The sequence below is a fragment of the Eubalaena glacialis genome, chromosome 16 (assembly GCF_028564815.1).
Source record: "Eubalaena glacialis isolate mEubGla1 chromosome 16, mEubGla1.1.hap2.+ XY, whole genome shotgun sequence".
NCBI lineage: Eukaryota > Metazoa > Chordata > Mammalia > Artiodactyla > Balaenidae > Eubalaena > Eubalaena glacialis.
This window is the reverse complement of record NC_083731.1, coordinates 14,068,855-14,645,570: the sequence shown is the minus strand read 5'-3', so window position 1 is coordinate 14,645,570 and position 576,716 is coordinate 14,068,855. Positions and strand designations below refer to the sequence as shown.

The 576,716-nt window shown below is 38.9% G+C and overlaps 5 protein-coding genes and 1 pseudogene across 10 annotated transcripts in view; 3 read left to right on the top strand and 3 right to left on the bottom strand.

The window, feature by feature from the left end:
• Positions 1-7,015: 7,015 nt before the first annotated feature.
• On the top strand, positions 7,016-115,484 carry CLDN10 (claudin 10). 3 transcript variants are annotated; one of them, XM_061171213.1, is made up of 5 exons: positions 7,016-7,441; positions 98,799-98,960; positions 99,049-99,130; positions 113,070-113,177; positions 114,184-115,484. In XM_061171213.1, the coding sequence occupies exons 1-5, from the start codon at positions 7,228-7,230 to the stop codon at positions 114,302-114,304; spliced, it is 687 nt and encodes a 228-aa protein (XP_061027196.1). In that variant the 5' UTR covers positions 7,016-7,227; the 3' UTR covers positions 114,305-115,484. The 3 variants fall into 3 exon arrangements, with proteins under 3 accessions (XP_061027196.1, XP_061027197.1, XP_061027195.1); XM_061171212.1 differs by lacking the exon at positions 7,016-7,441 and adding an exon at positions 91,954-92,244 and having other exon boundaries at positions 114,184-115,470; XM_061171214.1 differs by lacking the exons at positions 7,016-7,441; positions 113,070-113,177 and adding an exon at positions 91,951-92,244 and having other exon boundaries at positions 114,184-115,478.
• A 1,331-nt stretch (positions 115,485-116,815) lies between these two features.
• DZIP1 (DAZ interacting zinc finger protein 1) lies at positions 116,816-169,969 on the bottom strand. Of its 4 annotated transcripts, none has more exons than XM_061171208.1 (23): positions 169,717-169,969; positions 168,614-168,711; positions 168,042-168,255; positions 167,112-167,352; positions 166,439-166,999; positions 160,606-160,690; positions 157,677-157,804; positions 155,356-155,517; positions 151,689-151,826; positions 149,915-149,977; positions 141,987-142,127; positions 141,491-141,539; positions 139,950-140,006; positions 137,598-137,654; positions 132,408-132,467; positions 127,855-127,997; positions 124,550-124,712; positions 124,128-124,257; positions 123,518-123,571; positions 121,947-122,140; positions 120,657-120,787; positions 119,270-119,444; positions 116,816-117,722 (listed from the first exon to the last, which is right to left on the bottom strand). In XM_061171208.1, exons 4-23 carry the CDS (start codon positions 167,145-167,147, stop codon positions 117,646-117,648), a joined length of 2,604 nt encoding a protein of 867 aa, XP_061027191.1. In that variant the 5' UTR covers positions 167,148-167,352; positions 168,042-168,255; positions 168,614-168,711; positions 169,717-169,969; the 3' UTR covers positions 116,816-117,645. The 4 variants fall into 4 exon arrangements, with proteins under 4 accessions (XP_061027191.1, XP_061027192.1, XP_061027194.1 ...); XM_061171209.1 differs by having other exon boundaries at positions 157,677-157,801; XM_061171210.1 differs by having other exon boundaries at positions 116,817-117,722; positions 166,439-166,961.
• Positions 169,970-196,727: 26,758 nt separating this feature from the next.
• On the top strand, positions 196,728-281,987 carry DNAJC3 (DnaJ heat shock protein family (Hsp40) member C3). The gene is made up of 12 exons (XM_061170866.1): positions 196,728-196,897; positions 216,517-216,627; positions 225,475-225,599; positions 227,757-227,831; positions 246,748-246,900; positions 248,813-248,994; positions 249,448-249,567; positions 254,299-254,404; positions 254,486-254,606; positions 277,180-277,312; positions 278,265-278,413; positions 280,199-281,987. Exons 1-12 carry the CDS (start codon positions 196,816-196,818, stop codon positions 280,354-280,356), a joined length of 1,515 nt encoding a protein of 504 aa, XP_061026849.1. The 5' UTR covers positions 196,728-196,815; the 3' UTR covers positions 280,357-281,987.
• LOC133076646 (ferritin heavy chain-like) lies at positions 205,286-212,061 on the bottom strand (annotated as a pseudogene).
• Positions 281,988-289,452: 7,465 nt separating the features above from the next.
• On the bottom strand, positions 289,453-461,555 carry UGGT2 (UDP-glucose glycoprotein glucosyltransferase 2). Its single transcript, XM_061170577.1, has 39 exons — positions 461,322-461,555; positions 454,274-454,356; positions 449,841-449,971; positions 449,257-449,369; positions 439,443-439,617; positions 433,620-433,716; positions 430,945-431,017; positions 428,687-428,787; positions 422,330-422,429; positions 419,888-419,948; positions 406,910-407,001; positions 402,332-402,482; positions 392,709-392,828; positions 391,759-391,844; positions 391,075-391,210; positions 378,813-378,944; positions 371,292-371,456; positions 370,815-370,938; positions 370,620-370,718; positions 368,376-368,467; positions 360,478-360,684; positions 357,390-357,521; positions 351,796-351,920; positions 349,919-350,014; positions 345,535-345,637; positions 342,048-342,127; positions 339,744-339,927; positions 335,573-335,731; positions 335,136-335,221; positions 326,609-326,693; positions 321,042-321,124; positions 318,505-318,603; positions 316,938-317,022; positions 313,522-313,704; positions 311,033-311,193; positions 310,276-310,390; positions 303,090-303,206; positions 298,656-298,782; positions 289,453-289,938 (listed from the first exon to the last, which is right to left on the bottom strand). Exons 1-39 carry the CDS (start codon positions 461,471-461,473, stop codon positions 289,916-289,918), a joined length of 4,533 nt encoding a protein of 1,510 aa, XP_061026560.1. The 5' UTR covers positions 461,474-461,555; the 3' UTR covers positions 289,453-289,915.
• A 36,860-nt stretch (positions 461,556-498,415) lies between these two features.
• The window catches only part of HS6ST3 (heparan sulfate 6-O-sulfotransferase 3), a 649,716-nt gene continuing 571,415 nt past the window's right edge, over positions 498,416-576,716 (top strand). The window contains exon 1 of the mRNA XM_061170746.1: positions 498,416-499,125. Coding sequence (XP_061026729.1) covers positions 498,416-499,125 — 710 coding nt within the window. The remainder of the gene's footprint in view (positions 499,126-576,716) is intronic.

Sequence of the window (576,716 nt, the reverse complement as noted above, 5' to 3'; positions counted from 1 at the left end):
CCTATGCCAAACAACTAGCAAGACAGGAACACAACCCCACCCATTAGCAGAGAGGCTGCCTAAAATCATAATAAGGTCACAGACACCCCAAAACACACCACCAGACGTGGTCCTACCCGTCAGAAAGACAAGATCCAGCCTCATCCACCAGAACACAGGCACCAGTCCCCTCTACCAGGAAGCCTACACAACCCACTGACCAACCTTAGCCACTGGGGGCAGACACCAAAAACAACGGGAACTACAAACCCGCAGCCTGCAAAAAGGAGACCCCAAACACAGTAACTTAAGCAAAATGAGAAGACAGAGAAACCCACAACAGATGAAGGAGCAAGGCAAAAACCCACCAGACCAAACAAATGAAGAGGAAATAGGCAGTCTACCTGAAAAAGAATTCAGAGTAATGATAGTAAAGATGATCCAAAATCTTGGAAATAAAATGGAGAAAATACAAGAAACGTTTAACAAGGACCTAGAAGAACTGAAGAGCAAACAAACAATGATGAACAACACAATAAATGAAATTAAAAATTCTCTAGAAGGAATCAATAGCAGAATAAATGAGGCAGAAGAATGGATAAGTGACCTGGAAAATAAAATAGTGGAAATAACTACCGCAGAGCAGAATAAAGAAAAAAGAATGAAAAGAATTGAAGACAGTCGCAGAGACCTCTGGGACAACATTAAACACACCAAACTTTCGAATTATAGGGGTCCCAGAAGAAGAAGAGAAAAAGAAAGCGACTGAGAAAATATTTGAAGAGATTATATAGTTGAAAACTTCCCTAATATGGGAAAGGAAATAGTCAATCAAGTCCAGGAAGCGCAGAGAGTCTCATACAGGATAAATCCAAGGAGAAACACACCAAGACACATATTAATCAAACTATCAAAAATTAAATACAGAGAAAAAATATTAAAAGCAGCAAGGGAAAAACAACAAATAACACACAAGGGCATCCCCATAAGGTTAACAGCTGATCTTTCAGCAGAAACTCTGCAAGCCAGAAGGGAGTGGCAGGACATATTTAAAGTGATGAAAGGGAAAAACCTACAACCAAGATTACTCTACCCAGCAAGCATCTCATTCAGATATGATGGAGAAATTAAAACCCTTACAGACAAGCAAAAGCTAAGACAATTCAGCACCACCAAACCAGCTTTACAACAAATGCTAAAGGAATTTCTCTAGGCAGGAAACACAAGAGAAGGAAAAGACCTACAATAACAGACCCAAAACAATTAAGAAAATGGTAATAGGAACATACATATTAATAATTACCTTAAATGTAAAGGGATTAAATGCTCCAACCAAAAGACATAGACTGGCTGAATGGATACAAACACAAGACCCATATATGCTGTCTACAAGAGACCCACTTCAGACCTAGGGACACATACAGACTGAAAGTGAGGGGATGGAAAAAGATATTCCATGTAAATGGAAATCAAAAGAAAGCTGGAGTAACAATTCTCATATCAGACAAAATAGACTTTAAAATAAAGACTATTACAAGAGACAAAGGAGGACACTACATAATGATCAAGGGAGCAGTCCAAGAAGAAGATATAACAACTGTAAATATTTATGCACCCAACATAGGAGCACCTCAATACATAAGGCAAATGCTAACAGCCATAAAAGGGGAAATCAACAGTAACACAATCAGAGTAGGGGAATTTAACACCCCACTTTCACAAATGGACAGATCATCCAAAATGAAAATAAATAAGGAAACACAAGCTTTAAATGATACATTAAACAAGATGGACTTAATTGATATTTATAGGACATTCCATCCAAAAACAACAGAATACACTTTCTTCTCAAGTGCTCATGGAACATTCTCCAGGATAGAGCATATCTTGGGTCACAAATCAAGCCTTGATAAATTTAAGAAAATTGAAATCGTATCAAGTATCTTTTCCGACCACAACGCTATGAGACTAGATATCAATTACAGGAAAAAATCTGTAAAAAGTACAAACACATGGAAGCTAAACAATACACTACTAAATACCCAAGAGATCACTGAAGAAATCAAAGAGGAACTCAAAAAATACCTAGAAATAAATGACAATGAAAACACGATGACCCAAAACCTATGGGATGCAGCAAAAGCAGTTCTCAGAGGAAAGTTTATAGCAAAATAATCCTACCTCAAGAAACAAGAAACATCTCAAGTAAACAACCTAACCTTACACCTAAAGCAATTAGAGAAAGAAGAACAGAAAAACCCCAAAGTTAGCAGAAGGAAAGCAATCATAAAGATCAGATCAGAAATAAATGAAAAAGAAATGAAGAAAACAATAGCAAAGATCAATAAAACTAAAAGCTGGTTCTTTGAGAAGATAAACAAAAATGATAAACCATTAGCCAGACTCATCAAGAAAAAAAGGGAGAAGACTCAAATCAATAGAATTAGAAATGAAAAAGGAGAAGGAACAACTGACACTGCAGAAATACAAAGGATCATGAGAGATTACTACAAGCAACTATATGCCAATAAAATGGACAACCTGGAAGAAGTGGACAAATTCTTAGAAAAGCACAACCTTCCGAGACTGAACCAGGAAGAAATAGAAAATATAAACAGACCAATCACAAGCACTGAAATTGAAACTGGGATTAAAAATCTTCCAACAAACAAAAGCCCAGGACCAGATGGCTTCACAGGCAAATTCTATCCAACATTTAAAGAAGAGCTAACACCTATCCTTCTCAAACTCTTCCAAATATAGCAGAGGGAGGAACATTCCGAAACTCATTCTACAAGGCCACCACCACCCTGATACCAAAACCAGACAAAGATGTCACAAAGAAAGAAAACTACAGGCCAATATCACTGATGAACATAGATGCAAAAATCCTCAACAAAATACTAGCAAACAGAATCCAACAGCACATTAAAAGGATCATACACCATGATCAAGTGGGGTTTATCCCAGGAATGCAAGGATTCTTCAATACACACAAATCAATCAATGTGATACACCACATTAACAAATTGAAGGAGAAAAACCATATGATCATCTCAATAGATGCAGAAAAAGCTTTTGAGAAAATTCAACACCCATTTATGATAAAAACCCTCCAGAAAGTAGGCATAGGGGGAACTTAACTCAACATAATAAAGGCCATATATGACAAACCCACAGCCAACATCGTTCTCAATGGTGAAAAATTGAAACCATTTCCTCTAAGATCAGGAACAAGACAAGTTTGCCCACTCTCACCACTATTATTCAACATAGTTTTGGCCACAGCAATCAGAGAAGAAAAAGAAATAAAAGGAATCCAAATTGGAAAAGAATTAAAGCTGTCACTGTTTGCAGATGACATGATACCATACATAGAGAATCCTAAAGATGCTACCAGAAAGCTACTAGAACTAATCAATGAATTTGGTAAAGTAGCAGGATACAAAATTAGTGCTCAGAAATCTCTTGCATTCCTATACACTAATGATGAAAAATCTGAAAGAGAAATTAAGGAAACACTCACATTTACCACTGCAGCAAAAACAATAAAATACCTAGGAATAAACCTACCTAAGGAGACAAAAGACCTGTATGCAGAAAACTATAAGACACTGATGAAAGAAATTAAAGATGATACAAACAGATGGAGAGATATACTATGTTCTTGGATTGGAAGAATCAATGCTGTGAAAATGACTATACTACCCAAAGCAATCTACAGATTCAATCCTTATCAAACTACCAATGGCATTTTTCACAGAACTAGAACAAAAAATTTCACAATTTGTATGGAAACACAAAAGACCCCAAATAGCCAAAGCAATCTTGAGAAAGAAAAACAGAGCTGGAGGAATCAGGCTCCCTGACTTCAGACCATACTACAAAGCTACAGTAATCAAGACAGTATGGTACTGGCACAAAAACAGAAATATAGATCAATGGAACAGGATAGAAAGCCCAGAGATAAACCCATGCACATACGGTCACCTTATTTTTGATAAAGGAGGCAAGAATATACCATGGAGAAAAGATAGCCTCTTCAGTAAGTGGTGCTGGGAAAACTGGACAGCTACATGTAAAAGAATGAAATTAGAACACTCCCTAACACCATACACAAAAATAAACTCAAAATGGATTAAACACCTAAATGTAAGGCCAGACACTATAAAACTCTTAGAGGAAAACATAGGCAGAACACTCTTTGACATAAATCACAGCAAGATCCTTTTTGACCCACCTCCTAGAGAAATGGAAATAAAACCAAAAATAAACAAATGGGACCTAATGAAACTTAAAAGCTTTTGCACAGCAAAGGAAACCATAAACAAGACGAAAAAACAACCCTCAGAATGGGAGAAAATATTTGCAAACAAAGCAACTGACAAAGGATTAATCTCCAAAATTTATAAGCAGCTCATGCAGCTCAATATCAAAAAAACAAAAAACCTAATCCAAAAATGGGCAGAAGACCTAAATAGACATTTCTCCAAAGAAGATATACAGATTGCCAACAAACACATGAAAGGATGCTCAACATCATTAATTATTAGAGAAATGCAAATCAAAACTACAATGACGTACCACCTCACACCAGTCAGAATGGCCATCATCAAAAAATCTACAAACAATAAATCCTGGAGAGGGTGTGGAGAAAAGGCAACCCTCTTGCACTGTTGGTGGGAATGTAAATTGATACAGCCACTATGGAGAACAGTATGGAGGTTCCTTAAAAGACTAAAAATAGAACTACCATGTGACCCAGCAATCCCACTACTGGGCATATATCCTGAGAAAACCATAATTCAAAAAGAGTCATGTACCACAATGTTCATTCCAGCTCTATTTACAATAGCCAGGACATGGAAGCAACCTAAGTGTCCATCAACAGATGAATGGATAAAGAAGATGTGGCACATATATACAATGGAATATTACTCAGCCATAAAAAGAAACGAAATTGAGTTATTTGTAGTGAGGTGGATGGACCTAGAGTCTGTCATACAGAGTGAAGTAAGTCAGAAAGAGAAAAACAAATGCCGTATGCTAACACATATGTATGGAATCGAAGGGAAAAAAAAAAAGGTCATGAAGAACCTAGGGGCAGGACAGGAATAAAGATGCAGACCTACTAGAGGATGGACTTGAGGACACGGGGAGGGGGAAGGGTAAGCTGGGAAAAAGTGAGAGAGTGGCATGGACATATATACACTACCAAACGTAAAATAGATAGCTAGTGGGAGGCAGCCGCATAGCACAGGGAGATCAGCTCGGTGCTTTGTGACTACCTAGAGGGGTGGGATAGGGAGGGTGGGAGGGAGGGAGACGCAAGAGGGAAGAGATATGGGAACATATGTATATGTATAACTGATTCACTTTGTTATAAAGCAGAAACTAACACACCATTGTAAAACAATTATACTCCAATAAAGATGTTAAAAAAAAAATAATGACATGAAAAAGAATTGGTCTAGAAGTCAAGAAAAGAAAAAAAAAAGAAACGAAATTGAGTTATTTGTAGTGAGATGGATGGACGTAGAGTCTGTCATACAGAGTGAAGTAAGTCAGAAAGAGAAAAACAAATACCGTATGCTAACACATATATATGGAATCTAAAAAAAAAAAAAGAGAGAAAGAAAATGGTTCTGAAGAACCTAGGGGCAGGACAGGAATAAAGACGCAGATGTAGGGAATGGACTTGAGGACACAGGGAGGGGGAAGGGTAAGCTGGGATGAAGTGAGAGAGTGGCATAGACATATATACACTACCAAATGTAAAATCAATAGCTAGTGGAAAGCAGCCACATAGCACAGGGGGATCAGCTCAGTGCTTTGTGACCACCTAGAAGGGTGGGATAGGGAGGGTGGGAGGGAGGGAGATGCAAGAGGGAGGAGATATGGGGATATATGTATATGTATAACTGATTCACTTTGTTATAAAGCAGAAACTAACACACCATTGTAGAGCAATTATACTCCAATAAAGATGTTAAAAATAAATAAATTTTAAAAAAATTTAAAAATACAAATAAAAATAAAATAAAATAAAATATGGCCTTTGAATTATGACTAAAGAACAAGAGATTAGAAAAAAGAAACAGGCAGATTTGAAAAAGAATAAAATGGTACTTCCATAATTATTTTAAAAAAGAGAGTAATAGAAATTAGAAACTCTGGATGGGTTAACAGCAGATTATATATAGTTGAAGAAAAATTTAAAAAATTAGAACATATGTCTGAAAAGGTTCCCAGAATTCATCATGGAGCAATAAAGAAGTAAATAATGTTAAAGAGATTTTGAGACATAGGACCAACTAAAAAAATAGAGCTTATCAGAGTCACAGAAGAAGATAAAGCAAGGATAGGGACAGAGGTGATATCTGGAGAAGGAAGGGACTAATGGTTCTCCAGAATTGATGAAAGCAATGAATCATCAGTTTCAAAAAGTTCAGTAAATCCCAAATAAGATTTTTTTTTAAATCCACACTTAGAAAATTAGTGAAACTGCCAAAACCAAAGACAAAGATAATCTTAAAACCAGCCAAAGAGAAAATACAGATTAACCTACAAAGAAATGACAAATCAGACTCTTGATTTCTCAAAAACAACAATGGAAGCCAAATAAAAATGGAATTATATCTTCAAAGTACTGAGTCGAAATGATTGTGTAACCCAGCAAAATTCATTTAATGAAATACTATATTCTGCTGTAATAATTAATGAACCATAGCTACATTGCTGAACATAGATGAATTTCACAAACATAATGTGTGAAAAAAATTGGTTACAGAAGGAAGCTGCACTATGATTCCATTTATATAAGATTCAGAAGCACGCAAGACTAAAGCAATGGGTCAAATAAGCCTTAACTGTTACTGTATAATTTGTACTTTGTAATATCTGGTCCCTGCATGGTTCATTAAGCTTCAGGCTAACAGAAAATTAAACATTAACTATGTGGCAGGAAAAAAATATGCGAACTCAAAACCTTTAGAATCCATCTACAAACTTTTAGTAAATATCCGTGTAGGAAGTTAGAAAGATCATCTTAGGCTACCTTTAAAATGCCATCGGTAAATCAGACTTTATCCTAAATTCCGGTCCTTCCTCAGGCCACCTGAGCATGAAGTACTGTCACCTACCCGCATTAACTTGCTGCAACACTGGTCCAAGCGGGTTGTGTCCGCTGCATGCCTAGACCACCGCAGCGATCTGTCTGGACAGTGTCCCTGGAGACGCCTGAGCGACATGTTCAGGGCACAGATCTCGGCTCTGGTGTTTGGCGTCGGGGGCTTTGGTGCTCTCGTCGCTGCCACGGCGTCCAATGAGTGGAAAGTAACTACCCGAGCATCCTCGGTGATAACGGCCACTTGGGTTTACCAGGGTCTGTGGATGAACTGCGCAGGTAACGCGTTGGGTTCTTTCCATTGCCGACCGCACTTTACTATCTTCAAAGTAGAAGGTAAATATAATAGCTTTGTTTGGGGTGGAAGTAAAATGTCACTTTTCCCCTCACTGTGCTGAAGTGTCCGTATACAGTTGGCTGTTAACTGAGTACTTAATCCAAGTGCTAAGATTTGCCTAGGAGGGACGGGGTGTATGAATGCTGGCTGAAAGAATTAAATCATGTCTTTTACATGGCAAATAACTGCATGGATCTTTTAGAAATACCTAATGCGAATAATCGACTCCAAAGGGCAGAAGTGACTGGCTTGTTCTAAAACAGGTTTTGATTTGCCTTGTGTCATGGAGGACACCATATATATACATATGGTAAACACACGCCGTCAGTAGATCATACGTTATACTGTTTTGTTTTTTTGGCCTCACCGCGCGGCATGCGGGATCTTAGTTTCCTGACCAGGGATGGAACCCATGCCCCCTGCAGTGGAAGCACAGAGTCTTAACCACTGGACCGCCAGGGAAGTCCTGATCATATGTTATCCTAAGTCCCTGTACTTCCTCAGGCCATTCTAGCATGAAATCCATACACATACGTGTGTATATTCATATGTATATTCACAGTGATAGAAACATATGAGAAGATGGATAGTGTTGAGAGATGTAGGGGTTTTTAGAGGGGTTTCCATATTTTTTTAAAAATCATGTTTAGTGATAATACAGCAGAGCAAGAAAGTTTTAAAAAGTAGTTAAGAGAAATAAAATGCCCATGAACTTTTTGTTAGTAGGTTTTATCAAAAATATGTATGTAGACAAGCTTTCAATGTTAGGCATATTAGAAACTATTAGAAACTGTGCATTTTAAAAAGGGAAAAAATGTAAGGGCATTTTCAGTATAATCTATAAGAATATCAAATCACTATATTGTACACCTGAAACCAATATAATATTTAAATCAACTATACTTCAAAAAAAGGCATTTTCATACCACAGGATACCTCCAGGGCAACAATTATTTGCTATTTGCTTGTATGTCATTATAAGAATCACTACCTGCCCCTGCTTTCTGCCTATTTGATTATGTCTACAAATCAGCCGCAGGTTGTGGGTTATTATATTAAAAATTGCCCTGGTATTTTATAATATATAGACTTTTCACAATAAAATGTCAACACTGTACCTTGGCCCCAATAAAGAAAATGAAATCAAATTTTAACTAGGAAGTTACTAAAGCATAATATTTTATGGGATTTTGTGTCAAGTATTCACGTCATTAGTCCACAGTGCGTGCCAAAGGATGAAGAGAGGATATTTAGTTAAATCCAGGAGAGTCTAATGACAATCAAGGGAAGTGTTCAAGCTTGGACACCTCAGTTAGGCCTCCAAACAACATGGACTTTCCTGAGCACCCATTAGAGGAATCAATGCTAGTCTCTCTTCAGTCCCAGCTACTAAACTTACTTTGGGATATTTCAAAATTGTTCCTTCTACTACGGAAGGTTTCCCTAGGTGCAGGGAAAACTGTAAAAGGAGAAGAATATTATGGGGACACGGTTGTCATTCCACAGACCTCTTGGCCCATTCCCACCTTGAGGCAGCAGGTAGAAGTTATGTCATGTGGCTAAGTGTACTTTTTTGTTCTCTACTGGGTTCATTCTATAAATATATATATATATTTATATATATTTATATATATGTATGGTGTTATTACCCTTCATTCTCTATTCCTTAATGAAACCGAGTTATTGTGAAAAATAGGCGTTCAACCTTAGCTCCAAAGTGGGCTAATTAATGAACAGTGTTGATAGTGGTCCAAATAACCTTCCACCTTAAAACTTTATCCTCTTGATTTTGTTTCTCAATAGTAAAAATAACGTATTCTATGTCTGCTGTGTACCCTGCACACGAGAGGTAATTTGGAAAACCTTGTCCACTGACAATGCTTCAATTAGAATTTGTAAAATTCATTTAACATAATCTTTCTACTTCCTTTGTCCTGAATCAAAATCTTTATCAAAAATACAGCTTACTACAGAAATCTATATTCAACATCAGGAACACTGATTTATATTTCCAAGAAAATGGACACTCACCAATTTGGATGTCTTCATTCACACGGAGTCATTGCTGACGATGCTGGTTGCTTTTCCTTTATTCTTATTTGAAAACACAACAGTGGGGTGTTGGGAAGCTTTCTATGCCAATAGGCTCTCAATCATCACAATAATTCCAAATTGAGAAAAAAACTCAGAAGCCAAAGAGGAATGAAAATGGTTATAGTGTGTTTTAAAATAATAAATTGATTTAAGCCTACATTCTCAATTTGAGACAAATCTTCTTAGACTTAGGCCACATTAAGCCTCCTCTAAGAAAGAAAAACAGAAAATCTTTTTAAACTGCTAGATTGTTTTTTTCCTTGCTGGTTACATAACTTCACTGTCAAAGTCATACCTTCTTGTTGCTAACTAACACTCTTAGATGACCCAGTATAGCTACAGTTTTTTAGGAACTCATTTACACTAGTAGTGACTACAACCTTAAAAGATTTGATGTAAGCCAGCATCTCTTTGGACAAGGGGCATTTCCAGTTGTGAAAAACACAGGCCCCCTTCAACTATAGTTCTGTGGAATCAATTTCAGGACAACACCATAGGGACACTTGTAATTCAATCCTCATCGTGGACTGAAAACTTCTTGACTCAATTTCAAAAGCAATTCACTGTCTTTAGATGCAATATCCACTCTAGGCTGTGTCTCTTGTTTTGTTGTGTTTTGTTTTTCTCTCTTCTCAATGTTAGTAGAGAGTTTTAACTGTGAAAGCAAAGCATCTCTCACAGGGAGAGCAGCAGTAATTTCTGATGGGGAAGGCTGGATCCAGAAGTCATTGCTCCAAGGAGAGAGTAAAGCTGAATCATGGTCGCCTTGAGGGCAGGGACCTGGTCTGTGATGTTCTCCTCGTGCTCCAGGCACACAGTGGGCTCTGGACACATATTTGCAAAATGACTGAATGAACAAAATAATGAGGAGATAGATAGTTTGTGATGAGGGCAAAATTGTATTCCTGGACGAAGGCTGGCGTGATTTAGGATGGATACTCAGGCAACGAAAAGGAAGATGACTGGATTGCAATTCAGCAGATGGAGCTTCAAGATCTGACTTTTTTATTAACTAGTCTTAAGACCTTGACTTTGGTAATGAAACTCTCTGTGCCTCATTCATAACTTTCTTCCTCCGTATATTGAAAGAGCTGGATGCCAGGAGTCCCTTAAAGCCTGTTTCAACTTGAAGTTCACTCAAGAGCTTTACAATCCTTCACCACTTCGCCATAGAAGTTCACTGAAGAATGATGACTGTAATAGGCTCCTCTAACATTATTTCTCCTGAGAATTGTCCTTCTTTTTCTCCACTTATCTATTATCTTGCTGGCTTCCTGGATCCTGACAGTATAGAATCTTATCTGCATCTGAGTGGAGATAGGTCTGAATGATCTCAAACGACCATATGACACTAGTAAAGGTTCAGGGTTTCAGTGGAATGAAGGTAAATACTACTCTGGAAGCTGGTGGTCACAGGATGCTGGCTGCCTATAGAAGTATGGACCTCTCCTCACCTGCCTATCCTTCACCTCTCTCCCCATCCCCTTAACAGCCAGGCCATAAAGATAGGGGAAAGGAAAGGCATTTGCTAAAGAAAAGAGGTTTCTGTGGATGTTTATTCTCACATAGGGAACAGGTGGGAATCATCTGATGTCATAACTTTAGATTTCTTCCTAGTTGAAATGTGTGCCTTAGTCTATGACTAAATAACAGTAGTAAATTTAAATTTCAAACAACAGTAATAATAAATGAAAACTAATTACAGCCTCAGTGAGGGAAAATTGACTTGAATAATTAAGATGTTTCAAAAATATTTTCAAAATAACACATTTGATAGATCTCCGCAGCCTTAGAAGGCATTTACCTTTAATCTCAAGATGGGTGTCCATTTGCTAAAATTCTGATTGCTTCCTGAGACTTAATTTTGTTAAATAAACCTAAGGTTAATTTTAATTCAGATTTATTTTCTTGTTGTGTTCCAAATGCATGTAAAGTTATCTAAAAGCATGTAGAAAAACTCAAGTTCTGTCTTTGGCAGTTCTCACCCCAAAAGAAGTGTGAGAAACATTCAGTGTGTTCTTATCCCAACAAAAAAATGGCATAGTTTTATGTTTACTGACACAATCAATGACCCAAGGTAGGTGAATTGTATTTTCGCAGTAGACTCTGGACAGGAGGAGCCACCAGAAAATTGTCTCTGTGCCAAGAGAACTGGACCCACATGCTGAAACATGCCCACACCTTGTGGCGGTGAGGATGGTGCCAGAGCCAAGGCAGCCCACAAGTGGACTTGGTCCTAAGTCAGTCTGCTGCAGGGTGTTCAGAGGTCTTCAGGACAGCCTGTGTCCATCAATAGCTCCTCTCTTAGAGGCCAGGACCTTATCTTACTTATCCTGCTATCCTCAACACCCACCATTATGGCTGGCTCCTAGCAGGCTCTCAATAAAGGTTTGTGGATTGAACAAATCAAAGAAGAAATCATTCACTGAGTTAAATCAGAGCATTTAATAGATGCATAGGGACTCTCCTCTCATGTCACCAAGCTCTGGCAAAGGGAGAAGCCCTAGGGAAGCTTAGTTGAAGAGCCATGAGCGTTTTTTATGATGAGATTCAAGAAGCACTTTTCAAAGTGCTTCAAGTGCACTTTTCAAGAACAATTTAGAGCCTTGCTTCTTGAAGTGTAGTCCTCAGACCAGCAGCGTCTATATCACTTGGGAGCTTGCTAAACATGCAGATTCTCAGGCCCCACCACAGACCCAGAGAATCAGAATCTGCACTTTAACAACATCTCCAGGTGTCCCCCATGCACATACAAGGGTGAGAAATTCTGCTTAGCGTCTGAATCTTTGAGTCTAGACTTTGAGTCTGATGGACTCACCATTTACTAACTAAGGGGTCTTAATCTCCCTGTGCTTCAGTTTTCTTACTTGTTAAATGGCGATGAAACGAGATAACATAGGCGAGACGCACACCATAAAGGGTAGCAATCATTCCTATGAATACAGATTTCAATGCCTGCAGAGCTCACATCTCAGTGGTAGGAAGGTGACCGTTACGTCTGCTCCATCCATTTGTTTCCAGCCAGGACTGCAGTAGCTGCTTCCTGGAATCCAAAACCTGATAGAAGGATGTCTCTGATCCCTTGTTGCATGTCTTATGTCATATTTATAGCAAAGCGAAGGCTATTGTGCTCATTAGACTACAGTTTATGTTTATCCTACAGGTTAGGATTTACTGTACCTTATAAGGCAAGACCACACCGCATCTAGAAGTCAGGTTCTCACCACAGACGTGGGCCTCTTCATTTTGTCAATCATATGTTGCATCTGCTGGAGATGAGGAGAAAAGGCCCATTTCGGGCTCCATGGTGGGAGATAGAGCTTCACCAGAACTAAGGTGTGTTTGTATGCTGGGCAGTCAAAAACGGACAAAGTTTACTCAAATATTCCTGGCCCTAAGAACTGGGAAAAATTCTGTGACAGACAGTTTAATATATTGATTTGAATCATATTTGCATTTTACAAAGTGCTTTCACATATATTATCATATTTATCCAAAAGATGGTATAATCCCCATTTTACAGACAAAGTAACTGAGACTCAGAGGAGAACGTATTTATAACTTTGTATGGTGGTCTATAGAACTTTTGGGGAAATGTTCAGCGTTCTGTACTAGCCCAAAACCTGTGTTTAAGTCCTAGCTCTGCCATTAATTTCTTGTGTGCCCTTGGATAAGTCACTTACATTCACTTTGTTTCCCTTTCTTATCTATAAGATGATGATGACGTCTAGTTCCATACTTCAAGTTTGTGGGAAGATCAAGGGAAAGAATCCTATGAAATAGACTAGTATGTGTTTTTAAATGTACCTGGACTTTGTTTTAATCAGGGATGGTAAGACACACAGACATGAAACGCTGTCATGAAGGAAGAAATTTTTACACTCACAAATCCCTAGAAGTAGGAGGCCTGGTTCCCCACACAGGACCCTGCTGGGAAGCACCAGAGTCGGTCAGAAGGCAGAAGGAGTGAGAGGAAAGCACCGGCGAGAGGCTTTACTGAGTTGTCTGGTACCCGGCCCTGGGTTGATTAAGGTGGAGGAATGTTGGTTTGATGTGAGAAAGCTTGACAAAGGACGTCACTGGGGTGTGTGCTTTGGATTTTCTGATTTGTCTCTGAAAGCTGCACTTGTGTGTCATTTCTAAGAATCTGCTGGCCCCGGGAGGGCAGTCTTCCCCTCCGCTCACCTGCCACACCCGAGGCCCTAGATGCCAGAGCATGGAGAATGCAGAAAATAAGAAAAGGCAGAGAGCGCAGTACGAATACGAGATCCTCTGGTGGTGTTTGCGTAGGGAGGTCAGGAAGGCTATCCCACCTCCCCTTTATGGCTTCTCATGCTTATCTGATTGTCAGTATTTGTCTTCTCGTGGTGAATATTTTGTGCAGAAAAGGCTCAGGCGTGTTTCTCACCGGGTCCACTGCTCCTCTCTCGCTCGTCGCCCGTCTGACCACACGTGCGGCAAGCTGGCGCTCCTGAGTCTCCTCTGCTCGATTCCCTTACAGACTAACTCGCATCCTCAAGGGGATGAGCTCAAAGGACACCTGAGCAAAGAGCATACTGGGATTGGTAGTTTTAAAACTTCCTGCCGCTGTGCGTTTTTAAGTAATTCCAGAGCACTTCAGAAAGCAGTATTGCTCTTAGACAAAGCCAGGATAACTGATCTGAATTTCAGGAGAAAATTAAGAATTTTTAAATTCTTTAATTCTTTCTTAAGAAAATTAAGATTTGATCTACAATTAAGCTTTGGCCAGATTTTTGTACGCATTACAGGAAAAACTGATGATCAAAAATTGACAATTTGGCAAATGGCTATGACACCATATTACGACTACAGAAGGAACCCTGTAAGTAGTTAATTCACTTATTCATTAATGAGTTCCTTTCATCAAAGCATTCATTAGATTCCCGGCACAGAATATAGGTTCTGGGGGCTCAGTGAGGAAAGGACAGGGGCCTATCTCTGTGGATATGCTACTTAGAGGGAGATGATCATTTAGCAAACGATTAGCCCAGAACGATAAGTGCTATCTGGGGTTAAGTTCAGGGCATAGGCAGACTTCCCAGAAAAGCCAGTGCTTGAACTGTCTTGAAAGATGGGTAGAAGTTCACCCAGGAGAAAGAAAGGGAGGGCATTTCAGGTCACGGGACTCATCCTGCTCTACAACTTATTAACTGCGTGACTCCAGGCAAAATGCTTAACATATGAACTCCCCCATCTGTAAAATGGGAGTAATATTATCTACTTCAGAGGGTGGTGGTGAGGATGAAGTGAGTTAATTTGTGTAGAGCATTCAGAGCAGGGCCTGGCACATAAGAGCAGACCTCAAAGCAGGAAGGAGCCAAGCGCCTCAGGGACCAGCGAGCACATTGGAAATGCTGACACGTGGATGTGCAGGAGGAGGTTAAGATGGGGCACAGGTGCACATAGAGGGGAACTTGCAAAGGGACCTGAAAGCTCTATGAGGGGATTTCGACTTTGTCTTAGAGGAGCCAGAAAGCCGTTGAAACATTTTGAGCAGAGAATACCTGATGGGACTTGCATTTCAGAAAGATCCTGCAGTATTTCACGTGAGAACCTGAGCCTCATGTGAGGGCAACAGTGGGAACAGACAAGGAAGGTACTTAGAGGCAGAACTGATAAGACGGAGTAACTCGGTGACTCGTGAGGGATGAAAGGGTCACGGGTGCTCCAAGGTTCCTGCCCAGAGACTTGTGGGCAGTGGAAGGGGAAGCTGGCTGCAGAGCAGGTCCCAACCTAAGTTCCATCCCTTCTCCCAGGACAGTATTTTCCAATACATACCAAGATCTCAAGCAGTCAGATTCTCGACTTAATGTTTGGCTTTAAAAATCAATTGGATAGAATGAAAGAGAATAGTTTGACTGAATTTAATTTTTTTTAAACTGTGCTTTTTAGATGTTTAATAAAAAACAACAGGAAAAGGTAGCAGCCATAAAGATGAATGCAATCTGAAGTGCCATTAATAGCATAAGAACATCTGAATTAGGAGGGTAACACCTCCCTGCTCCCCATATTCTGTAGTCAAATTGCATGGTGCTGGTTTTGGGCACCATATCTTAAGGAACGTGAATATAAACCACATTCACTGATATGAGAGGAGGGCAACTAGGAAGATGGGAGGTCTTGAAATAAATGCACATGGGCAATTGTTCCACCTGGAAAAAAGGAAAAGAATATGGTGGGTAAGGGTGTGAGAGGGATGGAGGAATGGGAAGAAGATGAGTAGGACCACTGGGTAGATGTTACTAGGGAATCAGATTTAGGGGCTCTCTGAAGAAGAAATTCCTATCAGAGTTGCCCAACAATGGAATGGGCTGTCCCACAAAGAACTGACTAGAAGTATCTAGAGGAGGCTGATGATCCTCTGCTAAAAAGGTGGTAGAAATAATTCCTGCATTGGCCGGGAAGACAGACTGAGTAATCTCTAAAGTCATATCCAGTTTGAGATCTGAGATTCTGTGAATATATAAAAAGAAAAAGAAATCTTTAAACATCAGCATTCCTGATTTGCATATTGACTTAAATATTTTTGGACAGCTCATGGGCTCCGTGCTGGTTGCTTGGGAACAAGGCAATAAAAAGACCGGTCTCTGCCCTGGAGATGTTCATAACCTAGAAGTTAAAGTAGTAAAAGTCATAATACACATGTTATCTTAATGTTACTATATTGAAATCAATATATTAATGTATGTTAGAATCAATGTAGTAAATATGCAATTCTCTATCTTGAACGGATATTTTAGAAGGTCCTAAGCAAACCCAAGGGGTGTGCCCCTTAACCCTTGCCAGGGAAGGAATGACTGCTTCTAAATCCAGGCATAGAGCTAAGTGCTGCTGGGCTGGGGGGAATACGAGAGGACAAATCCTGCCTTTAACTGGATATCTTTGGATCAATATTTTTCATTTATACAAACCAAATATAGCCCATGTATAATAAGCAGACCAGTCACCCTACTGGGAGACAGATTTTCTCCAGAACACAAAATGTGACTTTTGGCAAGGTGGGCAGGGGAAACAGAAGACTATTTTCTCCCTGTCTGACTACAGCAGATGCTCTCATTTACGCCCAACCAGCAAACCTCCAGCCAGTCGTGTCTGGGGATTTCAGCCTGCTCTGTAGGACTCCCCACGAAGCTGATTCTCTGTTGCAGGGGTCAGGACCCTTCCCCGGCCCTGTGCCCTGGCTCTGTGCTCTTCCTGCTTTGCTCAGCCTCCTAGTTCCTGGAGATCAGCTGATGCCCACTCTTCTGCTGAAACCTGGACCTCAGACTCTCACTTTGCTCTGCCGGCTATGTCTGGGTTCCAGGCAGTACACCTGTCTTATGACTGTCCTACCGGCTAATTCCAGCCTGCCTGGCCATTCAGTGCTGACCCAATGCCTGCTCTCACCTCTGAGCTCCAGACCTGGCTGCTCTGCCCTCTGGCTCACCCATTTCCTCTGCCCTGAGTTCTGCTTCCTCACCAGAACAAGCTCTTCTCCCACCCTGTGCCTTGGGAAGGACTGTTCTGCAAGCTGTGAGAACTGGGGGGGATGGGGGAGGGCGAGGGAAGGAGTGACGCAGGAATCACATCCACAGCCCAACTGATAAAGGGAATGCAGTTGGTGGTGGTCTGGGTCGGGGATGGAGCCACAAAGAGGAGCCCGCAGACGCTATGAGAGAATTATCTGGAATCCATTTATATCATCTGGGAAAAGACCCACGTTATCCTACTGACTCCTTCTATCCCAGATTCAAGTCAGTACTGGGAGGGTTTGGAGCCTGAGAGACCTTAGCGCCCTCTCCAGGGAACTTCCTGTTCCAGCTGCAGCGCCTACGCTGTCCTGTAATGGGGTCAGCAGGTTCTAAGGGAGCAGTACCCCAGCCTCTGCTTTGCAGGGTTCTTTCTGCTCTGCTTCCTGCTCCTTCGTTATCCCTGCTGGGAGTGCTGGGGGTGAGGGTGGGGTGTGCCTTTGGCCAAGGTGGTGAGCCATGCAGCTTGTGCTCCAATTACACTAGAATCATAAAACAGATTCACACCTGAGTGTTCACACCATGTGGGCACACGCATGTACACAGACACAGCTGGTTCTACAGCTAATTACACGTCCATACAGACTCTCACCATGCAGACGCCTCTACACATCACACCCACACATGCAACTCACCACGTAGACATCTCCCACATATCCCACACCATAGTCATCAGAGTCAAAAGACAGACTTAGAGACCAAGATTATCACAGACAGGAATGTGGACCCACTGAACAGAAACAGTTGAAGATCCCTGCTCCTCACACCATAGCAGGAAATAATTCACAGGGATCGGGGGTCAGCACAGAAAATTTAGCTCCCTGCCTCATCCTCAAGTGCCTCTCACAGGCCTATGGAGCGCCTAGAAATAACGTTTCATCACACTGTCATCTTCATCTACCAGGTCCTACTTTAAATCATCTGACCTCCTTCCAGGCCTTCCAGCTTCCTAAGTATTCCCTTGGGTGAAACTTGGTGTCTGGCACACTGTAAATACTCCATAAAGATCAGTTTCCTTCTTTCTTCCCTCTAGAGCACAGACCTTGAAACCTGACTTTCAACAGTTTCCCTACCTGTAAAATGAGCATGATAATAATATCTCCCTTATGAAAATGATTAAATAAGCTAATAAATGAGTTTGCTATTATTGTGGTTGTTTTCTCCAACCCAAATTCTAGCCTTCAAGACTGTTTTGAATCCTGATTTGATCATCTTTGTATTCACCAACCTCCCAGTTTAACATCACGTAAAAGCCGTCAGCACACTCCCTGTTGTCTCTGTGGAATTCCTCCTATAGAGGTAAAGACATCTTCCACCCAGTCCCACACTTGCCCCCAGATTTCCAAATCCAAGAAGATGCGGCACACATTTCTCCTCCTTGCTTTTCCCAAACTGCTGATCCCACACCTTGCCAGTTGCCAAATCCTGCAGAATTGCCCTCCCACCCTCCCATTCTCCGTGCAGGGAGGTCTGCCTTTTCTGTGGCTCAGCCTGTGGTTTACCTGGGCTCAGCCTCCCGGCTCTCCCTGCTGCACTAGATTGGGATCAAATATCAGGAAGACATTTTCTGCTCTTTGAACTTGCTCTAATCAAGGCTATCCAGCACTGCCAGATCACACTTGCAAAACAGAGCTTCCTCCAGTTTAATTCTGGGCTTTTTTTTTGGCTGCGCCATGTCTTAGTTGTGCCATGTGGGATCTTCGATCTTCGTTGCAGCATGTGGGATCTTTAGTTGCGGCATGTGGGCTCCTTAGTTGTGGCGTGCAAACTCTTAGTTGCGGCATGTGGGATCTAGTTCCCTAACCAGGGATCGAACCCGAGCCCCCTGCATTGGGAGTGCAGAGTCTTAGCCATTGGACCACCAGGGAAGTCCCTGATTCTGGGCTTTATTCAGCCCATTTCGAGAGCACTCTCTCCGTGCCAGGCACCACTTGACACATAATCTCGCCTACCCCCCAGAGTGACCCTCTGCGTGGGGCGCTGCTGTAACCAGGCCTGTTCTACAGGTGAAGTAACCAGCGCTTGGAGAAGTTTCGTAACTTGCTCAATTTCTTGGCGAAGGTGGTGGCCGTGGCAAGATTCATGCCAGACGGTGTGACTCCTGAATCCAATCACCTGATCGAAGGACTCCACGGCTGCTTCCCAGCGAGAGGAATGCATCACAGCAGTCCTGACTTGCCTTTCTCGTCCCCCTGCTTCCATCAACCTGGACTTTGTGCTTGATCTTTTCCCTAGTCTGTGCCTCTGCTCACACCGTGTGGGGCAAATGCCTTTCTTCATCACCCCCATCTCTCTCCTCCTTCCAACTCCACCTCCACTGCCATCTCCCATGCAAAGCCTTTTCAACCTTCTAACCAGATAGGACCTTTGTCTCCATTGATCCCCCCCCCCCCCCATAGTGCTTTGTACTTTTCTTTTTGTGATTTTGTTTTTCTGGCTTGGATTGTGGTTACTTGTGTACTTGTCCTTTCCCACCACTAGGTTATAAGCCCTGTGAGGACAGGGAGTCAACAATTTCTTTCTATCCCTTGCCTAGAAGATAAAATCCATAAAGTCCATGCTCTATAAGGTGTATGTTGAATTAGTGAGTTTTTTTATTGAGATGAATGAATGGGAGCAAGGACGGGACCATAGGGCGTGGTTCACCATCCTTGGTGCCATCACTGAGTCTGTCTGGATAGTGACCAGGCCCGTGTTTCTCTTTCTTGTCCAGCAGCACAGCACGATCCAAGTTTCGAAGCATCCTAGTAAACTCATCAAAAGAGAAAGTGTCTAGTATGGTGTTTCTCATTCTTAGGGAATCATGCTGCCTCCTATTGGAAGATTTTGCTTTACTAAGAGCTCTAAAACCATCTCTTTAATTGTCTACTGTAGAATTTATCTGGGGTTTTTTACCAAGCATACTAATGGCAATTTCTAAAATGTACCCTTTTGAAATTTGGTCATTTCCTTGACCCCTGCCCTTCTCCCTGGTCATTGCCTTCATTCTAAGATCACATCTGGTCCTTTCATTCAGATGTTAACATTATGAAAAATCTTAGGCATCAATCACAGTGTTCCCTTTGGGCCTTAGAAAATGGCTTGTATTTGAAAGGGGCAACAGAGAAATCAGAATGTGATAAAAATGGCTCTGATTGTTCAGATTACTCTAACAGACTCACTCTCTGAGGACTTTCTATCCTCTGCGTGGTTCTGGGCTGAGTCCTTCTCTTGGTAATTAATGACTCTGAGATACAGATGTAGCTGTTGGTCTTGTCCATGAATCATCCAGCCATGCGTGACCACAGCCAGCAGAAGAAAGAGCTCTGCGTCTCCTCATCCGATAGACTCTGAAGAGGGGCTGGACGGCATGGCCATTTCTGTGAGGGTTTACTTTCTGCATGTTATAAGCAACTGGGTAAAAAGGGCAGGGTGAACATAAAGTGCCATTCACTGCAAACAGACCAAATTACAAGCCATACCCTTCTCAAGATAGCTTGGTACCACTCGGGTTATCTGTGTTACAAAACATGTTTGAGGATGACTGCTTTGGAAATAGTTGTTCTTTCACGGGTCTTACTTTATTTTAACTCAAATAGTTGAGATGAGGAGTGGAAATCATTTTCAATAACAGTAAGTTATTTCCTTCCTGAATTTTTCTCCTGTCAGGATTTTCTCTTCGTTCCCTGTTCCCCGACCACACACACCCCACAGCTCAACTGTGCTTCATTAGCGTCTTAAAATATTTGTAATTATCTTTCATTATTAACTTAATTGACAGGCCTTCTCTTCCTATTTACAATTCTGGATTCTTCCCTTAATCAGCCTGCAATCTTTTTTTTAACTTTAAAAAAAAATTTTTTTTTTTTTATCTTTTTATTTTATATTGGAATATAGTTGGTTAACAATGTTGTTTTAGTTTCAGGTGTACAGCAAAATGATTCAGTTATACATGTATTCTTTTTCAAATTATTTTCCCATTTAAGCTGTCACATAATATTGAGTAGAGTTCCGCGTGTGGCACAGTAGGTCCTTGTTGGCTGTCCATTATAAATACAGCAGTGTGTACATGTCAATTCAAACCCGTAGTCCCTCCCTCCTCCACACTCTTCTCCTTTGGTAACCATAAGTTCATTCTCTAAGTCTGTGAGTCAGTTTCTGTTTTCTAAATAAGTTCATTGTATTTTTTTTTTTTTTTTAGATTTCACATATAAGCCATATCCTACGATTCTGTCTTTCTCTGTCTGACTTACTTCACTCAGTATGACAATCTCTAGGTCCATCCATGTTGCTGCAAATGGCATCACCCAAAAAGCAGACAAAAATACCACAAAAAAAGAGAAAATTACAGGCCAATATCACTGATGAACATAGACACAAAAATCCTAAACAAAATACTAGCAATCTGAATCCAACATTACATTAAAAGGATCATAAACTATGATCAAGTGGGATTTATCCCAGGGATGCAAGGATTTTTCAATATCTGCAAATCAGTCAGTGTGATACTTTTTAACCTGTCTTATATCTTATACTTTTTATTTTATTTTTTTCTATGCGTAAAAGTTATGCTCTACACTACATCAGTCTATGGGAACAAATGCTATATCTTTACATTTCTGCCCCAGTTCAAGTGGAATCCAAGCAGAAACTCCAGACTTTTCCACGGGCCCCTGCCCTAAATATCTCCGAGCTTCCTGGCAATGCTTGTAATGATCTCATTTCGTACTTGCTATTGTCTCAGGGGAGAACTCAGGTTCTTCTCAATAGGGCTCAAGTCCCACCACCACCAACACCACCACTGCTCCACCTCCAACTCCATCAGCCTTTCCTCTAAATAAACACAAAGGAGAGTAAAAGCTATGCATTCTATGCAAATGTAGCTTCTAGAAAAGACTCCTAGGCATACCTCTCCCGACAACACCACTGTGTACGAGCTCCTCCCACCTAGAAATCCAGGGCCCTCATTTCTCCTCAAGGTCATATTCCACCACTGCTGGCCTCTGCGTCCACCCTGTCTCTTTCTCCCTCCCTCCCTATGTCAACTGCAGAGAGACACGTCCCAAGGGTTCCAAGACAGTGACAATTTCAATTCACCTTTGGGTAGGTGTTTCCCACAAAATACACCCACAGTCAGGATGGCCAAGTCAGGATACGTTTTGGTGTTGGTGCCACATTGGACCAAGACCTTGTCCCCTTCAACAATTTGAAGAAGATTGATGCTGAGACCAGATCGCTGATCGGGCTCCCCTCCTTCTCTCTCCTCCCTTTTATGGGGTTGATGGCAGGGTGGGAAGGGAAGTGCTGTCCTCTCTACACTCTGGCCTCATCTTAGAGGTTCAGTGGAGATGGTAGTAGAGCAGGTGGTGTGTGAGGATGGAAAAATGGAAGTGGGGTCTGATGTTAGTGTCCTAGTGCCTTTCAGAACACTTGACTCCCATGAAAATTTGTGAATATGAATAGATATTGAGGGCAAAGATGCTGTCCAACTCTATAGGATATGCAATAATTACACGTAATGCAAAAGGATGTTTGGGGGCCTAATTCTACCCCCTACTTTGCAATAAAGTTTGAATTCCAAGCCTACAAGTCCAGTTAAAGAAAAATGCCCCTTTACAGAAACCAATGGCTAGTGGACTTTTTCTGCTAGTGGGACTAGGCCATCCTCTCTTCAGTTTGCTCTGTACTGACCAGTCCCTGGAGCCACAGAAGGAGATGACCATTCCTGTTTCTAGAGGCTTTGATGATTCCTGAGCTCATCCTGTCTTCTTATACAACCTTTTGTGGTCCTCAGAGCCTGTGTCTCATTCTGTTTCCAGAAAACAGACAACAGTGACTGCCTCAGGCAGGCAGTGGCCCCCTTGTTACTAGAAAGGCACGTCTCTTCTCCCCTCAGGGACCAGCAAAGCCAAGGGCCTCCGAGGAAATGGTTCCCTTGAGTTCTTCTGCCTCCAGACTCCACTGGTTCTCATCCCCTTCATGAAGCCTGTGATAGCTTCCCCGTTTCCCAGGGAATCTGCTTCCACAGCCTCATGCAACTCCCTTATGGCATTTGTTACTGTCCACTCTGTTGTTTGGTTTTGGACAGCGGTGTGTTGGTAAATGTTAACAACCAGTGCTCCAAAAAAAATACGAGTATAAATAGAGATATAATGATATAGATGCATATACACATATGCACATGTATGCACATGTAAATACATATGTATGTTTATGATAGATTTTTACTGATATAAAGAATACATAGCACACAATTTACAAATAGTAATAAGATGCACAGTATTCTTTATCATAAATTACATGTAGCCAATTGATTCTCAAAGAATCCTTTCACTGATTTTTGCTGAATTTTTGTATTCATGGCCAGCTAATTGTTGCAATTGATGAACAAGTGTAATTCCTACATGATCATTGCCTGATACATAACAAGTCATGTGAAAGCAAATCAACGAAGAAGCATGTTGGTATATCACTTGATAGTCAACGACACAAGTAACTTCTTTGGATAATAGTTTTGAATATTGGAAGAATATTTCCTCAAATTTTTTGTGCTATTCACAATGTAATGGCTTAGACATGACGTCCTTTTCAGTTTAATCTACATTTTAAACATTTTCTACATCATTTTCTTAAATCTAGAAAACAAAAGGATGAGCAAGGTCCCAATTTGTAGCATTTGCCAATTTCTGTGGTGTAAATGGTGTAAAACCTTCTACTACGGCAATTTCAAGCTACTAATGTTATGTCACTGAATGAGGAGTTGGGAAAATATGCACACTAGCACACAATTATACAGATATAGTCAACCTAAGATCCTCAAGAACACAGATAATTTAGGATGTGATAAGTTTTGAGTATTTATTACCTTTGTTTTCAATATGATTTATTTAATTGTAAATTTAACCTTTTTTAAATGGCTGTGTTTAAAAACTGGCTTAGCAATTGGCTCTCGAGACCTGATAGGAGCCAGAGTAAGTCAGCCGCGGCACAGCACTGGTTATGGATGGATGGGCTCTATCTCCCCTGCTAGACCACAGATCTAGAAGGACAGGCTCCAATCTCCAGTTGCCTTTTTTTCACAGCAGCAGCGTATACGTATCAGATATGACATGAAGATGTGGAGGACAGAGAAAATGTTTCCTCCTTTGGATCCACCTCACAGGTTATTAGACTTTCCCTCTCACTACTTTGTTTCTTACTATATAACCCGTACATTTGTTTCATTTTTCCTGTTACATATTAGCTTCTTATAGCTGGGAACAGACTTACCCATGGTCCTGGACTGTTGGGAGTGAGGGCATATAATTAGACCTCCCCATTCCTTGATCTTTCCTATGATGGACAGTTTACCTTTGTCCAGTCATAATTCACCTCACTTACTATTGTTCTAATTCCTCCCTATTCAGAAACCCTGCTAGTTCTACTTTTCACATTTGATATGCATCGGTTCCTTTCTCTTACCTTTGCTCCAAATCTCCTCTTGGAACTGAGATCGCACGGTCTTTGAGAGCTCATATCTTATCCTTTTCATCTTTATAATACCAACAAGTAGCAGAGTACTAGGAAAACAAGGCAGATTCAGTAAAAGACACTAGCTGGATGGATGAATGAAGTACATTAGAGGAAAGCCAGGGATTGCAAGAGCCACTGATGAAACAAGAAAGTTCTCTTTCTTTGGTCTTTAGCACTGGAGCCAACATTTCTTTTATCCAGGGAAGGAGAAACATTCATTTCCTCATTCATTCACTCTACAGATACTAATGGAGCCCCTTCATGTACTATTCATTGTTCAGGCACTGGAGACACAATAGAAAACAAGGCAAAGGTTCACTAACACCATATGTAAAAATAAGCTCAAAATGGATTAAAGACCTAAATGTAAGACCGGAAACCATAAAACTCCTAGAGGAAAACATAGGCAGAACACTCTTTGACATAAATCATAGCAATATTTTTTTGGATCTGTTTCCTAAAGCAAGGAAATAGAAGCAAAAATAAACAAATGGGACCTAATTAAGCTCAAAAGCTTTTGCACAACAAAGGATATCATGGACAAAACAAAAAGACAACCTACTGAATGGGAGAAAATAATTGCAAATGATATGACTGATAAGGGGTTATTATCTAAAATACATAAACAGCTCATACAACTCAACATCAAAAAAAAAAAAAACAAAGAAACAAACAACCAGATTAAAAAAGGGGCAGAAGAAGTGAATAGACATTTTTTCAAAGAGTACATGCAGATGGCCAACAGGCACACGAAAAGATGCTCAACATCACTAATAATCAGGGAAATGCAAATCAAAATGACAATGAGATATCACCTCACACCTGTCAGAATGGTGATCATGAAAAAGAACACAATAAATGTTGGTGAGGATGTGGAGAAAAGGGAACCCTCTACACTGTTGACAGGAATGTAACTTGGTGCAGACATTATGGAAAATAGTATGGAGATTTCTCAAAAAACTAAAACTAGAACTACCATATGACCCAGCAATTCTAGTCCTGAGTATACATCCGAAAGAAACAAACACACACACACACACCCCAATGTTCATAGCAGCATTATTTACAATTGCCAAGATATAAAAGCAACCTAAGTGTCCATCAACGGATGAATGGATAAGGAAATGTGGTACATATATACACACAATGGAATACTACTCAGCCATAAAAAAGAATGAAATTTTGTCATTTGCAACAACATAGATGGACTTGGAGGGCATTATGCTAAGTGAAATAAGTCAGACTGAGAAAAACAAATATTATATATCATTTATATGTGGAATCTAAAAATACAACAAACTATTGAATATAACAAAAAAGAAACAGACTCACGAATAGAGAGAACAAACTAGTGGTTACCAGTGGGAAGAGAGAAGGGGGGAGGGGTGATATAGAGGTAGGCGGTTAAGAGGTACAAACTATTATGTATAAAAGAAGCTACAAGGATATATTGCACAGCACAGGGAATATAGCCAACATTTTATAATAACTATAAATGGAGTATAACCTTTAAAATTGTGAATCACTATATTGTACACCTGTAACTTACATAATATTGTATATTAACTGTACTTCAATTAAAAAAAAAAAGAAAATGAGGCAAAAAATGTCCTTGCTCTCATGGAGCTTATGTTCTAGTGGGAAGAGGAGGAAATGGGGGGTACAGTGGACTGAATGTTTGTATCCCCCCCTCCACCCAAATTCATATGTTGAAATTCTAACCCCCAATGTGATGGTGTTAGGAGATGGGGCCTTTGGGAGGTGATTAGTGCCTTTATAAAAGGGACCCCAGAGAGCTCTCCCCCTCTGTCTCCACCATGTTGGGACACAGTGGGGAGTTGACAGTCCACTACCATGAAGAGGGTCCTCACCAGAACCCGACCATGCTGGTGCCCCTATCTCAGACTTCCAGCCTTCAGAACTGTGAGAAATACATTTCTGTTGTTTATAAGTCTCCCAGTCTGTGGTACTTTTTTATAGCAGCCCAAACTGACTAAGACACGGGGGCTTGGGGAACAGCCCTCAAATGCCATTTATATAATAACCATCCTTTCTGGATGAATGTTTATCAGCCTCATCTCCCTAAACCTTTTCAGTAACACTCCATCATGGCATTTCTGTTGCTTTCCATACTTTCTTTCATTGAATTATGAAGAATTACAGTTTGATGAACAAGGAGCCAAGGACGGGGCATAGATGGGTTAGATGGAAATTTTCTCAGTATGTTTTAGAACTATAAGAACATTTGGTCATACTTGTCAATTAGTTTTTGCTAAAGATCATTCCTTCTAAAGCTACAGAGGCTCATGGCAATGCTCAAAGGAAACAGTATACACTGTACTGAGGATTATTTTCTATAGCCCATAATGGAAAAATAGATTTTAAAAATTCTCTTCCTGTAGCCTACTGGCCAGGGAACATGGGATTCAATCCAACCAAAACACACACATCCTACCCAGTGGTGCAATGTGACTTTGTTAGCCTTTTCCTTCACAGAATGTTCAACATCTCATTAAAGGTACAAGGAAATTGTTCATGGTTATTTCTTTGTGAAGCTTTTGATTGGATTAAAACACCAATATACATTGAATTTAAACTGTCCAATGGCGAATTTTTATAAAAAATAAAACAAATTCTAAACTCCTGGGAAACAGAACCAGTGGTTTATAGTTCTCTCTATTGCACAGCACTTACCTAGCTCAGTTCGTAGTACAAATAAGAGCTCTGTAAGTTCATTTGTTAGATGAATGAATTTATTTATTCATGAAAAAATTCTTTATTCATGAATGAACTTGTTTATTCACACATTACTTTTCTTCCTTTCCTTGCATTTTATCTCCCATTTTCTTTATTCTTTGGACTTACTTACACTTTTCATATCATTTTCAATAAGAGAGCTGAATAAATGCATATTGACCTGACTTGAAAAGAGTAATGGAAACAGACAGAAAAATCTTTAGCAAACTGGACCCAAAATCTCCCAGTAAGTTGCAAATTAATCCAGTGAAATGTTCTGGATGTTTTGGATGAGGAAATTCTATCCCAGACAGGTCATACTCTCTTACTAACTTTGGATCTGGTTGAAGGAAGATTCCTCTAATCCAAAACATCCTGCGATTTTAATTTAATTACAAAACAACATGTTGTGCAAGTTAAGTTGGACTTCAAGATGACTTAGCAGAAAGTCTCTGCTTTGATAATGAAAACAGATGTCATCTAGAGCAATAAAAATGACTGCACCAGGCCAAGCAGTCAAAGACAGGTCCAAACAAGCTGGAATGGCTTTTATTTAATGTGATGTTAGGAGCAGTATAATTCTGTGTCATTTGGGGTTAAGCTTTAATTTCACAGTCTTTAAATATAAAACTACATTTGCTATTTGCACACCAAGTAGACCATCTAGCCATCTTTACTCTCTTTCCTTACTTCTCGAAACACAACTTATTTTTAGGTTCTGCCAACTCTTCTTTCTGATCTTTTGCATCTGTCTGTTTGTTGCCCCCATAAAGATCCCAACTTTTTCCAACCTCTGCTCTCCTGTCCTGTCCCACTTTACTCTAAGGAACTCCAAGAAGCAAAGGTAAAATCTCTGCTCAAGAACATTTGAATATCCATCCACCCATCCATTCAACATCTGTTAAGCATCTTCTATGTGTAAGGCATTTTGCTTGGTTTGTGAGGGCAGATCAAAGAAAACCAAGTTATTGTTTCCATTCTTCAAGAGAGATTTAAACTTGAAGGGAAGATTGAAGCAGAAGGGGGAACAGGAAAAAGATGGAACTGATACACATAAATATAAGACACGTAGAGGCCCTACCAGGTCGTAAATAGGTCCCAAACCAAACTCATCATGTTCCCCCACAAACCACTTCCTTTTCCAGCCTTCCTCGTGTGGTCATGGCCTCACAGCTGCTCCTCTGTCTTCAGGTAGCATTTTATTGTACCCATCTCACGTCCACCTCTATTGTTGTCATTTATGCATTTGCCCACTTCCTGAGGAGGACTCTATCTTGAACCTGGAATCTGATGGCAGATCTGATTCCTAGTCACCTCCTCATCTCTGGAGATGACTCCAGTTTCCAGAGGGAAAGACACTTCTCAAGGCCTTGATTTATGCTAAAAACCACTTTACTTTCTTTCTTCACTATTGATCCCCATTCACTCCTACCTCTAAATTATTTGGCTTTTCTCCTTGTGGGGTAGAATCTCCAGAATTCTACCTAAGTGTTCCTTCCACTCTCCCACACTGTGCCTCAGTACCATCAGCAGGACTATTTCCTGACCTATTAGTGGCTTATGAAGCCCAGAGTTCCCCTGGGGGTCTGCATTTATTCTGGGGAAAAAAGGACTTTGAAATGAAACAACTTCAGCTTCTTAAACGAGATTCTTGAAGACAATTCTGCTTTTTAAATCAAGTAACCATTCCTACCACAATGCAAATGCTTGAACTCTGTGTGCTTCTTTGAGATACAGAACAGCAGAAACTGCCCTTTATAGAACATTTTGCATGCAGTATTTAAGCTCTATTACTAGGTTGGCCTTTTTTTCCTCTCCACATCCTTGTGAAATGTTTACAAGCTTCCCAACATTTTCACACAGTCCATAATACACACAGACACCATTTATCCAAGCCTAGGATTCCCTGTGGGTTGGGGGAGGAAGCACGGGATAGGGATGAAGAAGAGATGGAGAGGTGTTAATAAAATGATCACCACTGACGGGAAAAGCTGTGAAAGATGCTGGAAGGGCAAGAGAGGCTGTAGAATATCTCTTCAGTGGAATGCCGGATTATGATCTCTGCAAGGTTGTTTTATCCTCTAGAGTTGAGCACCCTTGTCTTTCACTAGGCTATTTTACAACTCTGTTAAGGTAGAAGTTAACTTGTAGAAAACTAATAGTGATACAAATGATTCCCATTCACAGCAGTGCAAATGATCGCGATAGAAAGGAATTTGTCAGGGAGAGACTATAAAAACTCATTGTAATATCTTACTGATTCCATCATGAATTAATAATAGTTAATAATAAATATGTCATGAATTAATAATGACCATTTATTATTTGCATGAGAGTCATGACTTTACCTTTTTAAAAATTACCCTCTAATGCTACATTGCTGAGTTGCTTTCAGATTACAATCCCTATATCACTTCTGCTTACTTTGTTCATTCAGCCTGTAAAGAAAAGTGTTTAAATTTTATTAATACTGTAATTGATTTTCTTTGATCATTTTCTGAATATTGTTCAGAAGTAAATAACTTTCATAAAGGCAAAGGATTTGCTATCAAAGGAAACCAAGAGTTCCAGATGAGTAGTCAGTAGCACCGAGGGCTGGAGATGGTTCTATCACAGGCGCCCCTTTTGCACAGGTGGTTGGGAGCCACTCAGAAGATGGAAGGAAGGAAAAAGGAATCAGGACCTGGTGACTGCTTGACAGAGGAGGGCGCTCTTGGGCCAGAACACCTTGAAGTGTTTGAGGCATTAAGTGCTAAGAAAAGAAGACCAAAAAAAAAAAAAAATGTTGGTCAAATACCATCTTATTCTAAATAGCAGCTGAGTGTTAACTAGGAAAAAAAAAGGGGGGTGGGAAGAATTTGTGAAGGGAACTGGAAGCAACCAGAAATGGGGAAAAGATAAGCAACTCTAAGGATTCTGTGATGCTACAATTCAGAGCTTTTAGCAGTTCAGTTCCCGCCAAGTATTTATCTGATTGGAAGGAAAAAGACCATCTATGGGTTCAGGGATACAAAAGAGAAATACCTAATTTATGCTTGTTCCACTGATCAGAGATTATAAGCTGCTTGCGCAGGACTGAGGCCTCCACAACCTGTTTGTTTGGCTGGTTGATGCTTCTGAAACATTTTGAATATAAACGCTTTTAGACAGGGCATGCCCTCCGATGACAGGCCCCTTTCTCTCTGCAACAGCCCATAGGGCCTCCTTCAGTTATGTTACCCATGGAAACATTTGAGTTTGCACCCTTGACTAATAATTATATCTTTAAGCAGTTTTTGAAACCATTTACACAGATTCAATGGTGTGACATTATTTCTAGCAGTTAGCCAGAGCTGAAGTAAATTTAAGCTCTGCCCCTATGTGAACAAAATCACCCTTTGTCAAGGACCCAAAATGCAGGCTGAGGCCTTGCTCTGAAAAACCATCTTTTTTGGCAACATCCGGCCAGTGCTGTCTTTTCTTTGTGCCATTTACGTGTTTACTTTAAATGCACAACTGCTGAACTTGTCCAAATTAAATTTCATTCTCTGACCAATCTTTTCTTCAGTTTTCAAGGTTATTCGAGGAACAAGGCCGGTCCTTAACAAGAATATTAGTCCTTTTAACTTGCTGTTATGAAGTCCTCTAGCCTGATATGTATCTATCTAAGAGGCAGACATAATTGTCTCAACACAGACCCATGATTTACAACATCTTGGATGTTGTTCATCATGATGAATACTTCCATGGCCCAGGCACTAAATACTTCATAGGTATTATTTTTTAAAATTCTCCTCCTATGGTCTTAGAATCCTAACTTCAGATATGAATAAAAACTATTAAAAGAATCCTGAGGGACTTCCCTCGTGGCCCAGTGGGTAGGACTCTGTGCTCCCAATGTAGGGGGCCCGGGTTCGATCTCTGGTTGGGGAACTAGATCGCACATGCATGCTGCAACTAAAAGTCAGCATGCCGCAACTATGAGCCTGCATGCCACAACTAAAAGATCCCGCATTCCACAACTAAGACCCGGCACATCCAAAATAAATAAATTAAAAAAAAAAATCCTGAGACTTATAGTTTAAATAACTGACCTACAATCACACAGCTAGTGTTAATTCTAAGTCTAAACCACTTGCCCTAAATCTCCAAGCCACTCAAAGGCCCTTTAATTATGGTACCACAAAAATACTCATGCCCACCTAGAGGGGAATAATTATGCCTGTAGCACAGGAGGAATACACACACCTATCCTTTAGGAGTTTACACTCTGTACTCCTCTGAGATCTTGGATAAATCATTCACGCTGTCATTGCTCATGATCAAGGCAGGTTCAAGAAAACTCTTTGCAGTAGATTCAAAAGAACATTTTTATCCCAGTAGCACCCCTTAAATCCACCTTCTAGCCCTGGGGTGTTTCTTCACTATTATTTGTCATGTGCTATATTTAGAGACTTTCCAGAACAGGTGTTCTCAATCTGGAGGTCCATGAACTTGAATTTTGTCAAATGCTTTTCCTGCATCTACTGCTATGATCATGTGATTTTTGCGATGTGATGTATTAGATTGGTTGATTTTCTGATGTTAAATCATCCTTGCATCCCTCAGATAAATCCCATTTAGTCATGGTGTATAATTATTTTTATTATTTTACTATTTTTTCACTGTGGTAAAATATATATTACATAAAATTTGCCATGTTTAAGTGTATAATTCTTTTTATATGTTGCTGGATTTGACTTGCTTGTATTTTGTTAAGCATTTTTGTATACATTGAATATGAATATTGGTCTGCAGTTTTCTTTTTTGTGTGATGTTTTGTCTGGTTTTGGTATTAGGGTAATATTGGCCTCATAAAATGGGTTTTAAAGTATTTCCTCTCTTCTATACTTTGGAAGAGTTTGTCTGACATGTAGGATGGAGTTTGATTATGGTGGGCCTTGTTTGTCAAAGTAGGGGGTACCTGCATTTTATCACAAGGTGATGAAGATATATTGAAGCTTACTTATGCTATAGAACATGCATTTCAATAAAATTTTAAAAATCACTACAAGTAAGTATGACTTAAATGAGAGCCCTCCTCAAGATAGATAAAGAGAGTTAAAAAACATATAGTTTAGGAGGCAAATGAAAATATATTTGCAACAGACAAAAAAGGAATAGGTTTTGACTGGTGCCTTAAAAATATGTCAATGGAGAAGTAAGCATTTTAAAAAAATAATTACTTGTAAAAAATTTATTATGAAAATAATATACAAAAGTAGAGAAAATAATATAATCAACCCCCATGTTCTCATCTTCTATTCTTCAACGATTATCAACACATGACAACTTTTGTTTTTTCTATACCCACTCTACTCCTCTCCCCTACTCCTACCCCTGCTGAGTTATTTTGAAGCAAGTGTCAGATATCAAAATTATTTTACCCACAAATATTTCAGTCTATACCTGAAAAAACGTGGGCTTTAAAAAGCATAGTCATGGGCTTCCCTGGTGGCACAGTGGTTAAGAATCCGCCTGCCAATGCAGGGGACACGGGTTCGATCCCTGGTCGGGGAAGATCCCACATGCTGCGGAGCAACTAAGCCCGTGCTCCACAGCTACTGAGCCTGCGCTCTAGAGCCCACAAGCCACAACTACTGAGCCCGCAAGCCACAGCTACTGAGCCCGTGTGTCACAACTGCTGAAGCCCGTGTGCCTAGAGCCCGTGCTCTGCAACAAGAGAAGCCACCACAATGAGAAGCCCACACACCGCAACTAAGAGTAGAGCCCACTCTCTGCAACTAGAGAAAGCCCGCATGCAGCAACGAAGACCCAACACAGCCAAAAATAAATAAATAAATTAATTAATTAATTAATTTTAAAAACCCCAAAACATAGTCACATAAACATCATTGCCACCTCTCCCAATTTACATTTCCGTAACACCATCAAATACCCAAGCAATGTTCTGAATAGCCCTCATTTTCTCATGATTTAAAAATTTTTACAGTTGGTTTGTTTAAATCAGTCTCCATATAAGACCCCTATATTCGCTATGTGGCATTTGGCTGGTATGCCTCTTAAATCTCTTTTAATCTATAGGTTCCCCGTCCCTCTCTCTCTCTCTTTTTTTTATGCAATTTATTTGTTGAAGAACAATAGTTTCTAAGGGCCTGTAGAATGTCCCATACTTGTTTTTTTTGTTGTTGTTGATTATATCCCTATGGGGACGTATTTCCTATAAGCTGGCAGTTAGATCTAGGCTTACTTCATCATATTCAGGTTTTGTTTTGCTTGTTTTGGTGTCGTGAGCTCTCACTGCATCTCACCAAGAGGCTCATCAAGCCACATTAAGAATCATTGGTGGGTTCAGGTATCATAGCCTGGTCCATTCATTGTAAAATTTCCATCAGTGTTGCACCTAATCATTTAGCAGTCATTGAAAACCATTTGCCTTCATCCATCATTTCATTAGAGGCTGCAAAACAGCAATATTCCAATTCTATTATTCCTCTGCATTTATCAGCTCAAAGGCCTCTAAAAGAAGAAATTTACTTCATAAACTATTTGGTTATCCTTCAATAACGACTTCAGTATAGTTTAAGACAATTTTCCCACAATCTTTTATCAAAAAACAATACAACATTACTTTAAAATAATTTCTACTGTCCTGATTTTAAATGTTGTCTGTGTTTATCTAATTTAATAAACTGCAACCACATACAAGGCACTGGGCTAAAGGGGGTTTTCCAGCAACCAGAAGTCTCCACATATGGAACTGGCTGCCTTGTAAGTTAGTGAAGTGGGGAACGAAGGCTGTGAGTCATCATCAAAATCTGCAGAAGGAATTCCTGCAAAGGTCAAGGGATGGGACTAGATGATATCCAATGTCCTCTCTACCCTGGGAGTGGATGAGAGATTTGTACACTATAATTTCTGTGATGTCCCTATTAAAGTGGCTTGTTTGGGGTGGAGAGTGACAACCATTTATACAAAGAGACGCAACATGTATTTCCCTCCAAGTTCAGTTTCTATTTACAGCCTTGTCCACAGAGACTCAACATATCAGAGAATCAGCCAGAGTGAGCCCTTAGGGAAAGTCTCCACGGCACGTTCATCCTGGGAGCCCTCCTCACACACGACAGGACAGGCTTTGTGCGAATCACAGCAACTCGCTGTTGGCCACGCGCTTCCTGAACTAGCAAGTTCTTTCCTTCCTTCTCTCTCCAGCTGTCTTCTATTTAAATCATACACTTGTCTCTTCTTCTGATACCCACCTCCTGCCTGGGGTTTATTAGCCGCCAAGTTCTTAGTCCAAGGGGAAATGAGAAGCAAGTGGACACATCTGGGACTTGGAAAGTTCTTCACCTACAGCCTGTGTGCTTCCAGAGTCACCCAGCAAGTACTGAGCGCTACTGTGCGCCAGGCTGCGAGACAGGTGCTGGGGTCCGTGGAGGAGACACAGGTTCCGCACTTCCAGGCTGAAGGAGGAAGGAGACGAGAAAGGAGCAGACACAGGAGAGTCAGGAGGGGGAGGGCAGGGAAGGGGGCCTCACCTCACAGAGGAGGAGGAGCCCTGCTGGGCAGAGCGTGTGTCACTTGTGACCTGAAGAAGAGGAAGAGTCGGTCAGTAAAGAGGAGAGGGGGTCCCAGGCAGGGGAAAGCCGGGTGCAAAGGCCCAGAACAAAGGAGGGGTTGGTGAGTTCGAGGAGCTGAAAGGGATGAAGGCGAGTTGGAGCTCAGGCTGGAGAGAGAGGGAGTCTCGAGATGAAGCAGAGAGGAGGCAGGACTCAGGTGGTGGTGCCTGTCCCCGCGCCCTCGGGACGGGGCCACAGTCACCCCCGTTTCCTCCTGTGCACACAGTCTTCAGTCCTAAAGGAGTCCTTCCCCAGCCTCTCAAACGCCCCACCAGAGTCTTTCCCTGAGTGGTTAAAATCCAGCCTTTGCTCAGCACCTGCTGGGGGCAGGCAAGGCACTAGGCCTGGGAGAAAAACAGTAAAAGCACGCGGCCCTCCAGTAAGGAGCTCATACCATTATGTTCTGTCTCTCTTTTTAAAACACCAAATGTTAACCACAACAAATACATCCAAGAACCAAGCCTTTAAAAAATTAAAGGCTGAAAAAAAAAAAAAAAGCCACATCATCAACTCCTTTAGACTAAACTTTAAAATAGAGGGGACACATCACTACAGGTAAAACCGAAACTCTAAGGCAATAAATAGCTTTCTAACTCCCTTGACAAATTTTTTTTTAATTGAGGTATAATTGACACATATCATTATATTAGTGTCAGGTATACAACATAGTGATTTGATATTTGGATATACTGCAAAGTGATCACCACAGTAAGTCTAGCTAACATCCATCATCACTTTTAAGATCTACTCTTAGCAACTTTCAAATATACAATACAGTGTATTAACTATCGTCACCGTGCTGTACATTACATCCCCATGACTTCCTTTATAACTGGAAGTTTATACCTTTTTAGTATCTTCCCCCACTTCGTTCCTCCCCCTTCCTGCCCACATCTTCAGTGAGCAATCTATTCTTTGCAGCTTTGAGTTCTGTTTCGATGTGGGGTTTTTTTTTGTTTGTTTGTTTTTGTTTTTTTGTTTATTTTTGACAAAATGTACTCAATTTAAGAGTGAGGATGAGAACCCGTCGCCATGACTACACTGAGGCGCCTGACTGCACCGACCATGGCGCTTAGAATCCAGGGCTCCCTGGGCGCTGGGTTTCTGCTCAGGACACTCCTGAGACCTTTGCGTATATTAACAACACCCTGGGGAGGGGATACAGTACAACACGGGCTGAGGAAGAGACGGGCAGCGGGCACCCCAGGCGGCCGTAATGCCCAGTGATTCCAAGTGACAAGGGACCAGGGGAGAGCTCTTCTCTCAACCAGCCACCACCCTGTGATGTCTAAGTCTAGGCTGAATACTAATAGCAAGTTCCATTGACATCCTATTTCCTGAAGTTCTCATTTTTAAAATTCAGCTGATCTTGACCTTGAGTGTGCATCAGAATCACCTGGAGGGTTTGTGAACCCAGGGGCCCCACCCCTGGAGTCTGACTCAGCAGGTCTGGGGAGTGTCCGGGAATTTGCACTTGTGACAAGTTCGCAGGCGATGCTGCCGCTCTTGGTCCAGGGACCACACTCTGAGAATCACTGATGAACTTGTTCCACAAAAACTGCTCAAGGGCTGCTCTGTGCCAGGCTGTTAAGCTTTGGAGGCCACAAACCCCTGCCCTCCAGGGGCTCGCCCACTAGTGGAGGAAAGAGAAATAAAAAGGAAGTAATGCAACGCAATAAAACCAGGCTCTAATGGGGTTAGAAGAGGCTGTGATGGGCACAGAGGAGAGGAATGGCCCCGTCCGTCCGGGGGAGCTGAGAGCAGGTTAGCCTGGGCTTCCTGCAGGGAGGGGAGTGAATGTGAGACCAGGAGGAAGGAGCCACGTGCACAGAAAGGGCCGGAGGCCCACGGGCAGTGGCCTGTGTCTCAGTGGAACTGGGAGGGGGCGAGGGGGGAGAGCGCTCACAGAAAATGACCAGGGATGAGGATGGAGGAGGGCTCCATCAAAGACTGGTAAAGGGTCCTGAGGGGGGTGAGCCCTGATGGGATTTGCCTTTTGGGAGGATCGTTCTGGTGGTAGAGGGGATAAAGATGGAGGTGGCATAAGGGCGGGGACAGACCTGTCTGGAGGCTGATCCCTGGAGCACATGAGGCAGGTTTAGGCCTGGGCGGCTTAAACAACAGAAATTCATTCTCTCACAGTTCTGGAGGCCAGAAGTCCAAAATCAAGGTGTGGGAAGGGGTGGTTCCCTCTGGGGGCTGAGGACAGTCTGTTCCCTGCCTCTCTCCTAGTTTCTGGTGACGTGTTGACAGTCTCTGGTGTTCCTTGGCTTGGAGACACAGCATCACCATCTCTGCCTGCATCTTCCCCTGGTGTTCTCCCTGTGTCCAAATGTCCCCTTTTCATAAGGACACCAATCATACAAGCTGGATTAGGCCCATCCTAATGACCTCACCTTAATTACATCTGCAACACCTCAAGGTCACATTCTGAAGGACTGAGGATGAGGAATTCTATGTATGAATTTGGGGGTAGGGGACACAACTCAACCCATAACAGGAACTACCAAATCTGCTGCCCCAGCTCTCTGCTGAGTTGCTAAAAGTTGGGAGGAGATGACCTCCGTGGCCCCATCAGATCCTCCAGCCATTCTCTGAGACAGAACGTGTCAGAACCTGTGCCAGCCCCATCCCAGCTGCTCCTACTGAGTACCGTCACCTGTGGGCTTCCCTGCTCCTCCTCTGGCCCGGGAAGTGGCCAGCAGGGTGTGAAAGAGTTCAGGTGCTCTGTGCCCAGAGGGTCTTAGGGCCTCTGGTGAGGCTGCGCCCCTGTACTGTAAGGTGGGGGGCCCAGACTGGAGCTGCAGAAGGAGGTTCCTTTCCTACCTCACACCCTCCAGCTCCGTTTCTGGGGGTAGGGCCCCCGCTAAACCATCCTGGGTTGGTTATCCTCTTGTGCTCCCACAATCCCAAGCCCAACTGCACAGATCAGAGCCAGCTGGATCGACTGACTGACTGATTGATTTTTTGCCTGCCTGGTCAGGACTGCAATGCCATGACTCTGCTGTGACTTGACTTATGATTGATGGCTGCCTCCCTGAAGCTGCTCGGTGGTCTTCTAGCCTCATCCCAAATTCCTGCCAGCTGATTCCACACCACCCCACCCACCCTAGATCAACTCCTCCCTCTCCATGTGCGGCTCCCCTTCTGGGACTTAATGGTGATAGGATGTATGAGCGAAGGAGGTGTCTTGGGAGATGCAAAGAAATGGTAAACTTGGTTACTGATGTGTTAGCTACAACACACGTGTGGGTGGACGAGATGGAGATGGACGGTAGGCGTTTGGTTAGACATGTGGAACTCGGGAGGGAAGTCCGAGTCGGGGGTGGAGACATGGAGACTGGGGAACAGACAGCACAACCCAGGGAGTGTGTGAAGGACAAGGCTGGAGCCCTAGATAAGAGTGACAAGTAGGAGAGAGGGAGGGAAAGGAGGACGCTACTATGTGGATGAACAGGAGCTTCCACACATACATCTCATTTGCTCTCACAATGAAATTAGGACAGAAATTGAACAGGTGAAGTAACTGAGTCTCGGAGAGGCCGTCTCTTGGTCAAATTCTCATAGTTTGTAGGAGGCAGAGCAGGTCTCAAACTCCAGGTTCAGAGCTGTTCTCACCACATTTGCTCATTTATTCATTCAACAGTCACTGGTGAGCTTTCCATGTGTGTGCAGGTCTGTGTTCACACCGTGGGCCCGAGTGGGATGAGAGGCAGGATGGGAAAGAGCTGGAAACCTGCCGCTCTCCCCTAGTGTCAGGGAAGGCAGAAAAGGAGCCCTGAACAGCCCAAGAACAATCGCAAAGGCGCCTGTGCAGACAGAGGCTGCTCTCCTACAGACCCTGCCACGTGTGGGCCCTGCACCAGCAGGGGGGCAGCCCCTGGGAGCTTCCTAGCAATGCAGACTCTCAGCCCCACCTGGACCTCCTGAGTCCGAATTTGCATATTAACAATATCCCCAGGTGACCTGGAGGCACATTCAAATATGCAAAGTGCTGGCCCCAACTACAGACAGACCCGTGGACAGATGGAGGAGAAGAAGTGTGATTAGTTAGGAAGGCTTCTTGGAGGAGGCCTCTGGCAATGAAAGCAGCTGCCATTTGGGAAGAAATGAGATATTTTGTCTCCAACAGTGGTTCTCAAACTTGGCTGCAGGATGGAATCCCCTGTGGTGTTTTAAAGTGTTGATTCCTGCCTCCCCTTCCCCGAGATTCTGATTGAATTGAGATAAGGCTTCAGCGCTGGGATTCTACAGAGCTCCCCTGGTGATTTGAATTTGCAGCCAAGTTTGCAAACCACTGGCCTTTGCCATATTGAAGATATAAAGGACTGTACCTGGATGAGGAAACAGTAAAAGTGCTCAGGTGATTCTGCAGGAGCAGAACTGTTTGTTTCTGTGTGTGGAGGGCGAGGTGAAGGAGGAGGGCGAGGCTAAGGCCCTCCATCCCTCTTGCCCCCTGTGTGTCCTTCCTGGCCCCTCAGTCCATGGTCTTTCCACTCCCCTCACCTGGACGTCTGGATTCTGCTGCCCCCCGGTGGCGGTTTTCAGTATGGCACAGCTGTCCCTGGAGGTTTCATACAAGCCCAGCATTAGTTCATCACAGACCTGAGCATGAGTCCCAAGGTGTGGTTTGCTGGGAGGGGTATCCCGGGAACTGTACACGATGAGCAGCTCGGCAGTCACCTCAGGAGTTGCTCCTGAGCAGGGAAGCTCAGGGAGCTCTAGGCCACTGGCCAAGCACGGGTCTGTCACAGGGCGGTTCCTGTGCCTGGGGTTTGAGAAACTGGTCTTATCATCCAGTGACAAGTGCCTATGACGTCAAGCATCAGGAAGTGCAGAGGTGTAAGGTAACAAGCTCCCCAAAACACAGCAGCCGCCCCTTATTCTGCTGTGTGACAGGGTATGTTTTTACTTAATTATCATGTTTAATTCTAATGCAAGCCTAGAGGGTGTTAGGATCCCCATCTTATAGACAAGGAAACAAACCTACAGAGCTTAATGACATTGCTCAAGATCACACAACTTGTAAGTGACAGATGCAACCTCTGAATCCAGGCCTGTGGGACCGCACAGTCTGTCCCAGCTCCTCCCATGTGCCCTGCAGAGCCCAGGAGGTCTCACCTGCCCAGAGATTTGCACAGCGGCTTCAGCCTGATTCCCCGGTTGGGTCCATGTGGTCCCTCCAGGGGCCCGCAGCCCCTTTGCTCCCTATTGCGCCTTGACTCGGATACTTCCTTCTGCAGGGCAGCCCCCGAGAGCCCCACGTGGGTCAGGAGGACACCCTTGCCCTGTTCTGGCAGCTTCTCCCTGCAGCCATCTCCCAGGGGTGGGGTCAGGCCGGGTTATGAGCAGAACTCATGAGAGAAGCAGGAAGCAGTGTGGGCTCGTGGTCAGCACCTTCCTCTGACCTGGCGACCTCCCTCTCTTCTCCCTGATGCTTCCTGCCGCTCGGGGCAGCGCCTCTCCACGCTCCCCCATTACAAGTGCTCCTGTAACTCTGCTGTGGGTCAGAATCACCAGGGGAGTGGTTAGAATGCAGATTCCTAGGCTCCAGCCCCAAGGATTCTGATCCAGGGGGTCACACAAATGGGGCCTGGGAATTTGAATTTTTAACAAACAGCCCAGCGAATTCTGATGCAGGGGTCCTCTGAACACACTTTGAACAGACCTGACACTCACCTCTGTGGGCCCCGGGTCAAGAGTATAAATGAAAGCCCATATGTTTAAAAGTTATAAATCAAGCTAACAAATTGTCGAGTGCACCTTCATAACTACCTGGCAGGTTCGGATTCCTGGACTCTGGAGCTCCAAGCCGGAAGGTAGGACAGCAGAGAGAGCACCGCCCCAGCCCCCAGCCCTCCCCCTGCTCTTCCCACCTCTGACTCTGACCCGCTTTGTGCCATGAGGAATCCGCTGCTCAAGCAAGAGCACACCCAGCCTTCAAGTCCAAGCTCAGGCCACCCTCTTCCCGCCCCATAAACAGCTGTATCTTGACCACCTGTCGGGCTAGGAGATGGGCCCCAGGAGGGAAGGAGGCCTGCATTGGTGCTTGGAGCAGAGATTCTAGGGTTTAGGTGCTCAGAGCATGGCCTAGAGGGGGAGAGGGGCCCAGATGGATGCACCCCCTTGTCCTCTCTGGCTGCCTGCACCTTGGGGAGGGTGCAACCAGAGGATGACCCGAGCAGGGCCCTCTAAACCAGAGCTTCTCAAACTTCAATGTGAGTAGGACTCACCTGGGATCTGAAGATTCTGAGTCAGTAGGTCTGGGGTAGAGACCAAGATTCCCCGTTCCTAACAGCCTCCCAGGCAAAGCCGAGGCCGCTGGTCCGCAGGCCACGCTTAGAATAGCCAAGCTCCAGGGCAGGGTGGGCGGAGTTTTTCTGCAAAGGGCCCGGAAGTACATTTCCAGGCTTTGCCGGCCCTATGGTCTCTGCAACTCCTCAGCTCTGCTGGTGTAGCACAAACTTGGCCTTAGACAAATGTCAGCGAATGAGCGTGGCTATGCTCCAATGAAACCTTATTTCTGGACAATGAAACTTGAATTTCATATAATTTTCCTGAGACACAAAATATTCTTCTTTGGATTCTTTCAACCTTTTAAAAATGTAAAAACTGTTCTTAGCTCACGGGCCATAAGAAACAGATAGTGGACCAGACATGGGCCCAAATCTCTTAAAAGATAAGGATGCTTTAACATAACCACAATACCAACATCACACCTAAAAATAATTAGCAATAATTCTTTAATATCATCAAATACGTTTTCAGTGTTTGAATTTCTAATTGTCTCATGGTAGACTCAACCCCATTCTTAACTATATAATCAGTGTCTAATCTGTCCTTTTATCCTTTCCCTTTCCCCAAGCAGCTCAGTTGTCTTGCACCCCATGGATGTTGTAATACATTTCACCAATAGATGGCACTATAATCATGACATTTGCTAACTCCACTTAGCATTTACACAAGAGAAAACATCAGTTGTATGCAATTTGCAATTACAGGTGAATATATGAACACGAAAATTGAAAATAGCCTGTTTGCTCTGTGTAACATGTGATAAACCTCAATACATTCCAATTTCCAGAAAAAAATATTTATGTTAAACAAACTTCAAATTTTTTTTAAGAGAATATGGGAAGCCCGTGTCTCTGTATTGAGGTTTATGTTTACTATATCAACATTTTAAATGTTAAATAATGGAGGCCCGTATGTCTTTATTTTCTTCTGCTTAAGAAAAATGCAAATTGATTCTATTTGCACAATTGATCTATGTGTTAAATACCCATTACAAATATAGTATCTGAATTGTATTAAGTGTTCCTACCTCTGAATAAAACAGTTTCTTTTCCAAACTTGCTCTAGCCTGTTCTGAAGAACAAGGAATCAGGATGTGAGATTTGGATGGAATCTTTAAGGCCATCTAGTCGATCCCCCTCAGCTAACAGCAGACTGAAATCCCAGTATGAAATCACACAGCAAAGTGATGGTTTTCTGTGCAATTTGCCATCTTTCTGCCAGCGATCTCCCCTTCTTCCCCCCACCCCTACCCTGCAATAAGTGTAAACTATTAAAAATATCTAACTAGTCAATAATAATGAAACATTTCATTTTAATGCAAATATTTTATATTTATGAAATATATGCCAATATTTAATGAAATAATTAGTGTAGATATGTTATTTGCACAAAATCCAAATTGTGCAATTAATCCTCCCCTTTTGTCCTTTAAATATATTCAGCAAAGATTTATTGGGTCCTGCTATGGACAAACAAGATCTTGCTTTCTTTCTCAGCTGGGTCTTCCATTTGAGTTCACATCTTGTAATCTCCTAGAAAGAAGTTAAGACAACTTTAGGAAATCAGCCTGCATTATATTTCTAAGGGACAGCATACATGGCTCTTTCCAGCAGATGACACTAATTCTGAGTGTCATTTGTTATCCTCTCCTTCTCTATTCAAATTAACACAACACTGGAATGTCCTTTCTGTTCTGAAAATCAAGTCCTCTGTGCAGGGCAGGCCCTAAACTTTCCCCTTGACAGTTAGCTCTCACCAGATTTACCCCAAGACCGCCTTCCTCATCGTAGATCTTCCCCATGTCCTACACTATCCGGCTTATTCTTCTCCCTGCAGCGCCTCTCAGCGTCGTCTTGGAAGCAGCCCTCTGTTCTGCCTGCATTGCTTCACTTCTCTTGGGCTCGCCTACCAAGCCTCCCCTACACACGCTTCTGACTCCCACCTAGAAACAAGCATGCAGTCTCACCTGTAGCCCCTTTCAAGTGTATCTTGTGAAGGATTCATAAGTGTGTGTGTGGGTGTTCCATAGTCAAAAAAAGTTTGAGAAGCAATTGGTTAAACAAATTTAAATAGCTTTCTTTACTGCAGGACTTTTCACAGCCTTTGATTTCCTAATAGACATTGTGAGTCCTTTCAGATAGGGAGTGAGTACAGAACATTTTCTAAATAGATTTGATTAAAGAGCATCCTCCTGTATTAACTTGAGTTGCTATAAAAAAAAAAAACCCAAAAACCATAGACGGATGGCTTAAACAACAGACATTTATTTCCCCCAATTCTGGAGGTTGGGAAGTTCAAAATCAAGGTGCTGGCAATTTTGGTTCCTGGTGAGGGCCCTCTTCACAGCTTGTAGATGACCACCTTCTTGCTGTGTTCTCACAGGGCAGAGGGAGAAGAAACAAGCCTCAGCTAAACCTAATTACCTCCCAAAGACCCCTCTCTAAACACCATCACACTGAGGGTTAGGGCTTCCACATACGAATTTGAGCGTAATAACTGTCGACTTGAAAAAACGCACATCGTGAGAGCTGTGAGTCAAGTTTTACTTGGGGCAAAATGAGGCCTGCAGCCTAGGAGACAGCATTTCAGATAGCTCAGAGAAACTGCTCCAAAGAGGCGGGGGGAAGGCCAGTATATATGTGATTTTGGTGAACGGGGAATACATGCAATCAAGCACATATTTTTTGTAAAAGGTTTCTTCTAGTCTCATGAAGGTTACGAGGAGCAGACTTCACCGTGAAGGATTTTAGTGTTTTTCTAGGTGTGAGGAGATGCAAGAATTGGGCTCATAAATTTGGCTTCTGAAAATATCTAACTATCTGAAGACCTGTTCTTCCAGTTTTTCCCAGCGCACAGAGTTCCTCATTTCTGCTCTCCACCTGAACTCCTTTCAGGGGGTGTTGAAGGTCAGCAAGTGCAGCGGCTCCTGATTTAATCCTTGTAGAGGTAGATGGCAAGTGCCAATGGAAAATGCCAGTTGGTAGTTGACAGGGGACACAACATTCAGTCCAGAGCAACACCCCCTTTCGTTTTTCTCATTGCCTCGTCTGTAGCGTGTTTTATGGGATAAACCTTGGGACACATACTCAGGGGCAGGCTCTGGAGTCAGACTGAAAAACGACCGCTCAAATTCCATCCTAGCTCCCCTGCTTCCTGACTGTGGGACTTCGTACAAGTTTCTTGAAATCTCCTTGCTCTAGTCTCCTCACCTGAAAAAACAAGGTTAACAATGGTTCCCATCTCACAGGGCTGTTGTGAGGATTAAATGAGTCTATACAAACCAATAAAGTGCAACACAGAGTAAGCACCTGAAACGAGTTAATTGTGAAGTGTTATCATTGACAATGAATTGTATAATTAACCGATTTATCATATGAATTATTACTGAGCATATTAATAATTACTAACACATTAAGTGGCAACATTTAATTTCTGTTTAGGTTGAATATTGCATTTTACCACTGGGGCAGGGTCAAGCCTCTTAATTTTATTTTATTTTTTTATTGACGTATATATAGTTGATGTACAGTATTATATGAGTTACAGGTAAACAATATAGTGATTCACAATTTTTAGAGGTTATACTCCATTTGTAGTTTTTTTTTTTTTTTAAGATTTTTTAAAAATTATTTATTTATTTATTTATTTATTTATTTATGGCTGTATTGGGTCTTCGTTTCTGCGCAAGGGCTTTCTCTAGTTGTGACAAGTGGGGGCCACTCTTCATCGCGGTGCGCGGGCCTCTCATTATCGCGGCCTCTCTTGTTGCAGAGCACAGACTGCAGACACGCAGGCTCAGTAATTGTGGCTCACGGGCCCAGTTGCTCCGCGGCATGTGGGATCTTCCCAGACCAGGGCTCGAACCCGTGTCCCCTGCATTGGCAGGCAGATTCTCAACCACTGCGCCACCAGGGAAGCCCCATTTGTAGTTATTATAAAATATTGGCTATATTCCCTGTGTTGTACAGTATATCCTTATAGCTTATTTTATACCTAATAGTTTGTATCTCTCAATCCTCTACTCCTATAATGCTCCTCCCCCCACCCCTCCCCACTGGTAACCACTAGTTTGGTCTCTACATCTGTGAGCCTGCTTCTTCTTTGTTATATTCACTAGTTTGTTGTATTTCTTATATTACACATATAAGTGATATTCTACAGTATTTTTCTTTCTCTGTCTGAGTTATCTCACTTATCATAATGCCCTCCAAGTCCATCTACGTTTCTGCAAATGGCAAAATTTTGTTCTTTTTTATATCAAGCCTCTATCTTAGACTGCAGACTCCTAGGGTAAAGTAGCCCTGAGACAAACAGCAAGAGGAGTCCTCCAAAACATGTGCCAGGAATCTGAAGTGATGTGGCTGGATTTAAGAGAGAAGGGGTCTCTGGCCTTGGTGCCGAAGCTCCATGCCAACCACCATAGCCCTGGCAGGAAGCGAGCTGTGATCCTGCAAAGGACAGACCAGCCACACAATGAGGGCGGCAGGCCTGCCCATCACCCTCTGCCCTCAGCAGACATATTCCTGCTCGCTGTAAATAATACTGCTGTTTGCATCATCTTTGAACTGCATAGCGATTACTCATCTATATCTACCTTACCCAATAATCCTAGAACAGTGAAACTTCAACACAAATATTCCCCTGGAATTTCAAGGATGTAGGGGGGGGTCCCTTTATGTAACAAGGCAAGGGATCAGTGCCAGCCGGGAAATCCAAGTGTTTAAAACTCGTTCAGGGACTTCCCTGGTGGCGCAGTGGTTAAGAATCCGCCTGCCAATGCAGGGGACACAGGTTTGAGCCCTGGTCTGGGAAGATCCCACATGCTGCGGAGCAACTAAGCCCGTGCGCCACAGCTACTGAGCCTGCGCTCTAGAGCCCGCAAGCCACAGCTACTGAGCCCAAGTGCCACAACTACTGAAGCCCACGTGCATAGAGCCCATGCTCCACAGCAAGAGAAGCCACCACAATGAGAAGCCCGTGCACCGCAAAGAGTAGCCCCCACTCGCCACAACTAGAGAAAGCCCGCGCACAGCAATGAAGACCCAATGCAGCCCTAAATAAATAAATAAATAAATTTATTTTAAAAAAAAAACTTGTTTAGCATTTTTGCAGCCAAAGAATAGTTGCTAAACATTTCTCTCTCAAAAGAAAGCAGGCCACTGAATGAATTCTAGACAAGGGAATTCTTGAAAAAAATTGAAGAAGAGAAGGAAAGGAATGTCTCAAAATGATGTTGAACTTAAATTGAGATGATATTGAACTTGAACATATTCAAAAACCACACAAAGGGAGAAACAGAATAAAGCTGATTTTAAAAAGCCAACCAAGAGAAAATTTTACAATCTATTAACTTTTGGATGTAATCAAACAAAAGCAGAGATTCTTTGTTAGAGATCTTTAGAGCACTCAAAGAGTTATGGAGTCAGGTTCTTCCTGAGAAATGATCTAAAAGGTCAAAGTCATGGTCTGAGGCAAGTACTTCTTTCAAACTCACAATGCAGCTCTCATCTCCTAGCATCATAGCATCCCCCTGCCCCTGCCCCATTATTATTTAATTGAATTCTCACAGGACCCACAATGCCAAACTCAGATCCTCATTAGATATTCCCCAAGTAGAAGCAGAGTAGAACGCGTGCTCATGGAGGAGAACCGGAACTGTCACTGACAATTGCTGGAGGCTCAGTGCAGACAAGTCCAGGGGTATGTTCATAGCAGCACTATTTACAATAGGCAAGACATGGAAGCAGCCTAAATGTCCATCAACAGATGAATGAATAAAAAAGATGTGGTGTGTGTATATATATATATATATATATATATATATATAAAATGGAATATTACTCAGCCATAAAAAAGAACGAAATAATGCCATTTGCAGCAACATGGATGGACCTAGAGATTATCACACTAAATGAAGTAAGTCAGAAAGAGAAAGACAAATACATATGATACCACTTATATGTGGAATACGACACAAATGAACATATCTACAAAACAGAAAAAGACTCACAGACATAGAAAACAGACTTATGGTTGCCAAGGGGGAGAAGGGGTCAGGGAGGGATGGACTGGGAATTTGGGATTAGCAAATGCAAACTAATATATATAGGATGGATAAACAACAAGGTCCTACTGTATAGCACAGGGAACTATATTCAATATCCTGTGATAAACCATAATGAACATATAACTGAGTCACTTTGCTATACAGCAGAAATTGACAAAACATTGTAAATCAACTACACTTCAATAAAATTTTTAAAAAAAACCAAAACTCCAGGGGGACCCAGTAATAACAGGGCCTCACTATATATATATATATATAAATTTTTTTTTTTGGCCTTGTAGCGTGGATTGTGGGATCTTAGTTCCCCGACCAGGGATTAACCCGCGCCCATGGTAGTGAAAGCGCAGAGCCTTAACAACTGGCCCACCAGGGAATTCCCAGCCCCGCAATATTTTGAGATTTACCTCCAAGAAGTCGACCAGCTTCCCACAACACACACTGGAGAAAAATCCTCTTGTGCTTCCAGCAGGGAGAGGGGGAAAGGAACCATTTTGAAATATGCCAGCGCTCTCCATTCTTCTTAACAAGGCCCACCCTCAGGGGAAACTAGTTAACCAGAGCCTAACCTGCTGGGGTGTTACTGAGGAGGGGAATAGAGTGAAGTTCATTTTGTTAAGATATGGAAGGCCACATACGGGCATCCTCACTAATGATGGCCCTTCTGTGCTCAATAAAGGGGAAGGTGGGCTGGTCCTGTTGGTGAGGACAAGGGGCAGTGGGCCAAGTCTAGCTCAGCCTCTTTTTTTTTTGAGGCAAAGAAACATTGCTTTCTTATCACTTGGCCCACGGGAACTCACCTTCCCTTGTCACACCAGACAGCAGACATTGAGGCAGCCCCACGGTCACACTCTCTCCAGGGTCCCCATCTTCTTTCATATCCCGTTAGCGTTCTGCACTCAGACCATCCAGCGCAGCAACTTTCTGATAAGAGACGATCATCAGTCTCATCTTGATGAGAGACACGTTCTAGGTTCCGCCAACCTTGTAAAAAGATTGCAGGAAGTACCAGGTAAAATCCCCCCTCTCGGGCTTTCTTGGTGGCGCAGTGGTTGAGAATCCGCCTGCCAATGCAGGGGACACGGGTTCGAGCCCTGGTCTGGGAAGATCCCACATGCCGCGGAGCAACTAGGCCCGTGAGCCACAATTACTGAGCCTGCGCGTCTGGAGCCTGTGCTCCGCAACGGGAGAGGCCGCGATAGTGAGAAGCCCGCGCACTGTGATGAGGATTGGCCGCCGCTTGCCACAACTAGAGAAAGCCCTCGCACAGAAACGAAGACCCAACACAGCCAAAAAATAAATAAATAGATAAATAAATAAATTTTTAAAAAAAGTCCCCCCTCTCCCCAAAAGGGAGGTGAGGGGAAAGGGAGGGTTCCAATTTACAAACTCAGCATCCCCCCAAAAGGCGATGTCCCTTCTCTCTTCCTGTCCTCCTCTCACACTGATGTGGAGAGTGGGGTGTCTGAGGGCAGCAGAGCTCTTGCAATGGAGTTTTTCAGTGGGCCGTGAGGAATGCGGGCAGGTCTGAACAGAGAACAGCGGGACCTAGCTCTTTATTTTCTCACCTTGGCCCTTGGACCCTCATGCTATTCTGTCACATGTACTTGCAAAGCCTCAACACAGTATTAGAATTATCCCAATGAGCACAGCTTTGCATGGAAATTAAACAGAAATATAGAAAGATGTGTTTGCCTTTTAAATAACCTAAGTTTCTCTGTTGGAAAAAAATATTCCATTGATCCAGTTGTGAATTTTAGCTATTATCCTAATTTCCTGCCACCTTCCATGGATAAATGTTTTTGAGTTGAGGGAAGAATGAGGTTGAAGTTAAATTCTACCACCTTTATTCCTCCATCCTTTTCTACTTCAGTAAGGAGTATGGGGCAGGGGGAAGTGTGTGGTTTTATGAGGGAGTAAATCAGTTTAAATCTAGCTCAACCATTGGAAAGGTTGCATCTGTCATCTGAACCTTGAGTTTTAGCTTCCTTATTGGTAATTCTTTTTATTTTTTACTTTTAGTTTTTCAGGGATAAATCTATTTCATAGAGTAGTTGTGAGGATGATGTGAAATGATGCATGTAAAGCGTCTGGAACATCCAGAACTAACCAATGCTTGTTAGGTTTCTGCTCCAATTCCCATCCCTCTGTGCCATTCATGTTATTCCTCTGTAGCCACCTGACCTAAGGCCTCCATTAATGTCCTTGTGGCCAAGTCCAGCTTTTCCTTCACTCTAAAATCTCTTCTCTGCATCAGTACTGTTGATAAGGCAATCCGCCATGAAACATTTGTCTTTCCAACCCTTACACTTTGGAGCCAAATACATATTACTCCCCATATCGTGTTACTGCCTGCATCATATCTAACCCCTGCATTCTCAAGCTACCTGCCTCAGCTACAAGGAAAATCAGGTCCACAACTAACAATTATGCAATCCTGTGTCAAGCATCAGCTAAGTGCTGGGCAAAGGGGACGCAAGGCCAAAGAGGACGTGATTCCTGCCATGTAGTAAGGGAAGCAGATAGGTTCCCAACTGTGTGACAGGAAGAGTGATTGAAATGTACTCAGGTTCCATAGGATCAGAGAGCACAGGAGAGAGACCTGTGAATCAACCTGGGTGTCATAAAAGATTTCCTTTTAGAGGTGATTTTGAGCTGTATTCTGAAGGATGAGTAGGAGTTAGTTAAATAACAAAGTAGGTGGAGGGATTGGGGGAGTCATATGGGAGTTCCAGTCTGAAGGCACAGAATGTGCGGATGCCCTGAGGTAGGAACAGCAGGGCGTATCTAAAGAGGTCTGAGGAGCTGGACTGAAGGGTGGCTTTGGAGGAGTCATAGGAATGAGACCAGAGCAGTAGATAAGTCTTGTTTCATGAGGCCTCGTGGGCTGATGTGAGGAGTTAGAACTTTATCATGAAAATTCTAGAACACTTTTGGAAGAACAGGGAAATGACATGATCAGATTTGTGCTTTCTAAACATGTCTCTAATATGGAGCATAGACTGAAGGATGGGGAGGCTAAGGGCACAGACCCCAGATAATTAGGAAGGTTTTGTGGGACTCTAGCGAACAAGCAATGAGGACTTGACATAAGGCAGTCTCAGTGGCAACTGGAAACAGATTCTAAAGGTATTGTCAGCTGGATCAGACACGGGTGACAAGGGAGAAAGAGAAACCTGAGATGATGCCCAAGTTTTTATTTGGGGTAACTGCTTAGATAACAATGAGCAAGCCTTGGATTGTAGGAGAAGAGGCAAGTGTGGAGAGACCATGAATGTGGTGTTGAACGTGCTAGGTCTGTACAGCTATGGCAAGTATGTCAGGGTCAGAACACTATGTGGCCAGTCAACCGTGGACCTCTACACCTCACAGGGAATCTGGGGACAGAGCTGACGACCTCCCGAGAAAACTGAGCATAATGAATCATTGCTACCTTGATGCAGAGGTGAGTAGCAGGAGTGTTTGCAGGCAGGGCCCAAATTCTTTAAGAATTGTTCTGGATCTGCTGCAATGAGCAGAGAAACAAATGGTCAGGCCATATAGCAAAGCCACAATACTTTTAGCTTCATAAAAATGCTAGGAGTGGGGTACAATATAACCAGATGTTTTAAAAAGAACCTTAATTCAGCACTCACATAATACAAAGCTCTAAGCAACCCTACTGTCACCTAAAGATATAACGTAGGTGATTCCACTCCCCTCTGGACACGTCTCTGTCCTGTTGATGCCCAGCTCACTCCCTCACTCTTCCTGAAGGTGGTTTCCTCCACCTTTTCCTTTTTTACCCCCGCCTCTGAATCCTCACTCATTTTTCCTGCTCCCTCCCATGGATCTCCTTTCTCCTCCTCACACAACTACACTAAGAGCTCCCTGACTGTAAAATGCCAATCTTCCAGGTGGGCTGGTACATGTTTAACCACTGGTGGGTGGAGCGGGCATGAGGGGCTGATTTGTAGCATTTGCCAATTTCTGTGGTGTAAACACTCCCACCTTGGCAGATTGCAAACTTCTGATGACATGTTGTCAATGGCCTCGCAAAATTCCTAAAATGTTAACAATGGGCAAGCTCTCCTAACCCTCTGCAAGGGTTCCAGCGCACCCCCTGCTTCTGAAATGAAGAAGAGTCACGTTGAATGCGGTAGTGCTACTTCCCTTCCTGGCGGAGAAGCTGAAATGAAATGGATAGTCTGGCTTACAAGTGACGATGTTCTCAGGGGATGAAATTTGAAATTTTCTTTTTTTTTTTGGCCACATCACGCGGCATACGGGGATCTTAGTTCCCCCGCCAGGGATGAACCCATGCCCCCTGCAGTGGAAGCGCGGAGTCTTAACCACTGGACCGCCAGGGAAGCCCCTGAAATTTGAAATTTTCTACCTTTGAGTTTTGCTTTGACCAATCTCCTCCTTCCCCATCAATGCGCATATTCACCATGCTCTTTTTGGAAAACTTTTGTGATTTTTCTGACCCCTCTGAGCACACTTTAATGTTTATGAATTCTTTCCTTATTTTGCCATTTTGCAGACCTTTGTGTTTTGCACAGACACTAGTTCTTTGTGCTAGCATCAGTTAAAGAATGTTTGTTCTCTGTTTTCTCAGATTGATCGTAAACTTCTTAAGAGTAAGGATCTTATCTCTACACATGATTGATTCTTGAACATTTGATTGACTGCTTATTTGTTAAGCCCTTCCCTGATATGCCTTTTCCTAATCTTTACTAGGCCCTGGATTTTAAATATTATTTTCATAGCTTAATATTAAGCCATATGTATAAATCTTTTATATACAATGAAAATTTAAGTATTTTTATAATCATGTAAGATGTCTTTGCACAGTAAAGAAATCATTCAATGTTGGTAAATTCATAAATTATGTTGCAGAGAAATAAAAGTGATAAGATATTCTGGTTCATTGGAGACTTCCCTCCATTACTGACTGGCTTGCTACCTGGGGCAAGTTATTCAGGCCTCAGGCCTGCAGGTGAAAAAAGGGGGGTAATAAGAAAACTTTCAGGGTGTTGGAAAGGTTATGTCAGCTAAAAAATGTATAGTAGTTGAACTCTACTGTTAAAGTACTCTATGAATATGATATATTTGTCAAACATAAGAATTTTATAGAAAATAAAACATTTTACACTGCAGGGATCATTTTTTAAAACTCAGTGATTCTTGGAACAGCTACAAAATTTAGGATTTGACAACCAGTTTTACAAGAACCTGGTCCAATCTTTTCATACATCCAATAGTCAGTCAGCTGTAAGAACCCCCAGCAGCATTAAGTGAAGTGAGATACTATAAATACAGATTAGTTCAAGCCATTGTGGGATTTTCTTTAGGTGGAAAAAAGCAAAATGGAAGACAGAATGGCAGAGAACAAAAAGGCAAGAGAAAAAAGATGCCTGAAACAAGGAGGCCTTTCAAACCTACATCTATTTATTAACAAAAACAAGTGTTGAGAAACTTGGGTGATGTGAAGGGAACTGGTTTCACAGAAAAGTGTTCCTTCATGCTAGAGTTTTCTGCAGTAGGCAAAGATGAAAGAGGTGAGGAGTCCTCTTGGTGTTTCAGACCGAGGCCAACAGTAGACTTAGAAAAAGCTGTTTAATGTAAAGATTCACTCCTCCTTCCTTTCTCTCTCTCTCTCTTTCTTTCTCTCCCTCCCACCCTTTTCCTCTCACTCCCTCCCTCCCCTCCTTCTTTCTTTCTATTTTTGATGTAAATGGGAGCAACCTGTTTGGCCAACCCAGGACAAAGCTTGGAAGGGAGACATGGGCAAATGCAGCAGTGGTGAACGTTTTAACTCCCTTTGAGGTAGGTGATTTCATTGGAGGACAATAGCTTAGTTTCTGCCCCAGGGGATGCTGTCCTGGGAATTCCCCTGGGGGCCCATCCACTCCTAGACACCAGGTGCTATCTTCTCTCTGCCATCTCCACCACCTGTGCTTTCAGGTGAGCTGGAAGGGGGCGCTTCTGTGTCTGGGCTTCGTGTGCCTACAGGCTTACTTGGGAGAATGGGTTGAACCAGAATGTAGAAACTCTAGCTTCCTGCACATAGAAAGTGCCTAAAATTTTTTAACGATATCTGATGCACACTCAATAAGTGTTTTATTAACTTGATTGGGAACTTTCCTACCATTGTAGAATGGCCCTTACAGTTCAAAATCAAGAGCTTTTACATTATTCATTGCTCAATAAATATGTGAGTACCCACTATCTGCCAGGCACTGTGCTGGGCATGGACTAACAGTGTGAAGGAGAAATTTAACATCTTACATAACAAAAGGCAGACATGCTCTACACTGAAGATAGGCTTGTTTTCTAACTAACATAAAGACTAAAAATCATTTCACTTGAGAATTTCAAACCACAAATTCATCCCACTTCATTCCATACGACACCCTGTAACTCCTGTTACACTCTTAGCTCTTCCTCCCTCCATGCCCTCCTTGTCCGACATCCTAGCTCCTTCTTGGCCTTTTGAATTTTAGATTTTTTTTTTGATGTGGACCATTTTTAAAGTCTTTATTGAATTTGTTTCAGTATTGCTTCTGTTTTATATATATATATATATATATATTTTTTTTTTTTTTTTTTTTTTTTGGTTTTTTGACCACAAGACATGTGGGATCTTAGCTCCCTGACCAGGGATCGAGCCCGCACCCCCTGCAATGGGAGGCGAAGTCTTAACCACTGGACCACCAGGGAAGTCCCTGGCCTTCTGAATTTTAAAAGCAGTAAAATAACATTTTTTTTCTGAAATAAGAAAATTTTTTTAATTTAAGAAAGCTAAGAAAAGGAAAAGGCTTAAAAAAAAAAACACAAACCCTTGTGTGTGGAATGAGCGCTTAACATTAATTCATAAATATTTTTTGAAAACTTATAATTGATAAGAATTGGGCTAGGGCTGAAATAGACTCTCCTTCCTAGACCATACATTCTAATCTCTGTCTATAAGCTTTAGAGACAAACCAAAAAACAAACGTACAAATACACAGTGTTACGGGTTTCCATGGGTGCCATTAAGGAAATAAGCAGACACGTGTGAGGGAGAATAATGCAGTGGTGGGCTGGGGCCAGCTCACACCAGCTCGCAAGAGCTGATTGTTACATTTCAAAAGTTTTACCAGGCCCAAGGACTTCACATTGGTAGCCTGAAATTGGCTGTGGCAGCAGTATTTACACCACAGAAATAAGCAAACCCCAGCAGTCAGGGATTCTTCCTATTCCCCTGAGAGCCGGTTGTTAAACATTTACCAGCACAGCACTGATAACAGGGTAGAGGAATTGGGCTACTTTTTAAATGTAAGGTGCCCTGTCTAAGGAGATAACATTTAAATGGAGACCTGTTAAGAGTCCCGTTAAGTGTTTCAGACAGAAGGTTCAAGAAGTGCAAGGCAGTAAGTAACACAGGTGACCTAAAGGGTCTTCTAGGAATTATGAGTAGGCGAGGACAGTTAGAGAGCAGTGAGGGGGATAGAGGCCAAGATGAGCTACGGATCAGATAATATGGGGCTTTGTAAATCAAGGCAAAGCATCTAGCGTTACTTGAAGAGAAATGGAAAGCCATTGAAGGGTTTTAGGCAGGTAAGGGGGTGTATGTGACTTAGTTTGATTTTTATGTTAAGAGCCTCACTGGGGCTACGGTGTGGGGAATGAATTTTTTTAAATTAATTTTTATCGGAGTATAGTTGTTTGGGGAATGAATTTTAAGGTGATGGATGGGGCAAGAGCGGAGGCAAGGCAGTACCTCGAGTGTGAGGTGATGTCACATGGACTCATATGGAGGTGGCACTGAAGATGGAAAAGAGTAGACAGATTTGAGAGATACTGTGGAGGAAGAGCTGGCAAGAGACTTGGCTGCAACTTGCAATCATTACTAGTAGTCTTTAAGAAAGAAAAATGTTACACACAAGGACAGAATAACTACTTTTTGTGGCATGAATGTGAGTCTTTCCGCTGCATAAAGTGAGGCTATGAGTCAGCCTCCCTAAGGAAGAGTAGCTGGGGTAATTGAGACACCTTGGGTTAACCTCAGAGCTTGCCTTCTCTTTGTCCCATCACCCAGACTTCCCCATTTGCTTCCACACACTGGGGAAGTGGTAGTTCCAGCTTGGTTCCTTTGATGGCGGCTGGAGGAGCACTGGTCCAGAGGGACAAGCGCCACCTGCTGAAACCCTGGACCTTGACTGGCTTGAGAACAGAGTTTCCAATCCTCTACAGAACTTGTACTTCTATGGCTCTAAATTGACTTAAAAGACTACTTCTAGTATGTACCACTTTTCTGAGGGGAACTCAGTTCTTTTTTTTCCTTAGAAATGTAAGCACTAAAACTAAGTGCTACAAAATCCCCACATTGAGAATCCTCCACTGAACTTGTACTTCTTTGGCTCTAAATTGACTTGAAAGTCTACGTCTAGTATGTACCACTTTTCTGAGAGAACTCAGTTCTCGCATAAGTAAGGAAACCTACTTACGAAAATGATGTTGTGTTCCTTGTTCTAATAACCAAAGTTATTGTGGTCCTTGGTGGCCACAACGCAGACAATGGGTCCAATATTGCTATTTGACACATTTTTCAAATATTCAACTCACTGGAAGAAAAATACATAAAGGAGGGCCTGCAGTTTGGTGGGGTTTTTTTGTTTTGTTTTGTTTGTTTTTTGTTATTTTTTTATTTTATTTTTGGCTGCGTTGGGTCTTAGTTGCGGCACATGGGCTCTTCGTTGCGGCGCACGGGCTCTCTAGCTGTGGCCCGCAGGCTCCAGAGTGCACGGGCTCAGTAGTTGTGGCGTGCAGGCTTAGTTGCCCGGTGACATGCGGGATCTTAGTTCCCTGACCATGAATCAAACCTGCTTTCCCTGAATTGGAAGGCAGATTCTTAACCACTGGGCCACCAGGGAAGTCCCTGGAGTTTGTTGTTTTTGTTGTTTGTTTGTATTGGGTAAGGAGGGGTTGGCAGGCTATTTAGGGGAAGATTTTGTAGCAGTGTTTATATAAAGCTTTTCCTTTCCGGAATAATAGGAACTGACCTGTCAGATAAGTGCATTCCTAATATCTATTAGCTGGGGAAAATAGAATCCCAAGCTGGCTTGTTTTTTAGTTTTTTAAAATGAAGATCAATTTTATAACTTCAAGATAATATGTGCTAAGATATCCAAATAAATAACTGCTATCAATGTATATTGACTAAACAGTGGGAAAGAACTAGAACTTCACGGTAAGAGAATATTTCTCATCTGTATCAGTTGGCCCATCGTCATGATGTCTGTACAGTATCATTACATTCTAAATCTTCAGACAGATTAAACAGTATTATAAAAATATAAGAAACAACATGCAAGTCCAACCCTCTGAGAACTTTGAAGATCATAGCTTGAGGCAGAAAGGATTCACAGAGAAGGAACAGTAGACTTCAGGCTTGTGTTGACTGGAGGATTTGGATTTAGACTAGAGAGACATACCTTCAAATGAATGGCTGTGTTAGGAGAGCCCATTACTTTGTGAATGCTTTCAAGCTCTTTTTTTTTTTTTTTTTAACTTCCTCTGAAATCCAAGAAGATAATGTTTTTACCAAAAATATTTACCAGGAAATGGGAAACTTAAGTGATTCCCAAAGAAAACCAATTTCTAAAAACCCCTTAAAGCCTCTATTATTAGGCAAACAAATGCTATACAGAGATTCTCATCCCTCTGCCATTCTCAAGGACTTCTTTGGGGGTGGCAACAAAACCTGTCAGGCAGCTAAGAAAATAACTTTGGATCTCTGTGTGGGCATAGAAGGGCGCCAAGGGGAAGCCTATCTTCTTATGGTCTTCATACTTGTGTTATGAATCCTTTACTATATAAATTAAGAAATTAATCAGAATTTATGATGGGGTTAGGGGAGATCTCTTTCTGCCAGATAAATGACTAACCACATCTACTAACAGTAGGCAGTATTCACCCATAGAGTCATTTGTGATGAAGCCATTCTCTAGGTTAAAAGATCATTTTCTACTAAAAATAGAACTACCATATGATCCAACAGTCCCATTACTGGGCATATACCCTGAGAAAACCATAATTCAATGAGTCATGTACCACAATGTTCATCACAGCACTATTTACAATAGTCAGGACATGGAAGCAGCATAAGTGTTCATCGACAGATGAATGGATAAAGCAGATGTGGCACATATATACAATGGAATATTACTCAGCCATAAAAAGAAACGAAATTGAGTTATTTGTAGTGAGGTGGATGGACCTAGACTCTGTCATACAGAGTGAAGTAAGTCAGAAAGAGAAAAACAAATACCATATGCTAACACATATATATGGAATCTAAAAAAAAAATGGTTCTGATGAACCTGGGGCAGGACAGGAATAAAGACGCAGATGTAGAGAATGGACTTGAGGACACAGGGAGGGGGAAGGGTAAGCTGGGACGAAGTGAGAGAGTGGCATTGACATATATACACTACCAAATGTAAAATAGCTAGCTAGTGGGAAGCAGCCGCGTAGCACAGGGAGCTCAGCTCGGTGCTTTGTGATCTCCTAGAGGGGTGGGATAAGGAGGGTGGGAAGGAGATGCAAGAGGGAGAGGATATGGAGATATATGTATGCACATGGCTGATTCACTTTGTTGTACAACAGAAACTAACACAGTATCATGAAGCAATTATACTCCAATAAAGATGTTAAAAAAAAAAAGATCATTTTCTCCCTTCCTTTCTTACTTCCTTCCTCCCTTCCTTCCTTTCTTCTCTTCTTTTCTTTCATGGACTTTTACTGAGTACTTACTCCTGCGCTATGCTAGAAGTTGGAGATACAGACATGAATGAGGCAGCTCTTGCCCTCTGGGAGCTCTTTCCACAGACAAACAAATAATAGGAGCATGAACACCTACTGACCTTGGGGATCTGGCCATGGGAGAAGATGCAACCAAGGGGGAAAAGTTGATAGTTACATTGAATCTTAAGAGATTATATAGAGAAAATTATCAGCGAGACAAGTGGAGAATAATTGGTCTAGGCAGAGACTAAAATATATTCTGTATTTTTCTGATAGAATTATAAATAGGAATCATATTAATAGCTGTGCTAATCTTTCCTGGGAAGATATTGGGAACCTTTAGCTTGGACATTTACACAGTATGAACATATCCAATATTAAAAATAACATTTTAAAGTCTTTATATGCTTTCTCTTTCCAAAAGAATTTCAAAGCAGCTTATAAAATACATAATATAAAAGAAAACATGAATAGATGAGGCAAGAAATATAAGGAGAAAACATTAGGAATATGAAATAAAGCTTACAGCATGCATGCCATGGGTCTTTTACAGTTAGTGGAGGAGGTCAGGAAAGAGAGTGTCAAGTCTCCTTCTTAGCATATGATGGACACAATCAGGTACAATGGTCACAGTGTCCATAAAATAAAATCAAGTCAGAATTTCTCCCACAAATATGTAAAGAGGACTATAATGGAGTGTGCTGGTTTTGCTGCCTAGCGCCCATCCACTCTTACTCTGATAACTAAACACAATTTTCCTCTGGGGGGGCATCCTCTTCTCACCCATGATCTACGTGCATCTTCTGGATTTGACTCCAACTTCCCCCTTGACCAGAGGTTGAATACGTGACTCAGACAAAACCACTGAATGCACTGCCTGCATGCCCCCGGCTACAGGGATTGGTTCAGAGATAAGCACATGACCCAATGAGAGCTAATCAGACCACCTGGACTTCTGGGACAGAGATTCTGAACTTGCACGTGAGAAAGCGTTGAGCTGCCGCTGCCGCTATTGAGAGATCTCAAGAGCACAGCTTGTCCAAGAATGGGGTCAAGATAAAGAGAGATGGGATGAGAGAATGTAAATCCTGCTGACATCCTTTGAGCATGGATCAAGCTGTCCATGAAGCACATTTAGACTTTTCAATTCCATTAGCCAATAATTTCCAATCTTGCTTTAGCTAGTTTGTGTTGGATTGTTTGTCCTTCGCTCATATAATGACATTATGAGACGGAGCAGAAAACACTTCCAAAAAGATCATGACAGTAACCACAAAAGCTTTGTAAAACTTTCTCGTACCAGCCCTCAACACAAGTCAATTGCAAAATACCAAAGCACAGTAAAGTCAGTTCTAAAGGGAACCAAAGCAACATGGTCCCAAATGATGATGCTGACGTGAGCCAAGAATATAGATACACTTCATATTCTTCAGAAAATTCTCAATGAATACTCTATCTTGGTACCACAATTATAATATGCAGTGAGAGTTTTCCGGTGGACCTCTGAACTGTAGCTATTCCATGTTACCAATTAAGACATAGAGTGTATACTTTGATAATCAATGAATAGTCTCTTATTAGACAGGACATACAGTTGGCCCTCCATATTCATGGATTCTACACCTGTGGATTCTACCAATCTCGGATCAAGAATATTAAAAAACAATTCCAGAAAGTTCTAAAAAGCAAAACTTGCTTTTATTTACATAGCATTTACTATTTATGCAACTATTTGCATAGCATTTACATTGTATTTACAACTATTTACATGGTATTTACACTGTATTAGGTATTATAAGTAACCTAGAGATGATTTGAAGTATACTGGAGGATGTGCATAGGTTATATGCAAATACTGCACCATTTTATATGAGTCTTGAGCATCCTTGGATTTTGGTATCTGTGTGGGTCCTAGAACAAATTCCCCTCAGATAACTGTATTCCTAGAGTCAGCCTTCCAGGGTTCAAATTCCTTTTCTGTCACTTATTAGTGTCATTCTGTCCCACTTCGGAAATGTGGGACAAGTAACAACATTTCTTGGTCTTGGTTTCCTCACCTGAAAAATAGAGATTATTGTATTACCTGCCACAGAGGTGTTGTGAGGACAGAATGAGTATGTAATGTGGTTTGAATCATGCCTAGCACATACTTAGCACTCAAAAAAATGTTTAGAAACCATTATTTTTATCATTATCACATCCTCACAGAGAATCCTTGAGGGCAGGACCAAGATTTTACTCAGATAGTTTTGGGTCCACTCTAACACCCCAAAAAATTGATGAGCTAGTTCCCAAAGTTCTGTCATAGATCATGTCCCTGGTTATTTACATGGGAACATTTGCAAAACCTAGACTTACCAATTGCAACCATGAAGGGAAAAAATGCCATATATAGAATGTGTGATTTTCAGAGTACAACTTCCTGATGACACTGCTGTGAGACAGAGTAGCCACAAAATCGACCCCAGGTAACACAATCAGGTTGATGTGACCAGAGCTATAGAATTGTTTGGAGATGTTGGCCAGAAAAAACTGTTTTGGTTTAGGGTGTGATCTTGTATCATATTTCTGACAATAATTAAATAACTGAATCAATTGTTGAGGCCTCTGTGAGTACGTGACAGCCATTAGCAAAGCCATGTGACATTGGGTGCATTGCTTAACCTCTCTACCTCTCAGTCTCCTGTGGGAGAGCTATCCTGGAGATCAAAGAGCAAAACACATGCCAGGTGCTTAGCACGGCGCCCAGGACCCAATATAAGCTCATCCAAGGTCAGTGTATCAGGTAGGGATTGAGCTTACTTACACATAACAGAAAGCGCAGGTAATGGTGGCTTCAACATCTGGGGTTTGTTTTTCTCTCACCAAATAAGAAATCTGAAGGTTGGTGGCCCAGGGCTGGTCCAGAGGCTTGAGAAGGCAGAAGCCAGGTCTCTGTGACTCTCGGGACTTCCTCTCACATCTGGTCACAAGATGGCTGCCACAGCCATTGCATCTACGCTTCAAGCTTTAAGCAGGAACATCAAAGTCTGAGGTCTGCTAGTTTTTTAAAAAGAGGGAGAATTGATATGGCAGTCTTCGCTGCAGGTAGCTGTTAATTATCTAGCAGTTTATCACACCAAATCTTCCTAATAGCCATGGAGGTAGGCACAGTAGGTATTATCTCCATTTTACAGATGTGGAGACTGAGACTAGACAGGTGAAGAAATTTACCAAGGCCATACAGTAGTAAGTGGCAGAAATAGGCTTCTGACTCAGTCTACCATTCTCCTAGCTCTTTGTAACTCTTTCCAGCATACCATACTGCCCCAAGGGACAATTCTTTGTCATAGGCATGTGGATGAGTCTTAAGACAATAAAGGGGCTAGTGGAAGACAGTATCATTAAATGTAGATTAAGATAATGTGCTGTAAAATACTCTAAGCATCTCAGGGTCTAGGTGAAGAGGAGAGGAAAGGGCAGAACTTAAAGATTAAGATGGAAGTAAATAAGAATCATCTATGAAAATCGTCTATGGAAATCATCTATGAAAATCAGATAGGAAAAGCAGATGAAAATCTAAAGTGCAAAGAAAGAGTTGTTCTTATAATTACGACTCTATTTTCCTTCAAAATACAGTTTGACGAATGGTGTGCGTGCGTGTGTGTGCGCACGTGTGTATAGATGAACGTGCATCCATGTGCTCGAGTGCATCCACCTGCCTGATAAGACACAACCATGTTAATAAAATCACAAATAACACCAGATTAAGTTTTCTAGATTAATAAAAACTTTCAGCCCGTGTAGATCGATTTTATGCAAAATATTCTATAATAGATTTTCCATATGGCAAATTACATGTACATTACATTTGATATGATTTAAGCAACTTTTAATATTTAAATAAATATTTTATATGAAATGACCCCATAGTAACAGAACTCATTTTTGTGTATTTTAAAATAGGGGTAAAAAAAGAGGACTATCATAGTTAGAAATTATCGTAAAAATTAATCTTACCAGAAAGTAAAGTTTAATGAAAGCATTTCTTCACTGACAAAAACAACTAGCATAATAGAAAGAATGGTGGACATTGTAACCAAAGAGAGCTGCCTGGATCAAAGTCATGGTTCCATTTTTTGTTTCCTCTCAGTTTTCTCATCTGTAAAATGGGGATATTTGCCTCACAGAGTTGTCTTGAGAATTAGATTTAATAATTTTTATAACGTGCTTAGCACAGTGCCTGGCATATAGAGAATATCCAACATTAGCAAATTTCCCTATTTCAATAAATGGATTTTAATTTTTCTTATCTTTATTGAATTGGCAAAAAGTTCTCAAATACTGGCATTAGGATTTTTATTTTAAAGCATTAAATTTTTAAATAAGGTTAAAATTCCAAAAGGTATACCTTCTTACTTAATCATATGGCTAGGCTTAGAAATAATTTCATGGTCATATTTTATAAAATTAAAGTGCAACAGTACTTCTCTAAGTTTCAAAATATACTAATTTTAATGTTACAACAATGGCCTTGACATTTGAACTCCACTGTCCATTTTTATAAGATAAGAAACCTAGAATCACTCATATTGTAGAATCTTAACAAACTATTGCTGCCTTGGTTGGTTACATCACAGTACTTACTTGTGCTTAAATCCAGTGGGCTGCCATCTTCACCTCTCAGTGGTCAGGGTCCATATGAAAATTTTCAAATTCAGTAAGCATAAATGCTTCAGCCAATTTCTATTACTTTATACAATGTAAGGAGTTCTGTTCCAGCAAGAGCTGCATCTCCAAAGATTTCCTTTAATCTCAGTAGCAACCTTCATGTTACCGACCTGGGTTCTTGGCCTCCTTAAGCAATAGAAATTGTTAAGAGGCCAGATGAGAAATTCAGGCAAGGCTTTATCGAGATTCATGCTGCAGCACGAGGGTGTAAAAACAAGTAACAGTTGCCCTTCCTAGCTCTCTGGAGGGGGTGGGGGTGAGCTGGTCCCTTATATAGGGTGAGGGGAGGGGGCAGGTCCAGGGGTCTTGCTGGAGGGGTGACTTAGGTGGTCTGCCCACCCCCTTGGTGGTGCTGTGTGCAGACACCATGTGCAGTACCCTGCTTTTGTTCCTGACTCCTCAGAAGTTGCAGTTGCGTTTTTGGTCTTTTTGTATCTTGTTCATAATATGCCCCAACTGGGCATGCAGACAGTTATTTTTAGTCCCTTATAGTTTCTTTGTATTTTGTAGCTCAAAGAGAGGTGGAAGCACTGCAGCAAAGGGTCCCAGGTCCCAGGTTTTGGGTCCCAGCCTGTCTCATTCAGACCTTTAAGTTTCCTGAGCTACAGAAGCATTTAGTTCAAACATGAAAGACTAATTCCTCAAGAACGATCAGCAACAAAATTCATCTTATTTTGTAAGATACCTTCCTCTGTGAAAGAAGGAGCTGGGTGCCACAGGTTGGCCTCAGGCCTCTGAAGAGTTGGACAAGCTGGGGGTAAGGTCTTTTGGAATTAATTTTGACCTAGTTTTGGCTTGATTCAATACAATTAAGATTCAATACAAAACAGAGTTGTGCTACCATTTTATTTTAGCTTTTTTAAAAGTTGTTTTGGGGTTATTATTTATTTATTTTTGGCCACGCCACGCAGCATGCAGGATATTAGTATCCCAGGCAGGTTATTAGTTCCCAGACCAGGGCTCGAACCCGTGCCCCCTGCAGTGGAAGCGGGGAGTCCTAACCACTGGACCGCCAGGGAATTCCCTAAAAGTTAATTTTTATATTTACCATGATGCCAAACAAGTCCACAAATTGCATTTGGTTGATATTTCTCTTAAATTTTTTTGAATTTGTAATAGTTTCCTCTGCTTTTTTTTTAATGGCATTTATTTGTTGAAAAGACCAGGCCATTTGTCTTGTAGAATATCCCACATTCTGGATTGTTTTGCCCTTCACTTAAAGTATACAATCCACCTGGAATTTGTTTTGTGTGTCACGTGATGTAGAGAGTTAGTTCATTTTTTTTCCATATGGATACCCAGTTGCCCCAATAACATTTATTGCAAGATTTGCTAATCAAAATCATATCTATCTATCTATCTATCTATCTATGTATTTGCAGGACTGTTTCTGGGCTCTGTATTCTTCTCCATTAGACTAATATCACCCCATCTTAATTCCTGTAGATTTGTAGTAAGTCTTGATAGCTAGTAAAGTAAGGAGTCCAACTTGTTCTTCTTTAAGAGTATCTTGGCTCTTTTGGACTTCTGCATTACCATGTAAATTTTAGAATCAACTTGTCAGTTGATTCCGGCCACCTGTTAGAATTTTTATTGGGGGTAGCATTGCATTTATTGAACAATTGGAAAGAATTGCCATTTTTATAATATTGATTCTTCCCATTAATGAACACAACATGTAAATAAATATAATCCTCAGATTCAAAGAAATGGGACCTCTACCCTGGACTCCAATTTCAGGCGCTCTGTGGATTGTGCCCCCTTCCCATGGAGTCAAGAGTCCACTGGTTCAATGGGATGTGTCGCTCAGAGCCATCACTCCCTCCTTCTAGACTATAATCTGGGTATCAAGATCTTGGATTTTCCTGTTCCAAGGGCCTCAAACCCACTTCCAGGACATGCACAGGTCTCTTCTCTGGGGCTGTCCTCCCAAAGGCAGAGAAATGCACCAATTACCCCCTTAGACCTAAGGATTGATTAAGGGATGGTCAAGTAGTGGTCAAGGGATGCAGGTGCTGTTGATGGAACTTGGATGTGTGGGTTGGTGTGTCCACACATGCGCATGCAACTCCTTCCTGGTATGGTATAAGATGGAGCCAGGGTAGAAGGAGAAAGGGGGACTGGGGAAAGCACGTAGGCTGTGAATGAGGGGCTACATTCCAGCACAGAATTCTGAAGAGTCCAAAGTATCTGGCTTTCCAGGTAGTTGTAAACATACACTTGTCAATGCAGGCAAATATATTTTATTTAACCATTTGTTGGCTACATTCATAACTTTAAAATATTTAGACATATGATATGCAGCCCTCCATTGTATTCTTGTCCCAGGTCCCACGAAAAGTCAGAGCAGGACTGATGACATATGCTTTTATTTTCATCTTTAATTTGATTCAATAGTATTTTAAGGCTCTCTGCATAAAGATCTTGAAATTTATCTTAAAATTTATTTCTAGTTATTTGATGTTTTTATTTTTCAATGGAGAAATTCCATTTTTTTAACTGTTGGCTACATTTACATAGAAATTCAGTTAATTTTTAAAATGTTGACTTTGGATTCCACAAACTTGTGAACCTCTTCTAGTAATACTAATAACTTATCTGTAGATTATCTTGGATTTTCTGTACAGACTATCATATGTAGTCCGTGAATAACAACAATTTCATTTCTTCCTAATTTCCCAGTTTCACATTTTGTCTATCCATTCATCAGTTGATGGAAATTTGGTTTATTTTCACCATATGGCTATTATGAACAATGCTGCTAAGAGCATTTGTATGTAAATTTTTGTGTGAACATGTTTTCAGTTCTCTTGCGTATATACCTAAGAGCGGAGCCTGATGGGTCATATAGTAATTCTATGTTTAACTTTTTGAGGAACTGCCAGACTGTTCTTCACAGTGGCTCTATCATTTTATATTCTGACCAGAAATGTGTGAGGGTTATAATTTCTCTACATCTTCACCAACATTTGTTATTTTCCAGTTTTTTTAAATTAAAGACATCTTTAGTGGGTGTGAAATGGTATTTTACTGTGGTTTTGATGTGCATTTTTCTTATGACTAACAGTGTTGAACATCACTTCATGTGTTTCTTGGCCATTTATATATCTTTGGAGAAATGTCTCAATCCTTTGCACATTTCTATATTGGGTTGTCTTTTTATTATTGAGTTGTAAGAGCTCTATATATATTCTGGATACTAGACACTTATCAGATTTACAAATATTTTCTTCAATTCTGTGGGTTGTCTGCTGGTCCAAAGTGACATGTAATGTGAGCAAGAAATTAACCTTTATTGTTGAAAGCCACTGAAACTCTTGGGTAGTTGCTGACTGCAGAATAACTTAATGAAAATTGGCTAAACAACTTGCATCTAGCTTTGTGCACTCACCCTATCCCACACCCCATTTGCGTTTGCCCCACTGAGCAGGGTTGAGTAGGAAATATGAGTGTCAGACTTCTAAATAGACTTTCAACCACTTCTCTTGTTTTTAGCCCCACTTCTGTTTCCTTCCTCCAAAGATGCCTGGGACTGTCTAATTGTGGCAGTTCTACAATATAATTTGGGTAGTTTATTGGCTTTCCTCACTGCCAACCCTCTCTGTTCTGTTAAGCAGCTTACCATTTGTGAATCTTATTTCCAGATTCCAAAATTTTATACTCTTGTTTCCTCTATCTCCTCTTTGATCTTGATGGTTTCATGCAATAATTTTTTAAACATCTGTTTACTGTCTTTTGGGTGGAGTTTCAGGAGGAAACAAATGTAAATATGTACATCTACCATCTTTACCCAGAAGTTTATCTTCTCTCTTCAAAGTTCTGATCTAAAAAAAAAGTCTGTGGTCAATGTATATCACGCTATGGCCACATAGAATACTGTGTATCCAAAAGCAAAGCACACATTCATCCAGTATTGGCTACAGCCATTCACTCTAAGAGGAATGTGGCATCTGTAAGGTGTTTTTGCTCATCAACTGCTGTAGTTGAATTGGAGGTGTGCTGAACTACTTCCCTCTAAGATCAGTGGCAACTTGGAGACTTTTTTTTAATTAATTAATTTAATTAATTTATTTATTTTTGGCTGCGTTGGGTCTTTGTTGCTGTGTGCAGGCTTTCTCTAGTTGCAGCGAGCGGGGGCCACTCTTACTTGTGGTGCACGGGCTTCTCATTGCGGTGACTTCTCTTGTTGCAGAGCACGGGCTCTAGGCGCGTGGGCTTCAGTAGTTGTGGCACGTGGGCTCAGTAGTTGTGGCTTGTGGGCTCTAGAGCGCAGGCTCAGTAGCTGTGGCACATGGGCTTAGTTGCTCCGCGGCATGTGGGATTTTCCTGGACCAGGGCTCGAACCCGTGTCCCCTGCATAGGCAGGCGGATTCTTAACCACTGTGCCACCAGGGAGGCCCGAGACTTTCTGATTCTATGATGGGTACTATGATCTGAAAGTATTTGGGGGCTACATGAAGTACTTCTTTGCATACTTTGTTCAAAATCTTTTTTCTTCCATGGTTTGACTATCTCTATAATGCAGCATATGCAAATAATCATACATTTTGGTGTCAAACACTTCTTGGTTTTCACATACAGTATAGCAAAGAAGGATATCAGCTAAAGGAAGCCAGGAGCTGGATGAATAAACCATCTGCTAAAGATTAAATTCAAAGAAGATATTGGTAACAAGTAGAATCAAATAGAAATGAATATGATGATTTTCTTCTCCCAAAGGACTGACAGCCCAGTTGAGTGAAGGGAACTCTGAACAAAGGGAATATGTCCCCACCAGTCAAGTATGGAGCTCATGGCAATAGAAACAAGAACAGACACCACAGCAACACTAGTGAGTGAGATTTGACTGCATTAACGGGCCATTTTATTAAATGGATAGTTGGCAAGAAAAAAAAGTTCATTCAATAAGTTGGTAACACTAAGTTAAAGAGAGGAATTAGCTAGGTCATTCAGACAACACACAAACTGACCTACAGAGCTAGAATATAGCATGAATTGGTGTCTACAGAAAATTTTAAAAGGTACCAACAGATATGACTGGTGGCCATTTTGGGACATTTCGTTTCTTTTTGAAACAAAGCTGGAAACAAAGTTTTTTTTAATGCAGAACTGGTTGATTCAGTGAGATATTACTGCCCACACCTAGTTTTTTCCTTTTTGTGTGAATGTGATTCTGTGGACACATGCTATACCTATAAATTTCTAAATTGAAAAACAAAGTCCTCAAAATAATCAGGAGAAGGAAACTCAAACTATTAAAATCTCTTCTTGCTTTCCTTATAGATTTATTTCTTCACCCAGTAAGTTAGGGGGTGCTTTCTTTTTCCATGATTGGGAATGTTTCCATCAGATCTCGTGAAATATTTCTTCCATGGCGAGTGAGATTTCCAACTAATTGAAGTGAATAAACACGCTTCTTTCAAAAGAATGTGCCACGTTACACAGAAAACAGGACTTGAAAGGAATTGTTAAGAACCATTAGCCTTATTAATACGTTATTTTTTGGTACTGTCAAGGGCACTGAGAACTCTAGTATTTCACAGTAGAATTCTTAGCTTCTAGGTGAGCCTGCCTCCAGGCTGGAATAATTTAGTCACCTGACTTTCCTGTAACTTTTTATTATTTTTGGCTTCATGAGGGCGACATTCATGCGCAAGTGGTCCTTTTCCAGTCCTCAAAAGTCTTTTGTAGGACACTGATAATCTTTTTTCTTTCCCCACTTCTCTGCATGAAGTGTGCAAAAATCCCTGGTCATATCCAGGGCTGGTATACAAGTAATAAATACAATTAGGATTCTGATTGTGCTGTTATTCGTTTCAAATAGTTTTGGGTTTAACATTGTTATTTCTTGGTTTAGCAAGAGATAGCTCTCCCTTAAAACTAGCTTATTAGATCTGATCATTTGGTACTGTTTTTGATAATTATGGTGAGGAAAACATTGTAAATTATCCTCGAGTCAAATCCACTGTAATTGCTATGGAAGATCACTTGCATTATTTAAAACACTGAGTTTGTTATACTTAAAAAAAAGATACTAGGAGTGCAAAAATTTCATATGCTAAAACATCAGGACACATTCATATAATGATGTTTAATGTCCGTCAACACCCAACTAGAAAGTATGTTATTTCCAATCACTTACATTGGTCTGTTCTTGAAAACTGGAGGGTGGGGGAAGAATCAGAAAGTTTCCACAGTGCCCCGTGAGTTATTTAAATCCATTTCCTGTACAATGAAAGCCTTATGACATTTCCAGAGCTGCTGTTTATTTTGGGATGTGAAGGATGTTAAAATTCTTTGTGCTTAAACCACGGCATTTATGAGTGGCATGAGACAAAGACTCATGGCAGGGTGTAAGTGGTCAGGCAATCCTTAACGGGAAGGAAAGAGGCTATTGAATTACTGGAGTCGAGAGCAGGCAAATCCACCTGGGTTGGCAAGCTTAGCAGAGGCTGACGAGAAAGACTGACAGCCTTGTTCCCTCCAGTCTAAAGGAGCAGTGTGTTTCTCTCTATCTTCTCACATAAAGGAGAGTGTTAATACCCTGGTTACAAGCTTTTACACAAAGGGGAATACCTGCTACATGGATGTTCAATGAAAACACCTTCTTTTTCTCAACTGTCTCATACTATATATTTTTGACTATTCTATCCATATGTTTCACTACAGTATTTCCCTGAACTCCCTTATCTTTACAGTGTCCCAGTGTAATAAGAACTAAGAATTACTTTCTTTTTTCTTTCTTTCTTGAGGTATAATAATTTCAGATATACAACATAATGATTCAATATTTGTATATATTGTGAAATGATCACCACAGTACATCTAGTTAACATCCAACCCCATACATAGTTTTCTTTATTTTCTTTCATACATTTCTTTCTTTAAAAGTAGAAAATAAAGGAAATCACTTACCTAAGTTCATATACTAATTTCTTAGAAACATCCCTTGCCATTCAACTGCATCAGACTCTAATAAGAGAAAATGGATCATCTTGATTAAATAATAAAATATGGTGAACTTTAAATTAGGATATAATAGCAGTAACCTAGTTCTTTATTTTGCATTGTAAGGCCTTCTTTATTTTCAAATAAGGATTCCAATATATTTGATTATCAGTATGAATGTGAAATTCCTGAAAGAGAGAGAAGCTGATTCATACTTTAAAGTTACAGGGTCTCAATTTTTCTAATAGTCTATTAGAAGTCATTATATCCTCCTTATGAAATTCTTATTCAGATTATGGTATGTACAGGTTAAGGAAAGAGATAATCTTTAAGAAAGAAACTTCTGGATGTTGATTGCTCAGTATTTACATTTTTTAAAAGATAGTAAATAGACCTACATTTACCCAAGCACTGGATTTTCAACAAAGGCACCAAAGCAATAGGAATTTAAACAAATGGAGAGTCATATGAAAAATAAACCTTGCCCCGAACTCACACCAAACACACAAATATTAATTAGAGGTAGATCATAGGCTTAAATAGAAAAGCTAAAACCATAAAGTTTTAGAGGAAAATATAGGAGCACATCTTCATGACTTGGGGTGAGGCAAAGGTGTCTCAAACAGCACACAAAAAGCAATAACTGTAATAGAGAAGGGGGGATATACATTATATTACATTATATATTATATCATGTACTAGACTTCATCAAAATTTAAAACTTCTGTTCATCAAAGATGACTTTAAGAAAATAAGCCACACACCGAGAGTAAACATTCACTAAACACATATCTGTCAAAGGGCTGGTATGTAGACTACATAAAGAACTCCAACAGTAGACAAATAACCCAATAAAAAATGGTCAAAAGATTTTCACAGACACTTCACAAAAGAAATGTTTGAAGGGTAATAAGCACACAAAGGTGTGATCAACATGATTAGTCATCAGGGAAATGAAAATTAAAACCACAATGACGTATCACTGCATGCTGATAACATCAAATGTTGGCAAAGAGGTAGAGCAGCTGGAATTCCCATACATTGTTGGTGGGAATATAAAATAGTACAACGCTTTGGAAAAAAGTCAGGTAATTTCTTATAAAACTAAACACATACCTACTCTATAAGCCAGTAATTCTGATCCTATTTACCCATGATAACATATGTTCACAAAAAGACTCGTGCAAGAATATTCATAGCACATTATTTGTAATAACTCAAAACTGGAAACAGCCCAAATGCTCATCTGTGAAAAAAAGATGTGTAAAGAAACTGTGATACCTCCAGATAATGGAATACTGTTCAGAGAAAGAAAGCAAGAAAGAGAGGAAGGAAGGAAAGAAGGAAGGGCTTAAACTTACAACAACGCAGATGAATCTTAAAAATATACTGAATGAAAGAAGTCTTGTACAAAAGAACACATACTATTTGACTCAATTTAGATAAAGTTCTAGAACAGACAAATCTAATCTACTGTGGAAAAAAATAAGAAAAATGGTGGGGTGGGGATTGACTGGGAAGAGGTATGAGGGAACTTTCCTGAGAGAAGGTACTATTCTATATCTCAATAGGGGCTTGTTTTGCTTACAAAGATGTGTGCAGTGTCAAAAGTCAGTAAATGTACACTTAAGATGTATGCATTTCACTGTATTTAAATTTTACATCAAAAGAAAAACACCTTTTAATCTCTAGCTAATGATATGCATGTTGAAGTATTTAGAAGATATTGTACTGATAGCTACAATTTACTCTAACTGCTCCAAAAAAAATAATATGGATTGAAGGATGGATAGAGGGAGAGAGGGAGAGAAGGGTGGGAAAAGAGGGAGAAAAGCAAGTAAAATATTAATGGTAGCATCCAGGTAGTGGGTATAATATATAGGTATATTAGTCGGCTTAGGCTGCCTTAACAAAATGCCAGAGACTGAGTGGCTTAAACAACCAAAATTTATTGTCTCACAGTTCTGGAGACTGGAAGTCCAAGATCAGGTGACAGCACAGTTGGTAGGTGTCTGTCAAGGACTCTCCCCTTGGGTTGCAGATGCCTTCTCAGTGTGTCCTCGCATGGCAGAGAGATTGTGCTTCCTCTTCTGATAAGGCCATTAATTCTATCAGATTAGGGCCCACCATTACGACCTCATTTAACTTTAATTACCACCTAGAAGCCCTTCCTCCAAATGCAGTCACACTGCAGGTTAAAGCTTTAACATACAAATTTGGAGGGAGTGGGGAAACAATTCAATCCACAGCAGTGGGTGTTCACTGTAAAATTCTTTCAATGTTGCTATATATTTATGTATTTTCATAAGAAAATGTTGAGAAAAAAAGAAGGTAGATTTTTAAAAGATTTGGTCTTCCAGTGATCTTTAGATATACGACCTTCCTAATACTATTTTGCAGAATTGCATTCTGCTGAGACTATTTGACAATAAATAAGTGATGGGGACTTCCCTGGTGGTGCAGTGGTTAAGAATCCACCTGCCAATGCAGGGGACACGGGTTCGAGCCCTGGTCCGGGAAGATCCCACATGCTGCGGAGCAACTAAGCCCGTGCACCACAACTACTGAACCTGTGTTCTAGAGCCGTGAGCCACAACTACTGAGCCCATGTGCCACAACTGCTGAAGCCTGCGTGCCTAGGGCCTGTGCTCCGCAACAAGAGAAGCCACCGCAATGAGAAGCCCACGCACTGCAACGAAGTGTAGCCCCCGCTCGCTGCAACTAGAGAAAGCCTGAGCGCAGCAACGAAGACCCAAGGCAGCCAAAAATAAAATAATTTATAAAAATAAATAAATAAATAAGTGATGAATTTGTTCAATCCATTAAAAGATAATTCAGGTTGGTATTTTTGAGTGTCTTCCAGTAATTGTAGAGGTATAAGAAGGTGAAAGGGAAAACCCTTAGGTCAGATAAATTAAGCATTCACTACCTGCACACCCTGTGGGATGAGAAGATATGGAAGACTTAGGTCTTACCTGCAGGGTCCTTACTCTCATTGGGCAGCCCTGAAGAATGGAGCAAAGTTCAGGCCTAGAGGCGATGCAGGTGAAGGGTAAATACACAAAATGCCCAGCAAAGTCTTCAAGGCCTAGCAGTGCTGGCAGCTAGCCCCAGCTGGACTGGTCCCTCCACACTGGTATTGCTCTGACTTCCTCCCACCATGGGTCCCTACACAGACTGTTGGCTCCGTCTGCAGGGCTCTCCTTCTACGCCACACAGGAGCCTTCCACCTCATTCATCAAGCCCTAGCTCCAGCCCGTTTCCTCAGGGACGTTCTCCCTGACCCAGAGCACAGATCAGGTTCTTTGTTACACAGCTTCAGAGGACAGTAGTCCTTTATTCCAGAGCACTGATTCAGTTCATAATTCTACGGTCACTGGAGGGCTCCTTTGAGTGCTGTGTGTCTCCTCTACTAGATTTTAAACTCCATGACAAATAAACTGTATTTCCCTTTTTAATTCCAACCATATCCCCAGCAATTAGCAGCATCTGTTACATAGAAGGTTAAACAGGAAAACACACAGAAAATGTTGGTTTTGGTTTTTTCCTCTCAATAGGAAAGGAAAAACCCCACACACTGTTATAACAATATGAATCTACTGCCAAGATAGCTTGTTAATAAATTCAAGAAAATATTTTATAAAGTCAAAAGAAAGAAAATGTTTGCAGAATCGTAGAATCTTAGGCTGGAAGGGACATTGTAGGTCAATCGGTCCACCCATGTTTCATTATATTCCTGCCAATCTTATGAATGTCTTCAGTAAATTTTTTTAAAAAGAACTATTTATGTCAAACTGTTGAAGAATTGAAACCAAATCAATTCTCAATTCTTCAGAAAGTGATCATTATATAAAGCATTTTGTATGATGCTGGATTCACAGTAATAACTATAATAATTATTAGTCGTAGTAGCAGTATTATCAGAAAACCTCTAATTCTGGGTCCTCCAGATGACCATTTTTGCCTTAAGGTCACAAAATCTTTGCCTTGCAGCCCCGTTAGTGCTGTCTTTGCAGTGTCTGTCACATCTGTTCTTTCTTCTCTTTTCCCACAGTCTTTAAAACAAAACTGTGTTTATTTTTAAGCCATTGACTTAAAGTTCACATTGAAATGTCTTAACACTCTTTATCCAAAAGGGGGCGCATATTTTTCATGAAATATAGTACAGTAGTTCACAAAATTCGTTTGCTCCCAGTAGATTTAAATTTCACACCTGCTGTAATTTAATGCAGAAAGGTTATTCCGGTGGCATGTGCATATGAATTAAGTCCTATTGTGTGAGTGCTAATTAAGAAGCTTTTGCTTCTTCAGAGTAGCTTCAGAGAAGAACCACACTATTGCTGAAGTAAAGAAATAAGTTGAAGCTAACGTTTTTCTATTTTGGGTAGCCAAATCAAATTAAGCTGACATTTTCAAATTCAACATTAAATGGGATTTAAAAAAGTTTGTTCGCAATCTTCTAATTTTAGGCTGTGTTTCCATTCTACCACTGGCTTCAAGAATGACCAGTGAAGGGCTTCCCTGGTGGTCCAGTGGTTGAGACTCCGTGCTTCCACTGCAAAGGGCACGGGTTTGATTCCTGGTCAGGGAACTAAGATCCCACATGCTGTGAAGCGCGGCCAAAAAATAAATAAAAATAAAATAAAAGAATGACCAGTGAAGCAATATAGTTCAGACCCTGTGTGTGGGTGGTTATTAGGTAATCATGGGGTTTCTTTGTTGTTGTTGTTTTGGGATTTTTGGCCGTAGCTGGAATTGTTCATATTTTGAACACTTGGTATATACAGCTCTTCTTACATGCAAGAAGCAGTATGACTGTGAACAGGGGATAATGTGATTTCCGATCTCGGCTAGTCCCTCAGGTTGAGTCTGTGATTTGTATACACTTTCTCAGGGGAATGATGTGCCAGATATGTGCTGAAGTACTGGTGGGCTTCATAAATTCAGGTTATGGAAATAGAAGGCACTTCCCTGGCGGTCCAGCGGTTAAGACTCCACACTTCCAATGCAGGGGACGCGGGTTTGATCCCTGGTCAGGGAACTAAGATCCCATATGATGCATGGTGCGGCCCAAAAAAAAAAAAAAAAAAAGGCGAGAAATAGAAGGAAAATGCAATGGTGGTAATGTACTATAGGCATCCCTTATTTAACAGAAATCCGTTTAACCAGATTCTGTACTTAAAATGTATAAATTAAGGTACAACTTCAACTGTGCACTTCCAAACTTGAAGGTCCTATGCATTTATCAGCTTATTCTTGCTTCTGTAACTGGCTTGGATTCCAAATTCCAGCTTCTCTCTCTATGATCCCCTGACTGCCCGATCATTTGCTGGTGCATGGTTACAATGAACACTTACCCGGGGAAAACACCACCATTTTAATTGATTTCTAGCCCCTAAAAATGAAAACCAACGATAGTAGAGAATCTCTGAAACTTTGTTTGCTAATTGATTAGTCACTGGTGGTTTTATTACTTAGGACACAACTCTATCCTCTAGTAGCAACATACAAATAGCTAAGTGAGAGCAGGAGCCGAATTCACCGTCCCTCTGTACGCACCAGTCTAAAAGGACATTGCCAAGATCTGCATACATTTTTGATAGGGAACCAACATGGCAACAATATAACCAAGCATTATTTCCAGTTTTCATTTAATTACAAATCTCCGACCCATTGCCAGATTATTTCCGAGAATTAATAAGTGCTCATACCTATCCTCCTTATGATCATAGAGTGCTATAATTTGAGTCATCATGCTGATTTCTGCTTGTGACCGGCCAAACTTCCCTTCATCACGCACCCCATCTGACTGCAAGGTCTGTGTGTGTGTTCACCTTGAAATTCCCATGCTGCATCTTGCCAGCTTCCTCCTTTTCTGACCGTAAGATTCAATCTCATCTTCTCTAGGGCACAGCTTTACCACATTCTCTTTTCTGGATTTTGGGGGCCCATGACTCCTCCTCTTCCTCTGCCCCTGACACAGCCAACACCCTTGTTCTGCTGTACCCCTTATGGCAACACCCGAACCCCCTTATATTTCATTCCTATAGACTCTATCAAGAAGGCGATTTTTAAATACTCATTTAATGATGCCAAACTTTGCTACATTTCTGAAACTTTGCATCGCTCTTCAACAATGAAAACCAGATCAATCAACCACCAAAAATGTTTGGGGACAATTATGTGAAAATGGAGGGTACAAAGGCATCTAAGACACAACTACATCTTACAACAATAACAGAAGAAAGGCTGAGGAGCCTGGTGATAGGACTGGATTTCGAATCTGTTTTCACATTCAGTATTTCTACTGAGACATTTGAGAATACGCATTTTTCAATACATCTTCTCTGAAATGATGATTTTCCAGTTGGTACATGACTTTAAAAGGTATGCCACATTCACTGGTGTAAAGCTCACAGAGCGAAATCAATCTGTTTATAAAATGAATCTGACTTCATAAAAGTTTAAAAAAGATTCAATTAGAAATGCGCAGCTGAAAGAAAGCTGTTGCATTATTTAAGAGCATTAATTTTGCATAAAGGTAAATGGGGAATAAAAGCTAATTACAAGATGGTACTATGTCTTATGGAAGTTACATTTTCTACCTTTCCAGAATATTGTCATGACAAGATTTACACATTCTTTTTTTTTTTTTGAGAAAAACTGTGGAACTAAGAAGATGCTCATTATTTTGAACTCAAATAACTATGATTTCTTTGGTTCTTATCCAGCTTCCGAAGGATAATCTCGATCCTTTGAAAAACATTTACCATTAAGAACGGTTTACCACTGAAATCTAGCAGGATGTATATTAAATTACAAAAGATTACTTTTAATTGCTAGTCTAAATAAGATAAACACATGGTATATATGAAGCCTTTGGGGGGAAAAAGTCTAAACAAAGATTAGATGCTGGTTAGTGGCTGCAAGAAATGATATTGATTTTTAGAGTTGGCTCCCTTTGTTACCTGTAAAAATATGATCACACCTCTAACTTAAGAGCTTGAGAGACGTTTCATGTTTGTTGGAAGCTTGCTTCTCCCCACTGACAGACAATACCAGTCTACTACCCTATGACACTTTCTTGTTTAGAACTGAAAGAGATATGTAGTGTTTTTAAAGTTTCGAGGTGTTGGTATTTAGGCTCTCTTGGACGTGTTCACAACAATGGGCAGAGGAAGTTCCCTGCAGCTGACAAGTGTGTGAGTTGGAACGCAGTGTGGAGCAGCCACAGGGCCCGGAGGCCCAGGGCCCACACTGAGAAATCAGCAGCTGTGCATGCTAACCCTGGGTCCTCCGTCATTAACCTTCTGTGGGACCTTACAAATTGCTTAATTCCAGCCATGAAAATAAACATAGGCACCGATGCCCTAGAATAGACCCAAGGGAATCAGACCGTGTGCACATAAAACCGAAACCCACCCTGCCTTTCTTTCTAAGACTACTGGGGACAGGGAGTGACCAGGCTGTAGGTTACTGTTCTTTGCTTCCAGTTAAAAGAGGCAAACAGAAGCAAGTGAACATAACTAGGAGGAAGTGGGGCAGTTGGGGGTAAGGATGAACAAAACTTGAGCAAAATTGGAGAACTGAAGGGTAAATCTCTGGAGTGGTGAGAAAGATTTCTCGGTAATTCTAACTCTGCTGCTGGTTCCATGTGTGTACAATGACGCCATCACACTAGCCATTATTGCTTCGTATTTGAACCTTCTTTTCAACCCTATTTCTCTCGTTCTCTGTCTCTCCCATTCCTTCTTGGTTTTGCCTTGTCAGCACTGTCTGAAAAGGAGGCGGAAACAATATTCTCCCACAGCATTTTTTTTTTCCTCCACTGTTGGAGCTGTGCAGAATTTTACAGACTCTCTCTAATCCACTCACTTTTTAGATGGAAAAATGGGCCCAAGTACAGTACATGTAAGTTAACAAAGTAGTGACAGAGCTACAACTACTTGCCAGGTCCTTTAAATGCCAGCCCAGTTCTATCTCCGCACATTGCACCCAAGGGTGATGATTAAAAAAACCCAAACCCCCAAAACTTCCAATGCTGCTTTGACCTTCTGGTTTTCATATGTAAAAATGGTATTCTATGTTCATTACTTTACAACCATAGGAATTAGGGCAGGAGGAAGATTTGATGGCATTTAAACTCCACTGTTTCATGTATGTAAGGATTATTTGATTTAGAATATGAATGTATATACTTCAAAAGGCAACGTGATTTTGAATTGTGGTCGCAAATGTGGTTCATCTTTGGCCCTTCTGGGCAGAAATAATCTTGCCCTAGAAATCTTTATGCTACATTCAGTAAGTGATCAAAAAAAGTTATAGTAAAGTCAGAGTTATGGTCATAACCATCATAAAAAAAAGTCATAATCAGTAAAGACCCACGTTTGTCCAGTGATTAGGTAAAGCAAACACTAGGCTATATGGGGGTCTAAAATCCACCCTTTTGAGAAGTCTTGTGCCCTGAGACTGAGTCAGCTAGAGCTTTCCATGTGGTGAGGAAAGAAGAACAGTATCATTTTTAAATAGGTAAGATTGTGGAGATGCACACTACTTAGAGCCAAGCTGGGCTTTTCCCTAAACCAGTGAAAGACAAGCATCTTGAACGTCAAAATTAATTGGCTGTTAGGAAAAAAGATAAAAGAAACTTAAGATCCTAATCTGTGAGTTAAGTTACCACGTGGCTATTCCTGGCAGATGATAGGTAATCAACTGCTTACAAACAGAGCAAAACAAACAAATGAAAAAACACACTGCGTTTCCATATTGTGTGATTCCTAACGATCTGTAGAAAAATTTTTTAGTGATAAGTACATTATTTATATATATATGTATATAAGGTTTTAAAAAACAAAAAAAGCAATTATCTGATGATTAATTTGAAGTATAAAATAAAGCCCTATTTTTGTTGCAAGATTGTAATTTGAAAGGACATGATTTTTCATCATTTAAAAACATAACTTACTTGAAAGAGCAAATAAAAATTAAACATTGACAGTTTTTCAGTTTATGCTTAACATTCCATCCAATATCTTTTTTTTTAAAGCCTTCCATTTTTTTTTTTTTTTGAAAGGAGAGCGTTTTCTTTTCTTTCTTTCTTTATTTTTGGCTGTGTTGGGTCTTCGTTTCTGTGCAAGGGCTTTCTCTAGTTGCGGCAAGTGGGGGCCACTCTTCATCGCGGTGCGCGGGCCTCTCACTATCGCGGCCTCTCTTGTTGCGGAGCACAGGCTGCAGACGCGCAGGCTCAGTAATTCTGGCTCACGGGCCTAGTTGCTCCGCGGCATGTGGGATCTTCCCAGACCAGGGCTCGAACCCGTGTGCCCTGCATTGGCAGGCAGATTCTCAACCACTGCGCCACCAGGGAAGCCCCTCCATCCAATATTTTAAGCCATTTATCCTTTTTGACTAATAAAATTAAATTCAACAACTATTTATCAAATACCCATAATATATCAAGTTTTATAACATCCATGCTTTAATTTATTTGATCCTTTCAATTGCATCTGAAAATTAGTATGAAATAATGGAATTTTATTATCTGCTTTTCTCCTCTATAGTATATAAACTCTAGAAACTAACAAACACAGTTATCATTCAGTTTGCTTAAACAAATTACACTGGATTCTTTATTTACCATGTCAAAAAATAACAATATAATCTTTCATGTAGTGTTTTGATTGGAAAACAAAACATTGCTTAATTCTATAGGATTACATATATGGGTGAATTATATGTGGGGAAGTAGTCGTCTTAGGGCATATTTGTTTGTCAGAAAGATTTATGTCCGAAATCCTAGAGGCGTGGCAGTTATTATAATTGTAGGCAAAACATGACATCAACTTTGTTCTTTACATCTTTTTACTAACTCTTCACAAACCCAAATCAAACATAGAAACAGCTATTGCTTTGAACCACAGAAAGAGGTGTGTCTATTATCTGTCTACCTTATTATCAGCATACAATTCCATTGTTATTTCCCTTTTTTTCATGTTACTATTCAAAAGCCATTTGTAGAGATGACTCTGCATTAACCTGAAACAAACAAACAAACAAAAAACCCTCCTAGTAACATACTTGTTAAATATTTTATGAGCACTAATGTATCACTGAGGAGAACCTGTAGGAAATACGATAGTTTTCAACTTTTAAGTATTCAAACCTTGATTATAATTCAGATTTTTCTTCAAGTTGGATCATTTTTTGAATTCACATGTTTGAAGAATAACACACACAACATGTTATTCCAATTGATACAATATTCCAATATACATTCTATAGTTTAATATACATTAAGAAGTCATTTATGGACTCCAGTCTCCTCATCTGTAAAATGTTGAATTAAATAATTTTCAAAGTACTTTCTAACTCCCATTTTCTAGAACTGTAAAACATGTGTACCATATTGTTTTCAAATGACATCAAACTAAGACTTAGACAGTTGGCCCTCGGGATCCGCGGGTTGCACATCCACGGATATGGAGGGCAGACTACCGGACTTGAGCAATCGCGGATTTGGTATCTGCGGTCCTGGAACCAATTTGTATTTTAGTACAAAGCCAAATAGACATAAATGTAGATGGAAAAGCTCCATCTGAACTATTTTTATAGAATTCTATTTCGTATAGAGTTTAACCACATGACAGCACAGTGGCTGCTTATGGTGTGGGACTCGAGGCCCACGCTCTGCTCTCCCAGCTGCGTGCCCTGGTGTGGGATTGCAGCCACACAGGGGAAAGGGGACCTTTTTTGAATTCACACAAAGGCACCTTACAGGCCAACAGGAAGCCCTAAAATATGGTTATTTCTCTCATCTTAAAAAATACAAAATTTAAAAAAAGAACAGCCTTTCATGATCCCACTTTCCTTGCAGTCCCTGCGCCATTTCTCTCCTCTCTTTAAAGAGCTGCTTCCTCTTCCTGTCTGCATTTCTCCCTCCCACCGTCCACTGATCCTACTCCCATCTGGTTTTTGCCCCACACTCTCCACAAATCAGCTCCGATCAAGGACCTCCGGGACCTCCGTGGTCTTTCTTCTTCAGTCTTCCGTGGCTTGCATCCTCAGCATTGCCTGACATCACTCCATTTCTTCCTCTTTAAACAGCTTCTTCACATGCCTTCCAGAACTGTCTCTCCTGTTTTTTCTCTGACCTAGATGGCTGTGCCATCTCAGTCTTTGTTGGGTCCTCCCTGCCTCCTAGACTCTTTCTTTTCTATCTACACTCCTGCCAGAGAGGATCTGGCTAGTTCCATGGTTTAAATACCACCTAACCACAGGAGACTCCAAAGTGTACATTTTAAGATTGAACCTCTGCCCTGAACTTGTAGATTCATTTGTCTACTTGGCTTCTGCTCCTGGATGTCTACTGGGCACCCCAAACTCAACATGTCTAAAACTGAATGAACTCTTGATATTCACCTCAAACCTGCTCATCTAGAGCTTTCCTCATCTCAGGAAACTACTCCATCCTTCCAATGGCTGAGGTCAAACCCCTGGTGTCTTCCTTGACTTCTCCTTTTCATTCATACATCTCAGCCGTTCATCAGCAAAATCTTGTCAACTCTACCCTCCAAATAGATCCAAAAGGCAAAATTTGACGTTTCCTACCATCCCATTTCCTGTCTGGTCAAAGCCACCATCATCACTCAGCTGGACTATTATTAAACTCACCTCCCAACAGGTGTCCTTGCTTCTGCACTGACTTGCCTTCAGGCTCTTCTCAGAGTGATCCTAAAACCCAAGTCTGATATCCCCTCTCTTCACAAAACCTGCCCATGTCATCCCATCACACTCAGTGTAAAAGCCAGAGTTGTTATGAGGACTTACAGGGCTGCCCACGAGCTGCCCAGATTTACATACACCCCTGCCCCCCCCCACAAGCAGACACACACACACTCAGACACGCACAGACACATGGACACACACACGTGGACACCCGCAGACACCGCGTTACCTCTCTGTCCTCATCTCCCACTACCCTCCCCTTCATTCCCTCTGCTACAGCCACTCCAGCCTCCCCAGTGCTGCTCAGGTCAGATGTGCTCGCTATCCAGAAATGCTCTGCCTGAAACTATCCACATGGCTAACTCCCTCATTTCTGTCAGGTCTTTACCCAAAAGTCGTCTTCTCAAGGAGGGCTTCTCCGGCCACCTAACCAAAATTTAACCCACCTACCCCACGCCACACACTTTGCATAACATCCCCCTTCCCTGCTGGCTTATTTTTTCTCTTTAGCATATATCATCTGCTATACTAAATCTTTTTTGTACCTTGTATTTGTTTCCTCCAGTAGAATGTCAGATGTATTAGGGCAGAGATTTTGTGTGTTTTGTTCACTGTGTCTGCATTGTGTGGAATGATGCCTGGGGCATAATAGGCACTCAATAAATGCATTATGATTTGTTTCAATGAGTGAATAATGCTGTTTTCGAAACAGGAGTAAAACCTGGGTGAACTCTACCGGCTGTTTAATCTTCTCATGGCAGTGAATCCCAACCTCTTACACTGGCTCCCCCAATCTCTTCAAACCCCTAGGAGTCAAAACAACTTCCTGGCTATCGCTTTTTTAGGCCACTATTCCCATAATTGGTCATTCCTCCCAGGCTTCAGTAATGTTCAACATCTCTGATCACCTCTGTTTTCTCAGTCATTTCCTTAAAGTCACCTCCAGCAAGTTCCCTGGCAGCTGGTGTTGCCTTCAAGGATATGGTAGAGGAAATGGAAGGCAAAAATCAGTGGGCAAGAAAACTTGCATTTTGGGCACACCTAGCAATTAAAACACACTATTTGGTGATGAGGAGATTGTGCTTACAAGTTTCTTTCCCAACACCTGGACAATTTAACTCGAAAGGAAAAAAGCAAAGAAGTTGGTCATGCTGACATGACCCAAATGCCTAATTCAGTCATTGTGTTCTACCTTTTCCTCATCAACCCAAACACACGAGAACAGCACTAATATTGCTCTTTAGATGCATTAAGTCTCCAATGCTCAGATATATATGTCTATATATGGAGATGGCTAAAGTGACCCGATGAAGCAGGAGCTGGTCAGTGGTCCCGCCTCCCCACTCATTCCACACAGACATATAAGCTTATATTAAAAATCCCTTTGCCATCTACCCTCATCACCTTCACTTCCAATCAATGTTTTACAGAGAAAACATCTTCCTTTGTTATTACATGTCACTCTTGTCTCCCTTCTACTTTCATCTCTTAGCCTCTATTCCTTTAGCCCTTTGTGTATGTGATACACGCACACTCACTAACACATGTGCACACATATATACCTGTTTCTCTGACACCTCAGTGCAATATGCCAAATTTCTCTCTTACCACACCCCTATTTTTCTCTTATAATCAGGTAAGAGGAGGCTGAGGAGAACAATAAATAGTAATGGACCAAAAAATATTCAGATAATGACTTTTCTTTTAACTTTGGATACAGTAATGTCTGCAAATTTATAGTGTTTCTATGTTTAATCTTTAAAAACATGTCTTTGAATGTCTTCAAAACTTGGATGACTGTTATCATTTAAATAGAAGAACATGAACTTTGGAGATAGATAAGCTTGGGTTTTACAGTAATGTAACAATTATGTAGTTAGATAAAATAAGTTTGGGGAGAATATGAGAAAACTAGTACCATCCTGCACTGCTGTGAGCATGCCATGGGGTACAGCCATTCCAGGAACAACATGGCAATACCTAGTGGGGGAAAAAAAACTTGCATTTTAACATCTGAATTGTGGCACACCTTTTGTCGGCTAATATGGGTCAAAACTTCAATCAGAAGACAAACGTAAGAAGTGTAGGCCATGCACAGTAAACAACACACACCACAGAACTTCCCAAATTCAAGATAGCAAGGTAGAAGGATGGGTGCTCATTAAAGCATTCATATTGAAGTCAGCTGTGTTAGCTCTGACTGGCTGAGAGCCCAGTACAGGACCTAAAGCACGAGAAGACAGGAATACTCTAATGACCTGTTTATTTTGTGTGTGTGTGTGCCTACACCCATATTTATACACACATATCTATATACATACATACGCACACACATATACAGTTTATGAAAAATATTCTAGATACAAACTGTGATATAATGAATTAGCATTGCTCAGGACATTGTTAAACAGCATATTAATGAACTTCAATTCACCTATTACAAGATATAGTCACAAAATGAAATTAAATGAGGAAATTAGGTACCCTGTTCAAATGTTTCTGATTATAAAAGCCATTCTCCTAAAAAATAAAGATAAATACAAATTATGTAGAATTATTCTATTCTTGTGTGTGTTTGTTTTTATACTCAGCGAATATTAACTGAGTACATGATCTACAAAGTGCTGTCTTGGTAGAAAGCAAATGACTGATGACAAAGGAGTGCAGACTCCAGAACTACACCGGCTAAGCTGAAACTGCCCCCATCACTTCTCAGAGCCAGTAACTGCATCTCCTTGTGGGCCAGTTTCCACAGCTGTGCAGTGGGAAAGAAAACAGTACTGACTTCATAGGGTTACGATTAAATGAGTACAGTACTGAAGAGTGCGGTACATGGTACCTAAAAGGCACCCATATACATTTTAATTAGACAATAGAAGAAAGTCTACATTTTGAAAAAAAACTCACAATTATTTGTTTATGGGTATGTTTGTGTAAGAACTTTCATTTTTGACCTTTAAAGTATTCATTTTAAACTTCCACACATTTTTCCCATGAAGTGAGCCAAATGGTAAACACTGGACTCCTGAGTGCTTTGAATCAACTTCTCACCAGCTCTATTCTGAGGCCCAGGGAAGGGGAAAGTCTCTTCATTTGGAACAGGCGCTAGAATGTGGCCTTTCCCACCCCTTACACGCAGCAGTATAGAGAGGTGAAGGCTGTGGAAACAACTCTCCACTTCTCCTTAGTGCTCACCCATCTTCTTCCCTCAGTGCTGCCTTCCTCCCTCATTGGTCCCCTTCCTCCCCATCCCTACCCTGGGGCTTCCCATCTCTTTTTTATCTTTTTATTTCTTGTTCCTTTCCTTTCTCCTTGCATTTGTTACCCTTATCCTGTCTTGTAGTTGTTCAGCCTCTTTTACATTTAACTGCTATTCTAGTTTTATTTCTCAGTTTTGCTTCACTTCCCTTTGAACACTCCTCACCCCACCCCCAACTAATCTCACCCTCACTTCCTGGTTTCTCTTCCTCTGCTCTCAGCATCAACCTCTACCATGTTGGCATCCTACTGAAGACTTTCTGTATTTTTAAGATTTGCGATACAGTTCATCCGTATTCACTTACTGCATGTCAGTCTAACTCTAATACCTCTTTTATGGAAAATGTAATTTTATAACTTTAAAGAGAGGTAAGGAAATGAAAAAGCATGAGTGAACCGGAATGGTACCCCCTTTTTTTTTTTTACAGAGTGTCTATCATGTTCCAGGTCCTTCATGTACATTGTCTCTAATCTTCACAATAACTTTGAAAAAGCTATTATTCATTCCCATTTTATAGTTGAAGAAGAGATGCTGAGCAATTAGGTGACCTGCCCAAGGCCACACAGTGATAGAATTTTATCTCATGGCTTGATGGCTCCCTCATCTGCCCTCTGCCCAGCATCACCCTGTTTCATAAGTGAATTGAACTACCGCACTTTTCCCTTTTTAAAAAATTTTTATATGTTAAAGGTTACTTTCCATTTAGTTATTAAAAAATATTGGCTTTATTACCCTTTTGTACAATACATCCTTGAGCCTACCTTGCACCCAATATCTTGTACCTCCCACTCCCCAACTCCTATATTGCCCCTCCCCCCTTCCCACTGTTAACCATTAGTTTTGAACTACTGCATTTTATCACGTTTCTAATAAACAACAAAGAATTGAAAATAAGACTACCTATAGAGATCTTTTAATTATTTTCATGCACCTTCCCCCCGCCCCCGCCACACACACACCCATGCACATACATCCCCTTTAAATATAGCAAAGGAGGTTAGAGTAATGTCAGGAAGTGAGTAGAAAAGGGGCAAGTACACCAAGGAAAACTCTTCCCTGTTTTCTCTCCTTGTTGATTTTGTCTGTGAGATTTTGTCAGAGATTCTTAGAGTTCAAAGTGGTCTTGGAGACCATCCAAAATAACTCCTTCATTTTTCAAATGAGGAAGCTGCAACTTAGAGCAATTAAATGACTTCCCCGTCTTCTCTCCTTGTTGATTTTGTCTGTGAGATTTGGTCAGAGATTCTTAGAGTTCAAAGTGGTCTTGGAGACCATCCAAAATAACTCCTTCATTTTTCAAATGAGGAAGGTGCAACTCAGGGCAATTAAATGACTTGCCTAAAACACATAGATTTACTTGCTGCCCAACCTGGGTGGGTAGGTTGAATTAATACTCATAAGATGCTTATTAACCAGCAAAATACAACCAACCCATCTGCAAGCCCTAGAAAGTTCCAGCATCCCAGAATGAGAGTCTTTCCAGGCTGGAAGAGTATTCACCAAGACAGCTGTGAGCTGCTGGGGCCCCAAACTTACCTCTCCAGGTGCTCAAGAGGAATCTAGATAGTCCTAACATACCTCAGAATGTCACCAAGTGCAAGTTCATGTGCCCAATGCACAGTGAGGCCGAACAACGTGGAAAAGTCAGAGTTTAGAGCAGAGAAAGTTTTATTGCAGGGCCATGCAGTGAGACTGATGGCTCACGCCCAAAAAACCCCCAAACCTTCGGAAGGGTTTCAGCAAAGCATTTTTAAAGGCCAGGTTGGGGGTGGAGTCACAGGGTACGTGATCATCTCGTGCACAATTCTCTGATTGGTTGATGGTGAGGTAACAGAGTGGCTAACTTTATCAATCCTTAGGCACCAGTAGGTCTGCGAGCTCATGATCATCAAGTAGTTAATTTATTCCATTTGGTGGTGGTTTTTAGCATCTGAAAAACTCAGGAAAGATGCATGAGATCCTATTATCTGGGTACTTCAGAGAGGAGCTACAGCAGAGGCTATGGGGGAGGGGGTCCTGCTCGGTCACAAGAATTGGGAATGAGTGTGTTTCAAATGAATGTATGAAAGACAAGTTCATAAGATATATATGGCATCTTCGGATGCAGTACAGCCTCAAAGGGTACCAGATGTCAAGACACTGTTTATTTCCTTATAATTTGCAAAAAAAAATTATAAATATACACACACATATATGATCGATGATGCAATGATAAGCATGAGTATCCATTCCCGTAATTACTCCTCTCACTCTGCAGCTTTCATGCTAAGTAGTTACAAGCATCATAGAATTAGTGTAGAGCATTAAGATAAACTAAGAGTGTTAGGGAAAATGCAGGAAAAAGAATACAGATATGCTATTTTACTATCTTAGTATCGGTGTTAATGTCTTCTTTAACGTGGTGTAACGATATTTGGCTCCTGAGAAGTTGTTTTTTTAGTTAATACCGTATTTATCAGGACTTTAGTTTCTTCCCACCTCATCAGCAGCATGCCACCTCACTGGAATCTAGGAAGGAGCTAATGTATACTGAAACCAAATTTGATGCTTAGAAAATCCTTGAGCTGTTGAAAGGCACACCTGTGTTGTTTGGCAGGTGAGTTGAATCTCAAGTAAAGAATTTCTGCAAATCTCTTGTTCAGTCGGCTAAACTGGTTTCACTCCTGAACAACCCTGGGGTGAGGGAATCCTCTATTTTTCCTTGATAATCATAATAATGCTAAAGAAATAACTTCCAATGCTAAATCTCAGTGGTTTAGGTCTCAAAAGTGGAAAGGCTCAATATATTTCAGGACAGTAAATGTCTTCATGTCAAATTTATTATAGATAAATTAGTACTTTTCATATTGGAAAAAAACTACAGTTTTTTGTAAAGGCCAAGGTATTGTTAATTAAGATGTTACTTTGAATAATTTGGAGAAGTAACTTTCTAACTGTATTCACTTTTATATTTAAATTAAGAATGGTTTCTTATGAATAGTTAAATAAAAATTTCAGTGAACTGAATCCTAAAGAAAATAAGGAAGTATTTATCAGTTGAAAGGTACTCTGTAAATGGGTTTGCAGATGAACTGCAAAGGTTATTTGGGACTCTAGAATCTTACAGTGAAACAGGTCATTTATACATTACTTCTTTTTAAAAAATCTATTCGGTCTACTTTCCTTTTCTGGACATTCTTGTGTTGGATTATGTGGTTTCTTCTGACTAAACTAGTTTTGAAAAGCTTAAGATATAAGACATTCTAAAGTAAATGCTTGATTCCTTACATAATATTCTTTAGGTATTAAAGAAAGTTAACATTTTTCATCCTTTGGTCAGGCACTTGTGGGCTCTAAGTGTAACTCTCTGTAGTTAATATGCAGTACATGCCAGGGAAGAGAAGTTTGGGGCTGTCAAACCTCACAGAACAGACAGAGAATAAAAGAAAATTAATCAAGTCCACAGGCATGACGACCCTAGTCTGTTTCAGCTGGCAAAAGAACTAATAGTGCTGCCACCCAGGTCATAATTTATGGGTTGTTTGTGGTATTTTCAACCCTTTTAAGTTGAAGCTGTGTGTTACCATCTCTATAGTAAAAGAATATTTCTTTTCTCAAAGTTTTCAACCAACAGGTGAATATTCTTTTTCTCTATAACAGACACCATCTGGTTTGCTTAATTGACTATTTATACACATATACATGCATCTCAACTGATCAGTGCTGTGGTTTCCAACCTGGCTGTACCTTAGAAGCTTTGGAAAAATCACTACCAGAGCCACCCCCAGAGATCCTGGCTTAAACAGTCTGGTGATGCAGCAGAGAGAGGGTCTTTCTTGGAGGTTCAAGTTAGAATTCAGAATTTGTTTCCTCTGGAAGCTATGTTGCAACGGTGGGTTTGTGGATATTTTAAGTACAGTAGGTGAAACTACATTATCTGTTAAATTTGGGGGGAATGGTCTGAAACACCGAATCAGTCTTCACAGTTCTTTTTGTAAAACAATGTACCTTTGGTTCCAAACAATGGAATTTAAAACCAATCTGTTGATAAATTAGGAGCTGCGTGAGTCTTCAAGGTCACAACACTAGACTTTTTTGTGTCAAAAGTAAGTCAGGATTTTGTCTTGCAGAAAAATGAATCAACAATTTTAGTGAGAAACTACCATGAGGAAGACACAAGCAAACAAAGACACTCAAACAAGACCAGGAAATAAAGTATAAAACCAACATTTGTGCAAATTTTAACTTTAGGAAACTCCATAGGAAATGTCCTGGTTCATGACTTCTTGTGTTGTCTGAATAGTAAATTGGATTAGAGATAAGCATATCGTTCAGAAAGAAATATGGCACAGAAATAATAGTGGAGATATGCTGGAGGACGAGAAACCAAGACAATAAAAGCACTTTAAAAAGGCAAATCATACAAAAGAATAGAGGACACTTGTTGTCAATACTCAAAGGTGACTGACTTGAATAGAAGGGAAGATGAGAAGGATGAGGTTAGGTAGGTGCTTCCCAAACAAGTGTTAAGCTTGACCCCCCCCCCGCCACGAACCCAACATGACACAACAGGACAAACTGGGACCAAGAGGAGCACAGTAGTGGAACTATGTCTGCATCCCACTAAGCAAACGGGTCTTCACCCGTATTCCCATTCACACAAGCCGTGAGATGGCCATGCACACACAAACACACTTCCCAAGAGCTGCTGCATGGCCCAAAAGTAGGACTTACCCTGTGTCGTCTCAGTGCAAATCATGGCAGTTGGATGGATGTTAAAGGCTCAATAGAAACAAAAACTTGCTAAAAGGCTGTCAGTACGAAACAGAACCAGAACACACACCTTGCCATGCACTGAATCTGGAGTCCAGAAGGTTAGAGCATGAACTGAATATTATCTCTAGAAATAGGATGATTGACCTCCTAGAGTAATGGAAATAAAAACAAAAATAAACAAATGGGACCTAATGAAACTTAAAAGCTTTTGCAAAGCAAAGGAAACTACAAACAAGACGAAAAGACAACCCTCAGAATGGGAGAAAATATTTGCAAACGAATCAATGGACAAAGGATTAATCTCCAATATATATAAACAGCTCATGCAGCTCAATATTAAAAAAACAAACAACCCAATCAAAAAATGGGCAGAAGACCTAAATAGACATTTCTCCAAAGAAGACATACAGATGGCCAAGAAGCACATGAAAAGCTGCTCAACATCACTAATTATTAGAGAAGTGCAAATCAAAACTTCAGTGAGGTATCACCTCCCACCAGTTAGAATGGGCATCATCAGAAAATCTACAAACAACAAATGCTGGAGAGGGTGTGGAGAAAAGGGAACCCTCTTGCACTGTTGGTGGGAATGTCAATTGATACAGCCACTATGGAGAACAGCATGGAGGTTCCTTAAAAAACTAAAAATAGAGCTACCATATGACCCAGCAATCCCACTACCATAATTCAAAAAGACACATGCACCCCAATGTTCATTGCAGCACTATTTACAATAGCCAGGTCATGGAAGCAACCTAAGTGTCCATCAACAGACAAATGGATAAAGAAGATGTGGTACATATATACAATGGACTATTACTCAGCCATAAAAAGGAATGAAATTGGGTCATTTGTAGAGACGTGGATGGATCTAGAGACTGCCATACAGAGTGAAGCAAGTCAGAAAGAGAAAAACAAATATCGTATATTAACGATATATATATATCGTTATATATATGTGGAACCTAGAAAAATGGTACAGATGAACTGGTTTGCAGGGCAGAAATAGAGACACAGATGTAGAGAACAAACGTATGGACACCAAGGGGGGAAAGTGGCGGGGGGCAGGTGGTGGTGGTGGGATGAATTGGGAGGTTGGGATTGACATGTATGCACTAATATGTATAAAATAGATAACTAATAAGAACCTGCTGTATTAAAAATAAAATAAAATTCAAAAGTTCAAAAAGAAATAGGATGATTGTGTTGAGTGTGGAGTATATCCATACAATCTCCAATGGTCCTCCCAAATCTGTTTTGATGTTTCTGTAATTCAACCTCCTCTCTTCTTCACAGATGTTGAATCACCTCTAATTTCATTCGGTACCATTTGGTTTTGTTTTGTGTTTTTTTTTTTAAAGTGACAAAGGGGAATTGAGAAACTTTTCACAATGAACCAAAGTGTCCCTGCAATTTGGGGGTTAGCAACTAGCGTTATTATAGAACTGATTTAGAGGTTTTAGACCTTGGTTACTTTGGGGAAGAAGTAAATCCTGAAAGTTCATACCACGAACTGCAAGACCTTTAAACGGACAAATAATAAACCCATAACAAAGTCAGAGGCTTTGTTCTCTCACTTATGCTCAACGGTGTGAACTCTGGAGCCAAAAGTACACCCTGATCTTTAAGTTTGCTTTGAAACAGCAATGAAGGAATGAGCTTATTCCTCAATTAGGTGCAAAAGGTGGAGGTGGTTAAAAAAAAAAGTTAAACAAGATACAGAGCAGCTGTGACAGCCCATCGGCTCATAGAAGAGACTCAGAACTGGCAGCTGGAAGGGACCCACAGGAGAAACGTCTTAAATGCACGTCCTACGTGTAGTACGTTGGTATCAGCAGGCCAGCTTTGTGGCTGGAACAGTCACGACCAGGGCTGTAAAGAAGGCCCCGACGCAGCCTGTGCTCTCCATAGGCTGCTGTCCTGAATTTAGGTTTGTGCCACGCACCTCTTGACAGTGACCTTCCGCATGCCGCCGGGCCAAAAGGAACTGCAGAATTTTAGCGCAAGGCCGACTTGGAGCCCAGAACCGCAGTGATCCCTCCTTGACAAGCCGAACTGGGTCACCCAAAAGAGCGTGGCACGAAACCTTTAGAGTTCAGCGGGCCAAGGGCTGCGTTAGCAGTTGGTGTCCTTTCCGGGCACACAAAAGGCTTTTTCTGCTCTGCTTTTACAAGGTACCCTAGAAGCCAAGCTATTGCCAATGGGTGGGGCTGGGGAGGGGAGGGGGCCGAACGCAGCAAGCTGTCCACATCCGGCTGCCAGTCTGTCCAACAGGAGAGCCGATCTCGGCTGTACCTCGGCCCCGGGGATGCGGGCGCGGGGGGGAGGGGGGCCACAGGGACGCGCAGGCGTGCGATCCTCCAGACCGCGGGCGCCGGGCCAGTTGGCTCGAGAGAACCCAGGTGGCGACCGTAAGAGCTCCCCGCGAGCCCTCTCTGCCCCAGAGGGCGCGTCCTGGGGTCCGCGCGCACGCCCCCTAGCGCCGGGCCTGCAGGGGGGCGGGGCGGGAAAGGGTGGGCGGGGCGGAGGGGGCGGAGCCGCGCGGCTGGGCTCGCGGGGGTCGTGGCGCCGAGCAGGTGCGCTAGAGCAAACGCTGCTACAGCGGGCGGCATGGCGAGCACGGCTTCGGAGATCATTGCCTTCATGGTCTCCATCTCCGGCTGGGTGCTGGTGTCCTCCACGCTGCCCACCGACTACTGGAAGGTGTCCACCATCGACGGCACGGTCATCACCACCGCCACCTATTGGGCCAACCTTTGGAAGATGTGCGTTACCGACTCCACGGGCGTCTCCAACTGCAAGGACTTCCCCTCCATGCTGGCGCTAGACGGTCTGCATCCCGTCGCCCCCCGCCCCTGCCCCTCGCTCCTCCCCGGCCTGCCGGCGGGGCGGCCGCTGACCCCACGACCCCCGGCGGGACCCCTGGGCCGGACTCCTCCGAAGCCCGGCCCCGCTTTCCCCCTCAGTGCCTGAAGGAGCCGGGGAGAGTCCCCGGTGCCCGCGGCCCGCCTTCCCCGGACGTCTGTCCCGCGGGGGGCGCCTGTCCGAGCCCGGAACCCCGGGGCGGGGGAGAGGGGCACGCAGACAGGCCTGGGTGGGATGGGTGACTCTCAGGCGACGGGGATGGAGGGAAGCAGCTTTGTTGTCTCGAGAGTTGAGGACAGGGCAGTGGGACCCCCCTCTCTTGGGGCCTGTTAGGACACGGAGTCACGAGAGGGGGGCTTGTCTTCTCCAGCCAGCGCTACCCAGAAGGGCTGGATTCTGATTCAAATGGACTTGTCAAAGCGAAATCTGCTTGCTCTGAACTCCCTTTAGCCATTTCGTTAGTTCTTTGAAAAGTGTGTGTGGGGGGAAAGCAAACATTGCAGGAGCACCCGCACCAAACCCCCCGCCCCGCATCTACAAATGAGTCTGCTGGGCTTTAACTCTGCCTCTAAGTGTTAGGAACATAAATAGCCCTAGCCTGTGCCGCAGAGAGTAGAGAATTCTGGCCAGCAGGAATCTTGTGCGGGAGACTGACAAGTTCTGTGTCGCGCCTCCCAAGTCCGTTCTCAGCGTCCCCCTCAGCGTGGTTCTTTAGTAAATTGTTTTCTACATAGTTCTTGTTAGCGACGCTCTATACTGTATTGACAGTGGATGTCAACCCAGTCACACTGATTGCTCAAGTTCTAGGTTCCTTTCTTCCAGGATTTTACAGCACATGACTCGATGGATCCCGGCAGAAACTTGAGAGTCATTTACATTAGTTCTCGATTTGAGGTGTTTTCTTTTTCTTTTATTACTGCGCTGCAAGCTTTTATTTGCATAACTGAGTAAATAAAGGACAAGGTTGAATCCCCCTAAGATGGTGCTTGCCACGAAAAGCAAATGCTGCTCAGCGGAGGTATCTCATGGAATCTCCGTATTAGGGAATACGTGTCTGGTTTTAGATGAGTGACACCTGGGTCTGTGTCCTGGTGTGTGTACAATTAAGTAGCTGGTACACTGTTGATTCCCTAGAATTACGGTTGAATTTCCTGTGCGCTGCAGAGCACGCGTCCAGGGAGGCGTTTGAACAGGCAGGCTCTTGTTTCTGGGATTTACATTCAGGAATACGGGATTGACACTTACTGTCCTAAACACATTCTTCTGTTGTAGCCGTACCGTCACCGAGATAGCCTGCCGGATAGGTACGCTTCCTTCTGCAGGACAGCTGGGGGACAAGGGAGAGGACGGAGAGATGAATACTCCATGAAGGTTATTGGGGGCAGAATAGTGTGCACCTGATGTGTCTCAGCTGAGAATGGACGTCATGGTCTCAAGGTTTGGGGACAGATGGGGTAATGAAGAGGAAGGAGAGCGTAGCCTTCAACCGTCCAGCCCTAGAGAGGAGGCGTGACGTTTGTATACAACCCAGCTCGCAAAATGGCCTTCCGCGTGAGCTCGTGTGTCTAGAAAATGACTTTAAAAGACGTAAATGACTTCACCTCTTGTTCTGCATTGTTTTAAAATTAATAACATAGCTTTACGAGTCAGTACATATAGAAGTAACTGTTTTTTTTAACAACTGCATGGTATTCATTAGTCTGGACAAAACTGTTTTATTTAACGACTTACCCATTATTGGACATCGGACCCTTCCTAGCTTTTCACTGTTCTTAGCACTTTACTGAAAATCTTTCTATTTGCCTCTTTGTGCATATGTGTGTATCTGTAGTGTAGATACTGAGGAATAGTATTGTCAGAGCAGTAGAATATTCATTTTATTATTCAGTTTAAGTTGTCCAATTACATTCCACCAACAGTGTATGAGAATACCTGTTTCTCCACATTCTCACCACTAAGTTTTTCATCCAGTTTAATGGGTGACATCCTATCATGTTATTATTTTATTCCCTGATCACTGTGATTTTGACCACCTTAGCATGTATTTATTGACCCTTTTGTTTTTCTTTTGTGACTTGCCTGTCCATATCTTATGCCCATGGTTCTTTTGTTTCCTCTTGGTTTAAATGATTTGTTTTTTTTTAAATTCTGGATATCAGTCCTTGATTTGTTATATATGTTGCAGTCTCGGCCCATTGCTTGTCTTTTAAATGTGATGTCTTTTCTCATACAAAACATTGAAATGTGTACTATAATCACATTTATCAGTCTCTTCCTGCTGGCTTGGCCTTTTGTGGCTTAAGAAAGCATTGCCTATCACAAAGTTATAAACTTACTTTTCATCATCTCTCAGAATAATATTTTGGGGGGGTTCAACCACACAGCTACGTTTTCATGTGGAGAGAAGTCAGTTCCCCCAAAGAGGAGGCCCCTCTGCTTGTTCGTGCTCTGCCATGTATTTTCTGGGCAGCCACATCTGCTGGTTGCTGGGCCTAAGGCAGGCCCTGCCTACAGCATGCTGCATGTGGATTTCCTGGTTATTGCACTTGAAGTGGAGGGAGAAAGCTACGTTGCCAGGGGCTGTGGTGACCACAGGCCTGAGTAGGCCAGTCCTCTCCTTAAACCAAGCAGAAAAATCCAAGAAGGGAGAGAGAAGGCTCACAGCTCTCCCCGTCTAGTCTTAAGTGGAAGAACATGCCTCTTGGACACAGATGATGGAGTCATTATTCTGAATCTCCTATGTGAGGTCAAAGCTCTGATTCCTCATCATCAGGGGGTATCATTGTTACCCCAGTTCTCCCTACAAGGAAAAAGCCAAATGTGCAAGTTTAATGTTATGCCATGTTAAGATTCCAACTCTAATTTCTGCTTAGAATCAATCTTAGTGTTATGGAAGGGAAGCTTTGATGTGTTTCTTACCACTCACCAGACGCTTGGTTCATATTCCTCCTGTGAAGGAAGTGCTGTTATCCTTGGGTTTTACAGATGAGAAAACAGGCTTGGAGAGATTAGGTAATATAATCGAGGATACACAGCAGGTAAATAGAAGAACCAGAGGTGAAATTCAGAGTTCATGTCTGCCCCTCATACCACCCTTCTCTCAAAGGATTTGCAAAAAGTACACAAAGCTACTAGCATAAGAAAGCACATCCTTTTTTTCTTCCTTCAATCAGCAGCTACCAAGTGTACTGCTAGGGAATTGTCTCCACCAAGTGGATATTTTCATTTTTGCTAGTTGGAAATGGAAAATAAGGTACATTTGGAAAACATTTAACTTTTAAGGGACACCTTGAAGTTTTCCTCCAACAGAATTCATTAATTTAAAGTCACAGTATTTTACTAATTGAAAAACTCACGGTTGAATGAGCTGGTGATTTCTGTTTATTGCTAACCCATATTCCTTTCAAAGCAGCACTTGAACTGCAGCTCAGCATTTTGAGCCAGGTTTTTTTTTTTAGTATATGCCATCTATTTTTGTTAGTGGGAATGTTTTCCATTTCTTCCAAAGGAGTTAACTATAAATTATACTTCAGAGAACTTCTGAGCAAATATGTTCATGCCTCAGCACTTTAATGTGTTAATTAGCTATTAACGGTGTCAGTAAATTAGACCTGTCAAAAATAATGGCTTCCTTGACTAGGTTTTTACCACCACTTCACTTGAGGGTGTTACTTATAAGTTTTGACCTCCGGAACTCTTAAAAAAGCAAGGTTGTAGAGGTCTGCCTTGCAAAAGATAAACTCTGAGAGAGTTTGTGGGAAGTCACCCAAGGCTTGAGTCTGTGGGTGTTTTAAGGACTGGTAGCCCCTAATTTACAGACCTCAGGCTTACCAACAACTTGATTCCATCTATGGCTGACCGTGGAGTTTATCCCCAGGAACTCCAAACCCTTCTTTTGTGCATGCGATGAGTTAGCAATTTATTGCTACTGTTCCCACACCAGAGAGAGTTTCCTTCCCCACCAAATCAGGGTTCTGGTTGGTTCTGAGGAAGGACCTGACCTCATCAGAACCTGCTCTCTATCTCTCCTCTTGTGCTGAGAGGGCAGAGCTGATCCTGCTGTAGGTACCAGGGCTGAGACTGGAGAACTGAGTGAGAAACTTGGGGAAAAAATGGTACGAGTAGTGGTTAAAGTTTAAAGCCTACTGTTATTTTTCCAGTCACATTAAGGGTTGAATTCATCAGCCTGGGATTCTGACCACTGTGTACCATTTGGGAAAATGTGTTTTATGTTCTTAGTGATCAGACCATAGGCTTAACCTTTTGCAAGGCTCGTGTGTTTTCTGTACACAAAGCCTGTAAGATTCCTAAAATAAATGCAAATTATGGTGCATGATAAGGTTTTCTAGAATAGTTTTTTTTTTTTTTAGAAATATGTGCTGTGCTAGTTTTTTTTTTTTTTAACTTTTGGGTTTATTTATTTATTTATTTATTTATTTATGGCTGTGTTGGGTCTTCGTTTCTGTGCGAGGGCTTTCTCTAGTTGCAGCAAGTGGGGGCTACTCTTCATCGCGGTGCGCGGGCCTCTCACTGTCGTGGCCTCTCTTGTTGCGGAGCACAGGCTCCAGACGCGCAGGCTCAGTAGTTGTGGCTCATGGGCCTAGTTACTCCGCGGCATGTGGGATCTTCCCAGACCAGGGCTCGAACCCGTGTGCCCTGCATTGGCAGGCAGATTCTCAACCACTGCGCCACCAGGGAAGCCTAGAATAGTTTTTTAAATATAGGATAGAGGTTATATCACACACACACTTTGTTGTCTGTTTAGGATTGCAGTGAGAGTCAGCTAAAACACCTCAAAACCACAGGTTAAAACAAATCTCAAAAAATAATGAAACCACACTGTCCCAGTAGCTCTGGTGGTAAATGATGAGTCACTTGTGATTATCCTGGAGGACTGTCTTTAATCTTGCAAGGAACTAACAGGCTTCCTCCCCCTATGCTTCTACTTCTCCCTGGGTTCTGGTTGGGGGACTTGAGGGTTGAAGTTTAAAATAGAGCTGGGTCACTGTTCAGCCGCAGAGACACAGATAGCCCTGCAGCACTACTATAGCTACCAAAATAAGCCTCCATTATCCTGTTTTGCTAAAAATAAGTTTCTTTTGCTGTTTTTGACAGCCTTACCATCAGTGAAATTATTTTCTGTCTGGAAGTAGTTCACACTATAAAATAGAAGTAGTAGTAGTAGTAGTTCACTATAAAATAGAAGATCATTGTCATTGCATTCTGCATTTGTAGGGGCCTAAATCTGTTCAGTTAATTAGAGCATCTTCTGGGTACTCTTCAAAATGGATCCTAGGGGTAGGACTAAAACTTAAAATTTTATTCTTTCCCTGAGAAACATAGACTGGAGGCCACCTTCCCCCATTATTCCCTGAATATATGATTATCGTAGCCTTAGAATTATTATTTATCATTGACTTTGCCTGAACACAATAATAAATGACTTGGTGTATCTTGGCACTTATGAGTTTTTTCATATTAAAAAGTTTAATGCCAAATGTAAACCTGAGAGATATGTACGTTCATTTTCTTAACAAATGAACACACCAGTATGTGCCATCATTATTTCAGATTGAAATATGAAACTGTTTCAGTCTGAAATGAAAATGATGCATGTGGTAAAAATGTATCAGTTTAAATCCTGTTAACTTAAAATTTGTTAGTGTCTGGACAAAAGCCAGGCTGAAGTTTACCATCACCCTGGCTGTGCAAATAAAAATACGTGACTAAGAAAATGACTGGTGTAGGAGGAATGATCAAACAAACCAACAGAACAAGCTTTCAGGATACTTTGAAAGCATCCATTTATATGCAAACAGTTAATTTCATAATTATAAAATATTCTTCTAGGAACCAACCAGTGCTTATTTAAACCCGATGTTATTATGTGTGCCCTGAAATTTTTTTTTTTTTGAAAATTTTTAAAAGGTCATGAAAATACATCTTGATTTAGACTTCTCATGGTTCATGATGACATTCCAGTCAGTCTCATTTGTAATCTTTCACTAATATTAGAAGATGTGACTCTGTGGGAGCTCTGCTCGATTATAAAGATTACAACGTCAAAACCATTAAAACATCTATTTTAAAGGTCTGATGTGCAAAGGAGTAACAGGCTTGAGATAGTGGCAGATGAGGTTTCCCAGGGTGAAAGGCAGTATTGCATGGGTTTTGTAGTCAGAGCTGGATGGAATCCATTTCAACCCCTTACTAACTCGTCTCTGGCACATTATGTAACTTTTGTGTGCCTCAATTTCTTCATCTGTGAATACGGGAATAATAACACTCAGAGATATATCCTGAGGATCATGCATATGCCAAACTGAAAAGTGTGTGACATAAAACAGGCACTCCATACAGATTAACTTGCTTTTCTTTCTTGCTTAACATATGTTTTAACCATTATGGTTATTTTTTCAGAAAGCAGAACACTCATTCATGAGGACAATGTAAAATGAGAGTTTCTTCCTGGACAACCACATGTTTTATGTTAATGTAAATGACCTACTCTAATTGCAGGTTATATCCAGGCATGTAGAGGACTTATGATTGCCGCCGTCAGCCTGGGCTTTTTTGGTTCCATATTTGCCCTGTTTGGAATGAAATGTACCAAAGTCGGAGGCTCAGATAAAGCCAAAGCTAAAATTGCTTGTTTGGCTGGGATTGTATTCATACTGTCAGGTAAATAGTAACTTTCTTCCAAACAAGGTGCTTCAGGATGTTAATGAAACACCAGTAATCATAGCACTTTCCTTCTGATGCTCTTCAGGGCTATGCTCAATGACCGGGTGTTCCCTGTATGCAAACAAAATCACAACGGAGTTCTTTGATCCCCTCTTCGTGGAGCAAAAGTAAGTACTCTTCTTAAGTCTGTCTGCTTGTGGCTCACAGGAAATGGATATAAAATCATCTTCTAAATTAAGGTACATAAATTTCCTCCATGGCTTATGAAAGTGAGACATACTGATAAATGATGTTTGATGACATTATTCAAGAGCAAACATTTTATATGCTACATTGGCAAAAGATGCATTGAATCACTGCATTAGTGTTACATAGTGTCTTGTCTCTAAATAGCTCAAGGCATAGGATTTAGAATGCTAAAGGTCATCTACTGTACATCGTAAACTTGAAGTCAAGTAGAGGAAAAGTGCAAGAGAGGTGTAAGATGGGGAGGAAAGAAGGATAAAGTATGACAGCAGAAAATTAAGAGCTTGCCTTGATTGCTGTCCATCCAAAATGATATTTGCCAGATGTTCTGGGCCAGCTTCCATCTCAGGCATTGAGATAAAAACTGAGACTGTGATCCTGAAGATTAGAAACGTTTAAGTGATATTGAATGAAATACTATTTTTCATTTTTAGTTAGCCTTTTACATTTGTTCTGTTGACCACGGCCTTAACACGTTCCACCTAATAAACCTTTGTAAAGAAATTGTACCTGATGCAGGGTCTTTAAAAAATGGTGTAAGAGTGGCACAGACACCCAGATGTGACCGGTCTCAGCTGCGGGTGAATGATTTGGCACTTACAGACCAGTTTGTTTGTTGTTGTTGGTTTTTAACTATGGGCTGTTGCTTTTTATAGTTTCTCGAGGTTTATTTCTTTGCATTGGGAAAACCCAAGGAATACCAAATTAGAAATAATAATAGATCAAATATTTTGTCTTCCGTGAGAATATTCCCACAGACTTCTGTAGAAAGCTGCATGTGTACTGCTATCACCCAGGCTGGGGATTCTCTTTCAGTCTTCAGATCAAATGTTATGGAATTTTAAAAGAGTAATCACTAAAATGGCTGATCAGGGTCCATTACTTTTTTCTGGTGGATTTAGGAATCTTTAGGAAATGATTTTTCTAGTACTGTCTTTAGTTTATGCATAAATAGTAAATGTATATATAATGAAAATAATAGTTAACACATGTTGAGCCCCTACCATGTACCAAGCAGAGCATTGCAAATATTATTTTATTATTTTAGTCTTACAACATCCTTATGAAGTAGGTTCTCTCTGTACCCCCGTTTTTAAAATTGGGGAAAGAATTCAAGGAATATGTGCAAGGGAACTTGGACTAAGCTAATAGGCTGATTGAACTATAATTCAAACCAGGCAACCAAACTCTAGCACACTTACTCTAAAATGCATGATATATAGCATTCTACTATTCTGTAATTTTTGTGACAGTATGCCACATATATTTTTCATCAAAGAAGTTTCTTTTGTGCAGTAGTGTTTATTGTGAAATTTTATTAAATGGAAAACAAAAATGACTGCTTCAGACCCCAGTATAATGTTCACTCCCCTACCTATATTAGAAAATGTGTTCTGATTTGTAAACTTTCTCCTGATTTTTGATAATGAGATTTGCACCGATGTGCATGGCACCAAACATTGAGATGAAAACTAAGACTGTTCTCCTGAAGATTAGAACCATTTTAATGATATTTAAGTGAAATATCAGTTTTCATTTAAATATTATACTTAAATGATATTTTTATTTCAGGGCTTGATATCATAAATATACCACAAAATCATATTTCTCACAGTTTATTTTATTAAAGACATTGCCGACTTTTCTGGATTATCTTTCGTACATCACTGTTCTGTCTTCCTGACAATCATTAATGATGTCTTTGTCAGACTCTTAAAAATCATTTTCATCTTTTCTCACAAGGCCGAGGCTAATATCTGTATCTGTATGCTCAGTAACTTAAACCTTTCCTTTGTGTTCTGTGCTTGCTATATGCTCACTCACCTAACTCAGTTTAGTACCACTGGAATTTCTTATTCTTTCAGATTTTCGTTAAACTCAGTTCAGTAATTATGGACTGTGAGAGGTTTTCCTCTTTTCTACATTCTCGGTGCTACTTTGAACTATTCCATTCCCACTGTGAGCTTCCCAGCATCCCTCTTTCTGTCTATGCCTACTCTCTCTCTCTGTCTGTTTTCTCGTCTGAAAAATCAGGATAATCATAGAGTTGCTGTGAGAGTTAAGAGAGTGTGTATATGTACCCTTAGAACTGATTAGAAAAGAGCAAAAACCTTGTATTAATAACTGTATTGTCTTAGCTATTATTAAGGTTGCTTTCTAATTGTGTGTAGTAGTTAAGATGTACCTTATCTTTATGGAGGTCTTTATTAGCTCTTTTCTGCAATGACTTAAAAATATAACACCTACAATTTGCCAATTTACCTTAGGTCATTAAAAACACAAGAGTGAGGGATTATGAAAAACACCATGGCTTACAAATTGGTAATATTTGCAAATAACAGGTCCTTCACACCAAAAAATACAGACTTTGTTAAAAAAAAAAAAAGAAAACCTGCATATTGAGAACATGTTTAGCTCCTTGAGATCAGAGCTCACTCACATTTCTATCCCAGCAGTGCCTGGCACAAAGAAAGGCCCTCCATGACTACGTACAAGGAATTATCAACGCCTGTTGAGAATTGTTAAATGTGATCAGATGCTAATTACCCACAATGGTAGAAAAGAGGCATGAAGATGACATGTGACACCGACAGGAATTAACAAACTTTATTTAAATAAAACTTCTATAAAAACCAACCAGTTGACTAACTTGCTGTCATCTGTTTTCCTTTTATCAACGCCTCTAGTGGAGGAGAAGGAGATGGAAATTAGGAAGATTAATAAGCTGCAAATTGGGTATCAACACAAAGTAGACTGATTCCATAGGTGTTTTGTTTTTTTTTAATATTTATTTATTTATTCGGTTGCACCGGGTCTTAGTTGTGGCAGGCAGGCTCCTTAGTTGCAGCTCCAGGGCTCCTTAGTTGTGGCACTTGAGCTCCTTAGTTGTGGCATGCAAACTCTTAGTTGCAGCATGTGGGATCTAGTTCCCTGACCAGGGCTCGAACCCGTGTTCCTGCATTGGCAGCATGGAGTCTTACCCACTGCGCCACCAGGGAAGTCCCTCCGTAGGTCTTAAAAAATATCATAGGGGGCTTCCCTGGTGGCGCAGTGGCTGAGAATCTGCCTGCCAATGCAGGGGACACGGGTTCGAGCCCTGGTCTGGGAAGATCCCACATGCCGCGGAAAAACTGGGCCCGCGAGCGACAATTACTGAGCCTGCGCGTCTGGAGCCTGTGCTCCGCAACAAGAGAGGCTGCGATAGTGAGAGGCCCGCGCACCGCGATGAAGAGTGGCCCCCGCTTGCCGCAACTAGAGAAAGCCCTCGCACAGAAACGAAGACCCAACACAGCCATAAATAAATAAATAAATCCAAAAAAAAGTTTAAAAAAAAAAAAGAATGACTTCTTTGAAAAAAAAAATATCATAATTTTTAAAGTGAGATTTTGATTTTGGCGTATTCTAGGGGATAGGGCTTCCTAGCTGGCATTTGCTAGAACTTAGTAAGCTTTGCCTCTGATGTAGTTTGTGCATGAACACACAGAGGAATATGTTGGAGAATCACTGCCAAAGGCAGGGCCAGCCCTGGAAGAGTTGGGATAAGGGCACCACTCTAGGGGGGTTCTGACTATTTCTTTGGTGTCTTCATGGATCTGCATGAGGGTAAGTTCCTTGAGGTCAGAAAACATCTATTTCATCTCTTACTTGCCTAGCACGGTGCCCGGTATGTGAAATCCTGATGTGTAGAACTAGTCCTTTCAGGATTAGCAGAAAAGCCTTCTGTTATCTCAGCAGACTGAGGAAGCCTCTGAGAGGATGGAGCTAGGAGGCAGGAGCACCCTCCTCTTCCCACCCTTGTCATGCATTCATCTTTCTCCAGCAGCATGGCTCCCTCCGGTCCTAGATGCGGGCTGTGGCATAGGCATGCGTGTGTCTGGCCCTTAGGAAGGGCAGGGAGGAGCACCTGCTTGCCACATGCTCTAGTTTAAATTTCTGGTGAGCAAATACTTGTCCCAAAATGCACTGGAAAACAGTTCAGGCCTCAGAACCTAGTTTTGTTGCTGTTTTTCTTAAGGATTCTCTAACATGTAAATTGAATCTTCTTTGTGGATTTCGAGGACATCCCTATGTAAGACTCACCTTGGTTGCCTAAGTTAGAAACACACAACTAAGCTCATCCACAGAGTTCCCACCACATTCCTACTATGTGCAGGGAACTCTGTAGGTGCTTTATTGATGAGGGAACAAAATGAGTGGCTTCTGGTGTATCGTTGGCATAAAGATTGTGGCAGTAGCGCTGCAAACAGTAGTAGGCTTTGTGTTCAGTGGCTAATTATTTCTGAAACCCTTCCTTTCCCACAACTCATATGGGAAGATTTTTCTTCCTGCCTACAATCATTTGACAGAATTGCAATCTTTAAAGAGCTTCACCTGACTGTGGTTGTTTCTGCCATTTCTCCATTTTTTCCTTTTGTTTTACTTCCTTGCGTTCATTCAAGTTGTGATTATGTTTTATGGCTCCAGGATGGGCTCCAGCAAAGCCTTTAAAACTATTTCTCAACTCTTCCCTTTGGGCTGTTTCAAACCAACTTCCTCCTTTTTATTAAAGCAAAACCTACCACATAAAAAAATCTATCCTCTTGCAAGCTTATGGTCACAAGCACCCCTTAGCGTGATTCACCGTATCATTGTGTTGAAATATAATTACATATCCCCACCATGGCTTTGTTGTCCAAACCACTAACTTCTGAGGGTCTTGCTTTGTTTTTTCTTAAATAGACTGTTCTGAAGAGTTGATTGGCTTAAAGAGTTATTCTGCATAAAGAAACTTCTTTTCAAATCATGCAAAGTTGGGGCACTGTACCAATTTCCTTAATTGAGGAAACAGGACATTGTGATCTTAGATTTATTCTCTTTTAGTCAATGAGATTTATCATGAACATTTTGGCTCAGGTATTCATATTTGGGTCTTATCATACTCCAGCTTTTGTATTTTCAGAGTTTTTAAAACCATGGAGTTATTTATCTCTAGCACTCTTCATTCAGTTAGTTTCTACTTTAGAATCTAAGTTTTACTTAGGTAAAATCTTTTCATCACTGTGGTTATTTAGTAGTTAGAGAAGTAAACAGCTGTCTACTTCCCGATAGATTCTCTCATTCTTGTTATCTGTCAAGTTCGATGCACAATGGACAATTCAAGAAGGACGTTTCTAGGTTACACACATTTTCCTGGGTGAAGTTGAAAGGAATATCGATCTCACTAGGTGACCTTGCCTATATATTTAACTTCTCTCTTCTGTCCTTATTATAATTTAATGAATTATAGACGTTTGTGTACTTAAGCTTATTGCAATCATGAGGTTATTTGGAGAATGAATTAATGTTGGTAAAAGGCTCATAGATTCTCAGATAAGGGATTCCATAGAAGTGCCAAGTGTTAAGAACAAAACAGAATTTGACTGTTAAATATTAAGAAGGTATTATTCTGTGATTTCACTTTGTTCTGTGGTAGCACTGGCCACTTCAGATCATCAGAATTGCTCTGATGCTTTTGTTAAGGCTGGCAGGACTTAAAAATATACTTGCAAATCAAGTGTTTGGCAACTGTGTTTTGTTTTCACTGACCAGTATATGAAGTCACGACTTCTTCCAGTTTGCCAGGCTTTCTGGTGACTCAGCTTTTAGCACCACCACCCCGTTCCCTCCCCTTTTTCACATCCCAGCGAACCCCTGCCTATCCTGCAGGACTTGCATTCTGCGTAAGGTGCCCACCTCGGTGCTCCCTTTGCCCTTCGTGCTCCGATTATAATCCTACTGGGCAGTGGCACTTGCTCATCGGTCCATCTTCCAAAACAGATCAGGAGCATCTCGAAGCGAAGACCACGTCTTGCTGATTTGGGCATCTCTTGTAGCTAGTCCCTACTCTGTGACATTTCCAGCAAGGATGGTCAGTCAGCAGTGGTGTACAACTGTCTGTCTGTCTGCATCTCTCCTAGAGTGGAAAGACTGAGTATGCTTGGGGAGATTTGGTTAAAGGAATGGGGAAGGAAGGCAGCCTACACACTGGTTAAAAATGAGGACCCTGAATCAGGACTGTCTGGGAGGGAACCCCAGCTCTGCCATTTATTAGTAGTGTAACCTGGAAGAAATTACTTTCCTTTCTGTGTCCTGTGTTCCTCATCTGTAAAATGGGAAGAATGAGAACTGAGGTTATTGTGAGGATGAAATGAGATAGTACATTTCAGCTATTTAGAATGTGCCTAGCATATAGTAAGCACTCAGTAAATGCTAGTAAATTAATTTTAATGGTACTGACCCTTAAGCAGAGGATATTAATGTAGCAGGTCATTATCTTATATGCTGTATTAAGGGTGGCCACAGAGAAATGTATATTGAAATGTTGGAGGCCTAGTGGAAAGGATAATTGTTGTAAGACACTTGACTCTCAAGTGGAAGGCAGGTAAGGGACCTAGCATGAACCCATTTAAAAGAAACAAGGCTTGTGTAATTCCTTCTCTTTATTTCTGATCATCTCCATCACAGCTCTGAGTTAGAGATACGCAGCAATTTGAAACTGTCAAATGGATAGATACTCCTGAGACCCTTCTCATGAGAACTCATCCTATGTTCCTCTTCCCAGCTCCAGGTTCGATTCTAAGCTGTTTTCAGGCAGTCTGCTGAGGATGCGGAAGATCATGTAGGGTCTGCTTTTAACTGACCCACGCTTTTTTGCTGCAAATCCATCTGTATTGTCTTCCTTCAACACAAACAGATGTGCACACCCACCTTCACACCCACAGACTCTTGCTGGTCATGGCCCCAGGTGTCACAGGACAGCCCTGGTTGTTTTAGGAATTTCCCCTCTTGGAGCACAGCCCCCCTCTGCAGTGTCAGTTTATTCAGACTTCAAAGTTTGCGTGAGAACATGTTACTGTGCCTACTTTGAGTGTTGTGACTCGGCACATGGTTTCCCACTTAAAATCAAGGCCCAGTAAACCCCCAGTTATCCACACGAATGGAGAGCAATGGCATGGACGTTGATCAGTCACAGATTTGTTTTTGAATTGAACTGTGTAATTTTGGGGACAGGAGGTGGTCCTTTTAAATTATAATTTACTTTGACTAATATTATGTTAAGTTATACTGTGGATGGTTTATAAAATTTCCATGAGTAATCGGCAAGAATCAGAACTCCTGTAAAGACACTCACTGTGCACTTTACACGCGGTTAGAGAGGGAAGGAGGCAGAGAGGTTAAGAGGCAGGTTTTCGAGTTCACCCTCTGCTCAGCTCCTGGCCCTGGCCCTGGCTCCTCTGTGATCTTAGGGAAGATGCAGTTGCTTCCTCTGGGTAACGGGGATAGCACCTCCTGCTTCTGAATGTTAGGGGGATTAAAGAAAGTAACATATAGACAGCACCCCCGACAGTGGCACATGGTAGGTGATTACCTGTTCTTAACATACAGTCTATAGAATTCTGAACTACCCTAATGATAACTCATAACACACGGAAAGGTAATGCACGCATGTCTGTTATAAACTATAAAGCAGAGAAAAGAATGCGTGCCTGTTACGAACATTGAAAAGCAATTTAGAATGGACACACACACACAAATCAGTCTTTATTTTGCGTTTCCTAAATTTGAGAATTCTCTGTGAAGGTTCCATATGCAAGTAGGTGCTTATTATTTAAATTATCCCATTCTACTCTAGCCACCCTTTGCGAGGCACCTGCCGCTATTTCGTAGTCCTGTAGGAAGCTTTGGGTAGGAAATCTTGTGGCATCTTCCAGACGGTTGAGCGAACTGTTAACTGATGTGAATTGCAGAAGGAGAGGAGAGACTGCAGCAGCCTCGGGAGATACACGGGTCGGTGGGCACCAAACAGCCTGCTTCCGGTGCCTGGGGCCCCAAAAGAATGTGGAGCATTTGGGGGAAATGTGTGTTTGTAGATAATGCCTGTAGAATGCTTGTTTACATAAAATCCATCCATGCAGTTATATAGACCTTGGATTATATAAGCCTATGAGTTGAGGAAAGTTTCTTTTTGATGGTAATCTTTAAAAGATTGGTATACCAATGGAATTCAGTTTTAAAACGTTAACATTGATCATATATGGGCGTGCTTCCTAAACTTTAAACTTTTTTTTAACATATTTAGTTGTTTTAAGGTAACTGGAATGTTTTGGCTGCTACCACCCTTGATTAAAATGAGGAGTAGGGCGGTATGTTTGAAAAAAGACTATTCTTGATGTCAAAAGACTTGGCTCCTAGCTCCTGACCTTCAGCAAGCTCACTTTTCTCTGGGGATCTTAAAAGGATGAGGATTTTTTCATTTGTTAAACAGTTTTTGTTTTGTGTTTGGAGGAGCTGCATTTTCTTTTTTCAAGTCCAACAAGCCCTGATTTTAATGATTACACTCACCTCTTTTTGTGCTGGGTGAAAAGACAGCCTGAGGGAATTCTGAAAAAATTCCATACCCTAGAGCCACTGAGAACGCAATGAGCCAGGGAGAGAGAAAACACATCTTTCTGAAATGACAACTGAAAACACATTGTACTGATTGTGTCTTTTCACATTGATCCCATCCTTTACTTAGCTGAGGTGTACACAAAAGGGAGAAAGAGTGATGGTTCAGAGCTCGGCGACTGGGATCACAGTTATGGGTTTTAAATCCTGGTTCTACTATTTGCTTAGCTGAGGTATGGGGAGGAAAGTAATTTAATCTCCCTCAGCTTCAGTTTTTTTTTGTTTGTTTGTTTTGTTTTTTAATTAATTAATTAATTAATTAATTTTTATGGCTGTGTTGGGTCTTCGTTTCTGTGCGAGGGCTTTCTCAAGTTGCGGCAAGCGGGGGCCACTCTTCATCGCGGTGCGCGGGCCTCTCACTATTGTGGCCTCTCTTGTTGCGGAGCACAGGCTCCAGACGCGCAGGCTCAGTAATTGTGGCTCACGGGCCCAGCTGCTCCACGGCATATGGGATCTTCCCAGACCAGGGCTCGAACCCGTGTCCCCTGCATTGGCAGGCAGATTCTCAACCACTGCGCCACCAGGGAAGCCCCTCAGCTTCAGTTTTTTCACTTGTAGAATGACCATAGGAAGACCTCTCTCTCAGGATTGTAATGAAGATCAAATATGATAATACATGCCAAAACAACTTAGCACACAAAACAAAATCCTAGTACAGTGAGCTGACAGTAATAGTAGCCATTGTTGTGGTGGACTCTTACTTGAATCACATCTATGCGGATTTGGGAGAACAGGTAATGTTTAGTTTACGAAAACATTCTCTTCCACTTCTCTTGTTAAGTTTCATCACAGTTTACTATAATTATTTGCTTAATGTCTGACCATCCCCACTAGTCTGTAAGATCCTTGAGAACATAGCTGTGTTCTCTCATCCATCCTGAAACACATGGTTCGCACAATGCCTGGCCTGTCATTTCTGTGCTGGTGACCAGGGTAGGCTACACCAGCTCCCCGTGGATGGCAAATCAAGTCACAACAGGGGTTTGGGTGCAAGAAAGACAGAGGGAGTAGGTGAAAATAAGAGGTGTCCCTTAATCCGTTCCCTCAGGATTACTGTGCAGGTTACAAGGCTGAAATAGGAGGCGAAGTATGAAATGCATCAGAATTTAGGCCAGGTGTGGTTCTAGCTCAGGCTGTCTCAACAGGAAATGAAGATGTGAGCAGTAGCTGGGAGCCCCAGGTACAGCCAGGTGAATAAGAATTAACTTCATCTGGTAATTCAGGGTACATTTTAATGCCTTAGATCTTTATGGTTCTTTTTTGGGAAAATCAATCTGTGTTTTACTTTCTCTGTGTAGAAGAGAAAATTTTCCCTATTACTTGTTTACTAGATTCACATTCAATTATATACATGAATTAAGGTAGTAAGGCAGCTTTGACGAGTCCTGCCCATTGAGCAGAATGTCTGAGAGAGATTCCAAAAGCAGTGTTCTGATCTGTAAAACGAAGTTATGTCCCTAGCCTGACGGTCCTGGATCTGTCTGGTGCTAAGCAAATTGATAGCCTTTCAGAATAACGAAGAAACTTTGGCGATTGTAACAGCTCAATAAAGAGGCCGCTCTCCCAGTGGGAAAGCTGGTCTAGGGCCAGGAGGATATTGTTAACAAAAGACAGACCTGCAACAGATCATCTGAAATCTGGCTAATCATCTGAGGTATTGAAGTCAGCTTCTTCCTGTTACCAAAAATGAAGAAAGATTTCCAGGCAGAGACAGAGTTTCCTGATAAATGTTAAAGGAGGCGTGGCCCAGAACAAACGAGTAGATGTTACATGGCTCACCTTCAATCCTGTCTTTCAATAATACAAGACCATTTTTGCCAGATCACGTACACTGATGGGTGTGAATTCAAGTCACTGTTGAATAAGTCTGCTATACGTGTCTTTCAACAGAATGAAGAAGAAAAAGTCTCTGTAAGAGAAAGAACCAAGTCACAAAAGCCCTCACATCCAAATTGTTAAAAATTATTGGTATAGACGTGGAATCTCTTAAAGACTTCAGCTCTAAAATGGTTCTGTTTATTAGATGTTTGTCTCTGACAGATTCATAAGAAGTTCAAAAGGAAATGATATTCTCCTTGGAATAGAGTCTATATTTAGTGACCTCAAGAAAATCTAAAAATATATTTAAAAACAGGAATAAGTGAACCAGTTTTTGATACAAGCCAAACTCATGATTCGTAAATCCCCTCAGAAAGTTTCAAGATGCTTAAATGAATATAAAGACATAGTTTCCAACATTTGAACTGCTTGGGTAATTTATCCTCTGATTTCTACACATTTGTATGCTCTTTTTATTTTATTTTTATTTTTTAATATTTATTTATTTATTTGGCTGCTCCGGGTCTTAGTTGCGGCACGCTGGATCTTTGTTGCCGTGTGCAGGATCTTCGTTGTGGCATGCGGGATCTAGTTCCCTAACCAGGGATCAAACCCGGGCCCCCTGCATTGGGAGCCTGGATTCTCAACCACTGGACCACCAGGGAAGTCCCTGCTCTTTTTAAATGAATTGATAGTGCCGAGCTGTGGTTTGATTTCTACCACCCTAACCCGTAATGGACTACTATTAATAATTAGAGACTTATTTTTAACCATGATGCCTGGCACTGGCATCCTATTTTAGAAAGCTAAATATTTTGGAAAAAATCTCAGACTGTTTCTTCCGGGAGTATTTATATTGAGAGTTAAATACTAATGCATAGTTTCAGGAGAGAAAACAGCCTAAGCTCTAGGGGGAAAAATAAAGAAAAATAGAAAGTATCATTAAATTGTAATCCTATACTCATGTCCTCCAAGTAGAATTTTTCACTATGCTCATCCTTTAGTTGTCTCTGCAGTAAAAGGATGACAGCAGACGGACTTGATGCCAGCTTGCTGTAGGAATTGCAGATGTTTAAAGAGGTCCAGTGACAGGCACCTACACCTTGGCAGACCCTCTGCTCGTTTTATTTGTGTAATCTCATCCAAACATCATACAAGAAGGGCTGATTGTGGAAATCCAGGATATCCTTTTTAGATGTGTAACATGATATTTAATGAAGGTATCTTTCATAAAACTACCAGTTTAACACTTGATCTGGCCAGCTCTTTTGTTTTCACCTGTTCCCTTCACTCTTCAGTCCTCTTTTGAGCTGGTTTTTGTACAGACCGAAGGGATTTTTCCCCACTTACATCAACCTTCTGTTTCTGCTGCTGTGTCTGATTGGAACAGTTTAAGAAGTTTCTTGGTTCCCAGAGCCTAATCAGTGCTCCAGGGCAGGATGAAGTGCTTACAGCTGTTCCTTCCTTTAGCTCTCAATTTGATTTCCCAGGGAAGGCAACACAAGAGTGAGAAAAGAAGGGATCACAAGGCAGCGTGTACTGTGTACGTCACCCATTCCCCGTTGCAAATGGAGGCTGTGAAATACCTCAAAAGCCGGATCTGGAAATGGGCACGTGGACCACAAGGCCCTCATCTTGTGTAAATGTTGCTTCCTGCTCCTGCTGGCTGGTGGCCAGGGCCACACTGTCACACCACCACTGCTGCCTGCCCCTGCCCAGATGGGAGTTCAGACATAGCACCACAGCATGTAGGAGAGGATGAGGCAAAGCTCAGGACAGGCACAGGTCACTCACGCCAGCTGCTGTCCTCCTAAGCCTGGCCCTGGCCCTGCACTTAGTTCAGGGGGACAGGCTGACCTTGGCCCTGACTTTCCCCTCTTACTCTCACCTCTTCCTTTCCGTTCTCAGCCCCTCTGTGGATTCTGTATGATCAAAACAGACCCTTCCCACTCTGACTTCATTTGACACTGAAAAGCACCATTAGGTAGGGAATGTCGTCCATCAGTTTTTGCCTTGTGATGGAGGTCTGTGGGCCCAAAGAGTTTGAGAATCACTTCTTTATTTAAAAAAAAACAAACCCCTATTCTTCAGGAAAAGGATAGGCAGACATGAGAACACTACAGCCCGAGATTTGGTATACTTTCCTCATTCCTTATTTGTTTCTCTGAAACATATATATATCATATCTATATATAGATCTATATATAGATCTCTCTATATATGTTTCTCTGAAACATATATGTATATATAATGTATATATATTCCTCCCCTAAAAGGATTTCCTCCAGCCCTCAGCTGTGATTTCCTTTGTTGTTCTCAGTAGCGATATTTGTATATTTGTATGGTGACCTCTCCAAGGCAGGGGCTGTCTTACTTATCTTTGCATCTGTTCTAGTCATGAGCGGAGTACTATGGCCTGCCATCTAGGAGATGCTTCACAGCAATCTGTCACTAAATTATAGTTATTTTTTATTCCTCTCTCACTAGATCGTAGTGATAAGCAAGATGAGGGCGTACCTATCACTGACCTTTCATTGACACTGTAGAAGAAGAAAAACTGTTTTTTCCTCTACTCTCCTAGATTCTCTGCTGGGACCCTGTAAATTAGACTGAAAAAAAGGTAGATTAATAAGAGAAAACCAGAGTTCATTAACATGTGCATCACACATACACATGGGAGTACCCAGTGATGCGTAACTCAAAGGGGTGGCTAGAACTTGAGCTTTTATAGCATCTTAACAAAAGAACAATACATTTGTAGAGAAGTGGCAAGACAAAGGAAAAGGACTTTGAGCTTCTAGAGGCACAAATTATGGGAAGGCATGTGATGAGGGAACTAATGGAAGATGAGAGTTAGTGAAGTTTGTTACATAGATTGCTCTGGTGCCATTTGTGGGCTGAGCAGCGTGTACAGTGTCTCTGGGAATTAACTTCTGTCCTTCCTGGCAGAGAGGGGATAGGGAACAGCTTTACAAATTTATGTCCTGCTTTTAGGCAAATGGGGGGAAGGCAGAGAGCTTTCCCCGTATCTGTTTCTTCTCAGTTGCTTTCAGCTCAAAATAATCCTTGTTGCCAAAGTGGCATATTTGGGGTGGCATGTTCTGCCACCCTTCAGTACCTTGCACATGACTGCACACAGCAGGTGCTTGATAAACACTGAGTTGAACTAAAATGAAAGCAAAGGCAACTTTCCCTTTTCTAACTGGAGTCTGCCTTAATGGTTTAGCCTGCGTGACAGAATAAATAGATGGAAACTTTGTGAGCTTCAGGCAGAGCCCAGAGGAAAGATGCTGATAGGCCAGGAGGCCCCAGCTTGAGTTGACTGCTCCTGCTTTGCCCGCAGGGATGCTTTCATCTTCCTTTCGGGATGTTGGGAAGATATAGTCAAGTGATGGCTATAAAGACGCTTTGAGAAAAGTTTAAAGCATTATACACATACAGATGTTATTACTTCCTGTACAAGTTCCAATAGCAAAAATGTATTTTGAGCATTTAATAAGTGTTGGCTAGTAGTGTTAAACGCTATTTACTCCCCAAATAAGTAAGCTTTTATACTTGTGTGATACTTCTTCACAGGTATGAATTAGGAGCTGCTCTGTTTATTGGATGGGCAGGAGCTTCACTCTGCATAATTGGTGGTGTCATATTTTGCTTTTCAATATCTGACAACAACAAAGCACCCAGGTATGAAAAAGAGACAAAAATGACCTGTTAAAAAGTACAGTACTATTCTAAATTGTTACATGTGGGACAAATTATAGATAGTTCATGTGATTCTTAGAAACTTCAAAAACCCAGAATTGGGAAAGGTTAGGAATATATAGTAAATATGACATTTAATATAGTAAATATTATACTGAATAGAATAAATATAATTATAGTTCATTAAAAAAAAACCCAGAGCTTGACATTCTTACATTACAAAGCTATTGATGTAAGTAGAAATCTGGGTCTAACTTTGGGGGTATATTCTTCACTTTGGCCTCATCATAATTTTCACATAGGCAGAAATTGCTGATTAAGGTCACCACAGTCTCCTAGGTTCCAGGAAGATGAGTTTTAAATAAGTATTTTTCTTTTTTTTATAAATTTATTTATTTATTTATTATTTGGCTGCGTTGGGTTTTCGTTGCTGTGCGTGGGCTTTCTCTAGTTGCGGCGAGCGGGGGCTACTCTTCATTGCGGTGCGCAGGCTTCTCATTGCGGTGGCTTCTCTTGTTGTGGAGCACGGGCTCTAGGCGCGTGGGCTTCAGTAGTTGTAGCACATGGGCTCACTAGTTGTGGCTCGCGGGCTCTAGAGCGCAGGCTCAGTAGCTGTGGCGCATGGGCTCAGTTGCTCCGCGGCATGTGGGATCTTCCCGGACCAGGGCTCAAACCTGTGTCCCCTGCATTGGCAGGCGGATTCTTAACCACTAGCGCCACCAGGGAAGTCCTTAAATAAGTTTTGAAGGAGAGTTAACTGAACAAATTAAGAAGCCATGAGTTTCTTCTGCAGATTCTCTTGGTCACACCAGCTGTTCAGAAATGACATTGAAATATTTCTTGGGGAGAGAGAGAAGGGAAGAAAGCTAAAAGTAATCAGGGAAAGACAAACTTAGCTATGACAGAAATAGGGGCAAAATGGTTTCTTCCCATTTTTGTTTGACCTACGTGTAAAAGACAATCTACCAAACTGTGTTTTGCCTTGCAGAATGGGATACACATACAATGGGGCCACATCTATCATGTCTTCTCGGACAAAGTATCACGGTGGAGAAGATTTTAAAACCACAAACCCTTCAAAACAGTTTGATAAAAACGCTTACGTCTAAAGAGCACTGCCCGCAAGCCGTGTCTTGAGCTTGTTTTAAATGTGAACTGTTCACAAAATGCTGCCATCAAGGCCCTCCTACAATTAACACTCAAACTATTTTTAAAATACAAATTTGAAGAACTTGTTGATTATCAGATGTAAATGTTCTTACATAGTTACATACTAATCATTTTCTGTTGTGGCTTTCTATAAAAAAATAAACAGGCTATTTACAGGATTTGTATATATTTTATACATCATAAAATATGTATATGTATTTAGCACCAAAGATTCCAGTATTCGTAATGTAGCCTTCTTAATCATTCAGACCTTGCAGTCTTTGTCCCCATTTTTTATGTTTTTTCTTCGTATATTAAACAGAAGGTGTATAAGGAGTTGTGTCTTGTAAACAGTATGGGGGCAACCTGAGACTATTCCTCAGATGTTTGGGTTGAACGAACATGTACTGGCTGCGTAGAGCCGAGTTCTGGTTTCTGACCCCTGTCTGTCACCACCGTACTTCTCCACGGCTGCTCCAGCAAGGGCTAACAGGGCCAAATGCTATTGCCCATCGCCTGGCACGTCCGCTTTAAATAACTGCTCCGGCTTCTCCAGTACAGAAGGCAGATCCTGGGGTGGGGCATCGGCAAGAGCAGAGCTGGAGATGCTGGTCATGGCCGACTTTGGGGCCAACAGAGGAAGGCCTGGAGCCGCGTTGCACCTGCCCCGCTCAGAAATAACGGACCAAGTTCCAGTGTGTCGCTCAGGTCATGTGCATGGAACTAACCGGTAATGGAGAGACAGCATTTTTCAAGACGTGTTAAGTTGCTCCAGTGATCTCTGACCAAAGACGCCGTTTTATTTCTAGAGGCAGCCCTTTTACCTCATGCCCGTAAGGGTGTTAGTTATCTCAGTCTGTGTGTGCCCTCACTCACTCCATCCTCACAACTGCCCCCTGAGGTAAGTGCTGTAGCAACCTGAGCTGGCAGGGGATGAAACGAAAGCAGAGAGTTGAAGTGACTTGCCGCGGCGAGTGACAAAACCAAGACTTTGAACTGAGGCAGTCTAGGGTGAAATATACAGTCCCAAGCTTTGGATAAGAATTGGTTGTCTGTGTAAATCTATGAGTCAGACCCTTTCCAATACTAATCACAGCATGGGTGACCATAACATTTTCATTTTCCTCAAGCGTGAAAGACTTAAAAAGGAAAATCACATTGTTTGGAAGCGCTCAATGAAAGAAAAAGAACAAGTTTATTACACACATATATATATGTACGTACATATATATATATGTGTGTGTGTGTGTGTGTGTGTATATATATATATATGATTTTTTTTCCAGACCATGATAATGCTTGAATACCTTTTCCAGGGATACAAATGAACTGAAAGCCGTGGAGGGAGGTTAGGTGCTACAGGCCAGTGGTGGGGCCGGGTTTTGTGAGTGTGTGTTTAAAACAAATTTTTAAATTTCAGAGCTGTACTGGTGAAGACAATATTTTGATTGTACTGAACTGTTCTAGCTTCTGAAGAATTTACGGAGAGAAGGGGTGAAAGTACAGAAACACTGTGTCAGTAGCCAGAAACACATCAGTTGTGTGTCAATGAGGAGAAATATAAGGCGACAGCCCAAAGGAAAACGAACACGCCAATTCTAGTGCAATCTAAAATGACAGGACTAAACAGATCAAGGATCGGTCTTTTCAACATAACTGTTGGGTTTCCTTAGCGGACATTCATCATATTTCCCCAACCCTTTCTGCTCAGGAATTAAAACCTGGCAGACCCAGGACTTGGATTTGAGACCCGGTTTAAAGCCTACTTTTGTCACTTTCTAAGTGTATGGCTTTGCCAAGTTATTGTATAACTGTTTCTCACATCTTTAAGAAAATTATAATAACTGTGTCTCAAAGTTGTTCTAATTAAATGAACTAATAATGCATGTTAAAAACAAACAAACAAACAAGGAGCTCAACAGATCTCTGTGGAATAAGTGAGTGAATGTAAGGGCCTGGGTTCCTTCTCAGGTGTTGTTGTAGGTTGCTTATCTCTGTCCTACTACAATGAAGACTTGATTCCGCATTTATTAGAGCTTTTAGAAACTTATATATAAAGTGAGTACATCTGCATAAAATTGGCCTTTGTGGGAAGTTTTTAAAAGGGTGAGAGTGGCCCACAAGTAAAAAGGACTCTGGTGGGGCAGAAACAGATAAAACATTGTTTTAACTTTTAGGTCAGTGTGTTTACATGGCACAGCTACCAAGGCAAGCTTAAATCCTCTAACGAGATAAGCCTAACTCAGAAATCAGCTCTAATAACTCAGCCACAGTCACAAGGATGTAATGGAGGGCTTTACTTGAAAGGTTGGCAAAATGAAGAAAGATCCAAAATCCAAAAAACCATTTAGTTAAAACGTAACTTTTTTTTGGAAACAGAGTACAGATAGTACCACAAAGTATAAAAAATGCAGAAAACAGTTTATATGAACTCTCTGAATGTTGACAATGTCATTGTTAAGAATAAAACTAAGTTAGTTTTGAGGTACTTTAGAATACGGGTTAGGCATTTAAAAAAAGTGAAAAAAACTACAGACACATATGAATTCAGTATTGACTCGATCTATTCTGTTCATAGTGCGATAAATTAACTGACGTTTAAACTGGCTACATTTTATTCATAAAATATCCAAGGTAAAGATGATGCCACAGAAATGGTATTTAAAGTTCTAAAATAAAACAACATGCTTACAATGGCTCAAAGCCACATATGGTAAAATACTTCTGAAAATGGAGTTATCTAACGTGGGCCTAGCTATATTTTTATAACTCTAAACTTACTTCTATATGAAAAATAAGCAATCTACTCTTAAGATTTCACTGATTCCACTAATTCAATTTTAAGGATACTAACAGAACTTTATAATAAAACACTTCCAACATGACAACATACATAAGAAAGATATAAAAAAAGGTTTTAATTCAAACCAAAACCTGCTATAAGAAGTTTAAAAAAAAATTCACTTAAAAATTAGTTGAAAAAAAAATAATACACAAACAAACACTAGAGTACCGTTCTGAAGAAAAAACTTTTTATGACTTCAATGACACATTACTTTTTAAGCAGCAGCAGTCTTAAACAAACACCTTTATATGCTTCAAAATACTGCTGACAGTTTGTTTTGTAATAACTGCATTAGGTGCCACTAAAGGGACTCTTGTTCTTTGAGAGTCAGCTTCCTTGTTATTGTAGGAGATACTGCCAAGCAGGAGCATTAGAGTCGTGTAGGCAGTACTGAAATACTGTGATCCTGCAATACTGCTGGCGTCTGGAAGGGCCTCCTGATGCGTGGGGTGACAGTTACACATCTGAAGAGTCACTCCAATCAGTCACGGTTACTAAGCTGCTTTTCAATGTGCTGGATTCATCCTGAGGTCCTGTGGAGGGAGAGAGGGGGGGAGGGGAGGCCCCAGTGATGAAACAAGCACAGTGTCCAGCCTGTAAAAAATCCGCAACTTCAGACGGTCATTCATCACTCGTGTCTGAGTCTGCTCGCCAACCCCACCCCTAGCTCCTACAAACTGTGAAAGAGGCTGCGGACAGTCCCACCACGGGATGGCCACGTCTCTGGGGTAGCCTCACGGGGCCCACGTAAGGAAGCTTCCGCCCGGCCTCTCCTTCCCAGCATTCAGCACAGGGCCTGGAGGCTGGCAGTGGTAAAGAGAGAATAAAATTAACAAGCCAAGGAGGGATTAAACGGTAAAATGGTACTCCAGGTTTTCTAGGGTAGATGAGCTTAAACATGAAGTTAGTTCAAAAGTGCCTTGAGCCACTGAAACAGGAGAGGGCTGAGAATTCCACTTGCATGTGACTCCAGAAATGTTTCCTTAAGGGGTGTGGGACCATGACATTGGGGCGGAGGGAGGAAATGTACTCAGGGCATCCTCTTGGCCCTGTGTCCTCACAGAGTCGCCGTAGCATAAACGCGTCTTTTGCTTTTTCAAAGATTAGGATGGATCTTGAGACAAAGCACAGAAAACTTATGACGGTGACAGAACAGAAGGTCAGTGTTATGACTGACACGTTGGTGGAGAAAAGAGGTCAAGTGAAGGTAGAGGCAGCAGTGGCTCATCTTACAAAGGGCGGAGGGGGGGTGGGGGAATGAGGCAGGAGACCCTGCTACAGACAGACAGAGCAAGTACAGAGATGTGCATGTATTTGTTTAAAATTACAGATGTGGGAACAAAAGTCCTGAAGAGGGGGCATGAGAGGTGCAGGGAGTGGGGAGGGAGCCAAAGCCTCATCTGTCTTAGCAGAACTTCGACAGTTCACGTCTAAAGTCAGTGAGCCTAGAAATAGGGGTCTGAGCCCGTTACTCAGAGGCACGGCTCATGGGACGCACAGATGAAGAATGGCTGAGAGGTGGCGTGGAGAAGAATTACTCTGATAGAAAAAATACAAATTATATTTTCTGATTTTAAAAATTAAATGGGTTGAGAGGTAAGTTACTGGACTTATTATCCAGACTCTAGCCTGGGTGAATAGGAACAATAGCAGTGGCTGGTTTCACTTGTCATTCATCCCACTGGCTACAATGCTACAAGAAGAATCTTCCTTGGAAGAAAATAAAAATATTTAACATGTAGATAGATGAATATAGGAAGACAGTCAGAAAAAGTGGCCTCATTTAGGTATATGATCAGAAATTTAAATTTCCATGAGGCATCTGCATGAAGAGACTATTTATATGGGTGTTTTCAAAAATAGATATTTTAGAAATTTAAAGACTAAGGATTAGACCTAAAATTAAATTTTAGAAAATTAGTAAATATATACAAATCAGTAAGTTGTTCACATTCAGTCCTTGTTAAAATAATGTAAGGAAAGCGAGATCTTTGTTATGCCAACAGTGTTTTTGTCTGATAATATATTAGCATAGCTTAGATATTTATAGAGGCTTCTGCTAGACACCAAAGCAGCGAACCTTCTCCCTTTGGACCTTTCAGGTTAGTTGCACCCCAGGCACTTGGCACTTGAGTAGAATTTGACTCATTCTTCACAGGTGGAGGTTCCTTCTGTTCTCTTCCAATTCTTCTCCCCAAAGATTTCTCTTCCTCTAAGGATGATATGTCCCAGTCATTATCGTCCACATCTGCACACTGAAAAAAATACGTGGAGAATAATGAATGTTTCCTAAAGAAACTGTGCGTGTTAGAGCCCCTTGACCACTTTGTTGGCCAGACTGAGCCGCTGACACTAAATGATGAGAAGTTGGGAGCCTCAAAGGATCCCCCAATCTGGTCATTTGGTCATCTCTGGAGGGGAAATGAAACGGATTTGGAAATCTGTGCTTTGAAAGCAGAGGGAATCACCTCTTTTTCTGTTCCTTGCTGTGGAAATGAACGTTTCCTACTCAGCAATCATGAATTTAGCAAATTCCAGGAACACTACGTTGTAGAAGTCAAGTCAGGATGCTCCCCAAGGAGCAGCTAGGCCGGCTCTGGGGCTCTTACCTCTGTGATACTAAGACACTTAACTGCAGGAGACATCACATGAGGGCCCTGCAGAAACGGCCCTGACCTAAAGGAGCGCGTGTTTCTCCGGCGCCCCTTCTAAGGAAGACGCGGCGGCTCTCTCTTGACCTTTTGTGACTTTTTGTCATTTTTGGCTGTGTAACACAAATGGCACTAACTTACGAACGTAGTTTGACGAAATGCTCTGGATCCCACAGGTGAGCAGGGGAAGAATGAAATCTAATTCAAGGGAAAAATTAAGAAAAGAGCAACTACTCCTGGCAGACCCCATCAACACAGACGAGCCTGCCCAGGTCTCTGTCCACAGAAGCACTTCCGGTGCCTGGTGTGGGACCTTGGAGTGTGTCAGGGCCTCTCCTCCACTCGGGGAGGGGAGCTTGGCTTTGCCCTGTGCTTGGGTCATGGACCTGAAGCATCTCTCCACCGACTCTGGCTCCCAACCCTGAAAGTCCCTATTTCACATCCAGGTCTCACCACGGTGGCAGAAAGGTTCCTAGACTCAGATCTGAAGTCTCCAGATTCTAATCAGTCACAAGTTTCTGTGAACAAACTACCTAATATCTGCAAATGTCAAATAATACACGTGACAGGATTGTGAAAACCTGTAAAACTTGATAAGCATAGGACGTATTATTACCAGTTATCCTTTCAATATCTTTGATTCTCTATGGAATAGGAAGAAATACGATACTGAAAACAAGACAATGTAAAAATCTCAACCTCTACTATACTAAATAATTATATTTGTTTTACATTTCACTGTAAAAAATACAATTATTAAGGTATATTCATTACAAGATGAATTTGTGTATGCTTAGCAAGTAAAAGTGATACCACCTTTAGATCTTCTTTTTGTGCTTTTTTGATGAACGCCTCAGCAACATTAAGCCCACCGACTGGCTTATTCACACTTCTGTGATTTGAAACTGTCTTTTCAACTTTTCCAGTTAATGTTTTAATGGAGGTTCCTGTAGGACCCATAGAAAATAGGTAAAGTTTAAAAAAAATTATATTTATCTTCAGTTCCAAAATAACCTTACAAACAATTTGAGAGAGTCTAAGCTTTGCAAATACTTCCTTTAAAGAAATCATGTTCCTCTAGACTAGAAGAGTAAAATTTTTAAATCAAAGAAGGATGGTCTCATTCAAGTACATGGTCAGAAACTTTAATTTCAGTGAGGCAGCCTGCATGAATGGGATATTCATATATTGTTTTCAAAACCAGTTGTTTTTAAATGATTAGTTATATTTTACATAATTATATAAATACATGGTATATACAAATTACATACAATAAACTAATGATCTGTGATATGTTTAAAATATATAAATTTTAAATTGCACTAAACAGAATTTCTTTTTTTTAAAAAAAAATGACCCTTCAGCGTCACTTCTCCTTAGCAAATTATCAGCAGTTACCGACTTGGACCTTATGTTCTTTTAGGATTGCCTCATATCCAAAAGGCAGCACAGTGTATTAGAACAGTTATTCTCAAGGTCACCCAGTGTTAGGGGTTGAATCGTGTCCCAAATGCGTATGTTGAAGTCCTTACCCCCATTACCTCAGAATGTGACCTTATTTGGAGGTAGGACCTTTAAAGAGATAATCAAGTTAAGGTGAGGTCATTAGGGTGGACCCTAATCCAATACGACTGGTGTCCTTATAAAAGCAGAAAATTTGGACATAGATGCACGCACAGAGAAAGTCAGTGTGACCAGACACAGGGAGGAGATAGCCATCTACAAGCCAAGGACAGAGGCACAGACTAGATCCTCTCCTCACAGCCCTCAAAAAGAACCAACCTTGCCACCTTGATTTTGGCCTTCCAGCTCCTGTCAGTAAGTTTCTGTAGTTTAAGCCACACAGTATGTGGTAGTTCATTACAGCAGCCCTTATATTTGTTACTAATACATCCAGGCATCCCCAACCCCTTCCTCTCCTTCCACTTGAACATCAATTACCTGCTAAGCCCTGTCCATTTTCCTTAGGCGGCAGCAGCTTTTGGATTAGCCCCATCCTTTCCTCGGGCACTTTCTCAGCTCAGACTCCCAGGGCTTGGTGCCCCCAGGTGAGAGCCACTGTCCTAAACAAAATTTCCAGAGGGATTTTCAATAACAAAAGCTTACCTGTGGGCTTGGGAGAAATAGCAGAGTCCTCAATTTCACTTCCCTCGGTCCAGTCAGTGTCACTTTTGACGGTGTTCCTTCCAAAGCTACTCTTGTTGCTTTTAGATGACAGCACAGGAAGTAAGTCTGGCGAGGCACAGGCCTGGAGGAGGTCCTCATCATCGAGCTCTTCCTCTGAACTGAAGGGAGGGGTCCTAAACAAATCAAAACCCAAATAGGGGACGCTGTTTCCCTAAGTTTCAGGATTTACCATGTGTCCCTTAAAGCAGTGGGAATTTTCTCCAGAGAGCATAACAGACACCCATGTGGCCACAGAACAAGATGGCAGCCAGGGCCACAAAAGGCCGAAGAGTCATTTCAAATCCAGACCTGCCAGCCACCTGGCGTATTTACCAAAATGTGCTGAAGTTAGGACATTACTCCTCGAAGCCCAAATTTGTATATTCTTAATATTGGTTTTCACACACCTAAGAAAAATATTTCAGAGTGGAAAAAAATATTTTTGCAATAAAACTATGTCATCTTTTAAAATAGTGTCATTACTTATGGCTTACCTTTACACGGCACCCTACAAAGGACTTCTACATAAATACGTAATCTCATTTGTATCATCACGTGAATTATCACCCCATTTTAAAGTGAAACAGAAATTCAGAGTGGTATTCATTTAAAAAATATTCATTGAGCACCTAAATTCCACACAACGTTCAGTTACACTACATCCCATGAAATAAGGCTCCTCCCATGAGATTATGTACATGAAAAGTACTTTTGAAGGGTGAATTATTATTTATACTATCTTTAACATATTTATTCTGTCTCTAGTATATATACAAAATGCCTTAATGAAGAAATAAAGCATCAATATCGCCAGACAAGTCAATGATGATGAATTCAATTATAATATTAGTTTTACTCAATTAATAACAATAATATACCTACAATTTATTGAGTACCCACATGTGCCAAGTACTGAGGCTGAGCCCTTTTCATGTTCTCATTTAATTTGTAGAACTATCCTGTGAAAAAGGTAGCATCATCCCATATTACAGGTAAGAAAACAGAGCCTTTTTAACAGGCAAGCAACTGAATCAGTGTCACACAGTTAAGGAATGACTGAGCTAGGGTTCTTAGTATCATAAGAGAGCCTAAGAGAGTAAGGTCTAGGGCCATTATCAACTTCCACAAGGAGCTAGAACACTAAAATATCATCCGGCTACACTATCATGGATCCAGCCATTAAAAAGCAACATCACGCATTTATCAAACATTACCAGACACTGGGCGGGAGGTGGGCAGTTGGGGGAAAATAACAGAAATGACTCAGGTGTGGTCCCACTTGTTAATGGAGGCCACACGGGATAAGTGCTGTTGACCCAGGTAATATCTGATAAAGAAACAAAGATGTAACAAAGGAATATTCAGGAATATTTAATCTTTAACAGATTAAATATGATGTGTACTAATTATGGCTCTAGTGAACCACAATGAACATACTAATTTACAATGAAAGAAATGTTCAGTGAAAAGAATTTTTAAATATCACCACCCCCTGCTCCCTCAGCACTCACGCAATAGTTGAAGACTTTCTGGGAAAATGATCTTCTGTGATATTTTTCTTAACTCTAAAAGCAAGAGAAAAATATTTCTGGTGTAAGTGAATAATGTAATTTAAAATAGATTTCTATGGAACTGGTGATTTTTGCTTTATTAAAGGGTGAGCAGCAGCAACTCTCCCTGAGACAACGAGAGATGGGTAAGCATTCCAAGTGTGATTCTCTGTTGGGTCAAACATTGCTGTGGGCTGAATGTTTGTGGCCCCCTAACCCTCAGTGTGATGGTATCTGGAGATGGGGTGATTAGGTTTCAATGAGGTCATGAGGATGGGGCCCACATGAAGAAATTAGTGTCCTTGTAAGAAGATGAAGAGAGACCAGGGCTCTCTTGCTCTCCCTGGCATGTGAGGACACAGTGAGAGGGTGGCCATCTGTGAGTCCTGGAAGAGAAGCCTCACCAGAACCTGACTGTGCCAGCACCCTGATCTCAAACTTCCAGCCTCCAGAAGCATGAGAGAATAAATTTCTGTTGTTTAAGCCACCCAGTCTATGGTAGTTTGTTATGGCGGCCCGAGCTGACTGAGACGAACGTTAATAAAAAAATTTTAGGCTTGAAAATACTCACTTTGGAACAGATGTCCTATCGGTAAAAACAGGTCTTTGTCTAACCAACTGTCTGCTTTTGGGAGGAAGATGTACTGCTTTGGGTATTTCTCCAGTTGAAAGGGTGTCCACTTGAGAAGTACTGTACCTGTCTGGAATAGTAGTGTCATTCTTGAGTCTCCATGACGTGAAAAGCAGAATAAAATACTACAATACTGTCTATGCTGGCACTGAAACGAACAGCCTGTCTCAAGGGTCTAGACTCCACACTACAGGGGGTTTTTAATGTAAAAAACACAATCTAAGACCCAACATTTAATGGTTCAAACAATAATAGAGTTGCCAATTAAGTTCCAAGGTTTGTGAACCATTTAAAATTTTGAAACGGTTGTTCTATTTTGCTCCCATCTGCAGAAATGAAATGGCAGTTGGTAGCAGGCTTACCTGTGGACAGTAGTGTTCTCTCCTCAGTTTTACAGCTGACCTGACGTTCAAGGAATTCACGAATTTGCTGAATGTTAGGTATTTGTCTTTCTCGCTCATGTCTTGCTGATTCTATGGTTCTTAGCACTCTGTTCAAGTGGTCACTTGGAATACCGCGTATATCCTGAAGGAATAAAATGTTAAGTTAATCAATTATCCTGGGATGTTTTTCATTTCATGGACAATTGTCAGCATTAACCATGCCAACCTTTTGTCCTTACTGCTGCATGTAAGGTGGGGGATGCCCTGACATATGACACACGGTCCCGGTCCCAAAAGGAGCTCACGGTGCAGTGGGACACGTAACGTTTGTGTATGATTGTACGTGACTGGTTAAGGTACGGGGCTGTAGGGGCCAGGACCAAATGCATGGAAGGCGTGTGTGTGACTGATTAACCAACAGTGCAAGGTGTGTGACAAGGACCGAATGAATCCACAAGGGCTAGAGGAATTCAGGGAGAGGGGCTGTCAGAGGCCCCACTGGGCCAAGAAGCCTTAAGGGGGAGGATGGGCTGTGCCTGCAGGATGGGTGGAGTGAAACAAGTAGAAAGTGGGAGTGTTCCAGATGGGTGGGATCACCTTGCAGGAAAGGCAGGCAATGGGACAGAAACAGTCAAGGCATGTCTAGTGGTTAATGCTACAGAGGAATGGGTGAGGAGAGCAGAAAAGGAGACTGATGCCAAAATGAAAAGCTTAAAGGTTGGTTATTCCACAGGTAAGAGAAAATCCTCAGAGGTTTTCAATTAGGAAAATGCCATAATTTAAGAGGTGATTTGAGAAATTCTTTTGGATTTGAAGGGTATCTAGACAGAAGAAAACCAGTTAAAGAGCTATTTATTCATTTATTCAATATCAGTGTCACACACACACTCCCATCTCCTCCCCACCATTCCCCTCAGTCTTCCCCATCCCAGGAAGCGGCTCCACCACCCACCCAGTTGCCCAGGACAGAAATCTCCATCATCAGATCATCTGCCACCTCCAAGAAGAAGTTTTCTCTGACCTCAGTTATTCATTCCCCTCTACTTTTCCTTCATTTCACATCCTACAATCTGTCATTATGGATCTACCACCTGTTTGTGTGAGCAGGTGTTCAATATGTCTTCCTGTACCCTGCAGCTGGATGGAAAGACCCAATACTGTACAAATGTCAGTTCTTCCTAAATAATACACAAAATTTAAGGCAATTCCAATCAGAATCCCCACAGGGGTTATTCTGGAACTGCAGCAGTTATTTCTAAAGTTCACTGGAAAACAAAATATGGAAGAACTGCCAAGAAACTTTTGAAATAAGACTAATGAAAAAGGCATGACCTATAACAGATACTAAAGTACAGGACAAAGTTACTAAAATTAAACCAGTATGGTGTTAGCAAAGGAATACAAAAAATAGTTGAAAGGGCAGAACCGTTGAAAGTCCAAAAATAAATCCAAATGTATGTAAAAATGTCCTATATGATAAAACTGCTATTTCGAACAAACGAGGAAAGGGTGGATTACTCAACGAAAGATATTGAGACAACTGATCCAACTGGAAATAAGGTTAGATCTCCAACTCACTGTTTCCAAACTTAATTGTTAAAGGCCAGATAGACAAAAAAAGTAAACAAAAAAACTATGTAAGCATTAGGAAAAAAATATAGCGTGTTTTTATAATCTTAGGATAAAAGGAAATGTCCCAAATAAAATATATAACCCCAAAACCATATGCAGACTGGAACTGGAACTCTCACACACTGATAGGGACAGTGTAAACTTTTACACTTTGGAAAATTATTTGGCTACACATATTAAAACTAAACATGTAGACTCTTAGACTCAGCAATTTCATTCCTAAATATACATCCAAGAGAAAGGAATGCCTATGTCCACCAAAAGACATGTACAAGAATGTAATGGCCAAAAAGAGCCCCAAACTGAAAATCCAAATGTCCATCAACAGGAGAATAGATAAAATGTTGTATATTCATACAATGGAATACTATACCACAAACTACTGCTAAATGAAACAGTAAGTATGAATCTTACAGAAAAAATCATAAGCAAAAGAAGTGACACAAAATAAAACACAGTGTAGGATGCCACTCCTATGAGGTTCAAGAACAAAAAAACACTAAGTCAGAATAGCCATTACCTCTGGCTGGGGAGTACGGAGTTATATCGACTAAGGAAAGCAAAGAGAGTCTTCTAGGGTATTGGAAATGATGGATCTCTTTCTTGATCTAGGTGGTGGTTACAGATCATACACACAACCCCCCCCCATGTACATACAAATCTGTATACACACGTATATGTGTATATAACACATACATTCAGATACACACAAATGCATGCACATGTGTATATACATGTATACATATATACATACACATATTTGGGCACACACACACGTATACACAATATCCACACACGTGCATATACACACAGACCTGCATACACAAACACACTACACACAGCCACACATAAACACACATGCATTGCATGTACGTTATGCACACATGTACATGTGCACATATCTGTGCATATTCCACGCACATACATACTTTTGCATACACATACATATATGCACATGTGATGTACATACACATATACACACACAGGTATATAAATTCAGGTTGTTCAATTAAGTTTGTGTATTTTATGTATGCAATGAAAAATGTAAAAAGCAAAGAGTATATATAACATGATGTACAGAACGATTCAATCTGGCAACAATGTGAAATGCAATTCATTCATCCATTCATTTAATAAGGGTAGCTTAAGTGCTGATTTTGTAACAGGCAATAATTCGGAGTTAACATCAGAATGTAAGCAGCCCTGCAACTGCCTGGATGCAAACCCTGGCTCCTTCATCACAAACATGTGACCTGAAGCAAGTTACTTCACCTCTCTGTAAAATACAGATGATACTGTCACCTACCTAAGAGATTAGTTTCTATGTTTAAATGAGTTACTATTTGGAAAGCTCTCTGAAAGGTGCCAGGCACACAGTGAATGCCAGCTAAAGTGTTTAATGAATCATGTCACATTAGCCTCCGATCTCCACATGTGACAGAACTGACATGCCTTCTTCTCTTCTCTGATCCTTTCTTATTTAGAAAACAAAATAGGGAATTCCCTGGCAGTCCAGTGGTTAGGACTCTGCGCTTTCACTGCCATAGCCCGGGTTCGATCCCTGATCGGGGAACTAAGATCCCGCAAGCCACGCGGTGCAGCCAAACAAAACAAAACAAAACAGCGAATATTCCCAAAGCGGGTGAACTTACTGCATTAATCCCCAAGGTTTCCAGTTTCTCCACCAAACTCTGCTCCAAGACTGTTCTTATTTCCTTAGTGAGGGAAGGGTTATTCTTCAAAGTTTTCCTTAAATGTATCTTGTTGTTATTTAATTTCTGTTCATTTTCCTTCCCTGAAATAAGTTTTTATAACATATTAAAAAGGAATTAAACAAATACATTAAACCTCTAAGCAGAAAATGGCAAAACACAACTTCTAAACAGCAAGCAAGCATTTATAATGTTTTAAAGTTTTTGAATAGTTTAGTCATTCAGCACAATATATAATGCTTAAGTACTGTAGCTTTTAAAACTACCTTATGGGGATATATGTATATGTATAGCTGATTCACTTTGTTATACAGCAGAAACTAATACACCATTGTAAAGCAATTATACTCCAATAAAGATGTTAAAAAAATAAATAAAAATAAAGAGTCAAGTAATGCTATTTAAAAAAAAAAAACTACCTTAAGTTTGCTTCAAAACTTCAGTATCTTTAAAGACTTTTTCTTGATCACTTAATCAAATTATAGCTAGATAAATAATGTGAGAAATACATCTCTAGAGAAGCAAAATCGAAAAAACTTATTTAGAAGTTTAACGTTTTATCCTAAAATTAATTTTACTACTTCCTCAAGAATTCATTACTCCTAAATTCAGTTAGAATTTAGGCATCATTTAATGAAGAAAAAGCCCTATGTCTTTTAAATAATTAAGTTTTTACATAATAAATTTAGTGGAGGTTAAGTTCACATAAAATTTCAAAATGTGAAGATTATTATCCCTCTCAAAATACTTACCAAAATGAAAACGAAATTAAAAAAAGTCTTAGGAAAAGTATATTTTGCTTAAAACAACCTATAATTAAAAACAAAGAAAAGTAACAGGCCAGATTCTCCTAATGTTTCCTTCCTTATTCCTTTTATTTCCTACCAAAAAATGTCTAGTTTAAGAGGGTTTGGAGAAAGGGGTATGATTACAATGACCTTGAAGAACTGAGTCCTTATGTCAAAGGAAACTGAAGGCTCAAGGAAACAGACTCAGTGCTGGGCAGTTGAGACCCTTAGTGAACATCCAAAGGCAGATCTGGGAGAATGTGACAATGGTACTATTATCATTTGGAAGTCTATTCTCCTAACAAAAGAATTTCACCCAAAGAAGGGGGCACCAAATGCCACTGCCTAGGTCTGGGGCTGCAGGCGGGTCCTCACAGATACTTCATTGTTCCATGGTCTTATCCACCTCAGCAGATGGAATTTTTAGGTTCTGATGGCATGTGGATTTGCAGAAGATCTTGGAAATATGCCTTTTGGTTAAGATGTTTTCTAAATACTAGTCAAGTCCAGTAGTAAAGAATATTTCTGTTCATTAATTAACAGTTTTGTTGAAGGCAAAATTGGTCAAATTACTATTTGTACATTAAATAGGAGGGAAAATCCTGCATGATGATGCTTTTCTATACTTTGCTTCGGTGGCTTGCTAAATCAAAATTATGAAATTTTATGTGATTCTATATGAATAAAAATTGGAAGTAATCTTAAACTTTATATTGTCAGCATTCATGCTGTTGTTTTCCCACCAATGTTTTTCCACTATTCTGAAACCACACACACACAAAAAACACTTCTGTCCTAGGAACTGAATCCATCAGAATCTAGAGGGCTTAGCTGCAGCCACAGCTGTCACTGGCTTTGGTTGCTGGTTGGCCATCAAGTCTGCAACTGTCTGGGGCTAAAAGTAAAAGGAGGTACCAGGATAGAACCTGGAAGTCATGGAGCTACCATTGAAATAGATGCACCTCCCACCCCAATTAGGCAAAGAAAATTCTTTGGCCAGCATCTCAGATATAAGGAATGACACAGAAGCACAGCTTGAAGAGAGGCTCTGGGATATGGGGCCATATGCAGGGGTCAAGTGATGCCCAGATGGACTGGCCAGTCTAGAAGAGTTGCAAGGCCTTTGATGGCAGTAACTGAATTCATTTGCTGATTGGTCTGGGTTCACCCTTAACCCCTGAAGACAAGTTCATTTTGACGTCCAAGTTCCCCCAAATGATGGAAGATTAAACATTTCCCTCTACCCTCAAATTCCCTTTACATGTTTGTGCTAGCTTTGGAAAGCCATTTGTGAATAATTAGAAAACCCTTGATAGGAAGAACTCTTACAAGGCTGGGGCTGGCCAACAGAAGTGAGAGAAAGAAGGTAGAGTGGATAGGAAAAAATAATAATAAAGTTTTTATGTAAAGGTGAAATGAATTACTTGAAAGACAATCAGAGCTGAAGATTTTATATAAAGCACGTATTGCTCACCAAGATCAACAAGACAAAATATTCTAGAGATCAGCATTTCCTCTAATTAAAAATTTTAAAGCATGCCCAAGCAGATGGCCAGACTAACGCACGACAGCCCACACGTGTGATCAGTTACATCAGACTTACAACACACCATTTATGGTAAGCAAATAATTGTAGCGCAAAGCAAGTAGTAAAAAAACAAAACAAACAAACACACAAAAAGCAAAACGAAGCAAAACACAACAGAATTTCTGAGTTGGAGGGGACTTGATCATCTAGTACTCAATTTCCTCATTATTCACACGAGGACTCTAAAACCAGAGGTAAAGAGACTTCCCCAAAGGCCACCCAGCCAGTCCTGCAAAGGCTGGACCAGTTTGCCTTCCTCCGTCTCTTTGTTCTTTGCATTAAACTACGGAAAACAGAAAACATGGACTTTAGTTCCAGCACTGTCACTAATTAAACTCTACGACCTGGAGCAAGCTCCTAATCCCCCCATATTTCAAGTTTCTGAAAAATAAAATAGCCCCTAAGATCCCTCCTGGCCCTCACGTTCTAACAACCAACAGAACAGCAAGATCAAGTCAGCCTCGACACAACTGTCAGAAAGTAAGGATGAAGAAATAGTCTCATATGAGTTACTTCTTGGTAAAAAGTTGTACTGTTTTTGCAAACCATTGCTAAGATTTATCTGCACAGGCATTTGTCTGCAAATGTTAGTACAAGCTGAGGAATTTATTGATGGCAATTAATCTGCTGCCAGCATGCTGGCTCCACGGAGGCACTAGAAAGATGGGGTCGCTGGTTTCTGTGACAGTGCGCTGGGACTTGGCTATTCTCAGCGGTCCTCAGCACTTTCCCATCCCTCACCAGAGCTGTGTCTGAACACGTGGAGGGTGGCAAAGATTATTTTCTTTCCCACCTCAGCTCCCTAAATGTGGCAACAGCCGATGATGGTGTTTGCTGTCAACGATCCCTAACTCATGCCTTAACATTGTCTAGGTAGAATTCTAGAAGAAACACGCAGGCAGAATATGCAGTGGGTGAAACCTGGAACTGAAATGGGGATGATGGACAAATCAGGATTCCTCTTGGAAACCAGATGACTCGTTTTTAAATGAGTGTGAACTATATGACTTGAGATTCCAGTTTCAAAATTTTGGACCCTATCTATGAACCTCCTGACACATTTCATAGATTCTTCTGAGAACAAGGGATTTTGTGTTCCAGACATCAATAAATGATACTTATGTAGGAGAGAGAAAGCAGGTTACATGCAAGTAAAATGAAAATACACATCATGTAGATGTTACAGATATGCCTGATGTAGTCCCTTCTCAATTTGTAGCCTTGTACAAACAAACAAACAAAAAAATTGGAAAAAGTCTAGAGAACACATAAGAAGTTATAACAAATATCAAGAATTTACATATTAGAACATATAATTTTACTTCTCTTCCTAACAAAAATGACAAAACCAGAGCCCATGTAAATATTAACAATTTGCTTTCTCCTAAAGAAGTGAAATATGGTAAAGCATTATTATTACTAAGGAGAAAATTATGATAAACTGATTCAAACATAATTGTTTTAGGATAAATCTAGCATTAGAAAATATTCTTAATAATGTAAATAAATATTCATAAGCTTCAAAGATTAGTTGATAGAAAATAAGTTTTATTATTACTACCAAATAAAATGAGGAAGCAGTAATAATTTTAATTATCTCCCCAAACCTGTAACAGCTCCCAAATTCTGCCATTAAGATATTCTGCATGTAAATATTCCACATTCAGAGCTTAGACATTATGCCTTCCTTGCTATTAAAAACAATTTTTGAAATGGGCACTTCACCTATTCATTTCATAGATTCAGGGCATGAGAAATAACTACTGTGATACGAATATTTTTGTATAATCTGGCACACAACTGTGTCGACTTGTCATCTGATCAAAAAATCTCTGCATTGACATAAAGGCTTAAAATTTTTTTTCAAGTTCACTGACACAGGAAATTTCTTATTCATATACTAAGAAACAGTAAAGCGGGGGGAAAATATAACAGCACGTTAGGGGAATAGGATGACAGAATACTACATGTAGATTGAAAATGTAATCCAAACCTAAATGTCTTCCCTAATTTTGATACACTACGATAAAAACCACTGAATCATACTTCCAAGGCTTGGGGTTTAGCATCTAAATGTGACTGATGCAGATATAAACCCTGATCAAGCTCTTTGTTACCTTTTTCTTCCTCTGAAAGTTCTTCTATTGGTTCCAGTATGTGCGATGAGAATGCCTGTTCTATTAATGAGGAAAAATAAGAATAGTACAAACAGGACGACAGCAAAGTAAGATTAGTTCCTTTCAAACAATTTTGAAAGATATAGTTCCACAGTATTTTAACCATGCCGAAAATAGCAAGAATTTACTGGGAAAAAAATATTAAGGCAGCCAGTTAAAGCTGGTCGCTTTTCCATAGTATCTTCCCTTGCTACGTATTTTCTGTTAACTCCACTCTCAGGAAATTACGTTTTAAATAATAAAGTTAAAATTTATTGCTCATCAACTTAGTGCCAGACGTGATTTTTTTAAGGCACAAGAACACAACTGCAAAAGATCTTCTTCACTTATCCCTAAAAATATTTTCCTTGTATCTGGACCAGGCGGCTAGATAGAAAATTATTGAAAATATTCAATTGCCAAAGATAAAAACATAAAAAATTCCCAGGGCCCTGGGATTCCCACTTCTTGCCAGCCCCAGGGTCTTCAAGTGGAAGGACCAGAATGGTAAAAGGGCAGGGAGATGTATCCTGGGGTCAGCAGCAGACTAAGACCCATTCTTATACACCTTCGTGTCCCTAAACCACGTTTCAAGACCTACTTCTGCTCCCAGAGAGTCAGCAGGGTGAAGCTGAGGAGATGAGAAACGAAGATGGGCTTTTCCCAATCCCACCCCAGAACAGTGGCCGGTGGAGATGAGGCCTCTGGGTGACTTCCCAGGGAAATGTCACTGCCCACACAAGGAAACCCGCAGGCAGCACGGATAAAGCAAACCCCATCCGATCAACAGAGGGAAAGCTCTTTCATGGAGAAGGTCAGGTCTTGGCTGAAGGTCTAACTAACCACAGCAGTCAGGCGTTAGGCACAGAATGAAATGCAACCAAAAGTCTGACTTAGGAGGTGCTTGGGCCCCTCATCTTCAGCCTGGAGACTGACATGGGGCACCTGCCCAGAGAGCTCTCCACCTACTCCCACAAAACGGGGGTCATTTCATCCTGCCACCAGACCCCAGGGTGGGCGACTGGGGAGGGTAGTAATAGCAACAATTCCTGAGTGCTCACCGGGCTGCCAGGCACAGATCTAAGAGCTTTGCACATATTACCTCGGATTTACTACCTCCTACTTTGAAGGTCTGGCTTTTAATTTACTAAAGGGTGTTTCTGATACTCTATTTTAGGCATATACAAATATACACATACACACACATATACATATAATAGGAATATACAAATAAATATGTATTATATTTAGGTGTTTAAAAATAGGCTCTTACAGCTTGTTCAGCAATCTACTCAACATATCTGACATTGACTGTATGGGAGAAATGCATTTTAAACTACTTTCAAAGGAACTTTCGGAACACAGCCTATTAGTAAATAGGAGTCCACTTTAATTTTGAAATGTAAACATGGCCCCGCAAAGGAGCATGTAATTCCATCCATGTAACACAACTGCTGAACATCAAAAAGGTGCTTTCATATTTGTTATTCAGCATCAAGATTTTAAAGTTATACAAATAAAGAAAAAAAATGTGTACCTATGTGTGGCAATGGATGTTAACTAGACTTATTGTGGTTATCATTTTGCAACATATACAAATGTCAAATCATTATATTGTACACCTGAAATTAATATGTTATATGTCAACTATACCTCAATAAAAAATTTAAAAATTTAAAAGATAAAGTTATACAAACAGACTATTCTACTAGTTTGAACTGCTGAAAACAGGTTTTAGGAGGATTAAGCTAATCTCATTTTTTAAATTCACATGGTTTATATTTTATTGTACCTTATGAAAATGACAAGAATAAAGTTATGAGGAAAAGTTTTATAAAATTTTACAAAATCATCATATGCATTTTATTATCATTATATTACAGGGATAATCCTATGACTTATCGCTCTTGAGTCAGGATTAATTGTCAAAATCTGACATTTCCTGCAGCGATGCAGAGGGTGGAGGAGGGGCAGATTCCCAAACCTGGGCTCCTATAATAATAAAGGCTGAGGAAGTGAGGTTGACCAGACCCCAGCTCCCAAAGCAGACTGAGTCCAAAATTGGGAGGGAAGGCCTGCCATTCCCATGCTTTATAAGCCACAGGTCCAGCCTCCAGTTCCTGCCTTGAGCTGAGAGCTCCAGGGTGAGAGCTGAAACTCTTAGAGGCTTGAGTTTCCCCTCCGAACTTGCCAAAGGCCTCCAGAAAAATCCTTATGTCGGTCTCCCACCATTACCTCCAGAAGAAAAACTCCCAGACCTTCCACCAAGCCCTCTCTCCACTGGCTGACTTTGGTGGACTTCATCACCCCTACCCTAGAAGCTAACGGTTAGCCAGTGCTTGCTCAGTGGCTTTTGCTCCAAAGGCCTTGCTTCATTCTGCGCTTATTGCAGCCCACTGAAGTAGCCAAGACTCTTCTCCCCATTTGGTAGGTAAGGAAACCTAGGCCCCTACAGTTTCATGAGTCAACCGTGAATCCAGACTGTCTGCTTCCAAACTCCAGGCTCCTGGCTCTTCCCTACTGGTGCTGCTGGGTTTGTCTTCCGGAATTTTCTGAATGGCACCACCGTCCACCCAGTACCTGAGCTCATCATGTTCTGAGCCTTCTCTCACCTTCGGCCCCCAATCACTTGCACAGCCTTTCCACCAATCCCACGGAACAGCTGTTACGTCCACTTCCTTCTGTGTCATCACCACAACCCGATTCCTAGGTGAGGACTCTCTTAGACTATTTCTAACATACCCAACTGATCTCCCAGCTCAGGGTCTTTGAACGCATCGGTCAGGCTAAGCTTCCTGCAGCCCAGCTCTCCAATCCTGCCATGCTCAGCCTCAGAACCTTCAGCAGCTACAAAATCCCACCAGGACGACCCAAACAGCTTCAGCCCAGCACTCAGTGGTTGCCACGAACAACCTCAACAAGCCTGTCCCTCAAATCTCTTTTGCATACTCTATGCGCAGCCAAACAATTCGTCTGCACCAATAACTCACATCCAGTGATTTCCTGCCACCTTTTGCTCCTACTTTTTGCTTTGTGTCAGCTGAAAGGAGCATGCCCCCTCCCTGGGGCAACCCATGTCTTATATCTGATGGCCTCAATCCAGGAAAATTCCAAAGTGCCCATCCCAGCTCTAAAGCTCCTGGTCAGACCTGCTGAGGCCTTCGCTGCAGCTGCATCTGGGATCAACATCCCTTTAACGTCCAACCCTGCTTCTCTCACAGGTGTTGTCTGAGAGCGCTGCCCAAATAGCACCCGCAAACCTCCAGCCCAGAGTCTGCGTCTCAGGGAACCCAACCTTAGCCGGTGAGTAATCATGAGATTTTTCATGGTAAAGGACCTCATCAAGCTTTGAGATAGAACAAAAGGAAAGACAGAGAGGAAGTTGGGCTAATTAATGCTGTGCGATACGTGACCCACGCTCCCTGTGCCCCTGCCCCCCAGCACCTGGGGAAGCTGCCACAGCTGGGGGTGGCCAGGCAGTGGGCCGCCACCAAGCCTCCTCCTCTGCTCCTGCCCGTTGAGATGATTACAAATCAGCTTTGATCCCAATCCAAGGGCTGTGGGCCTCGTGCCAGGTCTGGCTGGCATTTAAAACGAGCATTTCAATCCCAACAGATGCCAGCAAGGGGGCATGGCTGATTCAGGCCAGGGTCCAGACAGAACGCAGTGCTCTAGGACTGACAGATTTGTCAGGACCCTGGAATCAGCCCCAGAGAGCATTGCATGCCTACTGTGTGCGGCCTTTATCGGGTACCAAAAATATAAAACGAAGAAAATATGGCCCTCGTGTAATGCCAGATAGGAGGCTAACAAGAACAAGGTGGGAAACGAAAGAAACTAAAACACGTGTTGAGGTACAAAAAAGAAGTAGCCAGCAATGCCTTATGAAAATCAACCCTACTACTGAACAGCACACGGAACTCTATTCAATACTCTGTAATGGACCTATATGGGAACAGAATCTAAAAAAGAGTGGAAAAAAATCAACCTTAAAAAAGGAGGCAACAGAGAGACTTTAGACCTGACATAAATAAAATGAATAGAGAATAACTGCCAGAGATAATTTTCTCATATATTCAATATTAAAGAAAGTTTCTATAGGTCATACATACATTTTATCTCTGTTACTGGTTCAAAGGAAAAAACCCTGCATGTTCTAAACACTTGTAAATAATAACATCCAATATGTGAAGAATTTATGCATTACGTATTATAAACACATGCCAAAGGGAACCGATCCACCTGAAATGATCTTAGGATAAAAATAAGGGGCAATAAACACTTCATGAGTCAGTCAGTGAGTAAAAAGGATAATTACAAAACGCCATGATATATGGACCAAAATATTTATGAAGACAAAAAAGTCCAACTCGACTGACCATGGATTTAAGTCCTAACTAAAAGGCTAAAAAGAAAAGTGGAATGAAGTAATCATTAGATTCCAGAAGCATTTGTAGGTAAGACAGGAAAAAGGTGGTCCCCCTCCCATCTTAATTCATCTAATATACAGCAGACCATAGGAAAACAATATATTAAAAAGATACTATAAAAACTGTTAGCACCTTAGTTGTATAAAAATAAAACATGTCTATAAATATTCACCCTGTCTACCGGATGTTAATAACAATTATCAGTCTGTGGCCTGGTCCAAGAACTGGATCCTGGCAGCAGTTTCATCCAGTGGTTCCTACTTTTTTCTTTTGGTTTCCATCACATGTCTTTTCTAGCTTTTTTCCAACCAATCACTGAAACTGTTTGTTTAAAAAAGGTGACTTGCTGCCAAATTGAAAGTTATAAAAACAGTCACATATGCCCTGTGGCATGTGCCGGTTGGCTGGTCTAGTAGAAAGTCATCCTCTTACCCAGTACCTACTACTTTCCCCCAAATATCATAAATGATCCAAGTACTACCCAGAGTTAAAATCTGTACCTGTGAGCCCAGCAATAGATACATTTTATACTTTATGACTTGTGGGTATGATCAGTTCACAGTAACATTACATAGGAAGACTGCAGTTTTATTAACTGTTTTGCATTCACCAAAATGTTTTGTTTGCATAATTACCCCACACAGAAGCACTTTCAGTTAATAAGTTACCTAACTCAGGGTGGAAACTGTACATAAAACGCTGAAGCTTTGCTGAAACTTACCATGTGCCATTGTTAGACTTGACTTAGCATCCAAAGTCTGTGGGGCTGGGACATTCACTGAAAAAGCATAAAAAGAAAAAGCTCACAGCGTTCTGTAATTATAGCGTCAACACCTGAACATGATGATAACCAAATATTCGTCAAATTAGTCAAGATACGTACAGACGATGGAGGGACAAAAGACAAAGATATTACCAACTAACCTAAACCAATTTCTAAATAATAGCCTATTGAAATATAATTCACCCTCTTAAAATATACAATTCAGTGGGTTTTAACATAGTCAAAGAGGCAAACTATTATATATAGGATGGATAAACAACAAGGTCGTACTGTATAGCACAGGGAACTATATCCAATACGCTGTGATAATCCATAATGGAAAAGAATATGAAAAAGAATATTTATGTATAACTGAGTAACTTTGCTGTACAGCAGAAATTAAACACAACACTGTAAGTCAACTTTACTTCAATTAAATTTAAAAAAATACAGTCACAGAGTTGTACAACCGTAACCACTATCTAATTCTTGAACATTCTCACCACATGTACACCTCCCCAAAATACCCGTATCTATTAGCCCCATCTCTCCCTCCCCCCAGCCCCTGGCAACCACTGATCTACTTTCTGTCTCTATGGATTTGCCTATTCTGGTCCTTTCATATAAATGGAATCATACAATTAAATATGTGGTCCTCTGTAATCAGCTTCTTTAACTTAGCATCATGTTTTCAAGGTTCATCCACGTTGTAGCATGTGTCAGCATCAGCATGTATTTTTATGGCCAAATAACGTTCCATTGTATGGACAGATAAGGTTTTATTTATCTATTCATTAGTTGATGGACATTTCGGTTGTTTCCACTTTTTAGCTATTATGAATAATGCTGCTATGAATATTCATGTACAATAAACCAATTTAAAAACTACACCAATCACTGGGCTGGAAGACACCGTGAGAAGGCATTAATTCAGCCACAGCCTTCAGAGAGGAGTATACCTGATTCAAGTAAGACTGAACACCCTGTACTTCAAAATATCTCAGAAAATTAGATTCTACAGCCTCACTTCCAATATTTGACAATTCCTATCTGAAGTTCCTCTCTCAACTACTTATTTATTTATCTATTAGTTTACTGACTCTTTCCCTAGCTTATTAGAATAGATCTTTAATTCTAATCCTATTCTAAAAAATACTGGCCACAAACTTCAGCTACCCTATACAATTTTGTCTTTACAATGGCTAGTGTGAAAGTGTTCAACTCCTAACTGTGGGTAAACTGCTAACAATTCTGGAAATATGGCCTTCAAACCCATTTGCAACTTGCTAATCTAGATCCAGGTTTGGTAAACTACAACCTGTGGGACATACCAGCCCCTACCTGTTTTTGTAAATAAAGTTTTATTGGAACACATTATTGTTCCAATATTGTGCTAAGTATAATTAAAATATAAACAATAATAATTGAGTGTCTTTTAAATTTCCATACTTCTCTGAAAGGCTTCTGTTCTCCCCTCAGCTCTACTCCTGGCACTTAAACTACCCTCTCCTCCTGAGCACCTCTCAACCTCTTCAGCTTCCAGAAGCAACACCAAGAGGCCTCAAGAAGCAGCTGAGCAGTTAAAACAATTAGCCCTTTCCAGTCAATTGTGCCAAATTCCCAAACACGTTCATCAGTGTCCTTTCATCATCACAAGGCCTGGGCCCGTATGAATGGTTGCTCAGTGCCCAGCCTCGGTGCAGGCCCTCTCCCCCGTTATTCAGATCCTGTACACATGCTTTCTTGAATGGAAACAAAAATATTTCAACTATTTATTATTAAGAAAACAATCTGTCCATTTTGAACTGTACAGATTATGTCTTTTTGGATTCTGGTCAAATCCTGACAGCTCCAGAAGACAGCTGTGCTGAGCTGACTTCAAGTGAGTGGTGGGACCATCGCGTCAAACCCTGCAGCACCGGGTCTCAGTGATGCCAAAATGTGGCGGCCACCACACACAGTCATGTGGTCACAGTGTATGACCTTGGGAAATCCAAGAGTACAAACTGCAGCGACGCCGAAGAACTTTTAGTTGTTCCTTTATTAGGCGAATAAGGTAATAGGTAAGGTAATAAGGTAATAGTAAGGTAATATGTATGGCTAACCCAAATCACCACAAAATCACACGGATATTTACAATATTGGGTTTTAGAACTAGGTCAAATCTGGGAACCAAAATACATCATTATATAATCTCCAAACACACTGATGTTCAAAGAAATGTCTCTAAAAATAGTTAAGTAGAAGTTATGTATGGGTTTAGCACTTTAAAAATATCTTTAGAACCCTGAGCCTATTATAGAAACTTACTAGGTACAGTTGCGGTAGTTGGCTTAGATTCAAAAGTTTGCCAGGTTAAAGGATTCCCTGAAATAACAACAAAAAAAAATTAATAACAAAAATCACAAGCTATGGGTTATATTTTGCTAGTGCATATCCTAATATTTCCCCCCCCCAAAAAAAAAATGAAATTTACCAACATATAGTGACTCACCCAAAAAAGATGTTTAACATACATCTTTTAAAGCTAACTTTTTTCTAAAATTATTTTTCAAATATGTATGCTGTCTAAGTAATTATACAGTTATTCTTCACTACCTGAACTCTTACTATTCCAAGAGAAGTTATAGGGAACCACCACCCTTCCCAAACCTTTATCTCAAAACGAGGGAAACAAGTGTGTAGGTCAATGTACAGGCATACCTCATTTTACTGCACTTTATTGTATTTCGAAGATGCTGCATTTTTTACCAATTGAAGGTTTGTGGCAACCCTGCGTTGTCAGGTGATGGTTGGCATTTTTAGCAATACAGTATTTTTTAATAAAGGTATGTGTATTTTTTTAGACATAATGCTATTGTACACTTAATACACTACAGTATAGTATAAACATAACTTTTATTATGCACTGGGAAACCAAAAAAATTTGTGAGTCACTTTATTGTGATTATTGGCTTTATTGCAGTGGTCTGGAACTGAACCTGCAATATTTCCGAGATATGCCCGTATCTCCCATGGCCCCCAGAAACAGGGAGGAAACCCAGCTCATACACCCATTATCAATCCCCAGTTGGCATCCCTCAAGTAAACAAAGATGCCTTAATAACCTGAGATGTACAGGAACCAAGACTGGGATCACTCGGAAGAAAACCAGGCAAAAGGCAAGCTTTACACTGTGTTGGGAGACCCTGCACTTCTGGCTCCCAGCCCCCCTTCTAGACTAGCTCTTGAATGATACGGAGATGGATGGCTATCACTGCTACCATCAGTAGGTTGTATATCTCCCCACTATACTTAGAACAAACCCTTAACCCCAGCCTACCACCATGCAGAATCATGCAGCAAGCCTCTATAGCACTTCAGGATAATTAAGAGTTTAATATTAATAACGGCAGCCAACACTCATGAGTGTTTAACAGGTGCTCTTTATACATGTTCTCCCATTTCATCCTTGTAACAAGCCTATGATGTAATTACTACTAATATTCCAGCTTTAGAGCTGAGGAAACTGGGGCAGAGGCTCACAAAGCTGCATAGTGCCAGATGGGAATTGAACCCGGTCTGCCCCCAGACTCTGTACTTTTAATCATAAGGCATCTTATTGCACATCCATCCAGAGGTACAGTTACTAAGCACGTATTATGTGCATAACGATATTCTGATAAAAAGGATACGAGACCATTCTATGACAGTTTAGGTATTTAAAATTCTTCAGCTCTCTGGGTTGTGGTTAGCACAACTTAGCACATCTTAGCACTCATGAACCATCACGGCCCAACATTCTTCTGAAGTCCAGCACACGGTTAGGGAGGCCCACCTTGCCTCCAGCGCTGGAATCCTGGTCCACTTACCTCTGGGTTCACTGACACTGTTTAATGGTTTACTGGTAAACTCTTTAATCTGCAAAGAAGAACAGTCTTTCAGTGATCCATGTTTGAACTAGACAGGGACATACTGGATAATGGACAGATACCGTACTCAGTAAATGAACCTTTTCACTAAATCCTCCAAAGACACAGGACATGTGGACTTTAATGACATGGAGGCAAACGTTTTATAAAAGCAGCATTTGGATTCAGCTGCTTCTTTTGGTAAGGAATTACCAAAAGAAATTTTAGCTACCTTCACATTTATTCTGAATTCTAATTGAATACATCTGATTGCTCTACGGTATTTTAAAATACCTTTAAAAATTATTTTATTTACTTATACAAACAACCACAGGGAAAAAAATATTCTATCTTCTTTATCTTATCCAACTTACAAGTGCTCTAAAATAAAAACACATGTTCTTAGATAAACTGCACTGTTTACGTAAAAACGGTGCCAATAGACACTCCAAAATACCTGTTGTCTCTGAGTGACGATCAGCTCATTCTGTTCCTGGAGCCTCTGCCCTAGCTCTTCTATCCTTTTCTTGTAGAATACATTACTTGCATTTAGATCATCTATCATGGAGGTTCGAAGTTTCTCTATATGTGACAGGAGCTGGAAAAACCAATGAAGAAAGGCATTCATCTGCAAACTGCATGTAAATTCCTCCTTTCGGCAGTTTGGATATACATGCCGTACCTTCTTGCTGACCTATGTTATCTACACACTGAGTAACTCTCTGATCACTGTGTATGAAGGCCCTGGCTATACAAGGGGCTTCATCTCTGTTCCCAGGGAGCTCATGGCCCAAGAAAGCCAACACCGATGATGTGAACAGCGGAGGGAACCTGAGCCGTTAAATGAAATCACACAGGGACGAGCAAGGATAAGGATCAAGGCTTCTCCCTCAGAGCAGCTCCAACCCCACACAGTACTGTTCTCACACATCCACATGCATCATCCCAGCTGGAAAGTGCACTCCCTGGGGCGGAGAGCCCACCTGAATTATTTTATATGCCCAGCAACTAGCACGGTCTCTGGCTCTTAGCAGGTTCTCAATAAATATTTACTGAGAAATGGGAGGTGGAGGGGGTTGGGGGTAGAGGAAAAGAGGAAGGGAGGGAGGGAGGAAGGGGGGAGGGATGGGAGGGAGGGGAGGGAGGGGGAGGGGAGGGAGGGAGGGGGAGGGGGGAGGGGAGGGAGGGAGGGGGAGGGGGGAGGGGAGGGAGGGGGAGGGAGGGGGAGGGGAGGGAGGGGGAGGGAGGGGGAGGGGAGGGGGGAGGGGAGGGGGAGGGAGGGAGGGGGAGGGGGAGGGGGGAGGGGGAGGGAGGGAGGGAACAGAAGGAAGAGAAGCAGATAACAGACAGATCCAAAGAGGCACAGATTCATCTTTTGAGACTTAACCTCAGGGAAGATCAAATACTGGACAAGAATTCAAGAAGAATTTGTTTTCAATAATTTAAGGAAACATTCTTAAAGCAACTTTGGAAGTTGCTTAAACAGAAGAGAAAAAACCCTTGGTAAATGGCACTAAGGACATTCCAAGCCTACGGCCTGGAAACAGAGACAGGGATGTGCAGGTCAAATAAACAGGGGTAACTGTGTCTGAGAGGAGCACAGAGAGTGCCTGGAGCAGCATTTCCTAACCAGCGAGGTTTTTTTTAACAGACACTCAACACGTGTAGAGGCTGCGTTAAGCATTTCATCTTGTTGAATCCACACCACAGCCTCATGGATCCAAGTTTTGACCTCGTTGTTCAGATGGGGAAACTCAAGTCTAGAGAGGTAAGTAGATGACCCAAACGCAGACAACTTGAGGGGGAAGAGCCCAGACTTGAACTTTCCTGTCTTCAAAGTCAACGCTTTCAAACTTAGTGTCTATGTCATGAAACATATTAATGAATTGTACTTGCGGGCTTCCCTGGTGGTGCAGTGGTTGAGAATCCACCTGCCAATGCAGGGGACACGAGTTGGAGCCCTGGTCCGGGAAGATCCCACATGCTGCAGAGCAACTAAGCCTGTGCGCCAAAACTACTGAGCTTGTGCTCTAGAGCCCATGAGCCACAATTACTGAAGCCCGTGCACCTAGAGCCCGTGCTCCGCAACAAGAGAAGCCACCGCAATGAGAAGCCCGCTCGCCGCATCGAAGAGTAGCCCCCGCTTGCCGCAACTAGAGAAAGCCCGCGCACAGCAACGAAGATCCAACACAGCCAAAAATAAATAAAAATAAAATAAATTAAAAAAAAAAAAAAAGAAATCGCCAAATCAAAAAGTAACAAAAATGTACCTATCAGAATGGCCAAAATCCAGAGCTTGCCAATATCAAATGCTGACGAGGATGTGGAGTAGCAAGAACTCTCATCCATTGCTGGTGGGAATGCAAAACGGTACAGCCATTTGGAAGACAGTTTGGCAGTTTCTTACAAAACTAAACATACTTTACCAAACCATCCAGCAACTGTACTCCTTGGCATTTACCCAAAGGAGCCAAAAACCTACGTGCACACGAAAACTGCACACGGATGTTTATAGCAGCTTTATTCATAACTGCCAAAACCTGGAAGCAACCAAGGTGTCCTTCAGTAGGTGAAGAGATAAATAAGCTGTGGTCCATACTAACAATGGAATGTTATTCAACATTATAAAGAAATGAACTACCAAACCATGAAAAGACTTGGAGGAACCTTAAATGCCTACTGTTGAGTGAAAGAAGCCAATCTGAAAAGGCTACATACTGTATGATTCCAACTATATGACATTCTGAAAAAGGCAAAATTATGGAGCCAGTAAAAAGAATCAGGGGTTGAGGGGAGGGAGGGAGGGATGAACAGGCAGAGCACAGAGGATTTTTAGGTCAGTGCAAGTATTCTGTATGAGACCATAATGATGGCTGCATGTCACTATACACTTGTCCATAATCCATAGAATGTACAACTCAAGAGGGAACCCTAATGTAAACTGTGGACTTTGGTGGATAATGGCATGTCAGTGTAGGTTCATCAATTGTAACCAATGTACCACTCTGGTGCAGGATGTTGATAATGGCGGAGGCTGTGCATACGGGGTGGGCAGGGGGTACTTGGGAACGCTGTGTATTTTCTCCTCAACGTTGCTGTGAACGTAAAATTACTCTAAAAATAATCCATTTACACTGAACAGAAAAACAATAAAATAACAACAAAAAGTTAACGCTCTCAATCCATACACTGCAGGGTCTTCCCTCTGAAGTGCTCTGTGCTCACATGAGGCCAGACAAACAATAGGTTGAACCAAGTTAAAAGGGTTTCCTGAGTAAGGACTAAAAAGAACCCTACATATCCCCAGTGGATGCCAAGAATCTCCCCCCCCAGGAGGATACTGTCAGGAACCTCCCCCACATTTTTACAGACTACTGGAAGAGTACCCCCAAAAGCAGTTTGGGAAATCTGGAGTTGGAAAACAGAAGGATAAGCCAATAAAAATGTACAGGGCTCTGGGTGGAGGCTGAGAATCAACAATATGGGGGCTCACTGCAGGGCCCAAGCAGAAAGGGTACGTACGAAAAACTAAGGGATGGCATCATTTTGATACTGGAATTGAGAATTGACCAGAAAATGTGATAGTCCAAGAAAGAGATAGCCAGAAATTATTTCAAAAGGCTTGTGGCCCTGGAGCTCATTTCTTGTGAGCTTCTACCATTTCAAGTTTTACACTTTTTTCTCTACCAGCCACATTACCCCATCCTCCTCTCCTTTCACTGCGTGACCATTCTACAACCTCCCAAGCTCTAAGAGTCTTCTGTTGGGTGGAAAAGGGCATGCCATCATTTATCTGTGGTTCCCTTTGAACTCCTACCAATGTTATTTAAAAACAAAACCAAAAAAAGACCGCCAAGAATCTAGGTAAAGCAATAAAAAGTTGGCAAACGCAACTTCCCTTAAACAGAGAAATACAATATGTGCATTGTAGGAACAGGAGGCACCAATCATGTGGAATAATTAATAGTTTGGTCTCAGGCACAGATTACTAAACCTTATTGAATCTGCCTCTCTGTTAGGGTTTAAGAGAAATGAAGGAAGAAGCAAGCAGCTTCTGAACAAGCAAAACCAACAGACAAGGGAGCAGCGTAGCCTGGCGGTGGCACAAAAACTCCACGCTCCCAGCACGTGGGGTGAGGCACCTCACTCACACAGAACCAGGTCAGGCCTCTCCTTCCTCCAGACCACTGGCAGTCGGTCTTCCTCTCTATCACCACCCACAGTGGCCAAGTGTAAACCTCTACAACTTACACTGTACACTGTATTCCAGCCAGAAGGCAACTTAAATTCCCACAGTTGCCTGGAACACAAGAGGCTTAAAGGAACGAGGACTAAAATCACCCCCTATTAATAAGGAAGCCTGAATTCTGTCCCTAAACCCCAATGCTCTAAGAATACCCTCAAAAATAAAAATAGAACTTCAAATTGTAAGAGCCGTGGTTCAAACCATGGATCCAAAACACAATCGTCTGGAGTTTGGTGGTGTTCTTCCTGTTGTTTTTTCCAAACTCTGCATGTCGCAGACTTACCTACTGAATCAGACCTTCAGCGGGTAGAGCTGGACACCTGTATTTTGGAAGAGCCTCGGGTCATTCTAAAGGATGCCCCTGGTTAGGAACTACTGCCTTAGAGCATCTCAAAGGAAAGAGTCAACATTCTTACAGAAAAGCAACTCCTCTAAGTTGTCACTGGCTGTTCCCCTCCTCACCTGGCTAAGTGCCTAAAGCATGAAAGGTGAGCAAGGCAGCGAGGCAGACAAGCAGGCCCTGAGGTTAAGAGGACCTGGTTCAAATGTCATGTCACACCGACACACAGCTCTTTCCACCCTGTTCTTCTGAACTGTACAGTCAGCATCTCCCCATCCACACACAAAAAGGCTGTGCGATCCCCTTGTTGGCCACCTATCGACCTTCTGCATTCATTCAGCAAATATTTAATAAGCACCAACCACATTTTAGACACATTATCAGATGCTGAGAATACAACGGAGGAGTAAACAGAGCCCTTCCCTCACAGGGCTAGTGATCTGGTTGAAGAGACAGACAATAAACAAGTAAACAAACTATTGAAAACAGTGTTGAGAGCTACACTTGTGAGGCAATGAGGATAATAAAGGGAGGGGACCACCTCCCTGGATGGAGTGGTCTTGGGGTGACTTCAGGTCTCTTGAAGGAGGAGAATGAAGGCAGGAGAGATGCTCTCCTACTGGCCTTGAAGAAGTCACAGCCAGCCTGTGAACTGCGGAGCTGAGGGTCTCACTCCCATGGCTAACCATAAGGAACTGCACATCGCCAATCATCTGAACGGGCTTGGGAGGGGCCCCGGAGCCCCAGAGGAGACCACAGCTCAGCTGACACCTTGAATGCAGCTTGTGAGACCCCGAGCAGACAACCCAGCCAAGCTGTGCCTGGACTCCTATCCCATGGAAACTGTGAGATAATAAATCTGTGGTAATTTGCTACCCAGCAGAGAAAACCAAATCAGAGGGGAAGGAGACAGCCACATAACGAACAAATGGAAACAGTATAGAGGTTCCTTAAAAAACTAAAAATAGAATTACCATATGATCTAGCAATCCCACTACTGGGCATATACCCAGAGAAAACCATAATTCAAAAAGACACATGCACCCCAATGTTCATTGCAGCACTGTTTACAATAGCCAGGTCACGGAAGCAACCTAAATGCCCATCAACAGACGAATGGATAAAGAAGATGTGGTACATATATACAATGGAATATGACTCAGCCCTAAAAAGGAACGAAATTGGGTCATTTGTTGAGACGTGGATGGATCTAGAGACTGTCATACAGAGTGAAGTAAGTTACAAAGAGGAAAACAAATATCGTATATAAATGCATATATGTGGAACCTGGAAAAATGGTACAGATGAACCGGTTTGCAGAGCAGAAATTGAGACACAGATGTAGAGAACGAACGTATGGACACCAAGGGGGGAAAGCGGCGGAAGGGTGGGAGGGTGGGATGAATTGGGCGATTGGGATTGACATGTATACACTGATGTGTATAAAATTGATGACTAATAAGAACCTGCTGTATAAAAAAATAAATAAATAAATAAGAACAAGTGGAAGGACCTCCCAGCAGCGAAAACCATGTGTAAAAGGAGAAAAAGGCCACATGTTCTACAAATTACCAGAAGGCCACTGTAGTTAAAAAGAGTAGGTTCAGAGAGGGCATCAGGATGAAGCTACAGTGGTGGCCGACAGCCAGATAATTCTGGCTGCTCTGCAGAGAGCAGATTACAAGAGGAAAAGGTTGGAATTGGGAAACCAGTTACTGGGCCCTTTTAGAAATGGTGGGAGCTCAGTGGAGGATGGAAGCAACAGAAATGTCCAGAAGACGTGGATATGAGATACTCGACATGACCTGCCAATAGCCTGGAACTGGGGATGAGGGAGTGCATCTGAGTGGGCTGGGATGCCACCAACCAAAAGAAAGACACCTCTGGGAACAAATGCAAGAAATTCATTTTAGACATGTTACATTTAAGAAGCAGTGGAGATGTCAAGTACAAAGCTGGCTATTTCGTCTGGAGCTCAGAAGGGTGGCTTAGACTGGAGAAAGAAACATGGGCGTTATATCTACACATAGCCCAGCCACTACTCCCCTTTAACAAGCTCTCTCTGTCCAATTCCTGGAGCACCAGAACTATGAGAAATAAATTTCTGTTGTTTAATTAATTAATTAATTTATTTATTTTTGGCTGTGTTGGGTCTTCGTTTCTGTGCGAGGGCTTTCTCCAGTTGCGGCGAGCGGGGGCCACTCTTCATCGCGGTGCGCGGGCCTCTCACTATCGCGGCCTCTCTTGGTGCGGAGCACAGGCTCCAGACGCGCAGGCTCAGTAGTTGTGGTGCACGGGCTTAGTTGCTCCGCGGCATGTGGGATCTTCCCAGACCAGGGCTCGAACCCGTGTCCCCTGCATTGGCAGGCAGATTCCCAACCACTGCACCACCAGGGAAGCCCATTTCTGTTGTTTATAAGCCACCTAGTCCATGTTGTTTGCCCGAAAGGGGATACAAAGGGCTACAAAACACATACAATTTAAAGTGACAAAATAAACAGATGTTTTCCTGTCTTAAAATCTCAAACAAATCTACTTTACATTTTTTGCACTATTGTAAAAGCATTTTAACACTTAAATTTCTGATGTACTCAGCGGAAAAGGAATAGGTGTTACAATTCATTTTTGTTTTCATTAAAACGACTTTAATGTGAACAATCCTTCTTTTTATAGGCAGACCTCAGAGATACTGTGTGTTCAGTTCCAGATCACAGCAATAAAGCGAATAACGTGAATTTTTTGGTTTCCTAGTGCATACAAAAGTTATGTTTACACTACACTGTGGTCTATTAAGTGTGCAATAGCGTTATGTCTTAAAAAAACAATGTATATATCTTAATTTAAAATACTTTATTGCAGGCTTCCCTGGTGGCTCAGTAGTTAAGAATCCACCTGCCAATACAGGGGACACGGGTTTGAGCCCTGGTCCGCGAAGATCCCACATGTCGCGGAGCAACTAAGCCCATGCACAACAACTACTGAGCCTACACTCTAGAGCCCGTAAGCCACAACTACTGAGCCCATGTGCCACAACTACTGAAGCCCATGTGCCTAGAGCCCGTGCCCAACAAGAGAAGCCACCGCAATGAGAAGCCCACGCACCGCAACAAAGAGTAGCCCCCGCTCACCGCAACCAGAGAAAAGCCCACACGCAGCAACAAAGATCCAACACAGCCAAAAATAAAATAAATAAAAATTAAAAAAAAAAAACTTTATTGCTAAAAAATGCATCATCTGACAATGCAGGGTTGCCACAAACCTTCAATTTGTAAAAAACGCAATTATCTGCAAAGTGCAATAAAATAAGGTATGCCTGTATTCAAAACTTATTTAGACTGCCACTCTGTAATGTTTAAAAATTAGAAACATGTATTCAACAATGGAGAAATGATTAAATAACTGATGATACAGCCATAAGATCATCATGGAGCCATTAAAAAAATCATGATTTTGAAGAATATTTTAAAACATAGGAAACTGTTTATGATATATTCAATGAAAAATGTATAAAGTTATAGATATAAAGCAAAATTCAAAATTTGTGAGACATATTATATGCATGGGTTTCTATACTTATAGAAACGCAACATTTACAGCATAGAAAAAAGACTGAAAGAAATTATAACAAAGCTGTAACACTGGTTACCTATGGTATTGGAATTATGAGTAATTTTAATTTTTGTTATACATTTCTCCACAAATGTCTTAAGTGGATAAATATTACCTTTATTATAGAGAAAAGCAAATATTCTTTTTAGAAAGACCCATTTTTTATAGGTCGTTGATTTCTTAATCTTACCCGGCTCTTCTCTTTCTTGTGTTCTTGATGAAGAGCCTGAACTCGAGCTGTCCACTTGCTTTCCTACAAAATTAGTAAAACAAGAGTAATTTAGTGTAACTGTAACAATGACATCTACTCAAAATGGAAGCTTCCTTTTTAGTGAGTACCTATGAAACCCAACTATCTACTTGGTAAAATTTTAGCAGGCATTTAAAAAAATAAATAAATACAGTCAAAAATGTTTAAACACACTTGCACTTGGTTTTAATCTTATACTCTGAGGCAAGGTTCAGCAAACATTTTCTGTTAAGGGGCTAATAGAAAATATATTAGACTCTGGGGGCCAGATGACTCAGTCACTACTACTAGAAGTAGGAGAACAGCCATAAGTAATATGTAAATGAACAGTCATAGATGATACATAATAGTACGGCTGTGTTCCAATAAAACTTAATTTAAAAAAACAGGTGCTAGCTTGTTAACCTCAGAAGCTAAAAGGAAACATCAAGGTTTCTGGGTCCATAGGTTCTGAACTGTTAGAGCTCACAGGAAGGAGACAAAAGAAATTTAGGTGGGACCTGAGGATTTCATAACTGGGTCCTTCAACTAGTGAGACAGCAGCCTGCTGGGAGCAAATGCCAACAGTTCAGTTCAGGACCCAATTCTTGGTCCCCTACCGCATACCAGGTACCTCGCTGGGCAGCCGTTGGCAGGCTGGGAGAGAACTAAGAGACAGGCCTTGCTTGCCCTGCCCGGAAGAACAGTGGACATACAATGGAGGGTTCCCACATAATATGCACGTGATCAGGGCCAGCTTGGAGGACTGTGGCAGTGCAATAACCCAGAACTCCAGGAGAACTCTCCAGCCATCCAGCTGAATAAGTGTCAGGGCCTGAAAACTGGGAGGTGCATGACAAAGAAAGCTGCAAAAGCAAAAGCAGAACTCAGATTGCCTCGTCCCGGGAACCAGGAGCTCTTTGGGGCTACTGGAGCGTCAAGGTAAAGGCAAGAATGGTGGGAGATGGCAGGACCAGATGCCCAGGGACTCTGAATGCTGGTTAAGGGTCCTAGACTTTCTTCTGTGAAAGAGGGGGAGCCATTGAAGGATTTTAGACAGGATGGTGACATGATCACCCTGGCTATAACACGAAAGGCAGATTTAGGGGAGAGACGCAAGACAGGAAGCAGTGGCAGTAGTCCATGTTCAAAAACACATTTACCTTTTAAAATGACATAATATTGCTTTTTGAAAAAATCCTGAATTCATAAGCTTTAATCTCTATGTTTCCTGGCTAAAAAAAAAAAAGTTCCCCTAAATCAGTGTGACCAAAATAGCCAGGACGAAGGCTGTACTGATTACTGAGGTTCACTTCCAAATGATTGTAATTTATTTGATAAATGTAAAAGACCATGAGTTTGCCAATGCAGCCATATATTTAAGCTCTAAAATAAGTCAGGGCTTCAATATGCCTTTCTATGCCTTTTGAAAGTGGGTCTACATCTGAAATATGAAAAATAACTACTAAGGCAATATGAACCAATTCAAATAGATATTATTCAAGGAAAAATTAAACAACTTTGCCAACTGTTCTGTATCCACATCTATTAGTCAATCAGTAAGTATCTAATGAACACCTATTATGAATTACACATGTGTTGGGAGATGAAAGAAGAATTAGTCACCTTCATCGTCACTGAAACAGAGGCACTTTTTTGTAGATGGTGCTTACTGTAAATTACCTCACCAAGAAAAATCAGGCCTCTACTGCAGTAATCACCCACTTTTACATACCTGACTATCAAGAAGTTGCATCACATTTTGGAAATCCTGGGGATGCTGAGGACGTTCTTCTTTAAACTCATGTGCATCTTTTAATGTGCCTATGTTAGACTTGATCTGCATATTGGACTTCTGGATTTCTGACAATTGCTATAAAATAAAATTCAAAATCACTGGTACAGATGTTCATACTTTTATACGACTGACACAGAGAACAAAATTGGGGAGCACCTGACTATCCTCCTGGACGTTCATCGTGCTTCTCCTGCTTCTCATTCCCAGTGGTTTTCCCGTTTCATTACTTCCAACAAAAGAACGTGCACTGGGTGAGAAAGGGAAAGGAAAACCTAAACTTTTTAATCTTAGACAGTCGATCTTTAAAACTTTAATGGGCAGGCAACAGTGCCAGAAACAGAGGAACTGGGTGCAGCTGATTCTCAGGATGATTTAGTGAGGAGGCCAGCATCATCCAGGGACCACTAGGGACATAAGGTTTTAATTTTACCCTTTGCTCGTAGGATATTCCCAAAGTTACTGGCAGTAAATACCCTCAGAAGGTAATATGTTAACTTCAAAAATAAAAGGATGGGGGAGCACTGTCCCCCACTGCTTCAGTCTGGGCTGCACAAGGTGACTTCCTTCCAAAGAGCACAGTATGGAATGGGGGGCAGTGGGGTGGGGAGAAACCTGACAGATACTACCTCAGCCAGGTGATCAAGGTCAACATCAACAGTCATAAACCATGTAGATGGTATGTACCCTTGAAATGACGTGATGAAAATTGTACTTTATCTCTGAGGACTTCTTCCCCAAAACCCATAAACCCTGTCTAACCATGAGAAGAATATCAGGTAAATTCCAACAGAGGGGCATCCTACAATATACCTGAAAAGTACACCTTAAAACTGTCAAGGTCATCAAAAACAAGTCTGAGCCTAAGGAAACAAGACAACTAAATGTACTTAGGTATCCTGGATAGGACCCTGGAGCAGAAAAAGGATGTTAGGTAAAAGCTAAAGAAATCTGAATGAAGTATGGACTTTAGTTAATACTAATGTACCAGTATTGGCTCATTAATTGTAACAAATGTATGATACTAATTTAAGACGTTAGTAATGTGGAAAACTGTGTACAGGGTAGGAGAGGGGTGTTTATATGGACCTTTCTGTACTACTTGCTCAGTAAACCTAAAACTATTCTAAAAAATAAAGTCGATTATTAATAATAATTTTTAAAACCCTCTATAGCCAAAATGGGCAAACAACCCAAATGTCCATCGAATAATGGATAAATAAAATATGGTGTATCCATACAATGAAATATCATTCGGCAATAAAAAAAATATATTGATACATACTACAACGTGGATGAATCTTGAAAACATTATACTAAGTGAAAAGAAGCCACTCACAAAAGATCACATTTTATATGATTCAATTTATATGAAATGTCCAGAACAGGCAGATGCATAGAGACAGAAAGTAGAGCTGTGGTTGCCAGGGGTGGGAGGGAGTGCCAATGGGTACAAGGCTTCTTCTTTGGGTGATGAAATGTTCTAAAATGACTGTGATGATGGTTGCATAACTCTGCGAACATAGTAAAAACCACTGAACTGTACAGTTTAAGTGGGTGAATTGTATGATATGTAAACATCTCAAAAAAGCCGCTTTAAAAAAATATATGGGGCTTCCCTAGTGGCACAGTGGTTAAGAATCCGCCTGCCAATGCAGGGGACACGGGTTCGAGCCCTGGTCCAGGAAGATCCCACATGCTGCGGAGCAACTAAGTCCATGCGCCACAACTACTGAGCCTGCGCTCTAGAGCCCGCAAGCCACAACTACTGAAGCCCGCGCGCCTAAAGCCCGTGCTCCGCAACAAGAGAAGCCACTGCAATGAGAAGCCTGCACACCACAACGAAGACTAGCCCCCGCTCGCCACAACTAGAGATAAATAAATAAATAAATAAATAAATAAATGTATTTATTAAAAAAAAAATATATATATATGAATGGTAAAAAATTCCTAGGTGGGGAAAAGTCCAATTCCACAATGATCCTGGGGGCAGGGATAACCACGGAGGGAATCTCAGGCAAAAGAGCCATACTGGCAGCTTTATCACAAGGAAAGAAAAAATGAGTGTGGCCTTGATGGAGAAGACATAAAAAGCCAGTCTTAAATTGGTTACTATCAGAATCCACTACTGTGGGTAATACGACATCCCACTTTGAGAAGATGCCAAGGGTCTGAGTTCAGGAGAAGCCCCTGAAGTAGGGGTGGTAAAAGAATTACTACTGCCCACAGGTTCTGATGCTTAGAACCAAGCTAGGTGATAGGGGATAGTTGAACCATCAGGGAGTTGACTGAAGAAAGCCCTATAGAAAAGACACAATGAGCCATCCCAAGTTAATTTCCCCTCAACTTTTTATTTACAAATTACAACTTATGAAAAAGTTGAAAGAACAGTATAATGAACACCAATTTCCCCTTCACCAATTGTTAACCTCGTGCCACATTTGCTTTGTAAAGATATGACAGCGGCTGGCAAACTTTTTCTGTAAAGAGCCAGATAGTATCTGACTCTGGGAGACACATAAGATCATGGTCATAACCACTCAACTCCATGGCTCCAGCACAAAAGCTCCATAGACAAAGCGTGGAGCAAAGAGTACGGCTGTGTTCCAAAAAACCTTCACTTGTTGACACTGAAAGGTAAACTTCATACAATTTTCATGGGTCGTGAAATATTTCTTCTTTTGACTTTTTTCAACCACTTAAAAATGTAAAAAGTTTTCTTAGCTTGAGAGCCATACAAAATCAGGTGGTTTGTCAGGTCTGGGTCACAGGTCATAGTTTGCCCATCCCTGTGAGAGGGTTCAGGACGTTTTAGAGAAGGATCTTAGCAGTATTCCAAAACTATCCCTCTATTTTAGTTTATAACCATGTTGGCCCCTAGAGGGAGCTCCAGACTCTTCCCTTGCCTCCTTTGCTTCATTGTGACCACGGCTGCTCCCGCAGGGAAGTGGAGGTTGCATTTAGCGACATCTAGCTCACTCAAACCCCTGTCCTCCTCACCAGCTAGGCCTGGGGCGAGGAAGGGGCCTGGCAAAGGCTCTCCCTCTGTCTTTCTGGGTCAGCTTCCTTCTCCCACATTGGCGATCTGCGTCAGTCTTTCTCAAAAGTTCCTTTGGAACTTTGGAAAGCTCTAAAACTCAGGGAGGGATTTATTGTTTTGCGCTATCTAAACCTAACCAGCTAAGAAAGAGGGACCGTCTTCTCTGATCCAACTAAAATGTACCAAGTGTTCTGCACTGGGGTTTGGGGTCAAAGCTCCCACTCTCAAGGAAACGACTTTTCTGACTTGCTCTCTCTTCCGTATGCCCGAGCTCCCAAGACTCTCAGGGAGGAGGGGTGTCTGGGCCACGGCACAACAAAGGAACTTCTGAATCCGCAGGCCACATTGCCACTCTAATGCCACCTCTCAAGGCCACAACTCTAACAATGCTATGAAGACGCCGAGGTTTAATACTTACATGTTCTCAACGTTTTTTTGGGGTATTTTCGGGTGGCGCCACGTGGCTTGTGGGATCTTAGTTCCCCAACCAGCGATCAAACCTGTGCCCTCAGCAGTGGAAGCTCAGAGTCCTAACCACTGGACCACCAGGGAACTCCCAATACTTACATATTCTAATGCTGAATTCTTAGACGTTAGTTCTTTAAACTCCTTCATAAACATTTCCTTGACTTTTTCCATTTCATCAACTAGTTTCTCCTTTTCTTCTTCTTTCCATCTATCGAATAACTTCAGAAATTCTTCCTCTTTTGTTTTCTGCATTTCATATTCCTGAAATTGATTTAATACATGGCTTTAAAAGCTCTGGTATGAAGCAAGTATGCAGAAATTTAAATAAATGGACATAGCTTCACCTCAAATGGGTTAGCTAGACTTGCAAATTTCAGTTAGGCTTCTTCTGTTTGTTTTGTTTTGGTTGCAAAAACACTGCATATAATGGCAGGTCTGTGCGCAATGATTTTTCTAAACCAAAGGCAGCACATAGCATCCTTTTGTCCTTACATTCCTTAAAGCACAAACACAGAGGCCCAAAGTCTCAAAAGTTCTATGATCTGTGAACTTGTAGAGTAGGCATGCAATCATATGTAAAATGTAAACATACTTTAAAAGTCTATTGAGAAGAACCTTTCTTGATACCATACCAATTTGGGTAGAGTAGCCCCATCTCACCCTTAATAAACACAAATGCATTTTTATATAAGCTAAATTCAAGGTCTGGTCCGATCAGCCTTTGATTTCTGGATGACCTTCTGTTGTGCTTTTTTTTTTTCACCTAATTGGGGACCTGAACTACACTACAAATAAACACCTAACAAACATACAGAACACTGCACCCAACAACAGCAGAATATACGTTATTGTTAAATGCACATGGAAGATTCATCAGGATAGACTATATGTTAGGCCTTAAAATGATTTTCAATTTTAAAAGGTTGATATCATGCAAAGTATCTCCTCCAACCACAACAGAATGAGGCCAGAAATCACTAACAAAAGGAAAACTGGAAAATTCACAAATGTATGAAAATTAAACAATATACTCATAAACAGCCAATGGGTCAAAGAAAAACTCACTAGGGAAATTCAAAAATACTTTAGGATGAATGAAAATTAAAGCACAACATACCAAAAAAGGGAAGCAGACAAATCAGTGCTCAGAGGGAAATTTATAACTGTAAGCACCTACATTAAAAAAGGAAGCTCTCAAGTGACAAAAAAAGGTCATTACATAACGATAAAGAGGTCAATTCATCAAGAAACTATAACAATTGTAAATATATATGCATGAAGCATTGGCGCACCTAAAATATATAAAGCAAATACCAACAGAATGAGAAGGAGAAATAAACAACAATACAATAATAGTAGGGGGATTTTAATACCCCACTCTCAACAATGGGTCATCCAGACAGAAAATCAATAAGGAAACACAGGAGTTGAACAACACTATAGACAAAATGGACCTAAAAGAGATACGCAGAACATCCTATCCAATAACAGCAGAATACACATCCATCTCAAGTACATACAGAGTATTCTCCAGGATAGATCATATATTAGGTCATAAAACAAGTATTAACAAATTCAGGAAGACTGACTTTATATCAAGTATTTTTTCTGACCACAATGTTATAAAACTAGAAAACAGTAACAGAAGGAAAAATTGAAATTCACAAATAACTGGAAATTAAACAACACACTCCTGAACGACTAATGGATCAAAGGGAAAAATCAAAAGGGGAATCAAAAACATCTTGAGACAAATAAAATGGAAACACAACATACTGAAACTTATGGGATGCATTAAAAGCAGCTCTAAAAGGAAAGTTTATAGCTATAAACGCCTACATGAAGAAAAAAGAAAGATCTCAAATAAGCAACCTAACATTGTACCTCAAAGAACCAGAAAAAAAAGAACAAACTAAGTCCCAAGTTAGCAGAAGGAAGGAAATGATAAAGGTTAGAGCAGAAATAAATGAAATACAGGATAAGAAGACAATAGAAAAGATTAAAAAAACTAACAGTTGATTTTTTGAAAAGATAAACAAAATTGACAAACCTTTAGCTAGACTAACAAAGAAAGAGGACTCAAATAAATAAAATTATAAATGAAAGAGGAGACATTACAACTGATACTACAGAATTACAAAGGATCATGATAGCCTACTATGAACAATTACATGCCAACAAATTGGACAATCTAGAAGAAATAAATTCCTAGAGACATACAACCTACCAAGATTGAATCATGAAGAAAGAGAAAATCTGAACACATGAATAACGAGTAAGGAGATTGAATCAGTAATCAAAACACTCCCAAAAAAGAAAAGCGCAGGACCAGACGGTTTCACTAGTGAATTCTACCAAACATTTAAAAGGAATTAACCCCAATCCTTCCCAACATATAACTGTTTCTGAATTTAGCATACCTTAGAGAATCTGACTGCATGGGCATGCTGTGCAGCCTCCAGCTGAGACCTGGTGAGCTCCAGCTGCCCCTTCAACATGTCGATCTCATTCTGGAGCTTGTCAGTCTGTGCCCTTGTCTTATACTCTGCTGCAACAGAAATACCTCGTTAAAATACCATCTCTCAGAAAACCTATCTGAAAGCTTTCGGGGTACATCCTATTGATAAGACAAAGACAAAGGAAACTGCTTTTACTTGGGATATTACTTTTTTCATGCCGCATGAGCCAACTTTTACTCTCTACTGTTCAATATTTATTTTCAGTCCTTCATATTATTGAGCGCTGAATTATTTTTAGCAGATTCTTTCAGCCACTAGATTGAGGTTGGATTATCCTACGTAGATAGGGTGAGAGCCCATTCAGGGAGCAAAAATGGTGACAAGGAATAATCCTGGGCTCTTCTTCAAGATGCCTGTCTCAGTCGGAGAAGGGAAGCAATAGGTACCACAGTATTGAAATCTCTATGGTCACCGTCCTTCTGGCTCCCACCGAACTCTCCTGAGAGCCTCATCAGTGCTAAGGTAAGCAGAGGCTGGCATTCAAAATGCACACTTGGGCCATAACCCATCCATGGGGCAAAAACGAACTACTGAGAAGTTGTTAAAGGGAGCAACAAGTGAAGGGAAGAATACTTATGTACATGTACTTACATGCAGATGTACACATGACTGAATGGATATACATGTGTCTGTGAGTGTAGACATGAAAGGTATGGAAACCAAGGTAGAAAGTCAGAATCTCAAAGATGACCTGAAGAAATAATACTCATTTCAGAGTCTGAAATACTCTCTGAAACGAGTATGAGATAGAATAAGATACTGAAACAGAAGAGAAAGAAGGTCAGTTTCACACTGAAGAATGGTAGGTTAATTAAAATACTTAATCTTCCCAATTTCTCCAATACATTGCTAAATTGTTATCAGTGGTCCACAGCTTATAAGTGGAATTTTATGCTGTTCATATTGTTTATACAAAGTTTAGCTGTTTCCTAAATAAATCTATTTGTCTGAAATAGGCAGGAATGGAAACAAACTGGCCCAAAAGGGAGGGGAAAGCAGGCACTGAGTAACAAGCTAGAAGTACACACGTCTAGATACCGAGAACATTTAAGATTGTAACGAGAATTTCTGTGGGTTACTGTGGCAATCAGCAGAATGCTTTGATCTGCTCATGGAGAAACAGACCTTGCATTCTTTGCTCCTGAGAACATTTAAATTAGTAGGAAACCGGGTTCCATGGTAAGCCTCCCACCTCCTGCTTCTTCAATTTCCCCCTCTATACACCGGTTAATTCACGTCGGCACCCAAACACATCTTAGTATCTCCCACCCCAAACAAGACAAAAATTTTCCCTTTGTCTCATATTTCCCTCCAGGCACTGCCTCCTGTCCCAGCTTTCCTTCCCAGCAAACGTTACTGACATAAATGTCTGTAATGGACATGACCACTTCCTTGCCTGATTCCCAGCTCACTCCAATCCAGCTTTCATCCCCAATAATTCACTGAAGCCATGTCAAGGTCACCAACAGTCACTGTGACAATAATGGTCAATTCTAGGTCTTCCTCTTACTCCGTGCCTCAAGATCATTTGGTGTAACTGTCTCCTTCTTGAAACACTCATGCACCTTGATTTCCATGACAACATACTTCCCAGCTTCCCTCCTGCCTCCATCACTGTGATTTCTCACTCTCCTCAGCTGTTCCTCCTGAGCTCCTAGTGTGGGGCTGGCCCTAGCCGTCCTCTCTTCTCTAAGTGATCTTATCCAGCCCAGTTCTGCTAACGACTCCCAGGTTTTATCTCCAGCCTGGGCCTTCACTTTGACCTCCAGACCTCCAGCATCTCCAGTTGCATGGCAACTGTACGTGTGACTTAATTGTACCCGCGGCCAACACAAATTCTCCATTCTCCTTCCTCCCTCAATCTGCTCCACTCCTGGTCTGTCCCTCAGTAAACATGACAGCCATTCACCCAAAGGTATAGGACAAAAGCCCAGGATCATCTTTGCTTCATCTCTTGATCTCACGTTGAGTCACATCTCTGTGGCCTCTGCTCTGCGTCCAGAATAAATCTTCTCCATCTCCACTTCTCCCACCTTCCCTGGTACCGCCCTGGTCCAGCTGCCACCTTCTCTCACCTGGGCTACTCATGCAGCCTCCTCACCCTCCCAGCTGCCTCCACCTCTGCCTCTACAGTCTGTTCCCCAACTGCAGCTAGAGGGGTCATTTTAAGGTACAAATTAGATCATCTCCCCGCAACTTAAAATCCTCCATTGGCTTCCCTTACGCTTATTAAATCACCCACATGCCCACCCAGGGCGTTCAAGGCCCTATGTGACCTAGTCCCTTCCTAACCCACCACTACCTTGCTTACCCTGCTCCACCAACCTTCTATCTGTTCCCCAAACACGCCGTGTCCTGCCTCTTCCTCACACACCCTCACAATGCGAGTTCCCCTTGCCTGGGATATACATTGCCCAGATTTCCCGCAGGCTGGGACCCCAGCATCATTCTGGTTTCTGATCAAATAGCGCCTCCTTAATGAGGAGTCACTAGGAGTCACTCTCCATCCCATTCTCCTACTTTATGTCCTTCATTGCACTTGCCACCATTGGAAAAGAATCACTCATTCATTTGTTTAAATGTGAATCCTCCATCCCTCCCATTAGGGTGTAAGAGAGCCAGACAGGGTCTGTCTTGCTTATGGCTGTATCCCCGACCCCTAAGGCGGTGCATGGCACATAGCAGGGGATCAATATTTACTAAATGAGTGAACAAGGACTATGACACTTTCTTTTAAAAGGATTGAGAGATGCTTTGGATCATGTCTCACTGAAAAAAGAAAAAGGTACCAGAAAGAAAACAGATCTTTGAAGTAGCGCTCACGACTTACCAAGATGAGAATCTTCAGGGTGGCGGCGCTGAATATGACTTTGTAGAAAAGCTTGGTTCATAAAGGCCTTGTCACAAAAACGGCACTGAAAAGGAGAGAGCAACAAATCCAAGTGTCTGTAACAAGTGCCCTTCCACCTAATTTGAATTAAAATTTGGGTACCTGAAGCACTATCTCTTGCGGGCTTTCCCCCAAAAGTTCCCACCCTGGCAAGTGATACTGAAAGCATAACTAAAAAGACATACAAAACCAGGGTGTTCTTCCCAAACTGAACACAGGACAGTGAAAGCCATCTCTTGACAGTTAAAGTAGCCCATCTTGGTGGTTTCTGGAACCCCTGATGCTGCCCCCGTTAAGACTGGTGGTTCACAGCCCGCCAGCATCAACTTGTTCAGGACACTCCAGTCATACCAGCCTCTTCCTGTCCCTCAAGCAAGCCAGCTTCAGACCCTTTGCATTGGCTGGTCCCCTGCCCGAATCTTCCCCAGACCTTCCCATGACTGGCTCCTTCTCGACATTCAAGATGTCATTTATGGAGCATCTTCCACGCTGGGGCTGAGCTGCGTGTCCTCAGCAAATCATCCTGGATGAGCCTCCTGACAGGCACTGTCCCATCACACTGTCTTGTTTTCTTCATTGTAGATCTCACCAGTTAATATTTTCAGGTTTATTTACTTCACTTGCTTATTGTCTCCTGCCTAATCCCTCTAGGTTCTAGAATGTCAGCTTCCTGAGAGCATGAACTCTTTTCTCTCTTATTCATAGCTTTATCCCCAGAGACCAGCATTAAAAAATCACTGAGCACATGCTTAGAAATATTTGGCCTCCTAAAATGAATTTACTGGGAAAAAAAATCAATCCTACCAATATCTCTATTCTCTACTTTAACACAATTTTTAAGCAAAAAATTCAACTTGTTTCATCTATATCCTCCCCCCTGGATTACTCTGAAGTAAATCCTGGATACTGTATATTTCATTTGTCACTATTTCAGAATCTATCTCCAAAAGGATTTTCTTTTAACACAATCATAATATTATTATCCCAGCTTTTAAAATGTGAAAATTAATTTCTTAATTATCAACAAATATCCAACCATTTGTTTATTTTTTCCCCAATATTTCACACATTGTCTTAGAAAACATTTTTGCAGTTTGTTGTGAATCAGGATCCAAATAAGGTCATATCCTGCAACTGGTTGTTTTGTCTCTTAATTCTGTTTTTGTCTATAGGCTGAGCCTCCAAGCTCCTTTTCCTTATAATTCTTTTGTTGAAGAAACTGAACATTTGTCCTGCACAGTTACTCTCAGTCTGGATTTTGCTGTTTCATCTCTATTGTGCTATTTACATGTTCTCCTATCCAGCTTTTGCCTTACTCTTAATCAGTATAATTGCATCAGAAAACTTTAGGTTCTAATTTCCCAGAAAATTAACATTATGGCATATTTCTCAGCATTACATTTCAGAGGATCTTTACAGCATCTTTTACGACTTCTCTGCTCATGAGAACTGTTCTGGTTTCCTCACAACAGTTTAGGGACTGGCTCGGGTGTAAGTGTGGCTCTTGGGCTACACACAGCACTGGAGAAAGGAAAGGAAGAGGAAACATGGAAGTGTAACTTTTAATTTCTCAAAATAGAAAATATGTATTTTAACTATTGCAATAATACAGAAGACTCATGAGCTCAGGGTAAGAAGGGGCTCATACTCCAAAAAGAAAAGACTGACATTTTGACTACATCAACATGAAAAACTTCTATGACAAAAATACCAAAACAAAGTTAATAGACTTCTGGTTCCTGGATCTGCATGTAAGGAGCTTGAAAATCGCCACTCCATCCTAACAACAAGGAAAAAGCTGAACAGACTGAAAAATTCACAACTCTTCTTGGATCTGTAAAGGAGGGGAGGACACAGGGCAAACCACTGCCCCTGAGTGTGCTTTTCAACATTGCACTTTAAGTGCTCGCTAATGTAATAAGGCAAGAAAAATATTAAAAGATATACAGATGGGAAGGAAGACACAGAACTGTCTTTGTTTGCAGATGACATGATCGTCTATGTAAAAAATCCAAAAGAATTGACAAAAACTCCTGGAACTAATAACCAGGTATAGCAAAGTTGCAGGATACGAGGTTAATATACAAAAGTCAACTGCTTTCCTATATACCAGTAATGAACAAGTGGAATCTGAAATTAAAAACGTAATAACATTTACATTAGCACCCCCCAAAATGAAATACTTAGGTCTGTTGATAATGGGGGAAACTATGCATGTGTAGCGGCAGGAGATATATGGAAACTTTTTGTACCTTCCCCTCAATGAACCTAAAATTGCTCTAAAAGAAAAAACTTAAGTTCACACAAAAACCTGCAAGTGAATGTTTATAGCAGCATTATTCATAATAGACAGATACGGGTTCCAGGCAAGATATCCTACAAAAGTAAAAGGTTAACAGACTCTGATTCATGTACACCATGGAATACTAGTCAGTTTTTTAAAAATGAATGGATTAGTGATACCTGAAACAACTGGTCTATCAGGCCCCAAATCCAAAACTATCTGATCTACCATCACTGGGATTAAAACATACTTTATAATAGATCTTACAGTAATTAGAAACTTAATAAAAGTCAGATCATTCTTTACAATGAAAAATAGCAGGAGGTTCAGAAATCCTACTTATTGCACAAAGATTCTGCCTTAGAAATAATAAAGTTCCCTTTCAGGGTAAGAAGGTGGGAAGGAATTCTACGTCACCTAGAATCAAATTTCTCCATTAATAAGATAATTATAAAACTTTAAAAAATGCTTTAAAAACTTTATCCTATAACCCTTTGCATTTTCTTAAAAAAATAGTTTTAAATATATGATAAATATGTTTGATATACAGATGAATGATATAAACTTCTATTTCAAAGGAGTTCCCTTAAAGCATCTTTAGGACAGAAAGTGACATAATTAATTAAGAAAAATTAGGTACTATCAACTATTCATAGAAAGGAATCTGATACTCTTTCCATGACAACCCCAGGGATATAATATGTCAAATTATGTTCAGTGTACTTGGTTTCAGAATGTTGACTACATGTAGGTTGTATGCTATGTAAAACATGTAAATGTCCTAATACCACTTCTATCCAAAATCATTAAAAATTTAAAAATACTTAGTGTAATGGAATTAACACAAGAACTCAGGATTCCTTTACCTAAATGAGTAGGATGGAGGTTTTTGATTCCTCCAGAGGTTTTTTAAGACCTCTCAAAGACAACGATGGAGAATAGGAGATAAAGATTTTCACTACGCCCACTAAGAGCTAGGCCCTGTTACATCACTATCTTTTTAAATTTCCATGGCAACCACTTTATCCATGAAGAAATCAAAGCTCAGGAAAGTTAAGTTGCAGCCTTATTGGTTGCACAGTTTGACCCATGTCTCTCTGACAGCAAAATGCATGCTTTTTCTACTCCCCAACACTCATCTCCAACTCCAAGGGGCTCAATAATTGGAACAAGGGACAGAAATTCACTGACAGATTCCAAAATCTGTGTTGCTGAAGGGTGGGGAGGAATCTGAGTCTTTCAGCTGTGAAAATGAAAGGTCTTCTTAGAGTCTAAGTCCTATTATAATCCACTGGAATTTTCTAATTTTTAAAGTTTTAAAAATAATTTGATAGCCAGATCACTGGTACACACTGGCCTTTACACATGGCCATCAAACTTCCCTGGCTGTTGGAGGTTTCTATTTAAATAAAAATTCACACTGCAGACTAAAGTCAAATAACTATTTAAACAAAATCAATTGACTTCCCATAAATTTTACTATAGGCCAAATATCCCTAGCTTATGAATCTGTAACAAAGATTATAACACCGTGGAACCCCTGCTAGCTTACATGCCAACTATTCTTAGCAGCAGTCTTTGACTACCCCTCCCTGAAACTGATTCTCACAGCACCTCAGCACTGTGACCTCTGGCCTTCTGGTCTGAGGATTCATAAAGAGATAGGTCACAGGTAGCCACAGCTCACTACAGGGAAGCCACTGCAGAAATCAACATCCACTTGTTGGATGCTATTTACTGAGCTTTCCTCATGCTATACATGCATTATCTCACGGGATTCTAAGAGCAACCCTACTACTAGTATTCTCATTTTCCAGATGAAGAAACTGAGGTTTAGAAGTTAAAAGACTTGCACAGAGGAATAGGTGGAATTCAAACCCAGGTAGTCTAACTCCGGAGTTGTCACCCTAAAGGCTCTCACTGCTCAAGAACTCCATAAAGAGACAACGGCAAGTCACTTAATAGAGGGCAGAGTATACGTGTACTACACTAAGTAGGAAAAGGTGGTGTGGTCATTCCTACCTCTTCTTGGCCACACCTGGGCACACCATACAGCTACCACCGCCATTCAGAGAGTCTGAGTGGCCAAGAGTTGGCAGGTGTCACTCATTTGATAAAAGTGAACCATTACTTTTTTATCCTCATATTATCATTCACATTTGAAAATCTTTACTTACAAACAGCTATTTTTATGATAACCAAAAGAACGAAAAAAAGTTTATAAACATAAAATTTTTATGTTACAGGTTTCAATGTTTCACTGAATAATACCAAAGCCAGGTAAACTTTTTTTTAATGTTTTAAACAGAACCTATTCTATCCATTTTACGATAAATACATTTAAAGAGCCATCTCAGCACTATTTATAAATATTTAGTTTTTAAATAGCATTTATGAAACAAGTAGGCAATTAGCGACATCAGGTATCATTGGATGACTATACTTAAAGGTTGTATACCCAAGGCTAAACATTAAGACTTTCTAACAGCATTCTTTCCCAACTGTTCACCTAGTTTAAGTACACTTTTCTCAAGGCTCCTGTTGGGTCAGTCCTAAGCACTATTAACCTCACTGTTTTCTGAGCCCTACACCCAGTTCTCCACACTCACTCCTGCTTTGGCTCCACCATTACCTAAATCCACTGAGGCCTTTTAAGTCCTATTTAGCCAAAATGACTGGAATGTAGGGGTGTGAAATCAATCTTGTCAGTCTATTGCTTACTTTGATATCTTCATCAAACATTCTTTGCTTCTTCCACCTAACCAATAAAAAAGATAAATATGCTGATTTCTGTTACACACAAAAATTACAATATTTATCTTGGGTTCAATGTCTAACCCCTAACAGTTGGGAGATTAAGAACAAAAAAGCAAAATTTTTAAAATAGTATTGTTATATTAGCAAGTATTCTCCTTCTTAGGAAATATACACATTGAAATATTTAGGAGTCTGCAACTCAATGCCAAATGCTTCAAAAGTAATAGTATGATATAGAGACAGAGAAAATAAAGCCAATGTGGCAAATGTTAATAAATGGTGTAAGGAAGTTTTTGCACTGATCTTGCAATCTTTCTGTAAATTTAAAAATATTTCAAAATTTAAAAATGAGGAAAAAAATCCACAAATTTAAGCATTCCATATCATTTGGGGCCCGACCTCAACAGCAATTTGTACCTGGTTTATTTTTCATTACACCGATTAGGAGGAAGAAACAGTTTCTTAAACAACCAGCTTTTAGATAATTCAATAAAGCACTGCAGACAACGTTACTTAATTATTAACCCTATGTTAGTCTACACAAGGTAATGAACCATGTTATCTGTTGGCTAAAATTACTCTTTCGCTTAAATATATGCTGTTTCTTCTAATTTAGAGTACAAATCAAAAAAAAAAATAAAAATAAAAGGCAGTGCTATAGGAAAGGACTCTCAATATCCCAGCCAGCAGGAATTGAGGGTTTTATTGGATCATCACAAGGCAGCTTCCCACCTGGTAATAGCTGGCCTTGGCCTCGATCATCAGCTGCTGGGTGGAGATCAACTTTTTCCTGCGTTTACACTCTTCCTTGAGTAACTTGATCTCGCCGGCCTGCTTGGTGAGGAGCTTCTTGCTCTGCTCGCTCTCGGCCAGGCTCAGGCGCAGCCGCTCCTCCAGGTCGTGCAGCTGCGAGGTGAGGAACTCCTGCGAGTGCAGCAGGTACTCGATGGTGAGCTGCGCCAGGCGGATGAGCTTCAGCAGCACCGGGTCCACCCCCGACTGGCAGTGCGGGCACTTCTCGTCCTCCAGCTTGCAGAAGGTGATGTTCATGATGTTCTCCTGCAGCGTGAGCACGTCCACGGCGCCCGCCACCTTGTCCACGTCGATGGCGCTCAGCCGCCGCCAGTCGACGCTCTCCAGCCGCGGGCGGAACTGGAAGAAGGGCAGGTGTCCCGAAGCCGCGCTGGGGGTGCCGCAGGCCATGGCGGCCGCGCCCGCCGCGGCGGCGGCGGCGGCGGAGGCGGGTCTCTCCAGGCTGTTGGCGAGCGGGTAGTAGACATGCTTCTGAAAGGGCTGCGGGAAGGAGAGAGAATGGGGGAGGCGGAGGGGGCTGCGAGTTCTGTGGAGTCCCCGCCGCCCCAGCCCGGCATCGGCAGGCGGGCATCCCCGGCTTGCCGCCTCTTACCATGCTTGGAAGCCAATCCGCCGCCTCTGCCGGCATCGGAGGAGGGGGCAGTCCCGTCTCCCAGGCCCGGACCGCCTCCCGGGCCGCCGCCGCCCCACCCCTCGGAGCGGGAGAAGGCCGGGTCCCGGGCGGCGGCGGCCTAAGGCCTGGGCGTCCGGGCCGTTGTTATGGCAGCGCCCGGGGCGTGGACCTGGAGCAAAGTGCGAGCCGGCCAGCGCGCGGTCAGCGTGCGCCCAGGGCCCTGCGGGACCAAAGAAGAACTCGTCGTGGGCCAGCCGAGGACACACCGGTCCACCTCGAGAGGGCACACTTCCTGAGCCCCGGCTCGCCGGGCACGACCTTGCAAGTCTCTAAGGCGTGGGGAGCCACATCCTAGCTGCCAGCCTCTGATCCTCGCCTTAGGTTTTTGAGATTAGAAAGAACCATTCATCCTCCTCTTTCACGCACAACTCGGAAAACGTGAAGCAACAAATCTATGTAAAATTAAATGGGATGGAGGGGGGCCTAGCTGCAAAAGGGCACGAAGACACTTTGGGGTATAATAAAAAATGTTCTCTATTTTGATTGTCTTATTGATTACCCGGGCATATACATTTTTCAAAACTCACTGAATGGTACACTGAAAATTAACGGTGCATTTTGTACATTATACTTCAATAAAGTTGTTTTAAAAATTAAATTTGTAGTGTAGTTAATTATATTCGATGGAAGGCTTCCTAAATTTCTTACATCCAAGATACTTTTTTAAATGGAGTCTTTCTTCCTCTCTGGGTTGGCCACCTAGATATAACATTCGGATAGAATTTCAACCCAAAGAACTTCCCCAAATATGTAATACCTTACTTGTCTTTCCAAAAGGATACGTTTTTCAAAATGTGAAGATAAAGACAATTATGTGGAGGGGGAACTTTACAGGGCCCTGGTATTTACCTTACAAACTTGTGTGGCAGCTGCATTCTGTTTTCTGGAGAGGCTAAACTATTTCTAGCAGCAACTCGTAGGCCTCAGGCCTCTCATTCTCGAGGTCTTCTGGGAGCTGCCTGTGGTTACCATAGAGATGGATGAACTGAGGAAAAGCCAGCCATTCCTCAGTCCACCGGGGAGTCCCTGCTTGGACCAACCATCAGGAAAATTTTTGTCTCTCCTAACAGCCAAAGAACAGAAGAAAAGAAAATACAGTTCAGAGTAACTGGAAGCAAACTTGTAATGTCAAACATTTCTAGCCCTTTCTAGACACTGAGAACTAGAAATAAGCCCACAGGAAAGCATCCAGAAACTAAGCATACACCTCATAAGACTTCATAGAAGCCGTGCATCCAAATAATTTTGAACGGGATTTTGAAAGAAAAATAGCTATTATCGATTAACTACAGCCAGCATGACAGTCTTAAAGATCTAGTTTCAAAGTCTGATTCTTCCATTTACTTGCTGTCTGACCTACAAGTTACGGCAGCCCTAGGCTTCAGTTTCCCAGTCTGTTAAACAGACGTCAGGATACCGACCTGGCAGGTCTATGTACCCTGGACTCCATCCACTGGGCTGCAGGATCAAGGGGAACAAGGGCCGTAGTCTCTCTTGCTCACCGTTATATCCCCAGCACCTGGCATAGATCAGGCACGGAGAGGCGCGTTAAGAATTTGCCAAAAGTACACGTGGATAAAGAATGACCCGAATGAGGGGATTCCCCTGTGGCTCAGTGGTTAAGAATGCGCCTGCCAATGCAGGGTACACGGGTTCGATCCCTGGTCCGGGAAGATCCCACATGCCGCGGAGCAACTAAGCCCGTGGGCCACAACTACTGAACCTGCGCTCTAGAGCCCGTGAGCCACAACTACTGGGCCCGCATGCTGCAACTACTGAAGCCTGAGTGCCTAGAGCCCGTGCTCTGCAACAAGAGAAGCCACCGCAACAAGAGAAGCCACCGCAATGAGAAGCCCGCGCACCACAAGGAAGACTAGCCCCCGCGGGCCGCCAACTAGAGAAAGCCCAGGGGCAGCAACAAAGACCCAGACAAAAATAAATTAAAAAAAAAAATGATCCGAATGAATTAGGTGCTTAGGAAACGTCAGCTCCTGGCCCCTGTCCCTCATATTTCCTGTGCCCCCGGGCTCTGGGCCCAAACCCTTGAAACTTGGGAGTCTATTCGCGCGCTCCCACTGCAGGGGAGGGGGCGCGCGGGGCCCGAGGCGCCCATCTCCGTTCGCCGCCACCACTCCGGCCCCGAGCGCCGCGCCGTTGGCCACCCTCGCCCCTCGGCTGAATCTAAGTCGCAAGATGGCCGGAACAGGAAAGAAGGGGGCTCGCTTTCCCGTTCCCTCTGCAGGGCCGCCAGCCAGACGCAGCGCCTCCCGCCCCGGGCGCACCATGGGGACGACCCGCCGAACCCACAAAGACAAAGGCCGGGGAACGCGGGCTCCAGTGGGGCCTCGGCGCCGCCCCTTAGAAGGCAAGCAAACGGGGGAGTGGGGGGCTGCGGCAGCCAGGCCAGCGGGGTCTGCAGCGCCTCGGCTCGCAGCGGGAAAAGAGGAAGGAGGGCCCGGCTTCGCGGGCACCCAGAGGCCCCGGCCTCCCCTGGGCGCCTGGCGCACCCCTGACCTCGACTCACCCCAGCTGCGCGCTCCTGGGCGGGCGCCGGGCGCTGCAGGCGGACAGGGGCGAGGCTGGGGACGCAGGCTCCAGGGGCGCTGCTGGCGCGGGCGGGCCCGTGGAGGCCGAGGAGCAGCCGGGCGGGAAGCGGCGGGCCAGCTCCTTCTTCCAGGACGCAGGATGAGGCCTGTCTGTTCTGGGAAAGTTGTGGCGAGGCTAGCCGCCTGGCGCCTCTCCGGGCCCTCCCAGATTCCCGGCCACGGGCGCCTCGGGATCCCCCACCCCCCCTCCCGCCCCCTCCCCTCTGCGATCTCCCTCCGGCCTCTTCTCTCTGCCTCCCGACTCCTCCGGCAGCTGGGCGGGACCGTGCGCGTCTACACCGCCGCGCGAAAATGCGCTCCGCCAATCCCGCTGTTGGTGCAGACACGTGGTGCCTGGGCGCGCTCTGTTGCTGGCGTGGGATGCTAGCCCCGGGAAGACCTTTCAAAGAGAAACCAGATTCACTCCTACCCTGCGGTTAGCCTAACCCCCAGCTAGCTAATTTCCTATAGAGGCAAGGGCTTTTTGTGAATTCCTTCTAAGAAGAGATGCATTTTCATCGCAGAAGTCTGCAGATGCAAGAGACCTTGTAGGGCTATCTCATGCAACCTTGCACTTGAGTGACAGGGAAAACAGGATTAAAGACCATGTGCCGAAGCACACAAGGATTTAAACCCATCCAAATTCCGCGTCTCTTTTGGTTATGCCCATTTTAGGACGAAAGGCGTGGATCTCTGTTGGCAGAAAGTTTGTCGGTGGGGGAGAGGGGACGTCCGGGGTCAAGAGTAAGGTGACTGTTTTTTAACCTAAAATTGGAACACACGGTCTAACAATGGGGCAAAATTCCATATTTTAAAATAATGCATAATCCAGAAAGTATGCACATATTTTAACAACCAGGAGGTTGACCCAGATTGAGAAATTTGAGTGCATCTTTTGCAAAATCTTACTGTCTGTTGTAGCAAAATTGTTCTTCACTTAAAAAGGAGTAACTTCAGAATTTTTGTTGGATGACAACGTGTTACTGTAAAATGCCTTTCCTTGTGTTTCTCTTTGAATTAACTTTATCGGCTACTTTATTTAGCACAAGGCATCAAAAATAGTAATAGCACAGAAAGTATTTATGTTGAATTCCTTTCTTGTTTTAGTTTTTACTTAAAATCATAAGACCTAGGACAACCTTAACAGGTTTTTAAAAATTTGTCCAATTTCAATTTAATGCTTAAATTTGAAAGATCCAGGATCCCATAAAAATGCTCTAAAGTAGTATGGCTAAAGATTTCTAGATAGAAATTTCAGGCAGTGTGTGGGAGATATGGCCACTGCTTTGCAAAATCTATATACTCTGTAGCCCTTTGTGGTGTGTGTGTGCATGCCTTAGAGGATAATTGCTTAATTAACATTATTTGATAATACACCATTTGCGTTACCAGTATGCCCATTCCCAACTTTCAGTATATTACGGATCACATATGCAGAATTGGAAGAAATAAGATGAACCAGTTGACCTTGGCATGGCATAGCAGCAATCATACATTCTTGATCCTTTCAAACCTCTTATACCAGTTATCGCAGCTGAGCAGGGTGTTGCTGTGGTAATTAAATAATTAAAAAATTTAAAATTATTTAGGTATCTGTCTCCTGCATCAGACTATGAGAACCTGACGTGTTCTAGCACACTGAGCACATACTAAGTGCTCAAATAAATATGTGGTTTTTGAAGACAGAAATGATCCTAAAAAAGGAAAATAGAAATATTGGTTACTATTGATCATTTTGTATAGTTAGTAAATTAAAATGCTATATCTGGATTTAATTCAAATTTTTGTTTTCATTTCTCCTGTTTGAAAACAGCAAGTGTGACAAAATAAAAATTACATTGAGGCAGGCAGTTGGGGATGGTGCTTAGCATGGTATCTATTTATTATTAAACATTACCAGGTCTTATAGGAGTAAAACAAAGATTAGATATTCAAAGTGGACTTTGAATCAAAGTAATTAAAAGGTATTAAATCAGACAATACATGTTGTTTCTGCCCTTCGTTTTTGATCACCTGGCTAATGTCTTTTAGTTATAATTATAATATCATATATAGTATACAGAAAAGTGTGTAAGATATATATGTACAGTTTAAAGAATAATCAAATGAACACTTGTATACCCACCTCCCAGTTTAAAACATTCCTAGCATTTTGGAAACTCCTCTTTGTAACTCTCCAATCATATCCCTTTCCATCCTCCTACTTAACAGTTGTCCTAACTTTTGGGTTAAATCATTCCCTTTTCCTTACAGTTTACACATTATATTGTTTACATATTATATAGACAGTATATTATTTACTTTTGAAAAATTGAGTAGCAAGCACAAATTGTGTAAAGATGAGTCAGATGAGTGGTAGGGTCCATACTACCTTTTAAGGCAAGAGGGCTTCCACCCTGGCCTGGCCCATTAGAAAAGCCCAAGAAGCTAATGGACCTGGTCCTCCCATAGCCTGTGCTCTCCCATTCTAGACCATACTTCATAGAACCTTGGAACTTCCTGCACAAACCGTCCACGCCAACTTTCAGAGTCTCTATGGGCTGCTTCTCAAAGACGGACTGTATTGCTTATGGTTAGGCACATGGGGTGGCCGCAGTCAGCAGACTATTTAGAAGTACTAAATACACAGGTACATGGATTGGAAAATATAACCCTAAGGCACACAAGGCCTCTCTCTGGTCGGGATGGTGCCAGGATACAAAAGAGAAGAGTTGCTGCCTGGGAGCTTGACTGAGTCCAAGAATTCTAAATTCAAACCTGGCTTTGCAGCCTCAGCTTCCTTTGAGTAACTTAAAACAGGATGCTGCTGGCAGGCGGTTGTAAATATATATTGCAAACTCTAGGGCAACCATTAAAAAATTAAAAAGAGGAATATGATTAATATGTTAAGAGAGGAGATAAATGGAATGTTATAAACTGCTCCATTAAAACCAGAAAAGGCAGGAAAAGAGGGTGAAAAGAAAAGAAAAGAAAGAAAGGAAGGAAGAAGAATGAATAGAAAACAGTTACAAACATGGAAGCTATTAGCCCAATTATATCAATAACCATTTTAGATGTGAATCGTCTAAATAAACCAATTAAAAGATTGTCAGAGTGGATTAAAAAAATTAGACCCAACAGTATGTTACATATAAGAAACTCACTTCAAATATAAAGACTTAGATTGTTTAAAGGGGATAGAAAAAGATGCATCACTGATCAAAGGAAATCTGGAGCAACTGTATTAGTTTCAGACAAAGCAGACCTCAGAACAAGGAAAATGATTAGGGATTAAGAGGAATACTGTATAATGTTGAAGGGGTCAATGTTCCAAGAAGACATAATCCTTAACATGTATGTACTCAAGAAAGGAGTATGAAAATAAATGAGGCAAAACAGAACTGGAAAGAGAAATAGACAAATCCACAATTATACTTGGACACCTCAACATCCCTCTTCAACAACTAATAGATCAGTTAGGACAAAATTGACCCAAATAGTACTATCAATCAACCTGATCTAATTGGCAATTATAGAATACTCCATCCAACAACAGGAGAATACACGTTCTTCTCAAACTTGCATGGAACGTTCAGAAAGATAGACTGCATTCTGGGCCATCAAACACACCTTAACAAATGTAAAAGAATAGAAATCATACAACATATGTTCTCAGACCACAGCAAAATTAAACTAGAAATCAGTAGCAGAAAGATAGCTGGAAAATCCCCAAATATTTGGAGATTAACCAACACACTTCTATATAATACATGGGTCAGAGAAGAACTCTCAAGAGAAATTTTAAAATATTTGGAACTAAATAATAATACAACTTATTAAAATTTGTGGGATGCAGTGAAAATGGGGCTTAGAGGGAAATTAGCTCATTAGAAGTGAGTCCCTAAGTTTGACCAACACCCAAGGGGCGGGGAATCAGGTTTGCCTTTTGAAGGCAGGATGCATCAAAGATTTTGAGGCCATATTTTGAAACTCCACCGCAACCAGCACCAGAACTTCCCTTTCTTTGATTGTTCCGTGGTGGCTTAAGTAGAGAAAATGACTTGATGACAGTTTCAATTTACAATTCAATTGAACCATTTACTTGTTGCCTAGAACTGACTAGGGTCTGGAAGATGGGTTCAAAAACAAAAACAAAAACCCAAACCTAACTCTCATGGAAGGTGGCTCAGTCCTGGTGTTTGTAGTAGGATGGGAGGGGCCCTACAAACCAGATAAGGACTTGTGGTTTGATGAAATGCCACACTTTGGAGCCCCTGATTAATTTATGGGGGAGAGTCAGACTATTTTTATCAGAATCTGATTGATACGACCATGGTAGGATTACCAGGCTGGCTTTACCTCTGGTAGTTAACAGCCTCTACATGGGCCCAAGCATCTTGGGCTCCTCCCATCCCCCCTGAGATCTGGGAGTCCATTTCAATGGCAGCTCTTGCACCCAGCGTCCCAAGTCTAGAGAGGGCTTTTTGTAAAGAGCAGTCACTTCCCTTAGGAGATGGATACAGAATTTTAGTTAACTACGCTTTCAAGCCCTCTTCCTTTAATGTGTCTTCCTGCTCTGCAGAAGCTAGGAAGCTAAAAACCGTGCTAACCAGACTCCTTTCCAGCTCATATTCTGGAAGCAAATTCATTTCTGCCAATTAGACACACTTTTTTTTTTCTTTTTGGTAATAAATTTATTTATTTATTTTTGGCTGCGTTGGGTCTTTGTTGCCGTGTGCGGGCTTTCTCTAGTTGCGGTGAGCGGGGCCTACTCTTCGTTGCGGTGCGCGGGCTTCTCATTGCGGTGGCTTCTCTTTGTTGCAGAGCATGGGCTCTAGGCGTACGGGCTTCAGTAGTTGTGGCACGTGGGCTCAGTAGTTGTGGCTCACGGGCTCTAGAGCACAGGTTCAGTAGTTGTGGTGCACGGGCTCAGTAGTTGTGGCTCACGGGCTCTAGAGCACAGGCTCAGTAGTTGTGGTGCACGGGCTTAGTTGCTCCGCGGCATGTGGGATCTTCCCGGACCAGGGCTCGAACCTGTGTCCCCCGCATTGGCAGGCGGATTCCTAACCACTGTGCCACCAGGGAAGTCCAAGACACACTCTTGAATGATTTGAACGACAGAAAAGTGACAGAAGAGATTTTCCTGCTGTAATTTTTGCTGGCAAGGAAGGTCATGAGCATCAGAGTGTCAATGGGTAAAGGCAGCAGCTGAATGCCATGTTTCATCACTTTCAACATGTCAAGTGGCTGCTGAAACAGCCGTGACTGCACTGCCTTTTTTATCAGAGGATCAAACTCCTGAGCTTAACAGTCCCAGTGCTGCCGCGCCGCACCCCGCACTGCTCTAGCCCTTTGCATGATCTTGCAAGTATCTAATTGGGTGCAAATACCTTGCAGCTTTAACTACCTAGAGTGGCTTCGACTTCCCACAGTAAAACCATTACTGATACCCTCTTTATTATTAAAATAAACATTTATATCAAAGATGTGGTGAGGAGGTGCCTGGACTAGATGAGCATAAACTATCCAATCCTTTATTCCCTTTTCCTGAAGTCTTTGAATTCCTTCCTCTACTTGTTAAGGGATTTCTGACTTTGAGAATGTAATGGATTGTGGGACAAAGTTCAGTGAACATTTACGTTGAAGTCTTTCCCCCAACTTGTCATACACTGCATACACAACCTCTGGGAAGGGTCCATATCTACCTATACATTCATCCTGATCCAAAATAGGGACCGTGCGCCTTGATCTAGAAACCTCAAAATCTATTCCCACAGGACTTCCCTGGTGGCGCAGTAGTTAAGAATCCGCCTGCCAATGCAGGGGACACAGGTTCGAGCCCTGGTCCAGGAAGATCCCACATGCCGCAGAGCAACTAAGCCCGTGTACCACAACTACTGAGCCTGCGCTCTAGAGCCCATGAGCCACCACTACTGAGCCCACGTGCCACAACTACTGAAGCCTGCACACCTAGAGCCCGTGCTCCACAACAAGAGAAGCCACCGCAATGAGAAGCCCGCGCACCGCAACGAAGAGTAGCCCCTGCTCGCTGCAACTAGAGAAAGCCTGCGCACAGCAACGAAGACCCAGCACAGACAAAAATAAATAAATAAAATAAATAAATTTATTAAAAAAAATCTATTCCCACATATATTCGCCCAATTTGGGGGAGGTATACATTAGCAAATTCCTACAATGTCTAGGTTTCTAACTCTTCCATACCAATGTTCGGGATTGTCTCACCCGTGCTCCCCACCCCCCAGGCCATGCTAAATTTGTATTCTAGTTGCCATAGCAATAGTGTGGCTTGGCTCCTGAGAGGGGACTAATCAGTTCTCACCTACAAAGGTGGTAAAGCTTCCTTGGCCAAAGAAAGCAGAGTGAGGAGTTATTTCAGGCTGGTTTGAGGACTTCAAATCCTCCACCTCAATTGCTCTCAAACTTTCATCAGAGTCTGCTGGAAGATAGACCACAGATAGCTGTGCCCACTCCTGGAGTTTCTGATTTAGTAGGTCTGGGCTGAAGCTAGAAATTTTGCGTTTCTAACAAGTTCCCAGTTGATGCCACTAGTCTGGGGACCCCGCTTTGAGAACCACTGCATTCAGTCTTACGTATCCTCTTAGATGTTGCCCTTTCCATTTGTCAGGATCCACTGTCTTCTGATCAGTTCTACAACCTTCATAGGAAAAGACTTAGGACAACTGTGAACCCAACTCACAAAATCCGTTTCTGGGTTTGGTTTTGTGTGTGCACAGTCTTACTTTAGATAAAAAATTGATTCTTTTCATCAAAGTCACAGAAAGAACTGGAATATTGCCAAGGTGAAGTTTTGAGATTTGATCTTTTTCTCTTGTTTTAAGTTATACATAAGATGAAAAAAGTTCAGTATGCCTAGTTGTCCAGCATTCTTCATCCCTTTAAATTGATCAGTGGCAACCACTACTTAGCCCCAACCTTAGTGGACAAACTGTTCCAGTGAATGTTACTGGGAGTCTCAGATTCTTTTACCTCATATTAGCCAAATAAGTAATTCCAAACATGCCACATTTTCCCAAGAGTGCTTGTTCTCAGGCACCAATTTCCATATTAGTTAAGTTTCTCCACTTGTCAGCAACAGAAAATGATTCTGTTAACTGAAAGGGATGGGGTTATTGACAGGATATTGGATAGCTCATAATCTCAAAGGAGAAAGTGAACAATCAGCCCTCATGAAAAACAGTAACCAGCTGAGCTCCAGGGTTCTATGTAACTCAGCCATGGGGTAACCCCAGACCAGGGTTCTACGTAACTCAGGGCAATCTCACTGCCACAAAGAAAATTCAGCCCCATCTACCTTGAGCCCTTTGAAATTCTGCTCAAGATTCAAATTCCTGTGAGAGAGAATGTGATGGACCTACTTAGCTTGGGTCATGTTTCTGATGGGTCCTTCTGGTGGAGGTGGCAGCAAAAGGAGCTGTGATGGAGAAACGCATCAGTGGTACAAAACTGCCAGGAGCGGGGAGTGTCAATTCCCAAAAGGAAGCTATTCCGAGCAGAAGAGTGAAAGATACACGTATCTAGTATGAAGAACATCAACTCTCCCCCTTTATTACTTACTCTCTGATCCGGCCGTTAGGAAAGGTATCCTGATGGTTTCTTCAAAATGTTCTCTTCCTAAAGATTCAAGATTTAGAAGATACATACCAGGCAGAACAAAAGACAGCACCTTTATATCCCTTTGAATAATCTGGATTTCTCTCTCCCAGGGAGGTACTTTGCCCCTCACCTATAGTTTCTCCATCTGGATTCTGGGATCTTAGCTTCCTTCATTCAGATTCTAGGATCCTAACCAGCTCCATAAGACAGGACAGTCATTGTTGCTTAGAACAGGATAGAAAACCAAACACTTTCACAGGAATTTCTCTGTCCTTAAAGGGATACATGCCATTGCTCACTTTTACCTTCTCTCTTTTCCTCCTGCCTTCTAATTTTATCTTCACTTGGAACGGTAAGGGGAAGCAGGATTCAACAACTGATTCTCATCCTTAGCCCACATCCTTTTAAAAGACTTTCTTTCTCAAGCATACACATCAAATCTTTTTTCCAAATGGGCAAGATGGATCTCAGGAACCAGTGTACAGTCTAGTAATTCCAGAGTGGCTGGCAAGCAGAAATTGTATCAGTTGGCTTTCACCAGATTATGCTGAAGAAAGAAAAAACTCCCAAATATCATATTCATGATAGAAAGGTCTGCTGTTTATGTTTCATATGAGCGGTATGTTTGTTGCGGTTTTGCTCCATGTGGTGTCCTTACAGGACCCACGTCTCTAGCTGGGACATGCTTTTCTTTTACCAGAATAGCCAAGTCATACATTGGCTCTTGAAATCTCTGCTGGGAAGCACATCACTTTCACCCACATTCAATTAGCCGAAGCAAATCACATTATAAAACCCAGTGAGGGGCTTCCCTGGTGGCGCAGTGGTCGAGAATCTACCTGCCAATGCGGGGGACACGGGTTCGAGCCCTGGTCTGGGAAGATCCCACATGCCGCGGAGCAGCTAGGCCCGTGAGCCACAATTACTGAGCCTGCGCGTCTGGAGCCTGTGCTCCGCAGCAAGAGAGGCCGCAACAGTGAGAGGCCCACGCACCGCGATGAAGAGTGGCCCCCGCTTGGCACAACTAGAGAAAGCCCTCGCACAGAAACGAAGGCCCAACACAGCCATAAATAAATAAATAAATAAATAAATAAATAAAAAATAAGGCGAGTCATGACTAAATCAAAGAAAGTGTAAGTGTTCAGCACAGTGCCTGAGGCGTGATAAATACTCAGTACAACAACCCTCAACATCAATATTAACTACAGACACATTGTATTATTAAAAACAAAACAAAACAAAACAAAAAACCCAATAAGAATAAGGCAGGGAAGTATACTCCACTCAAAGAAGGTCACAAAGTCACAGGGCTACAGACAGGAATGTAAATCCTTTTATAGGAAGGCAAATAATGGGAACAATAATCCAATTTACTATAGAACTATAAGGTTAACCAGGGATGGGAAGAACTACTTGGGATCTACAAAGAAGAATAAAATTTAAAATTTTGCATATGAGCAGCTTGATTTGGCAACTCATCCATCATAGCACTAAGGCAAAGAGAAGGGACACAGTTGTTTGACGGATAACTTCTATCATCCAGACCAATCTATGGCTATACTTTAATTATGCAAGAATGAGATTGCTCAAAATATTTCAGCATGTCTAGGTTGATGTATTTTCCGTCTTTTGGGGATAAATGTTTGCTTTTCTTCCTAGCTTTCCAAGAAAGAGCCTTTATAACAAATTCAGTGTTTTTTTAGCTGACCTAACTGGGTAAAAATTTTGCCCACACCCAAGCTAAGATGTATGGTCATATCAGGCTGCCCTTTGAGCTCAGTTATAGAGATTACAGTAATAGATCCAATAGACCATCAGGGGAAGAGGTGATAAAAAACAAAGCAAAACAAATCAGAACACCCTGAAGAAGGCCAAGGATAGCCTGGACGAGATAATATTACCTGAATTTTTGGTAGGACATGGAACAACCAGTCCAAGAAGGCATTCTGTGTCGCTGTTCTGAAAGGATCTAGTAATTAAGTGTGTCCCAATGTGTTAAAATATCCTTTTAAGTTCATTAAGAAAATGAAAATGTCCCTCTTTTATGGAAGATCAAGTACAAAAAAATTGCTGTAAGTGATTTGCAAACCCAAATTGAGGGACGTTCTGCAAAATAGCTGGCCTGTACTCGTAAAAAGTGACAAGGTCAAAAAAGAAAAGGAAAGACTGAGGTATTGTTCCAAATTAAGGGAATTTAAAAGATATGACAACTGAATATAATTCATGATCTAGGATTTTCCTTTCCTATTAAGGATATTATTAGGGCAAATGGCAAAATTTTAATAGAATCTGATACCAAAAGTATTGAATATTGTATCAATATTATTTTCCCAGTTTTGATAGCTGTATTGTGTTATGTAAGAGAATGTTTTCGTTTTTAGGAAATACACACTGAAGTATTTAGGGAAACAGGGCATCATGCCTGCCACTTCCAAATAGATCAGAAGAGAGAGAGAGACAGAAAGACAGAGAGACAGAGAATGGGAGAACGATGAAGCAAATATACAAGTTGGGGACCCTGGGTGAAGCGTCTATGAGGATATTTTGTACTAGCTTTGTAACTTTTTAAAAAATAGAATATAAATTTGTCTTATTTAAAGGAAATCCAGAGAGAGGCAGCGTGGGTCTGTTTTGGTGGGCCCACAAAGTCATCAAGCACCAGTTTCTTCCCACTCAACTACCTCCTTGGTGTGGAAGTTGGGTGCTGCAGTTCCCAGAACCAGGTCTCATTAAATGAATTTAAAATAATTCTAGAGTCTGTGGAGGAAGGGGAAAATACCCTTGTAACATTTAAGTGTAAATGTATGTTAAAATAAAAAGTTAGAAAAAACGAATATATTTAAAAACATTTCTTTTTAAATGAAATTTCGATCATTATACTGGGGCCCTGACAGTGATGAATCCACCCAGATCTGGTAGAGGGTTTGAAATTTAGGATTGTGACAAAGGGGTGGGAAAAGATTTCATTATAAGTGCAGCCCCCATGAGACTATTTTTCTTGGAGGCACATATAATGATATATGAATCCAGAAAAAAACTTCTTCAGAAATGACTAATAGGAACAATATTCTAGTGTTCTTGCCTATCTAAAACTGCTGATCTGTGGCCTTTATTGTTAAGTAAGTTTTGCTCAATTGTCTTATGGCATTGAACGTTTAGAAATGACTGACCCATTCTAAATGTTTATTAAAATAAGGATTGGCAGAAAAAGAATTGATGTGAAGGACAGGCAAAAATATGCAATTAATATACACATTTCAGAGTTCCCATGGTAGAAAATGAAAAGAACAAATGAATCAGCATATAAGAAAATTTTCCAAGAATAAAGGAGGACTTGAAATTGTATATTAAAAGAATGCTCCTGGTATCAGAAAAAATTGCACATAGTATACAATGTGTTTGCATTTTAAAAATCATTAAATCGATATGAATGAATTTATCACAGCTTTTTTTTAATCCACTGTCCTTTTGATGGAGGAGGTATTTTCAATTTATGGCTATTATAAATAAAGTTGCAATGAACATTATTGTACAAGGCTTTTTGTGGACATATGTTTTCATTTCTCTAAGATCAATACCTAGGAGTAGAATTGCTAGGTCATCGAGTAGATACAGATTTAGCTTTTTAACACATTACCAAACAGTTTTCCAAAGTGGTTGTACCATTTCATAGTCCCACCAGCAATGTATGAGAGTTTCAGTTGTTCCAAATGCTTGCAACACTCGGTATTGTCAATCGTTTTTCATTGTAAGCCCTTCTGGTGGGTGTGTAGTGGGATCTCATTATAGTTTTAATCTGCATTTCCCTGATGACCAGTCGTGTTGAGCATCTTTTCTTGTGCTTATTGGCTATTTGATTCTGTTGTTTTTGATTACAGTTGACCTTTGAACAATGAAGGGAGTTAATCTGAGTACAACTTACAGTTGGCCTTGCATTTGCACAGTTCCTTCACTTCTGCAGATTCAACCGACCATGGGTCAAGTAGTACTGTAGTATTTATTATTGAAAAATACCCACGTATAAGAGGACCCAGGCAGTTTAAACTCACGTTGTTCAAGGGTCAACTGTACTTACTTTTGAATAAGGTGATATTTTTCTAAAACTGCTTTTGTAGAAAGTTTGTACAGAGGAGGAGATTGGGCTGTGTTCCATATTAGTCATAATTTTTCTTATGATCCAAGTTTTTGTATAAATTAATCTCGCTTTTATTTCTTCTCTGAAAATGGAGACAGGTAGCCACAAAGCTGTTCATCATGTCAAGTTTCTCTCTTCTTCTGCCATGGGGTAAATGGCTTCCTGGAGATGATAATTGATAAATAAGTGAATCATCTTTCAGACCCATACTTTTTGCTTCTTGGAACCAAAGTGTGTCCTAAGTAGATTCTGTCCCTAACCAGTGCATCGCATTCTTCTTGTTGCAAATAAGATATTTGGGTTTTTCACTACAGAGCATGCCTCTAACTTTTTGAGACAGGCTGGGATCTGGGACCTGGGAACCTTTACTGGAATGCTTGCACCTGGACAAATGTCTCATCGAGCGACAGAATACAAAGAAACTCTAAGGGACTAAAAATAACTGCACGCATGGTACAGTTGGGGTAAAGTATGAACAGTAAGATACAAAAAGGCCAAAACCCAACTGCCACTTGTGAGGTGCCAGGAGCAAAAGCAGGGTACCACGCATGACCCCTGCACACAGCGCCACCAAGGGGGTGGGCCAACCACCTAAGCTACCCCTCCCTCGACCCAACCCATTGATCTACCTTCACCCTCACCCTATCTGCCCCTCCTCCACTCCTCTTGGGGAGTGAGCAGGGGCACCTGTTACTTGCTTTCATTCTCTCATGCTGCAGCACAAGTCCCAATAAAGCCTTGCCTGAATTCCTAGTCTGGCCTTTATCAATTTTTATTGATTAAAGAGTCCAAGAACCCAGGTTGGTAACACTTGGAGAAGTATCTTGCTGTCTTTTTTTGAGATGAGCATTAGCAGGCATCCTCTCTCCGATTCCTCTCCTGTTTGGCATCTCTCCCACTTACTTTGGGAACTGGAGTTTCAACAGTCTCCCACATTTTGTTGAGGTTGTAACTTGCTTTTCTGTTTCTTATTTGTTGTTGTGGCTTTGGGTGATTTCCAAGAGGGAAAGAAGGAGATACTGATCTGACACTACCATCCTCAAAATAGAAGTTTTGATAAATGCCAATTACTAAGTTAAAGCAGTTTGCTTCCTTTTTTTTTTTTTTTTGCTGAGATTTTTCCTTTTAAACCTGAATGAGTGCTATATTTTACCTAAGAATTGAATCTGTTCAAATGATTTTTCATCCACCTGTTAATTTGATGTATTTCATTAAAAGATGTTTCAGTGTTGATCTATCTTTGTATCTCTGGATAACTTCTTCTTGATTATCTTTTTTTTTAAGTGATGAATTGGATTTGGAAATATTCCATTTATGATTGCTTGATCTACCCTCATAGATCACATCATGGTTTTCTTTTCTTTCCAGTTTTAGCATCAAGCCTTTTAAATTGAGTTGGAGAGATTTTAATTTAAAAAAAAACTCTGAAATATTTTGTATAAGATAGGGATTACAAATCTGTGAGGGCCAGGTAGCTGTTTTTAGGTTGGGATGCACAATTACTAATTTATTTTCTTAACTAGCTCTTGGCTTATTCAGGCATCCTGTTTTTCTTTTCATCTCTATTTTCGAATTTATTGGCATAAAGACACTCAATGTTTTATTTTACACATTAAAACATCTCTACCATATTTGTAGTTGTGTGCCCCCTTTTAAATGCTAATATACATCTTTTCTCTTTTTTTAAGCTTGCTCTATTTTTGTCCATTTTTTAACGTCTTTCAATATCTAGCTTTTTGGTTTGGATCCTTCATATTTCTTCACCACTCCCATCACAGAAATTTCTGCTCATTTTTTCATTAGTTCTTTCTTTCTGTTTCTTAATGATTGTTCTGTAGTGTTTCTAGCATCCTGAGCGAAGTACAACTCTTCTTTTTTCCTTTTTTTTTTTGGTTTTTAACTGAAAGCATTTAAGGCTGTGAACTTCCCTCTAAATATTGGATTGGCCAAAAAGTTCGTTCGAGTTTTTCCATAACATGAAAACCCGAACGAACTTTTTGGCCAACCCAATATTTGCTTTGGCAGCATTCCACAAATTATGATAATGTAGCATTTTCATTATCATGTAGTTTTTCGTAATGATTTTTTTTACCATGAGTAGTTTAGGGATACATTTTTTGTTTCCAAGACTTGGAAAAATCTGTTTATTGTTGACTTTCAATTTAATTGCATTATGGTCAGAGAACTTAAAACGTATAATAATGATTCTTAGGAATTTGTAAAACTTCCTCTGTGGATGAGTATTTGGCAGATTTTTGAAAATGTTTCATGAGTCCTCGTAAAAAATTTCCTATTTACTAGACAGATCATCATCTCTCTCTATATATAGAGCTGTTAGATACAGAGTTAGATAAAGCCTGTTAAATTTTTGCTCAGATTTTCTAATATTTTCTAAGGGTTTCCAGTCCTTACTAAGGTTTGGGTGTGTGCTTGCTCTAAGAGTTTCTGATAGTGATATGTTTTTAAAGGTCTTCTAATATTAATTCTCTCACTTTGTGTTCTAGAGCTTATTCCATCTATTAGGCTGTGTGTGTGTGTGTGTGTGTGTGTGTGTGTGTGTGTGTGTGTACGTACGGTGTATTAAGCTTTTTTTAAATTTTATGGACTACTTTTAATTTCAAAGATTATTTATTAATTATTGTTGTGGGTTAAATCGTGCTCATCACTCCAAAATTCATGTCCACGTAGATCTCACACTGTGCCCTATTTGGAAAGAGGGTCTTTGCAGATGTAATTTGTCAAGCAGGAAAGGAGAGGACACACAGAAGAATGCCATGCAAAGATGGAGGCAGAGAGTAGAATGATGCAGCTACAAGCTAAGGAACGCCAGGGAGTGCTGGGAGCCATGAGAAATGAGGAAAAAGCAAGGAAGGATTCTTTTCTAGAGCCTTCAGAGGGAAAGTGTGGCCCTGTCAACACCTTGATTTTGGTCTTCTAGTTTCCAGAGCTATGAGAGAATAAATTTCTGTTGTTTTTAAGTGAAGCCACGGGTGAAATCCATTACACCTGTAACCTGCCTTCGTTGATCAAGGCCATCTTAATTGTTGCTACAAAAACCTTGCATGTCCTCCAAGCAGCATGTAGCTTAAACAAGGTGTTTGCCTGAGTTGTTTTTCAGGAACTTGGAGTCAGCTGTGTCTAGTTCTAGCTTGAGCCGGTTAAGACTGGTTAGGACCACCCACCCTCCAGCAGGGTATGTGCCAGTGTCCGCTAGGTGAAATTTTTAAAAATAAATAAATAAATAATTAATTTTTGGCTGTGTTGGGTCTTCGTTGCTACGCGTGGGCTTTCTCTAGTTGCGGTGAGCGGGGGCTACTCTTGGCGAGCGGGAGCTACTCTTCGTTGCGGTGCGCGGGCTTCTCATTGCGGTGGCTTCTCTTGTTGCGGAGCACGGGCTCTAGGCACTCAGGCTTCAATAGTTGTGGCACGTGGGCTCAGTAGTTGTGGCTCGGGGGCTCTAGAGCGCAGGCTCAGTAGTTGTGGCACATGGGCTTAGTTGCTCTGCGGCATGTGGGATCTTCCCGGACCAGGGCTCGAACCCATGTCCCCTGCATTGGCAGGCGGATTCTTAACCACTGCGCCACCAGGGAAGTCCCTGCTAGGTGAACTTTTGACGTCAGAGGCCCTAAAACTCCACCCTCGGAACATGCACACGCCACCATTTTCTGAAAATGCGTCCCAGTGAAGAAGCCTGTAGCTTAGTTATACCTGTGCAAAACGATGATTACCTTACCTTTTTCTTATTTCCAATCACCTTTCCCTACGATCCCTGTGCCTCTGACTACTCTACCTCTTTATCCCAAAAATACCTCAGCCCCTTGCCTTTGGGGAGGCAGGTCTGAGACTTGTTCTCTCTCTCTTCGCTTGGCTGCCTGCGAACAAATGCATTATTTGTGACAAACCTAGTAGTGTCAGCGTTTTGGCTTGCTGTGAGTGGGCAAACCAACGTGGTTCGTAATAAAACCACCCAGTTTGTGGTAATTTATTATGGCAGCCCTAGGCAATTAATACGATTACTTTTTACAACTACCTGTTCTTGTTTCATTTATGCCATTTTTATTCCATTCTTTTTTTTTTTTTGATTAATTTATTTTTTGGCTGCATTTGGTCTTCATTGCTGATCACAGGCTTTCTCTAGCTGCAGCGAGAGGGGGCTACTCTTCATTGCAGTGCACAGGCTTTTCATTGAGGTGGCTTCTCTTGTTTGCAGAGCACGGGCTCTAGGCGTGCAGGCTTCAGTAGTTGTGGCACGAGACTTCAGTAATTGTGGCGCACGGGCTTAGTTGCTTTGAGGCATGTGGGATCTTCCCAGACCATGGATCGAACCCGTGTCCCCTGCATTGGCAGGCGGATTCTTAACCACTGGGCCACCAGGGAAGTCCTCCATTCTTTCTTGTAAGTATGGATGTGATTTCTTTATGTATGTCTGTAAGCCTCCTTAGTCTATTCAATTAACTTCCTCTTAAGTGAGTTCAGTTTCAGTTAATTTGTTGCCTGTCTTTTTTAGCATTAGAGTTCTTGATATGTTTTGCAGTTTTATTTTGCAGTTCCATTTGGAGTGGAAAAGTCAGTTTTTGTTTATTTGCTTCCTTGTGTGTCCATTTTTCTTTCTCTATGCTTACTCTCTCCTGTCCTATACTGGCAGTTCCAGACTGAAATTGCAGAGCCAGCCAGGAGCAGCTTGATTCCCCATTCGTAGCTTTCTACAATTCCATGTAAACAAGCAGCTGTAACAGAGCTGCTGCTGGTGGTGTCAAGCACCCAGGAAAACAAGGAGACTGTCTCTGGATTACTTTTGGTCCCTTCCTAGATCAAAAACAGTGGCTAGCATTCCCCTGGCTTCTGCTTACACATGATTTTGTGGTGTTTCTTCCCCTGTTTCTAGTCCATGGAAATACTTATCTTGGCTTAGGCTACAGCAAGGTTCTTTTGTTTGCTTGTTTTCTCATTTTAGTTTCCATATAATTGCTATGAATTTGTAAACAGAGGTTCAACAAGTGAACAGTTTGCGTCTGATTGCCAGTTGGTCTTTGCAGAGACTAAATAGCTATCAAAAATATTTTGGCTATACTTTGGTATTGCAATTAAGCAGTAATTAACTGAATGAAGGTAACCTGATTACTCACTTGGTCCTACTCCGATCTATCCCATTTATTACCACCAAAATACATGCCAAATTTGTTTGCTTCTCTCCATCTCCATCTCTTGTTACCATAGTTCAAGCTACCGTCATCTTTCACCTGGCCTACAACAATAGCCTCCTAACTGGCTCACGGCTTATCCCTCTAAGATCTTTTTGTTCATACAGGAGCTGGCATGATTGCTCTTAAATCTAAATCTAATAATGTCAGCCCTTTGTTTAAAACCCTCCAGTGACTTCCTATTTTCAATGGAATAAGATAAGAAACTCCCTTAACAGCCTAAATGGCACTGTATGATCTGGTTCCTGCCTACCTCCTGACCTCATGTCATACTACTGTCCCCTAAGTTTATTACATTTCAACATTCTATTCCTAAAACACCATAAGATTGTTTCCATTTCAAAGCCTTTGCCCTTGCTATTTCCTCTGTCAGGCTCCTAAAGTGACTTACTTGTTTTCATAAATTAGGCCTCCTTCCTGCCTTCCCCCCTTCTTACACCCCGACATCTATCAGGAGTCCTATTGGCTCTTCCTCCAAAATATATTCCAAATCCTACCACTTCCCTCCACCTTTGCCGTTACCGCCCTGGTCCATGTAACCTTGTTAGTCTTGCTCACGTAATGGGTATATTAGGACTCATTGATTATCTGGGTGCCCCAACAAACTTCGGCATCCCTTTCAAGTTATATGGAGTCATGTCACTAGCTGTAGCCAATGGAGATGTAAATAACATGTCACCTCTGGATTCAAGTTCTTTCTTTCCATCCCTAGGCAAACACAAGACCTGGTATGCTGTGGCAAGTTACTACAGCTTGGATACATTGTTCACTACTTGTAGAAAGCTGTACAGGACCTGCGCTGGACTTTGTGTGCTTTAACTGTTACCCAGAAAGTTTGGTATGTTGTATTTTCATTCTTATTTGAGTCAAAATATTTTCTAGTTTCCCTTGAGACTTCCTTTTTGACCCGTGGAGTACTTAATAGTGTGTTGTTTCCAAGTATTTGGAGATTTTCCTACTAATTTTCTGTTAATTGATTTCTAGGTTAATTGTATCGTGGATCAGAGAACATACCTTATGTAATTTAAATTCTTCTAATTCTTTTATAATTTCAATTCTTTTAAATTGGTTAAGGTTTGTTTTATGACCTATCTTGGTGAATGTTTCATGTGCACTTAAAGAAAATGTATTGGGTGGGGTGTTCTATAAATGTCAATTAAATTTAGTTGCCTGATGATCAGTCTGTGTACTGATTTTTCCTTTCTGATTTTGTCTACTCATTCTATGTACTACTGAGAGTATTGACCTCTCCAACTAAAATTGTGAATGTCTCTTTCTCCTTTCAGTTCTGCTAGTTTTTGCTTATATCTTTTGAAGCTCTGTTGTTAGGAGTATTTCATGTAGAATTGTTATGTCTTCTTGGTGAATCGATCCCTTCATCACTTTTTTAAAAAAAATTTGGGTAGAGTTGCTTTACAATGCTGTGTTAGTTTCTGCTGTACAGCAAAGTGAATCAGCTATATGTACACATATATCCCCTCTTTTTTGGATTTCCTTCCTATTTAGGTCACCACAGAGCGCTGAGTGGAGTTCCCTGTGCTATACAGCAGGTTCTCATTAGTTAACTATTTTCCTTTCATCATTTTGTAATGTTCCTTTTTATCCCTGATAATTTTCCTTTCTTTGCTTTGAATTCTACGTTGTCTGGTACTAATGTAATCGGCCACTCCAGCTTTCTTTCTTTTTCTAGATGTGTTTTTCTGCAGCTGTGCTGATATCTAAAAAAATGTTTTAAATTGTGGTAAAAAATTTACCATCTTAACCATTTTTTAAGTGTGTAGTTCAGTAGTGTCAAGTATATTCACATTGTTGTGCAACAGATATCTAGAACTTTTTCATCATGTAAAACTGAAACTATACCTCTTGGACAACTCCCCACTTCTCCCTCCCCCATGCCCTTGGCAACCACTATTCTACCTTCCGTTTCTATAGGTTTTACTATTTTAGGTACCTACTCCAGCTTTATTTTGATTACTGTCTGCATGATAAATGTTTTTCCATTTCTTTACTTAAAAAAATTTTTTTTAAGAAGCGAATGTAATTTTTAAAAATTCATTTATTTATTTATTTTTGGCTGCGTTGGGTCTTCGTTGCTGCACGCAGGCTTTTTCTAGTTGTGGCGAGCGGGGGCTGCTCTTCGTTGCAGTGCGCGGGCTTCTCTTGCTGCGGAGCACGGGCTCTGGGCGTGCGGGCTTAAGTAGTTGTGGCTTGCGGGCTCTAGAGCGCACGCTCAGTAGTTGTGGCGCACGGGCTTAGTTGCTCTGCGGCATGTGGGATCTTCGCAGACTAGGATTCACACCCGTGTCTCCTGCATTCGCAGGCGGATTCTTAACCACTGTGCCACCAGGGAAGTCCTTAAAAATTTTTTTAAAGTGATAATTCACGTGAGATAAAATTCACCCATTGAAAATCTGTAACTCAGTGGCTTTTGGTATATTCACAGATATGTGCAAACTTCACCACTACCTAATTTTAGAATTTCATCATCCCAAGAAGAAACCCTATACCCATTAGTATTCATCCTTACTCCAAGCCCTAGGCTACCACTAATTTTTCTGCCTGTATGGAATTACCTATCCTGGGCATTTCACATACATGGAAGCATACAATTTGTGGCCTTTTGTGACCAGCTTCCTTCACTTAGCATAATCTTTTTCAAGGTTAATCCAGGTTGTAGCATGCATCAATACTTCATTCCTTTTTAATAGCCAAATAATATTTTATGATTTTTAGTACAGTTTGCCTATTCTTTTGTTGGACACCTGGACTGTTTCCATGTTTTGACTATTATGAACATATAATAGCTAGGAATGTTTGTATACAATGTTTTGTGTGAACGTGTTTTCATTTCCCTAAACTATATACCTAGGAGTGGAATTGCTGGGTCACATGGTAACTCTGTGTTTAACATTTTGATGTCTAACTCTTTTCTAAAAGTGGTTGTACCATTTTACGTTCCCTATAGCAATATGTGAGTGTTCCCATTTTTCCATACCCTCACCAACTCTTGCTAATGCTCATCTTTATTACAGCCATCCTAGTGGGTATGAAGTTGTCATGCTGATTTGCATTTCCCTAGTGGCTAACCATGTACTTATTGGTCATTTTTATATCTTCTTTGGAAAAAATGCCTATTCCGATCCTTTGCCCATTTTTAAAATTGGGTTGTCTTTTTATTCCTGAGTTCTAAGAGTTCTTTATATATTCTGGATAAAGTCCCTTACCAAATATGATTTGCAATTTATCTCCAATTCTGCACATTGTCTTCATTTTCTTGATGGTGTCCTTTGAAGCACAAAATTTCTAAATTTTCATGGAATTCACTTTATCTAGTTTTTCCTCTGTGCTTGTGCTTTTGGTGTTGTATTTAAGAAGGTTTTATTCAACCCAAGATTATGAAGATTTACTCCTGTTTTCTTGTAAGAGTTTTACAGCTTTAGATTTTACATTTATGTGTATGATCCAATTTGAGTTAGTCTTTGTATATGGTCTAAGGAAAGGGTCCAATTTAACTCTTTTGCATGTAGATATCCAGTTGTCCCAACACCATTTGTTGGAGTGACTACATTTTTTCCATTAAACTGTCTTGGCATCCTTGTTGAAATTAATTGACCACAGTGTGAAGTTTTACCTTTGTTGTAGACCATTTATAGTTGATTCATGTTATTTTTTTATTATCCATTTTGACACTCTTTTAATTACTGTGTTTATAACAGTTACATTTAATGCAATTATTTATATATTTGGATTTAGATGTAAGAATCTGGAAAATAAGGACTAAGCCCTTATGATTTATGTTATTGAAATTTCATAAGAAATCTTTTTTAAGACTGGTTATTATAATTTCATTTAGTTAACTTAGAAATTTAGAAGGTTTAAGTTTTGAAGAGTTTACCCATTGTATATAAAATATAATATTGTAGCAAAATCTCAAGAAGACAGGGACTTCCCTGGTGGTCCAGTGGTTGACTCCACACTCCCAATGCAGGGGGCCCAGGTGCGATCCCTGGTCAGGGAACTAGATCCCGCATGCTGCAACTAAGAGCCCACATGCCACAACTGAAAAAGATCCCGTATGCTGCAACTAAGACCTGGTGCAGCCAAATAAATAAATAAATAAATATTTAAAAATAAAATAAAATCTGGAGAAGACATAGAGCTGTCTCTTTTTTTTTTTTTAATGCATCATCCCTGATAACCTAGTTCAGTACTTTCTGGTTGGCATTTAAAAAAAAAATTTTATTCATTTATTTATTTTTTGACTGCACTGGGTCTTCGTTGCTGCACATGGGCTTTCTCTAGTTGTGGCAAGCGGGGACTACTCTTCATTGCAGTGCGCAGGCTTCTCATTGCGGTGGCTTCTCTTGTTGTGGAGCACGGGCTCTTGGTGCGCAGGCTTCAGTAGTTGTGGTGCGTGGGCTCAGTAGTTGTGGCGTGCGGGCTTCAGTAGTTGTGGCATGTGGGCTCAGTAGTTGTGGCTCGTGGGCTCTAGAGCGCAGGCTCAGTAGTTGTGGCTCACGGGCTTAGTTGCTCTGCGGCATGTGGGATCTTCATGGACCAGGGCTCGAACCCGTGTCCCCTGCGTTGGCAGGTGGATTCTTAACACCGCGACACCAGGGAAGTCCCTGTCTCTTTTTTTATTGAGATATAATTTGACATATAGCATTGTATTAGTTTTAGGTGTTCAACATAATGATTTGGTATATGTGTATGTTGCAAAATGATTACCACAGTAAGTTTAGTTAACTTTCATCACCACATATATTTACAATTTTCTTCTTTATGATGAGAACTTTTAAGATCTACTCTCTTAGCAGCTTTCAAATGTACAATACAGTGTTGTTAACTATGTCACCATGCTGTACATTACATCCCCAGGACTTATTAATCTTGTAACTGGAAGTTTGTACCTTTTGACCACCTTCACCTACTTCACAACCCTCCCCTTCCCACACCTCTGGCAACCACTAGTTTGTTCTTTGGTCTTTTTTTTTTTTTGGCCATACCACGTGGCTTGCGGGATCTTAGTTCCTGAACAGGGATTGAACCTGGGCCCCCAGCAGTGGAAGCGAGGAGTCCTAACCACTGGACCACTAGGGAATTCCCTGTTCTTTGTATCTATGAGTTCGGTTTTTTAGATTCCATATATAAGTGAGATCATATAGTATGTCTTTTTCTGTCTGACATTTCACTTATAATGACCTCAGGGTCCATTCATGTTGTCTCAAATGGCAGGATTTCCTTCTTTTTCATAGATGAATACTAGTCCATTGTGTATGTATATACATACCACATTTTCTTTATCCATTCATCTGCTGATGGACACTTAGGTTGTTTCCATGTCTTGACTATTGTAAATAATGCTGCAGTGAACGTGAGGGTGGACATAGAGCTGTCTTTAAATCAATATTAACTCACCCCAATTGTCCAAAGATTCACCTATTTATCAGAAATAGTACATGAACCTTTAAAAATACAATTTAAAACCTTGTATTCCAGGACCAATGTTAAAGAATCTTTAAGTTATGCTTCAAAAATTTATCTAATAATTATTTTAACACAGGCTATCATTTACATGTACTTGTTCATGTTTTAAAAACAAAAAGTACAGTTAATGAACTTTTTCTTATAGATATTTTGATTATCTGGACTAGAATATTCCTAGAGTGTGTACATAACAGATTTTAAATCAAGTAATCAACAATTTCCTAAGTGAAGGGAAAAGAGAAGAAAAAGAGGAAAGAAAAGAGAGGAGCTGGTTTCAGACAACTAAGAAACTATTTCTGTAAAGTACTAATTCTCTTCCTTCTTCAAGGAAAAGGAAGTTTAGATGCAGAAAAACTCATTACAGTTGATTTAAAAATACTCAGGCCCTTCACAATTAAGTAAACTTTTATTTTTGAAATAATTTTAGAGTAAAGCTGCAAGGATACTACAGAGCGGTCCTAAACACTCCTCATTTACTTTCTCCTATTGCCAACACCTTACATACAATCACTGTACATTTGTCAAAACTAAGAAAGTTAATAATGGCCCATTACTATTAACTAAACTTGAGAGTTTATCTGGACTTCAGTAGTTTTCCCAGTAACATCCATTTTCTATTTCTGGATCTGGTTTAAGACAGACCTGTCAGTCATCAGGTCTCCTTAGTTTCCTCTGGTCTGTTAAGTTTTGAGGAGTACTGATCAGGTATTTTATAGACTGTCCCTCAATTTTGGTTTATGTGAATTTTTTTCATATTTAGACTAGGTTATAGAATGGAAAGAATATCACAGAAGTGAAGTGTCCTTCTCATGACCTCATATCAGGGGGTTATATGGGATCAATATAACTTAATATTGGTAATGTTTACCTTGACCACCTGGCCAAGGTAGTGTTTGCCAGTTTCTCCACTGTAAAGTTACTCCACTCTCCCCTTTCCACACTCTAGTCTTTAAAAGTTAGTCATTAAGTCCAGCCCACATTCAAGGGAGAGGGGACTTAAGGTCTATCTCCTGAAGTGGGGGGAGTATCATGTTAAGCTGAATAGTGTTCCCGCTGAAGATATCGACATTCTGATCCCCCGACAACGTTATCTTTTATGGCAAAAGGGATTTTGCAGATGTGACTAAATTGAGGATCTTGCAGGGAGAGAATATCCTGGATTATCCAAGTGGGCCCTAAATAATTAATTACAAAGATCCTTACAAGACAGAAGCAAGAAGGTCAAAAGCAAGAGAAAACGATGTGATGAAGGAAGCAGAGACTGATGTGGCCAGAAGCCTACTAACATAAAAGAGGGGGGACAAGCAGACAGAAGACAGAACATGGTTTTAAAGCCGAATGTTTACATGAGAACACCAAAGTTTGATGAGTGTCCCCAAATCCCTGCAATCAAGTAGTAAACTTGACTTAGAAGGGTAAGTTTTTACCATCAGCTTGTCAAGAACTATGAAAATCAATTATATCTAGTGATGGTGAGTATGTGAGGACATAAATAGTTGTTAGGAATACAAATTACCCTGACTTTTAGGGAAAATAATCTGACAATAATCTTAAATTTTTATTTATTTATTTATTTTTAATTTTTTGACCGCATCGCACGGCATGGGGGGATCTTAGTTCCCTGATCAGGGATCCAACCGTGCCCCCTTCAGTGGAAGCACGGAGTCTTAACCACTGGACCGCCAGGGACGTCCTCATCTTAAATTTTTAAGTGTACACATTCTTTGACAAAGCAATCCCACTTTTAGAAATCCCTTTTATAGAAATGAAAGCACAAGTTCATAAAGATAAATGCAGAAGGATGTATACTTCAGCATTCATTATGTTCATTATAATGTTGCCTATTTTGTTTTTAATGTGGTGCAAAAAGATGTTATAAGTATCATATTTGCTTTTGAACATTTACTTCTCCCCAGAGCTAATCCATCAGCAAATCTGATCTCCTTTCCTCCAAAAAATGTGTTCTAGATCTGTCCACTACTCTCTACCAAAATTATTTTTCTGGTCAATAAACATAGATCAATATATTTTTATATATTAGAAATTATATAATATTGCTGGTTTTGCATATAGTGCAATTTAAATATTCTACCATTATTTTGTCTTTTACTATCATAATGAATAGGTTCTATCAATTACAGTATGGTGTTTATGCTTAATTTTAAAAGGATTGCAGGACTTCCCTGGTGGTCCAGTGGCTAAGACTCTGCGCTCCCAATGCAGGGGGCCTGGGTTTGATCCCTGGTCAGGGAAGTAGATCTCACACACATGCCACAACTAAAGATCCCATGTGCTGCAACTAAGACCTGGTGCAGCCAAATAAATAAATACATACATACATAAAATATTTTAAAAATAAATAAATAAAAATAAAAAGGACTGCATAAATGTTGATAAATGCAAACAATATTTATAATTTTCTCTACAATCACTGGATTACTTTGGTTTTATTGGCAAGAGTGATCAGGTGAAAACTATGCCCAGATGAACATTGGAGAAAACATTCCTAAGCATTTTATACATATAAAGATAATTTTAGCACTGTACACTTACTGCTGTTTAAAATGATGTTTCCTTCTTTGTTGTAAAATTATCTCTTTCAAGAGATACTTTATAAATCTTAGTTTTAAGACTTTAGGATTCATGGCTATGCAATTTGATCAATGAATTTCCAAAATCACTCAACAATGAAGGCCCTTGTTATTTTTATTATCTATAGCACAAGGTCTATCCTCTCGTTAATCATTTTTAATTTCCGTCCTTAGAACTTCTTTAGCACTGCTTCTTCCTTAAGACCAGAATCACAGGCAGCATTCTGGTGATAATTCATGGTGTAGTATTATTTGTTTACAAAACTGTCCATTTTGATCAGCAATGTTGGCTGCCTTGGCAACGGTACCTCATCTGGATGATGTCTTCACTACTTGTAGACACTGAAATCATTGCTGTTTTTTCACTAACACCACCTTGTGATGGTCGATAAGGAAAAGGAGAAACCAAAAAAAAAAAAAAAAAAAATCCAAAGAGGAGCCTCATGATTCGCTCTTGTTAGAAGGATAAGTAACATTTGTATAATACTTTATAATTTACAAGAATTTTTACCCACTTCATGAAACCTCAAAACAAACCTTTGAGGCCATCAGTATCATACCCATTTTACAGATGAAGATAACCTAGATAAGAGCTGTGGTGGGGAACTACATTTCTTGGATCTGAATCCTCCGCTCTTCACATTATGTTATACTGCTTTCCACCACAACTACTGAGGCACTCAGTTTTTTGTTTGTTTTCCCTTTCTCCAAACCATTTCCTTTGCTTAGTTCCCTCTGGAATAAAAGCTTAGAAAGCTTTTACCCTCCTGAGTGTATTTTTAGGAAATAACGAATTCACTATGCCATTTATCATTCATGAGTTCTAAAGTGTGCAGTAGCACCAAGGTAGCAAATGCATACCCACTGGTAAAGTAATAAGTTTGCACTTGACAGCGCTTAATACAGAAAGGCATTACTGTTTCATCCCATGTGAAACATCACTGGTGCATAGTGTGCGCTGTGTTGAGGACGCCGGAGGAAGTGGCGGTGAAGAAGTTTAACGCCAAATTGTGTAACCTGAATTTTACCTTGTTGAGTTTCCTCTGTTGAGCACAAGATACAAGATCCGTCCTAACAGGTCTCTCTTTTTTTCCTTATAGTTGACGTTGGCTGCACTCTCAAGAGCCCTTTGCTCTCTTAGCTGCTGTGCTTCCCTGGTTTCTTCTGCACAGAATCTTCCAGAATTGCTCTTTTTCTGGACACGCTGGTCCACTGGACAGTCGGGGAATGGGTCCCAATCTTCCATGCCATTCTCACTTACCTCCCGTAGGTCCCTAATGTACCTGGTTGTCCTGACATGCTCCTGGCTCCATCGGCTCACCCTACTTTACTGAGCCGAGCTTCTCCTGATCGTTTCTCCACCGCTTTTCAGGGCGGTCCGTGTAGGTTCCGAGACTCTCAGAGGGAGGTAGCAGGTTCTGCCACTTTGTCCTGTTCCCCGATCCACGCAGACTTCCTGGGGCCAGGTTTGGCTTCTGACTGCGGACGCGGCGGATTCACCTTTCTCCAAACAGTACACTGGAAAACCTCGGATTGCTGACATCCTCCTCCTCGCCAACCCAGCGCGCGGGGACCGGCCCAAAAAGGCTTCCGCAGCCTGCGCATGCGGACTCGGCGGCTGCCACACAGCTCCCCGGCCGCCTCCCTCCGGCCCGCCGCGGCGGTTTGGAGCTCCTGACAGCTCCACCGCAGGCGGACGCAGTCTTGTCTCGTGCTTCCACGTTATCCTATCAGAGAAGGGGCGGGGGCGGCGGCCCCCACAGCCTATCAGCGCGAACCACGACCCCGGCGAGCCCAGTAGGAAAGTGGCCAGGAAGAAGGCGATTGGGCGGCGGCGGCGCTCGGGGCGTAGCCCCGCCCGGGCCCCGCCCACCGCTGCCTTCCTTCGTGGGGCGCCAGCCGCCTTAGGCCCGAGCAAGAGCGGACGGCGGGCGCAGCTGCAGCCTGAGCGCCGGCGGGGGCTGGTGGGCCCCGCACCTTTGCTCCTCCTCAGCGCCCGCGTCCTCGGACATGGTGGCCCCCGGCTCTGTGACCAGCCGGCTGGGCTCGGTGTTCCCCTTCCTGCTGGTCCTGGTGGACCTACAGTACGAAGGTGAGTCGTGTCCTGCCCCGGCCGGAGGAGCGGGCTCCCGGGCCAGGCCTCGCAGCGCTTCCCCGCCTCCGTCCCGGCACGAGTCTCGGGGCGGCCGGGGCGGTGGGGCGGCAGCCGGGGACTCCGCGGCCTGGCTTGGGCCTAAGCCCGCCCCTGGGCGGGGGCCGGCTCCCGGTTCCGGGTTTGTCTGGGGAAGAGGTGCGGGGACCGGCGGGCCGCGGGGCCGGGACAGCGGGTTTGGAGTGAGGAGTGGGGCCCATGGGGTCGGGGGGAAGCGGGGCACCGGGCAGCGGCTTCTGGGGCGTCCTGGGACGCGGAGACCCGGGCAGCCGTCGGCTCCCGGCCTCGCTCGGGACCCTCGCTTGGCACCTGGGGACTCTTGGTCAGTGGTGCTGGGAGGAGGCGGTAAAGGTAGCCCAAGGGGGGGCTTCTTTGGCTTTGGAGTTCCGGGGGGTTGGCGGTGGGGAGGATGTCCTGCTGAGTAAGGTGAGGGGGACAGGGTTGAATGTTAAAAGTGAGTAACCATCACCCCGCTCTGCTCTGTCTTGTGTCTAGAAGTTGTTAGGTTGCTGCGTTAAGGAGCCGGTGCAGGCATTCAAGCTCCCGGCGGGCAGGGCACTAAGTTTGTGGCTTTGCAGTTACCAGCCTGTTGTTGGTTCAGCTTTCCTTTTACGAGTTCTCTGAAAAAATGTCCCCGTAAGAAGATACGAATGCTTAAGCTTCACTACGGTCCTACAGTTGGGAATGTTGGCTACTGTAACAGAACAGCAGAAACGGAGGGCTGTCCCGTCTTAGTTGTCAGCTTGAGGAGTACGAGTGAAACCTGCAAGTGCCCATTGAACTGATGCTCCTAACTTGGTTACCCTGCGAAATATTCGAGTATAATGACATACCACGTGCACTGACCTATTTTCGTCCCTATGAATAGGCTAGTAGTCAAATTAAACATTTTAATATTGGACTTAATATTAGCGGGAGTGAGGAGCTGAAGTTGGGAATTGTTTATGGTAAAATCCCCTCAAAATTATAAACTTACAAAAAGGAGTAATACTCTCCAATTTTTAGGTGTCATTTATGGCAGTGGTTTTTTTTTTTTTTTGGAGGGGGGGTTCCCCTGGAGACCATATATTTTTTGGAACCCAGAATCAAGATATATAGTGTGATAACATTGGGACAAAGAATTTGACAGTGAAATTTGAATGCCTGGACCACTTTAATATAGGTCATGAATTCCAGTTCTTTTGCGTTTTCTGATGTTAACACCTCCTACCCGGTGAAGTTTAGCATTAATCCCCAGTTGTCATTAATTAATTATGGCCACTAAAGAGAAAGTTGCCTATATTCTGCTTAACATCAATTATTTTTTAAGTTACACAGGTACACACTTTTGAATGATTCGCTTTTTCCACTAGCTTGTAGACCACCTTTTTAGAATCGCTGTTCTGTAGGACTCTAACACTTCATGTCTCTCCTGTGGTATTTTCCAGAAGAAAAACCTCACTAGAGAGCTTTTCTGTATGGGAGGCATTGGTAACATTTCTCAGAGGGGTGCTAAAGTGCTGTCTTCTTTAGGGTGTTGTCTGTGTAAAGTAACAGGGACTTGGTACAGGTGGTGGGGAAGAAAGGAAAAAGATCTTACATTTATTGAAGGTCTGCTGTGTGCTGGGCACTCTCCTAGACACCTTTCTGTAAAGCTGTCTCTTATTCATGGAGGTATGTGATGTTATTTCTACTTTACAGATGAGGGAACTGAGGCTCCAAGAGTTTAATTAACTTGGATAAGGTCACACAGCTGTTAACTCTAAGAGCCATAAGTTTAACTCAAGTTATTTGACTCTAAAGTTCATCTTGTGTGTGGACTGGAAACAAGTTAAGTGGTTGACAGCATAATGTGGGCCCAAGCATTTGTAAGTGGTGGCAGCTGAGAAAAATCAGCATTTTTGTTTGTTTGCTTGCCGCCAGCAGTAATGAACAGGAAGGTGATTTCCTGACATGTTTCATGCAGCGGTTCTCAAGCTTGAGTGTGCATCACCTGGAGAGCTTTTTAAACAGCGTGCTGAAACTCCCCAATTTTTTGATTCAGTAAATCTAAGTGGGACCTGAAATTTTGCATTTCTAAAAAGAAATCACTGGTGAGAATCACTGGTGTAATAAATTATATAACGGAGTTAACTTAGGTATCTGTTATTACATATCTATTATTTTATTTGGTGATGGGGATATAAAGATAAGAAAGAACCTCTGACTTTCATTAGCAAACGGTTAGCTCCTGTTTTCCCAAATAAGTTCTGCCTCTGGGTTCTCTAACCTAAAAGTCCTCTGGAGTCATTCAGGACTGTGTGATCCCACTGTTAGGCTTAAGGCTTGGGGAGAGAAGAAATAAACGAGAATGGGTGTGAGAAGAGTGAATGAGAAACAAGAACTTGCATATGTTGGAGACTGTCGCCAATAATTAGCTTAGCTGGCCTAGTTTTTTCTGATTTAAAATATTCATCTTTTTTTTTTCTAGGCTTTTCTGTTAATTGTAATTCAGAGAAAGCAAATATGTGATAGGCTCATGAATTGAAAGGTTAAATCTTTTAGCACCCCTTTTCAAAAAGGCCTTTGAAAGAGGGAAGTCCAAAGCACTAGTTTGGGAATAGAATTTTTGGAGCAGAAAGAAAACTTTAGTATAAGTATCTACTTTAGTATTCTCATATTACAGATAAGGAAGCTGTTTTAATTCTCTGCTAATGGTGTGTTCTATTTGGTGATTTAAGTAGGAACACAACCTGGGAACCAAACCTTCTTTTATCTCTTTTTCTTCCTTAACATTCTTTCAGGACTCAATTTTTCTTTATTTCACTGAACTGATCTGACTAAACCATATATTTTGGACATTGGGAAAAGAATAGTTAGAAATCTCCTGAGTACAAAAGATGGTGATACTTTTTATATGAATCTAACTTACTAAAAGTATGTTTTGTGTTCTCTAGGATTTTCTTGACATTATTTAAATATGAAAAGAATAAAGTAGCGAAAACGAAGGACTTTCTGTAATTTATATACAGTAGTCCCCCCCTTATCTGCGGTTTCGCTTTTCTCGGTTTCAATTACTTGTGGTCAACTGTGGTCTGAAAATATTAAATGGGAAATTCCAGAAATAAACAATTCATAAGTTTTAAATTGCGAACTTTTCTGAGTAGCATGATGAAATCTCGCGCTGTCTCACTTAGGTCATGAATCATCCCTTTGTCCCATGTATCCCGCCTGTTAGTCACTTAGTAGCTCTTAGTAGCTATCTGGATTATCAGCGGTATCGCAGGGCTTGTGTTCAGGTAACCCTTATTTTACTTAATAATGGCCCCAAAATGCAAGCCTAGTGATGCTGACAATTCAGAAATTTGGATATGCCAAAGAGAAGCCGTGAAGTGCTTCCTTTAAGTGAAAAAGGGAAAGCCCTTGACTTAGTAAGGAAAGAAAAATAATTGTATGCTGAGGTTGCTCATTTCCACGGTAAGAACGAATCTTCTATCCGTAAAACTGTGGAAAAGGAAAAAGAAATTTGTGCTAGTTTGGCTGTCGCAACTCAGACTGCAAAGGGTGCGGCCACAGTGTGTGATAAGTGCTTAGTTAAGATGGAAAAGGCATTATATTTGTCCAGTAAGATATTTTGAGAAGAGGGGACCACATTCACATCTTTTATTACAGTGTATTGTTATAATTGTTCTATTTTATTATTGTTGTCAATCTCTTACTGTGTTTAATTTATAAATCAAACTTTATCATAGGTGTGTATGTATAGGAAAAAACATAGTGTATATATAGGGTTCGGTACTATCTGTGGTTTTGGTATCCACTGGGAGTCTTGGAATGTATTCCCTGAGGATAAGGGGAGATTCTTATAAACTAAGTATTTTAGCAGATGATCAGGTTGCTTCTAGAATTATTTTAAATTCATTTAATGATATAGGCTATAGTTAGCAGTAGTGTCCAAGTCCCAGTTCACTTGACTAGTTAGCATTGCTAAGTGCCCAGAAATGCAGTTGATTGGATTCTGTGGGACAGGGGGAGTTGTTCTGAGGTGGGTGCCCTGTAGTAATTAGGCTTTACTTTCCCATATGAAGTTAATTAATTGTGGTTAAGTTTAATTTCTATTGCCAGGGTTCCTTTGGTTATTGTCCGGCTATTAATCTTTGTTTCTATGGAAATAATCATTGGAACCCAGTCACCTGCTCTTAAGAACAAAACCATCATGTCAACCACAAATTGATTTTTCAAGATCTTTGGAATGCTGCTTTGTAAAAAAAATTTTATTAAGTTTAAAAAATCTGATGAGTTTATGTTATATGCCGTTCTGGCATATGGAGAAGACCCATTTAATCAGTTAGCAGAGGCTTCACTGTAGTGTTCTTTGGTTAGGTATATGTAGTATAGAACTCTTGGTTTTTGTCTTTGAGTTTACAGACCGCTTGGGGATATAAAACATGCTTTGTGAAGCATCCAAGTCCTCTTCCCTACTTTCTCAGTGTAGATTTAGTGGTCCATCTTGTAGTCACTCCACTGAAAACAGCCTTTAATTTTCTTGCCCCTGTACTCTTTTGTTTTACTCACTTGGCAAAATTTGAACTGATTAAATCCACCTTGGCCAACTTGTTTGTCAAACCTCAGAGCTGAACATGGATGGAGAAAAATGAAGATAACCTTGCTGACTGGTCTCATTTTAAGCATATAATCTCTATTTCAAATGCACACTCAGTACTGCTAACATTCCTACAATTCCCTGGTATGTCTATTGAAAATCAGTGTCTCAAACCTTTTCCTCTTTCCTTAAATCTCCAATTTAAACCCTCCTTTTCTTTCTTCTGTTGCCTCATTCTTTTAGACTTTATCTTTATTGGGAAAATGAAAGCCGCCACAGGGCAATTTCCTCTTCTTTCTACCTCTGAACTTACTAGCCTACTTGCATCTCTACCCATTCTGCTAATTTTCTTATATTAATGGATAAAGCATCTCTATTCCTGGCAAAATCCAATTCCTATACTTATGCCCTGGATTCCATTTCCTCTTGCCTTCTGAAAATATTGCTTCTACAGTTATTGTTTTTCTCCTGTATCATCATTTTCTTCCTTTTCTGGGTCATTGACATCAGCACTCCAACATGCTATAGTGTTTCCACTATAGTGTTTCCAAAGTTTTGATAGCAGAACTTTAAAGAGTGGTTGGTAGTCTCTACTGCTATATTCTCATCTTCTGTTCTCTTCTCAACCTAATACTCCACCAGTACTGCAAAGCCTTACTTATCTGACTCCTATTTACTTTTTTTTTTTTTAATAAATTTATTTATTTTATTTATTTATTTTTGGCTGCATTGGGTCTTCGATGCTGCGCACGCGCTTTTCTCTAGTTCTGACAAGCAGGGGCTACTCTTCGTTGCGGTGCACGGGCTTCTCATTGCGGTGGCTTCTCTTGCGAAGCACGGGCTCTAGGCACACGGGCTTCAGTAGTTGTGGCTCGCAGGCTCAGTAGTTGTGGCTCGTGGGCTCTAGAGTGCAGGCTCAGTAGTGGCGCACGGGCTTAGCTGCTCCGCAGCATGTGGGATCTTCCTGGACCAGGGCTCGAACCCGTGTCCCCTGCATTGGCAGGCGGATTCCTAACCACTGTGCCACCAGGGAAGCCCTCCTATTTACTTTTATCTCTTTTCATCTTAATCTTCTCCATCACTAGGCTCCTACCACATCAACTTTACTTCCAAATGCCAAGCTTATTTTTTGACTAAGTGTCTTTATTCCTGTTGTTCCTATACTCTGAAGATTTCAGAGAACAGCCAAATGAGCATTCATGTTTCAGTCCTGACATATTATGTAAGAAGCACGCTCTAGATCAGTTAATACTCTCCCTTTACCTTTTTGTATTTTCTTCATGAAACTTAATATTGTCTTGAACTACCTCATTTGTATTTCTTGTGTGTCTGTTCCTCTAGAATATAAGCTTTATGGAAAACACTCTTGTCTCTATACCTAAAACATGTTGACGTGAAGTAGATGTGCAATAAATATTTTCAGAATGGATGAGTGAGGTTGACTGTTTAACTTTTTTTTTTTTTTTTGGGTAAGGACCATTGCACACTTATTTTCCAAGTTGAAATTCCTTGAACAAGGAGTCCCATCACAACATTTATGCCTTCACAGTTAATTGAAGCAAAGACTAATGTCCATTGAAATTGAGCAAACTTGGTTACAATAGATTTTATCTTCCTAGTTTACCCAGGAAGATTTTCATGCAGGCATTGTTCATAGGTACTTGCTACATAACTACTCAGCCTTTTCTTCCTTTCAGTTTGGCTTTGTATACTAAAACACTTTTTAGGTTAGAGTGATTGGAAAGAGATGCTTACAAGGTCTGGGGTTTCCACCTCAGCGTATTTTTATTAAAACTGTTTCATCATTGGTCCTCACTTGACTGTGGAATTGCTAAGATAACGCAACTTCTTGATCTTTCCGTGGCCAGATTGCACTGTTTTCTGTGTTTCTGTCATGAGACTTTTTTCAGACTCTGCCCCATCTTGCTTTGATCTTGGATTTAGATAGGACCTTTTACAGACAGTACTTTTTTTTTTTCCTTGTGTTCCTTTTTAGAATGATCTTACAGTTCTCCTCCTCCCTGACATTCTTGTTCAACCTGAACAACCACCCTAAACTTGCTTCTGTTCTGCCACCTGGCCTTGGCTGAGCCTTAGTTCAAGCTTAGTCTGGTTGCTCCAGTCTTGATTGTGACTCTCAGCACATCATACTCTTAACCCCTCAACTTTATGTTTCTTAAAATTCTTTATATTTTGCTCTCTAAAATATGACAAGATTCTAATACTAACTTCAGTGAAAGACTTAGCTACTCCACCTTTTTTCCTGTCCTTCCTGTATATTTTGCTGACCTTTGGTTGACGCTTGTCTATGGAGAAACCTATTGTTTAATTCTGTTCAGGAGATGGCAGGATGTTTGGTTGTCTGATCTCTCAGAATTAGGAGACTGCTTTCATTGTCATTGTCTCCCAGGATGTGGCAATGGAATAAAAAATTATCCATGGCTCAAAATAACACAGTTGAGATATTGCAAAAACAGCCACATTTGCAATTTTTTAAGAAACATATTAGTGTCTTTATGAGCCTTTGGTAGTAGTATAAGTTTGATTTTTTAATTGTTATTACATATCTTAGCTTCTATTATTCTGATGAATTATACATTTAAGAAGGAATTTAGTTACATTCATTCAATAAATATTGAGTGCCCGCTTTGTGCAAGGTACTGAACTAGGTGATAAAGAGAAGAAAAGACTGTTCATTCTCTCCGACTTGCTTTTGATCAGGTTTGGGACTATGGGGGTTGTGAGAGGCAGGCGAGCTGTGAAGGTCAGCTTACTGAGACTGTGGTATTGCAAAGTGAAGTCCTGTACTTGTGAGTGGAGGGATGCACAGTATAGCAGGAGCATAGGAGGAACTTTCCCCACCTTCTCACTGAGGTAGTTAGGGACAGTGTCACAAAGGAACCAACATTTGAGGGCAGAATCCTGACGGAGGAGTAGAAATTTTCCAGGTGGGCAAGTGGGGAGGGCCTTTTCATGGAATAGCAAGTTTAAAGGGATGCAGCATAAGAACTAGTATGTTCAGGAAAGTTCAACCAGTTCATTATGTTATAGGAGTATAAAGTAAGAGGTGAAGGAGTGAGGGGTGATAAGGCTGGACCCACATCAAGGGACCTGATCAAGAAGGGTCTTGTTTGCCTTTAGATCTGAAGGGACTTAGGTTGAATCTAGCCAGCGACCTGAAAATACTGCAGAATTGTTACTAGGAGTGCATCTTGGGAGGATTGCTCTTGCAGTAGCATGGGGGCTGGATTTGGAGGAAGGTGAGAGAAGATCCCAGTTAGGAGGCACACCATCTCTTTCGGGGAGAAGGGGGCCTACACAACCGCCACGTACACTATGGCAAGTTCTGTTATGGAAAAGTGACCAAGGTGCACTGGAGGAATAATAACTCTCCCTGGATGATTGAAATTTTTGTAGAGGAAGTGGTATTTACTTATCGCATTATTAAATAGAAATTACATTGGGTAAAATTGTAACATAATAAAGATCTGAGTTTTATTTAAAAGGCACAGAGAAATGCTGGATACCTCTTTTAATCATAGAAGGCAAGAGAAACTTTGGAGAGGAGCTCAACCTTTGGGGTGACAGTATACGTAACTTTTTGGAGGAATACCACATTACTTTATTTGAAGGAATAGTACAAATGAAAGAACGTAGATGGATGTTTTAGTGCAACTTATAGAAGAGGTAAAGGTGACCCCAACGTGCATGCACTGCCTTGGTGACCAGGAAAGTGACCCTGTGGCCATGGGTAGCCAGCCCGAGGCTCAGCTCTCAGTGTCCCTGTCTCCCAGGGTGTGCTTGTAAGAGGGATACTTTGCATGCCAGATTCGTGGGCCCCCATTTGTGCAAGCTGGTGTCATGGTCACCCAGTTCTTCGGATTTCATCTGCTCATTCAGGTAGTGAGTCTCAGTGAAATCACACAAGTGGGTATCATTTGTCAGTGAACAGTTTGTGCCGTTCCAGTAGGGACTGATTCACAGTGTTTTCCAAGTGTAGCCCACGTTCTGTTGCATTCAGCCAGCTTACTCAGTCGTCGTGGTTTAGTTTCTTGGTATCCTGAAGAGTTAGGGATTCAGCCACCTCGCTGGTTCTGCAGCTTCATCAGTTTCTCAGCGTATTCTCTCTCCTCATGACACTGCTGAAGAAAATATTAGGCAGTGTCCTTCACAGCCACACCATCGGGGTCAAAGCAGCAAGACATGGCCAGGTAGACGGAGGAGGCATAGAGCTCCAGGTGGGTCTGGTGGTTGATGGGGGCCTCCGAGTCCTGGTGGTCGCTCCGGCACACCCGCAAGGGGGAGTCGGTCATGGTGGCAGGTGGCTGAGGAGGGGCCTCCAGGGTGCTGTGGGGAGGTGTTTCAGCGACGGTTTGACCCAGGCTCTGTCAAGCCCTGTTGAAGCAGGACACCGCTGTGGCTCTCCGTGAAGAATGTCTGGCCGGGGGCATCTGGACAGAGTACTTCAAGGAACTTCGCAAATGTGTTCTTGGTTCCCACTAGACTTCAGGCTCCACTTGTGAGGTTGGAAAGGATTGTGGCTAAAATGTTACATTAAATGATGGGTTCGGTGAGTGAAGCATACAAGGCTTAGTAGCTGTGGAAAGAAAGCTTAGCCTGGTTTATATGGGGAAAAGTTTCCTGAGCTGTGCTGCAAAGGAAGCTAGGCTTTGGAATTGAATCTTATTGTGACAGTTTCTGTGAGTCTTCAGGCAGGTTGGGTAACTTCTTTGAGCCTCAGATTCCTCAGTTATAAAAGTATGAAAGATGTTTACTTTCTAGGTTTGTTGTGAAAATTAAGTGAAATAAATATACTGAAAGTATCCACCATATAGTAGGTTCTTAATTTCTTTCTGTGTTACATCTTTCCTGTTAGACATTTTCATGACTGGATAAGGAAAGTACTGTGACTAATGGTTTACCTCGTGTCCAAATTTCTTACCTCCTCAAGCAATCTGGAATCTTCTATTCAGTACATTGATCTGAACTTCCCTTTTGAGAAAATGTAAATGGGAGATGTTTGAAATCTTCTTGCTAATTTGAAGACTACCTCCTTTCCCCAACATGTTGAGAACACATAGATAAACCCATCAACTTGCCCTAGTAATTAATTGTTCTTACTGTAACAGGCTGGATCCTTCCACAGCCCTCACACAGCATTTTCACCATCTTACTCCATCCCTAGTTCATTCTCTAGTATCATTTTAACATGGTTTCTGCACACATGTTTCTGCATAAGTGATGCACAATCCTTTATATTTTACACTAGGAACTGTAAATGTTTATGGGTGTAGAGTTTATATTAGAATTTACCTTTAGAAGATCAAAATGAACTATCTTTAATTATTTTAATTTCCCCACCTCTATCTCTTAAAAAGATTTAAAGTAAAACCTTATTTTGTGAAATTTTCTACATTTACAAAGGTGGGGAATGGTATCATGAATCCCCAAGTACTAATCTCCCAGCTTTAACAATTTTCAACCCATGACCAATCTTATTTCATCTATACCTGTGGATTATTTTGGAACATTTCACATGACATCATTTCATTCATAAATATTTTAGTATTTATGAAAGATAAGGACTGTTTTAAATTTTAGAGTCTGTATCATCTATATTCCCCGCAGTGTCTGATTATAATGCTATACCTTTGAACTACAGTTTAACGAAAACGTTTAAGGCAGGGTTATTTTGCTCTTCTTTCCTGACTTAATTGGCTGCTTAATTATAAAGTATGTCCCTAATGTTAACAAATATTCTCTAAAAGTTTTCAATTGCAAGTGATTATTTAATCAGTACATTGTTAGCAAAACACATTCCTCAGTTTACTTTCTTTTTAAGCGCATGAATACATTCTTTTTTTTTTTTTATAAATTTATTTATTTATTTATTCTTGGCTCTGTTGGGTCCTCGTTTCTGTGCGAGGGCTTTCTCCAGCCGCGGCGAGCGGGGGCCACTCCCCATCGCGGTGCGCAGGCCTCTCACCACCGTGGCCTCTCCCATTGCGGAGCACAGGCTCCAGACGTGCAGGCCCAGTAGTTGTGGCTCACGGGCCCAGCCGCTCCGCGGCACGTGGGATCCTCCCAGACCAGGGCTCGAACCCGTGTCCCCTGCATTGGCAGGTGGACTCTCAACCACTGCACCACCAGGGAAGCCCCATGAATACATTCTTACTAGAAAAAATTAAACAGTACAGAAATACATACTATATCTTCTTTTTAAAACATAAATGAAATCTGAGTATATTTACTGTAATGCAACTTGCTATCCTTGGTTCACAGCACCACAGTCCTTTCCATTCTTGCCTGCCTCTAATCTGTTTTCCACACCGCAGCCAAAGTGATCTTTTTAAAATGTAAATCAGATAGTCAGTTCCTTGCTAAAAACCTATCTAATGACTTCCCTTTGCTCTTAGAATAAAACCCAGATTTCTTACCATAGCCTGCAAGGCCCAGTGTGATCTGTATTGCCTGAATCCTCTATCCTCCTTAACGTGCTGGGAGCCTCCTTTTGATTCCTTAAAGTTGAGCTTGGTCCTACCCAAGCCCTTTGAGCTTATTTTCTGCTCCTTGCCTGGTCATATTCTGGCATGCTGGAGGCTTCTTGTCATTCAGGACTGCTCTCCCGCCTTTTATGCTTTAACTCAAACATCTTCTCAGGGAGGACTTATTTGACTATATTAAGTACTATATTAAGTACTCCTCTTCCTTCTGTCTGGCAGAAATGATCTTGTTTATCCATCTTTTTCTCCACTGCATCCCTACTGCTAGATTAGTCAGTGCATAGACATTTGGTCTGTTTTTTAATGTGTGTGGCATCCTGTGGATCTGTAAGAATGTCAATTTTATTCATTTTTAGATTTTTTTTTTTTTTTTTTGCTCCACTAAGTTTGGTTCCTTAATTTTCTTATTTGGTGTTAGTTTCTTACGGATTAATTTTATGATTATCTTTGTTTTTCAGAATTGCTCATTGCTAATCTTTGAATTCTGATTGTGGGAGAAGGCTGATTGCCTGTCTGGAGGCTGAGAAATCCCCAGGGCCCCTTCCTTTTCCTTGTGTCAGAGTTTGGATCCCTCAGAGAACTGCAGCCACCTCCATGGTACATTTCCCCTGAGAGGGTCTTTGGATATGATTTTGCCCACCAATCTAATCCTGTCCTTTTTATGTTTTGAGAATTTTTCCCAAATTTCTGTTTTTTAGGTGGCCCTCTTCTTTTAAAAAATTTTTTTTCCAGCAAGGTTATGCATTTATCTTTTTAAGTGAATTCTGTCATTTCTAGAATTTGAGCATGTTGGGAGGTAGGCTCATGTGCTTAGGTGACTGTCTTACTCTAGTCCCCATGGACTACTTTCTTCAAAAAAAATTTTTTTTAATGTAAGGGGTAGTTTTTATCAGCCAGTCTTCTCCTCATTGAAAGGATTTAAATTAAAAAAATTTTGTTTTTGGAAAATCTTAAAAATATACCAAAGTAGAGAAAATAGTATCATTTACCACTGTGTACCGTCTGTCACCCAACTTCAAAAATTACCAACACCGGGTCGCTCCTATTTCATCTATATTTCCATCCTCCTCTCCAAGATTATTTTGAAGTCAGTCCCATTCTTCACATTATGTATTCTGTAAATACTTCAGTATGTGGCAGAGACTCCAGTGTAATGCTGGAAAATAGCCTCTCTCTTCAGAGCCCATGATTACCTGCAGTCTAGGGAGTTCTCATAAAGCTAAAGCCTGCTGGATTCTCCTCGTTGCTTTTTTTGGGAGAGACTACCTTATTCATTACTGTTATGGCCACAGTCTTACATACAGATTTCAGTAACATTTGTTAAATGAAATGTTAATTTCCGTAATCTTCGTTATGAAAAGTAGGTTATAATTTTGGATATGGTATGGAATAGGTGGAAACAGGTGACCCTCACATTCTGAATATAATCAGTTTCTAAATCTATATTGCATAGTGAATTTTCACAAGGCAGGAGCCTATATCTTCATTCTAAGTGGGAAAAATGACAGTACTTTCCCAGCCCACTGAAATCCCCCAACTGATTTCTCCAAATTTTACCCACACGCTCTTAAATAGGTTAGATATTTTCACATTGTTGCCCTAAACAAATAGGGCTCTGCAGGACCCTGAGTTTTTTTTTTTTTTAATTTATTTTATTGAAGTATAGTTGACTTAAAATGTGTTAATTTCTGCTGTACAGCACAGTGATTCAGTTATACGTATATATATATACACACACACACACACACACACACACACATACATACATTCTTTTTCATATTCTTTTCTCTTATGGTTTATCACAGGATATTGAATATAGTTCCCTATGCTATACAGTAGGACCTTTTTATTTATCCATTCTATATATAATAGTTTGCATCTGCTGATCCCAAACTCCCAATCTATTCCTCCCCCCACCCCCTTTTCCCCATTGGCAACCACAAGTCTGTTTTCTGTGTCTGTGACTCTGTTTCTGCTTTGTAGATAAGTTCATTTGTGTCATATTTTAGATTCCACATATAAGTGATATCATATGGTATTTGTCTTTTTCTGACTGACTTCACTTAGTATGATGATAGTCTCTAGGTCCATCCATGTTGCTGCAAATGGCATTATCTCATTCATTTTTATGTCTGAGTAGTATTCCATTGTATATATGTACCACATCTTTATCCATTCATCTTTTGGACATTCAGTAGATTGTTTCCATGTCTTGGCTGTTGTGAATAGTGCTGCTGTGAACAAAGGGGTGCATTTTATCTCTGAATTATAGTTTTAGGGCTCCAAATTTTTGAGACCACCAAGTTAAAGTTTCCTCCTTCCCCCTCTCCCTTTTTCCCTTCCTCCGTTGTACAGAGGGCTCCAACAGGCAGCCAAGGTGATAAAACACTATACAGAAACTGCAGACCAGGAATAAGAAAAGCAAGCTACTTTGTTTAGTAGGGTAAATAGTAAGGTAAAGTGCATTTCATTTGGCTTTTTGCTCTATTCGATGAAATCAGGAATTTGCTAGCTTTTGATGACTGAAATAGCAGGCAGTTGCTCAAATAGTTGCTCTGGGTGTCTTCCTGGACTCCTGCTCTTTCTTCACTTGACCTCTGCATCCAGACAGTTGACATAAGTCACAGGTAGTCGTCCTTTTCTTTCTCATATTTTTCTAAGCAGTGTATTCTTCTCTATTTCCACTGCTACTACTCCACGGTCAAGTCAGCGTCATGTCGCCTGGATTATTGTAACAGTTTATTGGTTTCCCTCTTCCCTTCTGGCTGTTTACTGGAATCCTCTAGCAGTGAAAGCGACCCACTCAGAGCAGTGAAGTCATGATGGGGAGGAGTGCTGGCTGAAATCCTGGACTTTGAGTTCTCTGAAAGCCTCATTAATCTTGAGCTCTGGGCTTCTTAGTATGATGTTCTTTGTGTTTGGAGTGCTGGTTTCTCTCTTCAGCCTTTTCCCACAGGTCCATCCTCCCCATTTGTCCTTCAGGTTTCAGGGGCGACCTTGGGGAGACTGTGTCCCCCACCTCACCCCCAGCACTGTCCCGTAGAACTTTCTGTGATGGTGGCAAATGTTCTGTATCATCCTTGCTGTCCCACACACTAGCCGCTAGCTATCCAGCATTTACACTGTGACTGGTGAGACTGAGAAGTTGAATTTTAAATTTAATTTTAACTATAGGTGTTAGGCGCCTTCACTTGTGCCCTCACAGCACCCTGTGTGTATTCCTCCCATCCAAACACTTACTGTAGTGTATGTTTTCCCAACATTTTGTTACTAAACATTTTGCAAAGTTGAAACAGTTTTATACTGTCCAGTCCTATACCCATCACCTAAACTCTACCATTAATGTAATTAGTATACTTGGTTTTTTTTTTCTTTTGGCTGCGTCGTGCAGCATGCAGGATCTTAGTTCCCCAACCAGGGATCGAACCTGTGCCCCCTGCATTGGGAGCGCGGAGAGTCTTAACCACCGGACCGCCAGGGAAGTCCAGTATGCTTGTTTTTAACACATATCCATCTGGGCATTTCTCTATCCATCCATTAATCCTTTTTTAAAAAATGTTTTTCAAAATAACATCAATACACAGGTCCCTAAATACTTTAACATGCATATCATCAGTAGTTTTTTGGGGGGATTAAAATTTATATACGATAAAATGTCCACTCTAAAGTATAAATCTGCTGGGTTTGATAACTGCGTATGTAACCCCGGTGTAACCCCAGCCTCCATCAGGATTAGAACACTCAGCACTCCAGGGGATTCCTCCTGCCCCTCCCACTCCTTTCTCCCACCTTCCTGAGTGATGACTCCTCGGATTTTTTTTTTCCTGCAATGTCCCTTTAGCGCACTGAAAAACGTAACATCATGTTCCCTGTAAAAGAAATGCTTTGGCTACTTAGTGTCCATATGCACCTTCTACACACATTTGAACTTCAGAACAACAAAAATACTCTATTTTCTACCTAACAAGATACAGCTCTTCTTATAAGCGAAGAAATTCTCACCTGTACCCTGGTTGAGAAGATACATTTGCAACAGTCATTGTGTCCGTTACTGGCTGTTACTAATTACTACTCTTAGTCCTTCACTGTCCTGTTCAGTATTCAGTTATATAAAAACGAAATTGTAAAGTTAATTCCAGCAGCATATTGTAAAATAAAAATGGGAATTAGAGAAAATATGGTTAGTATAGTTGATTCTCCTTATTCATGGTAGCTATATTCCATATGTCTTTATGAACGTTGAATTAGCAAATATTGAACCATTGTACCTGGGAGGAAATTCAGGGTTAGGATCCTGCAAGGCCTCAGGTCACTACATGTTTGTCAACAGATCAAAACATAACCTTGTTTTGTGTGTGTTTCTGTTTAAAAATATCTTATTTAATATATATTATTGATTGACTAACATTGAACTCATGGCCAGCAGCATTATCATTCATGTCTGAACGAAGCTTATCTAACAAACTTCTTTTTTTTAATTAAAAAATTTTTTTTTAGTTTTTTGCCCGCTCTGCGTGGCTTGCAGGATCTTAGTTCCCCAACCAGGGGTCGAACCCATGCCCCCTGCAATGGAAGCGCGGAGTCCTAACCACTGGAGCGCCGGGGAATTCCCCAAACATATTTTCTTTGAAAGGCACAGTACAGTCTCTTGCCCTTAGTAAGACTAGGCAGCACTATGCTTGGGGGCCATTTTAAACAGTCAAATCACCAAAAAAAAAAAAAAAAAAACCCACAAAAATAAAAACCATGACACTAAATACACTGTAGAAAGGACACTTGCTTATAACATGAGAGCTCACATAGGAAGAAAAAGTATCACCTTGTTTGACTTCAGCTCGGAACGTGCACTTCGAGTGACTCAAGTGTGTCACCATTCTGCACATTCACATGTCCTCAAATGACTGCCAAGGCGCCCTGAATATTAATTTGGGGATTACAGATGAATTGGAGGGCGTTACAAATGAATTTTAGGAAGTGGGCAAATTCTGAGATACAGAATCTGTGAATTGTGAGGATTGACTGTATATACAAATAAACGTGTATAAATAAACAAAGAGAAAATGTGCAGAGCTACTACAGTCCTGAGTCTGTAATTAGTCATGAGGTGAGAGTTGATGTATATGACATCCTTTGTCAACTTCCTGTTCCATACTTCTCATGCCTTCGGCTGGAACCTCAGCTACTCTGGCTTCTTTACCTGATGGCATAACCCAAACCTTTGTTCCTGAAGGGTCTGAGTGCTTAACTGTTCTGTTTGTGGTTGCTGTAGTTTTTAATTAACCTTTAGTATTGGGCATGGAAGTACTAACACCCTAGAGAATCCCCTGGGTTCCAGATGTAGCCCTCTTTGCCACTATTGTATAGCAGCAAACCCCATTTTTCCTTGATAAGCAACTACTTGCAGCTGGACAGCTAGCTGATGCTTTATCTCAGTTTCGTGCTGCATTAGGTTTGTATCCTGGAACCAAAACACTCAGTGGCCGTCTTAGTGAATTCTAATTTATAGTTCTTTTTTTTTGGATAACATTTAAAATAAATATTATTTACTGTTTAAATAAAATATTTAAAAATATATACAGGATTCTGGGTGAAGTAGATTAGTAAAATAAATGCATAACATTCAAATGCGTGTGTATCCAACATAAGAGAATTTTCCATGTAACTTAAGTTACAACTGTAAGTACCAGGGAAAATTCAAGATAATTTTGACAGAACACTTTTCTCAGTGTATTATAGTCATCCCTAGGTTTTGTGGGCTCTATGGTTTTTGTCAAAACTACTCAACTTTGCCATTGTAGTATGAAAGCAGCCTTAGCCAATGTGTAATGAAGGGGCGTGACTGTGTTCCAGTAAAATTTTATTTACAAAAACAGTTTTCTGAGCTCTGCTCTAGTAAGTGGGCACACATCAATTAATGAGACCAGATACAGTGTTATATTCCACTCTTCTTGATCTAATGCCTTTAGAATCCATTCCCACACGTGTTCCATGGGTTTCTGCTAGTTTATCAGCAAAGTCTTGCCGTTCTTTTGGTGTGTAAACTATTTTCCTTAGGTCATAGTGTATATACCTGCTAGTGACATCTGGAATGGTTAGGGTGGGTCTGAGTGAGCATCCCCTTTCATGGCATCTGCCCTAAGTAGTTGTCCTAGGAATTTTAAGCAGTGGAAGGCTAGGTTTCTCTGATAGTGGAAGGCAAGGCTGCTTCTACTGGTAAAGGAGGCTCAGAAGGACTGGGAGGTTTAAGTTGGTCAGTTTCATCCAGGTACAACCAGATGTCTCCATTCTAAGTTTGAGGATCCCATTCTTTTATAATACATGTCCTGAATTTCACAGGAGAAACTTGGCGAGACTCTGAATTCAAAGATTGTTTTAATTCAACAGCCCTCAAAATTAAATCTTGTGTTTGATTTTCAGCTAAATCAGCTTTGTGGCTACAAAAAAAAATAAAAAAAAGAGAGAGAGAGATGGTTTCAAGGCTGCCATGGAATCTCTCAGACTGAGTGGAGCTAGGAGTTAGCCCCGAGCTTGTTATTTTCCCTCTGTAAGTGCTCTAGTGTGCTCAAAGGAACCCACCCCACGTCTCAGTCCTTATTTTCATCATTACTGCCATGATGGTCAAGTGCAGCAGCCACTTGGGTTTCCAAGGCATGTGCCTCAGTTAGTACTCATTTTCTGTCAACCACAAATGATATCTTCATTAATTGATTCTACTACCTGCTACAGATTACTAACCTCTTGTTTCTCATTGACAGGGAACTCAGCCCTGCACTCAAGCTCAAGGGCATGACCAAACCAATCCTTAAATCCCATTTTTGTAGCTCTGTCTCTTCGAACCACTCCTAGTACCATTTGTGTATAAAAGTCTGGGTCCCTGCAGGAGACAGAAACCACACGGTGATTTTAAAGGGGGAAGTTTAATATAAAGAATTGTTATGATAAGAGGGTGACCATAATGATGTAGAGAGAACTCTACAGGATAGTCTAGGACTGAGAGACAGTCCCCAAGGAAGGGCCAACTTGGAGGGGGACCCCCTCCTCAAGGCTGGGGTTCAGACCTAATCGGAGACAGTATAGTTGCAGGCTAAGGTTGCTGGTAGGAAAGTGCGCTGAGTTGCCGGGGGATAGAGCTGGTCCACAGTAGCTGGGGAAGCGAGAAACCACCTTCTCAGGTGTAGGTGAGCCCCAGCTGGTGGGCTTGGGTGTGGGGGGGAGTTGGGGTGCTGCTGTGGGTGTGAAGCCTGGAGTACATGGCGTCCTGCTTGGGAGGGGGTGTGTGACCAAGGCCCCAGGTGGCTGAGGGGCTGGATCCCTGGGTGTACGGCTAGGCCAGGGCACCACTGGATGTACTCCCCCCCGCACACCACGCAGCAGGAGCCAGAAGAAAGTAAAGGCAGCAGTGGGGACCAGGAGGTGTCCTTCCTGCGGTGCCCCTTCAGCACCCTTCACTGACAGAGCCTAACACTGTGCTCAGCGTGTAGAAGAATGCTTACACGCTCCGGTCCATCATTACAGTCAAGAACTGAAGGATGAATTCAGAGCCGAGAGGCGGCACGTTGGTTGAAAATTGGCCTGGTCAGTCGGATCGTATCATTCTACTCACGATTCCTCGCCAGCTCCCGATTCTGCTAAGAGTGAAGCCAAAGCTGTACCTAGTCAGACCCTCTACTACTTTGACCTCATCTTATTTGGTATCTCCCTTGTTGGCTCTGTGGTAGCCATCCTGACCTCCCTGCTGTTTCCACGACATACCTGGCATGCTCCTGACCCAGGGCCCTTGCACTAGCTAGCTCTTCTTCTTGGCAAGCTCTTATCCTAGTAGATATCTGCCTGGTGAGTCCTCACTTTCTTCAAGTAGGTCTTTGCTCAAATGTCAGCTTCTCAATGAGGCCCTTGACCACCTTATTTAATACTGAAAGCCCCGCCACTCCTGACCCCCCTCATGCAGCTCTACTTTTTACCTACCTTACTCTGTAATTCACTCCTTTCTTATGTCTGTCTCCTGCTACTATAATGTCAGGTGCCACGAGTGATAGAGGTTTTTGTTTGTTTTGCTCACTTATCCCAAATATCTAGAACAGTGCCTGGTGCCCTGTAGATGCTCAGTAAGTTCTTGATTATTGTAGTGGACTCTAATATTCGCTGAAGTGAGATCCTAGTTTAACAAAGCAATTCTACTTTTGTTGTTGAACAACAAATTATAAATATTTTTGCTAGTTACTGTGTTAGGCAGTTTTCCTTGCATTTTGTAGACTGGGTACATTCTTTTGACTAACTAGGTCGATATGGGTATATTTTTGGGTGGCTTCTACTGTATAAAATGTAACACCATTTGTACTTTATTGTTACTTTCTCTAGGTCGCTTTTCAGCTTCTGTGACTTTTCTCATCTAAGTAAATGATGGAGGCAGACAACTATATTTTTAACATTTTATTCTTTAGAATTAAGTCTTGGTTCGTGGAAAGTTAATTTATTATTTTTTTATTTGTTTTTAGGTGCTGAATGTGGAGTAAATGCAGATGTTGACAAACATCTTGAATTGGGCAAGAAACTACTTGCAGCTGGACAGCTAGCTGATGCCTTATCTCAGTTTCATGCTGCAGTAGGTTTGTATCTCAGAACCAAAACACTCAGTGGCCATCTTAGTGAATTCTAATTTATAGCTCTTTTTTGGGATAACGTTTAAAATAAATATTGTTTATTGTTTAAATAAAATATTTTAAAATATTTACAGGGTTCTGGGTGAAATAGATTAATAAAAGCACAATATTTGAATACATACGTATCTAACATAAGATTTTTCCGCATAATTGAGACTTACAACTATTAAGTACTAAGAAAAATTCAAGATAATTTTGTCAGAACACTTTTCTCAGTGTATTATAGTCATCCCTAGATATCCTCACAGGATTGGTTCCAGGGCCCCCTCGGATGCTAAAACCTGTGGATACTCGAGTCCCTTATATAAAATAGTGTAGTATTTGCATGTAACCTACACACATCCTCCTGTATACTTTAAATCATCTCTAGATTACTTATAATACATAATGTAGTGCAAATACTATGTAAATAGTTGTAAATGTAATGCAAATGGTATGTGAATAGTTGCGCGGTGAATTTTTTCCCGAATATTTTCTATCTGTGGTTGTGGAACCTGTAGGTACAGAGGGCCGACTGTATATATTTTTCTGCCTCCTTAAGCAGATTTCACTGAATACAGTTTTAATTTTCTTGATGATTTGAGATCATCCGTATAATAGTTACTTTGAGGCCCTTGGGGGATCCTGCAGTTCATCTCCTGTTGATTGTTGGTCAGACTCTCTCTACCCCTTAGGCTGTTGCTTTTTATTGCTCACTTGTGTCTGTCTGTAGCATCAACTATCTTTGCAGTGTGTAATCCGTTGGGACTGTGAGAAACAAGATGACCAGAGTAAATAGGTTGTGAATGAGGTCTTAGAGGGTTTTCTTATGAGTCACTACATAAACTTCTTTGCTAAAGCTTTTTGATATCGATATTCCTCATTCCTTTTTTATTTACTTATATATACTCACCTTTATTTGGGATGGTTAAGAGTGACAAGTCAACCTGCAGAGTAATGAGTAGTGTATTTTTAATAAGATATAGTTCTGCTCACCAGAAGAATTATTCTATTGTTGTAACTTACTATATAAGCAAAAAGTAGTTAGGTTTTGGTTTGGTGATATTTTTCTTCATGCTTTTTCTTGAACTTAGATTTTTATTACTGATGTTACTAGCTCTCTGGAATAATAGGAAACCTAGATTTTAATCTTGGCTTTGCCACTTGATAATTCTGTGACATTGGTCAAGTTATGTAAGAAAGTGTAGGCTTAAAGAAGTGACCTGCATATTGCCAGCAGTTTCACTCTGCCACCCAAAAAAGGACTTTCTATGAAGATGAGAGAAATGTATATAAAGATTTCTTTGAAAATAGGGGACAATCACATGTGTAAGGTATATAGAAATACTGTATCTTCGAAAATTAAGACTTTTCTAAAAACAAATTTAATATGTTAATAGGGTTTTCTTAACTATGTGGAGCTTCTAAGAGGAAGGTTTTTTCATTTCAGTGACTAGCTCACCTTGGAAAGTTGTAGTTAATTGGCACAATTTGCAGTAGTTACTTTTTGCTGGAGACCATATACTGTGTGACCGGGTCATTCCTAAGTCCACACTTTCTCTGGTGATTTGAGTTGTCTTCAGTGCTGCAGCACAGTAATTAACATTTTTTCAGTTATTGTCTTAGATAAAGCATGTCTTAAAAAAAAAAACAAAACTGATTCTTCCTTGCTACCATGAGCATATTTGCAGAAACATATACCTTCTACTTATTTTATACTTTATTATTTGCTTTCTTTAATCTCACAAATTAATAAGAATGTTAAGGGCTGTGGCATATTGTTAACGTCGTTTAAAATGACTGCCTATTTTTTGTTAGCTTCACTGCCATACAAGAATTCTAGAGATGGCTCTTCCCCAAAAATACCCAATAATATATTATTGTCTGCACTGAAAGACGTAAATTAGTAAAGCTAAAACGTGGTAATTTATTTGTGAAATTCAGTAAAGGGAAAAAGTGAGACACTGCTAGTGCCTTCAGAATTCAAATAGCAATGTCATTTTGTTCATCATACTTTGGCAAGTAACAGTAGTTCTCAAATGGTACACTTACCGTAATTTGAGGAAGACCTGTGTAGTTTGAGATATTCATCATTTTAGTTTATGTAAAATAACTAACCATAGAAAATAGAGTTTAAATTGTAGTTGACGGGAGTATACAGTAGGTAGTGATGGGGTGTCATGGCCTATTGAGTCTCTTATGAGATGTTTGTTTATCAGAAAAGAACTGTAGATCTTCTATTTCAATTGTCTCATTTACCAAACATCCAATTTAGTATGGCCATGTTTACTGCTTCAGGTAACCCAGTGAGTTAGTGAGAGCCTCTTGCTAACAGTGAATTAGTCCAGGTCTCCTGACTTCTAGACTAATAAGTTATGCAGTTACTCTAGTTACTGCAGTAGATCAAAGAGCTGTGCTACTGTAAAATGTACAATAATTTTTTGTGGTAAAATATCACCCATATTTTAGTACATTGCTTTAAACTGACTGTAAAAAATTCATTAAATGTTTATACTTCCCAACTTCTGAATTTTGTAATGTACTTTATCTCTTTAACTTTTCCTGTGATTAGAAATTGATGTTAGAGTTTGTAATAGAATTTGGCTAGTGGCATTGGGCATATCAATGACTCATTTTTTATTATAATGTTATAGCTGACATTATTTATGGCTGTGACACCCTTTTCCCATTTTCATTTTTGAAAAATTACTTGGTTACATTTTGAATATTACTTAGGCATGGTATGTTTGATAATTACATTTTTACACAATAAAAGGTTTATGTATTAAAACTCAATAGCAACACAAATAATTGTAGTACAGATCTATTGGTGATTTGGTTTGAAATTTCTTTGCATCTGGTGTATAAATATTTTTTGGCAGGAGTTTTAAGATTTGGAACTTAAATACTCTTGATCTGTTGGAAACAGTGTGATTTAATGAAGAGTGTTGGTATCACTTTCTAAATAGTCTTCTGAAACAGTTGCATCTATTTCACTATTATGACGTAGTCAGACACAGGTTTTGTTTAGAGATTTTATCATCAGAGAAAACCACAGTGCAGGTGTGAGGATGCCCTGCCTCTCATTTCTACAGCATGGTCTTAAGGGGATAAAGAGTCCTAGGGTCTGAAACATTTCTTTGGTAGACCTTACAGAATGTCTTAGGTGTATCTGGCATGAATGAATGTCTAAAGTGGTGGATTAAATGGTGGGCATGAATGAAATGATAGGTTTCTCCAATTGCTTGGTAAGATAACCGGTATCACACTTAACATAATCTGGCTAAGTCAAAAAAAAATCCGTGGCTTCATTCATTTGGTACTTAAACATATCGTGGTGCTTTCTTATCGCATTTGAACTTTACTTGTGAAATGGGGATGGACATTACTATTCACATTTACACAAAAGGACTCAGAGTATTCTAGTGACCGTCAAAGGTCACATTCCAGTTCAGAAGATTGTGAACTTCTTAAGGATAAGCACTATCTTATTATTGTTATTACTATTATTGTTTTAGTCTCTGGTGGTGCTCAGTAAAAGTTTGAATGAATGAAGGGGGGTAGAGTTGGGTTCGCTGGGAGCAGAATGAACCTCTGTACCTCTGCAAGGTTGGTGTTCACCCCGCTGCCACCATTTACAGAATCATTCGTAATTGGCTTTCTGATGTTTTTCTCCAGATAGTAGTTGTATTTTCTTTATTAGGGCTAATTTTCTCACATTTGAATTGTTTGATAGTTTTAGGATTACACCTTAAATTCATTTCTCATATTCAAATTTTGAATAAACTAGTATAACAATTTGACTGACATGTTTCCAAATGAAGTCTAGTGTTTGCAGATGTAGACTTGCATATAATTTAAATAATAAACTGTATCATATTTGGATGGATAATAGGAAAAGTGATTATTTTCAAGGTTATCAAATCTTGTATTGTGAGAAACTAAGCATGAGTTTCTTAAACCAATTCTTGTTCAGTTGCTACTTCCTGCATAATGATATAGGAATGGACACTAGTTCTGGGAACTGATGGTATTTTAAGATGAAGGGCCAGGGAAGGCTATTTTGATATTTGCCATTCAAGTGACCCTATACCACTAAGCACATTGATTCTTGATTCATAGGTTGAACCATTGACATCTGATTCCTTATTTTTATAAGTTCAGTGTTATAAATTGGGGTTCCAATCCCATTTCATATCTTAAAAATACCTAAAAACTGAATAGTAAAATAAGTGAAAGTGAGTGCCCCAGAAATACTTTATATAGACATTTTTTATGTATGTATAATCAAATACTTAATAAAAAGCTTTGTCATACTTAATCTTTGGAGGTTTTTCTACATAGACTGAAATGGTCAGGTTTTTTCCAAATAGAAGTCCATTGCAATTTTTGCTGAAGGTGCTTTCTTGATAAAATGCCCAAAGCCAGCAATAAGCATTCTTCTTTTCTTGAAAGAGGGTCATACTGTATTCAAAATAAGCAACACCTGTTTTTGAAAATGCCATTGCTCATTTCGTGGGGGAGATGATCTGAGTGTCCTGGTGAGGCACGTCTCTTTGAGAGCCATGTCTGTGCTGACTTCTCTGGGTCCCTGGCTTATTCCTGGCAGGTCTCGGTGTTGAGTGGACGTGGGAGTGTCCCTTGTTGGAGTTATCAGGAATTTGTTTCCTTTCCTCTCATTTGATTACAAGGTGCTATAGAGACACGAAAAATGAATTCACTCAAGGAATGTATTTTTTTCTAGAGTGAGGTAAGCATATAAATAATTGATATCAGGAGGTAGTGATAAGTGTTAGGTGCTGTGGGAGATATATATTATAGAGTGTTATGGAAACCAAAGTAATGGAAGGTTTATTTTCACATGTGTAATCAAGTCATTTGAGCTGTGCCTCAGAGATGGAGTAGGATTTGGATATATGAAGATGTGTGGTGTAAACTCTAGGCCTTAAATCATGTCGTTTCTAGTATTTCTTATTTTTCAATTAGTGTAAAATAAGTCATGGAGAACTTAACTTTTTTTTTCTTTTTTTTAATTTTTATTTTATATTGGAGTATAATTGATTAACAATGTTGTGTTAGTTTAAGGTGTACAGCAAGGTGATTCAGTTATACATATACATGTATCTCTTCTTTTTTAAATTCTTTTCCCGTTTAGGTTATTACAGAATATTGAGCAGAATTCCCTGTGCTATACAGTAGGTCCCTGTTGGTTATCTATTTTAAATATAGCAGTGTGTACATGTCAATCCCAATCTATCCCTCCCCCTCCCACCCCACTCCTCCCCCTCCCACCCCACTCCTCCCCCCTGGTAACCATAAGTTTGTTCTCTAAGACTGTGAGTCTCTTTCTGTTTCGTAAATAAGTTCATTTGTGTTCTTTTTTTTTTTTTTTAGATTCTTCGTATAAGCAATATCATATATTTGTCTTTCTCTCTCTGACTTAACTTCACTTAGTATGATAATCTCTAGGTCCATCCATGTTGCTGCAAATGGCATTATTTCATCCTTTTTAATGGCTGAGAAGTATACCATTGTATATATGTACCACATCTTCTTTATCCATTCATCTGTTGATGGACATTTAGGTTGCTTCCACATCTTGGCTATTGTAAACAGCGCTGCAATGAACATTGGGGTGCATGTATCCTTTTGAACCATGTTTTTCTCCAGATACATGCCTAGGAGTGGGTAACTTTTTTAAAATTAATGAATATAAAAGTAATCCATGTTCATTGTGAAACATTTTGGAATATGTATATGAACTATATAAAGAAGAAAATCCAGTCTCTGCCCATGTAACTACTGTTGACCTGAAGTGAATTTCCTTCTGCTTTCAGATGCAGTCACTGTAAGTTTCATTAATTCTTAGATGTCAAATCATTCTTATGGCCAGTTATGCTGACCAAGTGCCATATATTTTACATTTATTGCACATTCTAAATCAAATATGAACTGAACCAAAAATATTATATATGGCTGGTATGCTCTAAATATAGTTCCTCTGTTTCTTACTCTTTCTTCAAGCTAATTACAATTTTTGTGGGAAATAACCTGTATTTCCCACAAAGTCAGTAGCAAAGGCTACTGACTTTGCTCTTTTTTCCTTACCTTCCAAGGGAAATTGATCAAGGAAGAAAGTTCAGTGATGCTTAGCTGGGAACATACATAGATTTTTTGTTTTTGTTTTAGATTTAAGGAGAAGAAGTCTTATATTGTTAAAATGCCCAATTCTCTTATTTTTTCAAAAATAGTCCTTTTTTCCCCCTAACTGCCTCATTCTTTTACTTTTTTTTATTGTAGTAAAATATACATAACAAAATTTACCATTTTAACCATTTTTAAGCACGTAGTTCAGTGGCATTAAGTGCATTCACATTGTTGTGCAACCATTACCACCATCCATCTCCAGAACTTTTTCATCATCCCAGACTGAAGCTCTATACCCATTAAACCGTTGTTCCCCATTTCTGATCCCCGTCTCTTCTCAGTCCTTCCTTGGCAACCACCATTCTAATTTCTGTCTCTATAAATTTGACTACTCCAGGTACCTCATAGAAGTAGAATTGTACAATATTTGTCTTTTTGTGTCTGGCTTATTTCACTTAGGATAATGTCTTCAGGGTTCATCTGTAATGTAGCATTTATCAGAATTCCATTCCTTTTTTAAGGCTGAATAATATTCCATTGTATGTATATACCACATTTTATTTATCCACTCATCCACCGATGGACATTTAGGTTGTTTCCACCTTTGGGCTATTGTGAATAATGTCACTGTGAATATGGGTGTACAAATATCAGCTTTCAATTCTTTTTTTTTAAAGGTTATACTTCATTTCTAGTTATAAAATATCGGCTATATTCCTCATATTGTACAATATATCCTTGTAACTTATACCTAATATTTTGTGCCTCTTAATCCCCTACCCCTATATTGCCCCTCCCCTTTTCCCTCCCCCCACTGGTAACCACCAGCTCATTCCCTATATCTGTGAGTCTGCTTCTTTTTTTTGTTATATTCACTAGTTTGTTGTAGTTTTTAGATCCCACATATAAGTGATATCATACAGTATTTGTCATTTTCCATCTGACTTATTTCACTTACATAATGCCCTCCAAGTCCATCCATGTTGCTATAAATGGCAAAATTTCATTCATTTTTATGGCTAATATCCCATTGTATATATATACACGACATCTTCTTTATCCATTCATCTGCTGATGGACACTTAGGTTGCTTCCATGTCTTGGCAGTCAGCTTTCATTTCTTTCGGATATGTGTACTCAGAAGTAGAATTGGTGGTTCATAGGGTGATTCTGTGTTCAATGTGTAAGGAACCTCCATATTGTGTTTCACAGCAGCCACACCAGTTTACATTCCCTCCAGCAGTGCACACAGGGCTCCAATTTCTCCACGCTCTTACTAATTCTCCCTCCCTCCCTCCCTCCCTTCCTTCCTTCCTTCTTTTCTTTCTGTCTCCCATTCTCCCGTTCTCCTTCTTCTTTCCCTTTCTTTTCCTTTTCTTTTTCTCTTTCTTTCTTTCTTTCTTTCCTTCTTTCCTTTCCTTCTCCCTTTCTGTCTTCTTTTTCTCCCCTTTCTTTCTTATCCTAATGGGTATGAAGTGGTATCTCAATGTGGTTTTGATTTGCATTTTCCTAATGATTAGTGATGTTGAGCATCTTTTCATGTGCTTATTGGCCATTTGTGTATCTTCTTTCATATATGGTTTTATAGCCTATTTTCTCTTCCTGCCTTATCTCCCCCCCAGCGGTACTTCAGGTAGTTTTCAATGCCATTAACAACTCCTTAAAATCATAATTTTGAATGATTATATACTATCCTGCCATATAGGTTCCCATATTGTAATGTTTTGCAAATGATAAGACCTTCAGGGATAGAACTTTTAGGGAATTTTAGTTGTAAATCTTATGGTAATGAATATCGGTATGCATAAATATTTATTTTTTTAAGGTACATGACTGGATTTGGTCAAGATCATTTTTAAGAAAAAAAATATATATATATATTGCTTTTTAGAAGGATTGTTTGGCAGCATGAGGTTTACTTCTAATTGAATTTACTCCTTCCCGCATTTTGTAGGTGCTGAGCAGAGTAGAGTTAGTTCAAGCACCTAACTCATCTGTCTGCTTTCCTTCCTTCAGATATTGTTAACGACTCTAGCCTTACTCTCTGGTCTCACTGTCTTTTCCATTCTCCTTCGTCCCATGGTCTGCACCTTTATTTCTTCACTGCCATTTTAGTTGGAGTTTGGGAGAGAGCAGTTGCACATTCAATATATCAGTTTAAATGGAAGTCTGTAATTTTCTAAAATCCTGTAAGTGCAAAGTCCATATTCTCAATCAGAATTTCACTTAAGAAAATTTCAACAAAGACAAACAGAACTGCAAACAGAATTGGATACTTACAAAAGTTAAGAGTTGAATATAGTTAATATTCTAGACCAAAGGTAGGCAAACTTTTTCCCTAAGGGACCAGATAATAAATGTTTTAATCTTTGCAGCCATGTAGTGTCTGTTGCATATTTTGCTATTTTTTTGACAACTCTTTAAAAGTGTAAAAAACATTCTTAACTTGAAGTCTGTGGGTTGTTTTTGGCTCAGAGGCTACAGTTTGCTGAGCCTCTGTTCTGGGTTTATTTGCAGTGATCTTGCTAGGCAAAATGACCCCGTATTGATGAAGAAATTCTTTTCTTAATGCCTTTCCTAGTAGAATTGCAAACTCTAATACTGTTCAGATGACTTGGTTTTTTGAATAAAGTACTGAGAGTTAATATTTATTATTTTAATTTTCAGATGGTGACCCTGATAACTATATTGCTTATTATCGGAGAGCTACTGTCTTCTTAGCTATGGGCAAATCAAAAGCAGCACTTCCTGATTTAACTAAAGTGATTGAATTGAAGATGGATTTCACTGCAGTAAGTTCATCTAAATTTTCTTTAAAGGAAAATTTAAGGAAACTCGGAAGAGGTGATTTGTTTCTTAAGGTGAAGACTGGCATGCTAGGCGTAGCTGGAGGATGTAGAAAGCCACTCTGATGTAGCGGACTGGGCAACAAGAGAAACTCAGTCCCTGGAATCAAAGGCCTGTGTGAGGGAGGCACAGTGGAGTGGGTACATTAGGTGATTTTTAGAAGCTTGGTAGTGATGTTAGCTTTGTGGTTTAGAAAGATATCTGTGTGGAGGATGGAGTGTAGGGCAAGATGTGAGGCTGAGAAATGAGCTGATTAAGAGACTGTTGAACTAAGAGGCTGTCAGGTGACTGATGACAGTTTCAATTAAGGCTGTAGTGGGAAGAATAAAGAAGAGGGGGTGGCTTAATTAAGCAGTGGTTTGTGATGAGAATACAGTGCTGAATTAGACAAGAGTCCTGCCCTGAACCAACACTCAAGCTTCAGAAGTGGAGGAATTTATGGTCTAGTAGGATATCTTGACAATTGGCAGGTCACTGTAATAGCTTAAAATAATAGGACCCAGTTATATTGTTTCAAAATTAATTTGGTAATTTACTTATTGTTTATGTCCTGCCATAATCCAGAAAGTATTCGAGATGATTGATTAGATATGGGTGAATATTTGGTTTGAAATATTACTATTATTTTAAGATGGAATTCACAGGTGTCAAATTTTTCTTTATTACTCTACCCAGCTAAGCATAACCTTCCACAGAGGTTAAGTAGCTCATTTTCCTAGTATTATAGTACTTATTAGCTAGTTGAAGTGGCTTTAATCTTGCTTTTTATGTGTGTTGATGCATTTTATAGAGGATTAGGGAAATTTTTAAGTACTGTAAAAGTAATATATAAGTTTTAGTAGAATATTGGTGTGGTTTCTGTCTTATGGTAGACATTGATCATCAGAGAGTTGGTATTCTTGGAAGAGATGGGATTATGCGCATTAGAAGAGGAATATCAGAGATGATTGATGGATGTTAAAAGGAAGAGGCATTGTTATTCTGGTTATACTGGGGTAAATATGTGCATTAAGAGTTAATAAAAAAAAAAAAAAAAAAAGCTATTTCCAGAGCTTTGATTGGTAAGGTCCCAAATTATAACAACTTTTATTATAGTGGTAAAAAGTTATTATGATGGCTTAAAGTACTTTTTAAGTGAGATATAACTCACATATCATCAAATTCACCCTTTTTTTTTTTTAAAAGAATGTGACCATTTTTTAATATTTATTTATTTGGTTGCATCAGGTCTTAGTTGCAGCTCACCGGCTCCTTAGTTGGGGCACGTGGGTTCCTTAGTTGCGGCAGGCGGCTCCTTAGTTGCGGCATGTTAACTCTTAGTTGCGGCATGCATATGGGATCTAGTTCCCTGACCAGGGATCGAATCTGGGCCCCCTGCATTGGGAGCGCAGAGTCTTGTCCACTGCGCCACCAGGGAAGTCCCCTCACCCTTTTTTAAAGTGTGCAATTCAGCAGTTTTTAGTATATTCATAAGGTTCTGCAAGCATCGTCATTATCTAGTTCCAGAGCATTTTTATCACCCCCCCCCCAAAGAAACACTGTACCCACTAGGAGTCACCTCCCATTTTTATGTCCTAGCCCCTGGCACCTTCTGTCTCTATGGATTTGTCTGACTTGGATATTTCATGTAAATGAAATCATACAATATGTTGCCTTTTGTGTCTGACTTCTTTCACTTAGCATAATGTTTTCAAGTTTCATCCATATTGTAGTATGTTTCAGTAGTTCATACCTTTTTATGGCTGAATTATATTCCATTGTATGGACATATCACATTTGCTTATTGATTTATTAGTTTGGTTTGTTTCTACTTTTTGGCTATTGCTATGAACATTCATGTCCAAGATTTTGTGAGGACACATGTTTTCATTTTTTTTTTTTTTTTGATATAGTAAAAAGTATATTTAAAGGAAGCATACTTTAACAAAATTTATATACATTCATTGGTTCCAGGAATTATTCTCAGAGTGTGAAGTCAAATGGGCATAGGAAAAATTAATATTTCATTAATATTTCATTAGCTTATTTAGTTTTATTCTTTGTGTTTAAAGAAAATTTAGAAATGCATAGTACTCAGTATACTCTTTTTTTTGTTTTTCTAGGCAAGATTACAGAGAGGTCACTTGTTACTCAAACAAGGAAAACTTGATGAAGCAGAAGATGATTTTAAAAAAGTGGTAAGTTAAGTTCAATTTGTATGTGGCTCTGTGAAGATATTTTGAGTGAACATACTGAACTTATTTTTTTATATTAAGACATTTAATAATCACTTTATACCTGAAAGGGAAAATCATTTGATTTGTGTGTGTAAGATTCATAGTTCCTGAATTAATATTTAGTGGCTGGCATCAAAGAATCACTTTAACAGATGGAAGGTAAAGTGTATGGAATAGATAAGTAATCCTAACTCAGTTTATATAGCTCATGTTCTGCTTTGTCCTCCATGAGAATCTAAAGATGTCAGCTGAGCTATTCTAAAAGTTGCCTGAGTGACTTGGGAAACCCTTTATTTGATTTGAAAGGAATAATGAAACAGATCTTAAAAGGAAATTTTGCAATCACCCACATGGCTACTTTACAAAGTATAAAGTGTTTTGGATTTGTTGGGGGAAGTGTTACAGATTACATGTAATTGAAGGGGTTATATCCTGAAAAAGGATTTGAAGAGAGACAGCTGGATAATGTCTTTATGCCCTCATGGGACTTGTTTTAAGACCTGCTTTTTTGTTCCACGTGGATATGATTCTGGAGTGGTCTAGAAAAGGTGTGTCTATGTATATATATATGTATCTCCCATTGTTCATTATTTGCATTTTTGTAGTTTATCAAAATGCTTAGTTACCATGATGATAACCACTATGAAAATAAAACTAAAATTTTTAATGTTTTCATAACCTTTGTCATAAAATTCAGACATATGCAGACAAATCCAGAATACATTAGAAGTTAATTGTATTGAATCAGAAACTATCTCATGGTCTTAATAAAATTCGATGTCATTTTCTGTTTATCTAATCTACCCTGCTACGTGGGAACTTGTTAGAGAGGAGGCTGAAGGACAGGTGATGGGGAGGTAAAGTGCTGGAGTGACCTTTCCCTAGCCCTGGTCCTTCGTACACAGCAAGTGTTGTGTAAAAATTTGTTAAATGGATGAGTGATACAACATAAGAATGTGTTTCCTTCTTCTTAACAAATGCTTAAATCTATTACTTAGAATTCTTTTCCAGTTACAAAGGCTAGAGTAGCCTTTTAGAAATACCACAATTTAGAATAAAGCTTTATCACAAATTAGTCCCTACTGGGTATTGGATATATCCTTTTGGAAAAGTGTGGCTATGTCTTGAGTTAATGTCTTTTCTGTCATCAATATTAAAACCTCTCAGAAATAAGAAGGGGACTTTCATGAAACTTTACACTTTTGATTGTCCTCTGACAGTCGTGCTTCTGCTAGTGTGTTCTTAAAACCGCCCTTGCTATGATTGTTATAGGGTTCTTCCATGAGAATGTGCATCTGTATTGAATGCTATTTTCTTTTTAATTGAAATCTTTATTGAGATAATTGTAGATGCCCATGTAATTGTAATTAATAATACATAGAGGTCCTGTGTACCCTTTACTCAATACCCAGTTTCTCCCAATGATAACATCTTTTAAAACTATAGTATGATATTACAGCCAGGATATTGACATTGATATAATCTACCAGTCTATTCAGATTCCTCAGTCTTACTAATATTCATTTCGCTATGTGTATTTAATTCTATACACTTTTTCCTCTATCCATCACCACAGTCAAGATACTGAACAGTCCTCTTGCCACAAGGATCCCTTCTGTTGCCCTTTTATAACCACACCCACTTCCCTCCCATACTGCTTCAGCCCCTCATTCATAACTCCTGGCAACCACTAATTTGTTACTTGTTTTTAAAATTTTGACATTTGAAAAATGTTACATACGTGGTCACAAATGTTATGTAACCTTTTGGAATTTTCTTATTCAGCATAATTCCCTGGAGATTCATGCAGACGGTTGCATATATCACTTAGCTATTTCTTTTAACTGCTGAGTATTGCATGGTATGTGTGTGATGCATTTTATTCATCTATTCATCAGTTGATAGACATTTGGGTTATTTCCTCTTCTTTCCTGGCAAGGACTCAGTGAATGAGAAGCCATGGACTCTGTTTACTACAGCCCTCCCAACTTTCTTTTCCCCTCTATAAAAGTGCTCTCCTTCCCTTGCTGTCTGGGGACTTGCACATAGCTTGCCATGGTCGCAGACCCCAAACTGCAGTTCTTTGCTGATCCCAAATAAATACACCTTTGCTGGAGAAATATTTGGCAATCTATTTGTTTTAGGTCAACTTTTGGGATCAGAGAAGACTCCCAGAGGCTCCAGAGCTGGCAAGCAAACAGGTGCATTATCCATAAATGAGCCCATTGTTGCTCACTGCTTTTCTCACTGACCCTGGAATTTGAAGGTACATCTTTCTCGTGGATCCCAACTCATGCCCTCTTTGCATTTGAAACTCTCCAGGCTTTATTTGGGATCTATTTTAAGGTTTAGTCTTACTGGTTAAGGCCTTGTTCTGTATGAGAGTACTCATTTGGCATTTTGGTCTGATTTTCAGATCAGACTGTTTTATTGAAGCTGGCTAGCCTTCTGCCCATTCCTTCGGAGACAAGGGCTGTTTCTCCTGAAATTGTACCAGTTTAGCGATTGGCCCATTGCTTTGGAATAGGGGCTGTTCTCTGGAAACTGGATGGAAAAAGCCTTTGGCCTGGCTCTTCCAACACCAAGCTACACCAAGCTATTTCCTTAGAATTGGCTGGTATTAGCTTGCAAGCTGTCTGAATTGAGCTCTTTGAGCTGTAAACTGTTTAAGCTGTTTGAAAATTGTTCCTTTAGGAAAAAAATCTCTGAGAAATGGGATCCCAATACACATATTTTGAGGGCCCCCCCCCATGTTTAAAAACTATGGTTCTTCCTCATGTGCATTTCTAACTAAATGGACCAACCTGACCAAAGACCGTTTAGAATACCAGAGCCATTATGGAGAACTTTTAAAATCCAGAAATGAAAGGAATGCCTATTTCAGTTGGTATTTTGAGGCTTCCTAATGTTATCAGAAGCCTAAAATTGCTTCTCTGCAAAATAAGATTTTAAGATTAACTGAGGCAGACAAATGATTAAAGAAAAATAAAATGGCTCCTGAAGCCTTAGGCTCTTCTTCCTTGGCTTTGAGGGTCTGTTTATTAATTTTTTTACTGTATGCATCGTTTGAAGGCTATTCCTATGGAATGTAGGCACAGGTCTCAAACGTGTGTATATGTTCTGCATGGTGTAGAACATTTGTTGCCATTTGCATTAGAAAGAGTAGAAAACGTGTATTTGCTTGTATATTGATAAAAGCCTTTGGAGAGATATGCAAGAAACTGATAATATCGGTTACCTCTTGGAGGAGAACTGTAAAGTTACCTTGGGAAGTTCTTACCTTCTGAGGACCTCATTTTCCTCATTGTGAAGCATAGATATTGAATAGATGACATGGTCCAATCTTTATTGTTTGGTACCATAAAATGGTTTGAAAAGGTAAATTTTATATTATGACTATATTTTATCTTTGCCAATTAAAGAATTCTTATATTTTATTTTTTGATGATTTGTGAATATAGATGATATATAATTTGTTTTCTTTCTATGTTCTTAAGTGAGCTTTTTGTGGTATTTAAGAGAGTTTACCAGTCTATAAAGTCCATAAAGATTTCATCTTACTAATAACAGTATACAGTCAGGTAGCTACATTCAGTTAGAGATTTTACACCGTGGAACAGAAGTTTGAATATGCTTAATCTCTTTTTGGGCTACAATGAGAATTTCATATTTGTTAAGTGTAGAGGTTACTCTGCTGCCAGAGGGTCTCCTGTAAACAGGGTCGCCTCAGGTCCATACTGGTTGTCGTAGTCCTGAAAAGGATCTTAGGTGGTTTAGTTTGTCTTCAAGCTATCAGTGACTCCTGTAACCAGTGCCTGTGGTCATTCGTTAGTCCAGTGAGTGTTTTAGTGCATATTTGCAAGTCAGAGTGGTAGGTGTTAGAGGGTTGCTGACAAAGAAAACTAGTCTCTTAGGATAGCATATGATAAGTACTATGATTGAGCCTGTGGGAACATACCAATAGGGTTACCTAACTGTGCTGGGAGTTGGGGGTCTGGGGTCAAAAAGGGCTTTCCTAAAGGAGGAAGAGCATGCATTTATGATCTCACAGTTCATGGGGTCAGGAATTTGGACAGGGTTAGTTGGGTCCTCTGCTCTAGCGTCTCTCACAGGCTACAGAGTGCCAGATAGGGCTGTAGTGTTATCTGAAGGCTTAGTTGGTGAAGGAATTGCTTCCAAACTCACTTGGTTGTTGGCAGGATGATTTTTTTTTTTTGAAGGGCATCAGCTTTATTGGTCATTTGTGCTTTGGAAATGTGTGTGAGTGGGAGTCCCCTGAGGAGGGGTTGGGTCTCTGCCTGGTCACTGCTGGTTCCTCTTGAGCTGTTAGACTGACTTTGGTTTCTTCCAAGCTATTGGCCAGAGGCTTCCCTTGATTCTTTCTTACCTGGGCCTCTCCATAAAGCATCTCACTGCTTGGCAGGCTTGCATCATCAAAGTGAGCAAGTGAGAAGGCAAGAGATTACCAGCAAGAGAGAGAATGCCAGCAAGATGGAAGTCACAGTGTTTCGTACATAATCAGGGAAGTGACATCCTGTCACCTTTGTCATGTTCTGTTTGTTAAAAGGAGTTACCAGCTCTATCCCATACTCTAGGGGAGGGGATGACACAAAAGGCATAAATTCTAGGAGGGGGGCCATCTCAGAAGTCAACCAACCTGCTGTTTTCACTTGAGGTACCAAAATAGGGGTGTTTTTAGATTAGAGTAGGGTAGATTAGAGGGCAACTTACCTCTTTCAAGTCCCCATCCCATAGTTATTACAGGGTTTTTGGTTTTTTTATAACCATTTTTAAAATTGAAGTATAGTTAATTTACAAAATTATGTTAGTTTCAGGTGTACAGCAAAGGGATTCAGTTATACATGTGTATATCCTTTTTCAGATTCTTTGCCATTATAAGTTATTACAAGATATTGAATATAGTTCCCTGTGCTATACAGTAGGTCCTTGTTGTTTATCTGTTTTATGTATAATAGTGTGTATACGTGAATACCAAACTCCTAATTTATCCCCCCCCCTCCCACCGCTATCCCCTTTGGTAACCATAAGTTTGTTTTCTATGTCTGTGAGTCTATTTCTGTCTTGTAAATAAGTTCATCTGTATCATTTTTTTAGATTCCACATGTAAGTGGTATCATATGATATTTGACTGTCTCTGTCTGACTTCACTTGATATGATAACCTCTAGGTCCACCCATGTGGCTGCAGATGGCATTATTTCATTCTTTTTATGGCTGAGTAATATTCCATTGTGTGTGTGTGTGTGTGTATGTATATCTCCACACCACATTTTGTTTTTTTGTTTTTATAAAAATTTTTATTGCAGTATAGTTGCTTTACAGTGTTGTGTTTCTGCTGTACAGCAAAGTGAATCAGCTATACATATACATATATCCCCTCTTTTTTGGATTTCCATCCCATTTAGGTCACCATAGAGCATTTAGTACAGTTCCCTGTGCTATACAGTAGGTTCTCATTAGTTATCTATTTTATTTTATTTATTTATTTTTAACATCTTTATTGAAGTATAATTGCTTTACAATGGTTTGTTAGTTTCTGCTGGATAACAAAGTGAATCAGCTATACATATACATACATCCCCATATCTCCTCCCTCTTGCGTCTCCCTCCCACCCACCCTATCCCACCCCTCTAGGTGGACACAAAGCACCGAGCTGATCTCCCTGTGCTATGTGGCTGCTTCCCACTAGCTATCTATTTTACATTTGGTAGTGTATATATGTCCATGCCACTCTCTCTCTTCGTCCCAGCTTACCCTTCCCACTCCCCATGTCCTCAAGTCCATTCTCTATGTTCTGTGTCTTTATTCCTGTCCTGCCCCTAGGTTCTTCAGAATAATTTTTTTTTTTTTAAGATTCCATATATATGTGTTAGCGTATGGTATTTGTTTTTTCTCTTTCTGACTTACTTCACTCTGTATGACAGTCTCTAGATCCATCCACCTCACTACAAATAACTCAATTTTGTTTCCTTTTATGGTTGAGTAATATTCCATTGTATATATGTGCTACATCTTCTTTATCCATTCATCTGTCGATGGACACTTAGGTTTCTTCTATGTCCTGGCTATTGTAAATAGAGCTGCAATGAACATTGTGGTACGTGACTCTTTTTGAATTATGGTTTTCTCAGGGTATGTGCCCAGTAGTGGGATTGCTGGGCTGTATGGTAGGTAGTTCTATTTTTTTTTTTTATATACATTTATTTATTTTTATTATTATTTTTTAACATCTTTATTGGAGTATAATTGCTTTACAATAGTGTGTTAGTTTCTGCTTTATAACAAAATGAATCAGTTATACATATACATATATCCCCATATCTCTTCCCTCTTGCGTCTCCCTCCCTCCCACCCTCCCTATCCCACCCCTCTAGGTGGTCACAAAGCACCGAGCTGATCTCCCTGTGCTATGCAGCTGCTTCCCACTAGCCATCTATTTTACATATGGTAGTGTATGTATGTCCATGCCACTCTCTCACTTTGTTCCAGCTTACCCTTCCCCCTCCCCATATCCTCAAGTCCATTCTCTAGTAGGTCTGCGTCTTTATTCCCGTCTTGCCCCTAGGTTCTTCATGACCATTTTTTTTTTTTCTTAGATTCCATATATATGTGTTAGCATACGGTATTTGTTTTCCTCTTTCTGACTTACTTCACTCTGTATGACAGACTCTAGGTCCATCCACCTCACTACAAATAACTCAATTTCCTTTCTTCTTATGGCTCAGTAATATTCCATTGTGTATATGTGCCACATCTTCTTTATCCATTCATCTGTTGATGGACACTTAGGTTGCTTCCATGTCCTGGCTATTGTAAATAGTGCTGCAATGAACATTGTGGTACATGACTCTTTTTGAATTATGGTTTTCTCAGGGTATATGCCCCGTAGTGGGATTCCTGGGTCGTATGGTGGTTCTATTTTTAGTTTTTTAAGGAACCTCCATACTGTTCTCCATAGTGACTATATCAATTTACATTCCCACCAACAGTGCCAGAGGATTCCCTTTTCTCCACACCCTCTCCAGCATTTATTGTTTGTAGATTTTTTGATGATGGCCATTCTGACTGGTGTGAGGTGATACCTCATTGTAGTTTTGATTTGCATTTCTCTAATGATTAGTGATGTTGAGCATCCTTTCATGTGTTTGTTGGCAATCTGTGTATCTTCTTTGGAGAAATGTCTATTTAAGTCTTCTGCCCATTTTTGGATTGGGTTGTTTGTTTTTTTGATATTGAGGTGCATGAGCTGCTTGTAAATTTTGGAGATTAATCCTTTGTCAGTTGCTTCATTTGCAAATATTTTCTCCCATTCTGAGGGTTGTCTTTTTGTCTTGTTTATGGTTTCCTTTGCTGTGCAAAAGCTTTTAAGTTTCATTAGGTACCATTTGTTTATTTTTGTTTTTATTTCCACTTCTCTAGGAGGTGGGTCAAAAAGGATCTTGCTGTGATTTATGTCATAGAGTGTTCTGCCTATGTTTTCCTCTAAGAGTTTGATAGTGTCTGGCCTTACATTTAAGTCTTTAATCCATTTTGAGTTTATTTTTGTGTATGGTGTTAGGGAGTGTTCTAATTTCATTCTTTTACATGTAGCTGTCCAGTTTGCCCAGCACCACTTATTGAAGAGGCTATCTTTTCTCCATTGTATATTCTTGCCTCCTTTATCAAAGATAAGGTGACCATAGGTGCATGGGTTTATCTCTGGGCTTTCTATCCTGTTCCATTGATCTGTATTTCTGTTTTTGTGCCAGTACCATACTGTTGATTACTGTAGCTTTGCAGTGTAGTCTGCAGTCTGGGAGCCTGATTCCTCCAGCTCTGTTTTTCTTTCTCAAGATTGCTTTGGCTATTCGTGGTCTTTTGTGTTTCCATACAAACTGTGAGATTTTCTGTTCTAGTTCTGTGAAAAATGCCAGTGGTAGTTTGATAGGGATTGCATTGAATCTGTAGATTGCTTTGAGTAGTAGAGTCATTTTCACAATGTTGATTCTTCCAATCCAAGAACATGGTATATCTCTCCATCTATTTGTATCATCTTTAATTTCTTTCATCAGTGTCTTATAATTTTTTGCATACAGGTCTTTTGCCTCCTTAGGTAGCTTTATTCCTAGATATTTTATTCTTTTTGTTGCAATGGTAAATGGGAGTGTTTTCTTACTTTCATTTTCAGATTTTTCATCATTAGTGTATAGGAATGCAAGAGATTTCTGAATATTAATTTTGTATCCTGCTACTTTCCCAGATTCATTGATTAGCTCTAGTAGTTTTCTGGTAGCATCTTTAGGATTCTCTATGTATAGTATTGTGTCATCTGCAAACAGTGACAGCTTTACTTCTTGTTTTCCGATTTGGATTCCTTTTATTTCTTTTTCTTCTCTGATTGCTGTGGCTAAAACTTCCAAAACTATGTTGATAATAGTGGTGAGAGTGGGCAACCTTGTCTTGTTCCTGATCTTAGTGGAAATGGTTTCAGTTTTTCACCATTGAGGATGATGTTGGCTGTGGGTTTGTCATATATGGCCTTTATTATGTTGAGGTAAGTTCCCTCTATGCCTACTTTCTGGAAGGTTTTTATCATAAATGGGTGTTGAATTTTGTTGAAAGCTTTCTCTGCATCTGTTGAGATGATCATATGGTTTTTCTCCTTCAATTTGTTAATATGGTGTATCACATTGATTGATTTGCGTATATTGAAGAATACTTGCATTCCTGCGATAAACCCCATTTGATCATGGTGTATGATCCTCTTAATGTGCTGTTGGATTCTGTTTGCCAGTATTTTGTTGAGGATTTTTGTATCTATGTTCATCAGTGATATTGGCCTGTAGTTTTCTTTCTTTGTGACATCTTTGTCTGGTTTTGGTATCAGGGTGACGGTGGCCTCGTAGAATGAGTTTGGAAGTGTTCCTGCCTCTGCTATATTTTGGAAGAGTTTGAGAAGGATAGGTGTTAGCTCTTCTCTAAATGTTTGATAGAAGTTGCCTGTGAAGCCATCTGGTCCTGGGCTTTTGTTTGTTGGAAGATTTTTAATCCCAGTTTCAATTTCAGTGCTTGTGATTGGTCTGTTCATATTTTCTATTTCTTCCTGGTTCAGTCTCAGAAGATTGTGCACTTCTAAGAATTTGTCCATTTCTTCCAGGTTGTACATTTTATTGACATATAGTTGCTTGTATTAAACTCTCATGATCCTTTGTATTTCTTCAGTGTCAGTTGTTACTTCTCCTTTTTCATTTCTGATTCTATTGATTTGAGTCTTTTCCCTTTTTTTGTTGATGAGTCTGGCTAATGGTTTATCAATTTGGTTTATCTTCTCAAAGAACCAGCTTTTAGTAGTATTGATCTTTGCTGTCGTTTCCTTTGTTTCTTTTTCACTTACTTCTGACCTGATGTTTATGATTTCTTTCCTTCTGCTAACTTTGGGGGCTTTTTGTTCTTCTTTCTCTAATTGCTTTAGGTGTAAGGTTAGGTTTTTTTATTTAAGATGTTTCTTGTTTCTTGAGGTAGGATTGTATTGCTATAAACTTCCCTCTTAGAACTGCTTTTGCTGCATCCCATAGGTTTTGGGTCGTGTTCTCATTGTCGTTTGTTTCTAGGTATTTTTTGATTTCCTCTTTGATTTCTTCAGTGATCTCTTGGTTATTTAGTAGTGTATTATTTAGCCTCCATGTGTTTGTATTTTTTACAAATTTTTTCCTGTAATTGATATCTAGTCTCATAGCGTTGTGGTCGGAAAAGATACTTGATACGATTCAATTTTCTTAAATTTACCAAGGCTTGATTTGTGACCCAAGATATTATCTATCCTGGAGAATGTTCCATGAGCACTTGAGAAGAAAGTGTAATCTGCAGTTTTTGGATGGAATGTCCTATAAATATCAATTAGGTCCATCTTGTTTAATTTATCATTTAAGGCTTGTGTGTCCTTATATATTTTCATTTTGGATGATGTCCATTGATGAAAGTGGGGTGTTAAAGTTCCCTACTGTGATTGTGTTACTGTCGATTTCCCCTTTTATGGCTGTTAGCATGTGCTTTATGTATTGAGGTGCTCCTATGTTGGGCGCATAAATATTTACAATTGTTATATCTTCCTCTTGAATTGATCCCTTGATCATTATGTAGTGCCCTTCTTTGTCTCTTGTAATAGTCCTTATTTTAAAGTCTATTTTGTCTGATATGAAAATTGCTACTCCAGCTTTCTTTTGGTTTCCATTTGCATGGAGTATCGTTTTCAGTCCCCTCACTTTCAGTCTGTATGTGTCCCTAGGTCTGAAGTGGGTCTCTTGTAGACAGCGTATGTATGGGTCTTATTTTTGTATCCATTCAGCCAGTCTATGTCTTTTGGTTGGAGCATTTAATCCATTTACCTTTAAGGTGCTTATTGATATGTATGTTCCTTGTACCATTTTCTTAATTGTTTTGGGTTTGTTATTGTAAGTCTTTTCCTTCTCTTGTGTTTCCTGCCTAGAGAAGTTCCTTTAGCATTTGCTGTAGAGCTGGTTTGGTGGTGCTGAATTCTCTTAGCTTTTGCTTGTCTGTAAAGGTTTTAATTTCTCCATCGAATCTGAATGAGATCCTTGCTGGGTAGAGTAATCTTTGCTGTAGGTTTTCCCCTTTCGTCACTTTAAATATGTCCTGCCACTCCCTTCTGGCTTGCAGAGTTTCTGCTGAAAGGTCAGCTGTTAACCTTATGGGGATTCCCGTGTATGTTAATTGTTGCTTTTGCATTGCTGCTTTTAATATTTTGTTGTGTGTTTAATTTTTTTTTTTAACAGATTATATTTTAAATTTATTTATTTATTTTATTTTTGGCTGTGTTGCGTCTTCGTTTCTGTGTGAGGGCTTTCTCTAGTTGTGGCAAGTGGGGACCACTCTTCATCGCTGTGCGTGGGCCTCTCACTATCGCGGCCTCTCTTGTTGCGGAGCACAGGCTCCAGACACGCAGGCTCAGTAATCGTGGCTCATGGGCCCAGTTGCTCCGCGGCATGTGGGATCTTCCCAGACCAGGGCTCGAACCCGTGTCCCCTGCATTGGCAGGCAGATTCTCAACCACTGCGCCACCAGGGAAGCCCTGTGTGTTTAATTTTTGATAGTTTGATTAATATGTGTCTTGGTGTGTTTCTCCTTGGATTTATCCTGTATGGGACTCTCTGTGCTTCCTGGACTTGATTGACTATTTCCTTACCCATATTAGGGAAATTTTCAACTAATATCTTCAAATATTTTCTGAGTCCCTTTTTTTTCCCCTTCTTCTGGAACCCCTATAATTCGAATGTTGGTGTGTTTCATGTTGTCCCAGAGGTCTCTGATACTGTCCTCAATTCTTTTCATTCTTTTTTCTTTATTCTGCTCTGTGGTAGTTATTTCCACTATTTTATCTTCCAGCTCACTCATCCGTTCTTCAGCCTCAGTTATTCTGCTATTGATTCTTTCTAGAGAATTTTTAGTTTCATTTATTGTGTTGTTCATCATTGTTTGTTTGCTCTTTAGTTCTTCTAGGTCCTTGTTAAACATTTCTTGTATTTTCTCCTTTCTATTTCCAAGATTTTGAATTATCTTTACTGTCATTACTCTGAATTCTTTTTCAGGTAGATTGCCTATTTCCTCTTCATTTGTTTGGTCTGGTGGGTTTTTGCCTTGCTCCTTCATCTGCTGTGTATTTCTCTGTCTTCTCATTTTGTTTAACTTAATGTGTTTGGGGTTTCCTTTCTGCAGGCTGCAGGTTTGTAGTTCCTGTTGTTTTTGGTGTCTGGTCCCAGTGGGTAAGGTTGGTTCAGTGGGTTGTGTAGGCTTTCTGGTGGAGGAGACTAGTGCCTGTGTTCTGGTGGATGAGGCTGGATCTTGTCTTTCTGGTGGGCAGGACCACGTCCAGTGGTGTGTTTTTTGGGGTGTCTGTGAACTTATGATTTTAGGCAGCCTCTCTGTTAATGGTTGGCTTGCGTTCCTGTCTTGCTAGTTGTTCAGCATAGGGTATCCAGCACTGGAGCTTGCTGGTCGTTGAGTGGAGCTGGGTCTTAGCGTTGAGATGGAGATGTCTGGGAGAGCTTTTGCCATTTGGTATCACATGGGGTTGGGAGGTCTCTGGTGGACCAGTGTCCTGAACTCGGCTCTCCCACAGAGGCTCAGGCCTGACACCTGGCCAGAGCACCAAGACCCTGTCAGCCACATGGCTCAGAAGAAAAGGGAGAAAAAGAAAGAAAGAAAGAAAGAAAGAAAACACAAATAAAATAAAGGTATTAAAATAGAAAAAAATAAATAAAAATTAAAACATAAAAAAGTAATAAAAAGAAAGAAAGAAGTGACCAACGAAACCAAAAAACAAATCCACCAAATATAAGAAGTGCTAAAAACTATACTAAAAAAAACCAAACAACAACAACAAAAAACGGACAGTCAGAACCCTAGGACAAATGGCAAAAGCAAAGCTATACAGACGAAATCACACAAAGAAGCATACCCATACACACTCACAAAAAGAGAAAAAGGAAAAAAATATATATATATAATATATAAAAAAAAGGAAGAGAGCAACCAAATCAATAAACATATCTACCAATGATAAGCTCTAAATACTAAACTAAGTTAAACATAAAACCAGAAACAAATTAGATGCAGAAAGCAAACCCCAAGTCTACAGTTGCTCCCAATGTCCACCACCTCAATTTTGGGATGATTTGTTGTTTATTCAGGTATTCTACAGGTGCAGGGTACGTCAAGTTGATTGTGGAGATTTAATCCACTGCTCCTGAGGCTGCTGGGAGAGATTTCCCTTTCTCTTCTTTGTTGACACAGCTCCTGGGGTTCAGCTTTGGATTTGGCCCCGCCTCTGCGTGTAGGTCGCCTGCGGGTGTTTGTTCCCCACCCAGACAGGATGGGGTTAAAGCAGCGGTTGATTAGGGGGCTCTGGCTCACTCAGGCTGAGGGGGGCGGGGAGGGGTACGGAATGCGGGGCAAGCCTGCGGCGACAGAGACTGGCATGACATTGCAACAGCCTGAGGTGCGCCGTGTGTTCTTCCAGGGAAGTTGTCCCTGGATCACGGGACCCTGGCAGTGGCGGGTCGCACAGGCTACCGAGACCGGAGGTGTGGATAGTGACCTGTGCTTCACACAGGCTTCTTGGTGGCTGCAGCAGCAGCCTTAGCATTTCATGCCCGTCTCTGGTGTCCACGCTGATAGCCGTGGCTCGCGCCCATCTCTAGAGCTTGTTTAGGCGGTGCTCTGCATCCCCTCTCCTCATGCACCCTGAAACAATGGTCTCTTGCAGGTCCATACTTTTTCCCAGACTCCCTCCCGGCTAGCTGTGGCGCACTAGCCCCCTTCAGGCTGTGTTCATGCAGCCAACCCTAGTCCTCTCCCTGGGATCTGACCTCCGAAGCCCGAGCGTCAGCTCCCAGCCCCCGCCCATCCTGGCGGGTGAGCAGACAAGCCTCTTAGGCTGGTGAGTGCTGGTCGGCACCGATCCTCTGTGCGGGAATCTCTCTGCTTTGCCCTCTGCACCCCTGTTGCTGTGCTCTCCTCCATGGCTCCGAAGCTTCCCCCCGCCCTCCCCCCGTCTCCGCCAATGAAGGGGCTTCCTAGTGTGTGGAAACTTTTCCTCCTTCACAGCTCCCTCCCAGAGGTGCAGGTCCCATCCCTATTCTTTTGTCTCTGTTTTTTCTTTTTTCTTTTGCCCTACCCAAGTACGTAGGGAGTTTCTTGCCTTTTGGGAAGTCTGAGGTCTTCTGCCAGTGTTCAGTAGGTGTTCTGTAGGAGCTGTTCCACATGTAGGTGTAGTTTTGATGTATTTGTGGGGAGGAAGGTGATCTCCACATCTTACTCCTCAGCCATATTGAAGGTGCCCCCTAGTTATCTATTTTATACACAGTATCATAGTGTATATATGTCTTTGCCAATTCACCCACCCCCTTCCCCCTTGGTATCCATACGTTTGTTCTCTATGTCTTTGTCTCTGCTTTGTAAATAAGATCGTCTATACCAATTTTTTCAGATTCCACATATATGCATTAATATACAATATTCATTTTTCTCTTTCTGACTTACTTCACTCTGTAAGACAGTCTCTAGGTCCTTCCATGTCTCTGCAAATGACCCAATTTCATTCCTTTTTATGGCTGAGTAATATTCTATTTTGTGTGTGTGTGTGAGTGTGTGTGTGTGTGTGTGTGTGTGTGTGTATCTATCTCCACACCACATCTTTTTTATCCATTCATCTGCTGAGGGACATTTAGGTTGCTTCCATTTCTTGGCTGTTATAAATAGTGCTGCTATGAATATTGGGGTGCATGTATCTTTTCGAGTTAGAGTTTTCTCTGGGTATATGCCCAGGAGTGGGATTGCAGGATCATATGATAACTCTGTTTTTAGTTTTTTAAGGAACCTCCATACTGTTCTTCATAGTGGGCTGCACCAATTTGCATTCCCACCAACTTTGTAGGTGGATTCCTTTTTCTCCACACCCTCTCCAGTATTTATTATTTGTAGACTTTTTAATCATGACCATTCTGACTGGTGTGAAGTGATACCTTATTGTAGTTTTGATTTGCATTTCTTTAATAATTAGTGATGTTGAGCATCTTTTCATGTGCCTGTTGACCATCTGTATGTTTTCTTTGGAGAAATGTCTATTTAGGTCTTCTGCCCATTTTTCATTGGGTGGTTTTTTTTTGTATTGATCTGTATGAACTGTTTGTATATTTTGGAAATTAATACCTTGTCTATAGCATCATTTGCAAATATTTTCCTCCAGTCCGCTGGTTGTCTTTTCATATTGTTTGTGGTTTCCTTTGCTGTGCAAAAGCTTTTAAGTTTAATTAAGTTCCTTTTGTTTATTTTTGTTTTTATTACCATTACTCTGGCAGATGGATCCAAAAAGTATTGCTGCAATTTATGTCAAAGAGTGTTTTGCCTCCGTTTTCCTCCAGGAGTTTTATAGTATCCGGTCTCACATTTAGGTCTTTAATCCATTTTGAGTTTATTTTTGTATTTGGTGTTAGAGAATGTTCTAATTTCAGTCTTTTACATGTAGCTGTCCAGTTTTCCCAGCACTACTTATTGAAGAGGCTGTCTCTTCTCCATTGTATATTTTTGCCTCCTTTGTTGTAGATTAATTGACCATAAGTGCATGGGTTTATTTCTGGGCTTTCTATCTTGTTCCATTGATCTATATTTCTGTTTTTTGTGCCAGTACCATACTGTTTTAATTACTGTAGCTTTGTAGTATAGTCTGAAGTTAGGGAGTGTGATTCCTCCAGCTCCATTCTCTTTCAAGATTGTTTTGGTTATTCGAGGTTTTTTGGTGTTTCTATACAAATTAAAAAAATTTTTGTTCTAGTTCTGTGAAAAATGCCATTGGTAATTTGATAAGGATTGCATTGAATCTGTAGATTGCCTTGGGTTCTATGGTTGTTTTAACAATGTTAATTCTTCCAATCCAAGAACATGGTATATATTTCCATCTACGTCATCTTCAGTTTCTTTCATTAACATCTTACAGTTTTAAGAGTACAGGTCTGTTGCCTCTTTAGGTAGGTTTATTCCTAGATATTTTATTCTTTTTGATGTGATAGTTAATGGGCTTGTTTCCTTAATTTCTGTTTCTGATATTTCATTGCTAGTATATAGGAATTCAACAGATTTATTTTTATTATTTTTGTATCCAGCAACTTTACCAAATTCATTGATGAGCTCTAGTAGTTTTCTGGTAGCATCTGTAGGATTTTCTATGTATAGCCTCATGTCATCTGCAAACAGTGACAGTTTTTTTCTTTTCCAATTTGGATTCCTTTTATTTGTTTTTCTTCTCTGATTGCTGTGGCTAGGACTTGAATAAAAGTGGTGAGAGTGGACCTCCTTGTCTTGTTCCTGGTCTGAGAGGAAATGCTTTCAGCTTTTCACCATTGCATGTGATGTTGGCTGTGGGTTTGTCATGTGTGACCTTTATTATGTTGAGGTATGTTCCCTCTATGCCCACTTTCTGAAGAGTTTTTTTTTTAATCACAAGTGGATGTTGAATTTTATCAAAAGTCTTTTCTGTATCTATTGAGATGATCATATAGTTTTTATTCTTTAACTTGTCAATGTGTGATATATTGTGTTGATTTGCAGATGTTGAAAACTCCTTGCATCCCTGCAATAAACCCCACTTGATCATGGTGTATGAGCCTTTCAGTGTGTTGCTGGAGTCAGTTTGCTAGCATTTTGTGGATGATTTTTGCATCTGTGTTCATTATTATGATTTTTTCTCCAAAAGATAGTGACCACGGTAAATAAGAAATAAAGTGTGTTACAGATAGAGGTTTGGCTGAAAGAGTCAGAAATGTAAAGCACCAAAGAAAAGAAGGGATATCAAGAAACATGACAAAAGGAGGGAGGGAAATGTCAGCAGGGTTCACTCTCCATGTGTAAGTATCCTGGAACATGAGAGGGCAGTTGGGAGGAGTCAGCAACCTTGGGATAAGAGTGAAAAGCTTCATCTCACTTAACCCTCTTTGAAACTCTCCTGAGTTGTATGTCCTTAGTTTGTTCCTCAGACTCCTCTCTTACCTCCTTGGAAGAATCTCCCCCTCTTCTCCTTTTCCCTCCCAGCCCCAAAGAAGCCCAGATGACCAGAGCTCACTCCTTCTTTCCCATTCCCATTATTTGACCATGGAGTGAGGCTGAGCCCTCCATCCTCACCCTCGAGGTTTAGGGCCTTCCCCTCCCTCACCTTCCTACAAGAAAGATTGTGTTGAAGAGAATAGACTGTAAAAGTTTGGGAGAGAAAAGATGCAAATTCCATCCAGAAGAGGCAGTCTCTAATACATTCTGTCCAAAAGGGGGCAGTAGTGTACATATAGGAAACAAGTTACCAATATATATGCCCCCCTCTATGTCCACTGCAGCATTATTTACAATAGCCAAGATATGGAAACAACCTAAGTGTCCATTGATGGATGAACAAATAAAGAAGATGTAGTATGTATATGCAGTGGAATACTATTCAGCTGTAAAAAAAGAAATCCTTCCATTTGTGACAATATGGATGGATCTTGAGTGTATTAGGCTAAGTAAAATAAATCAGATGGAGAAAGACAAATACTGTATGATTTCACTCATGTGTGGAATCTAAAAAAACAAACAAATGAACAAACAAAATGAAATTTATTCATAGTTGCAGAGAATAGATTTGTGGTTACTGGAGGGGAAGGGGGTTGGGAGTTGGGTATAATGGGTGAAGGGGATCATCTGTATAATGATGAATGGTAACTAGACTTGTGGGAGTGATCACTTTGTAGTGTATACAGATGTTGAATTATAATGCTGGATACCTGACACATCATCATCATCATCATCATCATCATCGTGGAAACAAGTTATCACTAAACATCTACTTTTACCCAGAGCAAAGTGACAGCACATATACACTTATACTCCTTCCAGTGTGGTTTATTAGAAGTATTCACGACTACCCCAAGGATGATAAAACAAAGATAAGCGTTCCATAGCCCAAAGTAGCTTCCTTCAATTTGTAAATTCAGTCATGCAGGGAAAATCCTCCTCCATAGTGAGCTAAGGTTACCACTTCCCAGTTACCTATGAATGCTTGGAGTCCTAGCCATTCCTTCAAAACCCAAAGATTAAACAGACAGAAAAGAATACCTAAAGTATCCAAAAAACAAAATGGAGAAGTACAGTCCCTTTACCAAGAATTAATATTCCTAAGTTTTCTCATTCGGAGTATTCTCTCCTACCAGGTAGCTAGTGGGGGTGTTTTTAAAACATGAGTCCACTGAAGGGGAAGCAGTGTGATCGGTCAACTGAAGGGGAGGTATTTCTAGAAATAACCTACTGGTGTCTGTACTTCACCCAAAAGGGGGAACCCATTAACTACAATTCCCATCTTAGTAGGAATATTAGATTTCAGGAATTATTACATATAAACTGTAATCTTAAAGAAAAATCTTTCCAAAAAATCAGTAGCTTTTTAATGTAGGCACCCAATTTTTCTGCGCCGTTAGGCTTAAGATTTTTCCATCTGGAGGAAGAAATTGTTAAGAGTTGACTGTGCGTATGAGGCCAGCCTGGGGGCGGGAATGAACTGTAAACAGACACAAGGGATCTTACTGAGGTGGCAGGAACGGTCTAAAACTGTGGTAATGGTCGCATACTTTGTAAGTTTATTAAAAATCATGGAACTGCACACTCAAAATGAGTGAATTTTATGGTATATAAAGTATACCTTGATAAAGATGTTTAAAAAAAGAGACAACGTGTAAACCTCCTAAAACCACGTCATAAGCCTTTTTAATAAGATGTTACTCTCTTATTTTTCCCTGTAAAGTCTTCCTTTCTTATTATACCTCAAACCCTCTGGTATCAAATCTTTTTTATCTTATAACCTCTAAAAAACTGCCCTCTCCTTCAGTTTCCCTATGCTTTTCATTATTGTGATAAAATTATTTTATACTTAAAACTAAATACTTAAGAAATATAACTAGAAGGCAAAACACATAAAACTCAAGTTTTTCTGCAGAGCTATATGTAACAAAGTGAGAAAGGTGCTTTCCTTCATTCTTCTCTACCTTTCCACATTCCTAAATATATTTGCTTCCAGGGAAGTTTTGGCGACCCAGCTCTTTTGACTCTAGCTCCACTGCTTGCTCTCGTGCACCATATCGGTGGGAATAAGGATGCCTTCGCTGCTGCTTCCCACAGCGATCAGCACCGGGGGACAAGTCACTGGAGAAGCCAGTTGTGCCAGTGTCTCCTTACCCTTTCCCCCCGACGAACTGGAGTGTTTGGAAGGGTCAGATCATTGTATATTATGGGTATTACACTCAAGAGATTAAAAACCCTGTTTTATTTCTTATTATTGTTATAGCTCAAATCAAATCCAAGTGAAAATGAAGAAAAAGAAGCCCAGTCCCAACTTATCAAATGTGATGAAATGCAGCGTTTGCGTTCACAAGCACTTGATGCTTTTGAAAGCTCAGATTATATTGCTGCTATAACCTTCCTTGATAAGATTTTAGAGGTAAGTTTTTTTTTGCTCTTGTAGCTGACATGCCTAACACTTACTGCTTTTTACTATAAGGTATGTGTATATACTTTGACATGTTATATACCACAAAAAACCTAGATAGCATAAAATCAGATTGACCCTGGGGTTTTCAGCTATTAATTGAAAGATGGTGTTTATACAGAACAAAATTTGGGACTGAAATTTTCAGTAAATATACTGAAGGTGCTGTGGAGTGGGAGTTGCATATCTTTATACATTGCCTACTTTGCTGTTTTTGTTTGATTTTGCATTTTTGGGGGGCAGGGCAAGAAAACTCTAGAGGTTAGTTAATGGGGTAAAAGATGAAAGAGTTGGTTGAAGAAAAAGGAAAAATGATGTTTGGGAGGAAAGATGAGTGTTTAGAGTGAGAAGTTTCTAGGGAAGAAGGCAGATGAAGAGTTGATAGGATCCAGAGGGTTCTAGATAGGGAAATCTAAGTCTGCCTCAGCAAGGACTTAATGACAAAGGATGTAATGGTTTCAGAATGAAGTCTAAAAGAATATTCAAATGGAAGCAGTCATAATTCATATTTATTTATCATTTTCATAGCACTTTGTGTAGTCTCATCTTGGCAATAAACTCGTGATGTATGTAGAATGGCCACTTTTTGATAGTTTTATAGAGGAAATCGTGTGGTGTGGTCCAGTGGAATTCACTGTTTACTAAATTATTTTGTTAATGCTTTATCAAGGAAATACAAAGTTACGATTTTTACCTTCCAGTAATTAGACTATCCGTCTTGACCTAACTTGTTGTATTTAGTTTATATACAATGTTGATTTTGATATCTTACTCTATGTGAAAAGTTGACATGACTTTAATACAGCTCTAAGAAATATATAAAGACACTTACACAGGTCTTATTGGTAAGCATTTGGGTTTACATTTTGAAGAATACTAGTGGTTTACTAAACATTGTCAACTTTTTCATAAAATGGAAACAGTGAAGCTTCAGCCTTCTCACATTGTTTTTCTCTTTATTTTTGTGATATGAAGATTTAATTTCAAGGAGGTAACATTTTGTAAAAGATCATTTAATATAGTTACTGGTAGAATAAAAATATTTTGTGAATTTAGAGCCTAGATTTTATTTTTTGAGACTAGAAATTAGAATTGTTAAGTACAAAAATCCAGTTAGAAAATACTCTCTTCAAAATCAAATATAGTAGGGCTTCCCTGGTGGCGCAGTGGTTAAGAATCCACCTGCCAATGCAGGGGACACGGGTTCGAGCCCTGGTCTAGGAAGACCCCACATGACGCAGAGTAGCTGAGCCCGTGCACAACTGCTGAGCCTGCACTGTAGAGCCCGCGAGCCACAACTACTGAGCCCGCGTGCCACAACTACTGAAGGCCACGTGCCTAGAGCCCGTGCTTCGCAACAGGAGAGGAGAGGCCACCGCAACGAGACGCCCGCACACTGCAGCGAAGAGTGGTCCCGCTCGCCCCAACTAGAGAAAAGCCCATGCGCAGCAACGAAGACCCAACACAGCCAAAAATAAAAAATTAAATAAATAAATTTATATAAAAAAAATCAAATATACTTCACTGGGAACCACCTTCTAATAGTAAATACTATGTTTTCTTACTTTCAGTGTTTTAGAATTATATAACTGAAAGGGGTAGGAAAAGGGCCTTGTTAGTATATACATCCCTTACCCCATTGGAATTTATTTAAGCCATCTTTGGAGAAATTATTTTGTCACATCTCATTATTTTTGTCACATCTAAATTGTATCAGACTTTTTAATATTACTTACAATATAGAAGTCATCACATTAATTGAGGATGTTTTATGTTGATAAATATGTAGATAAAGTATGTCAGGTGCAAGTATGAATGTGCATAATTTACTGTTTCTTTAAGTCTAGTTCTTTTGTTTCTCAAGGTTTGTGTTTGGGATGCAGAACTACGGGAACTTCGAGCTGAATGTTTTATAAAAGAAGGGGAACCTAGGAAAGCGATAAGTGACTTAAAAGCTGCATCAAAATTGAAGAATGATAATACTGAGGCATTCTATAAAATCAGCACACTGTACTATGAGCTAGGAGACCATGAACTGTCTCTCAGGTCAGTTCTAGTAACGTACACATCTCCTCATCTTTTTATTGTTTGCAGTAAGAGGATACTCCCATTTGCTTTTTAAATTTAACTTTAAATTAATAAAATTATGGTTAAGGCCTTTTTATATATCTATAATTTTGTGTTATCTCTAAGTTATTCTGCTTCCATATTAGTTCTTTTCATGAAATATGCTTAGTAAAATAAGTAGGAGGGTATTACATTTGCAGAAGCAAAATAGTGTTTGTTATATATCTCTACTTAAGTCATTTGAACTTGAATTAATAAATGTGTGTGCATTATACAATGTCATATATAACAGTGTATGATAAATTATTGTCAGTATATTTTAATTGTTACAGACAAAAAATACCTTTTGTTGTGATTTCTGTATTTAGTATGAAAAACCATTTATTGATTATTTTGACTTGGAGTATTTTCTTTTTTTTAATACATGAACAGTGAAGTTCGTGAATGTCTTAAACTTGACCAGGATCATAAAAGGTGTTTTGCACACTATAAACAAGTCAAGAAACTTAATAAGCTGATTAAGTCAGCCGAAGAGCTCATCCAAGAAGGCAGGTAAGACTATGCTTGTGTAGAGGATCTCACCTTCCCTCATAGGTCTGGTTGTGGCCACAAAAGAACAACTGAACTGCTTGCTCTTACTCCTTGCCGTTGAGGGTGGAGTATCTTAGATGGCATTGGGCCTTAGCAAAACTACCACAATTGTACACTTTTTGAATAAGGCAGAATATAAATAATGGTAACTGCGTAGTAGTCTTTTAAAAATTTGTTTATTTACAATTTATTTATTTGTTTGTTTATTTTCGGCTGCGCTGGGTCTTCGTTGATGCGTGCGGGCTTTCTCTAGTTGCAGCCAGCGGGGTTGTTGCGGTGCTTGGGCTTCTCATTGCGGTGGCTTCTCTTGTTGCAGAGCATGGGCTCTAGGCGCGCGGCCTCAGTGGTTGTGGCATGCGGGCTTAGTCGCTCCGCAGCATGTGGGATCTTCCTGAACCAGGGCTCGAACCCGTGTCCCCTGCACTGGCAGGTGGATTCTTAACCACTGCGCCACCAGGGAAGTCCCTGCATAGTATTCTTACCAGCAGATTTATTTTATATTTCACCAACTATTTACTGAATTTCTCCTGTATCAGGCACTGACTGTGTACTGGGGGGTGCAGAAATGAATATGACTAGTAGTGTTTGGTCTTAAGACGCTGGTAGTTTAGTGTGGGAGACAGGCACATAAATTGATTATTAAAAGGTAATATATATCTAGAGTGATAGCGATAGCGATGTATACAGACATTTCCTCTCAGTACAGGATTCTGGGTTAACAATTCTTTTGTTACAGCAGCTGAAAAATATTGTGCCATTTCTTTCTGGCTTCCATGTTTCCTGATGAGAAATCCATTGTCATTCTAATTGTTTTTTTCCCTAAAGATAAGGAGTTATTTTCCTCTGACTGCTTTCCAGATTATTTCCTTGTCTTTAGTTTTCAGAAGTTTAATTATGATATATCTCAGCATGGACTTCTTTGTGTTTATACTGTTTGACGTATCCTTAGCTTCTAGAATATGTAGGTTTATGTCTCTTGTCAAATTTTGGGAAGTTTCCAGCCATTATTTCTGGGAATACTTTTTCAGCCCTGCCCTCTCTCTGTTTTCCTTATTAGACTCTGATTAACATAAATGTTAGAGTTTTTGTTTTAGCCCTACAGTCCCTGAGGCTCTGTTTATTTTTCTTTTTCAGTTTATTTTCTCTGTTGTTCAGATTTGGTAATTTCTATTGTTCCAATTCACTGATTCTTTTCTCTGTCCCCTACATTCTGCTCTTGAGCACATGCGGTGAGCAATTTATTTCAGTTTTTATACTTTTCAGTTCTAAAAATTCTATTTGGAATGTTTATATTTTCTATTTCTTTGCTGAGACTTTCCATTTCTTTGCTGAGGCATTCTCTTTTTTCATTTGCATTAAACATGTTTGTTAGTTGCTGCTTTTTTCATGGCTGCTTTAACATCTCTGTCCTCTTGGTGTTGGTTTGAGATCTTCCTGTTTCTTGGTATGATGATTAGTTTATAATTGAAACCTGGATATGTTCATTTTATAAGATACTGTTTTTTATTTAAATCTTCTTTTTTGGGTGGCTTTTTCTGACATTGTTCCAGCAAAGTGAGCATGAGGGGCTGGGGGGTAGGCACCACCTCGTTAACTGCCAGATTGAGGTAGAAGTTTCCCACTTGGCCTTCATTGCTATTCGAGGTGTGGGATTCTCACTACTGCTTGGTGTGGGTAAGAGTTTTGGGGACTCAGTTCTGGCCATGGATGAAAGTTCTGGCTCCCAAAGTGGCATTCTCCGACACCACCTTGGCTGGGTATGGACACACCTCATTACAGGCTCACCAGGGAAGAAGTCTAGGCTCTCCAGTTGACCTGCTGATATTGGTGGGGGTGGGACCGTAATTTTCTTATCTCCCCCTTTCTGAGTCTTTTCATATTAAAAAAAAGTACTTATAATGTCCAGGGTATTTACACAGGTATCTAGCTAGAGGAATTGGGGAAGGTACATCTACTCCACCTTTCCAGAAGCTACCTTTTTTTTTTTTTTTAAAGTGAAGTGCAGTATTTTCTAATTGAACTTTTAATTTCTAGTTGTAGTTTCGCACGTAGTTTTAAGAAATAGAGCGAGGTCTCGCATACTCTGTATAGTTTCCTACAATTGTACCGTCTTGGAAATCTATAGAACAGTATCCCAACTAGGATTTTGACATTGATGTCTAGCTTTTGCTTTAAGTTTTGTATTTAAACCTGTATTTTAGTACAGTGGCATTTAAATTTGAAGATTGCAGCACTTTGGGAATAATGTGCCACAATGGAATGTAAATATAGCTTGCACTGGGTGGGCCAAAAAGTGCCTTCGGTTTTTTAACTAAAAATAAAAGACACATTTTTCATTTTCACCAAGAACTTTATTGAACAATGTATTCACCCTTTTGTTCCACTACCTTCTGCCATTTTTCAGGCAACGTCATAATTCCATCTACCAAAAACTTTTTATCTTTTTGAGCAAAGAACTGTTCCAGGTGCCTTTTACAGTTTTCCAGGGAATTGAAATTTTTTCTGTTAACAGAATTTTGTAAAGACGGGAATAAATGAAAATCTGAAGGTACAATGTCTGGTGAATATGGCAGATGAATCAGGACTTCCCAGCCAAGCTGTAACAGTTTTTGCCTGGGCATCAAAGAAACATGCGGTCTTGTGTTATCCTGATGGAAGATTATGCGTTTTCTGTTGATTAATTCTGGATGCTTTTCGTCGAGCGCTGCTTTCATTTGGTCTAATTGGGAGCAGTACTTGTTGGAATTAATCGCTTGGTTTTCCACAAGGAGCTCATAATAGAGGACTCCCTTCCAATCCCACCGTATACACATCACCTTCTTTGGATGAAGACTGGCCTTTGGTGTGGTTGGTAGTGGTTCATTTTGCTTGTCCCACGATCTCTTCCGTTCCACATTGTTGTACAGTATCCACTTTTCATCACCCGTCACAATTTGTTTTAAAAACAGAACGTTTTCATTACGTTTCAGTTGAGAATTGCAAGTGGAAATATGGTCAAGAAGGTTTTTTTCGCTTAACTTATGTGGAACCGAAACATCAAAGTGATTCACATAACCAACCTGGCGCAAATGATTTTCAACACTTGATTTGGATATTTTTGAGTATGTGGGCTATCTTCCGCATGGTATAATGTTGATTGTTCTCAGTTATTGTTTCTGTTTGATCGCTATCAACTTCAACTGGTCTACCCGACCATGGAGCATCGTCCAGCGAGAAATCTCCAGCACGAAACTTTGTAAACCACTTTTGACACCTTCAGTTGGTCACAGCACCTTCTCCGTACACTGCACAAATCTTTTTGTGCATTTCAGTTGCGTTTTTACCTTTCTTGAAATAATAAAGCATAATATGCTGAAAATGTTGCTTTTTTTCTTCCATCTTCAACATTAAAATGGCTACACAAAAATTCACCAATTTTGATCTTTTTTTAAATGTACACTGATATGACAGCTGTCACATACAATCTAACATAATTGTTTCGAATGAAGTTAAAGACAACTAAGTGCTACTAGAGCCATCTTATGGAAAAAACTGAACGAACCTTTTGGCCAACCCAACAGTTTGCCATTAATGAGGAAAGTAACAGTGCGTAACATGACTAGTACTTTTCACCAGTTTAAAAAAATGCTGAAGTAGCTTTTATTGTTCTTAGAAAGCTAGTAATGTTGGGAATTTAAGCAGGTTTCTTCTCCGCGGAGCAGCTAAGCCGGTGCGCCACAACTACTGAACCCGCGTGCCACAACTACTGAAGCCTGTGCGCCTAGAGCCCATGCTCCTCGACAAGAGAAGCCACAGCAAATAAGCCCGCGCACCACAATGAAGAGTAGCCCCCGCTCGCCGCAACTAGAGAAAAGCCCGCGCGCAGCAACGAAGACTCAATGCAGCCAAAAATAAATAAAATAAAAAAAAAAAGTTACCTACTGTATGATTACATTTATATAGCATTCATGAAATAAAATTATAGAGATGGTAAACAAATTAGAAATTGCGAAGGGTTAGGGAGCAGGATGATGTGTAACTATAAAGGGATGGCATGAAGAAACCTTATAGAGGTGGAATAATTCTGTGTCTTCATTGTGGTGATGGTTACACGAATCTACACATGTGATAAAACTATATAAAACTACATATACTCACACATACACATACATATACACACACAACTAAGTGAATAGAAAACTGTTGAAATCTCTAAAAAAAAAAAAAAGGCAGGTTTCTTCTGCAAGGAATTACCATGTACTTAGATTTGAATATTGATATTTGTTATATAAAATAACATGTAATGGACTCTGTTATTTCATCAAAGTGTGTAGTAACCAAGAAATAAAACCTGATCTCTGTTTTGCTGAAAGTGCTTTGTATAGTCAGACTTTAACAAAGTCTTTTCCTCAGTTTCAAAATCATGAGCACTTTTCTGTAGAGAATTCGTCATTTGATTTGATGGGTACTCACAGGTATGCTTTGATTTATCCATATGCATTTTCTGTGGTCATGTGTTTTATCTCCCAACTCTTAATTGCAGAGAGAACCTTCCTTGCTACTGTAGATTAATAAGGTAGAAGCAGTCTTTGAAGGGATGTGCTCATTCAGGTCAATTGATTAAGTAACATATAGTGAAGAGTAGAGGGTCCTTTCTTTAGCTCTGGAAATAGAATTTCATTTTTTACTCATCATGATTTGCTCACTTTACAGATACACAGATGCAACCAGCAAATATGAATCTGTCATGAAAACAGAGCCAAGTGTTTCTGAATATACAATTCGTTCAAAAGAAAGGATTTGCCACTGCTTTTCTAAGGTAACTGTTGACTCACTCCTAGAATTGTAAAAACTTGACGTGGAAAACAACCATAAATTCTTTTCTCACACTTACTTATAGGATGAGAAGCCTGTTGAAGCTATTCGAGTGTGTTCGGAAGTTTTACAGATGGAACCTGACAATGTGAACGCTCTGAAAGACCGAGCAGAGGCCTATTTAATAGAAGAAATGTACGATGAAGGTAAATCTTTAAGGAATTTGATTTGCGATACCTAAAAGTTGTTATATGTGCAGTTAGCACCGGTTTAACATCCTTTTGTTTAGAACAAGTTTACCAGAGTACCTGGAAATGTTGGCAATTTTAGAAAAATGGCAGAGAACCTGAAAATTATTCTTTCTTGGTGGAACATGAAAACTATACTATATAAGGAAAGAGTTCTGCTGTTGACACCAGTACAGTGGAATATAAAAATAAAAATTTTAACTTTCTTTGTTGTAGACAAGTTAGAAAAGATAAATAACAAGGTAGAAAATTTAAATTATAGATCTCATATCATCCAGAGGTAATCACTGCTTGTTTTGGATTTACACCTTTCAGACTTTTATCTATGCATATATATGAATGTGTATTTTATGCATACGTATACATATTCTATGCATGTATGCAGTATACATATTCTACCTACAACAGACATACATGTGACATATATGCCTAAATATAAAATGATCCTCTGTGACCCCTAAGCTGTTTAGTAAATGTTAGGATACCTGCTTACCCAACTTTGTTCAAGTTGAAGTAGCAGAGAGAGAGTCCTGCTAGATGTTGTAAGGACCTTGAATAAAGGCAGTGCCCTATTTTTGGAAGGTAACTAAGGCAAATACAGTAATTGTATAGAATTCTTTCATATATATATATATATATATATATATTTTTTTTTTTTTTTTTTTCCTTTCATATATTTTGTTTTGTGGTCTTTTTCATGTGACATTATGCTATAAACATTTAAATGAGATGATTTTTAAAAGAAGTGAGCCTTAGAGCCCTTAATGAAAAGTTTTTGTTTCAAATCAAGTAAAGCATTTTATTTTATTTATTTATTTTTAATGTCTTTATTGGAGTATAATTACTTTACAATGGTGTGTTAGTTTCTGCTTTATAACAAAGTGAATCAGCTATACATATACATATATCCCCATATCTCCTCCCCCTTGCGTCTCCCTCCCATCCTCCCTATCCTACCACTCGAGGTGGTCACAAAGCACCGAGCTGATCTCAATGTGCTATGCAGCTGCTTCCCACTAGCTATCTATTTTACATTTGGTAGTGTATATACGTCCATGCCGCTCTCTCACTTCGTCCCAGCTTACCCTTCCCCCTCCCCGTGTCCTCAAGTCCATTCTCTATGTCTGCGTCTTTATTCCTGTCCTGCCCCTAGGTTCTTCAGAACCATTTTGGTTTTTTTTTAGATTTCCATATATATGTGTTAGCATACAGTATTTGTTTTTCTCTTTCTGACATACTTCACTCTGTATGACAGTCTCTAGGTCCATCCACCTCACTACAAATAACTCAATTTCATTTTTTTCTATGGCTGAGTAATATTCCATTGTATATATATGCCACATCTTCTTTATCCATTCATTTGTCGATGGACACTTAGGTTGCCTCCAAGTCCTGGCTGTTGTAAATAGTGCTACAGTGAACATTGTGGTACATGACTCTTTTTGAATTATGGTTTTCTCAGGGTATATGCCCAGTAGTAGGATTGCTGGGTCGCATGGTAGTTCTATTTTTAGTTTTTTTAAGGAACCTCCATACTGTTCTCCATAGTGGCTGTATCAATTTACATTCCCACACCAACAGTGCAAGAGGGTTCCCTTTTCTCCACACCCTCTCCAGCATTTATTGTTTGTAGATTTTTTGATGATGGCCATTCTGACTGGTGTGAGGTGATACTTCACTGTAGTTTTGATTTTCATTTCTCTAATGATTAGTGATGTTGAGCATCCTTTCATGTGTTTGTTGGCAATCTGTATATCTTCTTTGGAGAAATGTCTGTTTAGGTCTTCTGCCCATTTTTGGATTGGGTTGTTTGTTTTTTTTTGATATTGAGCTGCATGAGCTGCTTGTAAATTTTGGAGATTAATTCTCTGTCAGTTGCTTCATTTGCAAATATTTTCTCCCATTCTGAGGGTTGTCTTTTCGTCTTGTTTATGGTTTCCTTTGCTGTGCAAAAACTTTTAAGTTTCATTAGGTTCCATTTGTCTATTTTGTTTTTTTTCCATTTTTCTAGGAGGTGGGTCAAAAAGGAACTTGCTGTGATTTATGTCATATAGTGTTCTGCCTATGTTTTCCTCTAAGAGTTTTATAGGTCTGGCCTTACATTTAGGTCTTTAATCCATTTTGAGTTTATTTTTGTGTATGGTGTTAGGGAGTGTTCTAATTTCATTCTTTTACATGTAGCTGTCCAGTTTGCCCAGCACCACTTATTGAAGAGGCTATCTTTTCTCCATTGTATATTCTTGCATCCTTTATCAAAGATAAGGTGACCGTATGTGCGTGGGTTTATCTCTGGGCTTTCTATCCTGTTCCATTGATCCATATTTCTGTTTTTGTGACAGTACCATACTGTCTTGATTACTGTAGCTTTGTAGTATAGTCTGCAGTCTGGGAGCCTGATTCCTCCAGCTCCGTTTTTCTTTCTCAAGATTGCTTTGGCTATTCGGGGTCTTTAGTGTTTCCATACAAATTGTGCAATTTTTTGTTCTAGGTCTGTGAAAAATGCCATTGGTAGTTTGATAATGATTGCATTGACTCTGTAGATTGCTTTGGGTAGTATAGTCATTTTCAGAATGTTGATTCTTCCAGTCCAAGAACATGGTATATCTCTCCATCTGTTTGTATCATCTTTAATTTCTTTCATCAGTGTCTTATAATTTTCTGCATACAGATCTTTTGTCTCCTTAGGTAGTTTTATTCCTAGGTATTTTATTCTTTTTGTTGCAATGGTAAATGGGAGTGTTTCCTTAATTTCTCTTTCAGATTTTTCATTATTAGTGTATAGGAATGCAAGAGATTTCTGAGCATTAATTTTATATCTTGCTACTTTACCAAATTCATTGATTAGCTCTAGTAGTTTTCTGGTAGCATCTTTAGGATTCTCTATGTATAGTATCATGTCATCTGCAAACAGTGACAGCTTTACTTCTTTTCCAATTTGGATTCCTTTTATTTCTTTTTCTTCTCAGATTGCTGTGGCTAAAACTTCCAAAACTATGTTGAATAATAGTGGTGAGACTGGACAACCTTGTCTTGTTCCTGATCTTAGAGGAAATGGTTTCAGTTTTTCACCATTGAGAACGATGTTGGCTGTGGGTTTGTCATATATGGCCTTTATTATGTTGAGGTAAATTCCCTCTATGCCTACTTTCTGGAGGGTTTTTTATCATAAATGGGTGTTGAATTTTGCCAAAAGCTTTTTCTGCATCTATTTAGATGATCATATGGTTTTTCTCCTTCAATTTGTTAATATGGTATATCACATTGATTGATTTGCGTATATTGAAGAATCCTTGCGTTCCTGGGATAAACCCCCCTTGATCATGGTGTGTGAGCCTTTTCATGTGCTGCTGGATTCTGTTTGCTAGTATTTTGTTGATGCTTTCTGCATCTATTTCATCAGTGATATTGGCCTGTAGTTTTCTTTCTTTGTGACATATTTGTCTGGTTTTGGTATCAGCGTGATGTTGGCCTCGTAGAATGAGTTTGGGATTGTTCCTCCCTCTGCTGTATTTTGGGAGAGTTTCAGAAGGATAGGTGTTAGCTCTTCTCTAAATGTTTGATAGAATTCGCCTGTGAAGCCATCTGGTCCTGGGCTTTTGTTTGTTGGAAGATTTTTAATCACAGTTTCAATTTCAGTGCTTGTGATTTGTCTGTTTATATTTTCTATTTTTCCTGGTTCCGTCTCGGAAGGTTGTGCTTTTCTAAGAATTTGTCCATTTCTTCCAGGTTGTCTATTTTATTGGCATATAGTTGCTTGTATTAAACTCATGATCATTTGTATTTCTGAAGTGTCAGTTGTTACTTCTCCTTTTTCATTTCTAATTCTAGTGATTTGAGTCTTCTCCCTTTTTTTCTTGGTGAGTCTGGCTAATGGTTTATCAATTTTGTTTATCTTCTCAAAGAACCAGCTTTTAGTAGTATTGATCTTTGCTATTGTTTCCTTCATTTCTTTTTCATTTATTTCTGATCTGATCTTTATGATTTCTTTCCTTCTGCTAACTGTGGCATTTTTTTGTTCTTCTTTCTCTAATTGCTTTAGGTGTAAGGTTAGGTTGTTTATTTGAGATGTTTCTTGTTTTCTTGAGGTAGGATTGTATTGCTATAAACTTTCCTCTGAGAACTGCTTTTGCTGCATCCTATGGGTTTTGGGTCATCGTGCTTTCATTGTCATTTGTTTCTAGGTATTTTTTGATTTCCCCTTTGATTTCTTCAGTGATCTCTTGGTTATTTAGTAGTGTATTGTTTAGCCTCCATGTGTTTGTATGTTTTACAGATTTTTTCCTGTAATTGATATCTAGTCTCATAGCGTTGTGGTCGGAAAAGATACTTGATACGATTTCAATTTTCTTAAATTTACCAAGGCTTGATTTGTGACCCAAGATATGATCTATCCTGGAGAATGTTCCATGAGCACTTGAGAAGAAAGTATATTCTGTAGTTTTTGGATGGAATGTCCTATAAATATCAATTAAGTCCATCTTTTTTTAATGTATCATTTAAAGTTTGTGTTTCCTTATTTATTTTTATTTTGGATGAGCTGTCCATTGGTGAAAGTGGGGTGTTAAATTCCCCTACTATTATTGTGTTACTGTCGATTTCCCCTTTTATGGCTGTTAGCATTTGCCTTATGTATTGAGGTGCTCCTATATTGGGTGCATAAATATTTAAAATTGTTATCTCTTCTTCTTGAATTGATCCCAAAGTGTCCTTCTTTGTCTCTTGTAATAGTCTTTATTTTAAAGTCTATTTTGTCTGATATGAGAATTGCTACTCTAGCTTTCTTTTGATTTCCATTTGCGTAGAATATTGTTTTCCATCCCCTCACTTTCAGTCTGTATGTGTCCCTAGGTCTGAAGTGGGTCTCTTGTAGACAGCATATATATGGGTCTTGTTTTTGTATCCATTCAGCCAGTGTGTGTCTTTTGGTGGGAGCATTTAATCCATTTACATTTAAGGTAGTTATCAATATGTATGTTCCTGTTACCATTTTCTTAATTGTTTTGGGTTTGTTATTGTAGATCTTTTCCTTCTCTTGTGTTTCCTGCCTAGAGAAGTTCCTTTAGCATTTGTTGTAAAGCTGGTTTGGTGGGCTGAAATCTCTTAGCTTTTGCTTGTCAATAAAGGTTTTAATTTCTCCATCAAATCTGAATGAGATCCTTGCTGGGTAGAGTAATGTTGGTTGTAGGTTTTTCTGTTCCATCACTTTAAATACGTCTTGCCACTCCCTTCTGGCTTGCAGAGTTTCTGCTGAAAGATCAGCTGTTAACCTTATGGGGATTCCCATATATGTTATTTGATGTTTTTCCCTTGCTGCTTGTAATATTTTTTCTTTGTATTTAGTTTTTGATAGTTTGATTAATATGTGTCTTGACGTGTTTCTCCTTGGATTTTTCCTGTATGGGACTCTCTGTGCTTCCTGGACTTGACTATTTCCTTTCCCATATTAGGGAATTTTTCAACTATAATCTCTTCAAATAAAATATTTTCTCAGTCCCTTTCTTTTTCTCTTCTTCTTCTGGGACTCCTATAATTCAAATGTTGGTGCGTTTATTGTTGTCCCAGAGGTCTCTGAGACTCTCCTCAATTCTTTTCATTCTTGTTTCTTTATTCTGCTCTGCAGTAGTTATTTCCACTATTTTATCTTCCAGGTCACTTATCCATTCTTCTGCCTCAGTTATTCTGCTGTTGATTCCTTCTAGATAATTTTTAATTTCATTTATTGTGTTGTTCATCAGTGTTTGTTTGCTCTCTAGTTCTTCTAGATGCTTATTAAACATTTCTTATATTTTCTCCTTTCTATTTTCAAGATTTTGGATCATCTTTACTATCATTACTCTGAATTCTTTTTCAGGTAGACTGCCTATTTCCTCTTCATTTGTTTGGTCTGGTGGGTTTTTGCCTTGCTCCTTCATCTGCTGTGTGTTTCTCTGTCTTCTCATTTTGCTTAACTTACTGTGTTTGGGGTCTCCTTTTTGCAGGCTGCGGGTTTGTAGTTCCCGTTTTTTTTGGTGTCTGCTCCCAGTGGGTAAGGTTGGTTCAGTGGGTTATGTAGGCTTCCTGGTGGAGGAGACTGGTGCTTGCGTTCTGGTGGATGAGGCTGGATCTTGTCTTTCTGGTGGGCAGGACCATGTCCAGTGGTGTGTTTTGGGGTGTCTGTGAACTTATTATGATGTTAGGCAGCCTCTCTGCCAGTGGGTGGGGTTTTGTTCCTGTCTTGCTAGTTGTTTGGCATAGGGTGCCCAGCACTGTAGCTTGCTGGTCGTTGAGTGGAGGTGGGTCTTAGCTCTGAGATGGAGATCTCTTGGAGAGCTTTTGCTGTTTGATATTACGTGGAGCCGGGAGGTCTCTCATGGACCAATGTCCTGAACTCGGCTCTCCCACCTCAGAGGCACAGGCCTGACACCCGGCCGGAGCACGGAGACCCTGTCAGCCACATGGATGGCTGGCAAGTTGGTACTAACTGTTGGCAGGAGGCCTCAGTTCCTCTTAGACCACTCCATAGGGCTGCTTGAGTGTCCTCACAGCATGGTAGCCGGATTCCCCTTGAAGGGAGACGAGTAAGGGGCGACCCAGAGCCGAGTGCGTGTGTTGGCAGTGGTGCGGGAGCGGGGGTTAGAGAGCAAGTAAAGCATTTTAAATCAAAAGCCGTAAGAGTATTTTTCTGGTGAAACTTGGTTTGTGATCCTTTTTTTTTTTTTCCCCAATTAATTGCTGCATATTTATTTAATGAAGTATGCAGCTATTTATTTTTTTTTAACATTTAATATTTTTATTATTTCCCTGAGAAGAGGTACAACATTGGCAATGTTTGTTTTTTTTTTCACACACACACACACTGTATTTTATTTTTACAAGAGATAAATAAACTGACACCAAGCATTGTAAATGGATGACCACAACAGAAACAACAATGATCGCAATTACCCAACACGAAGCACACTCATACTATGTCATAATATTGACATTCAGTCCAGTAATCCTCCACTGTAACAGCTCCTTTACTTTGCAGTGAAAATTGATTTGTATATTTTTTGCCTCTTGAGTCCTTGTGGGATTTTTTTTTTTTAATTCAAACAAAGTCACAAAAATTATAATCATCCTCATCAGTTCACTCAGTCCCATGTAATTAATTTTTTTTTCCATCTTGATCTTTTGTTAGCACTTTTATGAGTTCATCAGTTTTCCATTAGAGTTCTGAAAATGCTTATTCATTCAGTTCAGCAGTATAGTCAGTTACCAGAAACCTGTACTTGTCAGAGTCTTTTCCATGAATTCCTTGAAGATGAAACCCTTTTATAGGAACATTTTTGCAAAAGCATCAGAGTACACCCAGAACCTTCTGTAAATGACAAAAGACTTAAAAATGACCACGGTTAAAGATTTGATGAAAGTTCATAATAATGCAATTGACAAGGAAATTTAGTTATTTCTGAGATATACGTTTTAAAGTAATAACTAGAATTATGACTTAGAGCATTATACCAGAACATACAAGATTTTTAGAAATTTCATGTAATGTCTGAAACATTTATATTAACATATTTCCATACAAATACCCCAAAGAAAGTTTAGTATTGTGTTTTTTTGTTTGTTTTTTTATACTGCAGGTTTTTATTAGTCATCAATTTTATACACATCAGTGTATACATGTCAATCCCAGTTGCCCAATTCAGCACACCACCATCCCCACCCCACCGTGGTTTTCCCCCCTTGGTGTCCATACATTTGTTCTCTACATCTGTGTCTCAACTTCTGTGCAGCTATTTTAAACGTAGTAAGAATGCATTGCAGCAATGATGAAACCTATACTAAGAAACAGATTAACTACACTTATAATTGAGAAAGGTTTGTGGTACTCATTTTTAAGGCAAACTGATCATTTACTTTTTTCCTTCTTTCTTTAATTTAAAAAGAATCTTGCTTCTAAATGGTTTCCTAGGAGTGTTGACAACTCTGGTTACACTGTGGGACATTTGTATACTATAGTCTTTGAGGTCTGATTGAGGCTTGAAATGTACGCGATCAAAATGATGAGTTTTAAGAGTCATAAGAATGCGTCAGTAAGGCATATGGTCTACATAGATCCCTTTCGCATACTTGCTCTTTTCACTTTTGAGCTCCTAGATGGCTGTATTCTAGGATTTTGCATTCCAGTTAGTTATTGGAATGCTTCATCAAAGTGTACTTTTCTTATCTGTATGTGAACCCTCAGCTCTAACTGTGAAATCAGCAATGCTGCAGAAGAATTTAAGCTTAGCTGTTAAGAAAAAAGGGTTAAGGGACTTCCCTGTTGGCACAGTGGTTAAGAATCCGCTTGCCAATGCAGGGGACAGGGGTTCGAGCCCTGGTCTGGGAAGATCCCACATGCCGCAGAGCAACTAAGCCCGTGCGCCACAACTACTGAGCCTGCGCTCTAGAGCCCACGAGCCACAACTACTGAGCCTGTGTGCCACAACTACTGAAGCCCGTGCGCCTAGAGCCCGTGTTCCGCAACAAGAGAAGCCACCGCAATGAGAAGCCTGCGCACTGCAGCGAAGAGTAGCCCCTGCTCGCCACAACTAGAGTAAGCCTGCGCGCAGTAACGAAGACCCAACGCAGCCAAAAATTAATTAATTAATTAATTTAAAAAAAAAACTTGTAGGCTGCTAAATATAAGTTGAAAGATGCCTTTGTATCTTGAATATTAAACCAACTTTAGTTTTTAGAGAAATTTGACAGCTTAATTCTTGAAGAAAAAGATGCTTAATACTAATAGAATAGGTCTGTCTTTGAAGTCTATTTTAGCATTTAAAATTTTTTAAAACATAGGAGTTTATTCTTTGTCTTTTTGGGGAGTTTAGATTGTGCATTGCAGGATCTTTCTGAATTATGGTTTTAGAAGAATAAAATGGTTGTTTAGTCACAACTATGAAAATCAAGCAACCTCATGGAGAGAGAGACAATGGGCTGCTGGGTCTTTTTATTTTGGGTTGGGGGATGGGTAGGGTGTAAGTTTGTATAGTTGAAACTGAAAGGCGTTACTTGTTTGGATTTGAATCAGAGGTTTAGTAAATGATGTAACCGAGTAGTAATCTTACTTAAAGGTGAAATAATATGTTGAAATCCTGAGTTAATATATGAAGCCTTTCTGTATTATGTTTGCTGGTTTTACTTTTTTTTCAATCAGCAGTTTAAAATGATGGTAGGTATATAATGAATGAAGAAAAAATAGGTTTAGATTAGTGAATAATGGAACATGGAGATTTATTAATTTGGGGATTATGATAGAATGATCAGGAAAGATATTAGGGGATTCTACTTACTAGAACATGACTGTACAAATACCTCTTCAACCCACCTTTCAATTCTTCTGGATGTATACCCAGAAGTGAAATTGCTGGATCATAAAGTAATTTTAATTTTTTGAAGAACCACCACATTGCTTTATCCATAGTGGTTGTACTATTTTGCATTCCCACCAGCAGTGTTGCAAGGGTTCCAATTTCTCTCTGTCCTCCTCAACACATTTTATGTTTTTTTTGTTTTATTTTTTTAATAGTAGGCATTCTAATGGATGTGAAGTGATATCTAGTGGTTTTGATTTGCATTTCCCTAATGATTAGTGATGTTGAACATCTTTTCATATGCTTGTTGGCCATTTGTATATCTTTGGAGTGTGCTGTTTATTTTTGCCGTGTGATTTCAATCAAGTAACTTAGCCTGTTATGTTTTACTTTCCCTATCTGTAAGATAGGAATGAGAATAGTACCTATTACATAGAACTGTTGCGACAGTTAAAGAAGATGACGCTCAGAAAGTGCGCCTAGTGAATGGTTTCCATTGTACTCATTTTTAGATAGTTGTTTGGAACTTGCATTGACTTTTCTATACAAGTGGTACTTAATGGGATAGCTAGCTTCTAGGTCTGACCTATGACTGCTGTATTAACTCCATTTGACACGGCTGTTATTTTAGTATTACTAATAGTATCCAGACTTCTGAGAATAGGAACCAACTAGCATTTTTTTCTGGATGAAGGGCCAGCCTGGGCCAAATTGTGAAATAGACATATTTTATCTTTGACATCCTATGATGTTCTGTAACCAGATTCTTGTGCCTTCTTGCTTATTCTACGACTCTGCCTAGTGATGCTAAGTCCTCCCTAGTCCCCAAAAGTATTCTGTGTTCAAAGTTCGTATCACCTCCTTGCTTCAGCATTCTTATGCCCCCAAAACAGCTGTATTTTAGGAAAAGTGGCCAAATTTAAGATATTTGTATAAAACACTGGTAGATTTCTATTCCTTGTGATATAAGCATTTTTAACCCAAAAGAATATCAGATTAATGGAATTTCAGGCAAGTGTCTATGATACCACACACATTGGGCAGCATGGCGGTCAGGTATGGGGCTATGGGGCTCATCCCTAGGCAGGAAGGAGACCATGTTTTTCTGAGTGGATCAGATTTCTCATGGCTGCTTCTTTTTTCAAGTTTGTCGGCCAGGGGTCCTTGGCTCCTGATTTAGGGAGGAGAAGTGGAAGAGGTTGGTCTTTATTGGAAAATGCTGGCTCTATTTAGGATCCTGCCTAAAGTTTGGAGGCTGCTTATATATTGATATTTTTACACACCAGTCATAACCATGGACAAGTGTAATTGGAATCTTGAAAGCAGTTATTTCTGAGACTCAAATCTTGCCTTAGGTGCATCCTAGTGTAGCTTCACCTAAGGAGTTGGAAGCAGGTAGTTAGAACAGAAAAATGGCTACTCCTTTGCAAAGACAACTAGGGTAAGATAGTGTATGTGGGTTGCTTAATTCCTTTGGCTGTAAATTTCATGACTGTACGTCCTGCCTCTGTTTTTATTCACAGCCAGGCTGCTAAGCCACAGCTGCAGCCTCCTCTTTTCTTTTGAAAAGTGCATGGTTACAGGGAAGATTGCAGAGGTACCTGCTCTGTGGGGATTAGCACATCTACCAGTTGGCTTAGATTTAACACACTTGCCTATCATGCCAGTCAGAAAACATTGCACCCCCTGTAGTGCCAACCCTATGACTTCCTGTAGGAAATAGCAAGGAATCCATGAGTTTAATACGTAGATAGGGAAATAGAAAACATTCATGGGAGTGAAGCAGTATTATTCAGCAGAAAAAGATAATGTTACAAGGCTAATTTCTGAATGGTCAAGAGCTTAAAGTATTGGAAATAAAAATAAATATTCAGGAAATATTAGGGAAGGACACTGCTGGTGTGGGAGAAGATGTAGTCAGAACGGAAACCCAGAAGGCAGGGGAATTGAAAGGGTGTTTTGCCTTTCCCAAAGGTGACAACATTTGACTAGGACAGCGGGTAGCTTTGGAGAGGAGGAAGTAGGCCATGGGTATGTTTCTGTTTTGGCTTTTTATTTGCCGGTTAACAAGAATGTGATTACCTGTGACAAACAGGTGTGACCTCAAACAGTGAAGTGGCTTCTGTAAAAGCGAAAAAAACAAAAACAAAAAACCCAAGAATCTCTTACCATCTTAAATTGAAACAGACTACATACATGGTCTATATTTGTGTCTGTGTACTCCAGTGCTTTTTTTTTTTTTAATTAATTAATTAATTAATTTTTGGCTGTGTTGGGTCTTCGTTTCTGTGCGAGGGCTTTCTCTAGTTGCGGCAAGCGGGGGCCACTCTTCATTGCGGTGCGCGGGCCTCTCACTGTCGCGGCCTCTCTTGTTGCGGAGCGCAGGCTCAGTAGTTGTGGCTCACGGTCCTAGTTGCTCCGCGGCATGTGGGATCTTCCTGGACCAGGGCTCGAACCCGTGTCCCCTGCATTGGCAGGCAGATTCTCAACCACTGCACCATCAGGGAAGCCCTACTCCAGTGCTTTGAATACAGTTGGTGATATTTCTTAACTGTTGATAAAGAAATTATTGCACAAGAGTTAAAATTGTATAATCTGACAGGAACTTGAATTCTCTTTTTGTATTTTACTGTTAGCACTATTATCTCTTTTCCACTATAAAAATTTCAACAGAACACATGTATAAAGCACAGTAATGTATCAGGTTCAGTCAGGGTACAGGCCACCTTATGTCCCTGTGTACAGAATTAAAAATAGTTCGTCTCTTCACTGTTTAAGTATAACGGTTAGGCTTGCCCTCAGAGTCCAGTGGTAGAATGTGGTCTATTGTAGGAGGTAGTTCCATCGATGGAAGTTTGACTTAAAATTGTTCAGCCCTTTGTAATGTCAGAAATATCTCACGGTTCTCTCATACTTCTGTGCTAATCGTGAGTCTATATTGTAAGGGTACTTGGATAAAACTTCCCCTTTGTAGTCTAAGGATGAATATGTGTAAAACACCGTAGTAGAAAAGTTGTTTTCATTGTCTATATTATGACAGTCTCACAGCAGGTAAGCATTACCCCCAACATTTTATTATGAGAAATTTCAAAGATAGAAGTTGAAAGAATTTTACAGTGAACAATCATGTCCTCACCATCTAGATTTCTAAAATTAACATTTTACTATGTTTTATCACATTTATCTGTCTCTGTCCTTCCATGTATCCATCAGTTTATCTTTTTAGATGCATTTCAAAAAAAAGTTGTAGATTTGGTTTACTTTGCCCAGATACTTCACCTTGCTTATTATTAACTAGGAGGTAATTGTATTGGGTTGGCCAAAAAGTCCGTTTGGGTTTTTCTGTAACATCTTATGGAGAAACCCAAACGAACTTTTTGGCCAGCCCAATAGATAAAATGAAAGGTACAGATCTTAGGGATACCAGTCCTGAGTTCTGATATCCATGCAGCCTGTTAAAGAGAAAAATTATTCATGACCCTTGTTAAAGACCTTAAGGAGGACTTTATTCGGAGGGGGGGCTATCACGGTAGGTATAGGGGACACTGCCCTGGGCTCTGGCAGTGAGAGAGAGAAAGCTTGGGCTCAAGTCTGACTCTAGAGAGGACAAGTGGGATTTCTAACCAAGGAGCAGAGTTGGCGGGTGGTCACTGGATGCGAAATTACAAAGAGGAAGCGTTAGGGAAAGGGGAGGTTCTTGCTAGATGTACTCAACTGAGTTCTTGCTGAAGGTGGGCCAGAGTCGGGGAGGGGGAATTCGATCAGATATCAAACTCAGATTTGGTCAGATACCAAGGGTGGGGGGATCTTAGCAGGATTCTTGCTCAACCTGGATTCTGCAAGGACAGAGAGGGAAGCCCAAGGCTGGGCCTTAGTCAGAAAGAAGATTTACTCTGAGGAGCCAGTCTAAAGTTTTGGTATAAGAGAGTCTTTGTCAAAGCCAAACTCCCGTCAAGATGCAGAACTGGACATTATCCTCTTGTCCCTTACCAGTCGGTCCCCATCCTACCCCTACAGGCAGCCGTTATTCACATTTTCTCTGTCATAGGTTAGTTTTACCAATCCTAGATCTTCATATCAACAGAACCGTATAGTGTGTCCTCTTTTGTATAAGGCGTCTTTCCTTCGGCATGTTTTTGAGATTTATTCATGTGGTTATAGTCATTGGCAGTTCATTCCTTTTTATTGCTGAAGAGCAGAAGTTGGCAAACTTCTTCTGTAAAGGTCCAGAGAGTAAAAATTACAGCTCTGCGAGTGATGCAGTCTCTGTTGCTCCTACTGAGCTCTGCCGCTGCCGTGCAAGAGCAGCCACAGACAGAACATAAACGCGCAGACCAGACTGTGCTCCAGTGAAGATTTATTTTGAAGACAGGTAGTGGGCTGGAAGGCTGTTACTTTCTTTTTCTACTGTAAAAGAGGGAAAAGCATTCAATATTTCATCATCAATCCTATCCCTGAAGAATATTCCAATTTATGGGTATACCATACTTTATCCATTCTCATATTAATGGACACCTGGGCTGATTTTAGTTAGCATGAAAAAAGCTGCTGTGAACATTATTCTGCAAGGCTTTTTTTAGACATGTTTTCACTTACCTTGTCTAAATATCTAGGAGTGGAATTGTTGAGTCACAGGGTAAGGTGTATGCTTAGTTTTAAAAGAAACTGCTAGACCCTTTTCTAAAAAGTAATTTAAAATTTACACTTTCATCAATAAAGTATGAGAGTTCCAGTTGCTACATCCTTGCAAACGTTTGTTTGGTGTTGTGAGTCTTTTTAATTTTATACGTTTTGGTAGGGGTTAGTAGTATCTCATTGTGGCTTTAATATGTGTTTCTTTGATGACTAAGGTTGTTTAGTACTTTTTCATGTGCTGCTTGTTTATTCAAATACCTTTGTGAAGTGTTCAAATATTTACCCACTTAAAATTTGTTGTTTCTTTTTGTTAGAGTTATAGAAGTGTTATGTATATATTTGTTTTTCTCCTTTATTCTGTTAATGTGATACATTACATTGATATTCTAAAGTTAAATCAACCTGGAATTATTGGGATAAACTTTTCTTAGACATGATGTATTATCCTTTTTTAGATATTGCTGGATTTGATTTGCTAGTATTTTAAGAAGTGTACATCTGTGTTCATTGCTCTGTAACTTCTTTTTTGTAATATCGTTGTCAGATTTTAGTGTTAAGGTTGTACTGAACTCAATTAGTTAGAAATTGTTCCGGTCGCCTGCATTTTCTGCAAGAATCGTATAAAATTGGTGTGATTTCTTCTTTAAAGTTTGGGAGAATTCACCAGTGAAACCATCTTGGGTCCCAGAGTTTTCTTAGTAGGAAGGTTTTTGATGATTAATTCAGTTTCTTTAATCAATACAGGGCTATTCAGGACTTCCTTGGTGGTCCAGTGGTTAAGAGTCAGTGCTTCCACTGCAGGGGTTGTGGGTTTGATCCCTGGTTGGGGAAGCTCTGCATGCCATGCAGTGTGGCCAAAAAAAAAAAAAAAGAGGGCTATTCATATTTTTTGTTTATTTCATCTTGTTTTAGTTTTTGTAAGTTGTGTCCATCAGTAAATTCGTCCATTTTACCTACGTTGCTGATTTTGGTTCTATGAAGTTTATAATATTATCTTATTATTCTTTTAATGTCTGTAAGGTCTGAAGTGATGATCCCTTCTTCATTTCTAATAGTGACAATTTGTTTTTCTTGTTGTTGTTGTTGTTTTTCCTCTTGATCAGTATAGTTAGAGTTTGGTCAAATTTGTTGGTCTTTTGAAGGAACCAACTTATGGATTTGTTAATGTTTTCCATGATTTTTCTTTATTATTTCATTGATTTCTTCTCTTTCTTTCTTTTGACTTCCTTTGGGTTTATTTTTTTGCTTTTCCAGCTTCTTAATTTTAAACTATCTATGATTTTAGGCCTCTTTTCTTTTTTAATATAAGTATTTAAAGGTGCACTTCTCACATTGTTTTATTTTCATTGTCATTGATTTGAAATGTATTCTAACTTTCCTTCTGGCTACTTCTTTGATGCATGGATGATTTAGATGTTTTGTTTAATTTTAAAATATTTCACGGTTTCCTTAGTACCATATTATTGATTTCTAATTTAATTCCATTGTGCACAGGGAGCATACTCTGTATGAGTTCTGTCCTTTTAAATTTATTTAGATTTGTTTCCTTTTGAATTTATGTAGACTTGTTTTGTAACCCAGCATAGGCTCTATCTTTCCGAATGTTCTATGTGCGCTTGAAAATAATGTGTATTCTGCAGTTGCTGGGTGTAATGTTTCTGTTAGTTTTCTCATCAGTTACTGAGAGGGAACTTTACCTGGTGTAGAAATTGCAGACTTTCCTACCTTTTCCTTTAATATTGTCTTTTTTTCCCTTTATGTATTTTGAAGCTCTGCTGTTAGCAGCCTGCACATTTATGACTGTTAAATTCTCCTGATGACGCCCTCTCCCTGTCCTTCTGTCAATTCCAGAAAGGAGTATTGCAGTATTCTCAAAAAATTCTGAGGAAAAGTGATTTTTAACCTGGACTTTTATATATAAAAAACTGTTAGGGTAGTTTTTTGTAATTATTTGGAAAGTTTCCTGTTTCAGTGTTATGGAATCTCCATGGAGAGCCCACTGCTTTATTGGGAGGTGGGGTTTTGGCAACTTTCTCTATGAAAATTGTTCTGTTTAGATTTTCCGTCTCTTTTGGACTGGGTTTGAGTTACTCTCTTGAGTTTTCAAAGTTATTTGTAGAGAATTTAGCAAAGTAGTCTCAATTTAATTTCTTCTATCTCTTTATTTTTCACTTATTGCTTTTTGTATTTGAGCTTGTGTCCTTTTCTTGACTAGGTTAGAGGTTTTTATTGATTTCTGCTAAGAAGTAAGCTTGACTTAACACTTTTGATCTTTTTTGGTTTCATGAATTTCTATTTTTGTCCTACAATATTTTTTCTAACTTTGAATCTCATAATTAATTCATTTTTCATCTTTAATTTTTATTGAACCACTAAGGCTATGAATTGTCCTCTTAGCACTGCTTGAGCTATGTCCTATAGGTTCTGAATGGTAGTGTTTTCAGTATTATTATTTTCTAGATATTTTGCAATTCTTATTTTTATATTTCTTCGTCATAAGAGTTGTTGGAGAGTTTAAAAATGGTGCACAGAGCCTAGGTGGAAAAGTCCTATTTTCTGATTTACTATTAATTTCCAGTGTTAAAACATTTTGATCAAAGAATGTTTTTACTACTTCCATTTTTTGGAATTTATTACTGTCTTATTTTTGGCCTAAAATGGGTGACTTCATGAATCAGGGACTTGAAAATAGATGTACTCTTTTGTTTCTGGGACAGAGTTTGGCATATCAATCAGATCTACCTTATATTGTAGTCTTCCTTTTCTTGCCTTTTTTTTGGGCCACTTGATCTGATATGAACAGAGAGGTTGAAGTATTCCACTACTAGTGTCCTTACATCTCTGTAGTGTCTCTTATAATTTCTGCTTTATAAATGGTTGCTGCTTTTTTATTTGATGCACAGATATTCATAATATGTCTTCACTATGATTTCTACACTCCCCCTTTTTTGCTCTGTTTAATGCTTTTTTTTTTTTTTTTGGCCATGCTGAGTGGCTTATGGAATCTTAGTTCACCGAACAGGGATTGCATCCAGGACTACGGCAGTGAAAGTGCTGAGTCCTAACCAGTGGACCACCAGGGAATTCCCTCTGTTTAATGTTCTTAACCTAAATTCTAATTATCTGATGTTAAGATAGTGAACCAAATTTTATTTGCATTTGCCTGGTGAAACTTTGACCATACTTTTAGTTTCAACTTTTTGGAATCACTTCATTTCTGGTGTGTTTCTTGCATAGAGTTGGGTTTTGCTTTGTGATCCAGTATGAAATTCTTTTAAATAGGTGAGTTAATAAGCACATTTATACTTATTGGTGTGACAAATATATGTGGTCTGAGTACTGTTATTCTATTTTTCAGAGAATTTTTGTTATTTGGCCTGTATTATTTTGTATATACTCTTTTGATATTTTAGAAGGTTTGTATTTTTCTTCTTGGTTATTTTTATAGGTTTATTAACTCAGCCCTCTTTCTTTGGGCAATATATATTAGTTTCCTACAGCAAGGAACAATATTAGCATGTTTCTTCCTCTTCTTTCCCTTTCCCCTACCACTTAAGACTTGTTAATGAAATTCTAATTATTTGCCTGTGGCTCATTAGTGGGTGATGTTTCCTGATTTCTTTAGCTGTGATTGGTGGGAATTAATGAACTTACTTTCTCATCTTTTCTCCCCTTTATTTTCTCACTTTTTGTTAGCTGTATCCCTTCTGCCTTGGCAGGGCATACACTCTACCCTGTCACTGTAATTCCCTGGTTTGTTTTAGTCTCAGCTCTACATTGAATATATTTAATGTGTACCATCATTCCTTTGACCATGCTTTCTCTAGCATTCTCTTGGTGAATTCATCCAATAGTAGTTTCCTTGAGGGGCTCCTGGGAAAATTTTCTGATTTCTTCTACGTTCAAAGCTGTTTGTACCTTTTATACTTGAAGGATGGCTTGGCTAGATGATAAAATCCTTTGTTCACACTTTTTCTGTATATCTTATAGTTATTTTCCCATTTTCTTCTGCACTGAATATTGCTATGGAAAATCTGGGGCCAGAGTTTTTGGTTTTGGTCTGGCCGTCCAAAGAGCCCTTATCTTTTGGGTGTGTTGCTTTTACTAGGATATATCTTAGAGTTGACCATCTCAGCCACTTTGCCCTGGCGCACCTACTGTGCACTTTCAATACATAGATTCATCTTTTATTTCAGGAAAGTTTTCTTAAATTTAATCTGAATTGTTTTGTTATATTGGTTTGGTTTTCTGCTTCAAAGATTCCGTTAAGTACTGGTTGTATTGTCTTTGCTCATCATCTATAGCCATAATTTTTTTCTCTAGTTTTTTAAACTCTATTTCTATTTCATTTTATTAGGTCCTTAGTTTTTCCCCATATGCTTCTTCTCCCTTGTGCTTCTTCTCATTTCATCTTCACTTCCTTGATAGTTTTAATTTGTTCTTATTTTTCTTGAGTTCTGATTACTCACATTTTTATCTCCTCCTTGTCTCACTCTTTGCTGAGTTCTTATTGTGCTTTGTGATTATCCTTAATAGAGGTGATTGGATTAAGTTTTAAAAATTTATGCCATAACGTTTGCTCAGAATTTTCATATATTCTTTGGCTATGTTGTTTTGATGCATGTTCATCAGGTAAGTTTTGGTGTTCTTTTCCTGTTTTTAATTTAAAATTTAAACGTCTTTTAATTGAGACTGTGCCATATAAAGAACATTATTGCTCATCATAAAATGAATTACCTTGCCCTGGCTATTTGTGGGACAGTCCTCTGGGCGGGGGGGTGTGTGTGTGTAAAGGGGTGCTGGGGACAGGCAGCTTCTATACTTAACAGTTGCAATACTTTCTGCTTACCTGTTTCCACAGACATTCTGCTTTCTGCTAAAATGGCCTTTCTCTGTAGCCCTGCCCTCTCTGTTTCTCTGAACCAAACTGTGTCCAGGAGGTCGTCTGCTGCCAGCCCTGTTGCCCGCCTGCCCACTTCCTTTGCTACACCAAAGGGGTGTATCTTTTGCACTTCTGGGTGAGCCTGTCACTTGCAGAGAGCACACAGTCTCCAAGTTGCCTGGCATGTGTTGCCCAGGGCTCTCTGCTCTTGTCACTCGTTGTATTCTCCCTTTCTTGTCTTCTCCACAGCAAGGCCTCTGCGTTATCTCCACCGTGTACGCTCCAGATTTCATGCTTCTTGTACTAGGTACAGGATGTAGGTTGTCACTCACTTCAGGGTGAGTCCATACTCATGGTGTATTTTGCTGGCATTTTCTGTGATCTTTTCTCTTAGGGCTCTCTGTTTGCTTCTTCCTCTCATCTTAGATTCATGGCTGCTGTTAGCTAATTGTAGCAGCCTTTGAACAGTCTCCTTGTATTGTTGTGCTGAAAATGCTGTGTCCCCCCACACGTCACCCCCGTCATTTACCTTGTTTTGTGATACACAGGAGGAGAAAGTTGGTGCTCCATGGGGCATATTATGTTGGAGGTCTGATGAACTCTTTAAAAGGACCTCTAAGGTCCCTGTTTTGAGAACAGACTTTTAGGGGAGTAAGGTGGAAGCTGGGAATACCTTATGAACACCTTTTGAAGCTATTATAGCTGTTCAGGTGTGTTAATGATGGACTGCATCACAGTGGTAAGTGTGGAAATGGTGAGGAATGGTTAAATTCTGGATAGATGTTGAAGGGAAGCTGATTTGGGGCTTGCTAATGGAATAATGGAGTGTGAGAGAGAGGGGAGCCATTTGCAGCCGTGCATACTGTGTGTATCTGTCTTTTCGAATGCTTCTCTGTATTGGGGAGCTCACGCTGGCTTTAAGTGGGTAGGACCTGTTCACAGGAAGACGTTCCCTACTGTGCTTGTCATCTTGCCCAGTTGCCAAAATGAGCAGGACTTCACACAGTTAACTTACCAGGTGGAGTCCTTTGGTGTTTTAAGTTCTGGGTGGAACTGCTTTTCCTGTGTTTATTCCAGACCTCTTGTGGAGGTCTTGGGTACCCGTGGGCTCAGCTCTGCTTCTCTTCCTGGGCCCAGCGGCACACGTCAGGGGCCTTCCACATGCGCATTTTCTATTCTGCTTAGAGACGAGTTCTTGGGCCCTGCTTGGGGTTAATGCTGCAGCCAGCTGCTCGACATACAGGGGCAGAGCCTGCCCAGCCATTCCTTAGTCATCTCACGAAGTAACCTAAAGCTCCTCCTGCTTGCTAAACTCAGAATCCTTGGCCAAAAGGAACAGCTTCCAAATCTGCTAGGGCCTCTTTCAGTGCATATTTGGATTGTGGTTCTATTAGGTTTATTCGTTATTAATGTGATCCTATTTGCCTTCTCTCTTCCAGAAATTTGTCAAAATTTCTGGTCTGCTGTAGTTTTCAGGGCTGCCATGGTTATATTATTTTTTATTTTTTGTCATTTTTGTGGGATAGTGGGATGGAAGACGGGAAATTCCTGTGCTTACTGTCTGCCATCTTGCCCTGGTTGTTTGCATGCTCCTTAAGAACTGGGTGAGGGGCACACAGAAGAAAAAGAATTTGGGAAGGATCAGAGTTTTTAGGTTTAGAGGTTAGAAGATGATTTGGCTAATATGTAACATACTATTCATTAAGGACCGTAATATTTCTGGCTTATTGTAATCTTTACAGCTGTTCAGTTATATGGGACATATAATATGGAACATAATTGGGTGTCATTTACTTTTTTTTTTGAAGATACCCCCTTAGAGAGTGGAATATGAGAAATTATAACTAAAAATGAGCTGTCTAGTTTATGTCCATGGGAAGTCTTACATCATCCATATTAAGTTTCTGATTAGTTAACTACCTGTAATCATGTGAATTTTAGGAAACAACTTATAATTTTATATCTTTCCTGTATTGGGAAAAATGTATCTCCCTTAAGTGTTAATGAAAGATAGGAGACAGAAGACTGCTTTGGGGAAGATACTCTGAACATTTAAGAATGAAAACATGTCTTAAATGTAGGGTTTGCGTAAGTAGAAAAATTGAGTATATTGAAACATTTTCCCCTTGTACTAAATTTCAAGTGTATTTCCTTACTAGGTTGGGATATCAAGTACTATGCGTATTGCAAGTTAAACCTCACTACTATTTATAATGGCTTTGTGTCTGTGTGCTAAATTGGAAAGGTATTTTATGATGTCACTGTTGGTTGGGTGACAGTAATATTAATGTTTCATGTTAATATTTAATATTAATGCATTGAGGCAGGAATTAGGATAATAGCTTGAAGCATCCCCCCTTCCCCCATGAGCCGAAGGTAGTATTGGTTCATTTTTCTACGTAGTGCAGGCTAACTAAATTTGTCCACCTTATTCTAATATCTTTCTCATTTTAAACCTGCCCAAGGTGCCTTCTTAAACCCCTTCCAGGATTAGCTGTTGCCAAGATGAATGCTCAGGCCTGTTATCCAGAGAGATGGCTTTCCCACAGTGAAATGCATTTCCATAAAAAACTAGAATTTGAACCCAAGAATCCATTATTTAAGTTCTTTGTCCAAGGAGGACAGTCAGAAAAATCACCACCCCCAGATTAGGTGATTCAGAAGGAGGACACTGGGACTCAGCATATAGTTGTTCTCAGGGCTAAGATTTATCCTAATGAAAGGATACAAACAAGATCAGCAAAGGGAAAAGGCACATGGGTGAAATCCAGAGGAAACCGGGTGGAAGATTCCAAGAGTCTGTGAAATCAAGCAAGACGAGCTTAATTCCTCGGAGAACCAGGGCCCAGGGTCTTTACTGGGGGCTGGCCAGGTAGGCACCTTCTGCCTAGCCCATACCGAAATGCCCACAGGGCGAGATGGTTAGCATAAACCACATTGTTTATACAAACAGTTTAGGTAGGCCAGCCATTCTTATCAGGGAAGGATGGGAGCACTGCTGAAACCCAACCTGCCAGTCGTCAGCCAAGGGCCGGGCTTGCCAGCAGGTCCTTCTAAGGAGGGGCCTCTGCTCTGCGTGACGTTAGATATCCAGAGGCCTTGTATTCTCTAAATATTTAGAATAATATGAAAAGAAAGATGCCATGTGAATGGTCGTCAGACTTCCCATACCAGGACTGTATGTGTCTTTCTGTTTTGATTGATACTTAAAAAAAAAATCAGGTTTGTAACATTTGCATTGAAACCTGTGGGTGAACTGGTCATTCTGACTGCTGATGGTTTCTCCAGGTCTCTGAGCCTCTCATCCTTCTGAACCGTGGCCCCGTAGCTCCCCATGAAGATTTTCTTTGCTGGTGTCTTATTTTCCTGTGCAACAGGCACTTCATTGCTTTGCATAAAGTGCTGATAGTAAGACACCTCACAGTCGCAGGGAAGATAATGTGGGAGGGCGGGCAGGTAAACAAGCAGTGTGGCTTTTACTGAACGGAAGCAGTAGGCTACCTAATTCAGCCTTACTGATGCCTTTCGTGGTTTTGAACAAAATTATTAAGGCGATATCGCTTCTCAGGCTCTTAGTAATGGCAAAGGAAGGGGTTGAGGATGGTGACTTTAGTATCACATTTGTGGGGTATGTAAAGGTCACAAACATTTAATTCCTTTTAACAGCATTGTCTTCAACATATTTTGACAGCTATTCAGGACTATGAAACTGCTCAGGAACACAATGAGAATGACCAGCAGATTCGAGAAGGTCTAGAGAAAGCACAGAGGCTACTGAAACAGTCGCAGAAACGAGATTATTATAAAATCTTGGGAGTAAAAAGGTGAGTTAGAAATTTAAAGTTCACATTGTTATTTTTAATCAACTGTTTTAAAGCTAATTGTTGCTCTTTTTTCCCTCTGATTCATTTCCTTTTCTTAGGTAATTTCAGTCATAGATTAAACCCTAACAATCTTGAACATCATAAAGCTGTTTTGAATATATTACAGATAAATTTCTTTGATAGAGACTAGTCATGCAATGATGGAGAATTAGTAGTTGGTGACAAAGAAAGGACACTATAGCATGAATAGGTCCTGGGCCTAGATTTTTTAAGAAGGGTAAAGAGGTGGGAGTGAGCTTTCTTTTGGTGGGGACAGGAGGAAGAGAGGAGTTGGGGAAAAGAAAACTTCTCTAGGCCTAAAAATAAAGTGGCCCTTTCAGAATGAACTTGCAGGCACAGGGAGAACGTAATTTACGCAATACCTGCTTTTATATTAGACCCACCTTCCCTGAACAGGGGACCCATCAGTCTTTCAATCAACACTCTGAAACTTTGTTCTTTTTAAGTAAGCTAACCCAGGAGCAAAATACAAAGTGGGCTTCAAAGAGTCAGTGTCTCTTTTAATGCCAAGAATTGAATCATGGTAGTTTGGAAATTCAGAAAGTTTAAAAATGCATCAATGCAATTTTCTTAAGGGAGAATTGTAAAGCTCAGGAGTACTTTAATTTGTTCCTGGTGAGATTCTAACCTTAGGGAGCAAGCATGCAGGGAAGCCTGGTGACTGTAACGGTCGCGCGGAGCGCTGGGGAAGACGTTCCGCCGGTCATGACGGCAGTATTTACGGTCACGCTGAGCGCTGGGGAAGACGTTCCGCCGGTCATGACGGCAGTATCGGAAAACCAGGTTGCTGATCGGCCAGTGGGATCTTCCTAACTGTCTCTCTTAGCTCCTCCTGGCAGTATGTTGGACACTTCTTAACTAATGATCATGAATTAATTTTACCACCCTTCAGAAATGCCAAAAAACAAGAAATCATTAAAGCATACCGAAAATTAGCACTGCAGTGGCACCCAGATAACTTCCAGAATGAAGAAGAAAAGAAAAAAGCTGAGAAAAAGTTCATTGACATAGCAGCTGCTAAAGAAGTCCTCTCCGATCCAGGTATTGTTTGCTTTAATGTTTCTGTTCTCTTGAAATGGCCGAGTCAGTAACTGGCGACTTCTTAGCTCTATTCCTTTGCCCGTCTTAGAGGCTGTGTCAGGAGTGGACAGTGGGGTGCGTGGTGGGTGGGCCCCCTGGGGCTGACCTCGGGAGCTGGTGATGGTCCCTGAAGCCCATTTTCATGTCTCCCCTTGTCAGACCCTAGGGACCCTCATGTGCACAGTGCAGTGGAGACGCCACCAAGTGTGGAATCAGAAGGCCTGAGAGTGACTCTTACCTCTATTTGAATAAGTTCCTAGAACGTTTTTGGGCCTCAGGTTTTTTCACCAATGATATGCAAGTACAACAAGAGGGATCCTCTTAGGTTCGTTCCTTCCAGCTTCACGGATCAATGTGAATTTTTATACCAAACTTACAGGAAGGAGCTTGATTAGGATGTGGACTGCCAGGCAGGAGTGTGCAGTGGTGGGACAGGGGCAAATACCCAGCCCCGGGCCTGCCCTGCCCTCTGAGAGTGGCTCCCCAGGAATCTTGCTCTAACTCTAACGGTCATTCGATTTACTGGTTGATATAAATGTTATTTCACCATAAGCTAAAACGACCTGGAAAATAAGAGGGAGACAGTTTAAGAATTTAGGTAATACCGAGCAATGCTTTGACATTTCCAGAGGGAATTCCATGTTAAGCTATTCCAGAGGGAATTCCATGTTAAGTTAACCTACTGCTTTTTTGTGGCTTTCCATGTCAGTGGGAGCAGAAACTATGACTTGAGCTAGACAAATTTAACAAAATAGAAGGAAATCACATTTTATGCCCATTTGACAAGTTTCTGAACTACTTATGCTATGGAATTGAAATTAAATGATGTTTGTTCTCAAGTAATTTATAATCCAGTGAGAGAGAGAGAGGAATTATTTAAGGAGTACAGGAGGATACATACTGTTTGTTCTTTTATTCTGCACATGTCGATGCCTGTGAATGGCTCTGTCCTCTCAGCGTGTGCAGCGGGCCGGTGAGGCGCTCTGGAGCTGAGCCCTGAGGGGGGCAGGGGGCCTCCGGGCAGAGCGGCACGCATCGAGAAAGGAGCTGCACTGGGAGTTCTTTTCTGTCCTCTGTGCCTTCTTCTCAGCCCCCGTCCTTACTGTAAAGATGGTAGCTGTTCCTAATCCCTGAGGATATTAGCTTGCTCGTCTGCTGCCCGCAGTGTTCCTTTCTCGCACGTGTCTGCACTGGCCTCTGTCTCATCACGGACTTCGCTCCGGACTGCCAGGCTCAGCAGTGGAGGTGGCCTCCTGGCCTGTACGATAGGGCGCCTCCCTCCCTCAGGTCTGGGGAGCCTTCCTCCTGTTTAGATTTAATAGTGAGGCCCCAGGCGCTTCATGGGTTGACGAGGTTCGCCTGGCTGACTTGATGCTTGCGGGTAGGACGGTGAACACGGCCGTTGGATCAGAAGAGCATGCGTGACTTTGAGGTCTCATTCCCTGCAGTTGCTCGGCTTTCCCAGAGAAGAATTTCCTTGGGTAGCTTCTTGTGAGGAGAGAAGATTTAGGGGGCCCGAACTTGCATGAATATCCATTTTCAACCCTGAACCTCACCGCCTTCTCCATGACTGGTTTCTCCTGAAACCGAGTCTGAGATCTGGGTGGGAGAGGGAGGCTGGATTTGAGCATCAGTCGGTCACAGCTAACCGAGTGTCTCGGTAACCGAGGGGTGGGGTCCTCAGACCCCGCCTCAGCCCACACCTCAGGCAGCGCCTGGCTCTTAGCTTGCTGGTTTCTTTTACAGAGATGAGGAAGAAGTTCGACGACGGAGAAGACCCCCTGGATGCAGAAAGCCAACAAGGAGGGGGCGGCAACCCTTTCCACAGAAGCTGGAACTCATGGCAAGGGTTCAATCCCTTCAGCTCAGGCGGACCTTTTAGATTTAAATTCCACTTCAATTAAACCAGCTGTTTTTCTGCTCTTCATTTTTTAAAGATTAAAAACAAAAAAACCTTGTTCCAGGATCTTAATGAAAACAAAATTTCAGTCTTTCAGTTTGTCCATGACCAAAGAGTTGTTTTCATAGGAAATATCTGTTCTTTCATCCGTTTTAGACTTGAGGCTGATGGGTTTGTGAGGGCAGGGAGGCTGGGGAACGGTTCTTTGTCTGGCAGAGCAGCCTGTGTCTGGGCTGTGAACGTCGGGACGAAGGAGTCTGAGGCAGGCGCACAGAGTTTGTAGTTTTCTACACTGGAGCACGTGGAAATTCTTTTCTTCACATCCTTGCTTACGTGTCAGCGCCTGCATTTGTGAGGAGGAGCGGTGGTGTCTGTCGGGATTCTCCCAGAGGAACGAACGCTCTGAGCTGTATGTTGTTAGGGACGGCTTTGCTTACATTCTGGTCAGTCCGGTCATTTGTGAATATGCTCAGTTTCCACATGCATCCCCATCTCTCTACGAGCATCAATGTGGCTGTCATTGAAGGTGGGCAGAGCCTGTCTTTTAGAAAACCTGCTACTGAATGATTGATAGTCGCTGGAGCCAGGGTTAGATTTGGACTGATGTTAAGCATGTATGTTTTTTTGTTCAGTACCTGCAGGGGAATACTGAAAATCACTGAAATAGAATTAACTATAAATCCTACTGGCCCTTTTCATATGAAACACAACAAATGAAAAAGTAATATGTAAAATAGGTTCAGATAATATAGCAGTGGTATTTAAAATAATATTGCTGTAGTGCAGAATGAAATACTTTAACAACTGAAGTTGTGAGTTAAACAGCATTTCCTGTAACAGGATTGGCTTAGAAATGTAAAGTCGCTCAGTCAACATAAACAAACAGAACGCCATGTTTCCCACTTTTAGTAAATACAGCCAACAGTATCTCTTAGGTCCTGGCCGACCTGGCCCGTGGGTGCTCGTGTGGGACTGTTTTGAGGTGGGCATTAAATAGCAGGCCTGCCCCTTTTTCAGACCTTGATGCCTCTGGATGTTCTCTGCCAGAAAAAAACAACAAAACAACAAAAAACAGGTTTACAGATTTAGTCAGCTCCAGCTGTATGTCCACTATCAAGATGGCATCTCTTCTTGGGATACCTTCTTCTTACCTTTTAAGAGAAATGAACTATTCAGTCTTTATATACCAGATAATTTTTTCCCTAAAAAAAAAAAAAAAAAAAAAAATGAGTTACTTTAATCAAGAACATGAAATATTTATGGAATTATGATGCTGCATTTAAAATCTAAGAGAATTACTTTAGATAAGAATTATTACATTATGGAAAGGTTTTGGTTTTTGCCTCAGAGCATTCTGAAGCAATTTAAGCAGGATAGGCTTAATATATTGTTTTTAGGAAATCAAGCATTTTCTTTGAGTTGCGGGGACTGTCCTGACTGCTAATATCCACAACAGCCAGCCAAGCACAAATTGTTTTCTTCTACAGTCATCCTGAAACATGCGTGGAAAAAAGTTGTTTGAACTGAGACAAAACACATAGTTGAGGTGAACAAAACACGTGAGTGCTTTCTGCATCTATTTAGAAGTTTATTTCTTACCAATAAACTTAAGATTGCATTTTGAAAACTAGCAAACAGCTTGCAGCTCTCATTTTGTTTTAATGTCTCAAAATTCAAGTCAGTGTGAAAATAATTTACAAGGGAAATTCATTTTTGTTTATTCTTTAATCTTGTTACTTCATTAGTTACATCAGCAATTTTTTTTTCAATCTGGTTCTTTCATATATGATGTCACTGTGAACTCTCTGAAATCTAGCGATGGCCTCTACCTACTTTTACAAGTAAGAGTTTTCACACAGAATCAGAACGAGGGAAATATCAAACCACTTGCCGTTCTATCTGGAGGAGAGGATGCAAGGCTGCCAGCAAGGAGGAGCCGGAAGGAGTCCGGATGGCTGGAGGTGGGCCACATGTCCTGGGCACCTGTCACCTCGCCAACTGCCACCCCGCCGCCGAAAGGGTTGTTTGCTTCACTTTTTTCTCCACCTGTAATAACTATAAATTCTGTTCCTAAAGCCTTACCATGGACTGACTTTGGTCATCGTAGTGGAAATGTGCAGAGAGTTAACTTGTTTTCACTGAAGAGGGAGAAGCAAGTATGGTGCCAAGCGCCAGCGCCACGAAGAGAAATTCTCTGGGCTCTGTTGTTTTGCTAATTAATGAAGAAAATAACGACCTTTAAGTTCCAGCCGTGAGGGTCATCAGCGGTCTTCTGGCATCCGCTTGATTGGGAAGGTGGTCACTCCACGCTTCTTTCAGAGTGACTGAGGAGAGCGCTGGGAGTGTGAAGGGACACTCGTCTGTCCTGGCGGCCTGATGCAGGAGGTCATCACTGCTCGCGTGGGTGCCGGGTAACCAGTGTGGCTCTCTTTGGAAAAGCCAAATGAGCGGGGCGCCCAGCCTTGGCTGTATTACGTTCCCCGTTAAACTCCTCCCTCCCTTTTCAGTGAGTGCCGGAAGTGAGGTATTGCTGGCCTGTAAATGGATATTTTTCCACAGCAACAAGTATTCAACACATCAGCCTATAAACCTGAAAAAGTTCTAAAAAGAGAGGATAAATTAATGCCCACTTCTGAAAGTTTGTGCTTTCTCAACATGGATAAATGAAAACTGGAAAACGACTTCAATAGTTTACTAATGTGAATTGGATATAACAATACTAATTTTAAAACATTTTTCTCTTTAGGCAGTATTAAAAGTTTAAGTATCAGCATGAAAACAGAACTCTTTGGGACTCTGATAATGGAATGTAAAAACTAGCCACAGCTTAAGAGAAAAATACTACTGATAACCGAGTATGAAGGAAAAAAGCTAATAGAATCGCAATTTTAAGTTGGCACCATTTTCTATTCATGGTGGAAAATGAAAGATTTCACCTTTAAAGCGTGAAATTGGTCAGAAGTTGTATGTGACATTTACCATGAAAAAAGGGCACAAGATGCTTAGTTAAAAATGGCTCCTCAGTCAGGCCTGTGCCTCCTTAGAGGGACGGGGCACCGGTGACAGGCCCTGTGCGGAGTGTTCATCGAGTACACACCAGTGGTTAACCTAGAGAAATTCATGCAGCTACGTTGAATGTAGTTGACTTTTCCATGTTTATAAAGGAAGGAGGAAGGCAAATGCTGATTTACCAACAATTATCCTTATTCTAAATCAGATCATTCCTTTTTTGTTAGTAGCAGAGTTTATTCTGTAATTGCAAATGATGTTAATAGATGGGGATAATTAGTTTTGTTTAATGATCTCATTTGCTGAATGATTTAAGAGTAAATTTAGCCACTGCGTGGCTTTGTGTATAGTAAACAGACTTTGTTTCTTGCCTCTGTGGTTGAACCTCTCCCGTGCCGTTGAAAGCAGAGCACAGGGGAGGGGGAAACTGGAGATGTCTGATAAGTTAGGCTGTTACTCCTACTGTGGTTGGTTTGAATGAGACAAGACGAAGTAACTTAATCCATCTCAATTTAGTGTCTTAATAAAAACAACACCGAACATTAACTGAAATGGGTCTCAGACATGTCTACAAATATGGGTACTATTTTTATGCCCGTGTATTTTCACATTTAATAAAAATATTTATGGTCAAATGAGTACTTTCTTGCTTTCAGTCTTTTGGAGAAGTCTGTTTTCCAACTTTGCTTTACATGTAATCAGCTACTGAGGTGACAGAGGGCTCCTGCTTGACACGAGCTGCAAGAAGAGCGCAAAAAGCAGAAATGATTACAGTCTCGTAACCCAGCCCCCCGAGGTCCGAGGACAGTGAGGCCTTAACAGGTGGCCGGTTCTTCACTTTCAGTACCATTAAAATCTAACAAACACTTAGGTTGGCTCTGAGGACTTTCCCTTTTATATCATAACACGCACATTTCTGTTAAAGTCCTGAAGGGTGGTGGGGACACTGCGGCTTATCTCAGTCAGATCTCTAACTACAAAGGAGCTTTCTTCCTGTATTCTGCATGTCCTAAAACTACAGGACAGCTAGAAGACTTAGAGAACTTTCCCAGAAAGCAGTTTCCACATTCTTAATAATCATGATACCTACCTTAGCAACACATCATCAATCAGCCTTCGTCTGAAGATACTGCAAGTACCTGCAACAGGCCTGAGGGCTGCCTGCCTGCGCACAGGAGGGGAGAGCCCAGTCTACCAGCCCCTCAGGGGTTGTAAGCCCTGATCCCCCCCCCCACCCTCACGCCCAAGAAATCCAATCACTTCAATCTTAAGGCATATAGGTCACACCCCAGCGACCCTGAACTCTGCAAACCTCTGTCCGCCGAGTCAGTCCTTCCTTGGAGATCAACAGAAGCATGAGATGCACAGTCATCTGTCGCTGCCTTACACTAGGGTTCAGTTTCCTAACAAGGAGGCCTCCAGGTGACAACTCCGAGGTTGCAGTCTTGTTTTGAATACGTTTCCAACCTTCACTAAGGTCAGTCTACTGGGAGAAGCATCTCCTCCAGTTCTAATATGTCACGAGGGACCGAGCAGCTGGGTTTGGAAGGGCCACTGGCAAAAGGAGTTCCAAGGTCTTCCTGAGGAAATTGGAATTGAACGTTGTTAAAAAGCACGAGGGAGAAACCACTGCTTGCAGCATTTCTTGGCGGATTTAAGTTTGTGTTATTTGCATGTTTCCCTGCTCTTACAGGAGATTTCTATAAGAATAGTGTCTCATTTGTATGTATGTATTTATCTATGATGTAAAGGATTTTTTAAAAGAAGACTGGTTGCCCTAAATGGATGTGATTTTTCTCTCTGTGAAAGGTTCTTTAAAGATAGATAGCAAAGGATAACTCTTCTAACAATCCTTCACTGTATTACAGTTTTCTTAGGATTTTATTAATACTCCTTCACACATACCACCTGTTGCAATGTTGTATTTCCTGCAGTTTATGCTTTTGTTGCCGCAGGTTACTAAAACCTCATAAAAGTGAAAGACCTCATTCTACAGTTGCACGATTTTAGTGCAAGCAAACTAGCTTCTCCTCTTGGTAGGTCAACATGCAGTGAATGCCCTGTACAACATGGCCTTAGGTCAGGGGAATTTTGTCTTGGACGCTGTGCAATGAAGAAAAATTGCATCATCAGATCCCAAATAAGGCTCTTTGTCCTTATCCAAGAGCTTTTACCCGATATAGTCAGGAATGATGTTTGTTATGAATAAATACAACTATTAGGAAACAGTGCAGGCATAGAAATACTCCCGGAGAGATTCTGGATGAACACTGATGAATGTTAGAGCCCTTCACTGCACTTTAGGGTCAGATCACCGAAGCTCTCCACGTACTTGACAAACTCCCCTATGTCACCTTGTGCACCTGGCTCCAACCTCCCCACCCCCTCCTCTCCTCCTCATCCTCAAAGGAACAAAACTACCCCCTTGCTAGTCTGCGCCCAGTGTGCACTTCCTCCTACTTCACTTTGCATCCTAAATGTCACTTTCTTACGCCTTCCTGACACTTTCCCTGCTCAGCATTTTCATTTGGATATTTAGTGAATGCCACTTGTACTGGCCTAGTAACTTCAAAAGGACAGCCTCGCGCACTGTAGGTACTTAAATATTTGTTGGATTTGTTCAGGTTAGGAAGACCTAGATTATCGGCCTTCGGACGAAACTGGAAACATTTTTCTGGTGGAAGCAGACTGTGGGAAAACAAAGGAAAGCCTACACACCAGTGGTGGGTTTGCTCACTTTTGTCGATAAGGGAGTTTGAGCATGGTGCTTAGGACTAGGTTAGATGCTCCGCCGTATGATCAGTTATGTTTACTTCGCAATTCATCTTACTCCACAAGGCTGGTACCAAAATTACTCCTTCTCTAACTTGGCTGCAAATTTTAAACACTGGGCTACCTGGAGCCTTTGTCATTCAAATCTTTTGGTTTTGAACCAGTCTTTTAGAATTTGAATACCTTTTCGTCCTTCAATTGTAATCAAAACCTTTGATTTTTTTTTTTTAAAGGGGTTTACTCTGCTTTTTTTTTTTTTTTTAATTTATTTATTTATGGCTGTGTTGGGTCTTCGTTTCTGTGCGAGGGCTTTCTCCAGTTGCGGCAAGCGGGGGCCACTCTTCATCGCGGTGCGCGGGCCTCTATCGCGGCCTCTCTTGTTGCGGAGCACAGGCTCCAGACGCGCAGGCTCAGCAATTGTGGCCCACGGGCCTAATCGCTCCGCGGCATGTGGGATCTTCCCAGACCAGGGCTCGAACCCGTGTCCCCTGCATTGGCAGGCAGATTCTCAACCACTGCGCCACCAGGGAAGCCCAAAACCTTTGATTTTAAAGTGAAATCACATCAGATAGGATGCAAACCTTACATAGTTGGGCAGGATCACGATTGAAATACACTTAAATTCAAGTAATTATGAACTGTAGGGGACATGATTATTCTCCAAATCTGGAGTCTATAAACGAAGCTGTTAACAGTAGGTTCTAAGCAAAGAGACTTCACTCTAGAATTTCTCAGAAAACAGAATTTTATATTTGATAAGCTGGGCTAATAAACAGCAAACTGGGGAACAGCTGTCCCATTACCTAACACTTGGACTCATTTTTTGAGGGGTTACAGGGTGGGCTGGCACCCCTGACCATGTGCTGCCATCACAGAGTTGCCTGTTTGCACACTCACCACCAAAGTCCTGAACCTTTGTGCCTCACCTCCCTCACTTTGCCACCAAAAGTAAGATCTTAAAATCAATTGGTTCTTTGGAAGAAGAAGGACCCCCTTAAGTCTGCTGAACAGAAGTGGGCAAGACAGGGGCTGGGCAGTGACTGAGACTTCGTGGTACTGAGCCTGGATCCGTTAACACTTTTCATTTGATCTCCAAACCAGGGATCTGAGACATACGTCAGAGCCCTTTGATGAACAGTCTCACGTGTTCCAGTGGGAAGTTAAATGCCACCAACTTCTTTGCTGCTGTATCTCAGAGAAGAAAATTCTCTTAGACATGCTTCAGTTACTGAAGGATAGTCTGACTTGACATATACCTACTGCCTTGAACACTATTCATCTGGGTCTTCTTCTGGGTGGTAGCACCTGTCTGTCTGGTTGCATCCCAGGCGCTGGACCTGACCCACAGGAGCAACCGTTTCTTTGGGCAGGCTCCCATTTGTGTCAAACTGCATTTTTACTATTAAAGAAAAGCCTGATTTTGTCTGTAAGCCCAGGCTGACGGCCGGTGGTGCTTCCTGGAAGTATTCTCTTCTCTCCCTCTAGGAGCTTCATTGTTCCCTGAACTTGAGGATAACTGGAGCCGAAGGATGGGCACTTCCAACATCTAACCGCTTGTACCAAAGCATCTGGGAGGCATGGAGAGTTTGGACTGTCTTCAGTCTTATATTCTGGGTTTACCTTATACCAAAACTTATACCCCAAACTTAAATGTCTTTTCAAGGTTAAAACTCAAAATCTCCTAATTCTCAGATACGCTCTGTTCCGACTTCCCTCTGAGAAGGAGGAAGGAGAAGTGGATTGTAACTTCTCAAAACGGGAAACCGTGTGTCTTTGCTCTCTCCTAGGATTTGATTTTTGTTAAAATTTGCTATAGGGCCTGCACCTGAACACCGGAATTCAGGATCAGGAATGTATGTGGAAGGCCTCGGGCTACCTTCCAGCACCCTCAGGGCAGCGGAGCTGGTGGCCTTCTTCGCGAGTGCTGCCCTGCGGTTCAGTTCCCCTAGCGCGTCCCGAGGAGGGGAGAGCTCTGTATGGCGCTGCGCTCTACATGCACTTGACGTAAAAATTAGCCATTTTATAAAAGAATCTCCATGTAAAGAAATATTTATAAGTCTGGATTTTTAGATATAAGGTATCATTCATCTGGAAATGAGACATGTAAATTTAGCCATTCAAATCACAAGCTACAAAGTACATTATTCTGCAGTTTTAGCTTATATTCTATGAAGTACAGAATCTAGCATATTGGAGATGGTAGTTAGTAATAAGTGTGGAAATCAGGTGCCATTACCTAGTGAAGTACCATCTCACAGTCAGCTGGGGCTTCTGCCTAAAGCACCACAGCAGACCTGAGGTAGCTGGGTTGGAGCATCTGGCCTAAGCTAGAAGCTTACAGAGTCTCTTACCTCTCACCAAGCCCCGACTCCAAAGAGGAGTGAGCCGGAGACCCCATGGAACTGGGGTCTTCACCCCAGGCCAAGTTACCACTCAAGCCTTTGACAGCACCCTTGGAACCCACAGGAATAATCTACTTCCATTCCAGGCCACACCTGGAGCACTCCATTTTATCACAGACAAACCCAAACAAGTAACAAAGGGAAGGTTACAGGGAGAGGGAGAGGTCTTGTGATCTCTTATTAGGAAGAATGAAGCTGCTGGGGGCAAAGCAGTTATTTTCAAATACTCTATGGGCTGTGCCATCCAATCGAGAAGGATTAGATTCGTTCAGAAGAGCTCAAAGGAGCAAGAGTAGAGACTGCCAGTAGACAGCTTCGGGCTCGCTGTGGAACTCTGTATGGAGTTGTCCAAAGATGGACCAGCCAGTCTCCAGAGGCAGACAGTTCCATGTGGCCCTGGAAGGTTCCAAGATGGCTTGAGGGTCCGCCTGGCAGGGCCTTGTAAGGGGGGCTGTTCCTCAAACCTCACTTATCACCGGAGTCATCTGGAGAGCTTCTTAGACAATCATGATTTCCCACGCTCACCTCAGCCCTATTCAATCAGCTTCTTCAGGGGACAGTGTCCAAATGACATTGAGGTCTTCTCCAGTCCCAAGATCCTATGATTCTAGAATAGTTGGATAGTTTTTGAATATTTACTATTCCTGTTCATCTATTATTAATATAAAACAGGAAAACAAACTGTTTACACTCTTAACTAAGTTTCTATAAAACTAGCCAGTTCTTTTTTAAAAAGAATACATATATACCCCATAAGCCCATGAATATCATTTTATGAAATAAAAATTAGAAACATTAAAAAAATACAAATACTGCATAGGATTAAAACATCATATGGTTTAAGATAAACAAAATAAGTAATTACAGTGTGACACTACTTCCATTTTAAAACAACAGTTAAGGTATAAATGGGCTTACTTTAAAAAAAAATTATTCGGAGATAACCATGAGTCCTTCTTCTTTCTCAGAAGAAAAAACACAAAATAGATTTCTCTAATTTAAAAGCATCTTTTGAATGAAGAAATATGGATGCACACAGAGCTGGAATATCCAAACATGTAGATGGTTTGCTAATTCCCCATGAGGACCAGCTAGTCAGATACGTTCTTCTACTTGGTTATCTGGCAAAACTATCACTTTAACTGGTGAAAACACAGTGTTTTGAACAATCTAGTTTTAAATACTCAATGGTCATTTCTTATATAACTTAAACTTATTCAATACATTAAACACATGTATTTTTAAATAATATAATTTAAATTGAAGAATATGTCACTGATCCTTAATGAAACTTTCAAAAGTCTTAGCAGTAGTTCCACATTTCCCCAGCAGGTGGCAGATTTCTTGTCATACTTTCTCATCTTCTTACACAGGCCCGTGCTAGAGTTCATCATGTGTCAAAACTGTAGGGGAGGAAAGTTTATTTAGCTCCTGACATCTCAAACATCACATTAGCGTAAACCTGACTGAGGTATGAATTAATATAATAAAAAGCATAGGCGCTCCCTGAGGATTCTGTTTGTTAGTTTAGTACCTACTTGCTTCACTATGTGCCATAAGAATAGTTCTTTGTATGTTATGGGATCTATTACATTGTATCATAACTACTTGCCTCTTTACCCACCTAGAAGTGAGTTCCCATGAGTCTATGAGAACAAGGACCATACCTTATTTATCTTTGTTATCTTCAGGACCTAGCACCCTGCCTGGCAATAGAGGCCTTGAACAGTACTAACAGATTACTCACCATGTACAAAGTATCCTGTTATTAATGTAATGGAACAACAAAAAGCAGAAGACATATATGGTCCTCGTCTAAGATGCGAGGACAGAGCATTCAAACACAGACACAAATACTATACAAATGTGAGAATCAGTACTAGTGAAGACCCTTAGAGATCAAAATGGTTTCTTCACCTTCTGCATCATTGAGCCATCACATACTGATTTAAGAACACTGAAAATTCAAGATATTTTCAGGCAGAAATTAATTAATATACAGTTTAAATGGATCCTGTTCCATAATTCAAGATGGCAGACTATATCTCTCCACTAAACTCCACTGGAAAGATAAGAAATATAAAAGGGAATAGCAATAAAGACAATGGGAGAAGTGGTTATGAGACAACACTGGAGCAGAGTTATCAACGAATTTCTAAACGCGGAAAACAGAATACACAGCTGAGATGATGAGTTGATTTTCTTGACAGAGAAGCCTGGGAAAGCCTCCTAACAGAAAACACTGGTGGGGAGTACATCACCCAGTGAAGCAATTAACTGAAGGACTGTATGGAAAATCTGTGCACGTCAGCTCTCCACTCTCATTCCTTCTTCTGCATTGCAGAAAGAAACTGACAGCCTGGTGTTTATTCCAAGATAAAAAGTGGAAGGCTAAAAATAGAACAGTTTATTGAGAGAAAGAGAAAGAAAGAGAGAAAGCGAGAGAGAGAAAGAGAGGGAGAGATTTTTGTATAGGTATTGATGCTCTTGAGTGAAGTCCCCTCTTTGTGACTTTTGGCCAGGCTGGTGTGTGGGATGGGCTTGTTCTGTTCCAGGCCCACAGATCTAGAGAGAAGCCTGCCAGTTCTACACCGTGCTAATACACCTGCAGTTACCAATTAACCCCCCCGTTCAGGGAAGAAGCCTATTGGAGAAACAAACACATTTACACCATCACAGAGGAAACTCAAGCCAGCTATGTATACTGATTAATCTCATCTTTTATTCTTAAATGTACACTAACAGATAAGAATCTCCAGGCGTTTGAAGATAATCAACAGTAAAAGAAAAAAGGACCAAGATGAACACACAAATGATTCAACCAAAGGAAACAAAGATAACCAAGAGAACCAAAGAGACTCTTAAAATAATTATAATTAATGTTTTCCAGAGATATCTGAAAAGTCAATAAAGCCACAGAACAAGAACAAATTGAAACTAAAAGAAAACAAACAGGGAAAAGAAAGATTTGCTGGAAATTAAAATGTGACTGCCCTCTTAGAAGCAGCCACATAGCACAGGGAGATCAGCTTGGTGCTGTGTGACCACCTAGAGGGGTGGGATAGGGAGGGTGGGAGGGAGACACAAGAGGGAGGAGATATGGGGATATATGTATATGTATAGCTGATTCACTTTGTTATAAAGCAGAAACTAACACACCATTGTAAAGCAAGTATACGCCAATAAAGATGTTAAAAAAAAATGTGATTGCCCTCTTAAAAAGAAAGATCAATAGAAGGATTGAAGATAAAGTAAGAAAGTTTCCCAGAACACAGAGGGAAGATTAGGGAATAGAAAAATAAAATATTAAAAACAGAAATACAAAGATCATAAGAGACTACTATGATCAATTACATGCCAACAAATTGGACAACCAAAAAGAAATGGATAAATCTCTAGACACTTACAATCTACCAAGACTGAATCATGAGGAGACAGAAAATCTGAACAGACCAATTACTAGTAAGGAGACTGAATCAGTAATCAAAAACCTCCCAATAAACAAAAGCCCAGGATGAGATGGCTTCACTGGTGAATTCTACTAAACATTTAAAGAAGAATTAATACTAATCCTTCTCAAGCTCTTCCAAAAACTATAAGGGGTGGGAACACTCCCAAACTCATTTTACAAGGCCAGTATTACCCTGGTAACAAAATCAGACAATGACACCCTGAGAAAATTAAATTACAGGCCAATATCCCTCATGAACACAGACGCAAAAATTCTCAACAAAGTATTAGCAAACCAAATTCAACAATACATTGAAAGAAACATCCACCATGATCAAGTGGGATTTATCCCAGGGATGCAAGGATGGTTCAACATCCACAAATCAATCAATGTGATATGCCACATTAACAAAATGAAGGATACATATCATATGATCATCTCAATAGGTGCAGAAAAAGTGTTTGACAAAATTCAACATCCGTTTATGATAAAAACTCTCCACAAAGTAGGTATAGATGAAACATACCTCAACATAATAAAGGCCATATATGACAAACCCACAGATAACATCATACTCAAAGCAGAGAGCTTTTCCTCTGAGATCAGTAAAAAGGCAAGGATGTCCACTCTCACCCCTTTTATTCAACATAGTATTGAAAGTCCTAGCCAGAGCAATTAGGCAAGAAAAAGAAATAAAAAAGCATTCAAATGGGAGAAGAAGTAAAACTGTCACTATTTGCAGATGATATATATGATATTATATACAGAAAAACCAAAAGACTCCACCAAAAGTTTTGAACTAGGAAACAAATTCAGTAAAGTTGCAGGATACAAAATCAATGTACAGAAATCTGTTGTGTTTTTATACACTAACAGCTAGGTATCAGAAAAAGAAATTAAGGAAACAATCCCATTTACAATTGCATTAAGACCAGTTTAACCAAGGAGAAATATATTTAACCAAGTGGGTGAAAGACCTATACACTGAAAACTGTAAGACACTGATGAAAGAAACTGAAGACACAAAATAAATGGAAAGATATTCTGTGCTTGTGGGTTTGAAGAATCAATATTATTAAAATGTCCATATTACTCAAAGCAATCTACAGATTCAATACAATCCCTATCAAAATCCAATGATATTTTTCACAGACATAGAACACAGAATCCTAAAATTTGTATGGAACCACAAAAGGCTGAATGGCTAAAGCAATCTTGAGAAAGAAGAACAAAGCTGGAGGCATCACACATCCTCATTTCAAGCTATATCACAGTAATCAAAGCAGTATGGCACTGGCATAAAAAGAGACAAATAGATCAATGGAACAGAAAAGGGAGCCCAGAAATAAACATATATATATATAAACATATAATATATATATATATTAGTTTATGACAAAGGAGCCAAGAACATGCAATGGGAAAAGGACCGTTTCTTCAATAAATGGTGCTGAGAAAACTGGACAGCCACATGCAAAAGAATACAACTTGACTGCTGTCTTACACCATGTACAAAAATTAACTCAAAATGGATTAAAAATTTGAACAGAAGACCTGAAACCATAAAACTCCTAGAAGAAAACAAAGGTGATGACCTCCCTGACACTGGTCTAGGCAATGATTTTTTAGATTTGACATCAAAAGCAAAGGCAACAAAAGCTAAAGTAAATAAATGGGATTACATCAAATTAAAAAGCTGCACAGCAAGGGAAACCACCAAAAAATAAAAAGGCAACCTATGGAAGGGTAGAAAATATTTGTAAATTATATATCTGTTAAGGGGTTATTATCCAAAACTTATATAGAACTCCTAAAACTCAATAGCAGAAAAACAAACAATCTGATTAAAAACTGGGCAAAGGATCTGAATAGATATTTTTCTAAAGAAAATATACAGATAGCCAACAGGTACATGAAAAGGTTCCAATGTCACTAATAATTAGGGAAATGCAAATCAAAACCACAAGATATCACCTCATACCTGTTAGAATGTCTACTATCAAAAAGACAAAAAATAACAAGTGTTGGCAAGGAATGTGGATAAAAGGGAACCCTTGTACACTGGGTGGAAATGTAAATTGGTGCAGCCACTATGGAAATCAATGTGATGCTTCCTCACAAAATTAAAAATTGAACTGCCATATGATCCAGCAATTGCACTTTTGAGTATTTACCTGAAGAAAACAAACAAAAAAACCCCCAATTCAAAAAGATATATGTACTTCCATGTTCACTGCAGCATTATTTACAATAGCCAAGATATGGAAGCAACCTAAGCATCCATCAATAAATGAATGGATAAAGAAAATGTGGTATACACACACACACACACACACACACACACACAGAAATATTATTCAGCCATAAAAAAGAAGGAAGTCCTGTCATATGCGATACCATGGATGGACCTTAAGAGTATTACACTAAGGGAATTAAGTCACACAAAGAAAGACAAATGCCATAAGATATCACTTTTACGTGGAACCTAAAAACAAAAACAAAAGCAACCAACCAAGCTCACAGCAACAGAGAACAGGTTGGTGGTTGCCAGAGGTGGGGATGGGGGATGGATGAAATGGGTGAAGGGGGTTAAAAGGTACCAACTTCCAGTTAAAAAATAAATTAGTCATAGGGATGTAATGTACAGCATAGTGACTGAAGTTAATAATACTGTCTAGTATACTTGAAAGTTGCTAAGAGAGATCTTAAAAGTTCTTATCACAAGAAAAAAACTTAACTATGTATGGTAATGAATGTTAATTAACCTTATTGTGGTGATTATTTTGCAATATTTACAAGTATCAAATCATTATGTTGTACACCTGGAGCTAATATAGTGTTATATGTCAACTGTATCTCATTTAAAAAATGGGAAAAAAAGGAATAATAGGTCATGACCAAGTAGAATTTATTCTAGGAATACAAGGATGATTCAATATTAGGAATAATGATTCAATATTAGAAAATCTATTAATATAGTTTATCATACCAATATATCCAAGTAAAAAAATCATGTAGTAACCTCTACTTTTGAAGAGACAGTTGATAAAATACAACCCATTTTGATAAAAACACTTATTAAACTAAGAATCAATGGATATTTCCTCAGCGTGATAAAAATACATGAAAAAATAGCTTTAGTCCAAAGCTATTATCTTACTTAATGGGGAAACACAGGAGGTTGGCTAGGCAATGTGAGAAAAAGAAAAGATGCCTACCACTACCACTGCTATTTAATATTGTATTAGATATATAAGCCAAAACAATTAGACAAGAAAAAGCAATGTGAGGGTAAAAAAAAAAAAAAAGGATTAGAAAGGAAGAGGAAAAACCATCTTTGGTTGCAGGTAAGATGTACATATTCCTGGAAAAACTCAAGAGAATCAACTGAAACATTACTATAAACAATATGAGATTCAATATGATCATAGGAAATAAAAATTCATATAAGGAAAATAGTAGTCATTCTATGGACAAGCTACCACCAGTAAGAAGATATACTGGAAGAGAAAATTCCATTTTTAATAGTAACAAAAGATAAAATATCTAGGAATAAGCTTTAAAATATATGTATAAAACCTATATGATTAAAATGTTGTAACTCTTGACAAACATAAAACTGGACCTGAACATACAGAAAGACACAACATGTTCCTAGACAGAATAGTTTTCACGAAGATGTCAGTACTCCCTAAGTTAACTAATAAATTTAATATAATCCTTCCTCTACCACAAAAGGAAAAAAAAAACAACAACAGAAAACTTTTTGGAACTAGATAAGCTGATTCTAAAGCTTGTGCGGACAAATAAGCAGACAAGAACACCCAGGAATACAACAACAAAGAGCGATGAGCCCTACTGGATATTTAAACACACTATAAACATTCAATGATTAAAGTAGTGTGTAATAGACACACGTAGAGACAGAGACCAATGGAACAGAAAAAAAAGCGCCAAATGAGACATACATAATACAGGAATTTAGCATATGCTAAAGGTGGCAACACAAATATGTGGAATAAAGATTGTTAATTTTTCCCAGTGTTGGGCAGCAATGCTCCAGAAAAAAACAGGCAAAGGACAAGAACAGTTGAAAATCAGAAGAAATACAAATGGCCCTTAAACATACGACACGATTCTCAAATTCCATTCAAGTTATGGGTTGAATTATTTTCCCCTCAAAATTCATATGTTGGAGTCCTAACCTCCAGTACCTCAGAGTGTGACCTTATTTGGAGACAGGGTCTATGCAGAGGTATTCAAGTTAAAATGAGGTCATTAGGGTGGACCCTACTCCAACATGACTGGTGTCATTAGAGGACAAGGAAATTTGGACACAAACATGTACAGAGGGAAGACAATGTGAAGAGGCATAGGAAGAAGACAGCCATTTACAAGTCAAGGAGAGAGGCCTGGAACAGATCCTTCCCTCACAGTCCTCAGAAGGAAATAACCCTGACTACACTTTGATCTTGGACTTCTAGCTTCCAGAACTGTGAGACAAAAATGACTTTTGCTTAAGCCACCTAGGTTGTGGTACTATGTTACAGCAACTCCAGCAAACTAATACAATTTACAACAAGAGAAATGAAAATTTTATACAGGAAGGTATATCATAGCCTTAAAAAATGGTTGCCTTTATTTAGGGAGTATGGGATCGACACGTACACACTGCTACATTTAAAATGGGTAACCAACAAGGACCTACTGCACAGCACAAGGGACTCTGCTCAATGTTATGTGGCAGCCTGGATGGGAGGGGAGTTTGGGGGAGAATGGCTACATGTATATGTATGGCTGAGTCCCTTTGCTGTGCACCTGAACTATCACAACATTGTTAATCAGCTATACTCCAATATAAAATAAAAAATTTATTTAAAAAATGGTTGCCTCTTTGGGTTTGAGTAAGTAAAAGAGAGCTTCTGATTTTATTCTGTACATTAATACTTCCAAGTGTGGAAGTATATAGAATATACAATGGTTTTAATGTTTATAATGAACATGTCTTAAATTTGTAATTAAAAATTAAGCAAAAACCCCGAAAATCTCTTTTGTAAAACTTCTCTTATTTATACATATAACCATACAAAAACATATATACACACACATGCAGTTTTTCTTTAATTAAGATGTGGGTCAATAACATTATAAATATTCTATAACTTATTTTTTAACTTAAAAATTTGCTGTCAGCACAAATCTATCTCAATTCTCTTAAAAGGCTACATTATATTTCACTGTATGTATCAGTGTTTATGCAATCGATCCTCTATTGATGGATAGATTTTATTTCATTATTAAAAACAATGCTGTAACAAACATATGTATATATATATATGCATAATTTTTCTCATTTAAATGTTTCTTGTGAATTGCTGGGTCAAAGGGCATATATTTTAATTTTTTATGCATATTATAAAATTTCCTTAATTTATACAGCTACTATATGTACGAGAGTGCTTACTTGTCAATATCCTTGCTAATGCTGGGTCTTATTAATCCTTTAACTCTTTCCAATTTGATAAGAGAAACATTTCATCTCAATGTTTTATACATTTAAAATTGCTTGTGAGGTAATTATGTGAATTTTCCTTTCTTCCTTCCTTTTTTGCCTTCTTTCCTTCTCTCCCTTTGAAAACAGTTACACCACTTAAGAGAATAATCTTTCTTCTGAATTGAAGTGGCACCTTTATACTACATTATTAAAAATGCTTGGGTGTGTGTTAAATATTGAACTTCTCAGACAACACACACTGATTTTGTTAAGGAAAACAGAGTCGAGATGAAACAGAATTTCATGCTTATATGAGACAGTTTATATATAATCATTTCAGCCTCCCTAAAAAGTAAAGCTGAGGAAAATAAGAACTATATTCTGAACTACTAGAAAGAATTATTGTGAGGATTAACTAGTCTAACCTGTGAAAGTCTCTAACATACTGACTGGAACAGAACAGAACCGCAGTACTACTTTTAAAAAAGAGCAAAGGACAACAGAGACAGGCACTGACCAGGAAAGGGAATTATGAAGGAATCAAGAAGTTTATATCAGCTTTAAAAGAATATTCAACACATATTTATTGGTGTTGAGGATTTATGTAGGGTGATGAAATGCTAAGGTAACCTCAGTTTTTTATTTTACTTTTTTTTTTTCTCCAGTTTTTTAAATCTAAGAAATGGAAACAAATTAATCCAAATCACCCTCTAGTCATGACTAAGGCTACTAGATCCAGGAACCAACTTTTCATGGGGAAACCTATACCATGTACCAGATTAATTTAGGAGACAGGAGGTAATATTTTAGTTAGCTATGTAAGGCTTTTATTAAACTTCAGGGCTTGGATTTTCATATTTAGGAAATTCAGTGTGTCTTAAAGACAAGGGTTTCTTTTACTTTTTTCACCTCTACCTTATGTCAGGCGGTTAATACTATACTGCCTATCTATGCGATGATCTGAAGCTATATCCATGGGGGAACAGATTCTCTATCCATGTTTTAAATTTGTGAGCTTAGTCCACATAAAAATGAAATTTGTAATCAAGTCACGGACTTTGGTAAAGAAATTCTGACCTAATCATTTGATAACTTCACTAAGAACTGAGTCTGTAATCTATTCTAATTTCACTTAATGCAACATATGGTTCATACACCACTGCAGAATAACTTACTTGCATTTTTCTTCTTGTTTTCAAGCTGGTCTAATAGTTGTCGTATCTCAGTATCATACGCCACCCATTCTGGGACAATCCTGGCAGCAGCTTTTAGTTTAGGTTCTTTTGTCTTGGGGTTATTGCACTGAAAGTTTAAATAAAGCTTTGTTAATAAAAAACCATGTTCGAGAAAACATAAAGGAAATACTTGAGGACACTGCTATGTCACTTGAGCAAACAAAATGCATTTTATAAAAAGCAGGGCCCTAGGTACTAAGTACTTGAAATACCGGAATTAGTTTAATAGAGAAAGGATCAAGTGAAATGACAAATCATAGTTTATGTAAGCAGTAAGTGTTTAATGCAAACACCTCAATCAGAACTTTAAACAAAAATTGTTTAAAGACTTTTTGATGGTTCATAAGAAGTCTGTCAAACAATTCTGTAAAATGTTTGTACAAAACATCCAATTATATGACCATCCTGTAAAAGAACATAGAAGACTATATTAATAAATATTTGATTGCCTTTTCTTCAGACTAAAACCTGGTTTTATATACTTTATGTTTTCCATACACAAAACTATTTATCAGCCTTTAGAAAGGTCTTGAGTTTCTTTGGCAAAAGCATTCATCCTCTGTCACATGCCTCTGTTCTCATTAGCAGTTATGATATTAAAAATCAGTTAACTGGAACTCATTTGTCAAAATACTGAGAGTTGTGAAATTCAGAGTAGCTCATAAATCTCCACACCTTAAAAATATTTAACTAGCCTGCTTAATAGGCACAGCGGAAAAACAATGGACGTGGATCCTCAGTCCTCATGGTTCCAATTTTTACTAGTAGTAAGACTTGGACAGTCCACACCTACTGGCAGTAAGGCTTGGACGGTCCACACCTACTGGCAGTAAGGCTTGGACGGTCCACACCTACTGGCAGTAAGGCTTGGACGGTCCACACCTACTGGCAGTAAGGCTTGGACGGTCCACACCTACTGGCAGTAAGGCTTGGACGGTCCACACCTACTGGCAGTAAGGCTTGGACGGTCCACACCTACTGGCAGTAAGGCTTGGACGGTCCACACCTACTGGCAGTAAGGCTTGGATGGTCCACACCTACTGGCAGTAAGGCTTGGACGGTCCACACTTAACTGGTAGTAAGGCTTGGACGGTCCACACCTACTGGCAGTAAGGCTTGGACGGTCCACACCTACTGGCAGTAAGGCTTGGATGGTCCACACCTACTGGCAGTAAGGCTTGGACGGTCCACACTTACTGGTAGTAAGGCTTGGACGGTCCACACTTACTAGTAGTAAGACCTAGTCACTAAACTGTGTGTGTGTGTGGCGGCGGGGGCGTGGGCAGTGGCAGAATTAGTTTTTTTCATCTGCAAAGGACGAAATTAAAACAAGATCATCTCCAAAGTTCTTCTAATATTTGATCAATTTTAATTAGCAGTTGGTCCTATTATAGAGTTTCTTGGGAAATTAAATCAAGGTTAAAAGGCAAAAAGTAGAGGAGGAGTTTAAGAAGGTTCTGACTCTGGATGTATTTGAAGGTACCGCCGACAAGACTTGCTCATGGGCTGGATGTGAATTGTGAGAAAAGAGAGGCATCAAATATGACCCTAGTGTCTTTGGCTTGAGCAACGTGAAGAACGGAGATGCCATTGACTGAGACAGGAAAAACTACGGGAGGAGCATAAACTTCACAAAGTTACACAAGCATCCTGTCTGCTCTTCACGAAGCACTACCAAAGAATGTGTCCTGAAGCTCACCTCTACGTGGCCTTTTCTTATAGTTGCCCCAACTTGCTTTCCCCTACATCCTTCATGCCTTATGGGAGAGCTAAGTTATGAACCATGAGCCTGTTGTCTTATTTATTTATTTATGGCTGCGTTGGGTTTTTGTTGCGGTGCGTGGGCTTCTCACTGCAGTGGTTTCTCTTGTTGTGGAGCAAAGGCTCTAGGCGCGCGGGCTTCAGTAGTTGTGGCTCGCGGGCTCAGTAGCCCCCCCTCGCAGGGGGGGCTACGGCCACCTAGTGGGTGGAGGCCAGGGACGCTGCTAAACACCCTCCTGTACAGCGCACAGGTCCGCCTCCACAACAGGGAATTACTTGGTCCCAGATGTAAATAATGCCCCAGCTGAGAAACCCTGATTGAAAGGGAGTTGAGATAGTGTCATGACATTCACAGACACTCTCATCCTCACCTTCAATACCAGGAATCATGCTTTTTCCTCTCCATTAGGCCATTTCCTTGGATTTTTCTTAACTTTTTCCCCAAGATGACCAAAAAGAGCATGTTCTTCCATTTTTATTTTAAATGTTTCTGTGGGAGAGACGATGTTGTCCACCAAAATTTATGTCACCCATCCTTCTTCTTCTATGTAGACCTATTGCTAGGAAGTGGCTGCCCATCGAGGAATGACGATCCTTAGCTCCTCTTACAACTGGATGTGGCCACACGACCAATTCCTACCACGGTGCCAAGGCCTTTGGGATCAGGGTGCATTCTCCACACTCCTTTCTCCTTTCCCTCCAGATCAACACTATCCAACAGAAATATGATGGAAACTACACACACAGCTTTACATTTTCTAGCAGCCACATATAAAAATGTAAAAGGAACGGGTGAAATAAGTTTTAATACTATATTTTATTTAACCCAATATTTCCAAAATGTAATCAAAATGTAATCAATATAAAAATTAGTAATGAGATATTTTTACATTCTTTTTATGGCACTGAGTCGTCAAAATCCGATGTGTTTTACACCTTACGGCACGTCCCAATTTACACTGGCAACATTTTAAGTACTCTATGGCTGCATGTGGCATGTGGCTGCCATACTGGATGGATCAGTTCCAGATGGACACAGATGATGACAGGACCCTAGAGGACGAAGAAACCACAAGATGGATGGAGACTGGTCCCTGAGTCATGATGTACAGGGAAGCTACTCACTGATAGGACACCCACTTAGGTCTGAACCTGGGTGTATGTGAAACCACGGAAATCTGGGCATTTGTTAGAGTAGCTCATGTTAATCTAAGTACTAAAGATCCCAAGGAGACCTTATGTCACTAACATATGAGTCACCACCTTATACAACATAACCTTAACATTTTATGTTATGTTCAGTAATGTTCTTGACCTCTCTTTAGAAATTTCCCTCGCTTTCTTCTTACCAATGCCATCTTGTTTCTGCTACACTCTATCCCCTATGATTGCAATCTAACATTTTGGCACGCTACTTTCTTTCTATACCTTTCTATACATATCTGGAAAAACATCCCTATATTTTATTGCCCTGTCTTATTTTGTTCAAAACTATGAGTTCTAATATTTTGACAGTCTGTTCTTCAGTGAAGATCTTGTAAACAATTATTCTATACTTTTAGCACATAAAAACAATATGGTCAGAAAAAGAATAATATCTTGTACTATTAAAGATAATATATAGTATTGGAATATAATGTCTAGACAGCTGGACAATAAATAAGTTAGTTTAAAATATTTCATGTCTAGATTTAAACTGTGTAGCATAAACTGCTTAAAATGAAAATCTAAGAAAAAAACTTCTCAAAAAAAATGAAGAAAAGTAGACATGTATAGGATAATTTAAGTAGACAGTTATTTTGGTTGTCTTTATTTGGGAAAATTATTGGCAGAGAAACTAAACTGATGACATGTTAAGATGATAGCTAATCCATAAACATTTCAGCCAGCTCATGGCCTTTCTTTCAAAGGGCTTTGTGCAGAAAAGAATGAACACAGCAGGCCCGAGACCGCTACTCTTAGGCCCGTGCTTGCAAGGTTGGCCCTTGGCTGGCACCTGGGAACTTGGGTTTCAGGAGTGTTCCCACCATTCCCTGCTAAGAATGGCTCACTGTGCCTAAACTGTGCAAACATGTGGTTTATGCTGACCACCTGCCTTCCTTCTGGATGTTGGGAATTTTGGCACGTGCCAGGCAGAGGGGGTGCTTGCCATGACCAGGCCCCCAATAAGAATCCTGGGCATTGGGTTTCTGGTAAGCGTCCCTGATAGACCACATTTCACATGGGTTGTTGTACTTCTTGTAGCTTAAGGAATTAGGGTTGTCCTGGGTAACTTCACAGGGAGAGGACTCTTGGAAGCTTGAACCTGGTTTTCTCTGGACTTCACCCCATGCGCCTTTTCCTTTTACTGATTTTGCTTTGCATTCTCTCACTGTAATATCTTCACAGCCATGATTCTGAGTCCTATGAGTCCTCTTATTGAATCATCAAACCTGGGGGTGGTCTTGTGGGCCCCCAACACAGCCCCATACTTGCCAACCTAGGTAAACATAACAGTGAATAACAGACGGAGCAGCAGGGTGCCCTATGTGCGCCATTCCATTTGTAAAACAGAAAATATTTCTATCGGAACATTTTCATATCTGCTATACAAAGGAAAATGCAAACGCTCACCAGATCAATTGTTTTGGCTCTTTGTTTGGATTCATCATCACACCAGGTTTCACACCACAACCAGTCCTGGGGAAGAGACTTAATGGCAACTTGGTAAATCATATTATTGGGAAGATCCTACAGAAAAAAAGAATGATTTAAACATAGAGGTATAGAAATTAGAGTCAGAGTGAAAGAAGTTGAAGATATCATTTAGATTATAAACAGATCCTAAAAAAACATGTAAATCTGAGGTGTGTCTAAATTTTGAAGCTTTAAATACTTAATTTGACCTAATAGTCTTGTGTCATGAATGAACCTGTGCACTGGAACAAAGACCACACCTGCCCTGGGCTTCACCCCTAGCATCCGAGGTGGAGAGAGAGGCCCAGAAACCCCCCATTCCACATGCCCTCTCTACCTCTTATCTGCCTCGAAACACCAGGATTAATCACTTATACCGTGTCTGCTATTACTGTTTATGTAGTCACCACCACACTCTCCAGATTCTAAGGTAACTTTTCATTTCCCTATCAGCAAACTATGTTCCACAAATATTTTCACATTTCTGCATACTCAGAGCTTTCTAAGCAAAGATTGCTGGCACCTGGGTAAAAGGATGTTTAAATGGCAAATGAGCCTAGTAAGTTAAAGACAGAGACCTCTGCAGAGATTTAGAGACACCTTTCCCAGAGATACCTGCTTACATATGCCAGGGGTTGCAGAGCCCTTCCCAGAGAATATTTGTTTACATTCCAGAGCAAAGGGCATGTTTCCTCTCTCTCTCCCGGAGGGCACCAGCAGTACTTGTGTTAGCTGTCCCATCTATGTTCCAAGATTCATAATTTTAGGGTTCTTCTCTCAACACTCCTATTAATCATCATACTGGAAGTTCTAGCCAATGCAGCAAGACAGGAAAAAGAAATAAACGGTATAAAGATTGGAAAGGAAGCAATAAAACTGTCTTTCTTTGAGGATGACAGGATTGTTTATGCAGAAAATCCTAAGAATCAGTAAAAAAAAAAAAAAACTCCTGGAACTAATAAGCAATGATAGCAAGGTTTCAGGATACAAGGTTAACATACAAAGGTCAATTGCTATATACCAGCAACGAACAATTGGAATTTGAAATTAAAAGCACACTATCATTTACATTAGCACCCAAAAAAACCCCCCCAAAAACAAAAAAACAAAAAACCCCAAATAAACCTAGGTTAAAAAATCTAACAAAATATGTTCCTCTACATGAGGAAAACTATAAAATTCTGATGAAAGAAATCTAGGAACATCTATATAAATGGAGAGATATTTCATGTTCACAGATAGACTTAATATTGTTAAGATGTCAATTCTTCCCAACTCAATTTATAGATTCAACGCAATCCCAATAAAAGTCCCAGAAAACTATTTTGTGGGTATCAACCAACTCATTCTCAAGTTTATATGAAAGGCAGAAGACCCAGAATAGCCAACACAGTGTTGAAGAAGAATAACAAAGTCAGAGGACCGATACTACTGAATTTGAAGTCTTCATATAAATTCTATACTAATTAAGAGATTGGTAATGGCAAAAGAACAGACAAATACAGCAATGGAACAGAATAGAGAGCCCAGAAATATGAGACTTCTTTGTATTTTCTGCTCAATTTTTTCCTGTAAATCTAACACTGCTCTAAAAAAAATAGTCTATTAATTAAAAAAAATAAAAGCTAGTTAACTGTTCCCTCTTCCAACACCCTTTTCCTGGGAATCCATTCTTTAAATCCTTAAACAACCTGGTCTGTCATCTTATCTCAGCCACTTTCTCCCATGGTCATGTCCTAGCCAAGTCCTCTATAATTTCAATTTCATGCTCCCACTCTCTGACAGCCTCTTGATTTTCAGCTTACTCCATCAAGTACTCAGATATCAATATCTTTTGACCCCCATTGGGACCTCCAATCAACTGATCCTACCACTATTTCACTGTCCTTTACTCCCTGATGTCTTCACTCCCCCCCTTCCTTAATTTCCATGGTTAATCATTGTATTTAATCCCTTGAATATATTCTCAATTGTCTTACCATTCTCGCATTTAGTTGTACTTGCTTGGCAAAATTATAGTCCTGGTTAAATCCAAACTCTGCACCTGCCCCCATGCAACTAAACATGGTTGGCGAAACACACAGACACAGACACTACACTATACTATTTTATGTTCCCATCAGCAGTGTATGATGGTTCCAAATTCTCCATATCCTTGCCAAAGCTTTTATTGTCTTTTTTACTATAGCCATCCCAGTGAGTATGATGTGGTATCTCACTGTAGTTTTGACTTGAAGTTCCTAATGACCAGTGAGATGCTGAGCATCTTTTCACGTATTTATTGGCCATTTGTATATCTTCTTTGGAAAAATATCTATTTAAATCCTTTGAGCAGGACTTCCTTGGTGGTGCAGTGGATAAGAATCCGCCTGCCAATGCAGGGGACACGGGTTCGACCCCTGGTCCAGGAAGATCCCACATGCCGCAGAGCAACTAAGCCCGTGTACCACAACTACTGAGCCTGCACGCCACAACTACTGAGCCCGCATGCTGCAACTACTGAAGCCTGCGCGCCTAGAGCCCATGCTCTGCAACAAGAGAAGCCACCGCTCGCCGCAACTAGAGAAAGCCTGCACGCAGCAACGAAGACCCGGCACACCCAAAAACAAAAATAAAATCCTTTGAGCATTTAAAAATTGGTTCTCTTTTTGTTATTAAATTATAAGAGTTCTTTATATGTTCTGGATACTAGTCTCTTATCAGATATATGATTTGCAAATATTTTCTCCCATTCTGTGGGTTGTCTTTTCACTTTCTTGTGTCCTTTAATGCACAAAGTTTTAAATTTTGATGCAGTCCTATTTTTTCTTTAGTTGCTGGTACTTTTTGTTTCATATCTAAGAAACCATGGCCTAATCCAAAGTTACAAAGATGTACACCAATATTTTCTAGGAGTTTTATACTTTACCCTCTTACATTCAGGCCTTTGATCCATTTTGAGTTAGTTTTTATATATGGTGTTAGGAAGGGGTCCAATCCATTCTTTACATGTGGATATGCTGTTGTTCCAGCACCTTTGCTGAAAAAGCTATTCTTTCTCCATTAAATTATCCTGGCATGCTTGTCAAAAATCCAGTGACCATAGATGCATGGGTTTATTTCTGGACTCTCAGTTCTATACCATTGATCTATATATGTCTAACCATATGCCAGTCCATTCCCTGTTCATATTTAAAGGGTACAGTGTGATAAGTTTTACATACAAATATTCCTGTGACACAACGATCACAATCAAGCTCACTGAATATATCCATCACTCTCAAGTTTTCTTGTGCCTTTTTGCAATCCTTCTTGCCTGTCCTTTCTACATTCACCTAAGCCAGTTAGTTCCTGGGCAAACACGAACTGCTTTTTGTCCATGTAGATTGGTTTGCATTTTCTAGAATTTTGTATAAATAGAATCATATGATACGTATATTTTTGGCTTGGCTTCTTTAGATCAGCATAATTGTTTTTAGGTTCATCGATGTTGTTATGTGTATGAATAATTCATTCCTTGTTACTGTTGAGTAAATATACCACAACCCTTCTATCCAATCTCATCTTGATAGACATCTGGGTTTGCAGTAGGCAGTTTCTGATATGGCTCCCAGTGATCCGTGCCTCCCAGTATTCATTTTTTTGTGCAATTATTTCTCCTGGAGTGTGGCTGGACCTAGTGACTTCCTTCTAACAACAGAATATGGCAAAAGTAATGTGATGTCAATTTTCTGGAAGAGCTTGTGTAGAATTGATACTATTTCTTTCTTTAATGTTGGGTAGAATTCACATAAGTTTGGTAGAATTTAGAAGCTATCTGGACCTGGAGATTTAAACTAAATTCAATTTCTTCAATTGTTATAGGGCTATTCAGGTTATCTATTTCATTTTGAGTGCATTTTGGCAGTTTGTGTCTTTTAAGTAACTTGTCCATTTCATCGAAGTTGTTGAATTTATTACCATAAAGTTGTCTGTAATAGTTTCTCATTATTCTTTCAATATCTGTAGATATTGTGCTGTCATGTCTCTCATTTCTATATTAGTAATTTGTGTCTTTTATCTTTTTTCTGATCAGTCTGGCTAGAGGTTTATGTTTTCTTAATTTTAGCAAAGAACCAGCTTTGGTTCATAAGAAAATCTATGGAAACATACCATTTTTCCGTTTTTTTCATTTCATTGATTTCCACTCTAATCTTAATTATTCTCTCTTTTCTACTTACTTTGGTTTCAAATTTGCTCTTTTTTTCTAGTTTCTAGGTAGAAGCTGAGGTTGAGACCCTTTTTCTTTTCTAATATGTACTCAGTGCTATGAATTTTCTAAGAACTGTTTTAACTGCTTCAGATGATGTACCTTATCATTCACTTTGTATACAGAAGAGAAGCAGCCTAAGGCTAAAATATATATAAATTCATACGAAATGGTGAATGGCTTGGTTGATGGGTCAGGGGCCCAGAAAGAAGATTATGGGCAAGGGCATGGGTCCAAGGGGGCAAAGTAGAAGTGACCCTGCCTATCCCTCCCAGTGACCTTCTTGGGGAACTTGTGCTCATTATCCCCGTAACTCTGGGAGGTTCTGGGTCGTATTACTAGGTTAGGGGAATCTAGGTGAAGGAATAAAGACCTGGGCCCCTCGACAAACTGTGACAACCAGGAAAGGCCATCTCAGCTTCAGAGCTCCCTGTGGGGGTTGTCTGAGGCCTTTGCTGAATTTGTAGAATTTGCCTAATTCTGCTTCCTTTCCTTCTCCAACAGCTGTTAGTCCTGAGAGCACTTCCTAATAAACTTCCTGCAGGCTAATTTCCACTTTAGAGTCAGTTTGGTTCCTGGATAACCCAACCTGTGACAGGCAGCTGAGCAGTAGCTGCCGATGTAAAGAACAGTGGAGGAGGAATACAGCTCGGGCTTTTGACTTTTAATTTGAGAAAAGTTCTGGGCATTACTGTGTCTATTTCAGCAGGTTTAACATATGAGTTAGGCATTCAGAGGAGAGAGAAGAGCGAGATGAAGATTTGGGAATTCTTGGTAGAAAAGCTGGAAATTAAAGCCAGCGTATGTGAGAAGCCAATAGACTGGGTACAGAATGAGAAGTGGGCCACGGGCAGAAACTTGGAGGATAGCAACATTTAAATAAGAGGGAGAAAAAGCGTAGTTCTCAAATAAACTGTGCTGGGAAAGTCACGGACATCAGAGAAGAACCAGGAAGATTTGATATTATGAAAGCCAAGGGAGTTTCAAGAAAGGAGAAGTCCAAAACACCCACATCACAAAAAAGGCAAATAAGAAGAAACAAGAAGTGTTCACTGGATAAGAAGACATCGCTCTGACTTTAGTGAGACGTGTTCAGCGGACTGGCGGGAACCGTAGCCAAATGCGTCCGAAGAAGGAAACCATCCCCCACACGGGGTGACGCAGTGCTGGGAGAGTCCCTCAGATGCTTGCTGGTCTGCTTGAAAAATGGGTCCTTTCCTTAGTTACCCACAGGCAGATAACCAGTAGGGTTCCTTATGAATAATCCATTGGGGAAATGACTAAGAATTATAAAAATGTGATATTCATAATCTAAATCTGGAGTGTTACTGGGGTTTACTGAGGACTCTATGTCTGTTTTTTACTAATTGGCAATATGGCAAAGACGCTACCTTGCATTTGCACACATACATATTTGGAGTTCTCTCAACTTTCAAGAATGAGTATTTTAAATCAGTCCTTCATCAGTGTGCTCCTGAATCAATCATTAGTATTTTGACCTATAATATTCCATTTGCTTGACTTTTAAACAAACAGCCTCAACTTTCTACATTATCTAGACCCTCTGTTACCTCTCTTCCCTATGCCAGACTATTTTTCCCCTCTGTACTATTCCTCAAACATGTAAGGCCCACTCCCACCTTGGGACCTTTGCATTCGATATTTTTTCTGCTTGGAATTCCCACAGATATCTGCATGGTCAGCTCTTAAGCCTCCATCTGAACGTCACCTTCGCATAGATATATGGCCACTCAGTTTACAACAGCAAACTCTAACCCCTATTCACCAATCTGAACTCTACCATGTTTTCATGTTTTATTTTTTCTCTAAAGCACTTATTACCTTTAAATATTGTTCACTGATTTATTTAGTTATTTTCCCACTAGAATGAAAGCACCATGAGCTAAGGATCTCTGTTTTGTTTTCTAACGTCCCAGGGCTTAGGAGAGTATCTGACACATAGTAAGTATTCAACAGATACTTGCTGAATTAACAAACATGTAAGGTTCTAGTAAGAACCTATATTCTTAATTTACTTATTTATTTTTGGCTGCGTTGGGTCTTCGTTGCTGCGTGCAGGCTTTCTCTAGTTGCAGAGAGCGGGGGCTACTCTTCGTTGTGGTGCACGGGCTTCTCATTGCGGTGGCTTCTCTTGTTGCGGAGCACGGGCTCTATGCATGCAGGCTTCACTAGTTGTGGCTCGCGGGCTCTAGAGCACAGGCTCAGTAGTTGTGGCGCACGGGCTTAGTTGCTCCGTGGCATGTGGGATCTTCCTGGACCAGGGATCCGAACCTGTGTCTCCTGCATTGGCAGGCGGATTCTTAACCACTGTGCCACCAGGGAAGTCCAGAACCTATATTCTTTAGTCACTGGAAAGAGGGAATAGTGGGAATTATGGGCTACAGGGTCTTTTTCTTCTGTTTAAATTGTTAAAATGAGGAAATTAGCAGGATACAATAATGAGGAAATAATGGGATTTGAGAAAAAAAGTATTTGTGAGGAAAAACAAAATGTAAGGCAGTAGTCAGGGAGGGCACAGGATGAAGGGAGTTTATCTTAAAGATCAGAGAGAAAGAGAAATGGGAGAAAGGGAGGGAGGGAGGGAGACAGACATGTTTAAATGATGATGGAAGCAAGTAAGAAAAATTTAGGGTAACAAAGTGAGATAGGGCACATAGTGGAAAGAAGAGGTTTAAGCATGGAAAAGTGAAGATCAAATGCTATTCTGAAAATGTTAGGCTTGAAGTGAAAAAATATGTAAGTCAAGATAGCTAATGCAAAATTGTACAAAGGGAAGAAAGAGGCTAAAAATACAAGATTTTGACGTCTATAAGCAGGGAGATAGAACAGTCTATGTCTATGTATTGAAAATTATTCCATGAATATTTTACTTACCTGATCTAGGTTTGAAAGACTGTTTGGATCTTGACTGAGAGTTTGGTACTGGCCCCGGAGCCTGTCACCTGCTGCGATTCTCCTGAACTTCTTGAGATCCACCACGTATAAGGCACTGCAAGAAATGAAGACTCCTTGAGAGCCTACGTTGTTTACATATATTTACTTTCCTCTAGTGATTGTCTGCAGTGTTGGTATTAACTTTAGATATCCCTGGGTCTAATAATAATGAATCCTTTCATAATTTGCTCCTGATGTCTAATACTGTTTCCAAGGGGCTTGAAGTTTGATATGATGATGTTAGGATCCACATCCTCTTAAGGTCACCTTAAGTTTTTCCAAGATCTCCTGAAACTCATGGGCCTACAAAACAGTAACAGCTCTGAAGACAATCTTCATTTTGTTATGCGACAAACCAAGTTTAAATCTTCTATGGTAGTTAGGAACATACAGCTGAGCCATATTACTTGGGTTTAACTCCGGGCTCAGCTATGTACTAGCAGCGTAAGCCTGGGCAAGGTACACAAATGCTGTATGCCTCGGTTTCCACATCTATAAAATAGAGATGATAGCAATATCTCAAAAGGTTGTCATAGAGGTTTTATGAGTTAATATATGTAAAGTCTTGTAAGAGCGACTGGCATGTAATAAGCACTATATAATGGGTTGCCATTATTGTATATTTTCCAAGAAAACTGAGTATTGTCATTCAACAAGTTATTTATTCACTCAAAGGTAAGAGTATGACTTTTCTTACCTGATATGGTATTTCCTTCTTAAAAGATGTGATGCCCAGTATCCCGTTTTCCAGAAACGATATCCATCCATTTCCGTGCGGCTATCACAGAAGGGAGTATACCCATAAGGAGCTCCATCCAGATCAAAATCTCGAAGTTCTTTTAGGTCATGTCTGACAATCTAAATAATTAGAACAGTTTCTCTGATGAAGACTATAAAATAACAGAAGCCCCTTTAATATGAATCTCAAATCATCATCACCTTGTAAAAGATAGAGAACTGAGCTTTCCCCACAGTTCTGTCATGTAGCACGAGTTTACCAAATTTCTATTTTTTCCTTTTGCCCTTACAGATTAAAAGAAACCTAAAATTTACATACCTAGTCTGTATGACAGTGGTCTTACTCATTAATAAGAATAGCTTGTTACATCATTTTTAATCAAGGTATTTTTTAATATTCTTTTTTAAAGTATTTAATTTTAATACTTGATATACACCTGTAGTATATACACCTGTAGTATATGTTACAGATGTACAATATAGTGACTCACAATTTTAAAGGTTATACTCCATTTATAACTATTATAAAATATTGGCTATATTCCTCGTGTTGTACAGTATATCCTTGTAGCTTATTTTATACCTCATAGTTTGTACCTCTTAATCTCCTACCCTTATATTGCCCTTCCCTCCTTCCCTCTTCCCAGTGGTAACCACTAGTTTGTTCTCTATGAGTCTGCCTCTTTTTTGTTTTATTCACTAGTTTGTTGTATTTTTTAGATGCCACATATAAGTGATATCATACAGTATTTGTCTTTCTCTGTCTGACTTATTTCACTGAGCATAATGCCCTCCAAGTCCATCCATGTTGCTCCAAATGGCAACATTTTATTCTTTTTTTTTTATTCTTTTATTTTTTAGGCTGAGTAGTATTCCATTATATATATACACACACACCCCACATCTTCTTTATCCATTCACCTGCGGATGGACACTTAGGTTGCTTCCGTATCTTGGTAACTGTAAATAATGCTGCTATGAACACAGGGGTGCATGTATCTTTTTGAATTAGTGTTTTTGTTTATTTCGGATATATACCCAGGACTGGAATTGCTGGGTCATATGCTAGTTCTATTTTTAGTTTTTTGAGGAACCTCCCTACTGTTTTCCACAGTGGCTGCACCAACTTACACTCCCATCAACAATGTTGGAGGGCTCCCTTTCCTCCACATCCCTGTCAACATTTATTTGTGTTCTTTTTGATGATGGCCATTCTGACAGGTGTGAGGTGATATCTCACTGTGGTTTTGATTTTTAATCAAGGTATTTTGAACAAAATATATTTTGGTAAGGAATTAAATATACAAGTACATAGCTCTTAATTTCTCAAGGTATAGATTAATAATTCAGAATGATTTTTATGATATATCTCCATTATTATATATTGGCAAATATTAGTTTGAATCATAAAGAAAAACCTCTTAATTATTCTCAGTGGCTTCAATGACATAATGTTAGTATGTTTCATTTTTTAATAGACTCTAGCCTGCTGGAAAAATATTATTGTATATATTGGGGGAAAATAGGAGAAATAAATTTTATGTTAGATAGTATGTTTGGAAACGCTTACTTCATTACACTTTTGCCTATTTTCTTAGTTTTTAATTATAATGATTCATATTTATCAATTTGAAAAATAATACAAAAATAATAAATTTAGAATACAAGTAAATTATAAAGTAGGATTTGAAAATATACTTTCGGTCCTAAATAACAATACTAACTTGTGCATTTGATTTATGTAACATTTATATTTACATATTATTGTTCTTAGAGATTCTGTGCATTTTTTAAAATTTTTAAGAGAAATTCTGTGTATTTTAAAAATATTTTTTTAACATTAGTGATTACAAAGGCATGCAAGGAGAAAAGGGGAAAAGTCATAAAAACTTCTGGATATATAAATTTTGAAAGCTGAGGACCATAATTTTTTTTGGCCAAATTTAGGACTCTTTTCTTTAAGTGGCAGAATGATGGGATTTGGTTATTGGCTAATTGCCAAAGAATATGGCTGAAGGTGGAAAAATGAGAGGAGAGTGTGTGTAATTGCTAACTTTTCCAGCAAGAAGAAATAGTTCACTTTAAACAAATTTCAGTTCATATCCATAGGAACTCATATAGCTGCTTTTATTATGACTAATATAAGTATTTCTTTTATTTTTAATTACCAAAAAAAAACCCCCAAAACAAAAAACTACTACTTCAGAGGAAAAAACTGCCACGCCCTAAGGAATAAATGGTACTTCTGGCAACACCTCTGATTTTCCCCTGGAATGCTGACTTTTTTTTAAGAAAAGATACTTTGCTTATATGTCAAAATTATGTCTTATGTTTACATAGCGTGGCAACAAAGACAGTAATAAGCAGCAGCAACATAAATTGCATCCCTATACTCAGAAGTGTAAAAAAGTTTTAAGTGCTCTTAAAAACAATAGTTAATCTTATTACCTGGTCAGCATCAACAAAAATGATTTTGTCCACTGCAAGAGGAAAAAGGACGTCAAGGAAAAGAATCTTATAACCCCAAATAATCCTTTGTTTTTCTGTCTGTTGATGAAGCCACCGGGGCCACCTATACTGGACTAGTTCATATTGGAATCCATACTCCTCAGCCATGTGAGGGATCACCTCCTAAAACACACATACAAATCAAAGACTATGTTCAAGGAACAGAGAGCAGTTTTTGTTTTGGAGAAAAAAATTAACATTTTAAAAGTTAGAGTTTACAAGTTGTTACAAATGAATCGGTAAAATGTCTGAACAGTACTTCTACAACTTACACCTATTAATCAGAAATATGACAATGCTGACAAACATAAAGATGTAAGTATACATCAAACTTTGTAGTTTAAAGGCATTAAAAATAGGTACACTAGCAGGCTTATTAAATAAGATAATTGTTCCTCTACTTTTACTACTAATGTTTGACCTGAGAAAACTTGATGATAGAAAGGAAAGCCTCTGGATCGTGGAACACCTGTGCATCAAACACTTTATGCACATGTCAACATGCTGGTTGGTCAGAGAGAGAGGAAGATGAAAAGGGTGTACAAAAAAACACAAAATGAGTAGTAAATTGATAAATTATATTCTCTATATGAGTTTCATGTTTGAGATTTATGACTATTTAATTCAAGGATTAAAAATACAAGGTAGTTATTGTGGCATGAATATTTGATATTTGATTCAGTGTCTTATAGGCTTAGAGTATCTTATTCTGTTTAAAACAGAGCAGTTAATTAAATATGTACACTGTTAGCTAAGTTTGGTTCAAGAGCCCAAATATTGAGAGGGATGATGGTAAAGGAGTGAGTAAAGACGGGTTAGCAAATGTAGAATTTGCATTCATCTCCTCAATTCTCACTTGTAGCTAGTTGCTGGTTATATGCTCAGTTTAATTTTCTCCCTGCTCTTGTAAGAATGATGTAGATTTAAATTATGTTCCTTACTGTAAGCATTGGTTTTATCTGTGAGTTGCAAAATGTTGACATTAAGGCTAGAACAGTTACTGGGAGTCACTGCTTTCATTTCAAACTTAAAAAAACAAACTAGGATAAATTAGAAAAACTTTTTTTTATTCAACAAATATGTATTAAAAAATATGTTCACTGAGCATGCACTATGTGCCAGGCACTATCCTAGGCCCTAGGGATACAGTAATGAAACAAAACAGACACAAATCATGGCCCTCATGAGGCTTACATTTTAGATAAAATAAATGAAATTAGTAAGTTATCTACAGAAGATAGTGCTATGGAGAAAAATAAAAGGGGAAGGGAAATAAAATGAAAGATCAGAAGGGACTGTCATTTTACATAGTGTAGTCAGGAAAGGCTTATTCCCAAAGTAGGTATAATTCAGCGAAGATCTGAAGGAAGAAAGGAGGTATGCTTTTAAAATTGAAGGGAAAAGATCTAGGGTACTAGCAATTTCTGTTTCCATATCTGGCTGCTGGTTACACAGGTGTTTTAAATTTGTAAAAATTCATCAAAGTTGCACATTTACCGTTTGTACATGTTATATTTCCCTGAAAAAAATATAAAAGGTAAAAATTTCGAGCAAAAAGAACAAATTACAAAAAGAAGGAAAATATTATTTCAGATATGGTATCACTTTTGGCCATGCAGCAGAACAAGACTCTTTTCCGCACACAGCACTGTGTTTCTAGGGAACGATATAATTTCCTGTTAAGAGAATCTTCACATTTTATTATCTCAGTATATGCAGAGTTAAATCCCCCGATGCAGTGTTGCATCACATGTTAAAAGTTTAGAAACAAACTAGTAAGACTTCTTGTCTCTATTTATGGGTTCTTTTTCAGTTTACAAGTAAGTACAGGAGGTGGCCCCCCTGGTGGTGGTGGGGAGGGTAGAGGAGCTGTGTCGTAAGGGTTAAGCACCTGGGCTTTGAGGTCAGAACGCTTGGGCTCAAATCTCAGCTACTAATCAGCTATTTGATCTAGGGCCTGTGCCATAAAGGACAAGTCTTGCTCAAAGAATGGTTGGGCCCTTTGCCCTTGGCTCCTGGGAAGTAAATGCTAACCTTGGAATATCCTGCCTGATGAGAATGTCTGTATTTGCCTGGGGACCTAGGGCCACGCCAGATAGTATGTGCTAACAATGCGATTTATGATGGAGACCTTGGGCCACGAGATATCAGCTCAAGCTCTGGAGGGGCTAGATGCTAAGGTCAGTCATGGTGGCCGTCAGGTGGGTCTATGTACCCAACTCCCGATAAAAACTCTGGACAGCAGGTCTGAGTGGGCTTCCCTAATTGGCAACACTCCATGTGTACCATCACAGTTTTGCTGGGAGGTATAAGCTCTGTCCACATGACTCCACTGGGAAAGGACAACTGGAAGCTCGGTCTGGTGTCCCCTGGATTCTGCCCTATGCATCTCTTTGCTTTGCTGATTTTAATCTGTATCCTTTTGCTGTAATCAACTGTAATTGTGAGTATAATTGCTTTTCTGAGTTCTGTGTGTCCTTCTAGTGGGTTTCTGAACTTAAGAGTGGTCCTGGATACCGCCCAACTGTGCAGGCCAGTTACGTAACTTCTGAGTCGTGGTTTTCTGGGAATAGGACTTTATGAAGAGCAACTTTATGAAGAATGTAGGTAAAGTACTTAGCAATGTGCCTGGCAACACCAAGGAATAAAAGCATGGTTGCCTGTTTTTATTTCTGCTTTCACAACTGGTTTTCGTCTAGAAAGAGATCTTCTCTGAACTGCTGTTGAATGAGACCCTAACTTGCCTGGAATCTGATTAATAGGAAGAAACGGGGTACACTCTGTGGCAAGAGTGTAGGGTTGCGTAAAGGGTAACAGGTGTTGGCCGTCGAAAAACTTCTAAATACAAAATGCTGGAGACACTACCTATAGTGCCCACATTACCACACCAACCGATGCACCGCATGTGACACCAGAGCCCCACTCTTCTTGGTACTATCAGACTATTTTCTGTGGTACAGTTTTCATATTTTCTACTGTTCCTGCCTTTCTTTGTCAAAATATGACAGAATCTAATTCTTTTAATTACCAATCTGTACATATTTTTCATTGCCAACTTTTATTTACTTATTGTTATGAAAACCCACTAATCCTGATTTCGAGTTTACTTAAACATAAACCATCTCCTGCTGTGTTTTTAATCACTTCTTTAAATAAAAGCTGCATAGAATTTTTCTTAAGCTAGGTTAAAAAATACCGAATACCAAGGTTTTAAATTGATTACATATAGTAATTTGAGTAAATATACATTTCAAAAGACTCATTCTGAAAAGAGAAATGTTATGTGAACTTACAATGATATAAAGAATTTACTTCTGAAATATTAACTACTCTATTAAAAAAATTAATGTACTTACTTTAAATGTTGGTGAGAGATAATTTTTAAGAAACCAGAACTTCACTGGTGTTTTGGTGTTCCGTAAAACAGAAAGCATCATAATTCTGCATAAAACAACAATAAACTCAATAAATTAACATTAATAGGGGTTCATCCTACTTCTCTTAAGGCTTTTAAATATTTAAAGATATTAATTGGTAGTTTTCACTATGAATTATGGAGAAATAGTGACGTATCTTCAAATATTATGGCTGCTCAGCAAGTATGTAACGTATAAGAATATGATATATGTATATATACACATATATTGTATATACATAAGTGTGTGTGTGTGTGTGTGTATATATATATATATATATACCTGGTATAGACTAAATTGATTGCTTTTTGTTTGTTCCAGCTGACAAGAGAAAGAAGCTAGTCTGAAACAGTCTTTTGTTTAGTTAAACTAACGTCTAATCTTGGCTCTGTTACTGTGTCATTAATAGCAGGTGTGTAAACCTTGAAGGGCTGAACAACATGTCTATTTTGATAAAGTCACTGGACAGGCCACTTGTTTTGCTATCCTAGACCTCTGACTGGAGAAAATACAGATGTATCTAAAGTACATCTTAAAATATCAACATATATTCAAACATTTTCGAGGTGTTCTCTGTGATCCTTCTATATAAGCAGTTAAAAAATAGCCCTTTGTAGTTTATAAATATTGCTTTCCTCCTCTCAGACTCCTCCCCCTTTTTATAAAACATGGTATTTCTTCACCAGGAAAGGAAAATTTACTATATATTCTTTTTTTTCCTCACACATCTTACTACAAAATATGTCCATTTTCTAACCTTAAAGAATAACAATATTTCAAATCAAACACATGGAATTTCACTGTATTTAGAAAATATACTTCCCTCATAATTTTAGGTAAAAAAAAAAAAAAAGCAAGGTGCAAAAGCACTATGTACTTTGTTACTATTTGGGTAAAAGGGAGTTAAAGAAAAAATACATATTTGGGCTTGTCTATACATATATTTGGCAGGCTATGAAAATAATAACATTGGTTTCCTGTGGGAAAGGGAACTGGGTATCAAGGAAACAGAGGTGGGAGATTTTTTTTCCCACTTTAATTTCTTTTATTTTTTTATTTTTTATTTTTTTTTATGGCCATGAAATTACCAGTGGTCTTTTTATTTAAGGTAATAGAGGCTTCTTTTAATTTTTTTAAATTTATTTTATTTTTATTTATGGCTGTGTTGGGTCTTCGTTTCTGTGCGAGGGCTTTCTCTAGTTGTGGCAAGTGGGGGCCACTCTTCATCGCGGTGCGCGGGCCTCTCATTATCGCGGCCTCTCTTGTTGCAGAGCACAGGCTCCAGACGCGCAGGCTCAGTAATTGTGGCTCACCGGCCTAGTTGCTCCGCGGCATGTGGGATCTTCCCAGACCAGGGCTTGAACCCGTGTCCCCTGCATTGGCAGGCAGATTCTCAACCACTGCGCCACCAGGGAAGCCCTCTTTTATTTTTTTAAACTTTAAAAATTCTTTTTGGACCATGTAAATGTATTACTTTTCAAAACATTAAATAAAAAAATACACCTACCTTAAAAAGCGTTCATACAAGTGGCCAGAAGCAACTGAAAAAATGTTTAGAACGTCTGTTTCCTCATTGCCTTCTTTTTTATGCAGCCTCCTTGCGAAACTTTGAATGAAAAAGAAGTGACTGTCATTTTCTTAATACACATCTGCAAACTTTACATACCTAAATAAAATATTAAATTTGATAAGAAATAAAAATAGGAAGGCTTTTCAAAATGAATGGTTATTACATTGTAAACAAGTACTTATCCTAAAAATTATGAATTATTTAAACGTGACAATATAACTTGAAGTTTTATGATTTTTTAAAATTGGACAACATAGAATGCAATTATATTTTCTCTAGGTTAATGAGATAATACCTTTGAATCTTTGTGAGTTACAGAAGTTGTTTTAAGAGCAGAGAATGAACTGTGGCATGCCATGGCTATATGCAACATACTGAGGCTTCAGGAAGGCCAATCGTGGGGGAAGAAACAGAACGTGCAAGCGTGAACAGTGGCACACCAGAACTTCCGCCTGTGCTACCAGGGGAGGCCCCTGAGTGCTGTGGCCGTGGCTTCCCAGGATAGGAGGCTATAAGAGGCGCCCGCAGCTTAGAGCTCCTCTGGCCAGGGATAGCCTCCCCACAGGCTGCGGGGACCTCTGTGCCTTGGGCATGTCCCCAGGAGGGATAAGGCAGCACTGGGGAGCCACGTTCATTCGCCACAGCTTCATCTGGGCCCAGCTGTCACTGTCACCACTTTCTGGACCCAGACCAGCCTTTGATATGCCCTGCCTCATATACAAGAGCGACTGAATCTTATTTGGGGTATTCATAATGTATCGCTTCTTCTTTTTCCTATTTAAAATTTTTATTTAATTAGAAATCTCATTTCTATACGCACAGATATTTAAAATGACTGATTTTAGAAAACTAAACAATTCACAATTGACATGGAATATATTTTGCCAAATAAGAATTGTTATGGCAGATGTATTCTTGAAATGTTTTCTCATTGTAATCCCCCAAATAAGAAAAATACACAGTTGATTCAGGGAGGAAAAAAAAAAAATCACTTGAAGTTAGGATTAAAACTAAGACAAAAAAGTGAAAACACTGTAACATACACTTATGTATCAAGAGGAGTTACCATCCCCCAAACTTACCTTCTCTCTTTCTAACAAAGCAGCATTTTGTTTTGGTGTCCTCTCTGTGTAATAAGTGGCTAAGCCATAGTTTAACAGTTACCTTTACTCCTCCTTGTCTCTACTTTCTGGTTTTAATGGAAGCTCATGAACAGATACTCTTTAAAATGCCCAGATTCTGTTACAGTATCCCCCATCAAACAAACCTACTCTGAAGTCATCTCAAAGTAGTGAGTTCGAGCCTTTCTTGATCAGTAATCAGTTCAATGCACATACTGGGACAGTAACATGATTCTTCCTATCAAACAAGGAGTCAACTAGAGAAAAAGAGGCCTAAACTGGGCAAAATCCAAAATGACGGGAGTGCTTCTGATTAGTATAACAAAATCTGCTTAGGTTGTTGAAGCTATTTGGCCTGAAGTTTCTATTTCTTATCTTTGATAAAAATGATCAATAGTTCTCTATCATAATTCAAATTAAATTCAAATCTCTAAAATGAACTTTCAGAGTTGTCTACAATGTGGATCTACAGCAGCCCACTTCTGTGTTTGCCCACCTAACGCCCTTTACACTTCTAGTCACAATAACTTGGTATTGTGGGCAGGTGGGTGGGTGAGTAGCTATTCCTCCTCTAATTTCATTCTACGAGGTTTAGGCAGGATGGGCCTTCTTGCTGGCTCTAGAGGTAGCCACAAGACCCAAGCTTAGTCAGTAAGTCACAGGGATCAGTTCAGTCTGGTATACAAGGCAACAGCTGGGCCAATGAGTCAGACTTGGAACTTGTGCTGGTAACTATCTGGAAAGAGGCAATCTCTTCCCACGGGAGATAGATGGCAAGCTCTTTCTTGTAAAAGTTTGTCTGAAAATGAAGGAAGCACAGATAATAGAACTAGGCATTGGAGAAAGAGTTTCTGGACTACATCACCTGAATGCCCAAAGGCAGTTCTACTCCTGGACTCCTTAGATATGTGAGCCAAAATATTCCTTTTTTGATTAACTAATATAGGTCCCAACCTAACTTAAAGATTCCCCCTTATATTCAATATCCCAGCTAACCTGGGCTACTTCCTGTTCCTTGAGAAACATACCCAATCGTTTTGACTTCACGTAACCAGGTACCTTCACTCTGTCTCCTGTCCATCCTTTAGAACGTATCTCAGCCACACACTCCTCCAGAGTCTTTTCTGAGGTTCCTCCTAACTGGATATAGACTTTCTCTCCCCTGGTTTGAACAGCCCTTTATGTTCAGTTGTCTTATAGCTCCAGTTTCCTGTCTTACATCAGTAACATTTATGTATTTGTCTTATCCTTTCTAGAGAAGATCTGTGCTTGACTTAAATGTTTACCATCTGCAGGGCTTCCACAAACTAGACTCCTGATGGGTCTATAGTTAAAATATTCATTAGTAATCACCTTTTAATGGAATCCCACACTCCTTTTTTTTCATCTTTATCAGAAAGGATATCTTCCCGAATTCTGTCTGGCTTTTTTTGTACCTAGATAGCATGGTAAAGAAAAACTTTAGAATTTTGTAGATTTAAATATGATGCTGCATGGTTAGAAATATATGGACAAGGTGACCCTTGTAAATCTAAGATAGTTGTAGTAAATGAAGCCAAGAAAGATCTTAGTATATTATAGACACAATCTGATTTCAACTATCAGTTCAGCCCCTTGTTTTTGGTGGCTACCTCCATATACTGCTAAATAAGGTGCTTATACTTGTATTTACTGAATTGTCAACTGTGGATGTTATCTGCTGTATATCTGATTCATAGAGTTTAGGCATTATTCATTCTTTGTAACAAAAGATGAGCAGCTTACTTATATCACCCTTCCCTTCCCCTCTGTCTGGAGGTTTTGGTAATACTATCTTTATCATTAGTTCTTCTACTGAGTATTTTTGTAACTTTAAATAATGCTTAAATCTGTATTTTTTATTCCAACAAATTCAAGTTTCTCTTGCATGGCCTGTTATAAGGATACTAATATCTCTACCTTTTCCCTCTGCCTCCCAACTTACATTAGCTAAAACTTTACTTTAGCATTGTAAGTATGGATAATATTTACATTTAGCTTGGTAAACATAACTGTATCTTTTGCACTATGCTATGTTTATTCTACAACTTGAAAATCAGTAAAAAGTGCTTATTGTGACACTGTAAATACACCACACTGAAGAGCTGAAAGGCTGCTACAATTACATTTCGTCCACACAGTTATGAGGATGCGACCACCGTGCCCTCCTAGGAGACTCCTCCTGGTTCACATGGATTCTGTTTTCTCACGTTTCACCAATACTTCTGTATTGTATTTATTGTATTTATTTTTTCTTGTGGTGAGATATACTTCTTCTTTACCATATACCTAATACTTTCCAGTTTATTATTCTTGTTACTTAACTGTCTGGAATTCCTTTTTTTTTTTTTTTATAATTTATGATTTTTTTAAATTAATTTATTTTTTTAATTTATTTATTTTTGGCTGTGTTGGGTCTTCGTTTCTGTGCGAGGGCTTTCTCTAGCTGCGGCGAGCGGGGGCCACTCTTCATCGCGGTGCGCGGGCCTCTCACTATCGCGGCCTCTCTTGTTGCGGAGCACAGGCTCCAGACGTGCAGGCTCAGTAGTTGTGGCTCATGGGCCCAGTTGCCCCGTGGCATGTGGGATCTTCCCAGACCAGGGCTTGAACCCGTGTCCCCTGCATTGGCAGGCAGACTCTCAACCACTGCGCCACCAGGGAAGCCCCTTTTTGAAGACATTTTTCTTGGGGCTTAACAATTAACTGCCTCTTTCAAGCTTTCTTTGCATTGGTTTTCACATTGATTTCACCATTTCTTAAAACACCTATTTTCCTCTTTCTTATTCTTCATCTTCATTGTGCTGGCAAACACCTTCAAGAAGGGGTGTGAAAGATAATTTTTCTAAATCTTCACCCTTCAGAGAATATTTGCCTGAAGAATCCTAGATTCAAAGTAATTTTCCTCAAAACACTGAAATCTTTGTTTTGTTGTCTTGAAAATGAAACATCTGATGCTAGTGTTAGTGTCATTCTATTGCAGTGACCTGCCTTTTCTCCTTGGTAGTTTTTAGGATCTTGTGTGGGCCATTTTTCACTCATTTGTGGACCCCTTGACATGAACATGTTTATATTTCTCTATCTGTGGGATACTTTCCTTCCTCCATTTTCTGTTCTTCTTTCCTGGAATTCCTATTAGTGGGCTACTGGAGTTCATGGGCTGAACCTTTATCTTGCTTATCTTTTCTCCTCCCTTTTTCCTGTCCTTTTGTGTAATTTTGAGAGATGGAAGGTGAGCAGATAAAACTGTTACTAAAAAACAACCGAAGCACCTAGGTAAGGTTAGGCTGTAGAACGTTTGCTTCAGGTAAGGCATGATTATCACCCTCAAAGATTTGGAGGCTTTGGTGAAAGAGTCAGACCTCCTCTATACCAGAGACCAACAGGTAAAATTAGAGCCAATACGGAGAGTGAAAAAAAACCAGCTCAAGAAAAAGAAAATAATTTTTCAATGATCAAAATTCCTCAAAGATAAGACATCCCCAGTCTCCCAGCAGAAATAATATTTTTCTCTCCTGTTTGTAGGGCTAGGATAAAACTAGCTGGAATGCTGGTCCTAAATGGCTTGGGGTGAGTTAGTAACTTAAGCAGCTGGTCTGAGTTTGTGGGGTTTTTCATCTGGAATGGCCAGAAGGAAATGTATCAAGGACAGAGTATAAGTTTCTCTTCCTGAGAAAGGAAGCCAAAGTCAGTAGAGGAAAAACAGTATCAAAGATGAGTATAAACCTGTATAACTGATCACAGGATAAAGAGCAGAGGTGATAAGAAACAGGTTATTATGTGGGATGCAAGGTAAATTTTGATGATTTGGTAGTTTAGAATCTATGCAGTATGTAATAAGGCAAGAGTTCTGGTAGCCTACCATTATTAGATCATAGAGATTCTGGAAAAATGGGTGTTTTCTAGTTATCTTTGCATATTAATTTCTACTCTACTGCATTGTAGATGGAGAACATATTCTGTATGAGTTCATTCTTCTGAAATCTGTTGAAACCTGCTTTTCAACTAAACGTAAAGCTAATTTTTATCAATGTCTTCTGTGTCTGAAAGATTGTTCATTTGGTGTTATTGGCTATTGTGTTCTATATACATCTATTAGGTCAAGATTTATAATCACACTGCTCAAATCTCCATCTCTAATGAGTTTCTGGTCTGCCTGTTATATCAAGTACTGAGAGACGCACGTTAAAAATATCCCAGTATTATAGAGAATTGCCAGTTTCTCTTGGTAATTCTATTTCTGCCTTATATACACATATAAAGTAACCTTCTTTATCTTTCATAATGTTATCTTAATATCTCTGATATTAGTATAGCCATACAAGCTTTGTTTAGATTAGTATTGGCCTAGTATACTTTTGCCACACTTTTATTTTAATCTTTACCCTGAAACTGTATTGTTATATATTAGGTGTTCCTTCTTGCAAACACAGAGTTGGGATTTTAAAAAAATCCAGTCTGACAATCTTAGTCTTTGGACTGGAACATGTAGTCCATTTACATTTAATGTAATTGGGTTAAATTCTAACTTACTATTTTGTGCTTCTTCAATGGCGCATGTATTCTGCTTTATTTCTTGTTTCTTAGTCCATTTATATTAATTTGCTTCATTCCATTTTCCTCTTCACTATGACACTATGCCTTGTTTCTATTCTTTTAGTGGTTATCTTAGAAATGTAAAGCATTCAGATTTGCCCTAAAGTCTAAAAGTAATCATAATCCTTGTCCTGGTCAATATAAGAACCTTATATGTTATTATACACACCCCTATTTATATAATGCCTTAAATGCTATTGTTGTTTTTTAATTGATTTTTAAGATCCTAAGACATTACTGTTGTTTTATATATTCACTGTTCACAGATTCATCCGCATAGTTGCCATTTTCTTTTCTCTTCATTCTTTTTTCAAACTCAGATCTTCCACCTGAGATAATTCTTTTTCTGCCTGAAGTATACCATTTAGAATTTCCTTTAGTGTGAGCATGCTGGTGGCAAATTCAGTTTTTTATTTGTCTGAAAATACCTTATGTTTTTTCTTGAAAAATACTTTTCAGGGTAAATTATACGTGGTTGGCATTCCTTTTTTCTTTCAGTGCTTTTAGATATCATTCATTATCTTCTGGTTTCCATTATTACTGCTGAGAAACCAACTGTCAGGCTAACTATAGTTCTTTGAAGGTAATTTTTCTTTTTTCTTCTGGTTACTCTCAAGATTTCTCTTTGTCTTTTGTTTTCTGCAGTTTTATTAACAAGAGTCTAGGTGTAGATTTCCTTTTCATTATCTTGCTTGGGAATCACTCGACTTCCTGAATATGCAAATTAGTACCTTTCATCACTCATGAAAATTCTCAGCTATTATTGCTTCAAATAATACCTGTACCTCATTCTGTCTTTCATCACCTTCTGGAACTCCATTTAAATGGATTTTATTTTTAAACACTCATAAAGTACTTCATAAAGCTAAATTATCTTATCCTTATAGTAGACCTATAAGGAGGGTTTCATCATTAACTCTTATTATAGATAAGGAAAATAAGATAGAAAGAGGTTAAGTAATCTGTCCAAGGTCACACAGCTAATGAGTGGCAGAGCCACGTTTAAATGCAATCCTGGTATCTTAGATTTCTCACTCTATTCTCTACGCCTTTTATATACTCTCTGCTGTAGTTTCCTCTTTTTTAAGGTCAGTTGCATTTGGGATAAGTCTTTTGGTCTATCTTCCAACTCACTAATTCTCTCTTGAGGCCTGTTAAAGCCACCCACGGAATTCTTTGGTCATTGTATTGCTCAGTTTTAGAAGTTCTACTTTAAAAAAAAAATCAGATATGCACTTTTTATAGTTTTTTATTCCCTGCAATTGTTTTCAAGCCTGTCTTTTATTTCTTTAAACACTTTTAGGCATAGTTGTTTCAGTGTCTGTGTCAATAATTCTAACATATGGAGTGCTTGTGCATCTGCTCTCTGTTATTTGCCGTTTCTGTTGGTTTTCTTTGTTTATTTGGATACAGTAGTCTTATTCCAGAGATATATGGATGTTTCTGTCAGATGCCTGTAAAACCTTATTAATCTGGAGCCATTTTAGTGCAAATTCAAGGCTCAGGGTTCCTTTGATTACTTAGGTGATACCGATTTGGGCTAAAAGACTGCGTGGTATACTTTACTATGGTTCATCCTTACCCTGAAGCTATAGCCAGCTTAAAGCAGAGAGGGCCTTCTAATAGATTACCCACTTTATGTGGGACTAGGGTTTTAATTTCTGTCCCCATCACCTTGCAAATTAAATCAAAATGATAGTTCAAGTGTACCAGGATGAACAAATGTTTTAGGGCAACAGCAGCTTTCCTGAGATAAGAGAAGTTTCGGTGCTTGCTTATTTCACTAGGCTCTCATTTTCCCTTTAATTTTGGTTTTGTATTTCCTTATTATCATTATTGTCAGCTCCTCAGTGCTTTTAAAATTTTTAAAAAACATTTCGCCCAGCATTTTTACTGATTTTAAGTAGGTGAGTTTGTCCAAAAGAACTAAACCTGCCATCATTAAAAACTTTTCTGGTTTTTGAAACATCACTTTTTTTTTTTCCTGTTGAAAGGGGTAACTTTTCAACCTGCATTCCTGATCTCATCTCTGAAGCCTAATTTATAACATAATTTGGTTACAAATACAGTAGATACAGTAGACACATAACTTAAAAAAAAAAAAATTTCTTCTCTTCTATCTACAAGCTCTCTGCTTTCCCTTCATGATTTAATCCTCTTCTTCCTTTCATTGCCAGAGTTCCAATATGACATTTTAGGTACTAAAACTGTGAAATCAGTCGTAAAATAAAAATTAATTAATTAAGGACAAAAAAAAATAATTCTTAATATTAAGAACAAAGCCTATAAAGAGCTTTGGCCTCACACACTTGTACTTCCAGTATTTTGCTTTTGAAGCTGTTTAACACAACAATGACATCTCCTAGGTCTGGTTGAGAGTCAGTTTCTTCATGCCTAGAAGCAGAAAAAACATGTAAATATCTATAATCAATTTAAGAAAAGACATACAATTATGATGGTACAAATAACAGAATAAATTCATTTTGCAATAGACATAAGTATAATATCATTTGTGTATATGTCATATCTGCTGTTTCTATAGTCAATTAAGATATGCTGCAATACACTACAATTTTCAAAATTATCCAATTTTAACTTAATACAAATTAAGATTGTACAAAAATAACTCACTAAATTTGATATCACCTAGTCACTCAGAAAGCGCAGATTATAGCTTCTTTATTACTGTATACTAAAATTATCACAAAAGTCAGATCTTTCATATCTTTCATATATTGTAATGATAATTAAAATATGAAGCATTTGGGGGCTTCCCTGGTGGCGCAGTGGTTGAGAATCTGCCTGCCAATGCAGGGTACACGGGTTCGAGCCCTGGTCTGGGAAGATCCCACATGCCGCGGAGCAGCTGGGCCCATGAGCCACAATTACTGAGCCTGCGCGTCTGGAGCCTGTGCTTCGAAACAAGAGAGGCCGCGATAGTGAGAGGCCCGCGCACCGCGATGAAGAGTGGCCCCCGCTTGCCACAACTAGAGAAACCCCTCGCACAGAAACGAAGACCCAACACAGCCATAAATAAATAAATAAATAAATAAAAATTTAAAAAAAATATGAAACATTTTCTAGACTTTAAAATAAGTTGTTTATATAGCATAATCAAAGGAAATCTACAACATACAACTACTTTTCAATATCTACTAGCCATTTTCAAATGCCAAAATTTGAAGTATATCATTAAACTTATAAGACTGAAAATGTGTCTGTCATGTCCATCTGCATCACTTGGATCTATTTTATATTACACATTATGTAGTTCATAGTCTAATTTTCAACACTGCATAAATAAATCAAATATGACAGCTTTGCTCAAAATTTTTTTGATACTATTTTCACTATGAACTGAAAAATGCTACTGTAAAAAGCATTTACCATAAAACTGAATTTTTTCAAAGAGGGAAAGCAATCAGATGTCAAATTAGTAGATACTTTGCATTCAGTCAGACTTATAACGTACGCTTGAAAATTTTTCTAAAATATAAACCTGGGGATTCTAGGGCTGTGCCGACTAACACGTCTCTGACTCTCACTCCCAGTTCCTCAGATGAGGTGCCTAACCCGCAGCAGGAGGCACAGCCCCTGCCAACACTGACCACTAGAAAAAAGAAAGTATTCCAACTTATGTAGTAGAAATGTCAAATCTCTTAAAAACTTGCAAGAGCTTCCAGTCCCAAATGTTGCTCAAGGACATCAGCAACTTTAGCCGTCGGATCCACCGTCCACTGAGACCAGAACAGAGGCAGCACAACACTGCAGTTAGGCCCGTACGAGATCTAAAGCAACTTCCTCCTTCCCAGATGGCAGAGGTAGTAGTGATGGCGATTCTTGTTTTACTTCAGGCACTATTTTAAGCACTTTATAGATATTAACTCATTTAACCCACACACCCATCCTCTGAGGAAGGTACAATAATTATCCTAGATCCAAACTAAGCCCAGGTAGTCTGGCTCTTCACGACTGCACTATTACACCTTTGTAAGTAACACTAAGCAACTAAAAATCACTGGATACACGAAGACAGTCAGCCATTGAAATGAAGGGAAAAAGCCAAGAAGTCAGAGGACATGGGCTTCATTGATAAGGAATTAATACAGGGAAAAAAGAGGAGCATTCAAATAATTTATATTCTCAATAAGAGATGTGAGAGAATATTTCTCAGTAAAAGCCATTTACTTCAAAGTGAGAGGATTCATCACACATCAGGAAGTATTATTTTAAAAAAAAGGACGCATACACATTTTTCCTGGAATTCTAAATATAAATATCATTTAATTTTTTGTAAAGGAAAAGTTAATCACACTGCCTCTCATTTCGAATCCAAAACACTGGATGGCAGAATATGATGATGAAGTCTTGTTTCAAGCATTCTGAGGAGAATTATAATCAGTACTATTATCGGTACTCAGAAAATAAGCAAAATAAAGGCAAAAACATTTTCAGGCCTTTAAAATCAAGCGTATACCCCTAATGTTTCTATAGAAAATATCTGTAGAAATCTGGTGCATATCATGATTTGGCAGGCAATATCCATTCCACCTTTTAGCATATACTGCAGAGGTTAGAAAGCTAAAAACTCTTTTTTTGTTTGTAGATTCTTTTACAGCTATGGTTCTGGTTAATAATTAGATTCTACTAAACAGATACATGTGCATGTGATTTGGAATTTACAAGTAAGGGAGGGTCAATGCAGTGATGCCTGTTCTCTTTGGGCAAGCAATGTCATGGAGACATAGAGGTTGTCTATGCCAGGGTTCCAGTGTGCAAACTCAGCTTTGTGGGGACTGAGAGGGAGTTGACGTGTTGGTGGAGCAGCTTCATGCTTTCTCACCCTTCTGATCGTGGGAGAGGTAGCAGCTCTTTCTGGTTGGTGAGTTCCTTGGCTGGTCCTGGGAGCCGGCTCTCCTGGAGAGCTAGCTCCTCCAATCTTTCCTAGTCCAGTCAAGAATCCATTTCCCTGTGTTAACTCCGTCTCTGATATGGAAAGTCAGCCACCCAAACAAAAAATGAATGTGAAAGGTGAAAGACACATACAAAACTTATGATCAATAGTGAATTTGGTCAAGCTTATATTTAACTAACGGCAATGTGATGGTAAAGAACTAAACGTTTGGGGGGTGGGGTACTAAAAAGATGCTAAAATGTTTCAACTGAGGCACTTGAAAGGAGGAAAGGAGTGTGTGAGATGAAGCCTGAAGAGTGTCTCTGGAGAAAGCTGTTGCCAGGCTGTGAGTGTGCACCTCTACACGCCCCCTGGGGACGTGTGGGGAGCATTACCTTCTAATCCTAAACTCAGTAAGGTAGATGCTTTAAGGGGAAAGCACTTTGCAGTGCACATTCCTGAAGTTGCGAGACACAGAGGACTGCATTTGGCTCTTGTCTGGGAAAGTTAAAATGGACCATGGACTGATATTTGAGGACTGACCTATTACCACTCTTACTGCCTTTGAGACTGGCCTGCACTCCTAGAGTTTGCTAGGCAGGTGATGTGTAAGTATTGCTCATGGATCAGAAGTAGCCAAGCAGGAGAGATTTGGTTTTGTTATCATGGGGTCTGTCATGCATCCTGCCAAACTAGCAACCTGGAGATATGAGGAGACCTCAGCAAAAATACGCTGTGGGTATAGCACAGGATGCCCAGAGACCGAGGAAGATGATAGAGAAGCCACCTGGAATAGGGATGCACCAACTGGGACCAGGGAATCAAAAGAGAGTGAGGTGCAGCAATTAGAGACCTTCTAAGAGCTCACAGAAGGGCTCCACAAAGAGTGCGCTATTACCACCGCCAGGGCCAGTGGGCAGAGCTCTGAAACCTCTCTTGCCTTCTATATAAAGCACAGGAGAAGCAGATCAGTTTCAAAGGTGTAAAACTAAAATTATGTATAACTACTAATTAGGTAATCTGTTTTCCTGAAGATTTCAAGTGAAAAAGACTAGCAAAATAATTTAGCATGTTGAAGGCATATATGAAAATATATAGGTATATGTAAAGCATCTGCTATTCTCTGTAATTAGGAAAATCTGAGAAGCATTTGTCTGATTTTAGTAGAGCTACAAAAATTTTCTAGGAGAGAATAATTTTATTGAGTATTTTTGAATTCAAGGTAAATAACAGTCAACACAGAGTATGGGTAGATGATTTGCAGTTAAAGATTATAAAAACATGGATAGACATAAAAAGTACATATGTGAGGATTATGCCTAATAAACAAAAAGGCAAATTTAAAAATATCAAATTATTTAGTCATGGTTTTAAAATCTGAACTTAGAAACTCATGTCAATATTACTTTAGCTTAGCTTTTCAGCATATTTCAAGAATACTTTGCTTAAATATAAATGTAATATCAATTAGAACTAAATCATAAATTGGGATAAACAGAATTTCCATTTTTGTCATATTTCATATTGACCTGTTTTTCATTACTGAAACTTTAGTTTCAAAAAAATCAAAGAGTAGCATCATTTATGTTTTTTCCACTCTGGCTATCTAGTGACATATTAATCATATTTGTAGTTAAGTAAATTATGACTGAGAGAAATTTATGATATTATCATTTATAAGTAACATAAGCAAATTTAAAATTCCTTCCATCACCAAGAGTTGGCTAACTGTGAATGAGAAAAATTAGTTTTGCACTAATTTGTTAGTGGTACTTAAATATAAAATCAGGGGCTATTTTCTCCCTAAACCATCCATTTATAGGCTGTGTATAATAACAAATAATGGTAAAGAAGATAAAATAGAACCTAATATAGTAACTGTTTTACATAATATATACTATGCATATTATATATAATACATATTGCATATATATTATACAATATACATATACAATATACAATAATATATGTAATTGTAAAGAAGAAAGAAAGAGTAAGTGAGGAGGAAATGGACATTTACTCAGGACATGAGACACTAATCTCATGTAGTCCTTACCAAGACCCCACAAGATAGGTAGGATTATCCCCTCTTGTTATGAGGAAATAAAGACTTCAGAAACTTTTGCAAACTCATACAGAGAGTTGGTGGCAGAGAAGGAATTTGAATCACAGTTTACCTAATTGTTTGCAAAAAACAACAGTGAAACAACAGCGGCAGATTTAGAAACACAGAGTTCTTGGCAGTACAGTTTGCAAAGACCAAAGAAGACGAAGCAAATTTATCCTTTGAAACCATGATTTTTATAAGAAGAGTCAATATAAAAGTCACAGTGTATTTTGCTTATTTTCTGTACCACCACAGCACTCTTCTGTAGCACTTAAAACATTTTACTGTCATTCATTTCCTTAACTGTCTTTCCTACTGGGATGAATTGTGGAAGGGTAGGAACTGTGTTTTATTCACCTGTTTATCTCCAACACTTTGCCTGCTTATCTGCCCCTTCCCCACCCCACCTGCCCTCCATCTCCAAGCAACAAGTGATCTGACTTCCGTCACCATAGTTTGTCTTAATTACCTACCGTTTTACAACTTATAAAAGGAATCATACAGTATAGACTCTCTTTTTTTCTTTTGCCTCACTTCTTTTACTCAGCATTAATTATTTTGAGATTCATCTATGTCACTGCATGTATCAATAGTTGATTCCTTTATATTGCTGGGTAGTATTCCATTGGATGGATATACCACATTTTGATAATTCCTTCACTTGTTAGCATTTGGGTTCTTTCCAGTGTCTCGCAATTACAAATAAAGCTGCTATAAACATTAATGTACAAGTCTTTGTACAAGTATGTACATATATGTACAAGTATGAACATATATGTCCTTTTATGTTGGGTAAATACCTATGAGTGAAATGCCTGGATCATATGGTAAATGTGTATTTAAATTTTTATGGACCTGCTAAACTGTACCAAAGTGGCTGTACTATTCTACATTCCTAATGATAGTGTATGACAGTTCCTGTTGCTCCATGTTTTCATCAGCACTTGTTAGTGTCAGTCTTTTTAATGTTACACATTCTAATAGATGTGTGGCAGTATCTCACTTTGGTTTTAATGTGCATTTTCCTTATAACTAACAATGTTGAACATCTTTTTTACGTGTTTATTGACATCCATGTATCTTCTTTGGTGAAGAGTCTGCTCAAGTTTTTTGCACATTTTTTATCAAGTTTTCTTATTGTTGAATTTTGATAGTTCTTTATATATGTTATATATAATTCTTTGTTGAATAATGCTTTGCAAATATTTTCTCCACCTGTGTCTTGTCTTTTAGTTTTCTTTTACAGTCATTATATATTCCTTTAGTGTGAATTTCACACATTTGTGACAGAAATGATATTTAATGAAGTGCTTTCTTAGATCCTGCTCAATACATCATAATATATGATATGTGTACTATACTAACTTACTAAAATTTGGAAAATGCTATATTCTAAAACACATATGGCCCTAAGAGTTTTAGAAAAGAGATCTGTACCTCCACCCTCTTCCTGGAATGTTCTGGCTGTCGTATGACTAGCAGTAAGTTCCTGTAATTCTTCAAAACTCTCTTGAGGTATTATCTCATTTCTAATTGTCAATACTGACTTCCCCCTACCCTTCACCCTATCACAGAATTAAGCATTCTCCACGCTCCCTGACTTCAGACTATACTATAAAGTTACAGTAATCAAAACAGTATGGTACTAGCACAAAAACAGACACATAGATCAACGGAACAGAACAGAGACTCCAGAAATAAACCCACACACTTATAGTCACTTAATCTATAACAAGGGTGGGAAAAGTATACAACGAAGAAAAGACAGTCTCTTCAATAAGTGGTTCTGGGAAAACTGCACAGCTACTTGTAAAGGAATGAAATTAGAACATTCTCTAATACCATACATAAAAATAACCTCAAAATGGATTAAAGACCTAAGTGTAAGGCCAGATATTATAAAACTCCTAGAAGAAAACAGGCAGAACACTTTTTGACATAAATTGCAGCAGTAATTTTTGGATCTGTCTGCTAAAGCAAAGGAAACAAATGCAAAAATAAACAAATGGGACCTAACTAAACTTAAAAGCTTTTGAACAGCAAAGGAAACCATCAACAAAACCAAGACAACCTACTGAATGGGAGAAAACATTTGCAAATGATATGGCCAATAAGGGGTTAATATCCTACATATATAAACAGCTCATACAACTCAGCATCAAATAAACAAACAACCCGATTAAAAAATGGGCAGAGGAACTGAATAGACATTTCGTAAAGAGGAAATGCAGATGGCCAACAGGCACATGAAAAGATGCTCAACATCGCTTGTCACCAGGGAAATGCAAATCAAAACCACGAGATATCACCTCACACCTGTCAGAATGGCTATCATCAAAAAGAACACAAATAACAAATGTTGGCAAGGATGTGGAGAAAAAGGAACCCTCCTACACTGTTGGGGGGAAAGTAAATTGGTGCAGCCAACTGTGGAAAACAGTATGGAGGTTTCTCAAAAAACTAAAAATAGAATTACCATATGATCCAGCAATTCCAGTCCTGGCACCCCAGTGTTCATAGCAGCATTATTTATAATTGCCAAGACATGGAAGCAACCTGAGCGTCCATCAACAGATGAATGGAAAAAGAAGCTGTGTTGTGTGTGTGTGTGTGTGTGTATATACACACACACACATATACTTTTCAGCCTTTAAAAACAAATAAAATTTTGCCATTTGCAGCCACATGGATGGACTTGGAGAGCATTATGCTAAGTGAAGTAAGTCAGAGAAAGACAAATATTGTATGATATCATTTATATGTGGCATCTAAAAAATACAATAAACTAGTGAATAATATTAAGAAAAAGCAGACTGACAAATATAGAGAACAAACTAGTGGTTACCAGTGGGGAGAGGGAAAGGGGGGCACTATAGGGATAGGGAAGAAAAGGGTTACTATGGGATTACATGAAATAGCGTGTGTGAAACTTCTGAAAATTGTAAAGCACTACAGAATTTAAAGAATCTTTCACTCAATAAAAAAATTAAAAGATTTGAAAAGAAGAATTCAGCATTCCCAGCTTTGTATGCTTAAATTATTAAGCATGTTTGTTGAATGACACTATGTTCTAGGCACTATAAGGAAAAGGGGAAAACGCATTGAAAAAAATGTACAATAACCCCTGCCCATATATTATCTTTGTTAAGCACACTGCTTGCTATAATCATAGGTGCCCAATAAATACTTATTGAAATAAATGAACACTACAGATATTAAGGGGTATGAAAAAGAGTTTACCAGGTGCTGGCAAACGATGGCTGGTGAGCAATATCAAGTTGGTGGCTTATTTTCGTATGGCCCCTGTGCTAAAAATGATTTTTACATGCTAAAATGGTTGTTGAAAAAGATAATATTGACAAAAATCATATGTGCCCTCAAACATTAAATATTTACTACTGGCTCCTAATAGAAAAAGTTTGATGATCCCTGCTTTATACTAGACTCATTAATGAGTAGGAAATTCACTACGAAAGAAACCAATTCTTATTTATAAAAATGGAAAACTGAACATAACTCACAGATAATGGCTTTGCTATATAAGATGCTATACATACTATATAGTCATTAAATGATAAATATGTTCATTATGTTAACACATGGAAAAGTCTATAGAAAATTAGGAGATGGAGTAAAGAACAAGATATATACTTTAGCCATACCTTTTATATTTTGAAATAAAACAATGATAGGAACAAATGTCACAGTTTTCTAAGTAGTTTTTGTTTTATACTAATGGTATTTGTGAGTATTTTAGTTGTTTTGATGATCTTGGTCATATCACATTAAAAACTTATTTATATATAAAAATTTGAAAGTGGTTTATATAACTCACCCAACTATTTGATAGATGTCTTCAGATTTTCCTTGGCGTAATTTCAGTATCCAAGCACCTGGGTTTGCTTTTAATTGAAAATATCCCTTTTAAGATGAGAAAAAAACATGATCATAGTTATATGAATGAAAATGACGTCCAATTGTTCAAGAAAGATTATTCATGAATACTCCAAGATAAGTGTTTACTAACTGTGGAATGAATGATTTCTATAAATGAATTCCAAGGAAGAAGACTTTGCAATAACCTTAAAAGCACATTCTGAAAGTATGACTCCCTTCATTTTCGTTTTACTTAATTACCTTATTCAAGGATTTTTTTCTGGGAGCTGTTCAGTAACAGTAGGATACAAATTATTTCATATTATTTGGAAAACTTGGAGGATTTCACCAAAACATCTAATTAAGTATCATCCACTGAGTATGTATAATACTTACAAGATTGGCCATCACTATTGTATCAACCACAACAGGTTTATTTTTTGTGCCCAGTGTAAACTGCAGACCCCAAGGAGGTTCTTCTGTGATTACGTCAAAGCAATGTCCTTCGAGCAGTAGATATTCTAGTTCATATTCTGCTGTGACAGTTTTCTCAATCTACGGAGGAAATATGTCATTGTTTTTGGTGTTAGTAATTCTCATAATGTAAATTTTGTAATAAATATATGTGATTATTTTAATATTAGCCAATGCATTTTTGGGGGCAACCTCAAGTCTTTCTTTTAGACAAGTGAACCTAATAGCTGAATCAATTTCTTGAACACTAAAGTTCATGATGAATTTTCTTCCTTTCCCATGACATCAGCTCTACTCCAACATCATGATACATGCACCAAAATCACAAGCAGGAGAGATTTGAGAATGGATGGGTGGCTCGGTGAGTTGTAGCACTCAAAGAATCTGCTTCGTTGGCTGTGCCCTAGATCTCCTGCTTCAGACCTGGCAAGAAGGCCAACTTGTCATCATTATCACCTTTCTTGCAATTAAAAAAAATTAACGGTGAATTGTTTTGCACTCAAAAAAACATATGCTCATTAAAGAAAATTTAGCAAATATAAGAAAGTGGAAAAGGGAAAAAATAGAAACTACCTACAGACTGAACATTCATATACACATCAATGCACTGATTTCTACTTTTTCTCCATAATTTTTTTTCTAAGAAAGTATAACCTTTTTCATTAAATATAGTTTTCTAAGAACGTGTCCTTTTTTTAAAACATCCTTTTAAATGGCTGGACATTCCAAATGTTTCCAGATTTTACTCTATTGCAAATGTTATAATAAATATTTTAGGGAGAAAGTTTTTTCTCTACATCACATGAAAAACATAACCAAACATAAAAATAAATCAAATGGTAAGTGATTTTTATATAGTGTGCCAAATTTTGTTGAGCAGATAAGACAATGATGCTATCTATCTCTAATTTTATTTCATACTACGAGGTTTTTGATACTACTTTTAATGGTGTTTAGCATACAGAGTATTTGAAAATATTCTGTACTGTATAGTTGTTTTTCTTTGACTATAATTACTACAGAAATAATTATAACACTTGTGTACAGTATTTCTTTCTTGAGCCCTGTTCTTATAATTTTACTGTTTTTAAGAACATGAAATAAGTAACTTCTTTGAAAATAGCATTTGTTTCAACGACTTTAGTTGAGTTCTGAATTAGTTGTTGAATTATTACTACTCTAGTGATGAACTTCATATACTTCATTAACCTGTATCCACAATCCTTACAGCATTTTGGATAGAAAGATTTCCATGGGATAGTCTCAGAATATGAGAAATCTTAGCGATCATCTAGCTTAACTCCTTCACTTTACAGTCAAGGAAACTACCCCAGAGTGATTATGAAGTAAAGCTTAACTATTTTAAATTATGAATTAATATCAGGGCAGAGTTCAAACGCATTCAATCAGTTTGTGACTAAATAATATCTTCATTTATAATACATTAATGTGAAAATTTCTCTTCCTTATATATTTGTATAACAGACATCAATTGTGTTGACTTATTCAAACCACAACACTAAGAATAGCAAATTCATTTTTCAAGGAGTACTTTCTAGTGAATATTTAAAATTTTGTGAATATTTAAAGTTTTATAATAATTTCATAAAGGTGATTTGAGTTAAATTAGTTCCTATTATCAAGGTTTATTTTTAGCAAGAATAGGAAAGCTAGTGATCTTTTTTGATGTTTACATCTCCTTTATATTTTTATTTATCTGTTCTAAATATTAACTATTGACATGAGACGAATTTAATATCTTTCCAATATAACTTTGGTGCATATTAGTATTTCTAAATAGAAGTGTTTATTGTATTGTTCTGTGACTGAATAGTTAAGAATTTAGCTTCCTCCTTTAATAAAAGTATAAGTTTGATTATAAAGATTAACATTTGGGTTTATTAACATTATCTATGGCATTCAAATAGGAATTCTTTGACAATTACATTGGTAATGAATGCCTTGTCAATAAAACTGATGTCTAGATTATTTATATTTCAAAAGGGGCTAATGCATTTTTCTGTGAATTCCTTTTAACATAGCCACATACCATTTTCCTTCAGCAATCTTTTATTTACTCACTTCCTCTTTACTGGGTAAACAATCACTACTGTTTCAGGTATTTTGACATCTGTCAGATAAAGGCTATGATGAAATATAACCGGAGAGCCTTTGGATGCAGTTCTAGTTACAAGCTCTGAGAACCACCTCTGAACTCCAGGTAAAAGTAACTGTCACACTTTAAGCTTTCCTAGAACCACTTCTGTCACCTTTAATAATGGCATTAATGCCGGCTGTGCAATAAACCATGTGAACAAAGACCTGGGAAGGAAGAATCTTTCTAGATCAAGCTTTTTTCAGGTGGTTATATAATGTTCGGGAATTAGATGTAGCAAGGAGTACTGACTATACAAGCTAGTGTGTAGTGACACATCTCTCATTATTAGTCTCACTTTTTTCCTTTACCTACAACTCCTTCTTTCTACTTGAGCACATGTCTTTGTTATTTCATATTTTTCTAGGATAGTTGCAGGTAATACTGTAAGTATGTACAGCACAGAGTGGAAGAGAAGAGCCTTAGAGGTAGTTAACTTTTACAGCTGCTAGAATTTGTAATTTCCTTTTGTTTACTCATATAATCTACGATGATAGGGGAAATTATTTCTGTCTATTTTAGTCTTCTAAAATACTGTTCATTTAAATAGGTTCTAAAAAGGCATTGCTATATTTGCCACTCACAACAAAATGTTTAATCTCTATTAACTGTTTAATAGAAACTAAAATTTTTTTACCAGCAGACTCAATTTAAAATCTTTAAGCTCCATTAATTCTCCCACCGCAAACTTTTTACGCTTTTGGTTAGAATCTTTAAAGTTATTTACTGATATATATTGCTGAACTCTCTTAATGAAGAACCAATAGACCAACAGAGATCCAACTAATCATGGAGGAAACAGGATTTTTTTTACTTCATGCCAAATTCACTTCTGAACTTTCCCTCATGGATTTCATTATTTTGCTCTCTTTCTATTTTTTCCCTCAATTTGAAGGACCGATTTCAGATGACTGCTATGACTGAGTTTTAGGTTCTTCTCCGGGTGGGTAAAGTTGGTTGTATAGGTGAGTGTGTTCCAGGGAAGTGACTCAGGATCCCACAGAATCTACACATGAGTGAATCAGAAGAAAGCTGCCCAGAAGGAAAATCTCTAGACAAAAAGTGACACATGAAAAGCATGAGAAACAAATAATGAACAATCTTCACGAAGTTATTAGAGGTAAAATGTTTATGCCTGGGTCAAGGTAATGGCTACCTTCTGAAGGAGCTGTCAAATGCAAAACTGGAAATAGGTCAGAGGTTGTGCAGGACCAGGCAAGGGGGAGGACAATGAGAAGGAAGTACTGCCCCCAGCCCCCACAGTTTCTAGATACCTGTCTTCTAGGTAAACTCTCCTAAAATGCTTCTGTTTTTTTTGTGCTCTCTGAATGCCTTTCCAATTTTGAATAGAATGTTTGGAAAGACTCCGAATATTATAGTCTCCTCTCGGTGGTTTTGTTTTGTGTGTGTGTGCGCTGTGGATTGAATGACTACAGGTGGGGAAGAGAAGTCTGGTCATTTACTGGACAAGGGTCACACTGGAGGTGGTGGGAAAGAATGCACTCAGCCCGAAGTACATGAGCAAACTCTTTCCTGCTTTCTACCCTAATCTCATTAGAACTGCTTTCTCTGGCTATGAGCTGTGGGGCAAAAAAGAATTTCAGATGAAACTGTTCCTCTCTGAGCTAAAAACAAAACCTGAAGGGCAAAGGTACTTAATGGTTTTGTCCTAAACTGCCATTCATCTATCTCCATAGTTTCTACATTGTTCATCTTAGGGTAGCATTTCTGAACCAACAAAAACAGTGAGGGCACTTAAGAACCCATAAAACCAGAGAAGCTGAATTTGGAAGTTAGGGAAACTCAAAAATCAAAGGAAAGACTGGATCAGGACCTAGAATCATAAAGGAGAAAATTCTGGTGAGCAGTGAGTATGCACTTGGTACAGTAATAATAGCTCATAAGAATTTATCCTATTCCTCTTTCTTTATAACTTACATCCTTTAAATGAATATTATCAAGGTCACAGTTGCTGTGTACTGTTTCAACCAACCAGCTTTCAGGAGTAATCATGTTGAGGGTTAGAAGCGGTGATTCAGGGATATCCAAGAATTTTGCCACTGGTCCAGTAACATCATTAGGTGGTAACATCAGTTCCGGTTCCAGAACAAAACGGTAAAAGCTGTTGGTAGAACATAAATAAAATACATAGTGTGACCAAAACTGAGATTTCTTCTAAAATATTTCAAAACTGAAAATGGCTCAAAAACATGACCAGAAAGTCTTAAGTTAAAAACACGCTAAAGACTTAAAACACACTAGTCTTAAAGACTAAAAACACGCTATACTGAAGTTAATGCTTATGTAAATGGTAGGCAATCATTATTTTGTTTACACTGTTATCTATTAGAAGACTGTGTATATTATATACCCTTGTTAATTATTTCTTAATGAACACGATTAGAATCCCTGTAAGATATACTGACCTATGCAGGTTCCAGCAGTTTATGATCTGTATTCACTCACTGATCCTTCTTCAAAGTTTGAGCATGGTTTATTTTTAGTGATTCTTATTAGCTCTTAGCACCATTAAGAACATGAAGAGAAATGATAACCAGAAAGCAAGTAAAATTTAAGCTAAAATTCTGGTACTAATTTAAAAAGTGCAATTAAAAACAAACAGGAGTGAGTTTAAAGCAGCTGCTTATTAATAGAGCTTTTAGAAGTACCAGCAATCTTGTGTATTTAATGTAATGTAATGTATTTAGCCTCACCCCCTAGTATCTTACATAATAAGAAATAGTTATAATACTAAGAACACTGACTTTCACTATTCTGGGACTACAATCAAGGTGTCCACTGTGCTGTGGTTATCTCAAGGCTCCATGGGGGAAGGATCCACTCCTAGGCTCCTGCAGTTCCTCAAGGTCCACAGGCATGAGGGCAGTAGTTCCTCACTAGTGGTTGGCTGGAGACCTCCTTCAGTCCTTGCCACAAGGGCATCTCCAGCAAGCACACAAGAGAAGCACACAAGAGCAAGAGAGAATGCCAGCAAGACAAAAGTCACAGCCTCTTACAACCTAATTGCAGAGGAGACATTCCATCACTTTTGCCATATTCTGTTCACTGAAAGCAAATCACCAGGTGCAGCCCGCACTCAAGGAGAATCTACGCTGAATGTGACCCCAGGGGCGGTCATCACTGGCAGCCGTGAAGCTGCCTATGGCAGGCAGGCCGGCAGAGTCAAAAAAGAAGAGTGGGTAAGAGGAGACCCTGGAGAGAACACAGTCCAAACCAAGTACCTGGTACTGTCAAATGTAGCAGAAACATCATTAAGTAAGAAGTATCCCATGGATGTTGTAAACAGCAATTTCTTTGTGATTCAGTTAAAGCCCAACTTCAGTGGGAGGTACCGGTGAATGAGAGATGAAGAGGGGGCTTGGCCACACTTCTGCAAAGCTGAGATGACAAAGACTGGAGAAGAGGAGGAAAAGCCAGGGCTCCAGAGGAGAGGAAGTTAAGGGAGCAGTTTACTTCCTTTCAAAAACTGAATAACTCTTAAGACTGAAAGAAGAGGGCTAGTAGAGAGGTTAGAGATATAGAACCAGGAACTATGTGATAAAGCAAGGATCCAGAACAAATGGGAAAGCAAAGTGATTCAGTTATGCATATATTGTATATATATTCTTTTTTATATTCTTTTCCATTATGGTTTATCACAGGATATTAAATATAGTTCCCTGTGCTACACAGTAGGACCTTGTTGTTTATCCATTCCATATATAATAATTTGTATCTGCTAACCCCAAACTCCCAATCTATCCTTCCCCCAACTTCTCCCCCTTGAAAACCACAAGTCTGTTCTCTATATCTGTGAGTCTGTTTATGTTTTGTAGATAGGTTCATTTGTATCATATGTTAGATTCCACATATAAGTGATATCATATGGTACTTGTCTTTCTCCTTCTGACTTACTTCACTTAGGATGATAATCTCTAAGTCCATCCATGTTGCTGAACCCACTGTATATTTCTAAATAGGTATTCCTAGATCACATGTTTAAAAACACCCACGGATGAACATAAAACCATGTAAATTCTGTAATTAGATTGGGTCAATTTTACTGGTTAGGTTACTTTAGTTTTATATCAAGTAAGGTTAATAAGTTATCTCTGATCTTCTGATCTATTTCAGTTAAACATTTTGTGAAGAAAAAAACAACAGATGCAGTAATTATGTTCCTTTTTTTCCTTTTAGCATTTGCAAATTTTTCAAAATGAAATTATGTTCACGTAGACCCACCTCTTCAAAGGGGCTTCTGAAAGCTTACCCCTACAGTTCATGAACAATTTTATCTTCATGTTGATAATCTTGCCAAGTACCTATTAGAAAAAATTTCCATATTTGAAATTAATAGCTAACACTTACTGAGCATTTACTATCTACCAGCTACTACATTAATATTTGACATCCATTATCTCATCTGATTGACACAACATCCTTTTGAGGTAGCTACTTTTACACAGCTGAGGCACAGACAGATGTAGTAATTTGCCCAAGATCACACAGTGAGTCATGGCAGAAGTAAGATTTGAATCCACACACATTTGATTTCATTGCCCAAAGGTTATGCTGCCTACCTTTTGCCTAGCGTGACTTTCTTTATTGGTATCCAAACTTCCTTACTACTGAAGAACAAGTAAAATAATTATTAGAACCTTGACTTCAAAGACAAAATGGTGACCTCACAACGACGATGGCAAGGGTGCCCTGATCCTTTTGGAATTTCATCTACATTGTAAAAGATGTAGGAAGGTCTTGGCTACATACAGATAAAATACTCTCTTTTCTTTTTGTTTCCCTAGAGCAGCAGTCGCCAACCTTTTTGGCAACAGGGACTGGTTTCGTGGAAGACAATTTTTCCACAGACCGGGGTGGGGGGTAGTTTTGGGATGATCCAAGTGCACTGCATTCACGGTCACTTTATTTCTATTATTATTACATTGTAATATATAATGAAATAATTATACAATTCACCATAATGCAGAATGAGTGGGAGCCCTGAGCTTGCTGTCACTTGCCGCTCACTGATAGGGTTCTGATAAGAGTCTGCAAGCAACTGATTTATTATGGTCTCTGTGCAGTCAAACCTCTCTGTTAATGATGATCTGTATTTGCAGCCGCTCCCCAGCGCTAGCATCACCGCCTCAGCTCCACGTCACATCATCAGGCATTAGATTATCATAAGGCGTGCGCAACCTAGACCCCTCTCATGCGCAGTTCACAGTAGGGTTCACGCTCCTGAGAATCTAATGCCACTGCTGATCTGACAGGAGGCAGAGCTCAGGCGGTAATGCGAGCAATGGGGAGCAGCTGTAAATACACAGGAAGCTTCGCTTGCTCACCCCCTGCCGTGTGGCCTGGTTCCTAACAGGCCACGGACCGCTACTGGTCCGTGGCCCGGGGTTGGACACCCCTGCCCTAGAGCATTGAAGTAGGAGAACTATTAATTTTGATAGTCCCCACCTCCATACAGGCAACAAGTCAGTGAAGATTTGAAAGATATTAGACAACAAAGGACATAGGTAAAAGGAGAAGAGTAAAACAGATATATGGAAGGGAAAGGATACAGGTTTGAGGAGAAATTAGAATGTACAGCCCAAGGATTTAAGAGCTTTGAGTTTTAATTCCCATTCTATCACTCCTATTAGCTACGATGGAGGCTGCTGAGCCACTGTCTCTTCCAAGAGTTAAATGAGACACTAACCATTTTTTTTCCAGTAAATTAATTTATGCTTTATAGCACAAGTTTACAGCATAAATTTTCTCTATAGTAAGAAATAATAAGCTATGTGAAGTTCTGAGTTGCTCAGAAACAAGGTATGCTACTATTACCAATGGTGTAAACTGGAATGCAATTCCATATTTTATATTTCTGTATAACCCATACTTCTTATTCCTAAATTCTGTGTTTACATAAAAGCTTCAGAGGTAAGCAATTTTTTTTTGAATAATGAATCCCCATAGGAATAGGAAACCATACTACCTCCATTCCTCATAGGTATGATTACTGATTTCTGTTTTCTAAAGAATAATATGAATAGTGTGTCTAAAGAAGTTAAAGTCTGAAGGTATACAAATGCAGAAAGAAAGAATGAGGCAAGTAAATCAACTGTGGAATTGTTTGCCCTGATTATACACTGAATAGGTAGAATGGCAACGGGTTTCCAAAATTATTTGTACACATTAATAAATGCATTTATAACAGGTGCCTATTACCCATTTTTCCTATTCGATTTGAAAAGGCAAACTAATTTCTGAGAGAAACATTTTAAAATTTTGATAGAATATACACCAGTATGACCCAGCTTGATCATTTACATTTTCACCAGACTTAATATCTAATTACTTTTGCCTGTTTCCAAAAGTAAACCGTCAAAGAACAAATAGTTTCCTCTTCTGAGAATATTTTTTGATGTGTCTTTTAAAAAAAAGTATTGAGTAATTTCAAACAGAAGTATCCCCAAACTTTAAACATCATCAGAAAAAAATATATAGCCTTCCAACACAACTAGCTTCTTCAAATTTAACTACTGAAAGCTGCATCACAATTTGAATTTTTAAAATTTTCAGTACAAGGATAAGCCACATAATGTCCTTTCAGAGTCTGCTATCTGTCTCCTAAGATTCACTCTCCTCTACTTTCCTAGGGGAAGAATCTTGTGACTAGGTGCAGCTGGCTGGCTGGCTGGCTGGCTACATTCTGGTCAGAGGGATGCAACTGGATGGAATATGTTTGGGGTGGGGCCCTTGTTCTCCCCTTCCCGCTGCAGAAGTACAGAGATGATGTTGTGATCTTAGACTGCTGGAAACAAGCTGCTTCATGAGGATGGCCGAACAGTACAGAAGGTGTCTGAGTCCCTCACGTGTGGAGCTGCCTTGGCAACTCCAGGTGGCTTACACTTGGATGGGGAGATGACAGAAATCAACTTCAGACTTGAAGGTACTGTTACTTTGCTTTTGTTACAGTGGCCAAACCTCTTGAACATAGCCTTCATGTTCTTTCTTCCACTAGCTTCACCTGTTTGGCTAATGTTACTTATTATACTTTAAGCTTATTATACTAATTATGCTTAGACATCAGCTTCTCCAGAAGCCATTCTCCAGACCTGGGGTAAGAAAGATGACGATGGGAAGATGCTTGTATTAGTTAGCTCAGGCTGCCATAACAAAACACTGGGTGGCTTGAACAACAGAAATTTATTTCATGTCAGGGTGCTGGCATATTCAGTTTTTGGAGAGGGCTCTTTTCCTGGCTTGTAGATGGCTGCCAGGTGGTGGTGTACTCACATGAACTCTTTTTTATGTCTGTGAGGAGAGAAAGATCTCTCTTCTCCTCTTCTTATAAGGCTATTGATCCTATTGCATTACAGCCCAACCCATAGGATTTCATTTAACCTTAACTACTTCCCCAAGGCCCTATTTCCAAATACAGTCACATAGGGGATAGGGCTTTAACATATGAATTTTGGGGGCGATGGGGACAACAATTACGTCCACATTAACACCTAACCTGGTACTGCCATAACACCACAGGCATACCTCTATCATTTCACTTTCTACACTGAAATATGACAATCTATTTAGAATGTTGTATGAAATAAAGAATCAAGGGCAAACATTTGATTATACTTGAAAACAGACCTGAAAAGATTATAAATTTCAAAATAAAAGTAGTATATATCATATAATAAATATATATAATATTTAATAAAATATGATATCTTACAATCAATAACTGTGCCATCTTCTGTGCTTCTCTTGTCAATGGATCAACAATAGCAATGACATCAAAGGACATATCACTCTCCTCAGAATTTATCTTTATAATGCTAGAAAAATAAAAAAAAAGATGAACAATGATCAGTTAAGTTTATTCAATTGCCTAATTAATCTTAGCTACGTACATTCTTATAAATTTCTTTCTTTCTCACTGGATTAAAAAATCCTGGTTATTTCACAGAAGAAAATGCAAATTTAAAAGTCTAATGTTTGCGTTCAATAAATTAGAAAACTGCAAAGAATTAGAGAAAATGAAAGTAAGAAATTATGGATGAATGATTTTTTAAAAACTCTTCAAAGAACAATACTACTATAGTGAAAAAAACTCTTGATAATTTTAAGCCGCCCAAATTCTCATGGATCATACAATGTAAAAAAATAAAACAAAGATGCTTTTGTGTTAAATATATTTTCTCAGATTTGAGAATGACAGAATTAACTATTCAGTACTTCTATTAAATTTACTAGTTTTAAAAACCCAACATATTATAACAGGAAAGCTCAGGGGGAAAAACATCCAAATTTTTCATATTATTTTGACCTAAGTCATCCTCTCCACACCTCCTCCCCTCTGACCTTTCCATTTTGTCTTTCACTGATCTAAGTTAGAAGATGGACTAATCTTTAAAGGAAAATGTTGGGAAAATCATTAAAAGCACAGAAAAGGCCAGTAGGAGATAATCCATTCTATATTTAATTTAATGAAAAGTTTAAAGGATATATTTAAAAGTACAGAATAGTCCAATTGATTACTGTTTTAACACTACAATAACATAGGAAATCAGTTTTTTGGAGATGTATAAATTAAATATCTTACATATTACAAAGGTAAAAAGATTACCAAATCAAACTGTACCCCTGTAAGATTACAGGGATCTTAGTCTTCTTTGGTACAAGAAGACTATAAATATCTAGACTTCTGCAGTGAAATAATTTCTCAGCAATCAAATAAAAGCTAATATAAAATTCACTTCAAATATGGGTCTTCTGACATAGGGAGATGAAAGACATTTTATTTTACATGCAGTTGATAGGATTTAATAATGTTTAAACAGGAGTGTCAGAATCAGACAACAAATCCTGGTAGATAATTGCTGCTAGAAACAAGGGCTACAAATCAGATGTTTTAAATTAAAGAGACTATCTACAATGGTTAATTCCTTTAGTTTTCTTGGTGAAAATTTTACAAACTACTGTCATACTTGTAGCACTAGTCAAAACTGGTTGTTTTCTCTGTGCTTCATGAGACATTACTATGGCTAAAGTAGGCATCTGTTTACAGCTACTTTAAGTTTTTTCCCCCAGACTACTGCCAATTCTGTGAGGTTCTATGAATCAGAATCCCATAGTTCCCATCACCTATGTAGTATGTGTGTTGGTTAGGCTGAACGACATTTTCCAGAATTCCCTTTCCTTCACGTTTCTGGTGGGTGGGCCAGAAGAGAGATTCTCAGGATATCTGGAGGGCAGGAGGGGGGCGGCAGCCATTCTCTAGCTCACACACTTTGTTACTGATCTGCTTACTCAACGTCGTTGGCATGAGGCCCCCACTGGTTCTACCTTCCCCAAGATCCTCCTTCTACTCTCTGACTCCTAGAGGTCATGTGTGTGTGTTCAGCATTGTGATAGGGCTCCCACCTTCTGCAGGACACCTGCTATGTACCAAGGTCAGAGGCAACAAGAACTGACACAGGTTTCGGTCCATACTTGTGGGGTTCCAGCTTGCTCTTGACAACTCTCTCTTGCTCTCTCCCCTCTTGACAACTACCTCTCTTCCTAATTGCCTGCCCTGTGAACTTAAAGTTCCAGTATCAGAAGTCAACAGCCTTACAGAGACTACTTAACCAGCTCCCACAATTGTGTAACGTCAAATCCTATAACAATTCATTCATTCACACATACATACATAAATTCTTATCTATACACTTCCCAATATACATATGCATACATATATACCACACATGCACGTGTGTGTGCAACAGTGATTCTACTGCTCTGATTGACCCAGACTACACAGCCCAGCATTGCTAATGTGCTTCTCTCTACTTTTTCTAGGCTTCCAACACAAATGAAATCCAACAAAGTCATTGTTTCTTCAAAAAATTAAGACCTTCAATCAGATTATCATTAAGTCTTGCTGACCTGGATCCTACATTTAAGGTAAGTATTCACATTTCTCCCCTGATTAATAAGAGTTGATTTTATGGCTTAACTTTCAGGTTCAATCTTATTTCTCTTATTCCCAAGTTGTGAGAAGCACCTCGTTATTTGTGTAACAAATACACATAGCTACAATGCATTAAATAAATATGTACTGTACTTAAGACAGTAGGCCTGAATCTCATAAAACCCCTGAAAGGTAGGGATCATCATCTATATTTTATAGACTAAGAAACTGAGGCTAAGAGAGGTCACATAGCTAGGTAAGTGGTAGACTGGGATCAAAAAGCTGTTCTTTTTTTTTTTTTTTGACAAGAAAGCTCATGCTATGCCATACAACCAAAGTTGATATGGATAAATAGATCATACCAACATGTGTAAACACACAGAAGGAAAAGTTAAATACCTAAATTATACACATGAACTCAGAAAAATGGAAGATTACTGACTTTGCATTTTAAAAAAGGCAGGCATTAGATGAGTATGTATTATTGTATAAACATAGATGCATACCAACACACATATACTATATATCCATTTATAAATATTTGTAACAATGCCCCAGAAATAAATAGAAAAAAACTGGAGAATTGTAAACCACTGTCACAAAGTCCCATCATATCCTTCTTCTATATAAAAGAAGGCTTAAAAGCAGCAGGACACGTTGATTGATGTGAGAGCTAAAGAAAGAAAGCAGAGACTACAACAACAATAACCTATGAAAGATCAAATGTTTCAGACATTTAATGTGGGAGTAAACAGTTCCAAACATATCAAAATTCCTAAATATAACATAATCATGTAACAGTATAGTGATTAATGTTTGCAATGATAGTTGTGAATAATTTGTGTTAAATTATTTCAGCATATGGTATTTAAGAAATCAAAGACGTTTGCAAAAAGAATTCCACTAAATGTGTTTAAAATACTTAAAATTAAAAGTATTGAATCTCAGTTCAGTTATCTGAAAAAAATAAAAACTTCATTCCCAATAGTGCTAGATAATTTCTCTTTAGAAAGTAATTTTTCCTAAGAATGATACTACTATACATGTGTGAAGACACCTCAAAAGATAGACCTTCTACAGCCAAAGAACGTGTTATCTTGTAATACAGTAAACAGAAGCAATATAAGATCGCATCTACCATAAAATCAGAAAACTTAGAAGGAAGTGCCAGCCATTTTAAGTTTACGATAATTTGTCTCCTTTTAGTTTTATAAGAGCAGTGATTAGAAAAAGATAATAAAACATGTCTATAGTTTAGTTACATAATGTCTAACTGATTATTTTTTCCCATTCTAAGTGGTCCTTAATTTTTAAATTAAAAAAAAAAAAGTTCCTGCTGGGGACTCAGATTATTTTATGTATGTAGATAGAGCTTGATGAATTTTATTTCAAATATCTTAGAGGAGAAGTATTATACATTAAAATTATAAACTAGTTTATTATTCTAAAACAGTATTTCTCTGATGGCTCTTTTTGGAAACCTAATTTTTATGAAATAATAAATTTTTAACAAAAAAAGTGTTACATGAATAAGTTACCCAACTGCTGAGTTTACCAAAAATGAACTTTTCTTTTGTTTTCTTTTAACCAAACCACATCTCATAATCGTCAATATGTTGATGCACAGTGAAAATCTCACTCCTCCACCCCAAAAGATTCAGTATTCTCTAAATTTACTTGACTAGACAACAGTTTTTCCCTCAGAAGATATCTGTCAACATCTCAGAGTAATGTTCCATAAAACACAGTTTGGGACATTCTGTTGTATATGTCTACACTTTATTAAGCAGAATTCTTCAGTAACTGAGCCTTTTATACATTGAGAATATAAAGATATTATTATTTATAATGTTTATACTGCAAAAATTCCAAATGATCTTGAATGTGGAAGAAAGATGAGAGTAAGACAAATCATACTAGATTTAACTTACTTGAAACTTCATATCCTATATATATATATGTGTGTGTATATATATATATATATGCCATTTATTTACTAGAATATAATTAACTAAAATTTCTTTTCCCTATCTTGTCAAATACATTTATTCTCTAACAACTTTTAATTCTACTTTAACTTTTGCTATATTGTGAATACATATGGTAACCATAATTCAGTATAGGATGCAGTGACAGAAAAAAACACAGCACTAATACATCTTACCTGTGATTCTCCTCAAGAAATGTGATATCATACCGAGATGCATGTTTAGGTAAAGAGGAAACAAGGGCATCGATTTTCATAACAAGGTCACTCAGGCTGGAGAAACAAGATAAATGAGTTTTGGGGGGGGGAAAGAAAGGTCCATATTTCATGTCACAATTAATGCCTCAAGAAAGGGGAATTTAACGTAAAATATCTCCAATAGACAAACTGTATATAAATGACCTTTCTTCCAAACTTGTATAATTTGTCAAAGTAAAATGACTGATGCTTTTAAGGTCATCCTATTTTTTCTTATCATTGATATGATATTTAAACACATAAGTGTTCCTAATAGTGTCTATAAGAATATGGAGAATCATTCAATTCAAGTCCATATTTGCTGAGTGCTGGTTATATATCCAAGCACTTGGACCCATGTAGGAAAGAAAGAAGAGCAGGAAGAACAAAAATTAAATGATAGAATAACTACTTTCAAAGAACTTTTAATAGAGTTAGGAAGCCCAGATTTCTTTGGTTTCAAGTTCGTTTGAAAACTAAAATTGTACAAAATAAATACCTGGATTAAATATAACCAAATTTAAAAATCCATAATAGAGAAAATGTATACGTTCAATGATATGCTGGAACAGAAAATGTTAGCTGAACTTTAAGAAATGTCCCCCTCCACCAAAAAAAAAAGAAAGAAAGAGAGAAAAGATAGGCATCTCCATTTTATAAACAAAGAAATTTAGAGTCAGAGTGGTTGAGAACCTTGTCAGTACTGTCAGCATCTCTCTACTATACCATGTTTTGCTGGACTACAGGTCCTGTACACTGTATATTATTTGTACTTGTAATACCTACCATATCTTTCACAGAGCATTACATTTAATGGCCACTTAATAAACATAAAATAAATGGGTTAATCCAAACCATAATCTACTCCTAAACTTTCTTAAGGTATTTATTTATTGGCCACACACTCTCTAATACGTAAAATTGTAGGCACGTTGGAGGAAGAGCAAACATAAATTAAAACAATCATATGAAAAGATACTCAACTTTACTAGCAGTCAAGGAAGTGCAAATTAAAACAAGATGCAATTTCACATCCATCAGATAGGAAAAATTAACAGGTTGCGTAACACCAAGTATTGGTGATGACTTGGGGAAACGAACTCTTATACATTTCTGGTGGCAGTGTTAATTGTTGCAACTCCTTTGAAGGACAGAATTTAGCAACATCTGCTAAAGTCAAAGGTACATCTATCCTACAGCCCAATAACAACACTCCTCTACTCTAGAGAAACTCACACATTGTACAAGGACACATGTAAATCAGGTTCATGATAGCATTTACATAATAGTAAAAAACTAAAGCCAAGTTAACTATACTTCAGTAATGGAGTATATAAATGAACTGCAGTATATTCACAAAATGAAATACTAAAAAGAAACTGAAATGAATAAGCTCGCTCTATATACATGAACATGGATAAAGCTCTTATGGAGGCAGACTGCAAAAGGAGCCTATGTATAATAGCATATCTCTAAAAAAGTCAAGACTTTAACACAATAAACACTAATAATAGATATTTACATATGAAGCAAAAGTATAAACACATATATGGGAATCATGCACACATTTGAGAAAATGGTTACCTCTAGGGAGGGAGGAGAATGGGACAGTCAAGACAAATAAAACGAAATATTAACATCTACAGTTTGGTAGTGGTAAGCAAATGGTTATCGTCCACTGTTTCTTTATATTCTCTACATGTCTTTTATTATATCTTCTGTGTGTATTTGAAGCATTTTCTAATCTTAAAAAGAAAAAATCGGATACAAAATACCAAACTCCAAAGTGAATTGCTCTTACAATTTTAAATACTTACTTCTTTGAGTTGACGTCTATATTTTCAACAATGTCTTCAATGTCCTCTACTAAATTAGTCAATGTTATCTTTTCCAACAAGTAAAAATCTTCTGCACAGAAATCTTCATCTAAAGGTCCTAAGAACTTAAAAGCAGTTATATTATTGTATATCTTCTATAAGATACCAATTTGGGACAAGTATTTTCTTATCAAATAGATATTTCTTTAAGCAAATATTGATTAGAGATTAAACAGATGGTGGCTATTAATCCCACCATTTACTAAGTGCCCTGGGAAACAAGAGAAAACTGTTTCCTCACTTTGATATTATAAATAACATTTGCATCAATACCAAAATCAATGTGGCAAAAAAATCAGCAAATTATTTCCATTTGAAAGTTTTACTTTGAGACATAATGCTTCCAAAAACCTAAGGCTTTTCATTCTAAAGTAAGTTATGAAAGCAACTGTCTATATTCCATAAGTCTTTTAATTTCAGTATTTTCCTATTTAATCTGTAAATTGTAGTCTACACTATGTAGATATGAATATATAAACAAGGCATAAAAGAGCAAAAACCAAGAAACAAATCCCATAATTAATAATACCAACCAATCTTCATCTAACTGATGCTGTATAAACTGTTTGGAGCACAGCAAGGTCTTGTAGGTTAGCTTTAAACCAGTAACTACAGAGTGGGGAAGCTGTAAAATTACCAGATACCTGAATTTCTCAGGATGGCTATCCCACCACAACCACCCCAATTCTACTACCGTTATCATTTTCTGGAAAAGCTAATATGTGCATCATCATAATATTATTAACATAAGCCTGATGTAGAAGGTGAGCCCTGACACAGTCGTATGCACTAAACAATTAGACTTAATGACAAACAACTAGAAAACACGTCAACCAGAATGAAATGGTTGCAGTGGATTTTTTTTTTTTTTAATTTATTTATTTTTGGCTGTGTTGGGTCTTCGTAGCTGCACGCGGGCTTTCTCTAGCTGCAGCAAGCGGGGGCTGGCTACTCTTCGTTGCGGTCTCTAGGCGCGCAGGCTTCAGTAGTTGTAGCACGCGGGCTCAGTAGTTGTGGCTCGCAGGCTCCAGAGCACAGGCTCAGTAGCTGTGGTGCACGGGCTTAGTTGCTCTGCAGCATGTGGGATCTTCCCGGACCAGGGCTCGAACCCGTGTCCCTGCATTGGCAGGCGGATTCTTAACCACTGGGCCACCAGGGAAGCCCTGCAGTGCATTTTCTTACTTCCCCTTCATATGCTTCTGCAATTAATATTTTCTAAAAATTAATGAAGTATAGTTCTTGAATCTTTTCTCATTTGCTCATATCAAAGGTGATATTAGCTGGAATGTTGGCATCCAGCTAAACAAATACCATGTTTCACTTTAAACATAAAACCTGGGCTCTAAAAAGTACAAAAAATGGGCACTGTAATACTAAAAGTACACATAAAAACATTTTATTTCCTTAAGATTTGCTATTATTTTTAAGGTAACTTTCAAAGCACTTTTAATGCTGTATTTTTTTGACTGTGAATAGGAGAGGCCTGGAAAATAGGCTGAATTTTATCTATACCACTTCTAGTGACTTGAGTAGTTTTGTTAATAACTTAGAATAAGGAACTAAAATCTCAAATTATTTTCCTAAGGGATGAACAAGATTGGGTATCTTTACTGATTAAATTCACCAGAAAACCAGCTCTATTGCACCTATGTAAGTTCAGTGTCAAACAGCTAGCAGAAACTTGGTTCTTCTGTGTCTTAGTTCTTCTACTTAAAGATGACTATGATGTTTGTGGAATAAAGCAACTTAAATAGTATAAAATCACATAATGGCCAAATTAGGAAATGGAACATTAAATCTGAAAATCACGTAATAGTACAATAAAACCTATCTGGAGCTTAAATCTTCTTTACAACGTTTTGGAAATGTGATTTTTCAGTTATACAGAATAACTGCTATAACAGAAATGCATTACCTCATTTGACAGATCATTAAAATTTTAGAAAACTCTGTTAGAATGTTCTTCCACATACTGAGCTAAAAATCTCTCCCCACTCGTGGAAGTTGGATCAACTGGGCTTGATTCTATGCTGACTCTCAATGAATACAACGCAAATCAAGTCTATAAATGTACCCATATTTCCCATGATAGCCTTCAAATATTTAAAGAGAAAACAAAAGTTAATATTTACTGAAAATTTACTCTGTGTCTGGGGCTGTTCTATGTGTTTTATGTGTAAAAGTATATTTAATCTCTCTGGCAACTTTAAAACAGACTATTACCTTTTCCATTGTGCAAATGAGGAAACCAAGTCTTGCAAAGGTTATACAATTAATGGTGCAACCAGAATTTGAATCCAGATTCGCCTGGCTAAAACAAAAAGGCCTTGTTTGTTTCCCTTCTCTCTGCCACACCATGTCTTTCATCAATTTGTAAATATGTAACATGATAAAAATAAATATAATTATAGCAATAGCATTATTAAGGGTTTTGTTTAATCTTAAAATATATAGATGTTTAATTCTTTAGCATGGCAGTAAGAAAGTATGAGATCATCATTACACCCCAGTTTTGATCATTTATAAACAATTTTAACTTTGAATATGTTTCAATTCTAACGTAAACATTTGGACAGGTTCAAAATGAAGACCGATTCTAAAATGTCAGAATTATTTTAATCATTAAACTATCTGGTTCAGAATTATAACTATGTTACAATTGTTATGATTATTGTGTTTCATAGCATTACTCTGAGACACAGTATAATATTACATTATAGTTCATAAACCATAGTACTTATTTTCAGATATATCATACTTTTGTATTCAAACCACAGTCCTACAAATAAAAGGATAATCAAAATTACAATTTTCCATTAGTCGACACAAAAAGTCAATGTAATCTGACTTAATATCTATCTCTAGCCCCAACCTCTCCCCGAATTTAACTCATACGTTCAGCTGTCAACTCAACCGGTCTACTCAGAGGTCCAGAACTGAACACTGAACTCTTAACATGTCCAGAACTGAATTCTCTATCTGCCCTTTCCACTCCTTAACAAGCCCACTCCTCCTGCAGTCTTCCTTACCTTAAAACAGTGGCGGCTCCATTCTGCCAGTCACGTAGTTCTCTTACATCCCACTGTAAGTCTGTCAGCAATTCCTGGTCATCCTCCAAAATACATCTCACATCTACTTCTCCCTACTTCCACTAGAGCCATTCTGGTCCAGGCCACCATCACATCTCACTTGGACTACTGTAATAGCTCCTAACTGGTTTCCTAACACCTACAGTCTATCCTTGATGTAACAGCCACTAGTGATCCAAATGAAACGTCAGTTCATGTCAATCCCCTGCCCAGAACCATGGGCTTCTCAGCTCATTCAGAGTAAAACCCTACCTGACCTGGCCCCCAGGTACTTCTCTCCTGTTCTCTTCATATCTGCTATTCCTAGAACACACAGATGTGAGCTCACCTCAGGACCTTTGTACTCACTGTTCCCTCTACCTAGAACGTTCCTCTTCCAGATATGCAACATGGCTTGCTCCCTCACCTCCTTTGGTTCTCTGTCCAAATAACACTTTATCAGTAAGGACACTATTTTTTTTTGGTCCCTGCCCACCAAAGTGTAAACTCCACAAAAACATGTTTGTTCACTACTATACTCTCAGATTCTAGAAGAATGTTTGGTTCATGGCAGATGCAAAATTATATCTAAATGCTTTTGTCAATTTCAAGGAAAGGGGGAAGAAAACAGTTCTAAGAGAAATAAGTTGAACATAACTATAATATTTGTTAGTACTAATATTGATAACAATATCTGAATTATATTAAACAATGACAAAGAAAACATAGGGTAGCTTTTCCGTAATGTATCAACATAACCAAAAGGCAAGGTAACAGATACAGCAGGCTGTAATTTTTTCTTTTTAGCTCTTAAAATGCCTGACAGAGCCGAAGGTAGCCATATACTTTAAAACTGTTCTAAAAAGTTAGATTTCTTCCCAAAGCAACTGTTGAAAAAAAAAAGCAATGCCATTTTTGGGCTTTCACATAGCTCATTATCAAAATTCACTACTATTTTATATTATTGTAATAATAAATGGCAACTGTTGTCACCAATTGTAAAATAGCACTGTACACAGAGGAACCCGCGTCTAACTATTTTTAGGAGCTAACACAATTAGCTCAAGAACTGTTACACTGGGCTTCCCTGGTGGCGCAGTGGTTGAGAATCTGCCTGCCAATGCAGGGGACACGGGTTCGAGCCCTGGTCTGGGAAGATCCCACATGCCGCGGAGCAACTGGGCCCGTGAGCCACAATTACTGAGCCTGCGCGTCTGGAGCCTGTGCTCCAAAACAAGAGAGGCCGCGATAGTGAGAGGCCCGCGCACTGCGATGAAGAGTGGCCCCCGCTTGCCACAACTAGAGAAAGCCCTCGCACAGAAACGAAGACCCAATACAGCCAAAAATAAATAAATTAAAAAAAAAAAAAGTCTCTAATATTCTATTAAAAAAAAAAAAAAAGAACTGTTACACTGAAGCGGAAATATGTGATTTGTGGATGCTTGTGGATATGAGTCCCTCACTATTCTCCAATTTCTATTATTTATAGATTCAGATAAGAAGGAATAAATAAGCATAACTTTAAGGGAATGATGATACAGGAATGAAGCATGCAGGTGAATAGAGCTCATAAAAATGTAGAAAACAGAGAAAACACTACAGCTTTGAAGATGATTTAGGGATACATAATTTGATGCTTCAAGCAGAGATAATGTCAAACACACTGCATTAGTTGATTTCTAAATATACCTAAGCACCAGATTCAATTTTTAAAAACTTAAACCATTCCTGAGAAAGAAAACCAGACTATCATACTAAAAAATATTAATAAGTAGCTATCATCCACTAATTTTGTATGTATCTATTAAAACTCCCTAATTAATCAGAAACACGTTTGTGATATACTAAAAGAAAAAAGTGTGATATAAAATTATATATATATAATAGCATTACAATTACGTATTTAAAAAGACAGACATGGCTACGTAGAGTAGAAAAAAGGGTTAGACGGTAAAACAATAAACTATTAATAATAAATTTTATTAGGATGGTGGGAGTGATTTTTACTACAGATTTTAAAAGATTATATTAATAAATACTACTTTATAGTTCAAAACTTGCAGTATTGTTTTTAACATAATCAATTGTAGGAAAAAAGCTACAAGAAGAAAAAGATGTCAAAATGTACTTTTTACACCTACTTACAACAGTGATCAATTACGATGTTGTAATGTATACAAAATTGTTTGTTCTAGTATTTATATTATAAAAGCCATCCCCAAAGAACACCCTCAGCCGCATTCGATGTTATCACCAGTGGGAGGGAGGGGTGAAGAGACAGGTACTGTGCCACGAGCTGGACATCTCAGTGGCCACGTTATTTACGCTGGGACCTGTCTGGCGTGTCCAGCACATGAGCACCGTCCTCTGTGTGTGCTGCATCAGGTGTGTTGTGACAGAAAACGTTTGACACCCCTGTATCACAGTGTCACTGAGAAAAGTGAGCAATTGCTTTTTTTTACTTACTTTCCCATTGCTGACAACACCTATTTCTCCAGGACGCAATTTAAGTACATCTTGACAGAACAACTGGTGAGTTCGAAAAATATTCACTCCGATGGTATTATATTTTTTCTCAAAAGCATTTTTATCCATTCCCTAAGGTATAAGTTAAGAATGATAAAACCAGTAAGAGAACAGTAAATACATTAAATAATTTTTTGAACATAGCCTACTTTAACATATTAGTATAAAATTTAAAATTATATTGACTTGTGATTTTAAAAAATACTATTTTGTTCCGAAACCACATTTAAAAAAAGAATCCTTCTTTGGCAAGGCAATTACAATATCTGTAAATCCTGTTACAAGCAGATACAGTTTGCTACTCATTCTTCGAGAATTTTGGGTGGATTACTGATTAGTAAAATGCTAGGAAACATCAATTTAAATAAAATTTAACATTAAACAATGAAATACAATGTTTATTAAATTCTGAATTCAGTACCTCCATTTTGGTGTGTTCAATTAAAAAAAAATACTGTTTAAAATAGAAATACTCTGCTCATTCCATTATACCAATCCCATGAAACCAATTTAGTAATAGTGCATTTAAATTCTGAAATACAAAAGTAATCTTCTCCATCTCAGTGTGTATCAAACTTTAATATGCATACAAATCACCTGGGTGCAGATCCAGGGAGGCCCTTACATTCTGACTTTCTATCGCGTTCCTGTTACTCCTGCAAGGTCAGAAATGTTCCCCTGCGCTGTCCAACACACAGCCACAGATGGGTACTGAGCGCTTGAAATGTGGCTAGTATGACTGAGAAACTGAATTTAAATTTAATTTAATTTAATTTAAGTTTAAAATAGCCACATGAAGCTAGTGGCTACAGTATCAGACAGTGTAGCTCTAGATCTTTATTTCCAAAACCTCTGTCTCAGTCAACCCCTCTCTGACCACAAGCTGCTGACCTTCCAGCTCATTCATCCCAGTGTCACCAGACCAACCATTACTCAACCCTTTAGTCCACTGACCCTACCACTTATTTACTGTCCATCACACTTTCCATAGTATCATTTTCCTCCTAACCAAGTTAGATCCCAGAGCCCTTTACTATAACAAAAACATTCCACGCTCAGCTCCCTTGGATGCTTCCCCTCAATTATATTCACCTGGCAAAACCTCAACTCTGGTTAAACACAACTCTGCTTACTCTGCAACTGGATCCGAACAGCGTTAGGACAGCTGGAGAAAAACATGCAGCCAACATTGATCTCACTTTCAATTTATGGTCATTAACCTCAAGTGGGCCCTCCGAAATCTTACTATAATGTTTTTAATTCACTTTCTCACTCGCAGAATAAAAGAAAAATATTTGACATTTTCTCCTCTACCCTCGAACCTCTAAGAGCACCTACTCCCATTCTAATACTTAGCTAATGACTTGACTTTCTTTTGAGAACAAAATCAATCAGAAGTAAAGTACTCATCTTGCTACCACCAAATAAATCTACCCCATTCTTAAGCCAATACTTACAGCTTGTGCACTGGATCCCAGCACCTCTTACCTACACAAGAACTATCCTCCCACTTTGCTCCGCTCCATATCATCTTTTCTTGTGTTCCTCTACATGTTGGAATGTTCCAGGGCTCTTTTTCAGTCCCTCTGTTCTCCAACCCCTGCCCCACTCACTTCCAAGGTATTTCATCCAGTTTCTTAGCTTTAAATTATATATAATGTTGATGACTCTCAAAACAAAACAAAACAAAACATTATACCCTCCATTGATTCCTACACTTATTTACTAAATTGTCAACTCAACATCTCCACTTGAATGTCCAACAGGCATCTCCAACTTAACACATACAAAACTTAACTCTTGATCCCCTATGTATCCAAATCTTCTCTTCATCAGGACTTCCCCATCTCAAAAAAAAGACACCACAATTCTAGCTGTTCAAGCCAAAATCCTTGAGTATTACTTTCACATGTCACATACAATTGTCAGCTAATCAAGCTGACTACAGTTGTAACAAATATTATGTATACACCATCTCACCACGTCCACCACCAATATCTACTCCAAGACACCATTATTTCTTACCTGGATTGTTGCAATAGCATTCTAATTGTTCATCCTATTTCCACTCTTGTTTACCTACTATCAAATCTTCACATGGCACCCAGAGTCATCTTTTTCAAGATTATTTATCTCACAAGATTCCTCAATGACTTTCCATTATACTCAGAAAAAATTTCAATTCCTTACCATGGCCTATGAGTGCTTGAAATATCTGGGGTTATGTTTGTGAACTCATTTCCTACTAGTCTCCCCATCACTCTACTTTGGTCATGATGACCTTCTACCTATACCTCAAACCTGGCAAGACTGTCTCTGTGTCAGGCCTTTAGACCTGCTGTGTTCTGAACCTGGTATATTCTTCTCTGTAAGAAAGCCTGTAGACTTTCCATGGCTTGACTTCTCATTTCATTCATAGCTCCGCTCAAACATCAGCTCTTTACAGATGCCTTCCCTTGACCACTCCAGCTAAAAGAGCATCCCTCAAACTGTTTACTTTCTTATATTTCTTTATATCTTTCCAATACCACTTACCTGGTCTTTCCCATTACAATGTAAGCTCCATAAGAACTGGGACTCTATCTGCCTTGTTCATAAGTATTATCTCCATTGTCTGGTAGACAATCAATAAATATTTTTTGAATGGATTAATGAATCTTTCTTCCAGAGGATCAGCTTCTGTCTTTAGAATTTTCCCTGTACTGGACCCCTTGAGTGAAATAACTGAGGATTATTCACATAATCCTTTAACTCCTAATTCTTCACATAAGTACATATCCTAACTAGAATGCCTTTAACTTTAAGGATCATGAAGTAGTAGTTGAAATATATGAAATTTGATTTATTAAGTGCCTCTATGCAAAGCTGTATCACGTAACATGCATCTTTTCCCACTGTAAAGGAAAGTTTATTATCCCCGTTTGATTATACTTAATGATTTTTTAACATGATATCTCCAAGCACACTGACTTATACTTTTGAAGTATGCAAGATACTTATTTATTATTTCAAACAAATAGCTACTGACCTCAGTAAGGAATGTTTTAATTTTATCTCCAGAGTAAATAGCTGTAGCAGTTTCTTCCTCTGCCAGTTTCCTGAGAAAGTTTCTCAAAAAGCTGTTTTTCAGTGTAAGAAAAGCTGCCAGAATTCCTCTGGAAATAGCTGTGTTATCTTCATGTATTTTTGATGTAGGATTATAAATAACTCCCAACCGACCATGAACACTTATTTCCTGCAAAACACATTTATAGGTGAAAAATATCAGTATCTTACCTATCCTTTTACAACTGAACTTTCTTCTTTCCAATTAAGTTTGCTCGCTTTACCATACAACATCTTTCACTGTCTTCCTGTTCAATGTATTGAATGCGGTATACCACTGAAATAGTCTAAAAACAATCATTTTAGTAACTAATTCTCTCCTCTTAGCATCATGATTCTTTTGGCCTCTTTTTGTATGTGTGTGTGTAAACTAACACACATAAAAATGCACAAAATAAAACTGTAGAGCTCGTGAATTAACCCACAAAATATCGCCCAGGTCAAGAAACAGAGCACTGCCAGCAACCCAGACATCTTTATATCCCCTGCCAATTACTTCACCTTCCCACTTTCCTAAAGACAACCACTATCTTGTCATTCATAGTAATAACATTCTTGCTTTTCTTTATATTCTACCACCTATGCTTTCATCGTTAAACATTTAATCTATTTTGAACGTCATATGAATGTAATCGTACACTATATATTCTTTCGTGCTCTTTTCCCATTCCACATGATTGTGAGATTCACCAACACTGTTTTGAGTAGCTATAGTTACTTTTTTTTTTGTACCATACAGAATTCCATATGAATATGCTCTCCTTTATCCATTCTACTGACGCTAGACCTTTGAATTTTTTTCACTTTGGCACTCTACAAACACAATATACATATCTTCAACTTTAGAAGATGTTAAAGAGGTTTTCAGAATAGTTGGACTAATTTTTACTCCCACCAGCAACATATGAAAGTCCCACTACCCCAGAGCCTCATAAACATTTTGTATTATCAGATTTTTAAATTTAAATCATTCTGGTGGATGTGTAAAGATATCTCATTAGGTTTAATTTGCTTTTTCTTATCACTAATGATATTAAACATTCTTTAACATGTTCATTGGCCTCTTTTCTGATTTGTCTGTTGAATCTTTTGCCAGTATTTCATTGGAGATAATTACCTTTTATGTACTGAGTTATAAGGGTTTCATTTCTAAGACTTGAGTGCTTTTTTGGTTATCCGTATGCAGATAACTTCTGCCAGTCTGTGGCTTGCCCTTTTATTCTCTTGCTGGTGTGTTCTGACAAAAAACAGTCCCTAATTTCAAAGTAGTTGAATTTACTGGTATTTTTCTTCATTGCTACTGGGTTTTGTGTTCTGTTTTACAAATCTTTCCCTTCTCTCAAGTCCTAAAGATAACCTTTGTTACCTTTGAGAACCTTTATTATTTTGCTTTCTATGTTTAGATCTCTATCCATTTGGAATTGATTTCTGAGTGTGATGTGAAAAGGAGAAAGTTTAAGAGACCACCCTTACTGCTCTTTAAGTTCAACTCTATCACAAAGCACGTGTAGTATATACATGGGTCTGTTTCTGGATTCTCTATTCTTCTTTCACTGCTCTGTTTTTCTATCCAAATTGTTTTCAGTTATATAGCTTTATGAAATATCTTGATACCCAGCGGAGCAATTATCCTACCTTCCTCTTCTTGAAGAGTAACTTAGTTATTCTTGGTCCTTTGAATCTCTATATAAATTTGAGAACCAGCTTGACAATTTCCATAAAACACGCTCAGATTCATATTGGAATTGCACCTAACCTATACATCAATTTGGGGAGAACATCTTTAAAATACTGACTCTTTCAATTCATGATTATGGTATATGTCTCCATCCATGTAAGACGTCTGAATTTTCTCTCAATATTTTATTGTGTAAAAGTCTTAAACATATTATGTTACAATTATTCCCAGCATTTGATATTTTTGATACTATTATAAGTGATATTTTTATTTAAAATGCATTTCTTATTTGTTGCAATGCTTAGACTTAATTCTGGTATACTGACCTGTTAGGCAGCAACCTGGTTAAACTAAAAAATGAATTCTAATAATTTTTTGTGGATTTATATGTATTTTCTGTATAAACAATTTGGAAAAATGACAGTTTTAATTTTTCCTTTTTGATTTTTATACTGTTTATTCCTTTATTCACTTGTTTAGGATTTTTGCACCTATGTCCATGAGTAAGAGCGGCCTACAGTTTTCCATTCTTATATAATGCCCTTTTATGCATTTGGTTTTGAAGTAATGCTGACCTTGTACAATGACTTGAAGTGTATTGCTTATTTTTCTATTCTCTGGAAAAAAATTTGTGTTAGATTGATGCTTTGTACAGTTTACTAGTATGGTCATATAAGTCTGGGGTTTTCTCTTTTGAATATCTTAAATTACCGATTTAATTCCTTTGATAACTAAAAATGCCTTCTTCCTACCTCTGTCATGTCCACAGAATCTTGAGTAACATCCCCTCTTTCTATCAGAGCACTGATTGATTGGGTCTGCTTCTCCATATTTCTTGACCAGTTTTACCATGTGTTTCTATCAATTCTATTAGTCTTTTCAAAGAACCAAATTTTGGCTTTGTGGACCTTAACTACTGTATGTCTTCTATTTCATTACTTTTTGTTCTTATCTTTATCTTCCTTTTCCTTTACTTTCTTCGATAGAAGTTTAAGTTGCTGTTTTTAAATTTTAAGATTTGTGCTTAGATGACTGATTTTTCAACCTTTCTTTTTTCAGATGTAACATAGTTTTAGTTGTATCTGTCAAGTTTTAATGTCATTCAAATCTTAATTCTTTCAAAAAATATTTTCAAATGTGCATTTTTGTATTAACAGGTTACACAGAAGCATTTCTTAATTTCCAAATATACAGAGATGTTCTAGTTTTCTTTTGGTGATTGATTTCTAACTTAATTACACTGTGGTCAAAGAATATACAGTTGATCTTTCAACAACACAGGCTTGAACAGCATGGGTCCACTTAAAAACAATTTTTTTTCAGTAGTAAATACTACAATATTACATGATCTGTGGTTGGTTGAATCTGCAGATGTGGAACCTTGAATACGGAGGGCTGACTATAAGTTATAAGTGGATTTCTGACTGCTCAGAAGGTCAGTGCCCCTAACCCCTGCATTGTTCAAGGGTCAACTGTACTTTGTATAATTGAAGAAGATATAACAATTGTGAATATTTATGCATCCAACATAGGAGCACCTCAATACATAAAGCAAATGCTAACAGCCATAAAAAGGGAAATTGAGAGTAACACAATAATAGTGGGGGATTTTAACACTACACTTACACCAATGGATAGATCATCCAGACTGAAAATTAATAAGGAAACACAAGCCTTAAATGACACATTAGACCAGACAGACTTAATTCATATTTATAGGACATTCCACACGAAGCAGCAGAAAACACTTTCTTCTCAAGTGCACAGGGAACATTCTCCAGGATAGATCATATCTTGGGTCACAAATCAAGCCTCAGTAAATTTAAGAAAATTGAAATCGTATCAAGCATCTTTTTGAACCACAACGCTATGAGATTAGAAATCAGTTACAGGAAAAAAAACTGTGAAAAACACAAACACATGGAGGCTAAACAATATGCTACTAAATAACAAGGAGATTACTGAACAAATCAAAGAGAAATAAAAAAATACCTAGAAACAAATGACAAAGAAAACACGACGACCCAAAACCTATGGGATGCAGCAAAAGCAGTTCTAAGAGGGAAGTTTATAGCAATACACTCCTACCTCAAGGAACAAGAAAAATCTCAAACAACCTAAACTGACACCTAAAGCAACTAGAAAGAACAAACAAAACCCAAAGTTAGTAGAAGGAAAGAAATCATAAAGATCAGAGCAGAAATAAATGAAATAGAAACAAAGAAAACAATAGCAAAGATCAATAAAACTAAAAGCTGGTTCTTTGTGAAGATAAACAAAACTGATAAACCTTTAGCCAGACTCATCAAGGAAAAAAGGGAGAGGACTCAAATGAATAAAGTTAGAAATGAAAAAGGAGAAGTCACAACTGACACTGCAGAAATACAAAGGATCATGAGACTACTACAAGCAACTATATGCCAATAAAATGGACAATGTGGAAGAAATGGACAAATTCTTAGAAAGGTACAACCTTCTAGGACTGAACCAGGAAGAAATAGAAAATATAAACAGACCAATCACAAGTAATGAAATTGAAACTGTGATTAAAAATCTTCCAACAAACAAAAGTCCAGGACCAGATGGCTTCACAGGTGACTTCTATCAAACATTTAGAGAAAAGCTAACACCTATCCTTCTCAAACTCTTCCAAAAAACTTCAGAGGGAGGAACACTCCCAAACTCATTCTACAAAGCCGCCTGATACCAAAAACAGACAAAGATATCACAAAAAAGGAAAATTACAGGCCAATATCACTGATGAACATAGGTGCAAAAATCCTCAACAAAATACTAGCAAACAGAATCCAACAGCACATTAAAAGGATCATACACCATGATCAAGTGGGGTTTATCCCAGGAATGCAAGGATTCTTCTATATACGCAAATCAATCAATGTGATATACCATATTAACAAATTGAAGGATAAAAACCATACAATCATCTCAATAGATGCAGAAAAAGCTTTCGACAAAATTCAACACCCATTTATGATAAAAACCCTCCAGAAAGTAGGCATAGAGGGAACTTACCTCAACATAATAAAGGCCACATTTGACAAACCCACAGCCAACATCGTTCTCAATGGTGAAAACTTGAAACCGTTTCCACTAAGATCAGGAACCAGACAAAGTCGCCCACTCTTACCACTATTCAACACAGTTTAGGAAGTTTCAGCCACAGCAATCAGAGAAGGAAAAGAAATAAAAGGAATCCAAATCGGAAAAGAAGTAAAACTGTCACTGTTTGCAGATGACATGATACCATCCATAGAAAATCCTAAAGATACACCAGAAAACTACTAGAGCTAATCAATGAATTTAGTAAAGTCGCAGTATACAAAATTAATACACAGGAATCTCTTGCATTCCTATACACTGACAACGAAAGATCAGAAAGAGAAATTAAGGAAACAATCCCATTTACCATTGCAACAAAAAGAATAAAATACCCAGGAATAATCCTACCTAAGGAGGCAAAAGACCTGTATGCAGAAAACTGTAAGATACTGATGAAAGAAATCAAAGATGACACAAACAGATGGAGAGATATACCATGTTCTTGGACTGGAAGAATCAATACTGTAAAAATGACTATAGTACCCAAAGCAATCTACAGATTCAATGCAATCCCTAACAAATTACCAATGGCATTTTTCACAGAAATGGAACAAAAAATTTTACAATTTGTATGGAAACAAAAAAGACCTCGAATAGCAAAAGCAATATTGAGGGAAAAAAACAGAGCTGGAGGAATCAGGCTCCCTGACTTCAGACTATACTACAGGGCTACAGTAATCAAGACAGTATGGTACTGACACAAAAACAGAAATATAAATCAATGGAAAAGGCCAGAAAGCCCAGAGATAAACCCACACACCTATGGTCACCTAATCTATGACAAAGGAGGCAAGGATATACAATGGAGCAAAGACAGCCTCTTCAATAAGTGGTGCTGGGAAAATTGGACAGCTACACGTAAAAGAATGAAATGAGAACACTCCCTAACACCATACACAAAAATAAACTCAAAATGGATTAAAGACCTAAATGTAAGGCCAGACGCTGTAAAACTCTTAGAGGAAAACATAGGAAGAACACTCTTTGACATAAATCACAGAAAGATCTTTTTTGACCCACCTCCTAGAGTAATGAGAATAAAAAGAAAAATAAACAAATGGGACCTAATGAAACTTAAAAACTTTTGCACAGCAAAGGAAACCATAAACAAGATGAAAAGACAACCCTTAGATGGGAGAAAATATTTGCAAATGAAGCAACTGAGAAAGGATTAATCTCCAAAATATACAAACAGCAGCACATGCAGCTCAATATCAAAAAAAAAACAAACAAACAACCCAATCAAAAAATGGGTGGAAGATCTAAATAGACATTTCTCCAAAGAAGACATACAGATGGCCAACAAACACATGAAAAGATGCTCAACATCACTAATTATTAGACAAATGCAAATCAAAACTACAGTGAACTATCACCTCACACAGGTCAGAATGGCCATCATCACAAAATCTACATGCTGGAGAGGGTGTGGAGAAAACGGAACCCTCTTGCACTATTGGTAGGAATGTAAATTGATACAGCCACTGTGAAGAACATTATGGAGGTTCCCTAAAAAACTAAAAATAGAACTATCATATGACCCAGCAATCCCACTACTGGGCATATACCCTGAGAAAACCATAATTCAAAAAGAGTCATGTACCACAGTGTTCACTGCAGCACTGTTTACAATAGCCAAGACATGGAAACAACCTAAATGTCCATCGACAGATGAATGGATAAAGAAGATGTGGTATATACATACAATGGAATATTACTCAGCCATAAAAATATTACTCAGCCATGAAACTGGGTCATTTGTAGAGATGTGAATGGACCTAGAGACTGTCATACAGAGTGAAGTAAGTCAGAAAGAGAAAAACAAATATCGTATATTAACGCATATATATGGAATCTGAAAAAATTGGTATAGACAATCTTATTTACAAAGCAGAAATAGAGACAGACGTAGAGAACAAATGTATGGATATCAAGGGGGAAGGGGGAGGTGGGATGAATTGGGAGATTGGGATTGACATATATACGCTATTGATACTATATATAAAACAGATAACTAATGAGAACCTACTGTATAGCACAGGGGACTCTACTCAATGCTCTGTGGTGAGCTAAATGGGAAGGAAATCCATAAAAGAGGGGATATATGTATACGTATAGCTGATTCACTTTGCTGTACAGTGGAAACTAACACAACATTGTAAAGCAACTATACTCCAATAAAAATTTTAAAAAAATAGTTATTACTGATGCAAAAAAGAAAAAGAAAATTTCATGAGATTTGCTTTATAGCTTAGCATCTACAAATGTTTTTTAAATGTTACATTTGTGCTTTGCAAGAACATATACTATGCAATGTGTACTTTTCTATCAATATCCATTAGGTCAGGTTTGATTATTATATTATTCAAATATTCTATACAGCCCTACTGATTTTCTGTGTACTTGGTTTACTTGTTATTGAGAGAGGTATGTAAAAAAATAGTACAAACGGGGGGCTGGTAGTCCAAGATCAGTGTGCCGCATGGTCAGGTGCTGGTGAGGACCCTCCTCTGCACTACATTCTGCCGATTTCTCCTTGTATCCTCACATGACAGAAAGAGAGTGGGCTACCTCTCCGACCTCTTCTTGTAAGAGCAATAATCCCATTTATGAGGACTCCACCCTTTTGACCTAATTACCTCCTAAAGGCCCCACCTCCAAATATCATCACATTGAGGATTAGATTTGAACACATAAATTTTGGGGGGGACACAAACATTCAGTACATACACACTATCAGACCTGTAAATGTATGTCCAACTGCAAGGACTAGCAAAGAATATATAGGTCATGAATCACAGAAGACATGTAGGTTTTTCTTTTCCTGGGCAAGGTAACCCATTCTACATGGAGAAAGAATTTGAATTCCTGTCTTCATCTCCTTAGCACCATGTTCTAACCAAGTCAAGGTACTGAAAATGTTAACATGAAGGGAAATAAAGATTTAATGCATGTTCTTCATATTGCTTTCTCAAAATTACAACAAATTAGAATTTTTGTAGTAAGAGTGTCTAAAGACTCACCAGGTGATTTAATGCATTAAAAAGCAGTTTTCTCCCAGATGGTTTGTCAAAATCAGCAATAATCCAGAAAGTAACTGAAGAAATTACATCATCTGAAAGTTTCAAACAGTTTAGTCAAACTAATTCTTCTTAAAATCAAACTAAAGACAGGGACATTTCCAGTTAACAAAATACATAAAAATAATAACAATTTTTTAAACGAATCTTTCTGAAAATAAGCAAATATTGGTAAAAATTACATACACACAGAGTGAAATACACATAAAAATGTTAAAAGAGTAATAAGCTTTATATAAACTCAGATACCAAAAAGAAAGAATAGTCCCCAAGAAACACATCTGTGAGATACTTTTGCCAGTAGGGAAAACTGTATCATGCTTATCAAAGTTCTACTGTTGCCAAGCAAAAGTGCCTTCCAGCTACACTTGTAAAAAATAATGATATTTATACCTCACATATATGTAAAACTAGATACAATAAATTATTAGCAGATATGGAAAACAGCAATATTTATTAGCTTATGATTCATGTATTTCAAAAATTCTGGCTATTATTAACTTGGCCTAATTCACATCATCTTATGCCAACGTCAATGCAATTCTTGTTTCAGAAACATCTGAAAATTTGGAAGCCACAAGAAGAAATAATTTTTAATTCTGCAGTCACAGTTAAATGGGTTTAATTTCATCCAGCCTCAGCATATAACACCTGAAATAATACTTGTCTGGCCATCATTAAAACTTATAGAAAAATCAGTCCCTTAGATCTTATGACCCACTTAAGACAACTGTAAAATGTGTGCTATACCAAAAACCTACACCTGAATAGATGTGAAGCTACAGTTACTACCATACCCAGTAATATGTAACTATGCAAAAACTGGCTTTGGTTAATGAAAAAAATGTAACAAAAAGAAGGATAACATCGATTCTACTTGCAATCCTTCAGAAGCAATTTGAGAGTAAGGCAGTGGCACATTCTTTTCAAAGAAGAAAGGTAAAGAATTCTCATGCCTTCTTAATGTCATCACTTTTACCATTACAACTAGTAAACTGAGAACTATTTCAAAAGTACTAAGTAAATTTCTCCCAACTCTTTTATTTCTTTACATATTTACATAAATGCAAATAAAGAAATCAGGTGTTTCTCAGTTAATAAAGTTTCTTTTAAACTGCAAGAGATTTAACCAAAGGGCATTAATTATGGCCTAACTTATTCTGATGCCCAGAAGCAATTTTTGAAATATAACCCAGAACCTGATAAATATGTTTCCCCTATTTTGTATTCCCTGTTTCTCTGCCTCCTTTTCCTTTCACTTGACACATTCAGGACCTTAGCCTGCCATAATATGAAATTGAATTATATTTTATTACCTGTTGGTTATCTTGTAGACAGACCACTTTATGAACATAAAATCACAGATCTGTTCCAAAGTAATTCAAGGGCCATACGGTCTTAATTTGGATTCACTCCACAGCATTCTCAAAAACTAGCTGTCTGCTTAAATCTCTCTCATATATAAAAATTTACCCCTTATTACATAGTAGTTCCATCTTCAGATCATTCATTGTTAGAAAGTTACTGCTTTATATACTGAAATAACAATCAGCTTTCTTTTATGTTTCATGCATTGGCTCTTTTTGTTCTCTCTAGAGCAAAGCAGGTCAAACAAAACAAAGTGAAACCAAAACCAACCAAACTCCAATTATCTTCATCTGTCTGAAGAGTTCATGGTCTCTAACAGAACTGTGGTCGCACTGAAGACTTTCCTATCTAGGCTAAGTCCTTATTTCCAAAGATGTTCCTGTCTTGGCTCCCTCTCCTTGGTTATGACCCTTAACTTAAGCAAAACATCCAGACGTTGTTTAATCAGAATACAGAACTATTCTCCTCTCATCTGGGGATTACACTTTTATTCATGCCTGATAAGATTATCAGTTTATTTAATCTTGAAAGGGTTTTTACTACCTTCCTAAAAAGGAGAAAAATGGAATAGCTTGCTTTAAAAAAAAAAAAGGCAAAAAACCCTCAAGATTAACCCCTCTGCATATACGATTAGCTAACATAGGAGGCATCATTTTCTCATCACAGTTCTTACATCCTAATAATTTTCAAATCCTCAAATTGAAAACCAGGTCTCCAGTCAAATATCAACATCTAGAAACGTATTATGCAAGCATTTAATAAAATTACAAGTTTTTGCTATTTAGGAATAAATTCAGGAAAATAAAATATGCTTATTACCTTCCTGGGTTACATAATACATGTTCTCTGCAATTACAGCACTCTTATCTTGTGAATCCAAGAAGAAGAAAGTAGAGAAATCTTCAACATCAGCAGTTACTACAAATTTTAATATTAAATGTTAAATAATGAATTAATAAAACATTCACAACTCAATAAACATTTATAGGAAAGTATATGGAAGGATTATATTACCTGATGTAGATATTAAATTAAGGTACTGCCATTTATTGTACAAAATCAAAGGATTTATACGGGGCACAACATTATTTCTATCCATAAGGAAGTCAATTGCATTTGTTCGATCATTTAATGTACCCTAAAATAATAAAGTATTATTTAGGTAATATATGTGATTTATAGCAGATGTTTTAAAATTATGCAGAGAATACATTTAAAGGCTACTGAATCTAAAATAAGTCAATAAGTAATATGCAATTTAGGATTCTTATAATAAACTTTCCTATAAAACTGTGAAGTTTCTTTCCAATTAAGCAATTTTTTAGATGCAATTATGCGCAGATAAATTTAATTACTACTGTAAAAATCATTACTAAACGATCAGAATGGAAATTTTTACACAATTAACTTTTGCTATTAAAAGATATTTTTAATATAAAAATCATCTATAAATATCATTCATCATATATTTTCTCATACATGCTTACCTACCATAAAAACTTCCTTTTGTAAGTATGCAGTTTCATCCATCATTCTGTGAAGAACAGCCATTTCTAGTTCCCTAATATTCAGCTCTTCAGGGTGAAAGGATTCACCATTATAAAGAGCTTGAGGCAAAGGACCCAGGCCAGTCATCCTGTAATAGCTTGCTCCTGCCTATGCAATTAAAAAATACCAGAGAGTTAAACAGAATATGTTTGTCTGAAAAAGAAACACATAAAGAAAGAAAGGGACACGGCCACATTTTTGTATGTCATAGAAAAAATGTTAATTTTGCTAATTTTATCTGTCCTTTCCAAACATTATTTAAAGGGAAGTAATTTACCTACATAGAACAAGTCAGAAAACTTCTTCTGTAAAGGGCCAGATACATATTTCAGGCTTTGTGAGCCAGCTGGTCTCTGACACAACTACTCAATCGTGATGTTACAGTGCAAAAGCAGTGACACGCAACACATGAATGAGTGAACGTGGCTGTGTCTCCAAAAACCTGTATTTATAAAAACAGGTGGTAGAAAGGCTGGATTTGGCTCATGGGCTGTAGTTTGCTGACCCCTGATAGAGAGTATGACATTACTTTAAAAAATGCATTTACCCGCATAAGAGATTCATTTATCGCTATATTCATTTGTTTTGTTAACATTTATTGAATTCAAGCATTGGGCTAGACTTTGTGAATACACAGCTGAAAAATCTGCCTTCAAGGGGCTCACATATATACAAGCAAAACTGAGGCATATACCAGATTGTATGGGAGCCCAGAAAAGGAATGACTAAGCTTGAGTGTGGAGGGGAGGGATCACAGAAGGCCTCTGTTAGGGAGTGACACTAAAAGTCTTAAAGGATGAGCAAAAATATGCTAGGGAAATAAAGTGGAGAAAGACACTCCCAGTGAAAAGAGACAGCACTGCAAGGAAGAGAAGGGAAGAGAGATATGGTATATTTAGGTAACGGCAAGTACTTTTCTGTGTTTACAGTGGGAGGAGTTACATAGGGAGAAGATATGGAGTCAGAGGGGATGGGGAGAGAGGACAGATCAGGAAGGTCCTCAACATCTGGATTTTATCTTGTGAGTGATGAAGCATCACTAAACAATTAATTCATTCGCTACTCAACACAACAAATTATTAAAACTGTCATTATAGGGCTTCCCTGGTGGCGCAGTGGTTCAGAGTCTGCCTGCCAATGCAGGGGACACGGGTTCGAGCCCTGGTCTGGGAGGATCCCACATGCCGCGGAGCAACTGGGCCCGTGAGCCACAACTACTGAGCCTGCGTGTCTGGAGCCTGTGCTCCGCAACAAGAGAGGCCGCAATAGTGAGAGGCCCGCGCACCGCGATGAAGAGTGGCCCCCACTTGCCGCAACGAGAGAAAGCCCTCGCACAGAAACGAAGACCCAACACAGCCATAAATAAATAAATAAATAAATAAAATTAAAAAAAAAAAACTGTCATTATAGCCAACATATTCACAATTACCCTATGAAGCTAAGGACTACTATTATATCCAGACTACTATTTACAGATGATAAAACAGAGAGTCACTTCCAATGCCACATAATGACTACACTTTGGAAACAGACTTTGTACTTACATCTGTTTGACCAAGAGTCTGAACTCTTAACCACTGAACTATATTATCTCTGCATTTATTGGACATTTACTGTGTATTAGGCAATGAATGCATAAGAATGATACGCAAACTCTGTCCTAAGAAAACATAGTTTAACAGGGGGAGAGATGGATACATTAAAAATAAGTGTGAATAGATATCCAAGGGTACTAGGGAGGGCATGGTCAATTCTACCTAGGAAGAGGGCTCATGACAAGAAATACGATCAGATTTGCTCTTTAAAAAAAAAGAATATAGTGGCGACAAAGAGAAGGAAGAGGGTGGGAGAGCATGCGCTGGGGGCGGTGGGTCAGGGGCTACTGCAAAAATACAGGAAAGAAAAAGCAAGAGCCAGACAAAAATCAGTGGTGAGAAGCAAGGAGAGAATGAGGCAGTTTCTGAAATATTTAGTTGACAAAACTGACAGAACTTGATGATCTAGTGTTTGGGAGGGTATGAGGGAAAAGAAGTTGGACAACTATCAGGCTTCTAGTAGCCTGAGTGCCCTGGGAGAATGATGATGCTACCCTCTAGGATAAGGCACAAAAAAAGAAAAAAAGGTTTGGGGTAACAAGAAAGACGATGGGCATGGTTTTAAATTCATTTAAGACGCTTATGGGCAATCCCCCAGGCAGCTGAATACATGGTTTTGGACCTTAAGAAGGATATTGCTGCTAGAAATACAGGCTTTCTTCTGTTTTCCCCTGTGATTTTTCAGTTAGGCAACCTGTCTATTACAAAAGCTTTAATTACCACAAATAAGCCATAACACTGAATTTTGTACTTTGAGCCTACATCTCTATTCTGAGCTGTAGACACAAATATCCAATCACACTTACTTCACATCTCCTATGGAATTCTCACAGGCACCTCAAATTCAATATGTGAAAAACTGAACTTCTGTTCTTATTTCCCACTTGGGTTTCTCTTCCACCTCTTTCCATCTTGGCAATGGCATTACCACCATCCCAGTGAGTTAGTTGAACCCTGGGAGCCATCCTTGACAATTTCTCTTCTCCTCTCTCCCCTTTCCAATCCAGCAGCAGGTCCTGGATTGTATTTCCCAAATACCTCAATTGTGTCCATTTTTCTCTGCCTCTACTCTTCCAAAAACCTATTAGCCCATCTCTCATCTCTCACCTACATGCTTCCTAATCCGTCTTGCTACGTACACTTTTACCCTCCGACAATCTATTCTCAACGACGGAGAATGCTCTTTGGAGAAAATGCATGTCACTGTCACTTCACTGCTTAATATCTTCTCAGGTTTTTCACTGTTGCAAAGGTATTCTACTGTTTTGAGTTCACAAGCTTGTTAATTAACTACAGCTCACCACACTCTGTGTAATCAGGCCCCTCGCTTACACCTCCAGCCTCATCTTAGGGACTTCCCTCTACAACACAAACAACACATACTTCCTACATCTACTCAGTAGTAACACCAACTCTCTTCGTTCCTTCACATTCAGGACATCCTAACATTTTTCTCTGGAATGCTGACTACCTACCACTTCTTTGTCTTCTTTTGTCCAACTGTCCTCCTACTTCTGGACTCGGCTTTAATGTCACTGCTTCAAGGAAATATTCTTATCCACCTCCACCCCGCCCCCCAAAGCTCCTCTTTCATTCTATGTATTGCGTATTGGGTGGGCCCCTTCTAATAAAGACTCATGTCCATCAATTTGGGGAATTTCTTTGTGGTATTTCTCTAATGCTTTCCTTTGTTTTCTCTGTTCTTTCTGAATCTTGTGAATTGAAGACTGTTTACCTTCTTACTTTTCATGTGTCTTTTTTTATCTCCGTCCTATTAAATTTTTATTTTATTTTTAATTTTCAAAAGATCTTCCTTGTACTCTATTCTTTTACCTCTTGTGTACAGAATATTGTAAGTACTCAATAAATGTTTGTTGAAAGAAAGAATAAAGTTTGGATATAGAGAGAAAACTACAGGAACATGAGTTTAGGGAATAAAGGCCTAAAACATTTATTTTCTTTGTGATGTAGTAATCAGAATGATTTTTGAGGCATGAAGAGAAAGGTGAAAAGGGGCTTATAGGACTGATGAATGTTTAGAATAACTCTTGGGAGGAATAGGTAAGGAATAAAACCAGGCACAACTAAAGGATTGTAAGTAACACAGAGTCCAATTTAAACTGGAGATTAAGTAGACTTGAGAAAAATGCAGACATTAAGAAATGAAGATATCATCATTACAAGACAGTCTTACAGGGAGAGAGGAGTAAAAAAGGAGCAAACAGAAGACTGAACTCACACACAAAAAATGGAATTCAATATTTCTGAGGAGTGTACTGAATCCTTAATCTTCACAAAAATCCTTAATGTTTTTCATAATTTCAGGAGAATATGACTACAGGTATCTTAAAATTGGCAACACCATAAAAGTATTCATTTTGCAGCTTAACTTGATAAAGAGTAAAAGTGGATTTCTGATAAATATGGTAGACTTATCACACGTGCTCATCTCCATTCTGCAAGTTTCACTATGCCAACTACAAATTGGCACTTGCCACCTACCTCTACAAGGATTAAATCACGTGCTGCTGCAGCTGTTGACCTTCAACACCCCCTGAAAGGAGTTCAGGTGGAGAGCAGAGACGAGGCGCTCTGTGCTCTGAGAAAAACTGGCAGAACAGGTCTTCAGATAGATATTTTCAGGAGCCAATTTTATGAGCCCAATTCTTATATCTCCTCTTATCTAGAAAAGCACTAAAATCCTTCATGGTGACGTCTGCTCCTCGTGACTAGCAGTAACCTTCACTAGACTAGCAGAAACCTTCTGCAAAAAACATGTGCTAAATTGCATGTACTTCCCTGTCACCAAAATCACATGTATACTGACCTTCCCCCCTATCTCTTCGGAGCAGTTTCTCAGAGCTATCTGAAATGCCGTCTCCCGGGCTATAGTCCTCATTTTGCGCCAAATAAAACTTAACTCGTGACTCTCATGTGCATTTTTTTAAGTCGACAACTAAAATGAGAGTATAATAATAAAAATCATGATGACAACGATGATGATAACAACAATAACAAGATATGAGCCCACAAAGAAAAACGGGAGAAAAGATAAAGAGTAGATGACCAAAGTAGAAAGGGAAGTCACTCCCGTGCAGACAGAAAGGAACATCAACATTTTCAGAACCCCTGAGGGCTAAAAACCTAGACTATCTTAGAAGGAGAAGATAAGGAGCAGAGCATGAAATGTGGAAACTTGCTGAGAGTCTGTATGCAGAGAAGTTGTATACCAAGGCCCCTCTCTCAATCCTGAAAAGCTAAACTATTCTGCTTCCCTTTACTCTCTGTTGAAATTGAATCACAAAGGCTCTAGATTTGGGGATTCCAGGTATAGTGGAAGGCCGAGAAAGGGGATGAAAACCAGACAGATTGAAGGAAAGTTCACATTCTTTCAACCCAGCCTATTACCACATCCTATTTCTAGACATAACCTATCCCCTCGTTTCCCACATCTGCACCCTTTCATTTGCCACATATACTCCTTCTAAGAGGAAAATAAAGAATTCTCATGTGAAGAAACCAAACGCTGCAACAGAATGCCAGCATTTGAAAAGACATTTATTTGTTGGTCATCTAACTAAAAAAACTGACTCACTCCCCAAGTGAGGCCCACCAACCGAAAAGACCCGTTTATTTGTAAGCAGCTTTTTATGGTTTCATACTTACATGTGAAAGACAACCAGACATCATAATACATTTGACAAATGTTTCAAACACAAAAAAAGAAATCAAATTGGATAAAAAAGGGAAGCTATAGAAGGCAGAGATAGCGCAGGGCACAGAACAACACATCAAAAAGCTAACATTCTTAGATTAAAAAACTGTGCTCATGAAAGAAAAACTGGACACTTCAAAAAGGAATAAAAGAAGAAGAAAAAGTAAATTGCTCAATCCAGATGATTCAGAAAGAACAGAGAAAATACAGGGAAGGAAAGCATTAAAAAATAACACAAAGAAATTCCCAGAATTGATGGACACATATCTCCATTAGAAGGGACCCACCAAACACCCAAAGTGTTAAATGAAACAGGATCAAGACAAAGACATATCATGAAATTTCCAAGCAACAGGGATAAAAAGATCCTAAAAACTTTCAAACAGGAAATATAAATAAATAGATCAAAGAAAGACAAAGGAGTCAAAATCAGATTGGTATCATTCATTTCAGTAGCTTATTAGGAGCTAGGAGAGAGTAAAAGAAAGCCTTCAAAATCCATACGAAAAATGATTACCCAGTCCAACAATCAATAAAATGCAAATATAAAGTAAAAAACTTTTATATAAAAGAGATCAAAGAATTTTTTTCATGCATACTTGCTTGAGAAAGAAGTAAAAGCAAAATAAATCAAAAAGAGGAAGGGCACAGTGTTCATGAAGCCAGAGAAAAAGCAGAGATCCAATGAAGGAAAGCAGCAAAGGCAGATCCAGAAATGACAGCTGTGCTTCAGGTGCAGAGGACAACCAGTTCAGTTTAGACAAAATGCAGAGTGGCTGCAGAAGGGCATTCTTGGGGCTGGTGTGTGTGGGGCAAAGTGCTGGCTTGTTAATGGCTATGTTTGTTTGTGTAAGGAAAATTCTAGATAGGTTATCTGACCAATCTCTTGACTATCTCGATATATTTGCAATAGGTAGAAAACTACGTGAATGAGTAAAAATGGAGTAACACTTAAAGCTACAAAAAAAAAAAAAAAGTTGTTAAGAAACAACCATAGTACTTGACTTACTAACAAGGAACACTTAAAAAGTCACACTCACACTAAATATTCATTTAACCAAAATGTGTTAAAAACAGATCTGATAATCAGCTGGTTTGCAACTGCACAGGACTTTCCAATTCTTACTGTACTGAAATACTTTTGCACCAGTTGGTAAGTAACTGCTGTCTTGGGATGGCGATTCCCCACATGAGAACTACCTTGACCGCTTTCCCAGACCATCCATGTCAACATGATTCAGCTATAAGCAAGTCAGTATCAGCCTCAGCATGAGGGCTTCCAAGACTCCATTCCAGTTCGAGGATCTGCTTTGATTCTTTCTGATTGTTTGCTCTTGAAGCCACAACAGGTTTGAAATATTTTAAGTACTACCACTGGGACTGGAGGAGACCAAGTAAAGGTCAGGAGGTGGAAGAGAGCTCAACCTTCAATTACTGTAAGACTCAACAAATAATATCTAAAAATTAAGACGTGCAAACTTGAGGACTACAAAAGAATAAGAAGATTCCTTTCCTTGAAGTACTTATAATACAGTTGGAAATGAAATTTACACCCAAATATATTATGTATAAAAAGGTAGTTAATAGGAAACAGTAATATTGGGTTGTGAACACCAATATCTGAGGATAACATGGTGTTACTCAGATATTTTCATGGCAACTGATATAAATAGTATGTTTTGGCTATATAAAATTATCTCAACTTAAAAATTCATTTGTATCACATCATATGTTGCTGTTGCCTTTACCTAGAATACATATGAATAAATGAATTCATTTATTTCCACATAAAAGTTAGAGTCTTGTTTGTAGAGCCATTCAGTCACTCTTTTGATTGGAGCACTTAGTCCATTTACATTTAAAGTAATTATTGATAGGTATGTACTTATTGCCACTTTTTAATTGTTTTAAGGTTGTTTTTGTAATTTTCTGCACTGTAAATTCTGAGAAGTATCTGTTTTGGTACTTTTAAAAAAGCCAATAGTGGCAACTTAAATACTGTATACAACTTGTGTCATTCAAAGGTATAAATTTCCCTTTTTTTCTGAGGGTCTAAAATCTAAATCATGAGTTAATTATACTGAGATCATTTATTCATGAGATTATAATAAAAGTTTCTTGATCACATTTTTAAAAATTTGCATTCCAGCTTACCTTTCTTTCACCATCATATTTAGAATAAATTCCCAAAATATCCCAAATATTAGCATGAGGAAATTCATTTTGGAGAACACCCTTCACATTGTCCACAGTGAGTATATTGTGATTCTCTACTTTTTGGTACATCTGTGAAAATAAAGATATTATAATTAATTTTCACCTTACAGTAATTAGTTTTATTTCTTTCCCTTAGCATGCATATTTATAAAATAAAGAACATATTTTATATTTTGTAAGTTCTAAGCATACTATATACATACATATATATACACACATGATCCCCACACATACACAGATAAATAAACCATTTTAAGAATACAATCTATTATCCTATACTAAAAATGGTTTTGTGAATATTCTTTGGCTTTCAAAATACCATATCATATTTGTATATTATATTCTATTTTGATCAAACCAGATGCTATGATTCTTAATAAAATAATGGTTAACTTTAAAAGATATGTATAAAATATTTTAAATGACTTATTTCAGAAATGCTTTATTTTCATTTCCAATTGCTCTTTAGTAAATATCTTAACTAGATTTTTCTCTGTACCTCCATTCTTCCCCCAGTCTCCAATATTCTAATCATACTGGCATAACGTAAGCTGTTACTCCATTATTTAGGGTTTTGTTTTTTTTTTTCATTTCTCCCTTCATTACAGATCCTCTGCTATGACCCAGGCACTGTTCCACATGGGGAAAATGACAGCTCTGCCTCAAGAGAGAAGGTTATCTCTGAGCAGATGACTCACCGAAACATAAATATGTTTATGTTATGGGGAAAGAGCCTACCAAGCAGAGGGAACAACTACTTAAGTACAAACACCATTAGGTAGCATTCTGATATATCAATTAAGAATATTATTTTTAGTCCCAATTCACTTAAATTATTATTGCCAGAGACAATCCTCATATTATGGCTGACAGAATTCTCATATTATTCCTCATAGTAAGGAATCAGCATTCTTTGATTTCCTTTTATCACTATAAACTTTGTAACCTATCCCTTTAAAAGGTGACACAGATCTATAAGTAGATCTCAGAGTTTAGTTTTATGAGCATCTCCATTTATGGGCAAGTTTTCTCCTTATATCAAAGCAGGACATACTATGATCTTAGTAACTGAAAAAAAAGGGAGAAAGTTCAGCCTTCTGTAAAACATAAACAGGGATTAGAAAATGAAGTTTTGAATAAAGCAAAAGTTATATATGAAAAGTCTTTGAGATCAGTCATTTTACTAATTCGTAATTTTAAAATATTAGGTACTCCTAAGGTAGCTAAGGTAGCCAGAATGTCTTGCATAAGCTACTTTAGATATATAACAATTCAAACTTCTTATACATTATTTTAATTTTAAAAACTGTTATGTAACTTGGTAAGCAAAAAAGAAACTATGTAACATATACGTTATGAAATATAAATAACAAAATGAGCAATCTCCATGAACAAACCACATAACACTAAAAAATGAACATCTCTGTGAATTACAACGCTGGTAAAGCAAAACTTTCCTCCCAGTCCCATCTCCCTCTGATCCCCAGAAGCAAGCATCATTTTGTTTGTGTTTACCATTCCCTTATCTTTCAAGTTCTGGAGTTTTATCTGAATGTATATCCATGCATTATGATATTTAGTTTTGTTTGCTTTTGAGCTTTAAACAGTACATGGTAATACACTGGCCTTCTATACTTTCATTAGGCTTCTAATATAGCCATGCTCTTGGCATATCATGCTCCATTATGTGAAATGATTAAATTTTATCCATCTGTACTGATATAAATATATACCTATATATGTGTATATATATATATCAGTATACCATACGTATGTAGTTTCCAGTTTGTTGCTATTGTGGATGATTCTGCTAATAACAGTCTCCTACAGGTTTCTCTCAAAGCGTGTGTGTGTGTGTGTGTGTGTGTGTGTGTGTGTGTGTGTGTGTGTGTGTGTGTGTGTGTGTGTGTGTGTAGGGATTATGCAAATTTAACTCCAAACTCTGAAGCACTCCAATTGGTTTCAAAGTGGTTGTACCAATTCATACCCTTAGAGGCGGTGTAACAGTGTAAAGGAGTTCCCACTGTTCTCCATTTTCATTAACATATGATATTACCAGCTTTCTTAATTACTGCCAAATTACAGGATATAAGATATAGCTCAGGGTAAGCTTTATTTGCATTTTTCTGATTTCTGAGACAATTATCTTGTTCACCATTACCTGTAATAAATACTTATTTACTTTATTAATTTCAATAAATTTCAATTTACCATTAATGTATCCCCTTGTATTTTTAAAAATCTCTTATGTGTTTCTTCTATTGGGTTCTTTGTATTTTTCCATTTGTAGGAAATCTTTATATCATGGAATATAAATCTTTTATTGACGATATGTACTGCAAATATTTCTCTTGCTTGGAACTTATTTCCCCTCACTTCTTTATGACATCTTTTGATGAACACTGGTTTCCATTTGTAACATAGCTAAATTTATCAATATTTTCCTTCAGACTCATAACATTTAAAGTCTCACTGAGGAATCCTTAACTTCCTTGGGGTTAATTTCTTCTTAATATTTTAATGCTTTGTTTTTCACATTAAGCTTTTAAGCTAACTGAAATTATGTTTTACATAAGGTGTGATATCTTATCTGTTTGCACTGGATTACAATCAATTGTCCAGCTACCAGTTGTTTAAAGTCCATTCCCACCTACTGTAACACCACTTCTGTATTCTTCAGTTTTGGAGGACCCATATGTTCCTTTGGTCTACAAAACTTTCCTCTGAACCAATACTACACTGTCTTAATATAACTTTATACATCTTATTATCTGGTATGGCCAGTCTCATCACTTTACTCTTCCTCAAGAGATTCTCAGCAATTTTGGGTCAGTACTCTGCCATATAAATTTTATATATTTTTCTATTTTATTTTTTTTCAACTTTGAGGTATAACTGACAAAATTGTAATATATTTAAAGTGTACAACATGTTGATCTGATGTACGTATATATTGTGAAAGGATCCCGACCACTGAGTTAATAAACACATCAATCACCTCACATATTTATCTTTTTCTTCTTTTTTGGTGATAAAACACTTAAATTCTACTCTTCTTGTAAATTTCAATTATGCAATACAGTAGTATCAGCCACAGTCACCATATTGTACATTAGATCCCCAGAACTTATTCCTCTTATAACTGGAAGTTTGTACCCTCTGACCAACATATCTTCATTTCCTCTACCCCCCGGCAACCACTTTTCTATGAGTTCAGTTTTTTTTAGATTCCACACATAGGTAATACTATACAGTATTTATTTTTCTCTGATATATTTCACTCAGCATAATGCTCTGCAGGTTCATCCATGTTATAGGAAATAGCACAATTTCCTTCTTTTATAAAGCTGAATAATACTCTATTGTGCATATATACACACCACATTTTGTTTATCCATTCATCCATCAATGGACACTTAGGTTGTTTCAGAACCTTGGCCATTGTGAACAGTGCTACAGTGAACGTGGGGGTACAGACATCTCTTCAAGATGCTGATTTTGTTTCTTTTGGATATACTTCCAGAAGTGGGATTGCTGGTTCATACTGTAGTCCTATTTTTAAGTTCTTGAGGAACCTCCCGACTGTTTTCCATAGTGGCTATATCAGTTTACATTCCCACCAAGTGTACAGAGTTCCTTTTTCTCCAAAACCTTGCCAACATTTGTTCTCTCTTGTCTTTTTGGTAACAGCACCCTAACAAGTGCGAGGTGATATCTCATTGTGGCTGATTTGCATTTCCCTGATGATTAATCAAATTGAGCACTTTATCACATACCGGTTGGCCATCTGTATGTCTTCTTGGGAAAAACGCATATTCAGGTCCTTTGCTCATTTTAAAATTGGGTTATTTGGTTTTCTTTCTGCCAATGCAGTATACGAATTTCTTTTTTTTAAAACTGAAGTATAGTTGACTTACAACATTGTGTTAGTTTCTTGCATATGGTATAGTGATTCAGTACTATAGATATTCTTTTCCATATAGATTCATATAGATATTCTTTTTCATTATAGGTTATTACAAGATATTGAATATAGTTCCCTGTGCTATACAGGAAGACCTTGCTGTTTATGTATTTTATATGTAGTAAGTAGTTTGTATCTGTTAATCACAAACTCCTAATTTATCCCTACCCCTCTTCCTCTTTGGTAACTGTAAATTTGTTTCCTATATCTGTGAATCTGTTTCTGTTTTATAAATAAGTACATTTGTATCACTTTTTAGATTCCACATATAAGTGATATATATTTGTCTATGTCTGACTTTCTTCACTTCATATGATAATATCCAGGTCCACCCTTGCTGGACCTGCCATTTGTTGCTGCAAATGGCATTATTTCATTATTTTTTATAGCTGAGTAGTATTCCATTGTGTGTGTGTGTGTGTGTGTGTGTGTGTGTGTGTGTATACACACCACATCTTCTTTATCCATTCATCTGTTGATGGCCACTTAGGTTGCTTCCATGTCTTGGCCATTGTAAACAGTGCTGCTACGAACATTGGGGTGCATGTATTTTTTCGAATTAGCGTTTTCTCCAGATATATGCCCAGGAGTGAGATTGCTGGATCATATGGTAACTCTATTTTTAGTTTTTTAAGGAACCTCTATACTGTTCTCCACAGTGGCTATATCAATTTACATTCCCACCAACGGTGCAAGAGGGTTCCCTTTTCTCTGCATCCTCTCCAGCATTTATTGTTTATAGACTTTTTAATGATGGCCATTCAGAATGGTGTGAGATGATACCTCATTGTAGTTTTGATTTGTATTTCTGATTAGTGATGTTGAGCATCTTTTCATGTGCCTATTGGCACATCTGTATATCTTATTTGGAGAAATGTCTATTTAGATCTTCTGCCCATTTTCTGATTGGGTTGTTTTTTTGATACTGAGCCGCATGAGCTGTTTGTAAATTCCGGAGACTAATCTCCATGTGTTTGTGTTTTTTACAGTTTTTTTTTTTCCTGTAATTGATTTCTAATCTCATAGCACTGTGGTTGGAAACGATGTTTGATATGATTTCAATTTTCTTAATTACCGAGGCTTGATTTGTGGCCCAAGATGTGATCTATCCTGGAGAATGTTCCCTGTGCACCTGAGAAGAAAGTGTGCTCTGCTGCTTTTGGATGGAAAGTCCTATAAATATCAATTAAGTCTATCTGGTCTAATGTGTCATTTAAGACTTGTGTTTCCTTACTGATTTTCTGTGTGGATGTTCTGTCCATTGGCGTAAAAGGTGTGTTAAAGTCCCCCACTATTATTGCATTACTGTGGATTTCCCCTTTCATGACTTAGCATTTGACTTATATATTGAAGTGTATTTTTGCTTTTATTTCTAATGTTTGGGAGATTGACTTAGGAAAACCTTACTATGATCTATGTCAGAGAATGTTTTGCCTATGTTCTCTTCTAGGAGTTTTATGGTATTCTGTCTTATATTTAAGTCTTTAAGCCATTTTGAGTTCACTTTTGTGTATGGTGTAAGGGTGTGTACTAACTTCATTGATTTACATGCAGTTGTCCAGTTTTCCCAATACCACTTGCTGAAGGGTCTGTCTTTTCTTCATTGTATATTCTTGCCTCCTTTGTGGAAGACCAGTTGACTGATAGGTGTGTGGGTTTATTTCTGGGCTCCCTAATTTGTTCCATTGGTCCATATGTCTGTTTTTGGTACCAATACCATGCTGTTTTGACTACTGTAGCTTTGTAGTATTGTCTGAAATATGGGAGGATTATGCCTCCAGCTTTGTTCTGTTTCCTCAGAATTGCTTTGGCAATTCTGTGCCTTTTGTGGTTCCATATAAATTTTAGGATTATTTGTTCTAGTTCTGTGAAAAATGTCATGGATAATTTGATAGGCATTGCATTAAATCTGTAGATTGCTTTGGGTGGTATGGCCATTTTAACAATATTAATTTTTTCAGGGACTTCCCTGGTGGCACAATGGTTAAGAATCTGCCTGCCAATGCAGGGGACACAGGTTCGAGCCCTGGTCTGGGAAGATCCCACATGCTGCGGAGCAACTAAGCCCATGCACCACAACTACTGAGGCTGTGCTCTAGAGCCCGCGAGCCACAACTATGGAGCCTGTGTGCCACAACTAGTGAAGCCTGTGTGCCTAGAGCGTGTGCTCCGCAACGAGAAGCCACTGCAGTGAGAAGCCTGTGCACCACAATGAAGAGTAGCCCCTGCTCGCCGCAACTAGAGAAAGCCTGCGTGCAGCAACAAAGACCCAAAGCAGCCAAAAATAAAAAATAAATAAATAAATAAATAAAAAGAACATTGAAAAAACAGTATTAATTTTTTCAATACAAGAGCATGGGATATCTTTCCATTTCTTTAAATAATCTTCTATTCCCTTTATCAATGCTTTATAGTTCTCAGAGTGTAAGTCTTTCACCTCCTTGGTCAGGTTTATTCCTAAGTATTTTAATTTTTTAATGTTATTTCAAAAGGGATTGTTTTTTTACTTTCCTTTTCTGGTATTTCATTGTTAACGTAAAGAAATGCAACAGATTTCTGTATGTTCATCTTGTATCCTGATACCTCGCTGAATTTGTTTATCAGTTCTAATAGTTTTTGTGTGGATTTTTTAGGGTTTTCTATATACAGTATCATGTCATCTGCATACAGTGACAATGTTACCTCTTCCCCACCAATCTGAATACCTTTTATTTCTTTGTCTTGTCTGATTGCTGTGGCTAGGCCTTCCAATACTACGTTGAATAGAAGTGGTGTAAGTGGACGTCCTTGTTTTGTTCCAGATTTTAGTGCGAAGGCTTTCAACTTTTCACCATTAAGTATTATGTTGGCTGTAGATCTGTCATAAATAGCTTTTATTATGTTGAGATATGTTCCCTCTGTACTCACTTTGATAAGAGTTTTTATCATGAATGGCTGTTGAATTTTATCAAATGCTTTTCCTGTATCTATTGAGATCATCATGTGATTTTCGTCTTTTCTTTTGTTGATGTGGTGTATCACATTGATTGATTTGCATATGTTGAACCATCCTTGTGACCCTGGGATGAATCCAACTTGATTGTAGTGTATGATCTTTTTTAAGTGTTATTTGACTCGGTTTGCTAATACTTGGTTGAAAATTTTTGTATCTATACTCATCAAAGATATTGCCCTTTAATTTTCTTTTTTGATAGTGTCTTTGTCTGGTTTTGATATCAAGATGATGGTGGCTTCATAGAATAACTTTGGGAGTGTTCCCTCTTCTTACTTTTGGATGAGTTTGAGAAGTTCTTCTTTGTATGTTTAGTAGAATTCCCCAGTGAAGCCATCTGGTCCTGGACTTTTGTTTGCAGGGAGTTTTATTACAGATTCTATTTCACTTCCAGTGATCAGTCTGATTCAATTTTGGTGGGCTGTATGTTTCTAGAAACTTGTCTGTTTCCTCCAGGTTGTCGAATTTGATGGCATATAATTGTTCATAGTATTCTCCTATGGTTTTTTTATATTTCTGGGGTATCGGTTGTTATTTCCCCTCTTTCATTTCTTATGTTATTTGGGTCCTCTCTCTTTTCTTCTTGGCTAGCCTGGCCAGAGGTTTGTCAATTTTGTTTGCCTTTTCAAAAAAACAGCTCTTGGTTTTATTCTTTCCATTGTTTTTAAAATCTCTATTTTATTTCTCTCTGATCTTTATTATTCCCTTCCTTCTGCTGACTTTAGGTTTTGTTTGTTCTTCTTTTTCTAATTCTTTTAGGTGGAAGTTAGGTTGTTCATTTGAGATTTTTCTTGTTTTTGAGGAAGGCCTGTATCGCTATGAACTTCCTTATTAGGACTGCTTTTGCTGCATCCCACAGATTTTGTATGACTGTATTTTCACTGTCATTTTTCTCAAGGTATTTTTAAAATTTCTTCTTTGATTTCATCATTGACCCACTGGTTTTTTTAGTAGCATGTTGTTTAGTTGCCATGCAATCTTTTTTTCTCATTTCTCTTTCTGTGGCTGATTTCTAGTTTCATGCTGTTGTGGTCAGAAAAGATCTTTGAAATAATTTCTATCCTCTTAAAATTTTTTGAGACCTGTTTTGTGTCCTAGTGTGTGCTCTATCCTAGAGAATGTTCCATGTGCACTTGAAAAGAATGTATATTCTAGTTTTTGGGGGTGTAATGTACAGAAAATATCAATTAAATTTAACTGTTCTATTGTGTCATTTAGGATCTCTGTTGCCTTACTGATTTTCTGTCTGGAATATCTGTCCACTGATCAATGGGGTGTTATAGTCTTCTACTATTATCGTGTTCCTGTCAATTCCTCCCTTTATGTCTGTTAGTATTTCTTTTATGTATTTAGGTGCTCCTTTATTGGGTGCATATGTTAACAAATGTAATATCCTCTTCTTATATTAATCCTCTTATCATTATGCAGTGTTTTCTTATCCTTTATGGTCTTTGTTTTGAAGTCTATTTCATCTAATATGAGTATTGCTATCCCTGATTTCTTGTCATTTCCATTTCCATGAAATATCTTTTTCCATACCCTTTCAATCTATGTGCGTCTTTTGCCCTAAAGTGTGTCTCTTATAGGCAGCATATTGTAGGCTCGTTTTATTATCCAATCTGCCACTCTATGTCTTTTGAGTGAAGCATTTAGTCCATTGACATTCAAGGTAATTATTGATAGACATGTATTTATTGCCATTTTAAACCTTGTGTCCCTTAAATATTTCCATTTAAGGTAATTATTGATAGATATGTATTTATTGCGATTTTAAACCTTGATTTTGTATTTCTCCTTTGTTCCTTTCTTTTTATTTTCCCTTTTGCAGTTTGATGATTTTCTTTTGTGCTATGCTTAAGTTCTCCTCTTTTTTGTTTCTGTGAATCTATTTTATGTGTTTGATTTGTGGTTTCTCTGTTTTTCAGTTATGTTATCCCATTACTATACCTACTTGATTTAGACTGGTAGTCATACAGGTTTAAATAAATTCTAAAAAAAAAAAAATCTAAATTTTCTTATTCCCTTCCCCCACATTTTATGATTTTGAGGTCCTCTTTTACATCTTCATGTTTATTCTTTTGCTGTTCATTGTAGTCATCATCGCATTTCCAATTGTGATCTTCTTTTTTCTATAGATTCTTCCTTCTTTTCTAGTTAGAGAAGACCTTTCAATATTTCTTTTAGGATAGGTTTAGCATTGCTGTATTCTTTTAGTTTTTGCTTGTCTGAGAAATTCTTTATCTCACCTTCCATTCTAAATAATAATCTTGCTGGGTAGAGAGTATCCTAGGTTGCAGGATTTTCCTTTTTAGGACTTTGAATATATCTTGCCACTCCCTTCTGGCCTCCAACACTTCTGTAGAGAAATCAGCTGATAGTTACAAAAGAATGCCCATAGGCTAACTCTTTGTTTTTCTCTTGCTACCTTTAGAATCCTCTCTTTAACTTTTGCCATTTTAATTATAGCATGTCTTGGTGTAGGTTTATTTGGTTTTTCTTGTTTGGGACCCTCTGTGCTTCCTGTACCTGTTTATCTGTTTCCTTCTTTAGGTTTGGGAAGTTTTCGGCAATAATTTCTTCAAATACATTTTCAATCTCATTTTTCTTCTCCTTCTGGGATCCCTATTATGCATAGATTGGCATGCTTTATATTATCCCATAGGTCTCTTATATTGCTTTTGTTTTTTTGTTTTCATTTGTCCTTCTGTCTGCTGGTTCTTATTGGGTGATTCCATTATTTTATCTTCCAGATCACTTATTCATTCTTCTGCATTATTTAGTTTGCTATTTATTGCCTTTAGCTGAGCTTTCATCTCAGCAATTGAGTTTTCTAATTTTAATTGGCTCCTCTTTATAGTTTCTAGTTCCTTGTTACAGTGATCTGCACTTCTATCGATAGTCTTTCTTAATTCCTTCAGTATTTTTATTACCCCCTTTTTGAACTCGGGACCTGGCAGATTGGAAAGATCTGTTTCATTGTTCTTTCAGAGGATTTCTCTTGTTCTTTTGGTTGAGAGTGGTTCCTCTGCTTCTTCACTTTACTTATATTTCTCTGACTCTATGAATTTGGGAGTAACAATTATCTACTGTGGTCTCCAAGGGCTGTTTTTATGCGGGAGCATCCCTGTGTATCCTGCATGAGTCTAATATCTTTGGTGTGAGGGCTGTTTTTAGTATGGATGTCTGCCACGTCTTTCCTCCATGTGTGCTGGTGTGCAGACTTATATCATCTATTTTGTTCAGTTTTATAAGTGCTTACTGTAGGATGGCTAATCTATTGTTTGTTACTCCATTGGGGCCAAAAGTTAAAGTCTTAAAGTGCTTTTACATTCTCTAACTGAATTCATCAAATATTCATTAAGTATGTAATATGTATTTTTGAATCTGAATGTTGTAAGGTAGGGAGAGAAAATTAAACTACTTGTATGTCTGTATAGTCACTATGCAGTAGAGCTGAGATACAAAGTGAGATTTTACTACAAATAATGTACTTACTCTACCATAATTCTCCAGTATATTTCAATAACTTTCATACACTGTTATTATGACTTTGGCCTTCTGTTATATTCTTCCTCTCTCCTGATACTGTATTTTCAAATTAATTTAAATATAATAATTTGCTCATTGAAAGTAATGAAACAGTATTAAAGAGATTTTTATAATTCACGTATTTTACTAAAAGACAAGATTTTGCTCACATTATTCTAAATTAGTGAAGCTAAGTGATCTAATGGACATAATACTCTCCCAACAGAATGTTAACTCAACAATGTTTTACCTTTCTATGGGATATAAAAATTTGGTGGTCACAAGCGTATACAGTTTGAAAAACTATGAACCACCTGACACTTCAGACCCCAGTGGATTCTAACTGCTTTCTCTAAATATCTCTTCCTCACTGATTTTTCCTTCTTCTTCTTCCTTTGTTTAGCACAACTTATAGGCTATTGCACATATTCAATACCTACTTTTATGCTGCTTTGTACTGAATCATATGGTTTCGAGTGTAATTCAGTTTTCCAAGAGATTACAGTACTGTGCTGAACATCACAGTAGATAATTCAAAAGGCAAGGTACTGACAAATATGCCATCATGTGCAAATTAATGTCTAATACAAAATGCTCACAGAAGAGAGATTCAATAGAGATAATTAAGGTAACTTAGGTCTCAATTATAAATAATTAAGGTAAAGATAATTTTGGAAGGTCTTGAAGTTTCTTAGTGTTGAATATCATACTGATCCTTTCACAGTGAGGTAGGTGGACTTTAATAAAAGATTTAAGTCAATTTGACTGAATCCCTTATAAACTCTTACACCAATCAGTAAAACTAACACACTGAGATATAATATTGACACTTATTCCATGGTACTATTTTACAGAATACAGTGTATCCCCAAGTCACTGAAGTGTAGGTAGTTTCTATACCTCAGGACAATGACTCAGTGAAGTATTTAGTGGTTTTCGTGGGAGCTCCAGAAACAGGGCAGGAAATTTACACTGCTTTGGTAATTTCATTTTCAGTTTGAAGAAGAACCATTCCCTGTTACAATAATGGTTGACAAGCCAAAGAATAATAAATATAAAAATGAATAGTTTTTTAAAGCTATAACCTGACTTTCTTAATAACAACAATAGAGCTCTTTAATACATTTATATTTCCATTATGAGCCATAAGAGAGTTTCAAACCCTCCATTAGAAAATAATCTTCCTACCTCTTGTTTTTCCTTAATAAGGTTCTTACCAATTTCTGACATTTCTTATAGTCTCTTTGTCAGACTCAGCATCAATCTTACCATTTTGACACCAATTTGCTGTTGTGAAGTTTTCTTCCTCCTTTGAAATTCTCTAGGAAGTCTCTATATACTTTGTCATTTAGAACATTTAAGTTTGAAATAATCTTTTCTATTCATGATTTTATTCCAAACCCAGCTCAAGAATTCTTCCCTTACTAATTATTTTCTATTAATATGCTTCCTCTAAATGTATATATACAATTTAAGTTCCTTTATTGGTTGGGTAAACCTAAATAAATTCATAGATTTGGGCAGAGCCTCATTTATAAAATGGGGACAATATTATGTACTTCAGTTGGGAGCTGCAAGAATCAAATTCATCATGTGTACTAATCCCCGATAGTTTTTATAAACTTTGAAATGTTAAAATAATAAATAATAATAATTATAGTAATGCAAAAACCACTCTACATCCTAAAGAAATTATAGGTAGTATATCAACTCACGTGTACTATGGAAATAAATGCTTGTGATACATCATGCTCTTCTGCAATATAGTTGAAAGCTCGCCAAAGAGCAACTCCAGCATCATTTTTTCCATCAACTTCATCATCTGTATTAACAATGAACACAAAACCAATTCTAGGAAAGAAGATGAATGAGAGATGTTACAACTACCTCTTGAACCACAATAAACCACGATTTTTAAATATTATTAGACTAGAACATCTAGATGGAGGGAATGTGTTAGTAGTTGGGGTAAAGGGGAGTATTATTATTTGAAAAGCTTTGATTTGTAATGCCTTTTCACCAAAATCCTCATCTCTGTTGGATTCCTCCAAAATGTAAAACTCTCTCTGGTGGTGACATTATCAAATAGCTATTTTCTTCCAGAAAGAAAAAGTGGAGGGAAGTGTACTCCTAACACGACCACGGAAAATGGACCCATCCTTAAGTACCCAAGTGACAATCATTCTCTCAGGAAGGTAACAGGGTAAACAACACTACCAAGCAGCTCTGATTAATGGAGTCGACCATAAAGGTGTATGATTTTTCACAGCACACAGCTATGTGGTGTCAGGCACTAGAGATGGCCATCACTTTGAATTCAACATTGACACTCCGTGTGACACAACATGAACATCACTGGATTTCCTTCAGTTGACAGTCTGTTATAAATTGACAACTACCTAAGAGGAATTTTATGATAAAAGAAAAGTTCAGCAAGTTTTATAAAGTCCATGGTATATTCTTGAGCCGGATCAATAAACAGAACCTAAAAAAAAGTAGATAGACTATAATCACCATTTTGTTTTAACACTTCATAATTTTCATGAAATTGAAATTTAATCTAATTTCTGTAGCTAAAAGCATGAAATTCAAAGTACAATTTTTAAAATTTTCTAGCAATTTTAAAGAATTTTGAGGAATGTATATAAGAAAGAATTTCACAGTTTACAAATTTCTAAAAGCTACACACCAAAATATAATAATACACGAAATTTAATCAAGTTATTCATCCTCTTTTTGAAGCACAGCACAAAGTAAATATTTTTTACAAGAAGTGAAATACCTTATTCTAAGTGTTCGTTGGATTTTCTGTGAATTTTTAAAAAAAGGAAATAGAAATTGAATTTTGATCCAAAAAATAACAGCATTAACATCTGCTGTAGGAACTAAGATATTCACTTCCTACGTGAAAAAAAATATAAAGCCCTAGGTGTTTTCTCCACATTACAAAGTTCTATAAGGTTATTTAACATTGTAATAATGAACATTTATATCACAGATGACATAGTAGTATTTATGTATTTTTCCCTGAAATGTACTTAAATTAGTTCTTTATAATAAAGAAGGAAGAAAAGTTCGATCATAAATTGCTTTTAGAAGATATAACAGTAACCCATCAATTTAATGTTGGTATTATAAAAGCACATGAGGGTTAAATAATAAAAGGCAGATTATGTGACACTGCTAGCTTTTGATACCTAGTCAGCCATGCCACCTCAAGCTTGTTGCACCAGGCAAATACTTCCTTCCTTATTACTCAGATGCCTATTTACCAAGAGCAGGGTAGTCCAAAAAGAATGGTGATATCTTTATAAAAGATGTATACAAAATTTCAAAGTATAAAACTTACCAAATTATGAAAATTACGCCTTATGAAAGGTATACTTCCAGGGGACACTGGCTTCAAGAGTTCCTGGCAACTTGAAGGCCACATAACATACAAATCATCAGTTTCTAAGTCATTAATCCACTAGAAAAGAATCCAGAAATCTGTGAAAGCTATATTAATACTTAAATCATTTTCAAAGCCGGATTTCACTCTGTCAAACAGCAAGTGAAATATACACAAGATTTTCTATATTTCTGATTAAGTATAAGAAGCTAGTTGAATATTCTTTAAGGAACATATATGTGCAAAAATTTTATATTCCCATAGCCTTTTACATTAAGCCTTCCCCTTCCGAAACAATTGAGTCCATTTACTCATATGTTTGCTTTTCATACTAAAAAATAAAATTGTATAAAAATTACTCTGATAAACCATTTAAGGTACCGGAGGCAATGAGGTCATTCGCCTTTCCTCTAAAATTTAAAAGCTTGGACATAAGGAAAATAAAACGACTTACAAAAGTTAAATGTTTAAAACCGACATTTTGGACGTCCAGTTCTAATAAAGACGGAATAGCTTATATTAGACTAGCCTTCCCCCCCCCCGAAACAATGACAAAAGGTAGAGAAAAGCACTGTGTAGAGGCATGGAGGTAGGGGTCAACCAACAATCAACAACTGAGGAGTTACAATCCTTGAAAGCAGGAGGCAGACGAGGCAAGCTCCTCAACTTTGTCGCTGGGGGCACTTTCCAAATTGCAGCCTGGAGGAAGAGAATTCCAACAGAGAGTGACAGTCATATTGCGCTGTCCCAGTGTGGGGAAGATATATTTCCTACATATTGGGAAAGACAGAAGTGAAAGTTAGGGCTGCCAAACTAATGAGATGTGAGATGGGGGCAAGTCCAGCAGAGGAGGAAATTGCAGAGAAGAAACCCAAGAAATCTCCGCAGAAACTCCTCTCATCTGCTGACTACTAATCTACACATACACATGGCAACACGCCTTCCCCCGCAAAAAAGGCCAGGAGAAAACAGAAACGGGGAGGTTGAAGCTGCAGGCATAACATGTTACTGAAGAGACAGAGGTTGGAGTTCAAGGTGGAAGGACTTTGCTAAACACTGCACTTTCATTTGTGACCCAGTAGGGCCAGACGCTAGGAGTAAGACACAAAATAGAAGAACTCTCACAAAGCCTGAAATCAAGCCTCAACAGAATCAAGTAAGCGTCTGGTATCTGGACTGCCAGAACAGACCTTACAATTCTTTGCTTCTATAACTTTTCATCAGCAATTTCTGGTTCTTACCAAAAACTGTCATGCAAAAAGAAAAGGACCAAATATCAAAATGCAGGAGAAAAAACCAGACAATAGAAAGGGACTTCGGCAAGGACTTTAAAATAACAATTCATATACATTTTAAAAAGAACAAAAATAGATGGAAAGATGGAAACTTTTAACAGAGAACTAAAACCTATTAAAAAAAAAAAAAAAAGAACCAAAGGGATATTTTAGAATTTAAAACAGTGTCTGTAATTAAGAAATGGATGAACTTATCAGGTGGTTTTAATTGCAGACCGGACACAAAAGAAGAGACAGGGATTAGGAAACAGGATGACAGATCAACAGAATGTATATTAACTAAAGCAAACAAAAAAATAATGCAAAATCAAAACAAAGTGTAAGAGAGATGAGTGACACAGGCAAAAGGTCTAACATACCTGTAGCTCAAAGTCAGAGCGGAGAGGACAAATGGGACAACACAATACCTGAAGAAATGAGGGGGCTTTTGCAATAATCCAGACAGGAATTTCTGGAGGGCTTACCTAAGCCAGAGGCAGTGGTTTTAGAGAGAAGGCAGGATTAAGAGACACACACAAAGAGGGATGAAGAGGAGGGAGAGATCTAGGGTAATTCATGGCTTCCAGAGAGGAACACGGTATCAGCACAGAGACGTTAAGCTCTAAGAAGTAGGCTTTTCCAGGGGAGAGGACAGGAGAGCAGAGAAGGAGTTAACTCGGTTTCAGACATCCTCGTCCATAAGACATCTGAGGGGGGATGACAGTTGACAGTTGTAACAATTTCTATTTTAGTGGTTAACAAGTATGATGGGTTCTGGGATTAGCTTTTTTCCACTAAAATTTGTCTTGGTGGTACTGAGATAGAAGGGAGAACTTCAGTCTCCCTGGAAAAATCAGTAGTACTGTCTCTTATTTATGTTTCTGAGGTAGTTCTTGCCAAGATGTGAAGGTGATGGGAACGGTTCTAAAGATCCTCACAACAGGCCAGGGATCCTGTGACAACTGGAACTCGCTGCAGACTCAGTCAGCAATGTCTAGATTAGTTAACTGTTCTCCTGTGGGAATCCTACCCAGGTCAGAGGAGAAGGCGGCACCATGTAGAGGATGTGAATATCCGATCCCCTTGGTGGTGAGTTGTATTTTTTCCTTCAAGTGAGAAACTGGCATTATGCTTTATGTATCAGTCCCACTGAACTTGAATTAATGACTGGAGATAGAGTCACTTCTAATGTGGATCAAAACAGCTGCACGTGTTTATTTAATATGCAGATTCCTTGGTGCCACTTCAGGCCTACTAAATCATCCCCATTTAAAACAAGTGCCCTACGTGATTCTTAGCACAAATACTAAAGTTAGAAAGCTAGAGGAATGGCCTAATTTACAGCCATGGGTGTTGGGTGAAGTAACTGAGGTAATATGTGGATCCATTTTGGAGAACTACTGAGACAACACTGGAAATCACGTTGACTAGGCCCACAGACACTGAACTGCCCCTTTCCTTAGTCTCAGGTGAATACACAAAAGCAGCAACAGTAACTGGGAGAGCGCCTCACAAACTCGCATGCAGAACTGGCACTGACGCTCCAGTGACCTACCTCCACCCATTCTGTTGGTCATAACTTGGGCCCTTCTATCTACTAGGCTTCCAAGATACTGAAAAAAACGATACTGTCATTTACAGATTAGAACCTGGAAGACAATTTCCTGAACATCCAAGGAGCTATACAGGTCAACAAATAATCACATAATGGGTCATGCTGTTAGAGGCTGACTCTCCCTCTGAGAGAAGCAAAGAACTTAAAAGACTTACAGTTCACATCGTCCGGGCTCTCTCTGGGGAGCGACATTAGCTAAAACGGCTGAGTAAGGAACTCCAAAACTCTGTCCTTATACAAAAAATGGAAAAACTAGAAAATCTGTGGGAATGAACATTTTCAGAACCATGAAAACTAACCAAAAGCTTGCAGCAACGCTGAGAGTGTTTATTCAAGAAAAATGGCTGAATCTCAGTAAGAACACTGAGACGTGTGGCGTTATAACTTCCCTTAGTCCCATCTCCTGCTCCCAAGCTAATCAGTAGCCTTGAGAATGACAGCTCACATTCCAGTACCAATATTATTGGAAGCAGTAGAATGGACTTTATTCTGAATGAATTGTAACTTTTTGTTTGAACTGTCTGGTGACTCCTTAGAAAACCTTCTGAAAAGTCTTGCCTTTATCCTGCCTAACTTGTGATTTGCCTAGTGTTAAAGCTGCTACTCTAATTTACGGAAAACATTTACAGGCAAATGTTTTAGTCAGTCCTGAGACAAGAGAGAATAGCTGGGGAACACAATAGAGTAACCACAAACTTAGTGAGGAAAGGCTGGGGAATGAGATGTTTTGGGAAACAGGGCTTTGAGAAGTTCTGACGTATTCCTGGAAATCTACAAGGCCATGTGCATGCCCAGGAACACGTGCATGCTCAGGAAAGACCTGAGAAGGCCCTACGTTCTTCTCACCCCTGGCTGACTTCCAAGCTCTATGCAAACAAGAATTGAAGGCTAATGCAGAGATGCAGACCGCCTGATTGAATGTTTAGCGTGTGCTGCTCCCCCTGCCTCCATGTGCCACACACACAGAGCCCCTGTGCAAAGACTGGGAGATTTTCTGGTTCGAGGTGTGTAAGTAAATCTCTGTCCAATACTTAGCAGATGACCACGCTAACATAACAGACACTTCTGTGGCCACACATGAAAAAGCATACAGACTTTATAAAATCAGTCACTAAACAAATAACAAAAACAACAGCAAACAGAAATAACAAACCCTGGGGAGGGGTGAGAATCTGACTTCCAGAAGTGCCACAATACAATATTCAAGATGTCCAGTTTTCAACAACAACAAAAGAGGCAATGAAAAATCCTAAATTAAACATAAGAAAACAATTCCATTTATAGGGACATAAAAAAGGGTAAAATACTTAGAAATAATTTAACAAGTCTGAGACTTACACTGAAAGCTACAAAACATTGTTGAAAGAAATTAAAGAAGACCTAAATAAATGGAAAGGCATCCCATGTTCATGGATTGGAAGATGTAATATGTTTCAATAGCAATATTCCTTAAACTGATCTATAGATTCAACAAAATCTCAATAAAAATTCCAGCTGTCTTTTTTTTCTTTTTAACAGAAATGGACAAGCTGATTCCATAATTCATAATGTAAGGAAAAGGTGCAAGGATGCCAAGACAATCTTAAAAAAGAAGAATAAAGTTGGAGGACTCAAAATTCCCAATTTTTAAAGTTACTACAAAGCTACAGTAAAAAAAAAACAGTGTGGTGCTGGCATAAGGATAAGATACAGATCAACAGAATTGAACTGAAAGTCCAGAAATAAACCCACATGTCTATAGTCAACTTATTTACAACATCATTACTGGATGTGGACAGGGAAACTTGCCTTTATGACTGTGGGATCCACTGTGGTTGGCAAGTTACACTCTTAGCTAAAGAACTTATAAGCGCTGCCTGTGCCTACTGGTGCCTTTCTTTAAAAAATCGTATCCCTATCACCTTGGTGACAATAACAAAAAATTAGAATTGTTTTTATATAATGACAAGTGGCTAGAGTGACTTGGGAACATTAAAGAAGAGAAAATTAAAGAAAGTTATAATAAACGCCCCAGGAATATGGCTACATCATCAACATCACAGTACAGAAAATAGTTGCAGGGGTAGGTTTTGCTAGAATATGACCAAAGCCTCTGTCACTGTTCGTGGTCTGGCACAGTGAACTGAAAAGAAATTACAATCCAAAGGAGCCAAACATATAATCCTATGATTGTTTTTACTGACTCTTAACAAAATTCCAGTGACACCTGAGGTGATTCCTGATGTCTGAGACAGAGAAAGCTGGAATGGTAAATCAGGGATGGAAGAATACCAATGACCCTCAAATTCTTACTTAACTGTCAATTAGACTTTTAAGAAATAAACCACCAAGATTTTTTGAGGGGGAGGGTATAAACACAGAGGTCAGAAGTGATTTAACTCAGGGCCTCAGCTTTCTCTGTAAAGATAAAAAGTAAGTGGGGAGACAGATCCAGGGGAAAAAGAATTAAAAGCAAAGTATTGCTTTCATTCATGAATAACTCTGTTTTGACATTAAGATAGTCAATGATTTTTTTTGGTCCTATTCAATAGGACCTGATGTATGTTGAAGATATTTAACAAAGTCCTGGTTTTTGTGGCACTTACATTCCACTGGAAGATTATTATAAACAAATACATATCATATTGGGTGGTAGCAAATGCTATGAAACAAAAATAAAGCTTATGTGTGAGCTAATTTTGCTGCTCTAACAGACCAAGCTGAAGAGTACTGAGACCTCAGAGCTCTGCATTTGTGTCAGCTGATTTTTTTAAGGTATCTAGAGAATAAAGCCTCAGAAATAATTTTCTACTCAGGCAGGCACTTTCCAAGTGGAAAAATAGAAGCATTTAATTGAGACATGAAGCTTCCCTTAATAGTATCTAAAAAAGATACTTTAAAAATTATTAGTCTTGGGGCTTCCCTGGTGGCGCAGTGGTTGAGAATCTGCCTGCCAATGCAGGGGACACGGGTTCGAGCCCTGGTCTGGGAAGATCCCACATGCCGCGGAGCGGCTGGGCCCGTGAGCCACAGTTGCTGAGCCTGCGCGTCTGGAGCCTGTGCTCTGCGGCAAGAGAGGCCGCGATAGTGAGAGGCCCGCGCATCGCGATGAAGAGTGGCCCCCGCTTGCCACAACTAGAGAAAGCCCTCGCACAGAAACGAAGACCCAACACACCCATAAATAAATAAATAAATAAAAATTAAAAAAAAAAAATTATTAGTCTTAAAAAGGAATGAAATTCTGATACATGCTACAATACGGATGAACCCTGAAAACATTATGCCTAGTGAAATAAGCCAGGCATAAATGGACAAATACTGTATGATTACCCTTACACGAAGTACTTAGAATAGGCAAATTCATAGAGACAAAAAAGTAGAACAGAGGTTACCGGGGACTTAGAGGAGAAGGGAATGGGTTTCCGTTTGAAATAATGAAAAAGTTCTGGAAATGGATAATGGTGATGGTTGGACGAGACTGTGAATCTACTTAATGCCAATGGATTACACACTTAAAATGGTTAAAAAAGCATTATCTTATGTATATTTTACCTCAATAAAAATTACTTTATGACACTCTCAGATAGAAGTTCCTTGTAAAAGAAAGCCTCTCGAAGGTGTCGAAGAGTTGGGCAAGAAAGGAGACTTTATAGCAGTACAGGAGGAGACTTTGTGACTCTGTGGGCGGTGGAGGCAATAGGAACAGCATCAGGGCTGCTCCCCCCATGTGAGTGACCGTCTTCCACGGCCAACCTTAGAGGATCAGGATGTTATTTTATAAGTGGAGCTGGACAGTTTCTTTACAGGTCTATTTCTTATGTCCAGAATAGCCTTGAAAATTACTTCCCTCATTTTATCAGTGTGACTTACTCTCAGCATTCTTCTAAAAATGATCAAAAGCATAAATGCTTAAAATAAAAGGCACAGAGTATTAAGATTACTAACATGGTCATTCCTTTTCCTGATAAAACATTATTAGAAAAGATATCTGCTACAGAGTTTAAAGATATCCAAGAAAGAGTAAAATCGAGCTAATGAGAGAATATGGTCTAAAGAGTAGTAAAAAAACAGTATCAACAAACAAATCATTTAGAAAATTGTTCTAGAAAATACGATGGTAACTAATTAATAACATATGTGGTTTGTCCTCAGTCTGAGGTCTCTGATGTTCAGGGAATATGGTAGTTCTTTGGTGCTGTTATTGTTCCATGATTCTTGGATGATGGACTAAGTCTATAAGTGGGATGGCTGTTCTCATAGGACAAAAGTAACTGCAACAACTGCAATACTTCAGAGGGAATCCCTTAAATTTTTACAGGAAAACAAACAGTATGATGTCCCGTGAAGTTATGTTTTTTTCCCTTAAAAACTTTTTTTTCCTGATCATATAATAATGCCCACTGTTAAAATCTGAAATTTACAGAAAAGCATGAAAAAAAATACCGATCAAACCACATCACCCATTAGTAACTTAACATTTTGATAGATTTCCTTCTGATCCTCTGTCCATCTTTTCACATGATGATATCATATAAATCTATATTTTTTACTTTACATGAGGACACAGTCATTATGCCTGGTTATTAAAACATATCTATAAACGTAATTTTGATCTCTGAATAATAATTGTGTGGTTATACAATTTACAACATGTCTGTTTATAGCTAACTCATTTCTATTTGTTTCAAAAATATGCAGTAATGATCATATCTTTGGATATAAAGATTTTTCTCCATTTCCTACTTCTTTATGGAAGTTTCCAGTGAAATTACTAGCTCAAGTATATATGAACTTTTTTTTTAACAGCACCGCAGCCATAAGTTTTTAAAAGGCTATGCCAATTAACACCCTCCATGTGTCCTTTTATCCTTCTTTTATAACTCATCAGTTAAGTTGTAGTTTTTAGTATTAGTTATTAAGACTATTTTTATCACATAGTAGTTATTAAGATATTATCAGGGTATTTAAATTTTTATGTTATTATGAATAAATCATTATGTCTTCCAAATGGTTTTGGAAAAAAAGCTTTTGATCTGTTTACAGTTACTTCAAACCCATATTACTAAAATCTCTTATTAATTATAAATGCTTCCCTTAAGGAGTTTTAGTTACATAATCTTATGTCATGCAACATTTTTATTTTCTCATTTCTAATAGTTATACTTTTTATAATAATGTTAAATCATATCAGTGACATGAACATACTTATATTATGTTCTAACTGGAATGCTTCCAGAGTTTCACTGTTAAAATTATGTTTTATGTTGGTTTGAGATAAGTATATACTTATTCATTCAAGGAATATTTATATTTATTGAGTACCTACTACAGCCAGGGATATAATGGTGAGAGAAAAAATGGAAAAAATTCCTACCTTCATGAAGTGAGAGTGAGAGAGAGAGAGAAAGAGAAAGAGAGAGAGAGAGAATTAAGTCAGCAAGCCTGGGTTGCCCACACCTTGCACATTCCCAAGAAGGGCCTGTGTTCCTGATAAAGATTCTCTAGGCTGGCTCCTGGGAATTGAGCTCTTGGAATGTTCTGACTGATAAAGAGTGTTTTGCACGCTGAGGGCCTGCTGCATGCTCTAGTAGTTTGTATAGAGTTTTTACAAACGATATGATTTAGAATGAATACCTGCTTTTTCTCTCAGGGTCTGGAGTTTCAGTGACTAACATCAGTCACATGGCCATTATATGCTTAAATGCCAGATCCCTTTTAAAAACCCTGAACTCTCAGGCTCAAGTCAGCTTCCCTAGTAGGCAGCACTTTGCACGGATTGTCACACATCAAATTCGGCATGTCCTGTACAGCTCCACTAGGAGGAACTCCTGGAAGCTTGTACTTGGTTTCCTCTGGACTTCACCCCATGCCCTTTCTGCTTCTGATACTGCTTGGTATTCTCTTGCTCTAATAAATCGTAACCATGAGTATAACAACTTCCAGGCCTTGTCAGTCCTTTTTGCAAACCCACCGAACCTGAGGGTGAACTTGAGGATTCCTTGACACAACGCATATATGAAATAATCGTCTATTTTGGATAGTTAAGGAAAGTTTCTCTCAGGAAGTATTGTTTCGAGCTGAAGTCTGAAAAAAGAGTAGGGGTTAATTGGATAAAGAGAGGAAGAACTGCTTTCCAAGCACGGGATAAGGGATAGTGGTAAAAAAGAATATGTCATAGTTTAAGATATGAAAGGAGGAAGTAGGCCATTTACACCTATTAGGCCATATGATGGACTATTTTTGTGCTTTAAGCAAGGGAAAGTGATGTGATCAGATTTCAAAAAAAATTCACTTAGGCTATACATGGGCCAGAACGTTAGGAGGCCACTGCAAATTGTTAGGCAAGGTTTTCACTATATGAAGGTGGTATTCTTACATTCCTCAGATTTTAACCATTTGGTATTTTGTTGTTGCTGTTGCTCATGTGGTTATTCTGTTGTTCTCACTTGTTTTTATCTTTAAAGCTGGAAAGGATAGTGAATGAGCTGAGCAGATATTCTCGTGAGGAAGTACAGAGAATACGAGGAAGGGGAAAGAAGATATAAGGGTGCGAGGGGAAGAGTCTGCAGTTTTACTTCTTCTTCTCACTGAGTTCTCCTACAACATCTTTCAAAATGCTTAGATTTACTCTAAAGCCTGCCAATATTTGGTTTTATGTTAACTCTGAAGTCTACTAAAGGTTTTAAAGCGAGGAATTAAACATGCATACTTACCATTATGGAAGAATGTCTAATATCTAATGCATAGGTATCTTCCCAACCATTTGAGCTTAACTTTAAAAATTCGCTCATATGTTCTTCTCTGATCCCAAGATTGCGAAGGCCATTCATCACTTTTCCTTCTAGTTTCAGCATATCCAAAAGACTTTATGTTTAAAGAAAAGAAATGTTTTGTTTTGATTTGCCAAAAATTTTTATTAAATCCTGTAAAGTTTATAGATTTCTCAAAGCATTAGAAACAAGTTTCACTGGTATTTTTATTAATAGCAGGAAAATACACTATTAAACTCATTAACAAATAAGACAAGGAGTCTAACTAGTTACCCAGGGTAAACTTATGCTGAGGTTTTTTTTAAAGTGGTAACAAAATCTTCTTATTTAAAGGATAAGACAACAAGGTATATTTATTATACTCTTCACTAAAGAAGTGAGGATATACTCACCACTGAGCAGGTCAAAAATGAAAGGAAAAAAATACAGTAGGTCACTCTTGTGATAAAGCTACTACAGAAACAAGGTAAAATCAAACATGAACTAAAATATAAAATTTTAATGCAGGGGAAACCCCATTAAAGTATGAAAGTTCACATCTGTTGAGAATACATACTAAAATTGCTAATTACATATATAATAATAATTTGATAGCTCTTAAACATGTTAGGAAGTATTACTGCTAAAAGTAACAACGTCAATAAATAACCCTACTGACAAAAAGTTAGGGCAGTTTGATTCTTTAAACTACTGTTTATCAAGTTCATTCTGTGTCTCAAAACAACCTCAGGAAGTCTCAAGCGATACCAATGAGGCTCAGAGAGGTGAAGCCTCCTGCCCAGTCACTCAGCCAGTAGAGTGGAAGAGCTGGGACGTGAAGGCTATAGGAACGCAGTGCTTCCCTGTATCTGCAAAGATAGATAAGGCTGTATAGACTGTGGTAAAGCATGTTCATGTTCATGTTTGAGAAGGTAAAAATCTACTAGGCAAGGAGGAATTTTGATTATTACTTTTTGAAACCAAGTGTTAAAATTTATATTTATTTTATTTAACCTAAGTGCTTCATTCAAAAATCCATTCATGGAAATCACTTCACCTTTCAGAAATGAAAAGAATTAGAACAAAGCAATATATGGGCTTTAGAGTACAGTTCTCGGGGAGGACTATAGAGATCTACACTTAAAAAGCAGAGATCTAACATCTAAACTCTTCAGAAGGCTGTTTTAGAAGCATTTCAAGCTGGTCTGTATGACATCAGCTCAGCACGTCTGTATCCTAGACTGTTCTGACCACTGCTTTACAAAGGAGAGTTTTTACCCCCTCCCCCCAAATCTATTAGAAGATGAGCGTGATAAAAAGAGCACTAGGTTGAATATCATAAATCACCAATAATAAGATTTAGTCGGGGCTATAACACTACTTCTTCATGTGGGGCTTCTTGAAGTTCTTAATTCCTTTAGTCTAAATTTTCTCATTTGTAAAATAAGAATTTTGGATAGTATTGCCAATGTTCTCTCCATTTAAAAAACTTTATGATGCTTATTGATCTTATTGACTTTTGTGTGACAGAATTATAATATTCCTCATAGCTTTTCTAACTATCATCTTTGTTATCACAACCTAGTTTCCAAGGAAAACCACCAAGAGAAAAACTAGATAGAGTTACATGCTGTGGTACATTGAAAAGGGCATGAAATTTCAAATCCTGCAACTATTTGCTAGCTGTGTCCCTATCTTTATGTGAGATCTGAGTCTTTGTTTCCTCATCAATAAAAAAGAGAATAGTAATAATCACCTGATAGGGTATTACGATTAAATGAATTTACTACTGAGCACACAGTTGCCCTCAACAAGCACTAGTTTCTTCCTTGCTCTTCTCAAATCTTGAATTTTGGATACCAATAGAAAAAAACTGGTTCTTGAAATATGCTAGGTTTATTTATCAGGAAAATTTATATCTCTGGATTGTTAAGTAACCTCTCATGCTTCTCCTTTTAAATAGTCACTATCTTTAAATTTGCTTAGAACCCTTCACTGGCTTCTCCTGCCCTTGAGACAAAAGGCCAAAACCCAGAACCTGGTTTCACAATCTGATCTCTGCCCACCTGCGCGACCTAAGCTTCTTCTAGTTCTTCCTCACTGCAGAGTCTGGCCACACTAGACCAGGCTTTTTCTCAAATATGTCATGCTTGCAGAACCTCAACTCCCCACTTTGCCTGATTCATCCTTAAATATCACTTCCTTGAAGAAATCTGGTATGCACTGTCCCCATGTTCCATCAAGAGCAAGTTTAAATCCCTGGAGTTAAAAGCTCTCAAAGCACTGCACTTTATCTTTTACAAACCTTATCATAATACAATTATTTAATATCAGTTATCCTCCTAGACTGTAAATTTTGCTTAAGCAAGATGTTTCTGTCTTGTTCACCACTACACCCCCGATATCTAGCAGTCTCTACAGCATAGTAGGCATTCAGATATTAACCAAATCGAATTTTAATATTGAATTGATTTTATAAATATTGAATTTTAATGTTGCTTGCATTACAAATACATATTTAATCCAGAGCGCAAAAGAACTGTGAGCCAGACAACTTTATTAAGATATAGAAAAACTCCACAAGCGCGAATATCAAGACACCTTTGTTACCTCTATCTTTCTGGTAGTTATACTGTAGTGATATTACTCAAGCAGGAACAGGCTGGCTATCAAAATGAGTCACATCCAGTATGTACCAGAGTCAGTTTCTTGAGTACTTGGACCTGACCAGAGTCTGGTCCATTCTGTGGCTGGGGTGACTATTAAGTAGCTCTAAGGCAAATGCATCTAAGGTAGATACATAAAACACATTTATGGAACTCCTCAAATTTCCTCGGTCCTACCTGCCTTTTTCCCTGGTCATTGCCACTCCCTCCTACTGTCCTGGTCTCCCTGGGGGTGAGAGCTAGGCTTGGACACAGCCTGTGTGAACCTGGGCTGAGCTGACACTGAGGCACGGAGGCTCTGGCTCCTCGGGGATCAGAGGAAGAAGGGTTAGGGCGTGGGCATGGTCCCAGCTCTACAACCCAAAACGCGACAAGGGTAGGAGATAGGAAGAAAGAGAAAAATAATTCCCCCTTCACTTTCTTTCCACAAATCGACAATGTTAAAGTACTGGTTGCAAAGCACCTCTCTCCAGATCCAGGATATGACTTAATAGGACATTTCCTTCCTCTCCTCTTTCCTGAATCATTTTTCTTTCATTCATCAACCTTTTCATACTTTTTATTCTACATGCTCTGATCCTTCCTGAGAACTTCTTTCTTTGATTGTTTATTTTGTGCTAAAAATGTCAGAAGATATAAATATCCTCACATATGTTCTTTTTTCTCCTTTAAGGGAATTACAGTAGTTTTAACTAGTGATCCGATCAATGAGGAACAAAAATGTATCACACATCCTGCAATTACCAGGTGGAGGAGCCAAGGGGGCTCTATTTCTTGAACAAACTGTAGCCTTTCTAAATTACATGTCAAAGTGTTCCTGTTATGAAGCTTTCCCCATACACCGTCACAGAAAACTTTCCAAAATCTACCTACCATTTCTGCCCTCTTTTAAACCTATTTTCACTGTTCTTGAGCACAAATATAATTTCTGTCCTCTAAAGTTTACTTCCAGGAGCTAAAAACTGCTCTTCTCTATGTGTAGTATTTAGCTTTTATATCTCAGATTAGTATTTTCCCAATATTAGGTCCAAAAATTCAACTAAATAAAGATAAAAGCCCCACTTGAACCCTACTTCTCAATCTTCCCTGTGTTTTCCTATGTATTTCCAAGGTGCTAAGAAAATGAAACAAATGAACAATTAATTTAAGTTCAATAAAAGCAAATTGGATTCAATTAAAACTGAATATCTGAACTAAAGTACTGTGTTTACTAAATTCATTTTATATTCTAAATATGAGTTTTAAAGTAGTTTTATGACTCTCTTTAAAAGTAAAATAAATTCAGTTTGACTTCTCTTCTGTTTGGCCCATGACTTTAATTTACAGGTCAATGGCCATGATAAATACAAGACTTTCTAATTCTGCACTAGAGCATTTTTGAGGAATTTTTTTTTACCTAAGGAGATAGCATTCAGCCATCTATAATTTCAAGTTTCCTTTCTGATGGACACAAGCACTTAAAATTCTTCCTGTTAGTTTCTTTACTCAGGGAAAGCATCTCATATTCCTTTCAGTTCTTCTCTGGAGCGTACAGCTCCCTAGCTACTCAGCTCTGTCCCAAGAAACTTCCCTGCTAAGTGATGGACCTATTTGTCAATTAAAGACAGTTTCGAATAATAGGACAAATATAGGTCTAGGATTCAGAAACTTCAATTTTCTCATCTGAACAAATTTCTCCAAGGTCTCTTCCAGTTCTGACATTCAAAGACAATTAAGAGAATATTCTACCAAAATAACAGAGTTGTTCTGCACAATCAAAAAGATATATTTGCTTTACCTTTAAAGTGATTATTTGCATTTTAACAAATACTAAATTCAGGACAGAAGTGTACCTTCATATATAAACCATAGTTTGTATCAATAATTCAATACTTACTTAAAAGGATCATAAGAATCCATATCAACATGAAGTCCATTTATATATAGACCAGCATCGCCTGGCTGAATTTCAAATCTATCTTGAAGATGCTGGAAATACAGAAAATAGTTACCCAAGTGATATAACAATAGCTGATCTATGTCAGGAGTTGGCCAACTATTTCTATTGAGTCATATAGTAAATATTTTGGGCTTTGCCAGCTATAGCATCTCTGTTGAACCACTCAACTCTGCCCTTGTAGCACAAAAGCAGTCACAGACAATTAACAAATGAGCATGATTATGTTCCAATAAAACTTTTATATGTATAAAGACAGGCAGCAGGCCACATTTGGCCTATATGTGGGTAGTACTGCCCACATCTGATCTAAGTGATGGGAATCCTAAAACAGATTAAAGACACAATACCTGAGTATTTTGATTTCGCAGTATGTGATATTAAATTTCTAATGCTACAACAATTACTTACCTATTACATTTTATACTGTGTATGTGTGTGCACACAAACACCTAGAATTTGATAGCTGGTACAATCCTATTGTTTGATATCCCAGAACTCAAAACCTTGGTGTATGTGTAAATATTTAGCAATCATTTATAAATTCATAAGTTTTCATTAAAGCAGTGTTTCAATGTTCACTAACTTTTTATTAAGTAAATACTTCCCAAGTGCCTACTCAGTGCTAGAAACAACTCCAGGCACTAGAAAAAAAGGGAATGTCCTAGCCATACAGCATAGTTAGCAAGATCACGGTGAGGGAGTCAGATCTGGTTTAAACCCTAGTCTTGCTACTTACTCGTGGTAAGATTTAGGTAAATTTACTTAGTATCTTCCATAAGTCTCAGTTTCCTCATCTGTAAAATGGAATACTCACAAGTTTGTTATAAAGTTTTAATGTAATATATATGTGTCTAGTCACATATAAAGTACTCACAAATGAAGCTTTCATTATGACTATTACCAGAGTAGGCAAATTGATTTAGGAAGAAAAACAATTTCAAAACAGTGCATTTCAATGACATCACACAATAAGTGACCTAAGAGAGATTTGTATAAATTATTCTGGAAAGACAGACGAAGCAACTAACTTGAAGAAGTTCAGAGGAGGCTTTACAGAGGTGAATTTTTCTGTATGGTTATCACTCACCATGACAGGTGAGCTACATATAGAGAGGGGAGAGGAGGAACTAAATTTGTAACAGTACAGAAAATATCTCCATTTGCTTTATGCAGAATACTGGCAAGAGATTAACATGAGAGATTCAAAGGTGAAATTCTGATTTGTCTTTAGCTACTTCTGTACCTTTCTATCAAATAGTTACTTTTTTCTAGGAAACTTGCATTCAAACTTCAAAGTCTATAGATGTCTAGTGAATCCACTGCCTGTTTTCCCAAAATTTGCATTGAGCCATCATACACATTGTCTCAAGCTCTCTGCAGCACCTCCTTTGTTTTAGGCATCACAACTAAAAGTAGAAAGCATATCAAACACTGATCTATACTAAACTGCTAATTCCCTCAAGAATTTTTATGCCAAGCACAGTCTTGAACAAAAAAGATGCTCAAAACAAGGGTAATAAGTTAAACTCAGCAAACTTGATGCTGAAACAATGTCAAAGAGAGGTATGTGTATTGGAACTGGTGGTGACAAATTCTTTCTTTTCCCCTCAAAGGGGGTAGCCTTAAACCCTGGCAAACTATCCCAAGTGTATGATTAAAGGCAGCAGTTCTCAAATCAAGGAGTAAGAATTTAGTTTCTAGCAATATGATGAACCAGAGATCCTGAAATCCTTCTACTAAAAGAAATATCAGAAATGCTACATTAAAATATTAATATTGCCCTCTAAAAGAATGGTTTAACTTTTTAAATTAAAGATTTCACTTAAGAGCAGAGAAGAAGTGTGAATAAGAGTCCAAGGATATAACAAACACTGAAGGCCCTGCCCTGAGGAAATCTCAAGCATCCTCATCCTAGGTGGCCTAAAGTGTGAGTTTTTAAAGGTCAGTCTCAGGACAGGAGGCAGAGCCTTGGGCCCACCGAGGGCAGGCAGCAGGGTCAGAGATATCCTTGTGCACATAAGGAAGTGCTACACTCACAGTGAAGTGAAAAGGTGACCTAGAAAACAAAATGTCATGCAGAAACAGCATAGAAACTTGCTGAGTTCACCATGGTTCTTAAAGGAGGAAGAACAGTCTTCCATAAGAATTCACGGCTTCTGGCTTATCTTCACATGAGTTTGAGGCCCAATTTCACACTATTTTGAAGGTCCAAAAAATATAAACAGACTTTTAATTTAAAGTGGAATTAGGGGAATTCCCTGGTGGTCCAGTGGTTAGGACTCTGTGCTTCCACTGCAGGGGGCATATGTTCAACCCACGGTCAGGGAACGAAGATCCCGCATGCCCTGTGGCGCGGCAAAAAAATTAAAAAAATTTTTTTTAAAAAAAGTGGAATTAAGTTGGGAGTGCTCATAAGCTTTGAGCAGAAACAAATTCAAATCTCCATGGACAAATATGACCTCATTAAAGAAAAGAGGGAACAATGTACAGAAATGTATCCCTTTAACAACCAATGGAGCTGCGCCATTAGTTGAAACTAAAAAAATTCCAATTGATTGGATTTCAGGAGACTGGTTGGGTATTATAATGGTAAATTGGTTTATAAACTTGTCTGGAGGTCCCTATGCTGGAACTACATGCATTCTGAACTTAAAATTTGAAGTCCAATCAGATGTAAATCTAATATAGGAAGGGTTTTGCTTTTTTCTGGATGAGTGATGAGAGAAACTAAGATTCCGAAAAAATATATTTTACAGAAGAACTGTTGGAGAAGATATGCTAACCTAGGAATTTTCTCTAGAACTCCGTAAAATTTTCACACATTCTAAGTAATTAGTTGACATAATTAGAAGTGTGAGCTTTTATCTGAATTAGGTGTAATCTTTTACTTGGATTTTGTACTTAAATATCTGCATCTGGTTTATTATGTAATTACATAATTGAAACAATCTGTTTCACAATACTGAAGCAAAAGAAGTTACCTGACCACCTGACCCCCTTCCCCATTTCCCCCCAACCAAAACAGTGTCATGAAATTTAATTAATATATTTAACAGCTCTTATGGTAAACAATAAGAGATACATATTGCACTGACATTGAATTTTAAATCATCTAAAGTAGATTCTGCCCAGTCTCTGAGCAAAACAATTATGAACTTCAAAGGGAAACGTGCTGTACTTTGGAGTTAAATCAATTGCTTCCTGAATAAAACCAAACTCAAATTCACTTATACAACTTCAGCATAGTCATGATATTTTTGGGATAATCTTTGCATGAGTCCAAAGTCAAAACTATGTAAAAACTATTCACAAAGAATTTTTGTTCTCATTCCAGCACCTTCCACCTTGTTCACCAGCCCCCACCCTTGGCCCATAGAGGTAACAAATTTTTCCCCCAAAGTTTCTGGTTTATTCTTCTGGTGTTTCTTTATACAGATATAATACAAACACATATCTTGTTTTCCCTGTTTTCTTATGCAAAGTAAGTCTCACCAATAGAGTGCACTATCATACATATGAATTTTTGAAATCTGCTTTCTTGGTCTAACTCTGATCTGCATTTCTCTTATTATAGAAAGATGAATCATCTTTCTGTATATTTAAAGACCACTATTATTTCTTTTCTGTGTGTAAACCCTTTGTTTACATGTTTTGCAACAGTGACATGTTTTACAGGAACTGTACTGTTTGGTGCGTATGGATAAGATGTTGGAGCAGTGACATATTTCCAGGGTGTTCATGTGGCCCATCCATTTTGGCTACATTAACACTGCAAGGGACATTCCACAATTTTTTGACTTTCCGATCACAATCACCCCTTTCTTCTCCAAGGTTGGAACTCCCAGTTTAGTTACCTCCCACACACTCCACGCGTTAGTGGGTAACATGGACTACCAGCCCAGACACCTTTGCCTGGGATTAGTGACGTGAAAGCCATTATTCCCTTGTCTTTCTCTCAGTGTGTTCCGAAAGAGGCAGTAAACAAGATGGCCATATACAGTGTCAAGACTGACTGACTGAATAAATTCAAGGTTCCTTGCTCAGTAATCAAGGCTTGTTTCAAAACTGTTTCACTGCTAATTCCGAGCAGATGAGAAGTGGCCAAGGTGACAGCAGTGGGTGGCCCCAGCATCCCTGAGCAGGCTGGAGCACCTGGTGGCCAGCATAGATACAGGAGGTACAGTCTGTGCTGCTGCGCACACAGGACAGAGGTCCCTACTGCTCCTTTAATTTTTCAGAGTAATCCTGGCTATTATTCCTTGTCTACTTTTTCCACATGAATTTTTAGACTCATCTTGTCAAGTTTCAGAGGGAAAAAAAAAACACTCCAGGTTCTGATTATATTTACAAATTAACTTAGAACTGACTTCATTGTAATCTTCCAATACAAGATACGTCCTTCAACATGCCCTGAAGTAGATTGTCAAATTTTTCTTTATATAGGCTTTACCTACTTGTTAAGTCTATTCCTATATACTTTTTGTGTTGCTATTGTAAATGGAGTCTTTTCTTACATTATAACTTTTAACTAGTTGCTTGCAACATATGGAGCCTATTGATTTTTTTTTTTTTTTTTTACCAAGGTTCTTTAATGGAGAAATGAGTACCAGGTATAAAAGTTTGAGGGCATATCACTAGTTCACATTTCACCATCTTGTCCAAAAGTCTATTTTGGAGATTTTTTTCATTTTTGCATGTTAAACTTTATGCCATTCCTCTGATACTACATAGTACATTCTAGATTGTTAGAATTATAGAAAAGTCTGGCAACTTCACTGCTGTGAAAATTGGAACTACAGAAATAACATTATAAAAGAACTTAATACTATTTTGTTTATATAACAGTCTTTCAAAATGTAAGTGTAAAACTTTATTATTACCATAAATTGATGATAACTCCAAGTAAGGTAATAATTTAACAAAATGATAGACATAGTTTAAAATATTGAGAATTATTTTCATTTAAAGTTAAAGTCACTAATATCAGTCTAGTAGATTATGATATTCTCTCCCTCTTTCTGACATACTCCAACTGTCTTACATATGTAAATATAGATATTTATGTATGATGTATTTTTCTCTATGTGTGTGTGTGTATATATAAAAATGTGGGTTTATGTATATGTACATATAAATATGTGAACACTTAGCAGAGGGCCACAGTTACTGAGGCAGACATTGTGCTAAGTCACTTTATATTCTCATTTAATCCTCCTAATAATCCAGTGAAATAGGTACTATTCTTTTTTTCTTTTTTTTGGATGCATAGAACTGATTAGCTTTTATTCATGGTACAAAGAGTTCTTTTCTTTACAAAAATTATCTTTCTGTCTTTTTTTTTTTAACATCTTTATTGGAATATAATTGCTTTACAATGGTGTGTTAGTTTCTGCTTTATAACAAAGTGAATCAACTATACATATACATTTATCCCCATATCTCTCCCCTCTTACGTCTCCCTCCCTCCCACCCTCCCTAACCCACCCCTCTAGGTGGTCACAAAACACCAAGCTGATTTCCCTGTGCTATGCGGCTGCTTCCCACTATCTATCGGTTCTACATTTGGTAGTATATATATGTCCATGCCACTCTCTCACTTTGTCCCAGCTTACCGTTCCCCCTCCCTGTGTCCTCAAGTCCATCCTCTAGCAGGTCTGCATCTTTATTCCTATCCTGTCCCTAGGTTCATCAGAACCATTTTTGTTTGTTTTAGATTCCATATATATGTTAGCATACGGTATTTTTCTCTTTCTGACTTAACTTCACTCTGTATGACAGACTCTAACTCCATCCACCTCACTACAAATAACTCAATTTTGTTTCTTTTTATGGCTGAGTAATATTCCATTGTATATATGTGCCACATCTTCTTTATCCATTCATCTCTTGATGGACACTTAGGTTGCTTCCATGTCCTAGCTATTGTAAATAGAGCTGCAATGAACATTGGGGTACATGACTCTTTTTGAATTATGGTTTTCTCAGGGTATATGCCCAGTAGTGGGATTGCTGGGTCGTATGGTAGTTCTATTTTTAGTTTTTTAAGGAACCTCCATACTGTTCTCCATAGTGGCTGTATCGATTGACATTCCCACCAACAGTGCAAGAGGGTTCCCTTTTCTCCACACCGACTCCAGCATTTATTGTTTGTAGATTTTTTGATGATGGCCATTCTGACTGGTGTGAGATGATATCTCACTGTAGTTTTGATTTGCATTTCTCTAATTATTAATGATGTTGAGCATCCTTTCATGTGTTTGTTGGCAATCTGTATATCTTCTTTGGAGAAATGTCGATTTAGGTCTTCTGCCCATTTTTGGATTGGGTTGTTTGTTTTTTTGATATTGAGCTGCATGAGCTGCTTGTAAATTTTGGAGATTAATCCTTTGTCAGTTGCTTCATTTGCAAATATTTTCTCCCATTCTGAGGGTTGTCTTTTCCTCTTGTTTATGGTTTCCTTTGCTGTGCAAAAAGCTTTTAAGTTTCATTAGGAGCCTACTGATTTATATATTTTAATTGTGCATTCTATTATCTTTTACTAGGGACTGAATTGTGTTGCCCCACCCCAAATCCATATGTTGAAGCCCTAAACCCCCATGAGACTGTATTTGGAGATGGGGCTTAAGGAGGTAATTAAGGTTAAATGAGATCATAAGGGTGGCACACTGTGTGCACACAGAGGAAAGGCCATGTGAAGACACAGCAAAAAGGCAGCAGTTGACAAGCCAGGAAGAGTCCATATCAAATACAGAATTTGCTGAAACTCTGCTCTGGGACTTCCAGCCTCCAGAACTGAAAGAAAATAAATTTTTGTGGTGTAAGCCACCCAGTCTGTGGTACTTTGTAATGGCAGCCCAAGCAGACCAACACACCTTTCTACATCTAATTTTTGTTTTTAGTTGATTCTCTTATATATTCCTCACCTTTCCCCAATTTTTATACTTCCAATATACTTCTCTTGACTAATGATGTGGGCTAATAAGTAATACAATAATAATTACAGTGATGATAATGTGCTTCATTGTCTTGTTCCTGATTTTGGTAAATATACCTCTAGTAATTTTCCATTAGTAAGATGCTGACTTTTAAGCTGAGATAAACACAAATACATATGCACGTGCACACTTTTAATCATGTTAAGGAAGTATAATCAATTTCCTTATAAAGCGTTTTTTTATATTCAAGAATAGGTCTTGAATTTTATAAAATGCTTTTTCGGCATTTACAAAGATAATCATACAATTTTACCACTTAGATCTAACGATAGTATATGAATAGATTTCCTAATCTATTGACCATTCTTGCATCCCTCAAGCTCCATTCAATTATGATATATTATCATTTCATTAGTTTTACTATTTTTACCTTTTAACTCATTAATTTTTACCTGTATTAATTTCTTCTGCTTTTGCTTTTCTTTACTGTTCTTAACATTTTAAGTCTGATATTTAATTCATTTACTTTTTTTTCATTTTATTGATGTAAGACTTCAAGGCTTTTCTCTGAACTTTGTTTTATTTGGGTCCCAAAGATTCTAATATCTTATGTTGTCAAATGTTGTTATCAAGAACTGTTGCAATTTTGATGTGTATTTATTTTTTAAAATGTTTATTTTATTTATTTATCTTCCTTATTTATTTATTTTTTTTTTTGGCTGCGTTGGGTCTTAGTTGTGGCACATGGGATCTTTGTTGAGGCATGCGGGATCTTTTTCGTTATGGTGTGAGGTCTGCTTGGGTTTCTCTCTAGTTGCGGCGTGTGGGTTTTTTCTCTCTAGTTGTGGCACACGGGCTTCAGAGCGCGTGGGCCCTGTAGTTGTGGAACGCGGGGTCTCTCGTTGAGGTGCATGAGCTCAATGGCTGTGGCACACGGGCTTAGTTGCCCCGCTGCATGTGGGATCTTAGTTCCCCGACCAGGGATCGAACCTGGTCCCCTGCATTGGCAGGTGGATTTTTTACCACTGCACCACCAAGGGAGTCCCTTGATGTGTATTTTATTTTCCCTTCTACCTAAGAGTAAATAGAGTTTTTAACTTCCAAGTGAATAAACCCTTTTTTTCTGATTTTGTTATTGATTTCTAGTTTGCATTGATATTGAGAATTTTTTTTTCTATTTTACCCACTTTCTGGATTTTTTGCCATTACTACTTCATAAAAACTTGAAGAAAGGCATATTTTTTCTATTATCAGGATACAAAATTTGTTATATAGCCAGAAGACCTATTATCTATACAATCATAATGTCATTTGGTCTTCTATATCTTTACTTACCATTTCACTAGTCTTAGAGAAGTAGATTATATTTCTCCTTCCATCTCCTGCAGTCTGTTTCATGAATGTTGCTGCAGTGTTTTGATGTAAAAATGTTTTAAACTGCTATTGTAGCCTTGTGAATTATAGCCCTTAGTATTATAAAGGGCCATTTTTTGCTCATTAATATTTTTAGAACTGAATTTGGCTTCATGGCATTTTAAGGTCACTACCCTTAAAACACAGTATTTGCTTGGTATACCTTGGCACGTCCTTTAATTTTTGACATTTCTAAATCACTTTAAGAGTTTTTATTTTACATACATTGTACACACCTAATGAAACAAACGGAACATTTTTGCTAGTATGTTAGTTAAGCTTATTTACATTTATTGATATCACAGACCTGGTTAGCCTCAAATGTCATTCTTTCATGCTGTATTTACTCTTTCTAGATGTATTTTTTAAATGTCTCTTTCTTTTCTTGTGCATTCAGTTCTTTTCACAGTTTGGAAGATTTAGACTTTTGTTCCTCTAGTTACTATTAAACATGTATGTTCATTTAATACCCTCAGTCATCTCTTTCTTTAACCAACAACTAATGATTTCTGTTACAAAAAATAATAAAATTAGCCTTTAACCTCTTTCTGCTGCCTTTCCTCTTGCACAGCCCAATTTTATTCAATAGTTTTATATTCATTACTGGTGAACTATATACTTTTAAATAAGTTCAGGCTTCCACTGCTTGACTTTTCAGCTTTAATTATATCTTTGATTCCTGAGTATTACAGTTAAGGCAATCAGCAAGTTTATTCTATTTTCTACCCCCCGCCATATTTATTAGTTGCAATATTTTATCTTTGTCAGAGTAGGTACTGTTTCCATACTATACTATCACCCTGTCCCTCACTTTTTACTTTTAGTTCTACACATAAACATATTCAATGCCCAACAGGCAGTTGTTCTGCCCAAGAATCTTCAATCAGTTCTTGGTCAGAGAAATTCCTCAGAAAGTGTTCCTGGGAGCAATAGTCCCTGAATTTTTGCATGTTCAACATTTTTGTAGCCTGTATATACATATCTTCTTGAAGGACAGTTTTTCTTTCCTTGAATGTCTTGTAGATGGAGCTTCACTGTTTCTTGGTGTCGAATTTGTTTTTGAGAAGTCTGATGCCAATGTGATTTTCTTTCCTTATCATCTTTTTTATTAAATGCATAAGTAATTAATTTCCTTTGTTCCCTATAAAGTTCAACAGCTTATATTTGACCACTCTTGGTCAATTTTCCCAAGTTACACAGTGCACCCTTTTTATTTGTGGATTTGGAACTTCTTTTATTTCAGAAAATTTTCTGATTGTAGTTTTAAGCATTCGTTCTGTCCATCTGTTTTATTTTTCTATTTCATGGACTCTAGTCTAGGTATATTGGATTTCCTTTACCTGGCTTTACTTTATCATCTTCTCCTGAGTCCTTTCTATTTCTTTGTTTTTTACTATCTCTGCATTTATTATTTCTATCTACTATGTCTTCTGCTGTGTTTTCTATAAGGTCAGTTCTCCTTTGTGCCACGTTATAACTTTCGTTTTTATTTCAGACATGGTTCTATCTTTACTTTCTACACCTTTGCAAAGTCCTTCCAGTTCCAGTTTCACATTCCCTTGTTGTTGCTCACCAAATCCATCACTTTAACGTTCACCAACACAATGTAAACTATTGTGTTACAAAGTCTACCCAATCCCAAACAATTCCCCACCTTGAAAGACCCAACTTAAACCACCTGAACAGATACCCTCTCCAATCTTCTAATCACTCTACCCTAATGTCCTCCTTTTGAGACACTAACAAGAGTCTATCAAGGTGTTGCTCTCCCTCATTGCAGCAAGTTTATTAAACTCAGCTTTGCCTGAGTAACAAGTTTCCCTGGTGGGTTTTTCTTGGGGAGCTGACAGGCTACACCAGACTCCCCCTTCCCACCTGGTTTTATTTAAATACATCTGTCTAGCCCTTTGTATGCTGTTCTCCTAGAAATAGGAGTCACTGAAGAATTTTTTTTAGAAGACTAGATCAAATTTCTTAATTTCATCAAATATCTTTCCAATCACCTAGCAAGGTGACTGGCAATAGAAAAACTCACAATTCTTATTAAATTGTTCTGAAATGAGCTGTAAACCAGGGCACAAATTCTGGTTCCATCTTGTACCAACTCTGTGACCCAGAAGAAATCACTGGATCTCAGTTTATACATTAGGATATTAACAACTGCTACAATATACAGAACACCTTAAAAACTACACATTGCTAAATATAGAATGTATTATAGGTAACATTTAAATATTCAAAAGTTTTCAATTCAACAAATATTTCTGAAGGAATGCTCTGTGCCAGGTACTGTGCTCATTCAAACTCCTAGGTTCAGAGTTTCCTGATTTACTCATTTCCACTAACTTTCATTCCCACTCTACTTTAGCAGCTAGCTTTGACTGTCATCCTGTGATTATGTCATCACAGTGGTTTACCTTTGGAACTATCCCATTTGGTCCTTCCAATTATCTCTTTTATTCCCACAATATCTCCTCTTTAACCTCATGAAATTCTTCAGCCTCTGGAATCAAAATCATCACATAGAGCAAAGCTTTGATGACCAGGAACACCCCCTTTGGACTATTAACTGAGCAAAAAATAAACTGGATTATGTGATGCCACTGATACTTTGGCATTCCTTTCTTTTCCCTCCTTTTTCTTTCCCAATCTCTCTTCCTTTCTTACTGCAAGTGGCATTATTCAAACAAATACAAAAATTCTTATAAGAAAAAAATGCATTCTGCTTGAAGAATGGTAAGAGCAATTAGGAAAATGACAGAAAGGAGTAGTGCTCAGTTTTGAAGGATAAGCAAGAATTTGTTAGGTGGTCAATGAGGCAAAGAACATCCCAGGTAGGGATGATGTGTTGCAGCTTCTATCACTCAGTCTCCCATGAACTGTGCATCTACTTCATTATCATCATTGTAGTTGTTTGGCATCATCAAAACAGCTGATATTTACTGAGAGCTTACTCTGTCTCAGTGTAACAGGCACTGTTGATGGGCTAACCTGGCACTATCTCTAAGCCATTTCTCCTCTGCTCCCCTCAATCACTAGAAAAGTAAACACTAACTTTTCTAGTCTCCTTGTGGCTAGGAATATCCACATTACAAAATTTTGGCCAATGAGACAGAAGTCAAAGATGGCTGAAGTGTTCCAGAAAGGCTTCAGTCAGGATGAATGTGGTTTGATCTTCCTGCCTCGTTCTGCTTTGAATCCAGACAAGTAGTCTGGAGCTGTGGCAGCCATTCTGCAACCATAAGAGAAAAAACCATGTCTGTGGCAACCTACTTTGAGACTTCTGTTTTTTTTAATATTTAAAATTTTATTTATTTTTGGCTGCGTTGGGTCTTTGTTGCTGTGCACGGGCTTTCTCTAACTGTGGTGAGCCGGCTTCTCACTGTGGTGGCTTCTCTTGTTGTGGAGCATGGGCTCTAGGTGTGTGGGCTTCAGTAGTTGCAGCATGAAGGCTCAGAAGTTGCGGCGCATGGGATCTAGGGTGTGCGGGCTTCAGTAGTTGGGGTGCATGGGCTTAGTTGCTCCACGGCATGTGGGATCTTCCTGGACCAGGGCTTGAACCCATGTCCCCTGCACTGGCAGGCGGATTTTTTTTTTTTTAAACATCTTTATTGGAGTATAATTGCTTTACAATGGTGTGTTAGTTTCTGCTGTATAACAAAGTGAATCAGCTATACATATACATTTATCCCCATTTCTCCTCCCTCTTGCACCTTCCTCCCACCCGCCCTATCCCACCCCTCTAGGTAGACACAAAGCACCGAGCTGATCTCCCTGTGCTATGTGGTTGCTTCCCACTAGCTAGCTATTTTACATTTGGTAGTGTATATATGTCCATGCCACTCTCTCACTTCGTCCCAGCTTACCCTTCCCCCTCCCCATGTCCTCAAGTTCACTCTCTATGTCTGTATCTTTATTCCTTCTGGCAGGTGGATTCTTAACCACTGCGCCACCAGGGAAGGGACTTCTTTTTATGCGAGAAAAATGAACTCCTACTGTTTAAGGCCCTGTGTGCCTGGGATTAATATTACTTAAAACCAAACCAGTCCTATTAAATGAAGCCAGGAAGTGTTCTCAAGCACTTCCTAAGTATTAACAGTTAGAATCATTTGGGGTCTTAAGGTAATTTAGGAGACCATTTAGCAGAATCTTATCAAACTAGTGATCAACTGTGTACTATATGTTATAGGATTCTAGTAATGTTCCAGTGGTCTAAACTTGGCTTGGTCCTCACAAGCTTTTAAGCAAAACTAATGAGAAACAGAAGAATTACCTCATAGCCTTTATTCTCTATTTTGTGAAGAAAACCATACAGCATGGGCAGAAAATTTGGAGTATATAAGGTTAATGAGAAAGTAAGTAGGATCTATGTCAGGAAAGATTGGCTAGGATCACAAACTGCATGCTATATGAAGTAGACAATATAAAAATGGAAAAACCTGAACTGTTTTAATAATCAAAAAGTACAAGTTAACATTTTCTTTTTTGTATGAAAATTGAAGATCCAAAGTCTAAAATATAGTGTTATTAGTGTAGTAAATTTTTTAAAAAAGGAATTCAAACAAACCTTTTGATTTTCCTGTATTTCCTCCCTCATACGTTGATTTACAGCAATTCTGGTCAGAGATCTGGGAACATAAATACAGATACAATTCATTCTTCCTTAAATGTTTGGACTAATCTATGATTCAATGCAATATAATACTTTGTACGAGAAACTAAAAACTCTAAAGGCATCATGACTGAGAAGTGTACATTTCCACATAGCCTATTTAACAGGTAGTACTATGGCTTTCATTTGACAAGGGTATTTGATTCAGGTGGAATAGAGACTGTCAAAAGTTCATGCGCACAAACTGTACACATTACATGCTGTCGCATTTTTCAAGAATACTTGATTGAAAATGCTATTTTGTGTTGTTTTGCCCACAGGGAGAAATTCTATATGAAATTACCAATGTCATTATATGTATCGCTGCAAATAGGCAATTTTTGGAATATGTGTATATAAAGAATTTTGGTTAACCTGAGATCTTTACCACAGTATGTAAGTTCTAAAATACTGATAATGTTGACTTCATATATTCACTCTATAAGGGAGCTTATAACTCCCTTATAATTTAAAAACAGAGCAAAATGTCTTTTAAATAAGTCTATAAATTATATTTATTTGACCTAGTAACTACTAAGAATGCTTAATTAGCTATTTATCTGTCAATTTTATGCATAGAAGAAAATGATTTAAAAATTAAAAGATTGTTAATGCTAAGTTTGACATTAAGTAAAACTCAAGCAGAAGGGTGTATCTTAAAACAACCCACAATAAGTGTGTATTACCTCCTAAAATCTGCCAGCATTTGAGATTAATTGCAACTGAAAATCTGATAATGCAAATTTTTCATTCATTTATCAAGTATTTCATTTCAATGAACATTTACTGGCTGTCTACAGAGTGACTATTTTTTTTTGATGAAAAATAAAAACCATTTATTAAGTCTGAACATATATGGAGGCAAGATTTTTAGCCTTGGGCATCAATTATGGTTGCACCATTGATGGAGTCTGGAGGAAACCAATTCAACTCGCTTCATCCCAAGATTCAGGAAGCATCCACAAGTTCATGGAGTAATGACTTATCAGAGTAACTGTAGAGATATGCTTAAGCCTACAATTCAGCCATTAAGCAGTGTTAGCATAGTTGGCAAATTTTTTTTTAATGACCAACCACAAATTAAGAGCAGAGTTTAGCCACAAAACCCCTGAATAGTTATAATGACTTACCGTCAAAACAGCTAATCAACTATCTTCCTAAAACTAAAATTATTTCACTTTATTTGATCGAGTAATTTCAAAAGCTACTGTTAGTTAACAGCAGTGTGGCTAAACATCTATGTTTATACACACATACATATTTCATGTTTTAATATACATATACTGACTTCTCAAATTCTTGATTTTGCTTGAACTAAAACTGAGAGTCATGTCAATATATTCATTTTTAATCTGTAAATAAAGTGACAAACCTCTCTATTTTCAGGGTATCATGAAAAGGTTCTTGGTATCCTGTGGCCAAACATGTACTACTTATTTATCTTACAAAGGTATTGACTGTCTAGATTCAGGATTCAGTAATTTGTGCTGTGGATAAATGTACCAAAGTGTCTGAAACAAATAGAAGCGTAGTGATTATCCACTGCTTAAGAAGGGATGTTGAGGGCACAAGGATGCTCTCCAATTCCTCTCAGTGAAACACTATTGCTGTACCTGTCACATGTTGTATATCTTCAATATAAGCTAACTTAGCTTATATTTTACTGGTTGCTTATAATTTTATACTATTATTCCTACAAATGCATCAAAGTCTTGTTATTTTGTAAATCCTTATAAAACATGGTAACCAGAATTGTATCTACTGGTTACTTCTAGATATGGAAATGTATTATCTATTGAACTGGAAGATGCGTTTAATGTAATATTAATATTTCTGAAAGCAGTTCAATTAGATATCCTATTGGCAAAAAAGTATTCCACAAAATATTCTATACAATTAAGACATTACTAATTGTTTGGAATCTGAAAGGGCAAGAACATGATTTGGCCATACATTGGGCATAGGTCTATTTAGAGTAATACTTTTCATCATCCTCTGTAGGGTAAAGAAAAAAATATCCCCTTATTATATACTGCTTAAATCAGTTTTTTCTTGGATTACCATCTCTCATTGTTAACGTTTAAATAATTTTTTAAATACATTATTTTTTCCTTTCCATTTGCCTCTAATTCAAGAGTTCTATTTTGTAGTATGTATACATATGCATGCACAAGCCAATATTTTGCTCTAGTTAAAAAAAAACCCAATATACATAATGAAAAGAGACCCTGATCTCATAAACACTATATATAACAGAATTAACTGATATCATTATGTTAAATGAAATCAGCTATTTTCATAAAATTTATTTAATGGAAAGAGTTCTGACTATAATCAAATCAATAAACTTTAATATACCTGGCTTTTATGGGGAAGTTCTGTGAAATGTCCTTCATTAATTTTATGGCATCATAAACTGGAGTGGACATTATTTGAGAAGCTGCTTGAAAACTAAGATCTGGAAGGAAAAAAATATCATTAAGGAATCTAACATAATGTTGGACCTTAATAGACATTTCCATGTAATTTAAATAACGCTTCTTGCCATATATTCATATATAGACACATTAACAAACACTTATATTTAGCATTATTCAAAAGTTTTAAATGAAATGGAAAGCTATCACTTACATCCAATAAGGTAAGTTTTACACTTTTATGAATGAGTAATTGTCATTTAATACCTATTTTTTGTTTTCCACAAATTACAGTGTAACTTCAAAAAGAGATATGAAAAGAAATGCTGATGCAAAGCTATCTTTTCTTAGGTTAAGTGAAACTGGCAACAAAAAGCTTTGAGGAAGGAAAAAAGAGCTTTGAAGAGTCAATTCTGAAAAGAACTTTAAGACTTAATGTGTTCATTAACTCAGTAAATATGAAACATTCACTTTCTTTTTCAACATTTTTTTACCTTTATACAACAATAAAAATAAAATCCTAAACTTGGTATGATTTTACCTGAAATGATAGTTCTCTGGAAAGAAAAGTGCGTGTGGCTTACCGTAATCAGTCTCAAGTATGATAGAAGCAGTCATCTGCGTCTCATTACTTTGTCAAGAGTCAGAAATGATTTTAAAACTGAATTCTTTCATTACCTAATAGTGAAGCATTTTGTTTCTCTTTAACATCTCACCAGAATTGGAATCCTAGCTTGTCAAATACTAGTAAAATGACCAGTTTATCATAGCGAGACTAGATTTGTTTCTACCTTTTCAGTGTACAGTGGCGAATCCAGTTGGAGTCAAAGCCTAGAAAAGATGTTCCCAGGGCAGCCTCCCATGGACTGGTAAAGTCTAGTAGACCAAGGTTCAAACTCCAGCTCTATATCACTTACTAGCTGAATAACTCTAAATAGAATTTCCTTAACCCACCTAAGAATGTTTCCACTCCCCACCACTAGTGGAGCTATCAGTGCTCACTAAAATCTCCTAATTGCAAACACAATGGACTCTTTTCAGTCCTTATCTTACCAGGATCCTTCTGCCATAGGATCACTTCCTGACAAGAAAAAGTAAAACTTTCTATTCAATAAGTGGTGCTGGAAAAACTGGACCCTTATTTTACACTAGACACAAAAATCAACTCAAAATACATTAAAGACTTGAACTTATGACCTGAAACCATAAAACTCCTAGAAGAAAACACAGGGGGGTAAGTTCCTTAGCACTGGTGTTGGCAGCGATTTTGTGGATTTGACATCAAAAACAAAGACAACAAAAGGAAAAATAAACAAGTGGGACTATATCATACTAAGAAGTTTCTGCACAGCAAGGAAATCATCAGCAAAATGAAAAGGCAACCTATGTAATGGGGGAAAATATTTGCAAATCATTATATCTGATAAGGGGTTACTATCCAAAATATACAAGCAATTCATGTAAACGGCTACAGCCACTATTGAAAACATTACGGAGATTCCTCAAGAAATTAAATAGAACTACCATATGATCCGGCAATCCCACTCCTGGGTATATATCCAAAGGAAATGAAATCAATATCTTGAGAGATACCTGCACTCTCACGTTCATTGAAGCGTTAGTCACAATAGCCAAGGTATGTAAACCACCTAAATCTCCATGGACAAATGAATGGATAAAGAAACTGTGGTGTATATAAACACAATGGAATATTATTCAGCCTTGAAAAAGAAGGAAATCCTGCCATTTGCAACAACGTGGATGGACTATGCGGGCATTAGACTAAGTAAAATAAGCCAGACAAGAAAAAAAAAAAACAACACTGGACAGCATCACTTATACGTGGAATCTAAAAAAAGTCAAACTCATAGAAACAGAGAGTAGAACAGTAGTTGCCAGAGGCTGAGGGTGGGAGAGACAGGGAAAGGCTAGTAAAAGGGTACAAACTTTCAGCTCTAAGACTGAATAAAATCTGAGGATTTAATGTATAACATGGTGACTACAGTTGATAACATTGTATTATATAATTGAAATGTACTAAAAGAGTAGAACTTAAATGTTCTAACCTCAAAAATAGTACCTGATACATAAGTAGGTGCTCAATATTGATAAATGAATGGGCGAATGAACAGTAAACTTACAAATAAGGTCCTTTATGTGTCTTCTTATTCTATTGCTATTAAAGGCGATTTTAAGCAACATAATTTTTAACTGGTGTGTATATATTTATGCTTTTTTAGACGAGAAAACGAAGTCATTACTTATATGATTGATATAACAACTTATAAAACAGTATTTCTTGTTTTGTTTTGTTTTGTGCATGTATCTTTTTAAATTGAAGTAGAGTTGATTTACAATGTTGTGCCCATCTCTGCTGTACAGCAAAGATATCCACATAGGTACATCCTTTTTTTGGTATTCTTTTCCATTACAGTTTATCACAGTATAATGAATATAGTTCCCTGTGCTATACAGTAGGACCTTGTTGCTTATCCATTCTAAATGTAATAGTTTGCATCTACCAACCCCAAACTCCCATTCCATCTCTCTTCCCCCACCCTTGGCAACCACAAGTCTGATCTCTGTCTGTGAGTCTGCTTCTATTTTGTAGATAAGTTCATTTGTGCAATAATTTAGATTCCACATACAAGTGATATCATTTGGTATTTGTCTTCCTCTTTCTGACTTACTTAGTATGATAATCTCCAGTTGCATCCATGTTGCTGCAAATGGCATTATTTCATTGTTTTTTATGGCTGAGTAGTATTCCATTGTATATCTGTACCACATCTTCTTTATCCATTCATCTGTCAATGGACATTTAGGTTGTTTCCATGTTTTGGCTATTGTGAATAGTGCTGCTATGAACACAGGGGTGCATGTATGTTTTCGAATTATAGTCTTGTCCGGGTATATGCCCAGGAGTGGGATTGCTGGATCATATGGCAATTCTATTTTTAGGTTTCTGGAACCTCCATACTGTTTTCCATAGTGTCGGCACCAACTTACATTCCCACCAACAGTGTAGCAGGGTTCCCCTTTTCTCCACACCCTCTCCAGCATTTGCTACTTTTAAACTTTTTAATGATGGCCATTCTGACCAGTGTGAGGTGGTACCTCAATGTAGTTTTGATTTGCATTTCAAAAGAGTATTTCTTTTGAGGATAGTATATGATGAAAGACCTTGCCTGAGAGCATTTGGCTGCATGATGTTATACTTAAAAACAGTACAACATAGAGGTAAAGAAAGAATTTAGGCTCTAAAATGAGAGAGACCTGCTGATTTTAGGTATCGCTGATTTGTGCTTTATGAGACTGGTGACCTCGGACTAATTATTTTGTGTGTATGTTTCTCAGTTTCCTCATCTGGAAAAGCAGGATATCTATCAATACCCCCTGAGTTTTTTAAAAAAATTAATTAGGATGATGCACATAAAGAGCCTAATACTGTACCAGACAAATAGTATTAGCTAATATTTTTATCACCGCCAATCACCATCATCATCACGACCATGGACAACTATATTTTACTCAGGTCTGATAGCACAACTAGTCTTTTAAAACTTTTTACAACATGAATGGAATTTTCCTTCACATATGCTGTTCAAAAGCCCCTGAAAATTCACTCATGAAATCAGAGAAACTGTAAATAACAAGTAAATGAATATAATATTAGCATAGTCTATTAACATCTTTTGCTTTTTCCTAAACTATTCCATACCTAGATGACTCATAAATTATTTAAGTCCTTCACTTTGCCTCTGAAATCCAGATTCCCATATTTAACTGTCTTCCTGGTTTTACCACTTGGATACTTCAAAAGCAGCACGTTCAATAACAAATTTGTGATATTCCCACCCATCTTTGCCCAAATCTGGTCCTCTTTAGTCTTCTCTTTCCAGAAAATCCACCACTGTCCATCCAGCTGGGTAAACCATGAATCCAGCAGTTGTTTCTGATATCTCCTCTCCCTCACACTCCATTTGCAACCCCTTGAAAGGGTCTTTGATATTCTCCCTAAATAACCCACCCTCAAATTTATTCTAGCCCTTCCTCAGATCTCAATTCAATCACCACTTCTTGAGGAACCCTCCCCTTTCTGTTACCTCTTCCCTGCCCCCATCCCACCAGTCAGATCTTCCTGGCATATGCCCTTCTTCATCTTACGTCCCTTTACTTTGCAGCAATTACAATGCTAATTTTTACATTGGTTTTTAAAATTGTTTGTTTGTCCAAGATCCTTTGAATAAACGTGGTGTCTGCTTTAACTCTTATTTTATCTTCAGAATACAGCACTTTTTCAAAGTGTCAGTTGGAACCCATTAGTTAGTAGTGAAATCACATTAGTGGATAATGTGAAGTTTTTTTTTCTCAAATGCAATAGGGTAGAATAAAAGAAAGTCTTGGGCTTCCCTGGTGGCGCAGTGGTTAAGAATCCACCTGCCAATTCAGGAGACAAGGGTTTGAGCCCTGGTCCGGGAAGATCCCACGTGTCGCAGAGCAGCTAAGCCCGTGCGCCCTACAGCCCGCACTCTGCAACAAGAGAAGCCACCGCAATGAGAAGCCCGCGCACCGCAGCGAAGAGTAGCCCCCGCTCACCGCAACTAGAGAAAGCTCGTGTGCAAGACCCAATGCAGCCAAAAATAAATAAATAAATTTATTTTTTTTTAAAAGTCTTATAGAATTAATAAAATGTGGTAAACATATCTATGCTGAAGCTTTTTTTTCAGTTTTAAGCATATCTGTGTATTCACACATTATACACTTGTGTATGGGTCTTGATGTAAAATATACTTCCTACTCCAGATCTCAGCCAAAAATTATAAAACCATGGTTGTAGGGACATGACTGACTCCTAGTAGAAATTCAATAAACACTTGTTAAATCAATCAAAAAAGGAAAAGGTCCTGATCACTTACCCTCTCCTGAATCTACTTCCTTGGCTTCTGTAATGTGCTCTTCTAGCTCTCATCATTCCACGGTGTCTACTTTCCCCACGCGGACGAGCACGCGGTCACTCCCTTGGGCACTGATTTGGACACCCTACACTTTCAGTTAGCACCGCCCAAGCTAATATTTTCAACTTTTAAATCCTCTCCTTTTAGTATAAGGACTTTATATTCACCCCACCACTGGACCTGGTCATCTGGATATGTCACCATCACTATAAGTCTATCTTTTTTAACTCCAGTCTCATTATTTCTGGGCCCCGTATTCAACCCCCAAACCCACTTACATGTTTTATATTCTCTCTACTCAGGCTCCAAGCTGGAAATTTTAAACTCATCTTTGACTCTTTTCATCTCCTAAATATTTGCTAAATCTGGCCTTCCTCTCGATGCCTTTTACCACAGTCATAGTTCTATCTCTCGCTACACTAATTCAATGATGTCTTAACTAGATTTCCTGTTTCTAGTCCATTCAAATATACCTTCCACAGACATCAGTGAGGTTAATTACAAGTAAGCTAACTTTGCATGTTCTCTGTTTACCAGCCTTCAGAAGCACCCTATCACTTACAATTTTCTAAATTATGGGTCTCTGAAATTGACTGTGCTAACAGTTAAAAAGCTCTAAAAATATACTAAACCCCACTGAATTGTACTCTTTAAATGGGTGAACTGTATATCAAGTATATTTCAGTAAGTTGTTATATTAAAAAAAAGTTGATGAAAGATGTGATAAAAGTTATAGATTCCACAGAAAAGTGACATATTCCCATGACCCACTAAACATTACAAATAATAAAAAAGAAAATTACAAACTGAAAAGGAATTTTGGTTCATTCTCAAAATTTGGTTCAGTCTCAAAATATCTGCTTATAGGATGTCAGTACAGGAGCTATTCTAAGTTCGCAATGAAACATGGGATGGTCTGTTAAGATCAAAATTTTAAAGAGAAGAAAACGAAGATTTAGTTCTGATTTCTCCTGACTTACTAATCAGGATTTCTAATCAATGCTATAGATTCTCTGAAATGTGATTTAATACCTGAGATGAATCTTTAACTCATGTACACTTTAAAAATGATTAGATGATATCAAATAACTGTACTTTATATAATTTTAAATCTTATAAACATAAAAATATGGTTTGCTTGATGAATAACCTTTTAATTAAATTTGTATTTCCACAAAAGTAATATATATTAGTCACATTATACACATTAATGTATATTAATCACATTAGTAATTATTATTGCCTATGAAATAATTTATATCATGTTATATAAAAGCCTATTTAACAAAACAGAGATAAGTTACCAATATGCTATGTTAATGTGGACTGAAATACTATACCTTGTAGTTCCCAGACTTTCAAAGGCATCATTTCTTTATTACTCTCAATCAGGTATTTTTGGAATGTTGTCAGATTATCTCTAAGATCTGAATATCTTTCTCTGTATTAGAATAGTAAGTAATGTTAATTATCATCACCTACTACAAATTACTACTATACAAGCAGTATATTTTTGAAATTAACTTTTCCAAATATTTAGACACTAACTGTTCATCAAGATAATAATAAACAGTGATGCAGCTATATCCACAGAACTTAAAAAAAATGAGGGAGATATGCATGTCTACTTTTTTCAATGTATAAAACAAAACAAAAGAAAACAAAATCTGGAAGGATGTACTCTCATTTGTTAACATTACCTGTAAGGGATCCAAGTGTGAAGGCAGAATTATTAGTTTTTATGTTATACACTTTTTATTTAACATTTTATAAATTACAAGTCTTGCTTTTATAATTAAAAATGAAAACTATTTTATAAGGAAAGACATTAATGCTTCCTATACAATTTTAGAGTTTACTCTATTTCTGAAAAGTTCCATCTTTGAAACTTATAAAAAACTTAAATAAGATAATTCTGCCTAATTAAACATATCTAGGTATTTTTTAGAGAGTGCCAAATAATAATGTAGCATGATATTTTACTATACATATAATAAAAACTATAATCTTTTTTCTTCCATCTCTCATGAAATCAAAACACACTACCATTTCATATTATTAGACAGAATTGTTTTAAAAAAACTTTATGTAGCTATCAGCACAATTTATAAACAAATACATATTTTTAACAGTAAAGAGAAATAAATATTTTAAAACGTGAGATGAAAAATAAATATACAGAAATAGATTAATCTTATAGTTAACAATAATAAATATACTACAATTTCATATCTTGCAATTTTATTACAATGTGGGACCACATTTTGAAAATGAATCAAGTCTGCTCTCACAGTGAGAAATAGAACTTCTTTGAAAATAAGTTCACTATGAATTAAATTAACCACTCTTTTCTCAATATTTTAAGTTACAGAGTAATACTAAGTTTATAAGAGCTGTTATATTGTTTTTCATGTTTAATCATAAGCTTAACGATAATTTTCACGGCTAAAATTATTTAATTCAGGCAAAAACACATTATTCAAACAATACCTCAAAGCAGAAGGTTTTTGCCTAAATCAATTAATTGTGTAAAAACTAACTTTGAGTATTTCCTCTCTAAAAAAACTAATATCCCAAGGTTCCAAAGGCTTTCTGGAAGACATGCAATTTATTCCCATAAATAGTTACGTTTAAAAAAAAACAGAACGATGGATTCTAAGATGCTAGACACAGCTGGAAATGGAATAAAAATGTTATCTACTAAATAAAAATCTTACTTAAAATAAATCCATTTTACAAGATGCATTAACTTTTTAAGGCCACTAGTATACAACTTGTCCAGTAAACTGTAGAAATATAACTCAGTCATCTGTATGAAGGAGCATAGTGTCCAAAAACGTTCCCCTCGCTCTGTACAGTTATCTACTCACCAGGAGAACGGACCTAAGTGTCCTTTATAAATATCTGTAATACTAAATAAGAACTAAAGATAATAATAAAAATGGTTCTTTATTTTCAATTAATGTTGTCTTTATAATAGAATCATAAACTTTCCCTTCTTGTAAATAAGAGAAACCACACATAAAACGACAACAATCCCCATCCATTAACATTCAGAGAGCACTCACCATCCTATTCCTTGTCTTCAATCAGTGATGCAGGAAAAAAAAAAAGGGTGCAGAACTTCAATTTTTTGAAAGGTTACTTATATGTGTATATGAAATTAAGACCAGAAGTTAAAAGGTATTTAATATGGCAATATATGGCACAGAAATTTAGGGAAATAAATATTTTCTCTTCTTTTGAGACATGAAATTTTAAATTTTTTTCATGCTAAAAATCCAATATATTAACTATGATTTTTGTAACCCATTAGATCTGTAAAAGATTCCATAAATTTTTGTTTTAGTTTTTAGCCAGAGATAACTCTGATCACTTTCAATTCCAGTATCTCTAACCATACTCATTATCCTGTGGAATTAGCGATTATTTTTCAATTTTGTGCTTTTCTACATTAACCATGTGTTACTTTTGTAATAAAAACAATAGTATGTATATTTTAAAAATGTGAAACATATGCCAACCCAGCATATTGAATCAATTCCTTTAAAAACAAACTTAAGAGTATAGTAATAGTTTCATTTCAATTCAGACTTACTTTAATTTCCCAAAGAGAAATCCCTGAACTTCATTTGTTTCAGTAATATCTTCTACAGTAGTATTAGTCGCAGCTATATTTTGGAAACAAAGACAAAATAAAATGAAAATATTTCAGACTGGAAAAGGAATATGTAATAAAAAATTAGAAGAACTCAAAATAAAATCAAATTCCATTTGTTTTACCTTGTTTTTCTTTCATGGATCAGCTTAATGAGACATGAGTGTGCTCCCTCTTTTTAAACAAGCTTGATTATTAAATATTTAAAAACCATCATAAGTGCTCTATAGATCATTTCGTAGTCAAGTTCTATTTTATACCAGAATGATAAACCAAGGAGTCTGCAACAAACCCTGGGCTTAGCTCTTAAGCCAGCAAGAAATCCAAACCCTAACAGATACAGGAGTTCTCACATTATCTCTGACACCTTTAGACATAATCAAGAAATCTTTAGAAAGACACCAAAACTCATGGCCTCAAAGAATAAGGATATATTTTATGTTCATTTCTCTCCCCCTCTCCTTTACTTACCATTAATTAAAGCATACAGTGTGGTAAGTGGTATGTGTGAGGGCACTCTGGGATTCTAAGAATCTGTGACTGTAAGCGGTATGGGCTACGCTCCTTCAGAGCTCGTCAAGTACACTTCTCCCTTCTTACTCGTCTGAGAGTCGGGACCTCTAGGACCGCAACTAAAAACACTGGGTGCTTTGATCCAGTCTTCCTTTCCTTCCCTTTCATTCATTCATCAGGCAAATATTTATCGACTGCCTTCTATGACGCCCGATGCCTGCCAGACAGACACCAGGAAGAGAGACGCAAAAGACACAAACCTCAGCTGGTGGAAAAGGAGACAAATAGACAATTTTAACAGACTGTTTAAAACTTTTCCAAAAGAAAGCACAAACTATGTGGAATACAGAAAAGGGAAAACCTTCCTCTGACAGAGCAGGAAGATGGGCAGCCATCTCAGACGTACTGACTGATATACATGATTCTTAAAAGATGAATAGGCCTTAGATGAATAAAAGAGGTGGGAGAAAGGAGGAAGGTTTCAGGCAGAAGGAACAGCATATGCTAAGGGACGAGAGTGCTTGCTCTACAGAGGTCACGAAGGCTGGGCATGGAGCCACACACGGAGGCATCCGGGGAACAGAGAATTATCCTGTAGAGTAGTTTAGTGTTACAGGACCACAGTGCACAAATGAGAGGGCTGAGGGACGGTGATTAGGCAGAAAGAGGCCAGAACGTGAAAAGCTTCCTCTGTTATGCCGTATAGTACTTGAATTTATGAGGAGGTTACAGGGAACCAGGCCGGGATTTTAACTGGTGGAATCATAAAGTCAGATTTTCATCATAAGAAGTGCAGTCAGAAAGCACTGTGGAGGACAGATGGATTATTCTATTTGGGGGATGAGGGGACTTAGGGGTACTGAAGAGAAGGTCAGTTAGAAGCCTGATACCCATATACAGAGGGAAAAAGAGAAGTGAACTAAAGAAGTGGCAACTAGAATGGAGAGAAAATATATTCTGAATGTATGACAAAATTTAATTGGCAATTTGTAATATAGAAATACATGTGATCACATGACTTTTAAAAAAAATTCTACAAGCCCAAGGATGGCTAGAAAATGCCTTATGTTACTATCATGACTGTTAAACAAGATACTAAATTATAAAGCATTGTAGAGCTATATACAAGCTATATGGAAATATATAAAATCTGGGCATTATTATTTCTACTATACTTTTTCAGTAACTCTTTAACCAGCAGGATTTTCAATCACAATAATACAGATGTTGATTTGTAGCACATTCAATAGGAGGGCTAGAGCTAAGCTGTGATCAGGGTAGGGCTGCCAGGACCAGATCTTGAATAGAAAAACACAATTGTAGCAGAAGCAACATCTGAGACCATATAAAAGAATGAATTAGAAACTCTTAACCAAGAATCAGGTACAAATACATTTCCAACGAGCCAGGTAACAAAAGATTTCCATAAGAATCTGAAAAGTTCTTTAGTGTTTTTAGGTCTCCAGAATCCTTCATCTAGAGCATGCATTCAGTACACAGAACACAAGACACTGGACTGGTAGATCACAAATCTAATCAATCTACGTCATCTAACCAATCAATTCACAGCCCTCTCCATCCCACTTCAAAACAAAAATAAAAACACAAGACCATCATCCTAACTTCATTATATATAAATACTTCAGACCAAGACTTGTAAGGCAGTGCTACCAATGAGTTTTAGGTTTACTGAGATACTGATCCCCTTAGATCCCCCCTCAACCCTTGCTCCCAGGGGGTGACTGGGCACATCATGGGCCAGTCTGAGCTCCTGGGTCAGTCACCTCTAGCCATAAGCAGCCTCATCTATTGCTTCTACGTACCCTACATATATTATCAATTTTTATATGTTGTGGAAAATGGTTGGGAAGCCATTGAGTAAAAGCAAATATGCTACTTCCACTTTTTGAAGTTTTTGAGAGCACAATAATATGAAATGTATTTCTTTTAGTTTAAAGTTAAATTCCAACTAAGGAGGAACATGTCTACCCTGTCTCCAGCCTCAAATTAACGTGTGTAGGATTACAGTCATTTTCTTTTTTCAACTGAAGTGTGTAAGCCTCCAAATTTTCATTCTACTCGAATACAGAGAATAAACTTACTTTTGACTTGGGTATCATCCAATGCTTTGTATTCTGTACTCTTAATCGCTAGCTCCACACCATAGCCAGATAAGTACATTTTCTGTGAGGCTGGTTTCTGTTCAAACACATTTATTTAAAAAAAAAAGAGAGAGAGAAAATATTTAGTTAAACATCTGCTTTTGAATTCAGAATGTGTATTAGGACATTAGGGTAAATTACTAATATTGAAGTAATCACTGTGAAATAGTGTTATTTGGGGGATACTTATACTCTCTCTAGACAGTCTATCAAGGAACTAGAATTTGGTTGATGACCACTTCTTTACTTTCTAAAATCCTTGTCACGACTCTGATGTTTTAATTACTTTTTTACAATGAAAAAATATCTGATCTTTTTCTGTTATACCATGGTAACTTTGCCATCTTTCCCATGAATTAATTAACAGAGGATCACATACAATCGAGTTTCAACAAAACTGTACTCTTTTGGGGGAACTACACAAGATTTGCTAAACCAGTAAATGTTATTCATTTGCTAGTCGTCTGGATGTAGGACATCCAGAGTGTCCCCAAAAGCAAATACTAGAAAGTAGAGGCAAAGGAAACAAAAAAGCTCAGTGCCTTGAACAACCTATTTAAGTCTTTCTTCATGTTTCTCAATGATTAAAATATACCAAATGCCACAAATTAATACCTATTCTTGCAGTGAGAGGTAACAATTTGCCTAAAACTGAGTTGTCTGAAGTATTTATGATCAGCATTTGGTACCTTTTCTTTCACCTTTCCAAAAGTGCAAATATAAAACGTACTTCTAGAGACTACTCTGTGAAGGAAGAGAAGTCATCACATTTTTTCAAAAAAGTAAGTATATATATATATACACTACCAAACGTAAAATAGATAGCCAGTGGGAAGCAACCGCATAGCACAGGGAGGTCAGCTCTGTGCTTTGTGACCACCTAGAGGGGTGGGATAGGGAGGGAGGGAGGGAGGGTGGGAGGGAGGGAGATACAAGAGGGAAGAGATATGGGAACATATATATATGTATAACTGATTCACTTTGTTATAAAGCAGAAACTAACACACCATTGTAAAGCAGTTATACTCCAATAAAGATGTTAAAAAAAAAAAAAAGTAAGCAACCTGGATGAATATATGTAATATTTTAGAAGATGTCTAAGGTTCTTTCTAGCTTCTAGACTGAAATTCTTATCAGTTGTGCTACGATCATTACCATTTGGCATATCCTTTCATGGGTTAGAAAACGCATTTAACCTAGCACTCAGCAAACTCCTGTGAAGATGTTATGTGTCTCTGCTTAACTAACATTTGCATGAGGGCAGTTTTGCAATTATAAACATGACAGAGGAAGAGGCAGAGGACAAACAGAAAGAAAACCTTAACAGTGTACTACGGTTTTTAGTTTCTTCTTTCCTCCCTAAACTTCTCCCTCAGCCTTCAAAATAAGTATACGACCACAGTGACTATTCCTGGACTGTTCTATTTCTAAATAAGATGACGTAAGAATTAGTTTCAGATATGCAGACAAGTGTTTAACATTGCTGCCCACACTAAAATTTAATTTGCTAATTTCTCAGGCACATGCTATAATGCAAGATAGCATGAGGAAACTGGGTTGTTTATAATTATAGTAATCTGCCAAAGTTGAAAATCTTATAAAGAGTTTTCAATTTCATCCAGCTCAATTTAAAAATATATTTTGACTATCCACTCAAAAGACAATCAGTTGGTGGCTAGGCAAACTGAACCTCTAAGTCCACATATCTTGTTATAGTTCATAAAAGAAATGCAATTTCACATAAGCAATTTCCATTATCAGTTCTGGAATGTTACCAGCTCCTCAGTAATAAAGATAAATGTTTATTAATTTCATATTTACTTTCTCCTTTTGAAATGTACTGATATAAAATTTGAATTGTAGTTTAATAATTTTGGATTTGCAAACCAAAAATGCTCATAGGCTAAATCAACTGGTGAAAAGAATCTTTCTTCATTATCCTATTTCTTCTTTTCCCACAAAAAAGCATCTGTTCAGACGGTAGCACAGGGACTTCCCTGGTGGCGCAGTGGTTAAGAATCCGCCTGCCAATGCAGGGGACACGGGTTCGAGCCCTGGTCTGGGAAGATCCCACATACTGCGGAGCAACAAAGCCCGTGCACCACAACTACTGAGCCTGCACTCTAGAGCCCGCGAGCCACAACTACTGAGCCCGCGTGCCACAACTACTGAAGCCTGCGCGCCTAGAGGCCACGCTCCGCAACTAGAGAAGCCACCGCAATGAGAAGCCCGCGCAACAGCAATGAAAACCCAACACAACTAAAAAAAATAATAATTAATTAATTAATTTTTTAAAAAAGTAGCACAAATAAGTCTATTTTTATTAGGATTACATGCTGACTAGATTTACAGTATAACTATTTTGGATGTACAATATGTCATTAATTAAATAGACGGCCATAATTTGATGCTACCAAGTATCCAGATAGCTGGTGAATATGCTTTCACAGAAGTATATTTAATGGTCACATTCTCCAAATAATAGCTTGGGACATTGATTCCCAATAGATGACCATACCACCCAGGTGCGGGGTGCATATTAAAATCACTTGGGGGACTTTTTTAAAAAAGATAAACACATACTTTGATCTCCCATTCCTTTTCTGATAATTGACATATACCATTGTATTAGTTTAAGGTGTGCAACATAATGATTTGATATCAATTCAAATCAAACCCTTGAACAGCATGGGTTTGAACTGCGTAAACTGCACTGGTCCACTTATACATGGATTTTTTTCAACAGTAAATACTACACTATTGCATAATCCATGGCTGGTTGAATCTGCAGATGCTGAACCATGGATACAGAGGAATGGCGTATATACGGAGGGCGAGCTATAAGCTATACAAAGATCTGTGAATGTGCAGAGTGTTGGAGCTCTTAACTTCCAAGTCGTTCAAGGGTCAATTGTATTATGAAATGATTACCACAGTAAATTTAGTTAATGTCCATACCTCGCATAGCTACAGTTTTCTTTTTCTTGTAATGAGAACTTTAAGATCCACTCTCTTAGCAACTTTCAAATATTCAATAGAGTACTGTTAAGTATAGTCATCATGCTGTACGTTACATCCCCAGAACTTGTTTATCTTATATCTGGAAATTTGTACCTTTTGACCACCTTCACCCATCAACCCTCCCCACCCCTCAATTTCAGCAACCACCGATCAGTTCTCTGTTTCTATGCATTTGGTTTTTTTCACATTCCATATATGAGATATGATATTTGTCTTTTTCTGTCTGACTTAGCATAATGCCCTCAAAGTCCTCCATGTTGTTACAAATGGCAGGATTTCCTTCTTTTTTAAGGCCAAATAATATTTCATTGTGCGTGTGTGTATATACACACACACACACCACATTTATCTATTCATCCATCACTGGACACATAGGTTGCTCCTATATAAGTAATGCTGCAACGAGTATGGGGGCGCAGATAGCTTTTCAAGATAGCGATTCCATTTGCTCGAGATATATACCCAGAAGTAGAATTGCTGTAGCATATTCTAGTTCTATTTTTAACTTTTTGAGGAACCTCTATACTGTTTTCCATAGCAGCTGTACCATTTTACATTCCCACCAACAATGCACTAGGGTTTCTTTTTCTCCACATCCTTACCAATGCTTGTTAACTCTTGTCTTTTTGACATATAGCTATTCTAACAGGTGTGAGGTGGTATCTCACTGTGGTTTTGATTTGCATTTCCCTGACAATTAGCGAGGCTGAGCACCTTTTCATATACCTGGTGGTTATTTGCATGCCTTCTTTAGAAAAATGTTTATTCAGGTCCTTTGCCATTTTTTAATTGAACTGTTTCTTTTCATTTGCTCTTCAGTTGTATGAGTTCCTCATGTATTTTGGATATTAACCCCTTATCATATATATGATTTGCAAATATTTCCTCCAATTCGGTAAGTTGCCTTTTCATTTTGTTGATGGTTTCCTTAGTTATGCAGAGGCTTTTTTAGTTGGATGTAGTCCCACTTGTTTATTTTTGCTTCTATTGCCTTTGCTTTTAGGGTCACACCAAAAACTCACTGCCATGACCAATGTCAAGAAGCTTTTTCCTTATGTTTTCTTCTAGTTTTATGGCTTCAGATTTTATGATTAAGTTATTAATCCATTTTGACTTAATTTTTTTGAGTGGTATATGATAGGGGTCCAGTTTCATTTTTTTCATGTGGCTGTCAGTTTTCCTAACACCGTTTATTGAAGAGACTATCTGTTCCCCACTGAGTATTCTTGGCTCCCTTGTTAAATATTAGTTGATCATATATGCATAGGTTTATTTCTCGGCTCTCTGTTCTGTTCCATTGCTCTATGTATCTGTTTTATGCCAATACCATACTGTCTTAATCACTACAGCTTTGTAATATAGTTTGAAATCAGGACGTGTGATGCCTCCAGCTTTGTTCCTCTTTTTCAATATTGCTTTAAATTTTAAAGCTACTACAATTAAAATAATGTTACATTTGTATAGAATAGATATATTAGAACAGAATAGAGTCTAAAAACATATATGCCTGTATGAAAACTTGGCATATGATGGATTAGTATAAAGAGTTAACTGTCCAATGAATTATGTGGAGACCAATGAATTTCCATATGGAACTAAAATTATGTCTCTACCTCACAGCAAATTCAAATATATCCAGATGAATTAAAGACCAAAACACAAAGAACAGCACTTTAATTCTCACAAGAAAATATAAGAAAATGTCTTTATGGCATCATGAAGGAAACCATTAAAGAAAAGTTGGATAAATTTGAGTACAACTGCAATTAATACTTGCACTAAATGAAATATGACATATTTTTTTTTATTACTAGGAGACCAGAAATACACGGAAGATGTTTGCAGAGTGTAGAAGACCAGTATTCAGAATATGTTTTTAAAAATCTGTAAATGGGGGAGGAAAGCCCCAAAGAATCCAATATAAAAACAGGCAAAAGATATGGATAGGCAATTAAGTATACCTGTAATGCTTTTATTACTTTAAACATTAATATTCATCATGAATATTTTGGGAAATGCAAATTAAAACACTCTTTCCATGTTCAGAATATAGAAGTAAAAAAGCAAAGTCCTTCCTCTAATGGCCATTATATTTTAATGTGTGATGGTGAGAGTTTGGTTGTGTGTGTGTGTGTGTGTGTGTGTGTGTGTGTGGAGGTGTTAAAGAAATAAAATTAGAGATAGCACAGTAATAAGTGCCACGAAGTCATTAAAACAGAATAATGTGATAGAGTGTGACTGCAATGAGAGCTCGGGAGACTGGGGGATAACACAACACATTTGATCTGAAACTTGAATAAGAAAGTAATCAGCCTTTCAAACAAATAGGTTTGAGAGCATTCGCATACCACGCTTAGCACTTTGAACTAATATATACTATCAGTATACCAAGTAAATTAGACTTCCTCATCATAATACATTTTCATTAAAAATAACTATGTTTATGAATCCTAGCAAATATTACGCATGCTATTGTTGTACGGTTTTGTTTTTTATCCAAGTCTTAAATCTATTATTCCAAATATATTATAAAGGAAAGAAATATAAACATGATACTTCCAGAAAAGACACAGAATCTCAATATATTTTTCCACATAAAATTCACATGTGATAGTTGTGTTAATTTAAAAAAATCTTTAAATAACTATTCTAGGGGAAATTATCATGTAAAATCTAGTAAAGAAATTATTATAAAATGTATTTTTTATAGCCAAAATAATCTTGGACAAAACAAACATGTACCTGAACATAATGCCGAAGAACATAAAGAATTTCCCCATTTTGAGCTTTTTCAGACAAAACTGTGTGAAATCTACGAAATGCTCTGGTACCCATTTCTGCATAGAGGATAATCACTGGTAAGTTCTCTTTGTTTGTAGGAAATTTGTGGTCTCCTTTAAACAGATAAGGTCTGGGCCTAAAATGAAAACAAAACACAAACAAGAACTGAAAGTACAGAGCATATGAGAAACATATCATGAAACTTTATAATTTCTACTTATCAAACTTAGAGGAATGTATGTATATGCATTTGTGTGTGTGTCTGTGTATATATATATATATATATATATATATACACACAGACACATACATAAAATCACAGAAAAAGAATTTAGATTTCCTGTGGTGACTTTGTGCACAGAACTTCTAAATGACAGAAAAGACAAAAAATAAATTTGCTTAGCCCAACACTGAATATTAAAAATATTTTATTTTCAATCAATGTTCGCTATCTTTAAAAATAAAATATAAATGGCAACATATTTTTCGATGAAATAAAATTTATATTTTCTTCAATTAGAAGAATATAACCTTTCATTATAGCTCACATTCCCTGAAAATGGGCTTCAAATCTTTAAAAAACAAAATAAAGGTACTATGTCATGCAAAGATTATCAGTTCTTAATATGAATAACAACTCATTAAATCCCGAAGGATAATCAAACAAACAGAGCAGTCCTATGGTCTGGCCCTACCATCATAAACAGACTTTGACATCTTATTTTCCAGGCACTATGCAAGATTCTTTATACATATTAGTAAATTCTATCTTCACAATGAAATTAATATTAGTATTAAAGATAAATGTTTTCAAATGTTGGTAATTGGAAAGGCTGCTAATGCTATTATATAAATCTTGAGGTTGAATATAAAAGAAAAAAATTAGAAGAAATGAAATAGATTTTCCAGAGACAAAGGTAAAGGCTAATATAACATTTGTTCATGAGTCTGTAATGGTGAGTGCCTTCTTATACCCTAAAACACATACCTTTCAAAGTCTGCTTTTTTAATTAATTCAGGAATCACATGGATATATCATAGGTAATAAAAAATTATACTACATGTATGGAGAGTTACTCCGGAAGAGGGAAAACAGCTTTTAAAAATCGACTAGATTACATTTAAAAATAGAAAATTACATTTCTTGAATTGACTAAGATTATATAGGGAAATCATACAAATTATCATGTTAGAAATGGAGTATGAAACATAACCAGCTTTCTGAAGAAAAATTTTGAAATATGTACCAATTTTAAATGCATACACTTATTTACCTTGTGATTCTAGTTCTAGAAATTTATCTAAGATAATATCAAGATAACAGTATAAAGATACATGTACATAAAAAATATATGTACATGGACGTTCAACTAGATATTGTTTATAATAGAGGAAAAATGTAAAATACCTTATATCTATCACAAGGGGTGGGATAATTAAATGTACTTGTTCATTTAATCACAGTATCATTCATTTGATAAATATCTGAGCATCTACTATGCGTCAGGTGGAAAATACAATACTATATAAATGGGTCCTGCTCCACAATGACAAAGCATAGACCTATATTTATATTTATTTATATTCAAGACATGTAGGGATGTATAATTCAGTGGGGGACGGTTCTAAGACATCCTTTATAGTACAATCCCATGTAGATTTTTAAAAAGAAGAATATATCTGCATGTGAATATATGTATTTAAAAAGAAAAAAATGTACCAAACTTAACAGAATTATGGGTCATTTTCCCTTTCTACTTCGTATTTTTTCTGAAGTATTTGAATCTTTTTAATAATGGCCACATATAATTTTTTTAACTTTTAAAATGCAGCTTTTGTAAATCAACTATACTCCAATAAAAATTTTTTTAAAAATGCAGCTTTCCATTTTGGACAAAACAAGGAGGGTAACACAGATCTGAAGTGGCATTTGGAGAGCAGACCTTAGTGCTACATTTCCCAGAATCTCCAATGATATTTTCAAAGACACAGAAAAAAATGAAAACTCTTAATGGAGCTGAAAACTAATAATAACTTTATACTATAATTTGGGAGTAAAACCCAGTAATTATAAAATCTGCGCCATTTAACTTAGAATCATAACTGATGTCTTCCTACTTAAAACATAATACACCTTACCACTTGAAATACAACAATGTACTAGCCAAAAAGAAAGACAGTGTAATTCTTTTTCTCTCTACTTCCTGTTCCATGGTTCAAAGATCCATGGTCTGAATCTGCCCCAAACTTGACAGATATTACACTAAAATGTCATTTATTTATTTGGGAGAAAGTGACAGCAATCGTCACCGTCCTAAATGAGTATAACTTTCTCTCCTCCCCTGCCCCCAACAAGGAAATAAAAGGAGTTTTTTAGGAAATTGGGACAAGAATACCATATAGTAAAGAAAGATAACTTTGATGCCCTAAATGTGTTATGATTAAAAAAAAAGAAAAAAAAAAGTTCCTAACTCAACCAAAGGCAAAATAAGAAATAATATGAATGCAAATGGTAATACATTAGAACAAAAAAAAAGTAGAATAAGTGTATCAGTTATTTCTTTAAAAAATATAAATCTAATCTGGAAAAACTGAAAGAAAATGAAAACTGAAGAAAACTTAGGAATGAGAAACATCTACAGAGAGGGAAAAAATTAAAATGTTCCTATTACTGTGTGTGTGTGTATGTGTGTGTGTGTATGTAAATACATTATTTGCTTAAATGAGAAAAAACAACCACCATGGACCAATGTTGATAGTGTGACATAAACCAAGGATTATGTGCCTAAGGTTCACAAAAAAGAAAAAAAAAAAGATTAACACTGTAAACATACATATACACATATACATACACATACACACATATACCACATATATAACAACTGTGTGTGTGTGTGTGTATATATACATATAAAAGACACTATATATATATCTATGTATACACATTTAGTTTCTGTCAGGTTAGGGAATTGATTTTACCCCGCTTACAAGCTAATAAGTTTGCCTTTTGTTGTTTCATGGATCCTGGCAGAAGACAAACTCTTAGGTCAAAAACAAAGAACTTTACTACTCCCGGCACATAAGCAGCATGAGCATTATTTAGCATGTTTGCAAAAGCTCCCGGTGGCCCCCGCATTCCATTAGGGTGGAAATGGACCCGCAAGAATGCTACACAAGAATGCTTAGCTGTACGCACCACAGCTAAGAAACACTGAGTGTGGGGAGCCCATCGTTCTATAAGAAGCAGTAAACAACCTGCTGTTTGTCCCAGAGGCAGACATTAACTCATCCCTCAAAGTCACTTGCCGCACACAACCCTGAGAAATGGCCTGGGCACAGACCATTCAAGTCCTCACAGTCTTACCATACCCAGAAAGACATTCGGGGCTATGGCAGAGTGCCCCCCAATAATAAGAAAGCAACCTCTATCTCCAATGGAAACATTCTGTGCCTGCTTTCTAGAAATACAAACATTTAATCCCAAAATGGCACGTGTCACTCCAGTTCCAAAACTGTTAAACTTGCACCTAGTAGCTGCAGCATCAACCACCATATGAGGCCTAACCCCAGGCTGCTCAGGAGATGGAAGTGTATATATACATTTGTATCATTAAGATTAAAAGAAGGCTGTCCAGCCCACATGTTTATACATGAATTTGGGGGAGGGAGGAATCCACGCTTAGGAGCTGCCACTGATGGGAGTCAGGCACAAGTCAGGCCCAGGACCGGCCATGTTCACAAAGCATGGAGAGGAATGACAAACCCCACAGCAGGTCAGACTGTCAGCCACAGCTGCTGGCCGACTCAGGCAGACTGTATGGCTATTCTGACAGGCTGCTGTGCTGGATCCAGGATCAAAGAAAACAATTTTTCCCCTTCCCACACCTTCAGAGCCTAAGGTCAGGCGCTAGACTTGCAGTTCCACCTCAGTAGCCATGAAATCAATGTGTCCCATCCCAATACCTACAATTTTACCTATTTTCGAATCATCCTCTATTTATACCCACACTTTTCATCTGGAAGAATCAGGTTCAAGTGAGACAAGAGCATTTTTAAGAAACTTAAGAAGACCCATTATAGGCCCCCAGCTAGGCCCGTGTGGTCACTGTAGAAAGACTTGGTAAGCAGTGGACTCAACCAACTGGTTATCTTCATGATCTAGGACCACATCTTTCCAACAAAACAATCCAGGGGGCTAGACCAAAATTAAAGTTTGAATTCTTCAAGCCCCTTCTGGCTGGGCTACCACATGGAGGCCATACCAACCAGGATGATCTGAGGCTGCTGTTGACCGAAGGAAAGATACACGACACCCAGCAATGGTCACGGTAGAATCCTGAACAAATCCATACAACCTCCTACCTCTTTCATCCTAACCAGTTCACAGGAGGTGGCCAAGAGATGGAACCTTTCCGAGCATGGTCACATCCAGAGATCAAACGGCCTTACTAAAGTCTATGGATCAGAGGGTGAGAGAGGTAGAGTCAAAACCTTTCGAATTAATTTTTGAGGAGGCCATTCTAGTATGCTCAGAAACCAGATGCCTGTGGGTGGTAGAGAATGCGGAATGTTCAGTGAATACTTTTCACTACTGATCTAGTGTTGGTGGCCTCTGTGAAATAAGGTGCATAGCTGTCAGACTATAGATGATCTGGAAAGCCAGAAAAATAATAGTTTAGATTCAAGGGCTACAGTGGTGCGGCCAGAGTTGGCTGATTGGACTTAAGTAGCAAAACCATAACGTAAAGAAGTCTCAACAGGGATGAGGCACCAAAGGTAGCACCAAGAGCAGGGTCAAACATCTGACATAGTCAGTTTGCCAGAAGCAGGTGCTGGCCCAGGGCAATGCGGACGCCTTTACCACAAGACAAAGAAACCATCTCTGGGCAGAAGTCACAGTCAGGTATGCTGTGGTAGATCTTATATCGGAAGCATGTAGTCCTTTATTGTGCTCCTGTCTATAATGGTGCATCTTCCACGCAATGGTGGAGCCAGGTAGCAACGGCAGCAATTTGGATGCTGCAGTCTTGACGTGCAGCTCGACTCCACTCAGACTCATTGGATAATGGGTGTGGACTGTGTGTATCTACAGAAGTAACCCAGACTGTCAGATGGGCAGGTGCGGTTTATTCTCACAGTGCACAGCCCCAGAGTGGTGCCTCTAATCTGGTAGTCTTCAAGTGTCAGACCAGATAGGTAGGCCACTGGCAACAGCCCAGGGGTCAGTATAAATGTAGCGAGTTTCATTAAGGAGTCAGGGATTCGTCAAGGATAAGAGGACTACCTCGAATTCTGCCCACTGAATGGACTGACCACATCTGCTTTTGGTTTTTCACAGCTGTAGCCTGGATGAACTGCAACAGCAGCCCTAAGTCACCACCAGACTGTAACTTAGCTGAGTGTATCAGTAACTTGATCCAGGCATTAAAGGAAACAATTGCGAATTGAGGGCCCCACTGAGTCAGAGATTTTACTTCAGGTAATGGAATGGGGCATTGGGTTTGTCCCAAAGGGGAACTGCTGCCACTTCATCATGTAACCCTAAGATCACACAAGGTTTAAGTAACTCTTGAATATACTATTTCCACTTGACCAGAGAGACTTGCTGACTCCCTACTACCCTGTTAGTCATTGAATCCTAGTTGACCTGTGCCAAAATGTAAACATCAGGTAGTAGAGTCACAAGACTGCCTGAGTCAGGTGTTCAGTTTCAACTAAAGCTCAGCAATTTTAAGTTTCTCTTTTTAAAAACGGGTGTACTTGATGGCTGAGTCAGGCAGGTGGCGTCATTGTACTTGGAAACTGCCTCTCTGGGCATTCAAGCAGCCATTCAGTCTGTAACTAAAGTTGTGATTTCCCCCTTCTCCTCCTGGGATTCTATGTTGAATCTGCTGGACCACCTGGGAGTAGATAGTATATATGTAGTCTCCCAATGAGAGTATCTCGCTTTAGACTTCATGAGCATTCACAGCATTCAAAGTATATACACATACAATATCAATACCAGTTATAGATTTAGATGTGGGAGCCAAAACAATAAAAATAAAAGTACAATGAATTGGTCGAGAGATCATTTTCATTCCCTTTCCCATCATGAGCACCTTCCAAAGCCCACCGATTGAGTTTAGGTGCCTTTTCCTGTAGGAACAAAGATCAAAAATCCTGTGTGAGGGGCTACAGTAGCAGTTATCAGAAGACTGCTATCATCCAGCCAGGAGCACGGGGAGTGCAGAACGGCAGGGGAAAGAGAGCGGAGCAGGAGGAAAGAAATCCAAGTGTAGAGCTTTTGTCTCCCCAACCCAGGGGGCCTTTGTCCTTCCTCTTTCAGAAAGCCATGTGTCTGTCAACATCCCACTCTTGTTTCTAAAACTGTCAAGAACTATAAAAGGTCTAAGGCTTGGCTTTAGCCTACTTACAAAGTAATAGGTTAGGCTTTTGTCATTTCATGGATTCTGGCAGAAGACCTGAGACTCCTGGGTCAAAGAGAAAGGACTTTATTGCTCAAAGCATAGCAAGCCGCATGAGCATCATACTTGCTCCCCAAGTTCCACAAGGCGGGCTGAGGGACAAAATATGGAGCTAAATGGATACTACACAGTGGGTGTACGTTGCAGCTGAGGATCACTGTACTTGGGGAACCACAGCTTTATAACAAGCAGTAAACAAGTTCGTTCTTCTTTCCAGAAGGAAACGTTACCTAGTTCCTCAAGGTTGCTCACTACAAACACAACGCTGAGAAATGGTTCAGGTACAGAGCAGTTCAGGTCTTGCATTTTGTACTGGTCAGACCAGGCGAGAACATGCAAGGACTCACAGCGTCCATGGCAGGCTGCTCTCCCAAACAGCTTGATGTTAACCTTTTTTTAATCTTAATTTTAGATTAAATATCTAAGTATTAAATATTTAACTTTAATATTAGTTTCTCTAAGAAAATTATAACATCAGACATCAGATGTCAGAAAACAGTAACAATAGTAAACTCTAAAAGTTACCAGACTTCCCTGTTGGCGCAGTGGTTAAGAATCCACCTGCCAACACAGGGGAAGCGGGTTCGATTCCTGGCCCGGGAAGATCACAAATGCCGCGGAGCAACTAAGCCCGTGTGCCACAACTACTGAGCCTGTGCTCTAGAGCCTGCAAGCCACAACTACTGAGCCCACGTGCCACAACTACTGAAGCCTGCGTGCCTAGAGCCCGTGCTCCGCAACAAGAGAAGCCACCACACCGCAACAAAGAGTAGCCCCTGCTCGCCGCAACTACAGAAAGCCTGTGCACAGCAACGAACACCCAATGCAACCAAAAATAAATAAATAAATAAAAATAAAATTAAAAATTCAAAAATAAAGTTACCAAAGCTAACTTTAAAAAATGCACTAGGAAAAGAAAAACGCATTAGGGCTGACAATTTCATAGTCTATTAATGCTTTAGAGGAACAGGTAATTGCTATGCTACACCAATTCTTACAGAATAACATGGTTGCCTAATTCACTATATGAAGCTAGAATAACATTAAAAAATGGCATAAATAGTTTAAATAATAGCTAATCTCACTAAAGTAGAAAAATGAATCTCAATAAAGATATAAGCAATCTTACTTCAACAAAAATTAAGATAATCCCACACCATTAACAAATAGTTCTCCCTAGAAATGAAAAGGTGTAATAGTTTAAAATATATTACCATAATACACAGTACGTCCAAAGAGAAAAACTTTGAATTAATCTTAATAGATGAAAAACAACTGATAAAACAAAACAGTTACTTCTGATTTTAAAAACACAGTAAATTATAAAACTTTAAAGTTTTAAAAGAAGGAATGAACAGAAAACGTACTATGTTATCTGCTGAGAGATTCGACATAACAAACATTTAAATTCTTTTAAAATTAACTAATAGGTTTGATATAATTCTAATTAAAACCCAACCAAGGTTTTTTCAGGAGGCAATTTGGTAGGAGAAAAAGGACTCTAATGTTAGTTTGAAAGCATCAACAAGCGCAAAGAGCTAAGAAATTCTGGAGGAAAAAAAAGCAGCAAAGAGGAAACTGTCCTGTGAGATATAGGAATAAATTATAAAGCAATAAATACTAACAACATGGCACTGTTACAAGAAACATAACAGTATAGAAAAAAGTTATAAAATAGACCATAATATAAATATAATGAATATAATAAATGACTAGCTACCTGAGGGGAAAAAGATCTGACTGGATCCTTGCCTTCCTAAGAAAATAAATTATAGATAGTTTAAAAGTTTAAGGTAAAACAAAAACTTTAAGAAAGCTACTGGGAAATATTAGTAAAATCTCTCACTCAGGTTTGGGAAAAACTGTATAAGTATAAAAACATACATACAGGGCTTCCCTGGTGGCGCAGTGGTTAAGAATCTGCCTGCCAATGCCGGGGACACGGGTTCGAGCCCTGGTCTGGGAAGATCCCACATGCCGCGGAGCAACTAAGCCCGTGAGCCACAACTACTGAGCCTGCGCATCTGGAGCCTATGCTCCGCAACGGGAGAGGAGAGGCCGCGACAGTGAGAGGCCCGCGCACTGCGATGAAGAGTGCCCCCGCTTGCCGCAACTAGAGAAAGCCCTCACACAGAAACGAAGACCCAACACAGCCAAAAATAAATAAATAAATTTAAAAAAACAAAAACATACATACATAACGGAAAAATTTGGCTACATAAAAATAAAAGCTTCTCTATATCAAAATTAATATACATATAAATAAATATTAGAAAAAGTTTCCAACAAATAAAAGAAGTTACTGTTTAATATATAAAGAACTCTTTCAAAATTAGAGAAACAACTTTAATACTTCTTAAAGTATAAACAATCAGGCAGTAAAACATATACTGGCAGGCATTACCCTGTAAAACTCACTACTAAATTAATAATCTCCTTCCTACTTCTCATATTCATTTGTATTAAATACTTGGAAGAAGAAAAAGGTTTTGAATAATGCATTATAAAAAAGCAATTCTATACTACTGTTTTTGTTATTAATTTTTTATTCCCAAGGTATACATTCAGTTTATATTTAAAGAGATATAGCTTAGATAAATCCACAGCTTTGTATGTTTACAGGCATACCTCATTTTATTGTGCTTTGCTTTATTGTGCTTCACAGATATTTCATTTTTAACACATTGAAGATTTTTGGCAATGGTGTCAAGCAAGTCTATGGTCACCATTTTTCCAACAGCATTTGCTCACTTCCTGTCTCTGTGTCACATTTTTGTAATTCTTGCAATATTTCACACTCTCCACCAGCAAAAAGATTAAGGCTCACTGAAGGCTCAGATGATGGTTAGCAGTTTTTAGCAATAAAGTATTTTAAAATTAAGGTATACATTTTTTTAGACATAATGCTATTGGGCACTCAACAGACTGCTGTATAGTGTAGACATAACTTTTATATGCACTGGGATACCAAAAATATCGTGTGAATTATTGCAGTATTCACTTTATTGAGGTGGTCTGGAAGTGAACCCACAATATCTTTGAGGTCTGCCTGTATTTGAAAAAACAACTTACGTTACATAAAATATATCTCTCATATATTTTGTAGTATTTTGGTATTCTAAAATCAAAAGCTAATCAAGACAGAATATTGAAAGTACTTATATACTTTAGAGGAGGACTTAGATATATTGAGAGCACATTCTTTAATATACAATGTCTTGGAATATTAAAACTTTTTATTATAAGAAGTTTCTATTTCATCTCTTTTTATAAACCACTTCTTTCACTATAGCCGATCATTAATTTACCTTGAAGTAGCCTTCTTCAGCAGCTTTTTAATCTCACTAACTTTACACGTGTGTTTCTCATGGATAACCACAAATGCATCACAGCCATCTGGTGGAGGCTCTTCAGCTGCAATCTAAGATTTCAAAGATTACACTTAGCTACAGTAGTTGATAATTACAATATCATTTTTAAAACTTACACATTACTTTGATTAAAACAGCTTACCAACTACTATTAAGTTATTGCTCTAATTAAAGTAAAAATACATAGACAGAATCAAACATTTTAACAAAATCAACTGTATAGTAGGAAAACATGCTTTGAAATTGTTGAAAACATCCCATTAAATTAAAATTGTCACTACAGTTCACTTCATTGGTGATTAGTCTTCGTAATTGCCTTATCCCAAATAACTACAAAATTACCTAAAATACTCAATTATATTATAATCAATGGTAACAGTGAAAATATAATCGATGATAGGCTATGGAACCAGGTATTACAAGTTTGGAGATTTTTAGCTAAAGATATTCACATTAAAATAGATGTATGTACATTGCTAGCATGCTTCTTTGTCAAATACAGTTTGGGTATTTTTACATACCTGTTGAAACATCTGAATAGTTGGAGAGTATGCCCTTATAGAGAAAGCAAACTTTAAGAGATTGATATGTAAATTGTCTAAAAACTGTCCAGCTTTCCTCAGGATTAAGTTGTAGTAAGAATAATCTGATTCTACAAAAAGAATTCAAAAGAAAAGGATGTTAGTATTTTATATTCAACACATTGGCACATCTCTCACTGTATAGCTAATTAAATTGATGTCATATTTTAAGTTTGGAATAGAAGATGTTAGAGCAAAAGGGAAAATCAAGATCTCCAGTTTATTATTCATTTTTATCTTCCAGTGAAGTCCAGGCAATCAATACAAGTCGAGATGAAAATAATCTTGCCATTAAAATCTATTTGGAAGATGCCAACATATCAGACCAATTCACTCCAAGGTTGTAGAGTTATAATGCATAGATAAGATATAGGCCCTACTTACAATTTAAGAGGAGACTAAGAATAGCAAAGGACTCTATACCATCTCTAGATCAATTCTCAAACAGTAATTAAAAATTATTTGTATAATTATTTGTTTAATGCCATCCTTCCCATTAAGCTATAAACTGTTAAGGCAAGAATCTTTTCTAGCCTTTCAATTATACCTTTCTACTCTTGGCACACAAAACAGGCATCTAATACATTTCTGGAATTAATATTTAAGAAGTGAATAGACCTCTTCATTCTAGGCCAATAATACTTTCCTAATCCAGTAATTTCAAAGAGTCATCATACGAGAGTAGGTGTGCTCATTCACTTCTACTTTAACAAACTATAGGTGGTTTTCTCAGGAAGTTATGGTGAGTTTCCCCCCAAGAATCAAAAAGTAAGGCAAGACTTGCCTTCAATAGTAAAAGCAACACGAAAGCAATTAGAGAAGAGATGTTATCTTAAAAATGGATCTTAAAAAAGACATAATAGCTATAGGGTCAACAAAACAGTCAAAGTTAATGTAATAATATAACAAAAAAAAAGACTACATCAGTCAAAAGGACATTGGTTTTACAGGAAAACAGAGAAGAGGGTCAACAAAAACAAATGTGAGTAGTGCCTGACCACAGACATCAAAATTTGTCAAGGTCACTATTAAGGCTGTCTCTAATGTAGTAATGGATATAGGATTCAGGGGTTACAGAAAGTAAACCTATGTATTTTTAGGCTTAACTTGCAAGATAATCATGGATGCATTGGACTATTTTAGCTAATGTTTAAAAATAACTAAATCCATGCTTACCAACTAACCTGCTGACAATGATTTTGCCTTTTCAATTTCTTTCACCTTTCACTTGATTTTTTACCTATTGGCATTTAATATACATAAATCACTCTCATCTTTAAAAAAAAAAAAAAGAGCGGCAGCAGTACATGATGAGTCAGGTACTGATTCACCTTATTTGCTTCATAGTCAATCTTGAAAGACTTAACAATACTTACCTCTACTTCCTCAACCTACTGTAGTTTTTATTACTATACCAGTAAAAGTGTTCTCAAAGTCACCACTAATTTTTCTTTTGTTAAAAGCTTAGTATTTATATTACTTGGTTCTTCTTTAGTATTTGATAATGTCTATCACTTAGCACTTCATATTCCCCTGGCTTTCATGACATCACACTTTCTAGGTTTTCACCCACCTCCACTGGTCCTCCCTAGTCTCTATTGCATGTTCTTCCTCTGGTTATCTCTTAAATACTGGTGTTCTTTATTTTCTTCTCATTCTATCTCTTCTCCCTATAACTGCAATTACCTTCTTGATGTTGATAACTCCCAAATTCTACCTTTTAGCTTAGATTTTTTTTTTTTTAACCTAAATCTCTCACTTACATCAGCTTACTGGATATCCTCACTTGGATATTCCACAAGCATTTCAAATGTGACACGTCCAGATGGCAATCTTCCTACCCCAAACCTGGTTCTCAATTGTAAGTAACTGAGTTAGAAATGTCATAGCATTTTCTAAAAATCTTTCCATTAAAATATACGAGCAACTCTACTTGTGTAGAAACCATTAAAATCTTGAAGGACTTTGAGAATGAGATTTTTATATGCTGAGAACATGGAGAAGGGGAAATAAATAGGGGCTCTGGAGTCAGATAAACCTTGCTTGATATTTCTGATTCACCACACAAAACTACAAAGGTTAGCTAATATCATGCCACTTGAATCTTGAGACATCAATAAATATATAACTCTGTGGCAGACCCATACAAAATGATTTAAAAACAGGCAATTCAATGTTTAAAAGGTCTGAATATGCTGGCACATAATGTAAACTGTCCTCACGAAATGGCAGGAAACTAGCACCTGAATTCAAAGAGTTAATGTTCAACTTTTACAATTTTTTTAGGCAAGTAGATCACTGAAATTATTTTTCAGTGGAGAGTATTTACAGGGTCTCATGGAGATTCAACAACCTAGAAAATTACAAGTAACTAAGGATTTTAAATGTTTCGTCTAGGATAATGTCTTGAAAACAAATTCAGTAAAATCTGATAGCTTGTGACATATTTAATTCCTCATATATACCATTTCTTCCTACACCTAACAAGGTCAGCAATGAGGCAGCAATATGCATTTGGCTCTCACCATTATGAACAAGTTCAACAGAATTATAGTTTTGTGTTAGCAATTCTTATTTAATACAATTCATTTTAGGTTCAACCCTGAAACACATACATCTCCTATGCTTAAAGTAGAGTTTAGGTACTCCTGAGCTTATATTCCAACTTGTTGATGACCTGCCACCAGTTTGTCCAGACATGCTGTCTTATTTAGGTATAAAATATGCTGACAAATTTGAGCAACTTAAAGGGTTCAAACTTTATAAGAGTAATTTTCAAGATTGCTTCTCCAATAGAAAATGGCACCAAATAAGGCCATAAAGCATGTACTGAGAACAACAGATTTGGGAAAGGTACACTCAGGATTTTAGGTGAGAGCCAGGAAATCTGGTGTTGGATTTTTTAACTCTCATGAAAACCTGACATATTAATCTAGCTTATTTTTACCTCAAATACCAAAACTAAAATTACCAGGACAAATACAAAACCAACGAACAACAATCACCCATTGCTTTACAAATAGACTCCTAAGTGGTCACAGTTTCTCCACATAGTCTATTCCTGTGGTCTCTTCTGCTCGTCTCCTTTCCCTACGACCTCGTTAAATCCTATCATCCAAAACTCAACTCCAGCATTCACCACTGGAAAGGCTGTCCTGCTCTCTCTGAAATACTGACGGGTGCCTCTTAACGCACTTCCGTGTTATACCTATCCCTCCCTATTAAAGTTCTGATCACCTAATAATACGTGTAGCTGTTCTGCTGTCTCCATCATATTATAAGGTCTGGAGAACACAGATCACATTTATTCATCTTTGTATTCTCAGTATCTAAAGCAGTGCATACTGTCTCTCGTGACTCAAATAATGATTAATGAATAATGAAGCTTTTTAATAAAAGTTTTTTGAAAGAGCAAATTACTTGTTTTTGGAAATATTTCAGTTTAAAATATCATTAAAGGCATGTCTGCTCCCTTTATCTTAAACCTATCTCATAAAATCATAAAACTGTTGAACTTCAAAGCCACTTAAGCCAAACAGGCTCTAGTAAATGAACACTTAAAACATTCAAAACCATTGTTCATCTTACATTTACACTCAGGAATAAAATCATCAACTATTTAATCACCGTAGTAAGAAGTTTTCTCTAAGTTAAAAGGCTAAAGAATCCCCTCTTGAGAGATTCCATGTTAATATCATTTATCCTATTCTCTGTAGAGATAGGAAACTAACCTTTTTCTTTAACCTTTCTTTATAATAATTAGTAATTAACCTTTTAGCCTCTGCCATGAAAACCTAATTTCAGCATCTGATCTTCCTTAAGAAACACATTAATAAACATTAGTTCATTCTAAAAATATATGTATGTATACATAGATATATACTCTCATATATATTTAAAAAAGTAGGAATAACTAAGTCCATTTTCTAAATAATGAAATGAAAGCACACAGGTTACCTAACTCGATAAGAGCAAGTATTAAAAATCTCTCTAAGAGTTCAGGAGTAAATGTATTCTGGCAAAAAAATTTCAGTATTACTAGATGCAAAACTAATACTGATATTTCAAAGAAATCTAGGTAAAAAGAAAACCATAATTCAACAATTTCTATTTCTGCTTGATTATAATGAAATATCCAAACACTGCTAATCATATGAGTTTTTTTAATAACAAAGTATTAGAGCCTTATATTTTTGGAAATGGATGCTTGGAATAGTTTCCATTAAAACATTTTTTCAAATTTAATACTCAGACTTACTAACCCAATTAAGCATTTACACTTAAACTTTACCATTAAAAACAATAAACATATCTAATATAGGCACATAAATATTGATACATATCTTGAAAGTTGAAATATGTACATCACCTACCTGTTTGTTTATAAATTGCTAATTCTTGTACAGTTTCCAAAAACTGCCAAAATTTTTCATTACTTTCTTCTGCCATAAATTCACTATTAAAAAAAATAAAAGTAATCAGTTAATCGATGGAAATAAAAAATGGTTTCAATACTATAAACTATATTTTAGAGCCAAATTACAACTTCTGGTAAAAACAAAAACCTCCTTAAATAAAAGTCACTGATTTCCATTTACTATAATGCAAAAAGAGAACAAATCGATGATTCTTACCTGAGGTATCATTCTTAACTACAAGCATATAATCATGACTGGAAAAGACTACATGAGAAATTACTTTTGGCTTTTCCTCTTTATTAGCTACAGCTAAAAAATGGATAATTTATTTTGTGTCTCCATGTGAAATGTCACTGAGAAGTATAATTTAACGGCAATAAAGAGAGTGTTATATAAAAGTAAAAAGTTAAAAAATAGACTGCTTATTTTTCACAACCAAAACCTGGTTTTATAAACATTTTTTAAAAGTCATATTATCAATTATTTTCATTTAGCTACGTATTTGTGTAGACAATATTTTTATTATTTAAAACAGAAAATATCTTAATCAAAAAATTAACAGAAAATTGGTGTATTGCATTAGGTCTTTGGTCTTGAAGCCCAAAGAAACTTCCATTTATCCACAGAGTATAAGTAATAAAAAAAATAGCCAAAGCAATATAAAGCCTTTTGGAAATAATGAAATAAGTGAAAGATTATTCAGTCCTGTACGAAACAAAGTGCAAGACAACTAAAACAAGTAGATTTAACTATTTAAACCAGAAGAGACACAACCACCAAACAGACAGTACAGACTCTTTGTTATTGCCCACCTTATCTTTCTTTTTAGCCTCAGTAAACCTAAACTAATGCTTAATATAAATGGGAAGTATTGAGGACATCCAGACACATGCAGAGTGATAAATTCTTGTGAGTCTGAGATGGTCACTAAAGGGGGAAAAGGAGGTGAGAAAAACTGATTAATTCATCAACATAAACATGACAGACACAGGAATTTAAAGGAATAAGCAACTTCAAAGCAACTCTTGCTATTAATGGTGTCCAACTCAATGGCATTAAAACAAACAAACAAACAAACAAACAAAAAGGCTAAAAGCAGAGGAAACTATGGGGAACACTAAATAGGATGTGACCTGAAAAGGACAGGGATGGTACAAAACCTTTAGAAAAGTAGAGCGCAACACTTATTCCCTAATTGACTTGACCAAACAACTACTGACATGCTCATTTATTGTGCAATCACAGGTAAAAGACTTCTTCCATATGGCAGAATTTATACATATGAGTAAATATCATCAGATGTCTCAAATCTCATCGTGTGAATTATCTAAACTATGTATGAGTGAGGCCCTGTATGATCCATCCAGAGGCAAACTTCTTCTCCATACGTGGACCTGTAGAACTAAAAAATTATATGCTTCCAAAATGCAATGGTGAGATAGGTGTTCCAAATCCCAAAGATAGACATTCCAATTCCAAAAGGGAGAAAGTAGAAAGTAAAGGAGTCATCAATCCCAAGCAAGTTCAAATTGCAGCAGAAGATTCTGTTAGGTTTTTAAGACTTGAGCATAACTCTCCATGGCTTATTGCTCCACCCTCTGTGCTGCCTGCCATGGCTTTGCCCTCAGTGTCATTCTCCCTTTTTCTTGAAGTGTAGCACACATTTGCAGCCATGTAGTTCTATCAGCCAACTTCCTGCCTATAGAATTTTGGAAGTCTGGCAGGCTTCTCTCATTTCATCCTGTCTCTGTCCCTTTTGATCCAAGCAGGCAGTGTTTCTATTGATGCAACAATCAAAACCCTTGGAGTTCTACGTATCTCACCAGGGTCATGCCATTACACAAGGATCCTCCCCAGATCCTTCTCCTGGATAAGCCCCTCTTTATTCCTGGCATCTGCTGAGAGAGCTGAGTGGATCCACAAGTCACACACCTAATCTATACAACAAAAGATATCCAGCCACACATTTGGCCTTCTTTACAGAGCATGCATTCCCAACACTGAGTTTCCTAATTTTAGCATCCTTTGCAATCTGGATAGGCTGAGAGCCTCCCAAATTACCAAAGGCTGCTTCCTTTTTCCTTAACAGTTCCTTTTTCAATTTCTCTCTTTCCTCTTGCATTTTACAGCAACAAGGAGAAACCAGATGATACTTTGCTTGGAAATCCTTTAACACTTTGCTTGGAAATCCTCTTAACTATCCAAGTTCATCGCTTACATGTTCTGTTTTTCACACAACTGTAGAATCCAATTCAGCCAGATTTCTGCCTATATAACAAGGGTCATCTTTCTTTATTTCCAATAACACATCCCTCAGTTCCTTCTAAGCCCTTGCCAAAAGTGCCTTTAATGTTCATATTTCTACCAACATTTTATTCATAATCATGTAAGTATTCTCTAAGATGACAGAAGCTTTTTTCTATCATGCTCCACGCTTTCTTCTAAGTCCTTAACAGAATCACCTTTAATGTCCATATTTATGCCAACAGTCTCCTCAAGGCAATCTAGGCTTTTTCTACCACGTTTCTCTAAACTCTTCCAGCTCCTGCCAGATTCAACAGGTATTTCTACATTTTTAGGTATTTGTTACAGCAGTATCCCCACTTCAAGGTACAAAATCAAATTAGTTTCCTATTGCTGCTGTAATAAATTATCAAAAATTTGGTGACTTAAAGCAACAGAAACTTACTGTCTCACAGTTCTGGAAAAGTCCAAAATCAAGGTATTGGTAGGGTTACACTCCCTCCAAGGGCTCTAGGGGAGAACCTTTCCTTGCCTCTTCCAGCTTCAGGAGGCTTAAGGTGTTCCTTGGCTTGTGGCTACACCAATCCAATCTCTGTCTCTATTCATACGTCCTCCTCCTCCTCCTTGTATGTGTCTTCTCCTCTTCTGTATCTTATAAGGAAATTGGATTTAGCACACATCCAGATCCATAACAATCTTGTCTCAAGACCCTTAACTTAATTACATCAGCAAAGATCCTTTTTCCAAATAAGGTAACATTCACAGGTTCCAGGGGTTAGGATATGGACATATCTTTTTGGGAGCCACCATTCAACCCACTACAAGTAATGGGGTTGGTACATCAGAGTGTGGCTAGATTGTGAAGGGCCTTAATGAGCATCCTACGGGAGTTCCCGTTCTAAGACTCCTGAGGCAAGCAGAAATTGAAACATTGCAACTATCAGCCTAATACTGGGAGAAGTTAGACTGATTTGGAACTGAGTATGAGATCAGATCCATGCAAGCTATGGGAGAAACTGGGGAAAAGGTAGAGGAAGGGGACATATTTTAAACTAGAATACTTTATTTAATAAAAACTGTTTTATTACATCTGATACCACAGAAGTACAATGGATCATAAGAGACTACTATGAACAATTATACACCAACAAATTGGGCAGCCTAGAAGAAATGAATAAACTCCTAGAAATATACAAACTATCAAGACTGACCCATGAAACAGAAAAATCCAAACAGATTTATTACTAATAAGGAGATTGAGTCAGTAATCAAAAGCTTCCCAACAAATAAAAGTCCAGAACCAGACAGCTTCATTGATGAATTCTACCAAACATTTAAAGTAGAATTAATACCAATCCTCACACTCTTCCAAAAAGAGAAGAGGAAGGAACACTCCCAAACTCATTTTACAAGACCAACATCATCCTGATACCAAAACCAGAAAAGGACACCACAAGAAAATTACAGGTCAATATTCCTGATGAAAATAAATGCAAAAATCCTCAACAAAATATTAACAAACTGAATACAATAATACATTAAAAGGATCATACACCATAATCAAGTTATTCCAGGGATGCAAGGATGGTTCAACACCCACAAATCAATAAATGTGAAACACCACATTAACAAATTAAGGATAAAAATCATATGATCAGCTCAATAGATGCAAAAAAAAAGCATTTGAAAAATTTCAACATCCATTAAGAGTAAAAACTTAAAGTGGGTATAAACGGAATGTACCTCAACATAATAAAGGTCATATACAACAAGCCCACAGCTAAAATCATAGTCAGGCACAAGATCAGGAAAAAGACAAGGATGCCCACTCTCACCACTTTTATCCAGTTTAGTACTTGAAGTCCTAGCCAGAGCAATTAGGCAAGAAAAAGAAATTAAAGGCATCCAAATAAGAAAGGAAGAAACCAAACTGTCACTATTTACAGATGACATGACATTATACATAGAAAACCCTAAAGACTCCACGAAAAAAAACCGTGAGAATATATGAATTCAGTAAAGTTACCGGATACAAAAATCAGTATACAAAAACCTGTTGGGTTTCTATACACTAATAATGAACTACCAGAAAGAGAAATTTAAAAAACAATCCTGTTTACAACTGCATCAAAAAATACCTAGAATAAATTTAACCAAGGCAGTGAAAGACCTGTACACTGAAAACTATAAGACAATGATGAAAGAAATTGAAGACAACACAAATAAATGAAGATAACACAAATAAATGGAAAGATGTTCTATGTCCATGGATTGGAAGAATACTGTTAAAGTCTCCATACAATGCAAAGCAATATCCAGAGTCAACACAACCCCTATCAAAATTCCAATGCCATTTTTCACAGATATAGAACAAACAATCCTAAAATTTGTATGGAACCACAAAGACCCCCAAAATTCAAAATAATCTTTAGAAAAGCTAGAGGCATCATGCTCCTTGACTTCAAACTATATTACAAAGCTATACAATGAAAACAGTATGGTACTGGCACACATAGATCAATGGGACAGAATAGAGAGCCCAGAAACAAATCCACGCATATATGGTCAACTAATTTATGATGAAGGAGCCAAGAATATACAATGGGGAAATTTATGATGAAGGAGCCAAGAATATACAACAGGGAAAGGACAGTCTCTTCAATAAATGGTGTTGGGAAAACCAGATAGCCGTGTGCAAAAGAATGAAACTAGACCACTATCTTACACCATACACAAAAAGTAACTCAAAATAGATTAAAGACTTGAACATAAGACCTGAAACCATAAAACTCCTAGAAGAAAACATAGGCAGTAGCTCCTTGACATCAGTCTTGGTGATGATTTTTTTGTATTTCACACCAAAAACAAAGGCAACAAATGCAAAAATAAACAAGTGGGACTATATCAAACTAAAAAGCCTCTGCACAGCAAAGGAAATCATTAACAAGATGAAAAAGCAACTATTGAATGGGAGAAAATATCTGAACATTATATATCTGATAAGGGGTTAATAATCAAAATATGCAAAGAACTCATACAACTCAATAGGAAAAAAAAAAACACCAAACAATCCAATTAAAAACTGGACAGAATTTGAATAGACATTTTTCTAAAGAAGACATACAAATGCCAACAGGTACATGAAAAGGTGCTCAACATCACTAAACATCAGAAAAATGCAAATCAAAACTACAGTGAGATATCGCCTCACACCTGTTAGAATAATGGCTATTATCAAAAAGACAAGAGATAACAAGTGTTGAAGAGGATGTGGAGAAAAAGGAACCCTTCTGCACTGTTGTGGGGAATATAAACTGGTGGAGCCACTATGGAAAATAGTATGGAGGTTCGTCAAGATTTTTTAAAAACAACCATCACATGATCCAGCAATTCCACTTCTGGGTATTTATGCAAAGGAAGTGAAAACACTATAACTGGAAAAAATGTAAGCACTCCTATGCTCAGTGCAGCATTATTTACAATGGCCAAGATATGGAAACAACCGAAGAATCCACTGAATGATGAATGAATACAGAAAATGTGGTACACACACACGAATATCATTCAGCCGTAAGAAAGGAAATCCTGCTATTTGTGAGAACGTGGACGGACCTGAGGGCATTTTGCTCAGTGAAATAACAGACAGAACAAATACCCTATGAAATCTTAAAACAAACACGACAACAATAAACAAATGAGCTCATATACGAGAACAGATTGGGTGCCAGAAGCAGGAAGGCAGGTGAAATGGGTGAAGGTGGTCAAACAGTACAAATGTTCTGCTACAAAATCAATAGGTCATGGGGATGTAATGTACAGCATGATGACTATAGTTTTACTACTGTACTGTATATTGTAAAGCTGCCAAGAGAGATCTTAAAAGTTCTCATCACAAGAAAAGAAACTTGTTAACTACGTGTGGTGACAGATGTTAACTGGACTTATGTGGTGATAATTTCACAACATGTGAATACATCAGATCATTATGTTGTACACCTGAAACTAATATGCTACATCAATTATAGCTCAATTTAAAAATCTGTTTTAGTATCAATATCTTACATATGTAATGTCACGTGGGGTGACGAAGACTCTTTTTAGAACCAAAAGCTGTTGCTTTGGTGAACTACAAATGCAACCGGCATTAAACCTTCATGCCGGTTAAAACAGGAAAAAACTTTCAAATTTTGTTTAACTACTGGAATACTAAGAGCAAAGTTCAATAGCTCCAAGTTTTGTTTCTCCACAATAAATGAAACCTTATGCACTAACCCCAGTGAATGAGATTCAGAAAGAAGTAATGGCTTTGGGAAGCTGTCTTCTCCACAGGAAGCCTAGGAGCTGACCGAATAATGTTATCATCTTGAAACCAGGTGCTTCAAATACCGGTTCCTAAAAAGGACTGCCTACATCAATTGAAGAGCTTGCATTAAACGCCACAGTCTACCTCCCATTCTTCCTTTCCTCTTTCGTAAAAGCTAAGAAAATCCAAACGAATTAAACAAAGTTTTAAAACCCGTGGGTGAGGCAAAGTACGAAGGCGGGGAAAGGAATTGCAAGTGAGTGCGACGCACAGGGTAGCAGCGGAGGAGGTGATGCTCTGAGGGTCAAAGCACCAGCGGCGGTTCAAGAAGCTGGCTGCCGGCGGGCTAAGAGACGGCGTCCCAGGCGCCGTCGGGGTCCCGGACGCCCGGTGCGTCCCGGCCCCGCCGGGCCCTCCCTCCGCGCGGGCTCGGCAGACGGTCCGGCCCGCACTCACCTGGCCTCCAGCAGCAGCGGGGTCTCCGGCCACTTCGCGGCCAAGTTGGCAGTCACCGCCTTGGACGCGGAGGCGGTCCGCGCGCCGAGCAGCGAGAGCCAGAGCGCGGTGGAGCCCAGGAGCAGCCGCACCACATCGCCAGCCTTCGCCATTGCGCGGAGGAGGAAGCGCGATCCTTTCGGACCCGGCGCCCACAGCCCGCAGCCACTAAGCTACCGCCGCCTCCTCCCGCAGCGCGGCCGCCCACTTCCGGTGGAGGGAGCCCGAGTCCGTTACTCGGACCGGGGCCTGGCTTGGGCCGAGCGCATGCGCCGAGCGCTCTGGCGCCGTCCCGTGAGCCGCCGAGGACTGAGCCCTGAGCCACGTAGGTGCGGGCGGCGCCGGAATGCGGAGCGTGGCTGATGCTCCGGCGGGTCCACAACTGGGACCTCCGGTTCTCGGACAGAGCCTCTGGGGCACGCGGCCAGGAGGCTGAAGTGGGATTTTGGCCGACTAAGGCTGGCTGGAGATGGCGACATCTGGAAGCGAAGGCACGAACCAGCGTGGTTATTAGCCACATTGCACAGGCGGAAAATAAGGCCTATCAAGGTCAAATACCTACCTCGTGGAATTCTCAAATTTTATTGCATATTCGAGTCACCTGGTAGATCTTTTAAAAAGCCCTATGCCGAGACCACACCACGCACCAATTACAGGGGAATATCTGGGGGTGAGATTCAGGCATCAATAGTATTTAGCCCGCCCTTCCCCCCAGGTGCTTCGAGTATGCGAAAACCAGTGACATCACCCGGAGGGCTTGTTAAAACCCAGGATGCTGGGCCTCATCCCGGTGTTTCTGATTAAGTAGGTTTGGTGTGGGGGCTGATAATTTGCATTTCACAGCCATCACGTTCCCAGGTGATGCTGATACTGCTGGCTGGGAACTATGCTTTTAGCCTTTGTCCTCAAAAGTGGTCCACAGACCAGAAGCGTCAGCATCACCGGTGAGCTTATTAGAAATGCAGAATCTCAAGCCCCACCCCAGCCCTATTGACTCCAAGCCCCTAGTTTAACAGGCACCCCACGTGATTTCTGTGCTCGTTAAAGTTTTGAGAAGAGCTGTTTTAGAAGATTACAGGTGAAAATGCGTAGAAAATTGTTTGCGTAGATAGTTGTTTTTGTCATTATCAGCCAAAATGACACAGCTGTGATTGAGTCTCGATTTCAACCAAGGACTGTCTGACCCGAAAACTCATCAGGTTCAAAAACAAAACCTTGGAACAGAGTTAACTGGTTTTCCAGTACATATGACTCATCAACTCAAAATACTCAGTTTTATTTAACTGGGCAGTGGTGAAGCCTCAAGATTCTGGCTGCTAGTCAGGAATGATTCTTTTTCTATTCAGAAGAGAGGAAATTTATTGTAAATATTAAAATATATGGTAAAGAGATGCAGCAGCCGGGGAAACTAGTTTAGGGGATGCACTGATCTATTCCTTTTTTCCCCCGTTACTCCCTTGCTCTATAGGAACTCTGGGTCTCTCCAAGTTGCTGAAACGTGACCACTACACTTTTTCTTTTCCCCTCATTTGCTTAGTAAGTATATACCTTTTCTTGGAAGACCTTGCTCTGGAAATTCTCCTCAGGTCTCATTTCCTGAGGTTAGCCTTCATTTCCTGATTGCTCCACTTGGTATGATCTATCCGTCCTTTAAATTCCCATAAGCTCTTGATTTTAACTGTCTATACCACTTATAATTCTCACTTTAGAATTTGAACACAGTGCTTATTTACTCTTCTACTAGAGATGATATATTCCCTGAGGGCTCATGCCTTATTCATTTTTAGCATCCCTTGCAGTACCTAGCACAGTACATGTTACTGAGGCTCAATAAATATTGAAGAGCCCTTGTTTTATGGATTGGTAGGCAGCAATCTAAGGCAGATGAGTCAGGAGCTTCATGTCTATCCATAGAGCATAAGAAAGAACACATTATGAATCCTTCACAGGTATTTACTTTAATTAACTCCTCATTTCCACTTATTTTTGGACTGAATTTTTGACTGAGATTGTGGGATGAAGGAAATAAACTATTGGCAGTGAATGTCTTAAATGTCAGCATATCTGATGGGTTGATTTGCCATTTAAAAAGTCACATGAAATACACTATTAAAGGACACTACTAAAACATATATTATTATACATTCCAGTACATTTGAGTTCAGAATAGTGAGGAATACATTTCTCTTTTAAATATAATGAAATTAATCGAATGCAGGGCTATTTGTTTACATAATTATTATACATTTTAGCTTATATAGTATTTTCCTAGAAATTTAAATGGGTTTGAAATATTCCTCAGACTGGTCATGCCTGGGCATAATCCTCTACTGCAGAACAAAAGAAAGAGTAGGACTGAATGATATTTAAGTGTTGGAAGAGGTCACAGAGAGGACATGACCACAGGCTGACCCTTGAGCAGATCCTGGGCCATCAGAGACTCCTTACTCCCTCCTTGGAATGTACATTTCACTCACGGCTTCTGCACTAGGAACCACTTCAAGGAAGCAGCCTGAGAGAATAATGTTATTGAGACCATCTGGACTGTATACATGCCTGAACCCCATTAAGGCCTCTATATGAACTTTTAAGATTCTGGCGGGTGGGTGCAGAGCTCTATTATTCTTGTAGGCCCCTATAACAAGCCTCGTGTGTAAGTTTCCCTTGCTGATGAAAACTGCCACCTGCCAATCTGGAGTAATCTTCCTAATTCTCTGGTCTCTCTTTGCCGTCTGTATATGGGGGCCAGATTCTAATTTCACCTGGGGAACTCCTGAGGCTGTGAACCAACATTCAGGTCTCTTCTATATGTCATTTCTAAGGACAGATAGAAAAACTAAAATGCAAAAATTAAGTGACTCAGTAGAAGTCACTCAAGTTAGTGGAGCAACCAAGTATTCCAACCTCTATTATCCATAATCCTTTGGCACAGATTGGCTGTGAACTGAATGTAGTTCAGGGATACAATTGTACTTTAATATTTCTTAGCAAAATGTTATTCAAAGTTATTCACATCGGGATAATATGAATGGAAATTGATGAGGATAGCAGTTTTCACTGTATGTGGAAGAAGTGATTAATGAATGCTTTATAATAAGAATGTTGTGTTTAATAGAATAAATCATCTTGAATTATTTTTAGGCACAGCATAGACTATTTAATGAAAATAGTGGTTACTGTTACTGCCAAATTATCATGAAGTAGAATAAAACTTTAATTTTCTCCACCTAAATAAATTCTCACAGCTGCAATTGCTTTTAAAAATTATCACCCCTAGGTCTTCCAGATATCCCTTATTAAGAAAGACCCTATTCTCATTTTTTAATTTGAGTATCTTAAACACACCAATTTCCCCTTATCCTTGGGGGATATGTTCCAAGACCCCCAGTGAATGCCTGAAACCATAGATAGTACCCTGTCTATACTATTTTTTTTCCTATACACACACACCTATGATAAATTAGAAACAGAGATTGACAGCAATAACTAATAATAAAATAGAACAATTATAACAACATACTATGATAAAAGTTACGTGAAGGTGGTCTCTCTCTCCCTCTCAAAATACCTTATTGTACAAATATAAAGCCTTTTGCATCTTAACTGTTTATCGTGCACTGTGGCCATAACTTTTGCAGCTTGAGGTACGACAGCAAAACTAGCATAGATTTCTCTTTCCTTTTTCACAATTTCACAGATAGAAGATTCATTCTTACCGTAGATCTTAGCAACCTCAGCATGTGATTTTTTTTCCTTATTAGGGCAAGAACTTTCACCTTTCCACTTAAAAAAATAACTTTATGGCTTCTCTTTGGCATACCTGATTTGCCAGCATCACTACTCTTGTGCTTTGGGGCCATTGTGAAGTAAACTAAGGGTTACTTGAACACAAAGCACTGCGATATCCCAACAGTTGATCTGATAACCCAGACAGATGGTTACTAAGTGACTTTGTTCAGTGGATGCACTGAACAAAGGGATGATTCACCTCCCCAGTGGGATGACTCAAGATTTCATCCCTCCGTTGGGAACGGAGTATGATTTAAAACTTATGAATTGCTCATTTCTAGAATTTTCCATTTAATATTTTGGACCACAGTTGATTGCGGGTAACTGAAAGCACTGAAGGTGAAACCACAGGTAAGAGGGGGCTACTGGACACGAAAATCCTGCTCTTCATTCCACGTGGGAAGAATTTATAGGCTTAAGTAATTTGTTATGCTTTTCCTCCCTTAGCCAGATTACCCCAAAATCATAACCAAAGAGTAATGGTTTAGTTTCCTTTAAGTATCAGCAGTAAACTTGATTTTTTAGGTTTGCATATTTTATTTAGAATAGATTACAAATGCCTCACAAATGTTTAATTCCAGGTACGTTTGATGAAATTTTCAAATAGCAAATTAAGTATGTGAAATATGTAATTTTTAAATTAATCATTTGGGATGATATTAGAACTTTAAATCTGCTATTTAACAGCCTTCTGTTCTTATATACGTGGTCAGTATTCTATAATTATGCATTCAAAGTTTGCTAAGTCACATTCTGCTGCTTCCATTATCTGTTTTATTTCTCCAGCAAAACACCCAGGATTGAAATGTGTTGGTGGAAGACAAAGAAAAGTATATTCTGTGTTTACATCTTCTAGTAGAAGTTTGTATAGTTATGTGCACAAACATTATTTTCTTCAAAATATATTGTATATCATCTATGGGAAGAAGACTGTATCAAAAATTGGGAAAAATACTGAGATGAAATGGTTAGTGTCTTCAAAGGCCTTAGAGTGTAGTAAGAACATAAGAACTTACATCAATGTATTATTACAGAGAAAAGTTAATAAAGTTCTATGAAAGTCCAGAAGAAGACACATTTTTAAGAAATCTTGTTGAACCAATAAACCAATGAAAAGCAAATTTTCTCATTAAAATTATTTCCTGAGTTTAAATCTAGCACTTTGAGAAGCTGTACAAATTCTTTCAATCCCTAGGGAAGCATCTGAAAAATACTTTTTTAAAATTAAAAAAAACCATTCTTAACTCTCGGGCTATACATATTTGGCCCATGAGCTATAGTATGCCAACCTTTGCTTTAAAGAAAGTTTTGCAGGAAATCTATGCAAGAAAGCTCATAGAATTATTGTTTATAATAATAACACCAACAACAAAACTAGGTGCAGCTCAAATATCCATTGAAGTAGAATAACAAAATAAATTGTGGTTTATTCGTTCAATAGAATACTAACAGCAGTGACAATAGTCACAGCTATATAGATAAACATAGATGAATCTCAAAAACATGTCAGTGAAAAAGCAAGTCACGAAAGCATACATGTACTAGGAATCTATTATACGGGGTTCAAAAAGAGATAGTACCAAATGATATAAAATTTAGGGATACATATAAACTCTAATGAAAGTAAGGGAATGATTAACACAAAATTCAGTATATTTATTATCTCTGGGTAAGGAAAAAAGATGAGATCAAAGATGGACCCACAGAGAGCTTCAAAGATATTGGTAGTAGTCTAAGTCTTAGGAAAGGTGGTGGGTACATGGATCTTACTTGCCGGTGGTATGGTTCATAATTTTTACAAAGTGAAATAAAAAGCCACAAAACGAATTATGTCCATGTCTTCCTTAAAAAACCCTGACGCTTCTCCACTGCCTACAAAATTAAGATGAAATTCCTTATGTATATACTGCTTGAAACACTTTAGATTTTTATAATGTTTAATTGAATATTGGCTATGGTTTCTTCATTTCCTGGAAGATCCTCTGCTGATATTCTAAATCTTGCAGTGTTGTTTAGAAATACCCTCTGTTGGAATGGCTAAGTTTTTAGAGAATCTGTCTATGGCTATTTTATTTTCCTTGTGTTTAAAAAACAAACAAACGTTTAAAAAAATTTAACACTCTGATCCCATGTACCCATACACCTTTGTCCTCAATCTCATTACCATGTTCCTTATTCTTAAAATTATTTTCCCTTTCCTTAGCTTACTAGGCCCTTTTGTGTACTCTGTTTAATGTGAATGTTATACCTTTTAGCTAGAATTCACTTTCATTCTTTTGCATCTGGTGTAACAGCAAAGCCCATGCCTTTTCTATTATACCAGGATGTAGAGATAATGTCTTAGTCACCATGTATCTCCAGTTCCTTGCGTGGGGTTTAGCTGATAATAAGTGCTCAACTAATATATCCTGAATATTAAGTGAGCAATGGATTAGAATTGTAACTTCTCTAGAATATTTCAGTTTTCTTTTGGTCAATTATTTTCAGTGCTTTCAATGAAATAACTACACAAAATGACTATAAAGCAATGAAATTAATTTTTCAGACAAACATTCCAGAATTTTCCTATTTAAACAAACCTCCTAGAAAGTCCACTTCAGTGGATATGTACATTATCAGATGCTACAACTGGTAAAAGTATTTTTTTTAATTGTGGTAAAATACACATACATAAAATTAATCATCGCAACCATTTTTAAGTGTGCAGTTCAGTAGTAAGTATAGTCACATTGTTGTATAGCCCATTTCCAGAACTTTTTCATCTTGGAAAACCAAAACTCTATATGCATTAAAACACAACTCACCATTTCTCCCCCACTTCAGGTCCTCTCAACTACCATTCTACTTCTGTCTGTGTGAATTTGACTACTCTAGATACCTAATATAAGTGGAATCATGCAGTATTTGTCATTTTGTGGCTGGCTTACTTGGTTTAGCATAATGTACTCAAGGTTCATCCATGTTGTAGCATGTGTCAACATTTCCTACCTTTTTAAGTCTGAATAATATTCCATTGTATTTACATACAACATTTGTTTACCTTTTCATCTGTTGGATACTTGGGAGGCTTCCACCTTTTGGCTCTTGTGAGTAGTGCTGCTACGAACATGAGTGTCTCTTGGATACACTGCTTTTAATTTTTTTGAACATATAAATATATACCCAGAAGTGGAATTACTGGATCATATGGAAATTCTATTTTAAAATTTTTTGGGAACTGATACTGTTTTCCATAGTGGCTGAACTATTTTACATTTCCATCAACAGTGCACAAAGGTTTCTGGGTTTTTTGCTTGTTTGACTGTTTTGTTTTTTATAGTAGCCATCCTAATGGGGATGAGGTGATAACTCACTGAGGTTTTGATTTACATTTCACTAACTGGTCAAAGTATTTTTGAAATATAAGTTTTGACACTAATTCGAGAGCTAATTTGGGAGTACCCAAGTAAGTAACTTCCATAATTGTGTGAGCACAAGACACTCTCCTTTGTTTTTGTCCCTCTGTCAATGCTTCACTCAGATTATCTCTCAATGTATCACCTAAGAGCTTGAGTTAGGCTGACAGTATCAACAACCCCAAAAGAGTAGCTTAAGCCAGTAAGAGATCATATTTTTTCTCATAAAACTGGCAGTAGGCAATCTAGAGCTATTTGACAGCTCAAAGGTGCCCAATCTTTTGCGTCTTTTTGTTCTGCCATTTTTAATGTGTGGATTTTAACCCGTCATAGATGACTCCTATGTCTCCAGGCATCACTTATATTTTCTTGGCAGGAGGAAGAAGAAAGAGAAAGGACAAAACGTAAAACCTGGATGCCAACTGAATTGGCTATATTTAATAAACTTTCCTGGAAGCCCTAGCAAATGACTTTCTCTGACCTCCATTAACTAGTTCTCTGCCACCTGGTCACATCTTGGTGTGGGAAATGCTGGGCACGTTTTCCCTATTTCTCCCAACTAAATCGGGATTCTGTTACAAAGGAACCAGAACATCATGTGTATCCTGTAGACAGCTGGCTGTGTTTGCTACACCATGTATCCCTTCTGTTTTCAGTGTTTTCATTTTGAGGCAATGAATTAACCTGGAAACTATAGGGAGTTAGAGTCTAGAAGCCAAAGGACAAGTTGTAAGACAACATCAGGAAATGGACGGTCTGCCATAAGTAAATATCTTCTAGCCTAATATAAGTACCATAATGTGGGTTTAATTTGTTGAAGAAACACTTGAAAGTCAAATGCAGTAAGTTAAGACATGCCTTTACTTAAAAAATACTACAATTGAAAAGTAACAAAATGTCAAAATTTAGTGTTATCTTGAATCGGTTATATTTGCAGCTGCAAGTGCTAAAAAATCACTTTGTCTAAAATTAGTTGTATCAAGTATCATGAGCCAAGAAAACTTACGTCATTTGTGTTATTTTGGTTTAAAATCCTCCTGACCCAGCAACTAATCTAGATATAACTAAATAACAATTTGTTTTATTTCAAAAGCCAAAACGATTATTTTTGCCTAGCTAAAGGAAGACCAGAGAAATTCATTCTTCCCATTTACTTTCTCATCTGATTCTGAGTGCCTAACTCAGCTCTAGAATTAGGAAGGAAGGATTTTGAAAATTAAAGAAAGAAGCATGAAGGCATTTCCAATAGCACATCAAATAGGGAATTTATATTATGTGTATATTGTGTCCAATGGAGATACTGAGAGGGAAACAGGGATGGAAAGAAAGTGAGAGGAGATTTTACAATATTAGCCGACTTGGTAAACCTTTTTATTTATTTATTATTTATTTATTTATTTAACATCTTTATTGGAGTATAATTGCTTGACATTGTTGTGTTAGTTTCTGCTGTATAACAAAGTGAATCAGCTATACGTACACATATATCCCCATATCTCCTCCCTCTTGCGTCTCCCTCCCACCCTCCCTATCCCACCCCTCTAGGTAGACACAAAGCACCGAGCTGATCTCCCTGTGCTATGCAACTGCTTCCCACTAGCTATCTATTTTACATTTGGTAGTGTATATATGTCAATGCCACTCTCTCACTTCGTCCCAACTTACCCTTCCCACTCCCCGTGTCTGCAAGTCCATTCTCTACGTCTGCATCTTTATTCCTGTCCTGCCCCTAGGTTCTTCAGAACCTTTTTTTTTTTAGATTCCATATATATGTGTTAGCATATGGTATTTGTTTTTCTCTTTCTGACTTACTTCACTCTGCATGACAGACTCTAGGTCCATCCACCTCACTACAAATAACTCAATTTCATTTCTTTTTATGGCTGAGTAATATTCCATTGTATATATGTGCCTCATCTTCTTTATCCATTCATCTGTTGATGGACACTTAGGTTGCTTCCATGTCCTGGCTATTGTAAATAGTGCTGCAATGAACACTGTGGTACATGACTCTTTTTGAATTACCTTTTCTCAGGGTACATGCCCAGTAGTGGGATTGCTGGGTCATATGATAGTTCTATTTTTAGTTTTTTAAGGCACCTCCATACTGTTCTCCATAGTGGCTGTATTGATTTACATTCCCACCAACAGTGCAATAGGGTTCCCTTTTCTCCACACCCTCTCCAGCATTTATTGTTTGTAGATTTTTTGATGATGGCCATTCTGACTGGTGTGAGGTGATACCTCATTGTAGTTTTGATTTGCATTTCTCTAATGATTAGTGATGTTGAGCATCCTTTCATGGGTTTGTTGGCAATCTGTGTATCTTCTTTGGAGAAATGTCGATTTAGGTCTTCTGCCCATTTTTGGATTGGGTTGTTTGTTTTTCTGATATTGAGCTGCATGAGCTGCTTGTATATTTTGGAGATTAATCCTTTGTCAGTTGCTTCGTTTGTAAATATTTTCTCCCATTCTGAGGGTTGTCTTTTCGTCTTGTTAACCTTATATTTATTTTCTTTTTTACCTCCATTCCACTTTGGGGCCCCATGTCTTTTTTTCCTCTTCCCTCTTTTCATTTCCCTTCTACTGTTAATCTGATATTACTCATTTTTAATTTAGTGTGAATGCATTTCCAAACCTAAGCTAGAGTTGCCGGAGGGCTATTTGGAAGAGCTGTTCGGTGTGTTCGAAGGTCATTCACTGCTCCTGCTCGCAGCTGTGCTGGAAGAAAAAGTGACCTGGACACAAACTGAGAGGGCACAGGTTATTCTGCTTTACAGGGTCCCTGCTTTATCCATCCTTGGCTTCTATACGCTTTTCCCTGTAGTTCAGGCTTCTCTCCTCACATCAACACCTTTAGCTCAGTGGTCCTGCTTCCTCCTCGCAAACTGTATAAACACCCAGGAGACTAGCCCTTTTGTCTTTTGCCCCAGAATTTTTTTTTTATTTTGAATCATTTTGCATCCAGAACATGTGGGGCTGGGACTTCTAAAGATAGGTGAGATGCATATGAATGTACTTCTCAGAAACATCTAAGAGGGCGCTAGGCAGTAGGTAAATACGGATCAGAGGGTACACCCTGGCTGGGTGGAGACCATCAGTCATGTGTGGCAAAATTTCCCGACAGTTGGCTACTGTGGACTTAGGTATTTTTGTGCATTATGTTAATATGTTAACTTATGTGATTATAGTGAAGATCAAACTACCAATGTGAGCACTTTATGGGTACTCAAAAAACAATAAAGAGTGGATAAAAACTCTAAGAACAATGGCATTGACTTGGGAGAACTTCTCACTGTTTTTTACCTCATTGTAATGCATCACAAGAAGTATGTGTAAAACTTCATTAAATAAAAGAATCTCTATAAAATGCCTTGTGCATGCCTAACACATGGCAGACACTAAAATGCAAATATATAATTAAACATATTATCCTATTATATATTTATCATATTATATTGCAATTATATCATGTTATAATGCATTATATCACTTCATCATTAATAGGTGCTTTATGAGACTTTCAGTTTCTTATTGTTATAACTTCGTGTTCCCATAGCAGAGTTTTCTATTCATACATTTCCCTAATCAGTGGTTGCATTAGTGTGGATTTTTTTTAAATTAATTAATTAATTTATTTATGGCTGTGTTGGGTCTTCATTTCTGTGCGAGGGCTTCCTCTAGTTGCGGCAAGTGGGGGCCACTCTTCATCGCTGTGTGCAGGCCTCTCATTATCGCGGCCTCTCTTGTCGCGGAGCACAGGCTCCAGACGCGCAGGCTCAGTAATTGTGGCTCACGGGCCTAGTTGTTCCGTGGCATGTGGGATCTTCCCAGACCAGGGCTCGAACCCGTGTCCCCTGCACTGGCAGGCGGATTCTTAACCACTGCGCCACCAGGGAGGCCCAGTGTGGATTTTTATTAAATCCTACTGAGAATTTTAAGTCATATCTTCACCTAAAATTTATGTTCCAAGTTCCTATAATTTAAAATGTCAGAATAATGTCTGTCATTGACTCAGAAGGTGTCTCTTTGCCCACCAGTTTTTCTGCTGTTTTGTCTGGATTTATGTTTAAGCATTTGGCTTTCATTTTTATCTCGAGTTCAGCCAGGCTGGAAGAGCAGAATAGTAATACCAGCTGGCATAGAATTGAGCCTGTATCAGCATATTGATGTTCCTGCGTCAGCGTATTGATGCTAGTGACACCAAAATGTCTCTCTGTCTCACAAAACTGCCGCACATCGGCATTAAACAGTGTGGTGACAAAAGGGAGCGGATAAGAATCATCCCGTAGAGTGGATGCCCGGTTGCCCATTGGAAGAGAGAGTGTTTCACGGTGAGGTGGTGCATTATCACAATGACATGAAACAAATCAATAGATCCCAACTATCTATAATAAATGAGGATTTGACTTTCTGCTGGTCATTGATGATTAACTATTGAGAGCAGAACACTCTTGATTTTGAGTGTGATCAAAACGGAAACTCACCATGATGAAGGTGTTTGTAAAAAACTGAAACTATTGCTCAATCATAATAGGAAGGTAACTGGCTAATTAATTTTTAATTTTATTAACTTTTAATTGAAGGAAAACATATATACAGGGAAGTGCCCCCATCATACTTGTATAGGTCGATGAATTTTCATATATCTATCACATTCATGGAACCTCCACCAGGATCAAAAAATAGTACATATTGGCAAGAGCTCTCCTGCCTCCCAACAGTCGTTACCCACAGCTTTCTCTCCAAAGGTAGCCACTAACCTGAATTTTTGCACAACACATTAGTTTCATTTGTTTTTGAACATAATTCTATGCCACTTTTGAGAGTGGTTTAAAGTGGAGAGTATATTATCAGACATATGTAATAGAAAGGTTATTCTGCAGCAATATGAAGAACAAACTTGAGCCCCCAAAGATCAGGAAAAAGATGATTGAAATAGTGCAGGTAAGAGAGGATGAAGAGTCAACAAGGCGGTAGAGTAGGGCTGGAAAAGAAGAAACACAGGGGTGTCTGGTTTGTGCGGAGCGTGAGGGATCCAGCCTGACCTATGGTTTTCTAGCTCTGACAACTAGATGGAGGGGTTTCTATTCACCTGAGAAGATGAAGCAGGTTTTAGGGGAAAAGAGGCGAGTTCGGTATCGGACATGTTGAATTTGAAGTGGAATGTGGCGAGGAAGTCGGTAGGATTCAAGATATTAGGATGTCAGAATGCAAAATCTTTGTTGGTTGAATGTGTGGGAAAGAACACGTTCAAGAAATAACTATGTGAGTGCTGAGCCTCAGGACTCTGGCTTGGGCAAGTTGACAATCACTGAGCCAGGAGAACTGATGAGTTTTGGACATACTGAGTTTGAGGGATTTGTGAGGAATCCAAATAGAGATAGGGTATGGGTAGTTGGGTATATAGATCTGGGCTCAAAACATGGATTATTTTTTGAAGATTAAGGTAAGGTATTTTAAACCACTCTGGAAAGTATAGAGTGCGCCATAGACTACTATGAGCTATTATTTTTTGTTGACTCAGTTTAAAAAGTCTCTGAATGTGATATCTAACTAGTCCATGATTAATTGCTGGAAGAGAAACATCATTTGTGGTTTTGCGGCGGTAAAAGAAGACATCAGCATTTTGTCACCGATACCAATGGCATCGTGCCAGTCTTAGAAGCCATTTTAGCCAGGGTTCGTCAGAAATTTTCACCTAAATTTTAACTGTGAGGCAATTCAATTCTGTAAGAAAGGGATACTAATTTATTCTTTAAAATTGCTTACTATCAATTGTGGCACTAAAAAATACCTGTAGTTGAGCCAGTAATTTGTTGGAACTGAGGATTCTTCCATAGTCCAGAGTGAAAAACTCTGTTATTAAAAAAAAAGGTTTTGCTATGTCACAAAAAACTAAGAATAGGACATTGTTGTCACCTTCATTTTCTGATCCTGGTGATTCACCTGGAAACCAGGGAAGCATCAATAAGAAAGCAGTGTAGTGCTTGAGTTTGAAGTGCTTGGACTAAATAGAACAATCTGAAAAATCTCTGTAAGAACATCACTAGTTGTTTTAGACCGACCTCAAATGTATGTATAGGATATTTCTATATAGGATATATATGTACATATATATATATGTGTGTGTGTGTGTGTAAAATTCAGTTATGAGAAAGAAGGAAATCCTGCCATTTGCAACAACATGGATGGACCTTGAGGGCATTATGCTAAGTGAAATAAGCCAGACAGAAAAAAACAAATACTGCATGGTATCACTTATATGTGGAATCTAAAAAAAGAAAGTCAAACTCATAGAAACAGAGAGGAGAAAAGTTGTTGCCAAAAGGTGCAAGAAATAGGAAGAGGTTGGTAAAAGAGTACAAACTTTCAGCTATAAGATGAATAAGGTCTGAGGATCTAATGTATAACATAGTGACTATAGTTTAACACTGTATTGTGTAATTGAAATTCGCTAAGAGAGTAGAACCTAAATGTTCTCACCAAAAGAAAAGAGATAAATATGTGAGGCGATGTATGTGCTAATTAAGTAGATGGGGCGAATCCTTTGGCAATGTATACATATATCAAATTACCACGATGTACACTTTAAATATCTTATAATTTTATGTGTCAGTTATACCTCAATAAAACTAAAGTAAAAGAAATAGGAAAAAAGAAAAGAAAAAAAAAGAACAAACTTGGAGAGGAATGATAAACTGAGCAAGAGAAACCACTGATTCATTCCACCAGTCAGAATTCATATTCATAGAGACTATGCTGAGTATAGATATGTCTCTTCTCTCAGGGTCCATATGCATTAGTGGAGAGACAAACCTATAAATAATTACCATGCAAAAGTATTAATTATGTAAACAGAGATATAAGCAACACACAATAGGAGAATAGAAGAAGAGGGCACGTAACACTCCCAGTAAAGAACACGTCACAGATAAAATGGTATGAAATAAGGGTAGAGAGATGAGTTGGAATTCAAATAGGCAGGAAAGCTTGAAGAGGCTCCTACCAGACAGATTTATGATAAGCTGAGGTAAAAGATGACAGTAATTAATAGTAGTAGATTGAATAAAAAATACCCTCAGCTTCACAATGATTCTCAAGTAAGAGAGAAGGGGAAAAGAGGTAGGAGTGGAAGTGGTGGGGGAAAGAAAGCTATAAAATGTAAAAGGAATGGTAACATCAGAAAACCAACATTTTAAACCCCCAGTGTAATATTCCATTCAGACACAACTCATGAAGAGGTGCTAAAGCCACTGCATAAAATGATTCTGGAGAATGTGGTATTTGAACAGTGCCAAAGTATCACCCCAGAGTTTACTTATCAATTACAAAGGGAAAAGTGTATCTTTATAAGAGTGATCTGGGGACACTGCCTTAACTGAGTGACCACACTCAGCATCTCACAGAGTGAGACAATGTGATGTCATGTGCCTTCTGATGAGGTGCAATCAGATGTACACAACATCACTTATGGAGTATTTTTGGCCAAAATGTTAAACCTGAATCTATTCAAGCCTCTCAACCTGATTTCCACTTTATAGAAAATACAGGGAAGAGAGGAACAAGTTAAACAATGTTGTGAGAAACAATCAAACAAATTCAGGACGAGGGGGCATTCTGCAATAAAACTGGCCGGAACTTTTGTAGGTTAATGCCTTATGGGGAAAAACGATGGGACTGTCCTAGATTAAAAGAGATGCTCAAGAGAGGCAGCAACAAAATACAATGTGTGAGCCTTGATTGGATTCCTGTTAAAAAAACAAATAGTTATTAAGCACATTTTGGGGAAAACTGGGAGTAAATTTGAATATAAACTGGATATTTAGTTATATTGTAAAATAGTTAATTTTCTTAGTTGTGATAAGGAAACTGTGGTTATATAGGATAATAGATTTATTCTTTGGAGATGCATGACATTTAAAATGTCTGTGACACACTTTCAAATGATTCAACAAAAGAAGGTGTATATATTTGGCAAAAGTGTTGAAACGAAATTGAGGGTTTATAGGAGTTCATTGCACTACTCTTTCAAGTTTTCTGCATGATTAAATTTTTCAAAATAAAAATTTTAAATATTATAAACTAGGAGAGAGCTTAAAATGATATTTGATCCTAACAAAATCATTTTGGTGCCATTTCTGTCTCATTATGTTTATAAATGAACCATAACATCTATCCATACCAGTTATTTCTTGAATTCTATTTGCACAACTTAATTTTCCTGCACAGGCATACTAAATTTTTCTTATACGGTATTATGACTGCACTGTAGCTTAATGACTATGCGTGCAGGCTCTGGAGTAAGTTTTCTGTTTCAGTTTCTAAATTCCACGAACAAGGACTTTGCTCTTTTCACTACTGTGTCCCCTGGGCTTAGAGCACACCTGGCCCATAGAGAGTGCTCAAATAATACTTAAAAAACTTTTAATTTTGAAAATTTTTCAGACTTACAAAGAAGTTGCAAAAATAATAGAGTTCCATTTACCCTTTCACCAAGAATCCTTAAACGTTAACCTCTTATTAAACCATAGCACAATGATCAAAACCAGGTAAATAACATTGAAAAATGCATAATCTACATCAAATAATACTTTTCAAATGAATGAATCTGTAGAATAGGCAAAATAATAGTTGCTACCTCAAGCCCATAAACCTCAGTAAGTGTTCACTATCATTTACAATAAATAGCATCATTCTGATTATTTCTGCCCCTCTAGAGTTTCTACATAGAAGGGCCAGAGGGACAGCAATCTGGCTGGAAGCAGAACTAGGGGACATGAAGATGAATTTACAGAGCAAGCATCGTTTGTGTTTAGCTTTTAGTTTATCTGGCACTGCTCTCATTCCTACCCTGTCAAATTGTCTAGGTCCTGGATCACTCGAGATTTAGACATAATAGGGAGCCACCTCCATCGTGTGCTCCAAGGATTCATTCATTCAAAATTTACTGAGCCCCTACTACAAACCCTGAGCAAACCCATGCGGATTCAATGATCAACCAACTAACCAACCAACCACATATATAAACAAACAAACTAACGACCAAACCAAACAAAAAACAAATACAAAAACTCTTCCCTTCAGGGAGTTCAGTCCAGCTGGGGTAGAAGATAAATAGCCACTGATAAAAATAACTAATGAAGCAAATGTGATCAGAGTCACTTCTCCAAGACCCCACTGAATGTCTCAGGGAACCAGGAGAGAGCTGCTGACAGCAGGTAATACATTACAGAGAAGCTACCAGCGTTCCGAGGAAGTTGTACTCACATTTCCACCAAAACAAATTGGCACTGCCTCAGTATGTTGGGCTTCCTGATCTTGGGAGGATACTGCTTCAAAGATAAGATGGAGTCTTAAACAGTCCTTTTCATGCTTGCCCAGGGCTTCCTGTGTCAAACCTATGACTTGCTTCCTGATTTTACTATCCCAGACCCCTTGTGACTGCCTGCTCTCCCTGGCCTGACATCAGATCTTTCTGGACTTTAGACCAGCATGAATGTTGGCCTGTATTACTATGACATCGTGGTTTTAAATCCTTCTAAGAGCCACCTAATATCGTCTGAGCCCATTCCAGGCTCCAATTCTATGTCCGCTGTGTGACAGAATGTTTAACATGTCACCACAAGGTAATGTCTCTAACAGACATCCTCAGACTTTCTGGTCTTATTGGAGACAGTTCTTTTCTTAACTTTCTGTAGATGGCTCTCTCATGCCATGTATAAATGGAGACTAAACCATACTCAAGCAAAAACAAGCAATAACGTTATTCTCCATTTGCTGCTATTCAATTCACCACCGCGATTTCTGGGTGCTGAATTTCCAGTGAGTATAAGAAAGACATATTGCCCCAGTTCTTGTATTATATTCAGCTTTAGCCAAATGAGGATTGAGGCTCATACCCTTATTAAAATCAAATCCTCATATATTTCAAATGCAGTAAGATAAAACCAAAAAATATACTGATAACTAAGACCAAAACATTATCACGCAATCAGGATATCTGATTCATGCTTTGGGAAATACAGTAAATCACACCCTGATTATAACGTTTCAAATTGGTAGACTAAAGAGTCTGTTTTGAGTGAAATACTTCCTTCTCAAAAACATTGAGTCTATATAACAACTTATTTTCATGATTCTAAACATAGCATTTAAGTTACAGTCATTTAATCATTGAGTCCATGCAATCACTTATACTGAGCATAACTATGGTGAACATGTAAAAATTACTTTTCAACAATGTAAATGAACATGTCATATCTTTTCCCATTAATTTGAATATGTAAAATTTTTGACTGAGTTAATTTACATGGGGTCATGGGGCCAAGAAACAGCTTTAAAATCAATGCAAAATATAAAAGTTACACATGAATAAGTATTAAAAAACTGCAGCCACAAACTATTAAACATATAATTAAAATGGATTTATTGCTTTTGGCTTTAATTTTTTTTTCCTCTCTGTGATTGAATCATTATAGGGATCCCTTGAGTTCAATTATAATTACACACATACACATTATAATGTTTCACATATACATATAGTACATATATAGTCTTTAAAGCTGAAATAATGTAACAATATATATGCAAATTTAAATGTGTAAAATTCAGGTAATTAAAAATTATGATTCCCTAAGCAGCATTAACATACAGATAGTTATGAATCACTGCATTGTTTGTTAAATTTATATCACAATACATCTCTGTGGCAAGGTGGATTTATGGTGTAGGTGGTGAATTCTTTAAATTTCATAACTTACATTCTTAAAGTATTAGGCATAGATTTCTATGTTTTATAATTCTATTCTATATTTACAGGCTTTCTTTGTGTCCTAGACAGCCAATCACTTCCTGCACAGGGTCCCCTGCCAAGCAAAGTAGCCCTAGATGACTGCATAAGTTTAAATGGCTATAGCGACATCTCTCGACCCTGTTCCCTTGGCCACAGGTGAGATAAAGGGTGGGTGGGCACCCTACCCAGCTTTCCACAATGAATCGACTTGTCAAAGGCCTGAGTGGTGATTAGAATTGAGGGTTTTGCACAAGAGAAGAGCAGGTAACTCACTAGAATAATCATATTCTCTCATTGATTTTAAATGTGAGATTCAGAGAAAGCTGAGCAGTTGGTAGGTGGAACAAAATTATTAAAACCATGAGAATAAAGAAGCTGAAACATGTCAATAGTGGAATACTGCAAGAGGGGTCCATAAAATTTTGTTCCCTGAGGTGGCGGCAAGGTAAGCTAGTTGCTAAAGCTGGTCCTACCCAACTTTCTAGGTCAGACTCTGTGATGAGTTGAATTGTGTTCCCCCCCAAAACATATGTGGAAGTCCTAACACTCAGTACCTGCGATTGTGACCTTATTTGGAAAAAGGGTTTTTGCAGATGTAATCAAGTTAAGATGAGGTCATTAGGGTGGGCCCGAATCTAATATGACTGGTGTCCTCACAGGAAGGGAAGATTGCCTTGTGAAGATGTAGGCAGAGATTGAAATGCTGCAGCTGCAAGCCAAGGAATGCCAGGAATGGCCAGCAAACAAACAGAAGTGGGGAAGAAGCAAGGAAGGATTCTCCCTTACAGGTTTCAGACACCTAGATTTCTGACTTCTAGTCTCCAGAACTATGAGATGATACATTTCTGCTACTTTAAGCCACTCGGTTTGTGATACTTTGTTCTGGCAGCCCTAGGAAACCAATCCGTCTCTTTGAGTCACCTCGGCCAAGTTTCCTGTCCTCTCATGAAGACTGGTTGTCTGACTTCTGAATCCCACCAAACATGACTCTAAGTTCCTTGCTACTAAAATATGAGTATAAGTTGGAATCAGGAATAGGGCTGTGCGCAACAGAGGCTGACGGGAAACGAAGGACACGTGGAACTGGTTATGGTGAAGAGGGGCGGTAACGGCAGTGAGAGTTCCCTCCATATCATGGATGAAGTGCTGGTAGCCTGCACTCTGTGGTGATGGAAGAATTCATTAAACCATAACCTGCTGTCTCTAGATACTTAGATAATATGTACACCGAAGGCAAGTCTTTGAGGGCTTTTGTAACTCTAAAGACTAGGTCCCAAAGGCCTGTAGAATTGCAGGGTCAGCTGAATTCCTGATTAGTCCATATCTCCATGTAAGAATTTAGGGCATAAGTGGCAGAGTTTGGAATCCACATAATGAGAAAATCTGAGAAATAGAAGAGATTAAATGAGTTGCTCAAGGTCGCATTAATTTTATGTTATGTGCATTTTACCACAATTTAAAAAAATAAATAAAAGCACTTAGCTTACTATGAGTCAGGCAAAAAAAAAAAAAGTAAAGAAAAACAATTATTTGAAATGCAAAAGGATGTATTGAGGATTATATGTGTGAATATTTAAGGCTGAATTTGGAACAAGATCTGTGCCAAAGACCTCATATTCTCCACTGAACGTGATCTGTTGGACTAATGAAGGACTTATCTCTATGGAAGTTTTATTACTGTAGTATGCATGTTTTGCTGAAATGTCCTAGTAGGGGATGGAACAAAATTTAGGATAATCTAATCTTTATGATCTTTACAGAATAGCTCAAAAAATGGAGAGTGTCTTACTATATCTAATACTTTGGAAATATTGGGGGAAATAAAATTATAAAAGACATAAGGAGATAATGATCAAGTACTTACTTACTTTTTAATACTTTGCCTAAAAGAACTCACAGAATTCAGTTCCATAGTGTTTACCTGAAATATGCAGTCCGTTTACCTGAAATATGAGAAAAGAATCTAACTTTTCTAGCCTATGTATATCCTATGTATCTCTGGTGCCAGTCTGTTCCTTAAATAGAGGATTCAAAACAAAGGTGGAAACCTTAGTGTTGTCACGAACTGTCTTTGTCCCATTCTCTGAATGTCCCATTCGCTTAAATATAATTGAATATTAGACATAAGCTTGATTCCTGAATGAGGAGAAGGGAAGATAAAGGATCCTCTAGTTTTCTTTTGGTAGAATAAAAATTGCACCAACCTGTAACCTTTGCCCCCATATCAGACAAACCAACCAACAAGCCAACAAACACAAATTCTTACACTAAATGCTCCTGTGCTCATCTGAGCATCTTCTCACATTATGCAGAGATTAGTCCCACTCTAGAGACAAGGTTTTCATTCTTCACCAAGGAAATGCACATGACTGGTCAAGGATAGGCAAGAGAGGGAAAAAGGGGAACAGACATTTTTCAAAGGTCAATTCTTCTAATTCTTTCAATCCCACTGTGATATAGGGAGTAGGACTATCTCCATGTTACAGAAGCGAAGGTGTTTACTCAGTCAGGATCACTCAGCCAGTGACAGAGCTTGTTCTGTCTGACTCCAAGCCAGGTGTTTTTTCTAGTACATCACCCAGACTCTCATATTTAGAGAATATTTATTCAGGGATAAAATGATTTTTGTTTAACAATTTCCATAAATATCCTGCTCCCTTCAGATCTTGCAACAGCTAAGACCCCTTTTCTTAGGATAGTTACACATGTGCACGCATGCGCGCACACATACCCCCCCCCACAAGTCATAAAAGTGATAACAATCTGCTAATTGGTGATTTCCAACTTTCCTAGGCGCCTTTGATATTCTTAATAAGTCAGCTTATGCCAATGAATGCCTTTTTAGGCATAGCAGCTGGATGATACGTATTTTGAAACGATGATTACCAATCATGATAAGGCTCCCATTGAGGCTATCTAAAATTTGATATTATATGAAGCACTCCCTTTGAATTTGGAAAATCTTAGTAAGCTGATCATAGAAAAAGGACTAGATCATTATTTAATCAACAGATATAATGCAAACTTCGCTATTTTAATTTTACCGTATCCGCTTTTCCTTTTGCTTATTAATCAAAAACGATTCTGTTTCTTGGCTTGGAGGAGTTGATGCTAACAAAATATACTGTAATTGTTTAGAAGTGATTTTCTCCAGAGATCCAGGAAGCTTAAGCAGTTGAGTTTCCTATTACTTTCCGCCCCCTGGGTTTTACATTAGTTCTGCACTGACTTCCTTGTCTCGTGTGTTTGTAGGCGTTAACGATTAGGCAGGAGGGGCTCCAGGGGACTGTTGTTGGCAGGTGCAGGTTGTGCTTAACTACCTCCTACTTACATGAACCTGATGCTGTCGGTTATTAACAGAGTTTGTGGAATCAATGACTACAATATCTCTTTGCTTAATAGGTGTACACAAAGGAAAAAAAAGATGTAATAACATTTATCTGCAGGTGCATCCTGTGGTCTTAATCCAAGAAACAGAATTTTGTAGAGTTCTTGACAGCTGTTTTCCTTGTTCTATGTTTTCATTGCACAGGTTGAGCCATGAATATTCAAAACATGGTCTGCCCAACAATGCCACCCATGGGAAAAATCAACAAGAAGAGACGTACGTGGTAGAAAGCAATGGGCAGCAAAGGCTATTGCAAATGGAGTGGTAGGAATTAAGCATAGACAAACCAGAATAATGGTAGAGACAAAATGAAATCTTGTCTTTACAAAATGAAATCTTGATACCAGCGTCGAAGTTATATCAATGAGTGCTCTTGGATACTTGGAGGACCCTGATGACCTCCAATTCATCTACATTGTCTGGATGCTGGAGATGAAACCAAGTTTTGTGACTGTTCAGAGAAAATATAAAGTGTAAGTTTTTGTATTCTTGTTCTATCATCTTTCTAGGGAAGACATTACTTACCGTTCTTGTCTCTCTTTTTCTTTCTTTTTTCCTTACTTCCTTTTCTCTTCCTTCTCCATCTCCTCCTCTTTTTTCTACTTATCTTCCTCTTCTTTTTCTGAAGCTATGAGGCCTTCTTTGCTGCTGGGTGGGAAGAAAAACTGGAGAAAATGAAAGCCAGATGGGTCTTTGTGATAAAAAGGGAAGGAGAAATTCAGAAGGGAAAATCTAGTTCAGGCGTTGAAGGCTAGAGGAGAGATGGCCAACAGGAGGCAGGGAGAGGGAAGAGGAGGTAGGTTCAGGTGCAGAGGTCTACAGAAGTGTGGAGCTAAATGGCAGACGGGACTTCTGGGGGGAAAGGAAATGCATGGTAAAGATTTGTTGCTATGGGATGCGTGATGTAATCTCCGTATCTGTATATCCAGCCAAACTACTGAATTTTGCTTGTGTGTGTGTGTGTATCTGTTATGTCAGTACATAAGGCCAGGCATTAGGTAAAAGGAGAGCTGACCCACTAAGACCCAAGGAAGAAACGGTAGGAAAAAGTTATTTAAAAATAGGAATCACTTCCTTTACTGTCCTCTAAATCAGGGGTCCCCAACCCCTGGGCGGCAGAGCGGTACCGGTCCGCAGCCTGTTAGGAACGGGGCCGCACAGCAGGAGGTGAGCGGCGGGCAAGGGAGAGAAGCTTCATCCCTCGCTCCCCATCGCTCCCCATCACCCGCGTTACCGCCTGAACGCCCCCGCGTCCGTGGAAAAAGTGTCTTCCACGAAACTGGTCCCTGGTGCCAAAAAGGTTGGGGACCGCTGCTCTAAATTACCTACTACAGTCAAATGAGACTCCTCACTGCTTCCTGAACTTTTTGCCACTTCTTACCTCTGCGCTCTTGGTGATGGTGCTCTCAGCCTTAATATCCTCTGTCACTTCCGTTCCAGTAGGCTGTCAAAATCCTACTAAACTTAACAAAGTTTAAATACCTTCTTTCCCTTAAAGCCTTCTCTGACTCCACGGCTGGAAATTATTTTCCTCTTTAATTCCTGTCCTTTGTTTGCAGCTCTTTCAACTCCCTCATCATCCATTGCTTTGTATTACAGCCACACTGGTGGGTCTTTTCTCTGCTGAGCGTGTGAATCCCTCCTACGAAGGGATCCTGTTCTATGCATCCACGTCCCACCTAGATCCTGGATCAGTACACTTAGCAGATGCTCAGTAAACATCTATAAAAGAATACATGCCTGGTTCACCAACTATAGTTTTTTGCCTGCATCTTCTTTTGTAATATTTGGGTATTTTTTAAAAGCTCTTTTGCGGGTAAAATTTCCTTCCCAGAGTACAACCCTGAACGGTAACATTGGCAATAACAAATTGCAATAGTCAATATAGTTCTAAAACAGGCAAGACGAAAAAAATAATCAAGAAATCCTTTAGACGACACTATTTGTATTTCAATAACTAAATTATAATAGGTGTTCATCCATTTGGGAAATGTATTTACAAACTAAAATTGTGTGGAAGTGAAAGATAGCAAAACTGTCATCCTAAAGATTTTTATGAGAATGGAAGGGGGTTTATGCTGTTATCTATCTTTGTCTTAAATTAAAAGAAGAACTGTAAAATGCAAATTACTCCAGAGTCAGAAAATGTAAGTAACCTGAGGTGATAATTAGAGGTGGTTTTCATATTTCCCTTGTGGAAAGAATGGATGCTTATGGCTGTGCACATTTCTCAGTTTTCATATTGTCCCTGTGCCCTCTGGCAAAAAGTAAGAAGAGAAATTCTGACTTGAGACACTGCTTGGAAGAAATAACAGGATCCCAGAGAAAATGAATGCACGACAGCCATATATATCAACACAGATGAATTCCAAAAACACATTGATTAGTGAAAAAGCAAATCACAGAAGAAAATGGGTGGGATGAGTCCCCATACACAAAGTTAAAAAGCAGATCAAACAAAACAATATGTTGTTGAGAAATATATTTATAGTGTTAAAACTTAGAAAATAGGGAATGTGAATGCAAAGTTGAAGAAGTGAACCTTATACCTTTTTGAAGGGGTGGAAGGGAAGGTAAATTTAAGAGGGAACAACAGGGGGCTTCAAAGATACAGATAATATTTTCTTTCTTAAGCTGGGGGGTGGCTTTGTAAAACCATACTTATATGTTATGTACACTTCTGTGTATATGATATTATTAATGTTTAAATATAAATATATATTGTAACTTCATAGCCCTGTTGCAAAATTGGTGTATATATAGCAGCTTGGTAGAGAGTTGTGTTAAGGGTTATGCAGGAGTACAAGGTCGACATAGCATTTGGCAATATCACTTTTAGTCAAAGTGTTGCTGGCAAAACATTTTAAAATGAAAGTATACTGGAATATTTTATGGAACGAAACAAAGCATTTGCATGAGGTTTCAAAGATAAAATACAAGTCTTGCCAAGAAAGTCATTGTGTGCAGTGAGCCATTTTAAGCTTGACCCCATACTACGTGAGATGCTCATTCATTGTCCTCTATAGTATCGGATGGTGCAGGGAAACAATCTGGGAAGTCCCAAGCAGTCAAAGAGAGGTGTGTCCCCTGAGCCAGAAGGGAGAGTAGACTCATGCCTTGTCTCAGAACACAGCAAAGGGGTATTTATAAATATAACCCTGTAGCATATGGTGGTACACAAGCTGGCTTCCTTTTTGCTATTTTAAAGAACACTGAGCAAATTGCTTTAGAGTTCTTTGCTGAAATAGCTATTATTTTTGGTTCCGCCTAGAGGTTACTGGGCATACAATAATAAATCAGTCTCTAGTTCTCAAGTGACAAACTAGTGGCTCTTCTAGCAGAGGGAGTGAGGGATTCTGGAGAGTTTATAGGGGCAGATAACACACCTAAGACACAAGAGCCATCAGCAAGGAAAAGGAGAGTTTAGGACACAAGAAACAGTCATCCTGATAATGCAGAAAGACTTTGTTACAAAGTCCTTCATCCAAATGTGAATTGAGCTGTCTCTTGCCAAAAAAGGGAATGTCAGTCTTCCTAATGTATGTACCTCAAGACAGAGTAAAATTTGTCTCTCTAAACTAGCAGGGTAAGAATATTCAGAAAGTCTAGATTCAATCATTCTGCAAATATTTATTGAGTGTCCACTATGCTAGCCAACGGAGTTACAGTGATGAGTAAAAGCATCATCCCTATGGGACATCCCTATGTCCCTTTGGAACATATGTCTAGTAAACAAAAGGGAAATTAATCAAGTGACATACAAATAAATGTACAATTAAAAACAGCTAAAATGCTGTGGAATGAAGGTACATGGTGCTAGAAGAGGAGGTGCTAGAAGATATGGTGGTGGAATGAATCCAGAAGAACTTCCCTGAAGTGACACTTGAAGTGAGATCTGAAGGATAAGCAGAAATTAACTTGCTGAATTGGGGGTGGGGTGCTATGTTCTAGAAGAGACACTATATATGCAAATGTTCTGAGGCAAAATACAATATCCATGGTACATTCTAGAAAATGAAAGAAGACCAGTGTGACTATAGTGCAAATAATGAGGGGGTTGGGTGAGGTGGGCATGAGAAGGGCCTTGAAGGCTATTTTAAAGATTTAGGTCATTATCTTAAAAACAATGAGAAACCATTGAAGCACTGTACACAGGGGAATGATATGATCAGCTATATGAGGAGAATATTATGACTTCAGGGTAAAGAATAGATTGACAGATACAGAAATAGGAAAACCAGTTAGGATGAATTGTGAACCAAAGGAGTGGATAATGGTACCTTACCTTATTATGCTAATGGAAATTAAAATGTTCTGAGAAATATTTAAAAGGTAAAATCTATAGGGCTTGAAAATGGATTGAATATCAGGGGTGAGGAAGAAGAATTATCAGGGATGACTCGCAGGTTTCTGGCTTGAGGTGGTTATGCCATTGACTTGGGGCACACATAAGGGAAAGATCGTGAATTTGGTTATAGATATGTTGAGTTGGAGATATTAGTAAAACAACCAAATAGAAATATTGAGAAGGCAGTGGCTACATGCAGGTGCAGTTGAGGGGAGAGTTGTCACTGGAAAAGAAGCAGCTGTCATTTGTATTTTCTGGGAGAAGGAGATGTTTGGTCATTTTGTGGTTGCATGGTGTCTTTGTTTTGATCTCTGTTCAGGCTTGTTTATGGGGTGGTCTTGTTTTTGTCTTGTTCGTAATCATGGAGTCCTCATCTGATGATGATATTATGGGAAGCTGTTTATATAAAACAGGAAAACACCATGGCCTAGCTTGTACAGCGCTGTTTTTCTTTCTCACCAGACAAGTTGGTGTCACGTCAGGGTAGAGATGACAAAATGGTCAAGGATAGATTAAGGATGAAGAATGGGATGGAAGTCAGGAAACACAAATAGAAAAAAATCTAATCTAAACAGACATATGTCTGCCACACTTGTTCGGCTCAGAAAGGCCCATCAATCGTTGTAAGAAATTCCTTTATTCATTTGCTGAAAATTCACTTGTCCTTGAATGGGCCACAATACAAGCCCTTTTAAAAATAATTAATTAATTTTATTTTTTGCTGCATCGGGTCTTCGTTGCCATGCGCAGGCTTTCTCTAGTTGCAGCGAGCGGGGGCTACTCTTCGTTGTGGTGTGCAGGCTTCTCATTGCGGTGGCTTCTCTTGTTGCAGAGCACGGGCTCTAGGCCTGCGGGCTTCAGTAGTTGTGGCTTGCGGGCTCTAGAGCGCAGGCTCAGTAGTTGTGGCGCACGGGCTTAGTTGCTCTGCGGCCATGTGGGATCTTCCCAGACCAGGGCTCGAACCCGTGTCCCCTGCATTGGCAGGTGGATTCTTAATCACTGTGCCACCAGGGAAGCCCCTACAAGCCCTTTTTCTAATTAGTATATTTCTTTCTCTTCCCTTCCTTCCCCTCCCTCCCTCCCTCCCTTCCTCCCTTCCTTCCTTCCTTCCATAACCTCATTCATTAATTGAAACCATCCACCTAGTAACTAACCAGCCAATATTTTATTATGTACCAGGCACTGGGCTAGTGTATTACTTTTCTGTTGCAATGTAACAAATTAGCACAAACATACTGGCCTAAAACAAGACAGTTTGTAGGTCATAGTTCTGTAGGTAACAAGTCCAGGCTGGATTCTCCACTTAGCATCTCACAATGCTAAAATCAAGGTGTCAGCTAGGTCGATGTCCTGGCCGAGGAAGAATCTGCTTTCAAGCTCATTCAGGTTTTGACAGAATCCGGTTCCTTAAGGCTGTGTGACTGAGGTCCCTGTTTTCTCCCTGGCTATTGGTCAGGGACCCTCTCAGCTCTTGGAGGCTGCCTGCAATTCCTTTCCACATGGTTCCTCATGGACAATTCACAACATGATTACTGCTGCTTCCTCCAGGTCAGTGGGAATGAGGTTTTCTGACTTCTTCCTCTGCAACCAGCTGGAGAAAACTTTCTGCTTTTAGAGGACTCAGGTCTAACTCGAAATATCTCCCTTTTGCTATATAACATAACAGAATCACAGCTTCTGCCCACACTCAACAGGACTGGATTATACAAAGGCAATGGTCGTTGGCGGTCACCTTGGAATTCTGCCTACCTCAACTAGATAGATAGAGCGATCAGTAATCAACAGCACCTGCCTACAAGGAGTTCACGAGCTCACTTAAAAGTCAGTCATATAAACATAATTTAAATACAGGATGGTACAATACTAGAGCTACAAAATTGTAGTGAGGTAGAAAAGAGGAAGGGACAATTAATTTCACCTGCAACAGAAGGCTTGTGGAGTGTCCAAATCGCTTTACGGAAGAGATGTTTCAGCTGAATGTGGAAGGGTGAGATGGATCCTGAGGTGGAAGAGTATTCCTGATCGACCTTTGCCAGGAAGTGTGTGTGTGTGTGTGTGTGTGTGTGTGATGGGGAGGTACGGGTCCTTGGTACTGGAGTGTGGTAGAGTGAGACAAGGGAGCTGATGATCCAATCAAGACATAACATAAACACGTAAGTTCTAGAACAGGAGCTGCTGGTAAAACAGACCCAGGGAAGAGCCCTAGTCAAAGAGCTAGTGTTTGTTTTCACTCTCCACAGCAAACAAAGCTCCCAGCCCACTCCTCTCCAAGCGTGGGTGAGGCACTTGGTTTGGATAAGGAGCCATCGTGTGAAGCACATGATCGTTTTATCTTGCTCTGCCATTTTGTGCTTTTAGCAAATAGAACTTCTCACAACAAAGACCCAGAAAGACAGATGTTTTAATTTTGTTTTTTTTCAGGGGAATGAGATGTTTCTGCATTTGCTACATTAGGACATAGGACAGCACTTTAGTGTTAGACACTTAAATGATGTATTATTGCCTTATAAAATCACAAGAACAACGTTTAACCAACAATGGTTGGGAAGCATTAGCATTAAATGCTTAAGAGCAATTCACTGGAAAGAATCCTCAGTAGACAGCTCCACTCCATGGAGGGAGGAAAATGAAAGAGCAACTGTTTTGAAATGGCTTTTTCTGCAAAAAAAGTATATTGAATTTGGGTGTCTGGAGCACAATTAAGAATTAATTGATAAAACCCCATGCATTTCATAGCATGATTTTAAAAACAAATACTTATATTTTTAACTGAATAAAAATAGATATGCACTTCTGAGGTTGTGTGTAAGACCTTGACTTGGGTTTCGGTAGGCAGGTTTGTAGCTACATTAAACAGTTGATTTTTGCACTTAGAATATGCTTTCTTGATGAAATATAAAACTAAAACAATAATGAGAAGAACTGAAAGTTTTAAGAAAAGGCTCTGAAGATAATAATTCATTGCCAATGTGGAAAAAAGGAGCATTGCATCCTGATTCGTCATATGAAATATTAGGAAAGAGAAAATAGTCTTTACAAAATACACTTCTATCTAGACTTTAGTTTCCAAAGCTAGTGATTAAACTAAGTTTATCTGGCTTACTGCAGAAAAATGAAAGTATCTTTTTAAAGCCTTCTTCCTTAAAATGGAATGTAAATATTTTGAGGCTCAAACCCTTTTGAAAAATGCAAACACTTAAATTTGCTGAAGGAATTAATAATTATCTACACTGATTTCACTCCCAATCTTTTATCTATTTCTGCTCCCACAGTAATGGTATTACCATCCTTGTAGCTTTCCAAGCTGGGATACCTTGAGTAATCCTCAATTTCCTCCTCTCTCACGCCTTCAGACTTAGTCACTAGATCCTGTTAATTCTACCTGTGAAATGTTTCTCAAATTTCTGCTCTTTTGTTCCAGTACCATTCCTTTTGTTTGTGTCTCAATTCTCTCTTGGACTATAGTAATTGCTTACTTAGTCTTTCACAGATTCCTTCAACAAATATTTACAGAGCACTCATGGCTATGTGCTACCTATGTTATTAAAACCACCACAATTTTATCTCCTGTCCAGTCATAGCTGAGCTCCAGATCCTATATACAGCCATTTATTTAATATCTCCATTTGGCTGTCTCATTAATACTTTACACATAACTTATCCAAAGCTGAAATTAGAATTCACCTTTCCTGAATCCCCAGCCTCCCAACTGGTTTCTCCTTAATTTCTAGCCTTTCAGTAAATAGAATGTCAGCATTCTAGTAGCTCCAATGAAAAACCTCAGAATCATCTCTGAGTCGCCCCTTGTCCATTCCCCCTTATCCAATCTATCAGCAAGTCCTATTGATTTGGCTTCCAGCATCCATCTGGAATGCAGTCACTATCTCCATCTGAAGCAAACCACCTGGTTCAAATCCAAGTACCATCACTTACTAGCTGTGCGACCTTGGGTAATTAATGTCTGCAAGTTTTGGTTTCAAATGCAAAACCATACTTTCTGAAGAAAAAATAGGTATCATGTCAAAAAAATTCTAAAAGTATGGCTTTACCTATCAAGAACCAAAGTCTGACTGAGTGAGGAAAACATGAGTGCTGATTTGGTCTCTTTATCTCCCCCAAACGGATTCATATTGTTAGGGGAAAGAAAAGGGAGTTACTAGATTCTCAGTGGGAGTGGTAACAATGCTTAGCGGGGTGTTTGGGCTTCTCACAATGACGGAGAGACTACTGCATTTATTTGGTGGTTGCAGTGATAGAACTGTCTTGCTTCCACATGACTTTTAAATATTCCACTACATTCAGAAATCGGATTAGCCTTGATGTGTAGCATGACTTCAAGATAGAAAGTGTGTTATTTTGAGATACTTGATATTATAGAGAAGTATTTTGACCCAACATTGAAAAAGAAAACCTAGCTCATTTATGAAAATCATATTTCCCTATTTTCCTCACTCCAAAAATCTGCAGTTTGTCTTGGTGTATTATCTTTGCTTCTTTTTCTTATCGTATGTATATTTATAAATCAGGACTATTCTTACTTATTCTAACACTATTTTAAATTCTAGTATGCACTAACATCTCTGCTCTTTCAAATTCTTCTTGAAAGGGTTGGCTTCTGATTTTACTTCTCTTGTATTCAAACAAGATATTTAAGAGACACAAGCATCTGACTACTTCTTTATGTTGTCTACTGTAGTCAGGTCTGAGCATTTACATGTTAAAATATACAGTGTTCTATTATTAAGTACTTTCTTTTTGTATCTCAACATTAAAGTTAGGGCATTTTAGGTTAGTTTGGTTAATTATGTGTGTGGGTAGATTCTATTATCTATGATATTTAAGTTTGGATTATTAAAGGGATTATTTAAAAATATCCTTAAAAAAAATGAGTGCTGGGTCTGTTGGGGTTGAAAACCACTGATTTAGATGCAAATGTGTCCCTGAGAAAAGGCCATAGAAGAGCCAAAGGGGCTGACAGACAGAAAGGGCCCCATAGTACAGTTGAGTAAGATGCAGATCGTGTGGACATGATAGCTGAGGTCATAAAAGGGCAGCAGGAGACCCAGCAGAAATCAAGACCTACACTTCGTCCAGGTGAGACTAACTATACATTGTCAGGAAAGGCTGTGGAAACAGGATACTCCCCACAGACCACATCTCCTGCAGCCAGTGTGAAGATGCTACATAAACTCCCTTAGCTCAGACCACCCTAGAGAGAGGCAAAGAGAATGGGAAGGGGAGAAGCACCAACTTCACTGTTTACCGTAAAGAGACAGAGGGTAACTGGGCAGTGACTGAGTTAAGTTGGATGCTTTCATTTTCCTCTATCTCAGGAAATGGAATCTTTAAGGCAAAATTTCTTTCTGTTATTAAAAAATGAAAAAAGTTACTTCTTTTCACACTGAGTTTGTGGACTCATGACTGTAAATTATTTCCTCCACTGCTTTCATCCTCTTCCACGTCCCCATCATCTCTTGCTTGGAAAACTACACTAGCCACTTAACTGGTTTCCCTGCTTTCTCCCTTCCTAATCGTAATTTATTCTTCACAGAGCTGAGTGAGCTTTTAACATCCATCAGTCATGTCATTTCCTTACTGTAAAATTTCCCCGATGGCTCCTTTGCACCGTTGTCATGGCTCTGAATGATCTGCCCCAACCGCTGTCCCTAACGTCCCATTTCTCCCTTGAGCCTGCCAACGTCTTTCCCACTTCAGACCTTTGCACATGTTGTTGTGCGTAGAAAGCGCTTCTCCAGGACGCTTGGCATGGCTGGTTCCTTCTAATCCTTCAGGGCTCAGCCCCTTGGCCTCTGCAGAGCAACAGTCTGTTCTGACTGCCCGGTGGAAATGACTGCCTCCTTCTCTCCATCCCTGTCATCTATGCGTTGAACATCACACTCCTTATTTACCCTGATAGCACTGGCAATGGTCCCAGCTGGCATCCCGGTTGATGGCTGCTCCATCCTTCTGACTGCAAGGGCCCCAAACCTTGGCATCATCCTTGGCTCTGCCTTCCTCTAACACCCCACGTTCCATCCAGCAGGAAACACCGATGGCTCTGCCCTGAAAGTGCACGGAATCTGACCACTTCCCAGTGTCTCCTGTGCCTCCTGTCTTGGTCGGAGCCATATCGTCTCTCATGGTTATGGAACACCACTTAACTGGTTTTCCTGCTTCTATGTTGACCCTCCTACAGTCTATTCTCAACAAAACAGTTAAAATGACCCTTTAAAAACTGTTCAACCCCCCCAGTGGCTCCCCATTTCTTTCACAGTAAATGTCGTACAGTAGCCCACAAGGCCCAACTATTCTACCCTGCTTACATTTAAACCCTTGAGGGCAAAAATTATAGTCTCTAGTGCTCACTAAATTATCCCAAGTACCTAGAAGTACCTGGTAACATAGTAGGGGCTCAATAAATATCCTTGAAGTAAATGGATGAATCTTGTTTCCTTTTTCATCGTTTATTTTTCCACTGTTGGAATGTAAGCTGCACGAAGGCAGGGACCTTATTGGTCTTGTTTAATGCAGTATCCAAAGCACTCGGAAGAGCACCTGGTATATAGTAAGTGCTTAACAAGTTCTTGTTAAAGAAATAAGTGAATATCTACTATGAAAAGACTATTGCATCTGCTTACATAATACTGACTTAGTGAATACATTGTGCATACAGGTAGCATAGCTTCCATTCATCACTTTTAGGCGGCTATCAGTGGTGGATGAAGAGTATCATACAATAAAGCAAAGAATGAACTGTTCATATAAATAGAACTTTATGGGAAGCAGTATGTAGGATTATGGTTGCCCCAAAGTTACAATCACATAGTGAACTGGAATACATTCAGTAAATATCACCATTCTTTCTGCAATTTGCCCTGTCTATACAAACTCTTCTGCTTAACTTCCTCTGGAAAAAGAAAGCTACTGCTTTGCTGGTTATTTGCAAAACTGCTTACCCTGGGGGGCTTTTTTTTTTTTTTCTTTTGGTTTGTTTACAAAAATGAAAAAAAAGTCATTTCAGTGTATAAGAGCACTTTGTATCCTTGAAGGAGAGATTTTCGCTGCCAATGACTTACACAATCTAGTTTGTTTTTCATCTGTATTGAAGGGCATTCATATCCATATACTCCTGTGTGCAAATGTAGGGAATCCGAAACTATTCTCTGTGATTGTTTGGATTGTTCATCTCTCCAGGGTTTCCTCAACATTCTCAAAGGCAGTTTCTGGCACCAAAGGGAAAGTGGAGAAGTTGAGATGCAATTTCATCTCCCAACTGAACTTGATTAAATGGGGACTGTTCTAATCAAAAGTTTGAATCCTAGGGGAGTGCAATGTTGTTAATGCGTTTGAGAATATTTGAGAAGAACAGGGAGGAAGAGTACTAAAGTTAAGGCAGAGAAGGAATCAGGCAAGAACGTAATTGTAGTACAGCTTATTAAGGCATAAAATTAGGTGAACAAATTGCTTCGCAGATAGTGTCAACCTCATCGCAAGACTGGCAAAGGAAGTGGAAGAAAGCTCTTTGAAAACATTATTTTTATTATTTTAATAATTTGTGTAGGAATCATAGTAGCTGCAATCTATTAGCCAGAAACAATTGCCAGCTGGTGTCATTGTGGAGTAACCGTAGTAAGCTGAATGCAAACATGTTTTTCCTTTTACCTGGAGAGCATTCAATTTTAGAAACTTTCTATTCATTTTCACCTGAACGTGAGGTCTGCCCTTGTAGATAAGGAAGCATGTTTATTGCGTGTGATTTAAGAGCTTTGATTAGGTTCACACGAAGTTCCACAACTATAATAGGAAGAGCACACCTGAGGCAGACCGTTAACACAACCAAAGTTATCTATCATTAAAAAAATGAATATTTGGGTATATCCCTGAATTATCTACGTAATTGCTTGATTCTATGAATTGCTTTCCTTGTGTTTACCTCAAGGAAATTATGGCATTCCATTAGTTATTTTACTGAAAGCAGAAACAGATCTTCTGGGATAATGTTCTTTGAAAAAAGTTAAAAGTGCACTTGTTTATGGAAACATACATTTTGTTAGCAACATAGCTGTTATATTTGTTTGCTATAATATCTTCTCCTGAAATTCTCCTAAATAATTTAACAATGATATAATCATGTTAAGATTGTCATTGTCTTTCCCCTGTTTATCTGGAAAGTCACAGACTAGGTTCCAAAACAACGCAGGATGTAGCAATTTCTCAGGTTTGCCTGTAAAGCCAGAGGGAGAGGGAAAATAATTTAATTGTTCTATTGCAATTCTGTGTCTCTTCCTGCCTCTTGACTCAAAGGATCTCAAGAGAGGAGAGCGGAAATTATGGGCTCTGTGTTGATGTTCATTGGATTTCTTAAATGGCAATCTGAATGTATTTCAGGGATGTAAGTGGTTTCTAATTGTCTCTGCTTTCACCTAGTTTTCCTTGGTTAAGTTTCCTCATCTTTGAAATGGAATATTATTCAGTTGGCCTTCTGTATCCCAGGTTCTGCATCCACAGATTCAACCAAGGACAGAAAACATTTGAAAAAAATTCCGGAAAGTTCCAAAAAGCAAAACTTGAATTTTCTGTGTGCCAGCAACTATTTACCTAGCATTTACAGTGTATTAGGTTTTATAAGTAATCTAAAGCGATTTAAAGGTATATGGGAAGATGTGCATAGGTTATATGCAACTACTACACCATTTTATATAAAGGACTTGAGCATCCCAGGATTTGGGAGAGGGATCTTAAAACCAGTCCCTTTCCCCCCAGCCATAAAAAGGGAGGACTGTACTTCTCTTATCTCCTTAGAGTGTTGTTCTGAGGAGCAAATGAGATAATGGCTAGGAAAGTGCTTTCCACTATACAAATTACTGCCAGTACTCAGGTTATACATTTGGGTAGCTAATGAGGTTGTATTTATCCATTTGATATCAAGTGATTTTATAGAAAACAAGAAACTTCTCAAATAAAGTAATACAAAAAGGTATAATAGATTTTTACTTTGCTAAAGCAAAGGCATATTTAAAAAAATAAGTAACACCATTAACTAGATGCATTCAGGAAATAATTGTTGGATTTTATTGGATTTTGTTCTATCACAGTTTCCTGCTTTGGAGAGTAATGTGATGCCATTAATAGGATTTTAAACTTTAAGTGAGAAAAAGAGAAATAGAATCAAGTAAGCTTTAAAGAAACTGATTTATCTTACCCAACACCTTTCTTACTAATATAGTCTCATACAGTTTCAGGAAGGACACGGTGGTTGTTTATAGAGTTGAAAAGAGGAAAGGAAGCAGAGGAGGGACGTTTTCTTAGAAGAATCCAACCTGTCTAGAACAATAAAAATAACTTCCTTTGGGCAAGCGTTAGCATCCTTGAAAGAAATCTGGATCTTAACTAATGGCTGTGAAGGGGACAGTCTGACAAATGAAATAAATCAGCACAGTGATTGATTGATTGATTGATTGATTGATTGATTACAGAGACAAATACCGCATAGATCCATAAAGAGGCCAGGTGGGAAGGCTGGATGCTACGAAGACTGGGATGTTGGGTGTGGGAAACTAGGACTGGCAGGGTACCCAGGAGGGACATGTTGACCTGAGTCAGGGAATCAAACTGCATTGTGTCCACCTTCAATACACTGCCACTCTCAACCTGGGTCAAGCAAGTCCAGGAATTGTGGAGGGGTAGTTACTCCAATATTTTACTCCATTCATTATCTGAAGAAGAGAAACTGTTGTTAAAGATTTGTTTCTCAGAAAAATGCAAAATTTAGATGTTTGAAAAATAAAGTTAAAATCTGCACATGATCAAGAGCTTTTTAGCTTGTGAAATACAGGTAAGTAGAGGTCTCATCGTCCGCAATGGGGCGGGGAAAGGGGGTGAATCTCGCACATCTAGGAGCTCAGCGTGTGTTAGTAGGATGAATTTTACGAGGTGACCCCTAAACTCCTCCTATGATCTAAGTGCTGCATGGTTGTGGGCTGGACTTATCTGGTACTGGAAGAAACGAAGTGTGCATTGAATACAGAGCCTGATAGACAGTGGGCGCCTCATGGACAATTGATGAATGGATGCTGGTTGAATAAAGTTGTAGAGTTGAACACACCAAGTCTGTACGTGCGGAAGGACCAGAATAAAACTTGAGCACCAGTTACAACGTCTTGTGTCGAGATTAAAAGCAGTGTAGAGCCAACATCCCCTGCCGGCGAGGGACCAGCCAACTCCTGCAAAGTCCTGCCTAGATGAGTCTCCCCAGCAGTGGGCAGGTGTTATCCTTGCAGACAGACTGGCCAGATTTCTGTCCACTCTCAGATTGAGAAAGCTGCGGATTTGGAGGTCTCGGATCAGCGCCAGCGACGATCTCCTCGGATCCTCTCCTCGCTCCGCCTTTGCCTTTCTCCCGAATCTCTCCTGGCTCTAGGCTGAAGAGATTCCCACCCCCAGTTGCCTGCTCCGAGCCCCGCGGAGCCGCGGACTCCTCCCCTGGAAACTCTTCGGGGGCTGGGGAAGGCTTTGGCGCATGCTCCGTACCTAGGGCAGGTTTTCGCTCCGGGGAGCAGGGCTCCTGTCTCACCGGCTCGCGGGTTGTGGCGGCGCCAGCCAGTGTGTGCGAGTGTGTCTGCGTGCCCGCGCCTGGGCGGACCGACCCGGAGCAGCAGTGCGCCTCGCCCGGGGAGGCGGCTTCGCACCGGCGCCTCGTCCGCAGCCGCTGCGGGGCGGGGCGGGGCGGGGCGGAGCAGGGCGGGGGGGAGCTCCTCTGCTAACTTGCGGCGGGCGCCGTCCGTCCTCGCGGCTCCGGCGCCTCGAGACCTGAGGGCAAAGGCGCCGGGCGCGCGTGCGGGGCGCAGGGCCCGCGTGCGGCCGGGCCGCGCCTTCGCCCTTGGCCGGAGTCCTAGGAGAGCCTCATGCAGCCCCTGAGCTCGCGACCGCAGCTGCCCGGCTGCCCGGCTGCCCCGGGGCAGGTCCAGGACCCGAGCCGCGCTCCGCAGCGCCTGAGCGCCGGCGGCGGGGTGCCCCGCGCCGCCTGAAAGCGCGCGCCGCGCCCGGGCGGGAGTAGGGAGCCGGCGGAGCCGGGCGCCCCCGGGAGCGCAGGGCGCCCCACGCCACAGCCGCCGCGGCGCGCGCCGGCGCCCGCCTCCCCGCTAGACTCGCAGGCCCGGCTCTGTCAGCCCCGGAGCGCCGGTGTGCCGCGGGGCCGCCAGCCAGCCGCACGCCTCGGCGTCAGGGGCATGGAGGAGCGGCGGGCTCGGAGCCGCGCCCCGGAGTCCCCGAAACTTCCGAGCGGGAGCCCGACAGCGTCGCTGCCGCCGCCGCTTAGCCTGCCGGCCTGAGAGTGGGACCATGGATGAAAGGTTCAACAAGTGGCTGCTGACGCCGGTGCTCACTCTTCTCTTCGTGGTCATCATGTACCAGTACGTGTCCCCCTCCTGCACCAGCTCCTGCGCCAACTTCGGGGAGCAGCCCCGCGCCGGGGAGCCCGGCCAGCCTGCCGCCCCGGGTCCCGCCCGCCCGGCACAGGCGCCGCTCGAGGACTGGGAGCGACGGCCCCAGCTGCCCCCGCCACCCCGGGGGCCGCCCGAGGGGCCTCGGGGGGCCGCGGCGCCGGAGGACGAGGACGAGGAGCCGGGGGACCCGGAGGAGGAGGAGGAGGCAGAGGAGGAGGAAGAAGAGCCGGACCCCGAGGCCCCCGAGAACGGATCGCTGCCCCGGTTCGTGCCGCGCTTCAACTTCACCCTGAAGGACCTGACCCGCTTCGTGGATTTCAACATCAAGGGGCGCGACGTGATCGTGTTCCTGCACATCCAGAAGACCGGGGGCACCACGTTCGGGCGGCACCTGGTGAAGAACATCCGGCTGGAGCAGCCGTGCAGCTGCAAAGCCGGCCAGAAGAAGTGCACCTGCCACCGGCCCGGCAAGAAGGAGACGTGGCTCTTCTCCCGCTTCTCCACCGGCTGGAGCTGCGGGCTGCACGCCGACTGGACGGAGCTCACCAACTGTGTGCCGGCCATCATGGAGAAGAAAGACTGTCCCCGCAACCACAGCCATACCAGGTACTGTCCCCTGCCGCGTCTCGCTTCCTGCCAACTGCACCCCCCTCCCAGCTCCCCCCAGTCCCGACCCCGGCGGCCCCGCGCTCACTGGGCGGCGTGCTGCTGGTTCCCCAGCATCTTCCAGCGGTTCGGCCAGAGGCTCTAGGAGAGGGATAAGGAACCTTTGGATAGTGCCCTGGCCTTGAACTCGCTCCCCCCCTCACCCCCATCGATTCCCGCCCCCCCTCCCCCGAAGGTGATGGGAGTCATCGTCGTGTGTGTGTCCTTCCTTTTGCCTAGCACGGTGTGGCCGGCCTCCCTCCCAGCCGATGCTCGGAGAACCTTGGAATGGCCAGGAGGCCTGGGTTAGACTAGCGAGGTCGAATCCTGTACCTAAGTGCTGTGAGTGGAAACTCAAACCCGGTAAAAGGCAGGGGGAGCTGGAGGTAGAGAGGCAGGGCAGGAGTTTTCCAGGCATGGGGAAGCCAGAGACAAGTCTAGTGGCTCTTGGGTGGCTGCTCTCCAGCTCAGGAAACAGTCCTCTTGATGCCACTTTGAAGACACACGTTCAAATGCCTGCTGTACCTCTATAACCCTAATTCTGGAGATGGGCTTTGTTGCTGAGCAATGCCAGGGTTTGGACTCATGCTGTTCTCAGCAAGATTTCCACTCTCCCCCAGGCCGATCCATCAACTCATTCTGAAAGTATGTGTTAAATGCCTACTGTGTGCCTGGCAGTGTGGTAAATGTTAGGTGGATTCAAAGATTTAATAAGTAAAATCCCTTCCTTTCAGGATAGACTAGCTTCCTCTCCCACCCCCATCCACACCGGCTTTTAAATAGTAATGCTGCTGAGAATTAGGAAAGTTTGAAATCTTAATAGCCAATGAAACTGCATACCTTATTAACATCCTCTGAGAGAGGCATGGGCTTAAGAATTTTGGTTGAATGTTCTTTCTGCCCATTGCAATTTGAAGATTAATCTGACATGCTTGCTCAAGGGACTAAAATATTAAAAGCTTGGAATACTAGTTTATTGAGGTTTGTGTCTCAAAGGTTTCAAACAATTTGGTGCAAGGAAATAGGACTTTAAAAACTCAAGCTCAGTATGTTGATATCAGATAGCTTTTGCACCTGACATTATGGAAAAGCTTCATTTACTGGAAGCTACCCAGATTCTGGAATTCACCACCACTGAAGCATCTAATTCTACTTCATTTCTCCAAGAATGAGCAAAATTTCTTTATGGGGTTTTTTACTCTGGCAGTTTTTCAAATACTTTCTCTCCTCCCTGCTCCTTTCCCTGTTTAATGGAAATTGCTTAGAATAAGAAACTGGTTGGACTTGGAATGAAAGCATTAGGCTCCTTCCTTAGTATGTTTTAAGGACCTTTTACTTTTAAAGATTTCTAATTGTGTAGTGTTTTAGATCCCGCCCTTCTATTTTAGCTTAAAACAATTTTTCAGTTGATAATTACTTACAAACTTTCTACCAAAAGACATTATTATTTCATGAGAGAGAGTCTCTGCTACATTTCACCCCAAATTGTACTTTTTGTAGTTACACCTTTATGTATTAATTCCTGAATGACCCCAAAGAGTTTACTAGTCTGCTTCCCAGCTTCCATTTCACTTAAACTAGAGACTGATTATCACATAGAAACATCTAGTGATTCTTCAGTAGGGATTGGCATTATTTTCTATCAATGTATGTAAAACTGTTAGTGAATAGATGAAGATTTTAGAGGAATTAGTGATTATGGAATCTAAAAATAATTGGATTTTTGCTTAGTGATGAAATGCTGCTGCTGCTATAGACCCTGCTCAGATTACAGCAGTGAGGTCTTCTATAGGAAATACTCAGTATCTCTCTACTGTGTGATGTAGGAAAATGCCACCTTGGCTATTTGAACATATGGTTTCTATTGCACAGTCAAGTGCTTTTCTTTGTTTAGTGATGGACTCATTTCTCTCAGAATCAGAAGTTACCAGATAATCACCTGCACTGGTTTGCTTTTTAAAAATTTTTAAAAATTTTGTGGTAGTATTTTTTTTGGTGCCATTTTTTATAATCCTTCCTCCTCTTCATCCTCACCCTCTCTTTCTTTTCTGGAATTCTCAATTACTTTTCTTCTCTGGATACTTTAGGAAGGAATAGCTGTGGTTTATGCGAAGTGCCCTGCATCAAAAGCGATAGGGAAAAAGTTGAAGAGATGTTCAGCTGCATCTTGTTCACAGAGAAGATTGAATTAGTTGTCTGTCATGAGAATGTCTGTGTACAGCATTCTACAGTCAACTAGGTTAGCTTGGATAGTGGAGGGTCCATTTCCACAATGCAGATAATGGCAGATAATCTATTGCTACGTAATGGGAGATAAAAGGTTCTACTTCAAATAGGGCTGACTCTGAGCAAAATCAAGAAGTAGATCATGTTGACTTTGGTGCCCTAGTCTCTTGGCTTTTGGTTCCCCCAATGTCCCCTCCTTCCCCACTTCTCACAGGGATCAGTGTCCTTGTGGGTCATGTTATACGTAAGAGCAAGGATTGTCGAGTCAGATGGACGTGGCTCTTGTAGTAACTAGCTGTGTAAGTTAGTACGTTGCTCTTTCTGAGCCTCAGATTCTTCATCTTTAAATATGGATAATATTGGTACTTTCCTCTTAGAGGTGTTATGAGAATTAAATGAGCAAATGCATGTAAAATACTTGGTATAGTATCTGTGCATAGTATAATATGCTGGTACACAGCACTCAATACTTACTATGCAGGTATATAGTAATACTTAAATATTAGTTGCTAATTGTAATAGCACTATTTCCCCTAATCAAGGCCTTCTTTCACGAAAGGATGTGAGGTCAATTCCTTAGAGCAGCTCAGTGTAAATGGGTCACCTTAATTCGTAGAGACGCCATTTTATGATTATTTGTATGGAGACAGAATTCTAAGTTCAAAACATTAAGCAATAAATTGAAAATTATGGATGGCCATTTGGGCATCAGTCATTGCAGAGGACAGGATGGGAGACAGGGGTGGGAGGACACAATATAATTGAGTATACATTCTGTTGGTGACAAGAAAAACTGGTTGGTATGGTGAGAGAGGAGTTGGGAACATCTAGGACCAAAGGCAGAAGCAGGGAGCCAACTCTGGAAGGAGATTTGTGGTAGAGTGGAAGGAACTGTCATATGGGTTATAAGGGGCCAGGAAGGGGCAATGCTCTGGGGCTGGCAGTTTGGATCCAGTACAGAGGGCATTTCTGACCACAGAAACTGGTTAGAATAAGATAGGAAGCTAAGAGGAAGAAGGCTTATCTGAATGACCTCTTTTATCATATTAGTGATGATTTCTTCCCATTCTTTTTCTTTCTTTTCTCTATCATTTATTTGGTAGGATATTCTTTCTCATTATCTTTATACTTCCTTCATTATTGCAGTATGTTTCCCCTTTTTGTCTGCATACCCAGGTCTTTGGAAGACTCTTCTTTACCATTGTTGAGTGTGGATAAAATCATAGCATTTTATGGCTAAAAAAGACTGAAGAGATAATCTAGTTCCATAATTTATATGGCAAATGGGTTATCTAATACTAAGGAGGTGAAATATGTCTAAAGTTTCCCCAGGGAACTCGTGTCTTCATTTTGATAATTTATATTCAATGTTTTGCCTACTGTTTCTTCTGTTCACTATGACAACTATAGTGGAGAGTGTTTTAAGCACCTACTGTGTGCTATGACAACTATAGTGGAGAGTGTTTAAGCACCTATAGTGGAGAGTGTTTTAAGCACCTACTGTGTGATAAGTCTAGGAATACAGTTTTGAACAAATAGTGTCAGCCCTATGAGCTTGGGCCATTAGGCAAGATGGACCTTGATCTTCCTCAATAAGTGATTATCTCTCTCATTCTTAGAATGATGGAAAGAGATTCCATCCATACCTTTTGTAGGGTAGGATGGCAATTGTTTTCTTTTATGACAGCATTCTATTGGTCCTATTAGAGTGCTTGGAACCTTATGAACATTGTATTAGATAGGACCCTCTGTGTCGCAGATGATACAAACCTGACTGAAGCTCAATTCAGGCAGAGGGGAATTATTGACTTAATAACCAGAACACAGGAAAGATAGGGATAGAGTTGGTTTTAAGAATGGTTGGAACTGGAGATTTGAGAACTTTCTCCCCACACCCCTTTTCATATTGAACTCATTATATCAAATTGGCTTATTCCATGAAATGAGTAAATGGCTATCAAATCTAATAGCTCTACCAGCTAAGAGGAAAGCAGGCCTTCTCTGAGTTCCAATTTAAAACCTTGGGGAATGACTCAGATTAGTCCAGCTTGGAACTTGTGACTATTCTTTCAGCCAATCAATGTGGCCAGGGAAATGAGGGTCTCTGACCCACTTTGTATCACAGAACCATCCCATCAGTAGTGTGTATGTGTGTGTGTGTGTGTATCACAAGAAGGAGAGCTAGCATACAGCTTCTGGAAGACCACTGGGTTCTGGATAGTCCTTGTAATTGTGTCAATTATAGTTGTAAATAAGCCTTCAGATCTCTTTTAAAAAACTTTTAAGAAAGATTTTGAGTCAAGCTACTACTCCAGTTTATTCGCAGCATCTGGAAATCATGTCATATGAGGAGTAATTGAAGGAGCTGGTAATATTTAATATGGAGATGGGAAAAATAGGAGAGACATAAAAATTGCTTTCAAATACTCAAAGAAGGAAGATGTGGAAGGTGCAGGAGATTTGTTCTGTATTTCTCCAAAGGATAGAATTAGGATAAGTAGGATAGAAGTGATGGGATAAGGATTTCAACTCAGAGTAAGAAAGAATTTCTTAAAATTTATAACTGTCTACAATGAGAATGAACTCTTTTGTGAAGTGGCGTGCTCCCCAGCAGTAAACATTTTAGATGTAGCTAATTAACCACTGATGTCGTAGAAGGAATTTCTTCCTGGGGGAGGGCTTAGCCTGGGCGGCCTTTTATTTTAAGGTTCTGTGTTCTAATCTAAGCTGAGTTCACAGTATCTTTCTTCTCCTCTTTCTTGCCCTGTACAGAGAAAACAAAACAACCTCCACCACACGCACACAAAAGGATTATAAATGAACTAGTTAATTCTCAAAGATTTGTAAGCATTTCTACCAAGGAAACTTTTAGTATAGCACAGTCTGATGGTATAGACTATTTTACACATTCAAGGCTAAAGCAATAAATAGGTCCTGTATACTAGAACGTCTGCTTCTTCATAATAAGTATAAAAAGGTAAGGTGAGAAAATATAACAAAACTTGCCGCAAAAAAGCCATAACCACTTTGGAACACCATCTGGTTACTGCTTTTCCTTTAGACAGCAGGCTAAAATATATAAGGAGGCTGCAGAGCTCTGTTTCAAGGCTATCTAGAATATTATGGCCCATACTGCTTTCTAAGGGATAATCTTTTTGATGTCTCTTCTAATTAGAAATGTGGAGCTGCAAAGAAGGTTAATTTTCACCATCAGGTTTGTGTGCAGTATAAAACCAAGGAGATAAGAGATTATTCTGTCTATATGCCATATCCACTTATATGTTCATTACAGGGTCTCTTAAAGTATTGCTTCTGGTTCAAACCACTGATATTTGCTATAAATCAGAAGGAGGTTGAACTAAACCCATTCAGTTTTTTTTTTTTTTGAGTTGTGAAGATAAAACTGGAAGTGGTAAATGGTAAGAGATGATTTATTTTTCTGCATTTTTCTTGCTGGTTACCTTGGGAGTTTTGGAAGAGTTGACTTCAGAGAAATATAAATGTTCATGTAATAATTGGAAGGCAGGTCACTTTAGCCACTAGTGATATGGATTTGCTTAATCTTAGACTCTTATTATTCCCCAAAGCTAATTATTATCATCTCATTTTGACTAAGGACAATCAGAAGCTTATGCCATTTGGAAGTTATTTATGCTTGATAATGAATTAAACAGGTTTAATTGAGACTGGCAATTCCTAATGTGATTTTAAGAGTCATGAAATAAATTATTAGGCCAAGAAATAGGTTTAGTATGAAAACAAGTAAATGCGGAACCCAAATTAATATTTTGTAGTAATCAATTATCTTGTTTTTGAGTTTGTTAAATTATGGATATCATAGATAAGTCTCTGTTGATTTTAATTGGCTAATATAACTTTGTTTTAATTATAGCTAAGCATTTGACTATGTGTTGGGAATTATCCTAAATACTTGTTGAACCTAGACAAGTGTTATTTGTTTATATCTTCCTCTAGCAAATACAGTTATTCAATAAACATATGTAAAGTTCCCAGTACAGAGACTGACCTATAGATGTTCAATCAATGTCAGCTAAAAATATGCTCTGTGTTCTAGATTACCTTTAAAAAATATCGGCATAACTTGACAAGACTTTGGTTCTTTGAAAGATGGGATTATCAAACATTTGGTGTCATCCCTCTCTTCTTTTGTCATGCAATTTCGAATTGTTAATAATTGCCTTTCATAATTAACAAGATGTCAACTCCCCTTGTTCGCTAGAAGAAGAGTCAAAGTATGTATCAAGCCCAAGGCTTATTAGAACATTCTAGGAGCTTTCTCTTCTTAGTATGCCACAGATCAGACATTCATTTGGGTACAAACAGATGTTCTTGCCTCTTGGGAAGGTTAATCTCATCATTCATTCTCACTTCATGGAAAAATCAGCCTAAACCAAGAGTGTGAGAACTCTGATGTAGGATGGGAGGATGAGAAAAGTACCAATAACGTAGACTCTGGATTATTACTGGTCAAAGCCCGATGGTCGAGGCGGTTGTGGTTAAGGATTGTGATATTGGAGAGCAGTGGAAGGAGACCCTGAGTAAGGAAAAAAGTCCTCAACAGAAATTGGAGAAAATCAATGACAGATATATCAGCCCCTGAATATTCCTGAAAATCGTGCTGATGCCCAGTTTGTGAATGTGATTAGGGTCATGTTTACAGCATGGGCTGTGAAGTCAAGGTAGCTCGATTTTAATCCGGTTCAACCACTTGCTGTCACATAACCCTGAATAAGTCAGTTACCTGCTCTGTACTAAAGTTTCCTTCTCTGGAAAATGGGAGGAATAATAGTACTATCTCATGGTGAGTGCTGAGAATGCATGTGGCACTCTTCAAACAGAGCCTGACACAGACAAAGTCACTATTCTAATTCTCTCATGGGAGTCGTCTTACACATCTGCGTTGTTTTGTGTGAAACTAAAATGATATGTAAACCTGTACTGCCCTCTTTGAATCTGGAACTTTTCATCCTGAACAATGCAAAAATGAACTTGCAAGGTGTGATGCAAAAGAAAAGCCATAAATGATAAAAGTAAATGTTAATTTTCGGGATACCATGGGCACTCAATGGGCACTTAATGAATGCTGTGAATAGAAATGCGTTCTTTCTTTTCGTCAGCATGTCATTTTATTTTTTATGGGATATTAATGAAACAGCAACAAAAATGTTTAAACGCATACAATTAAATTCATAAATGAAGCAATCCTGCAGTGAAATTGAATTAGTCGCCTGTGGGCACATAAATATTTGTAGTTCATTGCTATTATTAATATAGTACCGTGCTTTATTGGTAAGTACTGGGTCATTTATTGTCAGAAGCTTGCATTTAACACCGTATGTTCACTGTTGCCCCTGCATTCTAGTTTTTTTATAAACATAAGAGGGTAGAAAAGCTAAGCACCCTGATGTCCTCCATATTTATTTATTATATTTTACAGAGTATTTCTTTCAAAGAATTCAAGGTTATGGATGTATGACTGTAAACCTGGACAATAGCTTCTGTATTTTGTGGACTCTAATTAGGAACTTGTAGAATTGTATAGATTTACTTAAAAAAATGAAAACATAGACCCAGAAGGAAAAGTAAACATGACTTTAAATATAGGTATGTGGTAACGTGGCCTGTGTGTGGAAATCTGCAGGTAGGATCCATATAACACAGTAAAGAACAAGGTGACATGTCAAGGAAGAGAGAACAGACAGTGATAATGCAGAGAGTAAATTAGAAGGATGCTACGGAGAAGGGAGAGGAGAAGGACAAAAGTAGTCAAGGCGAAGAATGAAATCCTTAAAGAACTGAATCAGAAAGACGGTGATATTGAGAGTTGAGGTCAGAAATGCATCTTGTATGCAATGGTTTGTCTCATTAGTACATTTATGGGAAGTAATCACCTATCTAAGAGGCTGTCTGATTCGCAGTGCTGGTGTATGTGAATGTGGCTGATGTTCTTTTATTTACTTATACATTATTCTTCTGTATCAGGTTGCTGTTTCAAACATTAGTAGCTGTATTGTAGGTCCTGGCAGCAGAGGTACCCTCTGGTGTTGCCAGTGGACTAGTTACAGAGGTATGGACCGAGTAAGGGCACCGACATTGGACATGAGGTTCCTTACAACTAGTAAGAAGGGAAGCAGTTAACCACCCTGGGCATGAAGTGGTGGAGTCAGGCAGGCAGTGTCAGCATCCCATGTCTGCAGGCACCTGACAGGAGCTAGTCTTGGAGGTAGGAAGGGCTTCCCCATAGGAGCTGTTTGTAGAAAGCAGCCACTGCCAGCAGTAAGGAGCTGAGGGGGGTGGGGGGAAGGAAATATCTTGACTCCTTTCTCCTCCCACCTGTCTGTCTCCTCCCATTGTCTTCCAGTGGCTGGATTTACCTGGAAGCTAAAGGACACGCGAGCTCCTCATTCCACATGCCTCACCAAGGCAGAGAAAGGTGGAGAGTGGATTTGGGGTTGCAGGGGTAGAAGGGAGGAAAATGGAGAAGAACTTGCACAGTGACTTAAAATAGTTTGAAGTTTCTTCTAATTCATTTCATGAGTGCCCAATTCAATTCTACATGTGAGACTAAGAACAAATACCCTTTCTTTTAGTACCTGTACCACATATTTTCTGTATGAACCATTAGTCTCCACCCAAAGAATGGTGGATGCAGCAAAGGACACTCAACAGTGGAGCTGTCACCATAACAAGGGACTTTTCACTGAGTAATAAAAATGATGCTAGATTTGGGTGTTTTGTCCCCGTAGTGCTCCAGAATTGACTGGTGATCGTGACACATTTGGACAGTTGGATCTGTATTATGATACAGAGTGGATAATATACATTTTATCAATATTATATCTGTGTGAGGTACTTTATAAATTTGAAGTTATATAACAATATTAGTTAAGACATGACAAAATAATTTGCAGAACTGGCTCTAGTTTGCAAAAGCATATTCACGAGATGAGATGCTTTCTGTTGCTTAGATTTTCTTCCAAGAACATTAAGCACATTAAAAATAATATTAATGTGGCTTTAAGTCACTGAAGGTAACAGGTGAGGGAAGAAAAAAATTATATCACACTTGAAACTATTCTAATGTTTTTAGTTTTAATTTTAAAGGACTTTTGAAACACTATTTCCATCTTTATTTGGGGGGAGATAGGATGTGCTTGAAAGTATATATTCATGCAACTCTGTATAAAACATTATGAACCTGGAATCTCCTAATATTAGATACTGAAAAATAGTTAAGTGAAGTTGGTATCTGAGAAAACTCCGATAGAAAAGATAAGAAAAGAACCATCGATTCACTGCTTTAATTTCTAGAGTCAAAACGCCATGAGCAAAATGCTATTCAACACATGAATGACAAAAGCAATTTTCAGTGCAATGTCTGTACCTAGAACATCCATTGGGATTGGTGCACATGTGTTAAATTCGTTTCTCCCATCTGTAAGAGGGGATTTTGAGTTGCTGGGAACACCGTCATCCATGAAGAACACACCAACCTCCATCCTCTTTCACAGCCCTTCTTATGCACAATACTTTTTTGTTGTTCTCTGGGACAGCATTTGTGACAAGGTTAAAGTCAGCAATAGTGTGTAAACAGGAGGATCATCTTCAGGCCCTTACCTCCGTATGAAAGTTACTTGCTGTGAGAAAATGGCCTTAGGGAATTGTTTTCTGCTGGCTATGAAAGTTATTAACAATAAGGACCCTGCACTCTGTTCAACTGGATTTAAGTCCAGTTAACTTAAAGATTCTGGGAGAGGTTTCAGAGAACGTTTTCTTTCCCATGTGGCTTCAGCGAATTTGTCATTGTGCCTTTCATATAAGCCATGAAAGGGGTGGATTAATGGATTGTTCTATTTCTAATATTTCTATTTATAAACATTTCTATCAATACTTCTCTTGATAAATAACTATTAAAAGTATTGTGTATAAAAACGTTGGGCAACACAAAGGAACTTAGCTACATTGGAAGTGTCAAATTTATTACCTGATGCATTTTTAGTCTAAAAATATTTGTCAACTATCCTGGTCCATTCTTTGTCTTTTAAATTCAGACTTAAGCCTTCAATACCCCACGGTAGATAAATTTCTTTGCTTTGAAAGTTTTATTCTCCTAGTTCCTTATGGGTGCTGTAAAGAATAATTAATGTAATGAAAAAATCAATATCGTGTATAAATTATTTAGGCTTTACTATCATTGTAATTTTCTCTTCAACACTTATTGATCAGCAACAATTCATTTGTTAATTTCTTCCTAATAAGATATTCATTGTGTTAGGCCTGTAGTAGTGCTGTCCCTGCACTTTCACAAATAAGTCATGAATTATTAATGGTACATGGGACAAGTTAACCTGCTCGTGAGTGCTGTGAGATGGAAAACAGGCAAGGGCAGTCATTTGAGATGCTGTCCTATAGAAACCCTGTGTAGCCAGACAACTGCTGATAACTAAATGAGCAGACTCTTGCAGGATATTAATTTGTACTTCAAAACTTAATGTGAACCTATTTTTCCAGGTAAAAAATGGTCTTAGCATTGGCTGATACTGTCTCAACAGCATTTTCTAGATCCAGTAAAGCATAGAGGCAAAGAACCTAAGTTCTGAAACCCAGCTTTGGGTTTAAATCCTGACTCTACCACGTATTACTATGTGACCTCGCACACATTGCGTGCATTCTCCAAGGTCTCAGTTCTCGATCTGTAAAATGGTGATAAAACATTCCTATCTGGTGTTAGTGTGGGTTTGCAACCTTGGGGACTTCCCTGGTGAAATCTGAAGGTGGCTCCGTACACAGAGGGCAGGGTGGGACGGAAGAAAGACGCAGATCAGTCCAAGTGGGTAGGTGGCAGGTGTAATAAACAAGGGAACTTACACATGAAGGTAGACCTCTGCACCCACCTGCTAGAATCTTAGGAGTTTATATAGAGGTTTTAACGAGGTTCAGGCATGTAGGCTGTCCAGATGTTCTCAACAGCACTCTATTCTCTCAAGGCTACGTTCTTGAAACAGCTTCTAGTGTGGGAATGGTAGATGGAACATTCATTCCAAGGACAGGGGAGTGGGGCAGGAGCCTCCGATTGCCCGAGTCCGCTTTTGGGTCAGCCAGCTGTTGCATCCTTTAGATGACCTCCTCCAAGGATTAGCGATGAAGATCATATGAGTTAATGCACACAAACAATTACGTGTGCATATGTTTCTTTTTTAATTCAATTTTAACTCCCTCCACGATTCTCTTGTTTGGGGGAATATAATAGTGCTCTGAATGTGTTGGTTATTAAATGCCATTTTGACTGTTGTCCATTGGATTACTTTAGGGGAGTGGAAAACATCTGAGACCTTTTGGAAACCCTAAGAGATTCAAGTCCAAGAAATCAAACTGCCAAAATTCATGGCAAAGAGAACATTTGCATCAGTGAATTTGGACCAGGGAGGCAGATTGGTATCCTGTAAATAGCTCTAAAGTTTTGATCAAGCAACCAGGGTTTGAATCTAGGCTTCCTCATTGATTTGTTTACTTGTTTATTGTGTGGCTTTCCTGCCAAAATTTAAGTTTCCTGAAGATGGTGACTGTTTTGTTTCCTTCTGCATCCTCAGTGCCTAGAATAGTACCTGGTACATAATGGCTGTCAAATAAATGAATAAATGAAAACAAGCATAAATAAATTTACAAATTTATTGGACAATTTGGATAAGAATATATGTCCTATCTCTTTTTTTAGAGTTGTTGTGAATTAAGGAAATGACTATGAAGGCACTTCGTAAAGTATAAAGTACTATACAAATTTAAATTTACATTGACAGTGAGAATTCTTTTGACATAGAATGGAAAAAGAAGGGAAGTTGGATCTTGAAAGTGCGATGCATAGATAATTCACCTTTTATAGAGATCTTCAAAAATCGGGAATGACAAAGATGCAGTTGAAATATGCAGAATACACATTCAGCTCAACAACTTGTTTAAGTAATGAGCAGTTTCTTTTAGAACAGGACATAATATATCTCAAAAGACTTGTTAAAATGTATAAGTCTTTTCCTTAGACCATCAGGAGACCTTTTTCTCCAGGGATTTGGCACAGATCAAGGTACGAAAGTTTTCTTTCTTTTCCATTGCTTTACCCTTTTGGGAAAGTTATCCAGGAGTTAATATTTTAAATTTTGTATTCATACTTTTTCCTTATTTTCATATGATGGCTATAAATTATAGCTATCAGTTAATAATATGTCATGACAGTGAGCTCAGAATGTAACTCTTCTTCATTTGAGCTGATTTAGGATGTGATAATCCACTGAGCTCTTCACTACATAACTTGATTTTGCAGCTAATTATGAAAAAAGAATAGAAAATAAAATCTTCCTGAGTCTAGAGTTTCCATCATAATACATATCTGTTAGGAGAATATTTTTTCTTGGTAATGAGTTAGTTTTTATGCATGAGGCAATGCCTGGCCACTTCCAGGAGGATATATACATTAGCATGGGCAGAGACCTAGAAGCACACGTAGCTCCTGGGCTGGGGTGGAGTCTTGGAATAAGACTTTCCATTCAGTAAACCTGTGGACAACCGCGAGAGGTGTGATGCCTGTGGTCGGAGTCCTCAGAGGAACTGAGGACGGCATTTTCATTTATTGAACTCTTCTTAATCTTAACAGCAACCCTAGGAGACATAGAGAAGTATCTGCATTTTAAAGATGAAGAATCTGAATATATTTATTAGGATGCCATCAGCTGCATTTAGCAAAAACTCAGATTCAAATTGCCTTAATAAGACATTTAAAATCTCATAACAAGCCCAGAGGGAATTGGTTGATTCTGTCTTAGTAACATTTTCCAGATCCAGGTAAGCAAAAACATAAATCCTGAAGCCCAACTATAGGTTAAATCCCAACTCTACCATGTATTACTACGAGACTTTGCACAAATTGCTAAATTCTTCAGGTTTTTCATTGTGTAAAACAGTAATAAAAACATTCCTGCCAGGTATTAGTGATGAGGGTCGTATGAGTTAATGCACACAGACGTTTAGGAGAATAGCTGAAGAATAGTAAGCACCTATTAAATGTTAGCTATTGTTATTTTACTGAGGACCCAGGTGGTTTTACATCTTTACTCTGCCTTGCTGAGCTTGCTGACTTGGGCCATAGGATGCCTCCCTCATGGTTGCGAGAAGGCTACAGCTACACAGGCAGAATTTCCTTGCCAAATGAACAATGACTAGAGTGGAAAGGGTCACATTCCCATCTGGAAACCAATCACTGGCAATAGGAATGGACCCTCCAGGATTTGTCCCTGAATATGGGGATAGGATTGCCCTCCCAAGTCACATGTGGACAGCAGAACAAAATGGGGGCTCTCCCAGCAAGGGAAAGGAGGGATGGATGTTGGAGAGGCTACCAGTAGCATCTCCATCCTGTCCTAGAAAGTCACATGGGATTAAATATTAAAGCTAGACTTCCAACCCAGGTCTCACTTCCAAGTTCAAGCCTGTCGAGTATTCTAACCTATGTCTGCTAAAAGTGTTGCATTTCTATGATTGGTTCAAGAACTAGGATTATTTATTGATTTTTTTTTCATTCTTTTGTTGGTTCACTCAACTTCAACATACATTTATTGAGTATCTACTATGTATCAATCACACTACAGTTTTAGGGAAATCAGAGGGAGAAGAAATAGTAATTATTGCTGACACATTTTGATTGCTTCCTCTGCTCTAGGCAAAGTGCTTTATGGATGTAAGTACCTGCATTAAGTAGGTACTACTGTCATCTCCATTGTCCAGATGAGAAGATGAAGTTCAGGGATATTAAGTGACTTGTCCATGGTTGCAGAACTAATCACTGGTGGAGCAGTCAGGTGTTTTCACCCAGGTGTATCTGATTTTAGGACCATCTCTCTTATCCCTAGGTTGTGCTGATACTGTGTGTATCTGACAGCTGTCTGGGTAGGTAGTAAGAGTATCAGCAGGAGGAAGGCAGGACCAAGGTAGACCTAGGTGGGTTACTATTATAATAGCCTTGTTTTCTAGTTTCTGTATTTCGTGCTTTGACATCTGGGGCCTTGCTGATGCTTGAGGGATTGCTCCTCCCAGGGTTAGCTAATTTTTTGCGGTAGTAAATGAGCATGGCTGTGAGCATGCCTTCAAATGCAAACCAACCAATCCAGAGCCCGTACGTCCAACTATTTCCCTTTTCAAGCTCTTGTACTCCAGACCGCTATCCCCCTTGCCCTAATCACCTCCAGGCCAGGTATCAGACAACTTGGGACAACCCCCATTCCCCAAAACCCACTGAAATTATTCAAACTAGCCAGTCCTGAACCCATTTACCCTGCTACACTTGTTCTTTCCTTCGGAATCCACAATAAAGGCTCTTGCCCACATTTCCCCCTTGCTTCCTCTGCCTCCTGAATGACCCTGCTGCTTCCCTGTGTGGCCCTGTGTGGCATGCTGTGCCTCCTATTTCTAGGTATCTGTGAGTATAAACAACTTCTTCATGACAGTCATTTCTGTGTCTGCTTGTCCTACCATACCTGATTAAACAAATCCCAGGTATCCTTAAAACAGTCACCAAGAATTGAACTCAAACATAGGACAATTAATCTAGTTAATCAGAAGCACAAAAGTGATAAAAAGTGGATTCTGAATCAGTGTAGAAACCAGTTGTCGGAGTACAGGTGCAAGGTCAAGTTGAGACGAGGTCCAGGATTAAACTAATCAGTGCCCTCACATCCATGGTCAGGATCATGGATTGGTTATAGAGATGGGAGCAAGTCTTCAAGCCAAATGGTTCTAAGCTATAGGAGGACATGGATGTAGGCAGAGGCAGGGAGAGAAGGTAAGGGTTGCAGAGCTGCAACACCAAGCAAAACCTGAGACAGCCAATCCCTTATAATTTAAACAATGTTGTAAAAACATTGCCTGGTTGACAAGAGAGATATAACATATCTAATTTTATTTTGAGGCCATTTTCTTTCTATAGCTCGGTAGCTTGATTGATTGGTTGATTCATGGTTATACATAGCCTAATACCAGGCACTGTAGAGGATGCAGATTGAGGAGAAGACTTGGTCCTGGCTCTCAAGGAGTGAAATCATAGTGTATGTAAGTCATAGATAAAATGAACTGGAAATATTTACATCACAACATTTAAGTCAATTCATGGTATTATAATTAGAACTAGACATAGAAATTCTGAAGAAGGTGTGCTAAAAGAAAGAGTGTGACTGTTGTGCAGGAGTGAAGAAGGCACAGAATAAAGAGTTTGAATTGGCTGAAGAGCTGAGTGATACTGGAATGGTTGAATGGCAGTTTATGGAGAGCCCTGAATATATGCTAGACTGAGGAAATGATTTTGGTTTAGTATCAAATTTAGAATAACTTTAAATTCATAAACAGTGATGGTTTTATAAATATGTCTGTAAATTCTGATACTCTTCTCTTCGAGAGGTGAAGCCTAATTCCTGTCTTCACCCCCAGTATTGACTTCAGTAACTTGATCCTAAGGAATCAAATACAACTGAAAGGGTGAGATGCCACTTCTGAGGTTTGGTTGTAGAAGGATTGTGGCTTCTGTTTAGGTGTTCCTCTTTCTCTCTTTCGGATCCCTTGTCCTGGGTGAAGCTGTGTTCTGTGCAGCCTTATGGGGAGGCCCACGTGGCAAAGAACTAAAACCTCCTGTGAATGAGCTTGGCAGGGGGTCATTCAGCCCCCCTCTAGTCTTCAGAGACTGCAGCCTTGGCCAGCTGCTCGACTGCAACTTTGCGAGGGACCCTGAGCCCTGTTTGAATGCTCACAGGAATGATAAAGCAAAGAGGGGTGATGGTAGGAGAGATGTTTTTAAGAAGATGAGAGATTATCTGATCACAGGACACAGGATCTCATCTATCTTCTTCCCTTTTTAACAGAAATGAAGGCAGAGCATTTGAGTACCAGATACAGGAAGGTTGGTGAATTGATATTTGAAGAATGAGGTCGTTCTAATCTGATTGCATCTCTTTTCTCTATGAGGCACGAAGCAAGGTCATTAGCTGAGAGTGGGGAGGAGAGGAAGGAATGTTGGAAATTTGAGGAGAACAGAGAACGTATGAATAATTATCTCGGAAGTTGGGAAAACAAATTTCCTAGGGAAGTAAGCTGTCTGACAGCTTTGAGACCTGTGATTATAAATTTGAAACCAGTCCATTTGGCATGGTTCTGTGATTTTCTTTAGCAGCATTAAGCTGCTCTGGTGGAGGCATGGAGTAAGTACACAGTTGGGTTTAACCAGGATTGGGGTTTTACCAAGGGAGGAGCAGGAGGGTTATGGCTGTTTGCCTGGAGGCATTTATAGTGCCAGATCGTGTAATTTAGGCTGGTTAGGAGAGAAGTGAGGCTGTAAGGGTGGGTGATGGATAGGAAGAAAAGTGCTAAGGTCCACAGTGTTTGGTAGGATTGATAGTAGACTTCTGTCTGAGGAGTTGTAATAGGAGAGCTGGAGTGCTGGTGTGAGTGTGCTGGATGAGAGGAGATGGTCAGAGAACAGGGTGTTTGAAGTTGAGATGCTGGAGGGAGGGCTATAACTTGTATGATCCAGGTGAATGGGGACCTGGAGTGGGGCAGGAAGTGATCGTGGGAGCTAAGAAGGTTGAAGAATGGCGGGGTCAAGATGTTGAATGGATTATTCATGTGAATGTTGAAGTCAAGAATGATGATAAAAGTCGAGTAGGAGAGGAAAGTAGGGAGCCTGGCGAGGGAGGTCAGGAGGTCCATGGTGATAGCACTATGGGTAAAAAGGTGATGAAGAATGACACGTGGGCATGTAATCCTCAAGTCAGACTGCTAAGCTGTTGAGTTTCTCAGGACTGTGATGAATCAAGAAGGAAAGGGACAAAGGAGAGAGGAGAGAGCAGAGAATAGAAATAAGATAGAAAAGAAGTAGAGATAGGAAGTTAAAAAAGAGATGGAAGACCCGGATATTGCTCTGCAGAGAAGGGCAAAACTCCTCCTCCTTCAGTATCCCACTAGGGTCATAGGAACTCCAGGACTGTAAGTTCAGAGAGCAGCATTCCAGGAAAGCTTAAGTCTATGACTTCCACTACCTTTATATATGTCTATTAATCACAGTTATCAAAAAACAGTTTTGTCTGGCATTCTCTCTTTATGAGTGGAAATGTGAATGCTATTTGTAAAGTTTTCTGTCTAAAAACACTTTTTATTTTAAGCCTTGGTGCCAAAGGGCCTGAGAATCTGTTATGTCCCTTGTGAGGCACAGTTCTTTCCCTATATTGCCGGATACATGAGATTTTCCATTGGACAGATAACTTCAGAGGATATAAAATCTGACCATGGATGTGAGCTGGGCCCTAGAATCCAGAAACAAACTATAACTCAGCAGATCATATGTCAGTATCTGAGTAGATAGTTTTTAGATAGTTTTCTGAGAAATAAAGTTTTCTTGAGGGGACAACTCACATTCATAAAGGGGGGTCAGACTATTTCAAACCACTTGTGGTTTTGATGAGATGCACTGGGAGAAGGATGCATTAAGGGATGATTATTATGGTTTCCAAAAGATCATGCATTGCTTATACGTGGAAGGGGCCTTGTTCATAGATAGATTGGCTTGTGTTTTGTCTAAAGCTTGATTCTTTCCCCATTTGGAGAACTACCGACATTTGTTCAGAGTCTGATATCCTCCTGTTCTGTTTTGGAGAAGGGATGGAGGTGGTACAATAGTTACACTGGTGTTAATGACTTTGAGGCATCAGAAAGGTTTAGAGGGACCAAGGACGGACCTAGGAATAAGATCCAAAAATGGCCCAAGAAAGCTTAAATAGGAAGGTAGAAATGGTGGAGGGGTACAGCACTCAGTGTTTGTTAAGCCCTTCCCCTTGATGTTCAGTAATACGACAGGTTTGGGCATGCAGAAGTGGCTAAGGCCCTGCTGATAAAAAAAAAGCTCTCTTTCTTTCTTTCCTGATGGAAGACAACAATATGAACAACTAGGATACAATGTGAGTAGGTGGGAAGTGCTAGGCCCTGTGCTGGGCACTGGAGATAAAGGGTGACTGAGACATTGTTCCTGTTCTCAAGGACCTTACCGTGGACAGACTAAAAGGTGGGCAATTGTAATATAACGAGGGATGGGCTGTAAGGTAGGCGCAGTGCAAGCACAGTAAAGGGATAAGGCACAGCCTGCAAGGGCAGGAAAGGCTTCCCTGGAGGGAATGGAGTAACTATAAAGAGTCATCAGAACTCAGAATAAAGAATGGATGATTTTGCCTAAAGGGAACGGTAAAGACTTCACAAGTTATGATTCAGGAACTGCACACGGCTTACTTAACCTTGTCAAGGAACTTCTCCAAAATCATTTTCTCACCATTCTTCACCCATTTGTGTCCAGATGTGTCTTGATGACATGCTGTTTGCTGTACTTCGACCAGTTACATAAGTGATTTATTACCCAAAATGTTGGAAGTACCAAAGTTTATGAAAAATGATTATGTTTTTCTTTTAAATTACAGAGGACCCAAGGTGACCCGTGGGATTACTCTCGTGTTCTGTAATACTTTCTTGAGCAGGATATAAAGGGGTAGATTTATAGTGCGTCCTGAAGGAAAAAGGTTGATTACTCCGTTTTTAGCATATATAATTAGGAACAGATGAACAATACTATTCAATTAGCATATAGCTTAATTACTTTTGAATGTGAATATTAAGGTGCATAACCTTCCTAGGCTAACTGCCTACCTCCAAAGACAATTTAAGGTGGATTACAGAATTAAAATAGGACAATTAAAAATGAGTAAAACCAAAACAATTTAAAAGGAGCAGAAAAATGTGTGTGCCAGGTATGTAAGTTTAGTTCACTTGTGCAGTTAAACATGAACTTAAGCTTTTAATATCTTGCCTGCTAAGACAAAAAACAAAATACTTAGAGAGCTTTTGTCATTGGGTTAAGTTTGTCTCAGGGATAAAAACCTTTCTTTGTGACCTCTGGAAGGAACTTATTGCTTAAAGGGACATGTGATGACACCAAGAACAATGTTTTCACAACAGTTTTGCAGAAGATACAAAACAGTCTTCAAAAGGCCGTTATTTACATCAACTCTATAAAACAAAGATTTTGGTATATCAGCAGTAAGTGGCTGAAGAATATAATGAAAAAATCTTATTCACTATATTGACAAAGACATAAAATACTTAGGAATTAGCTTTATTAGGGATCCCTGTGAACCATGTGAAGCAAACTACAGCACTTCATTGGAGATATACTTGAACATGGATGGAGAAATGTTTCCTGAATGGAAGAATGAATATCGTAAGTATTGTAAGTTTTTTATCAAGTTAATTAATAAGTTTAAAAATTAAAAAATCTAGGCCTTTTCTTGATAAAATCATTTTAAAACATTTTGAAAAAAAAAATCACAGGATACCAGCAATATTATTAAAGAAGAGTGATGGGGTGGAGTTACTCCCAGATATAAACCATGTTAGAAACAATAATTAAAACTGCATCTACTGATGCATAGCTAGAAATATACATAAATAGGATGGAAAGCCCCAGAAATTAATACAATTATATTTATAAATTGAATGTGTGATGTAGTAGTTATCGTAGGACAATAGGGAAAGGAATAGTCATTTCATAACCAGTTTCCCAACAACATTTAGAAACACAGCAAACTCTTTCAGATCCGTGTTACATATGACATAACAAATTATCTTCCAGATGAACTCAATAGTTAAACATAAAAAAGTAATATAATATAAGCTTTGGGGTAATATAAAATTGGGCATATTTGAGTGCCTTGGAAAGAGTGATCCTTTCCAAAATATGAAGGGATAAAGGAAAGCACAAGAAAAAGCCTAAACGATTTATCTATGTTAAGAATGTGAAATGTGTACAGTGAAAACAACAGAACTGAATTAAAATGGGAAAGAAGAGGGCTGAATTTCCATGGGTGTGGGTTGGTTGGAATACCATAGATATACATACACACGGGAAGATTAGATTTGTATCTAGCCAAGGATACAGGGTTTTATTGTGATGAGGAGCAGATGCAGTGGATTCCAACAGCTGTCTTCTGTCTTTGGAGCTTCTAGTGAGGTGTGAGTGTTGGTGGCACTGGTGGACCCTATGGGGTCCCCCGAGATCTGAGAAGCTCCAGTCTTGCTTCCTCTCAGATCTTTTATCATCAGGGATTAAATCACCATCCAGGAATAAATTACACAAAAACTGATTCTCATAGAGTTACCATATGATCCAGCAATCCCAATCCTGGGCATATATACAGAGAAAACTCTAATTTGAAAAGATACATGTGAACCCCAATGCTCAGAGCAGCACAATTTATAATAGCCAAGACATAGAAGCTACCTAAGTGTTCAACAATAGATGAATGGATAAAGAAGATGTGGTACATATATACAGAGGAATAATACTCAGCCATAAAAAAGAATGAAATAATGCCATTTGCAGCAACATGGATGGACCTAGAGATTATCATACTAAGTGAAGTAAGTCGGATAAAGACAAACATCATATGATATCACTTATATGCGGAATCTAAAAAATGATAGAAATCAACTTATTTACAAAACAGAAATAGACTCACAGATGTAGAAAACAAACTTATGGTTACCAGAGGGGATAGCAGGGGGCAGATAGTGGGGGGAGATAACTTAGAAGTTTGGGATTAACATATACAAAATACCATGTATAAAATAGTGAAACAGGGGCTGATCCCCAGAGAAAACCATAATTCAAAAAGATACATGCACCCCAATGTTCATTGCAGCAGTATTTACAATAGCCAGGACATGGAAGCAACCTAAATGTCCATCGACAGATGAATGGATAAAGAAGATGTGGTACATATATACAATGGAATATTACTCATCCATAAAAAGGAACGAAATTGTGCAATTTACAGAGACGTGGATAGATCTAGAGACTGTCATACAGAGTCTCTCTTTTTGACTGACTTTTTGAAGTAAGTCAGAAAGAGAAAAATATCGTATAATATTGCTTATATGTGGAATCTAGAAAAACGATACAGATGAACTTATTTGCAAAGCAGAAATAGAGACACAGACACAGCTATACATATACATATATCCCCATATCTCCTCCCTCTTGCGTCTCCCTCCCACCCTCCCTGTCCCACCCCTCTGTGTAGTCACAAAGCACAGAGCTGATCTCCCTGTGCTATGCGGCTGCTTCCCACTAGCTATCTATTTTACATTTGGTAGTGTATATATGTCCATCCCACTCTCTCACTTCGTCCCAGTTTACCCTTCCCCCTCCCCACGTCCTCAAGTCCATTCTCTACGTCAGCGTCTTTATTCCTGTCCTGCCCCTAGGTTCTTCAGAACCATTTTTTTTTTAGATTCCATATATATGTGTTAACATACGGTATTTGTTTTTCTCTTTCTGACTTACTTCACTCTGTATGACAGACTCTAGGTCCATCCACCTCACTACAAATAACTCAGTTTCGTTTCTTTTATGGCTGTATATATGTGCCACATCTTCTTTATCCATTCATCTGTTGATGGACACTTAGGTTCCTTCCATGTCCTGGCTATTGTAAATAGTGCTGCAATGAACATTGTGGTACATGACTTTTTGTGAATTATGGTTTTCTCAAGGTGTATGCCCAGTAGTGGGATTGCTGGGTCATATGGTAGTTCTATTTTTAGTTTTTTAAGGAACCTCCATACTGTTTTCCTTAGTGGCTGTATCAATTTGCATTCCCACCAACAGTGTAAGAGGGTTCCCTTTTCTTCACATCCTCTCCAGCATTTATTGTTTGTAGATTTTTTTGATGATGGCCATTCTGACTGGCGTGAGGTGATGCCTCATTGTCAGTGATGAGTTTTGTATCTCTGCTGTCAAGTTCTACAAGGGAACATCATAAAATGAAAAAAATTGTGAAAGGGTAGGGAATTTTAATTTCATTCGTATTTTTTCTTTATTATTATTAAATGCAGTGTGGAGTACTGGTTAAAAATGTGGTTTCTCCGATTTCCGGGTACATAACCCAGTTATACTTACTAGCTGTGGGGAAAGTTACCATTTTTGTGCCTCAGTTTTCTCATCTGTTAAATGGGGATAATATGTAATAGCACCTATGTTATAGAGTTGTGAGAATTACATGAGTTTATATTTGTAAAGTGTTTAGAAAAGTGCCAGGCATATATAAAGGTCTGTGTGAGTATTAGCTGTTAGTACACTGTTGATTCTAATAAGATATAGAAGAGTGTAAGACCCCCCCCCCGCAAAACAAAATACTGTTCTTCTTACAAAACACCATCACCCAGGGCCTAATAAGTAGGCATTGACTTCTCATAAATCTTCGTGTAGAGAGCAAAGCCTTTGGCACTGGACTGGGACTTCTTCTAGTATAAGGACTCTGATTCTACCCATGTCTATAACATGCTGGGTCATGGTAGGCAATCAGTAAATGTGTTTTGACTGAATTGCCCAGATATGTGGCTTTTTGATGATCTGGCTTAATAGTTAGGCAACCATAGGAGTTGTTCCTCCTTGACCTCGTGCCTACCTTTAGCCTCATGTCTCTCTATCTACTTCTGTGCCTTTGTTCATCCTACTAGTTTTTCAGGATTCATTTCAGGTGTCATCTGTTGAGGCTTGGTCAAGAACTCTTTCTTGGCAGACATGCAACTCTGTTAATATGTCCGTTACAACATTTATCACATTAGGGTTCCATTTTTGCATTAGTTGGGGCTCACCTACTTCCAAGTGACTGAAATTAATCTAACTAGTTCCTACGAAAAGTGATATTTGTTTAAGATGCTGGCAGACCACAGTAACATCTCTGGAGAGCAGACAATAAAACAATAGTTTTTTGGTGGTGTGACAGGTGTCAGGAAGATTCTTAAGAGTCTGGTTAAGTTTGGGAACTAGGCAGCAGGAATGCATGAAGCCTAGTTCTCCTTCATTGACATGACTACATATTCTCTTCATTTGTTGGCTTCTTTTATACTGCTACTACCTGACTTGCTTCTCATAGCCCTAATTATAAATTTTCAGCTGAGAAATCTGACGGGCCCACCTCACCTGACCCACCTGGGGTGTGGGGGTAGTGGGAAGGGGTCGTATGGTGACGAGGTACACGTGGCTGTCTCCTAATCAGCAGAGATAGAGCCTGGGGCAGGTTCCTTGAGAAGGGAACAGTAGCACAGAAAACATCTCCAAACACGTTTAACGTGTAGCCATCTCCCCTCCCCACTCAATTCCCAAATCACAAGTTTTTCAATGGCGAATGGGTGTCTTATTCATCCATGTATCCTAAACTACTGGTGTGGTCTCTGGCATGCAGAAAGTGCTCAGTGTACATTTATTGAACTGAACTTTCAAATATCTGCTAGTTCATTCATCATAGCAAGTACTAAATTGCAGTAAATTTTCCATTGAATGCCTGCACACCACTATTTTAAACTTGATTAAAAAGGAAAGCTAGAGAGGTGCAGGTGGCAGAACCACTGTCCTGTTGTGATTTTGGTGCACCTGACTTGTGTTCTAATCATTCCCCTTATGCAGAAAGGTTTAGGGGAACTTGGAGGTAGGTCAAAATGTATTTAGGGATCAAAGGGAGTTTGTATGAAGTCATGGGAAAAGCATGGGTGTTGGAGTATACAAATTAATTTTGACCTGAGCTTTATCATTTACTACATATATGTACTTGAGAAGGTCACTAAGTTCTCTGAGCCTCAATTTATTCATCTGTAAAATGAAATAGATAATTTAATCCAATTTTTAGGATTGAATGTTAAATGAGATTGTGAAATGAATTTTCTACGATGTAGTAGGTGTTAGTAATTTAATTCCCTTCCCTTTCTCTCTACTTGCTTCTTACCTTCTTAAGTGCTTTGAGAGTTTCAAAGGAGGCTTAAGAGTCTTGATTTCTGTAGCATGAAAGAGACTGTTTTGGCCTGAATATTTCATAAGACAAGGACTTGCAGGAAAATGCTAAAAGGATTAACATGGTAAGATGCCCCCTGTGGTCTAAACATATCAAAACAATAGCAAAAGAATTACAAAAATCATAACAAGTATCATGGAGGGAGAATAACCTTTGAAAACAATAAGTGAAAATTTAAAATAAAATTTAAAAAACAGCCAGATCTCACTGTGAAAATATTTTAACACCATAGAGCAAGAACACATTTGCAGGACCAGGTATTTGCACTGATAGAGGTGGAAAACAAATATTAAAAATTACAAAGAGACAAGATTGAATGACGATATCCACTTGAGAAGACAGAAAAGAAGGTATAATATCTATAAAAACATGTAGTGATGATGAATGACAGCAGCACATGGAAATGCTGCAGAAATACCAAAAAACAAGACAGGATGCAAAGGATAGGCTTAGAGCACTGGAGTGAAGATTACATTAGTTATAAATGGTAACACTATGTGATTGAATTAAAAATATGTAGCAGACTGCATGAATCTAGAAAATAGATGGAGATAAATCTGTAAAGAATAGGGACACTGTTATGGGCTGCATTGTGTCCCTCCCCAAAATTCATATGTTGAGGTCTTAATCCTGGTACTTCAGAGTGTGATTGTATTTTGAGATAGGGCCTTCAAAGATGTATTTAAGGTTAAATGAGGTCATTGGAGGAGTCCTAACTCAATATGACTGGTGTCCTTATAAAAGAGATTAGGACACAGATACACACAGAGAGAAGACAATGTAAAGACAAAGGGAGAAGATGGCCATCTACAAGCTAAAGAGAAAGGCCATAGGATGAAATCAAGCCTGCCAACACCTTGATCTTGGACTTCTAGCCTCCAGATCTGTGAAGAAATAAATTTCTGTTGTTTAATTCACCTAGTCTGTGGTACTTTGTTCTGGCACCCCTAGCAAACCAATACAGACACCAAAAGAAAAAGTGATGATGAAAACCGTAGGAAGGAAGTAGAGACTTATTCTAACCTGGAAAAGGAGAAATTATGAAAGGAGAACTAGGAAAAGTGTTGAACTGCCTTCTATCAATACTCCTAATTAACAGTATTTAGAGATGCTTGCCACAGAACTATGAGTGGAAAAAATATGAAGGACCAGATGAATAACTCATGTTGCTAGATATAGATATCATTGTATGTACAGAAATCAACTAATAACTGTTATAGTAATGAGTTCAGTATAATTATAACATAATATAAATCCATAGATTTTAGTGCTTTATACACCTATGAAATGTGGTAAAAATTAGTCATTTTATAAATAGTAAAATTGGATTAAATAACTATCAATTTAATCCAAGATATGAAAGCTATTTAAAGGAATTTAAAATAATGGGAAACATTTAAAAAACTGGGGAAAAAAGAGTAATATTTTACTCCAGAATGATCTTACTAAGTATGCTAATGATTGTAATATCTCTTTATTAAATAGAATTAAATATAGTAATAGATATTGGTGCACTTTATAAATTATAAAGATTTGGATGCTAGATATCCTTTTATCATTAGAATTTAGGATATCAATATTGAGACTTAAGACAACTTTTAGGGGAAACTAGATTTTAAAATGGTCTAAAATACTTAAGGATTGAAATCAATAAAGAATGCCTGATTGCTGGGTCATATGGTAGTTCTATTTTTAGTTTTTTAAGGAACCTCCATACTGCTTTCCATAGTGGCTGTCCCAGAAATCCCACTACTGGGCATATACCTGGAGAAAACCATAGTTAAAAAGACACATGCACCCCAATGTTCATAGCAGCACTATTTACAATAGTCAGGACATGGAAGCAACCTAAGTGTCCATCGACAGATGAATGGATAAGGAAGATGTGGTACAAATATATAATGGAATATTACTCAGCCATAAAAAGGAACAAAACTGGGTCATTTGTAGAGACATGGATGGACCTAGAGAGTGTCATACAGAGTGAAGTAAGTCAGAAAGAGAAAAACAAATATTGTATATTAACGCATATATGTGGAATCTAGAAAAATGGTATAGGTGATCTTATTTGCAAAGCAGAAATAGAGACACAGGTGTAGAGAACAAATGTCTGGATACCAAGCGGGGGGTGGGAGGAATTGAAAGATTGGGATTGATGCATATACACTCTTGATACTATGTATAAAATAGATGACTAATGAAAATATACTTTATAGCACAGGGAACTCTACTTAAGGCACTCTGGTGACCTAAATGGGAAGGAAATCCAAAAAAGAGGGCTATATGTATATGTATAGCTGATTCATTTTGCTGTACAGCAGAAATTAACACAGCATTGTAAAGCAACTATACTCCAATACAAATTAATAAAAAAACCCCACTATGATTCCTAGATAATCTAAAAAAAAAAGAAAGCCTGATTACTCACTGCTCAATTATTTTGACTCCTTGATTAAATGAGATTTGCATTGGATCTATTCCATTCCCTACTGTACAGGATGATTAATCCCAAAGTCTATGGAACCAGAGAGCCTGGCAGCTCTTCCATGTATTATCTGGATGCCCTTGGGCAGTTATTTAATATTTCTGTTCAGTTTTCACTCTATGAAATGGCGATGAGGTTGTTGTGAGGACTAAAGAGCCCTGAAATATTACATCATGATTAGAATTACTTTCACAGACTATTAGCTGCATTAAATATAATAGCGGGGAAAAAAAAAGGAAATTGTGTTCTACCATAGCAGACTTTAAAAGTTAGAGTCGTGTCCTCTCTTCTGGGAAATATGTTGAAGTCCTAACCCCTAGTACCTCAAAATGTGACTTTATTTGGAAATTTGGTGGTTGCAGATGCAGTTAGTTAAGATGAGGTCATAACGGAAGAGGGAGGGACCCTAATCCAGTGTAACTGGTGTACTTATGAGAGCGTGGCTGGGTGAAGACAGACACACATGTGACAGCAAAGGGAAAGACTGGAGTTACACTGCTACAGGCCAAGGGATGACAAAGATTCCCAGCAACACCAGAAACTAAGGATAGGGCAAGGAAGGATTCCCCTGGAGGTTTTAGAGGGAGCATGGCCTTCCTGACACCTTGATTTCAGATTTCTAGCCTCCAAAACTGAGAGATAATAGATTTCTATTGTTTTAAGCCACCTTAGTTTGTGATATTTTGTTACAGCAGCCCTAGGAAACAAATTCAAGGACTAGTTTTTGAAGTCATTTAAAGCGTATTCTTGAATATTTTAAAGATATGAAAAAATGATCACAATATATTAATCACTGAAAAGGCAGTTTATAAAATATTCTGTGTGCTCTAACTCCTATTATCTAAAAAATACGTAAATGGACTTATGTATATTCCTCCAGTTTGTATTCTATACATCATATTGTTAAAACTTGTTTTCTCTGATAAGGGGCATTTAGGACAATTTTTTTTCATTATATTTTTCTGAATTTTTCAAATTTTATAAGGAGAGAAGAATCTGTATGTGTTAATTTTTTGAAGAAAAATGTTTTTTACTTGGTATTATCTTTCTGTGACTTAGGCAACTATGCTCGCTCATGAAAAATACACAACTATAAGCAATTTTTTTTAAAAAAAATTTTTATTTATTTATTTATTTATTTATTTATGGCTGTGTTGGGTCTTCGTTTCTGTGCGAGGGCTTTCTCTAGTTGCGGCAAGCGGGGGCCACTCTTCATCGCGGTGCGCGGGCCTCTCACTATAGCGGCCTCTCTTGTTGCGGAGCACAGGCTCCAGACGCGCAGGCTCAGTAATTGTGGCTCATGGGCCCAGTTGCTCCGCGGCATGTGGGATCCTCCCAGACCAGGGCTCGAACCCGTGTCCCCTGCATTGGCAGGCAGATTCTCAACCACTGCGCCACCAGGGAAGCCCCAATAAGCAGTTTTTAAAATTTAAATTTCTATGCATGGAGCTCAGCAAAGCCATTACCAGCTCAGGCACGCAGGAGGCCTAACACTAACAAATTATTTAGAATGTATAAAATATAGGAAGCTGACATATCTAAAGAACATGTATTACAAAAATGTTAGAAAGTTATACATTAAGACGTAGCAGGTCAGTCTTGTCTGGAAACTGGGTAGGTTTGGGATGAATATGGGAGGTTCTGAAACTAATGGAGATTGATTGGCCTGTAATGAAACGATCCGGCCTGGGCTGGATAGGAAAAGTGCCTAATAAAACTTGGGCACCAAGAATTTTGTTTTCCAAATCCCAGACCTTTTAAAAATAGATACTGTTAAAACTGGTCACAGAGGATTTAAATTCGTTTGCACACCTATCTGAAGAATATTTTTAGTTATTTGTTAAGTGTGTTCCCAACCACCCTAAGGTTTTAAAAATGCCTTCATTTCCCTTTGGGGTTTTAAATGTATGCCATTTCAGAGTTACTGATTTACTAACATTTTGAATTTGGACCAATTTAATTTAGCTGAATTGAGATATCTCCAAGTAGGTAGGTTTTATGGACTTCCTGGTACAGTTTATAAGAGGTTCATTAAGGAGTCAAGCAAATGCAAAGAGAGGCTAGGATATGTGAGGTGAGTGTCGCCCTGAGGGGTACAGAATGGAGATGTCTGTAGAAAAGGCATACTCTTATTGCTGTTATTCAGTTACAACGTATGGTGACATCTGTGGCCACTCTACTTCCCTTTGGGCAGCTAGAACCTCTTTGATGCCACCAAGAAATGGAGAAAGCAAATGAGGCAGCCGGTGGCCACAACTGCTAATGGCACAGGCCAGTTCTTAACAGCCACCTAAAGAGTGAGCTCAGTTCTTCTCCAGGCCAAGGTCCCTTCCTGGTAGCAATGGTTATGAGTAGGACATTACATATTCATGAAAACTTGGCTTATTTTTATTGGCTGCAGTCACTCTATTTGGAGAAGCAGCTGGCTCTGGGCCCCCAAATTTTCCAGATGCTAGACTCCCTGAATCACCTTTCATTTACCACCCAAGCTCTTCCCCAAATGAACTTACTGTTTGTCCGGTACTCATGCTCTCCCCAAATTCAACCCAACCCTGAAGAGGAACTCACAAGACTACATGTTACTCTGTATTGATTACTTACTATTGCTTTATATGCTGTGATTTGTACTCATTACAATGACATTAGCATGAGAAGAGGGTCTTATCAATGGGAAGTAATGTTTGTGCAACCCATTGTCACCCAAGATTTTGTTCCCTTTGGTCACACTCTAACTTTCACCCTTTCATTTTCAATAGCTAAAAAATTCAAAGCATTTCCCATGATCTGGCTATTGTAAGAGACTTACATGCTGGTAATTCCTTTAATCATCAATATAATCCTTTCAGGTAGGGTTACTATTATTTATTTCATTACTATCATTGTCCCTATTTTGCAGGTGTGGAAATAGAGGCACAGAGAGGAAATTTTCCCGAGGCCATAAAAGATAGGAAGTGGTGAAGCCAGGATTTGATTTCAGGAGCCTGTACATTTACCTATGTGCATTTGCGTTTGATCTTAATAGCCCAGAAACTTAGCTATATATATTTGTTTCTATCCAATTATGTCTTTGACCATCATCTTCTGATGTTACAAGATACAAAAACATATTCTTCTAAATCTTTTATTATAGTATATTATATTTCTATTAACATAATCTCATGATTATACTTTTACAAACCCTGTAGCCAAATATATTATATATATTTTCTGCTTAACCTCATTATTTCCCCCCTCACATTGTTGTATGGGAAATTACACTGTAGCCTCTCAATACACTACAGAGACCACTGAACAGAAGGGTTCATGGATAAAAATTAAGATGATGCAATCACATGGTTTATTAAATCAATTTAAAATAAATAATCACGGCTTTCCTGGTGGTGCAGTGGTTAAGAATCCTCCTGCCAATGCAGGGGACACGGGTTCGAGCCCTGGTCCGGGAAGATCCCACATGCCGCAGAGCAACTAAGCCCGTGCACCACAACTACTGAGCCTGCGCTCTAGAGCCCGCGAGCCACCATTACTGAGCCCACATGCCACAGCTACTGAAGCCCACGCGCCTAGAGCCCGTGCTCCGCAACAAGAGAAGCCACTGCAATGAGAAGCCTGCGCACCGCAACGAAGAGGAGCCCCCGCTCACTGCAACTAGAGAAAGCCCGTGAGCAGCAACGAAGACCCAACGCAGCCAAAAATAAATAAATAAAATAAATAAAAATTTTAAGAAAATAAAATAATGAGAATCAAGAGGAAAAAGGTGGGGTAAGTTAATGCACTTAGGGTAGTATTCAATTGGGGTGAAAGGACATCCACAACCTGAATTCGGGGCTACACCATGTTCATATATCTTATCTCTTTCTTTGCTGAATCAGCCTCCAAACTGGTGGTGTGTTAATGAGGATGAGAGTGTGTTTTGAGAAAGGGGCCCTGACAGACAGATGGAAGGTGTCTGGGGGCACACACTTGCTCTGTCAAAGAGACACAAGGGGGCTTCCCTGGGGGCGCAGTGGTTGAGAGTCTGCCTGCCAATGCAGGGGACACGGGTTCGCGCCCTGGTCTGGGGAGATCCCACATGCCGCGGAGCAACTAGGCCCGTGAGCCACAACTACTGAGCCTGCGCGTCTGGAGCCTGCGCTCCGCAACAAGAGAGGCTGCGATAGTGAGAGGCCCGCGCACCGCGATGAAGAGTGGCCCCCGCTTGCCGCAACTGGAGAAAGCCCTCGCACAGAAACGAAGACCCAACACAGCCATAAATAAATAAATTAATTAATTAAAAAAAAAAAAGAGACACAAGGGCAAGTACACCTGCAAACAGCTTTGCTCGCCAATTAGACTGCTGAACAGTGTTGGGTTTTATCTGTGTTCTTCTGGAGAGAACACTTGTGGGGCTAGAATTGAACCATATTAGACAGCTGATTTAAGGATAACATAGTTGTTAGACCAGAATGGTGTGATTGTACCTTAAGACTTGGGCTTTCTGAACCTTCCAATCCAAAAGTAACACTCTTGTTTGTTCCATCATACGTTCCATTTATTCTGTCTTTAACATGTCTTACAGGTTACTAACTTACTGTTTATATCATCATATGCCTGTGTCTCATAAGCTCCTCATTACCTATATTTAGTGCATCCTCTGAATTTTGCCTCTTCACTTATGCTATTAGCTTACTTATTTTCTATGCATAACATTTCTTGAGTTCCATACATTCTGTTTGTTTTGCTTGTCTTTTTTAGAAGAATTGAGTATTCTTAAATAATAGGGCAAGCACATATTCTTCAAGTGCAATAGATTTCCTCTCCTACCATCAGCGGGTGAGTAAAAAGTACTTTGAACAGAGTGAACATTAGACAAATGGTCTTGTGAATGAATGGTATTTTTGGTGGAAATATCAGAAAAGGTTTTGGAAGAGGAGAATTGGAGCCGATGCTTAGGCTCTTCAGACTGGTTAGTTTGTTTTGAACTGCTTCATGTCAACTCATGAAAACCTTCTGTCCCCCTTATTGAAAGCTATACAACTGTTAAAGAAATTTCTCAACTAGTTTTGATTGTTGACGAAAAACATTTCTGGAAATTTGGCATTGAGTATAACTAGAGTACACATAAATTCTCTCCCCTTGAAGGGGTCTGGAATTATCAACTGGGTTTTATTACCAAAGGAGTTTTGGCATGATAGCTTTTATGAAAAGGGCAAAGTCAGGGCTTTGATTGCCTTTATACCTAGCTATCTCTTAATTTTCATGAGTGAAGGATGCAGATAAAAGATTTATATGGAAAAATCCTTTTGAAGCTTATTCCAGAAAAGCTGGTTTGCTGAGAATTCAAAATAGTGTGGATAAGGATCCTTTATTGTGCCTCCCTCTTGGAAACATTATAGAAAAGGACCACCTGGTTGTTTTAGAAAATTGAAAATGCAGAGCTTATCAAAATGTTAGTTGTTGCATACCTGGGCTGATGAGGAGGTTTGGCTGATACCATAAGGTTAAGCCTGTTGAAGATCATGGATTTAAGCTCTCATATTTGTCATATAGGGACTGAATCATCCCAGATATTAAAAAGAAAAGAAAGTAAAACGTTCAGGAGCTTTCCTTAACAGTTTTTAGAAGTGGAGCTTATTGCCCTCTTGATGGCAATTTCTAGCCCGTTGTTCCACTGAATTGCCAGGAACAGCGATTTTAGGTGTGAAGTTATTAACCATCTCAAGAGGGCTATCCTTTAGGACAAGGAGACCACTGGGGACTTGAATTGGAGAACTGGTTTCAGGCATTAAAGGTCCCAGTGGACAATATCATTTAGCCAGGCTTCTTTGGCAGACGGGCCCCACCAGTCTGCTTCCTAACTTTGGCACTTCTCATTTCTTGTTTAATTGAATATATGTGAAAACCATCCAAATCCTCTATAGCATAAGATGCAGTGTAAACAAAATAAAGATAAGCAACATGATGGTAGGGTTTTCAACTGCAGTTTTCATAACAAATGCAGAATCACTTAATGTGGTCATTTGTTATTGACTCATTAAAATTACTAAAATAAAATAAATAACTAAAATTAGATAAAGAGAAAAAATAAAATAGATACTGTTTTATTCCCTTTTAATAATAGAATGTGTAAGGAACTTTGACTTACAAGGCCTGTAAGCATCTAACGGCAGTGATGATGGATAATCCTTTGGTATAGTATTTGGGGTTACCTTGGATTTCTGCTGTTGAGCCAGAGGCCCGTGGTTACATGCTGGGGGCATAACCAGGTAAAGACATGTTTCGCTGATCTAATGAGTCATCCATATTAAGAGATGGTATAAATAAGCAGTTTCCTTTCCTAACTCACCTGTCTTACTACCAGCTATTAAAGATTCTTGCTTTTGATGACAGGATACAAATAAATAGTGGCAGGTAGTATAGAGTGGTGATAAGCAGCACAACTTATTGTAGGTCTAATGTATAGTATGTTAACAGTGATACTCCACTTCTGAAAATAAACTGATAAATGTAGTGATATGCCAAACTAAACTCATGCAGGGTATTTCACCACGTCACATTCTGCTGATGTAGAAAGGTAAGAAAAAAGATTTTAGAATAGGATAAATTGAGAAATGATTTTTAGTATATGAAATTAATTATGGAGGTGGGAGTTTTAAGTAAAGATCCAGTGGCTATTATCTCTGTTACTTACCTTAAAGTTATTCTATTATGCTTTTTATAACTTTGTAAACCATACAAATCCCTCATAGCATAAGGTACAGTGAAAACAAAATAAAGATAAGCAACATGATGGAAGGGTCTTCAACTGCAGTTTTTATAATATATGCAGAATCATTTAATGTGGTCATTTATAATTGACTATAAAATTACACAAGTAACAGCATGTGGTCAAGGTTCTGTTAGGCCATTTTGGCCAATGACCATGGCTATTTATTTTTAGTTCTGAAAGTGCATGTACTTCCTTCCTTCCTGATCTCTCATAATTCCACTCCCACTATACCTGCTCCTTGACTTCAAGTAGACCATTAATCTCTTAGCTTCTCTCCTTTCTCTGCACCTACCAATCAGTTCCCTCTTGACCTCTATTACTTTCCAGCTTCGTACGGGCCACGTGTTCTATCATCCAAACTATTCTTTCACCAGCAACTTTAGCTGTGCTATCCTTATCCTTCGGCAAAATATATAAGTAGACTTAGACTTACCCAGCTCTGCAAAATCTGGAATCAGGATTGATGCTACAGTTGATGCTGAGCCCTGTTAGAGAAAACCACACAACTGTGTAGGCTGTTGCCATGATATTATCATGGGATTCTGGCTCAGCTGAGCCTCTGTGTTATCAAATCATCCATACTTGTTCTCTCATTTATAATGAGCCCAAAGTCTTACCTCTCCCTTCAGGCTCCCCTTTCAACCTCTCCCTCTCACTCTTACCTCTCACTCTCAGTAAATGACATTGTTTTACTGCTGCATCAAGAAAATCAGGTCCATCAAGGTTATCCCCCTTTCTTCCCATTTCCAGTTTCAAATGTGTTTATAACTAGTAGAGTTGATTAAGTCATAGATTCTATCTCATGAGGCCCTAGCAGTGTGGTGTCCCAGAATATTTCGAGGACAGGGATTTTCTGATTGTCCCATAGATGTCCTTTCACGGACAGTCGCTGACTTTGAGCAGTGCTGGATCGTGATGCACCCAGGGTAGCTTAGCCTTAAGGTGCATCCAGAGATAACTAGATGGTTATTTCCCATAACCCAGAAGTCAGCTGAGGAACTCTGACCTCCCTGGCTCCTCCGGGAAAGTGCTGAATGGTTTTGCCCCACGTGGGTGCGAAGCTCAGCTCCTTTCAAGCTCCAGAGCCCCTGCTTGCTTTTGCGAGTTCACTGGTGATTTGGGGGTTCAAGTGGGAATTCCATCTTGTGCCCTGCAGCCTTTCTAATCTCCCAGTTCTCCCCTTTCCCTGCTTCTCTCCCTTCTTTGTCTTCCCCTAATCCTGTTCCGTCTATCTGCTAAGAGCTTTACACATTCCCCTCCTTGTTCAATGCAGCTTAATAATGGTCATTTAAAAATCTGAGTGTGCTTGGGACTTTCCCTTCATCCTAAAAGGCTTTTCAGAGTTTTTTTTTCCTGTTCTCTTTCTAAGAGGAATTCTGGAAATAACATTTTCTCTCTCTCACTTTCTAAGACATCTCCTTCAGAGCTGTTTCTTAAACATGACAACTGTAGTGGTGTTATAGCCAATATTGTGAGTGGTTTATTCTGGCCATGATTGTTCCATTTCTGCAAGAAGTTCATTTTTTACTTCTCAAGGAGGATGCTATGGCAGGCAAGCATGCATCCAGATAATCTAATGACTAAATTACAGAGGGTGGAAGCTGCAGCATAAAGTTTTGCTTTACATAATTTGGAGTTTGATTTGTCGAAACACAGTCTATTCTGATTCTTGTGGTTATATTACAGTAAAGTCCTTTAAAGTCCCTGGGGTCTGTATCTTCATTAGTTCATATGAAACCAAGAATGACTGGGAACCAAGCATCAAAATTAATTTGGAGCATTTAGTTCTATCTTTAAAAAATTCACCTGAATTAATATCGTGAGTAGTAGTAATAGTCATATGTACAACAGTTACGGGTTGAACTGTGTCTCCCCCAAAATTCAGATACTGCAATTCTTACCCCCCAGTTAAGACTCAGAATGTGGCCTTATTTGGAGATAGGGTCTTTTCTAAGTTAAAATGAGGTTATTTTATGGTGGGCCCTAATCCAATAGGATTGGTGTGCTTATAATTAGGGGAAATTTGGAGATAGACTTGCATACAGGAAGAACACCATGTGATCATGAAGACGGCCATCTGCCAGCCAAGGAGACAGGCCTGGAACAGATCCTTCCCTCACAGCCCTCAGAAAGAACCAACCCTGCCTACACCTTGATCTCAGACTTCAAGCCTCCAGAACTGTGAGGCAATAGATTTCTATTGTTTAAGCCACCTAGTTTTTGGTACTTTGTTATGACAGCCCTAACAAACTAACAGAGGATGGCTGAAATTACGGTTCCTTACGCAGAATGTTCGATGGCCTAATCTAGCTCTGTGGTTTGAGGGGGGGAAAAAACCAAAGTTTTAAAACTATTTCCACCAAAAATGAAGGGTATGTAATTTGGGGGAGAAGGATGGAAAAATTTTGGTAAATTCAGTAACTTATCCTAGGATTTTCTAAAGTTTATTTGGCAGAGAATCTCTTTTTTTTTTTTTTAAGAGTTTAAAAGGAGATGTAATAGCAGAACTGCTTAGCTTTGGTTGAAAGGGCATGTGTGTGGGGGGGGGGAGCTGGTTGGTTGTGATTCCCCTCTGTCCGCCCCCCCCACCCCCCGCCCCCGACTCCACTCTCTCCATTAAGCAGTCTGGAACCCTGGGCCTTTTAAGAAACAGTGGGACTACGCTTGGCTACTACTTTGAATTGACCCAGAAGGAACCCTGCCTGAGGGGTTAATTAGACTCTTTGCATGGGTTAGGATTTGCTACCATTAAAACAAGTTATATTGTCCTATAGGCAAAATATTATTTCTGGGAAAGCGATTCATTATATATGCTATGATGGGGGAAGGGTTACCAGATCCTAGCTGGGGAGGCTTTTAGGGTCTTTGAAACATGGGGTGAATATCATGGGGAGAAATAACTAACCGATCATTGTGAACTTGTCTTTCTTTGATTCCTTTTTCTTGAAGTTATGCCAGGAGCAAGTATATCCCCAAATCTTCATTCATTATTGGCCCTATTGGTTAAGCCTTGTGCTTTTCAGTGAGCTCTGTAGTATTGCATTAAAAACTGCTTATAAAAGGATTTGCATTTAATGAATTTCTCTGCAGCTTTCTCTGAGCTCCTTATTCTATCCAATCTAGTCTGGAACTTCCTCCTTCAATTATCACTGCTCTCAGATTTTCAACCTTCTCCTCTCTGGTGCCTTATTCCCTGTAGTTACTCAAAATGTTCAAGCTTTACCAAGTTTACCAAACCCCAAAACACCTCCCCTGCAGCCCTTCTCAGCTCCCTGAATTTTAAAAGTCATTCCTTCATTTCCCTCTTCTTACCCACAAGCAGGGTATTTGAAGGGCAGATGACGTCGGGGCCTGGATCAGCATCTGCCATGAAAAGTGTGTTGTTTCTGATCTTTCTGTGCTTCATCAGCTCACTGACCTCAGCTTTCCCTTGAAACCATCTTGAAATCCTCTGCCAGGGACTGTAAGTCTTGGAAGGTCAAATCTGTAGGAGACCTGCTGCCTTTGCATCGAACTCAAAACATGTTCTAAACTGCATCCAAGAGAAGTGTATATCTTACTTTAGTAAAGAACCTCTTCTATTTGTTTAAACTGTTTCTGTTTATTCTCCTTAGCATTGTTTGTCTTAGTCTATTATTCCACTTAATGCTTATGATGTTTTCTCTTTAAAGATTAAAAAAAAAACTTCCTAGTTTAACTTAAAAAATCTTCTTGCCATTTAATTTTGTTAATCTTTTATTTCTTTATCATATTAATTTTTTGTTATTTTATTTTACTGTAGAAAGAACACTTAACATGAGATCCACCCTCTTAACAAATTTTAGGTGTACAATATATTACTGGTGAGTATAGGTACAATGTTGTACAGCAGGTCTCTAGAGCTTATTCCTCTTGTTTGACTGAAACTATGCCTATTGATTAGTAACTCCCCATTTCTCCTCCCCTCAGCCTCTGGAAACCACCATTCTGCTCTGTGATTCTATGAATTTGACAATTTTGGATACCTTATGTAAGTGGAGTCATGCAGTATTTGTCTTTCTCTGATGGGCTTATTTTCACTCAGCATAATGTCCTCAAGGTTCATACATATTATCACATATTGGAGACTTTTCATTTTTTTTAAGGCTGAATAGTATTCCATTGTACATATCATATATATCATATGTCATATGTATAACATATCATATGATACATATGTATATTTTACTTTTTTACAATTTTACTTCTTCTTTTTAATTTAAATGCCTTTTATTCCTTTTTCTTACTTAATTGTTCTGGCTAGGACTTCCAGTACAATGATGAAGTAGTGAGAGTGAGCATCCTTGCCTTTTTCCTGATCTAAGGGAAAAACTTTTCAGTTTTTCACCATTGAGTATAATGTTAGCCGTGGGCTTCTCATATATGCCCTTTATTATTGAAGTTGAAGTACATTCCTTCTATACTTAGTTTGTTGAGAGTTTTATCATATTAATTTTTAAAAAGTCAAAATCTCTTTTATATTTAGCTTAGCACATTTATACTCTTAAATGCCTCAGCTTATGGTTTTATGTATTTTTAATGTTTGAATTTCTTTTTTAAATTCTTTCAATATTCTCTATATAATTATTATTTTTCACTTGTCCTATTTTTTACCCCCTCTTTTCTTGGTGCTCTGGTCTTTTTGTCATTTATCTTCCTTTAATCTTGTATCTTTGATATTTTTTCTTTTGCTCTTTTCCCCTGATTATTATTTTTTTACCCATTTATATTTTTAGCAGTGTAATATTTTTTTCTCTTTTTATTTTGAGGTTTTGATTTTATCTATTTTATAGATTTTAATTTTAGCAATTCTTTGCATTGTAATCTTCCAAATCCTTTCACATTATTTGTCTATTTCTTATTTTCCTATTATAGTACTTTAATTTCATTTATTATTTTTTTTTAAAATTACAGACACATAAGCATTTTGTTGGAGACAAAAATTCTAAGAAATTTTTCTTAGTAATCAGAGTTTGGATGTTGTTCTTCTGACTGTCTCTAATAGTGGCTCCTTTGCCTTTGTAGAATATCTCCCCATTTCCCTTCAGTGTTGATACTCCAGGAAAAATAATATTATTGTTGATACCTGCAGAATTGCATATGATAAATTTATTATCCAAAGGCAGTAATGATCCTCCTTATGGAAGAGGCTCATTTTACATTAAAATTAGTAAGTTTTTCTTTCCTTGAATCTCATATTGGCCAATTGTTTATGAAGGAGCTGGATAGTCTCATAGAACTCTACTGCTCTATGTTCTGATTAGACCATATATGGAGTCATAAATCTGGTCTGGGACATATACTTTAAATAGAATGGTGAGGCAACTTAAAAAGCATGCTGCATGAGGAATAGTTGAGGGAGTTGTTTAGTTTAATTATAACAGGAACTTAAAGGAGATTTGCCTGCTATTGGCAGATAGCCCTGGGCTGCCATGGAAGAGGGGGTTGCTAACTAGGGCAGAACTAGATGCAGTGGGTGAAATTTACAGGGAGCCAGCTTTGACTGTGTTTGTGGAAGAAAACCAATTTAAATATGGAAACTGTTCAACCACACACCATACTGCTTCAAAATGGATCATGATAGGCTAATTCGAGATGGAAATTAGAAGGTTCTGTGACTCTTTGGCCTTATGTTCATTTTTTACCTCTGGCCTTAAATTAGATTTTAAATGATCTGATTAGCTTATTTCAAACGCGGTATTCGAATTTGGAATAGGTTTCTTCATCTGATTTTTTTTTTTTTTTGGCTGCGTTGGGTCTTCGTTGCTGCCCGCGGGTTTTCTCTAGTTGCGGCGAGCGGGGGCTACTCTTCGTTGCGGTGCACAGGCTTCTCCTTGCTGTGGCTTCTCTTGTTGCGGAGCACTGGCCCTAGAGCGTGTGGGCTTCAGTAGTTGCAGCACGTGGGCTCAGTAGTTGTGGCTCGTGGGCTGTAGAACACAGGCTCAGTAGTTGTGGTGCATGGGCTTTGTTGCTCCGCGGCATGTGGGATCTTCCTGGACCAGGGCTCGAACCTGTGTCCCCTGCATTGGCAGGTGGATTCTTTTTTTTTTTTTTTTTTAAATTACGAATCATTCTGTTGTCTTTTTTTAAACTTTGGGTTTATTATTTATTTATTTATTTATTTACGGCTGTGTTGAGTCTTCGTTTCCGCGCGAGGACTCCCCCCAGTTGCGGCAAGCGGGGGCCACTCTTCATCGCGGTGCGCGGGCCTCTCACTATCGCGGCCTCTCTTGTTGCGGAGCACAGGCTCCAGACGCGTAGGCTCAGCAATTGTGGCTCACGGGCCCAGTTGCTCCGCGGCACGCGGGACCCTCCCAGACCAGGGCCTGAACCCGTGTCCCCTGCATTGGCAGGCAGACTCTCAACCACTGTGCCACCAGGGAAGCCCTGGCAGGTGGATTCTTAACCACTGTGCCACCAGGGAAGTCCCTCCTCATCTAATTTTATTTCTTTTGTTAGTGAGGAGGAAATCTTTCTTCTCAGCATCATCACTGGCTCTATGCCACCAAGGTGTAGTGGTCGTTGTCCTGATATCCAGTAGGATGCGTTGAATTTAAGTTCAGGTCATACTAGGCAAAAGATACTAGCATTGGATTGGAATAATTTTAGAGCTAATCTTTAGCTATCTGGAGATTTATTTTGTCTCAATTTTCTTTAAGAAAGGTAAGTAACATATGATAAAATGCATGATTTTAAATGTTTAGTGTGATGAATTTTGACAGTTGTATACACCTGTGTAGCCACTTCCTGGAAATTCCTTCACGTCCCTTTTTAACTGATTTCTTCCCCATCCTCACTCCTATAGATCAACCATCTTCTGACTTTCGTAGCTGTAGTTTTGCCTCTTCTAGGGCTTCATATAAATGGATCATAGAACCTTTACCATTTGTGTCTGGCTTTCTTGACTCACCATAATGTATGGAGATTCATCATTCGTGTTAATACAGGATCAATAGTTTGTTCCTTTTTATTGTATTTCATTGACCATTTGCTCCTCTGGAGATTTTGTTTTTTGAAACCTGGAGGAACAGTGTTGAACATTTCCAAAAGACTTTGCATTCTGTATGTAAGCTTCCTCCTGACCTCATTTCTTAATATTGTCATATTTTTACTTCATTTTGCCCATTTTTATTGAAAGAAACAATTAAGATAATTGTTGTGTAATATAAAATGCTAATACAGTCTCTAGCTTATGGAAAGTCTTCAATGAATGTGAGCTCTAGTGACAGTAATTAGCGGTTTACCTAATTTTGCCCCAAATACTTTTTAGTCCTAAACTTTAATGGTGTAGTAAATATGTTAGTAAAATAAGTCTCAGAAAAGTTTAATAAAATCTGTTGCGAATTGTACAGGAATTGTAATCTCTTCATCAAATCCATGAATAAGCTTTAAATATACAAAGTTATGTTCTCTTTGAAATGAAGTGGTGAATTATATTTGTTATCACTTTATTTATAATTGCTAAACAATGGAACCAACCTACTGTGCAATAAGAGAATTTATAAAAATTATTTTTATCAGCTTTATTGAGTATGGTTGACATACAATAACTGTGAATATTTAGTTCTGTGAATAACTGTGAAATTTGATACATTTTTACATATGTTTGCAACATGAAACCATCACCACAACCAAGATAATGAACATATCCATCATCTACAAAAGTTTCCTTGTGCCCCTTTAAAATTTTTCTCTCTTGCCCTATCTTTCTCCTACCCTCAGTAACCACTGATTAGCTTTCTGTCACTACATTTTAATTTGCCTTTGTTAGAGTTTTAGTAAGAGGTAGTTAAAATAAGTTATGGTACATTTATATTCTGTTAAAATAATGCTTTTGAAGAATATTTAATTATAGGGGAAGTACTCATAAACTAGGTGATAAAATGATATAAAATTATAAATACAGAATAATCTTAAATTTACACACCCAAAATACCTTTAACATGAATAGAAAAAGGATGAAGGAAACATTAAAATGAGATGGTTATTTCTGGGTGTGTGGGATTACAGGTGATTTTATTTAATTTATACTATTTGTATACTATTTGTCTACTTTCTAAATTTCGTATAATCAGAATACATTATTTTACAATGAGAATAAAGTCAAAATAAAGAAATCTATGAACAAGGTGATCTGAGTCTCCAGTGCACTCTGTAATGCATTTCTGCTTGGCTGAGTAAGCTTTTATTTAGGGATTTTAACTGTAAATAGTTGAAATTGTGTTCTCTATGCTAAAGGAAAAATTCTGGTAAAGAGCATTTTCTTTTTCCTGGAAGTATTGGAGTGCCTTGCATATTAATATAATTTCTCTGAGTAATCATGTTAATAACTATGGTATGTAAAATAATTCTTACAGTATCTGACTGCTTATCCTCCTGGAAGTGAACTGAAAGCATTAAGTGAGCTCTCTTGGTAATGAAGATCACAAATCAAAAGAAAGAATATATGAAAAAAGGATTAGAACAAAAAGAGCTAAAGCCATAACTCTACATCCCTGTTATAATGAATCCTATAATTTGACAAATGTAAGCAGGTAAAAAATGGCACTTAATGAATTAATTATGAGCTGCTGTTTCTGATTGTCAGTTGGGAATAAAAACTTTTTTCCTGAAATCCTGAAAGATTCAGCAAAAAAGCACGTATAAATTAAAATAAGTTGTTAGACATAAGCAAATTATCATTTTTTTTATAAATAATGTTTGTAGTAAAGAGTAATTTTTCCTCTTTAATTTTCCATAGGGCTTATAGCATAAATAAAAATTATAAAGTTTGTATATTTATTTTTACTTCTCAATTTAACAAACTAGTAATTACCTATCAAGCATTAGTAGGCTTCTGCTCAGTGCTATGAAAATTACAAAAATGAGCAACTAGTATCCCTGGTCACAAGACATAAAATTTAGTGCATTCTTTTGGGTGTCGTACTTAGGCTTTAAGCCAAGTATCTATTTTGAGCTTGAAGAAAATGAGTATTTACAAGTCTTATTTTCATCCATTAGTATACCAGAAGGAAGTGAAAGTGACAGCATAGATCAATACAGTTATCAATTTCTATTAAAATTTAGTGTTTAGGTCATTAAAAAAGACTGTGTTCTATAAAAAATATAAATGAAAATCACAACACATTTTTTTTTCTCACTTATTTTTAGTAGTGTTATTATTTACTACTTTTGGGTAAGTCATTCTCCTGGAAAACACTTTTTCCAAAGGAGTAATAATTTATTATTTTGCATCCAAATTCCAGATTAGTATAGGTAAAACAAGACTGAATCTGGCATCAGGTCAGGAACTCCTAAGGCAGTTATTTCAGTCCTCAACCAAAGTGTAAACCAATATTACACACAATGTAATACACACAAGGAAATGGCTGATACTTTGCACAATCGGAAGAGTATGTATTGTACTTCCCCTTACCTGTGGCAATAAGGTGTGTGAATCATGACTATGGGCAATTCTGATGCAAATGACCACGTCTTATCATAGAATTGTTCTGGAAGTTTATAAATGTGGTAAAGATATATGTCAGAAACAAAGGCATATCATGAAAGTACAGTTAATGCAATTAAACATTTTATCCTTCCTTTGTGCTTCTGGTCTGGTTTTCTTCACAAATCCTCCCACTTATTAAACTGAACTCATTTTGAAGGATGCATTAGAAAATCAAGAAACAGGAATACGATATTTCAGTGATGTCTTTAAAAAAAGGTATTTCAGAGTTAAAGTGCTGATGCTGTCTGAGAGCTTAATTGTATTTAAAAATAAATGAAAATCTGATGACTTACATCTTTCACCTCCCCCAAAACTTTCTCTAATGTAAATGCTATTTCATATAAAACTCCTTAAGCAGAACTTGACATCTTTTAAAATCATTCATTATCATAACATAATGTAGTCTGCAAATGTTTTTCACTTCATTTGAAATGTCTGTATGGATGAACACAGATCCTATTGATAGCAACGATTGAATGCTTCACTCTCATTGCATAATGGAGCTAATATCACTATGAAATAAGATAATGAGCTTTCAGAATGTACAGAGCTCCCCCAAACTTTTCACAGGTCAAAACAAAAACTTGGAGTAAAAATAGTGATACATCAATGTACCTTAACTGCTTTATCTTTACGCAGATGATCCTATATGTATATATTAACAGACAGGGTAGTTTCAAGAATAACCTTAAATACTTGGATGTGGTTTACTGCCAAGTGACTAGAATTGAATCCCTAAATTATTTAAGTTGAAGAGATATATAAAAAAATACTTAGTAGGATTTAAGAACTACTGGAGGTCATTTTTCACTTTCAAAATGAGTACAATTTACTGAAAAAATAATGAAGACTGCTTTGCGTTGAAAATGAGTTGTTTTCCCTTTCTAGACACACTCTGCACAAAGCATTTAATGCAGTTTACTCCTGATTGTTTGCAAGGTGCTTACCCAGTTTGTAGATCATTCAGATCCTCTATTTCTCTTCTTTTTCTGTCTGCTTTCTACCTTCTGTTCGTATTAGTGTTTACACCATCCTAATGGGGTTGGGTGATAGAGGCGAAATGCCTAAAGAAACAGAAGTTAGGTGAGTCAGTGTTTTTCTTCTTTTTATTTTAACATCTTTATTGGAGTATAATTGCTTTAAAATGGTGTGTTAGTTTCTGCTTTATAACAAAGTGAATCAGCCATACATATACATATATCCCCGTATCTCCTCCCTCTTGCGTCTCCCTCCCCCCTCCCTATCCCACCCCTCTAGGTGGTCACAGAGCACCGAGCTGATCTCCCTGTGCTATGTGGCTGCTTCCCACTAGCTATCTTATTTTACATTTTGTAGCATATATATGTCCATCTCACTCTCTCACTTCATCCCAGCTTACCCTTCCCCCTCCTTGTATCCTCAAGTCCATTCTCTACGTCTGCATCTTTATTCCTGTCCTGCCCCTAGGTTCTTCAGAACCTTTTTTTTTTTTTTAGATTCCATATATATGTGTTAACATACGGTATTTGTTTTTCTCTTTCTGACTTACTTCACTCTGTATGACAGACTCTAGGTCCGTCAACCTGACTACAAATAATTCAATTTCGTTTCTTTTTATGGCTGAGTAATATTCCATTGTATATATGTGCCACATTTTCTTTACCCATTCATCTGTCGATGGACACTTAGGTTGCTTCCATGTCCTAGCTATTGTAAATAGAGCTGCAATGAATATTGTGGTGCATGACTCTTTTTGAATTATGGTTTTCTCAGGGTATATGCCCAGTAGTGGGATTGCTGGGTCGTATGGTAGTTCTATTTTTAGTTTTTTAAGGAACCTCCATACTGTTCTCATTAGTGGCTGTATCGATTTACATTCCCACCGACAGTGCAAGAGGGTTCCCTTTTCTCCACACCCTGTCCAGTATTTATTGTTTGTAGATTTTTTGATGTTGGCCATTCTGACCGGTGTGAGGTGATACCTCATTGTAGTTTTGATTTGCATTTCTCTAATGACTAGTGATGTTGAGCATCCTTTCATGTGTTTGTTGGCAATCTGTATATCTTCTTTGGAGAAATGACTATTTAGGTCTTCTGTGCATTTTTGGATTGGGTTGTTTGCTTTTTTGATATTGAGCTGCATGAGCTGCCTGTATATTTTGGAGATTAATCCTTTATCAGTTGTTTTGCTTGCAAATATTTTCTCCCATTCTGAGGGTTGTCTTTTTGTCTTGTTTATGGTTTCCTTTGCTGTGCAAAAGCTTTTAAGTTTCTTTAGGTCCCATTTGTTTATTTTTGTTTTTATTTCCATTTCTCTAGGAGGTGGGTCAAAAAGGATCTTGCTGTGATTTATGTCATAGAGTGTTCTGCCTATGTTTTCCTCTAAGAGTTTTATAGTGTCTGGCCTTATATTTAGGTCTTTAATCCATTTTGAGTTTATTTTTGTGTATGGTGTTAGGGAGTGTTCTAATTTCATTCTTTCACATGTAGCTGTCCAGTTTTCCCAGCACCATTTATTGAAGAGGCTGTCTTTTCTCCATTGTATATTCTTGCCTCCGTTATCAAAAATAAGGTGACCATATGTGCATGGTGTTTTTCTTCTTAACTTTAGCAAAATGTTTTTCCCAAAAGCTGTTAGTTAAAATCAGGTTTTCCATGTACTGTTGATTTTAGTTTATGGTATATGTGTCTTTCATTAACTTAGGGAATCCTAAACTTAATTGAGAAATAACAGCAGCACGATACAGTGAAAAGCTTTGAAATCAGACACAGTGGGATTCAAATCCCAGTTTGGCCATTAATAACCATGGTAAGATAATTTAATTTATTAGCCTCTATTTCTTCATCAGTTCATGGAGGATGAGATAGCTGTCATAGAGAGCTATTTTGAGAATTATTAATAATTTATGTTAAAAACTGGTATATAGCATATTCACAATTTTAACTGATGTGTTTCTCAGTTTATTAGAGCAGATTCAATACCAGAGACCCGTTACTTGATCATATTAAGATTGCCAACTATATTGTGAAAAGTGGTTATCAGAAATATCATTGACCAAAGTTTTAATACATAAACGTAATGACCCATTATTCACATAATCCTATGAAGATGGCAGTTCTAAGTCATAGAAAAGCACGCACCAGTTTTATTTAATGTATAGAAGATCTCCACGAATTAGACAAACACAGAAGAGAACGTTCAAATTGATAACACTAGAGACCTCAGTTATTCCTCAGGTTGTGTTCACTGTCAAATAGACATGTATAAAAAGATCTCACTTTATGTACCTTATGGACTAGATGTGATCCTGGAATTGGTTATATATAAAATTCCTTTTAAAAAGAAGAAGTTTAAATATATTAGAAAACACTGATGTTCAGAGAAATCAGAAACTTCTGATAGATGCTCCCGAGTATATTTTTGGGTTTCTTCAAGATGCAGTTATAAATCATGTCACAGAGTTTATGTCTTATTCTTCCCATTCCTGCCAGGCTCTGCTTCCCAGGCCTCTCATGCTTGCCTGGGATCGAAGCAATTTCATAAACTAATTCATATCCAGGTGTAATCACTTTGTGAAGAAATCTGTCAGAAAAATTGTTTTTCAAGTGTGTTATAGTTTTTTTAAAAGAATTTATTTATTTTTGGCTGCGTTGGGTCTTCGTTGCTGTGCGCAGGATTTCTCTAGTTGCAGCGAGCGGGGGCTACTCTTCGTTGCTGTGCGCAGGCTTCTCACTGCGGTGGCTTCTCTTGCTGCAGAGCACGGGCTGTAGGCACGCAGACTTCAGTAGTTATAGTGCGTGGGCTCAGTCGTTGTGGCACGTGGGCTCAGTAGTTGTGGCTTGCGGGCTCTAGAGCACAGGCTCCGTAGTTGTGACGCACGGGCTTAAGTGTGTTATAGTTTATTTAAAGTTATTTTAAAAAATTCAGAGAACACAGGGCTTAGTTCCTTTAATGTAAAGGACACAACTGCATTATCTAGTGTTGAATTGTTACATGGAGTTGAACCGTGAATCAGGCAGGAGGTGGTGTTGACTGGAAGAATCATGCTGCAGGAGAAGGTTGCTTTACCATCTATCATCAGTGACACAAGGAGAGTTCATTGTATTTTCCAGATAAGGAATTGAGATGCTGAGAGACACAGAAAAGCCAATGGAGTGACTCAGTGTGGTTGAGGGACCTTTTTAAAGTAAAACTTTTGTTTTCTCAAATTACTGTGCATACACCCCCTATTTTAATTGAAAAAAAGGGCAAATGTGTTTTATCATTCTTGATAGTGATCAACTGAGCACATAATGAGGGATTAGCTTAATTATTGATCCCTGTAGGGAGTGTCATTCATAAATAATCCACTTTCACTAAAGCTGTGTGCTTCCCCCATTTTACCCTGTATTTTTCAGGTTACTAAAAGAAAAATCACTTACTGACCCTTTGACCAGTTTATTAACTATCTCTTACAAATGTTGCCAAGTTTCAGCTGGATGGATAAATCATAATGAGATTGAAGACTCACCATCATCCTAAGTGCATATTGGACATAACTATTTATTTAACAAGAGAATTATAGCACATTCAGTGGATTAATGGCAGGAGAGTATATCTGGAACATGGTCCGGTAGAAACACCTCTGAGTAGGCTCTGGAGAGAGAGAGCAGAAATAGAGGTGAGATTGTGCTGTATTTAGCTATTCTTGATTTTTGGCCTGAATACTAAAGCTATTTCTTTAATGAACATTTCAGTTAATTAAGAAACTTCATTTAAAGTTTGGTAATCTTTGTGTAAACTTCAAAGAAGTGAAAACAGCAATGTAAAGAAAATGAATTTCAGGAAAGTCAACTTCAGTAAACTTAAATAAATTATAAGAAAAGGATCTGTAAGTGGAAGAATCCACGTAAACTAGATTATTTCTGAAAGCAACACTGGTAAAAGTAGCAAGAGGACAGGAAAGCAGGAGGAAACCTGGGTAGCTACGCAGAGCTGCAGATTTAAAAGGCCCCAAAGGGTAAGGATTAGAAAGGAGTATTAGACCAGAAACAGGGCATATCAGTGATGGCATGTAAGAATAAAACCAGGAAACCTATGGTGAATAGAACTGAAATACACCAAAATTGACAAAAAAAGATTCTTTAGGTATGTATGAGGTGCAGGGACGACTGAGAAAAACATATCCTCTATTAGATGCAAAGAAAAAGAGATATGATACCAAAACAGAAAGCAGAATTCAGTTGTTATTTAAGAAAATTTAACCTTCGTGATAAAATATAGTGTATAATTTGGAAAATGGAATCGGAAACTGTGGTTGAAGGGCAGGGAAACAAACTAGACTTGGCAGGGAGTGGTCAAAGATCAGTTAAACAGATCCTGATGACATTCAAATTAGAATGCCAATTATTGATGATTCTGGCTCTGAGGTGCTAAAAATAACACCTTTTTGTTACAGTAGAAAACTATATTCTTAGTGATTTTTAGATCACTGTGAACTGTTAGTGCCTGCTTCATTATGCTTTATGTCAAAGGACACAAACGAAATTTTATTTTTTATTATGAACGTAGTTCAGGATCTTTTTATTTATTTATTAATTTATTTATTTATGGCTGTGTTGGGTCTTCGTTTCTGTGCGAGGGCTTTCTCTAGTTGCGGCAAGTGGGCGCCACTCTTCATTGCGGTGCTCGGGCCTCTCATTATCGCGGCCTCTCTTGTTGCGGAGCACAGGCTCCAGACGCGCAGGCTCAGTAATTGTGGCTCACGGGCCTAGTTGCTCCGCGGCATGTGGGATCTTCCCAGACCAGGGCTCGAACCCGTGTCCCCTGCATTGGCAGGCAGATTCTCAACCACTGCGCCACCAGGGAAGCCCATGATCTTTTTTTTAAGTGCCTTATTTTTATAGCTTTTTTCTTTGTAACCTAGTGTGACTCCCCATTTTCCTGTATCAGCATACTATGGGACAAAAGCTCACCTCATTTAAAGTGATTTGTGTTCACAGTAAGCATTATAGATCGGTCTCAAGTGAGAAAAGCCAATCTGTGTGTCCCAAAGCTGCCAGGGCATCAGAGAGGGGTGGACCAAAAGATGAACCCGGGACATCACCCGTCTTTAAAAACATTTTTTTAAATTAAAGTATAGTTGATTTACAATATTATATTAGTTTTAGGTGTACAGTATAGTGATGCAGTATTTTTGCAGATTATACTCCATTATAAATTATTACAAGATAATGGCTGGCACTCCAGTCTTATTTTTAAAAAGCGAACATCTTATTTGGATCAATTAAAGAAAATATATAATATATGCTATTTTAAAAAATTATATAATCCTCCCTTCTAAAGACAGCTTTTTATTATGTCCATGACAGAATACAACGTACAACTTTATATTTTACAATTACAGGGATTTGAAGAACCTGGCAAGCTTCCATGAAAAGCTGCAAAGATTACTCATCAGTAGCTGAATAATGCCTATACATGTAATTTAATATTGACATGTATTTGCCCTTAAGATATCTGAGAATGAATCAGTCTCGTGGAGGATAACACATGTTACCTGAGGACAACTAGTTACCTGAAGGCAACTAGTTTCACTAGCAGTGAAACTGCTAGTGGTGGAAGTTTGATTGAATATATTTAGCTTTTTTAAATAAATTAGTAAAACAGAAACAAATTTCTGGTAAAGGTCTACACTTTATCTAGACGCTCTAGAGGAAGGTTCACACCGTTTTTTAAAGTAGTTCCTATGCCATAAAAGCGGAACATTGAGAAGTAACAGCACTGGAAACCAGACTGCATTCCTGTCTGGGTGGTTCTCCCCGTGACTTTGGCCAGGACACTCCAACTTTCTGTCTTCATGTTGCCCTAGGCTAGGTGCCCATGAAGGACTCTCTCAGGCACTCTGATTCTCTTTTGAATTCTCTCTTTGAACATTTGTGGTAAAGAATCTACATAAAAGATCTAAATGTACCAAACCTTTGTGTGTGTGTGTATTATCTATCTCCATATTCTTAAGGGGAAGTTGAATGAGGAAATGTGGATAGCAAATCTATTGCCATTTTCTTTTGGCACGTAGGTTAATGATTTGAACATATTTCTAAGTAGATGCCTCAGACACTGAAGATGTCCATCAGTAGGAAATTGATTAAGTTTTGGGACATCCTTGTCATAGCCAGTCTGCTAAATAAAGAATATCTGGACACAAAATAATGTGAGCAATGCACATTCCATTTTAAAAATTACACACACACACGCACACACACAAGGTCTGGGTGAATTTGTACCCATTGTCAACAGTGGCTATCCTTTGATGGAGGGATTATAGGTGACTATTTTTGCACTTAGGGAAAAAACCCCAGTAAATATTAAAAAAAAAAAATCACCTATTAGTTTTCTAGGGCTACTGTAACAAATTACTACAAAGTGAGTGGCTTGCAACATCAGAACCATATTGTCTCACAGTTCTGAGGTCAGAAGTCTGAAATCAGTGTGTCCAAGGGCTGTGATCTCTCTCTGAAACCTGTAGGGGAGAATCCTCCTTTGCCTCTTCTGGGTTCTGGCGTTTGCTAGCCATCCTGTGTCAAAAACAAGCAAAGTATTTAACTTTGAGAATTTTATAATATTTACATAAATTTTAGTTCTACTATGATAACCACTAGTATTAAAAAATTCCGTTTTGGGACTTCCCTGGTGGTCCAGTGGTTAAGAATCCGCCTTCCAATGCAGGGGACGCGGGTTCCATCCCTGGCCAGGGAACTAAGATCCTACATGCCACAGGGCAACTAAGCCCGCGTGCTCCGGAGCCTGTGCGCCACAACTAGAGAGAAGCTGGTGCGCCACAACGAAGATCCCACGTGCCGCAACTAAGACCTGATGCAGCCCCCCGCCAAAAAAAAAAATCCTGTTTTAAATTTTAGTAAGTTATATATACTAAACTTTAAAAATATAATCAGTGGTGTTTACCCTTATTAATGGAGGTATCGCTTGAGGAATTTCCAACCAGAATACATAGACTAAATGCACTTGGTAAAATGTCTGTTTCTAAGTTTCTTTTCATCGGTATTAGTGAGTACACAATACTGCCATGGTAAGGGCTGCATGAATATAAGGCCACATGCTTAATGGTGAGGGGAACAGGTCCTGGGTTTGCATTCCACTCCATCACCTGCTAGCTTACTGGTCTTGGCCAGGTGGGTAGCCATTCTGAACCCGTGTTTCTCAACTGTAAAGTGGAGCGGCTAATACCCATCTGAAAGGTTTACTTTGAGAATAAAATGAGATAATTTATCTAAACCACTTTGCACACTATCTGGTGCTTAGTAATTTTTCAGTGAATGGAGGTGATCAATAATAATGTTAGTATTAAATAATGTCAGATAATTTGAGATTTAGTGTAAGCATCAGTTTTAGAGTGGCAGAACCATCAGTTTTATTTGCATTCATTGATTCAACAATGCATTAAAAGGTCAAGGGAAGGATAGGGAATGAGACAATTTGTCTTTAATTGGCTGGTGTGCCATGTTTGGGAAAAAACCCTTTATTTTAATTTCAAAAGATAAGTATAACAGGTAAGTGTCACAGAAAGTAAAGACTTTTAAAGCCTTCAAATTGTCCCTCAAGTAATGTCAACTTGATGGTAAAGTGTTCCTAAAATACTTTAATTTTCATTTATTAGTGACTGTGATTTCACTACTTGGCTTAGTGTAACATCAGCAAAATGTCAAGGATCCTTCTAATATTCTTACTTGTAGTATTAAATAATTTTATGAGTAAAGGAGATGGCCTCATACAAATCAATGAAAAAAAATGAGAGTTCTAATAGGTGAACAGATAAAGATAATGAATAGATGACTCACAAAGGAAAAGTAAAACTGGAAAATAACCATGAGAAGAAAAATGTTCTCTGTAATAAGGGAAGTAGAAATTAATACAGCAAAGTGTCTATTTTATTTCTTGCCTATTGTGATAGGAAAACTTTTTGCTACAGAGAATTGGGATCTAGTGACATTAATTAGTCACCTAGAGTATTGATGGCAGTAAAATTGGTGCAACCATTTTCTCTCAGTTTGAGAATATGTATCAAGGGCCTTATAAATATTTACACCTGTAGACCCCCAAGTCTACCTTTGGAAATTAAACCTAGAAAATAATACAAAGTTGGGAAAAGGTATATGCAGGAAATGTTCATCAAAATGTTATTTAAAATTGTGAAGACTGGAACAATGTTAATGTCAGCTACCATGGTTAAATTAATATTTTAGTTATAGTGTAGTCAACATGTGTGTTACTTATATACAGATACATATATTCCAATAGTAGTGTTAATTGAGAAAAACAGAATATAAAGTTACATGTACACCATAATTAAAGTTTTATAAAAATATGCATGAAAAAAAAACTTGAAGGAAAAGCCCAAATTACAGTTGTGATTACCTAATAGAGGTGGTATCATGAATTTTTTCCCTTTGTATATTCTCCAAATTTTCTTTGCTGTAGTACTTATATTTTATACAAATGTTTTATGAAATAAAAAAAAAAGAGATTGACTGTTGAGCAGATATATTCTTGCCTTGTGGACACGTTTATCTTGGCCTCCAGGGCAAAAGCTGAATGCTTAAATAGGTATTAATGAGCCCTTGATTCAGCAATAGGCGAGGATGAAGATGTCAAAGGTTAATACACATTTTGACTGGGATGATGTATACAATGAAAATTCATGTCCATGCTATTCTGGCAACTTTTCCTTTAAAAAAGTTTGAGAATGTTTTTTTAAAGCTAAGAATGGTAGTAATTTTTAATAATGAAAAACTGACAACAGAAAAAAGGTTTCTGTATATACCAAGTACTTCTATTTTCCATGGCCAACAACATAAGTACAGTTAGTTTATCTTGGTCTGTAATTTATCATACTACTTTTTTGTCAAAACATATGAGACTCAGGATTGCGTTTAATCTTCCAACAATGTTCCCCTGAATAAATAGAATTGTAAACATACTACATTGTTTGGTGAATAAGTCATTGACTCATGAAAACTTTTTTTTATGTTCACCGAAGACCTCCTCTAATCCAAACACAAAGGTTGCTTTTTCAGTTACTGTTATGGACTGAATGTTTGTGTCTTCCCAAAATTCATAAATTGAAGCTCTAATTCCCAGTGTGGCTGTATTTGGAGATGGGGGCTCTGAGGAAGTAATTAAGGTTATATGAAGTCATAGGGGTGGGGTCCTGGTCCGATAGGATTAGTGTTATAAGGGGAGACACAGAGAACTGGAACTCTCTCTCCTTGCACTAACGCACCAAAAGGAAGGCCATGGGAGCACATAGAGAGAAGGTGGCTGACTTCAACCCTAGGGGAGAGCTCTCACCAGACACCAGCCCTTCTGGCACCTCGCTCTTGGACTTTCCAGCCTCCAGAACTGCGAGAAAATAAATTTCAGTGTGTGGTATTTTGTTATAGCAGCTCAAGCAGACTAATACAGTGACCTTTGAAAGGATCAGGCACATAATTTCTCCTTCCTTTAAATATGCCTTCCTTTCAGCTTCCACAAAGCTACATTCTCATGATTTTCCTTCTGTTTCTGTCTTCTTACAATATGGAGTCATCTAACAATCTGTAAAATATCTAACACATATCTAGTGAACTTTTTTATGTAGAAAGTACTATTCTAAATAATCACAGAAGCCTTTGAGGTAGGTAGGGTCATTGTCCCTGTTTTACAGGTGAGTAAACTGAGACACAGAGAGGCTAAGTGACTTACCCAAGTTACACAGTAAGAGGGAGACCTGGGATTGGAACCCGGTCCCCTGGTTTCAGAGCCTGGTGCTTTACCACTGCACCCCGTTTCTTAACAGTGCCCCTCAGTGGCTGAAAACCCAGAGGTGGCTCAGCGATGGCAGGCATTGCTATGAGAAACCCAGAGAGTGAAAGGTACATGGCTCTCTGATTGGGTGACGTGATAGGAAGATACGTTTTTAGAACCCCTGGAAGACCCATAGGATCGAGTATGACTTTTTACAACTAAATTTCAGAATGGGAGAGCCGAATTCCTGGTGCTGTTCCCAGACAAGGTCCTGCTGATTTAGGGCAGCACTGGCCATGTGACGGTCAAAGGAGACAGCAGAGTTGGTTTTGAGAGCACGGATAGTCAGCTTCACTAACTGGGAGACATTGGGTTTCTTTCTGAACTTTAGGTCCTGACCTTCATTTGCTTACAAGGTGATACATCGTACTGTCCCATTCATAACTCATTCAGTACTTAAATGAAAAACGTATAAAGGCTCTTAGCACAGTACACAGCATAAATGCAGGCAAAGTATAGGATTGATGTTCTCTCATGGAAATAATGGTGACTGACCAGGAACCCAGAGGCAGGGACTTTCAAGCAGGTCAGTTTTTCCTGAGAAAATTCCTTCATGTCACTCCAACATATGGCAAAAAGGCTTCCACTTATTATCTGGGTAACCTTAGACGGTAATTGAACCTCTCTGAACCTCAGTTTATTGATCTGTTAAACAAGGATAATGACATTTACTTTGATGAAGATTAAAGTTAGATAATAATGTCTTTAATCGCTAATCTACTTTCTTATTTCTTTAGTATTTGAAGCAATTTAGTAAATGTTAGTAAATGTTATGGAAAGGTCTTTGGCTGTGATTTTTTCCAGTTTTCATTTCATGGCCATCTTACTGGGAACTCAGTTTCTTCTTTCTGCCATTCAATGGGATCATGAAATTATAGAGATTTTAACTCCCCAAAGTTTAGAAATTAGGGGAAGTTTATCAAAGAAATTATATTCTGAAAAATAAGAGAGGAGAAAAAGGATTATAAAACAGAATGTAAGCTGGCAAGAAGAGATATTTCCATTGTTTTAAAATGAGGCAAAACTGAGTAGAAATAAGCATCAGCACTGACATTTCAGAAAGCAATGAAGTATTTTCCCAGAGACCTGTGAGATAATTTGTCATTTTGGACTTTTAAAGTAGGACTTAAAAAAGCACAAGTGAGCAGTTGGTTGACTTGGGAAACTGATTGGTGTTCTCAGAGAATCTGTTTTCTTTGTTCAGTGGCGGTAACCTTCTCTTAACAAGAACCTTAAAGGGTCATATTTTGTGACAACGTTTTTTATTTCAGGAGGAAAACAATGTTCATTACCTCTTGAATTTTTCTTGATGTCTTACATGATGAATTATTAGAGTGCAAAGAGACTCAAAAAAATCACTTAATAAAAGCCCTTACCCTTGAATAGGATTATATATAAACCTGACCAGATGGATGGATCAACTTAATGAAACAGACATCTTCGGAGACCTACTGTGAGCCAGGCACTTGATCAGCATTACATGAGGTACAGAGGGGAAAACAGCACAGTCCTTTCTTTCTAGGAACAATGAAGACAGGAACAGGAGTGAAGGGGGGACAGGATCTTACAAAGTTACCATGGTACCAAAGCGGTAAATACTATAAATGACTGGTTTTTACAAAGTGCTCTGGGAACATCGAGGAAGAACTGCATATTCTTAGGAAGAATAGAGAAAGCTTCACAAAGTGTGTGACACGTGAGCAGAAATCTGAAGGCTAAAGGCTATATCAAGTGAAGGAAACAATTTGTATAAAGGTATAAAAGCTATCAGAGAGAATAAAAAACTGAGAATCGCATAGCAAGAGTAGCAAAATTTTGGTGCATGTCTTTTTTTCTCAGGCAGGTGATGGTATCAGAAACTCAGAACAATATCTGCTCTATTTACTATCCTCTTTGGAAAGAACTCCAGAGCCAATCTTTTCATTCCCACAACTGCCACTGCCCTAATTGTCAAGGGGTAGAAGATGAAGAGTTGGCTAAAGCTTAAATTCATTTTTCTCTAGGTTGGTTCTTGACAAACATGGACAGTGTTTTTCTTACAAACCTTTGGAAAGAATCATCATGTAATTCTTACTCCTTTTTCCATCTTGTCTACGTTAAGCAAGTCTGGATGTTCCTGGAGCTGTGGCAGATGGGACAACTTTTCAAGTTGGCCCTTTTCTCGGAACCCTCTTTAATTTCCCTGATTTTGTGGAATATGACAATCTATGAAAATAAAAATGACCTCCTTTCAAAAAAAAAAAAAAAGAAAAGCTATTGGCCATCCAGCATGAGGACCAGGACTCTGGTATGCCTCCGTGGTTGCTTGGCTGCACGTGAGGAGTAGTAAGAGATGAGGCTGCAGAAAAAGATGTGGAAAGGATTTCAAAATGGGTGGTTTCTGTTTGGGAGATGGAGTGGATCTAGGTTTGGGCAAAAAGAAGAAGGAGTGGGTTTGAGGAGAGAAAAGCTAACATGGCTTTGAGTAGTTTGAAGTATGTATTGGGGAGAGCAGAGCAAGAAGAAAAATGAGAAGCTTGAACTCTTGGAAGGAAAGGCCAAGGAAGAAACCTGTGAATAAGACAGAGAAAGTAGGAAGGACTGGAGAGGAACCATCATAGAGATAGGAAGAGAACCAGGAAAGTGTAGCATGAATGAATCCCAGAGAGAGCGTTTGAGGAGGGAGCTGGTGGCATTAGCACAAACTAGGGGGAGATTAAGTGGGATGAGAACTGAGAGTCCAGTAGGTTGGGGTCACTGGTGACATTGCCGAGAATGACTTCTCAAAAGCCAGGCTACTTCGGAATGATGAGTGGGTGGGAGGTGAGGAAGTGGAGGAAGAACACATCCCTTTGCTGGTCCTTTGGCAGAGAAGAGAAGAAAGGAGGGCGAGAGAGTTCTGCGGGGACGGTGTGGAGTGCGGTAGATACAGAAGATTTGCACAGGTTTGTGTTTGATCTGAGAGCTGCAGCCAGGAAGAAGGGAGCAGGTGAGGATACAGAGAGGGAGAAATTTACAGAGGAAGTTTCCAGAGGAGGTGGCAGAGGCTGGGGTCAAGAGCACACATGGGAGGATTAGTTCTTGAAGAAGCAGGACACATTTTCCTCTAAGACAAGAAGGAAAGACACAGAGACCAATGAAGGTGAAAAAGAGGAGAGTGGATTCTGTGAATGCCCTGCTTTCTAAACTCTCTTACCAAAGGGAGCATTTGCTCCCAGATGCTAGCGTTTGCTAGCATTTATTTTATTTTATTCTCTTTTATTGGAATTGTTTAGGTTTTTTGGTTTGTTTGCATTTTAAAGGAAATGGAGATATCATACCAATAAATCTTGCAGGTTTGCAGAAACCATACATCGTCCAAGCTCTAGAATGTGCTGATCTGGAAATGGTTTACTTAGGGGGAGAGTTCCTGGCCACATCTTTTCAATATGTTTCTCATACAATTAACCTTTGATCAGAATTGAGGAATTACTTAAGGGATTGACTGGTGTTTGTGTCTTATTGGTTATACCATAATTTGTAATAATAATAATTTTAGGAGTCATTAAATACATGTACTATACAAAATAAAGAGAAAATAATACATTAGCAAGGAACCAAAAGCTGCGGATATTAATATTAGAATAGAATATTAACAGTCTAATGAGTTGAACCATTTGACCATTTTTGGTCTACAGAAATAGCAATTTCATACAATTCAGTGTGATGATAATGTCAAACTTATGAGAATATCTGAACAAATATATCCTTCCAATGGACACTAAAGTCTCCATAGTGGGGAGGAGCCAGGACTGTGGCCCCAGAAAGGACCAGGAACTGTTCCCACCTCCACCTCTTACTAGCTGCATGACCTGGGGCACATTATTTCATATCTTAGAGCTCTCATTTCCATTAAAAAAAAAAAATTATTTATTTATTTTTGGCTGCATTGGGTCTTCGTTGCTGCGCACGGGCTTTCTCTAGTTGTGGCGAGCGGGGGCTACTCTTTGTTGTGATGTGCAGGCTTCTCATTGCGGTGGCTTCTCTTGTTGCGGAGCACGGGCTCTAGGCACACAGGCTTCAGTAGTTGTGGCTTGTGGGCTCTAGAGCGCGGGCTCAGTAGTTGTGGTGCATGAGCTTAGTTGCTCCAAAGCATGTGGGATCTTCCCGGACCAGGGATCGAGCCCGTGTCCCCTGCATTGGTTGGCAGATTCTTAACCACTGCACCACCAAGGAAGCCCTCGTTTCCATTTTTAAAATGTGATAATGATAGGACCTAATGCGTAATGTTTTTATGAGGAGTAAATGAGATAATTTATGCAGCTCTTAGCAACATGCCTGGCACGTAGTAAACACTCAATAAACAGCTAATAAAATGAATCTTTGTAGCTATATGAAATTTTAGTAGAAGCAGCTTGTTTGTAGTAGAGGATATTGTGTGTAATGAAAATGCTGAATTGGTAGAAATTAACATACACTAAATCTGGTGATGTTTATAGCTTTTTAAAGTCCTTCTGAACAGGTTAAATTAATACGGTTGCCCTGGGCACCTAGAAATAATGCTGCTGTGCTGATCAGTGTGTGGATGACGACTTTGTTTATAATATTAGTTATGTGCCAGAAGCTCTCCAAACAGAGCTCTGGGGGTTATTTAAAGGTTGGTTTTACTTACTGTGTTATTGAGGGCTATTTCCTTTATTTAAAGAGCTCTAAATTGTCCATTTTCTTATATTCCTGACCATGGATGCTTCATATTATATAGGAATATTTAGAAATGTGGTGATTAATTTCAAGAAGACCTAAATTCTGCTACCAGGTTCCTTTCTCCTGTGACCATGAGTTCATTTAACATTCATTTACTTTGGTTATTTATTGGAAAATGAGAATGACAGCTTTCCTTCTAGCTTGGGACTATTCTGAGGACAAATAAGGGAAAAATGTGGTATTTAAGCATTTATTTAGTCAACACTTTTTAACTTATTCTCTGATAAACACTGTATCTGATTTCTGTTCTCAGAGGGGATATAATCTAGTAGGGTAGACGGATACACAGACAGTTGAACTTTGGGTGGTAAATACAATGAAAGGGGCATGTAGGCATGCAGTAGAACCCAGAGGACTGGGCTATCACTGGGGGCTTTTTAGAAAGGGATGTGGTACTTGAGGCTGCTATAGGTTCAGAATTTCAAGAAGCAGAAATTTCTTTTTCCTACAATCTAAAGCTATGATACCGAATCCTAGTTTGAATGTCTTCATTTCCTTTAAGTTTAATTCCTTAATTCCTTGAATTTAATTGTATGAATATATATTTGCCAAATAGTACTTCTAGTCACTGGAACAAGGGTCACGTCATCTTTCATTTAAAAAATGTTGTTGAGTGCCTATTATATGCTGAACATTATGTTGGGTGCTGCTTGAAATATGGAAAGAAGTGGTTAATAATGTTTGCCCTTAAGAAGTTATGGCCTAGTTAGGGATTCTAATGCCTTAAGGCAGAATGAGATAAGTACTCCTATAGGGATATGGGTAATATCTATATGAGACTGAGATAATGAAATGTCCATAGCATATGTGAGGTTTCATAGAATAGATAGTAGGATTTTATCTGGATCTTTGCAAGTGAATGGGACATAGAAGTGAATTGAGGTTCAGCAAAGGCAGGGAAGCATGAAATTGCATAGATTCTCTGAGTAGTTGGGATGACTAGAGGGTAGTGATTTTGAAAAGATGAAGTGGGGGAGTAGATTGGAAAAGGAGATGGGGCTAAAATTTAGGGGTTTTACCCTTTGTAGGCTCTGCTAAGATCTCTACTATAGAGTTCTTTTTTCTCTTGAGAGTGAAGGATATAAAAAGCTGTTTTACTATACTTTAGATAGAAGAATAACACCAGACTCAATGATCAGGTCCTTAGCAGAACCTTTAAGAATAGCACTGGTTGCAGTGTGATTTGAGAGCCTGGGGAGGAGAGATGAGATAGGAGGCTACTGCCCAAATACCCTGAACGGGTGATAAGAGACCTTTAATTCAAGATTGATGAAGAAAGCAGATATTGAAATCTTCCCTTCCCACACAAAACTAAGAGAAATATGTAAAAGAGAAGATATTATAAAACCAATAATTATATATCTCTGCTAAAAGAAGAAAGTAGATGAGGTTAAGCGTAAGAGCACAAGGCAAGATTATCTCACATAAAAGATGAAGTCAGTAGGGAATTATAAAGACCTGGGAAAGAATTCCATCCTGAAAGAATTCACAATTACTTAACACACACAGGATTTGCTCCTGAGGAAACAGAGATAATTGAATAGTCTGAAAAAGATGGTAAAATGAAAATATTGAACATCTTCAGGGTGATAAATGTCTTCACACTTATAAAACCAAAACAAGTATTTGTAAAATAAGAATAGACATTCAGATATCTTGGAAATAAACTATAAAATTATTAAAATGAAATCATAGCTGATAGACTATATAATAGCTTGGACGAGACTACATAATAGCTTGGACGCAGCTTAATAGTAAAACAGTGATTTAGAAGATAAACCTAAAGAGTTTCCCCAGCATACAGCAGAGATAAAGATATGGAAAAATGATAGAAAATTTAAAATTTAAGAGACATGGAGGATGAATTCATGAACTCCAACATCCATATAATGGTATGAAGGTACGGAAGGTAAAAAGACAAAAAAAAGGAGGAAAAGTGGAGTATGGGAATACAAAAGAATGAACTGAATCATTGTACTGAATGGTTGAATATATGAGAAACTTGGCGCACTTGTCAAATGTTTGGATATAGAGTGTGAAGCTGGAAGAGTTGAAGAGGCTCCTAAGGAGAGTAAACAGGTGATGATGCTACTGAATTTAGGAAGAAAAAGAAAGTTGTGGGTAAATTATATTTCAATTAGGTTTGGATTTTTTTGGTTTGGAAATTAAGGAAAAATAACTCTGTGGACATGCTCATCCAGTACTAGAAACTAAGTCTGGAAGCTCAGAGGAGAGGTAGGGAAGAGATCACAGAGGCAGTACTTGGAAGGAATTCAAGTGCATAATATAATGGAAAATGTGCTAAAATGTGCTATTTGATATACAATTGTTGTACTATGTGGTTTTACTTTATTAAATCAAAGTTGATTATGGTACAGAGAGGTCTGTCTCATTAAAAATTTATCACAGGGAAGATGAAAGGCAATGTGTTTTGTTATCTGGCAGTTCTTTTTCATATTTTGTGTTTGGATTATGTTGTTTAGTTTATGTTTGATATGTTAATTAACCATTATGTTTGATTTTTATTAATGTTTTTCCATATACACAGTAATATGGCTTTTCCTGTTCTACCCCACTCCCTTTCCAAAAGAAATGTGTTTAAATCATCATAGCTACTAAATTGCTCAAATAAGAGTTCTTACCCTCAAATCTGGTGTATATAACATATATACAACCTAATTTTAGGATTTCACCCCACACTTCTAACAAGGATAGGATCCTCATAGTCATCAATTCTAAAGAAAACCGGAGAGAGATTGATTTTATGAAGTTGCCCTTTTGGGTTTGGAGTAAAATGCTGCTTTCATGGGACAGTGGGCATATATAAATTTTTTTCTGTGCCATTTCAATGCATTTGGTATGTAAGTCTTTCTGAGATAGTTTTTTTAAAAACCAGACCAGTACACAGTATTTTTTTTTTTTTTGGTGCCTCCTCAGGTGGTATGTTCCGAAAATGCCATCGAAATAATAGAGGGTTAATTTATAATGATTTTTAATGTATCCATAGCTTAATAAAAAAACCTTTTTTCCCCTCTAGCCTTGGAATATATCATTATTAAACTACCACTGCATGACATGATGTACTTAGATCATTCTGCTGTGGTAAATTCTTCTCAGCAGAAGTTCTGAATCTGCCAGTGTTGACAGTTCTTTATTCCAAAGCGTAGTTGCTAGGAGGGGTCCTTTTAGGAGAAGAGTTTAGATATATTACCCATGAGTTCTTAAATATGTATAAAACTGGGAAAACATTTTATGGTCTGGTTGGCCTTCTAAGATACATGGTTTGGGTACTGGGGAACACAGTTCTTAGTCTTCTGTGGTGCCCTAGGAATGATTCCCAGTGTTTGCCTGTAACTGCTACAAATATCAGCACATGGAGGCATTGTCCCCTGGTCTTGGGGAAAAGTAACTTCGCCTGGGATTAGGCTTTCTGCTCAGACTTGCTTTGTGAATCCAGAAAGCACCCAGGAGAGTTAGCCTGCCCATCTGCTTCTTTGTCACACGCACCCCAACTGTGTTTTATATGCGCGTGAAACATACTCTTGCAACAGAGGGATGCACGCCTTCCAGGGGTACTAATGCATGGATAGTTTTCAGGATTTGCAGGAACATGCCACTTTCAAGATTATCAACTTCCACATGTATTCTTTTCTAAAATTGCCTGAGAAAGTGTCTGCTTTGCACATTTCTTCCCTCACTTTACAGAGAAAGGCCCTCTGATGTGTAAATATAGTACATTTGCTTCAGCATTAGAAACCTCCCATGCCTCAAAAGAAAAAAAAAGGGATAATTAGAAATATTCATTTTGAAGGAGGACTCTTTTAATGATTAATCAAGGAAACTTAAACCTGGTGGATTTCTTGCCTTTCTGCATCTTACATATAATTCTGATAAGGATAAGCTGGGCCTTGCAGCATAGGTGAGTGGGGCCGGTTCTTTTAAAAATCTGTGTTTTCCAGGACTACCAAAGTTTTAAAGATACATTGGATAAAACCACAAATATATATTTCATGTGGTTCTTTTGGATTCAGTGCAGTTTTCAATATGATAGTTAAAACCTATTTTATCAAAGCATGTCATGAAATTTGATTTCACAGTCGATCCTCATCTTATTTTGTCTTATAAAACATTTAATATTTCATATCTCCTTCTAACAAAAAATTAATTTTTAAACTTACGATGAAAATTTTGGGGTGACAGTTTAAAAATATGTAAAGGAGGTGCATGTTTTTTTCAAAATTTGTATAAGGGGAATGCAAGCAGAGTATTTTGAATAACACTGAAAAAAGGCCTCCTTGAACATCACCTGGGATTCTCCAGAGGCCTCAGTTGGCCCGTTGTTCATACAATCTTACCTCTTCTGGCGGATTATTCTTGCTGCTTTTAAAGCCCCGTGGTTCACCCTGTGTTTCCTCTGGGATATCTCGTCCAGGAGGACTTCTGAAGCTCACTGCTAGTTGATGGAAGGCAGTGTCAGAGGGCAGCCTTCCCAGAGACAGTTGGTTCATTCCAGAGCTTCTCTTTTGTGGTGCCAAGTTCCAGAAAGCATATGTGGCTAGTCAAGACTGCTGGTTGTGCTCTGGTAACAAATGATACCAACATCTCCGTGGCTTACAACAGCCAAGATGTATTTCTTCCTCATTCTGCATGTGCACATATGGGTCGGCTGTGATTGTGTTTCTATTATCTTCACTTGAGAATTCAGGTAGATGGATCAGCCTCTGTCTGGGAAAGAGGAGAGGGGGCCAACTACAGGTTAGGTCCCAGAGCTTTTGCCTGGGATGGCATGCTCTTCAACTCACTTATCATTGATCAGAGCAAGTTCATGGGCCAAACCTGGTGTCGGTTGGGGATGAAGAATATGGTCCTTTCTTAGGGAGGGCCAGCCAATATTATCCAAGCAAAATTTACACTGGGCAGAGTTAAACAGGCAGGGAAAACTTTATTCAAGGCTATTGCAATAGGAGAAAGAGACCCGAACACAGTCTGCAGGCAATTCCACTGAAACAAAGGGCAGGAGGGTTTTTAAGAGCTGGAGTTGTGGGTAGGGGATCATTGGCCAGCTGTGTTTGTTAACTGGTCTTACAAAAGGAGAAGTAAATTTTCCCATATCTTCATGACAGGAGGTCGTTTTACAACGAGGAGCAATGCACTCGCTGACTTTAGCCTCTGCCCTCCCCCAGAGACTGGGAGAAGGGGCCCTGTCTTCCCTCATGATTACATTTCAAAGAGATGGCTCCCAGGTCCTGGAGGAAACATTCCTGGGTTTCAAAACTGGCAGGAGGCTTTTAGAAAGGTTTACATCTCAAAGGGGCAGAGAAAGAACTTACAGTTACAAGTTTTCTAAACTAAATGTGTGTAAGTAACGGGAGGTCAGGGACCTAGAGTCAGTAAGAAGCCTGTGTAAAGTTTATTGAAGCTGAGGAGAATGTTAAGGCCATCTTGGTGAACATTTAAGAACAATAACACAGTCTTTTGTAGTGTAGAGCATGTGTGTGTGTGTGTGTGATTTGCTTGATGGTAAACAACAGGAATCAATACTAACTGCCATAAGCAGAAAAATGCCTTTTTTATAAACTATTGGGGGCTCACAGAATTGATGGGAGTTGAAGAACCAGATTTGAAAAACTTGCATGGCAGATCATGAGATGGTAGCCCCCTATCTTTTGGCAGGGACGATACAGCCAGAACTTTGCCACCACTGGGCAAAGATGTGACCGCCACCATTCACTGCTGTAGCTGCTGGAAATAAAGGCTGGGCACTCCTTCAGTTTTGGTCCAGAGCCGAGTCTGGCTTGGAATATCTGATTGGCAGAGCCAAGGCCACACACCCTGGGTAACGAGGAGGGGGTTATCTCTGTCATGCACCCTGGCCTTGGCCCCTGAGTAATGGGGAGGGAGTGAGCCCCAACGTGGGCTTTGGTAATGGGAAATAGGGTAATGAGTTCCACAAAGACTGAACATAACTGGAGATAACCTCCTTCCCACCCACCCAAAGGGAAGGTTGGATGGACAAAACAAAATAAAACAAAGCAAAGCAAAACAAAACCCAGAAGAAACATGTAACCGCTAACGTCCACCACCTGAAGGATGGTGTGGTTGTGAAGAAAGTTGGGGCAACTGTTTCCCCACTTCTTTCCTATCTCTTCTGTGGGACCTCTGGTGGCCAACAAACCACTAGACTGCCCTGACCACCCAATTCCTGCTCGAACCCCCTGACTCACCAGGGCAGCCTCGCAGGTCTCTGAATGCTCTTCTAATACCCTGTGGAGAAAGCTCTCTCTCCTCTAAGCTCCTTGTACTAAGATGGAATGAATGTATGACTGAGGTTTGCAAAACCTGTCATGTTTATCAACTACAAATATAAAAATCTCTCTTTAAGAGTACAGATTTCCTAACAGTTCCTTTAAAGGAGAGGCCAGAGGGTGGTCTTTGAAGTTGCAAAAACTATGGCTCAGATCTCCTTCCCTTTTCTGCCTGAGCTCCAGGTTCCCATCAGATAAATGGGGTTTTCATGCATATTTTGCAAGGAGTTTTAGAGAACATGTCGGATAATGTCTATAGAGTGCACAGCGCTGGCACCTAGTAGGAACGAATAAATGGTAATGATTATTAGGAAAGGGACATCTCTAACTCTTCTTCTTTTCCCTCTGCCAGAGTTATTTCCCCATAGCAGTCACATTTCCGGTATTTGTTCAGGAGGAAGGAGCACAGGTCTATTTTTGAATTGGCTTCTGGGGGCTGCAAATGCCATGTGCTCTTGTTCAGTCTTTCCTCATAGCCCAAGGATCTCCCATGCCACTTGCCTGGCCTCAATCAAACAGGACCAGAAGAGGCCGGATCTTGGGCAGAACATTTTGGAGCATTTCTGCCAGGCCACTGGGTCATTTACTGAGCCGCAGTGCTTTGCAAATAGGAAGCATCTTGAGGAAGGGTTTATTAGACAGTCTTTACTGTGTCCTCACACTCGTGCTCATTAATTATCTGAATTGTGCAAGTACCCAAGTGGTTCATGAATAGGTAATTAATTAAAATGTTATATGCAAGTGCCATGCAGTATGTGAAGGTTTTTATGGAAATTATTAACATTTCTATGAAAATTTCTCTTTGGTGCTATTTATAAATATATGCCTAAAGATATGGTATCTCTGATATATAAATATAGTGTGTGTGTGTATGTGTGTGTATGTGTGTGTGAAGTGCTTGATGATGATTAAGATTTTATTGGTGTGGGTTTAGTTAGATTATAAAGCTGGAAGTTAATACCAAAAATTTTTCCAAGTGTCATTAAAACTTAGCACCATTTTTTTTTTCAGTTTTAAAGAATAACTGTCTTACAAAATTGAACAAATTGGAAAGTTTTATTGGCAGTAATATTGTTTCTTAAACTCTGGTTGCCTTGGTTACTCTTGGAATATTAAAATAATCTGGGCCTTTAGATAGTGAGGACTAGTCTCCTACTTATTTCCGGCCCATGATGGTACTAATTAACCGCTCTCTAGGGCAGGTGAGAAGGAAATGTACGTGCTGTCTAGAAGGAAGGATGGCTGTGGCAGCCAGCAGTTCGGTTAATCTCTGAGCCCAAGAGACAATAACATCATTGCTATGGAGGATCATTATCTCTGACATACATGAGTCCTTTTCTGAATGTTTCTGGGGCACAAAGACACATCTTTGACCAGTTATTTAAAGTTACTATTTTAGAATAGAGCAGGGAGCACCCAATGATCGTCATCCACGCCTGTGAATTTGTTCTTTAATTATCATTCTCCACCCTCACCCCTTTCTCAGAGATAACCTGCTGAAAGTGGCAATGGTCACAGATCACTTCTGAAAAGGTAGCGGTTCCCACATGTTTATTTAAGGCCTGCTGCTGTACCTACCCCGGCGATGGGCAGCAGCCTTATCCCAGAATCAGAATTTCAAAGCTGAAATGAAACATAAGTGTTTGCTGAGCTCAGCCCACATTTTTCAGATCACGTGACCGATGATGAGAGAAGTGGCATTTCAGTTCTGAGTTTCTGATTTCCAGTGTAGTGTTTTTCTCTCATTCTGGTGGCGACTGAAGACAATCCTGCCTTTTCCATGTAAATCAAAGTCCCTTATTTAAATACCACCGCAGTAGGAAAATTGTTTGGTAGCGTTGGAATTTTAGAAGTTGTCTTGGTAGAGTTATGGAATCACAGAGTGGAAAGGAACCTTGAACAAGTATATAATCCATCACGCCGGCCCCAGGCTCCAACAGGAGCGCTCTTAATACCACGCACGCACTCTGCTCATCTCCTTCCGGACAATGAGCTCTCAAAATGTGTGGGGCACAATGTGAGGACAGCAGGTCTCACAAGCAAGGGAATCTGTATAAAAAAAAGCTGTTTTGCTTATTTAGCCCATTTTTGTTAACCCACTTATTTAGAATTATTGCTCATAGTATTTTTGAAGGATGGGAGCAGGCTATGAGGAAGAATTAGCACTTGCTTGTGATAAAAGTAAAAGCATCTGACTTGTATTTTAGTCTTTCCACTTTTATTGTTGCACATAATCCATCACAAAACCCATACTGATAACTTAAGTGTTGAATTGATTAGCAGTTAATAACAATATCAAGAGTAAACAACACAAGACGGGAAGAGGGAAGAATGACACTGTGTGCTGTGTTCTCTCTGTGGGTCACTTATATTCAATCTTTACCATCAGGTGAAAAAGGTATTATTGTCACCATCTTCCAGATGAGGACACTGAGAATCAGGAAGTTTTGTGTCCTTCTTAAAGTGGCAGGATTAATACATGGTGATGGCAGGATTTGAACCTGGCCTGCTGCCTCCAGGGCTGTGGAGAAGACGTCAAACAGAAGAACAACTTGATATCAGTGCAGTTCAGCCTACTTACATTTTCTTCCTCTTGCCTAAAAGTCGGTCATTTCATGTGATCCTCTTAGTGAGCTGTTCCTGCCAGAGCAAAGATGCAGCTAAGGAATTTTCTTAAGTTTTCAGATCTCTTAAAGTTTAAAAGTGGTGGGAGAGTGGATTTTATAAAAAAAGCTAACAACCTTTTAGAAAAGCCGATGAGTGAGGAAAAACTTAAGATGCAGATTGATAAAGGCCTCACTGGCACTGTCAGGGGGAAGTCAGTGCTCTGGACGAGGAAGACGGGGACGGAAAATTGGGATGAGAAACTAGTGCAACCATTGAACTGCATATCTGATAAGTGTGGGAAGTGGCAGAAAGGATTGTGTCTTCCGGAAGCCTAAAAACCCCAAAATGATTAATCGGACAATTGACAGAAAGTGAGGCCTTGATGTAGCACAGAAACTAGGTAGAGGGAACTCTTGAATTTCTGAAAATAGGAATGATAAGCTAAGGGGTTTATATTATTTAAAACACACACACACACACACACACACACACACACACACACACACCCACAGAGGCCAATGAGATTGTATTGAAATTATTTAAAAAAAAAAAAAGATTGTGAGAGCTTTAATCTCAGCCCAGGCTGTAATAAAGGGACTTTAAGTATAGATTAGATGAATACCTTCTAATGAAGAAATGTAGAACTTAGATTTTTGGTTAAGACCACTAACTCACAGTTTTAGGATTGAGTATGACAGGAAATGCCCAGATGTCAAATTAAAGAGCCAGTATTATTTCATTAATAGGAAACCTTACAGAAGGTAGTTGAGGGCAAAGTAGCAAGGAACACGAAATCCTGAATTTCCACAAATTTATTATCAGCCTCCTCCCTCCCCCTTCCTCCATTTATCTCTTCTCATCTCCCACCCCTTGCATCTGTCCTGCATGAGTAGTTTCACAGTTCAGAGCTGGCACGGTGTGTTCAAATGTTTTTTCTTTCTTTCTTTTGTCTTAGGGAAGCCCAGCCTGAGCTGCAGGGGCTGTTCTTACGAAACATAAATACCCTCCGAGAGTTTCATTTGCACAGTGTGATTCCGCATCCAAGAAGCTTGCTCAGGCCTCTCTGGTTACTTGGATATCTTTTCTTTGACAGTATTCTTCTCATAGTGGGCCTCCAGCCAACCTCACAGTATTTTCGAACTTCTTGGCATATTACACCTTTTGTTTTCTACATGCGATAATGTGGTTTGCTTGTAACTCATATAGCAAAGGTTCCCAAACTTCATTGGTTCCTGGAGCCCTTAGGCAAAAACAACCAAATAAACAAACTTAATGATTCTGTTTAAGTAGTTAGGTTCAGACAACTTAATGAGTATTTATATCCTAGCAATGGTGGCTATTTAAAAAATTAATGCTACCTTTCATTAGGTAGTTACTTTTTGCCAAAGTGCCAAGCATTTTACATACATTATTTCATTTTAATCATTTAGCAATACACTTTATTCAACTATTCATTCAACAACATTCATTGAGCAGCTGCTGTGTGCTAAGCATTGTTTTAGGTGCTGCAGTTATAGGTGTGAACGAAGCAGGTGGAACTCTATCCTTAAGAAACTTACAGTCTAGTATGGGAGACAGGTAATAAACAAAGGAAAGAATAGATAGAGTAATAGCATGTAGAGGTAAGGTCAATGGTTAAGAAAAATAATTCAGATAAAGGGGAAAGAGAATGATGGAGATGCTATTTTAGATAGAGTGGTGAGGGATATAACCGTGAAATAGGTGGTATTATCCCCATTTTAGGGAGAATGAAACCGAATCTCAGAGAGGTTAAGTGACTTGTCTATGGTAGCACAGCTATGAAGACTTTAGCTGGGGATCAAATATGTCTAATCAAGGAATTGAGGCAATGAAGCCAAGGGTCTTGGATGAATTCAAAGATAAAATTATTAACATTCTTGTCGAAATGTGTGAGTTGATGTATCATTGTATCAATAAGTACCTGAGATAGCCTAACATTAACTCCCACCTGTAAAGAAATGAGAACTACAGAAAGATTAGTCTCATTTACATACTTATCAAGGAGATAAAACCTATTATCGTGAGGGTGGAATCATTGAATACAAGCAAACATTGCCTGGTGTGACAGTGCAAAATGATTTCTCTGAGAACAAACAAGACTTGGCTTCTTTGAAGAGGTAAATTCTCAGGGTGGGAAAAAAAATGGGGTCTGGAGGAAAATAATATTTATTTAGTTTGAGAGAGAGAGCATTTTCATTTTGATTGGTGGCTAGTAATAAGAGAAACATCAATTGGGAATCACATTTGAAATTAAACAACTTAATTTCATTTTCTGTGAAAGAAAAGTAAAATATTCCATTCACCTGAATTTTTCAGTATAGAAAAGGGACCATATAAGAAAGACGACTTATAAGGGATGGTAATGTATTTTTTACTTATTGTTTTTCTGACCAGTAAAATGGAAAAGAGAGCAAGAGAGTGATGGACAGAAGGAGACTGAGAAAGCTCCAAGGGAAATGTGTTAGCTATAGGTAAATCACACTTGTCACACTGTGTTTTGGGCATCAGAATAAATTATCACCTGTTAACACTACTCTTGGAAGATTTTCAGCAGATAAGAATAGTCTTCAGTTCCTCAGTGCTCTGGGAAACGTTGCAAATTAAAGCATATAAATACTGGTTCACATTTATTTACTAATTCTCATATTTTATGTTTAATTAAAATATTATTATGAAAAAATTCTAAGCATGCAGAATGAGAGTAAATGAAAAGTACATAATTTCCTAATTCCAGTACGACTGCCCAGAGGCAGTCGCTTCCAGATTTTTCTGTTTATACATTAATATTGTAGGTATGTAATGGGTTACTTGTTTGTCCTCTAGTTTATCAACTTTAGGCAGTATCTATTGAATCCCAATCATGAAAGAGGAATTTTTCTCATACATCCTTCTGGTTGTATTTTACTCTTTTCTCTCATTTCTCACATTCTAAAAGCAGTTTATTCTTATTTTCTGACTGCAGTATTCACTCGATTTCTCTGAGGATACTAATTAGGTTTTCATATTATTTTCACTTCCACTGGAGCCAGTTTTTCTCCCTGTCCCTCAGTGATCTTGTGTTTTGTTTTTTTATTTTCAATTTTTTTGATGACATTTATTTCTCTGTTTACCTTTTAAAACAGAGGGCTACCCACTTGTAGGAAATGACAAAGTTCTGGAAGTATGTATTATCAAGGCTACTGTTTACAGCACTATTTGTAGTAGAAAAACATTGGAAATAACCCAAATGTCTCTCAATAAGGGATTGGTTGAATAACAATGAAGTATCTTCAGAATGGATACTATATGATACTATAAAAATGTTAGGAAGATCTATATATGTTTATGTAGTGATCTATAGGATATATTGTTAGGTAAAAAAAACAAGGTGGATAAAAGTATGTATAGTATGATACTATATACTGTGAAAGGGGAGATAAAAATATAAATATATACACATGTGCTTATATTTTAAGAAATGGAAGGGTAAACCATGAAATCTAAAAAAAAAGAATGTTAGCTTTTGGGCAGAGAGGAAATAAGGTTATACTAATTGTAAATTTGACTTTGCACCATGTACATGTTTTACATGATTATAATAAAAAATTAAATTTTAAAAGATAATCCCCCCACATCAGTAGTAAAACCAAATAAATGAATCTGATTGTATATTCAGTTAGCAATATAACCAAACAGGGATGAACTATTCCAAGTGCTTTAAAACACAGTGATTTGTATATCCTCAGAGAGATGTGCCCCAAGGAAAAAAATAATTGTAAAAAATCCTGAACTGTTTCAGCAATTATACTGATTATATTGTTGATAGTAGTCTCCAAATGTGTATTCTGAGATTGCTGTTTATGTAATATACAATTAGGAAAAGTAGTAATTATGTTGGTGTTATTAAGGACTGGGATTTTTGACATGGAGGATGGGTGTTGAGACATATAAGTTCAATGTGATTAAATTAAAGCTCTGTGGCTCTGATTTTGAAGTGGAAGTATCATTATGAACTCTGAGGTATTTTGTGTGTATGTATATGCATGTATTAAGTGTATGTATGCATGTGTGTATGTATATATGTATTACTAGACCTCTTCTGTGAAAAACTGCAGAAACAAGGACCAACCCAAGAGCAATGAACAACCTCAGTGCCTAGCTTGTTGTTTCTAAATACTATCTTTCACTAAAATGAAAGAATTCCTTGAAAAAAAGCTTGATTCCTGGTCAAGGGTAAGAAATGTACAAGATAACCTGCAATATCTTGTCATTCTAGAAAGCAAGGAAACTATCAAAGACTGTCAAAAGGGTTTAGGAGCCAACTTGTATAGGCTTCTGGTGGACGAAGCTGGGATGGTTTACGCATCAAAAAAAATAGCTGCAATGAATTTAAATACATCAAATATGTTTAAATCCATGGATTCATAATAAAACAAACAACTCTTCCCACCAAAAATCCCCCAAATTCATGGATCACCTTTGTAAGATACAAAACTCTTTTTTTTTTTTGGAAACTGATGAATAAAGGAAAGAATTTAGCATTTATCTTGACTTTCTTATATAGAAAGTACACCACGATAATCAAATATTTGATGAGAGGAAGCTTATCTTTATAGATGTATTCCAGATAATAAGTGAAGAAGGAATGCTAGAATGAGAATATCATCTTTATGCAACTCTAATGAATGAGTTGGTTTAGGCAGTGATTATCAATGGTTGCTAACTTTGTAAAAGGAGACAACCAGGCATTTTATACCTCCTGATGAAAGCATACACACCATGTTTGAAGTGGTCTTGCCAAGAAAAAAAAAACAGAAAAAAGAACCCCACAGAAAAAAAGAACCGGTAACAGATCAAGCTTTCAACAGATCTATCAATGTACAAGAAATACCGACAGTAAAGGACCATGTTAAGTGACTCCATGGGGGGAGGCAGTCAGTAAAATCTAGACTTTGAGAAACTCTACAGGACAAACAGTGTGATTTTGTCAACAAATTTAAATGGCAGGGAAGAAACAAATATAGACAGGAAATCTATAGACTATAAGAAACGAAGAGACTTGTCAACCATAGTGTATACTCCTTGTTTTGCTACTGATTCAAATAAAAATATTGCATTTTTCAAAATATCATTTTTTTAAAAAATTTATTTTATTTTATTAATTTTGGCTCCATCGGGTCCTTGTTGCTACGCGCGGGCTTTCTCTAGTTGTGGTGAGCGGGGGCCACTCCTCGTTGCGGTGCATGGGCCTCTCATTGTGGTGGCTTTTCTTGTTGAGGAGCACGGGCTGTAGGTGCGCGGGCTCAGTAGTTGTGGCACACAGGCTCAGTAGTTGTGGCTCGCAAGCTCTAGAGCGCAGGCCCAGCAGCTGTGGCTCACGGGCCCAGTTGCTCCGCGGCATGTGGGATCTTCCAGGACCAGGGCTCGAACCCGTGTCCCCTGCACTGGCAGGCGGACTCCCAACCACTGTGCCACCCGGGAAACCCCTAAAAACATCATTTTTAGAACAACCAAGTATATGAACACTGAGTCAGGACATCAAGGAATTGTTGTTTTCTGGAGGCTGTGATTTAGATACTGTGGTTATGATTTGAAAAGGGAATCTTTGTCTTTTAGAGATACATACCTAAATGTTTAATGATGGAGTAGTATAATGTCTGGGAATTTTTAAACAATTGTGTGGACTGGGGAAGTAGGTTGGGTTATAAAGAAAACAAGATTAGCTATGAATTCTTGAATTAATACTTTTGAAGCTGGGTGTCGGGTGCATGGAGGGGTGCATTATACATCCTCTACCTTTGTGTGTTTGGAATTTTTCATAACTACAAGTATAAAAGAATAAAGAATGGAAAACTTGTTTGGGTTAAAAATAGGTAGCTGCGTGGATTTCTTTGGTGATTGATTGGGACGTATTAGCCATCAGACGTCTTCCCTGTGAGGCGGGCTGACTTTGAGCTCCACGTAGGTGGGTGGGGAGTTTTAATTGGCGGACTGCACTTGAGGGTGTTTGGCATATGCAAAGGCCAAAAGAAGGAGGGTTTCACTTTGGGGGGCCCCCACTCCTGCCCTGGAACTATAGTCTGCCTTGGTAAATTCCTTGCAGAGAAGATCTTAGGTTTCATTTTGGAGCAAATGTCCTGGCTATAGGTCTCTAGGTGAGGGTGGGAGTGTTCTGAAAATAAGTCTTTCAGTGAGTTAGCTTGATTACCATTATACAGCCCACTGGGGATGCATTCTACCTGAGATCTCTTAGTTTGGAGTGAATCTTTCTGTTTCCAAGCATCATTCCATAAGACAGCTGGTAAATGGCTTTGCCCTTGCTCTTTTACAGACCAGGAATACTTCTTTACGGGCAGGAGCAGAGAATAGGGAAGGTTGGAATTCTTTGGGAAAAGACACTGTTGTCTCATGAAGTACATGTCTGATGAAGTTAAAACTAAAGCTGGATCTTTTATTTGGATTTCTGAAAGTTATTGACCAGGTTTTAATATAGAGGAATATTTTAAAAGCTGAATTATATTGGCTTCGGGCCAAATATTAAGAAATGGTGATAGTGGGTAACACTAAGGAAATAAATGAGTCTTTCAGTGGATGAGGTTAGCAGATTAATAAAATATGAATGCAGAGTTTCTTAGATTTTCACAAAGGCAATCAAGAAACAGTTTTGAACAGTGGAATTTCAGGTTGGGAAATGACAATCTCCACTAAGTAGTAAAATGATAAGGTGGAGAAAGTCTTGATGGGAGTGGTTAGAAAAGTGTGAGCTGAGTTAAAAAAAAGAAATCCAGACTATATTTTAATATTCTGAATCCCATTTAATCTGGATTCTGTCACCACACCGTAAGACGGTACTGTTGAAGGTCTCACTAACTCTGTATTCTGCAAAAACATTAGGAAACTTGCTGCGTCAATAACTGAAATCTATCTTTTCCATTCTCCCTGCTGCAAACTAGCATCATGTTTGTATTTTCCATTGAAGTTCCTGGTAATGCTGTCTTTTCACACCTTGGGCTAATCATCTTGAAATAATTTATATATTCACTCATTTGTTTAACATATATTTATCACTGCCTACATCTACCAGGCTCTATGCTAGGCGCCGAGTCACTGTGGTAAATGAGCTAAACAAGGTCTTTGCACTCATGGAATAAAGAGCTTGCAGAGACCACCATGGCCCTTCTTCTCTCTTGGGTCATTGTACAGGCGACTTCTACTAAGTCAGTCTCTCTCAATTTTATCGCTTTTTACTTGGCTCCTCTAGAATAGTACTTATCAAAGTCTGTCTTAGATTATAGTTAGGTGTCTGTCTCTTCCATTAGGTTAGGAGTAGAATTAATTAAGTATTATTCTTTGCCACCTTCCAAATGCTTGTTTATATGTTTTATGCTTCCTGGTATTAGGATGCAATTATGTGACTTCTTAGCTACACACACACACACATACACACACACACACACACACACACACACACACACACCCCCCACACCAGCCAACCAACAGAACCCCGTCATGTGCAGTAGTGAGGGGCTCCAAAGCAGGTGGCCAGATGCCTACGCTACGCTGTGGGTCCCTCAGCTGGCAGCTTGATGCCTTCTTCCGTATTTGTCAGCCTCCTACCTGGAGGGGAGTGAAAATGATGTCTGTCTCCCTTCTCTTATACTGAGTGTTATTGTTAGAACACTTCCACCTAAATTACAATTTTTTTTTTTTGCTTTTGAATGCTTTTATTCATAAAACTTTAGGGATTCATTTTGGAAAGACAGAAACCAGAAAGGGTTAATAAATATTTATAAAAAAATTTCAACTGTTCTAAATGATATCAATAGAATCTTGAAAACCATGAGATTAATTGCTTTGTAGCAAGCATCTGACATATAAACAATAAGAATGATTGAGTACTTGTATGTACCTGGCACCGAGCCAAGTCCTTTATATGGAGTACTTATTTAGTCCTCACAACAATTCTGTGAGGCAGGTACCTTTCCTATCTCCATTTGACTGCAGATTAGGACTCTGAAGCTTAAAGACATTAAATAATATGGTCATAGCTATCAAGTGGTGAGTCTGACATTTGAACGAACCATAACAATTGTATCACATATAACCCTTTCTCCCTTCCTCCCTCCCTCCTTCCCTCCCTTCCTTCCTCCCTCCCTCCTCCCTTCCTTCCTTCCTTCCTTCCTTCCCTAACTCACTTCCTCCCTCCCTTCCCTCCTTCTGGTGTTATGGAGAGTACATTTACCATGACATACTTAATTAAAAAAATAACATTCAGATTAAGGTAATAATATTAATATTCTATCAGTACTATCCCATGCATTTATTATTCAGTGAACAGTAGTAGCTGACTGGATTTCAGTTGCTAAATTTTACTCTGCATGTAGTAAAGAAATACATCCAGTATCGTATTACATAAGTTACTCAACACAATTGAATTTAGAGATTTTATTTTTCATAATACGCTTAATAAAATTCAAAAAAATTTTCCTACTCAAAATTCATGATATATTACATAATTATTTTAACTTGCAACCATGAGAAACTTTGGAAGCACATTTCCTCAGAGGAGGAGCAGTTGGGTTTTGAATGTATGCCCATGTATATTTCTTACTGCAAGTCATTTACATTTCCATGTTTTAGCTATTGAGTCGTGCTCCTAAAATGTCAAATGCGATTATCATAGTTAGCAATGACTGGAAGAACTTCCCTCCAAATATTTTCCTTAGGAAAGAAGAGACTTTTTTTCTGCCTTGTTTGAGCTCAGTAGCCAGAAGCTTCCAGGTTATATAGCTGTCCTTCAGCCTCCTCACAGACCTTCTTTAGCAGACGGTCTGCTTTTCAGAACCTCTTGCTGGCATTCCCCGTCCCAGGAGGCGAGATATGCTCTGGAAGGCTGGTCCTAGAGGGAGATGTTCACTTCCATTTCAGAGCTCTGGAGACCACGAACACTCTCCTTGAACAGAATCCACACCTCTGAACCGACCTTAGGTTCTTTCAGACTGAGAATGGCTGGGGGTTGGCTAGAACTCCTACACCTTGAAAGCTGTTTCTCTAGACTAAAAACAACCTCTGGATTTATACCCACACCTCTCTCCTGCTTTGTTTCAGTTCATCTGTTTAATCTTACACAGGCTATCATATGATTTTTTTACTTGATGATTTTTACCCAGTAGTTATTTTTACTTAATAATGCCTTATAGGTTTAGTAATTTCTGGATTTAAAAGCACTTACACCTACCCTATTTTGTTTTATCTGCTCCATAAGCCTGTGAGTTAGTAGAAGAAATTCTACTAGATGAGAAACTACAACCTGGAAGAACTTCAGGGACTCATGTATTGACACACGAGTTGGCGAAGGACGTTAGAATTTGTAACTTTTGGTCTTGAGACTAGACCACGCTGTTGATATAAAACACTTTCAGAATAACAGTTTTTATAAATTGATCCCTTCGATTAATTTGAGTTTCTGAGGCTTTGCTGTATTGTCAACCCCTTGACTTTTGCTAAAATGATGTCGAGCCCTGCAATTCATTCTGACTTCTAGGGCACAGTGATTCCAGCAGTTTCTAAAAGTATGCTTGGCCATAAAGACAATGTCTTAATGATCTAAGACAAGAATCCTTTATTCCTAAAATAATTCTGCTCACTAATGTGATCAGGGAGTTCAATTTCAGTTTGACAGAGGTTTCAAAATAGAACTTCATGAGGGAAAACTGCAACTAGATATTCATGGGTAATATTCGTAATTTTGTGAAGTAGAATGTTAATGAGGAGGGATATTGATTTTATTTTACTTTAATTATACTACATTTGCTGTTATATCTGCTGCAGATTGTAAAGCACTTGATATTTTTACTTTGCCTTTTCTTCTTGTTCGGTAGCTGTTGTGAATAAAGGCATAGAATTCTTTGCACTCTGCAGCAGATGTAACATCAAATGTAATATACCTGTTGTGAGTAAGCAAATAAAATCCTTAACAAAATTCCTCTTACTAGTAATTGCAAAATAGTGTCATAGTCTTACCTTCTTATCTCTGAAGGCTCTCATCTGAACTACGGAACTCTGTGAGATTAGGAATCAAATAAAATAGAGTAGCAGAAAAATAGCCAGCCCAGTCATTCAAACCTAAATTATTAGCTTCCTTTTAAAGTCTTCTGCAATTTCTTTCTTTATCCAGTATTTGGAGATTAA

Excerpts from the sequence above, each read along its gene's own strand:
- CLDN10 (XM_061171212.1), top strand. The coding sequence starts at position 92,025 with ATGGCGAGCACGGCTTCGGAGATCATTGCCTTCATGGTCTCCATCTCC. Across the intron at positions 98,961-99,048 it reads GATTGTATTCATACTGTCAG|GGCTATGCTCAATGACCGGG; the intron begins GTAAATAGTAAC and ends GATGCTCTTCAG. Across the intron at positions 113,178-114,183 it reads GACAACAACAAAGCACCCAG|AATGGGATACACATACAATG; the intron begins GTATGAAAAAGA and ends TTTGCCTTGCAG.
- DZIP1 (XM_061171208.1), bottom strand. The coding sequence starts at position 167,147 with ATGCCGGCAGAGGCGGCGGATTGGCTTCCAAGCATG. Across the intron at positions 141,540-141,986 it reads TCGTCACTCAGAGACAACAG|ATTAAAGAGTTTACCAGTAA; the intron begins GTATTTTGGAGT and ends TCTTCTTTGCAG. Across the intron at positions 117,723-119,269 it reads GAAAGGTCCAAAGGGAGAAG|GACCTCAGGATGAATCCAGC; the intron begins GTTCGCTGCTTT and ends CTCCCTCCACAG.
- DNAJC3 (XM_061170866.1), top strand. The coding sequence starts at position 196,816 with ATGGTGGCCCCCGGCTCTGTGACCAGCCGGCTGGGCTCGGTGTTCCCC. Across the intron at positions 225,600-227,756 it reads TGAAGATGGATTTCACTGCA|GCAAGATTACAGAGAGGTCA; the intron begins GTAAGTTCATCT and ends TTGTTTTTCTAG. Across the intron at positions 248,995-249,447 it reads GACCATGAACTGTCTCTCAG|TGAAGTTCGTGAATGTCTTA; the intron begins GTCAGTTCTAGT and ends ATACATGAACAG.
- UGGT2 (XM_061170577.1), bottom strand. The coding sequence starts at position 461,473 with ATGGCGAAGGCTGGCGATGTGGTGCGGCTGCTCCTGGGCTCCACCGCG. Across the intron at positions 357,522-360,477 it reads TTAAAACATTCCTTACTGAG|GGAATGGATAAAAATGCTTT; the intron begins GTCAGTAGCTAT and ends CTTATACCTTAG. Across the intron at positions 317,023-318,504 it reads TTGTATGAACGCTTTTTAAG|AATTATGATGCTTTCTGTTT; the intron begins GTAGGTGTATTT and ends TGTTTTATGCAG.